This window comes from Mobula hypostoma, chromosome 1, assembly GCF_963921235.1.
Source record: "Mobula hypostoma chromosome 1, sMobHyp1.1, whole genome shotgun sequence".
Lineage (NCBI taxonomy): Eukaryota > Metazoa > Chordata > Chondrichthyes > Myliobatiformes > Myliobatidae > Mobula > Mobula hypostoma.
This window is the reverse complement of record NC_086097.1, coordinates 243,778,309-244,278,809: the sequence shown is the minus strand read 5'-3', so window position 1 is coordinate 244,278,809 and position 500,501 is coordinate 243,778,309. Positions and strand designations below refer to the sequence as shown.

General features: G+C 44.3%; 1 protein-coding gene across 9 annotated transcripts; it reads right to left on the bottom strand.

Annotated features, from left to right (window-relative positions):
* Window positions 1-14,320: 14,320 nt before the first annotated feature.
* On the bottom strand, window positions 14,321-428,607 carry arpp21 (cAMP-regulated phosphoprotein, 21). Of its 9 annotated transcripts, XM_063066324.1 has the most exons (22): window positions 428,505-428,607; window positions 398,018-398,094; window positions 217,872-218,035; window positions 202,209-202,418; window positions 196,617-196,649; window positions 174,644-174,736; window positions 170,052-170,184; window positions 167,602-167,680; window positions 147,656-147,715; window positions 139,111-139,251; window positions 130,768-130,876; window positions 129,851-129,970; window positions 115,196-115,233; window positions 106,889-106,948; window positions 106,577-106,797; window positions 101,993-102,220; window positions 96,082-96,236; window positions 88,571-88,675; window positions 84,477-84,722; window positions 76,430-76,556; window positions 42,315-42,466; window positions 14,321-23,092 (listed from the first exon to the last, which is right to left on the bottom strand). In XM_063066324.1, the coding sequence occupies exons 4-22, from the start codon at window positions 202,383-202,385 to the stop codon at window positions 22,835-22,837; spliced, it is 2,535 nt and encodes an 844-aa protein (XP_062922394.1). In that variant the 5' UTR covers window positions 202,386-202,418; window positions 217,872-218,035; window positions 398,018-398,094; window positions 428,505-428,607; the 3' UTR covers window positions 14,321-22,834. The 9 variants fall into 9 exon arrangements, with proteins under 9 accessions (XP_062922394.1, XP_062922403.1, XP_062922412.1 ...); XM_063066333.1 differs by lacking the exon at window positions 398,018-398,094 and having other exon boundaries at window positions 428,505-428,596; XM_063066342.1 differs by lacking the exons at window positions 398,018-398,094; window positions 428,505-428,607 and adding an exon at window positions 295,708-295,918.
* Window positions 428,608-500,501: the final 71,894 nt, after the last annotated feature.

Genomic DNA, 500,501 nt, shown 5'->3' with positions numbered 1-500,501 from the left:
TTATCTGGACTTGTAGGAAATCTAAGTAATTGAGATCTTAAAAAATCTCTAATCTGTAAGTATCGAAAAAAGTGAGTATTGGAAAGGTTAAATTTTGTTGAAAGTTACACAAAAGAAGAGAGATTCCCTCCATGAAACAAATCCTGAAATCGTTTAATACCCAATCTATCCCATTCTTTAAAAGATGAGTCAATTAAAGATGGTTTGAAAAAACAATTAGAAAATATGGGACTTGAGAGGGAGAATCTCAATAAACCAAAATGTTTTCTAAACTGTAACCAAATCCTCAATGTACGTTGCCCTTACTATTTTCTACAGTCCATGAGGCCATCAGACATAGGGGCTGATTTAGGCCATTTGGCCCATTGAATCTTCACCACTAATCCATCATGGCTGATTTATTATCCCTCTCAACCCCATTCCCCTGACTTCTTCTTGTAACATATGACACCCTTACTTATCAAGAACCCGTCAACCTCTGCTTTAATATTACCAATTTCTTTGCTTCCACAGCCAGCTGGGGCAATGAATTCCACAGATTCACCACCCTCTGGCTAAAGAAATTCTTGTTCATCTCTGTTCTAAAGTGACGTCCTTTTATTTTGAGGCTGTGCCCTCTGGTCCTAGAATCCCCCACTATAGGAAACATCCTCTACATGCCCACTCTGACTAGGCAATATTTGATAGTTTTCAATGAGACCTTCCCTCCATTCTTCTAAATTCCAGTGAGCCCAGGCCCAAAGCCATCAAATGCTCTTCATATGTTAACGCTTTCATTCCTGGGATCTTTCTCCTGAGCTTCCTCAGGGCTCTCTCCAATGCCAGTGGATCCTTCTTTCCAATCGTTTCTGAACCACCTGGAGCAAAATGGAGATGCAGGAGACTGCGGACACTGGAGTATGGAACAGGCAACTGACCAGTGGAGGAACTCAGCAGGTCAAATGGCATCTGTGGAGTGAAGAGGATGGCTGGCCTCTCAGAAGGCCCGATTCATCAGCTGACTGTGGAAGGCACCTCATATTTCTGACGGCTACTTTCTTGCTGATATAAGAGGTTTAACATGCTTGCTTCCATAACTAGTTAATTCATGAGGTTCTCAAAAATGTGGTTAGTGCTGAAATCCTTTTTACAGTGAGCTGCTGCCACATAGATACAAGTTTTTGTTCTACCTTCTAACTCATTTCAAGAGGACTAGAATATAAAAGCAAGGATGTAATGCTGAGGGTTTTTAAGACATTAGTCAGGCTGCACTTGAAGTTTTGTGAGCATTTTGGGGCCCTTTATCTAACAAGGAATGTGCTGCTGTTGGAGAGGGTCCAGAGGAGGTTCATGAGAAAGAAAGGCATGAGGAATGTCTGATGGCTCTGGTAGCACCGCCTTTCGAAGATGCCCTGGAGGGTTGAGGAGACTGGTGCCCGTTGTTGGAACATAAATTGGAATGTAAGCTTCGTGCTCAGTGCCCTGATAACTGAAGGCAGTGCCTCACGTTCCTATGCTGTATCAGTTTATCGTACTTTGGTTCCTAGGTAAGGTGTTGTTCATCAACCTTACGCCGGGCCTTGATCTGATCGTGTCGACCGCCAAGGATCAGAATCAGGCGTAATATCACCAGTATATGTTGTGAAACTTGTTAACGTTGTGGCAGCAGTACAGTGAAATATGCGATGCTGTAGGGAAAAAACTGTGAATTACAGTAAAATGTATCAAATAGTTAAATAATTAGTGCAGAAACATAAATTTAAAAAAAAGTGAGGTAGTGTCCATGGGTTCAATGTCCATTTAGGAATCGGATGGCAGAGGGGAAGAAGCTATTCCTGAATCACTGAGTGTGTTCCTTCAGGCTTCTGTACCTCCTACCTGATGGTAACAATGAGAAGAGGACACGTCCTGGGTGCTGGGGGTCCTTAATAATGACGCCACCTTTTTGAGGTACCACTCCTTGAAGATGTCCAGGATACTATGGAGGCTAGTACCCATGATGGAGCTGATTAATTTTACCACTCTCTGCAGCTTACTTTGATCCTGTGCACTACTCCCCCCCACCACCACCATACCAGACAGTGATGCAGTCAGTCAGAATGCTCTCTGTAGAAATTTTCAAGTGTTTCAGGTGACAAACCAAATTTCCTCAAACCCCTAATGAAATATAACCACTGTCTCGCCTTCTTTATAGTTGTATCAATGTGCTGGGATCAGGTTATGTTCTCAGAGATATTAAGAACCAGGGACTGGAAATTGCACACGCTTTTCACTTCTAATCCATTTATGAGGACTAATGTGTGTTCCCTTGTCTTACCCTTTCTGAGTCCACAATCAGTTCTTTAGTCTTATTGACGTTGAGAGCTAGGTAGTTGCTGCAACACCATTCAACTAGCTGATATATCTCACTCCTGTACGCCCTCTTGTCACCATCTGAGATTCTGCCATCATCAGGATGTTTATAGATGGCATTTGAGCTGTGCCTAGCCACACAGTCATGGGTGTGGAGAGCATAAGGCAGTGGGCTAAACCCACATCCCTGAGGTGTGCGCCAGTGTTCATGGTCAGCAAGGTGGAGATGTTATTACCAATCCACACAGACTGTGGTCTTCCCTTTAGGAAGTCAAGAATCCAGTTGCAGAGGGAGGTACGGAGGCCAGGTTCTGTAGCTTTTCGATCAGCACTGTAGAATTCGTTGTGCTATAGTCAATGAACAGCATCCTGACATAGGTGTTTGTATTGTCCCGGTGATCCAAGGCCGTGTGACGAGCCAATGAGATCATGTCTGCCATAGACCTACTGTGATGATAGTCAAATTGGTGAGGGTCCAGGTCCTCGCTGAGACAGGAGTTGATTCTAGCCATGAGCAACCTCTCAAAGCTCTTCATCACTGTAGATGTGCGTGCTACTGGATGATAGTCATTAAGGCAGCTCACATTTGGTCATTAGTATAATTGCAGGTGGGAACTTCCAACTGTAGCAGTGAGAGATTGAAAGTGTCCTTGAATGCCCCTGCCAGATGGTTGGCACATTTTCAGAGCCTTCTAAGGGTTCATCCTCCTGAAAGACAGCCTGACGTTGGCCTCCGAGACAGAGATTACAGGGTCACTGGGTGCTGCAGGGATCCTCATAGCTGTAGTTTTATTCCCCCTTTCAAAACGAGCGTAAAAGCCATTGAGCTCACCTGGGAGTGATGCATCACTGCCATTCATGATGTTGGGTTTCGCTTTGTAGGAAATAATGGCCTGTAAACCCTGCCAGAGTTGACGTCCAACCTCGCCCAGAATTGTTTCTTAGCTCTCGAAGTAGCCGTCCGCAAATCATGCCTCATTTTCTTGTGCAGACCTGGGTTGCAAGACTTAAATGCCACAAATCTAGCCCTCAGCAGACTACAAATCTCCTGGTTCATCCACAGCTCTTGATTTGGGTATGTTCTGTGTGTTCTCTTAGGCACACACTCATCCACACAGGTTATAATGCAGTTGGCGACAGCTGTGGCGTATTCATTCAGACTCAAAGATGAATCCCTGAATACAGTCCAGTCCACCGATTCAAAGCAGTCTTGTAATCGGTCCTGCGCCTCCCTTGTCCTTACCTTCTTGGCCCTCACTACTGATGCTGCAGTCTTCAGTCTCTGGGAGTAGAAATACAGCCGAGTGATCAGACTTTCTGAAGTGTGGGTGTGGGATAGCACGGTAAATGCTCTTGATGGTGGTGTGACAGTGGTCCAGTGTGTTGGCTGCTCTGGTGCTACAAGTGATTTGTTGATAATAATTCTTTAGAGACTTTTTCAAGCTGGCCTGGTTAAAATCCCCTAGAATGATAGACAAAGCAGAGATGGAATGGGACGGACAGTTAACATTTCAGGCAACCGAAAACTCATGGTCACTCCTGGCACCTGCATATATTGCTCTGCAAAATGATTAACCAGTGTAACAGCTTTGTGGATCCAGAACTGGCTTGCCCAGAGAAGGCAAAGAGTGGTTGTAGACGGGTCATATTCCGCATGGAGGTCGGTGACCAGTGGTGTGCCTCAGGGATCTGTTCTGGGACCCCTACTCTTTGTGATTTTTATAAATGACCTGGATGAGGAAGTGGAGGGATGGGTTAGTAAATTTGCTGATGACACAAAGGTTGTGGGGTGTTGTGGATAGTGTGGAGGGCTGTCAGAGGTTACAGCGGGACATTGATAGGATGCAAAACTGGGGTGAGAAGTGGCAGATGGGGTTCAACCCAGATAAGTGTGAAGTGGTTCATTTTGGTAGGTCAAATATGATGCCAGAATATAGTGTTAATGGTAAGACTCTTGGCAGTGTGGAGGATCTTGGGGTCCGAGTCCATAGGACGCTCGAAGCAGCTGCACAGATTGACTCTGTGATTAAGAAGGTATTCGGTGTATTGGCCTTCATTAATCGTGGAATTGAATTTAGGAGCCGAGAGGTAATGTTGCAGCTATATAGGACCCTGGTCACACCCCACTTGGAGTACTGTGCTCAGTTCTGGTCACCTCACTACAGGAAGGATGTGGAAACCATAGAAAGGGTGCAGAGGAGATTTACAAGGACGTTGCCTGGATTGGGGAGCATGCCTTACGAGAATAGGTTGAGTGAACTCGGCCTTTTCTCCTTGGAGCGATGGAGGATGAGAGGTGACCTGATAGAGGTGTATAAGATGATGAGAGGCATTGATCGTGTGGATAGTCAGAGGCTTTTTTCCCAGGGCTGAAATAGTTGCCACAGGAGGACACAGGTTTAAGGTGCTGGGGAGTAGGTACAGAGGAGATGTCAGGGGTAAGTTTTTTACTCAGAGAGTGGTGAGTGCACGGAATGGGCTGCCGGTAATGGTGGTGGAGGCAGGTATGATAGGGACTTTTAAGAGTCTTTTGGATAGGTACATGCAGCTTAGTAAAATAGAGGGCTGTGGGTAACCCTAGTAATTTCTAAGGTAGGGACATGTTTGGCACCTGCTGTAGGTTTTCTATGTTTTCTATGTTTTTCTACCTCAGTTTTTTGTATTCTCTCTCTGTTTAGAAAATAGTCAACCCTTTCAGTTTTTCTCCCAGAGTGCATGACCATACACTTCCTGACACTGTATTCCATCTGCCGTTTCTTTGCCCATGCTCCTAATCTGTCTAAGTTCCTCCGTAGCCGCTCTACTTCCTCAAAACTCCCTGTCTCTCCACCTATCTTCATATCATCTGCATACTTTGCAACAAAGCTATCAATTCCATCATCCAAATCATTGACATATAACTTAAAAAGAATTAGCCCCAACACAGACTCCTGTGGAACACCACTAGTCACCGGCAGCCAGTCAGAAAAGGCTCCCTTTATTCCCACTCTTTGCCTCCTGCCCATCAGCCACTGCTTTATCCATGCTAGGATCTTTCCCGTAATACCATGGGCTCATAGCTTGTTAAGCAGCCTCATGTGTGGCACCTGTCAAAGGCCTTCTGAAAATCCAAAAAAAATGTCAATCAATTCTTCTTTGTCTATCCTACTTGTTATTTATTCAAAGAATTTTAACAGATTTGTCAGGCAAGATTTTCCCTTGAGGAAACTATGCTGACTATGGCCTATTTTATCATGTTCCTCCAACTACCCTGACACCACATCCTTAACAATCGACTCCAACATCTTCCCAACCACTGAGATCAGACTAACTGGGCTACAGTTTCCTTTCTGCTGTCTCTCTCATTTCTTGAAGAGTGGAGTGACATTTGCAATTTTCCAGTCTTCCAGAACCATTCCAGAATCTAGTGGATTCATGAAAGATCATTACTAATGCCTCCACAATCTCTTCAGCCACTTCTTTCTGAACTTTGGGGTGCCCACCATCTGGTCCAGGTGCTTTATCTATCTTCAGACCTTTCAGTTTCCCAAGAATCTTCTCTCTAGTTATGGTAACTTCACACACTTCATGCCCCCTGATACCTGGAGCTTCTATCATACTGCTAGTGTCTTTCACAGTGAAGATTGATGCAAAATACGTGTACAGTCCATCCACCATTTCCCTGGCCCCCATTACTTCCTCTCCAGCACTGTTTTCCAGTGGGCTAATGTCCACTTTCCCCCCTCTCTTTTATAGTTCATGTATCGGAAGAAACTTCCGGTATCCTCCATTAATATTATTGACTAGCTTACTTTCGTGTTCCACCTTTACCTTCTTAATGACTTTTTTTAGTTGATTTCTGTTGGTATTTGAAAGCTTCCCAATCCTCCAGCTTCCCACTAATTTTTGCTCTATTATATGCCATCTCTTTAGCTTTATGCGCTGTAGTACTCCAATGTGTATATCTATTTAGACCATATACCATGAGATATAGGAGCAGAATTAGGCCATTTGGCCCATCAAGTCTGTTCCGCCTTTTCATCATGGCTGATCCATTTCCCTCTGCCCGTATCCCTTCAAGCCCCAGCTAATTAAGAATCTTTCAACCTCTTGCTTAAATATACCCAATTACTTGGCCTCCACAGTTTCTCTGTGACTCTAGTCGTATGTGGTTTCTCCAATGTGTTCTCATCCACTGCAGAGGAAGGAGAAACAGAGTTAATGGTTCAAGTTGAAAACCATTTGAATTGGATAAGAGAGATGAACGAACATTGTGATCACCAAAGATTAAATAGTTTTGGAGTGCAACGGTTGTATACCGTGTAATGAAGGAAAAACTCAACATCGTGCTGATTGATCTTAGAGTAGGTTAGCAGGTCAGCACAACATTGTGGGCTGAAGGGCCTGTACTGTGCTGTAGCGTTCTGTGTTCTATTTTTCTGCTTCTCCCACCACCCCTAGCAGTGTATTCCATGTACCTACCTCACACTGTATTGAAAAACCTGCCTCTGACGTTTACTTAGTTAGCGACACCATATGGAGTCGTCCCTTCTGGTCCTTTGAGCGACACTGCCCTCGCAAACCCCGATAAACCTGTAACCTAATCATGGGACGATTTACAATGACCAGTTAACCTACCCGCTACGTCTTTGGACTGTGGGAGGAAACTGGATCACCCGGAGAAAACCCACACGTTCCAAGGGGTGGACATTCAGAGACTCCTCACAGAACAGCACCTGAATTGAACTCCAAACGCTGAATATCCCAAGCTGTAATAGTGTTGTGTTGTGAGGAGATGCGAGAAAAATTTAGCATATGCAAAGAATTCCACATGACATCAAATACCGGAAATTTATTTGATCACAGCTAAGGAAAACCATTGACACGACTAAACCATTTCTCTTCTCGGAGTCCAGATGGTGAGAACAGATGTTATTGTCTTTTGATTCCAGAACAACAATTTATAATTAAAAAGATGACTTTTTTTCCCCCTATATGAATAGTGCTATATAGAGAAATGTCATCATAGTCAATCTGGTGTACACCACACTTGTAATTCTTAATGCCAGGGTTTCTTTTTTGTTATCTTCTACTGTTTCATGGTAACAATTTGTGTCATAAGATGCTACACATTTGACTACTTAACTACATACATACTTACTGCCCATTACAGAGTAATGGAGGTCCAGCATCTCTGGTGGTGTTCAAGGCTTCTGTCCTCGTGCCAGTAGCTTTCTCTCGGTTTTCACTCCTGTCAGCCTTGCAAGTCCCGGGTGGAGACTCCGGATTACCATCACACACCGATGCAGGATTCTTCGTTGCTTTTTCTGTCACTATTTTGTTTTACCAGTCAGGGTTGTTGGCCCTGAGCTGAACCCCCAGACTTGGAGGACTGGTGGACCACTCTTAGTCTGGCCTCTACCCTTTGACCTGTTTGGCATGGGTGACCCTACCCAGCATAGCTCTCCGGGTCACTGAGGCACACAAGCCTCCAAACCTTATGACAAGGTTGTGGTCCTCTTGCTGGACTTTAACTGCATAGTTGACTTTTATTGCTATGGGTTAGCTCTGTCACACGTACGTTAAAACATACAGTGAAACGTCAACTGTTTATTCATTTCCACAGATGCTGCCCGACCTACTGAGTTCCTCCTGCACTTTGTGTGTGTTGCTCTGGATTTCCAGCATCTGTAGGAGCTCTTGTGTCAGTGAAGTACGTTGTTTTGCTTCAAATCAATTCAGCAAAGATTGTGTCACCAGGCCTTTGTAGCTTATTGTACATCTTTGAAATGTGGGAGGAAAGCCAAACACCCGGAGGAAACCCACATGGTCACGGTGAGAAAGAGCAACCTGGCACAGGCATACAGTGAGTTGTATTGTTTGCATCAACGACTCACACAGTCCGAGGACGTGCTGGGGCAGCCCAGCAACGTGGCCATGCTTCTGGTGCCGATATAGCAAGCCCAAAACTCACTAACCTTAACCGTACATCTATGGAATATGGGGAACTAGAGGAAATCCATGCAGTCACAGGGAGAATAGATAAACTCCTTACAAACAGCGCCAGGAAATGAACCACAATCTTATACAACTGACTGTTGTAAAGCGATGCGCTAACCACTACACAACCATGTCGCCGCTTTTCTGACTAATACCAAGAATCGGAATACTTTGAAGAAACTGAAACATGGAAATGGTATCTTAAAGTTAAGCAGAACTTTAAGATTTAATGTTAATCATTGCCAGTAAAATAAAACCATAAGATTATCCCAGCTCCAAAACTCGGCCAAGGCCAGGTGATGGGTTAAGTAAGCTAGGGCTTTTCTCTTTGCAATGAAGGAGGATGAGACGTGACTGGATAGAGGTGTACAAAAGGGAAAGGTTTATAGATTGAGTGAACAGTGAGGAACACTATTAAAGGTTGCAGTGGGATCTGAACCAGCTGGAAAACTGGGCTGAAAATGGCAGATGGAATTTAATGCAGGCAAGTGTGACGTTTTACACTTTGGAGGATAGACCAGGGCAGGACTTGCATTGTGAGTGGTAGGGCACTGAGGAATATGGTAAAATAAAGGTATCTGGGAAAACTGAGCTAAAATTCCCTGAAAGAAGTGAAGATAGGGTCATAAAGAGGGTATTTGGCACATTGACCTTCATAAATACAAGTACAGGAGTTGGGATGTTCTGTTGAAGTGGTATAAGACATTGGTGAGGCCTAACTTGGAGTATTTTGTGTAGTTCTAGTCACCTACTTACAGGAAATCTATCAATAAGATTGATGGAGTGCAGAGAAAATGTACAAGGATGTTGCCAGGATTTGAGGACCTGAAAGGGAAAGATTGAATAGGTTATGTCTTTATTCCCTGGAACATGGGACAATGAAGGGAGATTTGATAGAGGTATACAAAATTATGAGGGTATAGAGAGGGTAAATGCAAGCAAGCTTTTTCCACTGAGGTTGAGTGAGACAAAAATTTGTGGTTATAGGTTAAGGGTGAAAGGTGAAATGTGTAAGGGGAACTTCTTCACTCAGAGGGTGGTGAGAGTGTGGAACGAGCTGCCAGTGGAAGTGGTGGAGGCAAGGTTGATCGCAGCATTTAAGAGAAGTTTGGATAAGTACATGGATAGGAGGCTACGGTCCAGGTGCAGATCGATGGGCCTAGGTAGAATAACAGTTTGGAATGGGCTAGATGGGCCGAAGGGCGTGTTTTTGTGCTGGGATGAAAGGACATAATTTTAAGATGATTGGAGGGATGTATGGAGGTGGGAGGGGGGATGTCAGAGGTAGGGTTTTTACACAGAGAGCGGTGAGTGCTTGGAACGCCCTGCCGGGGGTGGTGATAAAGGCAAAGGCATTAAGGACATTTAAAAGTCTCTTGGGTCGGGTCGGCACATAGAGGGCTATATGGGAGGGAAACGCTAGAATGAGTAGGTTAATGGGTCAGCACGACATCGTGTGCTGTACTGTTCTGTGTTCAATGTTGTAACCAAAACTAAAGGGATGAATAGTTTAGACATAAGAGATTCTGCAGACACTAGAAATCCAGAGCAATGCACAAAATGGTGGAGGAACTCAGCATGTCAGGCAGCATCTATGGAGGGGAAGGAACAGCTGACACTTTAGGCCACTGATGAAGGGTCTCGGCCTGAAACATTGTCCGTTCATTTTCCTCCATAGATACTGCCTTGACCTGTTGAATAGTTTAGACAGTTTGTAATAGATGCAGTCTTGATTAGTTTCGAGTTTAATTTCATGCTTGTTTTATTTGGAATGGTTTTCCTTCACCTTGTATAATCCTGTGTGGATCAGACATAGGGAGGATAACAGGCAGCTGATGGCCATGTAGGCTCGTGGTTTGACAGCCAAATCGCTTCAGTGAATGTGGCTTAAACCAAACCAATCTCCAGAAAGGACAATTTACTGATGAGGACCAAGTGATGACTGCTGGAAGTTCCCAGTCAGCAAAGTATGATCTGTCCTGGTCTGTGGAATAAATCTTACATTAAACAAAAACCTTTGCATCTTTGAGAGTTTCATTGTAGATTCTAGACTAGTTTGTGGAACGGACCAAAAGGAGCTGATTTCAATAATTAACACCTGGGGGAAATGGAAGTAAAATACAGGTAATCCTTAAAGATTAGCTTTATTTATCACATGTGCCTCGAAATGCATTGTTTGCATCTGACCAACACAATGGAAGGTTTGCTGGAAACAGCCTGCAAGTGTTGCCACTCTTCCAGCACCACCATTTATTTACCTGGAGACACAGTGAAGAACGCTCAGCAACTCAGTGACTTAACACTAGCCTAATCACAGGACAATTCACGATGGCCAATTAAACTACTAACTGTTACGCCTTTGGACTGGAGCACCCAGATAAAACCCATGCATGTGTGGTCATAGAGAAGCAAACTTCACTTAAACGTTGAAATCGAGCTTGCATGCACCACTTGTACTGGCAGCTCGTTCCACACTCTCATAACCCTCTGAGTGAAGAGGTTTCACCTCGTGTTCCCCTTAAACTTTTCACCTTTCACCTTTAACGCATGATCTCTGGTTCTAGTCCCACCCAACCTCAGTGGAAAAAGCCTGCTTACATTCACCCTATTGATACCCCTCATAATTTTGTTTACCTCTATCAAATCTCCTCTCCATCTTCTACATTCTAAGGAATAAAGTCCTAACCTATTCAATCTTTCCTGATAACTCTGGTCCTCCAGACCCGGCAACATCCTTGTAAACTTACTCAGTACTCTTTCAAACTTATTTACATCTTCCCTGTAGGTAGGTGACCAAAGCTGCACACAATACTCCAAATTAGGCTTCACCAATGTTTTGTACAACTTCAACATAACATCCCATCTCCTGTACTCAATGCATTGATTTATGAAGGTCAATATGCCAAAAGCTTTCTTTACAAATCTATCTTCCTGTGACGCCACTTCAATGAATGTTGGATCTATATTCTGTGATCCCTTTGGTCTACCACTATCCCCATGCCCTACTCTTCACTGTGTAAGACCTATCCTGGTTGGTCCTACCGAACTGCAAAACCTCACCCTTGTCTGCATTAAATTCCATCTGCCATTTTTCAGCCCACTTTCCCAGCTGATGCAGATCCCTCTGCAAGCCATGATAGCCTTCCTCACCGTCCACTACACCCCCAATCTTGGTGTCATCTGCAGATTTGCTGATCCAGTTATGGATATGGTTCGTTGATATAGATAACAAACAACAAAGGACCCAGCACCAATCCCTGTGGCACTCCACTAGTCACAGGCCTCCGGGCAGAGAGGCAAACATCTACCACCGCTCTCTGGCTTGTCCCACAAGGCCGAAGTCTAATTCAATTTACTACCCCATCCTGAATGCTGAGGGATGTTGACTAACCTGACCAACCTGCCATGGTACTGTTCTTGAACAGGTAAATGGATGAGGGGGATATGAGTCAAATGTGGGGAAATGAGAATCTTGCATAGCAGGGATCAGTTGGGCCAAATGGCCTGTTTCTGTGCTGTATGACTCCATCAATTAACATTTCAATTTGCAGATCTTCCTTTGAAACTGACACTATGATGCCAACATCAGAAATATTTCCTCTGGTTTATTCATCCCTCCTCACCCTCACTGCAAGTTAAAACCTTAACTCACTGCAAGTTAAAACCTGTGCCTCACCTTCCCAGTTATGATAAAAGGGCTTTGACCTGAAGCGTTAACTCTGTTTCCCTTTCCAAAATGTTCCACAACCTTGATAGATTCATAGAGCAATATAGCACGGGTACAAACCCTTCAGCCCAACTATTGCCCACCTAGGTAATCCCAATTTCCTGTAATTGCTCATGATCTAAGCCCTGCTCTTCTATAGACAGTACCTGTCCAAGTGCTTTTTAAATGATACACCGCTATTGAACCTGCCTCAACTACTTACTCTGGCAGCCCATTCTATATCCTCACCACCCTCTGTGTTAAAACGTTGTCCCTTTCCCTCTCAGCTTAGACCTATGACCCCCAGTTTTGAACTGCACTACCCTGGGGGAAAGACTGTTGCTGCCTAATTTATCTATGCCTCCCATAATTTTATAAACCTCTATATGCTCACACCTCAGTCTCTTACATTCCATGGTGTAATCACCTAGCCTGGCGATAATTCATGCCCTCTCATCCTGGCAAGATCCTTGTAAACACAGGAGATTCTGCAGATGCTGAAAATCCTGAGTAGCACATACAAAATGCTGGAGGAGCTTGGCAAGTCAGGCAGCATCTATGAAGAGGAATAAACAGTCAACATTTCAGGCTGAGCACCTCCCTTCAGACCCGAGTCCTGTTGAAGGGAGTAGGCCCAAGTCCTGTTGAAAAGAGTTGGCCTGAAATGTTGACTGTTTATTCCTTTCCATAGATGCTGCCTGACCTACTAGGACCTTGTAACTCCAGTTTAATCATGCTTTTCCTGTAACACATCTTTCCTGTAAGGTTGATATGGTGGCATAGCGTCACTTGCCATGGATTTTACCCTGATGGAAGACATGAAGGCTTTTGAACTTGAGGTACATAGTTAATAAGGAGATTTTGGAAGTTGCATGACAGCGGAGGAGAAATTGGGTATATTATAACTTATGAATGTAGATAATTTCTTCTGTGCAATTAAAGATAGAGATTACTTTTATTTGTTACATGTACATCAAAACATCGAAATGAACAGTGAAATAGGTCACTTATTTTCTGTCGATGACCAGCAGTCCTGAAGATCTGCTGGGAGCAGCCTGGAAGTGTCACCATGCTTTCAGTGCCAACATAGCATACCCACAACTCACTAACTATAACCGGTGCATCTTTGAAATGTGGGGGGAAACCGGAGTGTGGGGGTGGGGTAAAGAAAGTACAAACTCCTTACAGACGACTATGAGAAATGAATCCCAGTCACTGGCACTATAATAGTGTTACACTAATGGCTACGCTATGTAGAATGCACCATTTGAAAGATCAGAATCAGGTTTATTATCACCGCCATGTGACGTGAAATTTGTTAACTTGATGTTGACAGATGTTGAATAGTAACCTTCAAAATTTGATAAAAGTTGTGGGGCTGGATAAAGGGCAGCACATAATTGGATAGTCCTTTCAAAGGACTGAAAAAAGTTCTTTATGTGCCGTATCACTTCATAATAAAAGCACACTTGAGAGTTCCCTCCCTTTTATCATGTAGAGTTTCTTCAATGCATGATGTGCATTAAGTCTCAAAAGCTTTAAATCATTATAAAGTGAGAGGGCTATGCTCTCTTCTCACTGCTTGTATCAGGAAGGAGGTGCAGGAGCCTCAGGACTCACATCACCAGGTTCGGGAACAGTTATTACCCCTCAAGCACAGGGGATAACTTCACTCAGACCAACACTGAACTGTTTCCTTAACCTATGGACTCCCTTCAAGGACTCTTCATCCCATCTTCTCAATACCTATTGCTTATTTATTTATTACTATTATTGATTTTTTTCTTTCTTTTTGTATTTGCAGTTTGTTGCCTTTTGCATACTGGTTGTAAGACCGGTTGGTGTGGTCTTTCATTGATTCTATTATGGTTATAGGATTTATTGATTATACCTGCAAAAATGTTAATCTCAATATTGTATATGGTGACATATATGTACTTTGATAATAAGTTTACTTTGAACTTTGATAATACACCTGATTCTGATCAATGGCGAAGGTCAGTCAAACAGGACCTCACCCAAAATCAGTAATTACCACACGATAACGCCCACTTTGGTCACTGGATAGTGAATCAGAGTACACAACTGTTATTTTTGTCTGTCCTGTGTGAGGTTTTCAATTGATTCCATTGCTCTTCTTTGTACTTAATGTGAATGCCTGCAAGAAAATGAATCTCAGAGTAGTATATGGTGACATATATGTACTTTGATAATAAATTTACTTTGAACTTTGAGAAAGTAGGTGGAGCAGACAATCAAACTTTCTGTTGAATGATGGAGTCAGAGAGAAAGTTTTAACATCCTCAGTATTTACACAACACTCTTTATTGAAGCTGTATAAATACTTTCATACAATTTTCTTTATTTGCTATTATTATTCAAATAAAAAAGATTATAAAAAAAAACAAAAATTAAAAGTACATCCAACTATCCATCTAAAAATACATTGATTGTGTTGGTTATTCAAACTCTTGTTACCAGATAAATTTACAAATACGTTTATCTTACGCATATAGTGCGACAAATATAGAAAGACATGTTTACAGTTAAATCTGTGTTCAACATCCAAGGGAACATACTGGGGTGGAAGAAAAAGAATTTCAGCACCATAAGTTCATCAGGAAACTGGGATTGGGCCACCTCAATGCTTCTCACCTCAATGCTGAACTGACGCCACAAACCTACAGACTCGCTTTCAACGACTGGGCAACTCATACTCTCACTGCTTTTTTTTTTGTTTTATTATTATTTGCACAATTAGTCTTTTTTTTGCAAGTTGGTTGCTTGTTAGGTTTTGTGTGTAGTTTTCCACTGATTCTATTAAATGTCTGTTGGAAATTGAATCTCAAGGCAGTACTGTGTATGGTGACATACATACCTGATGATAAATTCAAGATTCAAGATCCATTTATCACATGTACTTCAAAACATACAGTGAAATGAATTGTTTTTGTCAAGACCATAATGTATAGGAACAGAATCAGGCCATCAGCCTATCATGGCTGATCCATTTCCCTCTCCTGCCTTCTCCCCGTAACCTTTCACACCCTGACAAATTAAGAACCTATCTACCTACACTTTAAATATACCTGATGACTTGGCCTCCACGGTCATCTGTGGCAACGAATTCCGCAGATTCACCAGTCTCTGGCTAATGAAATTCCTCCTCATCTCAGCGCACCTTTGGGTGTGTTAACAGCCAGCACACTTAAGCATACGCTGGGTGCAGCCTGCAAGCATCACCACACTCCCTGGCACCAACATACAATACCCACATTTACCTTCACTTTGACTTTGATCCCATTTTAGGCAGATATTTCAGGTGATCTAACAGCTTGCTGTGGGACTTACTGTAATCTCTTAATGCTCAGAATATTTCTGCCTAAGCAGAGATGTGACACAGTAGGAATTTTGAAGGTGAGATTGCATGGAAATGGCAGGATTTTAAACTGAACACATATCATGGGTGTCAGGCTAAGGCAGGGGATCACAACCTGGGGTCCTTGGCATAAAAAGGTTTGGGAACTCCTAGGTTAAGTAATTATTTTACTTCATGAACCTTACATATGAGCAATTAATCGTCTTAAATCCTCTGCCTATTTTAGTTCACAAGTTTGCAAAAATTTATGAATTAATTTTACGGAACTATTTAAGAGCCCAAATTCAAATAAAGAATTACTTAAGAGTAAAATGAATCTTTAATCCTAATTTATTATTACTGTTACTTAGAATGGGCGGGAATATTCTGATATTAGTGTAAGCAGAGACCTTATACTAACGTGTTTGAGTTTATTTATCTATTGATTGATTGAGGTACAGAATGGAATAGGCCCTTCTGGCCGTTGAACCACGCCGCCCAGCAATCTCCTCTCCATTTAACTCTAACCTAATGACGGGACAACTTACAAAGATCAATTAATCTACCATTTGGTAGACTTTTGGACTCTGGGAGGTAACCGGAGCACCTGGAGGAAACAGGCCTTACAGACAGTGGTAGGAACTGAACCTGGGTTGTAAAGCGTTGTGCTAACCAATACACTACCATATTGAGAGTGACAATAGCAAATGCCAAGTTAGGGCAGTCACATTGAATAACATTGAATTTTACGACCTTGTATACCAAGAACTGCAGGTTGAAGGTGTGCAAGGTCATAAATTTCAATGTTATTCTAATTAACAGATACTATAAAATATACAGTGCATAAGTTAAGGGATCTGGTCCAAAAAGAAATCAAAGAATGTCACATGCTTTCAGAACAGCATTCTACCTGAAAAGGACTTTTTAGAGGTTTGTTATGTAGCTGAACACTATCCAGTTACCTTCAGAGCATTATTTATATATTTATTGTAATTTATACTACATTTTAGGCATTTCAATGTATTGCTGCCACAAAACAACATATTTCACGATGTATGTCGGTGACAGTAAACCTGATTCTGATTTCAGCTGGCAATAAACTTAGATCATGACATCATTAGTGGAGGAAGATGCTACTCATCCTATTCTCCAGTGTATATGGTGCACTCAGAGGCTATTTTATTAGGAGCACCTGTATATCTGCTCATTAATGCAAATATCTAATCGGCCAGTCATGTGGCAGCAACACAATATGTAAAAGCACGTAGGCATGGTCAAGAGGTTCAGTTGTTGTTCAGACCGAACATCAGAATGGTGAAGTAATGTGATTTTGACCGTGAATGATTGTCGCTTACAGGCAGGCTGGTTTGAGTACCTCAGCAGCTGCTGATCTTCTGGGATTTTCACACGCAACGGTTTCTAGAGTTTATAGAGAATGGTGCGAATAATGATAAATGTGTGGGGCGAAAATGCCTTGTTAATGAGAAAGGTCAGAGGAGGATAAGCAGACTGGTTCAAGCTGACAGGAGGGCAACAAGAACTCAAAAAATGCCACATTACACCAGTTTGCGCAGAAGAGCATCTCTAAACACAGAACACATCGATCCTTGAAGTGGATGGGCTACAGCAGCAGAAGACCATGAACATACATTCATGGCCACGTTATTAGTGAAGATGGATTTTGCTTTCTCGAGGCAGTTCCTCCTGTAGATATATATAAATACTCAGTCCAGGAGTTGTATGAGACATTAGTCAGGCCTAATTTGGAGTACTGTGTACAGCTCTGGTCACCTACCTACAGGAAAGATCTCAATAAGATTGAAAGCATACAGAGAAAATTTACAAGGATGTTGCCAGGACTTGAGGACCTGAGTTATAGGGAATGTTTAAATAGGTTAGGACTTTATTCTCTAGGCTAAGGAATTATTTTACTTCATGAACCTGCATATGAGCAATTGATGACCTCAGCCTATTTTAGTTCACAAGTCTTCAAAAATCTGTAAGTTGATTTTAAGCAACTACATAAGAGCCCAAATTCAAATAAAGAGTTAATTAATATTAAAATAAAGCATTAATCCTAATTTAGACCATAAGACATAGGAGCAGAATTAGGCCATCTAGCCCATCGAGTCTGCTCCGCCATTCAATCATGGCTGATCCTTTTTTTTTTCTCCTCCTCAACCCCAGTTCTCGGCCTATCAATCTCCGCCTTAAATACACTCAACGACCTGGCCTCCACAGCAGCATGTGGCATTAATTTACTATTAATGTTACTTAGAATAGGGTGTAAATATTCAGATTCTAGTGCATGCAGACTAATACTTATACTTCTATGTTTGAGTTTACCTATTTATTTATTGAGATACCATGTGGAGTAGGCCCTTCCAGGACTTTTAGCCACGCCGCCCAGCGCCCCCCGATTTAACCCTAGCCTAACCACGGGACAACTTACAATGACCAATTAAGCTACCAACCAGTAAGTCTTTGGATTTTGCGAGGAAACCGGATCACCCTGAGGACATTATTGCCTAGATTATATGAAAATGAGCAGAGATTTGATTTGATAGAGATATACAAAGTTATGAGGAGTAAATGGAAGCAGCTTTTCCCACTGAGGTTGGGGGAGATTGGAACTAGAGTTCATGGGTTAAGGGTGAAAGGTGAAATGTTTAAGGGGAACCTGAGGTGGGACTTCTTCACTCAGAGGGTGGTGGTGCAAGTGGTGGATGTGGACCGATTTCGACATTTAAGAGAAGTTTGGATAAGTACATGGAGGGGAGGGAGTTTAGGTGCAGGTCAATGGGACTAGGCAGAATAATAGTTCAGCAAGTTTTTCTGCTGTAATACTCTATGACCATGATGAGAGTATTGTTATAAACCCTGTTATAGCTGTGATGCTCTCTAATCCCTTTGCTCATTTCCGATTAGAATCCAAATTTCAACCTAAAGGGAGCATTTACTTCAAATTAAGATGGTAAGGATGATATTTTGATAATGAGCTTTTCAAAAAGCATGTTTTCTTGATGTTATACCTGAGAGAGCAACGGAATTGATCCGATGGGTTATCACAATAATTTGCAATTTGTTTTCTTTTGCACATTGTCTATTTGTCAGCCTTTGTATAGTTTTCATAAATTCTATTGTATTTCCTTATTTTCTTGTAAATGCCTGTGAGATAATGAATCTCAAGTCATGATATGTTGATGTGTATATACATAATTAATAAATTTACTTTGACTTTGCAGGAGATGTATTAATGCACAATAAAGACATTAAAGGCTATGAAATCCTTTCCCAAAAGCTCAGAAGCAGAAATTTAATGAATTAAGCAAATCATCATCTGCCAAATCTATTATATAATGTTTGCAACTGGCTGATTAGAGCGAAGAAACATAAAGTTTCAGCTTACTGTATATTGATTAGGAAGGGGAAAGTTCAGTTGGAAATGTTGTGATCGCTGGAAAGTGTGAACATAGAACAGTACAACACAGGAACAGGCCCTTGGGCCCACAGTGTTATGCTGAACCAAATAAATTAATAATCAAAGGCCGTATAAACTAATCCCTTCTGACTACAGTGTCCACATCTTTCCATTTCCATCACATACATGTGACTATTTAAATGTCCCCCATATTTCAGCCTCTATCACCAGCCCAAGCAGCGCATTCCAGGCACCTGCTAATCTCCGTGTAAAAATACTTGCCTCTCGCATCTCCTTTTCACCTTAAATATATGCCCTCTGGTATTAGACATTTGGATCCCGTAAAAAAAAAAGATACTGTCTGTCTGCTCTCATAATCTTATAAATCTGTATACATCTCTCCTTAGCCTCCACCACTCCAGAGAAAACAACTCAAGTTTGCCCAGCCTCTCATTATAGCACGTGTGGTCGATGTCTGTTGGTTAATAGACTGAAACTGATTGGTATTGACACTGGTCTAATGAGCGGTCCCACTACTCCCACAATGCAAAAGTCACTTATCCATTGATGTTTTAGAGAAACACATCGAGGTTCCATTCATTTTATAAGCCTCAAGAGAAGGCTTGGGAAAGTAAATACAATACTGATGTACGGAGGGCTCTTGGGATCCAAGTCCACAGCTCCCTGAAAATGACTGTATGAGTCAAGGCACTGAGCTCAAGTGTGGAGAAGCTATGTTGCAGCTTTATAACATTCTAGTCAGGCCACATGTGGAGTACTGTGTTCAGTTCTGGTCGCCCCATTATAGGAAGGACGTGGAGGCTTTGGAGAGGGTGCAGAAGAGGTTCAGCACCATGCTCTCTGGATTAGAGGGCATGTGCACTAATTCACCAGTGGGTCATTGCCACTGGTGGCTGTGGAGGCCAAGTCTTTATGTATCTTTAAAGGCAGAGATTGATAGATTCTTGACTAGTCAGGGCATGAAGGCGGGAGATTGGTGCTGAGAGGGAAATGGATCAGCCATGATGAAATGGCAGAGCAGACTCGATGGGCCAAATGGTCTATTTCTGCTCCAGTATCTTATGGTCTGGTGGTCTTATGTACTGTAATGAGAAGTTGGACAAGTTATGATTGTTTTCTCTGGAACTCTGAAGGCTGAAGGTTGAGACATCTAATGCTATCTCTTTACAGCAGCCAGCTGTAAGATAGGGGTTCAATTCCTGCCAGTGAGTTTGTACATTTTCCCCGTGACCCCGTGAGTTTCCTCTAGGTGCTCCGGTTTCCTCCCACATTCCAAATGCCTACACGTTAGGAAAAGAATCTTTATTAGCAGAGGGCATGAGAGAAGGGCTAAGTTTAAAGGAGATGACCCAGAGAAGTTTATTCACACAGAGATGATGGGTGCCTGGATAGGGGCATTTAAGGGGCTTTTAGATAGGCACAATAATATGGAGGGGTATTGAGGGCAGAAGGGATTAATGTAACTAGACATCATTAATTGGCTCAGCAAAGCATCAGGGGCTGACCTGCTTGTTCACGTGCCGTACTGTTCTATGTTCTAGATCCCTTTATACCCTAACTTATTTCACAAATATAATTTTTCAAGAGTTCAAACTGCAGTACTATAATTTTTCTTTTACATGTATTCAAGCATCTTTGTTAAGCGTTACTTGGATTCCTATTCTTGAATCATGGGATCTTTTCCAGCTGCCTTTGTCCCCATCCCAAACACCATAAATTATACAAAACATGGGATAGAAAGAAAAAGCTTTAAGTTGTAACTCCTACAGGGATGTAAATTAGGGCTGGGAAACTGGTGGAATCAGTTCTGAGTCGTTCTCACTATTGTTTTTTTTTGCTCTATTTTTGCACTACTTGTTTATTTTTTTAATATTTTTCTTCTTGTAATTAATAGTTTTTTAATATAATGTATTGCACTGTACCACTGATGCAAAACAACAAAGTTCTCAACATATACCAATGATATTATTTTGATTCTGAAGTACTGAAATGAAACCGCATTTGTTTCCCCACCTCTCCACCCCACAACCCCTAAAAATCAGCTTTTGGAAATCTGGATACTGTTCAATGAACAGTATATTAATAAATATAAGAGGACTAGAATACAAAGGCAAGGGTGTAATGCTGTGGTATTGGTCAGGCCGCTTTTGGAGTATTATGAGCAGTTTTGGGCAATTTATGTGCTGGTAGAGGAGGTTCACGAGAATGATTCCGGGAATGAAAGGGTTAACATAGGAGTTGCATTCGAAGGATTGCAGCCTGTACTCGCTGGAGTTTAGAAGAATGAGGGGGCATCTCATTGAAACCTATCGAATACTGAAAGGCCTAGACAGACGGAGAAGAATGTTCCTATTGTGGAAATATTCCGAGGGCATAGCCTCAGAATACAAGAACGTCCCTTTAGAACAGAGATGTGATGTATCTGTGGAATTCATTGCCACATGCAGCTTCGGAAGTCAAGTCATTGGGTATTGTTAAAGCAGATGTTGAACAACAAATTTCATGACATATGTCGGTGATATTAAACCTGATTCTGATTTTGATAGGTTCTTGATTAGCAGGGGTGTCAAATATCACAGCGAGAAGACAGGAGAATGGGGCTGAGAGGGATAATAAATCAGCCATGATGGAATGGCAGAGCAGACTCGAGGGGCCAAATACTGCATTGTATCGAGTTCTCTTCCAATGTCTTATGGTCTTATGGTTTTAAATTGGAATAACAAACTGAGCAGTTTAGTTTGCTATGGGAGTATCCACACATGAAGACCTTATATCAAAGATTTCTATGGGAATCCAGTTGAAATCTAATTTCTCAACTCTTCAAATGCAAGCAAATTAAACGATCCAAAAATGAAATACTACATGTGGTGGAACTACAATATTAAATGCCATCTGTTTGTATCATAATTCAAATTTGCAATGGTTAATTCAATCTGGTGACTTAGAAACTTTAGAAAGCTTTAGAGGTTTCCCATAGGTCAGATATTACCTTGGATGGATCACAGAAAAGTCTTTTGTTAGTGTAGGAAGTTTCTAACACAAGAATATCTACCCTCAATAATAAAAAAAACTATTTCACATCGCACATTGACATCGTGAAGATCAGCAATACCATTAGTTCCAAAATATTAACCACCTTATAAAAATACTTATCTACGGAATTAACATCCTTGTCAATAGCTTTCTTATATAGATGGAATCTGGGGAGGGTCATTAAATTTAAGGTTTATCTACTGATGTGTCAAAGGTGGAGAAAAGCAAGCTATTTACCTAAACTTGCAAATGATTATTCTGATTAACGGTTGGTTTAGGATGAGGAAACATGTATTTTACTGTACAATAATAAATATGCAAATAAACATAAGAGTCTTACTTCATTAATGGCTGCAACTTCAGTGCAAAAAAATGAATTAGCAGCTGGCTTCCGAACAACATTTGAACTCCTGTCAAAAACACTTAAGAACTGTCACTTAACTAATTGAACTGTCAAGAGAGAAAACCAATCACATGGTAGAAATGTGACCTTTATCCATGAGGTCAAATAGTTTTATTGTGAATAAGCACTACAATACAGTATATATCCATTTAAAAAACTCTATAATATCTATAAATTATCCCTTCCATTCAGCAATTCCTTCTCTTTCAGCTTTGGTACAATGTATATTTTAATATAATTAATTTAATACTTTTCAGCTTCACAAACTCAACACGAAGTACAAAACTAATCAGTATCGGGATATTACAATCTACACAGTGGCACCCACCAGTAGGAGACATCTTATCCCAGATATTCCATGTCATTTCGCTACGCTACAAAGGCATACCTAGCAAGGACATGACTACGCTGCACCAGTAACCAACATTTTTTTTAAATATAACTTTACTTTTTAAACAGTACCAGCAGTGATTTACTGAGAATTTAAATTCTAGTTCCTCGAATGATGTTCCAAATATTCTTTTTTTTTTCAAGTTACCATGTCCATAAATGCTTTTGTCTTTGATATCCTACCACACTGTTTCAGTATTTAACCTGCCATCCGGTGCTGCTGATGTTTGTACAGTTTGCCCTGCAGTTAGCAGGGAGTACTGGTATGTTACTGGCAGGGCAGTGGGGTGTGACCAACCTCAGGTTGTTTTGAGGAGAAGGAGGTATTACATTGCAGTAGACAGACATTCCAGTAGCTGGAAGTGTTCCTTGACCTGACTGATTGGACAGTACGATTGTCTGTGGGTATGATTGTTGAGACATCCCTTGAGAACTCTGAGTCATCGGCACCTAGGAGTAAAATCAGAACAGGTTACACAACTGTCAGGTTAACGCTGATCTCGTTATCAGCATTGATCAGAACAGGCCAATTCAATTTCTGTTGCTGCAGTAATGCTTTGGGTTACTGATGACACCACTGCTGTGGGCCGTATCAAAGGCGGTAATGAATCAGCATATGGGGGAGATTGAAAATTTGGCTGAGCGGTGTCATAACATCAACCTCTCACTCAATGTCAGCAAGACCAAGGAATTGATTATTGACTTCTGGAGAGGAAAACCAGACGTCCATGAGCTGATCTTCATTGGAGGATCAGAGGTGGAGGGGTTAAGCAACTTTAAATTCCTGGGTGTTTCTATTTCAGAGGATCTGTTCTGGATCCAGCATTCAAGTGCAACTGCAAAGAAAGCACAGCAGCACCTCTGCTTCCTTAGGATTTTGCAAAGATTCAGCATGACATCTAAAACTCTGACAAACTTCTATTGATGTGTAATGGAGAATATATTGACTGGCTGCATCACCACCTGGTATGGGAACACCAATACCCTTGGAAGGAAAATCCTACAAAAAGGTAGTGGATTTGGTGCAGTACATCATGGGTAAAACCCTCCCAACTATGAGCACATCTACATGAAACGCTGTCGTAGGAAAGCAGCAGCCATCATCAGAGATCCTCACCACCCAGGCTATGGTCCTTTCTTGCCGCTGTCATCAGGTAAAAGGTACAAGAGCCTCAGGAAAAATTAGTACCCCTCAACCATCAGGCTCTTGAACAAAAGAGGTTAACTACACTTACTTGCCCATTCATTGAGATGCTCCCACAACCAATGATTTCATTTTAAGGGCTCTTCGCCTCGTTATCTCATGTTTTTATTATTTATTGCTATTTATTTATATTTGCATTTGCACAGGTTGGTATCTTCTGCACTCTAGTTGATCCTTCATTGATCCTGTTATAATTACTATTCTATAAATTTGCTGAGTATTCTCACAGGAAAATGAATCTCAGGGTTGTATATGGTGACATATATATACTTTGATAATAAAATTTATTTTGACTTTGAAAATTTACTTCAAAAAAATAGCAATTAAAGATTACTTTTATATGTCACATGTACATTGAAATGTCAAAACATTGAGCGAAATGCATTGTTTGGGTCAACAACTAATACAGTCTTGATACTGGCATCAATATAGGTAGCAGCAGAGATACAGAGGAGCAGATTGGGAGGCAGATTTTGGAAAGGTGCAAAAATAACAGGGTTGTTATCATGGGTGACTTTAACTTCCCTAATATTGATTGGCACCTGATTAGTTCCAAGGGTTTAGATGGGGCAGAGTTTGTTAAGTGTGTCCAGGATGGATTCCTGTCGCAGTATGTGGACAGGCCGACCAGGGGGAATGCCATACTAGATCTAGTACTAGGTAATGAACCGGGTCAGATCACAGATCTCTCAGTGGGTGAGCATCTGGGGGACAGTGACCACCACTCCCTGGCCTTTAGCATTATCATGGAAAAGGACAGAATCAGAGAGGACAGGAAAATTTTTAATTGGGGAAAGACAAATTATGAGGCTGTAAGGCTAGAACTTGCGGGTGTGAATTGGGATGATGTTTTTGCAGGGAAATGTACTATGGACATGTGGTCGATGTTTAGAGATCTCTTGCGGGATGTTAGGGATAAATTTGTCCCGGTGAGGAAGATAAAGAATGGTAGGGTGAAGGAACCATGGGTGACAAGTGAGGTGGAAAATCTAGTCAGGTGGAAGAAAGCAGCATACATGAGGTTTAGGAAGCAAGGATCAGATGGGTCTATTGAGGAATATAGGGAAGCAAGAAAGGAGCTTAAGAAGGGGCTGAGAAGAGCAAGAAGGGGGCATGAGAAGGCCTTGGCGAATAGGGTAGAGGAAAACCCCAAGGCATTCTTCAATTATGTGAAGAAAAAAAGGATGACAGGAGTGAATGTAGGACTGATTAGAGATAAAGGTAGGAAGATGTGCCTGGAGGCTGTGGAAGTGAGCGAGGTCCTCAATGAATACTTCTCTTTGGTATTCACCAATGAGAGGGAACTTGATGATGGTGAGGACAATATGAGTGAGGTTGATGTTCTGGAACATGTTGATATTAGGGGAGAGGAGGTGTTGGAGTTGTTAAAATACATTAGGACAGATAAGTCCCCGGGGCCTGACGGAATATTCCCCAGGCTGCTCCACGAGGCGAGAGAAGAGATTACTGAGCCTCTGGCAAGGATCTTTATGTCCTTGGTTGTCCACGGGAATGGTACCAGAGGATTGGAGGGAGGCGAATGTTGTCCCCTTGTTCAAAAAAGGTAGTAGGGATAGTTCGGGTAATTATAGACCAGTGAGCCTTACATCTATGGTGGGAAAGCTGTTGGAAAAGATTCTTAGAGATAGGATCTATAGGCACTTAGAGAATTATGGTCTGATCAGGGACAGTCAGCATGGCTTTGTGAAGGGCAGATCATGTCTAACAAGCCTGATAGAGTTCTTTGAGGAGGTGACCAGTCATATAGATGAGAGAAGTGCAGTGGATGTGATCTATATGGATTTTAGTAAGGCATTTGACAAGGTTCCACATGGTAGGCTTATTCAGAAAGTTAGAAGGCATGGGATCCAGGGAAGTAACCCCACTTTTTAAAAAAGGAGGGAGAGAGAAACCGGGGAATTATAGGCCGGTTAGCCTAATGTCGGTGGTGGGGAAACTGCTGGAGTCAGTTATCAAGGATGTGATAACAGCACATTTGGAAAGCGGTGAAATGATCGGACAAAGTCAGCATGGATTTGTGAAAGGAAAATCATGTCTGACGAATCTCATAGAATTTTTTGAGGATGTAACTAGTAGAGTGGATAGGGGAGAACCAGTGGATGTGGTATATTTGGATTTTCAAAAGGCTTTTGACAAGGTCCCACATAGGAGATTAGTGTGCAAACTTAAAGCACACGGTATTGGGGGTAAGGTATTGGTGTGGGTGGAGAATTGGTTAGCAGACAGGAAGCAAAGAGTGGGAATAAACGGGACCTTTTCAGAATGGCAGGCGGTGACTAGTGGGGTACCGCAAGGCTCAGTGCTGGGACCCCAGTTGTTTACAATATATATTAATGACTTGGATGAGGGAATTAAATGCAGCATCTCCAAGTTTGCGGATGACACGAAGCTGGGTGGCAGTGTTAGCAGTGAGGAGGATGCTAAGAGGATGCAGGGTGACTTGGATAGGTTGGGTGAGTGGGCAAACTCATGGCAGATGCAATTTAATGTGGATAAATGTGAAGTTATCCACTTTGGTGGCAAAAATAGGAAAACAGATTATTATCTGAATGGTGGCCGATTAGGAAAAGGGGAGGTGCAACGAGACCTGGGTGTCATTATACACCAGTCATTGAAAGTGGGCATGCAGGTACAGCAGGCGGTGAAAAAGGCGAACGGTATGCTGGCATTTATAGCGAGAGGATTTGAGTACAGGAGCAGGGAGGTACTACTGCAGTTGTACAAGGCCTTGGTGAGACCACACCTGGAGTATTGTGTGCAGTTTTGGTCCCCTAATCTGAGGAAAGACATCTTTGCCATAGAGGGAGTACAAAGAAGGTTCACCAGATTGATTCCTGGGATGGCAGGTCTTTCATATGAAGAAAGACTGGATGAACTGGGCTTGTACTCGTTGGAATTTAGAAGATTGAGGGGGGATCTGATTGAAACGTATAAGATCCTAAAGGGATTGGACAGGCTAGATGCGGGAAGATTGTTCCCGATGTTGGGGAGGTCTAGAACGAGGGGTCACAGTTTGAGGATAGAGGAGAAGCCTTTTAGGACCGAGGTTAGGAAAAACTTCTTCACACAGAGAGTGGTGAATCTGTGGAATTCTCTGCCACAGCAAACTGTTGAGGCCAGTTCATTAGCTATGTTTAAAAGGAAGTTAGATATGGCCCTTGTGGCTACAGGGGTCAGGGGGTATGGAGGGAAGGCAGGGTTCTGAGTTGGATGATCAGCCATGATCATAATAAATGGCGGTGCAGGCTCGAAGGGCCGAATGGCCTACTCCTGCACCTATTTTCTATGTTTCTATGTTTCTATGTTTCTAAGTTTGGCCAGGTAGGTTCAGAATTGGCTTGCCTGCAGAAGGCAGAGGGTGGTGGTGGAGGGACTACATTCAGATTGGAGGATTGTGACTAGTGGTGTCCCACAAGGATCTGTTCTGAGACCTCTACTTTTCGTGATTTTTATTAACGACCTGGATGTGGGGGTAGAAGGGTGGGTTGGCAAGTTTGCAGACGTCACAAAGGTTGGTGGTGTTGTAGATAGTGTAGAGGATTGTCAAAGACATTGATAGGGTGCAGGAAGGGGCTGAGAAGTGGCAGATAGAGTTCAACCCGGAAAAGTGTGAGGTGGTATGCTTTGGAAGGACAAACTCCAAGGCAGAGTACAAAGTAAATGGCAGGATACTTGGTAGTGTGGAGGAGCAGAGGGATCTCGGGGTACATGTCCACAGATCCCTGAAAGTTGCCTCAGAGGGGGATAGGGTAGTTAAGAAAGCTTATGGGGTGTTAGCTTTCATAAGTCGAGGGATAGAGTTTAAGAGTCGCGATGTAATGATGCAGCTCTATAAAACTCTGGTTAGGCCACACTTGGAGTACTGTGTCCAGTTCGGGTCACCTCACTATAGGAAAGATGTGGAAGCATTGGAAAGGGTACAAAGGAGATTTACCAGGATGCTGCCCGGTTTAGAAAGTATGGATTATGATCAGAGATTAAGAGAGTTAGAGCTTTACTCTTTGAAGAGAAGGAGGATGAGAGGAGACATGATAGAGGTGTACAAGATAATAAGAGGAATAGATAGATTGGATAGCCAGCACCTCTTCCCCAGGGCACCACTGCTCAATACAAGAGGACATGGCTTTAAGGTAAGGGGTGGGAAGTTCAAGGGGGATATTAGAGGAAGGTTTTTTACTCAGAGAGTGGTTGGTGCGTGGAATGCACTGCCTGAGTCAGTGGTGGAGGCAGATACACTAGTGAAGTTTAAGAGACTACTAGACAGGTATATGGAGGAATTTAAGGTGGGGGGTTATATGGGAGGCAGGGTTTGAGGGTCAGCACAACATTGTGGGCCGAAGGGCCTGTACTGTGCTGTACTATTCTATGTTCTATGTAATATAACATTCCCACAATTTATGAACCTACTAATCCATAATCCATGGCATATTGGCCTTCATAAATCAAAGAGGTGGTGCAAGAACAGGCATTTAAGAGACTCTCAGTAAGTAGCACCTGGATGAAAGATGGAGGGCTATGTAGGAGGGAAGGTTAGATTGATCTTGGAATAAGTTAAAAGATAGGGACAAAATTGTGGGCTGAAGGGCCAGTACTGTGATGTACTTTTCTATGTTCTGTGTATTTTCCAGCTCGAGATGAAGCTGAAATTGAGCAACATTTTAACCAAAGTTATTCATACATTAACATGAGAAAGTCTGCAGATTGTGGAAATCTAAAGCAACATTCACAAAATGCTGGAGGAACTCAGCAGGTCAGGCAGCGTCTATGGAAATGAATAAACAGTTGGCATTTTGGGCTGAGACCCTTCTTCAGGACTGCGAAGGAAGGAGGAAGATGCCAGAATAAAAAGGGGAAGGAGGATAGCTAGAAGGTGAAAGGAAAAGCCAGGTGAGTGAGAAAGATAAAGGGCTGGAGGGGAAGAATCTGATAGGAGAGGAGAGTGGGCCACAGGGGAAAGGGAAGGAGGAGGGGCTTCACCAGGAGGTGATAGGCAGGTAAGAAGAGGTAAGAGGCTTGAGTGGGGAAGAGTAGATGAGGGAAGCGGGAGGGAATTTTCTTTACTGGAAGGAGAAATCGACATGTCATCAGGTTAATGCTGTTCTCATTAACAGTATTGATCAGAACAGGCCAATTCAATTACATGTTGATGGCAATAATGCATTGGATTTAAAAAAAATTTGCAATTAATAATTGGAGGTTAGTTTTAATCATTTATTTCCAGTTCCTAAAGTTCCCATTTTGTTGATTTTCCCGTGGTCTGCAAGAAATCAGTTATTTGGCATCACTGTATGCAAGTTCTGGCTCTTCATCCATTACTTTGAACAGAATGGACAAGGAATAGCTGCCCCTGAAATGTAAAGCCTGATATAAGGCTGGCATGGACTAGATGGGTGAAGGACGTGCTTCTATGCTGTAGTGCTCCATGGCCTAACTGGATAGGTACATGGGTAGGCAGGTTGATTGGCACTATGCAGAATATTAGTTCGCACAGATTAGATGGGCCAAAGAGCCTCTTTTTATGTTCCATGACTCTACGTGGCCTAATTGGATAGGATATGGATGGGAGGGGTATGGTTGCAAATTGAGCTGGAAAAGGCATTTAATAAGGGTAATGACACAATTGTAATGGGGGACTTTAATATGCAAGGGGATTGGGAAAACCAGGCTGATGTCAGATCACAAGAGAAGGAATTTGTTTGAATGCCTATGAGACGGCTTTTAGAGCAGCTTGTGCTTGAGCCTACTCGGGGAAAGGCTATCTTAGATTGGGTGTTGTGTAATAACCCAGATCTTATTAAGGAGCTTAATGTAAATGAACCCTTAGGAGGCAGTGATCACAATATGATTGAATTCATACTTTGAGAAGGAGAATCATAACTCACATGTATCAGTAGCGCAATGGAATAAAGGGAATTAGAGACATGAGAGAGGAGCTTGCCCAGTTAGATTGGAGGAGGATACTGACAGGGATAATGGCAGAGCAGAGATGGCTGAAGATTCTGGGAAGAGTTCACAAGGTGCAGGATAAATATGTTCCACAGGGGAAGAAGTTCTCAAATCACAAATGGTTCTTAAAGTTAAATTGGATAGATATATGGACAGGAAAGGAATGGAGGGTTAAGGGCTGAGTGCAGGTTGGTGGGACTAGGTGAGAGTAAGAGTTCGGCATGGATTAGAAGGGCCGAGATGGCCTGTTTCTGTGCTGTAATTTGTTATATGTTATATGGCAGGGGTAGGCAACCGTGGCTGACAAAGGAAGTTAACGACTGCATCAAAGCCAAGGGAAGGGCATATAAGGTAGCAAAAGTAAGTGGGAAGTTGGATGATTGGGAAGATTTTAAAATCCAACAAAAGGCAACTAAAAAATGTATAAGAAGGGAAAGGATGAAATATGAGGGAAGACTAGCCAATAATATAAAGGAGGATACTAGAAGTTTTTTCAGTTATATGAAGAGTAAAAGGAAGGTGAGAGTTGATATTGGACCACTGGAAAATGATGCTGGTGAGGTAGTAATGGGGGACAAAGAAATAGCAGATGAACTTAATGGGTACTTTGCATCTGTCTTCACTATGGATGACACTGTCAGTGTGCCAGAGGTCTGTGAGTTTCAGGGAGCAGGAGTGAGTGCCATTGCTGTTACAAACGACAAAGTGCTAGGCAAACTCAAAGGTCTTAAGGTCACCTGGATCAGATGGACTACATCCCAGCATCCCGAGAGAGGTTGCTGAAGAGATAACGGATGCATTGGTCATGATCTTTCAAGAATCACTTGATTTTGGCCTGGTCCCGGAGGACTGGAAGATTGCAAATGTCACTCCACTCTTTAAGAAGGGAGGAAAGCAAAAGAAAGGAAGTTATAGGCCAATTAGCCTAACCTCAGCAGTTGGTAAAGTGTTGGAGTCCATTATTAAGGATGAGTTTTCGAGGTACTTGGATACTAATGAGAAAGTAAGTCAAAGTCAGCATGGTTTCTGTAAAAGGAAATCTTGCCTGACAAATCTGTTAGTGTTCTCCGAGAAAGTAACAAGCAGGGTGGACAAGGGAGAGGCAAGGGATGTCATTTGCTTGGATTTTCACAAGGCATTTGATAAGGTGCCACATATGAGGTTGCTTAACAAGATGAAATCCTATGACATTCCAGGAAAATACTAGCATGGATAGCGGAATGGCTGACAGTTAGGAGGGAGCGAGTGGGAATAAAAGGGACCTTTTCTGGTTGGCCACCAGTGACTAGTGGTGTTCCACAGAGGTCGTATTGGGACTGCTACTTTACACATTGTTTGTTGTTGATTTAGATGGTGGAATTAATGGCTTTGTAGCAAATTTTGTGGATGATACGAAGATAGGTGGAGGGGTAGGTAGTGCTGAGGAAGCAATGCGATTGCAGCAGGACTTAGACAAATTGGAAGAATGGGCAAAAAAAGTGGCAGATGGAATACAGTGTTGGGAAATGTATGATAATGCATTTTGGTAAAAGGAACAATAGTGCAGACTATAATCTAAAAGGTTCAAACATCAGAGGTGCAGAGGGACTTGGGAGTCCTTGTGCAAGACTCCCAGAAGGTTAACTTACAGATTGAGCCTGTGGTAAAGAAAGCAAATGCAATGTTGGCATTTATTTCAAGGGGAATGGAACATAAAAACAAGGAGATAATGCTGAGGCTTTGTAAGACACTAGTCAGGCCACACTTGGAGTACTGTCAAGAGTTTTGGGCCCCATATTTCAGAAAGGATGTGCGGTCATTGGAGAGTCCAGAGGGGGTTCACGAGGGTGATTGTAGGAATAAAGTGGTCTGAGGAGTGTGAGACAGTCCTTCCAGGTGAGGTGACACTTCACCTGTGAGTCGGCTGGTGTGATATACTGCGTCCGGTGCTCCCGGTGCGGCCTTATTTATATAGGTGAGACCCGACGCAGACTGGGAGATCGTTTTGCTGAACACCTATGCTCTGTCTGCCAGAGAAAGCAGGATCTCCCAGTGGCCACACATTTTAATTCCACGTCCCATTCCCATTCTGATATGTATCCGAGGCCTCCTCCACTGTCATGATGAAGCCACGCTCAGGTTGGAGGAACAACACCTTATATTCTGTCTGGGTAGCCTCCAACCTGTGGCATGAACATTGACTTCTCTAACTTCCATTAATGCCCCTCCTCCCCTTCTTATCCCATCCTTCCTTTATTTATTTATTTATCTATCCATCCATCCATCCTTTTTTTTCCTCTCTCTGTCCCTCTCACAATAACTCCTTGCCTGCTCTCCATCTTCCTCTGGTGCTCCCCTCCCCCTTTCTTTCTCCCTAGGCCTCCCATCCCATGATCCGCTCCCTTCTCCAGCCTTGTATCCCTTTTGTCAACCTTCCAGCTCTTAGCTTTATCCCTCCCCCTCCTGTCTCCTCCTATCATTTCAAATCTCCTCCTCCCCCTCCCACTTTCAAATCTCTTACTAGCTCTTCTTTCAGTTAGTCCTGATGAAGGGTCTCGGCCCGAAACGTCGAATGTGCTTCTTCCTATGGATGCTGCCTGGCCTGCTGCGTTCCACCAGCATTTTGTGTGTGTTGCTTGAATTTCCAGCATCTGCAGATATTCTCGTGTTTGAGGAGTGTTTGACAGCTTTGGGCCTATACTCACTAGACTTTACGAAAATGCAGGGGGGATCTCATTGAAATCTATCGAATATTGAAAGGACTAGATAGGGTGGATGTGGAGAGGATGTTTCCTGTGGTCGGGGTATCCAGAACTTGAGGGCAGAGCCTCAAAAGTGAGGAGCGACCCTTTTGAACAGAGGTAGGGAGGAATTTTTTTAGCTAGAGAGTAGTAAATCTGCGGAAAGCTCTGCCACAGAATGCAGTGGAGGCTAAGTTCGTGTGTATATTTAAGGTGAAAGTTGATCATTTCCTGATCGGTCAAGGCATTAAAGGATATGGCAATAAGGTAGGTGCAGAGGGTTAAATGGGATCCAGGATCAGCCATGATGGAATGGCGGAGCAGACTCTATGGGCTAAATGGCCTAATTTTGCTCCTAAGTCTTATGGTCCAGGTACAGGTCGATGGCACTGTGTTATTATGTATGGATAATAAAGAACTTAAGTCCCCCGTGGGGAACATGAGCCGTTCACCGGGAACTGGAAGCTACAATGGTTCCCTGCAGTTGCGTATGCACATGGTTGAGAAGCAGTTCAGTAATAAAACGTTCTGACATAAACCCACACCGAGTTTGTCTTTAATAAGAACAAATCTAAGATATATAATGAACTGCATGGGTTTCCTCTGGGTTCTCTGGCTTCCTCGCACAGGCCAGAGATGTATGGATCAGTAGGTTAATTGGTCATTGTAAGCTATCCTGTGACTAGACTAATGTTAAATAGACAGGTTGCTAGGCAGAGCTGCTCATTTTGCCATAAGGGCCTGTTCAGTGCTGTATCTCCAAAGACCTGGAGTAATAAATCTACTAGTGATAATCCAGCATCATATGTTCAAGGTGAAATTTCTCTGAGGCATGCTAATGAATTTAATACAGCAGACGCACAGTCTGGCAGATTAAATTGATAAAATGGTAAACAATCACAAAGGTGAGAATGACTTTCACCTCTACAGACAAAGCAGTCTATGGTCTGGCTTTGTCCACAGAAGGCTAGTGACCTCCATTGGAAAGGAAAAGCTGCAAAATACTGTACATTGGCCCTTAGAGAGATGGGCAGGAGCAGATTCCTTGTATGATACCTTGTGTTGCTTCTGAACTGATTCCATAACCTAACGACTCTAGAAGACTCATTTCTCTGTATTCTCATTTCTTTGTCTACAGCTTGTCTTCATTTGCACATTGATTGCTCTGTGTGTAGTTTTTAATTGATTTTATTGTATTTCAAAGTTCAAAGATCAAAGTATATTTTGTTATCAAAGTTGTCATATATAACCCTGAGATTCATTTTGGTGTTGGGATACTCAGCAAATCTATAGAATAGTAACTATAACAGGATCAATGAAAGATCAACTAGAGTGCAGAAGACAAGAAACTGTGCAAATGCAAATATAAATAAATAGCAATAAATATCAAGAACATGAGATAAAGAGTCCTTAAAGTGAGATCATTGGTTGTGGGAACATATAAATGATGGGGCAGGCGAGTGTAGTTATCCCCTTTTATTGAAGAGTCCGATGGTTGAGGGGTAGTGACTATTCCTGAACCCAGTGGTGCGGGTTCTGAGGCTCTTGAGCTTTCAGAATCAGAATCAGAATCAGGTTTATTATCACCGGCATGTGACGTGCAATTTGTTAACAGCAGCAGCAGTTCAATGCAATACAGAATATAGAGGAGAAAAAAATAATAAGTATGTAAATCAATTACAGGATATGTATACTGAATAGATTAAAAATGTGCAAAAAACAGAAATACTGTATAGTTAAAAAAAAGTGAGGTAGTGTTCATGGGTTCAATGTCCATTTAGGAATCGGATGGCAGAGGGGAAGAAGCTGTTCCTGAATCACTGAGTGTGTGCCTGCAGGCTTCTGTACCTCCTACCTGCTGGTAACAGTGAGAAAAGGGCATCCCCTGGGTGCTGGAGATCCTTAATAATGGACGCTGCCTTTCTGAGACACCGCTCCCTGAAGATGTCCTGGGTACTTTGTAGGCTAGTGCCCAAGATGGAGCTGACTAGATTTACAAGCCTCTGCAGCTTCTTGCGGTCCTGTGCAGTAGCCGCCCCATACCAGACAGTGATGCAGCCTGTCAGAATGCTCTCCATGGTACAACCATAAAAGTTTTTGAGTGTATTTGTTGACATGCCAAATCTCTTCAAACTTCTAATAAAGTATAGCTGCTGTCTTGCCTTCTTTTTAACTACATCAATATGTTGGGACCAGATTAGATCCTCAGAGATCTTGACACCCAGGAACTTGAAACTGCTCACTCTCTCCACTTCTGATCCCACTATGAGGATTGGTATGTGTTCCTTTGTCCACAATCCTGAAGTCCACAATCAGCTCTTTCATCTTACTGATATTGAGTGCCAGGTTGTTGCTGTGGCACCACTCCACTAGTTAGCATATCTCATTCCTGTACGCCCCCTCATCACCACCTGAGATTCTAGCAGCTCACATTATTCTCCTTGGGCACTGGTATAATCGTTGCCTTTTTGAAGCAAGTGGGAACTTCTGCTCGTAGCAGTGAGAGGTTGAAAATGATGGCATCAGCAGCAGCAGTATGTTTATGGTTGATGGCAATTAAAATTTCTCAAGTTCAACATGAATACAGCCAAAGGAAACAGCATTCCTCTGGGGCCAAAGTGCAAAACACAGTGCCAACAGCACACAGCACACAGCATAGAGCATACAGCATATAACACATAACACATATAGTTACAAAACCAGAAAAACATACAGACACAAAAAATAATATAGCTCAGTGAGTGACACGGTCTGTAGATTGATAGTTTCTTTGTTGTACATGCCCACAAGAAAATGAATCTCAAGGTAGTACATGGTGACATATATGTACTTTGATAAATGTACTTTGAACTTGGACCTTTGTTTCTGAAGGATAGGGTCTGAGGCATGGAGCCATTCATCCTGTTCTCCATCAAACTTCAACAAGTTAGCCACTACTTATCAGGGACAATATCATAGCAGCACTCAGAGAAGATATAATGAGGTGTTCATTCACTTAGTCTATCTGAGTAGAATTCTATCACCCCAACCTTTTTGTCATCAGCAAATTTACTAACCTGTCCCTCCACTTCCACATCCAGGTCATTTATAAAAATCACAAACAGTAGGAGTCCCAGAACAGATCCCTGAGGCACAACACTGGTCACTGACCTCCATGCAGAATATGACCCGTCTACAACCACTCTTTGCCTTCTGTGGGCAAGCCAGTTCTGGATCCACAAAGCAGTGTCCTCTTGGATCCCATGCCTCCTTACTTTCTCAATAATCCTTGCATGGGGTACCTTATCAAATGCCTTGCTGAAATACAAATACACTACATCTATTGCTCTACCTTCATCAATGTGTTTAGTCACATCCTTAAAAAATTCAGTCAGGCTCGTAAGGCACGACCTGCCTTTGACAAAGCCATGCTGACTATTCCTAATCATATTATGCCTCTCCAAATGTTCATATATCCTGCCTCTCAGGATCTTCTCCATCAACTTGCCAACCACTGACGTAAGACTCACTGGTCTATAATTTCCTGAGCTATCCCTACTCCCTTTCTTGAATAAGGGAACAACATCCGCAACCCTCCAATTCTCCGGAACCTCTCCCGTCCTCATCGATGATGCAAAGATCATTGCCAGAAGTTCAGCAATTTCCTTCCTCGCTTCCCACAGTAGCCTGGGGTACATCCCATCCGGTCCCAGTGACTTATCCAACTTGATGCTTTCCAAAAGCTCCAGCACATCCTCTTTCTTAATATCTACATGCTCAAGCTTTTCAGTATGTTGCAAGTCATCACTACAATCACCATAGTGAATACTGAAGCAAAGTATTCATTAAGTACCTCTGCTATTTCCTCCGGTTCCATACTCACTTTTCCACTGTCACACTTGGTTGGAGGAGTTTCAGGGCACCTGTCACCTGGGAGAAACACACGGTTAACTGGGGGAAATACACGGTCACCTGGGGGAAGCCTTGACCCGAGATCGCTGAAGCCGGAATGAGCCAAAGCCCTAGCACTCTGCCTCAGATCACTCCGTCGATAACTGCTCTGCTAGGCAGTGTCTCCCTTTTACGCCTGAACCTTCCCTGCTATTTAACTCACGATTGGTGCTCCGGTTGTAGCTGCTGATAGGCCACGTACAATGGACTAACACTCTCGAAGCTCCCTTTTTAAATAACCGCCGCCGACCTGCGAGAAATCCCTCTTGGTAAAGCTCTGTTGACGCCACTGATAGGACACGCACAATTGGTTTATTGTTGTCACATTTACTAAAGGAGAGTGACAAGCTTGTAAACTGTTTACACAGTGCATTAAGGTGAAACAATAACAGAATGCAGAGTAAAGTGTTACAGTTACTGAGAAAGTTGAAGTGCAGGTAGACAAGAAGGTGCGAGATCATAATGAAGTACAGCACTGTGCAATAATCTTAGGCGCATATATATACCTAGGGTGCTGAAGACTTTTGCACACTACTGTACTTGTCAATGTGGAGCAGGGAGTGAGTTTGTAAATCTGACAGGAGCAAAGGATGTTGAGAATGGTGAGGGTGGTGCGCCTCGGGTGGGCTGTGGGACAGCTGGCACAGTAGGAGTGCCAGGGGTGGGGGTGACGTGGGTGTAGACACACCCAGCCCTGAGACACCGGACAAGGTAATTTGATTTCAAACAATTGGTTATTGATCATTACAGAATGTCTATCTGGTGCTTTCCGCCCCCTCCCCTCTCCCTTCCCCTTTTCCCAAACATGATTCCCCTCTCCCTGCCCCCTTCCCACTCTCAGTCCACAAAAGAGACCCATGTCCGAAACACTCACGTATGTCATGAAAATTTGTTTTTTTTGTGGCAGCAATGCAGCACAGTACATAAAATTACTAAAGTACTGTGGAAAAGTCTTAGGCTCCCTAGCTATATGTGCTTAAGACTTTTGCACAGTACTGTAGTTTGTGCGATTAAGAGTCCATCTTATTGTACCACATAACCACATATTAGTCTTATAACAGTGGAGCAGAAGCTGTACTTGAGCCTAGTGGTACATGGTTTCAGGATTTTGGGGGGAGAAGAGAGAACGTCCATTGTGGGTGAGGTCTTTGCTACTGGCTACTTTACTGAGGCGGCGAGAAATGCAGACAGAAGCCATGGGGAGAAGGCTGGTTTCCTTGATGTGCGAAGCTGTGTCCACACTCTCTGTAGTTTTCTGCATTTACAGGCAGAGCAGTTGCTGTACTAAGCTTTGATACATGCAGATGGGATGCTTTCTGTAATGCATTGATAAAAATTGATGAGGATTGACAGGACTTGTAAACTGAGTTCAAGACCGGCGATCCAGAACCCTTCAAGAAGACAAGGTATGACCTAGGTGTGCCTCAGGGATCTGTTCTGGGACCCTTACTCTTCGTGATTTTTATTAATGACCTGGATGAGGAAGTGGAGGGATGGGTTAGTAAGTTTGCTGATGACACAAAGGTTGGGGGTGTTGTAGGTAGTGTGGAGGGCTGTCAGAGTTTACAGCGGGACATTGATAGGATGCAAAACTGGGCTGAGAAGTGGCAGCTAGAGTTCGAACCAGATAAGTGTGAAGTGGTTCATTTTGGTAGGTCAAATATGATGGCATTAATGGTAAGACTCTTGGCAGTGTGGAGGATCAGAGGGATCTTGGGGTCCGAGTCCCTAGGATGCTCAAAGCAGCTGCTCAAGTTGATTCTGTGGTTAAGAAGGCATACGGCGTATTGCCCTTCACCAATCGTGGAATTGAATTTAGGAGCCAAGAGGTAATGTTGCAGCTATATAGGACCCTGGTCAGACCCCACTTGAGAGTACTGTGCTCAGTTCTGGTCGCCACACTACAGGAAGGATGCGGAAACCATAGAAAGGGCGCAGAGGAGAATTATAAGGATGTTGCTTGGATTGGGGAGCATGCCTTATGAAGACAGGATGAGTGAACGGCCTTTTCTCCTTGGAGCGACGGAGGATGAGAGGTGGCCTGATAGAGGTTTAAGATGATGAGAAGCATTGATCGTGTGGATAGTCAGGGCTTTTTCCCAGGGCTGAAATGGCTGCCACAAGAAGGCACAGTTTTAAGGTGCTGGGGAGTAGGTACAGAGGAGATGTCAGGGGTAAGTTTTTTACGCAGAGAGTGGTGTGTGCGTGGAATGGGCTGCCGGCAACGGTGGTGGAGGTGGATACGATAGGGTCTTTTAAGAGACTTTTGGATAGATACATGGAGCTTAGAAAAATAGAGGGCTATGGGTAACCCTAGGTAATTTCTAAGGTAGGGATATGTTCGGCACAACTTTGTGGGCCGAAGGGCCTGTATTGTGCTGTAGGTTTTCTATGTTTCTATGTAAGGCTATTGTTAGATGGAAAAGGCAATTCTGTTTGAAGTTAGAGATCCAATCGGATGCATGACAGCTGTGGCAGGGTTTCCATGCCATCATTTCCTATATCAGAAATCTGAAACCATAATTAGCAGTGACGCTTCATTCCCCACTGAGCTTTGTCTATCCTCGGCCCAACACACTGATGCAATCACAAATAAACCAGGCCAGCAGTTATATTTCTTTGGGAGTGTGAGGCGATTTGGTATGTCACCACAGACCCGAGCAAACTTCTACAGAGCATTCTAACTGGTTGCATCACAGTTTGACATCTCACAAAACTACTGGTGATTATATTTCTTCTGAACTATAATCGCTGCAGTCTGCAATTTCCCCTTCAGAAATGTACCAGGTTCTGAACAGTTGTTACCCTACAACCATCGGGCTCCTGAACTGGTGTGGATAACTTCAATCACCGCGACAGTGAGCTGACTCCACAACCATCGACTCACTTTCAAGGACTCTACAACTCATGTTCTCAGTATAATTTATTTCCTTTTTTAAGATTATTTGCACAATTTGCCCTCTTTTGCACATTGCGTGTCAGCTGGTCAGTGTTCTGTGTCTGCGTTGTTTTCCATAAATTCTCTTGTATTTCTTCACTTTCCTGTAAACCGCTGCAAGTAAATGAATCTCAAGATTGCATGTGATATACAGACTGTGATTAAAAAGTTACTTTGAACTTGAACTTTGAAGTCTCTGATATACAGGATTGCAGGAGGCTGCCGAGGTTGTAGATTCAGCCACTGGGGCACAACCCTCCCCGGCATCAAGGGCATCTTCAAGAGGTGGTGCCTCAAAAAGGCAATATCTATCACGAAAAACCCTCGCCACCCAGGACATGCCCTCTTCTCTAAGTTCAAAGTAAATTTTAATACCAAAGTACATATATATCACCATATACAACCCTGAGATTCATGTCCTTGTGAAGATATTCAGCAAATCTATAAAATATTAACTATAACAGGATCAGTGCAAAAATAAACAAATAGCAATAAATAGTGTGAACATGAGATAATGACATAAAGAGTCCTCAAAAGTGAGATCATTGGAGGTGGGAACATTCCAATGATGGGGCAAGTGAAGTTGAGTGTAGATATTACCATCAGGAAGGAGGTGCAGAAGCCTGAAGACCCACACTCAACATTTTCAAAATAGTTTCTTCCCCCTCTTTCTGAATGGTCCATGAACCCATGAACACCAACTCTTTTGCACTCATTTATTTTTTTGTAAGTGACAGTAATTTTTATGTTTTGCACTGTACTGTTTCCGTAAAAATCAAATTTCATGACATACTATATGTCAGTGATAATAAACATGATTCTGCTTCTAACATGTGTAAGGGGTTTCTTCTTCTATGTTACTGCGTAGGCTAATTAAAATGGCTTCTTTTTTATGTTATAATTAAAATGGCTTCTTTGTTATGTTAACTGCTGAGAAAGTTCTCTTGCTATCAGCTTGTTTGGGTTATATATTATTGATAAGAGAGCAAACGAACCAATTGGGATAGATGTTAATTCTTTCTAGTGTGTCTCTAAGTTATTGTGATGCACGGGAGAAGGCGCGATGGACAGCGAGAGGATGGACAAGGTGCTGTGAGTCGGCTAACAAGGTCGGACCCCGAGCCGGAGTCCGAGGTCCAGGGTCTTCGGCGAGGAGAGGAGACGGAGACAGACTCGTGTGGAGCGTCTGGTCGATCACCGTGGTTCGACCCAGGCAGCAGGTCGAGGTGGTCAGAGGGGATCGAATGGTGAAGACAGAATCGTTACTAGAGCTCCAACTGTTTGTGCACGAAGAGATTGAACTTTGATAAGTGTGGCACCTTTTATTTTCCTTTTATATTTTATCTCTATTAATTAGATAGTTCCAGTAATATCTATAAACTGTAATTCATTTAATCGTATATGGTGTATTGTCTGTTATTTGGCGGGGTGGGGTACATCACACAGCATCCACACAAACTTAATTACCCAGGTTGGCGGAGCCGAGGGCTGTTTCCCTAGATAGCAGCGAGTTGAGCGACCCTGAGGCTTGCCAGGGGGGCCACACATGTCAAATCGTTTAGCCTGCTGAGGAAGTAGAGGTGTTGCACCTAGTCCTGAAATTACGAGTCTCAGACCGGAGGGCAAAGCCTCAGAATAGAAGGATATCCCTTTAGAATAGAGGTGTGGAGCAATTTCTTTATACCCATTGGGTGCTGAATCTGTTGAATTTGTTGCCCCAGATGGCTATGGAGGCCGTCAGTAGGTATATTTAAAACAGAGGTTGATAGGCTCTTGATTGGTGAGAGGGTCAAAGGGTACAGGGAGAAGGAAGGAGAATGGGCTTGAAAGGGAAAGTAAGTCGATCAAAGAGTGCTATGGTAGTGTAGTGGTTAGCACGACACTGTTACAGCTCGGGGCATCAGAGTTCTGAGTTCGATCCCAGTGACCTCTGTAAGGGGTCTCTGTACGTTTTCCCCGTGGAATGTGTGGGATTTTTCTGGGTGCTCAGTTTTCCTCTCACAGTCCAAAGGCGTACCAGCTAGTAGGTTAATTGAAAAATGGCCACGATTAGGTTAGGGCTAAATCAGGGGGGAGGGGGTGGAGGCGTTGTTGGGCTGTAAGTGTCTGTATGGGTAAATTAATTCAAAAAAATAAATGGATGGAATGGTGGAACAGACTCAACGGGCCAAAAGGCCTCATTCTGCTGGTATGTCTTATAGTTTTGTCAAGGGTGCTGATGTTGACAGGGTTGCGAGCTTCAAGTTCTGAGGAGTGTACATCATGAAAAGCCTGTCCTGGCACAACCACGTTGATAATTTGGCCAAGAAAGCAACTGCAGACCATCTGTTCACTGGAAACGTTTCATTATTTAGGTGTCCGACCAGCAGAGAGGAACTGGACCATTGCTTGCTAATGAATAATAGATTGAGAATTAATAATTTAATTAATTTGTGGCGAGAATTAATTAATTAATTAGGAACAAGAACATGACATATTCTCAATGTGAGAAGTATACTATCGCTTTGCGAACATTATTTATTATTCAGATGATATATCAAGCATTTATTTTACAAATCCCATAGCTGGGGGATGACTTTGGTGCCACGGTGGCGTAGCTTGGGGTGTCGGAGTTTGGAGTTCAGTTCTGGCGTCCTCTGTAAGGAGTTTGTTCGTCCTCCCTGTGGGCGCCTGGGTTTCCTCCCACAGTGCAAAGACGCACCGGTCAGTAGCTTAATTGGTCATTGTAAATTGTCCTGTGATTAGGCTACGAGTAAATAGGTGGGTTGCTGGGTGGTTCTGCTGTTTGGGCCGATAAATCCTGTTCTGCACTGTATCTCTAAATAAAAATAAAACTGCATTTCCCTTTGGCATGTTTTTTCTCCTCCAGTGAAAAATGACAAGCCCTTCCGAGTCTGAGTAGGGACAACTTACTTGGTAAGAAGACATGGCTGGGTACTGGACCATCACCCCCGACACCTGACCTCCCTGCTGGCCATTCAGCAGGTTCTGGCTCTGGGCAGGTTGTTGCACTCCCACCAGGCCCTGGAAACTTTGCTGCTGATTCGGCAAGACCGGCTGGAAACCTGGAAGGGGAAAATATTGGTACAGGAATCAGCTCAGTCATTTTGGATAGGCAACAACATCTCCTCCACAGTCGCCATCAGCACAGGTGCGCCAAAAGGCTGTGTGCTTTTCCCTTGCTCTACTGACTTTATGGGGTGGACGGGGTGTCCAGGGAGGGGTAGCACCTTTGGTGAAGGGGCTTGTTGTGTCAATTCCAGAACAGCTCACTCACCTTTGGCCCCCACTGGACACTCAGCTCTCACCTGTGGCTCTGACAGCCACCACACCCCAGTACACCGCTTCGACATGCAGGCTAAACCAGATGAGGTAGCCAGCAGCCCCATACTCTGGTGAGTTAGGGACATGCCTGTCCTAGCATGGGAAGTCTCTGGTGGACTGGGAATTTGAGCTCTACAGTGAGATCCAACGGCTAGGAAGCTGGTACTGCAACACTCCATGAAGTAAGAAGGGCATGACAAAGCACGTGGTTATCCTCTGACCCCAGTTTGTGATGCTTGTTCATACCTGACCCAGACTTCTGAGACCGAGAGACTGGAACTGCCTCAGTGCAACGGCTTTTCCACTTTAAAAACTCTCCCACACAGATCTCCTGTCATCGTCAGACAAGATGGACAACCACCTCTCCATGAGGCTAAGTACATCTCCAATGCCAAATTTCAGTTTGCTGATGACACCGCTGTTGTTGGCCAGATCAAAGGCGGTGACGAATCAGCATATGAGAGGGAGATTGAAAATCTGGCTGAGTGGTGTTACAACAACAACCTCTCACTCAACATCAGCAAAAACAAAGAGCTGATTATTGACTACAGCAGGAGGAAACTGGGATCCGTGAGCCAGTCCTCATCAGGGATCAGAGGTGGAGAAGGTCAGTAACTTTAAACTCCTCGTTGTTACCATATCAGAGGGTCTGTCCTGGGTCTAGTAAGTACTGCAAATATCATTACAAAGGCAGCACCTCTACTTTCTTAGAAGTTTGGGCAGATTCGGCATGTTATTAAAACTTTGACAAACTTCTATAAATGCACAGTGGAGAGTATTATTGCATCACAGCCTGAAATGGAAACAATGCCCAGGAATGAAAAAATGGTGCACACAGCCCAGTCCTTCGCAGACAAAACCCTCATCACAACTGAACACATTTACATGGAGTGCTGCCACAAGAAAGCAGCATCCATCATCAGGGAGCCCCACCTTCCAAGCCATGCTGTATTCCCACTGCTACCATTGGGAAGGTGGCACAGGAGCCGTACGTCCCACACCACCAAGTTCAGGGGCAGTAATTACCCTTCAGGAATCTGGCTCCTCAACCAGTATGGAGAACTTCACTCACCACTACTCTGAACTGACTCCACAACCGACAGACTCACTTTCAACTACTCGTTACAACTCAAGTTCTCAATGTCAGTTATTTATTTACTTTTATTTGCAGTGTCTTCTTTTGTATATTGGTCATTTGTCAGTCTTCTCTGTGTGTAGTTTTTCATAAATTCTATCGTATTTCGTTACTTTCCTGTAAATGCTCGCAAGGAAATGTATCTCAAGATAGTGACATACTGTAAATGCACTTTGATAAGAAATTAACTCTGACTTGCTTTATAGCCAATGATATACTGTACTTCCCAAGGATAATCACTAATGCAAATTAGGCAGTCAATTATCATCCAGTAAATTAAAGTGCCTTGATAACCTCCTTCAGATTGGGGAGCAAACAAACAATGACCAGGACAGTGAAAGTAACCACCCAGGTCTTCTACAAAGTGACCCTTGGGATCAGTAATATTAATTGAGAGAGATGGAGCCTTGATTTAATTGTTGATCTGAAACATTTAAGGAGAACCTAGGTGTGAACTTCTCCACTCAGTGTGGAATGAACTCCCAGCAGAAGTAGTGGATGTGGGTTTGACTACAATGTCTATGAGAAATTGGGATAAGTAATGGATGGAGGGCTATGAACCATGTGCAGCTGATGGGACTAGGCAGAATAACAGTTTGGTACAGACTAGGTGGGCTGAAGGACTTGTTTCTGTGCTGTAATAGTAGTAGTATTGCGATCACTTGAGTTGAGTATGATGTTCTCCTAAGGGGTTGTCTATTGGTGGGTCTTCAGATGGCTGCAGAGGCTGATCCGGGATCCACATATTCTGAGCACTTCCAGACATCACAATCCTGCCCCTTTGCCACTTGCTGATCACCATGACTTAATCCAGGATGTTATAGTGCAGGATGCCTGTGTGTGACTTTGTTTAACGTGAGGAGGCTGATGTATGGGCGGACATCACACAGTCCTTTACAGATCAGGGTCAGGGTTCAGCATCATGGAGTGCAAGATGACCGGGGACCCCTCACAGCTGCGGCCTTCCTCCACCGTCACTGTCATTGTCAACTGTCATAATGGCAGATCAACTCAGTCTTCACAGGGGAAGACTCCAGCAGTATACCAGAAATTCGAGTGTCAGGGGGCAAAAGTCAGTGCAGTCGCTATCACCAAGGAGAAGATGTTTGGGAAACTGACAGGTCTGAAGGTAGCTAAGTCACCTGGAACAGATTGAATACACCCAGAACTCTGAAAGAGCTAGATGAAGAGATTGTGGAGGTATTAGTAGTGATCTTTCAAGTATCACTAAATTCTGGCATGGTTTCAAAGGACTAAAAAATTGCAAATGTCACTCCACTATTTAAGAAGGGCCCTTTCTATTTTTTGAGACAGCAAAAATAGAAAAACAGTTAGCCTATCCTCAGTGGCTGGGGAGGTGTTGGAGTCCTTTATTAAGGGTGAGATTTCAGGGTACTTGGAGGCACATGATGAAATAGGCCAAAGTCAGCATGGTTTTCTAAAGGGGAAATCGTGACTGACAAATCTGTTGGAATTCTTTGAGGAAATAACAGGCAGGATAGACAAAGGGGAGTCAGTGAATGTCGTTTATTTGGATTTTCAAAAAGCTTTTGATAAGGTGCCACACATGAGGCTGCTAAACAAGATAAGGGCCAATGATTTTATGGGAAAGATACTAGCATGGATAGAAGATTGGCTGACAGTGTTTAGTCAGCTGGCGATTAGCTCCTGGTAGGTTCGCCTACAGTAGGAAGATCGAAGAGGAGGTTTCAGATGCAAAGCAATTTAACCAAGACCTCAATGGTAAAGCTGGCAGAAGATGATAAGACATAAGAGTAGAGTTAGGCCACTTGGGCCATTTATTCTGTTCCACTCTCGACCTCAGGAACTCTCAATCCTTGCCACCACGATAAGGTGATGATCATCGAAGTTCGAATGTGCTATAGTGCTCTTTGGCCCTATAAAGCTGACATTTCTAGAAACATAGCACCCTTTAGTACGCCACAAGATGTTCTACTGAGGTCCTTGAATTGGAACATGAACCTAGAATCTTAGGGCTCAACACTGTGATGCTACAACATTTACTAGTGCACAAGAAAGAATTTAGAATTCACTGGGAGAAGGCAACTGGAAACATAATCATAAAAAATGCTGGAAATGCTTCATAGCTTAAGCAGCATCTGTGAAAAAAGAGCAGTTAACATGTTGGTTAATGACTGAGGGGTGAACAACGTAAGAGAGAATATCAGTAATCCTATTGCAAAGGAGGTATAGACTACAACGTGCCCATTTTTGGAAAAGTTTAAACACAAGAGATTCTGCAGATGCTGGAAATCTTCAAGAGTGGACCATGGAAGAAAGGGAAGGAGGAGGGGAACCGGGTTGGGGGGGGGGATAGGGAGGTGAAGAGAAGAAAAAGAGTGAGAAGGGATCCAGAATGGGGAATGAAGGGGGAGGGGAGAGAAATTAATGGAAACAGAGAGACCATAAGAGGGAATGTATTAGACCTGATTTATAGGAACTTTATGGAGCCTAAAAGGCTCCCCCCACCCTCATATACTGAGATCTCATATCCATTTTGCTAATTCCCGCATACAGACCAAGTTCAAGTTTAATTGTCATTCAACCATACATGAATACCCATAAATACAGCCAACCAGAACAGCATTACTCGGGGGCGGGGGGGGGGCAAGGTTCAGAACATTGTACTAACAGTCACACACAGCACAAGGCATATATAGCACAGATAAGATATCAGTAAAATACGGTCACACAAAAAAAATAAAGTCAGCAAAAGCTGTGCTCTCCCATGCCAAAGCGAGAGTACTGTACTCACAGAAGATTCACATACACCACTGTGACACCAGGAACACGTGGCACATACGGCAAGATATATAAACCATAACCACCCTGCCTTCAATGACAGTGACATCTCCCTCCCTGACAGCCATCGCTTTCTATGCACAATTTTATACATTGAATGATGTGACATTGAGGAAAGCCCCATCTCTCCCTGAGGAACAGGCATCCTGTCTGCCCACAGCGGAGGTGAGGAGGACCCTAGCCAGGGTAAACCCGGGCAAAGCTGCAGGGCAGACAACATGCCTGGTCAGGTGCTGAGGGACAGTGTGGTAGAGCTAACAGAGGTCTTAGTGGACATCGTTAACATCTCTTTGAAACAGTTCACTGACCCTGCAGGCTTCAAGGCATCCACTATCAGTGAGGTACCCGGAAGAGCAAAGGTAACTGGCCTAAACGATTACCACCCAGTAGCACTGACCTCAACAACCAAGAAGTGCTTTAGGTGGCTGGTAATCAAACATATAAAATCCCACCTTCTAGCGACACGTCACCCTTTCCAGTTTGTCTACCGTTCATTCCAGTCCACTGATGATGACATGGCCTCGGCCCTCCCGTCAGTCCTGTCCCACCTAGAAAACAATGCCTCATACAGCAAGATATTGTTCATCGACTTCAGCTCAGCAGATAATACCATCATCCCTCAAAGGCTAGTGGGTAAACTGTCCTCACTGGGACCTAACACCTCTCTGTAGCTGGACTTTGGACTTCTTGATGGAAAGTTCCCAGTCAGTCTGAGTCGGCAGCAACATCTCAAGCTCCATCATGGTTGAGACTTGAGTCTCAATGTGGGCAAGACAAAAGAGTTGATTGTGGGCCCCAGGAAGGTGTAGGTCAACCACTTTGCACTGCACATCAATGCCATCTTCAATGGAGAAAGTGAAGAGCACAAAGTTCCTTGGTGTGCACATAGTGGGCGATCTCATCTAGACTCCCACTCTAGTCAAGATGTACATTATCTGAGGAGATTGCGGTGTGCGAGGCTCCTCGTCGCCATTCTAACAACCTTCTACAGGAGCACCATTGAGAATGTCCTATCCATTGTGTAGTACAGAGGCTGCAATGCATCAGACTGCAAGACCCTACAGAGGATAGCAAAAACTGACAAAAGGATCTCTCCCCTCTAATTGTGACACTTACCAGGAGCATTGCAGATGAAGGGCCCAAAGCATTTTTGAGAAAACCTACCACCCATCCTCCAATCTCTGACCCACTACCATCAGGAAGGAGGTACAGGAGCATCAGGACTAGGACTGCCAGACTGGGAAACAGCTTCTTCCCTCGGGCTGTGAGACTAATGTCACAAGGTCAGCAAGCTGTTTACTGTTTACCTGTGCTGCAAATTTACTACATGCATTTTGAATTATATTTTATTCGCTTATTTTGGTTTTTGTGTAATGTGTGATAGATGCTTTGCGGGTGCACTGTAGTCCAGAGGAATGTTGTTTTGATTGTTTGTATATATGTACAGGCAGATGACAACAAACTTGAACTTGAGAAGCAGGAGGGGAGAGAAATTAATGGAAAGAGAGAGAAGGGGAGGGGGGAAATTCAAAAGGTGGCAGTGAATTCAGAAAATGAAGATATGAAATAAAGACAGAAAATGCTGGAAATAATCAGGAAAAAGAAGAGAAGCTAATGTGAGGAGTGAAAGGTGGTGGTCAAATCAGTGGAATGAAGAGACCGGATGGGGACTGGTGGGGCTGGCCTGGCTGCCTGCTCACTGCTCCTGGATCGAAGCTGCCCTCTGGTGTGGACCTTGTGCGTCCAGGCCCCCATGGAGTGCAGGAAAGCTTAAGCATTCGGACAAAGGTCTTTCAGAGCAAATCATCCATGCTGATGTTGGACGCTGCTTTCCTGTGACAGCGTTTCATGTAGATGTGCCCGGTGGTGGAGAGTGCTTTACCCATTTTTGACTGGACCATATCCACTACTTATGCAGGATTTTCCATTCAAGGGCATTGGTGTTTCCTTACCAGACTGTAATGCAGCCAGTCACTACCACAAATCTATAGAAATTTATCAGATTCTTAGATGTCGTGCCAAACCCCTGCAAACTCCCAAGGAAGTACACTGATGTGCTGGATCCAGGACAGATCCTCCAAGGCAATAACAACAAGGAACTTAAAGTTGGCCCTCTCCTCCTCTGATGCTCCGATGAGGATTGGCTCATGGACCTCCAGTTTCCTTCTCCTGTTAATAATCAGCTCCTTGGTCTTGCTGACATTGAGCAAAACGTTGTTAGGTCAAGCAATTAGGTCATCTGGCCCAGTGAGTCTGCTTCACCATTCAATCATGGCTGATACTTTTCTGCCCCCTTCTCAACCCCAGTTCCCGGTCTTCTCCCCGTAACCTTTGATGCCATGTCCAATCCAGAACCTATCGATCTTTGCCTTAAATACACCCAACAACCTGGACTCCACAGCTGCTCGTGGCAACAAATTCATCAAATTCACCACCCGCTGGCTAAAGAAATTTCTCCACATCTATGTTTTGAAAGGGTGCCTCTCTATCCTGAGGCTGTGCCCTCTTGTCCTAGACTCTCCCACCCTGGGAAACGTTCTTTCCACACCTACTTTGAAGAAGGCCTTTCAACATTCAAAAGGTTTCAATGAGATCCCCCCTCAGCACTCTGAATTCCAGCAAGTACAGACCCAGAGCCAGGGATACACACTGTATTGAAAGGACACCGCAGGAAAGCAGAGGGGGCACTTTGCTCTGCTGGTAAAAAATGAAATGAGGTATACAAGATATTAAGAGGAATAGATAGAGTGGATAGCCAGCGCCTCTTCCCCAGGGCACCACTGCTCAATACAAGAGGACATGGCTTTAAGGTAAGGGGTGGGAAGTTCAAGGGGGATATTAGAGGAAGGTTTATTACTCAGAGAGTGGTTGGTGCGTGGAATGCACTGCCTGAGTCAGTGGTGGAGGCAGATACACTAGTGAAGTTTAAGAGACTACTAGACAGGTATATGGAGGAATCCAAGGTGGGGGCTTATATGGGAGGCAGGGTTTGACAGTCGGCACAACATTGTGGGCTGAAGGACCTGTACTGTGCTGTACTATTCCTTGTTCTATGTTCTAGATTGGCATTTAACAAAGGGCACACTAATGACACAAGTTAAAAAGTAAACAGTTGAAACGCTAGTGACGTTCACACAGAGCTCGGTGGTGACAGGGGGTTCAGTAGTCTCACAGCCTGAGGGAAGGAAACCAAAGGTACAGCCATGGGCATTCACATGGGTCCCAGATACGCCCACCTTTTTGTCGACTATGTGGAAGAGTCTATGTTCCAAGCCTACACTGACATCACTCTCCAGCTTTTCCTATGCTACATCAATGTCTGCATTGGTGCTGCTTCCTGCCCCCGTGCTGAGCTCGTCAGCTTCATCAACATTGCGTTCAGCTTCCACCCTGTCCTCAGACTTATCTGGTCCATTTCCAAGACCTCTCTCCCCCTTCCTTGATCGCTCTGTTTCCATCTTTGGAGACATCTACTGCCTGAGTCAGTGGTGGAGGCAGATACACTAGTGAAGTTTAAGAGACTACTAGACAGATATATGGAGGAATTTAAGGTGGGGGGGGGTTATATGGGAGGCAGGCTTTGAGGGTTGGCACAACATTGTGGGCCAAAGGGCCTGGCCTGTACTGTGCTGTACTATTCTATGTTTCTATGAAATCAAATCGTTAGAAAGAGGTGACATAAAGAGAAAACGTTGAATCATTGTGGATAGAGCTTAGGAATTGCAAGGGTAAAAAACCCTGAAGGGATTTGTATACAAACCCCAAACAGTAATACGGATATGGCCTACAAGTTATAAGGAGAATCAGAAAATGCATGCCAAAAGGTCAATGTTACAATAGTCATGGGGGACTTCAATATGCAGGTAGATTGGGAAAATCAGGATGGTGCTGGATTACAGGAGGGGGAGTTTCTAGAGTGCTTACAAGATGGCTTTTTGGAGCAGCTCATGGTTGAGCCCACCAGAATCAACTATTTTCGATTGGGTGTCGTGCAATGAACCAGAATTGATTAGAGAGCTTAAGGTAAAAGAACCCTCAGGGACAAGTGATCATAGTATTATCGAATTCACCCTGAAATTTGAGAAGGAAGATGTATCTGTATTACAGTGGAGTAAAGTGAATTACAGAGGCATGAGAGAGGAAGTGGCCAGAATTGATTGTAAAAGAACACTGGCAGGGATGATGGCAGAGCAGCAATGGCTGAAATTTCTGGAAGCAAGTTGGAAGGCACAGGATATATACATCCCAAAGAGGAGTAAGTATTCTAAAGGAAAGATGACACATCTGTGGCTAACAAGAGAAGTCAAAACCAACATAAAAGCCAAAGAGAGGGCATATAATGGAGCAATGATTCGTGGGATGTTAGTGGATTGGGAAGCTTCTAAAAACCAACAGAAGGCAACTAAAGAAGTTATTAAGAAGGTAAAGATGGAATATGAAAGTAAGCTAGGCAATAACACTAAAGAGGACATCAAAAGTTTCTTCAGATACATAAAGTGTAAAAGAGAGTTTAGAGTGGATATTCAATTGCTTGAAAATGATAATGGAGATGTAGTAATGGGGATGACAAAATAGCGGACAAACTGAGTAAGTATTTTGCGTCAGTCTTCAGAGTGGAAGACACTAGCAGTATGATGGAAGTTCCAGGTGTCAGGGGTCATGATGTGTGTACCATAACTAGAGAGAAGGTTCTTGGGAAACTGAAAGGTCTGAAGGTAGATAAATCACCTGGACCAAATGGTGTACATCTCAGAGTTCTGAAAGAAGTGGCTGAAGAGATCGTGGGGGCATTAGTAATAATCTTTTAAGAATCACTACATTCTGGAATGATTCTCGAAGACTGGAAAATTGCAAATGTCACTCCACTCTTCAAGAAGGGATAGAGGCATTAGAAAGGAAACTATAGACCAATTAGTCTGACCTCAGTGGTTGGGAAAATGTTGACATCAATTATTAAGGATGAGGTGTTAGACCAGAGGACACAGCTTCAGAATAGAGGGGCATCCTTTTAGAAGGGAAGTGAGGAGGAATTTCTTTAGCCGGAGAGTGGTGAATCTGTGGAATTCGTTGCCACAGACAGCTGTGGAGGCCAAGTCTTTCTGTATATTTAAAGCAGCGGTTGATAGATTCTTGATTGGGCAGGGCATGAAGGGATACAGGGAAAAAGCACGAGATTGGGGCTGAGAAGAAAATTGGATCAGTCATAATGAAATAGCAGCACAGAGTTGATGGGGAAAATGGCCTAATTCTGCTCCTATATCTTGTGGTCTCCCTTATGGTTTGATATTCTGAGGCTATATCCTCTGATCTTAGACTGTCCCACCATAGGAAACATCTCCTCCACATCCACTCTATCAAACCATTCGATAGGTTTCAGTGAGGTCACCCCTTATTCTTCTGAATTCCAGCGAATACAGGCCCAAGCCTTCAAACGCTCTTCATATGATAAGCCATTCAATCCTGGAATCATTTTCGTGAACATCCTTTGAATCGTCTCCAGTTTCAGCACATCCTTTCTAATATAAGGAGCCAGAACCTGCTCACAGTACTCCAAATGAAGCCTCTCCAGTGCTTTATAAAGTTTCAACATTACATCCTTTTAGTCCTCTTGGAATGAATGCTAGTATTGAATTTGCCTTTCTCACAGACTCAACCTGCAAATTGACCTTTAAGGATCCTGCACAAGGACTCCCAAGTCCCTTTGCACCTCAGTTTTCTGTACTTTCTCTCCATTTAGAAAATAGTCAATCCTTTCATTTCTTCTACCAAAGTGCACGACCATACACATCCTGACACTGTATTCCATCTGCCATTCCTTTGCCTATTCTCCTTATCTGTCTAAGTCCTTCTGTAACCTCTCTACTTCCTCAAAACTACCTGCCCCTTCACCTATCTTCATATCATCTGCAAATTTTGCAACAAGGCAATCAATTCCATTATCCAAATCAATGACATATAACTTAAAAAGAATTAACCCAATACAGACCCCTGGGGAAAATCACTAGTCACTGGCAGCCAACCAGAGAAAGCTCCATTTATTCCCACTCTTTGCCTTCTGCCAATCAGCCACTGCTTTATCCATGCTAGGATATTTCCTGTAATACCATGGGCTCGTAGCTTCCTGAGCAGCCTTATGTGTGGCACCTTGTCAAAGCCCTACTGAAAATCCAAGTACACAACATCAACTGAATCGCCTTTATCTATCCTGCTTGTTAACTTCTTCAAAGAATTCCAACAGGTTTGTCAGGAAAGAAATTCCCTTTAGAAAACCATGCTGACTACAGCCTATTTTATCAGGTGCCTCCAAGTGCTCTGAGACCTCATTCTTAAGAATCGACTTCAACATCTTCCCAACAATTGAGGTCAGGCTAAGTGGCCTATAATTTCCTTTCTGCTGCCTCTCTCCCTTCTTGAAGAGTGGAGTGACATTTGGAATTTTCCAGTCTTCTGACCTCTGAGGTGTACACCATCTAGTCCAGGTGACTTATCTACCCTCAGACCTTTCACTTTCCCCAAGAACCTTCTCTTTAGTTATGGTAACTTCAACAGAGGGGTGTTCTTTTAGAACGGAGATGAGGAGGAAGTCATTTAGCCAGAGAGTGGTGAATCTGTGGAATTTGTTGCCACAGGCAGCTGTGGAGGCCAAATCTTTATGTATATTTAAGGTAGAAGTTGATAGATTCTTGATTAGTCAAGGCACGAAGGGATACAGGGAAAAGGCAGGAGATTGGGGCTGAGAGCAATATTGGATCAGCCATGATGATATAGTGGAGCAGACTCAATGGGCCAAATGGCCTAATTCTGCTTCTATATCTTATGATATAATGGTCGATTAATGTGCATGGCAACCTTGAGGGATTTATGGACATGGACTCAAAGGTTACACAAACAACAGGCAAGAACATACAGATAAACTGGGTTCGGTTGGTTGAGAACCTCTACTACAGTCAATGAATAAAATAAAACAAATGCAGATTTGGCTATGTCACCAACTACCCATTGTGTCAAGCTTCATTTGAATTACCACAACTTCAACATGTGATACAGCACCATCGCGGCGTTGTGGTTAGCACAACGCTGTTACAGCTCTGGGTGTTGGAGTTCAGAGTTTAATTTTGGCGCCATCTGAAAGGAATTTCTATGTTCTCTCTGTGTTCCCATGGGTTTCCTCTGGGTGCTCCTGTTTGCTCCCATAGTCCAAAGTTGTAGCGGTTAGTACATTAATTGGTCATTGTAAATTGTCCTGTGATTAGGCTAGGGTTAAGACCATAAGACCATAAGATATAGGTGCAGAATTAGGCCATTTGGCTCATCGAGTCTGCTCTGCCATTTCATCATGGCTGATCCAGTTCCCTCTCAGCCTCAGTCTCCTGCCTTCTTCCTGTATCCCCTCATGCTCTGACTAATCAAGAACCTACCAACCTCTATCTTAAAGATACCCAATGACTTGGCCTCCACAGGCAGGTGTGGCAACAAGTTCCACAGATTCGTCACAGATTAAATAGGTGTGTTGCTGGGTGGAAGGGCCTATTCCACGCCATATCTCTAAATAAACAAATTAATAAATACAGTGAACAACTGTGAGGCTGTAATTGTGACAGAAAGATTACTGTGTAGTGGCAAACATAACGAGCATCGCTCCATTCAACATCTGCTTCACCCGACTCCCCTACAGGAAAAATATAATTAGTGTCAAGCTTACACTTCCCCATTTCTTGCCAGATAAATGAACAAAAATAGCATTGCGTGGATTTTTACATGATCAAAGAATGATTACTATGTTGAAATATAAGCACACTGTGCTCCCCATTGCATCTTTTACCAGTGCATTCTCCATTCTCGTGGTTCCAACCTGTAGTTATATTGGTTGAGTCATTGTGCTGTATGTGCTATTTGTAAGTACCACATTTTTCGGCAGCTTAGGGATGGTGAGTGTTGGTGTCAGAGCCCTACTGAAGGTCTAGAGGGAGGAGAGAGAATTAAAGGAGAAGATTCGGGTAAGGCTGGTCTTTTTTGACTATGCAGGCATGGTAAGTGTCAGCATCAGAGACCTAGTCACAACTGCAAATAAAAGGAAGGTAGGATCTAGTGGAGCGGCCATTGTCAGAGTGTGCCAGTGATAGAATGGGAAGGCTTTGGCTTGACAGGCTTCAGCATGAAAAGGTGGAGGCACAGATAAGAAGAGGTAAGCCTTTTTTAAGTACAGCGTAGTCAGGCTGGAATGCTCCTCCCGTTAGATGTGCGAATTCAGGATACCTGACCGTTTCCCCGAAGGCTACATTTGTGGGAAGTGCACCGAACTTCAGCGCTTGACTGACAAGGTCAAGGATTTGGAGCTGGAGTTGGATATATTCAGGATAATTTGGAAGGCTGAAGATATTATGGATGAGACTTTTGAAGAGGTGGTCACACCCAGAGTACAGGCTTCAGACAGTAGATAGGTGACCATCAGGAGTTGCAAGGGGATTAGGAAATGCAGCTCTCCCCTATGGTCATTCCCCTCAGCAACAAGTGTATCTCTTTGGATACAGCTGGGGGGTGGGGGGAGGAATGACCCATTGGGACGCGGCAGCAGCAGCCAGACTGGTGGCTCTGAGGCTCAACAGGGAAGGGTTAAGACAGGCAGTGCATTAGTTATAATAGACTTGATAGTTAATGGGACAGAAAGGAGATTCTGTGGCCGCAAATGAGACATCGGGTTGGTGTCTTGCCTCCCCGGTGTTAGGGTCCATGATGTTTTAGTGTGGCTACAGGATATTCTCAAGGGGGAGGGGGAACAGTCAGAGGTCATGGTGCATATTGGCATCAATGACATGGGCAGAAAGGGGAAGAAGTGCTACGCAGTGAGTATATAGAGTTAGGAAAGGCTAAAGAGAAGGACTTCCAAGGTAGTAATCTCCAGATTACTCCCAGTGCCACAGGCTAGTGCAGGTAGGAATGGGATGATAGCACGGACGAATGAGTGGTTAAAGAGATGGTGCAGGGGACAGGGTTCCTTGGATCATTGGAACCTTCTCCGGGGATTGGGTGACTTGTACAAGAGGGACAGGTTGCACCTGAACTGGAGGGGAACCAATTATCTGGCCGCGAGGTTTGCTAATGCTACTTGGGAGAGTTTAAACTAGTTTTGCAGGGAGCTGGGAACCGGAATACCAGGTTAGTAAGGATAGGATTGGACCGGAATGCAAAATTGAAGTAACAGGTATGATGGGTCAGATAGTTTGAATGCTAGGAGTATTATGGGTAAATGTGATGGACTTGGAGCATGGATCAATATATAGAACTATGATGTTGTGGCCATTACTAAGACTTGGTTGAGAGAGGGGGAGAGAGGGGGAGTTTTTCAAAGTTTTAGAAAAGATAGAGGAGGAGGTAAAAGAGGGAGTGGAGTTGCACTGCTATTCAGGGACAATATCACAGCTGTATTAAGAGGAGATATAATGCAGGGTTCAGACACTGAGTCCATTAGGGTAGAACACAGGAAAAGGAAGGGTGCAATCACACTGATAGGATTGTTATGCAGAACCTCAATAACCACTGGGACATTGAGGAACAGATAGGTAATCAGATGAAGGAAATATGTAAAAATAATAGGGCTGTTGTCATGGGGGATTTCAACTTCCCGAATATAAACTGGGACCTTCTTAGTGCAAGGGATTTAGATGGGGTAGAATTGGTTGAATGTATCCAGGAGGGTTTCTTAAATCAATATGTAGACAGGCCATTGATGGGAAGGGCTGTACTGGACCTGGTGTTGGGTAATGAGCCCTGGCCAGGTGACAGTGGGCGAGCGATTAGGGAACAATGAGAACAACTCCTTCACTTTCAGGATAGTGGTAGATAGGGATAGGTGTGGTCCTTGTGGGAGAGATTTAAATTGGAGTAGGGCAAATTACGAGGACATTAGACAGGAACGAAGAAGAGTTAATTGGGAACTCCTTTTTTCTGGCAAATCCACACCAAGATGTGGAGAGTGTTTAAGATCAATTGCACAGAGTACAATGTTCCTGTTAGAAGTGTTTAAAGATCAATTGCACAGAGTACAATGTTCCTGTTAGAAGGACGGGGATGGAAAGATAAGAGAACCTTGGTTGTCCAGGGAGATGATAAATTTAGTCAAGAGGAAAAAGGAGATGTAAGACTTCAGAGGTTAGGATCAAACGAAACACATGAGGAGTATAAAGGAGCCAGAAAAGATCTAAAGAAGTTATTTAGGAAACCCACGAGGGACTATGAAAAGTGTTTGGCAAGTAAGATTAAGGTGAATCGCAAAACATTCTATACATGCATCATGAGCAAGAGGATAATGATGGAGAGGTTGGAAACACTCAAGGATAAACGGGGGGAACATTTGCTTGAATGCAGAGATCGGAAGTGAGATACTTAATGAGTACTTTGCTTCTGTATTTACCAAGGAAAAGGATATGGAGGACCAGGAGTTCAGTGCTGAGTGTATAGGGCTGAGTAAATATGTTAGGGCTTTTAGAGGTCAAGGAAGAGAAAGTGTTGGGCCTCCTAAAAGGTGGATAAGTCTCCAGGGCCTGATGGGAATTATCCCGAGTTATTGAAGGAAGCAAGAGATGAGGTTGCTGGGCCCTTGATGAATCTCTTTAACCACAGGCAAGGTCTTGGAAGACTGGCGAGTGGCTAATGTTGTACCTCTATTTAAGAAGGGAACAAGGGAAAGACCTGGGAACTATAGAATGGCGAGTCTCACGTCAGCCGTAGGGAAATTGTGGGAGAAAATTCTTAGGGGTTGGATACATGAGCATGTGGAAATCCATTGCCTAACTAGAGAGAGCCAACATGGCTGTGTGTGGGTCAGGTCATGTATTACAAACTTAATTGAGTTTTTTGACAAGGTGATGAGAGAGATTGATGAAGGTAAGGCGGTGGATGTTGTCTACAAGGATTTTAGTAAGGTGCTTGACAAAGTCCCTCAAAGGAGGTTAATCTAGGAGATTAAGATGCATGGGGTCCGTGATGAATTGGTTGTTTGGATTCAGAACTGGCTTGCCCATGAAAGACGGAGGATAGAGGTTGAAGGGACTTATTCAAACTGGACTGGAGGTCTGTAATCCGTGGTGCTCTGCAAGCATCTGTGCTGTTTGTGATGTATATAAATGACCTGGATGAAAATGTAGATGGGTGGGTTAGTAATGTGCAGATGATAGCAAGATTGGTAGAAGACTGGCAAAGAATACAGCGCGATATATATATCAGTCGCAGGTATGGGCAGAGAAATTGCAGATGGAGTTTAACCAAGATAAATGTGAGATGATGCACTTCGGTGGGGCAAAAGCAAGGAGACTTTGGTACATTGAGCTTAGAAAATAAGAAGGCTATGGGTAACCTTAAGTAATTTCTAAGGTAAGGACATGTTCGGCACAGCTTTGTGGGCCGAAGGGCCTGTATTGTGCTGAAGGTTTTCTATCTATCTAGACAGTACACTATTAAGGGCAAGGTCCTTAACAGTATTGCCGAGCAGAGAGATCTTGGGATCCAAGTTCATAACTCCTTGAAAGAGGCTATACAGGTCAATAAGGTAATTAAGAAGGCTTATGGAATGCTTGCTTTTAATAGTCGAGGCATTGAGTTCAAAGGTCAAGAGGTTATGTTGCAACTTTATAAATCTCTGGTTAGGCCACATCTAGAATATTGCATACCGTTGAAGTCACCACACAATAGGAAGGATGTTGAGGCTTTGGGGAGGTTGCAGAAGAGGTTTACCAGGATGCTGCCTGGTTTAGAGGGGATGTGCTATCAGGAGAGGCTGGGTAAACGGGTTGTTTTCTCTGGAGTGACAGAGGCTGAGGAGAGACCTGATGGAGGTTTACAAGAGTATGAGAGGCACAGCTAGAGTTAACAGTGTATATCTGCTTCCCAGGGTAGCGATGTCCAATACCAGAGGGCATGCATTGAAGATGAGAGGGGATAGATTCAAAGGGGACGTGAGGGGTAAGTTTTTTACTCAGAGAGTCATGGATGCCTGGAATGTGATGCCTGGTATGGTGGCAGTGGCAAATCCGTGAGAAGCTTTTAAGAGATGTTGAGGTAGGCACATGAATGTGAGAAAGATGGAGGGATATGGACCATTGTGTAGGTAGGATGGATTCATATTTGGCTGTTTTTGATTTGCTTTTTAGCTAGTTCGGCACAATATTGTGTGCCAAAGGTCCTGTTCCTGTGCTGTACTGATCTATGTTCTATATGAGCTGTGAGGTGTTTTTGACTGTATGTGCTATGTTTTGCACCTTGGACCCGGAGGAACAGTTTCCTTCAGCTGTACAAATGTGTATGGTTGAATGAGCATCCTCACTGGCTGCACCACCATCTGGTACGGAGGGGCAATGCACAGGATCAGAAAAAGCTGCAGAGGGTTGTAACTCAGCTAGTTCCATCATGGGCACGAGCCTCCCCAGCATGAAGGACCTCTTTAAAATGCGATGCCACAATGACGTGCCACCTGTCATTAAGGACCCCCATCAACTGGAACATGCCCTCTTTAAATTGCTACCATCAGCGAGGAGGTACAGGAGCCTGAAAACACACATTCAAGATTTTAAGAACAGCTTCTTCCCCAGCACAATCAGATTTTTGAATGGACAGTGAACCCATGTACACGACCTCATTTTTTTTCTTTTTTCACTCTCTTTTTGCACTATTTATTTGATTACATTTATATATATTTCTTATTGTACTTTATAGTTTTTTAAAATTATGTGCTGGAATGTACCATTGCCGCAAAACAACACATTTTGCAACATATGCCAGTGATATTATACCTAACTCTGACTCTGAATTGGATCTGACAATTAAACTTGAATTTGAACCTGAATTCGTTATAAATTCTACCAGGTAATGTTACAGTTCTATAAAACTCTGGTTAGAGCACACTCGTGTAAAGTACAAAGTACTAAGTAGTAAAAACGCAGTTGGTAAAATCCCATCTTCCCCTGAACATACTGGTGCAATTCCACACTGCCATCATAAAGAGCATCCTCACATCAGATATTACAGTCCGGCTTGGTGCAGCATCCGCTCACAACGTTCAAAAGCTACAGCAAACTGTCAGGTAAGCAGAAAGGGTCTTGACTGCAGTCTACCATCTCTGCTGGACTTGTATGTGTCTGGGACACAGAAGCAAGCAGGGAAAATCATTGTAGACACTACCAACTCTGTAAACTGTCTTTTCCAAAAGCTCCCTTCTGGAAAGCACTATAGGACTATTAAAACAAAAACTTCATACCAGCTTGGAAGTTTCTTCCCCCAGGCAGTTAATCTGATCAACCATTCTAGTTAGCCCATCACTGCACAGTAAACACTTTAAACCACTTTTTAAAAATGATTATATAGTAAATATATGCCATTATAAAGGCATCCGTTAGTCTTGCGAGACCATGGATCTGCGCCTGGAAAGTCTTCACTCTCCAGGGCGCAGGCCTGGGCAAGGTTGTATGGAAGACCAGCAGTTGCCCATGCTGCAAGTCTCCCCTCTCCACGACACCAATGTTGTCCAAGGGAAGGGCATTAGGACCCATACAGCTTGGCACCAGTGTCGTCGCAGAGCAATGTGTGATTAAGTGCCTTGCTCAAGGACACAACACATTCCCTCGGCTGGGGCTCGAACTCACGACCTTCAGGTAGCTAGTCCAATGCCTTAACCACTTGGCCACGTGCCCACAATGTATGCCATTATTTCTGTATTTATGCATATTTTATTCCATATCTGTAGTTTAACCTCTTTATTTTTTTTTTACCTAATTCTTTATTCTCTATAGTTGTTGAATGTTTTTTGTTGTAGGCCACACCAACATACACCTCTAAGAGACCACAAACTTGTCGCAGGGTTTGGTGGTTTGCATGCCTCAGTGACTGGAGCCAGGACCTTGTGTTTTGACTTTTGGTCAGGTCATCTATGCCAAACAGGTCAAAGGGTAGAGGCCAGACTAAGAGTGGTCCACCGGTCCTCCAGGTTTGGTGGTTCAACTTAGGGCTAACAACCCTGACTGGTCAAAATAGAATCAGCAATGAAGAATCCTATATCTGTGTACAACGGTATTCCTGAGTCTCCACCTGGGATCTATATGACTGCAGAAATGTGAACCACACACCTGGGACACAACAGAGAAAATGGCTAAAGGCAGATAGAGTTGGAGGACCTTCACTGATGCCCTAAATGCCAGCGGTGTAAAAGGCACTTGATAATGATGACACCAATACACAACAGCAAATTCCTAATTCGTGTAAATATATATGACGAATATAGTTCATCCTTGTGTTCAGTTCTGGTCGCCTCATCATAGGAAGGATGTGGAAGCTTTGGAGAGTCTGCAGAGGAGATTTTCCAGGATGCTGCCTGGATTAGAGAGAACTGAACATGATTCACTGCACTGTAATCACGTTAAGCTGGAGTCAGACAAAATGGTAAAAGGTCATTTGACCCACTGACCTTGACCATTGTTTCAAAGTTAATTTGAATTATTACAACCTATTACTTCCACATCTGATAGAAATGACAGACAAGGTGTGCCTGGTCCAATTTGATAGACACAATGTCATCCAGAAATTATTGTCACCACAACGTCGTATTAGTATGATCACTTGAATCAAGTTTGATGTTCTCCTGAGGGCTTGTCTATTGTTGGATACGTACTTATGGTCTATCAACCTCTCAGGTGGCTGTAGAGGACGATCCAGGATCCACATATTCTGGTGCAGGGTGGGTAAGAGTAAGTGGTGGCTGTGGTTAGTGTTTGGGTCTTTTGGTTGTCAGTCTCTCCTTTCACAGCTGCCACTTGTTCTCGTGTAGCACAGCTCCCTCTTGAATAGATTTCTCCAGCTGTACCTATTGAGTGCAATGTCTTCTCAGTTTTTAGAGGTAATGTTGAATTTCTTCAGGCGGATCGTGATTCTATCTTTGAAGTGTTTCCTTCGCCCACTGGTGGCTGGCTGACCTTTCTTCATCTGGGAATAAAGGGTCTGTCTGGGGAAACATGAGTTAGGCATTCCAATGACATGACCTATCCATGTTGCTGTTGCTTTATTGTGGTGGAGATGCTATACATGTTGGCCACCCCCAGTATACTGGTGTTGGTGTGCCTGTCCTTCCAGTTGATCCTCAAAATCCTTTGTAAGGCTCTTTGGTGGCATTGTTCCCAGGGTTTTCAGGTGTCAACCGTAGGTGGTCCATGATTCAGCTCCGTACAGTAATGAAGGAAGGACAGCTGCTCTAGGGTCCAAAAATTTTGTTTGGACTCGGTCTTCAAAGACTCTTTTCCTTCATCTGAGCACTACTCAGGCAGTGGCTGATCTCTGAGCCAAAGAGACCTTTGTTATCAAGGGAAATATCATCAAATTTTATGGTGGGCTCAATAAATGGCTAGTTGGGTGGTGGCTGATACAGGACCTGTATCTTTTCTTATATTCAAGACAAGACCCAGGGCTCTAAATGCCTTGGCAAAGGCATTCAGGATAAATTGGAAGGCTTCTTCAGAGTGTGCTGAGATGGTGTTGTCATCTACATATCGAAGCTCCATGATAGTGGTGGTGCTGACCTTGTTTTTGGTCTTGAACTGGTTGTAGTTGAACAGACTGCTCTCCAAAGCTTCATTTATTTTGTCTGTTAGGAGATTAGCGCAGAGGAGATCTTGAGAGCCATAGTTCCCAAGGAGACACAGTCATAGTCATAGTCATACTTTATTGATCCTGGGGGAAATTGGTTGATTGGATAGCATAGAGGGAGGGAGAGTTTGAAAGAAGTGAGCCAGGGCAGTCGGCAATTTGTATGCACCACAGTTCCTGAGGAGACACTGAATTGCGCATAATCAGCCACTTGGCATGATCCAATAAAAAGATGCTAGGTTTAAGTGGGAGCCATTGTGGGAGCGGGCATTGTGTGAGTGGGCCAGTGTTAGAGTGGGGAGTTGAGGCTGTGGCTCCTTGAGGCTTTGGTGAGGAGAGATGTAGGCTTTCTTATTGCACATTCAGAACAGTGAGGATATCAGGCAGGATAGAGGAATGTTCCTCTTGTGAAATATAAGGAGGCAGAAAGACCCCTGGTGTCCCTGACAACTACACCTGCAACAAATGCATCCAGCTGCAGCTTCTAACAGACCATATTAAGGAGTTGGAACTGGATGAACTCCAGATCATTCAGGAGGCTGAGGGGTTGATAGATCGTATGTACTGCGAGATACATACACTGAAGATGCAGGACACAGGTAACTAGGTCATCATCAGGAGGGGGAAAGAGGATTGGCAGCCAGTACACGAGTACTCCAGTAGTCATTTCCCTCAACAAGTATACCACTTTAGATATGGTTTTGGGGTATGACCTCGCAGACGAAAGCCACAGCGGTTAGGTCGCTGGCACTGAGTCTGGCTCTGTGGCTCTGAAAGGAAGGGGAAGAAGAGACACACTGTGGTGATAGGGGATTCTTTAGTTATGGGAACATACAGGAAGTTCTGTGGGTGAGAAGGAGATTCCCAGATGGTACGTTGCCTCCTGGGTGCCAGGGTCTGGGATACCTTGGATTCTTAAGTGGGAGGGTGAACAGCCAGAAGTCATGGTCTATATAGGTACCAATGACTTGGGTAGGATAAGTGACAAGGTTCTGCATAGAGAGTTCAGGGAGTTAGGTGCTAAGTTAAAGGGCAGGACCTCCGGGGTTGTGATCTCAGGATTGCTACCTGTGCCACATGCTGATGAGGACAGAACCAGGAAGATTATACAGTTTAATACTTGGCTAAGGAGTTGGTGTAGGAGGGAGGGCATAATAGATTTGGATCATTGAGCTTCCTTCCTGGGAAGGTGGGACTTGTATAAAAGGGGTGGCTTGCACCTGAGCTGGAGGGGGACTAATATCCTAACGGGAAGGTTTGTTAATGCTGCACAGTATAGTTTAAACTGGAGTTCCAGGGGGATGGGAACCAGAGTGCCAGAGCAGTTAGTGGTGAGGCTGTGGAGGCAGATGTTGTTAGGACCTCAGACAAAGTTAGGAATCAAAAGTTGAGCATGGTGCGACTACTATCCTGAGCTGCCTATATTTCAATGCAATAGTTATAGATGGACAGGCAGATGGAGAGAAAAGATGAGAAGTCAGAGTAAGAAGTTGGGAGGAGAGGAGGAAGAAATACAAGGTAGTAGGTGATAGGTGAAACCGGAAGGTGGGAGGGGTGAAGTAAAGAGCTGGGAAGTCGATTGGTGAAAAAAATAAAGGGCTGGAGAAGGGGGAAACTGATAGAAGAGGACAGAAGGCCATGGAAGAAAGCGAAGGAAGAGGAGCAGCAAAGGGGGACGATGGGCTGGTAAGGAGATAAGGTGCGAGAGGGAAATGGGAATGGGGAATGGTGAGGAAGAGAGCTGTTACCAGAAGTTTGAGAAATCGATGTTCATGCCATCAGGTTGGAGGCTTTCTCAAACTTCTGGTAATGGCCCTCTGCCCCAACCACCCCATCAAGAAGACAATCAATGCTTGCAACATGATGTGGACCAGCTGGAAAAATGGGCTGAAAAAATGGCAGATGGAATTTAATGCATGCAAATGTGAGGTGTTGCACTTTGGGAGGACCAACCACTGAGGACTGCGGTAGAACAGAGGAATCTGGGAATAGAGAACAATAATTCATTGAAAGTAGCATCATTGGCAGATAAGATCATAAAGAAAGCTTTTGGTAAGTTGGCCTTCATAAATCAATGTACTGAGTACAGGAGATGGGATGTTATGTTGAAATTGCGAAAGACATTGGTAAAGCCTAATTTGGAGTATTATGTGCAATTTTGGTCAGCTACCTATGGAAAGATGTAAATAAAGTTGAAAGAGCGCAAAAAAATTAATAAGGATGTTGCCAAGACTTTAGGACCTGAGTTATAGGGAAAGGCTGAATAGGTGAGACCTTCATTTCCTGGAGTGTAGGAGAATGAGGGGAGATTTGACAGAGGTATACAAAATTATGAGGGGTGTACTTAGGGTAAATGCAAGCAGGCTTTTTCCACTGAGGTTGGGTGAGACTAGAACTCGAGGTTATGGCTTAAGGGTGAAAGGTGAAAAGTTGAAGGGGGACATGAGGGGAAACTACTTTACTCAGAGTGCGGTGAGAATGTGGAATGAGCTGACAGCATGTGGTGGATACGATTTCGATTTCAACTTTTAAGAGAAATTTGGATAGGTATAATGATGAGAGGGTTATAGGTTCAGGTCCAAGTCCATAGGACTATGTAGTTTAAAAGGATCAGCATGAAGTAGATGGGGTGAAAAACCTATTTCTGTACTGTGGTGTTCTATAACTATGAGATTTACTAGGATGCTTCCTGGATTAGAGAGCATGTCTTATGCGGATAGGTTAAGTGAGGTAGTGCTTTTCTCTTCAGGGAAAAGGAGGATGAGAGGTGACTTGTTAGAGGTGACACCTTTTCTGACGCAGTAGTGACAACCTGCACACACCACCCTCACTCACCCTATCCATTAGCGATAGACATCAAACATAATTCTCTGGAACCGGCAATAACCAATTAACTTGTACAGACTCACATATATATCTTTCAAAATAAGCAGCACATTATGGAATCCAATCTCCCCTCCACGGTCTCTGTCTATACTTCTTGCTCCCTTGGTAGAGCAGCCAACATAATGGAAGACCCTGTCCACCCTGTACTTTCTCTCATCTCCCCCTACCATCAGGCAACAGATACAAAAACCTGAAGGCACGTGCCCCCAGGCTCAAGGGCAGCTTCTATCCTGCTGTTATAAGACGATTGAATAGTTCCCGAGTACAATAAATTGGACTCTGACCTCACAATCTACCTCATTATGATTTTTCATCTTATTGTTTACCTGCACTGCACTTTCTCTGTCGTTGTTACACCTTATTGTTTCTCCTTGTACTACCTCAATGTTCTGTTGCAATGATCTGGTCTGTACGAACAGTATGCAAGACAGGTTTTCACTGTATATCAGTACATATGAACACAATCGTTCTTTAAGTTTGCTGTAGCTGGGGATGGTAGTCAGGATAAGCTCCCTCTACTGATTATATGCATCTCAAACAGCCTCTGACAACCATATCCAGTTCCTGGCCTTCACATCTGGTTTAGCTACTAAGCCTGGCGGAACCATTTCTACTGACAGGAGAAGGGTCAAAGGAGGGGTTCATTGGCTGTGGTTGGCAGCTCAGCTAGGAGAAGGAAAACTTTGATCCCCAGCCTCCGCTTCCTTGCAGCTAGACCCACTCATGTGGAAGGCTTTGGGAGTAAACCCTGAGGGAAAAATTTCGAGCTGCAGACCCTAAGGTAGTCCTACACTGAGCTCAGTGCTGACTGGCAAATCCTGCAACACCACTGTATCGGTCCCTGCCATCCCTTTCGATTCATCAGCTGTGCGGAGAGGGGGAGCCTGCTGCACGGGCAACAGCTTGTTCACCATATCGTACTGCCCTGGCTTGCATATCACGTGGACAGCTGGGACGCAACATCCATGGTTGTCCCCAACCGACAGAGAGCCGCAATGACAGCAATAAACCAGTTGTTGAAATTAACAATTATAAATACAAACAATATTAATAGAGTCATGGAGCACAACAGCACCAAAACAGGTTTTTCGGCCCATCTAGTCTGTCCCAGCCTGGTTTTCCCCTAGTCCCATCTACCTTCACCCAGGCCATGGTCCGCAAGAGCTCTCTCCTCCACGTACCTATTCAAACATCTCTTAAACGTTAAAACTGAACCTGCATCCACCACTTCAGCTGGCAGCTTGTTCCACACTCTCAGTGAGATAGTTCACTCAGTAATTTAAATACATTTGATTAAAATGCTTCAATGGTACAGCAACTGAACATTATGGTTATTTAATTAGTATTTATCTAACTCAGGTCTGAACAAGCATACTTGTTAGCTGAAGCATCCTCGTAAGATTTAATTTAGCCCATTTCCAAAACAAATGTAAGTACTTGAAAAACAGCGTAGGAAAAAAAAGCAACACATTTTGATTTTACTCTCTGATACAGAGGCAATAGTTTTGTCAGATGGAATGTGGCTCCTGGCAAAGAGACCGGTTCACTGTGAGACCTGGTATTCACTCTCTTACAGTGTAGCGGCCCCCTCCCCAGTTACCTGGTAACAAGGTCACGCTGAGCAGCTCCCCGTCTTCCTGTGCCTCCTTCCTATTTCAGAGGCAGTATAAATGTTCAAAAATTAAAAACGTAGCGCTGAAACACGTTACGGTCGAAAAAGCTGCAGAGAGTGGTAAATGAAGCCAGCTCCAGCTCCAGCTCCATCATGGGCACAACTCTCCCCACCATTGAGGATATCTTCAAATGGCAATGCCAACATCCATCATTCAGGGCCCTCTTCTCATTGCTACCATCAGAGAGGAGGTACAGGAGTCTGAAGACCTACGTCAGGATGCTGTTCATCAACTACAGCTCAGCATTTAATACCATCATTCCTACAATCCTGATCGAGAAGCTGCAGAACCTGGGCCTCTGTACCTCCCTCTGCAATTGGATCCTCGACTTCCTAACCAGAAGACGACATTTGTGCGGATTGGTGACAACATATCCTCTTCGCTGACAATCAACACTGGCGCACCTCAGGGGTGTGTGCTTAGCCCACTGCTCTACTCCCTATATACAGATGACTGTGTGGCGAGGCATAGCTCAAATACCATCTATAAATTTGCTGACGATTCAACCATTGTTGGTAGAATCTCCGGTGGTGACGAGAGGCGTACAGGACTAGGAGAATGATATAATTGTTGCTCCAGATCCAATGCAGCACAATAAAACAAAGAACAAAAAAAAACAACAAATATAAATATGAATACATAAGATAGCTCATATGCACAGATTGAATGTATCTTCTTACTTCAGTGGTTGGTAAGTTGCTGGAGAAAATCCTGAGAGGCAGGATTTATGAACATTTGGAGAGGCATAATATGATTAGGAATAGTCAGCATGTCTTTGTCAAAGGCAGGTCGTGCCTTACGAGCCTGATTGAATTTTTTAAGGATGTGACTAAACACATTGAAGAAGGTAGAGCAGTAGATGTAGTGTATATGGATTTCAACAAGGCATTTGATAAGGTACCCCATGCAAGGCTTACTGAGAAAGTAAGGAGGCATGGGATCCAAGGGGACATTGCTTTGTGGATCCAGAACTGGCTTGCCCACAGAAGGCAAAGAGTGGTTGTAGATGGGTCATATTCTGCATGGAGGTCAGTCACCAGTGGTGTGCCTCAGGGATCTGTTCAGGGACCCCTACTCTTTGTGATTTTTATAAATGACCTGGATGAGGAAGTGCAGGGATGGGTTAGTAAGTTTGCTGATGACACAAAGGTTGAGGGTGTTGTGGATAGTGTGGAGGGCTGTCAGAGGTTACAGTGGGACATTGACATTGATGCAAAACTGGGCTGAGAAGTGGCAGATGGGGTTCAACCCAGATAAATGTGAAGTGGTTCATTTTGGTAGGTCAAATATGATGGCGGAATATAGCATTAATGGTAGGTCTCTTGGAAGTGTGCAGGGTCAGAGGGATCTTGGGGTCCGAGTCCATAGGACGGTCAAAGCAGCTGTGTAGCTTGACTCTGTGGTTAAGAAGGCATACGGTGCATTGGCCTTCATCAATCATGGGATTGAGTTTAGGAGCCGAGAGGTAATGTTGCAGCTATATAGGACCCTGGTCAGAGCCCACTTGGAGTACTGTGCTCAATTCTGGTCGCCTCACTACAGGAAGGATGTGGAAGCCATAGAAAAGGTGCAGAGGAGATTTAGAAGGATGTTATCTGGATTGGGGAGCATGCGTTATGAGAATAGGTTGAGTGAACTTGGCCTTTTGTCCTTAGTGCGATGGAGGATGAGAGGTGACCTGTTAGAGGTGACGAGATGACGAGATGCATTGATCATGTGGATAGTCAGAGGCTTTTTCCCAGGGCTGAAATGGCTAGCACGGAAGGGCACAGTTTTGAGGTGCTTGGAAGTAGGTACAGAGGAGATGTTATGGGTAAGTTTTTTACGCAGAGATTGGTGAGTGCGTGGAATGGGCTGCCAGCGACAGTGGTGGAGAAGGATATGATAAGAACTTTTAAGAGACTCTTGGATAGATACATGGAGCTTAGAAAAATAGAGAGCTCTAGGTAATTTCTAAGGTAAGGATACGTTCGGCACAGCTTTGTGGGCTGAAGGGCCTGTATTGTGCTGTAGGGTTTCTATGTTTCTAAAACAATTAAAGTCCGGAAAAATCTGAAAACTATAAATATCTGGAAAAGTTAGAAAACTAAAAACAATTTTGAAAACTAAAAACAATTTTGAAAACTAAAAACTAAAAAATCTGCAAACTGATAACTCTGAAATCTGAAAACAATAAAAATCTGGAACAATCTGTAAGTACACAAGAGATATGGCAGCATCTGTGGAGAGGGAAAATGAGCTGACTTTTTATTAGGTGAATACATTAGAATGAGAGGGGTGCATTTCTTTTCTTATTATTCCTGAACAAGAAATTAGTGTAAAATAACCAAAACAGAAATGCTAAGTTTAAAGTTCAGAAAATGATTCATGCTTTTGATTTAGAACATAGAACATTACAGAACAATACAGGTCCTTATTTTACTTATTTGTATTTAGAGATGCAGCGTGGAAGAGGCATTCCTGACCCACTGAGCCGCATCACCCAGCCCACCAATGATTTTTTAACACTAGCTTAATCACAGGACAACTTACAATGATGAATTAACCTAGTAACCGGAATGTCTTTGGACTGTGGGTGGAAACTGGAGCACCTGGAGGAAACCCATGCACACACGGGAAGGAACGTGTAGACTTGTTTATAGAGGACGCTGGAATCGAACTCCGAACTCTGATGCCCCAAGCTGTAATAGCATTGCGTTAACCGCTACACTACCGTGGGACTGAGGCTTTATACGGTTAGTAAGTTTGCTAATGACAAAGATTGATTGTGTTATGGATAGTATGGAGGGTTGTCAGAGGTTACAACAGGACATCAATAGGGTGCAGAACTGTGCTGAGAAGTGGCAGATGGTGTTCAACCCAGATAAGAGAGATCTTGGGGTTCGTGTCCGTAGGACACTCAAAGCTGCTGCGCAGTGTTGTTAAGAAGGTGTGTGGTGTGTTGGCATTCATCAATCATGGGATTGAGTCCAAGAGCCATGAGGTAATGTTCCAGCTATATAAGACCTTAGTTAGACCCCACTTGGAGAACTGTGTTCAGCTCTGGTCACCTCACTACAGGAAGGATGTGGATACTATAGAAAGAGTGCAGAGGAGATTTACAAGGATGTTGCAAGGATTGGAGAGCATGCCTTATGTGAACTTGACCTTTTCTCATTGGAGCAATGGAAGATGTGAGGTGACCTGATAGAGGTGTATAAAATGATGACAGGCGTTGATCGTGTGGATAGTCAGAGGCTTTCTCCCAGGGCTGAAATGGCTAACACAAGGGGGCACAGTTTTAAGGTGTTTGGAAGCAGGTACAGAGGAGATGTCAGGAATAAGTTTTCCCACACAGAGTGTGGTGGGTGTGTGGAATGCACTGCCAGCGACGGTGGTGGAGGTGGATACAATAGGGTCCCTGAAGAGACTCTTAGATAGGCATGGAGCTTTAGAAAATAGAGGGCTATGTGGTAGGGTAATTCTAGGCAGTTTCTAGAGTAGCTTACATAGTTGGCACAACATTGTGGGCCGAAAGGCCTGTAATGTACTGTAGATTTCTATGTTCTATGTTCAACCAGACCAGCTAACCTGAGCTTTGCTAATATTCTGAAAGTAATGCAGGAACATTTAGAACCAAAACCATTGTTGAATGCAAAATGCTTTAGGTTTCATAGTGGAATCAAAAGGAAGGGGAGTCCATTTCACCTTATTTTGCTGAATTGAAGAGATTATCCGTTCAGTGATGGGCTTAATGTTGTACTGAGAGATCATTTAGTTTGTGGAATCTTACAAGAAAGCTGTATGATGCCAAATCAGTGTTTTGAGGATGGCACTGGAAAACCCAAACATATCAAGGATAAAAGAGTGTTATATGAAAATGTCACATCCAAGTTTTGTAAAGCCCATCTGGTTCTTTATATCATCCATGATAAAGCAGCCAGTGAGCTGGATCACATGGAGGCTGAAGGAATTCTTTCCAAGGCTGATTGGAACCCATGGGCAATGTCAGTGGTGCTAGTAGCCAAGAAGAGTGGGACTATGAAAATCTGTGGTGATTTTACGGTCACCATCAACCCAGTACTTAAAGTAGATCGATATCCTCTTCCCAGGATAAAGGTTATCTTTGGAAACCTTTCTGGAGGATAATACTTAGCTGAGGTCTACCTACAGATGGAGATGGAAGAAGAGTCCAAAGTATTTCTCATCATAAACAATCACAAAGGACTTTATCTTAATAACCGGTTTATTTTTGGAATAGCACCTGCAGTTACACTCTGGCAGAAAGCTACGGACCAGGTGCTGTAAGGCTGCCCTGGATGACATCATTGTTACCACTGAGGATGATAAGGAACATCTCCAAAATCTCAGCACTGTGTTAAAAAGATTAGAAGATTATGGGCTCAGAGCAGAACGCAACCAGTGTGAATTAGTTAAAACAAACATCACTTTCTGTGGCCACACTGTTGACGTACAAGGATTACACAAGTGTGCTGAGAAAATTCAAGCAGTGGTGGATGCCCAGGCCCAAAGAATGTGTCACCGTTGCAGTCCATTTTAGGACTTGTCACTTACTACAATAGGTTCTGCCAAACCTGGCTACATGCTCCATTCCTTGAACTCATTACTACAGCCGGAAGGAATGACAATGGACAAAGAAGAGTAAGGTGGCTTTCAAAAATGTAAAGGAAATGGTGACATCAGACACTGTACTCGCACATTGTGATCCACATCATCCAAAGAAGCTTGTGTGTGACCGTTCGTCTTATTCTATAGGTGCAGTCTTACGTGCTATGAGTGATAGTCCATAGTCTTTGTATTACATTCCCTTATCGCTGCAGAGAAAAGTTATGCACAGATTGACAGAGAGGCCTTGAGCTTGGTTTGGGGTGTGAAATGTTTCAATCAGTACTTACACAGGAGGGAGTTTACCCTCATTACTGATCATCAGCCATTAGCATCCATTGTCGAATTCAAGAGGACGACTAATCACAGAGATGCTGATGGATTGTCCTGTTTACCTTTGGGAAAGGAAATACCTGAAAAATTTGTAAAAGAGACACTGCTTTTGACGTATTCTCCCTAACACAAATCGAAAGTCTCTCTACTATGGCAGGGATGATCCCAAGGGAAAGCAAAAAAGACCCCATATTGTCTGAGGAAGGATGTAAGAAATGAATTCAATTCAATTCAATTCAATTCAATCCATACACCCCATGTTCAGCAGAAAATCTAGTTTCCCCACTTTTACCAGCTCCAGGATGAACTTGCTCTTGACAGAATTTGCCTTATGTGGGGACTGAGAATTGTTCTACTATCCAAGCTAAGAGCTAAAGTGTTGGAGGAGCTACATGCTGGCCATCTAGGGTGTGGTCAAAACAAAAGCCTGGGATAGGTCAGCAGATTGAGGATGAAGTCCATCGAGTCTGCTCCAGCATTTCATGATGGCTGATCAAACTTTCCTTACAGCCCCAATCTCCTGCCTTCTCCCCATATCCCTTCATGCCCTGTTCAATCAAGAATCTATCAACCTCTGCCTTAAATATACATAAAGGCTTGGCCTCCATAGCTGCCTGTGGCAAAGAATTCCACAGATTCATAACTCTCTAGCTAAAGAAATTTCTCCTCATATCCCTTCTAAGAGGATGCCTCAATGTTCTGAGGCTGTGTCCACTGGTGTTATACTCTCTCTCTCCCAGCATAGGAAACACCCTCTCCATATCCACTCTATCAAGACCTTTGCATTGCCCTGGCAGAGGATTCATGTGGATTTTGTAGGCCCATTCATGGGGACTCATTCTTTGGTGGCAGTGGATGCAGCTAGAAAGTAGCCAGAAGTGTTCCCAGTCGCTTCACTAGAGCCTCACACACACTGTTGATGTGTTGAGAAGCCTCTTCTCAACGACTGGGGTTCCAGAACACTTAGTTAGTGACAATGGACCACAGTTTGTTGTGGAACAGTTTCAGTCATTCCTGAAATTGACTGGAATAAGACTTACTCCATCTGCCCCATACTACCTGGCTACAAATGGCTTGACAATGAGCAATGTCAGCAGAATACACTACACTGACTCTGAATCAGAACCTTGCTGATTTCTTCCTTGCACATCCCAATGCAGAACACTCCACAACCAGCTATACTGTTCCTGGGTCATCTCTTGCGTTCACTCTTGGACCTCCTCAAACCCAATCTCAGAAGGAGTACGCAGGACAAACAGCTGGGATAAACTGAAGGCTCCTCAAACAAGAAGGTTCAAAGTTTCACTCCTGGGCAAGCAGTCTTGGAGAGGGACTACAGAGGTCATCAAAAGTGGGCACTTGGGAAGGTTAAGGACAGAACTGGGCCACGCTCCTACACAGCGGAGATTGCGTCTGATATCATCTGGAGATGACACATCAATCAGTTGAGAAGAAAGGTGGGCAGAGCTGTCAGAACCACTTCTTGCAGTCTCAGATTCAACTCCTACCATCATGGACGAGGCCCCAGAATCTGAGATTGTTTAACAAGTCCTCGAACCTAAGATTGTTTCACAGCCATGAGTCTCACCTGTCTATATAGTATATGAGATGCATTCTATATTGCTTTGGAGATAATAGCTAAGCAGGGAGGAGTGTTGTGTATTTAATATTTCAGTAATATTTGAGTGTTACTGTAAATATATTGTTTAATTAAGCACTCCTGTTCATTTAAATAATTCATTACGGGTTATATGTAAAAGTACGTAGCTGGCACCACGTCATCACGGCACCAAGTTATACGAGGGGTGATTGATCAGTTCGTAGCCTAAGGTAGACGGAGTCAATTTTAGAAAACCTAGCACATTTATTTTTCAACATTGTCCCCTCCTACATGTACAAACTTAATCCAGTGGACGTGGAGCATACAAATCCCTCCTTTGTAAAAGTGGTCCACAGCAGGGGTGATTGATCATTTCGTGGCCTAAGGTAGAAGGAGGTGAGTTATTAACTTCAAACTTTCTGCATTATCACTCAAAGAGATGAACTGCACATGCATGTAACAAAAACATCTTGGACCTCCAGGAGGTCCATAGCAGGGGTTATTGATAAGTTCATGGCCTAAGGTAGAAGGAGATGAGTTACACCACTCTCGTTACATGCACATGCAGTTCAACTCTTTGAGAGAAAATGCAGAAAGTTTTAAGTTAATAACTCATCTCCTTCTACCTTCGGCCATGAACTTATTGATCACCCCTGCTGTGGACCACTTTCTGGAGGTCCAAGACGCCGACTTCTACAAAGAAGGGATCCGTATGCACCACGACTGCTGGACTAAGTGTGTAAATGTAGGAAAAATAAATGTGCTAGGTTTTCTAAAATTGACTCCTTCTACCTTAGTCCACTACCTTTGGAGTTGCAAAACATAATAAAGATACTGACCAACAGGAATTCTGCAGATGCTGGAAATTCAAGCAACACACATCAAAGTTGCTGGTGAACGCAGCAGGCCAGGCAGCATCTGTAGGAAGAGGTACAGTCGACGTTTCAGGCCGAGACCCTTCGTCAGGATTAACTGAAGGAAGAGTGAGTAGGGGATTTGAAAGCTTTCAAATCCCTTACTCACTCTTCCTTCAGTTAGTCCTGACGAAGGGTCTCGGCCTGAAACGTCGACTGCACCTCTTCCTACAGATGCTGCCTGGCCTGCTGCGTTCACCAGCAACTTTGATGTGTGTTGCTTAAAGATACTGACCTATTGGTAACTTGGACAGAGCAATGGCAGGTGGAATTCATAGGACATTCGGCACAGCACAGTACAATTCCTTCAGCCCACGATGTGCTGATTTTTTTAACTTGCTCTGAAATTAATCTAAACCTTCCCTTCTACACAGACCAAAACTGTAACTTTTTCTTAAATCCTTATGCCTATCTAAGAATCTTTTAAATGTACCTAACGTATCTCACCACTGTCCCTGGCAGTGTATTTGATGCACCCACCACTCTGTGTAAGAAAATTACCTTTGACATCCCCCCTATACTTTCCTCCAATCACCTTAAAATTATGCCCCCCCCCCCCCATATTAGCTTGATTGGGCATGAGGTATCGCTTTTCTTCCTTTGTCCCTCATTCTGAGCAGTTTCAAGTTCTTGGGTGTCAACATCTCTGAAAATCTATCCTGGGCCTAACATATTGATGCAATTGCAAAGAAGGCAAGACAGCGGTTATATTACATTAGGTGTTTGAGGAGACATCACCAATGACTATGGCAAGTTTCTACAGATGTACTGTGGAGAGCATTCTGACTGAAAACTGAAAAGTATTTAGCGCTGGCTTCCAGCCTCTTGCTCGCTGCTGTCGGAGAAGGTGGATGTGTATGGCGGTCTCTTGCTCCCTTTCACTTGCTGCTTCTGGGGCAGGGTGGGGGTCCTTGTGTTCAAGAGATCTCTCTCTCCCTTGATGCTGTTGGCAGATGGGGTCAGAGAGGTGGACTGTAGATTTGGACTCAGTGTTCCAGTTCTAGTTCTAGCTTTGGTCAACTCTTTATTGTTACTACTTTCAGGTGAGTTTTGAATTGGGGCTGCCTGCAGATAATGAACACTGAACTTAAATGAACTGAAATATGCCTTTTGTGTTTGTGTTCTATATTCTCGTCTCTTGTCGCTGTTTTTTTTGTGTGTGGGGTTTGGGGGCGGCGGGTTTGATGTTTCATATTTTTCTTTGAACGTATTGCTTCCATGGTTCTTTTTTGTTTCGTGTCCGTCTGTGGGGAAGACAGATTTCGGGGATGTATACTGCACAGAATCTTTGATAATAAATGTACTTTCAATCTGTGCATCTTTGGTTGCATCACCATCTGGTATAGAGGGGACATTGCACAGGATCGGAAAAAGCTGCAGACAGTTGCAAACTCAGCCAGCTTCATCATGGGCACCGGCCTCCCCAGCATCGAGGACACCTTCAAAAGGCAGCATCCATCATTCAGGTCCCCCATCACCCAGGACATGCCCTCTTCTTATTGCCACCATCAAGGAGGTACAAGAGCCTGAAGACACACACTCAACGTGTTAGGAACAGCTTCTTCCCCTCCAACATCAGATTTCTGAATGAACAATGAACCCATCTCATTATATTTTTTCTCTTTATTGCTCTCTTTTTGCACTGTATATTAATTTAAGATTTTGTATATATTTCTTATTGTAATTTATAGTTTTTATTATTATGTATTTCAATGTACTGCTGACACAAAACAATGTATTTCATAGCATGCACTGGGGATAATAAACAGCAGAATCAGAATCAGGTTTAACATCACCGGCATATGTCATGAAATTTGTTGTTTTGTGGCAGCAGTACAATGCAATACATAATAATAAAACTGTAAATGACATATATACGTACAGAAATTAAATAAAAATAAGTAGTGTGAATAGAAAAACAAATAGTGAGGTAGTGTTCACGTCCATTCAGAAATCTGACGGCAGGAGGAAAAAAGCAGTTCTTGAATGCTGAGGTTACAAACTGATTCTGACTCTAAATGAACCCCACTCAAGATAAGGCAGAAACACAAGGAGGAAAATGACAAGGCTCACTCGGAGGAATGAGAAACAACACTGCTGGAATGGGGTACCTGATGGTTGTGTGGTCTGTGGCATCTGCTGGCTTCGCGCTGCGTTGTATTGAACCGTAGCGACAGGCCTGAACTGTTGGGTTGCTGAGGTAGTGTACTGGCCAGAAGGGCAATAATACACCGGCATCTGAAAAAGATTCACACAAAACCTTTCACTTCCAGTCTTTAGGCAGTTGATTCAAAAGTTTAGCTTTATTTGTCACATGTACATCAAAACATGGGGTGTATGGGGAAAAATTGAATTGAATTGACTTCATTTCTTACGTCCTTCACAAACATGAGGAGTAAAAATCTTTACGTTACATCTCTGTCTAAATGTGGAATGTGCAATCATAGTAATTTATAATAACTAGAACAGTCAGTGTAACATAGAAATACACTCAAATCAGCGTGAGTTAATCAGTCTGATGGCCTGGTGGAAGAAGCTGTCCCGGAGCCTGTTGATCCTGGCTTTTATGCTGCGGTATGTTTTTCCTGGATAGTAGCAGCTGGAATAGATTGTGGTTGGGGTGACTCCATTCCCTTTGGACCCTTTTTTCACACCTGCCTTTGTAAATAACCTGAATCATGGGAAGTTCACAACTACAGATGCACCACTCTCTGCAGAATCCTGCGATTAAGGTACAGTTTCCATACCAGGCAGTGATACAGCCAGTCAGGATGCACTCAATTGTGCCCCTGTAGAAAGTTCTTAGGAATTGGGGGCCCATGCCAAACTTCCTCAAACGTCTGAGGAGAAAGAGGCACTGTTATGCCTTTTTCACTACACAGCTGGTGTGTACAGACCATGTGAGGTGTTCGGTGATGTGGATGCTGAGGAACTTAAAGCTGTTTACCCTCTCAACCGCAGATCCATTAATGTTAGCAGGGGTTAACCCATCTCCATTCCTCCTGTAATCCACAACCAGTTCCTATTTTTTTGCGACATTGAGGGAGAGGTTGTTTTCTTGACACCACTGTGTCAGAGAGATGACTTCTTCCCTGTAGGCCACCTCATTATTGTTTGAGATTACGCCAATCAATGTAGTGTCATTGGCAAATTTAATTATCAGATTAGAGCTGTGGGTGGCCACACAGTCATGGGTATACAGGGAATAAAAGAGGGGACACAGCCCTGAAGGGCACCTGTGTTGAGAGTCAGAGGGGTGGAGGTGAGGGAGCCCATTCTTACCACCTGCTGGCGTACAGGGAGTGGAAGCATCCCTGGTGAAGGGACTTGTCGTGCCCATTCTGGGGCAGTTCACTCAGTTTTGGCCCCCACCAGACACTCAGCTCTCACTTGTGGCACCAAGTAGCTATTTGTATGCAATAGCGTCCATACCCTGGTACACCACGTTGACAGGTGGGCTAAACCAGGTGAGGGCAGCCAGCAGGTCTCATACTCCGGAAAGATAGGGAAATGCCAGTCCTAGCATGGGAAGTCAGCGCCAACGGACTGGGCAGATGAGATCTACAGTGAGATTCAACGGTAAGGAAGATGGTTCTGTAATGCTCCAGGGAGAGCGAACGGCACTACGAGACATGGAAGACTTGTGGTTACCCACTACAACCAAGGAAGATCCCAGTTTGTGATGCCTGTTTGTTCCACTGGACCCGGACTCCTGGATTCAAGCAGGTGGAACTGCCCTAGTGCAACAACTTTTCCACTTTAAATACTCTCCTGCACATGTTTCCAGTCATCACTGGACATGGTGGACAACCACCATCCAAAGTTAAAGAGCTTCCCCTTCATGCCCTGTCCACAAAGAAAATCAGGTGGTTATTGGATGAGGATGGGGATGGAGGTGAGTTAAGTCTATAGAGATCTGGTTTGTTTGGAAGATTGGTGAGTGTTCAAGCCAATTAGTGATTGAGATTGATTGGCAAGAACAAATTAAAAATAAGGTAGGACAAGCAGAGTGCCCTTTGTTGGAGTGGCAATTGTTGTTGTGGGCAGTGTTAATGTGGGGATTTTGAGGTTTTAAATCTTTGAGGCTTCAGGGAAACACAAAGGAGGTTCTGTGGATGAGAACAAGATTCCCAGGTGGTATGTTTCCTCCCGGGTACCAGGGTCAGGGGCATTGCAGATTGAGTCTCAGCATGTTTAAGTGCGAGGGTGAGCAAACAGAAGCTGTGGTCCATGTAGGCACCAATGATATAAGTAGGAAGAGTGACAAGGTTCTGCGAAGTAAGTTCAGGGAGTTATGTGCTAAGTTAAAGGGCAGTACCTCCAGGGTTGTGTTCTTAGGATTGCCACTGTGCCAGCTGCTAGTGTGGTCAGAACTAGGAAGTAAATACAACTTTACACGTGACTAAAAAGTTGTTGTAGGAGGGAGTTTTGGATCATTGGGCTCTGTTCCAGGGAAGGTGGGACCTGTATAGAAGAGATGGCTTGCATCTGAATTGGAGGGGGACCGTTTGGTACGGTGGCTACTGCACAGGATCGAAATAAGCTGCAGAGAGTTGTAAGCTTAGTCAGCTCCATCATGAGCCCTAGCCTCCACAGTATCCAGGTCACCTTCAAGCAGCAATGCCTCAAAAATGCAACATCCAACGTTAAGGATCCTTATCATTTAGGTCATGCTGTGTTCCCATTGCTACCATCAGGAAGGAGGTACAGAAGCCTGAAGGCAAACACTCAATGATTCAGGAGCAGCTTCCTTCCCTCTGCCATCCAATTTCTGAATGGACATTGAACCCATGAATGCTACCTCACTTTTGCACGACTTATTTAATTTAACTATCTAATATAATGCAATTCAACTTTTTTTTCTCTATTATTATGTATTGCATTGTACTGCTGCTACAAAAACAGCAGATGAGCTCAGGGCATGGATCAACACAGTATTATGGTATTGTAGCTATTAGTGGAACTTGGTTGAAGGAGGGGAAGGACTGACAGCTCAATATTCCGGGGTTCTGTTGTTTTAGATGTGATAAAGCGGGAGAATTATAGGGGGAGGGGTGGTTTACTAGTCAGGGAAAATGTCACGGCAGTGCTCAGTCAGAACAGACTGAGAACTTGTCAAGTGAGACTTTATGGGTGGAGGCATAAGAAATGACCATGCTAATGGGGCTATATTATGGACCATCCAACCATCCAAAGGATTTAGAGGAACAGATTTGTAGATAGATCACAGACTGTTACAAGAAATAGAAGTCTGTTATGGTAGATGATTTTAACTTTCTACATATTGACTGGGAATCCCATACTGTAAAAGGACTAGATGGGATAGAATTTGTCAAATGTGTTCAGGAAAACTTCCTTCATCAGTATACAGAAGCCCCAATGAAAGAGTGTGCGATACTTGATCTGCTATTTAGGAATGAGACAGGGCACGTGAAAGAAGCTTGCGCAGGGGAACACCTTGCATCTAGTGGTCACAATGCCATTAGTTTCAAAGTATGGAAAAGATAAGGTCCATGGGTTGAGATTCTAAATTGGAGATGAAATCAATTTCAATTGTGATGAAATCAGAAAGGATCTGGCAAGTGTGGATTGGGACAGACTATTTTCTGGCAAAGGTGTGCTTAATAAGTAGGAGGTCTTCAAAAGTGAAATATTGAGAGAACAAAGCTTGTATGTGCCTGTCAGAATAAAAGGTAAAGATAACAAATGTAGGGATTTTTGGTTTTCAAGAGATATTGAGGTCCTGGTTAAGAAAAAAAATGGTGTACAGCAGGTATAGGCAGGTGGGAACAAATGAAGTACTTATGGAGTATAAGAAATACAAGAGAGCACGTAAAGAAATCAGGTGGGATAAAAATAGGCATGAGATTGGCCTAGCAGACAAGGTGAAGGTGAATCTTAAGAGAGTCTACAGGTATGTTAAGAGCAGAAGAATTGCAAGGGACAAAATTGATCCTCTGGAAGATCAGAAAGGTAATCTATGTGTGGTACCAAAAAGGTGGGGGAGATCTTAAATGGATTTTTTGCATCTGTATTTACTCAGGAGGTGGATGCAGAGTCCTTAAAAGTGAGGCAAAGCATCAGCAAGGTCATGGCTCCTATAGAGATTACAGAGGAGGAGGTATTTGCTGTCTTGAGGCAAATTAGGGTGGATAAATTCACTGAGTGAGACAAGGTGTTTCTTCAGATCCTATGGAGGCAAGTGCAGAAATTGCAGGGGCCCTAGCAGATATATGTAAAACATCCTCAGCAGCAGGTGAGATACGGGAGAATTGGAGGATAGCTAATGCTGTTCCACTGTTAGGTCATGTCTAACCAATCTTATTGAGTTTTTCAATGAAGTTACCAGGCAAGTCGATGTTTTGTACGTGACTTTAGCAAGGCTTTTGACAAACAACTGCATGGCAGATTGGTCAAGAAGATTCAGTTGCTTAGTATTCAGGATGAGGTAGTAAACTGGATTAGACATTGGCTTTGTGGGAAAAGCCAGAGAGTTGTAGTAGATGGTTGCTTCTCTGACTGGAGGTCTGGGAATAGTGGAATGCAGCAGATACTGGGTCTGTTGCTTGTCATCTGTATCAATGATCTGGATGTTAACTGGATCAGCAAATTTGTGGATGACACCAAGATTGGGGGTGTAGTGAACAGTGAGGAAGGCTATCATGGCTTGCAGAGAGATCTGCATCAACTGGAAAAACGGGCTGAAAAATGGGATGGAATTTAATGCAGACAAGTAAACACAAAATACTCTCCAGATGCTGGGGTCAAAGCAACACTCATAACATGCTGGAGGAACTCAGCAGGTCGGGCAGCATCTGTGGAAACGATCAGTCAATGTTTCGGGCCGGAACTCTTCATCAGGACACTCCTGATGAAGGGTTCCGGCCTGAAAAGTTGACTGATCATTTCCACAGATGCTGCCCGACCTGCTGAGTTTCTCCAGCGTGTTGTCAGTAATGCAGACAAGTGCAAGGTGTTGACCTTTGGTAGGATCTACCAGGGTAGGTCTTACACAGTGAACAGTAGAGCACTGAGGAGTGTGGTAGAGCGAAAGGATCTGGGAATTCAGGACCATAATTCTTTCAATGTGGAGGCACAGGTAGATAGGGTCATAAAGAAAACTTTTGGTTCATTGGCCTTCATAACTCAAAGTGTTGCGTACAGGAGATATTATGTTATGTTGATGTTGTAATAGATGTTGGTGAGGCCTAATTTGGATTATTGTGTGCAGTTTTTGATCACCTACCTGTAGGAAAGATGTAAATAAGGTTTAAAGAGTACAGAGAAAACTTACAAGGATTTTGCTGGGACTGGAGGACCTGAGTTATAAGGAAAGATTAAATAGGTTAGGACTTAACTGCTTGGGAAGTCTAAGATTGGAAGGAGATTTGATAGAGGTACACAAAATTATGAAGGTATAGATAGGGTAAATGCAGGCAGGTTTTTTCCATTGAGTTGGATGGGATTAGAACTAGAGGTCATGCATTAAGGGTGAAAAGTGAAAAGTTTAAGGGGAACATGAGGGGAAACCTCTTCACACACATAGTTGTGAGAATGTAAAACAAGTTGCCAGTACAAGGAGTACATGTGAGCTCGATTTCAACATTTAAGAGAATTTTGGATAGGTATGTGGATGGTATGGGTATAGAGGGCTATGGTCTGGGTACAGGTCATTGGGACTAGGCAGTTTAAATGGTTCAGCATTGACTAGATGGGCCAAAGGACCTGTTTCTGTGCTGTACTTTTCTGTGATTCTATGGCACAAAAACATTTCAATTAATCTCATATTCTACTTTGCTATGACCTTGCTCCTCATTGTCTGCCTGTGTTGCACTTTAATCTCACAATCTACCTTATGTGGGTAGCAGGGTGGAGATATGTTTCTACCAGAGGAGGTGTAAGGTGCTCCTTCACTCCGCTAGCCTGTAGGTCACCCTAGGGCAAAGTGTAGCACCTGCTTAGCCTACCCCACGCTGATCAGGGTCACGTGAAACCATGGGAGCAGGTGGTGGTTGGTCGTACAAGCAGCTGGTTCATATCACAAGTCCCGGTTATGCGACCACTGATGCCAGGCAGACAATCTCTGAAGAATACTGATAATGACTGGGCTCACCTGTCTTGTAAAGACACTGCACAGAAGAAGGCAATGGCAAACCACTTCTGTAGAAAAATTTGCCAAGGTCAATCATGATCATGGATAGACCATGATTGTCCACGTCATACGACATGGCACATAATGATGATGATGACCTTGCACCTCCTTGTCTACCTTCACTTTCCCTGCAACTGTAACACTTTATTCTGCATTCTGTTATTGTTTTACCTTCTATGACCTCTCCACAAAGAAAATCAGGCAATTATTGGTTGAGGATAAGGACTGTGGCTAGTTACATTTTATAGACATCAGGGTTTGCTCGGAATATCGGTGGGTGTTCCAGCAAGTTGAGGATTGCTGAGTATCCCTACACATCCCACAATCGCTTTGACTCACTACCATCAGGAACGAGGCACAGGGGCATCAGGATTAGGACTGCCAGACTGGGTAACAGTTTCTTTCCCCAGACCGTGAGGCTAATGAATACCTGATAACACTGAGGTCTCGTCACTACCACAGCGAGCTGTTTACTGTTTACTTTTCTGTTTACCGTTTATCTATGCTACACACTGCACATATTTTGAATTATATTTTATTGAACTCTTTATGGTAGTAGGAACAAAAGTGTAGACTATTTTCTAAATGGGCAGAAAATTTAAAAACCTGAGGTGCAAAGGGACTTGGGAGTCCTTGTGTAGGATTCGCTAAAGGTTAGCTTGCAGGTTGAGTTGGTGTTAAGGAAGGCAAGTGCAATATTAGTATTAATTTTGAGAGAACTAGAATATAACCACAAGGATGTAATGCTGAAGCTTAATGAGGCATTGGTCAGACTGCACTTGGAGTATTGTGAGTGGTATATTTAAAATAGAGGTTGATAAATTCTTGATTTGTCAGGGTGTCAAAGGTAATGGGAAGAAGGCAGGAGAATGGGGTTGAGAGGGATAATTAGGCACCACAGTAGCATCGCGGTTAGCACGGTGCTATTACAGCATGGGGTTTGGAGTTCAGAGTTCACTTCCTGCGTCATCTCTAAGCAGGCTCTACATAACCTCCCCATGGAATACATGGCTTTTCTCCAGGTCCTCCGGTTTCCTCCCACAGTCCAAAGATGTACTGGCTAGTATAATTGGTCCTTGTAATATTCCTGTGAATAGGTTAGGGTTAAATTGGGATTGTTGGGGGTTGTGTGGTGGTGTGGCTCCAAAGGCTGCTAGGGCCTACTCCACACTGTGTTTCTAAATAAATAAATAATTCTGCCATGATGGAATGGCAGAAAGGCTCGATGGGCCAAATGGCCCAATTCTGCTCCTTATTCTAAAACAGTCCAAAGTCAGGGGTTTCCTTCATCAGTCCAGGAACTGAGTACATTATGTTGCAGTTGTGAAGATGTTGGTGAGGACTCACTTGGAGTATTGTGTATGGTTTTCATCACCCTGTTACAGGACAGACATCATTAGACTGGAAAGAGTGCAGGGAAGATTTATGAGGATGCTGCCAGGAGCTGAGTACCTGAGCTTAAGGATTAGCGTTATTTGTCACATGTACATTGAAGCATTGAAACCTACAGTGAAATGCATTGTTTTGCGTCAATGACCAACACAGTCCAAGGATATGCCGGGGGCTGCCCGCAATTGTCTCCATGCCTCTAGTGACAGCAAAGCATGTCCACAACTTAATAACCCTAACCCGTATGTCCTCTGAATGTGTGAGGAAACCCTAGCACCCGGAGGAAACCTACACGATCATGGGGAGAACATACAAACAGCAGAGGGAATTGAACCCCATTTGGTGATCACCGGCACTGTAAGTGCAGGTAACTGCTACGCTGTAGTGTATCAGATATGATACATGCAATCATGCATTTTTATTTGAGATTTTGTCCATAACTCCCAATGTTTAACTAGACTACCCACACAAAATGCTGGCAGAACTCAGCAGGTCAGGTAGTATCTGTGGAGGGGAATAAACAGTCGGTGTTTGGAGCTGAGACTCTTCATTGGGATGGAACATGGACAGCTCCACATAACCAAAAAGAAGGGCATAGCCGGTTAGGTATCTCCTACCTGGGCAGACGGTTGCTGTATAAATCCCTGTGGCGGCTGAAGTACTTGCTGGGACATGGGCTGTCCGGATCCAGTAAAACTACCTGGGGTAAGCTGACTTGGTGACGTCATCACGTAGTTGGCTTGCTGGGGTGCCTGAGGCAAAATGGGTGGCGGGTAGACAGAACCAGATGGCGGCTCAGCGGTATCTCCCGACGACTGCCTGCTTAAACTCATCTGGTTAAACTGGGAGGCCAAATCTTCTCGCTGTGATGAAGTCATCAAATAATAATGAGTACAGTCTGCTGAAGGATTCCTCCAAGAAGTATTAACATTAGAGAAGAACACTGCTGAGAACATATCTACCGAACTTTATAAACACAAGAGATTCTGCAGGTGCTGGAAATCCAAAACAACACATACATGCACAAAATGCTGGAGGAACTCAGAAGGTCAGGCAGCATTTATGGAGAGGAATAAACAGTTATTGTTCGAAGGGTCTCGGTTCAAATTGTCGACTACTATTCTTCTCCGTAGATGCCGCCTGACCCGCTGAGTTCCTCCAGCATTTTGTGTGTGTTAATCTGTCCATAGGAATTTATGCTGTGCTTGGTTACATTCCATGGTCACAAACTGTGAACAAAAAAGAAAGCTTTGAATTTAGAAGTCATCTGTCTAGCAAACTGGGTTGTAACCCAATATTAGTGGATAAACAAAAACACACATTCTATCATGAATTACTGGATTAATCTAGAACATAGATCATGGGGCGTCCAGTAATGTAATGGTTAGCACAACGCTTTAAAGTACAGGTGAGCCGGGTTCAATTCCCACCACTACGTGTAAGGAGCTTGTACATTCTTCCCGTGACTGTGTGGCTTTCTTCCGGGTGCTCCGGATTCCTCCCACAGGCCAAACGATGAACTGGTAGGTAGGTTAATTGGTCATTGCAAATTGTCCCGTGATTAGGCTCAGATTAAATCAGGGTTTGCTGGGTAGCATGGATCGAAGGGCCGATTCCGTGCTATACCTCAATAAATAAATAAATACAGCACAGTACAGGCCCTTAAACACACAATGTTTTACCAAAAGGTAAGATTAATCTCACCCTTCCCTCCTACATAGCCCTCCGTTGTTCTATCATCCATGTGCTGATTTAGGAGTCTCTAAATGCCTCTAATATATCTGCCTCTATCACCACCCCTGGCTGGGCGTTCTACACACCTACTACTCTCTGTGTAAAAAACTTACCTCTGACATCCCCTTATACTTTCCTCCAACCACCTGGAAATTATGCCCCCTTGTATTAGCCATTTCCGCCCTAGGAAAACATCTGGCTGTCCACTCAGTCTATACCTCATATCATCTTATTCGCATTTGTCTCCTCCTCCTCTGCTCCAGGGAGAAAGAACCTAGCTTGCTCAACCTTAAGACATGATCTCCAGTCCAGGCAGAATCTCCTCTGCACTCTCTTCAAAGCTTCCATTTCCTTCCTATAATGAGGTGACCTGAACGGAACACAATACTGCAAGTCAAAGAGTAGAGAAAATTTACAAGGATGTTGTCACGACCTGAGTTCAGTGGAAATATTGGATAGCTTAGGACTTTATATCCAGGAGCATAAGAGAATGAGGGGAGATTTGATAGAAGTATACGAAATGATGAGAGGTATAGGCAGGGTAAATACAAGCAGGCTCTCTCCCCTGAGGGTGGGTGAGATTAGTCCCAAGGGTCATAGGCTTAGAGTGAAAGGTGAAATATTTACGATGAACCCGAGGGGGATCTTCTTCTCTCAGAGAGTGGTGAGAGTGTGGACGAGTTGCTAGGAGAAGTGGTGGATGTGCGTTTTAATACAACGATAAGAGACGTTTGGATAAATAAATCAATGGGAGGGGTGTGGAGGGCTATGGGAGGGGTGTGGGTCAATGGGACTAGGCAGAATAACAGTTCTGCATGGATTGGATGGACCAAAGGGCCTTTTTCTATGCTGTGCTGCTCTCTGACCCTAAAGATAAGAAGAAGCTATACTGCATTTGTTCCTCTCTAACATAGGAACACTGAAGCCAATCATAACTCACAAGCACAGGCTCAGCTCCTATCAGCCAGCTCAAAGAGAACCAAAAACTTTTTTAAAACGTGCATATGGTATAAGTATCTTATAGAACATAGAACACTACAGCACAGGAACAGGCCATTCAGCTCACAGTGTTGTGCCAAACCAATTAAATTAGTAATCAAATGGCAAACCAGACTAATTCCCTCTGCCTACACCATGTTCCTCACATATATGTGCCTATTCAAATGTGTCTTACAAATCCCTAATCTATCTGCATCTGCCACCACCCCAGGCACCCAGCATGCTCTGTGTAAATAAAATTGCCCCTCACATCTCCTTTGCAATAACCTCCTCTCACCTTAAATGCATGCATTCTAATATTAGACATTTCAAACCTAGGAAAAAGGTACTGTCTGTCTACTTTTATCAGTACCTCTCATAATCTTACAAACCTCTGTTAGATCCTCTCTCAGACTCCGCCGCTCCACAGAAACAACCCAAGTTTGTCCAACCTCTCGTTACAGCACATGTCCTCTAATTCAGGCAGCATTGTGGTAAACCTCCCCTGCACCATCTCCAAAGCAAGCCAGGTCTTGATTGTAACATTAAACAGACAAGAGGAAGTCAGACAGTCTGTTCCTTCCTCCACTTATTCTTTAAAATTTTGATGGTTTCTCTTTTCTTGAGCATTCAAAAATTAAATAAAGTAATTTTCTTGGATAGTTATAAGTTAATTAACCCTTAAAACAGTTTTCATGTGTGTTTTGAGGGTCTGGTAACATACAACTATTTAATAATAAGACTTTCAAAATATTGATTGTTTGTTCATCTCCATGGATGCTGCCTGACCTCCTAAGTTTCCCCAGTGTCTTGTGTTTGTTCCTCGGGTTTTCCAGCACCTGCAGAATCTCTTGTGCTAAGACTTTCAAATTTATTGTTATTTCTTTCATTCACAATATATTATTTATCAATATGAAAATTCATCAGTGTAAATCAGCTTGCTTCTGTCTACAACACACAAAATGCTGGAGGAACTCAGCAGGCCGGGCAGCACCTATGGAAAAGAGAACAGTTGATGTTTTGAGCCAAGACACTTCAGTAGGTCCTGCCGGAGGGTCTCAGCCTGAAACATCAACTGTTTACTCTTTTCCATAGATGCTGCCTGGCCTGCTGAGATCCTCCAGCATTTTGTGTGTGTTACTTAGATTTGCAACATCGGCAGATTTTCTCGTTTGTTTCTGTCTATAATTATTACTTATCTGATTTAGTCTCCACACTTTCTCACAAATATTTTGGCAAGTGATATAGACATAATGTTAAACACGAACTATCAACTATGGTTAATATAGTCAAGAGTAGTCTGCATTTGAAGGATTGTGGGCAGATTTGGGCTCCTTATCTAAGAAAAGATATGCTGGTATGGGAGAGGGATCCAGAAGTGGTTCACAAGAATGACTCCAGGAAAGAAAGGGTTAATGTTTGAGGAGCATTTGATGGCTCTGGGCCTGTACTTACTGGAGTTAAGAAGAATGAGGTGGGGTAGGGGTGGGAGATGATGATGATGATGATGGGGGTGGGAGTCTCACTGAAATCTACCGAACATTGAAAGGCTTAGATAGAGAGGATGTGGAGAGGATGTTTCCCATAATGGAGAGCACAGCCTCAGAGTCGAGGGACATTCATTTAGAACGGAGATGAGGAGGAATTTCTTCAGCCAGAGGGTAGTGAATCCGTGAAGTTCATTGCCACGGGCAACTGGGGAGACCAAGTCATTGGGTATATTTAAAGCAGAGATTGATTGGTTCTTGATTCGTCAGGATTTCAAAGGTTAGGGGAGAAGTCAGGAGAATAGGGTTGAGAGGGATAATAATCAGCCATGTTGGAATGGCAGAGCAGACTCGATGGGCCAAATGGCCTAATTCCGCTCCTGTGTCTTTTGGTCTTATGTCTTAATAGTCACCCTGAAAGTGAAGCACATAAATAAACTTATTACATTTATACACACATTGCAAACATTAGAGTTAATGCTTAGAAACCAGAAATAAATGTTTTGATGTACCACAGGAAACTGCTGCGTGGGTGAAACAGGCAGTAGGTGTTGGGAAGGATAAGAAGCGGCTGGATACTGTCCCGTCTGAGAAGAAGACTGCATTGCTTGCACAGGCTGAGAAAAGAATTAATTACCAATATCAGATATTGAAGCTACACTGCAGAGATTTAGAAAGAACTGAAATTTGACATGCAAGGAACGAAAGGGATAATAAATCAGCCATGATGGAATGCTGGAGCAGAATTGATGGGCCAAAAGCACCTGCTTCTATGTCTTATGGTCCAAATCAAACACCCACTGGCAATTTTCTGTGTTTGCTATATATTTCAATGGAGACACAAATCATCAATAGTTTGGTGTCAGAGGTACGGTAGATAGGGTCATAAACAGAGCTTTTGGCACATTGGCCTTCATAAATCAAACTATAGAGTTAGAATGTTATCTTGAAGTTGCATAAGGAGTTGGTGAGGCAATTTGGAGTACTGTGTTCAGTTCTGGTCACCTATCTAGAGGAAAGATATCAATAAGATTGAAAGACTGAAATTATAGCAAAGGTTGAACAGGTGAGGACTTTATTTCCTGGAGCACAGGAGAATGAGGTGAGATTTGATAGAGATATAGAAAATTATGAGGGGTATAGATAGGTTAAATGCTTACAGGTTTTTTCCACTGAGTTTGGGTGAACTGAGGCTAGAGCTAGAGGTCATGGGTTGAGGGTGACAGGTGAAATGTTTAAGGGGAACATGAGGCAGAATTTCTTCTCTCAGAGTAGGGCGAGAGTGTGAAATGAGTTGCCAGTGCAAGTGGTGAATGTGGGTTTTGTCTAAGGTGTAAATTGATGGGACTAGGCAGATGAATGGCTCGGCCTGAACTAAATGGGCTGAAGGGCCTGCTTCTGTGCTGCCGTGCCCTAAGACTCTATGACTTTGTAATGACAAGAATTTACTGCAGTTTGATTTAAAATAATAATATTCTTACAAATCCACTCTTTTATGACATAAAAAGAAATAACAGGTAAAACGTTGGGTAGGCCACACTTGGAATATCTTTTTATTCATTTCCATAGATGCTGCCTGGCCTGCTGAGTCCCTCCAGCATTTTGTGTGTGTTGCTTGGATTTCCAGCTTCTGCAGATCTCTCTGGTTTGAATATTGTATAGTCTAGTTACCTCATCATATGAAATATGTGGAGCCTTTACAGAGGGTGCACAAGAGGTCCACTAGGAGGTTACCTGCATTAGGTGGTAGGAGCTATGTATAAGAAGAAATTGCACAAACTATGGTTGTTTTCTCTGAGCGACAGAGACTGAGGGGAGACCTGATAGATGTTTCTAAAATGATAAGAGGCCTAGATAGCGTAGGCAGTCAGAATCTTTTCTCCAGGGTAGAAACGTCTAATACCAGATGATATGCCTTTAAAGTTACAGAAGGGAAGGTTAAAGTGATGCGAAGTGCTATTTCTTTTCTATTCAAAGAGTGGGAGGTGCCTAGAATAAGCTAGACCACCAGACCATAAGATATAGGAGCAGAAATAGGCCACTTGGCCCATCAAGTCTGCCCCACCATTTCATCATGGATGATCCATTTCCCTCTCAGCCCCAATCTCCCGCCTTCTCCCCGTATCCCTTCATGCCCTGACTAATCAAGAATCTATCAACCTTTGCCCTAAATATACCTGATGACTTGGCCTCCTGTGCCAATGATTTCCACACATTCACCACTCACTAGCTAAAGATATTCCTCCACACCTGTGCTCTAAATGGATGTCCCCCTATTCTGAGGCTATGTCCTCTAGTGCTAGACTTCCCCACCATAGGAAACATCCTCTCCATATCCACTCTATCAAGGTTTTTCAACATTCGACAGGTTTCAATGAGATCACCCCTCATTCCTCTGAATTCCAATGAGTACAGGCTCAGAGGCATCAGGGAGTACTCATATAAGAAGCCTTACAAACCCGGAATCATTTTCATGAACCTCCTTTGAACTCTTTTCAAGTAAGCACATCCTTTCTTAGATAAGGCGCCCAAAACTGCTCACAATACTCCAAATGAAGCTTCACCAGGCCCTTAGAAAGAGTTTTTTTTTAGGCATCCATTAGTCTCGTGAGACCATGGATTTGTGCCTTGGAAGGTTTCCAGGGCGCAGGCCTAGGCAAGGTTTTATGGAAGACTGGCAGTTGCCCATGCTGCAAGTCTCCCCTCTCCACGCCACCGATGCTGTCCAAGGGAAGAGCACTAGGGCCAAGGGAAAGGCACTAGGGCCAATACTAGGCACCGGTGTGTGGTTAAGTGCCTTGCTCAAGGACACAATATGCTGCCTCAGCTGAGGCTCAAACTAGCGACCTTCAGATCACTAGACCAACGCCTTAACCACTTGGCCACGTGCCAACACTACATAAAGAGTTACCATGGATCATAGTGGAAGCAGGCAGTTTAGTGTTTTAAAAGGCTTTTAGGTATACATGAATATGAAGGGACTGTATGGATATTGATGATACACAGAAGAAGGAATTTTAGTGAAGACTGACATCAAGACTGGCACAACATCATGGGTCAGATGTCCTGTTAGGTGCACACTGTTCTATTTTCAATGTTCATTCAAACTGCTGAGGTTACACCAGCTCTGAGGGCATAGTACACAGACCAGCCCACGATGTTGTGTCATCTTTTTAACCTATTCCAAGATCAAGCTAACCCACCCCCCCAACATAACTTCCCATTTTTCTAATATCCATGTGCCTATCTAAGAGTTTCTTAAATTTCCCCAGTGTATCTGCTGTCAAAGGCCAATGTCAAGAAGAGATTTGAGGTACTGAGTACCACTATCAACAAGCAAGAAACAGCCTACCCCAATGCCTTTCAAATCACTGACTTCAATCAGGCTTGTTTGGAGAAATCTCTGCCCAATTATCATCAACATATCACCTGCAGCGTGAGGGATCCCAACAACCTCGATTACTGTTGTACTACAATTTGGAATGCCTATCGATCCCTGCTGCGACTGTATTTCAGGAAATCTGATTGCTTGGTTGTCTTCCTTCTACCTGCATCTGGTCAGAAGCTGAAGAGCAAGGCTCCGGAGATTAGGACAACAAAGAGGTGGTTGCAGGAGGCAGAGGAGCGGCTATGGGATTGCTTCGAGTTGGTAGACTGGGCCGTGTTCAAGGACTAATCAGAGGATCTGAATGACTACACTACAGTTGTCTCAGATGTTATAAAAACGGTTGCAGACAAGTGTGTTCCCACAACATCATTCCAAGCCTTCCCCAACCAGAAGCCCTCGATGAACCTTGAGATCTGCAATCTGCTAAGGGGTAAAACAGTGGCATTCAGGTTTGGCAACGAAGCAAAATGCAAGAGGTCCAGGTACAATCTCTGGAAAGCCATCTCACGGGTGAAGTGGTAATTCTGGACCACACCTGAATCACTGAAGGATGCTCAACAGCTGTGGCAGGGCTTGAATGCTATCACCTCCTGCCGAGTGAAACCAAGCAACATAGGTGACAACAATGTTTCACTCCCAGGTGAGCTCAATGCCTTTTATGTTCACCTTGACCATCAAAGCACGGAGGTACCTTCACAAACTCCCACAGCTTCTAAAGACTCTGAGGCCAACATGAGGGCCGCCTTCAGCAGGGTGCATCTATGGAAAGCACCTCGCCCAGACGGCTTACCTGGCTGAGTACTAAAGACCTGTGCTGATCAGCTGGCTGGAGTGGTCACTGATATTTTTAACCTCTTGCTTTGGCAGTCTGTGGTACTCACCTGCTTTAAGCAGGCTTCAATTATGCAGGTGCCTAAGAAGTCATAGTCATAGTCATACTTTATTGATCCTGAGGGAAATTGGTTTTCGTTACAGTTGCAACATAAATAATTAAATAGTAATAAAACCATAAATAATTAAATAGTAATATGTAAATTATGCCAGGAAATGTCCAGGACCAGCCTATTGGCTCAGGGTGTCTGACCCTCCAAGGGAGGAGTTGTAAAGTTTGATGGCCACAGGCAGGAATGACTTCCTATGACGCTCTGTGTTGCATCTCGGTGGAATGAGTCTCTGGCTGAATGTACTCCTGTGCCCACCCAGTACATTACGTAGTGGATGGGAGACATTGACCAAGATAGCATGCAACTTAGACAGCATCCTCTTTTCAGACACCACTGTGAGAGAGTCCAGTTCCATCCCCACAACTTCACTGGCCTTATGAATGAGTTTGTTGATTCTGTTGGTGTCTGCTACCCTCAGCCTGCTGCCCCAGCACACAACAGCAAACATGATCGCACTGGCCACCACAGACTCGTAGAACATCCTCAGCATCGTCCAGCAGATGTTAAAGGACCTCAGACTCCTCAGGAAATAGAGACGGCTCTGACCCTTCTTGTAAACAGCCTCAGTGTTCTTTGACCAGTCCAGTTTATTGTCAGTTTGTATCCCCAGGTATTTGTAATCCTCCACCATGTCCACACTGACCCCCTGGATGGAAACAGGGGTCACCGGTGCCTTAGCTCTCCTCAGGTCTCCCACCAGCTCTTTAGCTCTTAAGGACATGGTAACCTGCCTCAATGACTATTGTCCACTGTGATGAAGTGCTTTGAGAGGCTGGTGATGAAACATTTCAACCCCTGCCTGAGAAGCAACTTGGATCCACTCCTACTATCACAATAGGTCCATAGCAGATGCCATTTCATTGGCTCTTCACTCAACCCTGGAACATCTGGACAGCAAAGATACATACGTCAGGATGCTCTTCATCAACTACAGCTTGGTATTCAGTACTATTATCCTCTAAAATTAATCAATAAGCTTCAAGATCTTGGCTTCAATACCTCCTTGTGCAATAGGATCCTCAATTTCCTCACTTGCAGACCCCAGTCAGCTTGGATTGGCAACAATATCTCCTCCAAATCTCCATCAGCACAGGTGCACCACACAGCTATAAGCTCAGCCCCCCCGATCTGCTCACTTTATATTTATCAATGTGAGGCAAAGCTCAGCTCCAATGCCAAATTTAAGTTTGCTGGCCATACAACTGTCATGGGCTGAATCAAAGGTGGTGATGAATCACTATATGAGACAGAGATTGAAAATCTAGCCGATTGGTGCCACAACAACCTCTTATTCAATGTCAGCAAGACCAAGGAGATGACTAGTGACTTCAGGAGGAGGAAATCAGGGATCCATGAGCCAGTCCTCATCGGAGGACCAGAAATGGAGAGGGTCAGCAACTTTAAATTCCTTGTGTTATCATTTCAGAGGAATGAGCTGCTACTGGATGTATTGGAAACAGGTTCGATTACAGCATTTAACCCTTACATACCGTTCAGGTCAAATTTGACCTGTATTGACATTCGACAGCAGTAAAAACACCCTAAATGGCATTTTTTTTAAACCGAAATTTGATAACTTTTCCTAAAGTGACCCAAAATGCACAAAAAATTAAAATATTTAAAAAATTTATACCTTTGTACAGGTGCTACAAATTTTTGAACATTGAGGCTGTTCGGGTGAAATTTGACCTGTATCTATTGAAATGGATTTTACATCTCTGAAACATCAATTAAGGATTAATCACCCATTTATTAATGTCAGATAGGCTATTTATACATTCTAAATAGATCTGTGGTTCAAAACTTGTTATGAGGGGATTCTTGGGCCGGGTCAAAATTGACCCGGACCAGACTGTGGAGGTATGGAATATGAACTGTATGTAAGGGTTAAGAGTAGTTTGGATAAGTGTGAGAGGGTGTGAAGGGTAGCATAAGAGTTCAGCATGGAGTTAATGGGCCAAATTGTCTATTTCTTTGCTGTAGTGTCCTATGAGCCTACCACAGGGGTTCCTAATCTGAGGTCCACAAACCCCTTGCTTAATGGTAGTGGGCCATGTCATAAACAAAGTTGGGAACCCCTGCTCTATAGAATCCCATGAGGTACTCAAGAAATTGTAAGTGCTGTCCATCACAATATTACCCTGCGTGTGAAGATCCTGACAAAAGACTCTCGTAGATTTCTACAGATGTTCTGTGGAGAGCATTCTAACTGGTTGCACCACCGTCTGGTATAGAGGGGCCACTGCACAGGATCGTAAAAAAAGGGCAGGAGGTTACAAACTCAGCCAGCTCCATCTTGGGCACTAGCCTCCCCAGCATCCAGAACATACTCAAATAACGATGCCTCAAAAAGACGGCATCCACTGTTAAGTTCAAAGTTCAAAGTACTTTTATTATCAAAGTATCCATACATTAAGCAACCTTGAGCTCCCCTTTCCTTTCAGGCAGCCACAAAACAAAGAAATCCAAAAGAACACATCAAAAAAGAAGACTGCCAAACACCTTCCGTGCAGAGAGGGGAAAAAAAACAAATTGTGCAAAGAATCAGTCAGTGAGTGGGTGCTGTCCCGAATCCGGGGTTGGCAGCTATGCACCTCCATCTTCTTCGATCCTGCGACAGCACCAAGTACAGCCTCTCCTCCAGTTTGTTCTCACTGGCCGCCTTGGCACTGCCTGCCGCTGCCCTGCTGAACTCGAGCCCGAGGCCGCTGCGGCCACTTCTTCGAGATCAGCCCTTGCTTAGGCGGAGGCCTTGGGCAGGTCCAGGCACACGATGCAGCGCGCAAGTTCATCATGTCTCTTCTAACTAGGTGCATAGCATACCATTCGTAGATACGTGGTGAGGCTTTAATCTCTTCCACGGAAGATGGCCGTTGGTTCACAAGGAGCTCATCTGCCCTTTGTCAGGTGCAAAGAATAAAAATAGGCAAATAGCATTTAGAATGAAAGTGAGTCCTCAGACATGAAGCTGAACCAGGCCACAGCCTTAGCCGCAGTGCAGTGCAGAGCACAGTAAACATCGCAATGGGCCTTGAATCTGCCTCCCTCCACTCCAACTTTGTTCCGCTCCACTCGCCCCGACTCTGCCTCGAATATGCCTCGACCTTGCCTTGACTTCACCTCGCACTCGCACACTTCGACCCTCGATTCAGCCTTGCCTTCACTTGCCTCTTCAATGTTTGCAGTGATTGTTTACCATAATTATTTTACAGAAAATCCGTTATTAATAAGGTATTTAGTTGTATTCCTGGTTTTGTTAATGGCTGGTAAGTAGTTGCTTGTTTTCAGAAGGACAAGGAGGTGGTGCAGGAGCCTGAAGACACAACTCAATATTTTAGGAACAGCTTCTTCCCCTCGGCCATCAGATTTCTGAATGGACAATGAACCCATGTGCACTATTTCACTGTTGTTTTCTTTATTTGCTCTCTTTTTGCACTACTTATTTTATATATATTCCTCTCAAAACTAATCAATAATGATCAAAAGTTCAAAACCTTATACATATAGTATATATATTTTTATGGGAATATATCATTTTTGAATTATGTATTGCAATGTACTTCTGCCACAATGCAACATAGTTTATGACATATACCAGTAATATTAAACCTGGTTCTGATTGTGAAAATATTAAACAGGGAATAAGATTCATTTTGTTAATGGAACGGGTACAAAAAATGGTGTGGCTCACCTGTGGAACGAGATGACTGGGTATCTGCTGCTGTGGCTGGGTCTGTGGAGTGGGTTGTTGCTGAGTCTGCCCAGGAAGTTGGCCTCGAACTGACTGTGGGAGAGTGGGAGGGTTGTAAATAGCTGGCGTCCCGTCAGGATTCACAAAGGGTTGGCCTGTAACACACACAATGAATACACCAAATAGAACTGCAGTAATTTAAATACTGAAACACATAAATCTGCTCGAGCTTACGTGTCTTCTTCTGCCAGTCTCTTAAATTTAAACAATCTCTCTCAAAAGATCAGATTTTTTTGAACTGTGGAATTCAATACCTGAAACTATAATGGGTGCAGACTCAGTTGACACTTTTAAATGCCAACTCAAAAAAAACTATTCATTTATTCTTGTTTTTATTTTGTCTTTTATTTTTCAGGTTTGGCTATCCCATTGTAAAGCACTTTGACCTACATTGTATGGTAAGTAAGTTATTATTATAATTGCGAGGCAAACATAGGCGAGGCAGAGTGGAGATGGAGCCCAGGCCTAAGAGCGAGGAAAGACGTGAGGTTTGGACGATTGAAGCATCAGATTGGGGGGATGGGGTAACAGGTCCAGAGATAGGCGTCGTGCTGATGTTCCGCCTGCTGCTCGATGATGTTTACTCATTTTTGCACTGAACTGAGAAAGTTGCCTGCAACTAACTCACTTTTGTGAACTTCATTTCTAAATGCTATTTGCTTACTTTTATTGTTTGCACAGCTTGTCTTTTTCTCTCTGTACATCGGGTGTTTGACAGCCTTTTTAATGGGTTCTGTTGGATTTCTTTGTCTCGTTAGGAGACAAATCTCAAGACTCTGTAAAGTATACATACTTTGATAATAAATGTTTTGAACTTTGAACTTTATTATAATCATTATAAAAGTTCAGATTTGTTACACAAGTCCATCACCCTTGAACTCTTGGCACAGAACTGCATCTGAAGTGAAGAAAAGGCATAGGTTCTATTCTAGAGTTTAAGGATCAACACACACCCCAAGGCTATAAGACCATAAGACATAGGAGCAGAAATAGGCCATTCAGCCCATTGCATCTGTCCTCCATTCCATCATGGCTGACTTACTATATCCATCATTAATCTATAACTTATTTTTTTTAAATTCTTTATCAAAGTTCAAAGTAAATTCATTATCAAAGTACATATATGTCACCATATACAACCCTGTGATTCATTTTCTTGTGGGCATACTCAATAAACCTATAGTATAATAACCATAACAGAAACAGCTTGGGCGTTCAACCCGTATGCAGAAGACAACAAGCTGTACAAATACAACAGAATAGAAATAATAACAATAAATAAGTAAGTAATAAATATTGAAAACACGAGATGAAGAGTCCTTGTAAATGAATGAAGTTATCCCCTCTGGATTGAGAACCTGATGGTTGAGGGGTAGTAACTGTTCTTGAACCTGATGGTGTGGGGCCCTGAGGATCTTGTACCTTCTTCCTGATGGCAGCAGTGAGAAGAGAGCATGTTCTGGGTGGTGAGGATCTGTGATGATAGATGCTGCTTTCCTGTGACAGCGCTTCATGTAGATGTGCTGAATGGTCGGGAGGGCTTTACCCGTGATTGTTGAATCTTATTTTTTATTACTAATTGCACCAACACAGCACAGCAATTTCATAATACGTGTATGGCGAATAAAGGTGATCCTTGATTGTTGATTTATTATCCCTTTCAAACCCTTTCTCCTGTCTTCTCCCATGACCTTTGATGCACCTACTAATGACAAACTATTCAACCTCTGCTTTAAATACACCCAATGACTTATAACCATATAACAATTACAGCACAGAAACAGGCCATCTCGGCCCTTCTAGTCCGTGCCGAACTCTTACTCTCACCTAGTCCCACCGACCTGCACTCAGCCCATAACCCTCCATTCCTTTCCTGTCCATATAGCTGTCCAATTTAACTTTAAACGACAACATCAAACCTGCCTCAACCACTTCTGCTGGAAGCTCGTTCCACACAGCTACCACTCTCTGAGTAAAGAAGTTCCCCCTCATGTTACCCCTAAAATTTTGCCCTATAACTCTCAACTAATGTCCTCTTGTTTGAATCTCCCCCACCCTCAATGGAAAAAGCCTATCCACGTCAACTCTATCAATCCCCCTCATAATATTGAATACCTCTATCAAGTCCCCCCCTCAACCTTCTACGTTCCAGAGAATAAAGACCCAACTTGTTCAACTTTTCTCTGTAACTCAGGTGATGAAACCCAGGTAACATTCTAGTAAATCTTCTCCGTGCTATTTCAATTTTGTTGACACTCTCCTATAATTCGGCGACCAAAACTGTACACAATACTCCAAATTTGGCCTCACCAATGCCTAGTCCAATTTCAACATTACATCCCAACTCCTATACTCAATGCTCTGATTTATAAAGGCCAGCATACCAAAAGCTTTCTTCACCACCCTATCCACATGAGATTCCACCTTCAGGGAACTATGCACCATTATTCCTAGATCCCTCTGTTCTACTGCATTCTGCAATGCCCTACCATTTACCATGTATGTCCTATTTTGATTAGTCCTACCAAAATGTACCACCTCACATTTATCAGCATTAAAATACATCTGCCATCTTTCAGCCCACTCTTCTAACTGGCCTAAATCTCTCTGCAAGCTTTGAAAACCTACTTCATTATCCACAACTCCACCTATCTTAGTATCATCTGCATACTTACTCATCCAATTTACCACCCCATCATCCAGATCATTAATGTATATGACAGACAACATTGGACCCAGTACAGATCCCTGAGGCACACCACTAGTCACCGGCCTCCAATCTGACAAACAGTTATCCACCACCACTCTCTGGCGTCTCCCATCCAGCCACTGCTGAATCCATTTTACTACTTCAATATTAATACCTAACTATTGAATCTTCCTAACCAACCTTCTGTGTGGGACCTTGTCAAAGGCCTTACTGAAGTCCATATAGACAACATCCACCGCTTTACCCTCGTCAACTTTCCTAGTAACCTTTTCAAAAAATTCAATAAGATTTGTCAAGCATGACCTTCCACGCACAAATCCATATTGACTGTTCCTAAACAGTCCCTGTCTATCCAGATAATTATATATACCATCTCTAATAATACTTCCCATTAATTTACCCACCACTGACATCAAACTCACAGGCCGATAATTGCTAGGTTTACTCTTAGAACCCTTTTTAAACAATGGAACAACATGAGCAATACGCCAATCCTCTGGCACCATCCCCGTTTCTAATGACATTTGAAATATTTCTGTCAGAGCACCTGCTATTTCCACACTAACTTCCCTCAAGGTCCTAGGAAATATCCTGTCAGGATCTGGAGACTTATCCACTTTTATATTCCTTAAAAGTTCCAGTACTTCCTCTTCTTTAATCATCATAGTTTCCATAACTTCCCTGTTTCCCTTATCTTACACAATTCAATATCCTTCTCCTTAGTGAATACTGAAGAAAAGAAATTGTTCAGAATCTCTTTTGGCTCCTCACATAGCTGTCCACTTTGATTCTCTAAGGCAGGGGTCCCCAACCTTTTTTGCACCGCTGACCGGATTAATATTGACAATTTTCTTGCGGACTGGCCGACCCGGGGGGGGGGGTGCAATAGGGTTAAACTTACCTCAGCATGTCTTTTACAGTTAGGGTTGCCAACTTCCTCGCTCCCAAATAAGGGACAAAAGTAGCAGTCAAATCCCGGGACACTTTACCCCAGAAAAGACTACCATGACCATGAAGCCTTGCGTGGGCAGCTGTGTGCGCATGCATGACGTGCGCATGTGATGTGCACATGCACGTACGTGCTGAATTTTCTTCTTCCATAAATCGGTTTTGCCTTCATCTTCCCAACTATACTGTACATACATTATTTCTACTTTATATAGGCTGTGTATTTATCATATCATTCCTGCTTTTTCTCTATGTTAGTGTTATTTATTTTCGGTTTTATGTGTTATTTGGTATGATTTGTTATGTTATTTCTTTGGGTCTGGGAACACTCAAAAATTTTTCCCATATAAATTAATGGTAATTGTTTTTTCATTTTAGGCATTTTGGCACGAAAGGTTTCATAGGAACGCTCTACCTTAGTGGGGGAAATACGGGATAAACCAATTTAGTCCAATATACGGGATGTCCCGGCAAATACGGGACAGTTGGCAACCCTATGTTCAAGTTCAACAGTGCGTGACAGGGAATGGGAAAAGGTGCAGCTGAATTATATCGTTTCCTCAAGGCCCGGTAGCACATGCTTTGCGGCTCGGTACCAGTCCACGGCCTGGTGGTTGGGGACCGCTGCTCTAAGGGACCAATTTTATCCCTCACTATCCTCTTGCTATTAATATAACGGTAGAAACCCTTGGGATTTATTTTCACCTTACTTGCCAAAGCAACCTCGTATCTTCTTTTAGCTTTTCTAATTTCTTTTTAAGATTCTTTTTACATTCTTTATATTCCTCAAGCACCTCATTTACTCCATGCTGCTTATATTTATTGTAGATATCTCTCTTTTTCCGAACCAAGTTTCCAATATCCCTTGAAAACCATGGCTCTCTCAAACTTTTAACCTTTCCTTTCAACCTAACAGGAACATAAAGATTCTGTACTCTCAAAATTTTACCTTTAAATGACCTCCATTTCTCTATTACATTCTTCCTTAAAACAAATTGTCCCAATCCACTCTTCCTAAATCCTTTTGCATCTCCTCAAAGTTAGCCTTTCTCCAATCAAAAATCTCAACCCTGGGTCCAGCCCTATCCTTCTCTATAATTATATTGAAACTAATAGCATTGTGATCACTGGACCCGAAGTGTTCCCCAACACAAACCTCCATCACCTGACCTATCTCATTCCCTAACAGGAGATCCAACACTGCCCCTTCTCTCGTTGGTACCTCTATGTATTGCTGCAAAAACCTATCCTGCACACATTTTACAAACTCCAAACCATCCAGCCCTTTCACAGTATGGGCTTCCCAGTCTGTGTTTGCAAAATTAAAATCTCCCACAATCACAACTTTGTGCTTACTACAAGTATCTGCTATCTCCTTACAAATTTGCTCCTTCAATTCTTGCTCCCCATTTGGTGGTCTATAATACACCCCCAAAAGAGTTACTACACCTTTCCCGTTCCTCAATTCCACCCAAATAGCCTCCCTAGACGAGCCCTCTAATCTATCCTGCCAGAGCACCGCTGTAATATTTTCTCTGACAAGCAATGCAACACCTCCCCCTCTTGTCCCTCCGATTCTGTAACACCTGAAGCAATTAAATCCAGGAATATTTAGTTGCCAATCACACCTCTCCTGTAACCATGTTTCACTAATAGCTACCACATTATACTTCCAGGTATCAATCCATGCTTTGCCTCAACAGCCATCTGTGGCAATGAATTCCACAGATTCACCACCATCTCGTTAAAGAAATTCCTCCTCATCTCCATTCTACAGAGATATATCTGCATTAATGGAAAGCTTGTCAGATAAAAGGTTGAAGGCTAGTCCTTGCAGTCTTGTGGAAGAAGAGATAAAGTTTAGATTTATTTGTCACTTGTACATCGGAACATACAGTGAAATGCGACCAACACAATCTGAGGAAGTGGTGGCAGCATCCAGCAAGAGTTGCCATGCTTCCAACATGAACGTACCGTGCCCACAACTTACTAACCCTAACCCTCAACCTTCTTTGGAGGAGCCGGATTACGGGGAGAATGTACAAATTCCTTACGGACAGCAGCAGGGATTGAACCTTGATCTGTCGTCACTGGCGATATAAAGCGTGGTGCTATCCGCTACACTGCGGTATCCCAGCCTTCACGTTGCATTGATATTTATTCGCGTTGAGGTGTGGTAACAATCACACTAACCTGTGTGTGGGTTTAACAGCAGGCTGCCAGGTGGTATACCGGTGGCTTCCAGAGGAAGGAGGATGTAGCTTGTGTTGGGAGATGCCACCTGTCCACCCATTCCACCATCTGGGTAGGAGATGGACCCGGTGGAGCTGACTGACACCGGGATAACGTTTGCACTGTGCAATGGCTGATGGCTCCTCGATAGAGAACCTGACGAGCCAGCACTACTGGAAGACTCCGAACCTAGGGAATGCAAAATACTGTTTAAACTTTGCAAGAACACGCTACGTGTAATGACTCACTTTCTAACAGAGCAAAGGATTTTCTTGAAACAGTGACAGAGCCTTGCCCTCTTTTGTTAATGTGACAGCAGAGATTAAAACTGTCAGGCCTTCTCCCATCAAAATGTTTTGCAATGAAAACAATTCTTAACCATGCACTATGTTAACCTAGAACATAGATTGTTACAGCACATTCCAGACCCTTGGGCCCACAATGTCAGGCTGACATTTTAACCTACTCTAAGATGAATCTAACACTTCCTTTCCACATAGCCTTCCATTTTTCTCTCATATATGTGCTCATCTAAATGCCTCTAATGTAAACATGAAGAAATCTGCAGATGATGGAATTTCAAACAACACACATAAAAGTTGCTGGTGAACGCAGCAGGCCAGGCAGCATCTCTAGGAAGAGGTACAGTCGACGTTTCAGGCCGAGACCCTTCGTCAGGTCTCGGCCCAAAACGTCGACTGTATCTCTTCCTAGAGATGCTGCCTGGCCTGCTGCGTTCACCAGCAACTTTTATGTGTGTCTCTAATGTATCTGCCTCTACCACCATCCCTAGCAGCATGTTATATGAACCTACCTCTGTTGTGTCCCCTGTACTTTCCTCAAAATACCTTAAAATTTTGCTCCCTCAAATAAGCCATTTCTACCCTGGGGGTAAAAAGTGATGGTTGTCCACTCTGTTTATGCCTCTTATCAACATATACTTCTCTATCAAGTCACTTCTCATCTTCCTTTGCTCCAAAAGGGAAACTCCAGCTCATTCAACCAATCCTATCTTCTACACCCTCTCTAAGGCTTTCACAATCTTCCAATAACGAGGTGACCAGAACAGAACACAATATTCCAAGTGTGGTCTCACCAGAGTTTTACAGAGCTGCAACATTACTTCACAGCTCTTGAACCCAATCCCCTAATTAATGAAGGCAAAATCACCCTATGCCTTCTTAACCACCTTATTAACTTGTGTGGCAAAAGAATTTGTGTTTTTCTACCCAATTCATTATATGAAGGATGTGGAAGCTTTAGAGAGGGTGGAGAGGAAATTTACCAGGATATTTCTAGGATAACAGAGCATGTTCTATGAGATTAAAGTTTCAGATCTACAAACACAGAGCTCTATAAAAACTCCACAACCAAGAGTACACCTCTTGATAGAGGTGTACATGATGATAAGAGGCATAGATCAAGTTGTTCAAGAGATGTTGTTCAAAGGCAGAAATGGCTAACATCAGAGGTAAAAGAGAGGCGAGAGTGGATATTGGACCACTGGAAAATGATGCAGGAGAGATAGTAATGGGGGACAAAGGAATGGCAGATGATCTCATCAGTATTTTGCGTCAGGGATCATTGTGGAAGACACCACCTGCATGCCAGATATTCAAGCATGTCAGGTGTCAGAAATAAGTGTAGTTAGTTCTAAGGAGAAGGTACTTGTAGAGAAGAAAGATCTGAAGGTAGATAAGTCACCTGTACCAGATGGACTACAACCAGCGTTCCAAAAGAGATAGCTGAAGAGATTGTGGTGGCACTAGAAGTAATCTTTCAAGAGTCACTAGATTCTTGAATGGTTCTGGATGAGTAGACTATTGTAAGAATCACTCCACTATTTAAGAAGGGAGGGAAGCATAAGACAGGAAATTATAGGCCAGTTAGCCAGACTTCAGTGGTTGGAATGATGTTGGAGTCTATTATTGAGGATGAGGTTTCTGGGTATCTGGAGGCAGATGATACAATAGGCAAAGAGTGGAAATAAAGGGGGATTTTTTGGTTGGCTGCTGGTGATCAGTGGGGTTCCATAGGTGTTGATGTAGGGACTGCTTCTTTTCAAAATACATGTCAATGATTTGGATAATGGAATAGATGGCTTTGTGGCCAAATCTGTGGATGATACGAAGATAAGTGGAGGGGGAGGTAGTGTTGAGGAAGCAGAAGGGCTGCAGAAGAACTTAGAAAGATTAGGAGAATGGGAAAAGAAGAATGAATAGAAGATAATGTAGGAAAGAGCATAGTCATGCACTTAGGTAGAAGAAATAAAGGCACAGACTACTTTCTAAACAGAGAAAATTTTCAAAAATCTGAGGTGCAAGGGGACTTGGAAATCCATGTGCAGGATTCGCTCAATTAATTCGCAGGTTGAGTCAGCGGTGAGGAACACAAAAGTAATTTTAGCGTGCATTTGAAGAAGACTAGAATATCAAAGCAAGAATGTAATGTTGAGGTTTTCTAAGACATTGGTGAGGCCTGACTTGGAATATTGTGAGCAATTTTGGGTATTTTATCTAAGAAAGGATATGCTGGCATAGGAGATAATCCAGAGGAGATTCAGAAGACTGATCCTGAGAATGAAAGGGAATGAATATGAGGAGCGTTTGATGGTTCTGAAGTTCAGAAGAATGAGGGAGGGATCTCACTTAAATCATTCAATCATTAATATTCCTAGATAGTGTGGACATGGAGAGAATGTTTCCAATAGTGGAGGAGTCTAGGACCAGTGGTCAGCGTCAGAATAGAAGGACGTCCATTTAGAACAGAGATGAGGAGGAATTTCTTTAGCCAGATGGTGGTGAATCTGTGGAATTCATTGCCACAGACACAGTAGGGGCCAAGTCATGGGTGTACTTGAAGTGGAGGTTGACAGTTTCATGATTAGTAAGGGCATCAAAGATTATGGGCAGAAGGCAGGAGAATGAGATTGAGAGGGGCAATAAGTCAGCCATGATAGAATGCTGGAGCAGACTTAATGGGCTGAATGGCCTAATTCTGCTCTGCTGCTTTATGCTCTTATGGTCTAGTTCTTCCTGCCACACACCTCGTATCTATGCTCACTAAAAAGGCAGAGAGGATCAAATCTGTTAGTTGACAAAGAAAAATATACCTTTGTTACAATTGCTAAACAGCATGATTCAGAAACATGATTGATTTCCTATTCCCATTCCAACATGTCAGTCCACGGCTTCCTCTACTGCCTCCTCTACTCCTCTACTTCCAACTCATATTCAGTCCGGACAGCCTCCAACCTGATTACATGACCAACAACTTCTCTAACACGGCAATTTCACCCCCCTCCACCTCTCCCTTTTTCTATTCCTTATTCCGTCTTCCCTCCCACCCCTTCTCCTTTCCTCACCAGTCTATCATCTCTCCTTGATGCCCCACCTTCTTCTCTTTCTCCCATGGTCCACTTTCCTCTCCTGTCAGATTCCTTCTTCTTCAGCCCTTTATTTTTTCCACCTATTCCCTTCCCACCTTCCAACTTCATACCCACCCTCCCAGCCACCCACCTTCCCCCTCAACTGGTCTCACCTATCACCTGCCAGTTTGTACTCCTCCTCCTCCCCCAGCCACCCAACTTCCTCCTCACCTGGTCTCACCTATCACCTGCCAGTTTGTGCTCCTTCCCCTCCCCCAGCCACCTACCTTCCCCCTCGCCTGGTCTCACCTATCACCTGCAAGTTTGTGCTCCTTCCCTGCCCCCAGCCACCCACCTTCCCCCTCAACTGGTCTCACCTATCACCTGCCAGTTTGTACTCCTCCTCCTCCCCCAGCCACCCAACTTCCTCCTCACCTGGTCTCACCTATCACCTGCCAGTTTGTGCTCCTTCCCCTCCCCCAGCCACCTACCTTCCCCCTCGCCTGGTCTCACCTATCACCTGCAAGTTTGTGCTCCTTCCCTGCCCCCAGCCACCCAACTTCCCCCTCACCTGGTCTCACCTATCACCTGCCATTTTGTGCTCCTCTCCCTCCCCACTTTCTTATTCTGGATTCTGCCCCCTTCCTATCCAGCCCTGATGAAGGGTCTCAGCCCGGAATATTGATTGTTTATTCCAATTCTGACCTGCCGAATTCCTCCAGCATTTTGTGCGTGCATTGACCTGAAACAATTTAAAATTGATAACGCAATAACAATTTGAATGCGGTTTGCTGTCACCTTTGAGACATTCAGGTGGCATGGTAGTGTAGTGGTTAGCACAACGCTTTAGAGTATCAGCAGCCCGGGTTCAATTCCCACCCCTGCCTATAAGGAGTTTGTATGTTCTCCGTGTGACCGCATGGGTTTCTTCCGGGTGCTCTAGACATACCAGTTGGTAGGTTAGTTGATTATTATAAACTGCCCCATGGTTAGGCTAGGATTAAAATCAGTGGGCAGCATGCTTTGAAGGACTGGGAGGACCTATTCCATGCTGTATCTCAATGAATAAATAATTCAATAAATAAAATCAATCACTTCAGGCTGTTTGGGCTATTTCCTGTTTGCCATCGTGAAATGCAGTGGAACAAGGCTAACTCCAGAACCTGGTGAATACCAGCTACCTGTTTTAGAGAGCTTGCCCACACTCCTGTTACTGCTTGTGCTGTCACCACGAGTCAGCACTGTTATGCCGCCAATACTTGCTGTCTTTGTTACGGGAGGCTTCAGGTTTCGATTGGAGCTGTCAGAATCTGTACTACTCCAGGGCCGCTGATCAGTCCACTTTGCGTCAGCCTCAGTGCTGCTCTGCCGACTACTGGACGTTTTCCCTGTTCCGTCTCTATCATCCAGCGAGGAAAATAAACCGTCATCAATATTAATGCTGCTTCCAAATTAATAGAAATTTTTATTTAACTCATCTAATCACAAACCTGAACAGTTGCCTCTTCTTCTGCGTGTCGTTGAATGTGTTGATATCATCCAGAATTCGGCTAGGGAAGACAAAAAAGTTCTGCTTCAAACAAAACTTGCTTGGCTTTATACAAATATATCTTTCAAGCCAGCAAAAGGCTACACATATTTCTGTACCATATCGCCAATAACATCAAATGGGAGCATAAAATTTAATGTGAAGGAGAGAGAAGATGACAACAGACATACATAGATCAAGTAGACAGCTAGAGACTTTTTCCCAGGGTCGAAGTGGCTAATATGAGGAGGCATAATTTTAAGGTTCAACGTTCAAAGTAAATTTATTATCAAAGTACATTTATGTCACCATATACAATCCTGAAATACAGCGGCCTCTCAGGGGTCAACCAAAGATGTATTTTACTTCGTTAAATGTCTTCTTTACAATTGTAAGACAATGCTGGACCCCAAGAACTTCGGGTACTGCAGGTCTACCCAATCAGTGAGCTGCTTGTTGACTGAGGTGCTGGACTGGGTGCAAACTGCATTGCAGCCTGCTACAGGAAAGAATCAAAGGCATTAGAGTTGGTGTACGAAGGGAGCGTGCAGTGTAACCATGGGTGATTGTGTTAGACGTTTCTATTGCGATTGCAGGACCCTGTTGAACATTGATAATGGAAGCCTGTTTCCCCTGTTTGGTGGTGTGACAGACAGCGGGGAAGCTGCGTGGCCTCGGCTGTAGCGAGGACCAGGCCTCAAGCGGGCTTGTCTGCAGCTGCAGTCCAGGAGAGGAGACGCAAGAGGTGGTGTAGCATGGTGTTTGTGCTCAGTTGGGGCTGGCCTCTCCTGTTGATGTTACTCTCCAGTATTCAGTGGAATGACAGGCTGTACTGCGTGCATATGTTTGTCAGTATTGGCTGTATTCATGTATGGTTGAATGATAATTAAATCTGAATTTGAATTTGAATCTCCCATCCAAGAGCATTGGTGTTTCCATACCAGGCTACTGCAACGAGCGGGGCACTGTCTACGCCACCCGGAGCTACCTGCCAGCCTAGTCATCATATGGGAGTCCAAGCATGGGAGGATGAACTCTGGGCGCCCTCCCAAGACTATGGTTAACACGCTCCTAGAAGACAGCAGCATGGCTAATGTAGATGAACTGAACACACTGATGAGGGAGAGGGAGAAGTGGAGAGTCCGTCATCGTGCCTGACGCCGGCCCCCTAGGCCCGACTCAACGTAGTAGTAGTACCAGGCTATGATGCAACCAGTCGATATACTCTCCAACACACATCTATAAAGGAGATGGAGACGAGCATAGGGAAGAAGTCAGAGGTACGTACAGAGAGTGATGTGTGTGTTGAATGCCTCAGCAGGGGTGATGGTAGAGGCAGGTACATTAGGACATTTAGGAGACCCATAGATAGGTGTATGGATGACAGAAAAATGGAGGGCTATGTGGGAACTCCACCATGGACGGTCCCAAGCCCGGCTGTGAAAGGAGAAGGGTTGGGCATGGGGCTAGCAACCCCATCCTGTAAAAACCCAGAGCTACAGAAACACCAACAGAAGTTCCACAGACCTCATCACTGGGAGAGGAAGGGTACACCAATAAGACAGGCTACGCCCGGGGACAACTTGAAAGACTGAACCAAGTAGAGGACTTTGGCGAGCTCATGTCAGTAGCCTATGCCCCAGAGGAGGTGTTGGGTCTTAAATAGGTATGTATGAGGGAAGGCTTAGATTGACCATAGAGTAGGTTAAGGGGTCAGCACAATATTTTGGGCCGAAGAGCCTGTACTGTGCTGAACTATTCCATGTTCCATGTTAAGCAAATAGGTGGGATTGATGATCTGTTAATTTCAATGCGAAGAATATTAAGAGTTAGGCAGATGATCTTTGAGCCTGGATTGGTGTATTAGGGCCATTATGGAGACTTGGCTGAGGGAGTATCAGACCGGTAGCTCAACTTTCCAGAATGTTCCTGAATGACTGCAAAAAAAAGTCACAATATACCACCCTGAGATTTATTTTCTTGTGGACACTCATAGTAGAACAAAGAAACACAATACCATCAATGAAAAACTACACACAAAGACTGACAAACAACCAATGTGCAAAAGAAGACAAACAGTGGAAAAAAAAATTGAGTACATGAGTTGTAGTGTCGTTGGAATTGAGTCTGTAGGTTGTGGAATCAGTTCAATGTTGAGGTGAGTGAAGTTATCCAGACTGGTTCAGGAGCCTGACGGTTGAAGGGTAATAACTGTCCCTGAACCTGGAGGCGAGGGACCTAATGCTCATACAATTGTCTGAACCTGTGGCAGACCCTCTGGAGCTCCACCATGGATGGTCCCAAGTCTGACTGTGAAAGGAGGAGTATTGGGCATGGAGTTAGTAACCCCATTGTGTAAAACCCGGTCCTCCAGAAACCAGCAGAAGCTCCAAAGAGCTCATTCCTGGGAGAGGAAAGAAACACCAAGAAGATAGGTTACACCTTCGGACAGCTTGAAAGATTGGCCAAGGACAGAGGACTCTGGCGAGCTGCTGTCGACAGCCTGTGCCCCAGTAAAGGTGACGGGTTTAAGAAGAAGAAGGGAGACAGATGATCAGATATGTAGATAGATTACGGGAATCTAAAAGCAACAGGATTATTGTACTGGGCTACTTTAACTTCCCCAGTATTGACTTGGTGCATGCTTAGATGCAGCAGATTTTGTTAGGTGCATCCAAGAAGGAAGACTGTTCATATTATATTATATCTTGCATTGGAAACTAATCTACGCTAGTGATCAGGATTTCAGTGGGAGACATTTTGGGAATAATGATTATAACTCCATAATTTTTAAGATATTTATTGAAGAAGAATAAGTTAGGCCTGAGGGGAATGTCAAATGACAACATTATTAGGCAGGGAGAATACATTGGGAGTAGCTGTTATTGTGCAAGCCCAGACCTGACTATGTTAGTGCCAGAATGCTGGCGGCACAAGCGTGGCAACATTATGTGCTGCGTCGTATGAAGTGGGTGATCATGGTCTTTCCATGACCATGACTGTTCTTGGCAAATTTTTCTACAGAAGTGGTTTGCCATTGCCTTCTTCTGGGCAGTGTCTTTACAAGACAGGTGACCCCAGCTATTATCAATACTCTTCGGAGATTGTCTGCCTTGTATCAGTGGTTGCATAACCAGGACTAGTGATATACACTAGCTGCTCATACGACCATTCACCACCTGCTCCTATAGCTTCACTTGACCCTGATCGGGGGTGGGGGGGGGCTAAGCAGGTGCTACACCTTGCCCAAGTGTGACCTGCAGTCTAGCAGAGGGAAGCTGTGCTTTACACCTCCTTTGGTAGAGATGTTTCTCTACCCTGACACCCAATATTTCGATGTACATGTGATAAATATAGCTAATCTGACATGTGAGAGCTGCTTAAGCAACATCGGTTCCAAATTCGGGACAAGCCTGACTCACGGAGGGTGCTGAGGTAGCGTTTTGACCTGAAACATTGATCATCCCTCATGTACTGTCTCAGTACTTTTATATTTGTGTGCTGTAGCACTTACTTTTTATTCTCAGTTATTTTGTAAATCACATCATTCTTTGCATTTCTGGTTAGATGCTAACTGCATTTCATTGGCTTTGTATCTGTACTCGGCACAATGACAGTAAAGTTGAATCTAATCTAATCTTTATACTCGGGAGAACGCTCAGCACAGAGACACACCGGTGATAAAAGATTTGACTTACAGCAGTCTAACTCCACGCAAATTCTCCCAAGATAGTAATAATAGTAATAAAATATTAGCTGATATTTATTAACAAGTGGATCCAACATAGATTTTTATGTTGCCCTCACCTGCCTCACCTCCATTTGCCACGCATGTACCCACGTCCCATCCTCCTGCCATCATAACAGTTCACGTTGTCCTTACCTATCACTCCACCAGCCTCTGTACCCAGCACATCATTCTCCGTATCTTCTGCCATCTGCAGTGGGATCCTCCCACTATACACGTTTCTCTCCGACAACCCTCTGCTTTCCATAGGGATTGCTTTCTACACGACTATCCCAACCACTCGTTCCTCACCACTGATCTTCCTCCTGGCACTTTTCCCTTCTCCCTTCTCCCTTGCCTTGTCTTACTTATCGCCTAGTTTATATTCTTTCCCCTTCCCCACCCTCTTACTGCTCCCTTCCTTTCCAGACCTGATGAAGGGTTGGTCCAAAACATTGACTGTTTATTTCTCTCTATTGATGCTGCCTGACCTGCTGAGTTCCTCCAGCATCTTTGTGTGTGTGTGTGTGTGTGTGTGTGTGTGTGTGTGTGTGTGTGTGTGTGAGAGATGCTCAAGATTTCCATCATCTGCAGAATCCCTTGTGTCTACAGTGGCAGATGTCACTAGCTTGATGGTGAAGTGGACAATGAAGAGGTTATCGCAGACTACAAGAGGAAGTAGATGAAGGGGGAAACAGACCAAGGAACAGCAAATGGAATTTAAGTCGGACAAGAATGAGATATTGCATTTTGCTAAGTTAACTCAGGGCAGCATTTACGCAGTAAGAGGTAGGGCCCTGGAGAATGTTGTTTGTATATATGTATGCATTTATTTATTTGGCTATGAAGCAGGTAATGGGGCCTTCTGGCCATTTGAACCACTCCGCCCCAGCAACCCCCGATTTAACCCTAACCTAATCATGAGACAATTTACAGTGACCAAACAACCTATCCAGTGCATCTTTGGACTGTGTGAGGAAACCGAAGTACCCAGGGAAAGCCCATGCATTCCACGCGGAGGACGTACAGATGACCCCGGATTGAACTCTGAAACACTGAGCTGTAGTGGCATCATGCTGAGCACTACGCTACCACGGCACCCTCGTAGAACTGAGACCTGGGGGAACAGGTACACACTTCTCTGAGAGCGGCAACACAGGCAGACAGGGCACTGTAGATGGAACTTTGAACATTTTCCTTCATTGCTCAGGGCTGCGAGTTTGGACATCAGCACGCTACCACTGCACGGTACAGAAACTGCACCGCGGCAGATTGGAAGGCGTTACAGCGCGTAGTCTAAACTGACTAACGCAACGCCCGCACCAGCCTACCCATCATCAAAGACATATATACAGAACAGTACTGGAAAAAAGGCAAGTAACATCATGAAGGATCCCACCCACCCTGCTCATGGACAGTTTGCCCCACTCCCATCAGGGAGGAGACTACGGAGCATCCACGCCGGGACCACCAGACTCAAAAACAGTGACTTTCCCTAAATAATGAAGCTGATCAACACCTCCACTCTCTAACCCACCCCTCCACATCCCCCAACCACCACTACTTTATCATGTCCTGTCTGTCACCTTATGTACAGATATTCCTGTATCTAGCGTCACTTTATGGACATACAATCAATCTTATCTATAAAGGCTATTCTCTGTATTATATTTTTATTGTGTTTGTTTATTATTCTGTTCTTTATCTCATTGTGTTTTTTTGTGCGGCATCTGATTGGGAGTAACAATTACTTTATTCTCCTTTACACTTGTATACTGGAAATGACATTAAACAAACTTGAGTCTTGAATTATAAAAGATATTAGTGAGATCACACTTAGGATTAATGTGTGCAGTTCTGGTTGCCTGGCTACAGGAAGGATACCTTTAAGCTGGAAATGGTGCAGAAATAGGCTGGGACATCTCTCCCTGGAGTGTGGGAGAAGTTACAGCAATATATAAAATCATGGAGCACATCGATAAGGTGGAATGTTTACAACCTTTTTCCCCAAGGCAGAGGATTTTAAAACTATATTCAAAGTAAGTTTACTACCAAAGTACATATATGTCACCATATACAACCCTGAGATTCATTTTCTTGCGGGCATACCCAATAAATGCATAATAGAGTAATAACCAACACGAAATCAATGAAAGACCATTCACCTGGGAGTTTAACCTGAGTACAGAAGACAACAATCAGTAAAATACAAAAAGAAAGAAATAATAATAAGTAAATAAATAAGCAATAAATGTGGAAAACATGAAATGGAGAGTCCTTGAAGAGGAGTCCATAGGTTGTGGGAACATTTCAGTGATGGGGAAAAGTGAAGTTATCTCCTCTGGTTCAACAGCCTGATGGTTGAGGGGTAATAACCGTTCCTGAACCCGTTGTTGTGAACCCTGAGGCTCCTGCATCTTCTTCCTGATGGTAGCAGCAAGAAGAGAGTACTATATGTCCTGGGTGGTGGGGGTCCCTGATGAAGAATGCTGCTTTCCTGCAGCAGTGTTTCATGTAGATGTGCTCAGTGGTGGGGAGAGCTTTCCCCATGATGAATTGGGCTGTATCCACCACTTTCTGTAGGACTTTCCTTTCAAGGGCATTGGTGTTTGCACCAGGCTGTGATGCAGCCAGCCAATATACTCTCCACTACGCATCTGTAGAAGGTTGTCAAAGTTTTAGATGCCATGTGTAATTTGTGGCTGATGTAGTTCTGAACACATGGCACTGTATGGATGTTTGTTGGTGTTCTGCACTGACATGGTTTGTGAGGTCACGTTATGCAATTCCAGATGACTGCCATTTCAACTCACCATTCTGCTTGCATTCTAATCTGTGTATTCGGGTACTGTTATGGTGAAATGCAACATGAGTTCAAACAAAAGTACCTCATCTTCCACCTGGGTGCGCCACAGCTTTCTGGACTTAACACTGGATTGTCTAACTTTGAAGTAAAATGTTCTTGCTTCTTGATCGCCATTTTTAAGGTGATCGAAGGAAATTATAGGGAGAATGTTAGAGGTAGGATTTTTACTCAGACAGTGGTGATTGCATGGAACGCCCTGTCTGGAGTGATGGTAGAGGCACTTACATTCGTTCGTTATGTTCCGTGTCATATGATTATGGACAATCATGGTCTTTACATCTTGCCCAAGGGTGACCTCCAGGCTACTGGAGGGAAGGAGAACTTATGCTTCCTTACTCCAAGACCAAGACTGCTCTTGGCAAATTTTTCTACAGAAGTGGTTTGCCTTTGCGGCCTCTTGGGCAGTGTCTTTACAAGACGGGTGGCCCCAGCCATTATCAATACTCTTCAGAGACCATCTGCCTGGCATCAGTGTTCGCATAACCAGGACATGATATGCACCAGCTGCTCATATGACCATCCACCACCTGCTCCTATGGCTTCATATGACTCTGATCGGGGGGTGGGGGGTGGCTAAGCAGGTGCTACAACTTGCCCAAGGGAGACCTACAGGCTAGTGGAGGGAAGAAATGCCTTACACCTCCTTTGGTAGAAACATATCTCCAGCCTGCAGATACATTAGGGACATTTAAGAGTTTCTTAGATAGTCACGTGGATGATAGAAAGAAGGAGAACTAAGTCAGAGGGAAGGGTTGGATTGATCATAGTATAGGTACAATATTGTGGGCTGAAGGGCTTGTACTGTGCTATAATGGTATATGTTTTATACTTCCCATTGTGGGGTCACAAAGAGCAGGTGTTCACTTGGGAGCCACAAGAAGAGCTGAAGTTTACCTACTCTGGATTCCACCTGTTTACCTACCCCAAGAATTCCCTTCCACCGATACAAGTTAAAACTCAAGCACCTGGCAGTTATCCCAAACACACTTCTTGGCTGCATTTGATTGGATATTGATGAATAAAGTGGCTGTGACCAATAGCGCTTTGGGTGCATTGGAGTCCAGGTGAAACCATCACTTTTCTCTGAAAAATTGTTAGTAGTTCAAATATTCATCACTGTTGGAAACTTCAATGAGATGAAAAGCTCATTTGCTGTAAACAACAAGGATCAGGAATTTGCTGTAGTGTGTTGGTCAGGGTACGACATGCAATATAAAACAATATTATTTAAAAATGTTAAAGAATAAAGACTTATACAAAAATAAGTTATGAGGTTAAAGTACAGATATAGAAAAAAGTGTGCATAAATACATAAATACCAGCATATATTTTCAATGTAAACAGCATTATAGAAAGTGGTTAAAAGTGTTTACAGTGCAGTGATAGGGACAGTAGATAGAAGGGGCAGGGAGGGGCTAAGCAGAATGGTTGATCAGATTAAATCTCTGGGGAAAGAAACTTTTAAGATAGTGTGAAGCTTTTGTTTTAATAGCCCTACAGTGCTTCCCAGAAGGGAGCTTTTGGGATAGGCAGCTTGGGTGGTGTCCACAATAATTTTTCCTGCCTGTTTCTTTGTCCTGGCCACATACAAGTCCTACAGCGATGGTAGAGATGTGGGTCCTGATAACCAAAATACATGTGATTGTTTATGACTTAAGGAAAAAAAAAATGCTTACCCGTTTTCCACGTATAGACTGTCCTGGGAACAGGTCAACTGTAAAGGAAAATGGTAAAAAATCAATATATTATCTCTTTGCAGCTGAAATTTCACATTGCACTTGTCATCCAAAGTTAGATTTGAAGAACATAGAACATGGACTACAGTACAATTCAGGCCCTTTGACCTACGATGCTGCATCAACATTTTAACCTACCACAAGATCAATCTAACCCTTCCCTTCTACATACACCTCCATTTTCCTATCATCCTTGTGCCTCTCTAAGTCTCTTAAGTGTTATGTATCTGCCTCTACCACCACTCCTGGCAGCGTGTTTCATGCTCCCACCACTCTCTGTAAAAGCCTACCTCTGACATCCCCCCTATACTTTCCTCCAATAACCTAATAATTATTCCCCTCGTATTAGCCATTGCTACCCTGGGAAATAGTCCGGCTGTCCACTCTATCAATGCCTCTTATCATCTTATATATCTCTGTCAAGTCCTCCTCTGCTCCAAAGAGAAAAGCCCTAGCTCATTCAACCAATAAAAATTCTCAAGAAAACTCAAATACTGTACAAGCAAAATAAGGAGACAGATATGGTGGATAATCAGAAACCATTCCCCACTATGGTGGTGCCTAAGATCAGGAGGTGTACAATTAAGGCGAGAAGTACAAAGTTTAGGAGAATCTGAGGAAGAATATTTTCACCCAGAGGGTTGATGTGATCTGGAACACACTGCCTGGGAAGGTGGTGGAGCCAAGTGCTCTCATGAAATTGAAGAATCATTTTTGATTTAAAAAATCAATCAAAGGTTTTTTAATTAAAAAAAAGATAAGCTTTATTTATCATATGTACATGGAAATATACAGTGAAATGCATCATTTGCGTCAACGAACAACACAGTCTGAGATTGTGCTGGAGACAGCCTGTAAGTATCACCACGCTTTTGCATTGATGAAGCTTGTCCTCAACGTACTAACCATAACTCATTCTTCTTCTTTTGCTTGTTACGCTGCTGGTGTTTAGGGCAGTAATGAAGGTCCTCCATCTCTGGCGGCGTACACAGCATCCTTCAACGTGTCAGTAGCTTCCTCTTGGTTTACCGTCAGTCATGCACGTCCTGGGTGGAGACTCAGGAATACCGTCACACTCAGATGTAGAAGGATTCTTCATTGCTGTTTCTGTAACAGTTTTGTTTGACCAGTCAGTGTTGTTAGCCCTGAGCTGAGCCCCCGAACTTTGTTGTGGTTTGGAGGCTTGCATGCTTCAATCACCTGGAGAGCTATGCTGGCTGGAGTCAGGGCTTTGTGCTTTGGCTCTTAGTAAAGTCGCCGTGCCAAACAGGTCAAAGGGGAGAGGCCTGACTAAGAGTGGTCCACCGGTCCACTGGTCCATAACTTGTATCTCTCAGAAACTGCAGCAGCTGGAAGAAATCCATATGGTCATGGGAAGAAAGACAAGCTCCTGACAGACAGCGGCGGGAATTGAAACACAATCGCTGGCTGCTCTGCCTTGACGCGCTGTTCATTTTCTGCAAACATCACTTCCTGTTTGTAAGCTGCTTTTTACATCATTTCCTGCAAGGGTTAATTCAGATTCCGACTTGGAGCAAACATGGTAGAAAGACATCCACCTCTATCCACTCTTTATTTGCCCTTGAAACAGCAATATCTTTTCATACATGTTTTCTCATTAAAAACCCTGAAGAAAGCTTCCAGCATGGGTGATTTTTGAGAAGGTGTTTAGCTCCCTACCTAGCTTTGTACACAATGCACTGTGAGGGCAGTAGATTGGCATTTTAATAGCCTTATGCCAACTGTTATACCACCGTGTCACCCATACTACGCTGCCATTACGGTGAACGTATAAATCACCAAAGCTTAGCAGGTCACAGACCAGTCTGGTAAATGAGATTAGTACAGCTATGTACTGCGTGGTCACCAAAGGACCTCTTTCTGTTACACAATAACAGGAATCTTGGCTAAATGACCAAGTGACCAAATGACCATGTCAACTGTGCAAAAGTCTTAGACACATATACAGTATATATAGCAACGGTGCCTAAGACCTTTGCTCAGTACTGCAGTAATTTTATGTATTGCACTGTACTGTTGCCGCTAGAAATAAAAACAAATTTCATGATATATGTGAGTTATGATAAATTAGATTCCGATATGGGTCTCTATTGTGGACTGAGATTGGGAAAGGGGCAGGGAGAGGGGATCATGGTTGGGAAAAGGGGAAGGTGGGGGGAGCAGGAAGCACCAGAGAGACATTCTGTAATGATCACTAAACCAATTGTTTAGTGGAGGAGGAGAAGATGGTGGCGCGAGGGCAGCGTGCGCGGCCGCTCCGGTAATGAATATCTGTTATCTGTCAAGTAGGGGACCGTGCACAATCCTGATTTGATGGAGATGGACGTGAGAGCACAGAGGAACATCTGAAAAACCTCTGAAATGCCCGCTTCGCTGCTGCTGCTACTGTGTGGTAACTGGAATGTCCGGAGCAGAAGGCCCCGAATCCTCGGCTTTGCTTGTTTCAGCGGCCGGGGCGAGGTCGAAGGCGCTCGGCAGAGGATGGCGCTTGGGAGGCTGTATCGGAGGGGCTGGTCAGAGGCTCAAAGTTTTCGGACGGACGGACTCGGTGTCGGCTGTAGTCGGCTGTTTCCAAGGCATCGACAAGTTGATGGTGCGTGGAGGTTTATGGCTGGGAGTTTCTCCCTTTTGCCGCCTGCTATCGGGGACTCGGGGACTTTGAGACTTTTTTTACAGTACCCATGGTTTGTTTTTCATCAAATTATGGTATTGCTTTGCACTGCTGTAACTATATGTTATAATTATGTGGTTCTGTCAGTGTTAGTCTTTGGTTTCAAACAACAGGAATTCTGCAGATGCTGGAAATTCAAGCAACACACATCAAAGTTGCTGGTGAACACAGCAGGCCAAGCAGCATCTATAGGAAGAGGCGCAGTCGACGTTTCAGGCCGAGACCCTTCGTCAGGACTAACTGAAGGAAGAGTGAGTAAGGGATTTGAAAGCTGGAGGGGGAGGGGGAGATGCAAAATGATAGGAGAAGACAGGAGGGGGAGGGATAGAGCCAAGAGCTGGACAGGTGATAGGCAAAAGGGGATACGAGAGGATCATGGGACAGGAGGTCCGGGAAGAAAGACGGGGGGGGGTGACCCAGAGGATGGGCAAGACGTATATTCAGAGGGACAGAGGGAGAAAAAGGAGAGTGAGAGAAAGAATGTGAGCATAAAAATGAGTAACAGCTGGGGTACGAGGGGGAGGTGGGGCCTAGCGGAAGTTAGAGAAGTCAATGTTCATGCCATCAGGTTGGAGGCTACCCAGACGGAATATAAGGTGTTGTTCCTCCAACCTGAGTGTGGCTTCATCTTTACAGTAGAGGAGGCCGTGGATAGACATGTCAGAATGGGAATGGGATGTGGAATTAAAATGTGTGGCCACTGGGAGATCCTGCTTTCTCTGGCGGACAGAGCGTAGATGTTCAGCAAAGCGGTCTCCCAGTCTGCATCGGGTCTCACCAATATATAAAAGGCCACATCGGGAGCACCGGACGCAGTATATCACCCCAGTCGACTCACAGGTGAAGTGATGCCTCACCTGTCCTGCGTCCGGTGCTCCCGATGTGGCCTTTTATATATTGGTGAGACCCGACGCAGACTGGGAGACCGCTTTGCTGAACATCTACGCTCTGTCCGCCAGAGAAAGCAGGATCTCCCAGTGGCCACACATTTTAATTCCACATCCCATTCCCATTCTGACATGTCTATCCACGGCCTCCTCTACTGTAAAGATGAAGCCACACTCAGGTTGGAGGAACAACACCTTATATTCCGTCTGGGTAGCCTCCAACCTGATGGCATGAACATTGACTTCTCTAACTTCCGCTAGGCCCCACCTCCCCCTCGTACCCCAGCTGTTACTCATTTTTATGCACACATTCTTTCTCTCACTCTCCTTTTTCTCCCTCTGTCCCTCTGAATATACGTCTTGCCCATCCTCTGGGTCACCCCCCCCCCGTCTTTCTTCCCAGACCTCCTGTCCCATGATCCTCTCGTATCCCCTTTTGCCTATCACCTGTCCAGCTCTCGGCTCTATCCCTCCCCCTCCTGTCTTCTCCTATCATTTTGCATCTCCCCCTCCCCCTCCAGCTTTCAAATCCCTTACTCACTCTTCCTTCAGTTAGTCCTGACGAAGGGTCTCGGCCTGAAACGTCGACTGCGCCTCTTCCTATAGATGCTGCCTGGCCTGCTGCGTTCACCAGCAACTTTGATGTGTGTTGCTTAGTCTTTGGTTTGTCCTGTTTTCTGTGATATCACACCGGAGAAACATTGTATCATTTCTTAAAGCATGTATGCATTTCTAAATAACAATAAAAGAGGACTGAGTGTTCTCATAATCTAAAAAAAATGACCTCATGTCTCAGGCCTGGGTGTGTCTGCACCCACACCACCACTCACTGCCCTGGCACTTCTCTGCCACCTATCCCACACCCCTCTTGCAATGCTACACCCTCGCCATTTCCAACAAACTTTGCTCCTGCCAGATTTACAAACTTGTTCTCCTCTCCACGTTGACAAATACAGTACTGTGCAAAAGTCTTAGGCACCCAGGATTTATATATAACTCAGAACATCGATTCCCAGCAACATTCTCATAAATTTTAGCTGTACTCTTTCAATCTCATTGATATCTTTCCTGTAGGTAGCTGCCAGGAACAGCAGACAATACTTCAAATTTGGTCTCACCAAAGTCTTATACAACATAACATCCCAACTCCTGTGCACACAATTCGGACTTACGAAGGCTCATGTGCAAAAGGCTCTCCTTACCACCTATCAACCTGGCACACCAGTCTCAGGGAATCATTAGGCAATAAGACCATAATGCATAGGAGCAGAATTAGGCCATTTGGCCCATTGAACCTGCTCTGCAATTCCATCATGGCCGATGTATTATACCTTTGACATCCTAACTAATCAAGAAACTTCTGACCTCTACTTCAAATATACCCAATGACTTGGCCTTTCTAGCTATCTGTGGCAATGAATTCCACAGATTTAGCACCATCTGGCTAAAGAAGTTCATCCTCATCTCTGTCACAAAAGGACGTCTGTCTATTCTGAGTCTGTGCCCTCTTGTCCTAGACTTTCCCCTCTATATCCATGTACTCTACATCGACTCTATCAAGGTCTTTCAATTTTCAATTGATTTCATTGAGATCTCCCCCAATTATGGATCTCTATACCAGATCTCCCTGATCTTCCAGTCACTGTGTAAGTCCTGGTTTATCCTCCCAAAGTGCGAAACCTCACACTTCTCTGCATTAAATTCCATCTGCCATTCCTCTGAACATTTGATCTGATCTATCTGAAAGCTAAGTGCTCATGGCTTCACAAAGAATACTGGCTTACAAAGAAAACAGCAAAGTCTGGATGTCAAACTGACATAACAACAAACTATGAAACACCCAGATTAATGACCATCTTTTGTATTTATTGTGGCTTCACACACAGCAAGTCGCAACAGTTATCAGTGAGCAGTTTTCATAACCACATCAGCTCTTTTGAAACAATATTCCAAAATAAATTAAAAAAACAATTGATCAGAGGAACAACACAAATATTTTTCTTCAGGAGCACACACATACAACATTGGATGAACTCAGCAGGTCTGCCAGCATCTATGGAGAAGAATAAACAGTCAACTTTTCATGTCGAGACCCAGTTAAAACCATAAGATATAGGAGCAGAATTAGGCCACTTGTCTCATCGAGTCTGCTCTGCCATTTCATCATGGCTGATCCATTTTTCCTCTCAGTCCCAATCTCCTGCCTTCTCTACGTATCCTGAAATGCCCAGACTAATCAAGAAAGTATCAACCTCTGCCTTAAATATACATAAAGACTTGAACTCCACAGCTGCCTGTGACAATGAATTCCACAGATTCACCTCTCTCTGGCTAAATAAATTCCTCCTCATCTCTACTTTTAAGGTATAACCCACACATCCCCTCCCCTCCACTTAAGACCATAAGATATAGGAGCAGAAGTGGGCCATTCGGCCCATCAAGTCTGCTCCGCCATTCAAGCATGGGCTGATCCAATTTTTCCAGTCATCCCCACTCCCCTGCCTTCTCCCCATACCCTTTGATGCCCTGGCTAATCAAGAACTTATCTATCTTTGCCTTAAATACACCCAGTGACTTGGCCTCCACAGCCGCTCGTGGCAACAAATTCCACAGAGTTACTACCCTCTGACTTAAGTAGTTTCTGCGCATCTCAGTTCTAAAAGGACGTCTCATTTTCTTATTCCACTTTCTTACGCTGGTTCAGTCCCCTTCCTTTCCAGTCCTGATGAAGGATCTCAGCCCAAAACATCGACTGTTTATTTCCTTCCCTAGATGCTGCCTGACCTGCTGAGTTCCTCCAGCATTTTGTGTGTGTTCCACTGGATTTCTGGCATCTGCAGAATCCCTTGTGTTGATATTTTTCTTCTGCTGATTTTTCAAAAGCAGCAGGAAAGGCAGGGTGCAAGAAATAAATGTTTCCATAATACAAGTTACTGAATTTTTAAAAAATTACAAACATCAGTAAACAGAGTAAGTTTTGCAAGGCTGCTTGCTGAGTAGAATAGGAATCCGAAAATGAAGGCTGGTGGCTTGTGTTAGGGATCAGTCTGGGCTTATGACACCATGGACAGCATAATTATGGATGAACTAAACTGAGAAATGGTGTTCAGGAAATTAAACCTGTCCACAATTCTGGCTTCTTCTCCCCTCCATTCCAGTCCTGATGAGGTGTCTCAGCCAAAACATCGACTGTTCATTTCACTTCATAGATGCTTCCTGACCTGCTGAGTTCCTCCAGCATTTTATGTGTTTCTCATAATTTAACTTCCAAATGAGAATTCGTGACAATCAATGGATGTGGGACTGCAAAGCACTCCAGCGTGTGGTGAAAACTGCCCAGCGGATTATTGGCACCCAATTGTCCACCACTGAGGACATCTACCATAAACGCTGCCTGGGCAGAGCGAAAAGCATTATCAGGGATGCATCTCACCCTAACCATGGACTTTTTGCTCTCCTACCATCCGGTAGGCACTACAGGAGCCTCCGCTCCCGCACCAGCAGGCACAGGAAGAACTTCTTCCCTGAGGCTGTGACACTGCTGAACCTCTCATCACAGCGCTAAGTAGTATTGCATCCGTATTGTACTGTCTCAGTACTTTTATATTTGTGTGCTGTAGCATTTTTTTATTTGCAGTTATTTTGTAAATAACACTATTCTTTGCATTTCTGTTCAGATGCTAAATGCATTTCATTGGCTTTGTATCTGTACTCGGCACAATGACAATAAAGTTGAATCTAATCTAATCTTATCTAATGTGGGATATTCATAGGACATAGAACACAATGTTGGGCCAACCCTGTAAGCTGCTCTACAATCAATCTAACTCTTCCCTGCGACATCACCCTCAGTTTTCCCACCATTACGTGCCTATCTAAGAGTCTCCAATGGATATGTCTCTACCACCACCACACACGCTCCACCCCCTGTATAAAAAATTTACCTCCGTCTTCCTCCATGCTTTCCTCCAATCACCTTTAAATAATCTCCTCTTGTATTAACTGTTTCTGCCCTGGGAAAAGGTCTTTGACTGTCCACACCGTCACCATGAACTATCCTGAGAGTCTTGGTATGTCATCAGTGATTTGCACATTTCTACAGATGTACAGGGGAGAGCATTCTGACTGGTTGCATCACCGCCTGGTATGGAGGGGCTGCTGTACAGGATCGGAAAACGCTGCAGAAAGTTGGAAATTCAGCCGGCTCCATCATGGGTACTAGCATCCCCAGCATCCAGGAAATCCTCCAATAGTGATGCCTCAGAAAGGTAGCATCCACTATTGAGAACCCACATCAGCCAGGCCATTTTGTGTGTATTGCTCAGATATCCAGCATCTGCAGATTTTCTCCTGTTTGTGACATGCCCAGTTCACATTGTTGTCATCTGGGAGGAGGTACAGGAGCCCGACGACACACTTCCTCACCGCCATCAGATTTCTACCTCACTATTTACACTGCCTCATGTACACCACCTCACTATATTTTTCTTTTATTTGCCCTCTTTTTGCTCTACTTATTGAATTACAATGTACTGCTTCCACAAAACAACATATTTCATTGCATATTCTATGCCAGTGATATTAAACCTAATTCTGTCCCATGGGGACAGACAAGAGAGGAATGTTCCTGCTATTATGCACATTATTAAAGTTGCATCTCTGTCACTTTATGCATAGTTCAGGTCAGGGTGTGTCACTAAACCTTCTGGCTTGTTGTATTTTCATGAGCCATCCTTCAACACTGGAACAATCATCAACGTCATCATGATGAGGTGGGCAATCATGGTTTTTTTATAATCATGATTGTCCTTGGCAAATTTTTCAACAGAAGTGGCTTGCCATTGCCTTTTTCTGGGCAAGATGGGTGATCAATACCCTTCCGCGATTGTCTACCTGGCTTCAGTGGTCGCATAACCAGGACTTGTGATATGCACTACTGCTCATACGACCCTCCTCTGCCTGCTCCCATGGTTTCATGTGACCCTGATCGGGGAGGTGGTCTAAGCAGGCTGGCGGAGGGAAGCACCTCCTTTGGCACAGATGTATTGGCACTGTACAGCAGGGGTATATCTTGGGTGTCTGCAGTTTGCACTCAGAAGCTTTTGGAACAGATATGAGTATTTAATAAAGTGGTTCCGCTAGATGGGATGTGCTACCATTGTAAATAGGTGATTCTTGTAATTTTGCTGACTAAATGTTAAAGCGAAGTAGGTGATCATAGCAATTGAAGTTCTAGTTAATCATTTATGCTCATCTTTGTTTTGAAGAAGTATAAAACGTCCTGTCAGGTGAGTGGGTTTCTCTTGGATTCTCCCAGATTTCTCTCGTTCTAGAAGGTTTGCTACATGAATAAATACTTTTATATTTCCTGATTACAGCTCTGTGTGGCTCAGTTAGTATGCCCGATTCGTGAAGTTTCCAGGCTTATCGTATGAGCAGCGTTGGATGGCTTTGGGCCTGTGCCCACTAGAATTCAGAGGAATGAGGTGGGGGGGGGGATCTCATTGAAACCTATCAAATGTTGAAGGACCTCGGCAGAGTAGATATGGAGAGGACGTTTCCTACGGTGTGAGAGTCTAAGACCAGAGGGGACAGCTTCAGAGTAGATGGATGTCTTTGTAGATCAGCAATAAGGTATTTCTTTACTCAGGGAGTAGTGAATCTGTGGAATTTGTTGCCACAGACAGCTGTGGAGGTCAGTTCACTGGGTATGTTTAAGACAGAAGTTGATAAATTCTTAGTCAGGGCATGAAGGGATAGGGAGAGAAGGCAGGAGACTGGGGCTGAGAGGGAAAATGGATCAGCCATGATGATTTGGTGGAACAGACTTGATAGGCCAAATGGTCTAATTCTGCTCCTATATCTTACGGTCTTGCACTCTGAACTGATCTTTGCCATATTCTTCTGCACTGGGAGATATGCCATACAGAAATTATCCCCACACTATCAAATACTAGAAGAGTTTATGAGGAGGTTTACTTGATTTTAAATTGTATTTATTTATTTGTTTGTTTTGAGATACAATGCAGAACAAGCCCTTCCAGCCAAATGAGCCACCTAGCAATTTAGCTATTTAACAATAGCCTAATCAGAGGCAAATTTACAATAATCAATTAACCTACAAACCGATACATCTTTGGACTGTGGGAAGAAAGCAGAGCACCTGGGGACAACGTACAAACTCCTTACAGACAGTGCTGGAACTGAACTCTGATCTCCGGCTTCATGAGCTGTAATAGTGTAGTGAGTGAAATATTCAAGTGTTCCCAGTGCCTTGGACTATCGCCGCAACAGAAGTAAATTCACGTAGCAGCTAAACATCTAAAGAACAGTTACTTATAAGCATATCTGTGGCAGATGTTTAAATTATAAATTTCCATTTTAGACTCAGAAAGTATAGGTATTGGTGTGGGTGGAGAATTGGTTAGCAGACAGGAAGCAAAGAGTGGGAATAAACGGGACCTTTTCAGAATGGCAGGCGGTGACTAGTGGGGTACCGCAAGGCTCAGTGCTGGGACCCCAGTTGTTTACAATATATATTAATGACTTGGATGAGGGAATTAAATGCAGCATCTCCAAGTTTGCGGATGACACGAAGCTGGGTGGCAGTGTTAGCAGTGAGGAGGATGCTAAGAGGATGCAGGGTGACTTGGATAGGTTGGGTGAGTGGGCAAACTCATGGCAGATGCAATTTAATGTGGATAAATGTGAAGTTATCCACTTTGGTGGCAAAAATAGGAAAACAGATTATTATCTGAATGGTGGCCGATTAGGAAAAGGGGAGGTGCAACGAGACCTGGGTGTCATTATACACCAGTCATTGAAAGTGGGCATGCAGGTACAGCAGGCGGTGAAAAAGGCGAACGGTATGCTGGCATTTATAGCGAGAGGATTCGAGTACAGGAGCAGGGAGGTACTACTGCAGTTGTACAAGGCCTTGGTGAGACCACACCTGGAGTATTGTGTGCAGTTTTGGTCCCCTAATCTGAGGAAAGACATCTTTGCCATAGAGGGAGTACAAAGAAGGTTCACCAGATTGATTCCTGGGATGGCAGGTCTTTCATATGAAGAAAGACTGGATGAACTGGGCTTGTACTCGTTGGAATTTAGAAGATTGAGGGGGGATCTGATTGAAACGTATAAGATCCTAAAGGGATTGGACAGGCTAGATGCGGGAAGATTGTTCCCGATGTTGGGGAGGTCCAGAACGAGGGGTCACAGTTTGAGGATAGAGGGGAAGCCTTTTAGGACCGAGATTAGGGAAAACTTCTTCACACAGAGAGTGGTGAATCTGTGGAATTCTCTGCCACAGCAAACTGTTGAGGCCAGTTCATTAGCTATGTTTAAAAGGAAGTTAGATATGGCCCTTGTGGCTACAGGGGTCAGGGGGTATGGAGGGAAGGCTGGGTTCTGAGTTGGATGATCAGCCATGATCATAATAAATGGCGGTGCAGGCTCGAAGGGCCGAATGGCCTACTCCTGAACCTATTTTCTATGTTTCTATGAAACCTTGGAAATACAAAAATCAAGATGGTAAACTGAAGCATAAAGGAAGTTTGATGGAAGATTTGGGATTGAAATTCTCTGCTTGTGTCTAAAATTCCAAAATGGGGCATTAGCATTTTTTTTTACCATTTGCACGTGTCGTCTATTTAAGTCCAGGCACTTCTAACTTTTATGGGTTTCCTCCAGTCAGACATGCAATTTGCAATTTTTAGTCCTCATGTTCAAAACAAACTTTAGTGTGCATGTTTGGTAATTTATTTATTTATTGAGGTACAGTGCACCGGGCAGCAAACCCCTGGTTTAACCCTAGCCTATTCACGGGACAATTTGCAATGGCCAATTACCTTACCGACCAGTACATCTTTGGATGTGTGAAGAAACCGGAGCACCAGAGAGAACCCATCTGAATTGACACAAACTGCTGGTGAACGCAGCAGGCCAGGCAGCATCTATAGGAAGAGGTAAAGTCGACGTTTCGGGCCAAGACTGTACCTCTTCCTATAGATGCTGCCTGGTCTGCTGCGTTCCACCAGCATTTTGTGTGTGTTGCCTGAATTTCCAGCATCTGCAGATTTCCTCGTCTTTCCATCTGAATGGAATTGACTTTAATACTTACATCCTTCATATACATCAGGAGTAAAATTTATGTTATGTCTCCGTCTAAATAGGCAATGTGCAATTTGTAGTAATTTGTAATAAATAGCATGTACAACAGGACAGTCAGTATAACATCGAAATACAATTGTATCAGCATGAGTTAATCAGTCTGATGGCCTGCTGGAACAAACTGTCCCGGAGCCTGTTGGTCCTGGCTTTTATGCTGCGGTACTGTTTCCCAGATGGTAGCAGCTGGAACAGTTTGTGTTTGGGGTGACTCAGGTCCCCAATGATCCTTCAGGCCCTTTTTATGCACCTGTCTTTGTAAATGTTCTGAAAGTTCATATCTACAGATGCGCTGGGCTGTCTGCACCACTCTCTGCAGAGTCCTGTGATTGAGGGAAGTACAGTTCTCATACCAGGCAGTGATGCAACCAGTCAGGATGCTCTCATTTGTGCCCCTGTAGAAAGTTCTTAGGATTTGGGGGCCCCTACCAAACGTATTCAACCGTCTGAGGTGAAAGAGATGCTGGTTTGCCCTTTTCACCACACAGCCGGTTTGTACAGACCACGTGAAATCCTTGGTGATGTGTATGCCGAGGAACTTAAAGCTGTTCACCCTCTCAATCCCAGATCCATTGATACCTATAGGGGTTAGCCTGTCTCCATTCCTCCTGGAGTCCACAACCAGCTCCTTTGTTTTTGTGTGATTGAGGGAGAGGTTGTTTTCTTGACATCACAGTATCAGGGTAGTGACTTCTTCTCTGTAGGCTGCCTCATTATTATTTGAGATTAGGCCAATCAGTGTAGTGTCATCAGCAAATTTAATTAGCAGATTGGAGCTGTGGGTGGCAACACAGTCAAGGGTATACAGAGAGTAAAGGAGGGGGCTTAGGACACAGCCCTGAGGGGCACCAGTGTTGAGGGTCAGAGGGGCAGAGGTGAGGGAGCCCAGTCTTACTACCCGTCAGCGATTTGACAGGAAGTCCTGGATCCAGCGTGTTACAGCGAGAACATACTAACTCCTTACAGACAGCAATGGGAATTGAATTTGGGTTGCTGGTACTGTAAGTTGTGCTAACCACTACACTACTGTGCCATAACTTAAAATGGAAATATCCAAACCCCTGCACAACTAAACTTCAAAATCCTTAAAATTGCAGCCAAAAGATTGGCTATTTTTTAGTTAAATCACTTTGTCTAAACTCCTCAGTACTGCATTAATTATTTAAAAAAATTATTTTCCATCTAAAATTCACTAATGATTGTTTGAAATGGATTGATTAACAACCAAAAGCTTTCATTTGTGAATTTTTAACCTAACGCTTCACGAGTTGAATACTATTAGATAACTTCCAACATCAACTGTTGTGTAAATTCTTCAGAACAACACACAAAATGCCGGAGGAACTCAGGAGGTCAGCAGCATCTATAAATAGTTGTCGTTTCAGGACAAGATCCTTCTTCAGGATTGGAAACGAGAGGGGAATGAACCAGAATAAGGTGAGGGGAGGGGAAGGAGTACAAGCTGGCAGGTGATAGGAGAGACCAGGTCAGAGGGGAAGTGGGCGGATGGGGGAGGTGGGGATGATGTAAGAAACTGGAAGTTGATAGGTGGAAGAGATAAAGGGCAGAAGAAGAAGGGATCTGATAGGAGAGCACAGAGTGGACCGTGTGAGAAAGGGGCGGAGAAGAGAAGGGATAAGGGGGAGCCAGAATGAGGAATGGAAAAGGAAAGAAGGGGAAGGAGAGAGAAATTACCAGAGGTTAGAGTAATCCCTGTCAGTTCTGACAAGGGTTCTTGGTCTGAAACATCGACCATTTATTATCCTCCATAGATGCTACTTGACTGGCTGTGTTCCTCCAGCATTTTATGTGTGTTGCTTTGGATTTCCAGCGGGGTCTGCAGAATGTCTTGAGTAGATTCTTCAGTTGTTTTCAACATGCATTTATCAATCAGAATTTTGTAATGTGTATCTTTCCTGTTGGTAGGTGACCAAAGCTGCACACAGTACTCCAAATTAGGCCTCACAATTTCAGTATAACATTCCATCTTCTGTACTCAATACATTTCCCATCTCCAATGTCATATGATGTGTGTGATCAAGGTCTTTCCAAGACCATGAATGTTCCTGACAAATCCTATGAAAAAGGTTTGCCATTGCCTTCTTCTGGGCAGTGTCTTTACAGGACAAGTGACCCCATTCATTATCAATACTCTTCAGAGACTGTCTGCCTGGCGCCAGTGGCTGCATACAAGACTTGTGATATGCACCCTCTGCTCATATGACCATCCACCACCTGTTCACATGGCCCTGATCGGAGGGTAGGGGGGATAAGCAGGTGTTACACCTTGCTCAAGAGAGACCTGCAGGCTAGCAGAAAGAACGTCTTACATCTCCTTTGGCAGAGACGCATCTCTACCCTGCCACCTGATATGTAATACTGAACTTTATTGACGCTCTACTTATTTGCGACATTAGCTAGGTCTCCTCTACCTAGTTACGACTTTAGCCTTAGCTACAGCCCCGTTTACACCACAACTGTAAATATAAAATTCTTTGAATTTACAGCTGTTCACGTTCAACAATTAAATGTTTACAATCGACATACCACGAGGTAAAGGCTCCCTAAAATCTCTCTCTCTCACTCATTGCTGGTTTAAATCCAGAGGTCTGAATTAGACGAGGTGTAAGCAGTCCAACGTAAACCTCCGCTGAACTCTTGTTCCGGCCGATGAGGCAGCACATACCTCAGACAGGTGACTTAATCCTGTTCAGACGCATGCACTGGTGCAGGGTAGAGGTGAGTGCAAACGCTAGGGAGGCCAAATTCAATTCAGATCAGCTAATCCGGACTTAATTTGACATCCCTGTGTAAATGGGGGATGAGGCTAGCGGAGAAATTACTTACATCTTGTGCAAAAATTCTCTCTCTTACTCGATGATACTCCTCTTCTCTCTCCTCAATTGATTTACTTCTTCTATCATCTCTAAATGGATGAATCCTATTTTGCTGCAAGATAAACATTTCCTGAAAGGATATGAAATACTATTTATTTACACATAAACCAGTTTAAAACCCCATCCAATCGATTTAGAGCAGATTAATTAAAGTACACAGATCTGCCATCATATGTACAGCAGATTAACTGATTGAGTGGGGATTAAAAAATTTAGAACATAGAGCATTGAACACTACAGTACAGACTCTTCGGCACACGATGTTGTGTTATAACCTACTCTAAGATCCATCTACCCCTTCCCTCCTACAGAGCCCTCCGTTTCTCTATCATCCATGTGCCTTTCTAAGACTCTCTTAAATGTCCCTAATGTATCTGCCTCTACCACCACTGTTCTATGTACCTACCGTTCTGTGTAAAGAGATTATCTCTGACATCCCCTCCCCATACTTTCCTCCAATCACCTTAAAATTATGTCCCCTCATAACAGCCACTTCTGTCCTGGGAAAAAGTCTCTGTCTTCAAAGCAGCAAGCAAAAAAACATAGTCACGTAATCTTATCTATGCCTCATCATCTTGTACGCCTCTATCAAGTCACCTCTCATCCTCCTTCACTCCAAAGAGAAAAGCCCTAGCTCAGCCCAAGACATGCCCTCTAGTCCAGGCATCATCCTGGTAAACCTTGTCTGCACCCTCTCTAAAGTTTTCACATCCTTCCTATAATGAGGCAACCAGAACTGAACACAATCTTCCAAGTGGAATCTAACCAGAGTTTTACAGAGCTGGAACATTACCTCATGGCTCTTGAACTCAATTGTTGCTCAATTTTATCTGGAAAATGATTCACAGTTGACACAGTATTCCATACCTGATTGTCATCTTTATCCATACTGGAATTGTCTCGCTTTAAAATGAACCTTTTCTGGGAGTCATCTGTCTTCTCATCTTTGATGTGCTCAGAGAACCTTTGCTCTGGTCTGTTGGTGTATACAAAAATATAGAACTAATCAAATCAACATTTCTGCAAAAGGAATTAATACTATTCTTTAGAATATTTTCTTGCACATGGCAGCGTAGGGGTTAGCACAATCGCTGTACAGTGCCAGCCACAGATCAGGGTTAAATTCCCACCACTGTCTATAAGAAGTCATGTACATTGCTGGGAACTGTACTATCAAGTTGCTCAGGGACTTGGGCTGTATAAATGTTTTTTTTTTGCGTGCTCAGTATTTTGAAGGTGATATGCATAATTTGCACCCTAGCCCCGGAAGAACACTGGTTTGTTCAGATGTATTCATGTATGGTTAGAAGATAATTAAACTTGAATTTGATTAAGAGCCTCTTAGACAGGTACATGGAGCTTTGAAAAATAGAGGGCTATGCACTAGAGAAATTCTAGGCAGTTTCTAGAGTAGGTTACATGGTCAGAACAACATTGTGCTGTAGATTTCTGTGTTCTATGATTTGATATGATTTTGATCTCTCCCCATTGACCATGTAGGTTTCCTCCTTCATTCCAAAGGCATATGGGTTAGGGTTAGTAAGCTGCAGGCATGGTATGTTGGTGCTGGAAAATTCTAGTCTACCCCGGCACAATCCACATTGATTTATTTGAAGCAGATAACGCATTTCACTGTATGAGACAAAGCTAATCTCAGATCTTAATGTTATACTGCTCACAAAGTACCCAATGGATGTCCTTATTTACTCATGTGTATTTGAACTTTGCCTCCAGGAGGACCACAACCTATTCGCAGGGTTTGGAGGATTGTGTGCTTCAATGAGCTGGAGAGCTATGCTGGCTGGAGCCAGGGCTTTATGCTTTGGCACTTGGTAGGGTCACCCATGCCAAACAGGTCAAAGGGTAGAGGCCAGACTAAGAGTGGTCCATTGGTCCTCCAAGTAAGGGGATTCAGCTCAGAGCTAACAGCCTTGACTGGTCAAAAAGAAATTGTTACAGAAACAGCAGTGAAGAATCCTTCTATTCCTGTGTACAGTGGTATGGACAGACAGAGATGGAAGACCTTTATTGCTGCTCTAAACGCCAGCGGCATAACAGCCGGTAAGTACTTGAACTCTGGATAAAAGTGACTCATGCCAAACCTCTGTATTATGATCAGACTATAGCAGGAAAGAAGCAACTGTTTAGATTGTTTTATCAGGCTCAAGGAACGGAATCAAGCTTGTAAAGGCACAAATAAAAAGAATTTACTTTTATATAGAACAGCACATCACAGGAACAGGCCCACTGGCAAATGGTGGCATACCAAACTAATAAAGCTAATGTCACACTGGAAAGTGTCATAACTCTTTGCTTCACAGCTCAGAAATCAGAAGTTCAAAGTTCAATGTAAATTTATTTGCAATGTACATGTACTGTATGTCACCATATACAACCCTGAGATTCAATTTCTTGTGGGCACTTATAGTAAATGGAAAGAAACACAGTAGAATCAATGAAAAGTTGCACACAACAGAGGCGGACAAATAACCAGTGTGCAAAAGACAACAGACTGTGCAAATACAAAAAGAACAAAATAATAATACATAAACAAGCAATAACTATCAAGAACATGAGTTTTAAAGTCTTTAAAAATGAGTCCATAGATTGTGGAATCAGTTCAATGATGGGGTGAGTGAATTTGGGTGAAGTTATTTCTTCTGGTTCAAGAGACTGATGGCTCAGGGGTAAAAATTATAATAACTGTTCCTGAACTGCTGGTGTGGAACTTGAGGCTCCTGTTGGCAAGCAGTGAGAAGACAGCATGACCTGGATGGTGCAGGTCCTTGCTGATGGATGTTGATTTCCTATGACAGTGTAAACGTGCTCAATGGTGGGAACTCTATGATGAACTGAGCCGTATCTACTGCTTTCTGTAGCTTTTCTTTTCCCGTTCAAGGGCACTGCTATCTCCACACCAGGCTGTGATGCAGCCAGTCAATAAACTCTCCACCACGTTTCTATAGAAATTTGTCAAAGTTTTAGATGTCATGCTGAATCTGTGCAAACTTTTAAGTAGAGCCGCTGCTGTGTCTTCTTTGTCATGGCAGTTCCAGATCCTCTGAAATCACAACTCTCAGTAATTTAAAGTTGCTAACTCCCTGCACTTCTGATCTGCTGATGAGGACCGGTTCATGGACCTCTGGTTTCCTCCTCTTAAAGTCAATAATCAACTCCCATTCTGTTCTGACCTGTCAGTCCATGGCCTCATCTTGTACCATGATGAGACCACCCTCAGGGTGGAGAGGCAAAGCCTTATGTTCTGTCTGGATAGTCTCCAACCTGATAGCATGAATAGTGACTTCTTCCTGTAAAAAATATATTTTCTTCACCCTCCTCTCTTAGTCTATTCCCCATTCTGGCCTCTTTCCTCCTCTCACCTCCCCCTGAGTCCCCTCCTCCTTTCCTATCTCCTATAGTCCACTCTCTTCTCCTATCTGATTCCTTCCTCTCCAGGTTTTTATCTTTCTCACCCACCTGGTTTCATCTATTACCTTCTACCTATCCTCCTTCCACACTCCCCCCTCCACCTTTTTATTCTGGCGTCTTCCCCCTTCTTTTCCAGTTCTGAAGAAGGACCTTGGCCTGAAATGTCGACTATTTATTCATTTCCAATAGAAGCTGCTTGACCTGCTGAGTTCCTCCAGTCCACAACTGGAGTCACTGCCGCAGAGTTCCGGTGTGCTCGCAGGCGGGTAATTGAAAGAAGATGGCAATCACTTGCATGAGAATGTACATATTCTAGCCAGTTAGGATTTCTTTGTAACTCTATTTAACTCTCCTCTCTTTAGTTCAGTTTTATCCAATCTTCATTGAAGTACGGCGACGACAACGCTCCCTGCTACCCTCAGTTCATGTTCCAGGGAAAAGAAGACCGGTGATTTTATGAGACACTGTTAAAGGAGCGGTATTAATTTAGTTCTAGGTTACTGCTTTCGAGCCGCAGTGATTACGTTGGTTTTTAGTTAACTTGAGAGATTTTAGTCAGTAGCCCTTTTGGTCCAGTGTTCATTATTTTCCGATGTTCAGTACAGTTCTTATTAAAACTCAGTGAACTGTTTACTCTGTGTCTCTGCACTTGGGCCCTCACTGAACTCGCGACAAACCGGATCCTGATTCTGATTCAGTACTCGTGACAGAAATCAATTAATTTACCAATTTAATTCACCACTTCACCAAATTGGTTCCAAGGTTGCCTCAATTTAATAGGAAGCGGGGAGGGGCTGTTTTTTTTCTGTGTGACTGGAAACCTATAAGCAGTGGTGCATAGCTGAGATGCTTGAAGTTTGTCACAACATTAGAAATCAGGATGTGAACGTCGGAGGTGTCATTAGTTTGCATTGGACGTGAAAATTAGTTTTGTTGTTGACAGTGAGGTTAGTCTTGGGTTGGAGCAAGTTATTGATGAATTGTTGGATTGCAGTGGCAGAGGTAACTTAATCCAAATAGGTATGAGGCGATGTGTTTAGAGGGGATAAATAGGCAGGAAGACACGTGATGAACGGTAGTTTCTAAGAAGTTTGAGAACCACAAGGAATTTTTTTGTGGATTTCAGGAAGGGGAAGTCAGGAGAACACACAACAGTCCTCATCGAGGGGTCAGCAGTGGAAAGAGTGATGAAGGACATTAGAAATTGAGGGCTCTGCTCCGTAAGACCAGCGACATGGACATGGGATGAAGGACATCCGGAGTCCAGAACTCCACTCCACGATCAAAGGCCAGTGACGTGGAGATGGGGATGAGTAAAAACATCCTTGGTGCTCAGTCTGTCCCAGGTCAACGCATACCTGTGTGAGCAGGAGGCACAAGGAGGAAGAGGGCCAGGCAGTCGACGCCTGCAAAGTTCAAGCCGTGGGGTATCGTCATCAGCTTGTCCGGGGGTCGATACTGAACATCAAAACTCGAAGGTCAATTGGAAGTCTGGAATCTGTAGCCTGATAGCTGAAGCCTTGGTGGTCCCAATACAAGTGCCAGAGTTGGAGGACTGTGTGTGGGTGGAAGGGCGGGCGGAGAGAGAAAAGGAACGTGTTCTGTTGCTTGTTGTGTTCTCTGTTGACCTCAACACCATGGCGGCACCAGCAGACAGAATCAGAATCAGGTTCATTATCACCAGCATGAGTCGTGAAATTTGCTAATTTAGCAGCAGTTGTTCAATGCAATACATAATAATATAGAAGAAAAAAGAATAAATAGGCAAATCAATTACAGTATATGTATATTGAATAGATTAAAAATTTCTGAAAAACAAATGTATATTTAAAAAGTGAGGTAATGTCCAAGGGTTCAATGTCCGTTTAGGAATCGGATGGCAGAGGGGAAGAAGCTGTTCCTGAATCGCTGGGTATGTGCCTTCAGGCTTCTGTACCTCCTACCTGATGGTAACAGTGAGAAAAAGGCATGCCCTGGGTGCTGGGTGCCCTTAATAATGGACGCTGCCTTTCTGAGACACTGCTTCTTGAAGATGTCCTGGGTACTTTGTACCCAGCACATCCTTGGGTGTGTTTGTTAATGCAAAAGACGCATTTCACTGTATGTTTCAATGCACTTCTCTACACTATATTCTATCTGCCACTTCATTGATCATTCTCCCAGTCTATCCAATTCCTCCTGCAGTCTTCCTGATTCCTCAACACTACCTGACCCTCCACCTAAATTTTGTATTGTCCGCAAGCCTAGCCACAAAGCCATCAATTCAGTCATCTAAATCATTGCCATACAACGTGAAAAGAAGTGGTCCCAACACTAACCCCTGAGGGACACCACAGAACAATAGTATTGTTCTGTACTGCAGTTGCAAAACAACAAACTTCACAACACTTGGTGGTGATAATAAACCTGAATTCGATTTACAGAGACCTTATCCTCTCCAAGGGTCCCTGAAATAGGCTAAGCTGGTTTAGAAGGCCAATATGTCCCTTCATTAGCGGGATGTAGAATATAAGAGTGAAGAGCTTGTGAAACATTAATTAGGCCTGAGCCTAATTAACACAATTCGTGTTGCTCTAGTTTAGCATGGATGTTATTACACTGGAGAGGCTACGGAGGAGATTCACCAGGAGATGTAGTACTTCAGTTGCAAGGAGAGACTGGAGGGGCTTTACTTACTAAGCCGTGAGCATACTATTTTGGCACCGGAAGCATGGTGACACCTGCGGGCTTCTCCAATGCAATTCTCAGACTGTGTGTGTCAACGGTTTGATGTGCAGGCACCACGGTAATAGTGGTTAGCACGACCCGACAGAGTTAGGTGTGTTCCAGATTTCGAAGTTCAACTCTGTAACGTGTCTGTATGTTCTCTCCGTGTTATGTTATAATCGCTGCTGCTGATAGTTTTACCATCTAAAACAGGAAATTTAAAATGGTAGATGTAAATCTACGGTAGTGTAGCGGTTATGGTCATGCTTTACTGTGCCAGTGACCTGAGTTCAGTTCCTGTCGCTCTCTGTATGGAGTTTGTACGCTTTTTCCGTGACGGCGTGGGTTTCCTCCCACATTCCAAAGATATACATATTAGTGGGTTACACAAACACGAGGAATTCTGCAGATGCTGGAAATTCAAGCAACACACATCAAAGTTGCTGGTGAACGCAGCAGGTCAGGCAGCATCTCTAGGAAGAGGTACAGTCAACGTTTTGGGCCGAGACCCTTCGTCAGGACTAACTGAAGGAAGAGCTAGTAAGAGATTTGAAAGTGGGAGGGGGAGGGGGAGATCCAAAATGATAGGAGAAGACCGGAGGGGGAGGGATGGAGCCAAGAGCTGGACAGGTGATTGGCAAAAGGGATATGAGAGGATCATGGGACAGGAGGCCCAAGGAGAAGGAAAAGGGGGATGGGGGGAAAAGCCCAGAGGATGGGCAAGGGGTATAGTCAGAGGGACAGAGGGACAAAAAAGGAGAGAGAGGGAAAGAATGTGTGTATATAATAAATACAGATGGGGTACGAGGGGGAGGTGGGGCATTAGTGGAAGTTTGAGAAGTCAGTGTTCATGCCATCAGGTTGGAGGCTACCCAGACGGAATATAAGGTGTTGTTCCTCCAACCTGAGTGTGGCTTCATCTTTACAGTAGAGGAGGTCGTGGATAGACATGTCAGAATGGGAATGGGATGAGGAATTAAAATGTGTGGCCACTGGGAGATCCTGCTTTCTCTGGCGGACAGAACGTAGGTGTTCAGCAAAACGATCTCCCAGTCTGCGTCGGGTCTCACCAATATATAGAAGGCCACATCGGGAGCACCGGACGCAGTATATCACCCCAGCCAACTCACAGGTGAAGTGTCGCCTCACCTGGAAGGACTGTTTGGGGCCCTAAATGGTGGTAAGGGAGGAAGTGTAAGGGCATGTGTAGCACTTGTTCCACTTACAAGAATAAGTGCCAGGAGGGAGATCAGTGGGGAGGGATGGGGGGGACGAATGGACAAGGGAGTCGCGTAGGGAGCGATCCTTGCGGAAAGCAGACGGGGGGGAGGGAAAGATGTGCTTAGTGGTGGGATCCTGTTGGAGGTGGCGGAAGTTACGGAGAATAATATGTTGGACCTGGAGGCTGGTGGGGTGGTAGGTGAGGACCAGGGGAACCCTATTCCTAGTGGGGTGGCGGGAGGATGGAGAGAGAGCAGATGTGCGTGAAATGGGGGAGATGCGTTTGAGAGCAGAGTTGATAGTGGTGGAAGGGAAGCCCCTTTCTTTAAAAAAGGAGGACATCTCGCTCGTCCTGGAATGAAAAGCCTCATCCTGAGAGCAGATGCGGCAGAGACGGAGGAATTGCGAGAAGGGGATAGCATTTTTGCAAGAGACAGGGTGAGAAGAGGAATAGTCCAGATAGCTGTGAGAGTCAGTAGGCTTATAGTAGATATCAGTAGATAAGCTGTCTCCAGAGATAGAGACAGAAAGATCTAGAAAGGGGAGGGAGGTGTCGGAAATGGACCAGGTAAACTTGAGGGCAGGGTGAAAGTTGGAGGCAAAGTTAATAAAGTCAACGAGCTCAGCATGCGTGCAGGAAGCACCGCCAATGCAGTCGCCGATGTAGCAGAGGAAAAGTGGAGGACAGATACCAGAATAGTTTCAGAACATAGATTGTTCCACAAAGCCAACAAAAAAGCAGGCATAGCTCGGACCCATACGGGTGCCCATAGCTACACCTTTAGTTTGGAGGAAGTAGGAGGAGCCAAAGGAGAAATTATTAAGAGTAAGGACTAATTCCGCTAGACAGAGCAGAGTGGTGGTAGAGGGGAACTGATTAGGTCTGGAATCCAAAAAGAAGCGGAGAGCTTTGAGACCTTCCTGATGGGGGATGGAAATATATAGGGACTGGACATCCATGGTGAAAATAAAGCGGTGGGGGCCAGGGAACTTAAAATCATCGAAAAGTTTAAGAGCGTGAGAAGTGTCACGAACATAGGTAGGAAGGGATTGAACAAGGGGGGATAAAACCGTGTCGAGGTATGCAGAAACGAGTTCGGTGGGGCAGGAGCAAGCTGAGACAATAGGTCTGCCAGGACAGGCAAGTTTGTGGACCTTGGGTGAGAGGTAGAAACGGGAAGTGCAAGGTGTGGGAACTATAAGGTTGGTAGCAGTGGATGCGAGATCCCCTGAGCGAATAAAGTTGGTGATGGTGTGGGAGACAATGGCCTGGTGTTCCTTAGTGGGGTCACGATATTAGTGGGTTAATTGGTCACATGGGTGTAACCGGGCTGGAAGGGCCTGCTTCTGAGTTGTATCTTTAAGAAAATCTTTGCTGGCATCCAGTTAAAGAGACATTTATCAGGAGTGCTGTGTACACAGGGCCCTTAGTATTATCAACAAACCCACCCATCCATTCAGCACATTGTTGACTTTCTACCATCAGGCAGGAGACTCTGATGCATAAAGACAGGAACAGTCAGGATGAGAAACAGCTTCCCCCCCTCAGGCCATTAGACTTCTGAACTCCCTGCCACATGCATTTGATGTGTCACCAGTTAATCTGTTCTGTACCCTACAATATTTAGTTTATCCACTTTTAGTTTGTTTATCTATGTGTAATTCATTTGTAGATTTAATTGTTACTTTCCTAAGTTATTGTATGTTATATGTTATGTGTATTACTGTGCTTTACACCCTGGTCTGGAGAAACATTTTCTTATTTGGTAGTACACAAGTATATAGTTAAATGGCAATAAACTTGACTTAACTTGATATAAAGGAGATTCAACATCAGGAATAAGTAATACTTACATTCTAGTATTGCTTGTTTTGTTGATTATAACACATTTTCCAGTCTGATCAACATTGTGATCCATTCCAAAATACGCGGATACTCTGTGCACCAACATCCGATGATATGACGACATTGGAGGGAATTTCTGATAGTGATTACTGTGAGGAGAGGAGAGGAGAGGAGAGGAGAGGAGAGGAGAGACAATAGTAGATGTGAGATTGGTGATAAACAGTTTCCTCAAGGTAACCCAACATAGATCACTACAGCAGAGAAACAGGCTCTTCAGCTCGTCTAATCCATGTCAAACTGTTATTTTGTCTGGTCCCACCAACCAGCACAGGTCTATCTTTCCATACCCCTTCCACCCTTGTACATGTCCGAACTTCTCTTAAGTGCTGCAAATGAACCCTTATCTAACAATTCTGCTGGCAGCTTGTTCTATAAGACCAGAAGATATAGGAGCAGAATTTGGCATTCGGCCCATCAAGTCTGCTCCACCAGTTCATCCATTTTTCGTCTCAGCCCCAGTCTCATGCCTTCTCCCCATATCCCTTCATGCTCTGACAAATCAGAATCTATCAACATCTACCTCAAATACACCCAATGACTTGGCCTCTATAGCTGCCTGTGACAACAAATTCCACAGATTCACCACCCTCTGGCTGAAGAAATTCCTCCTCATCCCTGACCTAAATGGACGTCCCTCTATTCTGAAGCTGTGTCCTCTGGTCTTAGACTCTCTCATCATAGGAAACATCATCCCCACATCCACTCTACTGAGGCCTTTCAACATTCGATAGGTTTCAATGAGGTCATCCCTCATTCTTCTACACGCTCACCACCATCTGAGTGAAGTTGTTGAACCCTCATGTTCCCCTGAAACATTTCACCTTTCACTTGTAACCCATGACCTCTAGTTCTAGTATCACCCAACCTCAGTGAGGAAAAAAACCTGTTTGTATTTACCCAATCTATACCCCTCATAATTTTGCATACCCCTATCAAATCTCCTATGCCCCAAAGAACAATGCCCTAACCTATTCAACCTTTCCCTATAACTCCAATCCTCAAGGCCTAGCGATATCTTTGTGAAGATTCTCTGCACTGTTTGTGTATTATTGCTATCTTTCCTAATAGGTAGGTAACCAGAATGGCACACAAAACTCCAAATTAGGCCTCACCAATGTCTTATACAACTCCAATATAATATCAATAGACAATAGACAATAGGTGCAGGAGTAGGCCATTCAGCCCTTCGAGCCAGCACCACCATTCACTGTGATCATTGCTGATCATCCACAATCAGTACCCATTTCCTGCCTTCTCCCCATATCCCTTCACTCCACTATCTTTAAGAGCTCTATCTAACTCTTTTTTGAAAGAATCCAGAGAATTGGCCTCCACTGCCTTCTGGGGCAGAGCATTCCACAGAACCACAACCCTCTGTGTGAAAAAGTTTTTCCTCAACTCCCTTATAAATTGTCTACCCCTTATTCTTAAACTGTGGCCTCCTATCTCCTGTATTCAATACGAAGGCCAATGTGCTAAAAGCTTTCTTTACCACGCTGTCTATCTGTGACAACACTTTTAAGGAATTATGGATCTGTATTCCCAGGTCCCTCAGTCCCAACAACACTCCTCAGTACCACACTATGTATTCTGGTTTGTCTTCCCAAAGTGCAACACCTCACACTTGTCTGCACTAAATTCCATCTGCCATTTTCAGCCCATTTTTCAGCTGGTCCAGATCCTGTTGAAAGCTTTAATAGCCTTCCTTGTTGCCTACTACACCCCCAGTCTTAGCGTCAGCCACAAATTTGCTGATCCATTTTACCATACTATCATCCAAATCGTTAATATAGATGACAAACAATAACAGACAATACATGGCTAATTTGGAAAATGGGTTGCAGTAATGAGAAATAAAGAAAAATACAGAATTCTGGAAGAACTCAGAGGGTCAAGCAGTGTCAATGAAGACAAGCAATTAACATTGAAATTTTAGATGGAGACTATGCATCAAGACAGAGAGAAAAAAGATCAGAGCGCCAGTATATAGAAGTACAAGGGTAGTGGAGCGGGCAAGAAGCTAGTGGATGATAGATGGAACTAGGTAGGGAGGTGGAATAAGGGACAGATACAACCATGTGAAGGGAGAGGATGGGAGAATTGAACCTGAGGTCGACAGGTACAAGACTGGCCATTAGATCTGGGAAGTGGAAAATTCAATGTTCATATAATTGATTTCTAAGCAAGTCAGTTAGGATATAGGTATTATGTTTTTATCCCAATTTGTGTTTTGTCTTGCCCAGGAATGGATAAGTCTACAGAAGTGGTAGACACAGCCCAGTCCATCACAGGACAAAGCCCTTCCCACCACTGAGCACATTTACGAGGAACGCTGCCCCAAGAAAGCAGCATACACTATTAAAGACTCCCATCACCCAGGTCATACTATCTTCTTGCTACTCCATTTAGGCAGGAGGTACAGAAACCTAAGGTCCCATACCAACAGATTCAGGAACAGTCGTTACCCTACATCTATCAGTCTCCTGAACCAGTGAGGATAGCTTCACTCACCTCAACTCTGAACTGATTCTACAACCTAGGGACTTGTGTTCAAGGACTCTACAACTGACGTTCACAGTAATATTTATCTTTTATTTGTCTCCAATGTCAGCACATCCTTAATGAGTATAATAAGGATAAACCAAGAAATTATATGCCAGAGATCATTACATCAGTGTTGGGGAAATTATTGGAGACAGAACTTACTCATAATTGGAAAAGCATGGACTTGTGCAGGGTTACTGTGGCTTTGTGCAGGGAAGGTCCTGCCTCATAAATTTGATCAATGAGGGGGCCGGGGCAGTGGATGCTGTATACATGGACTTCAGTGAAGCACGTGACAAGGTGTCTCCTGGCAGGCTGATCCAGAATTTTAAGGCATATGATCTACGGTGAACCAGTAAATTAGATATAAAATTGGCTTGATCATGTACGACAGACGCTAGTGGTGGAGAGGTGATTTTCTGACTGGAAATCTTTGACCAGCGGCTCTGCAAGGAACATTGCTGGGACCTCTGCTGTTTCAAAGTTGAAAGTCAATTTATTATCAGAGTACATATATGTCACCATATACTACACAGGGATACATTTTCTTGTGGGCATTCACAGTAAACACAGTAGAATTGATGAAAAGTCACTCACAACAAAAATGTACAAACAACCAAGTGCAAGAGACATTGTACAAATACAAAAAGATCGTTTGAAACAAAATAATAATATAAATAAATAAATAAACAATACATATCAACAACATGCGTTTTGGAGTCTTTGAAAGAGAGTCCATGGATAGAGAAAACAGTTCAGTGTTGAGGTGAGTGAAGTTATCGCATCTGGTTCAAGAAGTTGGTTGTTGAGGGGCAGTAACTGTTCCTGAACCTGCAGTGTGAATCCTGAGGCTCCTGTACTTTCTTCCTGATAGTAGCAGCAAGAAGAGAGTATGCCCTGGAGTGGGAGTGTATCTGGTGACTGATGTTGCTTTCCTGCAACAGCTCTCCTTGTAGATGTGTTTGCAGTGTTACATTATTGACTTGGATGAAAAAGTGGGTGGCTAGTAGGTTTGCACAAACTAAGAAATTGGTGGGGTTCAAACAGACCATAAGATATAGAAGCAGAATTTGGCTATTTTGCCCATAAATAAGAACTGTTACTTAAGTGGACACACGAACTATTAAGGGAAGGTTGCCTCTAATTACTGAATTTGTTTGAGGAGTTGACGAGGATAGTTGATGTAATAACAGTTGATTGAAGTATTATTCTGCCTAGTTCCAGCAACCTACACCTGGACCATAGCCCTCACTACCCTCCCCATCCATGTACTTACCCTAATTTCTCTTAAACGTGGCATCGTACCTGCATCCATCACTTCCGCTGGCTGCTCATTCCACATTTGCACCATCCTTGGAATGAAGAAGTTTCTCCTCAGGATCCCCTTAAATATTTCGCTTTTCACCCTTAACCTATGACTGACCTCTAGTTCAAGTCTCACTCAACCTCAGTGGAAAAAGTCTGCTTCGATTTACACTATCTATACCCCTCAGCTTTAGTCACCACGGTAAAGGAAGGTTGAGATTTCTTTGGAGGGATGCAGTGAGGGTGAAAATTTCTTTGGAGAGATTGTGGAGAGAAGGGCACACAATTTTGCAGTCTTTTTACCAACCAGATTAGGTAATTATTAAAATAACAATAAAGGAGATAGTCACAGGAAGAAATAAAGACCACAAGACCATAAGGCATAGGAGCAGAATCAGGCCTCTGCTGCATCGAGTCTGCTCCATCCTTCCATCCTTCTGGTTTATTATCCACCTCTGCCTTCTCCCTGTAACCTTTGACATCCTGACTATGAACCTATCAACTTCTGTTAGAAATAGAGCCAATGACCTGGCCTCCATAGCTGTCCGTGGCAATGAATTCCACAGATTCATTATCCTGAGGCATAAAGAAATTCCTCCTCATCCCCGTTCTAAGTGGATATCTCTCTATTCTGAAGCTCTGCCCTCTAGACTCTCCCACTAGTGGAAATATCCTCTCCACATCCACTCTGTTCAGGCCTCTCAATATTCAATAGGTTTCAATGAGATTCACTCATTCTTTTAAAGAAAGAGAAGATAGGAGAGACAAAAGTCACATTAAATAATGATCAAGACCAATGAATGACCAGGAGGCCATTCCCTCTGGGAAACTTTGGCACATTCTTCATTGATCCCTGTGTCCCTTCCCATCAGTTCCAATGATTGACTTGTAGTTCTCCCATTTGAGTCTAAAATATTAGGTGTTTTGATGCAGTTTCTTCTGCAATAAAGAAGACAGAAATCTACTGGGTCTACTGATTTCTACCACATTTGGTGTTCTCAGTGAGGTCTCCTCGACAGCAAGCAGGCACTCACAACCATTTTGTGGAACACCTACTCTTTGCCCAAAATGGCAGCCCTGACATCCTAATCCATGCCCTTTCGTTCAATAGGATATCTCAGTGATGAGGAGGGATGGATTTGCTTTCCTCAAAAGATCTGCATAATATTATGAAGGGCATAAAAAGAGTTGAAATGGTGAAATTTACCACATGGTGGAGGTGTCTGCAACCAGAGCACATGGTTTTGAAGTAGGGGATACGATTTCTGGATGAATTCTTTTGTCCGGAGAATGGTTGGGGTTGGGAAGGCAGAAGCTCTCACAACATTTCAACATGGAATATTACAGCACACAACAGCACAGTACAGTACATGCCCTTTGGTCTTTTTAAAATCTTTCTCCCCTTTCCTTAACCTTTTGGTATTAGACTCTCCTACCTTGAGATAGAGGCTGCAACCATGCACTTTAACTGTGCCCCTCATGATTTTATATTGCTCTACAAGGTCACTCCACGGTCTCCTATATTCCAGGGAAAACAACCCCAGCCTATCCTATTTCTCCTTACAGCTCATACCATTCAATCTCAGTGACATAATACATAGAACATTACAGCACAGTATGTGCCTTTCGACCTACAATGTTGTGCCGGCTTTTTAACCTATTGTGTGCAGTTTTAGTCACCTGCCGACAGGAAAGATGTCAATAAGATTGAAAGAGTGCAGAGAAAATTTACAAGGGTGCTGCCGGGGGGAAACTTCTTCACTGAGAGGGTGGTGCGATGGTGGAATGAGCTGCCAGCAGAAGTGATGGATGTGGGTTCAATTCCACCATTTAAGAAAATGTGGATGGGAACATTGAGGGGACGGCTATGGAAAGCTGTAGTCAACGTACAGGCTGATGGGCTAGACAGATCAGTAGTTCAGTAAGAACCAAATGGGCAGAAGGGCCTGGTTCTGTGCTCTAGTGTTCTATGACTCTTTGACTCTACGATCAATGTAACCCTTTCCTCCTACAAATCCCTCCAGTTTTCTATCATACCTGTGGCTAACTGGAAGTTTCTTAAATGCCCCTAATGTATCTGCCTCTACCGCCTTCATTGGCAGGGTGTTCCACACACCCACCACTCTGTGTAAAGAACTTATCTCTGGCACCTCAATCCCACCCCCCCCCCACAATACTTTCCACCAATCACCTTAAAATTATGCCCCTTGAATGAACTATTTCCATCCTGGGAAAAATCTCTGGTTGTCCATTCTATTTACGGCTCTTATCATCTTATCTACCTCTAACAAGTCACCTCTCTTTGTCCTTTGCTATAAGGAGAAAAGCCCTAGCTCACTCACCCTATCCTCAGAAAGCATCATGACAATGAAGTATCTTGAATCACCAACACATAAACAAGTACTGATCAAATGCCAGAAAATAAAACCACAAGATATAGGAGCAGAAAAAGGTCATTTGGCCCATCGAATCTGCTCTACTATTTCATCATGGCTAATCCAATTTTCCCCTCAGTCCCAATCTCTTGCCTTCTCCCCGTATCCCTTTATGCCTTAAGCAATCAAGAATTTTGCAAACCCTGCCTTAAATATACATAAAGGCTTGGCCTCCACAGCTGCCTGTGGTAAAGAATTCCACAGATTCACCACTCTCTGACTAAAGAAATTCCTCCTCATCTCATTCTAAGAGGATACCTCTATTCTGAGACTGTGTCCCCTGGTCTTAGACTCTCCCACCATAAGAAACATCCTCTCCACTTCCATCCTATCAAGTCCTTTCACCATTTGATAGGTTTCAATGAGGTCACCCATCATTCTTCTGAATTCCAGTGACTATAGACCCAGAGCTATCAAACGCTCTTCATATGACAAGCCATTCAATTCTGGAATCATTTTCCTGAACCTCCTCTGAACCCTCTCCAGTTTCAGTATGTCCTTTCTAAGATAAGATAAACTCACAATACTCCAAGTGAGGCCTCACCAGTGCTTTATAAAGTTTCAACTTTACATCCTTGCTTTTATATTCTAGTCCTCTTGAAATGAATGCTAACATTGCATTTGCCTTCCTCAACACAGACTCAACCTGCACATTAACCTTCAGGAAATCCTGCACAAGGATTCCCAAATCCCTTTGCCTCTCAGTTTTTTGTCTTTTCTCTCCATTTAGAAAATAGTCAACCCCTTTATTTTTTGACCGAAGTGCATGACCATACAGTTCACGACACTGTGTTCTATTTGCCATTTCTGTAGCCTCTCTACTTCCTCAGAATTACCAGCCCCCCCACCAATCTGCATATCATCTGCAAAATTTGCAACAAAGCCATCAATTCCATCATCAAAATCATCGATATATAACGTAAAAAGAATTGGTCCCAACACAGACCCCTGTGGAACACCACTATTCACTGGCAGCCAACCAGAAAAGGCTCCCTTTATTCTCACTGTTTGCCTTCTGCCAATCAGCCTCTGCTTTATCCATGCTAGAATCTTTTCTATAATACCACGGGCTTGTAGCTTGTTAAGCAACCTCACATGTGGCACCTTGTCAAGGGCCTTCTGAAAATCCAAGTACACAACATCAACCCATTCCCCTTTGTCTATCCTACTTGTTATTTCTTCGAGTAATTCCAACAGATTTGCCAGGCAAGATTTTCCCTTGAGGAAACCATGCTGACTATGGCCTATTTTTATCATGTGCCTCCAAGTACCCTGAGACCTCATCCTTAATAATAAACTCCAACATCTTCCCAATCACTGAAGTCAGATTAACTGGTCTATAGTTTCCTGTCTTCTGCCTTTCTCCCTTCTTGAAGAGTGGAGTGATACTTGCAATTTTCCAGTCTTCCGGAACCATTCCAGAATCTAATGATTCTTGAAAGATCATTATTAATACCTCCATGAGGTCTTCAGCCATCTTTTTTAAAACTCTGGGGTGTACACCATCTGGTCCAGGTGACTTATCTACCTTTAGACGTTTCAGCTTCCCAAAAAACCTTCTCTGTAGTTATGGTAACTTCACACATTTCTTGCCCCCCTGATACCTGGAACTTCCACCATACTGTTAGTGTCCTCCACAGTGAAGACTGATGCAAAATACTTATTGAGATCATCCATCATTTCATTGTCCCCATTACTACCCATTAATGGTGTTAGTTGGCACAGAGAAGACACGCTGAAGGGCCTATTCCTGAGCTTAATGACTCTACTGCTTTCATCATTATCATTATGTGCCGTGTCATATGATGTGGCTGACCATGGTCTTCCATCTGTCCATGACCATGATTGTCCTAGGCCAATTTTTCTACAGAAGTGGTTTGCTGTTGCCTTCTTCTGGTCAGTGTCTTTACAAGTTATCAGTACTCTTCAGAGATTGTCTGTCTGGTGTCAGTGGTCGCATAACCAGGACTTGTGATATGCACCAGCTGCTCGCACAACCATCCACCACCCGTTCCCATAGCTTCACGTGACCCTGATTTGGGGTGTGGGGAGGCTAAGCAGGTGCTACACCTTGCCAAAGGGTGACCTGCAGGCTAGTGGAGGAAAGGAGAGCCTTACACCTCCTTTGGTAGAGACATATCTCCACCCCTCCACCCATCTGCAACTTTATAACAAGTTTAAAACAATAGATATTAATATAATCTCTTACTTGTTATCACTGATAAAATCTATTAGTTCCTGTTCCATTTTTAAAAGCATCACTCTGTCCCTGTAAAATGATAAAAATTGAGTCAATATAAATATACATACTGTCAATAAACTTTAAATTAGTGCTTTCCCTCAGATGTTCTGGGTATTCCTCATTATCCCCCTTGTTACCTTTCATTCCCAAAGTTACGGAGTAACGGAGCATGCAAGTGTGTGCCAGTAAGGCTTGTGAAGATGATTGCTCCTAATCTGACTCCTCTCAGGTTCCCCAGGTCACGCACGGGGAAATTGTTAGCATACCACTTTCAGTGCCAGCGATTAAAGGCCAATTCACTCTCTATAAGGAGTGTCTATTGTACTGGGCAAAAGTCAGGCACACGCAAAAAAGTTCAGTAAAGTGAAGATGCTTTCAAAAATTATGAACTGCAAATTTCATAGGTATCAAGTAATTTACTAGAAAGAGCAGCAAACAGTAAAAAATTAAATCAAATCAATATTTGGTGTGACTTTAAACTGCTTGGACAACACTCTTGAAGCTCCTGTCTGCCATGAAATTTCTCCTTGGGAGAGACCTCGCTGATGGAGGATGACTGCCTTGTGTCTTGTTGCTGTGCTCACTCTTGCCATGATGCAGGAATTGATGATTTGAAGGTTAAACTGTCACCTCCTTACCTTTTCACTTGGTTGCCCTTCGCCCAGTTTGATTCCTTCTACACCCATTTCTGTTCCAATTAATCAGTTTAGTTCATTCAACTCATTCTGTCATTGATCATTAGCACGTGTTTGTTATCTTTGTTTAATCATGCACTAGGCTATATACCCACAAAGTAATCAAGTTTTTTATTTGTAAAATGGTCTATTACTTAATATGTTACTTTCTTTAATGTAATATAAAAATTTCTCTGTAACATAAAAATCTGTGGAAAGTTAATGACTGGAAATCTAAAATTTGCTCTTTTCAACTGCCACACTATTGCAGAACACAAAAAATAAACATCTCAAACAAAATTAATACAAAAAATCTAGGGTACCGAAGTCTTTTACACAGTATTGTATGTTCTCCCAATGACGACGTGGGTTTCTCTGAGTGCTCCGGTTTCCTCCCACATTCCGAAAATGACAGATTAGGGTTAGCAAATTGTGGGAATGCTATTTTAGCACCGGAAGCATGGCAACACTTGCAGGCTGCCCCCAAGCACGATTCTCAGACTGTGTTGGTTGTTAGTGCAAACAACACATTTCACTGTATGTTTCAATGTGATAAATAAAGTTAATCTCTTAAATTAAGAGTAAGCAATCACCCCTTCACATCAGTGATAGAGGAACTAGTACTAAATTACCCAGTTCTCTTTACTAAATATGCCTCAATGTGAATTATAATACATGCAAAGATTGTTTAAGACTCTACCACTTTGCTTAAGTAAATCCGATGACAATAACATCAAAATTAATGTTCAGATATTATAATCTAGAAGAATGATATCAAATTAAAAGAAAAGTGTGTGCAGAAGTTGAGCTTTCACTAAAGATACACTGTTTTCCTTCAAGGCTGTGTGCATCATCATTATCATTATGTGTTGTGCCATATAACATGGGCCATCGTGTTCTTGCCAATTTTTTCTACAAAAGTGGTTTGCCATTGCTTTCTTCTAGGTAGTGTCTTTACAAGATGGGTGACCCCAGCCATTATCAATACTCTTCAGAGCTTGTTCGCATGGCTGCAGTGATCGTATAACCAGGACTTGGGATATGCACCAGCTGCTCATATGACCGTCCACCACCTGTTCTTGTGGCTTTATGTGACCCTGGTTGGGGGTGTGGGGATGCTAAGCAGGTGCTACACCTTGCCCAAGGGTGACCTGCAGGCCAGCAGGTGGAAGGAACACCTTACATCTCTTTGGTAGAGATGTATCTACACCCCGCCACCTAATAGCTGGGCTAAGGTTTCAATAAAGTACTTGAAAGGACTTGTTAATCTTATATTTTTGCCAATTTCTCTCAGATGCACATACTCAGCTTTCAGCTCTGTCCATGAAAAGATAATCTCTATGTTGGCGCACAAATATTGCTCTATAGCAGGGGTTCCAAACCCTTTTATGCCATGGACCCCTACCATTAACTGAAGGGTCTGTGGAGCCAAGGTTGGGAACCACTGCTTCATATGGTCAGAACATTCTTCCTTAAAAACAAGAGATACTTCAGATGTTTGGAAATTCAGAGTAAGCACACACAAAATACTGGAGGAATTCAGCAGGTCTGGCAGCATCACCAATCCTTTCTCAACAACCTCATCACACGTCTTCCTTAATAAAGTAAAACATTCCAAGGACCTTCATGTCAGTGATTGGACATAATCTGACCAATCCATGTCAAGCACTATATAGAAAGATGACCAAAAGCTGAGCAAATAATGTAACAACTACAGGCTGGTATGGGAACGTTGAGTAACCTGTATATCTTAGACCTCTGACAGGAGATAGTGAAAATGGAAATGAAAACAAACACAAGCTTTCGTGAACATGAAGGCTTTGACATCCCAAAGGACTGGAGATGAAAGGACAAGAAGGGATTCAAAAAAAGGATGAGACTTTTTAAAATTGGTACCTCCTGTATCTAATAAAGTGGCCACTGATCTGTGGTTTTCTGCTGCTGTAGCCCATCCATTTCAAGGTTCGATGTGTTGTGTATTCAGAGATGCTCTTCTGCACACTATTGTTATAATGTGTGGTTTTTTGAGTTACTGTTGCCTTCCTGTCAGCTTAAAGCAGTCTGGCTATTCTCCTCTGACCTCTCTTGTTAACAAGGGTTTTTGTTCTTCACACCACTTTCTGTAAACTCTAGCCTCCCGTAAACTCTAGACTGTTGTACATGACAACATCCAGAGATCAGCAGTTTCTGAGATTCTCAACCATCCCATCTGGAACCAACAATCATTCCATGGTCAAAGTCACTCGGGTCACATTTACTCCCCATTCTGATGCCTGGTCTGAACAACTGAACCTCTTGACCATGTCGGCATGCTTTTATGCATTGAGTTGCTGCCACATGATTGGCTGATCAGATATTTGCATTAATGAGCAGGTGTACAGGTGTACCTAACAAAGTGGCCACTGAGTGTACTTTTATCAGAATGCAAGTCAGTCAGTGAGCAATAAAGTTTATTGGAGAACATGATTTGACCTGTGTTTTGATATGGGCATCGTTGCTTAGAGTGAACTCCGGGTTATGAAGTGTGGGGGACAGGTTAAAGATCATTGAAATTTATTTATTTATTGAGATGCTCTAGAGGACCACAGACATATTGTCGAGTTTGGAGGCCCTATGTGCCTCAATGACCCAGAGAGCTATGCTGGTTGGAGTCAAAGCTTTATGCCAAACAAGTCAAAAGGTAGAGGCCAGATTAAGAGTGGTCCACCAATCCTCCAGGTTTGGGGGTTCAGCTCAGGGCTAACAACCCTAACTGGTCAAACAAAACTGCTACAGAAGCAACAATGAAGAATCCTTCTACATCTGAGTGTGATGGTATTCCTGAGTCTCCACCCGGGACTTGCATGACTGACAGTAATGAAAACCAAGAGGAAACTACTGGCACGATGAAGGAAACCCTGAACTCAGCTAGAGATGGAGGACCTTCATTGCTGCCCTAAACAGAAGCAGCAAAATGGGCAGTTAAAAATATTATTAAGATAGAGCGTGGAATAGGACATTCTGGCTCTTCGAGCTGCTCTGCCCAGCAACCCCCAATTTAACCCCAGCCTAATCCCAGGACAATTTACAATGACCAATTAACCTACTCACCGGTACGTCTTTGGACTCTGGGAGGAAATCAGAGTGCCTGACAAAAACCCATGCATTTCACAGGGAGGTCGTACATGCTCCTTACAGCTGACTCCAGAATTGAACTCTGAACTCCCTGAGTTGTAATAGTGTCACGCTAATGGCTATGCTACCGTGTTAGTTTAAAAGGCAACAAAAATCCAGATGACTGGGTACTCCAGGCAGCAGATGAACCGAGTCAGAACAAAACTCAAAATCAATAATCTTATTTTTAAATGATTTGACTGACTTTAGACAGCTGCCAGAGAAAGGAGTAACTAAAATCACTGGCTAATGAACTCCTTGGTTAATAGTTTTTGTCTTCCCGTTGATATACTGGGGTGGCATAGTGGTTAGCACAACACTTCATAGTATCGATAACACGGGTTAAATTCCCACCACTGTATTAAAGAGCTTGTACGTGTATGTTCTCCCTGTGACGGCGTGGGTTTCATCTGGGTGCTCCGGTTTCCTCCCACAGACCAAAGTAATGGGTTAATTGGTCATTTTAAATTGTCCTGTGATTAGGATTAAATCGGGGGCGCAGCTCAAAGGGTCGGAAGGACCTATTCCAGGCTGTATCTCAATAAATACAAATATAAATAAGTATAGGAGAAGGAGGCTTCTGTCCAAATTGGAAACTAGGTGGAGATCAGGAGAGTGGTGGTCAGGTTGAACTGAATGGCTTGTGTTTTTTTCACGTGGGAAATGATGTGATTTGAGATGAAGTTGAGGGGCAGTATGCAGATGAAAAGTAGGAGAGGGGCAAAGAACTGGAGGCAAAATGATTTGGTAAGAACACCAATCTAGACGAAAAAAAAACCTGAAAATGTGTGTAAGTATTCAGCAGGCCAGGCAACATCTGTAGAGAGAGAAACAACAATTAATATTACAGGCCAATGAACAGGCCAAGATTAAAAGTGTACATCTGAAAAATTAACACTTTCTCCCTCCATAGAGACTACCTGATCTATTGAGATCTCCAGCATTTTCTGTTCTTATTCTATTCTGTGATAGCAATTGTTTTAAGGTTGTCATAGTAGGGAGTGGGAAGGGGTTGTGAGGATAAGCTCCCACTACCTATTAAAGACTCCCATAGGCGTGCGCCTCAAAAGGTTTCTGACATCCAAGTCCAACTCCTGGCCTTCACATGTGGCTAAGCCTGGCGGAACCATTTCTACTGACAGGCGAAGGGACAAAGGTGGGTTACTGACACCTTAAAACCAGTTGCTTCAGGCAGATGGGGCTCATGAACCATGGTTGGCAGCTCAACTAGGTGAAGGAACACTCCAATCTCAAATCTCCAGTGCCCTGTGGCTCGACCCACTCATGGAAAGGCTTCCGGGGTAAATCATGAGGAAAAATCCAGAGCTGGGTCCCTAAGGCAGTCCTACATTGAGTTCAATGCTGACTGGAAACTCCCGTGATGTTGCTGGTGCCAAATTGTACCAGTGTCTGCTGTTCCTTTGGGTTCATCGGATGTATGGAGAGGGAGAGCTTGCTACTTTGGCAACAGCTTGCTCTCCATATTGTACTGCCCCGGCTGCATATCTACAAAGCTAGGACACATCCATGGTCCACCCTGATCGATTGAAGCCTCAGTAACTGTTTTATCCCGGTGTCTGAGGTAAATCCTGACTGGAGTGAATGAAATATGGAATTGGGAAGTGGGGGGGGGGTCGGGAGATGGGCTCAGGATGATAATCTGCTTGAGAACTTTGGTGAGGAAAGGAAAGTTGGCTATTTGATGTATTTTACAAAGGCAGGCAAGGCTGTTTCCCTTGAGGAGAGAAACGATGATGGCAGATTTGAAGGAGAAGGAAGCAGCTAAAAAAAAGAAAATTAGTAACATTATAAATTAGCAGCACCTGCCATTAAAGCAGGGTCCTCAACCTTTTTTATGCCATGGGCCCGTCACATTAATTTATGGGTCCATGGACCCTGGGTTAAAATGCCGGTGAGATCTCTCTTGGAGTATTGTGAATAGTTTTGGGCCCCTTATTTAGAAAACGATGTGCTGACATTGGAGAGGGTCCAGAGGAGGTTTACGAGAATGATTCTGGAAATGAAAGGCTTATTGTATGAGGAGCAATTGATAGTTCTGGGTCTGGGAGTTCTCTTTGAAACCTATTGACTGTTGAAAGGCTCAATAGAGTTGATCTGGCAAGGATGTTTCCTATGGTGGGGGAGTCTAAGACCAGAGGGCACAGCCTCAGAACAGAGGGACATTCATTTAGAATGGAGATAAGGAGGAATTTCTTTACCAGACAGTGGGAACTCTGTGGAATTCGTTGTCACAAGTGGCTGTTGAGGCCTGGTCACTGGGTGTATGCAAGACAAAGGTTGATAGGTTCTTGGCTATTCAGAGCGTGTAAGGTTACAGGGGGAAGGCAGGAGGCTGAGGTTCAGAGGGAAATGGATCAGCCATGATGAAATCTTGGAGAAAGCTTGAGGGGCTGAATGGCTAATTCTGCTCCTATCCCTTATGCTCTTAAGGTCTAATATGCCATGCTTGTCTTCATAGGTTAGGCCACAAAATATAAGAGATCAGATGCTTGGTTGCAACTTTATAAAACATTGGTTAGACAACACTTAGAACATAGAACATAGAACAAAACAGCCCACAATATTGTGCTGAACCATGTAAATTAGTATTCAAATTGCTAACTAAACTAATATCTTCTGTGTACACAATGTCCATATCCTTTCATTTTCCTCACATTCATGTGCTAATCTAAACGGAAAAAAGGACATGCCATGATGGAACGGCGGAGCAGACTCGATGGATAATGGCCTAATTTTGCTCTTATGTCTTATGGTCTAAACGTCTTTTAAAAGTCTCAATTGTATTTGACTACACCACCACCACACCAGGCAGCACACTCCAGGTATCTGTCGCTCTCTGTGTAAAAAACTTGCCCTTCACACCTCTGAAATTACCCCTCTCACCTCTCTCTCTCTGGTATTAGACATTTCAACCCTGGGAAAGAGGTGCTCCCTGTCCACTCTATCTATGCCTCTCATAATCTTATAAACCTCTTTCCGATCTCCCCCCAGCTTCCGCTGCTCCAGAGAAAACAACCCAAGATGTTTTAGGGGGTTCAAGTTGTCACCCAATAAAGAAGATAAGAATCCAAATCACTTTATTGCCAATATGTGAAACGTACCAGAACTGATAATGGTTTGGTGCCAAGCATAAAACACAGGACAATACCATAACAGACAACAGAATGGTAACCAACAATTTACAAGGCAATAGTGGAAACAGCCATGAGCATTCAACAGCTAACAGACCGGTCACATGTGCAAACGTCCATAATCATACTTAAATAAATGTGAACATGTGAACAGACTCAATAATTATCATCAGAACAAGGACAGCAGGAAAGACCATTGAACAGATGTAGTGCAGGGATGGTTGGGGTATTACACCTGAGTGAGTGAAGGTGCTGGATAGAATGCAGAGGAGATTAACCAGAGTGTGGCCTCACAGATACTCACCTGGCTTAGGATCTTATCGTAATCTTATTACATCTCATTGTAACTGTCATATTAGTTGTGCTTTTAGTGCAGTTTATTTTAGTTTACTACTTTAAGGGAGAAATCCAATGATGACTGCAGTACCAGGCCTCCTCTATATCATATGATTTATTAACCATATGGATTGCTGTTAAAGTGTGGGCACGTGGCCAAGTGGTTAAGGCATTGGACTAGCGACCTGAAGGTTGTGAGTTTGAGCCCCAGCCGAGGCAACATGTGTTGTGTCCTTGAGCAAGGTACTTAATCACACATTGCTCTGCGACGACACTGGTGCCAAGCTGTATGGGTCCTAATGCCCTTCCCTTGGACAACATTGGTGTCGTGGAGAGGGGAGACTTGCAGCATGGGCAACTGCTGGTCTTCCATACAACCTTGCCCAGGCCTGCGCCCTGGAGAGTGAAGACTTTCCAGGCACAGATCCATGGTCTCGCAAGACTAACGGGTGCTGTTTAACATTTCTATTGCATTTTTACTTAACGTAAGTTCAACATGACATTAAAAACTTTGACAAACTTCTATTGATGTGTGGTGGAGAGTGTATTGACTGGCTGCATCACAGCCTGGTATGGAAACACTAATGCCCTTAGATGGAAAATCCTACAAAAGTTGTGGATATGGGTAAATCCTTCCTCTCTACAGAACACATCTATATGGGGTGTTTTTGCAGGAAAGCAGCTTCCATCATCAGGGACCGTACCGCCCAGAACGTGCTCTCTTCTTGCTGCTGCCATCAGGAAGAAGGTACAGGAGCCTCGTGACTCACACCACCAGGTTCAGGAACAGGTACTACACCTCAACCATCAGGCTCTTGAACCAAGGGGGATAATTTCACTCAAGTTCACTCGCCCAATCACTGAGATGTTCCAGCAACCAATGGGCTCACTTTCAAGGACCCTTCATCTCATGTTCTCGATATTTATTGCTCATTTATTTATTATTGTGATTTCTTTCTTGTTTTATTTGCACAGTTTGTTGTCTTTTGCACACTGATTGAACACCCAAGTTAGTACAGTCTTTCATTGATTCTATTATGGTTATTATTCTATTATGGATTTATTGAGTATGCCCACAATAAAATGAATATCAGGGTTGTATATGGCGACATACATGTATTTGAATAATAAATTTACTTTTGAACTTTTTGAATCTTGAATTAAGTACTAGCCAACAAAAAGACAAGTGGAAGGGACTGAAGAAAGAGGTGTGAACCTAATGTATCAAAGGCACATTGATAGAGAAAAGCTAGGTAGATGTCCAATGAATAGAAGCCACCGACATAATTGCAGAGGGAAGGTACAGACATGGGCAATATCAGATATGAGATTTGTCATTGGCGCCTAACACATTTAGTGAAAAGAATTATGACATGGCACACTCTGAGGGACAATTGTGGCAGTGTGATGATTAACAGCAGGGCTCTTAACACCTCAGCAAGAGTTATTAGATGCCAAATAGAATGCTGTAAAGGTGTCACATGGATAATTACAAATTCATTGTTTTAACAGTCAAAACTGAATGATACCTCCCTAGGAATAGACATTTATAATTATTACCATCTAATGATTCCCCTTCATTCCCATGTCTGTTCCTCAGGAGTGTGGTTCTCATGACTACCATAAGGGAAAAACAACCCACTGCCTTGCAATGCCAAAAAGTAATGCCAGGCCTAACGAATGGGATAACATACACAGCCATCCCCACCTTCAATGTCCTCTTCAAAAGACAATGCCTCAAGAAGATGGCATCTATCATTAAAGACGCTCACCGTGTGAGATTTTAAATGAATATTTTGTATCTGTATTTACTCAGGAGACGGGCACAGAGTCTGTAGAAGTGAGGCAAAGCAGTATTGACTTCGAGGACTCAATACCAATTATAGAGGAGGAGGTGTTTACTGTCCTGAGGCAAGTTAAGGTAAATCCCCAGGGTCTGACAAGGGTATTCCCTCAGACCCTGTGAAAGGCAAGTGCAGAAATTTCAGGGGACTTAAACCATCCCTAGCGACAGGTGAGGTACCGGCGGATTGGAGGATAGTTAATGTTGTTCCACTGATTAAGAAAGGCTCTAAAAGTAAACCAGGAAATTATAGGCCAGTGGGCCTGACATCAGTAGTGGGAAAGTTATTGGAAGGTATTCTAAGGGACTGGATATATGAATATTTAGATAGACATGGACTGGCTAGGGATAGTCAGCATGCTGTCATGCATGCTATGTCACGTCATTTTCCAGTAGTACAATATCAACTCTCACCTCCCTTTTACTCTTTATGTAACTGAAAAAACTTTTGGTATCCTGATTTATATTATTGGCTAGTTTGCCCTCATTTTTCATCTTTTCCTTTCTTATTGCTTTTTTAATTGCCTTTTGTAAGATTTTAAAAGCTTCCCAATCATCCATCTTCCCACTCTACTCCCTTTTACTACCCTTTCCTTGTTTTTTATGCAGAACTTAGTTTCCCTTGTCAGCCATGGTTGCCTACCCCTGCCATATGTGAACTTCTTCCTCTGTGGGACATATCTATCCTGCACCCTGTGAACTATTCCCAGAAACTTCAACCACCTCTGCTCTGCCGTCATCCCTGCCAGTATCCCCTTCCAATCCACCTGGGAAAACTCCTCTCTCATGCCTCTGCAATTCCCTTTATTCCATTGCGATACAGATACATGCGAGTTGTGCTTCTCTCTCTCAAATTGCAGTATGAACTCAACCATATTATGATCACTGCCTCCTAAGGGTTCCTTTACATTAGGGTCCCTAATAAGATCTGGATTATTACACAGCACCCAATCCAAGATAGCCTTTCCCTGAGTAGGCTCAGTAAATGACCCCAACATTCTCACAGGTGAAGTGTTACCTCACCTAGAAGGACTGCTTGGGGTCCTGAATGGTAGGTGTAGGGGCAGGTGTGGCACTTGCTCTGCTTGCAAGGGTAAGTACCAGGAGGGAGATCAGTGGGGAGGAACGAAGGGAGAAGGAAGTCGCATAGGGTGTGATCCTTGCAGAAAGTGATGGGGTGGGGGGGAGGAAAGATGTACTTGGTGGTGGGATCCCATTGAAGATGGCAGAAGTTGTGGAGAATTATGTGCTGGATGCAAAGGTTAGTGGGGTGATAGGTGTGGACAAGAGTGACAAGGGGTGGCGGGAGGATGGGGTGAACGCAAACGTGTAAATTGGAAGAGATGCGAGTGAGGACAGTGTTGATGGTGGAGGAAGGAAAACCCCTTTCTTTGAAGAAGGAGGACATCTCATTAGCTCTGGAATGAAAAACCTCATCCTGAGAGCAGATACGGCAGAGATGGAGGAACTGAGAGAAGGGCTTGACATTTTTACAAGTGACAGGGTGGGAAGAGGTATAGTCCAGGTAGCTGCGAGAATTAGTGGGTTTATGAAAGATATCAATAGAAACCATAGAAAAACTACAGCACAGAAACAGGCCTTTTGGCCCTTCTTGGCTGTGCTGAACCATTTTCTGCCTAGTCCCACTGACCTGCACATGGACCATATCCCTCCATACACCTCCCATCCATGTATCTGTCCAATTTATTCTTAAATGTTAAAAAAAAACCCACATTTACCACCTGGTCTGGCAGCTCATTCCACACTCCCACCACTCTCTGTGTGGAGAAGCCCCCCCAATGTTCCCTTTAAACTTTTCCCCCCTCACCCTTAACCCATGTCCTCTGGTTTTTTTCTCCCCTTGCCTCAGTGGAAAAAATCTGCTTGCATTCACTCTATCTATACCCATCATAATTTTACATAACTCTATCAAATCTCCCCTCATTCTTCTACGCTTCAGGGAATAAAGTCCTAACCTATTCAACCTTTCTCTGTAACTGAGTTTCTCAAGTCCCGGCAACATCCTTGTAAACCTTCTCTGCACTCTTTCAACCTTATTTATATTCTTCCTATAATTTGGTGACCAAAACTGAAAACAATACTCCAGATTCGGCCTCACCAATGCCTTATACAACCTCATCATAACATTTCAGCTCTTATACTCAATACTTTGATTAATAAAGGCCAATGTACCAAAAGCTCTTTTTACGACCCTATCTACCTGTGACGCCACTTTTAGGGAATTTTGTATCTGTATTCCCAGATCCCTCTGTTCTACTGCACTCCTCAGTGCCTTACCCTGTATGTTTTACCTTGGTTTGTCCTTCCAACGTGCAATACCTCACACTTGTCTGTATTAAACTCCATCTGCCATTTTTCAGCCCATTTTTCCAGCTGGTCCAAGTCCCTCTGCAGGCTCTGAAAACCTTCCTCACTGTCTACTACACCTCCAATCTTTGTATCATCAGCAAATTTGCTGATCCAGTTTACCACATTAGATAAACTGACTCCAGAGATAGAGAAAAAAACATCGAGAAAGGGGAGGGAAGTGTTGGAAATGGACTAGGTAAATTTGACAGTAGGGGGGAACTTGGAGGCAATGTTGATGAAGTTGATGAGCTCAGCATGGATGCAGGAAGCAGCAGTAATGCAGTTGTTGACGTAGCATAGGAAATGTTGGGGAGTGAAACCGGTGTAGGCTTGGAACATAGACTGTTCCACGTGGCTGACAAAAAGGCAGGCATAGCTGGGACCCATGTGAGTGCCCATGGCTCTGGGAATACAGGTCTATAATTCCTTGATGCATCATATGTAGATAGGGTCATAAAGAAAGCTGGTGGCACATTGGCCTTCATAAATCAAAGTACTGAGTGCAGGCGATGGGATGTTATGTTGAAGTTGTATAAGATGTTGGAGAGGCCTAATTTGGAGTATTGTGTGCAGTTTTGGTCACCTACCTACAGGAAAGATGTAGATAAGTTTGAAAGAGTACAGAGAAAATTTACAAGGATATTGCTAGTCAGAAGGACCTGAGTTATATGAAAAAATTGAATAGGTTATGTCTTTACTCCTTGGTACATAAAAGATGGAGCGGTGATTTGATTTGATAGAGGTATACAAAATTATGAGGAGTATAGATGGGGTGAAGGCAAGTAGGATTGTTCCACTGAGGTTGGGTGGGACTACAACTAGAGCTCATGGGTTAAGGATGAAACTTAAAAAGTTTATGGGGAACATGAATAAAAACTTCTTCACTCAGAGGGTTGTGAGAGTGTGGAATAAGCTGCCAGTGCAAATGGTGCACATGCGTTCGATTTCAACGTTTATGAGAAGTTTGGATACGTACATGGGTGGTAGGGGTACGGAGGGCTATGATTCCAGTGCAGGAATGTTAAATTAAACTGCCAACAGTGCCAGTTGGTAGTTCAAATGGCTAGGCATGGACTAAATGGGCCAAAGGGCCTGTTTCTGTGCTGTACCTTTCTATGACTCAATCCAGGACATGTCCTCTTCTCATTACTACCATCAGGGAGGAGGTACAGGAGCCTAAAGACACATATCCATGGTTTCAGGAACAGCTTCTTCCCCTCCACCATCAGATTTCTGAATGGTTCACGAACACATGAACACTCTCTCGTTATTCCCTTTATTTTGCACTATTTATTTATTTTGTAATTTTTAGTAATTTTATGACTTTGCATTTTACTGCTTCTGCAAAATAACAGATTTCATGTCATATATGGAGGTAATTATAAATTCATTCTGATTTCGATTCTGAGAGCTAATCCTAATGGAATCAAAGTTACATGATAGAAGTACATAAAACATATATTTGCTACATGAACATACAGTATATGTTCGTATATATAAAATATACGTTCATGTTCATATATATAACCTCCAAGAGGACCACAACCTTTTTGTGACTTGCATGCCTTAATGACCCAGACAGCTATGCTGCCTGGAGTCAGTTGAAGGGTTTGGAAAGAGACATTGACTGTACTTTTTTCTACAGATGCTGCCTGGCCTGCTGAGTTCCTCCAGCATTTTGTGTGTGTTGCTTGGAGTCAGTACTTTATGTTTTGTCTCTTGGTAGGGTTACCATGCCAAACAGGTCAAAGGGTAGAGGCCAAACTAAGAGTGGTCCTCTGATCCTCCAGGTTCAGGGGTTCAGTTCAGGACTAACAACCCTGACTGGTCAAACAAAACTGTTATGGAAACACCAAAGAAGAATCCTTCTACATCTGTGTGTGATGATATTCCTGATGCTCCACCCAGGACAGCAAACTGAGAGGAATCTACTGACACGATGAAGGAAGCTGTGAACGCCACCGGAGATGGAGGACCCAAAATTTCTGCTCTAAACACCAGAGGCGTATCTGGCAAAAAAAGAAGAATGTTCATCTATATATACACTAAACAAACATGTATGTTCTGATTATAGAACATAAAACATTACAGCACAGTTCCGGTCCTTGGACCCAGAATGTTGTGCCAGCATTTTAATCTACTCTAAGATCAATCTAACGCTTCCCTCCATTTTATGGCCTGGGGGAAGAAGTTACTTCCCATCCTAACAGTCCTTGTCCTAATACTACGGTACCTCAGTATCAGAATCAGGTTTAATATCACCGAAATATGACATAAAATCTGTTATTTTATGGCAGCAGTACATTGCAATACATAGCAATAAAATTTAAATTACAATAAGAAATATATATGAGATGTTAAATTGAATAAGTAATACAAAAAGGAGAGCAAGAAAGTGAAGTCGTGTACATGGGTTCATTGTCCGTTCAGGAATCTGATGGCGGTAGGGAAAAAGTTGTTCCTAAAGCATTGAGTGTGCGTCCTCAGGCTCTGTAGCTCCTCCCTGATGGTAGCAATGAGACGGGGGCATGTGCTGGGTGATGGGGGTCCTGACTGATGGATGGCACCTTTTTGAGGCATCTCCTTTCACAGATGTCCTTGACGCTGGGAGGCTAGTGCCCATGATGGAACTGGCTGAGTTTACAACCTTCTAAATACAAGAGATTCTGCAGATGTTGGAAATCCAGAACAACACACACAAAATGCTGGAGGAATTCAGCAGGTCAGGCAGCATCTACGGAAATGAATAAACAGTCGATGTTTTAGGCCGAGACCCCTCATCAGGGCTGGAAAGGAAGGGGTAAGACATTAGATTAAAAGGTTACAACTCTGCAGTTTTTTCCAATCCTGTATAGTGGCCCCTCCACACCAGACAGTGATGTAATTAGGTTACATCTGTATGAACTTTGCTAGAGCCTTTGGTGACATATTGTACCAAATCTCTTCAAACTCCTAATGAAATATAGTTGCTGTTGTGCCTCCTTTGTAACTGCATCGATATGTTGGGGCCAGGCCCTCCTGCCTGATGGTAGGGGACAAAATGTATAATATATAATAATGTGTAATGTGTACAATGAGCTAATACTTCAGTATATCAACCACGGAATTTGCTGATTGGTGTCCAAAAGAGGTAAAAATTATTTGTAAAAAACATGGTTAAAATCTTGCTGGGTCTGTAAGTCATAAGTTTTAAAAGAAATAACAGTGAAACGTGAAATTACCAGGTTATGCTGAATCGTGCAAGAACTCTGACTGTGACTACATAGATAAAATGTTCAGGATGCTAACAGACCAGGGTAAAGTCATCATGCTTTTATTGAATGGTACTGAGTTTTATTTAATTATTTACTTAGAGATACAGAGTAGAATACGCCCTTCCAGTCCAATGAGCTGTGCTGTCCAGTAGCCCACCTATTTTAATCCTAGACTAATCACAGGATAATGCACAATGACCAATTAACCTACTAACCAGTCTGTTTTTGGACTGTGGGAGGAAACCAGAGCCTCCAGAGGAAACCCGTGCAGTCACAGGGAGCATGTACAAACCCTTGACAGACAGCTGTGGAATTGAACTCCTAACTCTGACGCCCTGAGCTGTAATAGCGTTGTCTAACTGCGATGCTACCGTGTTGCAAATGTGAGAGGTGGGATAGACATGTCAAAGGGAAATGAATCAGTTATCATGGTAACATCAACATGATTTAATAAAAGATGCATTAAAATGCCGGTGGGATACCAATAGTGTTCATATTACCAATTATAGCCCCAGTGAACAAGTTTATCAGATGGTAAAGACATGGGGTGATGGAATAAATGGGCATCATGGTGGCGTAGCGGTTAGCGTGACATTGCTGCAACTCAGCGTGTTCCAGAGTTTGGAGTTTTTCAGGTGCTGTTCTGTTAGGAGTCTCTGCATGTCCTCCCTATGGAATGTGTGGGTTTTCTCCGGGTCCTCTGCTTTCCTCCCACAGTCCAAAGATTAATTGGTCATTGTAAATTGTCCCATGGTTAGGTGAGGGTTAATCAGGTTCGTTGTGGGTTGCTGGGGTGGTGTAGCTTGAAGGGCCGGAGAGCCTATGCTGTAATAGATCACTCATAAAAATAAATAACAAGGTGATATGTGGCTTAGTAAACATGAGCAACCACAGAAATATATTGTAAATAGGATCAAGTGCAGCCATGCACATGCTTTAGAAGTCCATGTGTGATCATGTTGTTGGATTGGACTGTATAATTGTTATTTCTCTTGTGGTTTCACTCTCTTGCACTGGTTTGTATTTTTATATAATTACCTTAAATAGAATACTGTGCAAGTCTTAGAGATATACACACACACACACACACATACAGCTAGGGTGCCTAAGACTTTTGCGCAGTACTGTATTTGCCAACATGAAGTGGAGAGTGAGTTTGTAAATCTGGTGGGATGCAAACGATGTCGGGAATGGGGTGGATGGGGTGCTGTGGGGGGGCATGTGGGACAGGTGGCAGTGAGGGAGTATCGGGGCAGGGGGTGGTACGGGTGCAGACACACCGAGGCAAGGTCGTTTGATTCCAAACAATTGGTTTATTGATCATATTGATCATTACAGAATGTCTCTCTAGTGCTCCCCACTCCCTTCCCCTATTCCCAACCATGATTCCCCTCTCCCTGTTCCCTTCACACTCTCAGTCCATGAAAGAGACCCATATCAGAATCAGGTTTATCATCATGAAATTTGTTGTTTTTTTGTGGCAGCAGTAGAGTGCAATACATATATACCTACGCTACATATATATGTTCCAAAGACTTTTGGACGGTACTGTATATGTAACTATTCATTGTGTTCTCTAGCGGTTACAGTTGTCTTTGTAGTTTTGCATTAATTGAATAGGGGCTATTTTATTGATCAACTGTTACCTATGGAAATTCAATGGGATTAGCAATCTGGTATAAAAGGAGCAGATTATGTTGGCTCTCTCCCTTTTGTTCTTTCCGCTTTGCCACTAGGCTCTTTGTTTTTCACTCTTTCTCTCTTTCCTTTTCCATTCTTGTAACGCTTAATAAACAATTGGAAACAATAGGTTTTAGGCCCCATTCATTCCGAAGGTCGTTCAATCATGAAAACATCAGGATCCAACATTGTCTATACAATGCTGGGATTGCAATGTACTTCTAAAAGACTTTACAACATTAACTGCACCACTGAGGTCAGGTCAATGGATATTGTTTTTGAAGGAGACACCTAAAGGAAAACTCCAACTCCAATGATATGGAATAATATATCCTGATTTAAACACTGTGATTTGTTTTCCAACAAGTCATAAGAAGATTGAAGAAGGGGAAAATGGCTGATATTCACACCTAGTCAACCACATCTACTGATGTTTCTGGATCCATCATGAATCACCATTTTGAACGACAGACAACTAGATAGCAACTTCATGTTACACGTTGGATTCTGCTCAGGGAAAAGTAATGTTAAATTTTGCTGCCTGGCAGGTTTGGTAGGTGTGGAAATTGCAACAAGACAAGGGTTAAGATAATGGCCAGACAAGGATTGTTTATAGATAGTGTGCAGCCAATCCAGGCAAGAGAGGCATTTGAAAGGAAATCTTTGTAGAGTGGAGCTTTCCTTTGCACAGCAGGGGACTGGAGCTATTTGGCATACCAAGACAAAATAAGAAGGTATACAAAGGATTTTATGGTAATACTTAATATTGGTCTTTATTACTTATTAAGTAATTACTTACTTTACTAATTCTGAAATATTATCAGCCTTTATTGTGTGGATTCTATTGGCTATAGGGTAATACAGTAAGTTTGTTATAGCTGGAGGTGGTAGTGGGGATAAGTTCCCATTCCATTTGGGATGAAGTTGAGGGGTAGCATGCAGCTGAAAAGTAGGAGAGGGGCAAAGGACTGGAGGCAAAATGGTTTGGTGAGAAAACCATTCTAGTTTGAAAAAAAAAACTGAAAATGTCGGGAAGTATTCAGGGGGCTAGGCAATATAGGCAGAGAAACAATTCATGTTATAAGCCAATGAACTGTCATCAAAACCAAAGTTAAACATTTACATCTGAAAAAAATTAACACTTTCTCGCTACACAGAGACTGAGATCTCCAGCATTTTCTGTTCTTATTCTTGGGTGATAGCAACTAGCTGGGGTGGTGGTGGGGATAAACTCACACTACCTATTAAATGCTCCCAAAGTCATGCGTTTCAAATAGCCTCTGACAACCAAGTCCAGCTCCTGGCCTTCATGTGTGGCATAGCTACTAAGCCTAGCAGAACTATTTCTACTGACAGGAGACTTCGGGCAGATGGGGCTCACCTAGGAGACGGAAAACTTTGATCTCAAGCCTCTACTGCCTTGTGGCTATACCCACCCATGGGGAAAGCTCTGGGAGCAAATGCTGAGGAAAAATCTGGAGCTGGAGTCCCTAAGGCCATCCTACGTTGAGTTCAACGTTGAATAGAATCTCCTGCAATGTCACTGGTGCCATACTGTATTGGTCCCTGCTGCCCTTTGGATTCCTCAGCTACATAGAGAGGGGAAGCCTGCTGCCTGGGAAATAGCTTGCTCTCCGTATTGTACTGTCCTGGCTTGTGTATCATGTAGACATCCATCGTCGACCCTAACCAATGGAGGATCTAAGGTATTACTATAGCGTGATTGGTATGATTGATTAAGCAAATGAATATCCACAATGTTACCAACTGGTCTTACCTTCCAGTATGGCGGCACATGTAGATGCAGCAGCCTCTCGGAGGCCAACCATAGGCGCTTTTCTCCTTGTTAAATGTGTTTTTTTAATCGTAAAACTACACTGGACTACAATAACTACGGGTACAGCATGTCAACCACATAAGTGGGTTGCTTGTTGTTCAGAGTAGCTGGCCGGGCTGTTGTAGGAGCTGGCCAACTAATCATGAAGGGGAGGCTGGCCAGGGAGCTGCAGGAGGAGAGTCAGGCTATCAGACTGCAGGAGGTGAGCCATACCGTCGGGCCCTGGGAGGAGATTCTGGCCAGTAGGCCACGGGAGGAGCTGGACTGTATTCGGAGGAGCTGATCTGGGTGCAGGCTGTGTTGCTGCCTGCTACTCAAAGGCACCAGAGTTGGTGCATGAAGGCGACATGCAGAGAAACCGTGAGTGACTGTCTTGGACATTTCTTTTGCGAATGCAAGACCCTTTTAGACGTTGATTGCTGCAGGCCTGTTTCCCATGTTTGGTGGTGAGGCAGCAGCGTTGTCTCAGTTGTAGCGAGGACTAGGCCTCAAGCTGAGGGCTTGCCTGCTGCTGCTGCAGACCAGGTGAGAGATGCGGAAGTGCTACCATATGGTATCTGCGCTTGGCTAGATTCTGGCTTCTACCATTGGTGCTGCCTTCCATATTTGAGTGGTGGAATGACAGGCTGAATGGGTGTGTCTGTACACTGCCGAGAGACTATACCGTTGATTGCCAGACATTGTCGCTCAGGGTCTTGGACTATTTATATATATATGTGTTTTTTTTGCAAGTGAATATGCTTCTTTGCTCACTATTTTGAATTATGTTACTTGCTATTTTGAAGTTTGCTTGCTATTTTTAGTGCTTTGCACCTTTGGCCCCAGAGGAACGCTGTCTCGTTCAGCTGTATCCTTGTAAGGTTTGAACGATAGTTAAATTTGATTTGATTTCAGTGTGCAGTTAATAAGCAGTGACAGTAGATATCCCAAAAGGTTAGAGCAGAGGATTTTGGGGAAGAGATCTCAGGAATCACAGATACAAGGGCAGGTGAACAATGGGATAAAGAACGGAGGATAGGAGAATGGCGGTGATCCCATTAGGGTGGGAGAAGGTCTCTGTGATTGCTGGTGGTCAGTTGGTGATGTGAACGATGGGTTTGAGGATGATCACAAGGTGGCAAATATTTATGGTTTCACTTTATTAGGTTTGAAATTCAGAACCTACTTTGTTATTTTTGGCTGAGATACAACATTATAAATACTGTTTTTATTAATTTTCTCGATCAAGGTTCTCAGTACCTGGGGATTTTGTCAATGCGGGCTAAAAACATAAATCTTGTAAGTCTGTTTTCAGTGATTGACCTGTACGCTGAGAGTAGACTTATTCCCATACTGTGATGGGTTAAACCAAAGCACTGAAGCCTTGAGGAAGGTTGTATTTCAGTTTCAGAATTTTAAACCTTCTAATTCAGAGTCAAAACCATGTGTTTTGAGAGGTAGTATTACTCTCTGTATTCCAGTTCATGTTATATTTAAATATAGGTTCCACCTTTTATACTTTTAATTTAAAACAAAGTTTGATAATGGAGATAAAAGCAGTTAATATTTGGAACTATTATATAGTGCAGAATATTTTTTAGTGAATCTAATCACTCAAACAAGGAAGCTACTTACCTTGGATTGTTCTTTAATGTATTAATAAGAAATTCATGCAAATCTATCCCCGTGGAGTCTGTATACTCTTGACTGCAATCTGCAACATAAGAACAGATGTTCAACAAGACATGATTTTTACCTGTACCGCAGGCCTTTGATTTATAAAATAATTAGTGGTTGGATATGAACCAATGAGTGGGCTATCTTCATCATTCATCTCAAAAGGGCAAAGCAGAAGACGGAATTAGATACAGCAACTGATCTAGTGAGAGAAGGAAAACATGATCATCAAGAACAAAGCAGACAGGGAAGGAGCAACACTTCATATTCTGTCTGGATAGCCTCCAAACTGATGGCATGAACATCGATTCCTCTAACTTCCAGTAATTTCTCCTCCCTCCCCTTCCACTTGATGAGGTCACCAGCTATATCCAGTGCTTAGGAAGACCCGTGTAGTTTGGGTACGCTTCATTGAGCACCTCGTTCCATCCACCACAAAAGTGTGATTTCCCATTTCAAATTGGCTTCCCATTCTCATGGCATCAACATAACTTACTCTAATTTCCAGTAATTTCTCCTCCTCCCCTCTCTCTCTCTTTACATTCCCTGTTCTGTTTTATCTCTCACCCCTTCCCTTCTCCTCACTTGCCCATTGGTGCCCCTCCTCCTTCCCTTTCTCCCTTGGTCCACCCCCCATCTCCTACCACCTTCCTTCTTCTTCAGCCCTTTAACTCTTCCACCTATCAGCTCCCAGCTTCTTACTTCATTCCCCCCTTCCCCCACCCACCTACCTTCCCTCTCACTTGGCCTCACCTATCACCTGTCAAATTGTACTCCTGCCCCTCCCTCCGCCTTCTTGCCCAGGCTTCTACCACCCGCCTTTCCAATCCAAATGAAGGGTCTCCACCTGAAAAGTCAACTGTTTGTTCCTCATCCCTGGGAAAGGAAGGATCGTCACCTAGAAGATGTATAGATGGACTACATCTGGAGTTGCAAGACTGGCCAGAATAGAGGACTCTGGTGAGCTGCAGAGGAGATTTGCAAGGATGTTGCCTGGATTGGAGAGCAAGCCTTATGAAAATAGGTTGAGTGAACTCGGCCTTTTCTCCTTGGAGCGACAGAGGATGAGAGGTGATCTGATAGAAGTGTATAAGATGATGAGAGGCATTGATCATGTGGATAGTCAGAGGCTTTTTCCCAGGGCTGAAATGGCTGCCACAAGAGGGCACAGGTTTAAGGTGCTTGGGAGTAGGTACAGAGGAGATGTCAGGGGTAAGTGTTTTTACACAGAAAGTGGTGAGTGCGTGGAATGGGCTGCCAGCAACGGTGATGGTGGTGGATACGATAGGGTCTTTTAAGAGACTATTGGATAGGTACATGGAGCTTAGAAAAATAGAGGGCTATGGGTAACCCTAGTAATTTCTAAGGTAGGGACATGTTCGGCACAACTTTATGGGCCGAAGGGCCTGTATTGTGCTGTAGATTTTCTATGTTTCTATGTTTCTAAGAGCCGAGAGGTAATGTTGTAGCTATATGGGACCCTGGTCAGACCCCACTTGGAGTATTCTGCTCAATTCTGGTCACCTCACTACAGGAAGGACATGGAAACTATAGAAAGGGTGCAGAGGAGATTTACAAGGATGTTGCCTGGATTGGGGAGCATGCCTTATGAGAACAGGTTGAGTGAACTCGGCCTTTTCTCCTTGGAGTGACAAAGGTTGAGAGGTGACCTGATAGAGGCGTATAAGATAATGAGAGGCATTGATTGTGTGGATAGTCAGAGGCTTTTCCCCAGGGCTGAAATGGCTAGCACGAGAGGGCATAGTTTTAAGGTGCTTGGAAGTAGGTACAGAGGACATGTCAGGGGTAAGTTGTTACACAGAGAGTGGTGAGTACATGGAATGGGCTGCCAGTGGCGATGGTGAAGGCGGATACGATAGGGTCTTTTAAGAGACTCCTGGATGGATACATGGAGCATAGAAAACTAGAGGGCTATGGGTAAGCCTAGGCAGTTCTCAGATAAGGACATGTTTGGCACAGCTTTGTGGGCCGAAGGGCCTGTATTGTGCTGTAGGTTTTCTATGTTTCTACATCCGTGGACTGTGTTGGTCATTGACGCAAACGATGCAATTCACTGATGTTTCAGTGTGCCAATGACAAATAAAGCTAATCTTTAGTCTATTTTTTAATCACCGAATATTCAGAGTGACACATGGGCCGGGAAATGGCTACAATTGCATTCCAGAAAATAATACAATTTTCAGACATGCACCACTGAAAAATAAGTGAAAATTCTTGTGAATTTGACATGATATAAATAAAATGCATAGAAATGTTTCTTCCGCTTTTAAAGGTCACTTAACCAATGCCATAACGACATCCTTTTTAAGTTTTTGCGCTTGTAGTCTGCCAAGTTGGTAGAATTTCAAGGTCTTGAATCCAAAATGGCATTAATTTTATAAACATACCTTTAGACAGCATTTTGATTTTAGGTTTTTCACTGGTTTTATCTTTGTTTTTATCCTTTTCAAATTCTTCTTTGTTATTTTTGTCCTCATCTTGAAAGCTTGATGTGCGGCTGAGCTGTAGATGAACGGAATCCTGCAGGGCAAGCAGATTCAGGATTGTTTCATTACTGGTGAATGCTACTTTCACTAATGATACTCTCTAGACTGAAATTACTTTCCAAAGAAGAATAGGCATACCTTCATTTTAATTGCACATTATTACATACCTTTTCACGTATGAATAAAACTAAAAAACCTTTAGAACCTATAAAATACATAATAAATAATCTTTATAATGCAAAGAAATAAAGCCCATCTTTTAAAGCTCAGGTCTTTCCTTTGACAATGGAAATGAGAAATCAGTACAGACTGTATGCTCTCTCAATGCTTATATTAAACTAGTTTGACTTGGTTTATTGTTGTTACATACTAAGATACAATGAAAAGCTTGTCTTGCATACTGTTCATGCAGATCAGATCATTCCACAGTGCTTTGAGGTAGTACAAGTTAGAACAACAACAGAACGCAGAATAAATTGTAACAGCGACAGAGAAGGTGCAGCGTAGGTAGATAATGAGGTGCGAGGTAGACTGTGAGGTGAAGAGTCTAATTTATCGTACTAGCGAACTGTTGGATCAAGGGGACATCCGACTCAACTTGAATGAACACGTTACTCCGGTAGCCTCACTATAGGAAGGTTATACTGTATCCACCTACTCCTCAAGGACTAGCTTACTTCTATGCCTAGTCTCTGCAGTGAGGTCTTGCTGCCAATACCCACTGCTTGAGTGGAGGGTGCCCCCTCCCTACCAAGGAGGAGATACTTCCAGCTAACAAACTAGTTTAAACAGCTAACAAACCAGTTTATTTTTAACGATACATGTTTAAATTTCGACAAATAATTCTTTACACACAGAGGATTTCTGATTTATAAAAGATTTTGGAATTACTAAAGTTTTACAAACTACAAAGGATTTCCAAACACAATTCTTACAGACTCAAAGAACATACAAATGAATTGCATACGAATGGGTTGTCCGTCGCAGAAACTGACGGTTGAGGAATTCTTCTTTCTGTCACTCCATTTTTCTGTCATTCTCCTTATTATCCCAGATAATTCGCAATACATTCTAATTTTTGTAGTGTTTTTGCTACTAGATGACATCATCTGCACATTATAAACCCTAAACATACTGGAAGTCCAATGAACTCCTGGAGGGAGGAGAAGATGGCAGCGCGATGCAGCTCGCAGCGGCCACTCCGGTGGTGATGTCTGTTATTTGTCAAGTAGGGTGCTGTGCGCAATCCTGATTTGATGGAGACAGATGTGAGAACACGGAGGAACATCTGGTGCAACTTCTGAAATGCCTGCTTCGCTGCTACTGTGTGATCCAGAAACTCCGGAGGGGAAGGCCCCGAGTCCTCGGCTTTGCTTGTTGCTTGGCGGCCGACGCGGGGTCGAAGCGCTTGGCAGAGGATGGTGTTCAGTGCTCAGTGTCGGAGGGCTGGTCGGAGGCTCAAAGTTTTCAGACGGACTCAGAGTCCGCTGCGGTCGGGTGCTTCCAATGGTGCTGCATTGGCAAGTTTGCGGCGCTTGGAGGTTCATGGCAGGGAGAGTTTCTCCCTTCTGCCGCCTGCGTGAGATGATGAGGCTATCCGAACTTTGAGACTTTTTTTTACTGTGCCCATGGTCTGCTCTTTATCAAATTACGGTATTGCTTTGCACTGTTGTAACTATATGTTATAATTATGTGGTTTTGTCAGTTTTAGTCTTGGTTTGTCCTGTGTTTCTTGTGATATCACTCTGGAGGAACATGGTATCATTTTTTAATGCATGCATTTCTAAATGACAATAAATGAGGACTGAGTGTCCTCATAATCTAATAATCTAATAACACATAGAAAATCCTGGAGGAAATCAGCAGGTCAGACAGCATCTATGGAAATGAATAAAGTTCAAGGTTCAAAGTTCAAAGTACATTTATTATCCAAGTATGTATACTGTATATAACCCTAATATTCGTCTTCCCACAGGCAACCATGAAACAAAGAAACATCCTGGAACCCATTTAAAGAAAACCCCCACAACACAAGAGCCATCAAACACCCAACACACGAAAAAAAGGACAGATCAGGCAAACAGCAAAAAGCAAGCAAATAACACATGGAACGTTAAACATCAAACTGCAGTGTCTCTGAAAGGGTCCGGGTGCCACAGCCACCGAGTCAGTGGGTTCAGCAGGGCACAGCACGCAGAGCCAGTTCCGCGCTGAAGAGCTTCGATTAAATTGCGCAAGTAGTAAAAAAAAAAGAGTTAACAAAAACATGGGACATGAACTAGAGTCCTCAAACGTGAGTTCACATCTGTGGAGCACGTTGAGCACACAGGACATTAAACATCAAACCACAGAATCACCGGAAAATGAGTCCGCAGCCACAAGCCACGAAGTGATCGAACCTTGCCGTATGGGACCCATGACTCCTGCACCTTCCGCCCCCAGCAGTGAGAGGGAGATCGGTCAAACACACGCAGATGGCGCTGAACACCCGTTCACTTTCCGCTCTCGTCTTCGTTGGTTTTAACCTTGCTCATGCTTTAATCAGCAATGGAGGCAACCATGCGGTTGCGTTCGACCCATTAGGGATCGATGGCCGCTCTTGGACAATCCGTTCTCAACCTTGACAAATCCCCCAGGTGGCTGGTGGAGGGGGAAGAGGTAAAAAACTGGGAGGTGATGGGTGAAAAAGGGCGGGAGGAGAAGGAAGCTGATACGAGAAGGGAGTGGACCATGGGAGAAAGTGCCAGATTATTTAATCAACTCAAATACATCCTTAAAATGAAAATTACAGCTGTAATCGATCACGGTTTGTGAAAAGAAATGTTATTAAAAGAAGAAGAGCATCTAGTAGGTTCGTGAACTGTCTGCAGGATGTTGCTGTTGGTCACCGGGGCCATTTGCTGTGATATTTTGGGCTGAGACCCTTCATCAGGACTGGAACGAAAGGGGGAAGGAGCCAGAATAAAATGGTGGAGGAAGAGGAAGCTGGCAGGTGAAGGCAGGTGGCTGGGGGAGGGGCAAGAGGTAAAAAACTGGGAGGTGATAGGTGGAAAAGGGCCGAAGAAGAAGGAATCTGATAGGAGAGGAGAGTGGACCACTGGAGAAAGTGAAGCGGGTGGGACCCAGAGGGAAGTGATAGGCAGGTGAGGAGAAGAGAAGAGGGAAGAAGAATAGGGCTGATGAGAAGAGAAGAGTAGACATAAATAGTAAGGGGCTGGAGAAGAATGAATCTAATAGGAGAGGACAGGAGAGAGAAAGGGAGGGAGGAAGGGAACCAGAGGGAGGTGATGGGCAGGTGAGGAGAAGAGAAGAGGTAAGAGGGAATCCAGAGTGGGGGATGGACAAAGAGGGAAAGGGGAAGATGGAAAACGGAATGGAGTGGTGTTTCACTAGAGCTCTGTGTCCAGGGGTGTTTCACAGGGACCAGTGTCAGGATCCCTTTTCCTCTATTCCTGACTCTGGCCTCTTACCTCTTCTCACCTGCGTATCATCTCGCCCAGGTGCCCCTCCTCCTTCCCTTTCTGTCCACTCTCCTCTCCTATCAGATTCTTTCTTCTCCAGCCCTTTTCTCACTCATTAGCCTATCATCTTCTAGCCTAGTCCTCCTTCCCCAACCCCTACCTTTATATTCTGGCATCCTTCCCTTCCTTTCCAGTCCTGAAGAAGAGTCTCAGCCTGAAACATCGGGACTGTTTATTCATTTCCACTGATGGTGCCTGACCTGCTGAGTTCCTCCAGCATTTTGTGTGCTGCTCTGGATTTCCAGCATCTGCAGACCCTCGTGTTAATAGTAAAGTGTGCCACTTGCATTAACAACCAACACACCCAAGGAAGCCACAAGGAGAGAGAAGATGAAATATGAAGGTAAGCTCACCAATGATATAAAAGGGGATACCAAAAGTTCTTTCAGATACAGTATATAAAGAGTAAAAGAGAGACAAGAGTGGACATTGGACCACTGGAAAATGATGCTGGAGTGGTAGTAAAGGGGGACAAAGAATTGGCAGATGACTTATGTGTCAGTCTTCACTGTGGAAGACATTAACTGATTTACCACAGTTTGGCAAAATAAATTCCTCTTCTTCTCTGTTCTAAAGGGATGTCCTTCTATTCTATACTGAGGCTGTGCTCTCTGGTCCAAGGCTCTCCCACTATATATATATTAAAAAAATCCTCTCAAAGTCCACTTAATCCAGACCTTTCAATCTTCAATAGGTTTCAATGAGATCCTCTGGACCCTCTCCAATGCCAGCACATCCTTAAATCGATAAAGGGCCCAGAACTGCTCACAATACTTCAAATATGGTCTAACCAATGTCTTATAAAGCCTCAGTTCAGTTATTAAACTATCAATGCTTACTTTTCTCCAGGAGCTGCAGAGCAGACAAATGAAAAGTTTGCATCTGGAAATAAGGCTTGGACCTTCAGGAGAGAGGGATTAGGGTCAACCAAAAATTGAAAAACAAATTTGTGATGCAGCAACAATGCCATACCTGATTCTCTGTTGTGGCTTCTGCTGATGGTAGAGGCAGGCTAGATTCTTCACAAACTGCTAGACTTCTCACAAGTTTACCTTTGGCCCCTGACTGTGAAACACAGACAAAGTGAACACATCATAGCTCAGACATTTTGAAAACATCAGCACACTGCTGTGAGATTACAAGCTTCATAATGGAAACTGAGATTTGGTGTGAAATGAATTGCAAATTAAAGAAATTCCTTTTTTAACATTAAGATATTTTGAATAAAATCTATCACAGTCTGAGAATGCCATGTAGCATTTTGCTAAAGTAAGGTTACAAATTTTATTTCTCATTTTGTGCAAGGTATTCATATAGAACATACAATTTTTCAAGAAAGATAAGACAAAGAGGACATTGTTAAAACACAAGACAGCTGAAAATGAACTGAAATTAAACATTGTTCATATTCTGGGAACTTCCCAGAGCACATAGAAGATTGACAGTTCATCACACATATCTGTAATTTCGCCATTGATACCTAAACGACAGCAACATGCAGAAGGGGGACATAATCAAGCCTCAAACTTAAGGGGCCATTGAACAGGATTGTAAAATTTGCAGAGGGTTGCAAACTCAACCAGCTCCATCATAGGTATCAGCCTTCCACCATTGAGGACAACTTCAGGGAGTGATGCCACAAGAAGATGGCATCTGTCATTAAGGACCTTCACCATCCAGGACATGCCCTCTTCTCATTGTTACCGTCAGAGAGGAAATACAGGAGCCTGAAGACACACACTCAATGTTTCAGGAACAGCTTCTTCAGCTCTGACATCAGATTTCTGAATGGGCAATGAACTCATAAAAATTATCTCACAGTTTTTGCTCTCATTTTTCACTACTTACTTATTTTTATATATAATTTTATTGTAATTTATTGCATATTTTATGTGTTGCACTGTACTGCTGCTGGAAAACAACAAATTCCATGACATGTATCAGTGATAGTAAACCCGATTCTGATTCTAATTTTGATTCTGAGTGACGATGACTTCTTTTTGTGTCAACTGCTTTCTGAACATTTGGATATACTGTACTGTGTAAAAGTCTTAGACACGTATATATTGTCAGGGGGCCTAAGACTTTTGCACAGTACACTATTTGTCAACGTGAAGCAGAGAGCAGTTTGTAAATCTGGCAGGAGCAAAGCATGTTGGGAATGGTGAGGGTGGAGGGGCGTGGGACAGGTGGCAGAGAAGGAATGCCAGGGCCGGGGTGGTATGGGTGCAGATGCACCCAGCCCTGAAACACCAGGCAAGATCATTTGATTCCAGACAATTGGTTTATTGATCATTACAGAATGTCTCTCTGGTGCTTCCCACTCCCTCCCCTCTCCCTTCCCCTTTTCCCAACCATGATTCCCATCTCTCTGCCCCCTTCCCACTCTCAGTCCAAAATAGAGACCCATATCAGATTCACTCATATGTGTCATGAAATTTGGTATTTTTTGTGGCAGCATGACAGAGCAATACATAAAATTACTATGGTACTGTGCACACGTCTTAGGCTCTATAGCTATATGTATACGTTCCTAACACTCTTGCACAGAACTGTAAATTTCAAATTACTACAACCTTTATACAATGTTTAGTAATTAAGGCAATTTAATTTTCCACTGGATTTCATTTTAGAATAAATTCAAAATTAAAACACATAAGGTCCAGCTGATTAAAGCAATAATAGATTTCTTGTTTGTTTTTAATCACAGTTTGCATCTTCATGTATCAGAAAACACAAGTAGTGATTATACACTCAGTGGTCACTTTTTTACGTACTCCTGTGCATCTGCTTATTTATGCAAATATCTAATCAGCCAATCGGGTAGCAGCAGCTCAATGCATAAAAGAATGTGGAAGTGGTCAAGAGGGTCAGTTGTTATTCAGACCAAACATCAGAATAGATAAGAAATATGATCTAAGTGACTTTGACTGTGAAATGATTGTTGGTGCCAGATGGGTAGTTTGAGTATGTCAGAAACTGCTGATCTCCTGGGATTTTCACGCACAACAATCTCTAGAGTTAACAAAGAATGATGCAAAAAACAGCCAGCGGCAGTTCTGTGGACAAAAACACTTGTTAGGCCTTTGCACAGTAGCCAAAATGTGGGATACAAATGGCAACGGGAGACAGAAAAGGCATGGAAAAAGAGATAGTCATGGATGATTTCAATATGATGGTAGAGTGGGAAAATCAGATTTAAGCTGGATCCCAAGAGAAGGAAATTGTAGAATTCCAGTGAGATGCGTTTCCAGAGCAATTTGTGGTTGAGCCCACTGTAATGAAACAAATTTGATTAGGGAGCTTAGGGTAAAGGACCCCTTAGGAGAAAATGATCACAACATGATAGAATTCACCCTGCAATTTCAGAGGGAGAAGCTAAAGTCAGATGTATCAGTATTACAGTAGAGTAAAGGGAATTACAGAGAAATGAGAGAGGAGCTGGCCAAAGTTAACTAGAAGGGGTTACTAGCAGGGTTGACAGCAGAACAGCAATGGAAGTAGTTCCTGGAAGCAATTCGAAAGGTGCAGGATAGATACATCTCAAAAAGGAAGAGCTATTCTAAAGGGAGGATAATTAGCTGACAAGGGAAGTCAAAGATAGAATAAAAACAAAAGAGAGGGCAGAAAATATAGCCAAAAATTACTGGGAGGTTAGAGAATTAGGAAGCTTCTAAAAACCAACAGAAGGCAACTACAGAAGCCATAAGGAGAGAAAAGATGAAATATGAAGATACACTAGCCAATAATCCTAAAAGAGGATAACAAAAGTCCTCTCATATGCAGAAAAAGAGGCGAGAGTGGATATCAGACCTCTGGAGAGGTCTTCATTGAGGAGAGGGTGTTTGGGAAGCTGAAGTGAGTGTAGTAGTATTGTTCTTTGTATGAATTGTGGAAGCTCTGGGAAACCTCCAGTTTCTATGATAACTACAAAAGCTGCAGCTCGATGACCTTTGGCTCATACAGGAGAATGAGAAGGTGATAGATAGGAGATATAGGGAGGTAGTCCCCCCCTAAATTGCAGGAGGCAGGTACCTGGGTGACTGTCAGGACTGAAAGGGAATAGGCAGTCAGTGCAGAGTACTCCTGTGGCTGTTCCCCTCAATAATAAGTATACCGCTAGCTACTGTTGGGGGGCGTGGGACCAACAGATCGCAGGATGCCACGGTGCCCGGGTCTCTGGCACTGAGTCTGGAGGGAGAACAGGAGTGCAGTAGTGATAGGGGATTCCATAATTAGAACAGCAGAAAGCAGATTCTGTGGAAGTGAAAGAGATACCAGGATGGTATGTTGCCTCCCAGGTGCCATGATCAGGGATGTCTCAGATCAGGTCCACAGCATTCTGAAGGGGGAGGGAGAACAGCCAGAGGTCATGGTACATATTGGTACCAATTACATCGATTTTAAAAGAGAGGAGGTCCTGAAGAGGGAATATAGGCAGTTAAGTAGAAAGCTGAAAAGTATGATCTTCAGGGTAGTAACTGCTGGGTTGCTACCTTTGTCATGCGCCAACGAGGGTAAAAGTAGGATGATTTGGCAAATCGATGTGTGGCTGAGGAACTGGTGTAGGGGGCAGAGGGATTTCAGATTTCTGGGTCATTGGGATCTCTTTGGGGAACGTATGATCTGTACAAAAAGTTCGGGTTACACTTGAAACTGAGGGGAATAACTATCCTTGCTGGCAGCTTTGCTAGAGCAGTTGGAGAGGGCTTGAACTAATTTGGCAGGGGGATGGGAACCGGAGTGACAGGACTGAAGATGGGGTGGTTGGTATACAAGTAGATGCAGTGTGTAGTGAGACTGTGAGGAAGGACAGGCAGATGATAGGGCAAAATTGCAGTCAGTGGGATGAGTTAAACCTCAACAAGGGGCCAAAATCAAAAAAAGGCGATGAATGCAGGACTGAAGGTGTTATATTTGAACGCATGCAGCATATGGAATAAAGTAGATGATTCTGAAGTGCAGTTAGAGATTGGTAGTTATGGTGGGCATCTCTGAGTTCTGACTGAAAGAAGATAATAGTTGGGAGTTTAATATCCAAGGATACATATTGTATTGAATGGACAGGCAGGTAGGCAAAGGGGGTAGGGTGTCTCTGTTAGTAAAAAAGTGAAATCAAATCCTTAGAAAGAGCTGATATAGGATCGAGAGATGTAAAATCTTCGTGGGTAGAGTTAAGAGACTGAAAGGGTAAAAAGACCCTGATGGAAGTTATATTTTAGCCTCTGAACAGTAGTCAGGATGTGGACTATAAATTACAATGGGAGACAGAAAGGGCAATGTTGTGATCATCATGGGGGATTTCAATATACATTTAGATTGGGAAAATCAGGTTGTAACTGGATGACTTTTTAGAGCAGCTTGTATTTGAGTCCACTAGGGGAAAGGCAATTCTGGAGGTAGTAATGGGGGAACAAAGAAATGGCAGGTGAACTGAATTAGTGTTTTGCACCAGTCTTCATTGTGGAAGACATTAGCAGAATGCCAATATGCAACACTGCCAGGGGGGCAGAAGTGAGTGTCGTTGCTATTACTAAGGAGAAGGAACTTGGAAGGCTAAAAAGTGTAAAGGTAGACAAGTCACTTGGACCAGATGGGCTACACCCTAGGGTTCTGAACGAAATAGCTAAAGAGATTGTGGAGGCGTTAGTAATGATCTTTCACGAAGCACTAGATTCCAGAATGGTTCCTGAGGACTGGAAAATTGCAAGTGTCACTCCACTTTTTAAGAAAGGAGGAAGACAGAAGAAAGGAAATTATAGGCTAATTAGTCTGATCTCAGAGGTTGGAAAAGGACTGATTAAGGATGAGGTTTCAGAGTACTTGGAAGCACATGATTGGAGGCATATCAAAATCAGCATGGTTTTCGAAAGGAGAAGTCCTGCCTGACAAATCTGTTGGAATTCTTTGAGGTAATAACGAGCAGAATAGACGAAGTGGATTTTGTTTATTTGGATTTTCAGAAGGCCTTTGACAAGGTTCCACACATGAGCCTGCTGAACAAGATAAGAACCCATGGTATTACAGGAAAGATAGAAGATTGGCTGACTGGCAAGAGGCAAAGAATGGGAAAAAAGCGGGCCTTTTCTGGTTGGTTTCCAGTGACTAGTGATGCTCCACAGGGGTCAGTGTTGGGACTGTATCTTTTCAGGATATATGTCAATGATTTGGATGAAGGAATTAATAGCTTTGTGGCCGAGTTTGCAGATGATTTGAAGATAGGTGGAGGGGTGGGTAGTGTTGAGGAAGTAGGGGGTCTGCAGAGCACCTAGACAAATTAGGTGAATGGGCAAAGAAGTGGCAGATGGAATATAATGTTAGTAAGTGTATGGTCATGCACTTTAGCGGAGGGAATAGAGGAGTGGACTATTTCCCAAATAGGGATAAAATTCAAAAATCAGAGGTACAAAGGGACTCGGGAGTCCTTGTGCAGGATTCCCTACAGGTTAACTTGCAGGTTGACTCAGAGGTAAGGAAGGCAAATGCAATGTTAGCATTCATATCGAGAGGACTAGAATATAAAAGATATAATGCTGAGGCTTTATAAGGCATTGGTCAGACTGCACTCAGAGTATTGTGAGCAGTTTTGGGCCCCCCAGCCAAGAAAAGATGTGCTGGCAGTTGAAAGGGTACAGATGTGTGGCTAAGTAACTGGTGCAGGGGGCAGGGCTTCAAATTCTTGAACCATTGGGATCTATTTTGGGGAAGGTATGACTTATACAAAAAAGATGGATTACACCTGAATTCAAAAGGTACTAATATCCTAGCGGGATTGTTTAATATAGCTGTTAGGGAGGGTTTAAACTATGTTGGCAAGGGGAAGGAAACCAAGGTGTTAGGGTTGAGGAAGAGGAAAATAGAAATAAGTCAAAAATACTGTGCAGCAAAGATGGTAAGAAGGACAGGCCAGTGAATGTACAGGATAATTTGCTGCAAAATAGAAATATAGCAGAATCAGCAACAGGTGCTGATCTAAATGTACTGTACTTAAATGCACGCAGCATTAGAAATAAAGTGGATGACCTTGCTGCACAGCTGCAGGTTAAAAGGTATGACATTGTGGCCATCACTGAGTCATGGCTAAATGATGGATGTGATTGGGAGCTGAATATCCCAGGATACACAGTGTACAGGAAGAATAGGAAGGTAGGTAAAGGGGGTGGCGTGGCCCTGATGGTAAGTAACAATATCAAATCAATAGAAAGAAGGGACATAGGATCAGAAGAGGTAGAATCCTTATGGGTAGAATTAAGAAATGGCAAGGGTAAAAAGACACTAATAGCAGTTATATACAGGCCTCCAAACAGCAGCTGGGATGTGGACTACAAGTTGCAGCTGGAAATAGAAAAAGCGTGTCAGAAGGAAAACGTCAAGATAATTATGGGGGATTTTAATATGAAAGTGGATTGGGAAAGTCAGGAAGGTACTGGATCTCAGGGCTTGTATACTCTGGAATTTAGAAGGCTGAGAGGGGATCTTATTGAAATATATAAGATTATTAAGGGATTGGACACGCTGCAGGCAGGAAGCATGTTCCTGCTGATGGGTGAGTCCAGAACCAGAGGCCACAGTTTAAGAACTAGGGGTAGGCCATTTAGAACGGAGTTGAGGAAAAACATTTTCACCCAGAGAGTGGTGGATATATGGAATGCTCTGTCCCAGAAGGCTGTGGAGGCCAAATCTCTGGATGCTTTCAAGAAAGCGATGGATAGAGCTCTTAAAGATAGCAGAATCAAAGGTTATGGGGATAAGGCAGGAACTGGATACTGATAGTGGATGATCAGCCATGATCACAGTGAATGGCGGTGCTGGCTCGAAGGGCCGAATGGCCTACTCCTGCACCTATTGTCTATTGTCTATTGAGAAGGAGTTTGTAGAATGCCTACAGGATGGCTTTTTGGAGCAACTTGTCCAGAAGCCCAGCAGAGGACCGGCTGTTTTGGATTGGGTGCTGCGTAACGAACCTGAGGCGATTAGGGAGCTGGAGATAAAGGAACCCCTTGGAAGTAGTGATCATAATATGATTGAGTTCAGTTTCAAATTTGAAAAGGAGAAGCTGGTATCAGGTGTATAGATATTTCAGTGGAACAGGGGAAATTACAGTGGTATGAGAGAGGAACTGGCCCAAGTCGATTGGAAAAGTAAGCTAAATGGAGGGACGGCAGAGCAGAATTGGATGAAATTCCTACAAGAAATGAGGAAAATGCAGGAAAAATATATTCCAAGAAAAAAGAAAATCATGAATGGAAAAATGGCACAAATGTGGCTAACGAGAGAGGTTAAGGCAAAAATAAAAGCAAAAGAAACGGCGTACAAGGAAGCAAAAATTAGTGGGAAAAATGAGGACTAGAAGACTTTTAAAAACTTACAGAAGGAAACTAAGAAAGTCATTAGGAAAGAAAAGATGAATTATGAAAGGAAGTTGGCGATTAACATAAAAAAGGATACTAAGAGTTTTTTTAAATATATGAAGAGTAAAAGAGTGACAAGGGTAGATACGGGACCGATTGAAAATGATGCTGGAGTAATTATAATGGATAACAAAGAGATGGCGGAGGAACTGAATGAGTATTTTGCATCAGTCTTCACAGTGGAAGACATGAGCAATATACCTGATAGCCAGAGGTATCAGGGAATAGAATTAGGTACAGTCAAGATTACTGGAGAGAAAGTGCTTGGGAAGCTAAGTGGACTAAAAATAGATAAGTCTCCTGGTCCGGATGAGGTGCACCCAAGGGTTCTGAAGGAGGTGGCTTTGGAGATTGTGGAAGCATTGGAAATGATCTTCCAGGAATCAACAGTCTCTGGCATGGTTCCAGAGGATTGGAAGGTCACAAATGTAGTTCCGCTATTTAAGAAAGGAAGGAGGCAGCAAAAAGAAAATTACAGACCTATTAGTCTGACATCGGTAGTTGGAAAGATATTGGAGTCAATCCTCAAGGATGAGGTTATGAAATACCTCAAGGTGCATGACAAGATAGGCCAAAGCCAGCATGATTTCATGAAGGGAAGATCCTGCCTCACCAACCTATTGGAATTTTTTGAGGTAATTTCGAATAAGATTGATAAGGGAGAGACTGTGGATGTTGTGTATTTGGATTTTCAAAAGGCCTTCGATAAGGTGCCGCATGTGAGCCTGCTGAATAAGATGAGAGCCATGGAATTATAGGAAAGATATTGAAATGGGTGGAGCATTGGCTGATAGGCAGAAAGCAAAGGGTGGGAATAAAGGGATCCTATTCTGATTGGTTGCTGGTTACTAGTGGTGTTCTGCAGGGGTCGGTGTTGGGGCCGCTTCTTTTTACAATGTATATCGATGATTTGGATTATGGATTAAATGGTTTTGTGGCTAAGTTTGCGGATGACACCAAGATAGGTGGAGGAGCATGAAATGTTGAAGAAACGGAAAGGTTGTAGAGAGACTTAGTCAGTTTAGGAGAGTGGGCAAAGAAATGGCAGATGAGATACAACGTTGATAAATGTACGGTTGTACGTTTCGGAAGAAGAAATAATCAGGAAGATTATTATTTAGATGGGGAGGAAATTCAAAAATCGGAAGTGCAAAGGGACTTGGGGGTCCTCGTGCAGGATAACCTAAAGGTTAACCACCAAGTTGGATCGGCGGTAAGGAAAGTGAATGCTATGTTGGCATTCATTTCAAGAGGAATAGTGTATAAGAGTAAGGAGGTGTTGATGAGGCTCTATGGGGCATTAGTGAGACCTCATTTGGAATACTGTGTGCAGTTTTGGGCCCCCTATCTTAGAAAGGATGTACTGATGTTGGAGAGAGTTCAGAGAAGATTTACGAGGATGATTCCTGGAATGCTGGGGCTAACATATGAGGAGCGTTTGTCGGCTCTTGGATTGTATTCATTAGAGTATCGAAGAATGAGAGGGGATCTCATAGAAACATTTTGAATGTTGAAAGGGTTGGACAGAGTAGATGTGGAAAGGTTGTTTCCCTTGGTGGGTGAGTCCAGGACAAGAGGCCATAGTCTTAGAATTAGAGGGTACCCAGTTAAAACAGAGATGAGGAGAAATTTTTTTAGCCAGAGGGTCGTGGATTTGTGGAATTCGTTGCCACATACAGCTGTGGAGGCCCGATCATTGAGGCTGTTTAAGATTGACAGGTACCTAATTAGTCAGGGTATCAAGGGATATGGGGAAAAAGCCGGAACTTGGAACGAGATGGGTGAATAGTTTAGCTCATGGGGGAGCTGCGGAGCAGACTCGATGGGCCGAATGGCCTACTTCTGCTCCTTTGTCTTTGTCTAATGAAGACATATTTACATGGAGCACTGTCACAGGAAAGCAGCATCCATCATCAGGGACCCCTGCCACCCAGATCATGCTCTCTTCTCACTGCTGCCAACAGGAAGAAGGTTTAGCAGCCTCAGGACCCACATCACCAGGTTCAGGAAAAATGATCACCCCTCAGCTCTCAGGTTCTTGAACCAGTGGAGATAACTTCACCCAACTTCATTTGCCCCATCACTGAAATGTTCCCACAACCCTTGGACTCACTTTCAAGGACTCTTCATCTCATGTAATTGCTTATATTTTATTTTTTTTTCTTTTGTATTTGCAAAGATTTTTGTCTTTTGCACAGAGGTTGTCTGTCTGCCCTGCTGGCTGTGGTCTTTCATTGAACCTATTATGGTTCTTAGATTTTGTTGAGTATGCCCAGAAGAAAACAAATCTCAGAGTTGTGTATGGTGACATATAGGTAGTTAAATAATAAATTTACTTTGAACTTTGAACGTGGAAATTGTTGCATGCTCTCTTGTTTAGATTAAAAGGACAAAATGCCACAGTTGCAAAGAATAATCTTCAGGGTTCTCTGCAAGAATATAAATTGTATTGGAGGAAATAAGTAAACATTGTAATTATAATAGAGTATCTTACCAGCAGAAAATTTAAGACTATAAGATATAGAAATCGAATTAGGTCATTTGACCCATCGAGTCGGCTCCATTAGCTTCCCTACCACAAGTATGAGACTCACCAGTGTATCATTTCCAGGATTATCCCCATTTTTTTTCTTGAATAACAGAACATTAGCTCTTTGTTAGTGCTCCGGGACTTTGCCTGTGAGGGAGGACATGAAGATCATGGACAAGACCTCAGCAATCTCATCACTTCCCTCTCTCAATAACCCAGTCTATATCCCATCAGGCCCGAGGGAATTATCTAATTAGTGTTCTTCAAGAAAGCCACTACCACCTATTTCTTTATCTCAGAATATTAATACACTGATCTCAGTACCCTCCACGTCCTTTTACTTGGTGAATACTGACACAAAGTACTTGTTTAGGACATCATCTACATCCTCCACTTCCAAGCACATATCCCTCCTTATCCTTTTGTGGTCCTACCCGCTTCCGAGTTATCCTCTTGCTCTTGGTGTTCAGTATGTTTAGCATACCTTGGGATTCTCTTTAATCCTACCTGCTAGGGACTTTTTATGGCCCCACCTGACTCTCCTAACTCCCCCGTCAAGTTCTTTTCTGGCTTCTTTATAATCCTCAATTTGATATTAGCTTCTTAAACTTACCTATGCTTCCTTTGAATTCTTGACTAAATTCACCACTTCTCTCAACATCCAAGGTTCTCTTTCTTTGCCATCCTGTCCTTCCTTCTGTCCTGTACTCTGTGCATCTGGTCTTTAAACACCCTCCACATGTCAGATGTAGATCTGTCTAAAATCAGCCAATTAATTCTCACTAGTTCCAGCCCATTACTCTCTCTGTTCTGATGAAGAGGTTTGATGAAGGGTCTTGGCCTAAAACATTGACTTTTTAATTCTTCTCCATAGATGCTGCCTGACCTGCTGATTTCCTCCAGCGTTTTGTGTGTGTTTCATTGTGCCCTTCCCCTGTTTAATACTTTTCAACAAAGTACATGCATATCCTTAACAACATAACTGTCTTAAGTTTTCAGCAGCTGAGGTCACTGTTCCCTATCTGCTCATCCACTGAAAGATCAGGCAACTGGCCAGGCTAATAACCCAACACCAGCCCCAAGTCAGCCCCTCCTCTTGTCGAACCATCCACATTCTGTTTTAAACATCTCTCTTGGATGCAACTAATAAATTCTACTCTCTTGCACAAAGGTAGTTCCAGTCTATACTGGGGAAGTTGAAGTCATACACGGCAACAACCCCAACGTTTTTATACCTGTCACTAAAGAGAATAGATTAGCTTTACAGTATCGTGCAAAAGTCTTATGCACAAATATATAGTGAGAGTGCCTAAGACTTTTGCACAGTACTGCAGTAATTTTATGTATTCCACTGTACTGCTGCCAGAAAAAAAGAAACAAATTTCTTGACGTATGTGAGTGATGATAAACCTGATTCTGAAATAGGTCTCTATTGTGGACTGAGAGTGGGAAGGGGGCAGAGAGATGGGAATCATGGTTGGGAAAAAGGAAAGGGATAGGGGAGGGGGTGGGAAGCAACAGAGAGAAATTTTGTAATGATCACTGAACCAATTATTTGGAATCAAATGCCCTTGCCTGGTGTCTCAGGTCTGAGTGTGTCTGCACCCGTACCACCCCGCACCTGGCAGTTCTTCTCTGCCACCTGCCACACACCCCTCCTGGCACTCCACCCTTGCCATTCCCAACATCCTTTGCTCCCGCCAGATTTACAAACTTGCTCTTTTCTCCACATTGGCAAATACAATACTGTGCAAAAGTCTTAGGCATTCTGGCTAAGTATATACGCCAAAGACTTTTGCACAACACTGTATTTGTCACGTGCACATTGAAACATTCAAACTTACAGCATGGATTCAGAAATGGCAGGTCCTGTTTGACAAACTTACTAGAGTTCTTTAGGACATAATGGGTGCAGTGGGTAGAGGGAAACGGGTGGATGGTATATACTTGGATTTCCAGAAGGCGTTCGATAAGGTGCCGCACAAGAGACTTATAAATAAGATACGGATGTATGGAGTTGGAGGAAGTGTATTGGCATGGATAGTGGATTGGTTAACTGATAGAAGGCAGAGAGTTGGTATAAATGGGTGTTTCTCTAGTTGGCAGTCAGTGGTGAGTGGGGTGCCGCAGGGGTCGGTGCTGGGCCCGCAGCTGTTTACCATTTACATTGATGATTTGGAAGAGGAGACTGAGTGTAGCGTAGCAAAATTTGTTGATGACACTAAACTGAGTGGAAAAGCAAATTGTACAGAGGATGTGGAGAGTCTGCAGAGGGATATAGATAGGTTAAGTGAGTGGGCCAAGGTCTGGCAGATGGAATACAATGTTGGTAAATGAGAGATAAATGATTGGAAGGAATAATAGAAGAGCAGATTATTATTTAAATGGTGAAAGATTGCAGCATGCTGTTATGCAGAGGGACTTGGGAGTGCTTGTTCATGCATCGCAAAAAGTTGGCTTGCAGGTACAACAGGTTACTAAGAAGGAAAATGGAATGTTGGCCTTCATTGCTAGAGGGATTGAATTCAAGAGTAGGGAGGCCATGCTGCAACTATACAGGGTACTGATGAGGCCGCACCTGGAGTACTGTGTGCATTTCTGGTCCCCATACTTGAGGAAGGATACACTGGCTTTGGAGGCAGTACAAAGGAGGTTTACCAGGTTGATTCCAGGGATGAAGGGGTTAACCTATGAGGAGAGATTGAGTCACCTGGGACTATACTCTCTGGAATTCAGAAGAATAAAAGGGGATCTTATAGAAACATACAAAATTTTGAAAGGGATAGATAAGATAGAAGTCGGAAAGTTGTTTCCATTGGTAGGTGAGACTAGAACTAGGGAACATTGCCTCAAGATTCAGGGGAGAAGATTTAGGATGGAGATGAAGAGAAACTGTTTTTCTCAGAGAGTGGTGAATCTGTGGAATACTCTGCCTAGGGAAGCAGTTGAAGCTTCTTCACTAAATATATTCAAGAAACAGTTAGATAGGTTTTTACATAGTAAGGGAATTAAGGGTTATGGGGGAAAGGCTGGTAGATGGAGCTGAGTTTACAGACAGATCTGCCATGATCTTATTGGATGATAGGGCAGGCTCAATGGGCCGGATGGCCGGCTCCTGCTCCTATTTCTTATGTTCTTATGTTATGAAATACTTTGTGTCATATCAAATCAGAGAGGCTGTACTGGGGGTAGCCTGCAAATGTCACCACGCTTCCAGTGCCAACATAGCATGCCCACAATTTATTAACCTTAATTGTATGTCTTTGGAATTTGGTAGGAAATCAGTATCTGAAATATCGTACGGGCAGCAGCAGGAATTGAACCCCAATTGACGACTGCTGATACTTTAAAGTAATTGTACTCACCGCTACGTTTACGTGCCACCTGTCAGATTTCAGAATGGATAATTAACCCATGGACACTACCTCAATATTTTTATACTCCCTTTCTGCACTACTTATTTAATTAATATATATTTCTTATTGCAATTTATAGTTAGTTTATTATTATGTATTGCAATATACTGCTGTAAAACAAGAAATTTCACCACGTATGCCAATGATATTAAACCTGATTCACTTTTGAAAATCTGCTTGCATATCTGTTCTCAATGTCTTGGTGGGTCTGTAGTTCAATCCCGTCAGTGTGATTTTATCTTTCTTACGCTTTTTTGAGCTCTTCACATACAGGCTCAGTGGATGAACCTTCAGTCTGTTGCTTCTGAATGTGGCTGCGACATTGTCCCTTACTAGTCGTGAAACATGAGGAGTAGGGGGTGTACTGGAAGGGGCAGCACCTCTGGTGAAAGGGCTTGTCATGTCCATTCCAGGGTAGCTCACTCCCCTTTGGCTCCAAGAAGCTCTTTGCATTCGACAGCGGCCACACGCCGGTACACCGCTTCAACAGCTGGGCTAAACCAGCTGTGGGTAGCCAGTGTGCCTCATACTCCAATGAGATAAGGATATGTCTGTCGTGACATGTGAACTCATTTCTGGTGGATTGGGCGAATGAGATCAACAGTGAGATCTGCTATGCTCCATGGAGAGCAAAGGGCACGACAAGACACAGAAGACGTCATGGCCATTTACTGCAACCAAGGAAGAGCCCAGTTGTGATGACTACTCATACCACTGGACTCAGACTTCCAAGGTCGAGAGAAAAGAACTGCCCCAGTGCAATGGCTTTTCCACTTTAAAATCTCTCCTGCACAGGTTTCTACTGTCATTGTCCAACACGATGGTCAACCAATCAATCAGTCAATCAGTAGAATGCACTCCACCCCCATCGCGATCTTTTCTGAAACATCAGAGTGCGGAACATCGAACATCCATGTGTCTCTGTAATGGCCACAGTTCCGTGTGCTGATTCATGGTCTGGTAAGCAAGTGTCCTAACGCTGCAGGCTGCTGACATGACCCTGGGGAACTCTCATTCAGTTGCCTTGGGGTGGGGGGGGGTGATGGAGATGTAGAATGCAGAGCTGGTGATTATTTGACTCATTGATCAATGTCACACTTCGAGACTTATGAACAGTTTTGGGCCTCAGAATGTGCTGACATTGGAGAGGGTCCAGAGGTGGTTTTCAAAAATAATTCTGGAAATGAAAGGCTTATCATTTCATGGCTCTGGGCCATAACTCGCTGGAATTCAGAAGAAAGTGGGGGGGAATCTCATTGAATGCTGAAAGGTCTGGGTAGAGTGGTGGTGGAGAGGATGTTTCCTGTAGTGGGGGAGTGTCAGACCAGAGAGCACAACCTCATAATAGAGGGATATCCACTGAGAACAGAGATGAGGAGGAATTTCTATAGCCAGAGGGAGGTGAATTGTAGTGGCCAGGTCATTGGGTGAATTTAAGGCGGAGGTTGATAGATTCCTGATAAATCAGGGAATTAAATGTTACGGGGAGAAGGAAGGAGATTGGGGTTGAGAGGGAAATGGATAGGATATGATGAAATGGCTCCTACATCTTATGGTCTTATGCACATTGGGTATTGGTCAGGCATTGTGCTGCCGATGAGGATCTGGCCTCTCAAGTCAAAGTCAAAGTAGATTTATTGTTTTTACTACTTTGAGATTAAATTTCCTGCAGGCATTTACAAGGAAATAAAGGAATATAATAGAATTTATGAAAAAACTATATATGAATAACAAAAGACGACAAACTGCAAATAAAAAATACTGAGAACGGGTTGTAGAGTACTTGAAAATGAATCCATAGCTTTTGGAATAGTTCAGTGTTGAGGTGAGTGAAGTTATCCATCCTGTTTCAGGAGCCTGATGGTTGAGGGGTAATATCTGTTCCTAAACCAGGTGGTGTGGGACCTAAGGCTCCTCTGCCTCCTTCCTGATGGTAGAAAGCACGGCCTGGATGGCGGGTTCTTTGATAATGGATGTTGCTTTCTTGAGGCAACTCTCCTTGTAAATATTCTCAGTGGTGGGGAGGGATCTGCTTGTGATGAACTGGGCTGTATCCATAAATTCTGCAGGGCGAAGGTAATGAGATATGGCATTAGTGGACAGGATTGGACAACGTAATGGTCAACTGTGTAAGTAATTAAGACAGGGTTTTGACATGGTTAGATAACTGGGATTCGGTGTGGTCTCTGAGATTAGGATCAGAACTAGGAATATTTGCAATAAGATGGTTGTCTACTTAGTACTGATTCATGAACCTCAACAGTGGAATTAGGGGAGGAAGAGAGAGGGCAGAATGGGGTTGCAGAAGGACTGGAAGATTGCAAATGTCACTCCGCTATTTAGGAAGGGGCAAGGAAGCAAAAAGGAAATTATAGACCTGTTGGCTTGACATTGGTGGTTGGGAAGTTGTTGGGAGTCGATTGTCAAGGATGAGGTTACCGAGTACCTGGAGGCATATGACAAGATAGGCAGAACTCAGCATAGTTTCCTTAAAGGAAAATCCTGCCTGACAAACCTATTGCAATTTTTTGAGGAAATTACAAGTAGGCTAGACAAGGGAGATGCAGTGGATATTGTACATTTGGATTTTCAGAAGGCCTTTGACAAGGTGCCGCACATGAGTCTGCTAAACAAATTAAGAGCCCATGGAATTACGGGAAAGTTACATACGTGGATAGGGCGTTGGCTGATTGGCAGAGAGCAGAGAGTGGAAATAAAGGGATCCTATTCTGGTTGGCTGCCGGTTACCAGTGGTGTTCCACAGGGGTCCGTGTTGGGGTCGTTTCTTTTTACGTTGTACATCAACGATTTGGATTATGGAGTAGATGGCTTTGTGGCTAAGATTGCTGATGATACAAAGATAGATGGAGGGGCTGGTAGTGCTGAGGAAACAGAGAGTCTGCAGAGAGACTTGGATAGATTGGAAGAATGGGCAAAGAAGTGGCAAATGAAATACAATACTGGAAAGTGCATGGTTATGCACTTTGGCAGAAGAAATAAACGGGCAGACTATTATTTAAATGGGGAGAGAATTCAAAGTTCTGAGATGCAACGGGACTTGGGAGTCCTTGTGCAGGATACCCTTAAGGTTAACCTCCAGGTTGAGTCAGTAGTGAAGAAGGCGAATGCAACGTTGGCATTCATTTCTAGCGGAATAGAGTATAGGAGCAGGGATGTGATGTTGAGGCTCTATAAGGCGCTGGCAAGACCTCACTTGGAGTACCATGGGATGTTTTGGTCTCCTTATTTAAGAAAGGATGTGCTGACGTTGGAGAGGGTACAGAGAAGATTCACTAGAATGATTCCGGGAATGAGAGGGTTAACATATGAGGAATATTTGTCCGCTTTTGGACTGTATTCCTTGGAGTTTAGAAGAATGAGGGGGGACCTCATAGAAACATTTCGAATGTTGAAAGGCATGGACAGAGTGGATGTGGCAAAGTTGTTTCCCATGATGGGGGAGTCTAGTACGAGAGGGCATAACTTAAGGATTGAAGGGCGCCCATTCAGAACAGAGATGTGAAGAATTTTTTTTAACCAGAGGGTGGTGAATCTATGGAATTTGTTGCCACAGGTGGCAGTGGAGGCCAAGTCATTGGGTGTATTTAAGGCAGAGATTGATAGGTATCTGAGTAGCCAGGGCATCAAAGGTTATGGTGAGAAGGTGGGGGAGTGGGACTAAATGGGAGAATGGATCAGCTCATGATAAAATGGCAGAGCAGACTCGAGGGGCCGAATGGCCGACTTCTGCTCCTTTGTCTTATGGTCTTATGGACTTATGGATGTAGGGTAAATATGGGACTTATCTGACAAGGGGGCCTCGTAATCCAGCATTGCATTGTGGAGACCTAGAATCCCTGGGTGGGTCCAATGATTGCTTTCAGAACAATGTGGTCTATATTCCCCTCCAGTGCTGGAAAAAGATTGCAGCACAAGAGTGACATCGTCCAACGTTTCCCCGATGCAGTACATCCTATCAGGATGCAGGGCGGATAACAGCTGGAAGAGCCTAGCTGAATTTCTGAAGGAACATTCAACAGCCCAGATATAATGGCCACTGCTTATTACTCGAAAAACAAAATAAAATCTAATATGGCAAATAGCTGAAAAAATGTAATTAACATTCTCAGCCACAGGACTCTCCGAGAGGAATGGGAGAGAGGCTGCAGTTATTGTGCTGAAGAACATTAATGAGTACTTGGTATAAGTTAGAAAACACACAATTTTTGGTGTGATATTGAATGGCAGTGGGTTGCATATATTACTGGGAATTTTAAAATGGAGCAGACAACAGCAGCAATCTATAGAATATAACTTCCTTCGTCCATCAGTTCAGTATGTGCCATGTCGTGTGAATCTGGTTATTAATCTGTAGACAGATTATTAATCAATTGCCCCTGTGTAGCAATGGAATGCTTGAGAACGATTGTAATATCCATTAAAGTTTGCACAATAGATGTTGCTTTGTGCTCACCTGAAAACTAGGAGCTGTCACACATAACTGGGTCAATTTTTATTGATATGTGGATGAAGGAAAGGGAGGCAGGATAGAGATATGTCTCTACCAAAGGAGGTGTAAGTGCTCCTTCCCTCCGGTAGCCTGGAGGTCACCCTTGGGCAAGGTATAGTTCTGCCCCCTGATCAGGGTCACGTGATGCCCTGGGAGCAGGTGGTAGATGGTCGTATGAGCAGATGGTGCATAACACAAGTCCTGGTTATGTGACCACTGATGCCAGGCAGAAAATCTCTGAAAAGTATTGACAATGGCTGGGGTCACTTGTCTTGTAAAGACACTGCACAGGAGAAGGCAATGATAAACCTCTTCCGTTGGAAAATCTGCCAAGAACAATCATGGTCATGGAAAGACCATGATCACCCTTACAAATGTCTACAAATTTATTACTTTATAGAAGGGTTCAGTATTTCATGATACTGTGGGCAATTCTTGTATGTACGTGGTTCTACACAAGATAACTGAATATGATCTGGGCAGTTTAAGTAATACAGTCTGCAGTTCTTTCCAACTCCACCATGGATAGCCCAAGCCCTGCTGTGAAAGGAGGAGTGTTGGCCATAGGGCTAGCAAACCCATCCTGTAAAAATCCAGAGCTACAGAAACAGCAGCAGTAGCTCTAATACCCTCATCCCTGGGAGAGAAAGGATTTTCAAAGATGGGCTACAATTTGAAAGGCCAGCTCAGGACAGAGGACTCTGGTGAGCTGCTGTTGGCAGCCAATGCCCAACTGGGCTGATGGGCTTAAGTTAGTACAAAGGGTTTTAAGACTAAACCTAGCAATTATTGGCCTGTGAGTTTGACGTCAGTGGTGGGTAAATTGATGGAAAGTATTCTTAGAGATGGTATATATAATTATGTGGATAGACAGGGTCTGATTAGGAACAGTCAACATGGGTTTGTGCATGGAAGGTCATGTTTGACAAATCTTATTGAATTTTTTGATGAGGTTACTAGGAAAATTGACGAGGGTAAAGCAGTGGATGTTGTCTATATGGACTTCAGTAAGGCCTTTGACAAGGTTCCACACGGAAGGTTAGTTAGGAAGGTTCAATCGTTAGGTATTAATATCGAAGTAGTAAAATGGATTCAGCAGTGGCTGGAGGGGAGATGCCAGAGAGTAGTGGTGGATAACTGTGTATCAGATTGGAGGACGGTGTCTAGTGGTGTGCCTCGGGGATCTGTACTGGGCCCAGTGTTATTTGTCATATATATTAATGATCTGGATGATGGAGTGGTAAATTGGATTAGTAAGTATGCAGATAATACTAAAATAGGTGGAGTTGTGGATAATGAAGTAGGTTTTCAAAGCTTGCAGAGAGATTTAGACCACTTAGAAGAGTGGGCTGAAAGATGACAGATGCAGTTTAATGCTGATAAATAAGAGGTGCTACACTTTGGTAGGACTAATCAAAATAGGACATACATGGTAAATGGTAGGGGATTGAAGAATGCGGTAGAACAGAGGGATCTAGGAAAAATGGTGCATAGTTCCCTGAAGGTGGTATCTCATGTGGATAGGGTGGTGAAGAAAGCTTTTGGTATGCTGGCCTTTATAAATCAGAGCATTGAGTATAGGAGTTGGGATGTAATGTTGAAATTGTATAAGGCATTGGTAAGGCCAAATTTGGAGTATTGTGTACAGTTATGGTCACCGAATTATAGGAAAGATGTCAATAAAATTGAGAGAGTACAGAGGAGATTTACTAGAATGTTACTTGGGTTTCATCTCCTAAGCTACAGAGAAAGGTTGAACCAGTTAGGTCTTTATTCTTCGGACCGTAGAAGGTTGAGGGGGGACTTGACAGAGGTGTTTAAAATTATGAGGGGGATATATAGAGTTGACGTGGATAGGCTTTTTCCATTGAGAGTGGGGGAGATTCAAACAAGAGGACATGAGTTGAGAATTAAAGGGCAAAAGTTTAGGGGTAACATGAGGGGGAACTTCTTGACTCAGAGAGTGGTAGCTGTGTGGAACGAGCTTCCAGCAGAAGTGGTTGAGGCAGGTTCGATGTTGTCATTTAAAGTTAAATTGGATAGATATATGGACAGGAAAGGAATGGAGGGTTATGGGCTGAGCGCAGGTCGGTGGGACTAGGTGAGAGTAGAAGTTCGGCACGGACTAGTAGGGCAGAGATGGCCTGTTTCCGTGCTGTAATTGTTTTATGGTTATATAAGTTGTTCCTTCGATCATCAACAAACTTGGAGAATATAAATACAAGGGAAATAAATCTCGATTGATACATCATGGGTGCCATGGTAACATAGTGGTTAGCACGACACTATTACAGCTCGGGACGTCAGAGTTCGGAGTTCACTCCCAGAGTCCTCTGCAAGGAGACTCTGTACATCCTCCCGATGGAATATGTGAGTTTTTTCCAGGTGCTCCCACTGTCCAGAGACGTACCGAGAGGGTTAATTGTTCATTGTAAATTGTCCTATGAATAGGTTAGGTTTACAGTGGGGTTGTCAAGGTTTGTTGGGTGGTGTGGCTCAAAGGGCCAGAAGGACCTATTGCAAGCTGTACAGTATATCTCAATAAGCTGTCAGAGCATTCCGTCACTTCCTAAGTGACTCTGACCTGGACTTTATCTTCATGTGGCAATCCACTCTAGGTATGACATTTAAATAAGGGCCACCTTCCACTCATTAGCAGGATCCTCGGTCCCCTAATTACTGAGATGAACATCGGAAAGTCTCATCCCTGTGTTGAACTGTGAGGATGTGACCTGCAACTAATGGGCTCCTGGACCGGCTATATTGATGACTGACTTCATGGCTGTGAACTCACTTCCATGAACTTTAGCTCTGAATGTTATTTGCTTACTTTTATTGTTTGCATGATTTGTTTTTTTTTTAGCATGTTGTCTGTCTGATGGTCTTTTTTAATGGAATCTATTGTTTTGCGGCTGTCCGTAAGAAGGCAAATCTCGTAGTATACATAGGGTGATAATAAATATACCTTGAACTTTGGAAAGACTGTGCTCTAAAGAATGTTAGATGTTCATGGGACTTACCCCTTTATCAGCCAATTCAATAAAAATCTCTTAAATTTACATATAAAGCTCAGTAAATAGTACAGTTAAACCTTGATCAGCAGTTCTGCACAAAATTTGCTCAAAAAATGATATAACACCATAAAATATAGGAGCAGAATTAGGCTATCTGGCCCAATGAGCCTCCTCTCCCATTTCATTATGACAGATGCATTTTCCCTCTCAGCCCTAATCTTCCACCTTCTCCCTGTGTATGAATGCAGTGTAATTGGAGCCGATGATTAATCTTCAAATTGTTGGAAGAGCTTGCATCCGGGTGTCGGTCTGCATTTTTTTCACTATAAATATTGTGTACTTAGAATAATTTCTTTCTGGAAATTACACTGGGACGCATACAAGCATTGTTCACTCTAAGCTGTGCGGGTGCATGGCCACACCATAACTGAAATGCTTCCATGCACACAGCCTTTGTTGGCGCGCAGCTGGAATTTTCTTTTATATAATGTTTTATTAAAGAGCTGCGCAGTTTTCAGGGCATGTAAAAATTTCCTGCTCGGAGCAATGGTTTGTCTTGGAACACTGGCTAAAGACCATAAGACCCAATAATTTCAAATATTATTCTTTTATACATATTACTTGTCTCACAGTCATGATAAATATATAAAACTACACATACAAAGCTGGCAGGATAATATTTAATTTAAGCTTAGAATTTATAAGATCTCATTTTAGTCTTTGAAATTCTTTCCCTGACTTTTACTGAAAATGCTTTATTGCAATCTTCAAAAGGATATCTACTGGTCACCTCAGTTGAAACCTGAATGTGTAGGTTTTCATTAATGCACAGACACAGAAAGTAGAATGTATTTATAAACCAAGGTGAATGAGAACACACACACAGCAACATGAAGAACACAAGGCTGCTATGCATGCCAATGCTTCTATTATCAGCTGAACAGTGCTGACTAAATTATAGACGCCAACACACCTTCAATGCAGCACTAAGACACATTCACGTGGATACTAACTCATTCCATCATCTCAAGTCAATTATCCATTTACACGGAGAATCAGCCTACCTTTCCTCTTTTCTTTTGCTGCCCCATTCGTTTCTATGCAGTAAATTACAAAACAACTGTCACTCATTGGACAAAGGCAAGAGGAAAATTAAAAATATTACTCTTTTAAGAAAAAGACACCATGTTATGATTGATTAGGAATGTGAATTAGTTATGAATGTTCATTTCAGATTTCACAAAACTCTATACAACTGTGAACCTTATTTTCTCATTTTAAGATAGCTTCAGAACGCAGAATACTACAGCTCAAACAGGCCCTTCAGCCCATGATGTTGTGTTGACCTACTATAAATACAGAAAATTACAGCACCAGAACAGGTCCTTTGGTCCACGATGTTGTGTGGACCTACTTGAAGTTCACTCTAACCCATTCCTCTCACGTAGTCCTCCAATTTTTTTTTATCATCCATGTACCCATCTAAGAATGAAATGCCCCTAATGTATCTGCCTCTGCCTCCATTCCTGTCGGGGTGTTCCACACACTCACCACTCTCTACATCTGACATCCCCCCTATACTCTCCTCCAATCACCTTAAATTTATGCCCCCTTGTATCAGCCATTTCTGCCCTGGGAAGATGTGTCTTGTTATCTCTATCCTGTCACCTATCATTCTTGGTCACTCCAAAGAAAAAAGCGCCTAGCTTGCTCTACCATCCTCATAATCCAAGTGACAACCTGGTAAACTTCCTCTGCACCGTCTAAAGCTTCTACATCCTTCCTACAATGAGGCAACCTGAACTGAACAGAATACTCCATGTGTGATCTAACCAGAGCTAGACAGAGCTGCAATATTACCTCATGGCTCTTGCACTCATACCTCTGTGAATGAAGGCCCATACACCATAATCATCCTTAACAAAGTTATCAACTTGTGCAGCAACTTTGAGGGATCAATGGATGTGAACTCCAAGATCCCTCTGTTCCTCTGAACTGTTATGTTTAACGGCAAACTGCCATTAACCCTCTATTCTGCTTTAAATTTGACCTTCCTGAGTGAATCACTTCACACTTTTTCAGGTTGAACTCCTCAGCCAAGCTTTGCATCTTAACAATATTCCATTGCAACCGACAATAATCTTCTACACTATCCACAACACCACTAGCCTTCATGTCTTTGTGTCATCTCAAAACTTACTAACCTACTCTTCCACTTCCCCATTAATAAAAATTACAAAGAGCAGAGGTCCCTGTGGAACATGATCAGTCAGAAAGACCATCAGACCATAAGATACAGGAACAGAATTAGGCCATTTGACACATTGAGTCTGCTCTGCCATTTCACCATGGCTGATCCATTTTCCCTCTCTGCCTTCCCCCTGTATCCCTTCATGCCCTGACCAATCAAGAATCTATCAAACTCTGCCTTAAATATACATAAAGTCTTGGCCTCCACAGCTGCCTGTGGCAACAAGTTCCACAGATTCACCACTTTCCGGCTAAAGAAATTCCTCCTCATCTCTGTTCTAAAAGGACGCTTCTCTATTCTGAGGCTGTGTCCTCTGGTCTTAGACTCTCCCACCATAGGAAACATCATCTCCACATCCACTCTATCTAAGCCTTTCAAAATTCACAAAGTGCTGGAGGAACTCGCAGAGTTTCTGCTGAGTTCCTCCAGCATTGTGTGTGTGTTGCTCGGATTTTGAGCATCTGCAGATTTTCTCTTATTTCCTTTCAATATTTGGTAGGCTACGAAAGTTTACTATTTAGATCCAGTGACAATGAGATTCCGCAGATGCTGGAAATCCAAATCAACACACACAAAATGCTGGAAGAACTCAGCAGGTAAGGCAGCATCTGTGGAAAAGAGTACACAGTCGATGTCTTGGGCTGAGATCTTTTATCAGGACTGGAAAGGAAGGGGGAAGATACCAGAATAAAAAGGAGAGGGAGGGGACGGATGATTAGCTAGAAGGAGATAGGTGAAGCCAGGCGGGTGGGAAGGGAAAGTGGCTAGAAAAGAAGGAATCTGATTGGAGAGGAGAGTGGATAATGAGAGAAAGGGAAGCAGGAGGGGGCCAGGGGAGTTGATAGGCAGGTGAGGAGAAGAGGTAAGAGGACAGAGTGGGGAATAGAAGAATAGCCTTTATAACAAGAGGAATTGAGTATAGGAGCAAAGAGGTCCTTCTGCAGTTGTACAGGGCCTTGGTGAGACCACACCTGGAATATTGTGTACAGTTTTGGTCTCCAAATTTGAGGAAGGACATTCTAGCTATTGAGGGAGTGCAGCGTAGGTTCATGAGGTTAATTCCTGGGATGGCGGGACTGTCATATGTTGAAAGATTGGAGCGACTGGGGTTGTATACACTGGAACTTAGAAGGATGAGAGGGGATCTGATTGAAACATATAAGATTATTAAGGGATTGGACACGCTGGGGACAGGAAACATGTTCCCGATGTTGGGGGAAGTCCAGAACCAGAAGCCACAGTTTAAGAATAAGGGGTAGACAATTTAGAATGGAGTTGAGGAAGAACTTTTTCACACTGAGGGTTGTAGTTCTGTAGAATGCTCTGCCTCAGAAGGTAGTGGAGGCCAATTCTCTGGATTCTTTTTCAAAAAAGAGTTAGATAGAGCTCTTAAAGATAGTGGAGTGAGGGGATATGGGGAGAAGGCAGGAAAAGGGTACTGATAGTGGATGATCAGCCATGATCACAGTGAATGGTGGTGCTGGCTTGAAGGGCTGAATGGCCTATTCCTGCACTTATTGTCTATTGTCTAAAAGTGAAGAGGAGGAGAGGAAAATAGCCAGAAGGAGAAATCAATGTTCATGCCATCAGGTTGGAGGCTATGTAGACAGAATATAAGGTAATTCTCCTCCAACCTGACAGTGGCCTCTTCATGGCAAAAGACAGGCCGTGGACCAACATGTCAGAATGGGAATGGGGATAAGAATTAAAGTGGTCAGCAACTGGGAATTCCACTCTTGGTGGATGGAGTGGAGGTGCTCGACAAAGCTTTTCCCCAGTTTATATTGGGTCTCACCAACGTAGAGCAATCTGCATTAGGAGCACTGGATATAATAGATGACCCCAGCAGATTCGCAGGTGAAGTATTGCCTCACATCGAAGGACAGTTTGGAGCCTGAATAGAGGTGAGGGAGAACGTGAATGGGCAGGGATAGCATTTCTGTCACTTGCAGGGATATGTGCCAGGAGGGAAATTAGTGGAGAGAGATGAATGGACATGGGAGTGATCTCTGCACAAAATAGAGAGTGGGCAGGTGAGATAAAGGTGCACTTGGTGGCAAAATCCCCTTGAAGATGGTGGATAAGGCAGAGAATGATGTGTTGGATGTGAATGCTTATAGTGTGGTAGATGAGAACAAGAGGAACTGTTAAGGCAGCGGGAAAATGCACCAATGGTGAAGTAAGGGAATCCCTGTTATTTGAAGAAAAAGGACATTTCTGATGTCCTGAAAGGAAAGTCTGATCCTGGAAGATGAAGGAAGTGAGAAAAGGGAATAGCACTTTTACAGTAGATAGGTTCTGAAGAGGTACAGTCAAGATAGCTGTGGGAATCAGCAGATTTATAAAATATGTCAGTAGACAACTTGTCTCTAGAGATGAAGACAGAGAGATTGAGAAAGGGGGAGAAGTGCCAGAAATAGACCATATGAATTTAAGGGCAGAGTGGAAGTTGGGGGCAAAGTTGATGAAATTGACGAGGTCAGCATGGGTGCATGAAGCAGCACCAATGTTGCTGTCAATGTAACAGAGGAAGTGATAGAGAACATTACTCTTCAAGAGTGTCAAGGAAGTGAAGTTTCTGCAGTGAAAATCACGACTGAGAAGGTGCTCAGGAAGCTAATGGTCTGAGGGTGGATAAATCTCCTGGACCTGATGGAATGCACCCTCAGGTTCTGAAGGAAGTAGCTGGAGAGATTGCAGAGGCATTAACGATGATCTTTCAAGTATCAATAGATTCTGGCACTGCACTGGATAACTGGAAAATTGCAAATATTACTCCGCTATTTAAAAAGGGTGGGAGGCAGCAGAAAGGAAACTATAGACCCGTTAGCCTGACATCAGTGGTTGGGAAGTTGTTGAAATTGATTGTTAGGTATGAGAGTATGGAGGACCTGGAGGCACATGACAAAAAAAGCCAAAGCCAGCATGGTTTCCTGAAAGGAAGATCCTGCCTGACAAACCTACTGCAATGTTTTGAGGAAATTACAAGCAGGGTAGACAAAGGAGATGCAGTAGACGTGATGTACTTGGATTTTCAGAAGGCCTTTGACGAGGTGCCGTGCATGAGGCTGCTTAACAAGGTAAGAGCCCATGGAATTACAGGGGAGTTCCTAGCATGGGTGGAGCTTTGGCTGGTCGGCAGAAGACAGAAAGTGGGAATAAAGGGATCCTATTCTGGCTGGCTGCTGATTACTAGTGGAGTTTCGCAGGGGTCAGTGTTGGGACTGCTGCTTTTTATGATGTATGTCAATGATTTGGAGTACAGTATTAATGGATTTGTGGCTAAATTTGCCGATGATACAAAGATAGATGGAGGAGCAGGTGGTGTTGAGGAAAGAGAGAGCCTACAGAGAATCTTAAGATAGTTTAGGGGACTGGACAAAGAAGTGACAAATGAAATACAATGTTGGAAATTGTATGGTCATGCACTTTGGTGGAAGAAATAACTGGGCAGCCTATTATTTAGATGGGCAGAGAATTTAAAATGCAGAGATGCCAAGGGACTTGGGAGTCCTTGTGCAAGATACCCTAAAGGTTAACCTCCAGGTTGAGTCAGTTGTGAAGAAGCCGAATGCAATTTTGGTATTCATTTCTGGAGGTATAGAATATAGGAGCAGGGATGTGATGTTGAGGCTCTATAAGGCACTCATAAGACTACACTTGGAGTATTGTGTGCAGTTTTGGGCTCCTTATCTTAGAAAGGATATACTGACATTGGAGAGGGTTCAGATAAGATTCACGAGAATGATTTCAGGAATGAAAGGGTTACTGTATGAAGAACGTCTGGTAGCTCTTGGGCTGTATTCCCTGGAGTTTGGGAGAATGAGGGGGGATCTCATAGAAACATTCCGAATCTTAAAAGGCCTGAACAGATGAGGTATGGCAAAGTTATTTCCTATGGTAGGGGAGTCTAGGACAAGAGGGCACGAATTCAGGATTAAAGTCCTTTTAGAACTGAGATACGGAGAAATTACTTTAGTCAGAGGGTGGTAAATCTGTGGAATTTGTTGCCACGAGTGGCCGTTGAGAGCAAGTCATTGGGTGTACTTAAGGCAGAGATAGATACGTTCTTGATTAGCCTGGACATCAAAGGATATGGGGTGAAATCAGGAGAGTGGGGATGACTGGAAGAATTGGATCAGCTTATGATTGAATGGCGGAGCAGGCTTGATGGGCCGAATGGCCTATTTATGCTCCTATATCTTATGGTCTTATTACCATGGACTGTTCTACATGTTTATTGTGTCAGTAATGATATGCAACTTTTATGAGTGGGTCACATTGATAATTTAGAAGGAAAGAGCTGAAATATACATATAAATTAAATTAACTTATTGTGTATTAAAACTACTTTAAATAATGAAATTAGCAGAGTTTCAGGAACATATCCTCTGTACCACCTCACCTGGTGATCTGTCTTTGTCTCATTTGATTTATCTTCTTTCCCCTTCTCTTTTTCCTCCACTTCCAAGCTCTCAGTGTTAATGATGCATGTTACCCGGCAGGATGGAGTAATCTCGGTGTTTTGCTCATTTCCAGCATCTTCTGAATCCTCTTGTCTCAGTGTGCCTTTCTCAGACATTTTCACAGTACCGAATTACCAAGATGCAGTGACCTATGGATTTAAAACATCACACCAATTTTATATCCAGAACATGTCTTCTCATTTCCTTTTACTGATTATTGTGAAGAGATAAAGGATAAATCGGGTGTGTCATCTCTTGTGGCCAGTATTCTTAGTCATCAAATTGGTAGCTTTATATAAAAATCCACACTCCAATGCCCATATTGTCGCCATGCTTTGAAATTACATCAAGAAATCTACTTGTACATTGTGTTGTATATTATTACTTTTATATTTATCAACACATTTTTTGTTTTTTACTGTGTTCTTTATGCTCTACGTGGGCACGTGGCCAAGTGGTTAAGGCATTGGACTAGTGACCTGAAGGTCGTGAGTTCGAGCCCCAGCCGAGGGAACGTGTTGTTTCCTTGAGCAAGGCACTTAATCACACATTGCTCTGTGATGACACTGATGCCAAGCTGTATGGGTCCTAATGCCCTTCCCTTGGACAACATCGGTGTCGTGGAGAGGGGAGACTTGCAGCATGGGCAACTGCTGGTCTTCCATACAACCTTGCCCAGGCCTGCGCCCTGGAGAGTGAAGACTTTCCAGGCGCAGATCCATGGTCTCGCAAGACTAACGGATACCTTTACTTCATGCTCTATCGAATCTGGAGTAACACTCATTTTGTTCTTTACACTGTGTACTGAAGAATATATGGCGGGTTGGAGATATGTACCTACCAAAGGATGTGTAAGGTGCTCCCTCCCTCTGCTAGCCTGCAGGTTACCCTTGGGTAAGGTGTAGCACCTGCTTAGCCCCACTCCCAATCAGGGTCACATGAAGCTATGGGAGCACCTGGTGCATGTCACAGGTCCTGGTTATTCGACCACTGACACCAGGCAGACAATCTTTGAAGAGTATTGATAATGGCTGGCGCCACCCGTCTTGTAAAGATACTGCCCAGAGGCAAACCACTTCTGAGGAAAAATCATATCTCACACAAAATCTAATGTGCATTTCCAAGAATGCAAGAGATTCTGCAGAGGCTGGAAATCCAGAGCGACACACACAAAATGCTGGAGGAGCTCAGCAGGTCAGGCAGCTTCTCTGGGGAGGAATGAACAGTCGACGTTTGGGCCGAGACCCTTCATCAGGACTGTTCATTCTGGCATCTTCCCCGCTTCTTATTCTGGGCACAGCAAATTGCTTCAACTATCACAAACACATTCTAAACAACAAAAATCAAATTAAGTTGCAAATCAATGAGTTACTAAGCTGCTGGCTATGCATAATTGCTAAAAATAAGGAACGCTGTCACTGAATACAAGACATTTAAAGTTGAGCTACTTGATTAATTTCACAGGTAAATCTCCAACATCGAGTGGCACGATAGTGTACCGGTTAGCACAATGCTTTACAGTACAGGTGACCTGGGTTTATTTCCCACCACTGCCTGTAAGGAGTTTGTATGCTCCCCCTGTGACCATATGGGTTTCCTCCGGGTGCTCTGGTTTCCTCCCACAGTCCAAAGACCTACTGTTTGGTAGGTTAATTGATCATTGTAACTTGTACTGTGATTAGGCTAGGGTTAAATTGTGGGATTGCTGGGCAGCACAGCTTGAAGGGCCAATTCTGAGCTGTATCTCAATAAATAAATAAATACGAAATTTCCACTTTGCAAACCATTTGAAATGTCATTGGCAGGCAGCACAGCAAGGCATGAAGCAGAAATTGAATTAAATTACACATTCAAGTTTCAGGATCGGATGAAAAGAAAACAAATCCCTACTAAATGACCAAATCCTGATGAAGGGTCTCAGCTTCATATGATGACTCTTCATTCCTTTCCAAAGATACTGCCTGACCATCTGGGTTCCTCCAGCATCTTGTGTGTGTTTTCCTACTAATTTGACTGACTGCACAGAAAAATACTAGATTAGATTTGTTTGTCAATGAGCTGAATATGTGCAGGTAGGGCAACCCATATGTGTCGCCATGTTTCAGCACCAACGTATCGTACCCACAACTTACTAACCCTAACCCTTATGACTATGGAATGTTGGAGGAAACCGGGGCACCCGGAGGAAACCAACGGGGCCGCGGGGAGAATTACAATCTCCTTACAGACAGCGGCAGGAAATGAAACCTGATCTTACAGCTGGTAGGGAAATGTAATTGGGAGAAATGTACATAATTCATGACCTCTGATATTGAGTTGGGGTTTCGCATTATGAGGCTGGTCTGACATGATGATGTTTTTAATGTAAAAGTTTCTTAGCGCACTTTTGCTGTGTACGCTTTGGAGTTCAATAAAATGTGTTATGGGTTTCATTAAACATAAAATGCCTCACTTCACTTTATTTGCGGAAACCTACACTGTTAAGATTTACTCAAACCACTACGCTCCTGTGTTGTCCTCATTCCAATGGCATCAAATTGCTTCAGAATCAATTTATGTGAAAAGACTGACTATAAAGTCTATAAATCCTACAGCATTTTGAGGAATTTTCAGTTGTAGGAACTCAACAGATCAGGCAGCATCAATGGAGAGGAATGGACAGTCGACCCTTCTTCAGGAAACTGAGTAAACAGTATTTGACGCTTTGACATTGTGTGACAATTCTTTCTTGAGTCTCGAAGGAGGTGGGGTCCAGGCTGGAGAGCGGGGAATGAGCCAACGTGTGGCCATTGCTGGAGCGGACTTGGAGGCATTTCAATGAGGCCGAACTGAAGCGAAGCAGAGAGGCCCGAGAGTCAGGAAAGACCCTAAGTTTGATCGATTTAAGCACCCAGCCATATTGGAAAGGTGGATTGTGGGCCGAATCGATGTGGCAGGGCTGGGCTTGAGATCCTATCAAAGCAGTAGGGCCCAGGTCCCTGTTTGAGAGCAATGAACAACATGAAGTCGAAATCAGACATCCCACCTCTCCCAGAAGTTCCGGGAGTCTCCCACATATTAATAGTGGCTCCCTGGTGCCCACAAATGATATACAATATCATGGAAATAAATTTTTTTGAGAGAGAGCGTGTGAGAACGACCACGAGAGAGCGTGAGAGCGCGCGCACGCGAGAGAGCGAGAGCGAGAAAGCAAGCGCGAGTGAGAGAGCGAGAGAGTTCCAAAAAAGGTCAGAGTGGCAGCGTGTTCCAAAAAAAGAAAATATAAAACGTACGTTACCCCAGACTACACTAAAGTGTACCCCTGCCTAGTAGGGGTCAAAATAATGACAGTGTTGCTCGCTGCACTGTTTGCAACAGTGACTTTTCTATTGCCCATGGTGGGTTAAGACTGTAAAAGACGTGTTGAGGTGAGTTTAACAGGTGTCATTCGTTCATTAGCATAGTTAACGTTATTTAAACTAGCTGGCTAGATGCTAAGGAGCTACTCTATTGCAGACATCCCACCTCTCCCGGAATTCACCCGCAAATTGATGGTGCTACCTCCCTGAAATGAGTTTTTGCAGGGTGGGATGTCTGCGAAATGATTGAAGTGCCGGGACAGATTGGAAAGGACTGGGTGTCAGGGCTACAGACAAGGGCCGGGCCAGTTCAGCTCACTGCTCCGCCAGGTTTACTCATCTCTGTGCTGAACTGAGGCTGTGGCCTGCCTTCTTCCCGTATCCCTTCATGCCCTGACTCTACCAACCTCTGCCTTAAATACACCCAATGACTTGGCCTCCACAGTTGCCTGTGACAATGAATTCCACAGACTCACCACTCTCTGGCTGAAGAAATTCCTCCTCATCTCCATTCTAACTGGACATCCCTCTATTCTGAGGCAAACATTGTAACTTTTTTTAATGTTTTTGCACTGCGTGCTGCCACAAAATAACAAATCTCACCAACCTGAATCTAAGCAATACAGGCAAAATGCTGCAGGAACTCAGCAGCCCTGGAGGAAGCTGGGTGGGTGGGAGAAGAGGGATGAAGTAAGAAGCTGGGAAGTGATAGGTGGAAGAGGTGAGGGGCTGAAGAAGAAGGGATCTGATAGGACCATGGGAGAGAGGGAAGGAGGAGGGGCACCAGAAGGGGGTGATGGGCAGGGAAGGAGAAGGGAAGAGGGGAGAGAGGGGAACTGGAATGGGGAATGGAAAAAGAAAATACATTATTGGAGAATTATGATTCTGATAGTCCTTATTTGTGAATAGCTTTTCTTAAATTCTAAATTCTACTTCGAAGTCTTTGGAACATATAGATAGCTAGGGTGGCTATGGAGTGGAGGGCGAGTTTGTAACTCTAGTGGGAGCACATGATGTTGGGAATGGCGAGGGTGGAGCGCCACAGGAGGGGCGTGGGACGGGTGGCAGGGCAGAAGTGGTCAGGGTGCAGACACACCCAGCCCGACACGAAGCAGGGTCATTTGATTCCAAACAATTGGTTTATTGATCATTACAGAATGTCTCTCTGGTGCTTCCTGCTCCCTCCCCTCTTTCTTCCCCTTTTCCCAACCATGATTCCCCTCTCCCTGCCCCCTTCCCACTCTCAGTCCACAATAGAGACCCATATCAGAATCAGGTTTATCATCACTCAAGTATGTCATGAAATTTATTTTATTTGTGGCAGCAGTACAGGGCAATACATAAAATTACTATGGCACTGTGCAAATGTCTTTGGCTCTATATATATACATACACACACATATACACACACACACACACACACACACACACCCCACATACGGTATATATATGTGTATATGTGCCTGTGATAGAGAGTTCAGTAAATATAGTCCGTATACACAAGCATTTACACATGCACACACACACGCGCACACACACACACACACACACTCAGACGCAGACACAGACGGACATGCGCACACAGACACAGACCCGCACAGACAGGCACACACAATCATTGTGTTGTCATTGTGGTGAGTGTGCACACTTTAATGACTTGTCCCTGGTATATTCTTATAATGGGTTTGCTTTAGGGTGTCTTTCCCACCATACAGGGCAGAATATTCCATTTCTTTAGTAATCAGGATGTGTAAATGTGTACATGTTGTTTGTATACTGTATTTAAGGTCAATACTTCTGTTTATTTTCCAATATGATTGTAACTACATTGTGGGGTCCATCATATTCTGATTCATGTATAGTCTTAAGTTAACTTTGTGAGTAATTAAAGATGGTAGGTCCAGGTGCCTCTCCAAAAGGACCACACCTTGTCGTACGGTTTGGAGCTCTGCGTGCCTCAATGACCGAGAGAGCTACATTGGCTGGAGTCAGGGCCTTGTGCTTTGGCTCTTGGTAGGGTCACCCATGCCGAGCAGGTCAAAGTCCACCAGGTTTTGGAGGTTCAGCTCAGGGCTAACAACCCTGACTGGTAAAACAAAACTGTTACAGAAACAACAATGAAGAATCCTTCTACATCTGAGTGTGATGGTATTCCTGAGTCTCCACATGGGACTTGCGTGATCGACAGTAGGGAAACCAAAACCAAGAGAAAACGACTGACATGTTGTAGGACACCCTGAAAACCTTCAGAGATGGAGGACGCTCACTGCTGCTGTAAACACCAGTGACGTAATGGGCAGTAAGTAGAAACATAGAAACATAGAAACATAGAAAATAGGTGCAGGAGTAGGCCATTCGGCCCTTCGAGCCTGCACCGCCATTTATTATGATCATGGCTGATCATCCAACTCAGAACCCAGCCTTCCCTCCATACCCCCTGACCCCTGTAGCCACAAGGGCCATATCTAACTTCCTTTTAAACATAGCTAATGAACTGGCCTCAACAGTTTGCTGTGGCAGAGAATTCCACAGATTCACCACTCTCTGTGTGAAGAAGTTCTTCCTAACCTCGGTCCTAAAAGGCTTCCCCTCTATCTTCAAACTGTGACCCCTCGTTCTAGACCTCCCCAACATCGGGAACAATCTTCCCGCATCTAGCCTGTCCAATCCCTTTAGGATCTTATACGTTTCAATCAGATCCCCCCTCAATCTTCTAAATTCCAACGAGTACAAGCCCAGTTCATCCAGTCTTTCTTCATATGAAAGACCTGCCATCCCAGGAATCAATCTGGTGAACCTTCTTTGTACTCCCTCTATGGCAAAGATGTCTTTCCTCAGATTAGGGGACCAAAAACGGGGTGGATTGCTCTTGGTAGGACAGAGAGATCGAGCTGCCAAGAGTTCCCACTGGACATAGTACTCTATGTACTATAAGTGTGTTTTCTGGTAGATATCTTTTTGTAGATATTGGCAATTTTCTTTTTGCTAGTTCTGCTAAGTTTTGACAGTTTCATTTTTGACGCACTGAAATAAATCCCACTGCATGAAAATGCTAAGTGACTCCAGCTATCTTTTCTTTGGGCATAACCCACGTATGCAACAGTGCCTAAAGACTTCTGCACAGTACTGTATTTCTTTATTTTCCCTTAAACGTCCGTAGGAAAATGAATCTCAGGTTAGTATTACTATGTTAACATAAACATACTTGGATAATAAATTTATTTTGACTTTGAATTTGAAGAGAGTCATAGAGTGATAGAATGGAAACATGCCTTTCGGCCCATCTGGTCAATGCTGTCCGAGTCACCTGCCTGAGCTAGGTCCACTTAAAAATTTAAAATTAGCTTCCTTTGTCACGTGTACAGCAAGACATTGAAACATACAGTGAAATGCATTGTTTTGTGTCATCGATTGACACAATCCAAGGATTTCCTGGGGTAGCTTGCAAGTGTCGCCATGCTTCCGGCACCAACCGAGAATGCCCACTATTTACCTGCACCTTTTTGGAATGTGGGAGGAAACCGGAGCACCTGGAGGCAACCTGTATGTTAATGGGAAGAATGTACAAACTCCTTACAGACAGTGGCTGTATAGTGTTACACTCGCTGCCACACCACTGTGCCGCATTTTGTCTCTGCTTAACACTTATCCCTCTAAACCAGGGGCTCCCAACCATTTTTATACCAAGGACCCCTACCATTAACTGAGGGGACCGTGGATCCCAGGTTGGGAACCCCTGGTCTAAACCTTCGCTATCCATGTATCTGTCCAAATGTCCTTAAAGCATTGTAAAGTTGCCTTCCTCAAGCATTTTCTCTGGCAGGTCATTCCATATACCCACCACCCTCTTTGTGAAAAAAAATTACCCTTCATCTACTCTTTATAGGTTAACCTTCCCAGCCTAAAACTATACCCTCCAGTGCTAGACTCTTCTAACCTTGGTAAACAGGTGACAGGGTGGAGATATGTATCTACCAAAGGAGGCGTAAGGCACTCCTTCCCTCTGCTAGCCTGCAGGTTACCTTTGGGCAAGGTGTGACACCTGCCTAGCCCCCAGATCAGGGTCACATGAAGCCATGGGAGCAGGTGGTGGATGGTCGTATGAGCAGCTAGTGCATATCACAAGTCCTGGTTATGCGACCACTGATGCCAGGCAGACAATCTCTGAAGAGTATTGATAATGGCTGAGGTCACCCGTCTTGTAAAGACATTGCCCAGAAGAAGGTAATAGCAAACCATTTCTGTAGAAAAATTTGCCTAAAACAATCATGGTCATGGAAGAACTGTGATTGCCCACGTCATACAACACGGCACACAATGAATGAACCTTATTAAAAGACCTTAACTATATCCCTTGTGATTTTATAATACTCTTTAAGGTCACCCCTCAGCTTCCCTCACTCCAAGGAAAGGCATCCCAGCTTTGCAGTGTGTCATTATAAATGAGGTATTACAGACTTGTAAACATCTTTTTGAATCTTTACTGCCCTTTTCCTAACTTCTCTCTCTGGGTCACCCGAATTGCGCCATTCCACACGATAGTAGTGGTGGTGTGATCACTCGAGTTGAGTATGATTTTCTCCCAAAGGGTTATTCCCTTAATGGAGAGGGCCTGTGTGATTTTGTGTAATGTGGGAAAGCTGAGGCAGGGGCAGCCACCGCACAGTCCTTGAGGGATTGAGATCAGGGTCCAGTGGCGTGGAATGTAAGATGACCAGGGACCCTTCACTGCTGCAGTCTTCCTCCACCTTCACTGCCATAGTGATGTGTCAACTCCTCCTGCCGGCTCCACTGACGAGGGGTTGGTTGGATTGCTCTGTGTGTGGAATCTCCTCTTGAACTTGCCACCATGGGTGACCCTGTCAGGAGCCAAGCTCCAGACGGCGTCGCTGTCCGGATCTCAGCAACTCGTAATTCCCTCCACCAACGTGACTATCCTCGGAGAAGACCAGGTACAATAGTTAGTGTCGTCTCATCAATGCCTTACACATTTGTGACATGGCATTTCAACTCCTGTACTCGGTGCTCTGAATAATGAAGGCAAACGTGCAAAATGCCTCTGTGGCAAGGCAAGGGTTAATTTATTGTCCATGCAAAAGGTTGGAGAAATTTTGGGGTCCAGGCCACAGAGTGTATTGAAGTGACTGAACCCGATGTTTGGACGACGATTTAAGCACCAGGCCAAATTGGAAAGGTCAGGTATAGGCCGAATCGAGGAGGTGGGATCCAGGCCCCACAGCGTATTAAAGCAACTGAACCCGATATTTGGACAACAATTTCGGCACGGGACCAGATTGAAAAGGTCAGGCTGTCGGGGCCTGAGGCAAGGGTCAGGCCAGTTCAGCTCAGAGTCCATGGGCAAGCTATTTCTGAACTTCAGTTCAGAATGCAATTTGGTTGCATTTATTGTTTTGCATGATTTGTTTTTCTTTGTGCATTGGGTGTTTGATGGTCTTTTTAATGTTTTTTTTGGCGGGGGGGTGTTCTGTTCTGTGGATGCCTGTTAGGCGAGGAATCTCAAGGTTGCATGAATGTATACATGCTTTGATAATAAATGTACTTTGAACTTTTGAGAAATACAGCTCTGAATGACTCTCTTGTCCACTCATCCCTCCCCTCTTGTTTCCCTCCTGGCACTTGGGAAGTTTATAGACGTGCACTTTGGAAGAAGGAACAAAGGTGTAGACCATTTTCTAAATGGGGAGAAAGTTCATAATCAGATTTGCTGAGGGACATAGGAGTCCCTGTGCAGGATTCCCAAATGCTAATGTGCAGATTGAGCTGGTGGTAAAGAAGGCAAATGCAATGTGAGCATTCATTTCAAGAGGACTAGAATAAAAAACTCAAGGTTGCAAAGCTGAGGCTTTATAAGGCATTAGTCAGGCCACACTTGTGAGTAGTTTTGGGCTCATTATCCAAGAAAAGATGTGCTGGCATTGGAGAGGGTCCAGAGGAGATTCAGGAGAATGATTCCAGGAATGAAAGTGTTAATGTTTGAGGAGCATTTGATGGCTCTGGGCCTGTACTCATGAGAGTCCAGAAGAATGGGTGGGAGGAGATCTCTTTGAAACCCATTGAATATTGAAAGGCCAAGATAGTGTGAATGTGGAGAGGATGTTCCATTGTGGGAAGCACTGGGATCTACTAATCTTGGAACGTGGGAGGAAACCGGGCCTAACACTGGGCATAGGACAGGAGGGCGTAGCCTCAGAATAGAGGGACTCCATTTACATAGAAACATAGAAAACCTACAGCACAATACAGGCCCTTCGGCCCATGAAGTTGTGCCAAACATGTCCCTACCTTAGAAATTACTAGGGTTACCCATAGCCCTCTATTTTTCTAAGCTCCATGTACTTATCCAAAAGTCTCTTAAAAGACCCTATCGTATCCGCCTCCACCGTTGCTGGCAGCCCATTCCACGCGCTCACCACTCTCTGCGTAAAAAACTTACCCCTGACATCTCCTCTGTACCTACTCCCAAGCACCTTAAACCTGTGTCCTCTTGTGGCAACCATTTCAGCCCTGGGAAAAAGCCTCTGACTATGCCTCTCATCATCTTATACACCTCTATCAGGTCACCTCTCATCCTCCGTTGTTCCAAGGAGAAAAGGCCGAGTTCACTCAACCTGTGTTCATAAGACATGCTCCCCAATCCAGGCAACATTGTTGTAAATCCCCTCTGCACTCTTTCTATGGTTTCCACATCCTTCCTGTAGTGAGGTGATCAGAACTGAGCACAATACTCCAAGTGGGGTCTGACCAGGGTCCTATATAGCTGCAACATTACCTCTCGGCTCCTAAATTCTTTTCCACGATTGATGAAGGCCAATACACCGTATGCCTTCTTAACCACAGAGTCAAACTATGCAGCTGCTTTGAGTGTCCTATGAACTCGAACCCCAAGATCCCTCTGATCCTCCACACTGCCAAGAGTCTTACCATTAATACTGTCTTCTGCAATCATATTTGACCTACCAAAATGAACAACTTCACACTTATCTGGGTTGAACTCCATCTGCCACTTCTCAGCCCAGTTTTGCATCCTATTAATGTCCTGCTGAAAGCTCTGACAGCCCTTCACACTACCCACAACACCCCCCAACCATTCTGTTGACAGCCAATTTACTAACCCATCCCTCCACTTCCTCATCCAGGTCATTTATAGAAATCACAAAGAGTAAGGGTCCCAGAACAGATCCCTGAGGCACACCTAGGTCACCGACCTCAATGCAGGATATGACCCGTCTACAGCCACTCTTTGCCTTCTGTGGGATCCACAACGCAAACCTTCCCGCCAGGATATTGGCCCCCCCTGGGATTCAAGTACAACCTGTCCTTTTTGTACAGGTCACACCTGCCCCAAAAGAGATCCCAATGATCCAGAAATCTGAATGCCTGCCCCCACTCCATTTATCCTCCACCTCATTCTATTCCTGAACTCACTGTCGTGTGGCACAGGCAGTAATACTGAGATTACTACCTTTGCGGTCCTGCTTCTCAACTTCCTTCCTAACTCCCTGTAGTCTGTTTTCAGGACCTCCTTCCTTTTCCTACCTATGTCATTGGTACCAATATGTACCATGACCTCTGGCTATTCTCCTTCCCACTTCAGGATATCTTGGACGCGATCTGAAACATCCCGGACCCTGGCACCTGGGAGGCAAACTACCATCCGAGTTTCTTTCCTGTGTTCACAGAATCACCTGTCTGACCCTCTAACTATAGAGTCCTCTATCACTGCTGCCTTCCTCTTCCTTTCCCTACCCTTCTGAGCCACAGAGCCGGAATCTGTGCCAGAGGTGCGGCCAGTGTTGCTTCCCCCAGGTAGGCCGTCCCCCCCCCAACAGTACTCAAACAGGAGTACTTATTGTCAAGGGGTACAGACACAGGGGTACTCTCTTCCTTTTCCCCTTCCCTTGCCTGACTGTTACTCACTTGTCTGTCTCCCATGGCTCCGGTGTGACCACCTGCCTATAGCTCCTCTCTATCACCTCCTCGATCTCCCTAACCAGACGAAGGTCATTGAGCTGTATCTCCAGTTCCCTAACATGGTCCCTAAGGAGCTGCAGGTCGACACACAGGGTGCAGATATGGCCGTCTGGGAGGCTGAGAGACTCCAGGACTTCCTACATCTGACACCGAGCACAGAACACCGGCCTCACATACATACTTCCTTTCAGCAATTAACACAGGTAAACCTACCTCGCCTCGTTACCGCCAAAGCCCTGTCACTCTGCTACACTTTCACTCCGCTGCCCACTGGTTATGGCGGTCTTCTTTTTAAACTTTTCCTGCTCTACTGGCTGACGTCACGTGCCTGCGCAGACTCGCCTCTCTTTACCCCGAGTAGTAAAATGCCTTCGCTCCAAAACCCTTAGCCATTCCACTCGCAGGCTTCTTGCTTCGAATCAGAGATTTCTTTAGCCAGAGTGTAGTGAATCTGTGGAATTCATTGCCACAGATGACTGTGGAGGCTAAGTCATTGAGTTTAGTTAAAGCAGAGGTTAATAAATTCTTGATTAATCAGGACTTCAAAGGTTATGGGAGAAGACAGGAGAATACGATTGAGAGGGATAATAAATCAGTCATGATGAAATGGTGGAGCAGACTTGATTGATCGAATGGCTTAACACTGCTCCTACGTCTTATGATCTTAAATCAGTCATGATGGAATGGTGGAACAGATTCAATGGGCCAGATGGCCTAATTCAGCTCCTTTCTTTTATGGTCCTATGGTCTTAAAAGGTAGGAGCTCTCATTGGTCACCCATTTTAAATGGACTTCCAATTCCCATTCCAAAATGCCAGTGAATGGCCTCCTCTACTACCATGATGAGGCCACTTTCAGGTTTCAGGAGCAACACCTCATAGATTATCTGGGGAGCCTCCAACTTGAAGGCACAAACATCAATTTCTCTCATTTCTGGTAATTTTTTTAGAGAGATTTGGCATAGTAATAGGCTCTTCCAGAACCAAGACCTGCACTGCCCAATTATACCCTCTATGCTAGTGATAGCTACTAGTAGTGTTACTCTCTGCATCGCCAGCGATACCTCTTCATGCTTTCATTAATGCAAGAAGAGTGCCTTTGGAATGATCACCACAAAACTGTCAGATTCAGCTCTGAATTTATTTATCACAGGTACATCGAAACATGCAGAGAAATGTGGTGTTTGAATTAACAGCCAACACAGCCAATCATGTGCTGGGGCAGCACATTCCAGCACCAACGTAGCATGCCCAATGTACTTAGTAGTACAACACAGAACACAGCGTATCAAGTGACAATAGCAAAACAAGCCCAATTTCTTCCTCCCTCCCACCCACCTACACATATACACACACTGTCCTCTAATCCCCAACACAGGCCATCTTCAGCCTTATCCTCAGCCTCATTGATATACAGACACTGGGCCTTCAATTTCCCCAGAGGAGTCGCAGATTCGGGGCTCTGGCCATCGGGCTCGACTTCCAGACTTTTGATCGACCTTTGGGTTTTGATCGTCAGTAACGGTCCAGGACTCACCAATGACAACAAATAAAGATTCTGAAGGAGGACCTGAAATCCTGTCTTGACCTCCAGACTCGCCACGAACAGGAAACACAAAACGTTCTCGCTGCTTTGCCAGCTCAACGTCAAAAACGGAGTGGGCAATATCACTGTCACCCTCAGAATGAGATTCCAATGGAAGCAAAGATCTGAAAAAGCAGCCTGGAGTCATGGTGGCACATATCCCCACCAGAAGATATCTTTTAAGATGAGTGGGGGAAAGTATAAGGAAGATTTTGTAGGTAGCTTTTTTTTTAAGACGGATGATAGATAAATAATAACAAGAGATTCTGCAGATGCCGTAAATCCAGAGCAACACACACAAAATGCTGGAGGAAGTCGGCAGGTCAGGCCATGGAGAGGAATGAAGGGTCGGCGTTTTGGGCTGAGACCCTTCATCAGGACTGGAAAGAAGGAGGGACAATAGGAAGGTGGGGGAGGGAGGGGAAGGAATCTCTCTCTCTCTCTCTCTCTCTCTCTCTCTGACTATCCATCCCATAGGATTATGATGATAGGGGAAGGAATACAAACTAGAAGCTGATAGGAAACCAAATGAGGGTGGAGGTAGGTGGGTAGTGGGGGAGTTGAAGTGAGAAACTGGGAGGTGATAGGTGAAAGAGGTAAAGGGCTGAAGAAGGAATCTGATAGGAGTGGATAGTGGAGCATGGGAGGAAGGGAAGGAGGAGAGGCATCAAGAGGAGGTGATAGGCAGATGAGGAGAAGAGAAGAGGTAAAAGAGGAGCCAGAGTAGACAATAGACAATAGACAATAGGTGCAGGAGTAGGTCATTCAGCCCTTCGAGCCAGCACCGCCATTCACTGAGATCATGGCTGATCATCCACAATCAGTATCCAGTTCCTGCCTTATCCCCATATCCCTTCACTCCGCTACCTTTAAGAGCTCTATCTAACTCTTTCTTGAAAGAATCCAGAGAATTGGCCTCCACTGCCTTCTGAGGCAGAGCATTCCACAGATCCACAACCCTCTGTGTGAAAAAGTTTTTCCTCAACTCCGTTCTAAATTATCTACCCCTTATTCTTAAACTGTGGCCTCTGGTTCTGGACTCCCCCAACATCGGGAACATGTTTCCTGCCTCTAGCATGTCCAATCCCTTAATAATCTTATATGTTTCAATCAGATCCCCTCTCATCCTTCTAAATTCCAGTGTATACAACCCCAGTCGTTTCAATCTTTTGACATATGACAGTCCTGCCATCCCGAGAATTAACTTCGTGAACCTACGCTGCACTCCCTCAATAGCTAGAATGTCCTTCCTCAAATTTGGAGACGAGTAGGGGATGAAAGAAGTGGGAAGGAGAAGGGGGACAAGTTACCGGAAAGTAGAGAATCTAATGTCCACAGAAGATTTATGAAAATTCCATCAAAATTAATGGGCAGTTTTCTATGCCACTTAAAGGTCTTAAAAAGCCTATTGAATAACTAACAATATTCAGAGCAAAGGGAATCCTCCCACCCCTTCAACCATCCTCCTTTACACCCACCCCAGATGCTCAGTGAGGTAATTTCCTTGAACAGTCACCAACAGTCATAGAGATGTCTTGTATTTTTAGCAACAGGTGCGCATGCCAACAGCATAATGAACCACATTAATTCGAAGATACATTAGAATTGCACATTAAAAAGCACTTAAGGTAATGTGAAATCCATTCTGGATTGTTACCCTGCGACTAAAATTAATTTTGATTCTCAAAGCACAAATGCATTTTAAATCGCATTTTGATATTTCATAGTTTTTAGCGTCATGAGGAACTGTATCCATGAACTCGACGAGTTAATGTTTCTTTTCTATAGCAGCTTATAATAATATAAGAAGAACAGAGATGGGTAAATCATAAAAAACTGCAGGAGGACCTCAGCCAGTCAGGCAGCATCTATGGGTGAGAGTAAACAGTCGACGTTTCAGGCCAAGACCCTTCATGAGGATTGGAAACAAAGGGGCCAAAGCCAGATTAAGAAGGTGCGGGGAGGGGAAGGTGATAAGTGAGACTCTTCATCTGGACATGATGAAGTGTCCTGATAAAGGACCTTGGCCCAAAACATTGACTGCTTATTCCTGGCTTATCCAGGAGCAGCATTACCTTCGTTCGAGTCTCCTGGTACATCGCCTGTGGCTAACTATGGTCTCCGACACACAAAATATCGGAGGAACTCAGCAGGTCAGGCAGCATCTATGGAAATGAGGAAACAATCGATGTTTCGATGAAGGGTCTCAGACTGAAATGTTGACTGTTTATAGGCGCTGCCAGCCCTGCTGATTTCCACTGGATTTTGTGTGTGTTGCTCTGGCTTTCCAGCATCTGCAGGATCTCTTGTGTTTAAGATTTGGGTAAGTGATGCTTCTACTTAATATAGACACAACTACTCATAAATCCCACATTCCCCAGCATCATACAAGTTTTTTTTAACATAAATTTAACTTTACATCATGAACATTTCTATCATCGTGAAATAAACGACCAAATTATTCTCGTGCTCCAAAAATTGCAACTTTTCTCAGACTGGTGAACCTGTGCAACTCAAGGATTGTGTAAGGTATGCATCCAAAAATCATGTTTTGCACAATTTAGTAATAGATATCTGAATGTACATCTGAATATCTCTGCTTCCCTTCACCAAATCAGGAAACAAGTTCACATTAGCAATCACCATTTCCATCAGAATTTTCACTCAGAATTTGGAAAACAAAATTACCTTCCGTGCACTCTTACTGTAGGTTGACTTTCGTTTATTGATGCTTCCTATCTGATGCTGCTTGGAAATGATTAATAATAAAACGAGTCCCATGCCCTCGTCAACAGCCCAACATGCCAGCCTCCATGCTGGTTCTAAAGAGGATTTGTGAGACTGTCATCGATCTGAAAGAAATAGAACACAAAAAAAACATCGAATGTTTAAAGTAAGTCTTGACGAGAGGCAGATTGTCTACATTGATGACCTGCTTGAAGCAAATCTGCTTCACAGTTTGAATTAGCTCCACCTGTCTCAAACTGCTGGCTGCTTCTCCAATGAAGGCAAGGAAGGGTTGTTCAATCACAACAGCTCCTACGCAATGAGCTAAAATTAACAACTATTTTACACTCTATTATTACGCATATCTAGTTGTGAGCCGCTTTCATTCAGGCACCTGTAAACTTCATACTTAAATCCAATTCAAATAATATGGGATAGAATTGCTTCTAGCTCATTTTGCGGAAAAATTAACTATTTCAAAATTCCAAGTAAGTTTATTATCTAAGTGCTTCTTACCACTATATACCACCCTGAGGTTCGTTTTAATTATTTTTCTATTGAGATACAGCACGAAATAGGTCCATCTTGCCTTTCTACTGTGAATGCCCACAAGAAAATGGTGCAGTAGCATAGTGGGCGGTATGTTAGCGTAGAGCCACACCACCCAAAAATCCCCCGATTTAATCCTAGTCTAATTACAGGACAATTTACAATGACAATTAACCTACCAACCGGGCTGTGGGAGGGAACCCCTGAACTCACAGGGAAACACCTTACAGGCAGCAGCAGGAAGTGAACCCAGGTCACCTGTACTGTAAAATTTTGTGCTAGCCACTACGCATCATGCTATTTCCTTGCAGGCATTCACAGTAGAACAAAGAAATACCATCGAATCAATGAGAAACTACACACAAAGACTGACAAAAAAATCAACGAGCAAGAGAAGAGAAACTGTGCAAAGACAAAAAAAAGATAATAAGAATAAGTAAGTAAATAACTATTACTGAGAACGTGAGGTGAAGATTCCTTGAAAGTGAACCTGTAGGTTGTAGAATCAGTTCAGTATTGAGGTGAGTGAAGTTATCCATGGTGGTTCAGGACAACTGAAGGATAATAACTGTTCTTGAACCTGGTTGTATGGGACCTAAATCTCCTGTATCTCCTTTCTGACGGCAGCAGTGAGAAGAGAGCATGGCCTAGATGATTTTTTATATAACTTTGGTGGATTCATAAGCTACCCTGTTTTAGTAGTGAAGGCAACCGGAATTGACACAGAATGAATCATTACAGAATGAGCATCAGGGACTGTAGACCTGGACGTGTGAAGTAGAAATAGAGAGAACTGGAAATAATCGGAGCTTCAAACTGCATCGGTGAAGAGAACAATGTAGAAAATGTTTCAGGTCAATGTCTCTTCAACTAATGAAGGGTCAGTGATGTGAAGCAGGAACTGTATTCTTCTCTCTGTTGTCATACCCAGATCTGCTCAGCATTGCCTAGAAATTGCCACTAAAAATATAGAATGCTACAGCACAGTCCAGGCCCTTTGGCCCGTGATGTTATGCCAGCCTTTTAACCTCCTCTAAGACCAATTTAACCCTTCCTTCCCACATAGACCTCCATTTTGCCATCATCCATGTCTAAGAGTTTCTTAAATGCCCCTAATGTATCTGCCTCCATCACCACCTCTGGCAGGGTATTCCATACACCCCACCACTCTCCGTGTCACTCTCCGACATTCCCCCACACTTCCCTTCAATTATCTCAAAATTATGCACATTCATCCCTGAGAAAAGTCTTTGGCTGTCCATTTGCTCCATGCCTCTTATCATCCTCTATCAAGTCACCTCTCATCCTCCTTCACTCCAAAGAGAAAAGCCTTCGCTCTATCAACCTAACCTCTCTAATCCAGGCAGCATCCTGGTAAATCTCCTCTGCGCCCTCTCTAAATCTTCCACATCCTTCCTGTAATGAGGCGACCAGGAAAGAACACAATATTCCAAGCGTGGTCTAACCAGGGTTTTACAGAGCTGCAACATTACCTCACAGATCTTGGAGTCCATTCCAGCAGCCGAGGCTAACACAAATCACCCCAACATTTTTGAATTATTTATATATTCTGTATGTATGACGAATCACGGTGTGTATGCTTTGGACACGTTAGCGTATTCCGGCAGCTAGAATTTTGGATATATCCTAATATTTTTATTAGCACCACGGCTTTGAAAATTGATGGCCAGAATTTCTGAATTGAAATCTACCATCTCCTTAAATTTGACAGGACACTTTTAGCTGAGGTTTACCTGTACACACCTGATGTAAACTCAAAGTTCAACACTCATTATCGAAGTCAGTATATGACACCACAGACTATGTGGAGATTCATTTTCTTGCAGCCATTTACAGGAAAGTGAAGAAATACAAGAGAATTTATGAAAAACTACGCATAAACAAAGTTCGCCAAACAACCAACGTGCAAAGGAAGCAAAACTATGCAAACAAAAAAAAACTGAGAACTTGAGTTATAAAGAGTCCTTGAAGGTGAGTTGAAGAACTAGTTTAGGATTGAGGTGAGTGAAGTTATCCACGCCAGTTCAGGAGCCTGATGGTTGAAGGGTAATAACTGTTCCTGAACCTGGGGGTGTGAGACCCAAGGCTCCTGTACCTTTTGCCCATTGGTAGTAGTTAGAAGATAGCATAGTGAGGATGCTGGGGGGTCTTTGATAATGGATGCTGCTTCTTTGTGGCAGTGCTCCTTGTGGATGTGCTCAATGATGGGCGGGTTTTGCCTCTGATGAACTGGACTGTGTCGACCACTTTCTGAATTCTCTCCCAGATCAGATCCACATCAAGCAGTGCATTCACCAACGCACTATTGCAGATGCTGGGTAAGATTTGATCAATTCAGTTCTGAGCAGGGATCTCTCTCAGTTGTAGACTATGTTAATTACCCATTTCCTTTAGGCCTCTGGTAACTACATCTTCATGAAGTGCATCGAACTGCATCTCCTTAGAGACCGTGTTAAGGAAATGGAGCTGCAGCCAGATGACCCTTGGCTCGTTTGGGAGATTGAGGGGGTGATAGATAGGAGCTACTGAGAGATGTAAAAGGCATGTTAAAAGGGCAATAATCATAGGGGACTTCAATATGCAGGTAGGTTGGGAAAACAGGATGGTGCTGGATCCTAAGAGAGCGAATTTATAGAATGCCTACAAGATGACTTTTTAGAGCAGCTTGTAGTTGAGCCCGCTAGGGGAATGGCATTTCTGCATTGGATGTTATGTAATGACCCAGATTTGAGTAGGAAGCTTTAAAGGAACTCTTAGGAGGCAGTGATCGTAACATGAAAGAATTCACTCTGCAGCTTGAGAAGGAGATGCTAAAATTGGATGTATCCATATTACACTGGAGTAAAAGAAATTCTAAACAAGAGAAAATCTGCGGATGCAAGCAACACACACAAAATACTGGAGGAACTCTGCATGCTAGACAGCATCTATGGAAAAAAATACAGTTGACGTTTCAGGCTGAAACCCTTTGGCAGGACCGAAGGAAGGAATAAAGGAAATTACGGATGCATAAGAGAAGAGCTAGCCAAAGTTGATTGGAAGGGGACACTAGCAGGGATGATGACCATAAGACCATAAGACAAAGGAGCAGAAGTCGGCCATTCGGCCCATCGAGTCTGCTCCGCCATTTTATCATGAGCTGATCCATTCTCCCATTTAGTCCCACTCCCCCGCCTTCTCACCACGACCTTTGATGCCCTGGCTACTCAGATACCTATCAATCTCTGCCTTAAATACATCCAATGACTTGGCCTCCACTGCTGCCCGTGTCAACAAATTCCATAGATTCACCACCCTCTGACTAAAAAAATTTCTTTGCATTTCTGTTCTGAATGGGCGTCCTTCAATCCTTAAGTCATGCCCTCTCGTACTAGATGCCTGTCAACGTTCGAAATGTTTCTATAAGGTCTCCCCTCATTCTTCTAAACTCCAAGGAATACAGTCCAAGAGCGGACAAACGTTCCTCATATGTTAACCCTCTCATTCCTCTCAGAACAGCAATGGCTGGTGTTTCTGGGGGAAATTCGGAAAGTGTAGGAAAGATACACCCTAAAGATGAAGGTGTATTCTGAAGGGAGAATGAGGCGACCGAAGCTGGCAAGGGAAGTCAAAGATAGCATAAAAGCAAAAGAGAAAGCATATAATATGGGCAAAAATAAGTGGGAAGGCAGAGGAATGGGAAGCTTTTAAAAACCAATAGAAAGCCATTAAAATAGAAAAGATGAAATATGAAGGATACAAGAAGTTTTATCAGGTATATAAAGAGTAAAAGAGAAATGAGATTGGATATTGTACTGCTGGACAATGACACTATAGAGGTAGAAATGAAGGACAAAGAAATGGTGGAGGAACTTAGTAGCAGAATGTCAGATCCATGTCCTAGAATGTAGTGTTTGGACAATTTAAAAGTTGGCCCAGATACACTGGAAGTCCTAATGTTGGATACGGATGCGGAGGTCGGGCCGATCTTGCTTGCTGTCTCGCAAATGTTCATTCCAATTTCCGCAGCACCCAAGCTGTGAACTGATCCAGCTGCTATGTGTTTTCGCCCTGCTGGTTTGATGAACCGAGGAACGAGGCTTGGGTTTATTCTGGTTTGATGAACCGAGGAATGAGGCTTGGGTCTACTCTGACCGCTCTGGGAGCAGATCTGGGACTCAGTCTGATTCGGAATGCTGTGGCTTGCTCCTGTTGTTTGCATGATGTGTGTTTCTTCTTCTCTCTCTTTCTCTGCGCAGTGGGGTTTTTGGTCTTTTTTAAATTGGGTTATTCGAATTTCTTCCTTTTTGGCTGCCTAGCAGACAATTTTCAAGCTGTATAATTTATACATTCTTTAATAATCAATGTGCTCTGAATCTTTGAGAAATTCGAGAGTGTCGGGGGTAGAAGTGAGTGTCATTGCCACTACTAGGGAGAAGGTGCTTGGGAAGCTGAAAGGTCTGAAGGTAGATAAATTAACTGGACCAGATGGACTATACCCTATGGTTCTGGAAGAGGTAGCTGAGGAGATTGAGGAGGCATTATTAATGGTCTTTCAGTAATTACGAGTTTCTGGAATGGTTCCTGAGGACTGGAAAATTGCAAATGCCACTCCACTCTATAAGAAGGAAAGGAGGCAGAAGAAAGGAATTTATTTATTTATTGAGATACAGCACTGAGTAGGTCCTTGTGGCCATTTGAGCCATGCGGTCACCAACCGCTGAATCAACTGCAGCCTAATCATGGGTTAATGGGGCCTTTTCAGGTTGTCTGCCATGACTAGTGGTGTGTTGCAGGGGTCAGAGTTGGTACTGTTTCTTTTCACATCATATATCAATGATTCGGATGAAGGATGGCTTTGTGGCTAAGTTTGTGGGTGATGCAAAGCTAGGTGGAGGGGCAGTTAACGTTGAGGAAGCAGGGTGTCTGCAGAAGTTCTTAACCAGATTGAGGGAATGGGCAAAGAAGTGGGGGATGGAATATAATGTAGGGAAGTGCATGCTCATTCACTTAGACAGAAGGAATAAAGATGTGGATTATTTTGTAAATGGGGAGAACTTTCAAGAATCAGAGGTGCAAAAGGACTTGGGAGAACTTGTGCAGAATTCCCTTAAGGTTAACTTGCAGGTTGATTCAGTGGTAAGAAAGGCAAATGCAGTATGAGCATTTTTTCAAGAGGATTAGAATACAAAAGCAAGGATGTAATGCTGAGGTTTTATAAGGCATTTGAGAGGCCTCTCTTGGAGCATTGTGAGAAGTTTTGGGCCCCTTATCTAAGAAAGGCTGTGCCAGCATTGGAGAAAGTTAAGAGGAGGTTGACAAGAATGATCCCGGGAATCAAAGGTTTAACATATGAGGAGCGTTTGATGGCTCTAGACCTGTACTCACTGGTGCTTAGAAGAATGATGGGGGATCTCATTATCAAATAACGAATTGTCTAGGTGGATTGGAAATGGAGAGGATGTTTAGGACCAGAGGGCACGGCCTCAAAATTGAGGGACGTCTAAATAGAACAGAGATGAGGAATATTTCTTTATCCAGAGGGGGTGAATATGTGGAATTCTTTGCCAAAGATAGCTGTGTAGGCCAAGCCATTGGGTATATTTAAGCAACACACATCAAAGTTGCTGGTGAACGCAGCAGGCCAGGCAGCATCTATAGGAAGAGGCGCAGTCGACGTTTCAGGCCGAGACCCTTCGTCAGGTCCTGACGAAGGGTCTCGGCCTGAAACGTCGACTGCGCCTCTTCCTATAGATGCTGCCTGGCCTGCTGCGTTCACCAGCAACTTTGATGTGTATTGCTTGAATTTCCAGCATCTGCAGAATTCCTGTTGTTTGGGTATATTTAATGCGGAAGTTGATATGTTCTTGATGAATTATGCTGTCAAAGGTTACAATAAAATGCAGGAGAATGGGGTTAAGAGGGATAACAGATCAGCCATGATGAAATGACGAACCAATCTCAATGGGCTGAATGGCCAAATTTTGTTCTTAGGTCTTATGGTCCTTAATACTACCCAATGAATTCTCCAAATGTTGCACATCACAGGTTTCTCCACCAGCCCTGGTTCCTGATTACCCTCTTCCCCAGCATCCCTTATCCTGGAAACGTTTTCCTGCAAGCAGAACAAGTTACACCAGCTCTTACGCCTTCTGTTCACCACCACTGAGGCTCCAAAAAGTCCCTCCTGGAGGTGCAACACTTCACCTGCAAATCTATCGGGATCATCTACTGTATCTGCCATGGTTTCCTCTACATCAGTGACACCTGCTGCAGTTTGGCGACCACTTTGTCGAACACCTTCACTCTGTCTGTCGCAAGAGCCTGCGTTTCCCAGTGGGGATACCCATTTCAATTTAACCTCCCATTCCCATTCTGACATATTGGGTCCATGCCCTCCTCTACTGCCACAATGAGGTCACTCTCAGGTTTGAGGAGCAACACCTCATATCACACCTGGCTAGCCTCCAACCTGATGGTATGAACAATGATGTATCTAATTTCCAGTAATTTCAACCCCCGCCCCCACGTGCTTCTCTCTTTTTCCACTCTCCATTCTGGTTCCCCTCTTCTCATCTGCCCATCACCTCCCTCTGGTGTCCCTCCACCTTTCCTTTCTCCCATGGGCCACTGTCCTCTCTTAATAGACTCCTTCTTCTACAGCCCCTTTCCATTCACCCTATCCCCAAACAGCTTCTTGCCTCATCCCCATCGACCAACCTTACACCTCTCCTGGTCTCACCTAACATCTGTGAGCTTGTACTCCTCTCTCTCCTCATCTTCTTATTCCCGATTCTGCCCCCTTCTTTTTCAGTCCTGATGAAGGGTCTTGGCCTGAAACATCAACTGTTTATTCCTCTTCATAGAAGCTTCCTGATTTGCTGAGTTTCTCCAGCATTTTGTGTGTGTTGCTCTACATTTTCCCCATAACTCATTCATAGAAACATAGAAAATAGGTGCAGGAGTAGGCCATTCAGCCCTTCGAGCCTGCACCGTCATTCAGTATGATCATGGCTGATCATCCAACTCAGAACCCTGTACCTACCTTCCCTCCATATCCCCCTGATCCCTTTAGCCACAAGGGACATATCTAACTCCCTCTTATATATAGCCAATGAACTGGCCTCAACTGTTTGCCGTGGCAGAGAATTCCACAGATTCACCACTCTGTGTGTGAAGAAGTTTTTCCTCATCTCGGTCCTAAAAGGCTTCCCCTTTATCCTCAAACTGTGACCCCTCGTTCTGGACTTCCCCAACATCGGGAACAATCTTTCTGCATCTAGCCTGTCCAATCCCTTTAGGATTTTATATGTTTCAATAAGCTCCCCCCTCAATCTTCTAAATTCCAGAGAGTATAAGCCTAGTCGATCCAGTCTTTCATCATATGAAAGTCCTGCCATCGCAGGAATCAATCTGGTGAACCTTCTTTGTACTCCCTCTATGGCAAGAATGTCTTTCCTCAGATTAGGGGACCAAAACTGCACACAATACTCCAGGTACACCCTCCCTTAGTCTCGGGTCTCTTAACCAGGCCCCCCGCATCAGCCCCCGCTCTCCTGGTCCAAACCTTAGTTCAAAAGGCAAAGTGTTAATTTGTCTGCTCTGCAGCACCTGAAAAGAAATAAGCATTAGCTGTTTGATAGTGTTCAAGGCTTCCTGAACAATAGCTAATCTTTGACCAAGTCCCATATACACCATAGACTCTACGACAAAAGAACAGAATCAGGCCATTTGGCCAATCGAGTCCGCTCTGTCATTCCATCATGGCTGATTTATCCTCCCCCTCAACCACATTCACCTGCCTTCTCTCTGTAAGCTTTCATGCCCTTATTAATCAAAAACCTATCAACCTTCACTTTAAATATACCCAATGACTTGGTCTCCACCGCCGTCCATGGCAATGAATTCCGCAGATTCATCATCCTCTGGCTAAAGAAATTCCGAGCACAAGAAAGTCTACAGATGTTGGAAATCCAAAGCAACACACATAAAATGCTGGAGGAACTCAGCAGATCAGGCAGCACCTGGCTTGGCCCAGAACGTTGACTGTGTACTCTTTTCCATAGATGCTGCCTGACCTGCTGAGTTCCTCCAGCATTTTGTGTGTGTAGCTAAAGAAATTCCTCTCCATCTCTGTTCTAAAGGGACAATCTTCTATTCTGAGGTTGTGCCGTCTGGTCTTACACTACAGGGAACATCCTCTCCCCATCCACTCTATCCAGGCCCTTCAATATTCAATGTTTCAATGAGAGTCCCCCCTCATTCTTCTAAACTCAGACAAGTATGGCAGGCTATTGTGGAAAGTTGCTTAAGATCACATGGGATTCAGGGAGAGATAACTAATTGGATTTATAATTGGCTCGCAGGTAGGGAGCAACAAGAGATGGTCAAAGGTTATTCCCTAGACTAGTAGTCGCAGGGGTCAGTTCAATAGCCTTCATAATTCATTACTGTGTATAAATAACTTCTTGTGTATAAACAACTTTTTATATGTCAAAACATGGTAACATACAGTGAAATGCGTCGTTTGTGACAGCAACCATCACAGTCTAAGCCCGCAGGTGTCGCCATGCTTCCAGTGCCAACATAGGATGCCTACAAATTACTGACCCTGATTGTTTCGTCCTTGGAATGTGGGAGGAAAACAGACCACGTGAAGGAAAAACATGTTTTGGGGGAGAACATACAGATTCCTTACAGATACCAGTACGAATTGAACCCAGGTTGTTAGTGCTGTAGGATTCACCTGCTGCTCATTCCAGTCTCATCACCTGAGCCTACTCAAACACAAATTTTGTATTTTGAGAGACCCCACAGTAACAGGACAGACACAATGAATGCGGAGTCCCGATCTCTAGTGTGGAACAGTGTAAAGGTACAAGCAACTGAGATATGCAGTGTGCCGATGGCAGCCTCATTCGCTGGGACAAAGAATGGAGCTAAGCATTGGTCTCCATCCACCAACATGGACGGGTGACAAAGAACTTTTGCAGTCTGGGTCTCCGCTCCATACTCAAAGCCCAGAAACATGGATAATGATGAAAGACATCCACGGATGTTGGGCTGTCCCAGAATCAGACGTCCATGTGATTAGGAAGCACAGGGACCGGTCCGTTCATATGACTGCAGTTCAAGCCTGAAGTTGGGGTCCTATCATCATCTAGTCTAGGGGAAGTTGCATGCCATCTTGGACAATGTCTCCCATCCATTACATAATGTACTGGTTGGGCACAGGAGTACATTCAGCCAGAGATTCATTCCACCGAGATGCAACACAGAGTGTCATAGGAAGTCATTCCTGCCTGTGGCCATCAAACTTTACAACTCCTCCCTTGGAGGGTCAAACACTCTGAGCCAATAGGCTGGTCCTGGACTTATTTCCATCTGGCATAATTTACGTATTATTATTATTTAATTATTTATGGTTTTATATTGCTATATTTATTCTCTATTCTTGGTTGGTGCAACTGTAACGAAACCCAATTTCCCTCGGGATTAATAAAGTATGTCTATCTATCTATCTATCTATTTATACTGAAGATCGGAGCCCTGAGGTTAATTGGAAGTATGGAAGTTGAAGCCAAAGGCCGAGGCCTGGGGACAGGGATGGGGACTGGAGGCCCAGAGGATTGCCCTGGAGTTGGAGAATTGACCATGTGTAAAAGTGGATGGAACGAAGGAACAGGGCTTGTTCTGCCATTGTTGTTTCGTTGCTTGTTGTGTTCTGTGTTGTTCTGCTGAGCATTGTGGGCGTGGTGCGGCAGCATCCAGGACACCTTCAAGGAGCAATGCCTCATAAAGAGGGCATATGTCATTAAAGACACCCATCACCCAGAACATGCCCTCTTCTCATTGCTACCATCAGAAAGGAGGTACAGAAATCTGAAAGCACACACTCAACAATTCAGGAACAGCTTCTTCCCCCGTGCCATCAGATTTCTGAATGGACATTGAACCCATGAAACCACCTCGTTACATTTTTTCTCTCTTTTTGCACCACTTATTTAATTTAACTTTTAAAATACATTTACTTACTGTCATTCATAGATTTTTAAAATTATTATGTGTTGCAATGTACTGCTGCCATATAACAAGAAATTTCATGGCACAGGCCGGTGATACTGTGGCATCACTTGAGGACTGCCCCAAGCAGATCTCCAGGTTGTGTTGGCAAACAACGCATTTCACTGTACTGTTCCACGATAAATAAATCTGAATCGGAACAAGAGCGAGGAGGTTGTGGTGCAACCTTATAAAACATAGATCACAGCTGGAGTTTGGTGTGCAGTTCTGACTGCCGTGATAGGAAGAAAATCATTACACCGGAGGGGAGATTCATCATGAAGAACAGATGAAGTATTTCAGAATTAGAATCAGAATCAGGTTTAATATCACCGGCATATGTTGTGAAATGTGATGCCTTTGCAACAGCAGTACAATGTTTTACATAATAATAGAAAAAATGAAATTAAACGATTTAGCTTTATAATTCTTAATTTGACTAAAGGGTTGGTAAAGTGAAACAAAAAGAAAGGGGCCCATTTTAATAAAAGAGTCTAACGTGCACAAGTTGGAGCTCACGGCTTCCCTTCCGCAGGTCTTCCATTGATTTTCCCCGGGCTTCGTCAACTCCTGGCCCCACTCCAAGTCCACTCCTTTCTGGTGTCTACGACCTCTCTGGCATCTTTTCTCTTCATCTCTCGCCGAACGAAAGACCCAGATCACCTCATTCTCAGGCACGCAACAAGAAAATAACACTCCTTTCATTGGACAGCGCATATTCCAAAGCCCCCACTATCTCTAGCCATTACCCAAACACTGCAGCTACAGAAATTAGCAGTGAAACCTTTCTCAGGGTGTTACATATACATAGTAAATTAAATAATTATGATGGTAGCAATTAGAACAAGGCACAGCCTGCGTGAGGGGGGTCCTTAATGTTGGATGCCGCCTTTTTGAGGCATCGCTCCTTGAAGATGTCCTGGAAACTACAAAGGTTGGTGCCCATGATGGAGCTGACTAAGTTTACAACTCTCTGCAACTTACTTCGACGCTCTTCAGTCATTTCCCCCCTCCCCAGATACCAGATGGTGATGCAACCGGTTAGAATGCTCCGCACGGTACTTCTGTGGAAATTTGCGAGTGCCTTTGGTGACATACTAAATCTCCTCAAATTCATAATGAAATACAGCCACTGTCATGCCTTCTTTGTAGCCATGAAGAGAGACTGGATAGCTGGGTTTGTTTTCCTTGGTGAAAAGGAAACTGAGGGGTGAGCTGAACTGAGATATAAAATATTACGAGGGATATAGGTAGTATGAATTTCTTCCACATAGCAGTGTTGTCTAAACCTAGAGGGATTAATTTTCAGTAAGAGGTGAGGCTCAGAAAGAGATCTGCTTACTGTTGTGAAATATTGAGGAGGCTTGAGCAGTAGAGAGGATTCATCCGTGAACAACAACTTCAATAATAGCAAGCAATGATGGGCCACCGAACAAGGGAGAACAGAAACTAATACCCCAGGCTGTCATGGTCCAGTCTGTGAAGTCCGTATTCTGGTTCACAGTCCGGTCCATCGACCCTTGCTCCAGGTTTTCCTGTCTATCCTGTTTCTGTTCTTGTTGAGCTAATTGAGTCAGCTGATGCTCGTTGGGGCTGGCTGCATAAATACCTCCGGAGACCAGGGTGTGGCTGCTGGATTGTTCTTGTCCTTACTCCTTGTTTCCCTTCCCCTGCCTTCTGTTTCCTCGCCTGAAACCCTGCCGGTAACTCTTGCCTCGCCTGACGTTCTCGTTTTGCCTTGCAATGCCTGAAGCCCTGCCTTGTCTTGCCGGTAACTCTCACCTCGCCTGAAGTTCTGTCTTGCCTTGCATTGCCTGAAGCCTTGCCTTGTCTTGCTGTCTTGTCCTGGAGCCACCCCGTACCTAGCTCCCTTCCTGTCCCTTGCCTCAGTTGGGTAAGCCAGGCCGTCTTGCTGTTACCTGTGGTTGGTTCTGTCCCTTCCTGTCCCCTGCCTTCATCGGGTAAGCCAGGCCATATTGCCGTTACCTACGGTTGGTTCTGTCCCTTCCTGTCCCTTGCCTCCGTCGGGTGGAGATCCGTGCCCTGCCCAGGCGTACCACTCCTTGCCCAGGAGGAGCCTCCAGCCTCCAGTCTCAAGTCTCCAGCCTCCTGCCAAGCCTCACCTCAAGTCTCAAGTCTCCAGCCTCCTGCCAAGCCTCGCCTCAAGTCTCTAGCCTCTAGCCTCAAGCCTGGACCCCAGCCTCCTGCCTCCTGCCAAGCCTCATCTCTAGCCTCTAGCCTAAAGCCTGAAGCCTGAAGCCTCCAGCCTCCTGTCTCCTGCCAAGCCTCGTCTCTAGTCTCTAGCCTCTAGCCTCAAGCCTGAAGACTCCAGCCTCCTGCCTCCTGCCAAGCTTCACCTCTAGCCTCAAGCCTGAAGACTCCAGCCTCCTGCCTCCTGCCAAGCCTTGCCTCTAGCCTCAAGCCTGAAGACTCCAGCCTCCTCCTGCCTGCCTGCCAAGCCTCATCCTTGCTTAGTTCTGGGGTCTGAGCCAGAGGCAAGACCCAGGTACTGGGTCCTTGTCCAGTCTCTGGCTCAGAGTCCAAGCCCGGGCTCCTAGCTCTCTTGTCCAGTCCTGTTCCGGGTTCCTGGTTTTCGTGTCCATGTCCTTGCCCTCACCCTGTATCCTAGTCCTGTCCCTAGTACTTCAGTGTCTGTGTCTTGCACATGGGTCCGTTCCCAGCCACTGCCTTATGACACAGGCATCAAAGGTAAGCTTTAGCCAGGGAGAGTGAAAGCTCAGAGCAACTGGTTGAGGCCGGCTGGTTCAATGAGTGACCAAGGGCTGTGGATGAGATCTGGGTTTAAATAGGCTGCAAGTGATGGGCCTGGAATGAGTGGCAGGTGAATCCTATTAGCTGGGTGAAGGTGGAGAGGTGCCTGCATGTGCAGGCTGGAAGGTGTCAGCAGGAACTGGTCTGACATCTACTTCAATTGGTATTGGGAAAGAAATGCATACAAAGATGAGTTGTTGATAGTCAGCAAAGACTTGGTGAGCAAAAGAACCTGGTTCTGTGCGTATGAATCTCTCTGTAACCAAAATAATAGAATATAGAACACAGTACAGTACAGCAGAGTACAGACCCTTCAGCCCGCAATATTGTGCCAACCCAAGATCAAACTGAACCTTCCCCACCATATACTTTGGTCAGCTATCTTTCTATCATCCATGTGCCTTTAAATACCCCTTGTATATCTCAAAGTTCAAAGTACATTTTTTATCAAAGTATGTATACATTATACAACCTTGAGACTCGTCTCCTTACGGGCAGCTGCACAACAAAGAAACCCCAAAAGAACCCATTAATTAAAAGATCATCAAACTCCCAATGTTGGGGGGGAAGGGGGAAAGAGGGCGGGGGGAGAGAGAGAGAAAGAAAGAAAGAAATGGTCCAAACAACAACAGTAAGCAAACAGTTTCAGAACTGGAGTTTTATAAAAGACACAAAACCAGACATCACTGCAGCCAGCACTGCTTTTCAGTGCCAAGCTGAGTAAGTGTCATGGATCAGCAAGCAGAACTGGCACTCGCTTCGTCTCCTGTCCCGACACCTTAGCTGCTTCAATCTGGCTTGGTGCTCAAATCGTCCAGACATTGGGCCGTTCCTGGTCCACTCTGGGATCTGGATCCTACTGCCACGAGCCGGCCCATACCCGATCTTTCCAACTTAGCCCCGTGCCTAAGTTGATCAGACATCGGGACTTTCCTCGCTCTTGGGGATGCCATGACTTTGCCTTGACTCTGCTTTGACCCCGCCTTCGCCTGCCATGACCGGGCTTTCCCTGCGCCTCAGCCACCGCTTGTCTCCGCTTGCCATGACTGTGCCATGTACCTCAACTACCCTTCGCTTGCCTCTCCGTCATTAGCATTGATTGTTATGAATGTAAGGTATATCATTACTTCCTTTGCTCTGATTTTTGCCGCTCACAAGTCGTCACTGGACATCACTAGCACCATCTTAAACTGACCTCTAGAACTACCCCTTTCAGGGCATTCCAGTCACCTACCACCCTCTGTGTGGAAAACCTACTACTGACAATCCTCCTATACTCTCTTTCAATATGCCCACTTGTATTAGCCATTTCTACCATTGGAAAACATCTCTGTCTCTGCATGTGATCTATGCCTCTTATCATCTTGTACACCTCTTATCAAATCACCTCTTAACCTCCTTCGCTCAAACAGAAAAGCCCTGGCTGGTTCAACCTATCCTCATAAGACATGCCCTCCAATTTAGGCAGCATCCCGGTAAATCTCTTCTGCGCCCTCTCTAAAGCTTCCACATCCGTTCTATAATGTGATGACCAGAACTGAACACAGTATTCCAGGTGTGATCTAGCCAGGGTTTTATAGAGTTGCAATATTACCTTGCAGCTCTATATTCCACTAAATCCAAATACGTTGGACCCTTTCATAAATCACCTGGCAATGATGAACCAGTCGCGAATGCAGTATGACTGGGAGAAATATCTCAACCAACACGTCCGGAAGTAACACTTGCTCTGGAACACCAAACAACTGAGGAAATAGTGACAAAGTCATTGCTAATTTTAATGCGTTTAGATATAATCAAGTTTCAGTTCCGCCAAAATGCATAAAGAGAGCCATCTGTCCAGAATACAGGAACAGCAGTGAGACACTTTGCGCCATTGTCACGGAAATAAGTCAAGTAATTCAGAATCAGAATTATTACCACTGAACGTTACGAAATTTCTTGTTCTGTGACAGTGGCACAGGGCAATACATAAAAGGAATTTAAAAAGTTCAAAGTAAATTTGTTATCAAAGTATGTATACAGTACGTCACAATATATCACCTTGAGATTTATTTCCTTTCAGGCATTCACAGTGGAACCGAGAAATAAAACAGAATCAATGAAAATCTACACACAAAGTGCAAAAAGAGAGACAAAATACTGAGGAACCGTTCATGGGTTCATTGTCCATTCAGAATTCTGATAGTGGTGGAGAAGAAGCTGCTCCTAAAATGTTGAGTGCCATGTCCACAGCTCTCTGAGGGTAGTAATGAGAAGAGGGCGTGTCCTGGCTGATCGTGGTTCTTAAAGATAAATGCTGCCATCTTGGTTTCTTTGGATTTTGAAGACCGATCATGGGCCCAGCATATTGATGAATTTACAAAGAAGGCACAACAGCGGCTACATTTCATGACGAAGGGTCTCGGCCTGAAACGTCGACTGCACCTCTTCCTAGAGATGCTGCCTGGCCTGCTGCGTTCACCAGCAACTTTTATGTGTGTTGCTTGAATTTCCAGCATCTGCAGAATTCCTGTTGTTTGGCTACACTTCATTAGGAGTTTGAGGAGATTTGGTATGTCACCAAAGACTCTTGCGAATTTCTACAGGTGTACTGTGGAGAGCATTCTAACTGGCTGTAATAGATGTCTGGTATAGATGGGGCCAATGCTCAGGATCAGAAAAAGCTGCAGAATGTGGTGAACTCACCCAACTCCATCATTGGCACTAGCCTCCCCAGCAAGCCAGAAACTTTCCAAAAACGATGCCTCAAAAAGGTGGCATCCATCATTTAGGTCTTCCGTCAGCCAGGCCATGCTCTCTTCTCAATGCTACCATCACGGAGGAGCTACAGGAGCCTAAAGGCACATGCTCAATGCTTTAGGAACAGCTTCTTCCCCTTTGCCATCAGATTTCTGAACGAACATTGAAACCATGTACACTACCTCAATTTTTTTTTGCTCTTTTTTGCAATTCCTATTTAATTTACTTTTTTAAAAGTATATTTCTTGTTGTAATTTATAGTTTTATTATTATGTATTGCATTGTACTGCTGCTACAAAACAACAAATTTCATGACATATGCCGGTGATGTTAAACCTGTAGGTGCATGGGTTTCCCCTTGGGTGCTCTGGTTTCCTCCCACATCCCAAAGAAGTGTGGGTTGATGGGTGTAATTGGGCGGTGTGGGCTGGAATGTCCTGTTACCGTCCTGTATATAGAACCATAGAACACCACAGCACAGAAAACAGGCCATTTGGCCCTTCTAGTCTATGCCGAAACTTTATTCCGCTAGTCCCATTGCACCCAGTCCATAACCCTCCAGACCTCTCCCATCCATGTATCTATCCAATTTGTTCTTAAAACCTAAGAGTGAGCCCTCATTTACCACGTCAGATGGCAGCTCGTTCCACACTCCCACCACTCTCTGAGTGAAGTTCCCCCTAATGTTCCCCCTAAACCTTTCCCCTTTCACTCTAAACCCATGTCCTCTCATATTTCTCTCTCCTAATCTAAGTGGAAAGAACCTACTCACATTTACTCTGTCTATACCCCTCATAATTTTGTAAACCTCGATCAAATCTCCCCTCATTCTTCTACGCTCCAAGAAATAAAGTCCTAATCTGTTGAATCTTTCCCTGTACCTCAACTCCTGAAGACCCGGCAACATCCTAGTAAATCTTCTCTGCACTCTTTCAATCTTACTGATATCCTTCCTATAGTTAGGTGACCAGAACTGCACACAATACTCCAAATCTGACCTCGCCAATGTCTTGTACAACCTCACCATAACATCCCAACTCCTATACTCAGTACTTTGATTTATGAATGCCAGGATGCCAAAAGCCTTCTTTACAACCCTGTCTATCTGTGACGGCACTTTCAGGAAATTATGAATCTGAACTCCCAGATCCCTTTGTTCCTCTGCACTCCTCAGTGCCCTACCATTTACTGTGTATGTGCTCACACTTGTCTGCATTAAATTCCATCTGCCATTTTCTGGCCCATTTTTCCAGTTGGTCCACATCCTTCTGCAAGCTTTGAAAGCCTTCCTTGCTGTCCACAACACTTCCAATCTTAGTGTCATCAGCAAACTTGCTGATCCAATTTACTACAGTATTATCTAGATCATTGATACAGACAACAAACAACAATGGTCCCAGCACAGATCCCTGAGGCACACCACTAGTCACAGGCCTCCAGTCTGAGAAGCAATCATCCACTACCACTCTCTGTCTTCTCCCACACAGCCAATTTCGAATCCAGTTTACAACCTCTCCATGGATACCTAGTGTCTGAACCTTCTAAACTAACCTCCCATGTGGGACCTTGTCAAAGACCTTACTAAAGTCCATGTAGACAACATCCACAGCCTTTCCTTCGTCTACTTTCTTGGTAACCTCCTCGAAAAACTCTACAAGATTCATTAAACATGATCTACCACGTACAAAGCCATGCTGAAGATCCTTAATCAGCCCTTGGCTGTCCAAATACTTGTATATCCGATCTCTCAGAACACCTTCCAATACTTTACCTACTACTGATGTCAGGCTCACCGGCCTGTAATTACCTGGTTTACTTTTGGAGCCTTTTTTAAACAACAGAACAACATGAGCTACCCTCCAATACTCCGGCACTGCACCCGTGGCTAAGGACATTTTAAATATTTCTGCCAGGACCCCTGAAATTTCTACACTAGTCTCTCTCAAGGTCCGAGGAAATATCATGTCAGGCCCGGGGGATTTATCTACCTTTATTCGCTGTAAGGCAGCAAGCACCTCCTCCTCTTTAATCTCTATATGTTCCATGACACTACTGCTTGTTTCCCTTCCTTCCATATACACTCTGCCAGTTTCCTGAGTAAATACTGATGCAAAAAAGCTGTTTATTATCTCCCCCATCTTGTGAGGCTCCACACATAGACAACCACTCTGATCTTCTAGGGGACCAATTTTGTCCCTTACTATCCTTTTACTCTTAATACACTTGTAGAAACCCTTCGGGTTTACCTTCACATTATCTGCCAGAGCAACCTCATGTCTTCTTTTTGCCTTCCTGATTTCCTTCTTTAGTATTTTCTTACATTTTCTACACTCTTCAAGTATATGGGGTGTCAGGGAGGGGTAGCACCTCTGGTGGGGGAACATGTCGCGTCCTTTTCAGGGCGGTTAGTCCACCTTTGGTCCCCACCTGGCACTCAGCTCTCACCTGTGGCTCCTCGTAGCTGTTTGCATGCGACAGCGGCCACACCCCGGGCAACGGCTTCGACAAGCCGGCTAAACCAGGTGAGGGTAGCCGACGGGTCTCAAACCCTCGGTGAGATAGGGAGCTGTCTATCCCAGCATGTGAAGACAGACTCCGGCGGATTGAGCGGACGAGACCAGCGGAAGGTCCAACGGTCAAGAAGGCGGTCTCTGCAAGCGTCGTGGAACGTGTAGAGCAGGACAAGACACAGAAGACGTCCTGGTCATCCACTGCGCCAAGTCCCATCTCCAGCCGTCTAGACTCTATCTTGCCACTGGATCCAGATGGGAATTGGGAAGAGAGAGTGAGGCTGACGCTATGCAACTCTCCCTCACTTAAATCCAAATCACGCGCTAGTCTCGACACCATCATTATGGTGTCGAGGTCCTCTTCGACGTCAACGATGGACGAACAACAACAACATACTCTTCAAGTACCCCATTTGTTCCTTGTTGCCTATACCTGCTATACACCTCTCTCTTTTTCTTAACCAGATCGCCAATATCCCTTGAAAACCAAGGTTCCCTATGCCTGTTAATTTTGCATTTAATCCTGGCAGGAACGTGCAAACTCTGCACTCAATTTCGCCTTTGAAGGCCTTCCATTTACTGAACACATCCTCACCAGAAAACAACTTATCCCAATCCACTCTTCCTAGATCCTTCCTTATTTCCACAAAATTGGCCCTTCTCCAATTTTGAACCTCAACTCGAGGACCAGACCTATCCTTATCCAGAATTAACTTGAAACTAATGACATTATGGTCACTGGACCCAAAATGTTCGCCTACACATACTTCTGTCACCTGACCTGTCTGGTTCCCTAATAGGAGATCAAGTATTGCATCCTCTCTCGTAGGTACCTCTATACTGTATATTGATTTAGAGAACGTTTCTGAACACATTTGACACATAGTCATAGTCATACTTTATTGATCCCGGGGGAAATTGGTTAATCTAAATAAGATGAAATAAACTAATGCAATCGTACATTCTGACGCAAACATACCATGGGCACAATATTCAGCAGAACGACACAGAAAACAACAAAACAGAACACTACAAACAACAGGGAAGACAGCAAAACAAACCCTATTCCCCTAATGTGTTCCTCTGTTTTTTTTCACTTCCTTATCTACTGTACATGTGCTGTCACCTTCAGAGATCCTTCATCTTATACAGTAAGGTATCTGCAAACCATCTTGGAAAGCTACCATTCCCAGGTATGTCCTACCCTATAAGTAGATTGTCACATACGGGTATTGTATAATGAACTTGATTTGATTAGGGAGCTCAAAGTAAATGAGCCCTTCGGAGACGGTGATCATAAAGGTTAGAAAACACCCTACAATTTGAGAGGGAGAAGCTAAAGTCAGAGTCACCTCATTTGTTTGCCTTTACTTTTGCCATGTCTTTGTGTATTATTTTGTTGTATTTAACATGTGCAATAAAATGAGTCAAGGAAATTATGGGGGCATGATAGAGGACCTGGCCAAAGTTGATTGGAAGGGGACACTAGCAGGGATGATAGCAGAACAATGATGGCTGGAATTTCTGGGTCATTTCAGAAGGCACCAGAAAGAAGAGGTATTCTAAAGGCAGGATGGTGCAACCATACCTGACAAAGGAAGTCAAAGACAACATAAAAAGCCAAGGAGAGGGCATACAGTAGACCAAAAATTACCTGGAAGTTAGAGAATTGGGAAGAACTTAAAAAAACAACAGAAGGCAACTAATAAAGCCATAAGGGGGGGAAAAGATGAAATATGAAGTTAAGCTAGCCAATAATATCAAAAAAAATACCAAAAGTGTTTTTCAGATATAGAGTAAAAGAGAGGTGAGAATGGATATTAGAGTATTGGAAAATGATGCTGGAGAGGTAGTAATCGGATACAAGGAAATAGTGGAAGAACTGAATAAGTATTTTGCATCAGCCTTCACTGTGGAAGGCACGAGCGGTATGATGGAGGTTTGAGAGTGTCAGGGGGCAGAAATGAGTGTAGTTGCTATTACTAGGGAGAAGGTACTTGGGAAGCTGAAATATCTGAAGGTGGAAGAGTCACTTAGACCAGATGGACTACACCCCAGGGTTTGTAAAGAGGTAGCTGAAAAGATTGAGAAACCATTAGAAATGATCTTTCAAGAATCACTAGATTCGGGCATGGTTCTAGAGGACTGAAAAATTGCAAATATCACTCCACTCTTTAAGAAGAGGGTGGCACAAGAAAGAAAATTATAGGCCAGTTAGCCTGACCTCAGTGGTTGGAAAGATGTTGGAGTTCTTTGTTAAGGAGGAGGTCTCAGGGAATCGACCAAAGTCAGCATGGTTTCCTTAAGGGAAAATCTTTCATGACAAGCCTGTTGGAATTGTTAACAAACAGGATAAACAAAGGGGAATCAGTGGATGTTGTATACTTGGATTTACAGAGGGTCTTTGACGAGCTGTTGCACATGAGGATGCTTAACAAGGTAAGAACCCATGAGATTATAGGAAAGATCCTAGCATGGATGAGGATTGGTGGATTGGCTGATTGGCAGGAGCAAAGAGAGGGAATAAAGGGAGCCTTTCCTGGTTGGCTACCAGTGACTAGTGGTGTTCCGCTGGGGTCGGTATTGGGACCACTTCTTTTTACATTTTATATAAATGATCTGGATGACAGAATTTATGGCTTTGTGGCCAAGTTCATGAACGATATGAAGGTAGTTTTTTTTAGATTAGGAGGACACTCAGTCCTCGTTTATTGTCATTTAGAAATGCATGCATGCATTAAGAAATTATACAACGTTCCCCCAGAATGATATCACAAATAAAACAAGACAAACCAAAGACTAACACTGACAAGACCACATAATTATAACATATAGCTACAGCAGTGCAAAGCAATACCATAATTTGATAAAGAGCGGACCATGGGAACGGTAAAAAAAAAGTCTCAAAGTTCTGATCAACTCCCGATAGTCCCTGATAGCAAGCGGCAGAAGGGAGAAACTCTCCCTGTTATAAACCTCCAGGCACTGACAACTGTCGATGCATTGGAAGCATCCGACCACAGCTGACTCTGAGTCCGTCCGAAAACTTCAAGCCTCTGACCAGCCCTTCGACACCGAGCACCGAGCACCATCTCTGCCGAACGCTTCGACCCCAGCCCCGGCCGCCGAGCAACAAGCAAAGCCGAGGATTCGGGGCTTTCCTCTCCGGAGATTCTGGATCACACAGTAACAGCGGCAGCGAAAAAGGCATTTCAGAAGTTTCTCCAGATGTTCCTCCATTCTCTCATGTCTGTCTCCACCAAATCAGGATCGTGCACGGCACCCTACTTGACAGATTACAGATATCATTCACCGCAGTTGCCGTGCAAACTGCGTCGCACCGCCATCTTCTCCTCCCCAGGTGGAGGGGCAGATAATATTGAGGAAGCAGAGACGCTGCAGAAGGACTTAGACACTAGACCAGATAATTTTGAAAACACTGGTTTCGTGTAAAAACGATAGGCGTCCACACTAGACGTTTTTGAAAATACCTCCGTCCACATTAAAATGGATATCTGGGCGAATCTCCTCCTATTGGATGCATCAGTAAGGGAGATGAGGTTGAGTATAGGGCTACGGTAGGAAACTTTGTCACATGGTGTGAGCAGAATTATCTGCAGCTTAATGTGAAAAAGACTAAGGAGCTGGTGGTAGACCTGAGGAGAGCTAAGGCACCGGTGACCCCTGTTTCCATCCAGGGGGTCAGTGTGGACATGGTGGAGGATTACAAATACTTGGGGATACGAATTGACAATAAACTGGACTGGTCAAAGAACACTGAGGCTGTCTACAAGAAGGGTCACAGCCGTCTCTATTTCCTGAGGAGATTGAGGTTCTTTAACATCTGCCGGACGATGCTGAGGATGGTCTACGAGTCTGTGGTGGCCAGTGCTATCATGTTTGCTGTTGTGTGCTGGGGCAGCAGACTGAGGGTAGCAGACACCAACAGAATCAACAAACTCATTCGTAAGGCCAGTGATGTTGTAGGGATGGAACTGGACTCTCTCACGGTGGTGTCTGAAAAGAGGACGCTGTCCAAGTTGCATGCCATCTTGGACAATGTCTCCCATCCACTACATAATGTACTGGGTGGGCACAGGAGTACATTCAGCCAGAGACTCATTCCACTGAGATGCAGCACAGAGCGTCATAGGAAGTCATTCCTGCCTGTGGCCATCAAACTTTACAACTCCTCCCTTGGAGGGTCAGACACCCCGAGCCGATAGGCTGGTCCTGGACTTATTTCATAATTTACTGGCATACTATTTAACTATTTATGGTTCTATTACTATTTATTATTTATGGAGCAACTGTAACGAAAACCAATTTCCCCCGGGATCAATAAAGTATGACTATGACTATGACTATGATTACTGGGCATGCGCAGGACACACAGAAAACAAGCGAATAGGAAATGGTATACTTGGTGCGCATTTGTCCGGTTACAGACTAGAAAAACTTAAAAGGAAATTGCCAAACGAAAGACTTGGTGTGTGTTTGTCCAGAAACATTTCCTACAGCCGTAGTCTCTTCACCAATGAAAGGGACGACAGCTACAAATAAATGCAATAAGGCTTGTTACTGGGCAAAAGTAAAATTTGCTGTTACCTCATTTGTTTGCCTTTGCTTTTGCCATGTCTTTGTGTATTATTTTGCTGTATTTAACATGTGCAATAAAATGAGTTACTGGGCAAAAGTGACAAAGCATCTATTGAATGTTTGCACAAGCAATAAATTAATAAAGCAGCCTGTTAAATGTATAAAACATGTCCGCATCAGTGTTATCTTGTATTTCCATATAATGTTACATTAGGCTGTTACACATCTATTGTCAGATATTGTTGTGGTGTTGGAGGTTGCGTTCAAGAAAACAATGAAATGCAGCGCGGCCGTCACCATTTGTTCCGGCACGTCATGACAGTGTTTTTAAAATTAGCCGGTTACCCCGTACACACTATAACGGCCAACTGGCGTTTTCAGATTTACACACTCTGGAGAGTGTTTTAGAAAAGCTCCATTTTCGGGGGAGGAAAATGCCATTTCAGTGTGGACGGAGGGTCAAAACGAAGAGAAAAAGCTTCAGTTACGGATTTATCCGGTCTAGTGTGGACGTAGCCTTAGACAGTTTGGGAAAATGGGCAAAGAAGTGGTAGATGGAACAGAGTGTTGGGACATGCATGGTTATATACTTTGGTAGAAGGAACAAAATTATAGACTATTTTCTAAATGGGGAAAAAATTTAAAAATCTAAGGTGCAAAGGGACTTGGGAGTCTTTGTGCAGGTTCCTTAAATGTTAATTTGCAGGTTGAGTTGGTCGTAAGGAAGGCAAATGCAATGTTAGCATTTATTTCAAGAGGACTAGAAATGTAAAAGTATGGGTGTAGTGCTGAGACTTTATAATACCCAGGTGAGGCCTCACTTGGAGTATTGTAAGCGGTTTTGGGCTGCTTATCTATGAAAGGATGCGCTGACATTGGATTCAGAGGAGGTTCAGGAGAATGATTCAGGGAATGAAAGGGTTATCATATGAGGTATGATAGATAGCACTGAGCATGTACTTGCTGGAATTTAGAAGAATGAGGGGGTATCTTAATTGAAACCCATCGAATGTTGAAAGGCCTTGATAGAGTGGATGTGGAGGAGATGTTCCGTATAGTGGGGGAGTCTAGGACCAATGTGTGGGCACATGAGTTTGAGCCCCAGCCGAGGCAACGTGTTGTGTCCTTGAGCAAGGCACTTAATCGCACATTGCTCTGCGACGACACTGGTGCCAAGCTGTATGGGTCCTAATGCCCTTCCCTTGGACAACATTGGTGTTGTGGAGTGGGGAGATTTGCAGTATGGGCAACTGCTGGTCTTCCATACAACCTTGCCCAGGCCTGCGCCCTGGAGAGTGAAGACTTTCCAGGCGCAGATCCATGGTCTCACAAGACTAACGGATGCCTTTACTTACTTTACTAGGACCAGAGGGCACAACCTCAGAATAGAGGGACATCCATTTGGAATGGAGATGTGGAGGGATTTCCTTAACCAGAGGGTAGTGAACCTGTGGAGTTTGTTTCTCCAGGAGGCTGTGGAGGCCAGGCCATTGGGTGCACTTAAGGCAGAGATTTGATAGGTTCTTGATTAGTCAGGGAGTGAAAGGTTACGGGGAGAAAACAGGCGAATGGGGTTGAGAGAGAAAACGGATCAGCCACAATGAAATGGCAGAGCAGACCCAATGGGCTGAATGGCCTAATTCTGTGCCTATGCCTGATAGTCTTATGGTCAGATATCGAGGTGAAAAGCTTGACTCGTATACTGTTCATACAGACCAACTCATTACTACTGTGCATTAAAAGATAGTGTAAGGTAAACCGATAACAGAATACAGATACAGAGAAAGTGTACTGCAGGTAAACAATAAGGTGCAAGGCCATAACAGGATAACTCTGCCATGGATGGTCCCAAACCTGACCGTAAAGGGAGGAGGGTTGGACATGGGGCTAGCAACTCCACCCTGTAAAAACCCTGAGCTGCACAAATGCCAACAGAAGCTCCATGAAACTCATCCGTGGGAGAAGAAGGATCTTCACTTGGCCACTCCTGGGGACAACTTGAAAGACTGGCCCAGGACAGAGAATTCTATGAGCTGCTGCCGACAGCCATGGGTTCAACAACAACTCTGAGGTATATGGTGAGGTTGAGTCCATTTTATCATACTCGTGGACTGTTCATTAATATTATAAGATTGGGATGGAAGCTGTCCTTGAACTTGATGGTACATGCTTTCAGGCTTTTGTACCTTCTGCCTGATGGGAGAGGGGAGAAGAGAGAACATCCGGGGTCGGTCAGGTAGTTGATTATATTGGTTGCTTTACTATGAAGTGTAGACAGAGTCTATGGAGGCTGGTTTCGTGATGTGCTGAGATGTGTCCTCAACTCACTGCAGTTTCTAGAGGTCACGGGCAGAGCAGTTATCATACCAACCCTGATGGATCTGAATAGGAAGCTTTTTTACAGTGCTTTAAAAAAAATTTGTGAGGGTTAGCTTTCTTCAGTCCCTTGAGGAAGTAGAGGTGTTGAAGAGCTTTCCTGGTCATGGTGTCAATGTGTTTGGAACAGGAGAGGTTATTGGTGATGCTTACACCTCACAAGTTGAAAGTTTCAAACTTCTCGAAAGTGCATCGACTCACATTAACAAGAATTAAACTTGCATCCTCTGCAGACTTAGAGGCGAGTTGTCCCAGGTTTGAATCCAGCTGGCTCCTTACATGCTGGGTTGAGTGTCCAGCTAGCAGCTCAGACTCGTAAAAAAACAGACAGCAATGCCAAAGAAATGGCAAGTTTGCTGCCCAATGTGTCACAGGGTGTGGGGAGGAAAAGAACAACAAACTTCATTTGCCTTTGGCCTGCCTCTCTTGTCAACTGATCAATACCATCCTGCAGTCTATTCCTATCCACCGGACTATAACAGACCCTCAATATTCTCGCATCAGTCCCTTAGAGGAACGAGGGGTGAAGTCATTGAGATCTATTTAATATTGAAAGCCCTAGATAAAGCCCATTTAGATAAACTGGATGTGAAGAGGATATTTCCTCTAGTCTAGGACCAGAGGGCACAGCCTCAGAATAGAGGCTTGTCCATTTGAACAGAAATGAGGAGGAATTTCTTTAGCCAGAGAATCTGTTGAACTTATTGCCACTGATGGCTCTGGAGGCCAAGTTATTGGGTATATTTAAGGCAGAGATTGATAGGTTCTTGATTAATCATGTTGTCTAAGGTTAAGGCGAGAAGGCAGGAGATGGGATTCAGAGGGATAATAAACTAGCCACGATGGGACGGCAGAGCAGACTCGATGGGCTGAATGGCCTAATACTGCTCCTATGTCTTATCGTCTGGTGATGCTTTAAGTGCAACCCTCAGGTTCAGCCGGCGGTGTTATTCTAGAGGAAGACAGTCTCCAGCCCTGCCAAACTTGTGAAATCTCATTTGTGTGGTGCTGCGTGATGTGTAGCCCTGTTACAAATCGGTATCGCGAAATATCAGACAATACACCATATGCAATTAAACGGTTGAGCTTTATAATTCTTAATTTGACTATAACAGTGATCCCCAACTATGTGCTACTGGGCCGCGAGGAAACGATATGATTTGGTGATATGAAACGATATGAGTCAGCTGCACCTTTCCTCATTCCCTGTCATGCACTGTTGAACTTGAACAACTCCCCCCCTCCCCCCAATTGGCCGGTCCGCAAGAATATTGTCAATATTAAACCTGTCTGCGGTGCAAAGAAGGCTGGGGACCCCTGGACTATAGGTTAGTAAAGAAAACAAAAAAAAGGCCCATTTTAATGAACCAGTCTAATGTGCACGTTGGAACTCATGGTTTTCCTATCCGTTCATTCCGTTCATTCTCCATGGATTTCTCCATGTCGACTCCCAGCCCCATTCCAAGTCCACTCCATCCTGCAGTCTACGACTTCTCTGTTCCAGCATCTTCCCTCTCCATCTTCCACCGAACAAAAGACCGCAAATACCTTGCTCTCGGGCACGCAAGAAAGAAAACACTCTCCTCATTGAACCGCACACATTCCAAAGCCCCCGTTATCTCTGGTCATAACCCAAACACTGCTGCTACAGAGAAACCATTACACTAGCAGTGAAACCTTTCCCAGGGCATTACATAAGTTACAGGCTCCCTATTTAAGAAGGAAGATTTAAGATTCATGATTCCAGCATGAAGATTCTAGTTTACTTGTCACGTGCACATCGAAACATGCAGTGAAATGTTCCATTTGCTTTAACAACCAGCACAGTAAAGGATGCGCTGGGGGCAAACTGCAAGTGTCACCGCACATTCCGGAGCAAACATCCCACAACGTTCAGCAGAACAGAACGCAACAAGCAACGAAATAACATCAGCAAAAACAAGCACCCTCCTAAGTACACATACAGTCCTCTAAGTCCAAGACAGTCCTTATTGTTCGGCCTCCAGTCTCCAGCGGACTCGGATTCAGACATGGACTCACAGACATTGGACCGAGTATCCCCATGGACTCCAAGAGATTTGTAGAACAGGAGTTCCATTATCACCCGTCACCCTCCTATAATCAAACAGTTTTCGATCTGATTTTCCCAACGTGCATTGGATCCCACATTATTTAAACTTTGATTTAGTCTTCCATTTTGGGATAAAGCCACAGTAGACGAGATCTTCCTTTAATAAAGTCATCGTGATGACCTTTGTTTGACCCGTCACTTTCCAAGTCCGTCAGCAGTTTTCCAATTTAACTGTTCAGCAGGTCAGGCAGCCAAGATGGGCAGAAATGAACAGTCAATATTACGGGTCAAGATCCTTCATCCAAACTGAAAGACATAAAGGAGACAGCTCCCCCTCTGTCACAGAGTGTTATTGTACAGATACAGGCTCTTCAGCCCATCTAGTCCATGCTGAACTGTTACTCTGCCTAATCCCATTGGACCACAGCCCTCCACCTCTCAGTGATGGATGTAGGTTTGATTGCCACACTTAAGAGAAGTTATCCAAACTTCTCTTAAGTGTTGAAATCAAACCAACAACCGCAGTTCTTCTGGCAGCTCGTTCCACACTCTCACCACCCTCTGAGTGAAGAAGTTCTCCCTCAGGTTCCTCTTAAATATTTCACCTCTCTCCTTTAACCTATGACCTTTCATTCTAATTTCACTCATTCTCAGTAAAAAAACCCTATTTGCATTTTTCCTAACTAAACGCCTCATAATTTTACATACTCCTATCAAATCTCCCCTCATTTTCCTACTCTCCGGGGAATAAAGTTCTAATCCATTCAACCTTTCCCTCAGGTCTCAAATACTATTCACTACCATTTTCTATTCACTCTTGCAATCTAAATGATATCTTTTCTGTAGGTAGTCGACCAAAACCGCACCTAATGCTCCAAATTAGGCCTCACCGACATCTTATAGAGCTTCAACATAACGTCCCAGCTCCTGAACTCAGTATTCTGATTTATAAAAGCCAACATGCCAAAAGCTCTCTTTATGACATATCTACCTATGATGCCACTTTCAAGGAATTATGCCTGGCAGCCCATTCCAAATACGAATCATTCTTTACTGAAGAAGCTTTGTGAGGGGCAGCAAGATAGTATAGCAGCAGGGATTTCAGAAGCTTACTGGTCTGAGGGAAGAAGGTGTTTCTCATCCTGACTGTTCTTGTCATTATACATCGGAGTCTCCCGCCTGATGGTTGCAAGTCAAAGAGGATGCTGGATAGATGGGTGGGATCCTGGATAATACCAAGGGCCTTGTATATGCAGTGCTCCTGATAAATGGGGAGGGCCCTATCATCCTCTCAGCCCTTTGTAGGGACTTCTGGTCCGATGCATCTCTTCACTGAGAAGAAGACTAGGTTCTTTCACCCTGCCTAGACCTCCATGAACTTTTATAATCCTAAAGGGTCACTCCAATCTCCTACCTTCCTGGGGATAAAGTCCCAGTCTATGTGCATCTGGTACATATCACAGGTCCTGGTTATGAGTCCACTGACACCAGGCAGGCAACCTCTGACAACGGCTGGGCACACCTGCCTTGTAAAGACACTGCCCAGAAGAAGGCAATTGCAAACCACTTCTGTCAAAAAATTTCCCATGAACAATCATGGTCATGAAAAGACCATGATGACTTATGCGTATGAATCAGCACAAAACGAACACATTGGCCAATGAGAGATCCCACTTTTTCTGGTGGTTGGAGCATAGGTGCTTGGTAAAGTGGTCTCCTTGTTTGTGTTGGGTCTCACTGATACATGAGACCAATTTCAATATGACTTTCCATTCCCATTTCAACATGTCAGTCCATGGCCTCCTCTACTACTGCAATGAACCCACAGGTTGGAGGAGCAACACCATATACCTCCAACTTGATGGCATGAACATCAACTTCATGAACTTCTGGTAATTGTGCACACTACCCCTCACCCCCCCCTCACCATTCCCCATCCTCATTTCCCTCTCTCACCTCTTATCTCCTTACCTGCCCATCACCTCTCTCTGGTACTCTCCTCCTCCATTTCTTCCATGGTTTCCTGTCCTCTGTCAGATTCCCCCAGCTCTTTATCTCTTTCACCCCTCCTCCTCTCCTGGTTTCACCTACTAACTTGTACTACTCCCCCCTCTCTCCACATTCTTACTCTGACTTCTCTTTATTTTCAGTCATGATGATAGGTCTCGGCCCAAAAGGTCGATTGTTTACTCTTTTCCATAAATAACTGTGAGTGGGACTACCACTAGAGGACATGGGTTAAGGGTGGAAAATGAAAAGATTAAGGGGAACATGAGGGGAAACTTCTTCACTCAGAGGGTTATGAGAGTGTGGAGCGAGCTGCCAGGACAAGTGGTACATGCAAGCTCGATTTCAATGTTTAAGAGAAGTTTGGATAGGTACATGGAAGGTAGGGGTATGGAGGGCTATGGTCTAAATACAGGTCAATGGGAGTAGGCAGTTTAACTGGTTTGGCACGGACTAGATTTGCCGTAGGGCCTGTTTCTGTGCTGTACTTTTCTATGACTCTACATTAAACTTGCTTCTGATTATGAAAATCAATGAAAGGGTCTTTTTAAAATTTCTTCTCTAGCTTCTCACAATGCACCAGGTCGGGCCCTGGCGATTTATCCACCTTAATGCGCTTTAAGGTCTCCAATTCCTCCTTCATGATCATTCATCTGCAGTCTGACACATCACCGCACAGTTCCCCTATTTCCTTATTTTTAGCACACTCCTACACTGCTTGTCGTCATAAAGAGATTCACCAGTTCTCAGTTGTTTTATGCACAGTGCAAGTCTCCTTCTCTTTCTAAACCAGAGCTTCAGTCTTTCCTCAGCCAGGGTTCCCAAAACCTGCTAGCCTTACCCTTCACCCTAACAAGAACATGAACGCACTGACCTCTTGACATCGCACTCTTAAAGGCCTCCTACTTGGCAGTCGCTCTTTTCCCTACAGTCATAGAGACATAGAACACTACAGCACAAAAACAGGTCTTTAGCCCATCTGGTCCATGCCAAATTGTAATTAGGTAGGCTTTAGGTGTACTGGCTGTTAACACAAATGATACATCTCACTGTATGTTTCAATGCACATGTGTTAGATAAAAGAATTTGTATCTGAATCTATTATTTTGCCAAGACCACCAATCTGCACTGGACCACAGTCCTCCCATCCACGTCCTTATCAAAACTTCTGAAATTTTACAATCAAACCACTTCTGCTGGCAGCTTGTTTTACTCTCGCACCTCCCTCTGAGTGAAGAAATTCCCCTTCAATCTCCCCATAAATATTTCACCTTTCACTGCTAACCCATGACCTCGGTTTCTAGTCTCACACAAATCTTGCTTAATTTCTCCAAAATTCTGCGCTGTCCACGTTCAGGACTTTAACCTGTGAACCGGTCATTACTATTCTCCATAACAATTCTCTTTAACTCATGGAATTATGTTCACTGGACTCAAAGTTCTCACTGACAAACACTTTTCCTCTTGCCCTACCTCATTCACTAGGAGAAGATCCAGTGTTGCGCACTCAAGTACATCTCTGTGGATACGTATCATCCAAACCTTTTATACTGCAGTTAGCCCAGTCAATATTAGGGAAGCTAAAATATCCCACAACACTCAACATATCTGCTCCTCCAGTTCCTGCTGACTGTTGGGGTATGGGGGCCCATATCACAATGCCGTCAGAGTGACCATCCTGTCTTGTTTCTAGGTTCTACCCATATGGCTTTCAGGGCACCAGGGTAGCGTAGTGGCTAGCAGGATGCTATTACAGCTCGGGGCGTTCTGGGGTTTAGAGTTCAAGTCTGACACCATCTGTAAGGGGTTTGTATTTTCTCCCTGTGAGCCGTGTGGATTTCCTCAGGGTGCTGTGGTTTCCTCCCACTGTCCAAAGACAGTTAGTAGATAAATTATCTTGCGACTGGGGTAGTGTTAAGTATGTGGGTTGCTGGGCGGTACAGCTCGTTGGGCTGGTAGGGACTTTCCCGCACTGTATCTCTATATAAATAAATAGTGAGCATTGTTCTGACTTCTTTAATTAGGAAGGCAACTCCCTCTCCTCTCCTCCCCGTGTCTCGTCACGCCCATAGCACCTGAACATATCCAGGAACGCTGAGCTGCCAGTCCTGCCGTTCCCTCAGCTGGATTCTGATCCAGATCCAGATTTATTTATCACGTGTACAGTACGTTGAAACATACAGTGAAATGCGTCATTGGGCATCAACGACTGACAGAACCTAACGATGTGCAAGTGCTGTCACGCATTCTGGTGCCATCATAGTATGCCCACAATTCTCAGCAGCGTAAGCGATAATAACATCCTCCTCTATGTCGGTGAGACCCGTCGTAAACTGGGGGACTGCTTCATGGAGCACCTCTGCACCTTCTGCCACAAGCAGGACTTCCCAGTGCCCAAATACTTTAATTCCAATTGCCATTCCCATTCTGACCTGTCAATCCATGGCCACCCCCAGGGTGCAGGAGCAACACATCATGTTCTGTCTGGGTAGCCTCCAACCTGATAGCATGAATATCCATTTTCCCTGCCGGGGAACAAACTCCCCCCACCCCCCACCCTTTTCTATTCGCCACTCTGACCTTTCTTCTCACCTGCCTATCAGTTTCCCCCGAGTCCTCTCCTCCTTCCCTTTGTCCTACTGTCCACTCTCCTATCCTATCAGATTCTATCTCCTCTTGCCCTTGGCCTTTCCCACCCACCCGGCTTCACCCGTCACTTTCCAGCTAGCCTCCTTCCCCTCCCCCCACAAATTTTATTCAAGCATCTTCCTCCTTCCTTTTCACTCCTGAAGAAGGGTCTTGGCCCAAGATGTCGACTGTTCATTAATCTCCACAGATGCTGTCTGACCTGCTGAGCTCCTCCAGTACTTTGTGTGTGTAACGTCAAAACAAGGCCTTTTCGCATCCTCCCAGCTATTCACACAGAGACAGGCCTCCAACCGCAGGCATCTAGCCTACCAGTCCTTAGCCCTAGACTCTCAGACTTGTGGACATTAGCTCTCTGACCTCTGGACACACCAACCCAGGGGTTTTGATCTTAGGGCCATGTGTCTGTTATGGCTATAGCATACAAGTCCTAACAGTCTGAGTTGATCTATCTTACCTGTCCAGTCTCTTTCTTTCTTTTTTTTCTTTCTTTTTAAATCTTTTTATTGAATTAGTACACAAAAGGTAAACCATATAAGCACTGATACACAGTTGCAATATAAAAAAAATTAGTACAGACAGTGCAGTTTAAATATAAAATAACCAAGTAATATAATAGTATACTAATTTTCAAACATGTTAATAAGAGAAAAAAAACCCCACCGTGCAACTAAACTAAAAAGCAAAGCAATGGGCTAACTAGGTATCAAGTAGAGTTAAACAACTTAAAACAATCACGTCCTCAAACCCGACCTCCATCAAAAACAATTAAAAAGCAAGAAGAGAATGTAGATATGGTCTGTCCAGTCTCTTGCTTTGAGGTAAATGCCATTTAAACTGATGTTCTTTCCTCTCTCCTGTGCTCCTGTCTACTCTGATAACCATATTTGCTCTGGCCCTCCCCGATTTCTCAGTAGCAACTCTATTGCTCAGGTCCCCGGCTCACGGCTTCTCCAGTTTAAACCCTCCTGTGAATCTCCCAGCCCGGACATTGGTCTCCCACCAGTTCAGGTGCAACCCCTTTCTCTTGTAGAGGTAAATTGGTAAATTGGCTTAATATTGTCGTATGTCCAAAGATACAGTGAAAACCTTTTCTTGCATGCCATGTGACATGGAAGTAGAATTAGGCTATTCGGCCCATTGAGTCTCTCTGCCATTCCACCACGGCTGACTTCTCAACCCCATTCCCCTGCATTCTCCCTGTAAGCTTTGTTGTCTTGACTAATCCAAAGCCTATCAACCCTGGCTTCAACACGTTTCATTCCATGCATACCTATCATTTCACTACAAAGGTAGTCCAAGGGAAATTAATAACAGAGTGACGAATAACGTGTTACATTTACAGAGAAAGTACAGTGCTAGAAGATGGAAGGTCATAACAAAGTAGATTGTGAGGTCAAGAGTCCATCTTATCATACTAGGAAGTGCTCAACAGAATATAGAACAGTACAGCACAGGAACAGGCCCTTCGGCCCACAACTTTGTGTGAACCAAATAAAGTAATAATCAAATAGCCAACTAAACTAATCCCTTATGCTTACACAATGCCCACATCCTTCCATTTTCCCGCATTCATGTGTGCTCCCAGATGAGCTCAATGCCTTTTATGCTTGTGTACGGGGTCTTTCTTTTGTTACATTTAAAATGGCGACTTTGTTACGTTAATCTGGGGAATGCGGCTTTGTTGTGCTTTAACGCTGAAGAGAGTTTGCGCTAGTAGTTTGTTTTACTTTAAAATGAGATAACAAGGTTCTATTAGCCAATGGGTGGTTATGTATCGTTTTGTTTTCAGATACCATGCTGTATGATATGACTGTGGACTGAGTTTTGGCGGGGAGTTGGAGGTGAGACGAGGAGGACTGCGGACGTGCGGAGAGGCTCCGGTCGATCACTAAGGGTGGTCCCGAGCTGTGAGTCGACGGAATTCGGGTGGTCGTCTGACGTCGAATTGAGCTCCAACGGTAGCGCGCGAAGAACTTGGACTTTGGACTTCCATAAGTGTTGGTGCCTTTTTTTTCATTACTTTCCTCTCTGTATCAAATGTATATTAATGTCATAGAATTAGTAATATCTATAAAGTGTATTTGTTAAAATTTACTGGGTGTGCTGGCTGATGATTGATGTTGTGATTGATTCGGGCGGCCACCGACCCTGTGGGGAGTGTTGAAGCAGGTGCTGGGCTGGATTTCCCCGAGACATACACGAGCCAATATAACGGAACGTTACACTTGGTTTGACAGTCAAACTATGGAGATGCCTTCATGATCTCCCACAGTCCCTGATGACCCTGTGATTTCAGTCTCGGAAGCTGACGTGAGAGCATCCTTCAGAAGGTGAGCCCACAGAAAGAATCTAGCCCAGACGGAGTACCTGGCAGAGTACTAAAGATCTGTGCTTAATCATCTGGCTTCAGTGTTCAATGACATCTTTAATGTCTTGCTTCAGCAGTCTGAGGTACTCACTTGCTTCAGGCAGGCTTCAATTATACTAGTGCTCAAGAAGAACGTGGTAACCTGTCTCAGTGATGATCGTCCAGTCGCCCTTACATGCACTGTGATGAAGTGCTTTGAGAAGTTGGTGATGAAACATATCAACTCCTGCCTGAGAAGTGACTTGGATCCTCTCCAATTTGCCTACTGTTACAACAGCTCAACAGCAAATTCCATTTTATTAGCTCTTCATTCAACTCTGGGAAATTAATACACCGAAGATCCATGCATCAGGATGCACTTCATCAACTGCAGATCAGCATTCAATACTATCATCTGCTCAGAATGAATCAATAAGCTTCAAGACCTTGGCTTCAATACCTCCTTGTGCAATTGGATCCTCGATTTCCTCACTTGCAGACCCCAGTTAGATCGGTTTGGCAACAACATCTCATCCACAATCGCCATCAGCACAGGCGCACTGCAAGGCTGTGTGCTTAGCCCCCCTGCTCTTCTCACTTTAGACTGTGAAGCTAAGCACAGCTCCAATGCTATGTTTAATTTTGCCGATGACCCCACTGTCATTGGGCAAATCAAAGGTGGCGATCAATCAGCACACAGGAGGGAGATTGATAATCTGGCTGAGTGGTGTCGCAACAACAACCTCTCACTCAATGACAGCAGGAAACTGGAGGTCCATGAGCAAGTTCTCATCAGGGGATCCAGTGGTGGAAAGGGTCAGCAACTTCAAAATTCTCAGTGTTCTCATTTCGGAGGATCTATCCTGGATCCAAAATGTAAGTGCCATTACAAAGAGAGCACGGCAGAGCCCCTACTTTGGCATGTCATCTATAACTCTGATAAACCTCCACAGATGTGTAGTGGAGAGTATACTGACTGGTTGCATTGCAGCCTGGTATGGAAACACCAATGCCCTTGAACCGAAAAGCATACAAAAAGTTGTGGCTATGACCCGGTCCACCACGGGTAAAGCCCTCCCCACCATTGAGCGCATCTACTCAGAGCGTTGTCGCAGGAAAGCATCCATCATCAAGAACACCCAGGAGCTTGAAGCTGCTCACTCTTTCCACTGCTGATCCATCGATCCATTGACGAGGACTGGTGTGTGTTACCTCGACTTCCTCTCCCTGAAGTTCACAATCAATTCTTTGGTCTTACGGACACTGAGTGAAAGGTGGTTGTTGTGACACCACTCATCCAGCTGATCTACCTTGCTCCCGTACGCCCCCTCACCACCATCTGAAACTCTGCCAACGATAGTTGAGTCATTGGCAAATTTAGACATGATGTTTGAGCTGTGACGAGCCACACAATCACTGTAGTAGCTGAGTGGTCAGTGCAACACTAACACAGCTCTGGAGATCAGAGTTCAACTCCACTGCTGTTCTGCAAGGGGCCTCTGTTAGTCCTCCCTGTGGAATGCATGGTCACTCCAGTTTCCTCTCACAGTCCAAAGACGTACCGGCTAGGTTAATTGCTCGTTGTAAGTTATCCCATGATTAGGTTAGGTTAATCGGGGTTGTGGGGATGGCTGGGGTGGTGTGGTTGGAAGGGTCGGAAGGCCTACTCTGCACCGTATCTCTAAATAAATAAACATCAAACGAGTAGAGCGATGGGCTAAGCCCTCATCCTTGAGGTGCGCCAGTGTTGATTGTCAGCGAGGAAAAGGTGTTACTTCCGATCAGCACAGACTGCGGTCTCTCAGTGAGGAAGTCATGGATCCAATTACAGTGGAAGGTACGGAGACCCAGGTTTTGTTGAATAGAACTGAGGGTATGATTGTGTTGAACGCTGAGCTGTAGTCAGTAAACAGCACCTGACCTACTGCAGGTATTATTATCACCCAGATGATTGAAAGCCGTGTGAGATTGCATCCACTGTAAACCTATTGTGGTGATAGGCAAACTGCAGCAGGTCTATTCCCTTGCTTGGGCATGACCAGCCTCTCAAGGCGTATCTTCAAGGTATACGTGAATGCCACTGGGCAATAGGTATTGAGGCCGCTCACCCTGCTCTTCTTGGGCACTGGTATGATTGTCGCCCTTCTGAAGCATGTGGGAGCCTCCGACTGCAGCTGTGAGAGACTGAAGGTGTCATTAGACGCTCACGCCAGTTGATTGGAATAGTCTTTCAGTATCCTACCAGGTACACCATCAGGGCCTGATGCCTTTTGAGGTTCACTCTTTTGAAAGATGTTCTCATGTCAGCCTCTGAGACCGAGATCACAGGGTCACCAGATGCTGCAAGGATTTGCACAGGTTTACGACCGTAAGACCATAAGATTTAGGAACAGAAGTAGGCCATTCAGCTTATCGAGTCTGCTCTGCCATTCAATCATGGGCTGATCCAATCCTTCCAGTTATTCCCACTCCCCTGCTTTCACCCCATACCCTTTGATGCCCTGGCTAATCAAGAACCTATCTACCTCTGCCTTAAATACACCCAATGACTTGTCCTCCACAGCCACTCATGGCAACAAATTCCATAGATTTAGCACCTTCTGACTAAAGTAATTTCTCTGCATCTCAGTTCTAAAAGGACGTCCTTCAATCCTGAAGTCGTGTCCTCTTGTTCTAGAATTCCCTACCGTGGGAAATAACTTTTCTATATCTAATCTGTTCAGGCCTTTTAACATTCGGAATGTTTCTATGAGATCCCCCCTCATTCTCCTGAACTCCAGGGAATCCGTTCCTCATACGGTAACCCTTTCATTCCTGGAATCATTCTTGTGAATCTTCTCTGAACCCTCTCCAATGGCAGTATATCCTTTCTAAAATAAGGAGCCCAAAACTGCACACAATACTCCAAGTGTGGTCTCACGAGTGCCTTATAGAGCCTCAACATCACATCTCTTATATTCTATACCTCTAGAAATAAATGCCAACAATGCATTCGACTTCTTCACAACCGAGTCAATCTGGAGATTAATTTTAGGATATCTCGCACAAGGACTCCCAAGTCCCTTTGCACCTCTGCATTTTGAATTCTCTCTAAATAATAGTCTGCCCATTTATTTCTTCCACCAAAGTGCACGACCATACACTTTCCATCATTGTATTTCATTTGCCATTTCTTTGCCCATTCCCCTAAACGATCTAAGTCTCTCTGCAGGCTCTCTGTTTCCTCAACATTACCCGCTTCTCCACCTATCTTTGTATCATCGGCAAGTTTAGCCACAAATCCATTAATCCCATAGTCCAAATCATTGACTTACATGGTAAAAAGCAGCGGACCCAACACCAACCACTGTGGAACTCCACTGGTAACCAGTAGTCAGCCAGAAATAGGATCCCTTTATTCCTCTATTTTCTGCTGACCAGCCAATGCTCCACCCACACTAGTAACTTCCTTGTAGTTTTATTCTCCCTTTTGTAGTGTTGTAAAAGGTATTGAGCGAATCTATGAGTTTTCACATCCATTCATGATGTTAGGTCTCTTTTCTTAACAGGTAATGACTTGCAAACCCTGCCAGAGCTGACGTGCGTCCGATTCTCCCTCTAACCTCAAATGGAATTGTTATTTTTTTGCCCTTAGAATAGACTTCTGAAGGTTGTTCCTGAACTTCTTGTATATTTCTGGATCACTGGCCTTGAATGCAACAGATTTAGCCCTCAGCAGACTATGAATCTCATGTTTCATCCACAGCTTTTGGTCTGGATATGTCTGGTACACTGTAGAAGGCACACACTCACCCACATGGGTCTTGATGAAGCCAGTAACAACTGTGGCACATTCATTCAGATGAATCCCTGAATATTGTCCAGTCCACAGACTCAGAGCAGTCCTGTAAGCGTTCCTCCACCTCCCTTAATCCTGAACACTGTTGCTGTGGTCTTTAGTCTCTGGCTATGCACCACGGGTGGAAGTACTGCCAGGCGATCGGAATTCCCAAAATGTGGGCTTGGGATGGCATGGTAAGTATTCTTGATGGTGGTATGACAATGGTCAAGAGTCTTGGCTCCTAGGGTTCCACAGGTGGTATGTTGGCTGTAGTTGTTCAGAGACTTCTCTGAATGCCATGATTGAATGGTGAAGCAGACTCGACGGGCCAAATAGCCTAAATCTGCTCCTATGCTTATGGTCTTATGGTCTTCTCCAAGCTGGCCCACAATGATAGGGAAGACATCATGCCTGCTGATTATGTTGCCAGCTTCTGCACTGGCTGGTTGACGTAGGACTGGGGTGGAATGTACACCACTACTGGCATGATGATGGTAAACTCCCTCAGCAGATAAAATGGATGACACTAGATGTTCCAGGTTGGGGAAGCAGAACTGAGACAGAACTGCCATGATTGTGCACTAATATGAGTTATCATAAAGCATACTCCACCTCCTCTGCTTTTAAAAGACCAAGCTATCCTGCCTTTGCAGAGAATGATGAAGTCAACGGGCTGAAGCGCTGCATCCAAAATTGCGGGTGTGAGCCATGTTTCCATAAAGCAGTGTAAACAGCAGTCTCCGATGTCCCTTGCTCTGAGATCCACAGTTTTATTTTCCAGAGCCTGTACATTTGTCAGCAGGATAGTCTGCATGGGAAGTCTAAGACCTTAGAGTTTCATTTGTACCTGTGGACTGGCGCGCATCGTCGCTTTCGTTTTCTTAAAGGGGAACTATACTCGCAACCTGAGTCTGCTGCCCAAGGTTCGTCGATTTTGAGTATCGATAGATTTTTTAAACATCTGAGCTGTAGTAGTCCTGAATGGGAATTATTTGATAATTCCCATCAGAGGGGCACACAAAGGGTCACCATCTAATGACACCATCTTACTGGAAAAAGGCTACTTTCTCAGCTCCCACGGATATAGAGATATTGGTGAAAATTCCATCTCGTACTTTCTATATAACCCTCCATTTTTCTATCATCCATATGCCTGTCTAAGAGTCTTATAAATGTGCCTAATGTATCTGCCTCTGTCACTACCCCTAGCAGGGCGTTTCACACACCCAACATTCTCTGTGTAATAAACTTATGCCTGACATCCCCCCTCCAATCACCTTAAAATTATGCCCCCTCATATTAACCCAGGGATTCCCAACCTGGGGTCCATGGACCCCTTGGCTAATGGTAAGGCTCTGTGGCATAAAAAAAGGTTGGGAACCCCTGTGTTTCGCCATTTCTACCCTGGGGAAAATGTCTCTGGCTATTTACCCAATCTCTGCCTCTTGCATGTCTTAAATATTATCAAAATTATTGAAAGAATAGCATTTGAAAGGATAATTATTTACAGCATTGATTACACCAAATGAACAGAGTATCTGAACAGAAACGAATGTGGGGGTTTGTGTTCTTTAAGTGAAGCGCCATTTGTCAGCAAATAGAGGTATTGTAGCTGCACGTATTTGGAATGAGCAGGCTATTAATCATGTGTTATAATCAAGGCAATTGGACCTGTAAATCAGGCTGTTAAAGAGGTCTAGTCCTGAGTGGAATCTCATCCTGAGGATCCTTACAATGCTTTCGACTATCATTCAGGTGTTAAGAGTGATTTCCTGGTCTACTTGTGTTCAGTTTTGCTGCGTTTGGAGAGCACAGGGACGTAACCAGCTGCAGCAGCAGAGGGCAAGCTGTTTGCTGTTGGGATCGATCCCTCTCAGACAGTGCAATATTCCCACAGCGCTGTCTCTCCGGACAAAGTTATCAAGCACGCTCCTCAGAAACGTGTAATTGGCTGTGAAGTAGGATTTGCAACAAGCTAGAGCTCTGCAGGGGAGAACATCCAGGTTATTAATGGCAACAGGACAGAAAAAGACCATGAGGAGACTGAGATCCTTTAACAACTGCCGGACGATGCTGAGGATGTTCTATGAGTCTGTGGTGGCCAGTGCTATCATGTATGCTGTTGTGTGCTGGGGCAGCAGGCTGAGGGTAGCAGACACCAACAGAATCAACAAACTCATTCGTAAGGCCAATGATGTTGTGGGGATGGAACTGGACTCTCTGACGGTGGTGACTGAAAAGAGGATGCTGTCCAAGTTGCATGCCATCTTGGACAATGTCTCCCATCCACTACATAATGTACTGGGTGGACACAGGAGTACATTCATCCAGAGACTCATTCCACCGAGATGCAACACAGAGCGTCATAGGAAGTCATTCCTGCCTGTGGCCATCAAACTTTACAACTCCTCCCTTGGAGGGTCAGACACCCTGAGCAAATAGGCTGGTCCTGGACTTATTTCATAATTTACTGGTGTAATTTACATATTACTATTTAACTATTTATTACTATTTTCTATTACTATTCTATTACTATTTATTATTTCTATGACTATTACTATTTACTATTTACTAATAGTAGTATTACTATTACTATTTATTATTTATGGTGCAACTGTAACGAAAACCAATTTCCCCCGGGATCAATAAAGTATGACTATGACTATAAGACCATAAGACATAGGAGAAGAATTAGGCCATTCGGCCCATTGAGTCTGCTCTGCCATTCAACCATGGCTGATTTTTTTTCTCCCCTCCTCAGCCCCCCTCCCCAGTCTTCTCCCCATAACCTTTGGTGCTGTGTCCAATCAAGAACCTAACAATCTCTGCCTTAAATACACCCAATGACTTGGCCTCCACAGCTGCCTATTGTAATAAATTCCATAAATTCACCACCATCTGGCTAAAGGAATTTCACCATATCTCTGTTTTAAATGGACGCCCCACTGTCCTGAGGCTGAGCCCTCGTGTCCTAGACTCCCCCATGGGAAACATTGCCGTCAGGGTCAACCCTTCCGATCAGTATCTTCCGATCCTAAGTCACATCTTTCTGCTGATTTGCTGCCATTCTTTAGCAGCAGAGCCACGCCGCTCCCTTTGCTGACCTTCCTATCCCTCCAATATAACGTGATACAATGTATAACCTTGGACATTCAGCCCCCAACTACAACCAATCTTCAGTCATGATTCAGTGATGCCCACAATATCATATCATTATCATACCTGTGAAAGAGCAACAAGATCATCCACCTTATCTCTTATACTCCACGCATTGAGATATAACACTTTGAAAACTGTATTTGCTACCCTTTATCATTCTGCATCCCTGATGCACTGATACTCTCCCTGCTGGTTGCAATTTTGTCCTATCATCTGCCTGTCCATCCTAACAGTCTGACTGCATGCTATCTTTATTTTTTTACCATCTGTCCTATCCTGAATCCCTTCAATCTGGTTCCCACTTCCCTGCCAAGTTAGTTTAAACCCTCCCCAACAGCTCTAACAAACCTGCCCACAAGAATATTGATCCCCCTCGGGTTCAGGTGCAACCCATCCCTTTTGTACAGGTCACACCTCCCCCAAAAGAGATTCCAATGATCCAAGAACCAGAAGCCCTGCCCCCTGCATCAGCTTCTCAGCTGCACATTTATCTGCCAAATCATTCCGTTTCTACCCTCACTGGCGTGTGACACAGGTAGCTATCCAGAAATTACTACCCTGGAGGTCCTGCTTCTCAGCTTTCTACCTAGCTCTCTAAATTCTCCTTCAGGGCCTCTTTGCTTTTCCTTCCTATGTCGTTGGTACCAATATCTACCAAGACATTTGGCTGCTCTCCCTCCTTTTTCAAAATTCTGTGGACACAATCTGAGACCTAACCCTGGCACCTGGGAGGCAACATACTGTCTGAGTGTCCTGTTCACGTCCACCGAAGCTCCTGTCTGTTCCTCTGACTATTGAGGCCCCTATCACTACCGTTCCCCTCTTCTCCCTCTTTCCCTTTTGCACCACGGACCCACGCTCAGTGCCAGCTCTGTGGAAGCTGGGAAGGCATGCCCCACAACAGTATCCAAAACAGTATACATGTTATTGAGGGGAATAGCCACAGGGGTGCTCTGTGCTAACTGCCTATTCACCATCCTATTCCTTCTCCTGCCAGTCACCCAGTTACCCACCTCCTGCAACTTAGGGGTGTCTGTAACTCTGATCGATGATCCCCTCACTATCCGGTAGAAGCCAAAGTGGGGGGATGAGTTGCAGACAGCAGTGTATTGGTTAGTGCCGTGCTTTCCGGCTCCACTTTCCTCCCACATTCCGAAGACGTATGTGCTGGCTTTGGTGTGGTGGGGGCATGCTGTGTTAGCGTCAGAAGCATGGAAACCCTCAGCACATCCTCAGACCACACTGGTCGTAGATGCAAGCATGGGCACTGTCTCACTTTTTGCTCTACTTATTTGTACGCATATATTTCTTATTGTAACTTGTAGTAAAAAGATGCCACGGTACTGTAGTGGCTGACACAACACTGTTACCGATCAAGGAGTTGGACTTTAATCCTGTCATCCTCCGTAGGGAGTCTCTGTATATCCTCCCCGTGGAACTCGTGGGTTTTCTCTGGGTGCTCCAGCTTCCTCCCACTGTCCAAAGACCATTAGACCATAAGACATACGAGCAGAATTAGGCTATTTGGCCCATTCAGTCCGCTCTACCATATCTTCATGACTGAACCAATTTTACTCTCAGCCCCAATCTCCTGACTTCTCCCATACCTCATCACGCCCCGACCAGTCAAGGTGGACTGCACCTCTTCCTACAGATGCTGCTTGGCCTGCTGCATTCACCAGCAACTTTGATGTATGTTGTGTCAAGAATCTATCAACCTCTGCCTTAAATATTCCCAATGATTCAGCTCCACAGCCACCTTTGGCAACGAATTCCACAGATTCAGCACTCTCTGTCTAAAGAAATTCCTCCTCCTCTTTGTTCTAACTGGATGTCCCTCTGTTCTGAGCCTGTGTTGTCTGGTCTTGGACCCCCTATCGCAGGAAACAACCTCTGCACATCCACTCTATCGAGGCCTTTCAACATTCGATAGGTTTCAATGAATTCCAGTGAGAGCAGGCTTGTCTTCTGCTGAGCAAACACTGGGGCGCAGCACCCTCTCCAGCCTGGACACCACGCATTGATGTATTTATGTCGCCATGTTGTACTATCTGCCTTGTCGTACGATGTAGGCGATCATGATCTCATGACCATTATTGTTCTTGGCAAATTTTTCTACAGAAGAGGTTTGCCATTGCCATCTTCTGGGCAGTGACTTTTCAAGACACGAGACCCCAGCCATTATCAATACACTTCAGAGATTGCCTGCCTGGCGTCAGTGGTTGCATAATCAGGACTTGTGATATGCACCAGCTGCTCATACAACCATCCACCAGCTGCCCCCATGGCTTCACGTGACCCTGGTCTGGGGTGGGGTGGGCACTCAGTAGGTGCTGCATCTTGCCCAAGGGTGACTTGCAGGATAATGGAAGGAAGAAGCACCCACTCCTCCTTTGGCTGGGATGTATCTCCACCCTGCCACCCAAGTGACAAATAAAGCCTATCCTTATCTTTATGTTACCAACTGTCCAATATCATCCTGTCCTCCTCAGTATCAACAACACTATTATTTTTTGTGTTGTCAGGCAAACTTTCTGATCATTCATCCAAAATTCATACCAAATTGCAAACTAACAGTAAGAGTCCCAGCACCATCACTGTGATGCACTACTGAATCCTGGCTTCCAGTTACCAAAACAACACCCCAACATTACCCTCAGCCTCTTAGTGCTCAGCTAACTTTGCCAACCTGAACTGCATCACCTCTAACCTTTTGGACCAGTCTCCCATATGGGATATGATGTTTATTGCTTATTTATTTTTTTTTATTATTTTCTTTGTTTTATATTTGTATTTACACAGTTTGTTGGCTTTTGCACATTGGTTGTTTGTCCGTCTTTGTTGTGTGTGATTTTTCATTGATTCTCTGCCACAGCAAACTGTTGAGGCCAGTTCATTAGCTATGTTTAAAAGGAAGTTAGATATGGCCCTTGTGGCTACAGGGGTCACGGGGTATGGAGGGAAGGCTGGGTTCTGAGTTGGATGATCAGCCATGATCATAATAAATGGCGGTGCAGGCTCGAAGGGCCGAATGGCCTACTCCTGCACCTATTTTCTATGTTTCTATGTTTCTATGTTTCTATTTGCTGTGAATTCCCACAAGAAACTGAATCTCAGGGTAGCATATTGTGACATATATGTACTTTGATTAAAAAAAGTGTACTTTGAACTTTGAACTTTTGAACTTTGAAGTGTTGTAATAAATTGATCTCTATGGACAGGTTGCTGGTTTTCACTGTACCTCGGTACATACAACAAAAATATACAATCATGAAGGACTCTTACATACCAGGACATGACATCTTCTCATTACTACCAACAATGAGGAGCTACAGGAGCCCGAAGATACACAACCTTCCCTGCACCATCAGATTTCTGAATCGTCCGTGAACCCGTGAACACTACCTCACTATTTTCACCTCCTCTTGCAGCAATCATTTTTCTACATATTCTCACTGTAATTTATAGTAATTTTTATGATTGCACTGTACTGTTGCCACAAAGCAAAACATTTCACAGCATATATCACAATAATCATGATTCTTCATTCTGATTCTGATTTTTTGACTTTGCACTGTAAAACAACAAACTTCATGTCATACGTCAGTGAAGATACACCTCATATCGGTCCATGGTCTCCTGTTGTGCCAAGAGGAGGCCACCCTCAGGTTGGAGGAGCAACACCTTATATTCTATCTGAGTAGCCTCCAACCTGACGGCATGAATATCAGTTTCTCCTTTCGGTAAAAAAATTCCCTCCCCCTTTCCTCTTCTTCTATTCCCTCCTCCGGCCTCTTACCTCTACAATCCTGCCCATCACCTCCCCCTGGGTCCCCTCCTCCTTCCCTTTCTCCTATGGTCCTCTCTCTTCTCCTATCAGATTCCTTCCTCTCCAGCCCTCCACCTTTCCTACTCAGCTGGCTTCACATTTTAACCTGTCCTCGTCCTCCTCCCCCCACTTCGTTATTCTGGAGTCTTCCCCCTTCTTTTCCAGTCCTGATGAAGGGTCTCGGCCTGAAATGTCGACTGTTTGTTCATGTCCATGGATGCCGCCTGACTTGCTGAGTTCCTCCAGCATCTTGAGTAGGTTGCTTTGTACTGCAGATTTTCTCTTGTTTAGAATACACCTCATTCTGGTTCAACTGGCACCTTGAAGATGTATTAATATGAAATGGCTGTGGTGTGCACTGCTCACTTAGACAGTTCTGACAACACACACTCAATGTTCCAGGAACAGCTTCTTCCATTCCGCCATCAGGTTTCTGGATGGACTATGAACCCATGGACACTATCTCTCTTTTTGCACTACTTACTTATACGTATATATTTCTTATTGTGACTTATAGTAACAAGGTGCCACGGTACTGTAGTGGCTGACACAACACTACGAGGGGTGATTGATAAGTTTGTGGCCTAAGGTAGAAGTTGTCAATTTCAGAAAACCTAGCACATTTATTTTTCAACATAGTCCCCTCCTACATTTACACACTCAGTCCAGCGGTCGTGGGGCATACAGATCCCTTCTTTGTAGAGGCGGTCCACAGCAGGGGTGATTGATAAGTTCGTGGCCTGAGGTAGAAAGAGATGAGTTATACAGCTCTTGTTACATGCACGTGCAGTTCAACTCTTTGAGTGAAAATGCAGAAAGTTTGAAGTTAAGAACTCATCTTCTACCTTAGGCCACGAACTTATGAATTACCCCTTGTATTACAGATCAAGGAGTTGGCCTTTAATCCTGTCATCCTCCGTAGGGAGTCTCTGTATATCCTCCCCGTGGAACTCGTGGGTTTTCTCTGGGTGATCCAGCTTCCTCCCACTGTCCAAAGACCATTAGACCATAAGACATACGAGCAGAATTAGGTTATTTGGCCCATTGAGTCTTCCCTACCATTTCTTCATGACTGAACCAATTTTACTCCCAGCTCCAATTTCCTGCCTTCTCCCATATCTCATCATGCCCTGACCAGTCGAGAATCTATCAACCTCTGCCTTAAATATCCCCAATGATTTAGGCTCCACAGCCACCTTTGGCAACGAATTCCACAGATTCAGCACTCTCTGTCTAAAGAAACTCCTCCTCCTCTCTGTTCTAACTGGATGTCCCTCTATTCTGAGCCTGTGTCATCTGGTCTTGGACCCCCTATCGCAGGAAACAACCTCTGTACATCCACTCTATCGAGGCCTTTCAACATTCGATAGGTTTCAATGAGATTTCCTTCATTCTTCTGAATTCCAGTGAGAGTCATCAAACACCCCTCATATGATAAGCCTTTTGATCCTGGAGGCATTTTTGTGAAACAATTATTTTTGTTTCCTCCAGGTGCTCTGGTTCCCTCCAACAGTCCAAAGATACACTGGTTGGTAGGTCAGTTGGTCATTGTAAGTTAACCCATGATTCGGCTAGGATTGGATTGAGGGATTGCTGGGTGGCACAATTTGAAAGGTCGGAAAGGCCTATTCCACGCTGTATCTCAATAATTAAAAAATAAAAAGACTGAGAGGTGATCTTATAGAGGTGTTTAAAATTATGACTGGCATAGGTAGGGTGAATGTGCACAGTCTTTTTCCCAGAGTTGGGGAATCAAGAACTAAAGGGTGTAAATTTAAGGTGTGATAGGGATCAGAGAGGCAACATTTTACCCAGGGTTATACCAGAGGAAGTGGCTGACGCAGGTGAATAAGCTCTTCAGTGATGGTAGACTACAGCCAATGACCTTTTCTGCTGTCCTGACTGTTCACTGTTGTTTTGTATATCATGAGCGAATGCTACACTGAACCAGACAGTAATGGCCGATGTGAGGATGCTCTCTGTGACGGCAGTGTGGAATTGCAGCTGAATGTTCAGGGGAAGGTGGATTTTTACTGACGGCTGTAAGAAGTACGTCCTCCGCTGAGCCTTTTTGTTAATGAAGGAGATATGGTTCTCCCATCAGATGTAATCACACCTTTTCAACACTGCATGAGGTATGTGCTCTGTAGTCTAACTAGTGTTGTATTATGTGGGTGTGTTTGTGTCTAAGGTTTTCATTCAGAAATGCAATTTGGAGAAGATACAACACACAACAATGCTTTTCGGTTCCGAGCATGGAACAAACTGTTTTAAACAAACAAGATTTTTCCATTTTTTTGCAAGTCCACAGCTCAATGATTATGTCCAGTGTGATGGGAGTGCACTGTCCAGGTCCACGGGGCTCTTCTTTGTTGCCAAGCTCAGCTTTCTAACAAAGCAGCTGATACTTTCAGAGATCAAAGGGTTGCTTTTGGGTCTGTTACATTTCCAAGCTTCTTGCTGTGAATAGGATCCCATCTTCAGTTTACTTATTTAGTGATACAGCATGGAATATACCCTTCTGGCCATTTGACCCACGCTGCTCCAGCAACCCTGACAACCACAATTAACCCTAACCTAACCACAGGACAATTTGCAAAGACCAATTAACCCACCTGGTATGTCTCTGGACTGTGGGAGGAAACTGGAGCACCTGGGGGAGATGCACACATTCCACGGGGAGGACGTACAGAGACTCCTTACGGAATGGCGGCAGAATTGAACGCCAAACTCCGGAACACGCTGAGCTGTGATAGCGTGGTGCTAACCGCTGGTGCTCACAGTTTTTAATGTAAATGGCAAGCAATAATCAGTCTGAAGTTAAAAGGACAACTTTGCAAGCAGACAGAGCACAGACTTGCTGGCCCACAGTACAGGGCTGGCTGCTCAAAGGTGCAGTGTAAGACAATGGGGTAAGGTTAATTGGCCTGTATCAACTAGACAACACAGGCTAAGTTATTTAGTTCGAGGAAGATTGCAGACAAAATTGATACTATCACTTAGCACATCAAATAGATGATCTATCAATAGTTCTATTTGTATACTCAGAGGGTACGTAGCATCAATGTTGGGTCAATTCACAGCATTGATGTTGCGTGCTTGTGAATTCTGTTGCAAGAAGCATTTAGACCATCTGTGCGAAAAGGTATCTGACAAATATCATGTGTTTGAAGTCACCCAGGTGGCAAATAAAACAGTCTAAATATCAGAGAGCAGCCAGGCTTGTTAGGAATGGTCAAGGGACAGCAAGAAGAATGACAGAAAGCTGGAATAACTAGAATCCATTCTTCTGCCTTTGATTCTGCAATTGACAATTTGTGCATCTGCAACTCATTGGCAAGTCTTTTTAGCTTATAGGAACTGCACTGTGTTTTGGGAATCCTTTGTATTTCAGAAACTGATATAGAATTTTAGATGAAAACCTCTGTGAGTCTTAAATGCATTTTAAGAATTTTGTCTGCATTTAAACTTGTATCAAAAAATAAATGAACTGGATTTAAACTAATTTGTTAACTGGAAGTATTGTCTCCTTGGTAGGGTGTATGGGACCCACCGCTCAAATAGAGGGTATTGGCAGCTAAACTCATTGTGGGGGATAAACAAGTATGTGAAATTACCGGACATACACAACCAAAATCTGTGGATGAACCAGGAGATTCACATTCTGCTGAGGCCTAGACCTGTGGCCTCAGATGCAGAACGAGACAAGTAGTTCAGCTACAGCCCACAAAAGGCTATTTTAAGAGTGAGAAAACAATTCTGATTGAAGTTAGATGGAATTGAATGCACATCAGCACTGGCAGGGTTTGCAGGCCGTTACTCCCTCTGCGACTGGGCACTTGACTTCCTCACTGGGACCCCCAGTCAGAGCTGAAAAACTACCCCCTGCCTACTCACTAACAGTCAACACTGGTGCACCTCAAGGACGCAAGCTTAGCCCAGTACTCTATTGTCTCTACACCCATGATTGTGTGGCTAGGCACAGCCCAAATGCGATCTATTAATTTGCTGCTGACACAACTATTGTTGGCAGAATTTCAGATGGTGATGAGGAGGCGTACAGGAACCAGATAGATCAGCTGGTTGAGTGGTGTTGCAACCTTACACCCAACATCAATATGGCCGAGGAATTGTTTGAGGACTTCAGGAAGGGAAAGTTGACAGAACACACACCAGTCCTCATTGAAGGATCAGCACTGGGAAGGGTGAGTAGTTTCAAGTTCCTGGGTGTTAACATCTCTAAAAATCTTTTCTGGACCCAGCACATCGATGCAATTGCAAAGGAGGTACGGCAATGGCTATATTTCATTAGGGGCTTGAGGAGACATAATATGTCACTAAAGAGTCTCGTGAAGTTTTACATGGTTGCATCACAGTCTGGTATGGAAGGACCACTGCATAGGATTGGAAAAAGTGCAGAAAGTTGCTAACTCAGCGAACATCATTATGGGCACTATGCTCCCCAGCATCGAGAACACTTTCAAAAGGAGATGCCTCAAAGAGGCAGCGTCCATCATTAAGGATCCCCATCATGCCGAATGTGCCTTCTCCTTATTGTTACCATCAGGGAGGAGGTACAGGAGCCTGGAGATACACACTCAATGATTCAGGAATAGCTTCTTCCCCTCTGTCATCCAATTTCTGAATGGACATTGAATCCATGAACACAACCTCACTATTTATTTTTCTTCTATTTTTGCTGTCTCTTTGCACTACTTATTTAATTTTTGATACATTTTTTATTGTAAATTATAGATTTTTTGTTATTATGTATTGCAATGCACTGCTGCACCAAAACAACAAATTTCACAATATATGACAGTGATGTTGAAGCTGATTCTGATCTAGCCTTTGAAGTTTGGGTGGCTGCAGTATAACCACCCCCCTTCAGTGAGGGTACCCATAGTTATCTATCTCAGATAGAGTTTAAGATGTTTGCTTGAGTTTAGTACTTCGCTGCCGGAAAACCCAGCACCATCATCGCAGCCAAGTAGATAGAATGGTGAAGATGGTGTCTGGTGTGCTTGTCTTTATTGTTTTGGGCAGAGTATCTGAGTGCCTATCTAAGATTCTCTTAAATGTCCCTAAATTATCTACCTTTACCACCACCTCTGGCATGCACCCACAATTATCTGTGTAAAAATTCCCCTCTGATGTCCCCCCTATACTTTCCTCCAATCACCTTAAAATTATGCCCCCTTGTATTTTTCGCTATTTCTGCCCTGTGCAAAAAGTCTCTATCCACTCTATCTATGCCTGTTATAGAAACATAGAAAATAGGTGCAGGAGTAGGTCATTCGGCCCTTCGAGCCTGCACCGCCATTTATTATGATCATGGCTGATCATCCAACTCAGAACCCCGCCCCAGCCTTCCCTCCATACCCCCTGACCCCTGTAGCCACAAGGGCCATATCTAACTCCCTCTTAAACATAGCCAATGAACTGGCCTCAACAGTTTGCTGTGGCAGAGAATTCCACAGATTCACCACTCTCTGTGTGAAGAAGTTTTTCCTAATCTCGGTCCTAAAAGGCTTCCCCTCTATCCTCAAACTGTGACCCCTCGTTCTGGACTTCCCCAACATCGGGAACAATCTTCCTGCATCTAGCCTGTCCAATCCCTTTAGGATCTTATACGTTTCAATCAGATCCCCCCTCACCTTGCACACCTCTATCCAATCAATTCCATGCACAATCTTGAATGCTGCCCGGGTGAGTGTGAGTGCATCCAAAGGGAGAGATTCACAGTTTAAAAACTTCTAAACTTGAATACTTCAGGGTGGCATGGTTGGCAGAACGCTTTACGGTACCAGCAACCCAGGTTCAATTCCAGACGCTGTCTGTGAGAGGTTCATATGTTTTCCCTGTGACCGCATCTCTGGTCTCCTCCCACAAACAAAAGTTTTTGGTAGATTAAGTTGTAAATTGTGTAAATTGTCCTGTGATTAGGATAGGATTAAATCAGGGGTTGCTGGGTGGCATGTCTCGAAGGGCCAGAAGGGCTTACTTCGTGTTGTATCTCAATAAAAATAAATTAAGAAACATTTTTATGACACATCTTTCCTTTCCATTTGGCTCTCAGTAGTGGAAAAATAATGGATTTATTCAGAATTTTGCCGAGAAATATAATTAGTAATCAGAATCAAGTTTATTTTTCCTTATATATGTTGTAAAATTTGTTGTTTTGCATAAAATTACGATAAGTTACAACAAGAACTAAATATAAACAATAAATTAGTTGTGCAAAAAGAGAGCAAAGAGTGAGATAGTGTTCCCGGTCCGTGAATATGAAGGTGCTGGCCAGAAAGAGCTACAGTCTACAAATCAGTGAATTTGAATGAATCAAGGACAGTGGAAGTAGACAAACCGATTGTTATTGTTCTTGCCATGTGCTTAAAGGAGATGGAGGCGGCCATTTTGTGAGGCTGTCCTTGCAGCCACCCATTTTATGAACTCTTTGATGAACTGATTCTTGCACTGGGATAACTTATGTGGACACAAGAAGTTTCAGCTGATGAGCTGCTAAACCTGAGACTATTCTCAGACAAGTAGCTGTATATTATGTAAAGTCACAGACTTGAAGGAGGAAGCTCAGTGTCTGGGTCACTTAGTTTGACTGGTTTGAACCAGTCAGAGTTGAAAAGAACAAAGGCATGAGGCAGAGGGCAGAGACTATAGTACAATCCTGGTTGTAGTCCTGGGCCAGCACTAATCAGAAGGTGACCCAGGGAGGTCAGGAGACTTTGAGTCAATAGAGATGCATCATTTGAACTGATGAGGAACATTATAAGAGTTAGGAGCTTCACTTCTCCAACCATCAGAGACCAACGATCGTGGATGTGGAGGACATGTGGAGATTGGAGTGGAACCATGAGGAACACCTGGCTAGCGTAGACTCATATCCTGGGTAATACCTTTTCTCTTCATTGACTGTTCATGAAGGGTCAAGGAATCCTAGTGGGTGTGCACACAAATAGTTAGTTTGTGAACCCACATGCTTTTTAGTTGGGACCAAAAAGATTACCTGTTGGTAAATAGAAATTCCTCCAGCATTTTGTATATTTAAGGCAGAAGCTGATAGTTTCCTGATCAGTCAGGACATCAAAGGATATGGCGAGAAGGTAGGCGTATGGGGTTGAGTGGGATCCAGATCAGTCATGGTGAAATATTGGAGGAAGCTCGATGGGCTGAACGGCCTAATTCTGCTCCTATGTCAATGGTCTTATGGTCTATTCTGCGCTATATCTCAATAAAAAAAGAAAAAAAACTTCAAAGCAATCGAGCGAGTTTTGAATGTTTTGCACTAAAATTACATTTACAGCTGTACCTAGAGGATATTCATCATTTTCAAACTGAGAGAACTAATTGTCAACACACAAGCTAGGAGAATTCATAATTCAATTGTTACTGCATCTACAATTCATCCCACCTACCTTCAAAGGATGACTCATAGACCGAAGGGAAAAAAATAAAGCTTACAACTTACTTTTAAACATCCTGCAATATCATTGCTGTAATAACTTAGCAATTAAGGTAGCAATAACAGATGTCTTGGATAATTTTGGTGCAATATGAAGAGACTGTTTCTACACTACAAATGTCATTTTCTAAATAAAATATGAACCATGGACACATTCAGTCTTTTCAGTGGAAAATTAGAAAACTCATTTCTTTCTTTGAAGCAAAACTAGAGAAGTTCTATAGTGTCCTGAGCAACATTTCACCCTCAACCAGCCTCATCTAAATCAATTATACGTCAGAATCTACCGACAGCTTGTTGTTGGAATCTGATGCTATTAATCCAAAGTTCAAGGTTCAAGGTTCAAGTTTCATTTATTATCAAAGTATACATGCAGCATAGAACCATGAAAACGTATGCAGATATTGGAAATCCAAAGCAACGCACAGCGTCGAGGAAACAACTCCGAGATCAAGATCTGCAGGTATACATCTCTGAAGTATGTCTTCTCCAGACGTTCACGAAACAAAGAAACCTATGGAAGTCGTTCAGAAGAAAACTATCAACAACCTTCCCTCTTTGACTCAGGAGGAGGATAGCACAGGTCCATGAGCCAATCTTAATCATGGGATCAGAGGTGAAGAGGTTCAGCAACTTTAAATTCCTCGGTGTTATCATTTCAGAGGGGTTGTCCTGGGCCCTCTATGTAAGTGCAACTACAAAGAAAACACAGCAGCGCCTCTACTTCCTTACAAGTTTGTGAAGATTCGGCATCACATTTACAACTCTGATGAGCACCTATAGGTGTGTGGTGGAGAGTATATTGACTGGTTGCATCACAGCCTGGTACGAAAACAGCCCAGTACATCACAGATGAAGCCTCCTCTCCCACTGAACACAACAACATGGAGCACTGTTGCAGGAAAGCAGCATCCATCATCAGGGACCCCCACCACCCAGGACACGCTCTCTTTTTGCTGCTGCCATCAGGAAGAAGGAACAGGAGCCTCAGGACTCTCACCACCAGGTTCAGGAACAGTTATTACTTACCAGGCTCTTAAAGCAAAAGGGATAACTTCACTCACCCCATCACTGAACTGTTCCAACAACCAATGGACTCGCTTTCAAGGACACCATCTCATATTCTCGATGTTTATTGCTCTGCAGGTCTGCCAATAAATCAGTGAGTCAGACCTGCAGCATACCACATTAACAAAGTCCAAAAGGGTCCTGCGATCACCAGAAAGGCGTCTGTGATGTCACACTGTGTACTGACTCCTCCAATGTTTCTCTGAGCCCAACTCCTCAGTTTCTCTGCCAGCGAGCTACTCGCTGATGGGGTGGATCTGCAGGGCTTTAAGTTCTTCATGTCCAGCAGGGTCGTGCGATTATAAAATAATACTTCTAAAAATGATGGCAACACTCTTGGTTGACTCTGTAGAAGCCATTGCGGTCGAACGCGCCACCATCGTAATTTGTTATTTTGCCCTTTTAACACCGACATTAGGCAATACAAACATCAAACAAATTAAAAGTCACTTCCGCCGAGATTTGGCGATACCGGCCTTCCCACCATCAAGGACACCGGCACAAAGTGCCGGAAAAAAGGCCGATAACATCATGAAGGATCCCACCCACCCTGCTCATAGATTGTCTGTCCCACTCCCACTCCCTACGTAGCATCCACGCCAGGACCACCAGACTCAAAAACAGTTACTTTCCCCGAGCAGTAAGGCTGATCAACACCTCCACCCACCCCACCACACCTCCCCAACCATCGCTACTTTATCATTTCCTGTCAGAATCACCTAACGCACAGACACTATTGTGCCTAGCCTCACTTAATACAGTCTGTGTTTATAAGCTATCTTATGCATTTTTATTTATTGTGTTGTTTTTATTATTGGTTCCTTATCTTATTGTGGTTTTTTTGTGCTGCATCAGACCCAGAGAAAGAATTATTTCATTCTCCACTACACTTGTGTACTGGAAATGACACGAAACAACCTTGAATCTTGAGTTTGCTGTAACTCTGAATCTGGCTATTCATCTTTAATGGGAACGGCTATATTAAACCTGCGGTTTAATTTTGTACAATTTAAGATTTTTGATGCTCTATAAGAAATTTAAAGAATAGTCTTAGTGACTCGATTTGAATTCCAATCCCCATTCCCATTCTGACCTGTCAGTCCATGGTCTCCCCTTCTGCTATTATGTGGCCTCTCTCGAGCTGGCGGATCAATACCTCATGTTCCATCTAGGTAGCCTCCAATTTGATGGCATGAACATCGATTTCTCTAACTTCAATTGATTTTTCACCCTTCCCCCTTACTCTTCTTCAATTCCCTAGTCTGTCCTTTTACCTCTTCTCCTCACCACTCCCTGGTGCCCCCTTCTCATTCCCTTTCTCCCATGGTCCACGCTCCTCTCCTATCAGATTCCTTCTTCTCCAGCCCTTTTACCTTTTCCACCTATCACCTCCCAGCTTCTTACTTCACCCCTCCCCCACCCACCTGGCTTCACCTATCACCTTCTAGCTTGTTCTCCTTCCCCTTCCCCCATCTTATTATTTTGGCATCTTCCCCTTTCCTTTCCAGTCCAGATGAAGGGTCTAGGCCTGAAGTATCGACTGTTTATTCATCTCCATAGACGCTGCCAGAGCTGTTGACTTCCTCCAGCATTTTGTGTGTGTTACTCTTAATAATTAGCTCTCCTTATCAGGTTTTCCCGAAAAGCAGTCTTGTTTAAGTTATTTACTGGAAACCAATTAGATATGGGTATATCATGGCCTCCTTGAGTTAGAATATAATATTAGAGCATAAGACCAGAAGACATAGGAGGAGAATAAGGCCATTTCACTCACTAAGTCTGCTCTGCCATTCCACCATGGCTGATTTATTATCCCTTTCAACCACATTCTCCTGCCTAAGCTTAAAGAGTGTCCTGTTTAATCCCAAAAATATTTTTATTGCAATTTCTGTCAGGTTTGATTGCCACACGGTTAGGAGATAAAGATGCTAAAGGCACTGATGAAGTATCTTGGCCTGTAATGCCGGCTGTTTATTCCTCTCAGCAGATGCTGGATGACCTGCTGAGTACCTCCAGATTTTGTGTGTGTGTTTTTTTTTGGAGAGTGAGTTTGTGGTCCAGTAAAACACTATCCTGAGCTGAATTTCTTATTGCTTCACTCGCGACCTGCCTAAACCATTTAGGAACTAAGGAAACTGTTTCTCACCACATGGTTCAAAGTTCTGATGTATCATCAGAACATTTTAGATGCCCTAATAGCAACTCTTCTCAAAAAGATAGAGTGACGTGTTGGAGGTACGTCTCTAACTAAAGGAGGGTGTAAGGCACCCCTCCCTCCCTCCGTTAGCCTGCAGGTCACCCTAGGGCAAGGTGTAGCACCAGCTTAGACACACAACCCCCCACCCCGATCAGGGTCATGTGAAGCCATGGGAGCAGGTGGTAGATGGCACATGAGCAGCTGGTAAAGATCACAAGTCCTGGTTATGTGACCACTGACACCAGGCAGACCGTCTCCGAAGAGTATTGATAATGGCTGGGCTCACCCATCTTGCAAAGACACTGCCCAGAAGAAGGCAATGGCAAACCAATTCTGTAGAAAAATTTGCCGAGAACAATCACAGCCAAAATCCATGATCGTCTCAGAGAGTAATGTACGCATCTAATTTTACTAACGTCGCTCATAGACTGTTGGTCATTGCACCTCGATAGCGTAGTACTTCGTGTAACACTTTATATCTCCAATTGTTATCTCAGTGTTCAATTTTAGCTGCTGTCTGTACGTTCTCCACAGGGCCGTCTGGGTTTCCTGTCACATTCCAAACGTGTGCAGGTGAAGGTTAGTATTTGTGTTCTTGTTCCGACGTGTCGATCCTTGGCCTCCTCTTGTGCCAAAGTGAGGCCACCCTCAGGGTGGAGGAGCAACACCTTTTATTCCATCTGTGTACTCTCCAACCTGATTGATTTCTCCTTCCAGTAAACAATTCCGCTCCCTTTCCTCTATTCCCCATTCTGGGCTTTTAATTCTTCTCACCTGCCTATTACTTTCCCATGGGTCCCTGCTTCCTTCCCTTTCTCCAATGGTCCACTCTCCTCTCTTATCCGGTTCTCCAGCCCTTGACTTTTGCCACCCACCTGGCTTCACCTATCACCTTCCAGCTAGCCTCTTTCCCCTCCCTCCACCTTTTTATTCCGGTGCCTTCACCCTTCCCTCTCGGCCCCAAATGTCAACTGTTTATTCTTTCCCACAGATGCTGCCTAACTTGCTGAGTTCCTCCAATGTTTTGCGTGTGTTGCTTAAGGTTAGTAAGTCGTGAGCATGCTCTGCTGGTGCTGGAAGCATGGCGACACTTGTGGGCTGCCTCTTGTATATCCTTGGACTGCGCAGGTCATTGATTTAGATGATGTATTTCACACCACCACCCAGGCCATGCTCTCTTCTCACTGCTGCCAAAAGCTAGAAGGTACAGGAGCCTCAGGACTCGCACCACCAGGTTCAGGAACAGTTACCACCCCTCAACAATCAGGCTCTTGAACAAAAGGGGATAACTTCACACACATGCTCCTGCATTGAGATGTTCCCATAACCGACAATCTCATCGTCTCATGTTCTCGTTATTTATTGCTATTTATTTATATTTACATTTGCACAGTTTGTTGTCTTCTGGTTGATCTTTCATTGATCCTGTTATGGTTACTATTCTATAGGTTTGCTGAGTATGCCTACAGGAAAATAAATCTCAGGGTTGTATATGGTGGCATATATGTACTCTGATAATAAATTTTTTTGAACTTTGATGTGCGTGTTTTAAATAAAGATAATCCTTAAATCGCTGATAGAACAAAAACATACTGTAGATCCCATTAAGGGAACATTAAACTGAATCAACATTGACCCAAAGAGTAGATGACTTGTGGGGTTGATGAAAATGAATGGCTCAGCCAATTACCATTAAAAATTAAGCCTGAAGTTTTAATATCAGTTAATAGAAGCACCATCCTGATGGTGCTCATCGCTAATGAATTTTCTGTACATAATTTTAGTGAATCGAGCTGGCGAGCCTACGTAAGATAACTATCACCTATTTTTGTCTTTTGCAGGGAGCATATCAACACTAGTACACATTGTGAGGTGTTTTGGTCACCCAACTACAGGAAAGATATCAATAAACAACACACATCAAAGATATCAATAATATTGAAAGAGCACAGAGAACATTTAACAGGATTCTGCTGGGGCTTAAGAACCTGAGCCGAGTCTCAGCCTGAAACGTCGACTATTTATTCCCATCCCTCGATGTCGCTTGACCTGCTGAGCTCCCGCAGCACATTGTAGGTATTGCTCTAGATTTCCAACATCTGCAGTACTTCTTGTGTCTATTCTACGATAGGGCTGAATAGATTCGGACTTTATTTCCCAGAGTGTAGGAGAATGAGGGGAGATTTGATAGAGGCACACAAAATTATGAGGGGTATAGATGGGGTAAATGCAAGCAGGCTTTTTCCACTGAGGTTGGGTAGGACTGGAACCAGCGGTCAAGGAGGGAGTAAGGTGAAACGTTCAAGGGGAACATGAGGGGGATCGTCTTCACTCAGAGGGCGCTGGGAGCATGGAACGAGCTGCTAGTGGAGGTGGCTGATTGGGTTTGATTTCAATATTTATTACAAGTTTGGATAGTTACATGGATTGGAGGGCTATGTTCTGAGTTCCGGTCAATGGAATTAGGCAGATTAATAGTTTGTCATGGACTAGATGGGCTGAAGGGACTGTTTTTGTGTTCTAGTGTTCTATGATTCCATTATTCCATTATACAGAGAAATAAAGAACAAATTGCCTTTTTAAAAGGGCTTGAATCTTTCTTTGATCATTACTGATTTTTGTGAGACAATTCTTTCCGGCATGTTTTTTTAATGGACGTAAACGAGTAATATGCCAAAGCATAGCGGGCAAAATTCTTCACAAAATTATTCAATGTTCTTTCAACAACAGTGTTAGAAGTTGCTAACTCAACGGCAGATTCTTGCATACTTGAAATATCTTCACAGTGTCAAAGTTATAAAAAAGATTGACAGCTGTCTCAAATCCCGCTCTGTTCAGATCTCACCGGTCCTTTGCAAGGCTGGGATACAACGATCAACTATAACCTTCATCCGTAACTGTACCACTGCTCCGCAGGTTCCTGTGTTATTTAAATTATTCTAAAATTGGACCATGCCTGATGTGTAAGCTAGCTCACAATGAAGATGTTATGGTTGTCCTGGTAACACTATTCTTAAAGCGTATAATTCAAAAACCAAGCAAAGAACAAATTCTGTCATCACAGGCTCTGTATTTTTTGAATTATACTGTTGTAATATTTGTCCATTTAATTGCTAAAACTACTTATTATGTGATATACTACATCTATTTTTATTATGCATATAATCTTTTTGTGTCCTGCATTTTGAACTAACATCAGCATATCCGAAATAAAATATAGGGTAGTTTTTCTTCATTTTAGTAGAGGTGTTCACAAATATCTCTAACAATTTCCCATAAATATTGATTGATCATTATTTATATTTAACAACATGGATCGTATTTTGTTTCAACTGGTACGGGGTTATGCAATACATAATTGCCGTACTGACTCTCAGATGTTACTGTGCAACTAAGCTGGGCAGCTTCATCCACATTTCACGATGATAGATTTTCCGGAATAACATACAATGAAATGTAGCAAGGGAAAGGAAGATTTCTCTAAGAAAATTGTGCTTTCTGTGCATTGAGAAACAACGTTGAAAGGTAAAGGCACTAAATCTCGAAAAGGGATTGGCAAAATTTGCAGACAACTTATGAAGAATTACAGAAGGCACATTTAATAGTTCACGATTCTGATTCTGAAATACCTCAGTATGCAATCTTATGAAATCAATTAACAAAAATAAAAACGGGAAAGAAGCAGTTCGAAAAATGAAACGTTCGTTCTTACCTCAAACAAAATCTCGGATGTCAAGTTCATGTTACAAACTCACATTCTCATTCAGAGCTGCTACGGATCTGCCTTCCTAGAAGACATGTTTTCTCCCCTTCTCCCCTGCTGCTCTCGAGATGAGCTCACTCCGCCCACACACGGAGCTGTTAAATCTCCTGTAGCTATGCAATAACCATCCTCTTGCTCACAGTTTTGCTCGTGATGCTGGAGCGCCGGCTGATGAGTGCAAGACCATTGGCTGCTGGATCTTTAAAGAGCCATTACACCTGCAGCAGTCTAGCATTTTCATTCACAAGCTTTCAACAAAAGATGTGCTTATCCACCTTAAAGCAGTGAACTTATTATCAGCTAATATGAATTTTTTAACCTATGTAATGGTTAACTGATATACACCTAGTAACAAAAATAAACCTGGAATGATTCTACCCGCTCAGTTTCCTAATGTAAAGCCTTGTTAAAAACCTGCCACCTAAGGCAACCTGAAAACATTATTAGATATCTGTCACATGATTAACATCAAATTTATAGTTGTATATTTTATACTTCATGTTCAAAGTTCAGAAGTTATCACATACAGTACTGTGCAAACGTATTAGGCACATAATATAGCTAAGACTTTTGCACAGCACTGTAGAAATTTTATGTATTGCTACTGCAAAAAAAAACAAATTTCATGACATATGTGAGTGGTGATAAACCTGATTCTGATATGGGTCTCTATTGTGGACTGAGAGCGAGAAGGGGGCAGGGAGAGGGGAATCATGGTTGGGAAAAGGGGAAGGGAGAGGGGAGGGAGCAGGAAGCACCAGAGAGACATTCGGTAATGATAAATAATCCAATTGCTAGGAATCTAGTGACCTTGCCTGGTGTTTCAGGGTTTGGGTGTGTTTGCACCCACACCACTGGAAACTCTTGTCTCATACCTGTACCTCACCTCTCCTGCGGCGTTCCACCCTCGCCATTCCCAACACCCTTTGCTCCCGCCAGATTTACAAACTCGCTCTCCACTCCGCATTGACAAATACAGTTATGTTCAAAAGTCTTAGGCACCCAAGCTACAGGTATATATATATATATATATATATAAATGTGCCAAAGACTATTGCATAACACCATATATCTAATTTAATTAAATATCAAGGTTAATTGTTAGTTGTAGAGCATGTTAGTACAACAAATAGAGAGACAACTCTTGGAAACTGGAGCATATTTTCATTGACATTAGACAGTTACAGTAATGCTTCACAGTGCCACTGAATGGAGTTCAGTTCCCACTGTTGTCTGTAAAGTGTCCGAACGTCCTCCCGATGACCTTGTGGCTTTCCTCTGGGTGCTACAGTTTCCTCCCACATTCCAATGACATACGGGTCAGTGAGCGGTGGGCGTGCCACGTTGGCGTCAGAAGCATAGCAACGTTCGCGGGCTGCCCCCGGCACATCCTCGGACGGTGTTGGTCACGGGAGCAAACGGTGCATTTCACTGTGTGTTTCGTTGCTTCAATGTACATGTGACAAACAAAGACACAGCACGGTAATGGGCCCTTACCGGCCAATGAGCTTGTGTCGCCCAATTACACCCATCTGACCAATTAGTTGTCTAACCCGTAAAATGTCTTTGTGGGAATGCGGGAGGGAACAGGGGAACCCAGAGGAAACCCTAACCGTCACGGGGAGAATGTACAAACTCCTTAAATAGGAAAAGATCCTATGAAAGGTAGTGGATTCGGCCTAGAAAATCACAGGTAAAAGCCTCCCAATCTTGGGCACATCTCAATGAAATGTTGCTGTCGAAAAGCAGCATCCATCTTCAAAGATCTCCACCATCCAGGCCATGGTCTTTTCTCGCTGCTGCCATCAGGTACGGGCGTCTCAGGACTCGTACCACCAGGTTCAGGAACAGTTACTACCCCTCAACCATCAGGCTCTTGAACAAAAGAGGATAACTACACTCATTTCTTTTAACTTGTGGTTTCATGCTTGTTATTTATTGCTATTTATTATCCACATTTGCGCAGTCTGTTTACAGTTTACAGATCCTGTTTACAGTTACCATTCTATAGATTTGCTGAGTTTTTCCACCAAAAAAGTGTGTAACGTTCAGTTACATTGGCTCATAACAAAGAAGCATTCCCCGGTATAACATAACAATGAAGCCATTTTAAATTTAACGCAAAAAAAAAGAAACACCGTGTACAAGTGTCTCAGGGTTGTGTGTGGTGACATGTATGTACTCTGATAATAAATTTTACTTTGAACTTTTTTAGATTATGAGAACACTCAGTCCTCTTTTATTGTCATTTAGAAATGCATACATGCATTAAGAAATGATACAATGTTTCTCTGGCGTGATATCACAGAAAACAAGACAGACCAAAGACTGATACTGACAAAACCACATAATTATAACACATAGTTACAGCAGTGCAAAGCAATACCATAATTTGATGAAGAACAGTCCAAAGGCACAGTAAAAAAAATAGTCTCAAAGTCCCGAGTCGATCAACTCCTAAGTCCCTGATAGCAGGCGGCAAAAGGAAGAAACTCCCTGCCATAAGCCTCCAGGCACCGTCAACTTGCCGATGCCTTGGAAGCAGCCGACAACAGCCGACCCCAAGTCCATCTGTCCGAAAACTCCGAGCTTCCGAGCAGCCTCTCCGATACAGCCTCCTGAGCGCCTTCGACCTCTCCCCGGCCGCTGAAACATGCAAAGCCGAGGATTTTGAGGTCTTCAGCTCCAGAGATTCCGGTTACCACACAGTAGCAGCGGTAGCAAAGCAGACATTTCAGAAGTTTTCCAGATGTTCCGCTATGCTCTCATGTCTGTCTCCATCAAATCAGGATTGTTCACGGTCCCCTATTTGACAGATAACAGATATTCATCACCAGAGAGGCCGCGCGCGCTGTCGTCGCGCCGCCATCTTCTCCCCTTTGAAGTGAAATGTAGAAAACTGGAGGGATATTTAGGAGGTAGATGTTTAGAACGAGTAGATTAACACCATGGGCGGAAGGTCCTGTACTGTATTATAATTTTCTATGTTTTATGTCCTCGAACCCTAATTGGTGATCACTGGTACTGCAAAACAATGGACTAACTACAACGCTACCATGTTGTTCTTATACAGTAATACGTTGTCAGGCACAAACTCCTTCCCAACAGCAGCTTCACTGAACCCAGGTCACAAAAAAGTTGGCTAATGAATGTCTTTTGCACTTACTAATATTCTCGTAGAAAAGCACCAGATAATACTGGGCTCCCACTACCAAAACAGGTAAGCTAACAGCAACAGGACTATAAAAAGGGTAGATGCAAGCACACTCTTTCCACTAAGGTAGTAGCACAGCACTGTAATAATTTTATGTATTGCACTATACTACTGCTGTAAAAAAAACACATTTCATGACATATGTGAGTGATGATAAACCTGATTCTGATATGGGTCTCTATTGTGGACTGAGGGGTCAGGGAGAGGGGAATCACGGTTGGGAAAAGGGGAAGGGAGAGGGCAGGGAGCAGGAAGCACCAGACAACATTCTGTGATGATCAATAAACCAATTGTTTGGAATCAAATGATTTTGCCTGGTGTCTCAAACATGTATATTTGTCCCATGATTGTGTGGGTTTCCTTCCGCAATCCAAAGACGCGCAGTTGGTAAGTTAGTTATTCATTGTAAATAGTCCTGTGATTAGGCTGGTGTTACCTCCTTGAGGACCACAACCTTGTCAAGGTTTGGAGGCTTGCGTGCCTCAGTGGACCAGAGAGCTCTGCTGGCTGGAGTCCGGGTTTTGTGCTTTGGCTCTTGGTAGGGTCACCCATGCCAAACAGGTCAAAGGGTAGAGGCCAGACCAAGAGTGGTCCATTGATCCTCCAGGTTCGGGGGTTCAGCTCAGGGTTAACAACCCTGACGGATAAAACAAAATTATTACAGAAACACCAATGAAGAATCCTTCCACATTTGTGTGTGGCGGTATTCCTGAGTCTCCACCTGGGACTTGCACGACTGACGGTAAACCGAGAGGAAGCTACTGGCACGATGAAGGAGCCGTGAACATCACCAGAGATGGAGGACCCTCATTGCTATTCTACAGTGGTGTGGCGGGCAAAAGAAGAAGACTAGTGTTAAATAGGTGGGTTGCTGGGCAGCGCGATTCGTTGGGCCGGAAGGGTCTGTTCTGAGCTGCATCCCTAAATAAAATAAAATAAAAAAATAAAGTTTAATCTGATGTTTTTTCTGACTTCTGACTATCCACAAGGCCGTCATTTACTTATCAACCACATGTACAAGCTCATAATCAGAAGGCATTTTTATGTTGAAAGCCATCAGAAACAGATACTTCAGCTAACTAGCGAGGCTGCAATGGTGAACCACACAGTGGCGGTGATGTACCTGTTGACGCTCACATCTACCTGCATTTAGCTGGTTCCAACCCTTTGAAACTGACTTCTCACTCTGGTAAAATGGTGGCAGCGACCAACGGCGACATCCTGCAGAGAGCTCACAAAATTACTAGATACTCTTCTTTTAAATGAGGTGTCCCTGAATATTTTTATGCCATGGACCAACACCGTTGAGCAAGGGGTCCGTGGAGACCCTCAGGTGGGGAACCCCTGGTTTAAGTATACTTCTTCTGAACGGTGATCGATTGCAGCCTGCAATCTCCATTTCAAAGACGTATTTTTCAGCCAACTATGCAACCTGGCATTTTTGCTATCTCCCGGGGAATTTGGCAGGCATGAGAGGGCAACCATCGATACCTAATGGCGGAACAGGAGCCTATTATTCCAGGCGGATTAAATCATCGAGCAAGATTGAAATCGACGAACAGGTGTTCAGAGCCTGTCTGCCCGTGTTTGACTAGCCCCCCGCGCCCCCCGCTGCTGCCGGTGCATGGTGCAGAAGTCTTGGGTCTAACGCTGAAAGGTTCAGTTCCTCGGTGGCTCGTGGCTGGGGACCCACTTTGCAGATTCTGCAGTTCATTATACGATCCGCACAACTTGATCAAGCTGCTTCAGTGCAAACTGGCTCTGCGGCTGTGACCTGCAGCCATCGACACGGCGCTGAACTGACTGACTCGGTGCCTGTGGCCTGCGGCCATCGGCTTCTGGACCGGCTTCACTCCCGTCATTGGCTCGTGGATGCGGCCTCGCTTTCGGGGACTGGACTCTGCGGTTTGATGCTCAATGTTCTGTGTCTTAATCGCTTGCTTTCTGTTGGCAACGTGATTTGTTCTTTCCTATGTGTGGTGAGTGCTTGATGGACTTCGTTGAGTGGGGTTCTTCTTTAAGCGGGTTCTATGATGTCTCGTTATTTCGTGACTGCCTGCGGGAAGATGAATCTCAGGGCTGTATACGGTATATATCATCATTGTTACGTGCTGTGTCGTACGATGTGGGCAATCGTGGTCTTTCTACAGAAGTGACTTTCCATTGCCTTCTTCTGGGCAGTTTCTTTACAAGATGGGTGACACCAGTCATTATCAATACTCTTCAGAGATTGTCTGCCTGGCGTCAGTGGTCACATAACCAGGAGGCAGATACATTAGGGGCATTTAAGGAACCCTTGGATGATTTAGCAGTCATGGTAATGTAGCGGCTAGCATAATGATATTACCGCACCAACGACCTGGGTTCAGATCTGTCGCTGTCTGTATGTTCTCCCTGTGACTGCAAGGGTTTCCTCTGGGTGCTCTAGTTTCCTCTCACAGTCCAAAGACATACGGTTACATGGGTGCAATTGGGTGGCAGAGGTTTGTTGGGTTGGAAGGTTATACCACAGGTGGATAAACACAATTTCGGTGCCTCTGATAATTCACTGCATCTGAAAGTGGCAACACAAGGAGATTATGGTTGTTAAGAAGGTGTGGGGCCATGCATGCCTTCATTGGTCAGGTTGCTGAGTAGAGGAGGGAGGAAGTCAGATTGCAGTCATAAACACTTTGGTCAGGTACCTGGGGAACTGTGTGCATTTCTGGTGGACCTGGAGGTTTTGGAGAGGGTGCAGAAGAGGTTCGCCCGGATGCTTCCTGGGTTGGGGAGTGTTAGAAATAAGAAGTTGGACAAAGATGGCTTTCTTTCTCTGGAGATCTGGAGGCTGACGAGAAACCTGATAGATGTTTATAAAATTCTAACAGACATAGTCAGAAACACAAGATATTCTACGATGCTGGAAATCCAGAGCAGCCCACACAAATTGCCGGAGGAACTCAGTAGGTCAGCCATCTATAAAAATGAATAAAGTTGATGTTTCGGGCCAAGGCCATTCTCTAGTCCTGATGATTTAATTAATTATCTCCATAGACCTGCTGAGTTCCTCCAGCATTTTATATGTGTGAGTCTAGACATAGTCAGAGTCTTTTTCCTGGGGGCAAAATGTCAGAATACCAGACAATATAGACTTAAAATAAGAGAAACATTTAGAGGAGATTTATGAGGCAAGTTTTCATACACGGAGAGAGGTCAGTGTATGGAATGGGCTGACAGGACACAGATATGAGCCATGAAGAGGGATATGGGTATGAGAACATGCAGGGAACGGAGGGAGAAGGGATCATGTTGAGGCAAGTATGTTTAGATTAATTTCAAGTTCAAGGTAAAATTTATCGCTGTTTCAATGATATACATGTACACCACCAAATGAAACAACGTTCCTCCAGATAAAGATACACAACACAGTACGTATAACTCACACACAATGTATAAAGTAATGTTTCCACAAACAATTTAACAAATGGCAAAGCGCATTTATGACACAGGTTAAAATGTAAAGAGTACAATGCTACTGGTTGACAGGTTCTTGATTAGTCAGATCATCAAGGGGTACAGGGAGAAGGCAAGGGAGATGGAGTTGAGAGGGGTAAGAAGTATTCCATGATGAAGGGCACAGCAGACTCGATGGGCAGAATGGACTAATTCTGCTCCTGTGTCTGAAGGTCTTACGGTCCAGCGGTCTCTTGTATCTCTAGTTTAATGAGTGTAGTGCAGTGCTCAGCTGGCACTGTGTTGTGAGGGTCATGGACTCAGAGAGACATACAGCATGAAATAAAGGCCCTTCAGCCCATCGGGTCCATGCTGACCAACCCAAATGGAAAACAGCCCAGTGGTTCCGTTCCAAGCTTGACCCACTTGCCATGTTTAGCCCATATTCCTCCAAGTAGTCTCAATCACTTCCCCTGGCAGCTCATTCCATAAATGGACTACTCTCTGGATGGATAAAATGCTGCGTCTCAGGTTCCTATTAAATCTCTCACCTCTCATTTTAAACATATGGCCTCTAGTTCTTGATTCCACAACTCTGGGAAAAAGACTGTGCACATTCACTCTATCTACTTCTCTTGTGATTTTATACACCTCTATAAGATCCTCTCTTATTCTCCTCTGCTCCAACGAAATATGCCCCAATGCGCACAACCTCATTCATTTAAATACAGTGTAGTTTAACCAATAGTATGCAACCGTGCTATTTTAAAACACTCCTTCTTTCCATTTGTACCATAAGGGACTTTTGTAGGCTGTTTGAATTAATTGCAATTTCATTTTTTCTCTCAAACCCTTCATCAGTTCATATAAAAGGTTTTGGCCCAAAACATTAATTGTTTTTTTCCTTTCCATAGACCAGGGGCTCCCAAACTTTTTTATGCCATGGACCCCACCAACAACCGAGGGGTCAATGGGCCCCAGGCTGGGAACTACTGCCACGGATGCTGCCTGGCCTGCTGGGCCCCTCCAGCATGTTGTGTGTATTGCTCTGAATTTCTAGCATCTGCAGAATCTCTTGTGTAGGTGATAGGTGAGACCAGTTGAGAGGGTATGTGGGTGGGAGGGTGAGGGGGGAAGAGATGAGAAGCTCGGAGGAGATGGATGGAAAGAATCTGATAGGAGGGGACAGTAGACCATGGAAGAAAGGGAAGGAGGAGGGTCTCCAGATGATGGGCAGGTGAGGAGAAGAGAAGAGATGAGATGGGAGTCAAAATGAGTGCGAGATGGAAAAAGGGAGAAGGAGGAAGGGGTGTGGGCGGGTGGAGAGAAACTACTGGAATTTGGAGAAATCGATGTTCCTGCCAACAAGCTGAAGGCTACATAGACAGAATATGAGGTGTTGCTCCTCCACCTGACTTTGGCCTCATTTTGAAAGTAGAGGAGATCCTGGACAGATATGACAGAATGGGAAATCAAATTGAAATGAGTGACCAATAGGAGATCCTGCCTTTTGCAGAAGACAGAGCAAAAGTACTCAACAAGAGCGTACATCTAAGCTACAATATCGGTATGTGGTATTGAAAGGACCGCCAGGAATGCAAAGGCAGTGATGTGGCTCTGTTGGCAAGAGGTGGAATTACTTTTTTAGAAAGAGGTAAATCTTTGTGGGTGGAGATAAGAAATTACAAGTGTAAAAAAAATATTTATGAGAATCATATATAGGCCTCCAAATAGATGCCAAGATGTGGGGTTGAACTTGTAAATGGAGCTGGAAAGGGCATGTAATAAGGGTAATGTCACAATTGTAATGGGAGACTTCAGTACGCTGAGGAATTGGGAAAATCAGGTTGGTGGCGGATCGCAGGAGAGGGAATTTATTGAATGCCTACCAGATGGCTTTTTAGAGCAGATTGTGCTCAAGCTTACTCGGGGAAAGGCTATCTTAGATTGGGTGTTGTGTAATAACCCAGATCTTATTAACATAAAGGAACCATTAGGAGGCAGAGATCATAATATGATTAAAGCTATACTGTAATTTGAGAGGGAGAAGCTTAAGTCACATTATCAATATCACAATGGAATAAAGGGAACTACAGAGGCATGAAGGAGGAGCTTGCCCAGTTGGATTAGAGAGGATACTTAACAATGCATCTGACAGATATGTCCCACAGAAGATAAAGTTCTCAAATGGCGAGGGGTAGGCAACCGAGGCTGACAAGAGAAGTTAATGACTACATAAAAACCAAGGGAAAGGCAAATAATGTAGCAAAAGTGAGTGGGAAGTAGGATGATTGGGAAGTTTTTAAAATCCATCAAAAGGCAACTAAAAAAGTAATGAGAAGGGAAAAGATGAAATATGAGGGCAAACTAGCCAATAATATAAAGCAGGATACTAAATGTTTTTAATAAAAGGGAGGTGAGAGTTGAAATTGTTGAGGTAGTAACTGGGGACAAAGAAATGGCAGATGAAATTATTAAGTATTTTGCTTCAATCTTTACTGTGGAAAACACTAGCTGTGTGCCAGGTATCCATGAGTGTCGGGGAGCAGGACTGAGTGCCATTTCTGTTATAAAGGAAAAAGTTTTAGACAAACTGAAAGGTCTTGGGGTGGATAAGTCACCTGGACCAGATGGACTACATCCTGGAGACCCGAAACAGGTTGCTGAAGAGATAACGGATGCATTGGTCATGATCTTTCACGAATCACTGATTCTGGCAGCATCCCGGAGGAATGGAAAATTGCAAATGTCACTCTACTCTTCAAGATGTTTGCAGGTGATACGAAGATAGGTGGAGGGGTAGATAGTGCTGAGGAAGCAATGCGATTGAAGCAGGACTTAGACAAATTGGAAGAACGGGCAAAAAAGTGGGAGATGGGATACAGTATTGGGAAATGTACCATAATGCATTTTGGTAAAGGAACAATCGCATTTAGACTATTATCTAAATGGGGAGAAAATTCAAACATCAAAGGTGCAGAGGGACTTAGGAATCCTCGTGCAAGACTCACAGAAGGTTAATTTACAGGTCGAGTCTGTGGTGAGGAAGGCAAATGCAATGGTGGCATTCATTTCACGGGGAATAGAATATAAAAACAAGGACATAATGTTAAAACTTTATAGGTCACTAGTCAGGCCGCGCTTGGAGTATTGTCAACAGTTTTGGGCGCCTTATCTCAGACAGGATGTATTGTCATTGGAGAGAGTCCCGAGGAGGTTCACAAGGATGATTCTGTGAATAAGGGGGTTAACATATGAAGAGCATTTGGCAGCTTTGGGCCAGTATTCACTGGAATTTGGAAGAATACGTGGGGATCTCATTGAAACCTACCAAGTGTTGAAAGGACTAGATAAGGTAGATGTGTAGACAATGTTCCCTATGGTAGGTGCATCCAGAACTAGAGAGCACAGTCTCAAAATTGAGTGGTGACCTCTCAGAACGGAAGTAAGGAGGAATTTTTTTTGCCAAGAAGTGGTGAATCTGTAGAATTCACTGCCACAAACTGTGGTTGAAGCCAAGTCCATGGGTATACTTAAGGCAGAAGTTAATAGATTCCTGATTGGTCGGGGCATCAAGGGATGTGGTGAGGGGACAGGCGTATGGGGTTGAATGGGATCCAAGATCAGCCATGATGAAATGGAGCATCAGACTTGATGGGCCGAATGGCCTAATTCTGCTCTTATGTCTTGTGGTCTTTATGATCATTACAAAATTTAGTTGGGAGAAGAGCAGAACTGGCAGCTCAACATTGCAGAGTTCAGATGTTATAGCAAGGGGCATAATTTTCAGGTGATTGGGGGGGATGTCAAAGGTAAGTGGGAGTCGGGTTGGAGATATATCTCTACCAAAGGAGGTGTAAGGCACTCCTTCCCTCTGATAGCCTGCAGGTTACCTTTGGACAAGGTGTGACATGCTTAGCCCCCAGATCAGGGTCGCATGAAGCTATGGGAGCAGGAGGTGGATGGTCGTATGAGCAGCTGGTACATATCACAAGTCCGGTTATGCGACCACCGACGCCAGGCAGACGACCTCTGAAGCCAATGGCTGGGGTCACCCGTCTTGTAAAGACACTGCCCAGCAGAAGGCAACACAAACCACTTCTGCAGAAACAAAGACCATGATTGCCCACGTCATACGACGACATGGCACATAATGATAAAGATATTGTCAAAGGTAAGTTCTTTACACAGAGAGTAGTGCACGGAATGGCCTGCCAGGGATGGTGGTACAGGCAGATATTAGAAGCATTTAAGAAACATTTAAATAGACACACGGGTGATAGAAAAGTGGAAAACTATGTAGGAGGGAAGGGATAGGTAGATCTTAGAGAAGGTTAAAGGTCAGCACAACACTGAACTCTATTTCTATCTTTGACATCTCTTTTTTTCCCTTTTCAAGGTTCTTTTGGAGACCCTGACCTGGAGTTACACTCTGACTTTGGTTCTTTGCGGGAATGGGACCTGAACCTCAGGGCCTTAGGACCGGCCGCTTTTTGACATCCCAAAGACACGGCCTGGAAGATTAGTGCCTTCGGGATGCTGGATCTTCTTGGCTCTGGAGACGGGCTGATTCAAGGCCGGTGCCCTTGACCGAGACATCGCGGGAGAACACGAAACATCAGGAGCAGCGAGTTAGCTGCTGTGGGCCGTGTGTCCAGAGACCTGAGCCCTGGGGCCCACCCTCTGGGCACAGAGCTCGGAAAAAGCGATGCAACAGACCCTTGACATCATATATCAGTGAATTGTTTGTTACGTCTCCCCTCTTGCTGTGAAACGAGGACCCTCTTTTCCCCTTATTAATTAGAGTGAGAGCCTGTGGTATTTTGAATTACTGGGTGAACGAGTGGTCTTTGGGGTACTTCAAGCCTGTGTCTTTATTGATGCTTTGCTGCATGCTTGAGTGCTCTTTTGGGGGTGCCGATGTTTTTCTGCTGGTGGGGGAGGGGGGGTCATTGCCTTGCTGCTGTTTGTGCGTGGGAGGGGGAGCTGGGGGGCTTTGGGGTTCAAATGTTTAACTGTCATTCATTAAATGTACCTATTGAACATTGTGGGCCTGTACTATGTTTTAGATGTGACAGAAAGAGTCGTCAAGGAAGTGGGAGAGTTGAGCACTTGGGGAGAATGTCATTGCTGAGCTAGGAGAGAAAATCTTGGTGGGCTATCCAGCGAGGCCACACGGGTATAACTCAGGGATACGAAATATGCAATCACTCTCAGGGCATTATACCAGTGGGAATTGGAGGAAAGAGAGAAGTAGGCAGATCATGTAAAAATAACATCGAGGTGCCAGCAGTGGAAAGAGTGAGCAGCTTCAAATTCTGAGGTGTCAATATCTCTGAAGATTTATTCTGGGCCCAACATATTCTTGCAATTTCAAAGAAGGCATGCCAGCAGCTATACTTCATTAGGAGTTTGCAGAGATTTCGTCTGTCACCAATTCTGTCACAGATTTCGGCAGATGCACTGTTAGAGAGCGTTCTAACTGGTTGCATCACGTCTGGTGTGGAGGGGCCACTGCACAGGATTGGTAAAAGCTGCAGAGGGTTGCAAATTCAGCCAGCTCCATCATGGACACTGCCCTCCCAGCATCAAGGGCATCTTCAAAAGGTAGCGGCTCAAAAAGGTGGCATCCATCATTAAGGAACGCCGCCCCCTCCCCCATCACATGCCCTCCTCTCATTGCTACCATCAAGGAAAAGGTACTGAAAGCAACAAAAACTGGACTGAAAGTGTTGTATTTGAATTGCACGCAGCATAAGAAATAAAATGGACGATCTTGAAATTCAGCTATAGATTGGTAAGTATGACATTGTGGCTATCTCTGAAACTTGGCTAAAGGATGGCTGCCATTGGGAGCTGAACGTCCAAGGATATACAGTGTGTCGGAAAGATAGGTTAGTAGGCAGAGGGGGTGGTGTGGCCCTGTGTATAAGAAAAAATATTAAATCATTAGAAAGAGATGACATATGATTGGAAGGTATAGAGTCTCTATGGGTTGAGTTAAGAAATGGCAAGGGTAAAAGGACCCTAATGGCAGTTGTATACAGGCCTCCAAACAGCAGCCGGGATGTGGATTACAAATTACAGCAGGAGGTAGAAAAGGCGTGTCAGAAGGGCAATGTCATGATAATCATTGGGGATTTTAACATGAAAATGGATTGGGAAAACCAGGCCAGTACTGGACCTCAAGAGGGAGAATTTGTAGAATGTCTAAGGGATGGTTTTTTAGAACAGCTTGTTGTTGAGCCCACTAGGGGATCGGCTGTGCTGGATTGGGTGTTGTGCAATGATCCAGAGGTGATAAGAAAGATTAAAGTTAAGGAACCCTTAGGGAACAGTGATCACAATATGATCATAAGACCATAAGACCATAAGACAAAGGAGCAGAAGTAGGCCATTCGGCCCATCGAGTCTGCTCCACCATTTTATCATGAGCTGATCCATTTTCTCCTATTTAGTCCCACTCCCCTGCCTTCTCACCATAACCTTTGATGCCCTGGCTACTCAGATACCTATCAATCTCTGCCTTAAATACACCCAATAACTTGGCCTCCACTGCTGCCCGTGGCAACAAATTGCATAGATTCACTACCCTCTGACTAAAAAAATTTCTTCACATTTCTGTTCTTAAAGGGTGCCCTTCAATCTTCAAGTCATGCCCTCTCGTACTGGACTCCCCCATCATGGGAAACAACTTTGCCACATCCACTCTGTCCATGCCTTTTAACATTTGAAATGTTTCTATGAGGTCTCCCCTCATTTTTCTAAACTCCAAGGAATACAGTCCAAGAGCGGACAAACGTTCCTCATATGTTAACCCTCTCATTCCCGGAATCATTCTAGTGAATCTTCTCTGTACCCCCTCCAACGTCAGCACATCCTTTCTTAAATAAGGAGACCAAAACTGCCCACAGTACTCCAAGTGAGGTCTCACCAGCGCCTTATAGAGCCTCAACATCACATCCCTGCTCCTATACTCTATTCCTCTAGAAATGAATGCCAACATTGCATTCGCCTTCTTCACCACCGACTCAACCTGGAGGTTAACCTTAAGGGTATCCTGTACGAGGACTCCCAGGTCCCGTTGCATCTCAGAACTTTGAATTCTTTCCCCATTTAAATAGTAGTCTGCCCGTTTATTTTTTCTGCCAAAGTCCATAACCATACACTTTCCAATATTGTACTTCATTTGCCACTTCTTTGCCCATTCTTCCAATCTATCCAAGTCTCTCTGCAGACTCTCCGTTTCCTCAGCACTACGGCCCCTCCACCTATCTTCGTATCATCAGCAAACTTAGCCACAAAGCCATCTATTCCATAATCTAAATCGTTGATGTACAACGTAAAAAGAAGTGGCCCCAACACTGATCCCTGTGGAACACCACTGGTAACCGGCAGCCAACCAGAATAGGATCCCTTTATTCCCACTCTCTGTTTCCTGCCAATCAGCCAACACTCTATCCACGTATGTAACTTTCCCGTAATTCCATGGGCTCTTATCTTGTTAAGTAGCCTCATGTGTGGCACCTTGTCAAAGGCCTTCTGAAAATCCAAATATACAACATCCACTGCATCTCCCTTGTCTAGCCTACTGGTAATTTCCTCAAAAAATTGTAATAGGTTTGTCAGGCAGGATTTTCCTTTAAGGAATCCATGCTGAGTTCTGCCTATCTTGTCATATGCCTCCAGGTACTCTGTAACCTCATCTTTGACAATCGACTCCAACAACTTCCCAACCACGGATGTCAAGCTAACAGGTCTATAATTTCCTTTTTGCTTCCTTGCCCCCTTCTTAAATAGCGGAGCGACATTTGCAATCTTTCAGTCCTCCGGAACCATGCCAGAATCTATCGACTTTTGAAAGATCATCGCTAATGCCTCTGCAATCTCCACAGCTACTTCCTTCAGAACACGAGGGTGCATTCCATCTGGTCCAGGTGATTTATCTACCTTTAGCCTATTCAGCTTCCTGAGTACTTTCTCTGTCGTAATTGTGACTGCGCACACTTCTCTTCCCTGCCACCCTTGAGTGTTCGGTATACTGCTGTCTTCCTCAGTGAAGACTGATGCAAAATACTTGTTCAGTTCCTCTGCCATCTCCTCATCTCCTATTACAATTTCTCCAGCATCATTTTCTATTGGTCCTATATCTACTCTCACCTGTCTTTTACTCTTTATATACTTGAAAAAGCTTTTAGTATCCTCTTTGATATTATTTGCTAGCTTCCTTTCATAGTTAATCTTTTCTCTCTTAATGACCTTCTTGGTTTCCTCTTGTAAGGTTTTAAAAACTTCCCAATCCTCTCTCTTCCCAAGGAATTTTTGCTTCCTTGTATGCCCTCTCTTTTGCTTTAACTTTGGTTTTGACTTCTCTTGTCAACCACGGTTGCATCCTTTTTCCACTCGAAAATTTCTTCTTTTTTGGAATATACCTGATCGAGTTCACTTTGAAATTTGAGAAGGAGAATCTAAATTCCAATGTGTCGGTATTTCAGTGGAATAAAGGAAATTACAATGGCATGAGAGGGGAACTGGCCAAGGTTGACTGGAAAGGAACACTAGCAAGAAGGACAGCAGAGCAGCAATGGCTGGAGTTTCTGCAAAAAATGAGGGAACTGCAAGACAGATATATATCCAAATATAGAAGAAATTTTCAAATGGAAGAAGGACATTACCGTGGCTGACAAGTGAAGTCAGAGCCAAAGAAAAGGCAAAAGAGAGGGCATACAAGGAAACTAAAGTAAGTGGGAAGATAGAGGGCAGATAGATTTATAAACTTGCAGAAGGAAACTAAAAAGGTAATTAGGAAGGAAAAGATGAATTATGAAAGGAAGCTGGCGATTAATAACAAAGAAGATACTAAATGCTTTTTTAAGTATATAAAGGGTAAAAGAGAGTTGAGAGTAGATATAGGACCGATAGAAAATGATGCTGGAGTTAATGTAATGAGAGACGCAGAGATGGCAGAGGAATTGAATACGTATTTTGCATCAGTCTTCACAATGGAAGATGTCTGCAGTATACCGGACATTCAAGAGTGTCAGGGAAGTGAAGTTTGTGCAGTGAAAATTACGACTGAGAAGGTGCTCAGGAAGTTTAATGGTCTGAGGGTGGATAAATCTCCTGGACCTGGAGAGATTGCGGAGGTATTAACAATGACCTTTCAGGAATTGATATATTCTAGCATTGTACTGGATGACTGGGAAATAGTAAATATTACTCCACTATTTAAGAAGGGTGGGAGGCAGCAGAAAGGAAACTATAGACCTGTTAGCCTGATATCAGTGGTTGGGAAGTTGTTGGAATCGATCGTTAGGGATGAGATTACAGATTACCTAGAGGCACATGACAAGATAGGCCAAAGCCAGCATGGTTTCCTGAAAGGAGAGTCCTGTCTGACAAACCTACTGCAATTTTTTGAGGAAGTTACAAGCAGGGTAGACAAAGGAGATGCAGTAGATGTGGTGTACTTGGATTTTCAGAATGCCTTTGACAAGGTGCCGCACATGAGGCTGCTTAGCAAGATAAGAGACCATGGAATTACAGGGAAGTTACTAGCATGGGTGGAGCATTGGCTGGTCGGCAGAAAACGGAGAGTGGGAATAAAGGGATCCTATTCTGGGTGGCTGCCAGTTACTAGTGGAATTCCACAGGTGTTGGTGTTGGGTCCGCTGCTTTTTACGATGTATGTCAATGATTTGGACTATGGGATCAATGGATTTGTGGCTAAATTTGCCGATGATACTAAAATAGGTGGAGGAGCGGGTAGTGTTGAGGAAACAGAGAGCTTGCAGAGAGATTTAAGATAGTTTAGAGGATTGAGCAAAGAAGTGGCAAATGAAATACAATGTTGGAAAGTGTATGGTCATGCACTTTGGTGGAAGAAGTAAACAGGCAGACTATTATTTAGATGGGGAAAGAATTCAAAATGTAGAGATGCAAAGGGACTTGGGAGTCCTTGTGCAGGATGCCCTTAAGGTTAACCTCCAGGTTGAGTCGGTGGTGAAGAAGGCGAATGCAATGTTGGCATTCATTTCTAGAGGTATAGAATATAAGAGCAGGACTGTGATGTTGAAGCTCTACAAGGCACTCGTGAGACCACACTTGAAGTATTGTGTGCAGTTTTGGGCTCCTTATTTTAGAAAGGATATACTGATATTGGAGAGGGTTCAGAGAAGATTCACGCGAATGATTCCAGGAATGAAAGGGTTACTGTATGAGGAATGTCTGGCAGCTCTTGGGCTGTATTCCCTGGAGTTCAGGAGAATGAGGTGGGATCTCATAGAAACATTCAGAATGTTAAAAGGCCTGAACAGATTAGATATGGCAAAGTTATTTCCCATGGTAGGGGAGTTCAGGACAAGAGGGCACAACTTCAGGATTGAAGGATGTCCATTTAGAACAGAGATGGGGAGAAATTACATTAGTCAGAGGGTGGTAAATCTGTGGAATTTGTTGCCATGTGCATCTGTGGAGGCCAAGTCATTGGGTGTATTTAAGGCAGAGATAGATAGGTTCTTGATTAGCCAGGGCATCAAAGGGTATGGGGTGAAATCAGGGGATTGGGATGACTGGAAGAATTGGATCAGCCCATGACTGAATGGCGGAGCAGACTCGATGGGCTGAATGGCGTACTTGTGATCCTATATTTTATGGTCTTATGGTTTTAAGTCTTAGACGCCCGAGCTTTATATGTGTGCCTACAAGTTTCGCACAGTGCTGTATACACTAAGGGAAAATCCACATCTTTCATGAGGTCATCTTTTAAAAGCTTGCCAATAAGAGCTCATGGCCAGAGTGTTCCTATGAATGGATAGCAAGAGATTGTTAGTGAAATTGAATTGAACTAAATTGACTTTATTTCTTACATCCTTCACATACATGAGGAGTAAAAATCATTATGTTACGTCTCTGTCTAAATGTGCAATATGCAATCATAATAATTTATAATAAATAGAACAGCCAGAGTAACATAGAATACACTCAAATCAGCGTGAGTTAATCAGTCTGATGGCCTGGTGGAAGAAGCTGTCCCGGACACTGTTTGTCCTGGCTTTTATGCTGCAGTACCATTTCCCGGATGGTAGCAGCTGGAATAGATTGTGGTTGGGATGACTTGGGTCCCCAGTGACCCTTCGGGCCCTTTTTACACACCTGTCTTTGTAAATGTCCTGAATAGTGGAAAGTTCACATCTACAGATACGCTAGGCTGTCCGCACCACTCTCTGCAGAATCCTGCGATTAAGGGAGGTACAGTTCCCATACCAGGCAGTGATGCAGCCAGTCAGGATGCTCTCAATTGTGCCCCTGTAGAAAGTTCTTAGGATATGGCAGCCCATACCAAACTTCCTCAACCGTCTGTGTTGTGTCTTTTCCACCACACTGCTGGTGTGTACCAACCACATGAGGTCTTTGGTGATGTGGATGAAATATTTAAGAAGCTGCGATTGGCTAAAGTCCTTGAGAAGAGTGCTGGTTAGCAGTTAGCGCAACTCTTTTACAGCTCAAGACACCACAGTTCGGAGCTCAGTCCCGGCATCTTAGGTAAGGAGTCTGTACGTCTTCCGCGTGAAAGTGAGGGTTTCCTTCGGTTGCTTGGGTTTCCTCCCTTATTCCAAAGACATACTGGTTAGTCGGTTAATTGGTCATTGTAAGCTGTCTCTGATTAGGTTAGGGCTCGATCGGCGGTTGTTGACGGTGTGCTCGAAGGACCTGATGGGCCTATTCTGTGCTGCATCGCTAAATAAATATATAAATAAACACATGTAAAGGAAGCAGGTCAGAACGTAAACAAAAGTTTGGAGGGGGCACAGAATACCCTTCCCAAATAGGATTAATGTAACCGGCTGACCGTCGGATCTTATTCAGTATCGTTAGAAGTGTACTTAGACATCCATCGTGGGTAATGCTAGAATAGTTGTCGCGCCTTTAAGGGAGATGGTGATGTCATACCAAATAACCAACTTTCCCCGTGATCAATAAAGTATGACTATGACTATTACGCACGTGCGGGATAGTGGGAAAACCATTTTGTTTCTGCTGAAGACGCTGGTGGGGCGTTGGAATTGAGTTCCTCCCCGAGACTGGACATGGTGAGGAAAGGATTGCCATTACCATATTAGAACCATATTAGTTCTGTATTTTTATACTGCATACGCAATTCTGTCCACACACGAGGGTGTGGATCGAAAGTTAAACTGGGATTGTATCGGCAAGACCTGGTTGTAAAATCGTTTGTTTTGTTTTGCGACCCTCTTCCAGCACTTAAACATCTAAAACACATAAAGGAATTAAAACCCGAGAAAGTATTTGTTGTCCTGAGTGTGTACTTTTCCCCAGGCTACATTAAAGAGAGGCATTTTACAAGTATATTAGGAGCAAAAGGGTAGCTACAGGGATATGGTCGGTCCACTCAAGGACAAATGAGGTAATTTGAGTTAAGACCATAAGACCATAAGACAAAGGAGCAGAAGTCGGCCATTTGGCCCATTGAGTCTGCTCTGCCATTTTATCATGAGCTGATCCATTCTCCCATTTAGTCCCACTCCCCCACCTTCTCACCATAACCTTTGATGCCCTGGCTACTCAGATACCTATCAATCTCTGCCTTAAATACACCCAATGACTTGGCCTCCACTGCTGCTTGTGGCAACAAATTCCATAGATTCACCACACTCTGACTAAAAAAATTTCTTCGCATTTCTGTTCTGAATGGGCGCCCTTCAATCCTTAAGTCATGCCCTCTCGTACTAGACTCCCCCATCATGGGAAACAACTTTGCCACATCCACTCTGTCCATGCCTTTTAACATTCGAAATGTTTCTATGAGGTCCCCCCTCATTCTTCTAAACTCCAAGGAATACAGTCCAAGAGCGGACAAACGTTCCTCATATGTTAACCCTCTCATTTCCGGAATCATTCTAGTGAATCTTCTCTGTACCCTCTCCAACGTCAGCACATCCTTTCTTAAATAAGGAGACCAAAACTGCCCACAGTACTCCAAGTGAGGTCTCACCAGTGCCTTATAGAGCCTCAACATCACATCCCTGCTCCTATACTCTATTCCTCTAGAAATGAATGCCAACATTGCATTCGCCTTCTTCACTACTGACTCAACCTGGAGGTTAACTTTAAGGGTATCCTGTACGAGGACTCCCAAGTCCCGTTGCATCTCAGAACTTTGAATTCTTTCCCCATTTAAATAATAGTCTGCCCGTTTATTTATTCTGCCAAGTGCATAATCATACACTTTCCAACATTGTACTTCATTTGCCACTTCTTTGCCCATTCTTCCAATCTATCCAAGTCTCTCTGCAGACTCTCCATTTCCTCAGCACTACCGGCCCCTCCACCTATCTTCATATCGTCAGCAAACTTAGCCACAAAGCCATCTATTCCATAATCCAAATCGTTGATGTACAATGTAAAAAGAAGCGGCCCCAACACTGATCCCTGCGGAACACCACTGGTGACCGGCAGCCAACCAGAATAGGATCCCTTTATTCCCACTCTCTGTTTCCTGCCAATCAGCCAATGCTTTATCCAGGTATGTAACTTTCCCGTAATTCCATGGGCTCTTATCTTGTTAAGTAGCCTCATGTGTGGCACCTTGTCAAAGGCCTTCTGAAAATCCAAATATATAACATCCACTGCATCTCCCTTGTCTAGCCTACTGGTAATTTCCTCAAAAAATTGTAATAGGTTTGTCAGGCAGGATTTTCCTTTAAGGAATCCATGCTGAGTTCTGCCTATCTTGTCATATGCCTCCAGGTGCTCTGTAACCTCATCCTTGACAATCGACTCCAACAACTTCCCAACCACCGATGTCAAGCTAACAGGTCTGTAATTTCCATTTTGCTTCCTTGCCCCCTTCTTAAATAGCGGAGTGACATTTGCAATCTTTCAGTCCTCCGGCACCATGCCAGAATCTATCGACTTTTGAAAGATCATCGCTAATGCCTCCACAATCTCCACAGCTACTTCCTTCAGAACACGAGGGTGCATTCCATCTGGTCCAGGAGATTTATCTACCTTTAGACTATTCAGCTTCCTGAGTACTTTCTCTGTCGAAATTGTGACTGTGCACACTTCTCTTCCCTGCCACCCTTGAGTGTCCGGTATACTGCTGATATCTTCCTCAGTGAAGACTGATGCAAAATACTCGTTCAGTTCCTTTGCCATCTCCTTATCTCCCATTACAATTTCTCCAGCATCATTTTTTACCGGTTCTATATCTACTCTCACCTGTCTTTTACTCCTTATATACTTGAAAAAGTTTTTAGTATCCTCTTTGATATTATTTGCTAGCTTCCTTTCATAGTTAATCTTTTCCCTCTTAATGACCTTCTTGGTTTCCTTTTGTAAGCTTTTAAAAACTTCCCAATCCTCTGTCTTTCCACTAATTTTTGCTTCCTTGTATGCCCTCTCCTTTGCTTTAACCTCTCTTGTTAGCCACGTTTGCATCCTTCTTCCACTCGAAAATTTCTTCTTTTTTGGAATACACCTGTCTTGCACCTTCCTCATTTCTCGCATAAATTCCAGCCACTGTTGTTTCTGCTGTCTTTCCCGCCAGTGTCCCTTTCCAGTCAACTTTGGCCAGTTCCTCTCTCATGCCACTGTAATTTCCTTTACTCCACTGAAATACCGACACATTGGATTTCGGCTTCTCTTTTTCTAATTTCACAGTGAACTCAGTCATGTTATGATCACTGCCTCCTAAGGGTTCCTTCACCTCAATCTCTCCAATCACCTCCGGTTCATTACACAATACCCAATCCAGTACAGCCGATCCCCTCGTGGGCTCAGCAACAAGCTGTTCTAAAAAGCCATCTCACAGACATTCTACAAATTCTCTCTCTTGAGATCCAGTGCCGACCTGATTTTCCCAATCCACTCGCATGTTAAAATCCCCCACAATTATCATAACACTGCCCTTCTGACAAGCCTTTTCTATTTCCAGTTGTAATTTGTAGTCCACATCCCTGCAGCTGTTTGGAGGCCTATAAATAACTGCCATCAGGGTCCTTTTACCCCTGCTATTTCTTAGCTCAACCCATAAAGATTCTGCACCTTCCGATCCTATATCACCTCTTTCTAATGATTTATTATCATTTCTTACCAATAAAGCCACGCCTCCCCCTCTGCCTACCTTCCTATCCTTCCGATACACCGTGTATCCTTGGACGTTCAGCTCCCAGAGATATGCATCCTTTAGCCAGGTCTCAGTGATGGCCACGATATCATACCTGCCAATCTGTCGCTGTACAACAAGATCATCCACCTTATTCCTTATGCTGCGTGCATTTAAGTACAGCACCTTAAGACCAGTATTTGATATTTTTCGCTCTGATTTCACTGGAACTTTATTGCACTGCAACTCATCCCAATGGCTACAAATTTGCCCCATCACCTGCCTGTCTTTCCTGACATCTTTACTGCTCACTATCTTAGATTTATTTCTGTTTTCCCCTTCCTCTGCTCTGTCATTCCGGTTCCCATCCCCCTGCCAAATTAGTTTAAACCCTCCCTCCTTCGGGTTCGGGTGTAACCTGTCCTTTTCGAACAGGTCATACTTCCCCCAGAAGAGATCCCAATTATCCAAGAATCTGAAGCCCTGCCCCCTACACCAGTCTCTCAGCCACGCATTCATCTGCCTGGTCCTACTATTCTTGCCCTTGCTAGCACGTGGCACAGGTAGCAATCCCAAGATTACTACCCTGGAGGTCCTGCTTCTCAGCTTCCTTCCCAACTCCTGGAAATCTCTCTTCAGGACCTCCTCCTTTGTCCTATCTATGTCATTGGTACCAACATGTACCAAGACAACTGGCTGCTCACCCTCCCCCTTTAGAATATTCAGGACCCGATCCGAGACATCCCGTACCCTGGCACCTGGGAGGCAACACACCATGCCGGTATCACTGTCAGGCTCACAGAATCTCCTGTCTGTTCCCCTGACTATGGAATCCCCCACGACTACCGCATTTCTCTTCTCCCTCCTCCTCTCCTGTACAACAGCGCCAGGCTCAGTGCCAGAGACCCGTTCACCGTGGGCGTCCCCTGTTAGGTCATCCCCCTCAACAGCATCCAGAACAAGATATTTGTTGCTGAGGGGGACAGCCGCAGGTGTGCTCTCCACTATCCGGGCATTTCCCTTCCCTCTCTTGACAGTGACCCAGTGTTCTGACTCCTGTAGCCTAGGGATGACTACCTCCCTGTAGCTCCTGTCTATCACCTCTTCACTTTCCCTGATAAGCAGTAGGTCATCAAGCTGCAGCTCCAGATCCCTAACACGGTCTCTGAGGAGCTGCATCTCGGTGCACATGGTGCAGATGTGGCCATCAGGGAGGCTGGAGGTCGGGATCAGGGAGGCTGGAGGTCGGGATCAGGGAGGCTGGATTAGCTTCATTCATCACATGTCCATTGAGACATCGAGTGAAACGCAGCATTTTGCACCAATGACCAGCCTAGTCTAAGGATGTTCAGGGGCACTGACAAAAGTCACCAAGCTTCCAGCACCAAAACAGGATGGCCACAACTCACTAACCCTGACTCGTACGACTTTGGAATGTGCGAGGAAACCAGATCACCCAGAGGAAACCCCAAGTGGTCACGTTGGGGTGGGGGGGGGTGGAGAAATCATACAAACTCTTTACAGACAGTGGTGGGAATCAAACCTCAATCGGCGATTGCTGGTGCTGTAACACAATTGTGCTAGGCACTCCACTACCTTATGATTTATTGTACATGGATGATATTGAGAACAAGGAAGAGTATGCTGGTGTTAAAAAAGGGAATGTTGATATTTAGAAGGAGGAGGAACAGACCCTTTGGCCTAGGACGCAGGAATGTAACAATTGCAGAGTAGATACATTTCTCTGGAACATGAGTAGCATGTACAGGAGGTGCTGTCCCAATATCAAAGGTCCCCACTGTCTGGGCCGTGCCATCGTCTTGTAGCTACCATCAGGGCAGGAGGAACTGAGGCCTGAAAGCTCACACGACCAGGTTCAGCAACAGATACTGCTCAATGAGGTTACGTGTCTATGACGCTGCTGGTATGAGGTTATGTGTCTGTGATGCTGCTGGTAAGAGGTTATGTATCTGTGACGCTGCTGGTATGAGGTTATGTGTCTGTGACGCTGCTGGTATGAGGTTACGTGTCTGTGATGCTGCTGGTAAGAGGTTATGTATCTGTGACGCGGCTTGTATGAGGTTATGTGTCTATGACGCTGCTGGTATGAGGTTATGTGTCTGTGATGCTGCTGGTAAGAGGTTATGTATCTGTGACGCGGCTTGTATGAGGTTATGTGTCTATGACGCTGCTGGTATGAGGTTACATGTCTGTGATGCTGCTGGTAAGAGGTTATGTGTCTGTTACGCTGCTGGTATGAGATTACGTGTCTGTGATGCTGCTGGTATGAGGTTACATGTCTATGACGCTGCTGGTATGAGGTTATGTGTCTGTGATGCTGCTGGTAAGAGGTTATGTATCTGTGACGCTGCTGGTATGAGGTTATGTGTCTGTGACGCTGCTGGTATGAGGTTACGTGTCTGTGATGCTGCTGGTAAGAGGTTATGTATCTGTGACGCGGCTTGTATGAGGTTATGTGTCTATGACGCTGCTGGTATGAGGTTATGTGTCTGTTACGCTGCTGGTATGAGATTACATGTCTGTGACGCTGCTGGTATGAGGTTATGTGTCTGTGATGCTGCTGGTATGAGGTTACGTGTCTGTGACACTGCTGATATGAGGTTATGTGTCTGTGTCGCTGCTGGTACGAGGTTACATGTCTGTGACGTTGTTTGTATGAGGTTATGTCTGTGATGCTGCTGGTATGAGGTTATGTGTCTGTGACGCTACTGGAATGAGGTTACGTGTCTGTGACGCTGCTGGTATGAGGTTACGTGTCTGTGACGCTGCTGGTATGAGGTTATGTGTCGGTGACGCTGCTGGTATAAGGTTATGTCTCTGTGATGCTGCTGGCATGAGATTATAAACACAAAATAATCTGCAGATGCTGGGGTCAAAGCAACACTTACAACAAGCTGGAGGAACTCAGCAGGTCGGGCAGCATCTGTGGAAAAGATCGGTGGACGTTTAGGGCCGGAACCCTTCGTCAGGACAAAGGTCGACTGATCTTTTCCACGGATGCTGCCCGACCCGCAGAGTTCCTCCAGCTTGTTGTGAGTGTTGGTATGAGATTACGTGTGTGTGGCGCTGCTGATATGAGGTTATGTGTCTGTGACACTGCTGATACGAGGTTACGTGTGTGTGACGCTGCTGGTATGAGATTACGTGTCTGTGACGCTGCTGGTATGAGGTTATGAGTCTGTGACGCTGCTGGTATGAGGTTATGTGTGTGTGGCGCTGCTGATACGAGGTTACGTGCCTGTGACGCTGCTGGTATGAGGTTACGTGTCTGTGACGCTGCTGGTATGAGATTACGTGTCTATGACGCTGCTGGTATGAGGTTATGAGTCTGTGACGCTGCTGGTATGAGGTTACGAGTCTGTAACGCTGCTGGTATGAGGTTACAGTCTGTGTCGCTGCTGGTACGAGGTTACATGTCTGTGACGTTCTTTGTATGAGGTTATGTGTCCGTGACGCTGCTGGTATGAGGTTATGTGTCTGTGACGCTGCTGGTAAGAGGTTAGCTGTCTGTGACACTGCTGGTCTCTGTGATGCTGCTGGCATGAGATTATAAACACAAAATAATCTGCAGAAGCTGGGGTCAAAGCAACACTTACAACAAGCTGGAGGAACTCAGCAGGTCGGGCAGCATCCGTGGAAAAGATCGGTGGACGTTTAGGGCCGGAACCCTTCGTCAGGACAAAGGTCGACTGATCTTTTCCACGGATGCTGCCCGACCCGCAGAGTTCCTCCAGCTTGTTGTGAGTGTTGGTATGAGATTATGTGTGTGTGATGCTGCTGGTATGAGGTTACGTGTCTGTGACGCTGCTGGTATGAGATTACGTGTCTGTGACGCTGCTGGTATGAGGTTACGTGCCTGTGACGCTGCAGAAAATGAGGTTATTTTGTCTGTGACGCTGCTGGTATGAGATTACGTGTCTGTGACGCTGCTGGTATGAGATTATGTGTCTGTTACGCTGCTGGTATGAGATTACGTGTGTGTGACGCTGCTGGTATGAGATTACGTGTCTGTGACGCTGCTGGTATGAGGTTACGTGCCTGTGATGCTGCTGGTATGAGATTACGTGTGTGTGACGCTGCTGGTATGAGGTTACGTGTGTGTGACGCTGCTGGTATGAGGTTACGTGTGGTGACGCTGCTGGTATGAGGTTAATGTGACTGTGACGCTGCTGGTTAAGAGGTTATGTGCCAGTAACGATGCTGGTATGAGGTTATGTGCCTGTGGCGCTGCTGATACGAGGTTACGTGTGTGTGACGTAACTGGTATGAGATTACGTGTGTGTGACGCTGCTGGTATGAGGTTATGTGCCTGTGATGCTGTTTCTATAAGGTTACGTGCCTGTGACGCTGCTGATATTAGGTTATTTGCGTGTGACGCTGCTGGTATGAGGTTATGTGTCTGTGATGTTGCTGGTACGAGGTTACGAGTGTGTGACGCTGCTGGTATGAGATTGTGTGTCTGTGACATTGCTGGTATGAGATTATCTGACTGTAACGATGCTGGTATTAGGTTATGTGTCTGTGATGCTGCTGGTATGAGATTATGTGTCTGTGACGCTGCTGGTATGAGGTTATGTGCCTGTGACGCTGTTTGTATGAGGTCACGTGTGTGTGACACTGCTGATATGAGGTTATGTGTCTGTGACACTGCTGGTATGAGGTTATGTGTCTGTGACACTGCTGGTATGAGGTTATGTGTCTGTGACACTGCTTCTAAGCGGTTATGTGTCTGTGATGCTATCTGTATGAGGTTATGTTTTCTGTGACGATGCAGGCATGAGGTTATGTGTCTGTGATGCTGCTGGTATGAGGTTATGTGTCTGTGATGCTGCTGGTATGAGGTTATGTGTCTGTGACGCTGCTGGTATGAGGTTATGTGTCTGTGACGCTGCTGGTATGAGGTTATGTGTCTGTGATGCTGCTGGTATGAGGTTATGTGTCAGTGACGCTGCTGGTATGAGATTATATGTCTGTGACGCTGCTGGTATGAGGTTATGTGCCTGTGACGCTGTTTGTATAAGGTCACGTGTGTGTGACACTGCTGTTATGAGGTTATGTGTCTGTGTCACTGCTGGTACGAGGTTATATGTCTGTGACGTTGTTTGTATGAGGTTATGTCTGTAATGCTGCTGGTATGAGGTTATGTGTCTGTAATGCTGCTGATATGAGGTTATGTGTCTGTGTCGCTGCTGGTACGAGGTTACATGTCTGTGACGTTGTTTGTATGTGGTTATGTGTCTGTGACGCTGCTGGTATGAGGTTATGTGTCTGTGACGCTGCTGGTATGAGGTTACGTGTCTGTGACGTTGTTTGTATGTGGTTACGTGTCTGTGACGCTGCTGGTATGTGGTTATGTGTCTGTGACGCTGCTGGTACGAGGTTACATGTCTGTGACGTTGTTTGTATGAGGTTATGTCTGTGATGCTGCTGGTATGAGGTTATGTGTCTGTGACGCTGCTGGTATAAGGTTATGTCTCTGTGATGCTGCTGGCATGAGATTATAAACACAAAATAATCTGCAGATGCTGGGGTCAAAGCAACACTTACCACAAGCTGGAGGAACTCAGCAGGTCGGGCAGCATCCGTGGAAAAGATCGGTGGACGTTTAGGGCCGGAACCCTTCGTCAGGACAAAGGTCGACCGAGCTTTTCCACGGATGCTGCCCGACCCGCAGAGTTCCTCCAGCGTGTTGTGAGTGTTGGTATGAGATTACATGTGTGTGTCGCTGCTGGTATAAGGTTACGTGTCTGTGACGCTGCTGGTATGAGGTTAATGTGACTGTGACGCTGCTGGTTAAGAGGTTATGTGCCAGTAACGATGCTGGTATGAGGTTATGTGCCTGTGGCGCTACTGATACGAGGTTACGTGTGTGTGACGTAACTGGTATGAGATTACGTGTGTGTGACACTGCTGGTATGAGATTATGTGTCTGTGTCGCTGCTGATATGAGGTTATGTGTCTGTGACGCTGCTGGTATGAGGTTATGTGTCTGTCACACTGCTGGTATGAGGTTAATGTGTCTGTGACACTGCTGGTATGAGGTTACGTGTCTGTGACGCTGCTGGTATGAGGTTACGTGTCTGTGACACTGCTGGTATGAGGTTACGTGTCTGTGACGCTGCTGATATGAGGTTACGTGTCTGTGACACTGCTGGTATGAGGTTACGTGTCTGTGACGCTGCTGGTATGAGGTTACGTGTCTGTGACACTGCTGATATGAGGTTACGTGTCTGTGACGCTGCTGGTATGAGGTTACGTGTCTGTGACGCTGCTGGTATGAGGTTAATGTGACTGTGACGCTGCTGGTTAAGAGGTTACGTGTCTGTGACGCTGCTGGTATGAGGTTACGTGTCTGTGACACTGCTGATATGAGGTTACGTGTCTGTGACGCTGCTGGTATGAGGTTAATGTGACTGTGACGCTGCTGGTTAAGAGGTTATGTGCCAGTAACGATGCTGGTATGAGGTTACGTGCCTGTGGCGCTGCTGATACGAGGTTACGTGTGTATGACGCTGTTGGTATGAGGTTATGTGTCTGTGTCGCTGCTGGTATGAGGTTACGTGTCTGTGACGCTGCTGGTATGAGGTTATGTCTGTGACGCTGCTGGTATGAGGTTACGTGTCTGTGTCGCTGCTGGTATGAGGTTATGTGTCTGTGTCGCTGCTGGTATGAGGTTACGTGTCTGTGACGCTGCTGGTATGAGGTTACGTGTCTGTGTCGCTGCTGGTATGAGGTTATGTGTCTGTGTCGCTGCTGGTATGAGTTTATGAGTCTGTGACGCTGCTGGTATGAGGTTACGTGTCTGTGACGCTGCTGGTATGAGGTTATGTGTCTGTGACGCTGCTGGTATGAGTTTATGAGTCTGTGTCGCTGCTGGTATGAGGTTACGTGTCTGTGACGCTGCTGGTATGAGGTTACGTGTCTGTGTCGCTGCTGGTATGAGGTTATGTGTCTGTGTCGCTGCTGGTATGAGTTTATGAGTCTGTGACGCTGCTGGTATGAGGTTACGTGTCTGTGACGCTGCTGGTATGAGGTTATGTGTCTGTGACGCTGCTGGTATGAGTTTATGAGTTTGTGACGCTGCTGGTATGAGGTTATGTGTCCGTGACGCTGCTCGTATAAGGTTATGTCTCTGTGATGCTGCTGGCATGAGATTATAAACACAGAATAATCTGCAGATGCTGGGGTCAAAGCAACACTTACAACAAGCTGGAGGAACTCAGCAGGTCGGGCAGCATCCGTGGAAAAGATCGGTCGACGTTTCTCCTGAGGAAGGGTTCCGGCCTGAAACGTCGACCGATCTTTTCCACGGATGCTGTCCGACCTACTGAGTTCCTCCAGCGTGTTGTGAGTGTTGGTATGAGGTTATGTGTCTGTCACACTGATGGTATGAGGTTATGTGTCTGTGACGCTGCTGGTATGAGGTTATGAGTCTGTGACACTGCTGGTATGAGGTTACGAGTCTGTGACGCTGCTGGTATGAGGTTACGAGTCTGTGACGCTGCTGGTATGAGGTTATGTGTCTGTGACGCTGCTGGTATGAGATTACGTGTCTGTGACGCTGCTGGTATGAGGTTACGAGTCTGTGACGCTGCTGGTATGAGGTTACGTGTGTGTGACGCTGCTGGTATGAGGTTAATGTGACTGTGACGCTGCTGGTTAAGAGGTTATGTGCCAGTAACGATGCTGGTATGAGGTTACGTGCCTGTGACGCTGCTGGTACAAGGTTCTTTGTGTGTGACGCTGCTGGTAAGAGGTTATGTTTGTGACACTGCTGAAATGAGGTTATGTGTCTGTGATGCTGCTGGTATGAGGTTACCTGTCTGTGATGCTGCTGGTGTGAGTTTATGTGTCTGTGACACTGCTGGTATGAGGTTATGTGTCTGTGACGCTGCTGGTGTGAGTTTATGTGTCTGTGACACTGCTGGTATGAGGTTATGTGTCTGTGATGCTGCTGGTGTGAGTTTATGTGTCTGTGACGCTGCTGGTAAGAGGTTATGTGTCTGTGACGCTGCTGGTATGAGGTTATGTGCCTGTGATGCTGATGATATGAGGTCACGTGTGTGTGACGCTGCTGGTATGAGGTTACCATAAGACCATAAGATAAAGGAGCAGAAGTAGGCCATTCGGCCCATCGAGTCTGCTCCGCCATTTTATCATGAGCTGATCCATTCTCCTATTTAGTCCTACTCCCTCACCTTCTCACCATAACCTTTAATGCCCTGGCTACTCAGATACCTATCAATCTCTGCCTTAAATACACCCAATGACTTGGCCTCTACTGCTGCCCGTGGCAACAAATTCCATAGATTCACCTTCCTCTGACTAAAAAAATTTCTTCGCATTTCTGTTCTGAAAGGGCACCCTTCAATCCTGAAGTCATGCCCTCTCGTACTAGATTCCCCCATCATGGGAAACAACTTTGCCACATCCCCTCTGTCCATGCCTTTTAACATTCGAAATGTTTCTATGAGGTCTCCCCTCATTCTTCTAAACTCCAAGGAATGCAGTCCAAGAGCGGACAAACATTCCTCTTATGTTAACCCTCTCATTCCCGGAATCATTCTAGTGAATCTTCTCCGTACCCTCTCCAACGTCAGCACATCCTTTCTTAAATAAGGAGACCAAAACTGCCCACAGTACTCCAAGTGAGGTCTCACCAGCACCTTATAGAGCCTCAACATCACATCCCTGCTCCTATACTCTATTCCTCTAGAAATGAATGCCAACATTGCATTCGCCTTCTTCACTACTGACTCAACCTGGATGTTAACTTTAAGGGTATCCTGTACGAGGACTCCCAAGCCCCGTTGCATCTCAGAACTTTGAATTCTGTCTCCATTTAAATAATAGTCTGCCCGTTTATTTTTTCTGCCAAAGTGCATAACCATACACTTTCCAACATTGTACTTCATTTGCCACTTCTTTGCCCGTTCTCCCAATCTAAGTCTCTCTGCAGACTCTCCGTTTCCTCAGCACTACCGGCCCCTCCACCTATCTTCGTATCGTCATCAAACTTAGCCACAAAGCCATCTATTCCATAATCCAAATCGTTGATGTACAATGTAAAAAGCAGCGGCCCCAACACTGATCCCTGTGGAACACCACTGGTAACCGGCAGCCAACCAGAATAGGATCCCTTTATTCCCACTCTCTGTTTCCTGCCAATCAGCCAATGCTCTATCCACGTATGTAACTTTCCTGTAATTCCATGGGCTCTTATCTTGTTAAGTAGCCTCATGTGTGGCACCTTGTCAAAGGCCTTCTGAAAATCCAAATATACAACATCCATTGCATCTCCTTTGTCGAGCCTACTGGTAATTTCCTCAAAAAATTGTAATAGGTTTGTCAGGCAGGATTTTCCTTTAAGGAATCCATGCTGAGTTCTGCCTATCTTGTCATATGCCTCCAGGTAGTCTGTAACCTCATCCTTGACAATCGACTCCAACAACTTCCCAACTACCGACGTCAAGCTAACAGGTCTATAATTTCCTTTTTGCTTCCTTGCTCCCTTCTTGCCAGAATCTATCGACTTTTGAAAGATCATCGCTAATGCCTCCGCAATCTCCACAGCTACTTCTTTCAGAACACGAGGGTGCATTCCATCTGGTCCAGGAGATTTATCGACCTTTAGCCTATTCAGCTTCCTGAGTACTTTCTCTGTCGTAATTGTGACTGCGTACACTTCTCTTCCCTGCCACCCTTGAGTGTCCGGTATACTGCTGTCTTCCTCAGTGAAGACTGATGCAAAATACTTGTTCAGTTCCTCTGCCATCTCCTCATCTCCCATTACAATTTCTCCAGTATCATTTTCTATCGGTCCTATATCTACTCTCACCTGTCTTTTACTCTTTATATACTTGAAAAAGCTTTTAGTATCCTCTTTGATATTATTTGTTAGTTTCCTTTCATTTTTAATCTTTTCTCTCTTAATGACCTTCTTGGTTTCCTTTTGTAAGGTTTTAAAAACTTCCCAATCCTCTCTCTTCCCACTAATTTTTGCTTCCTTGTATGCCCTCTCCTTTGCTTTAACTTTGGCTTTGACTTCTCTTGTCAACCACGGTTGTATCCTTTTTCCACTTGAAAATTTCTTCTTTTTTGGAATATACCTGTCTTGCACATTCCTCATTTCTCGCATAAACTCCAGCCACTGCTGTTCTGCTGTCTTTCCCGCCAGTGTCCCTTTCCAGTCAACTTTGGCCAGTTCCTCTCTCATGCCACTGTAATTTCCCTTACTCCACTGAAACACCCACACATCATATTTCGGCTTCTCTTTTTCTAATTTCACAGTGACCTCAATCATGTTATGATTACTGCCTCCTAAGGGTTCCTTCACCTCAATCTCTCCAATCACCTCCGGTTCATTACACAATACCCAATCCAGTACAGAAGATCCCCTAGTGGGCTCAACAACAAGCTGTTCTAAAAAGCCATCTCGCAGACATTCTACAAATTCTCTCTCTTGAGATCCAGTGCCGACCTGATTTTTCCAATCTACTCGCATGTTAAAATCCCCCAGTTACGTGTCTGTAATGCTGCTAGTATGAGGTTATGTCTGTGACGCTGCTGGTATGAGGTTACGTGCTTGTGATGCTGTTGGTATGAGGTTATTTGTGTGTGACGCTGCTGGTAGGAGGTTATGTGTCTGTGATGCTGAAGGTATGACGTTAAGTGTCTGTGACATTGCCGGTATGACGTTATGTGTCTGTGACACTGCTGGTATGAGGTTATGTGTCTGTGATGCTGCTGGTATGACGTTATGTGTCCGTGATCCTGCTGGTATAAGGTTATTTGTGTGTGACGCTGCTGGTATGAGGTTACATGTCTGTGACGCTGCTGGTATGAGGTTACGTGCCTGTGACGCTGCTGGTATGAGGTTACCTGTCTATGACATTACTGGTATGACGTCATGTGTCTGTGACACTGCTCGTGTGAGGTTGTGTGTCTGTGACACTGTTGATATGAGGTTATGTGTCTGTGACGCTGCTGGTATGAGGTTACGTGCCTGTTATGATGCTGGTATGAGTTTATGTGTCTGTGACGCTGCTGGTATGAGGTTATGTGCCTGTGACGCTGCTGGTATGAGATCACGTGTGTGTGACGCTGCTGGTATGAGGTTACGTGTCTGTGACGCTGCTGGTATGAGGTTCTGTGCTTGTGATGCTGTTTGTATAAGGTTACGTACCTGTGACGCTGCTGGTATGAGGTTACGTGTCTGTGACGCTGCTGGTATGAGGTTCTGTGCTTGTGATGCTGTTTGTATAAGGTTACGTACCTGTGACGCTGCTGGTATGAGGTTACGTGCCTGTGACGCTGCTGGTTTGAGGTTATGTGTGTGACACTGCTGGTATGTGGTTATGAATCTGTGACGCTGCTGGTATGAAGTTATGTGTCCGTGACGCTGCTGGTATGAGGTTATGTGTCCGTGACACTGCTGGTATGAGGTTATGTGCCTGTGACGCTGCTGGTATGAGATTACCTGTCTGTGATGCTGTTTGTATGAGGTTACGTGCCTGTGATGCTGCTGGTATGAGGTTACGTGTCTGTGATGCTGCTGGTATGAGGTTACGTGTCTGTGACGTTGCTGATATGAGGTTATGTGTCTGTGACGCTGCTGGTATGAGGTTATGTGTCTGTGACACTGCTGGTATGAGGTTACGTGCCTGTGACGCTGCTGGTTTGAGGTTATGTGTCTGTGATGCTGATGGTATGACGTTATGTTTCTGTGACATTCCTGGTATAATGTTATGTGTTTGTGACACTGCTGGTATGAGGTTATGTGTCTGTGACACTGCTGATATGAGGTTACGTATCTGTGATGCTGTTTGTATGAGGTTATGTGTCTGTGACGCTGTTTGTATGACGTTGCATGTCTGTGACTCTGCTGGTATGAGTTTATGTGTCCGTGACGCTGCTGGTATGAGGTTATAGAAACATAGAAACATAGAAACATAGAAAATAGGTGCAGGAGTAGGCCATTCGGCCCTTCAAGCCTGCACCGCCATTTATTATGATCATGGCTGATCATCCAACTCAGAACCCAGCCTTCCCTCCATACCCCCTGACCCCTGTAGCCACAAGGGCCATATCTAACTCCCTCTTAAACATAGCCAATGAACTGGCCTCAACAGTTTGCTGTGGCAGAGAATTCCACAGATTCACCACTCTCTGTGTGAAGAAGTTTTTCCTAATCTCGGTCCTAAAAGGCTTCCCCTCTATCCTCAAACTGTGACCCCTCGTTCTGGACCTCCCCAACATCGGGAACAATCTTCCCGCATCTAGCCTGTCCAATCCCTTTAGGATCTTATACGTTTCAATCAGATCCCCCCTCAATCTTCTAAATTCCAACGAGTACAAGCCCAGTTCATCCAGTCTTTCTTCATATGAAAGACCTGCCATCCCAGGAATCAATCTGGTTAACCTTCTTTGTACTCCCTCTATGGCAAAGATGTCTTTCCTCAGATTAGGGGACCAAAACTGCACACAATACTCCAGGTGTGGTCTCACCAAGGCCTTGTACAACTGCATTAGTACCTCCCTGCTCCTGTACTCGAATCCTCTCACTATAAATGCCAGCATACCGTTCGCCTTTTTCACCGCCTGCTGTACCTGCATGCCCACTTTCAATGACTGGTGTATAATGACACCCAGGTGTCGTTGCACCTCCCCTTTTCCTAATCGGCCACCATTCAGATAATAATCTGTTTTCCTATTTTTGCCAGAAAGTGGATAACTTCACATTTATCCACATTAAATTGCATCTGCCATGAGTTTGCCCACTCACCCAACCTATCCAAGTCACCCTGCATCCTCTTAGCATCCTCCTCACTGCTAACACTGCCACCCAGCTTCGTGTCATCCGCAAACTTGGAGATGCTTGTTATGTGTCTGTGACGCTGCTGGTATGAGGTTATTTGTGTGTGAAGCTGCTGGTATGAGGTTACGTGCCTGTAACGATGCTGGTATGAGGTTATGTGCCTGTGACGCTGCTGATATGAGGTTATGTGTGTGTGACGCATCTGATATGAGATTACGTGTCTGTGACACTGCTGTTATGAGGTTATATCTGTGACACTGCTGGTATGAGGTTATGTGTCGGTGACATTGCTGATATGAGATGACGTATCTGTGATGCTGTTTGTATGAGGTTATGTGCCTGTGACGCTGCTGGTACGAGTTTACAAGTGTGTGACACTGCTGATGTGAGTTTATGTGTCTGTGTCACGGCTGGTATGACGTTATGTGTCTGTGACACTGCTGGTATGAGGTTATATGTGTGACACAGCTGCTTTGAGGTTATGTGCCTGTGACGCTGCTGGTATGAGGTTATGTGTCTGTGATGCTGCTGGTATAAGGTTATTTGTGTGTGACGCTGCTGGTATGAGGTTACATGTCTGTGACGCTGCTGGTATGAGGTTACGTGCCTGTGACGCTGCTGGTATGAGTTTATGTGTTTGTGACGCTTCTGGTATGAGGTTACGTGTCTGTGACGCTGCTGGTATGAGGTTACGTGCCTGTGACGCTGCTGGTACAAGGTTCTTTGTGTGTGACGCTGCTGGTAAGAGGTTATGTTTGTGACACTGCTGAAATGAGGTTATGTGTCTGTGATACTGCGGGTATGAGGTTACCTGTCTGTGATGCTGCTGGTGTGAGTTTATGTGTCTGTGACAATGCTGGTACGAGTTTATGTGTCTGTGACGCTGCTGGTAAGAGGTTATGTTTGTGACACTGCTGATATGAGGTTATGTGTCTGTGATGCTTCTGGTGTGAGTTTTTGTGTCTGTGACACTGCTGGTATGAGGTTATGTGCCTGTGATGCTGCTGGTATGAGGTTACCTGTCTATGACATTGCTGGTATGACGTCATGTGTCTGTGACACTGCTCGTATGAGGTTGTGTGTCTGTGACACCGTTGATATGAGGTTATGTGTCTGTGACGCTGCTGGTATGAGATTACGTGTGTGTGACGCTGCTGGTATGAGGTTACGTGTCTGTGATGCTGCTGGTATGAGGTTACGTGCCTGTGACGCTGCTGATATGAGAATATGAGTCTGTGACGTTGCTGATATGAGGTTATGTGTCTGTGACACTGCTGGTATGAGGTTATGTGTCGGTGACATTGCTGATATGAGATGACGTATCTGTGATGCTGTTTGTATGAGGTTATGTGTGTGACAATGCTGATTTAAGTTTATGCATCCGTGACGCTGCTGGTATGAGTTTATGTGTCCCTGACACTGCTGGTATGACGTTATGTGTCTGTGACGCTGCTGGTACGAGGTTATGTGTGTGACAATGCTGATTTAAGTTTATGCATCCGTGACGCTGCTGGTATGAGTTTATGTGTCCCTGACACTGCTGGTATGACGTTATGTGTCTGTGACGCTGCTGGTACGAGGTTATGTGCCTGTGACGCTGCTGGTATGAGATTACCTGTCTGTGATGCTGTTTGTATGAGGTTACGTGCCTGTGACGCTGCTGATATGAGAATATGAGTCTGTGACGTTGCTGATATGAGGTTATGTGTCTGTGATGCTGCTGGTAAGAGGTTACGTGCCTGTGATGCTGCTGATATGAGAATATGAGTCTGTGACGTTGCTGATATGAGATTATGTGTCTGTGACACTGCTGGTATGAGGTTATGCCTGTGACGCTGCTGGTATGAGTTTACGTGCCTGTGACGCTGCTGGTTTGAGGTTATGTGTCTGTGATGCTGATGGTATGACGTTATGTTTCTGTGACATTCCTGGTATAATGTTATGTGTTTGTGACACTGCTGGTATGAGGTTATGTGTCTGTGACACTGCTGATATGAGGTTATATGTCTGTGACACTGCCGATATGAGGTTACGTATCTGTGATGCTGCTGGTATGAGGTTACGTGCCTGTGACGCTGCTGATATGAGAATATGAGTCTGTGACGTTGCTGATATGAGGTTATGTGTCTGTGATGCTGCTGGTATGAGGTTATGTGTCTGTGACACTACTGATATGAGGTTATATCTGTGACACTGCTGGTATGAGTTTACGTGCCTGTGACGCTGCTGGTTTGAGGTTATGTGTCTGTGATGCTGATGGTATGACGTTATGTTTCTGTGACATTCCTGGTATAATGTTATGTGTTTGTGACACTGCTGGTATGAGGTTATGTGTCTGTGACACTGCTGATATGAGGTTATATGTCTGTGACACTGCTGATATGAGGTTACGTATCTGTGATGCTGTTTGTATGAGGTTATGTGTCTGTGACGCTGCTGGTGTGAAGTTATGTGTCCGTGACACGGCTGGTATGAGGTTAAGTGTCTGTGACGCTGTTTGTATGACGTTGCATGTCTGTGACGCTGCTGGTATGAGGTTATGTGTCTGTGATGCTGCTGGTATGAGGTTACATGTCTGTGACATTGCTGGTATGACGTTATGTGTCTGTGATGCTGCTGGTATGAGGTTATGTGTCTGTGAAACTGCTGGTGTGAGATTATGTGTCTGTGACGCTGCTGGTATGAGGTTATGTGTCTGTGATGCTGATGGTATGAGGTTATGTGTCTGTGAAACTGCTGGTGTGAGATTATGTGTCTGTGACGCTGCTGGTATGAGGCTACGTGTCTGTGACGCTGCTGGTATAAGTTTATGTGCCTGTGACACTGCTGTTATGAGGTTATGTGTGTGACACTGCTGGTATGTGGTTATGAATCTGTGACGCAGCTGGTATGACGTTATGTGTCCGTGACGCTGCTGGTATTAGGTCATGTGTCTGTGACGCAGTTTGTATGACGTTGTACACCTGTGACGCTGCTGGTATGAGGTTATGTGTCTGTGATGCTGCTGGTGTGAGTTTATGTGTCTGTGACGCTGCTGGTATGAGGTTACGTGTCTGTGATGCTGCTGGTATGAGGTTATTTGTGTGTGACACTGCTGGTATGAGGTTACGTGCCTGTAACGATGCTGGTATGAGGTTATGTGCCTGTGACGCTGCTGATATGAGGTTATGTGTGTATGACGCATCTGGTATGAGATTACGTGTCTGTGACACTGCTGTTATGAGGTTATATCTGTGACACTGCTGGTATGAGGTTATGTGTCGGTGACATTGCTGATATGAGATGACGTATCTGTGATGCTGTTTGTATGAGGTTATGTGCCTGTGACGCTGCTGGTATGAGGTTATGTGTGTGACAATGCTGATTTAAGTTTATGCATCCGTGACACTGCTGGTATGAGGTTATGTGTCTGTGACGCTGCTGGTATGAGGTTATGTGTGTGACAATGCTGATTTAAGTTTATGCATCCGTGACACTGCTGGTATGAGGTTATGTGTCTGTGATGCTGATGGTATGAGGTTACGGGCCTGTAACGATGCTGGTATGAGGTTATGTGTCTTGAAACTGCTGGTGTGAGATTATGTGTCCGTGACGCTGCTGGTATGAGATTACGTGTCTGTGACACTGCTGGTGTGAGATTATGTGTCCGTGACGCTGCTGGTATGAGATTACGTGTCTGTGACACTGCTGGTATGAGGTTATATCTGTGACACTGCTGGTATGAGATAACGTGTCTGTGACACTGCTGTTATGAGGTTATATCTGTGACGCTGCTGGTATGAGGTTATGTGTGTGACAATGCTGATTTAAGTTTATGCATCCGTGACGCTGCTGGTGTGAGTTTATGTGTCTGTGACATTGCTGGTATGACATTATGTGTCTGTGAAACTGCTGGCATTAGGTTATGTGTCTGTGATGCTGCTGGTATGAGGTTACATTTCTGTGATGCTGCTGGTATGAGGTTATGTGTCTGTGACGCTGCTGGTATGAGGTTATATCTGTGACACTGCTGGTATGACGTTATGTGTCTGTGATGCTGCTGGTATGAGGTTACATTTCTGTGATGCTGCTGGTATGAGGTTACGTGTCTGTGACGCTGCTGGTATGAGTTTATATCTGTGACACTGCTGGTATGACGTTATGTGTCTGTGATGCTGCTGGTATGAGGTTATATCTGTGACACTGCTGGTATGAGGTTATATCTGTGACACTGCTGGTATGACGTTTTGAGTCTTTGATGCTGCTGGTATGAGGTTATGTGTCTGTGATGCTGATGGTATGAGGTTATGTGTCTTGAAACTGCTGGTGTGAGATTATGTGTCCGTGACGCTGCTGGTATGAGGTTACGTGTCTGTGACACTGCTGGTATGAGGTTATATCTGTGATACTGCTGGTATGAGGTTATGTGTCTGTGACGCTGCTGGTATGAGGTTATATCTGTGACACTGCTGGTATGACGTTATGTGTCTGTGATGCTGCTGGTATGACGTTATGTGTCTGTGACGCTGCTGGTATGAGGTTATATCTGTGACACTGCTGGTATGACGTTTTGAGTCTTTGATGCTGCTGGTATGAGGTTATGTGTCTGTGATGCTGATGGTATGAGGTTATGTGTCTTGAAACTGCTGGTGTGAGATTATGTGTCCGTGACGCTGCTGGTATGAGGTTACGTGTCTGTGACACTGCTGGTATGAGGTTATATCTGTGACACTGCTGGTATGAGGTTATGTGTCTGTGACGCTGCTGGTATGAGGTTATGTGCCTGTGACGCTGCTGGTATGAGATTATGTGTCTGTGACGCTGCTGGTATGAGGTTATGTGTCTGTGACACTGCTGGTATGAGGTTATGCCTGTGACGCTGCTGGTATGAGTTTACGTGCCTGTGACGCTGCTGGTTTGAGGTTATTTTTGTGTGACGCTGATGGTATGACGTTATGGTTCTGTGATATTCCTGGTATAATGTTATGTGTTTGTGACACTGCTGGTATGAGGTTATGTCTCTGTGATGCTGCTGGTATGAGGTTACGTGTCTGTGATGCTGCTGGTATCAGTTTCTGTATCCGTGACGCTGCTGGTATGAGTTTCTGTGTCCGTGACGCTGATGGTATGAGGTTACGTGTCTGTGACGCTGATGTTATGAGGTTACGTGTCTGTGACGTTGCTGGTATGAGGTTATGTGCCTGTGACGCTGCTGGTACGAGTTTACGAGTGTGTGACGCTGCTGGTGTGAGTTTTTGTGTCTGTGACACGGCTGGTATGACGTTATGTGTCTGTGACACTGCTGGTATGAGGTTACGTGTCTGTCACACTGCTGGTATGAGGTTATGTGCCTGTGACGCTGCTATTATGAGGTTATGTGTGTGACACTGCTGGTATGTGGTTATGAATCTGTGACGCTGCTGGTATGAATTTACGTGTCTGTGACGCTGCAGGTACGAGTTTAGAAGTGTGTTAGCTGCTGGTGTGAGTTTATGTGTCTGTGACACGGCTGGTATGACGTTATGTGTCTGTGACACTGCTAGTTTGAGGTTATGTGCCTGTGACGCTGCTGGTATGAGGTTCCGTGTCTGTGATGCTGCTGGTATGAGGTTATGTGTCTGTGACGCTGCTGGTATGAGGTTATGTGTCTGTGATGCTGATGGTATGATGTTATGTTTCTGTGACATTCCTGGTATAATGTTATGTGTTTGTGACACTGCTGGTATGAGGTTATGTGTCTGTGACACTGCTGATATGAGGTTATGTGTCTGTGACACTGCTGATATGAGGTTACGTATCTGTGATGCTGTTTGTATGAGGTTATGTGTCTGTGACGCTGCTGGTATGAAGTTATGTGTCCGTGACACGGCTGGTATGAGGTTAAGTGTCTGTGACGCTGTTTGTATGAGGTTATCTGCCTGTCATGCTGTTTGTATGAGGTTACGTGTCTGTAATGATGCTGGTATGAGGTTATGTGTCTTGAAACTGCTGGTGTGAGATTATGTGTCCGTGACGCTGCTGGTATGAGATTACGTGTCTGTGACACTGCTGGTGTGAGATTATGTGTCCGTGACGCTGCTGGTATGAGATTACGTGTCTGTGACACTGCTGGTATGAGGTTATATCTGTGACACTGCTGGTATGAGATAACGTGTCTGTGACACTGCTGTTATGAGGTTATATCTGTGACGCTGCTGGTATGAGGTTATGTGTGTGACAATGCTGATTTAAGTTTATGCATCCGTGACGCTGCTGGTGTGAGTTTATGTGTCTGTGACATTGCTGGTATGACATTATGTGTCTGTGAAACTGCTGGCATTAGGTTATGTGTCTGTGATGCTGCTGGTATGAGGTTACATTTCTGTGATGCTGCTGGTATGAGGTTATGTGTCTGTGACGCTGCTGGTATGAGGTTATATCTGTGACACTGCTGGTATGACGTTATGTGTCTGTGATGCTGCTGGTATGAGGTTACATTTCTGTGATGCTGCTGGTATGAGGTTACGTGTCTGTGACGCTGCTGGTATGAGTTTATATCTGTGACACTGCTGGTATGACGTTATGTGTCTGTGATGCTGCTGGTATGAGGTTATATCTGTGACACTGCTGGTATGAGGTTATATCTGTGACACTGCTGGTATGACGTTTTGAGTCTTTGATGCTGCTGGTATGAGGTTATGTGTCTGTGATGCTGATGGTATGAGGTTATGTGTCTTGAAACTGCTGGTGTGAGATTATGTGTCCGTGACGCTGCTGGTATGAGGTTACGTGTCTGTGACACTGCTGGTATGAGGTTATATCTGTGATACTGCTGGTATGAGGTTATGTGTCTGTGACGCTGCTGGTATGAGGTTATATCTGTGACACTGCTGGTATGACGTTATGTGTCTGTGATGCTGCTGGTATGACGTTATGTGTCTGTGACGCTGCTGGTATGAGGTTATATCTGTGACACTGCTGGTATGACGTTTTGAGTCTTTGATGCTGCTGGTATGAGGTTATGTGTCTGTGATGCTGATGGTATGAGGTTATGTGTCTTGAAACTGCTGGTGTGAGATTATGTGTCCGTGACGCTGCTGGTATGAGGTTACGTGTCTGTGACACTGCTGGTATGAGGTTATATCTGTGACACTGCTGGTATGAGGTTATGTGTCTGTGACGCTGCTGGTATGAGGTTATGTGCCTGTGACGCTGCTGGTATGAGATTATGTGTCTGTGACGCTGCTGGTATGAGGTTATGTGTCTGTGACACTGCTGGTATGAGGTTATGCCTGTGACGCTGCTGGTATGAGTTTACGTGCCTGTGACGCTGCTGGTTTGAGGTTATTTTTGTGTGACGCTGATGGTATGACGTTATGGTTCTGTGATATTCCTGGTATAATGTTATGTGTTTGTGACACTGCTGGTATGAGGTTATGTCTCTGTGATGCTGCTGGTATGAGGTTACGTGTCTGTGATGCTGCTGGTATCAGTTTCTGTATCCGTGACGCTGCTGGTATGAGTTTCTGTGTCCGTGACGCTGATGGTATGAGGTTACGTGTCTGTGACGCTGATGTTATGAGGTTACGTGTCTGTGACGTTGCTGGTATGAGGTTATGTGCCTGTGACGCTGCTGGTACGAGTTTACGAGTGTGTGACGCTGCTGGTGTGAGTTTTTGTGTCTGTGACACGGCTGGTATGACGTTATGTGTCTGTGACACTGCTGGTATGAGGTTACGTGTCTGTCACACTGCTGGTATGAGGTTATGTGCCTGTGACGCTGCTATTATGAGGTTATGTGTGTGACACTGCTGGTATGTGGTTATGAATCTGTGACGCTGCTGGTATGAATTTACGTGTCTGTGACGCTGCAGGTACGAGTTTAGAAGTGTGTTAGCTGCTGGTGTGAGTTTATGTGTCTGTGACACGGCTGGTATGACGTTATGTGTCTGTGACACTGCTAGTTTGAGGTTATGTGCCTGTGACGCTGCTGGTATGAGGTTCCGTGTCTGTGATGCTGCTGGTATGAGGTTATGTGTCTGTGACGCTGCTGGTATGAGGTTATGTGTCTGTGATGCTGATGGTATGATGTTATGTTTCTGTGACATTCCTGGTATAATGTTATGTGTTTGTGACACTGCTGGTATGAGGTTATGTGTCTGTGACACTGCTGATATGAGGTTATGTGTCTGTGACACTGCTGATATGAGGTTACGTATCTGTGATGCTGTTTGTATGAGGTTATGTGTCTGTGACGCTGCTGGTATGAAGTTATGTGTCCGTGACACGGCTGGTATGAGGTTAAGTGTCTGTGACGCTGTTTGTATGAGGTTATCTGCCTGTCATGCTGTTTGTATGAGGTTACGTGTCTGTAATGATGCTGGTATGAGGTTATGTGTCTGTGACGGAGCTGGTATGAGATTACGTGTGTGTGACGCTGCTGCTATGAGGTTACGTGTCTGTGACGCTGCTGATCTGAGATTACGTGACTGTGACGCAGCTGGTATGAGGTTACGTGTCTGTGATGCTGCTGTTATGAGGTTATGTCTGTGACGCAGCTAGTAGGAGATTATGTGTCTGTGACGCTGCTGGTATGAGGTTATATCTGTGACACTGGCTGGTATGAGGTTATCGGTCGGTGACACTGCTGATATGAGATTACGTATCTGTGATGCTGTTTGTATGAGGTTATGTGTGTGACAATGCTGACATGAGTTTTGCGTCCGTGACGCTGCTGGTGTGAGTTTATGCGTCTGTGACATTGCTGGTATGACGTTATGCGTCTGTGAAACTGCTGGCATTAGGTTATGTGTCTGTGATGCTGCTGGTATGAGGTTACGTGTCTGTGATGCTGCTGGTATGAGGTTACATTTCTGTGATGCTGCTGGTATGAGGTTACGTGTCTGTGACGCTGCTGGTATGAGTTTATGTGTCTGTGATGCTGCTGGTATGAGGTTACGTGTCTGTGACGCTGCTGGTATGAGTTTATGTGTCCGTGACACTGCTGGTATGACGTTATGTGTCTGTGACATTGCTGGTATGACGTGATGTGTCTGTGACACTGCTGGTATGAGGTTATGTGTCTGTGATGCTGTTTGTATGACGTTATGTGTCTGTGACGCTGCTGGTAAGAGGTTATATGTCTGTGATGCTGATGGTATGACGTTATGTTTCTGTGACATTCCTGGTATAATGTTATGTGTTTGTGACACTGCTGGTATGAGGTTATGTGTCTGTGATGCTGCTGGTATGAGGTTATGTGCCTGTGACGTTGCTGGTAAGAGGTTATGTGTCTGTGACACTGCTGGTATGAGGTTACGTGTCTGTGACACTGCTGGTGTGAGATTATGTGTCTGTGACGCTGCTGGTATGAGGTTACGTGCCTGTGATGCGGCTGGTATGAGGTCACGTGTCTGTGACGCTGCTGGTATGAGGTTATATCTGTGACACTGCTGGTATGACGTTATGTGTCTGTGACATTGCTGGTATGACGTTATGAGTCTGTGACGCTGCTGGTATGAGATTATGTGTCTGTGACGCTGCTGGTATGAGATTATGTGTCTGTGACGCTGCTGGTATGAGATTATGTGTCTGTGACACTGCTGGTATGAGGTTATGCCTGTGACGCTGCTGGTATGAGTTTTTACGTGCCTGTGACGCTGCTGGTTTGAGGTTATTTTTGTGTGACGCTGATGGTATGACGTTATGTTTCTGTGACATTCCTGGTATAATGTTATGTGTTTGTGACACTGCTGGTATGAGGTTACGTGTCTGTGACGCTGCTGGTATGAGGTTATGTGTCTGTGACACTGCTGGTATGAGGTTATGCCTGTGACGCTGCTGGTACGAGTTTACGTGCCTGTGACGCTGCTGGTTTGAGGTTATTTTTGTGTGACGCTGATGGTATGACGTTATGTTTCTGTGACATTCCTGGTATAATGTTATGTGTTTGTGACACTGCTGGTATGAGGTTACGTGTCTGTGATGCTGCTGGTATCAGTTTCTGTATCCGTGACGCTGCTGGTATGAGTTTATGTGTCCGTGACGCTGCTGGTATGAGGTTACGTGTCTGTGATATTGCTGGTATGACGTTTTGTGTCTGTGATGCTGCTGGTATGAGGTTACGTGTCTGTGACACTGCTGTTATGAGTTTATGTGTCCGTGACGCTGCTGGTATGAGGTTACGTGTCTGTGACGCTGCTGGTATGAGTTTATATCTGTGACACTGCTGGTATGACGTCATGTGTCTGTGACATTGCTGGTATGAGGTTATGTGTCTGTGAAACTGCTGGTGTGAGATTATGTGTCTGTGACGCTGCTGGTATGAGGTCCTGTGTCTGTGACACAGCTGGTAGGAGATTATGTGTCTGTGACACTGCTTTTATGACGTTATGTGTCTGTGACATTGATGGTATGACATTATGTGTCTGTGATCCTGCTGGTATAAGGTTATTTCTGTGTGACGCTGCTGGTATGAGGATATGTCTGTGACGCAGCTGGTATGAGGTTATGTGTCTGTGACGCTGCTGGTATGAGGTTATGTGTCTGTGATGTTGCTGGTATGAGGTTATGTGTCTGTGATGCTGCTGTTATGAGGTTATGTGTCTGTGACGCTGCTGGTAAGAGGTTATGTTTGTGACACTGCTGATGTGAGGTTATGTGTCTGTGACGCTGCTGGTGTGAGTTAATGTGTCTGTGACACTGCTGGTATGACGTTATGTGTCTGTGACATTGCTGGTATGAGGTTATGTGCCTGTGACGCTGCTGGTATAAGGTTCTTTTTGTGTGACGCTGCTGGTGTGAGTTTATGTGTCTGTGACTTTGCTGGTATGACGTTATGTGTAGGTGATGCTGCTGGTATGAGGTTATGTGACTGTGAAACTGCTGGTATGAGGTTACGTGTCTGTGATGCTGCTGGTATGAGGTTATGTCTCTGTGATGCTGCTGGTATGAGGTTACGTGTCTGTGACGCTGCTGGTATGAGGTTCTGTGTCTGTGATGCTGCTGGTATGAGGTTAGGAGTCTGTGACGCTGCTGGTATGAGGTTACGTGTCTGTGACACTGCTGGTATGAGGTTATGTCTGTGACGCTGCTGGTATGAGGTTACGTGTCTGTGACGCTGCTGGTATGAAGTTATGTGTCCGTGACACGGCTGGTATGAGGTTAAGTGTCTGTGACGCTGGTTGTATGACTTTGCATGTCTGTGACGCTGCTGGTATGAGGTTATGTGTGTGACATTGCTGATATGAGTTTATGTGTCTGTGACACTGCTGGTATGAGATTATGTGTCTGTGAAATTGATGGTATGACGTTATGTGCCTGTGACGCTGCTGGTATGAGGTTAGGTGTCCGTGATGCTGCTGGTATGAGGTTATGTATCTGTGATACTGCTGATATGAGGTTACCTGTCTGTGATGCTGCTGGTATGAGATTATCTGTCTGTGACGCTGCTGGTATGAGGTTCTTTGTGTGTGACGCTGCTGGTAAGAGGTTATGTGTCTGTGACGCTGCTGGTATGAGGTTACGTGTCTGTGATGCTGCTGGTATAAGGTTATTTGTGTGTGACGCTGCTGGTAAGAGGTTATGTGTCTGTGATGCTGCTGGTGTGAGGTTATGTATCTGTGATACTGCTGATATGAGGTTACCTGTCTGTGATGCTGCTGGTATGAGGTTCTTTGTGTGTGACGCTGCTGGTAAGAGGTTATGTGTCTGTGACGCTGCTGGTATCAGGTTACGTGTCTGTGATGCTGCTGGTATAAGGTTATTTGTGTGTGACGCTGCTGGTAAGAGGTTATGTGTCTGTAATGCTGCTGGTGTGAGGTTATGTGTCCGTGATGCTGCTGGTATGAGGTTATGTATCTGTGATACTGCTGATATGAGGTTACCTGTCTGTGATGCTGCTGGTATGAGATTATCTGTCTGTGACGCTGCTGGTATGAGGTTCTTTGTGTGTGACGCTGCTGGTAAGAGGTTATGTGTCTGTGACGCTGCTGGTATGAGGTTACGTGTCTGTGATGCTGCTGGTATAAGGTTATTTGTGTGTGACGCTGCTGGTATGAGGTTATGTGTCTGTGACACTGCTGGTATGAGGTTATGTGTCTGTGACCCTGCTGGTGTGATTTTATGAGCCTGTGACACTGCTGTTAAGAGGTTATGTGTCTGTGATGCTGATGGTATGACGTTATGTGTCTGTGATGCTGCTGGTATGAGGTTATGTGACTGTGAAACTGATGGTATGAGGTTACGTGCCTGTGACGCTGCTGGTATAAGGTTATTTGTGTGTGACGCTGCTGGTGTGAGTTTATGTGTCTGTGACTTTGCTGGTATGACGTTATGTGTAGGCGATGCTGCTGGTATGAGGTTATGTGACTGTGAAACTGCTGGTACGAGGCTACGTGTCTGTGATGCTGCTGGTATGAAGTTACGTGTCTGTGATGCTGCTGGTATGAGGTTATGTGACTGTGAAACTGATGGTATGAGGTTATGTGCCTGTGACGCTGCTGGTAAGAGGTTATGTGTCTATGACACTGCTGATATGAGGTTACGTATCTGTGATGCTGTTTGTATGAGGTTATGTGTCTGTGACGCTGCTGGTATGAAGTTATGTGTCCGTGACACGGCTGGTATGAGGTTAAGTGTCTGTGACGCTGTTTGTATGACTTTGCATGTCTGTGACGCTGCTGGTATGAGGTTATGTGTCTGTGAAATTGATGGTATGACGTTCTGTATCTGTGATACTGCTGATATGAGGTTACCTGTCTGTGATGCTGCTGGTATCAGATTATCTGTCTGTGTTGCTGCTGGTATGAGGTTCTATGTGTGTGACGCTGCTGGTAAGAGGTTATGTGTCTGTGACGCTGCTGGTATGAGGTTACGTGTCTGTGACGCTGCTGGTATGAGGTTACGTGTCTGTGACGCTGCTGGTAAGAGGTTATGTGTCTGTGAAACTGCTGGTATGAGGTACATGTCTGTGATGCTGCTGGTATTAGGTTATGTGTCTGTGATGCTGCTGGTATGAGGTTACGTGTCTGTGATGCTGCTGGTATGAGGTTCTGTGTCTGTGACACTGATGGTATGAGGTTACATGTCTGTGACGCTGCTGGTATAAGGTTCTTTGTGTGTGATGCTGCTGGTATGAGGTTATGTCTCTCTGATGCTGCTGGTATGAGGTTACGTGTCTGTGACGCTGCTGGTATGAGGTTATGTGACTGTGAAACTGATGGTATGAGGTTATGTGCCTGTGACGCTGCTGGTATAAGGTTATGTGTCTGTGACGCTGCTGGTAAGAGTTTATATCAGTGACACTGCTGGTATGACGTCATGTGTCTGTGAAATTGATGGTATGACGTTATGTGCCTGTGAAACTGATGGTATGAGGTTACGTGCCTGTGACGCTGCTGGTATAAGGTTTTGTGTCTGTGACACTGCTGGTATGAGGTTATGTGTCTGTGACCCTGCTGGTATGATTTTATGAGTCTGTGACACTGCTGTTAAGAGGTTATGTGTCTGTGATGCTGATGGTATGACGTTATGTGTCTGTGAAACTGATGGTATGAGGTTACGTGCCTGTGACGCTGCTGGTATAAGGTTATTTGTGTGTGACGCTGCTGGTGTGAGTTTATGTGTCTGTGACTTTGCTGGTATGACGTTATGTGTAGGTGATGCTGCTGGTATGAGGTTATGTGACTGTGAAACTGCTGGTACGAGGTTACGTGTCTGTGATACTGCTGGTATGAGGTTATGTCTCTGTGATGCTGCTGGTATGAGGCTACGTGTCTGTGATGCTGTTTGTATGAGGTTATGTGTCTGTGACGCTGCTGGTATGAAGTTATGTGTCCGTGACACGGCTGGTATGAGGTTAAGTGTCTGTGACGCTGTTTGTATGACTTTGCATGTCTGTGACGCTGCTGGTATGAGGTTATGTGTGTGACATTGCTGATATGAGTTTATGTGTCTGTGACACTGCTGGTATGAGATTATGTGTCTGTGAAATTGATGGTATGACGTTATGTGCCTGTGACGCTGCTGGTATGAGGTTAGGTGTCCGTGATGCTGCTGGTATGAGGTTATGTATCTGTGATACTGCTGATATGAGGTTACCTGTCTGTGATGCTGCTGGTATGAGATTATCTGTCTGTGACGCTGCTGGTATGAGGTTCTTTGTGTGTGACGCTGCTGGTAAGAGGTTATGTGTCTGTGACGCTGCTGGTATCAGGTTACGTGTCTGTGATGCTGCTGGTATAAGGTTATTTGTGTGTGACGCTGCTGGTAAGAGGTTATGTGTCTGTGATGCTGCTGGTGTGAGGTTATGTGTCCGTGATGCTGCTGGTATGAGGTTATGTATCTGTGATACTGCTGATATGAGGTTACCTGTCTGTGATGCTGCTGGTATGAGATTATCTGTCTGTGACGCTGCTGGTATGAGGTTCTTTGTGTGTGACGCTGCTGGTAAGAGGTTATGTGTCTGTGACGCTGCTGGTATGAGGTTACGTGTCTGTGATGCTGCTGGTATAAGGTTATTTGTGTGTGACGCTGCTGGTATGAGGTTATGTGTCTGTGACACTGCTGGTATGAGGTTATGTGTCTGTGACCCTGCTGGTGTGATTTTATGAGTCTGTGACACTGCTGTTAAGAGGTTATGTGTCTGTGATGCTGATGGTATGAGGTTATGTGTCTGTGATGCTGCTGGTATGAGGTTATGTGACTGTGAAACTGATGGTATGAGGTTATGTGCCTGTGACGCTGCTGGTATAAGGTTATGTGTCTGTGACGCTGCTGGTAAGAGTTTATATCAGTTGCACTGCTGGTATGACGTCATGTGTCTGTGAAATTGATGGTATGACGTTATGTGCCTGTGACGCTGCTGGTATGAGGTTTTGTGTCTGTGACACTGCAGGTATGAGGTTATGTGTCTGTGACCCTGCTGGTGTGATTTTATGAGCCTGTGACACTGCTGTTAAGAGGTTATGTGTCTGTGATGCTGATGGTATGACATTATGTGTCTGTGATGCTGCTGGTATGAGGTTATGTGACTGTGAAACTGATGGTATGAGGTTACGTGCCTGTGACGCTGCTGGTATAAGGTTATTTGTGTGTGACGCTGCTGGTGTGAGTTTATGTGTCTGTGACTTTGCTGGTATGACGTTATGTGTAGGCGATGCTGCTGGTATGAGGTTATGTGACTGTGAAACTGCTGGTACGAGGCTACGTGTCTGTGATGCTGCTGGTATGAGGTTATGTGTCTGTGATGCTGCTGGTATGAAGTTACGTGTCTGTGATGCTGCTGGTATGAGGTTATGTGACTGTGAAACTGATGGTATGAGGTTATGTGTCTGTGAAATTGATGGTATGACGTTCTGTATCTGTGATACTGCTGATATGAGGTTACCTGTCTGTGATGCTGCTGGTATCAGATTATCTGTCTGTGTTGCTGCTGGTATGAGGTTCTTTGTGTGTGATGCTGCTGGTAAGAGGTTATGTGTCTGTGATGCTGCTGGTATGAGGTTACGTGTCTGTGATGCTGCTGGTATAAGGTTATTTGTGTGTGACGCTGCTGGTAAGAGGTTATGTGTCTGTGATGCTGCTGGTGTGAGGTTATGTGACTGTGAAACTGCTGGTATGAGGTTACATGTCTGTGATGCTGCTGGTATGAGGTTACGTGCCTGTGACGCTGCTGGTATAAGGTTCTTTGTGTGTGACGCTGCTGGTAAGAGGTTATGTGTCTGTGATGCTGCTGGTGTGATTTTATGTGTCTGTGACGCTGCTGGTATGAGGTTCTGTGCCTGTGACGCTGCTGGTAAGAGGCTATGTGTGTGACACTGCTGGTATGAGGTTATGTGTCTGTGATGCTGCTGGTATGAGGTTATGTCTCTGTGATGCTGCTGGTATGAGGTTACCTGTCTGTGATGCTGCTGGTATGAGGTTACGTGCCTGTGACGCTGCTGGTATAAGGTTATTTGCCTGTGACGCTGCTGGTATGAGGTTATGTGTCTGTGATGCTGATGGTATGACGTTATGTTCTATGATGCTGCTGGTATGTGGTTATGTGCCTGTGATGTTGCTGGTATGAGGTTATGTGTCTGTGACACGGCTGATATGAAGTTACGTATCTGTGATGCTGTTTGTATGAGGTTATGTGTCTGTGACGCTGCTGGTATGAGGTTATGTGTCTGTGACATTTCTGGTATGAGATTATGTGTCTGTGAAACTGCTGGCATTAGGTTATGTGCCTGTGACGCTGCTGGTATGAGGTTACGTCCCTGTGACGCTGCTGGTATAAGGTTATTTGTGTGTGACACTGCTGTTATGAGGTTATGTGTCTGTGATGCTGCTGGAATGAGGTTACGTGTCTGTGACGCTGCTGGTATGAGGTTATATGCCTGTGATGCTGTTTGTATGAGGTTATGTCTGTTACGCTGCTGGTATGAGGTTATGTGTCCGTGACGCTGCTGGTATGAGGTTATGTGTGTGTGATGCTGCTGATATGAGGTTATGTTTCTCTGATGCTGCTGGTATGAGGTTATGTTTTTGTGTATCTGTTTGTATGAGGTTATGTGTCTGCTTCAAAGGAGTTTGCCTTTGCACCTGTGCAATGAAATTGTAAAACTGACTTTGACACGGCATTGTCAGTTTCAGCAACTACTGATCATTTTGCTATTGTGCGGGAAGAGCCCTGCAGCTGCAAACCTCAGGGGACATTTCAGAAATGGTCACACACAGAATACAGCATAGAACAGTAGAATACAGAAACAGGCCCTTCTGCCCATAATGCAGTGCCCAACAAAATAAATTAGTGATCAAATAGCCAACTTAACTAATCTGTTCTGCCTGCACAATGTCCATCTCCTTCCATTTTCTTCACAGTCATGTTCCTATCTCAACATCTCTTAAAAGTCCCCAGTGTATCTTCCTCTCCCATCACCTCAGCCAGCATATTCCAGGCATACCTGCTCTGTTAATAAATTGCCCTCGCATCTGTTTTAAAATGATCCCCTCTCACCTTAATGCATGCCCTCTGGCTTTGGTCATTACAACGCTGTGAAAAAGATACTGTCTGTCTACACTATCTACAGTGCCTATAAAAAGTATTCATCACCTTTAGAAGTTTTCATGTTCAATTGTTTTACAACATTGAATCACAGTGTACTTCATGATCAACAGTAAAACAACAGGAATTCTGCAGATGCTGGAAATTCAAGCAACATACATCAAAGTTGCTGGTGAACGCAGCAGGCCAGGCAGCATCTATAGGAAGAGGCGCAGTCGACGTTTCAGGCCGAGACCCTTCGTCAGGACTAACTGAAGGAAGAGTGAGTAAGGGATTTGAAAGCTGGAGGGGGAGGGGGAGATGCAAAATGATAGGAGAAGACAGGAAGGGGAGGGATGGAGCCAAGAGCTGGACAGGTGATAGGCAGAAGGGGATACGAGAGGATCATGGGACAGGAGGTCCGGGAAGAAAGACGGGGGGGGGGGTGACCCAGAGGATGGGCAAGAGGTATATTCAGAGGGACAGAGGGAGAAAAAGGAGAGTGAGAGAAAGAATGTGTGCATTAAAAAGAGTAACAGATGGGGTACGAGGGGGAGGTGGGGCCTAGCGGAAGTTAGAGAAGTCAATGTTCATGCCATCAGGTTGGAGGCTACCCAGACGGAATATAAGGTGTTGTTCCTCCAACCTGAGTGTGGCTTCATCTTTACAGTAGAGGAGGCCGTGGATAGACATGTCAGAATGGGAATGGGATGTGGAATTAAAATGTGTGGCCACTGGGAGATCCTGCTTTCTCTGGCGGACAGAGCGTAGATGTTCAGCAAAGCGGTCTCCCAGTCTGCGTCGGGTCTCACCAATATATAAAAGGCCACATCGGGAGCACCGGACGCAGTATATCACCCCAGTCGACTCACAGGTGAAGTGATGCCTCACCTGGAAGGACTGTTTGGGGCCCTGAATGGTGGTAAGGGAGGAAGTGTAAGGGCATGTGTAGCACTTGTTCCGCTTACACGGATAAGTGCCAGGAGGGAGATCAGTGGGGAGGGATGGGGGGGACGAATGGACAAGGGAGTTGTGTAGGGAGCGATCCCTGCGGAATGCAGAGAGAGGCGGGGAGGGAAAGATATGCTTAGTGGTGGGATCCCGTTGGAGGTGGCGGAAGTTACGGAGAATAATATGTTGGACCCGGAGGCTGGTGGGGTGGTAGGTGAGGACCAGGGGAACCCTATTCCTAGTGGGGTGGTGGGAGGATGGAGTGAGAGCAGATATACGTGAAATGGGGGAGATGCGTTTAAGAGCAGAGTTGATAGTGGAGGAAGGGAAGCCCCTTTCTTTAAAAAATGAAGACATCTCCCTCGTCCTAGAATGAAAAGCCTCATCCTGAGAGCAGATGCGGCGGAGACGGAGGAATTGCGAGAAGGGGATGGCGTTTTTGCAAGAGACAGGGTGAGACGAGGAATAGTCCAGATAGTTGTGAGAGTCAGTAGGCTTATAGTAGACATCAGTGGATAAGCTGTCTCCAGAGACAGAGACAGAAAGATCTAGAAAGGGGAGGGAGGTGTCAGAAATGGACCAGGTAAACTTGAGGGCAGGGTGAAAGTTGGAGGCAAAGTTAATAAAGTCAACGAGTTCTGCATGCGTGCAGGAAGCAGCGCAAATGCAGTTGTCAATGTAGCGAAGGAAAAGTGGGGGACAGATACCAGAATAGGCACGGAACATAGATTGTTCCACAAACCCAACAAAAAGGCAGGCATAGCTAGGACCCATACGGGTGCCCATAGCTACACCTTTAGTTTGGAGGAAATGGGAGGAGCAAAAGGAGAAATTATTAAGAGTAAGGACTAATTCTGCTAGACGGAGCAGAGTGGTGGTAGAGGGGAACTGATTAGGTCTGGAATCCAAAAAGAAGCGGAGAGCTTTGAGACCTTCCTGATGGGGGATGGAAGTATATAGGGACTGGACATCCAAGGTGAAAATAAAGCGGTGGGGGCCAGGGAACTTAAAATCATCAAAAAGTTTAAGAGCGTGAGAAGTGTCACGAACATAGGTCGGAAGGGATTGAACAAGGGGTGATAAAACAGTGTCGAGGTATGCAGAAACGAGTTCGGTGGGGCAGGAGCAAGCTGAGACAATAGGTCGGCCAGGACAGGCAGGTTTGTGGATCTTGGGTAGGAGGTAGAAACGGGAAGTGCGGGGTGTGGGAACTATAAGGTTGGTAGCAGTGGATGGGAGATCCCCTGAGCGGATAAAGTCGTTGATAGTGTGGGAGACAATGGCCTGGTGCTCCTTAGTGGGGTCACGATCGAGGGGTAAATAAGAGGAGGTATCCGCGAGTTGTCGCTGTGCCTCGGCAAGGTAGAGGTCAGTACGCCAGACTACAACAGCACCCCCCTTATCAGCGGGTTTAATAATAATGTTAGGATTAGGGCGGAGGGAGTGGAGAGCAGAGCGTTCCGAAGGAGTGAGGTTGGAATGGGGACAAGGTGCGGTGAAGTCGAGACGGTTGATGTCCCGTCGGCAGTTGGCAATAAAGAGATCCAGAGCAGGCAGAAGACCAGAGCGGTGTGTCCATGAAGAAGAGGAGGGATGAAGACGGGAGAAGGGGTCATCGGTGGGGGTGGAAGAGTCCTTGCCGAAGAAGTAGGCTCGGAGACGGAGACGGCGGAAGAAGAGTTCCGCATCATGGCGAATGCGGAACTCGCTGAGGTGTGGGCGAAGGGGGACAAACGTGAGGCCCTTACTGAGAACAGAGCGTTCTGCCTCCGACAGTTGAAGGTCGGAGGGGATGGTAAAGACCCGGCACGGATGAGAGCTGGGATCAGAGGGGGGAGGGGGGAGGCTGGGGGTGTCAGTGGAGAGGGGAGGGTTGGGGTGAGAGGAAGATGGAGCCTCTGAGGGCCCAGGAGCTGACGGTGGGATCTGAGGGAGACGGGATTGCAGAGTATTGGTGGGGGAAGGGGAGACGGGAGTCACAACAGCAGCACATAAAGACCCGGCCTGGAGTTCAAGGCTGGAGTCGCAGTTGGTGGTTGCGCGATCGCTTTGAATGTCTCCATGGTCGTTGCTGGAGTCCGGGTTTTGAATATGTCCTGAGGTGTTGGAGCCGCCGAGACCAACGGCAGGGGCCACAACCGAAAGTTCATGCCTGCTAGCGTCGGGGCCGGCAGGCTCTGCAGTCCGTAGATGTAAGATCTTGCGATCTTTGCCTAACATGACAAAGTCAAAGAAACGGCGATTGCAGGCGTGGATCCGACGGAGGATGAAATAGCGGGTAGGACCATTACAGACGGCGAAGAAAGTGTCCCGAAGGTGTGGAAGGGTCTGGGATAGGGACACCAAGTACCTCCTCATGGCGGAGAGCGTCGCCTTCAGAGCTTGACGGGAGAAGCGGCGAGAGGCAGAGTCAATGAAATGTGAGTACCTGGGATCCTCAGAAGGTCCAAATTGAGAGGCTTGGAAACGAATCCTAAAGCCAACTGGAGTAAGCTGGCGACGGAGGCACGTTCCAAGAAAGGATACATGGCAGTGATAGCGAGTTTGAGTCAAAGTCTGGTCGAAAAGTTGAAGAGCCGAAGAAATCACAGATGGGGAGCAGTGAGAGATGGTTTCACTGAACTCCCGTCGAAGAGAGGATCTAAACTTCTTCGGTGTAGGCATCACCGGAAGAGGCTTCGCAGTAGTGAATTTAAACGCAAACAACAGGAATTCTGCAGATGCTGGAAATTCAAGCAACATACATCAAAGTTGCTGGTGAACGCAGCAGGCCAGGCAGCATCTATAGGAAGAGGCGCAGTCGACGTTTCAGGCCAAGACCCTTCGTCAGGACTAACTGAAGGAAGAGTGAGTAAGGGATTTGAAAGATGGAGGGGGAGGGGGAGATGCAAAATGATAGGAGAAGACAGGAGGGGGAGGGATGGAGCTGAGAGCTGGACAGGTGATAGGCAAAAGGGGATACGAGAGGATCATGGGACAGGAGGTCCGGGAAGAAAGACGGGGGGGGGTGACCCAGAGGATGGGCAAGAGGTATATTCAGAGGGACAGAGGGAGAAAAAGGAGAGTGAGAGAAAGAATGTGTGCATTAAAAAGAGTAACAGATGGGGTACGAGGGGGAGGTGGGGCCTAGCGGAAGTTAGAGAAGTCAATGTTCATGCCATCAGGTTGGAGGCTACCCAGACGGGATATAAGGTGTTGTTCCTCCAACCTGAGTGTGGCTTCATCTTTACAGTAGAGGAGGCCGTGGATAGACATGTCAGAATGGGAATGGGATGTGGAATTAAAATGTGTGGCCACTGGGAGATCCTGGGAGATCAACAGTAAAAGGCTGTTTTGTGCCAAAGTTAAAGCAGAACTCTACGAAGTGATCCAAATTAATTACAAATATAAAACACAAAATAATTGATTGTAAAAGTATTCACCTCCTTTAATATGACACACCAAATAATCACTGGTGTAGCCAATTGGTTTTCGAAGTCACATAATTAGTTAAATGGAGATTTGTGTGCAGTCAAGGTGTTTCAACTGATTGTGGTAAAAATACACCTGTGTCTGGAATGTCCAACTGCTGGTGAGTCAGTATCCTGGCAAAAACTACACCACAAAGACAAAAGAACACTCCAAACTACTCTGCAAAAAGCACAAGTCAGGAGATGGATACAAGACAATCTCCAAGTCACTGAATATCCCTTGGAGTACAGTTAAGTCAATCATCAAGAAATGGAAAGAAATGGCACAGCTGTAAATCTGCCTTGAGCAGACCGTCCTCAGAAACCGAGTGACCATGCAAGAAGGGGACTAGTGAGGGAGGCCACCAAGAGACCCATGACAACTCTGGAGGAGTTACAAGCTTCAGTGGCTGAGATGGGAGAGATTGTGTATACAACAACTGTTTCCCACATGCTTCACCAGTCACAGCTTTATGGGAGAGTGGCAAAGAGAAAGCCACTGTTGAAAAAAAAACCTCACATGAAATCTCAGCTAGAGTTTGCCAGAAGGCATGTGGAAGACTTTTAGGTCAGCTGAAAGAAGGTTCTATGGTCTGATGAAACCAAAATTGAGCTTTTTGGCCATCAGATCAAACCTTACGTTTGGTGTAAGCCAAACACTGCACGTCACCAAATACACCCCATCCCTATTGTGAAGAATGGTAGTGGCTGCATCGTGCTGTGGGGATGCTTCACTGCAGCAGGCCCTGGAAGGCTTGTGAAGGTAGAGGGTAAAAAGAATGCAGTAAAAGACAGGGAAATCCTGGAGGAAAAACTAATGCAGTCTGCAAGAGAACTGTGGCTTGGTAGAAGATTTGTTTTCCAGCAAGACAATAACCTCAAGCATTAAGCCAAAGCTGCACAGGAATAGCTTAAAAACAGCAAAGTTAATGTCCTGGAGTGGCCAAGTCAGAGTCCAAACTTTAATCCAATTGAGAATTTGTGGCTGGACTTGAAAAGGTCTGATCACTCATAATCCCCACGCAATCTGACAGAGCTCGAGCAGTTTTGTGAAGAAGAATGGAGAAAAATTGCAGTGTTCAGATATTCAAAGCTGATAGAGACTTATCCACACAGACTCAAGGCTGTAACTGCTGCCAAGGGTGCATCTACTAAATCCTGACTTGAAGGGGGTGAATACTTATGCAATCAATTATTTTGTCTTTTATATTTGTAATTAATTTAGCTCACTTAGTAGAGATTTATTTTCACTTTGACAGGGAAGAGTCTTTTTCTGTTGATCAGTGTCAAAAAAGGCCAAATTAAATCCACTGTGATTCAATGTTGTCGAACAATAAAACAAATAAACTTCTGGGGGGGGGTGAATACTTTTTATAGCCACTGTATGCTTCTGATATTCTGAAAAAACACACGCAGATCTCCCCTCAGCCTGTGCTGCTCCAGAGAAAACAACCCAAGCAACAATTTGGATTTCTGGAGAATGGAGTTACTTTAAGGATAATTAAAGATTGTACTGTACTGTTCTGATGTGTAAATGGTATACTGGAAATCTCCAGTCGTGATAATTTTTTCTGTCCCATTGAACCGAGATTTTTGAGGCTGAGAAAGTGGAACTGCCCCAGTGTAATGGCTTTTTCACTATAAAACTCCTACACAGGTTACGTCACCGTCAGAAATGATAGACAACCAACACGTTTTATACAGTACACCTTCCACCAATAGCTTATCACGTCATCAGAATCTGCAAAGTCATTGAGAAATGATCACTTTAGGTTCAGCTCTCAGAATCAAGCACTACGTCACAACACTGATCCATTCTGGGCTTTTAGAATTGGCTACCTGTAAGTATAATGCCATCAAAGAGCCTTAAGAAAGATTTTGAGGATCGGCTAGAAGGGCAGATATGGTATACTGGAGATGCCAAACTCGCATCTCTCCAAACAGATCCTTCACTCCCAGTTGAAGGAAAATCACAGAGCACTACAGCACAGAAGTAGGCCCTTTGGCCCATCTATTCCCTCTGTGCCACAGGGATCAGTGCTGGGTCCATTGTTATTTGTCATCTATATCAATGATCTGGATGATAATGTGGTAAATTGGATCAGCAAATTTGCTGATGATTCAAAGATTGGAGGTGTAGTAGACAGCGAAGAAGGTTTTCAGAGCCTGCAGAGGGACTTGGACCAGCTGGAAAAATGGGCTGAAAAATGGCAGATGGAGTTTAATACAGACAAGTGTGAGGTATTGCACGTTGGAAGGACAAACCAAGGTAGAACATACAGGGTTAATGGTAAGGCACTGAGGAGTGCAGTAGAACAGAGGGATCTGGGAATACAGATACAAAATTCCCTAAAAGTGGCGTCACAGGTAGATAGGGTCGTAAAGAGAGCTTTTGGTACATTGGCCTTTATTAATCAAAGTATTGAGTATAAGAGCTGGAATGTTATGATGAGGTTGTATAAGGCATTGGTGAGGCCGAATCTGGAGTATTGTGTTCAGTTTTGGTCACCAAATTACAGGAAGGATATAAATAAGGTTGAAAGAGTGCAGAGAAGGTTTACAAGGATGTTGCCGGGACTTGAGAAACTCAGTTACAGAGAAAGGTTGAATAGGTTGGGACTTTATTCACTGGAGCATAGAAGAATGAGGGGAGATTTGATAGAGGTATATAAAATTATGATGGGTATAGATAGAGTGAATGCAAGCAGGCTTTTTCCACTGAGGCAAGGGGAGAAAAAAACCAGAGGACATGAGTTAAGGGTGAGGGGGGAAAAGTTTAAAGGGAACATTAGTGGGGGCTTCTTCACACAGAGTGGTGGGAGTATAGAATGAGCTGCCAGACGAGGTGGTAAATGCGGGTTCTTTTCTAACATTTAAGAATAAATTGGACAGATACATGGATGGGAGGTGTATGGAGGGATATGGTCCGTGTGCAGGTCAGTGGGACTAGGCAGAAAATGGTTCGGCACAGCCAAGAAGGGCCAAAAGGCCTGTTTCTGTGCTGTAGTTTTTCTATGGTTTCTATGGTTTCTATTCAGTGCTGAACCATTAATCTGCCTAGTCCCATTGACCTGCACCTGGACTGTAGTGTCCCCTACCTCTCCTATCCATGTACCTGTCCAAATTTCTCTTGAGTGTTGAAATTGAACCTGCATCCACCACATCTGCTGGTAGCTCATTCCACACTCTCACCACCCTCTGTATGAAGAAGCTCAAAGTACATTTATTATCGAAGTGTGTATACATGTTCACATTAACCATTTTACTTTTCACCCTTAACCCATAATCTCTAGTTCTAGTCTCACACAACCTCAGTGGAAAAATCCTGCTTGCAAATACCCTATCTATACCCCTCATAATTTTGTATACCTCTATTAAATCTCCTCTATTCAAACCTTCCCTTTCACTTAGGTCCTCAGTCCCAGCAAAAACCTTGTAAAATTGTAAGTTTTCTCTGAACCAGAGAAATTGTCCTGAAAAGCCCCCACAGCCACGTGAGAACCCATCAATAGACAACCCCTTAGGAGAACATCATACTCTTTTCAATTGAAATGTTCTTTACATCATTTAGTCCCACTGAAGTAATCCAAATTAGAAAAAGAATTGAACAGTTTTAGCTTTAAATGATTAAAGTTCAAAGTACATACATGTCCATAAGACCATAAGATATTGGAGCTGAATTAGACCATTAGGCTAATCAAGTCTGCTCCACAATTTCATTATGGCTGATCCAATTTTCCTCTCAGCCTCAATCTCCTGTCTTCTCCCTGACCAATCAAGGATCTATCATCCTCTGCCTTAAATATACATAAAGACTTGGCTGCCTGTAGCAAAGAATTCCACAGATTTGCCATTCTCTAGCTAAAGAAATTTCTCCTTCTCTCTGTTTTAAAAGGATGCCCCTCAATTTTGAGGCTGTGTCCTCTGGTCTTAGACTCTCCCACCAGAGGAAACATCCTCTCCATATCCACTCTATCAAGGCCTTTCACCATTCGATAGGTTTCAATGAGATCACCCCTCATTCTTCTGATTTACAGTGAATACAGGCCAGGAGCCATCAAACATTCTTCATAGGATAAGCCATTCAATCCTGGAATCATTTCTGTGAATCTCCTTTGAACCCTCTCCAGTTTCAGCACGTCCCTTCTAAGATAAGGGGCCCAAATCTGTTTGCAATACTCCAACCCTTTCATTTCTTCTATCTAAGTGCAGGATCATACACTTCCCAAAACTGAGATTCACTGTTATGTCACCCTGAAATTCATTTTCTTGTGGGCATACTCAATAGATCCATAATAGAATAATAACTATAATAGAATCAATGAAAGACTGCACCGACTTGGGCTTTCAACCAGTATGCAAAAGACACAAACTGTGCAAATGCTGAATGAAAGGAATAATAATAATAATAAATATGGAATAAATATCGAGCGCATGAGATGAAGAATCCTTGAAAGTGAGTGCACAGATTGTGGGAACAATTCAATGATGAATTGAAGATGAGTGAAGTTATCCCCTCTGGTTCAAGAGCCTGATGATTGAGAGGTAACAACTGTTCCTGAACTTGGTGGTGAAAGTCCCAAGGCTCCTGTACCTTCTTCCTGTTGGCAGCAGCAAGAAAAGAGCATGGCCTGGGTGATGGAAGTCCCTGATGATGGATTCCGCTTTCCTGCAACAGCGTTTCATGTAGATGTGGTCAATGGTGGGAAGGGCCTTATCCATGTTGGACTGGAACATATTCATTACTTTTGTAGGATTTTCTATTCAAGGGCATAGGTGTTTCTGTTGTGTCTGTACAACTACGTATCAGTCAAATAAAAGCACGCTTATGGGAGATGGTTTTAACTGATATAGTCACATTGCAATGAGAGAGAGGGAGAGAGAGACATCAATGTGCACGTGTAGACAACAGATCAGATCAATGCGCATGGGTAAGTTATCAGTCCACACATAGTGCTATGGGGAGTCATTGCTCTAAAAGAAATTGATGCATTTATTACACTTCTTCCCCCTCTAGATTAATGCAATATAAACTGTATGTGTACAGAACATTCAATTTCCCTTTCGCAAACCATATTCCAAATAAACGTGCTTTCACAATAACAGTCCACAACTAACTTCACTGTACTAAATATTCAGTCTTTTTGGTGGCGCTCTGTTTCTTTCAGGATAGCGCCTCTGGACCTGTGGAGTGGCGTCAGGTTTGGCAGGGGTCTTGTCAAAGACAATGTTCTTGGTTGCTCATGTCATGTTGGTGTCAGTGGCATGATAATCTCAGAGAGGTAAGTCCGGTGACTGTAATGTGTTTGTCTTTTTAAATGCAATTAACTCAGGTGTGTTCTTCAGTTGAGCATGCAGTATCTGGTCCACATGACGTCTCCATGTCTGATCTCCAACATCCACTGTGTACATCAGTAGTCCAGTACTTGTAGCTATCTTACTGGGTCTTTTTAGGATAATCCTACACTAGAACTCCCTATCCAACCATAAAGCTCCTCGCTGATTCACTTGGCAACTGGCTGAGCTGTTTACTCTGTATTCCCTCTATAGATCTGGTTTCAGGAGGTCTGCATGAGTTCTCAGATTCCTGCCGATGAACATCTTTGCAGGTGCGTGATTTGTTGTCGCATGAACAGAGATCTGATACACAAAGAGGAAGTCGTCCACCTTGTGCTGTAGAGAAATGTCCTCCTTGTCCATAACTTTAATGGATTTCTTGAATGTTTGGATAAACCTTTCAGCTAATCCATTCGTTGCTGGGTGGTGAGGAGCTGACTTGAAAAGTCTGATGCCATTTTTTTTCATGAAGAGTCTGAATTCTTCTGACATGTATTGTGGTCCATTGTCACTCACAATTTGTACAGGTAGCCGTTTCTGGTGAAGATAGTCCTCAGAACTGAGACAATCTTTTCTGAGATGACTGACTTCATTGGTATGACCACTGGCCACTTCAAATGAGCTTCCACAGCAATCAGAAACATGGAGTCATGAATGGCCCAGCAAAGTCAGTAAGTACTCTTTGCCATGGTGATGAAGGCCACTCCCGTGGATGTAATGGTGCCTGTGCGTAGTTGCATTCTGCACTCGTCAGTGATCTTGAAGCAAGTGCAATTGGACATTCAGATCCATCTTTCATAGTGCGTGACAAAATGGTGACAATGCCATAAAGGGGACACATTACACGCCAGTCTGATGGGCTGAGATGGGTCATAATGGGTAAGCAGTTTATCTGATGTTATTAGTCTCTTTCTTTCCTTGAATAGTCTTTCACATCTTTCTAACCATTCCCACTTTGCTCCTGTCTGTAACAGTGCTTTAGTGGGTGCAGCACTGGGGCAATGTTTGGGAGAAACCAGTGGTAGTAGTTTACAAGGCCCAAGTATGACCTGAGTTGTGACACATTTTCTGGTTTGGGCGCCAGTAGTACTGCTTCAGTATTCTCATGTGACTGATGTAAGCCACGCTTGTAAAAGACATGTCCACAATATGGGATTTTATTCTTGAAAAACTCAATTTAAAGTCATTGCTCTAAAAGAAATAGATCCATAAATTACAGTTTCTATACCAGACTGCGACGCACTCTCAGTACACTCTCCACTACTCATCTATAAAAGTTGTCAAAGTTTTAATGTCATGCTGGATCTTTGCAAACTCCTAAGGAAGTAGCGGTGTTGCTGTGCTTTCTTCATAATTATAATATTTGTATATAAATTTATATAGAAGTTCAATAAGCAGTGCAAAAAGAGAGCAAACGTAGTGAGGCAGGGTTCATGGGTGAGTTCATTGTCCATTCAGAAATATAACAGTGGACCGAAGAGTCATATGTGATATAATGTTGTATGTTCTCCGGTGGATCAACAGGACCTGTATGTAATGTAATGTAGTATGTTCTCTGGTGGGCCAAACGGCCTGTATGTGATGTAATGTTGTGTATTCTCCATAACTCATTTGTGATCGATTAGGCCTAATTACCTACAAAGTAACTGCATTTATAGAGACTGCATCGCAGTAGAATTATGGACAGGGCTAGTGTTGAAAAGAGCTTTGCTGGTCATACCTGCTAATTGTTATTGTTCAAGTACATTTTGGATTGTTGTTTCAAATGATAGAAACGGGCTGGCTCTTCACTACGTGCATCTAAGTAAAGCTAAGGTGGATGCGGTGTCCAGAGACGGGTAATACTCTCAAAAAGGCACTTGTTGTGTCCAGTCTGGGGCAGCTCACTCACCTTTGGTCCCCACCAGACACTCAGCTCTCACCTGTGGCTCCAAGTAGCGGTTCGCATGTGACAACATCCGCACCCCGGCGCACTGTTTCGACAAGCGGGCTAACCCAGGTGAGGATAGCTGGCGTGCCTCATACTCGTCAGATAGGGTCAAGCCTGTCCGAGCATGTGAAGTCAGCTCTGGGGGCACCCGGCGGATGAGATCCAATCACCAGGAAGGCAGTTCCGCAACACTCCATGGAGAGCGGAGGGCATGACCAGACACAGAAGAATTTGTGGTCATCCACTGCAACCAAGACAGACCCCAGTTTGTGACCATGACTTCTGTGTCTTGTCATGCACTTCACTCTCCACGGAGCATTGCAGACCTGGACATCCAAGTTCGAGAGTGGATCTGCCCCATTGTGATGGCTTTTCCACTTTTAAAAACTCTCCTGCACGGGCCTCCCACCATCATTGGATAGAAAACATAGAAAACATAGAAAATCGGCGCAGGAGTAGGCCATTCGGCCCTTCGAGCCTGCACCGCCATTCAGTATGATCATGGCTGATCATCCAACTCAGAACCCTGTACCTGCCTTCTCTCCATACCCCTGATCCCTTTAGCCACAAGGGCCATATCTAACTCCCTCTTAAATATAGCCAATGAACTGGCCTCAACTGTTTCCTGTGGCAGAGAATTCCACAGATTCACCACTCTCTGTGTGAAGAAGTTTTTCCTAATCTCGGTCCTAAAAGGCTTCCCCTTTATCCTCAAACTGTGACCCCTCGTTCTGGACTTCCCCAACATCGGGAACAATCTTCCTGCATCTAGCCTGTCCAATCCCTTTAGGATTTTATACGTTTCAATAAGATCCCTCCCTCAATCTTCTAAATTCCAACGAGTAAAGAATGTGACAGACAACCAGCCAGGCTCATAAGAAAGCAGGTCAGGCAGCGTCTGTTTCTGAAGTGTTAATCACTCAAGTCCAACTTTATCAGGAATAAATGTCACTGATAATTGCAAAATGCTAGAGGAACTCGAGCTCAAAGATTCAAGATCGTTTAATGCCATTTCTAATACACAGGTGTACAGAACGAAGTAATTGTTACTCCAGATCTGCTGCAGCACACAAAAACATAATAAGTTAAAGAACACAATAAATATAAACGCATAAGACAGCTTATATGCATAGGTAGATTGTATGTCCACAAAGTGGCTTTAGGCACAGGAGTGTCTGTACATGACATGACAGGAAGGTTCTACAACTGGCAGTCAAAATTGCCCAATGCATCACCAGCACCAGCTTACCCACCATCAAGGATATATATGCAGAAAGGTGCCGGGAAAGAGCCAGTAACGTCATGAAGGATCCCACCCACCCAGTTCGTGGACTGTTTGCCTGCTCCCATTAGGGAAGAGGTTACGGAGTAGCTACACCAGGACCACCAGACTCAAAAGCAGTTACTTTCCCTAAGCTGTCTGGCTGATCAAAGCCTCCACCCACTGACCCCACCCCACCGGAACCCCCACCACCAGTAACCCCCTTTACCATTTCTTGCCAATCACCTTACATACAGACACTTTGGCGCCCAGTGTCACTTTATGGACATACAATCTAGCTATGTAGATAAGCTATCTTATGCATTTGTATTTATTGTGCTTCTTATTGTTGTATTCTTTATCTTGTTGTTTCTTTTGGTGCTGTGTCAGGTCCAGAGTAACAATTATTTTGTTCTCCTTTACAGTTGTGTACTGAAAGCAACAAAAATCAAATCCACTACGTAACAATCAATACAGATTCAAAAACTCGATAACTCAATCTAAAAGCTACCCTGGAGCGGACCGTGGAAACGAGCACATTCCAGTCATTTGCAAAACGAGAATAAAGGTGAGAAAATTAAAGAAACCAAAAAGATCAGAACCGCTGGATTATCAACAACTACAAAACAACCCTCATCTGAAAGCAGAATACACAAACGAGGTGAAAAACCGTTTTCAATTGCTGCAGGACGAAGGAGGCAAATCTTCCTGGGACATACTGAAGGAATCCATGGTTGAAGCTGCAAAAGAAACCATCACACGAAAAGAACGGAAAGGTAAGAAGAAATGGATAACTGAAGATATAATACAATTGATGCAACAAAGGAAGGATATTAGTAAAGTTGAAAGAGTGCAGAGAAGGTTTACAAGGATGTTGCCGGGACTTGAGAAACTCGGTTACAGAGAAAGGTTGAATAGGTTAGGACTTTATTCCCTGGAGCGTAGAAGCATGAGGGGAGATTTGATAGAGGTATATAAAATTATGATGGGTATAGATAGAGTGAATGCAAGCAGGCTTTTTCCACTGAGGCAAGGGGAGAAAAAAACCAGAGGACATGGGTTAAGGGTGAAGGGAGAAAAGTTTAAAGGGAACATTAGTGGGGACTTCTTCACACAGAGTGTTGGGAGTGTGGAATGAGCTGCCAGATGAAGTGGTAAATGCGGGCTCACTTTTAACATTTAAGAAAAACTTGGACAGGTACATGGATGAGAAGTGTATGGAGGGATATGGTCGAGGTGCAGGTCAGTGGGACGAGGCAGAAAAATAGTTCAGCACAGCCCAGAAGGGCCAAAAGGCCTGTTTCTGTGCTGTAATATTCTATGGTTATATGGTTCTAAAAACAGACCATCAAACCAAGAGACAGCGAAGAATACAAACAACTTGATAAGGCAATAAAAAGAAAATGCAGAGAAGCTAAAGACAGATGGCTAAATGAGAAATGCTCAGAGATAGAAATGCCACAAACCCATAACCCCGGAACAAAGTTGATGTACAGTAAGATTAAAGAACTAATGGGGAACTTACCTTGCTCAGCAAGTGGATGCATCAAGGCAAAAGACGGCAGCTTAATTATGAGCAAAGAGGAAATCCTAAACAGATGGACAGAATACATAAAAGAACTTTTTGAAGACCAAACAGGAGAAAAACCGAACATAAAAAAGAATCTTGAAGGACCTAGCTTTCTAAAATCAGAAATTTGAGCAGCCATAACTAAAACAAAACATAACAGAGCAACTGCTCCAGACAACATCGCTGTTGAAATGATACAGGCCTTAGAAGAATTTGTAATAGAGAAAATAACAGAAACAGCAAATGAATTCTGTGATCATGGGGAGATACCTGATGATTTAAGTAAATCAGTGTTCATCACACTTCCAAAGAAAGAGGGAGCAACAGAATGTGAGTTACATCGTACAATAAGCTTGATGAGCCACGTGGCAAAAATTATTCCCAGAGTAATCATGATGAGAGCAAGATGCTGTATAAAACCAAAATCAGTAAAGAACAATGCAGCTTTGTGGAAAACACTGGAACTAGAAATGCAATTTTCATGCTACGGATGATCTGTGAATGAGCCATCCAGGTACAAAAAGACATCTACCTATGTTTCATCGACTATACAAAAGCATTTGATACTGTCAGACAGCAAGATCTTCTGGAAATGCTTCAAGATCTTGACATAGATGGGAAAGACATACGTCTCTTAAGAAACTTATACTGGGACCAGACAGCATCCATCAGAATAGAAGGAGAAGTGAGTGAGTATGTGAATATCATGAGAGGAGTCAGGCAAGGTTGTGTCTTTTCACCAGACTTATTCAACCTGTATAGTGAAAATATCTTGAGAAGTATCAAAGACATCAAAGGATTCACAATTGGAGGACATCATATAAATAACATCAGATATGCTGATGACATCGTACTAATAGCTGACTCAGAAACAAAACTTCAAGAACTACTCACTATCGTGGCAGCAGAAAGTAATCGCAGAGGCCTCTCAATCAACACCAAGAGAGAAAGCATGGTCATCTCCAGAAAGACAAACATCCCACAATGTGTGATCAAGATCGGAAATACAAACATCAAACAAGTCAACAAATTCAGATATCTTGGCAGCCTAATAACAAGTGATGGCAGGTGCGACACAGATATCAAATACAGAATAGCAATGGCGAAAGAAGCTTTCCAAGAAATGAAGACCATATTAACAGCCAGAAAGATGAGCACGTACACTAAAAACAGAATACTGCAGTGCCTCATTTATTCTATCCTGACTTATGGAAGTGAATACTGGACGATTTCCCCAGCAATGGAAAAGAGACTAGAAGCAGCTGAATTATGGTTCTACAGGAGAATGTTAAAAATATCATGGACCACACACACATCAAATGAAGAAGTTCTCAGAAGAGCCCAAGCAGTTCGATCGCTCATACCAACAATAAGAGAAAGACAACTCAGATTCCTAGGACACATCATGCAGAAAGATGAACTAGAAAAACTTATGCTCTGGAAAGACTAAGGGGAGCAAACCTAGAGGAAGACCTCGGCTTATGTACATCAAAAGCCTAGCCAGATGGGTACAGATCGAGGAAATGGAAGTCATCCAAAGAACGAGGGATAGAGCTATATGGAAAACCATGATGTTATGGGCCGAAACTCTTCCGGACTCGTTTGTGAACATGGTTGCTAAACCAGTAGACACCTGGATTAATGAACTGTAAGTGTGAGATCAGATCCAGAGCAGAGTTTTTCAGTGAGAGGGGATGTTTTACTGTTATAAATTTGACTGTCTAGGTAGACTCATTGTTTCTGCCTGCTCCTGTCCAAGTGAAATTGTGTCTGCATACCTCGACTCTGTTTTATCCCCCTCGGTTCAGTCCCTTCCTATGCACATCCGTGACACTCCACATGCTCTTGATCTTTTCAGTGACTTCAAGTTCCCTGGTTCTGGTCATTTCATTTTCACCATGGATGTTCCACGCCTATACACTTCTATCCCCCACCAGGAAGGTCTTAAAGCTCGCTGTTTCTTCCTGGACAACAGACCCAACCGGCCCCCCTCTACCACCACTCTCCTCCGTCTGGCAGAACTGCTCCTCACTTTTAATAACTTCTCCTTCGGCTCCTCCCACTTCCTCCAAACCAAAGGTGTAGCCATGGGCACTCGCATGGGTCCCAGCTATGCCTGCCTTTTTGTCTGCTACATGGAACAGTCCATGTTCCAAGCATACACCAGTACACGCAACTCTTCCTATGCTACATTGATGACTGCATTGGTGCAGCTCCCTGCACGATGCTGAACTTGTCAACTTCATCCAGTTTGCCTCCAACTTTCACCCAGCCTCAAATTTACCCGGTCCATTTCCGACATCTCCCTCCCCTTTCTCAATCTCTCTGAGTCTATCTCTGGAGACAGTCTATCTTCTCATATCTTTTATTAAACCACTGATTTTCACAGCTACCAGGACTACACCTCTTCCTACTTGTAAAAATGCCATCCCCTTCTTTTAGTTCCTCCGTCTCCACTGCATCTGCTCTCAGGATGAGGCTTTTTCTTCCAGAACAACTAAGATGTCCTCCTTCTTCAAAGGAAGGGGGCTTCCTTTCCTCCACTATCAACACTGCCCTCACCCCATCCTCCTGCCACCCTACCAAGGATAGGGTTCCTCTTGTCCTCATCTACCACCTCACTAGCCTCAGGGTCCAGTTTATATTCCCGTCTCCAGCATTTTGTGTGTGTTGCTTTGGATTTCCAGCATCTGCAGATTTTCTTGGGTCTGAAGTTTAAATGAAACTTACAAGGCACATTGCTTTTCACTTAGTGATTGGTCAGTGCCTAAAACATGTTGCTCAGGGAAGTCATGGAAGTAGGTATGACGATAAAAACCTACAGAGAGCAACAAAAAGAATCATTATAAGGGAAAAGATGAAATATGAAAGCAAGCTTGCAAATAACATCAAAGTGGATAGTAAAAGCTTTTTCAAGTATGTAAAAAATAAAAGAGAGATGAGAATGGACATAGGACCACTAGAAAACGAGGCTGGAGAAATCATAACCGGGAACAAGGAGATGACAGATGAACTAAATAAGTATTTTGCATCAGTCTTCACTGTGGAAGACACAAGCAGTATGCCTGATGTTGTAGTGTGTGAAGGAAGAGAGGTGGGTCCTATTACTGTTTCAAGGGAGAAGGTGCTCAAAAAGCTGAAAAACCTAAAGGTAAATAAGTCACCCCGACCAGATGAACTGCACCCTAGGGTTCTGAAAGAGGTAGTGTTAGAGTTTATGGCAGCATTAGCAATGATCTTTCAAAAATTATTGGACTCCGGCATGGTGCCAGAGGACTGGAAAATTACAAATGACCGGCCTGATGAGCCTATAAGACTCGGGACAGACTTTAATTTTTTTAACTCCACTCTTTAAGAAAGGAGGAAGGCAGCAGAAAGGAAATTATAGACCAGTTAGCCTGACCTCAATGGTTCGGAAGATGTCAGTCAATTGTTAAGGATAAGGTGATGGAGTACTTGGTGACACAGGACAAGAAAGGACAAAGTCAGCATGGTTTCCTTAGGGAAAATTCTGCCTGACAAATCTGCTTGGATTCTTTGAAGAGATTACAAGTAGGATAGACAAAGGGGGTGTAGTAGATGTTGTATATTTGGACTTTCAGAAGGCCTTTGACAAGTTGCCACATGTGAGGCTGCTTACTAAGTCAAAAGCCCGTGGTATTACAGGGAAGTTACTAATATGGTTAGAGCATTGGCTGATTGGAAGGAGGCAGCGAGTGGGAATAAAATGATCCTTGTCTGGCTGGCTGACAGTGATCACTGGTGTTCCACAGGGGTTGGTGTTGGGACCACTTCTTTTTATGCTGTATATAAATGATTTAGATGATGAAATAGTTGGCCTTATTGCCAAGTTTGCAGATGATACGAAGATTGGTGGAGGGGCAGGTATTGTTGAGGAAACAGGTAGGATGCAGGAGGACTTAGACAGATTAGGAGAATGGGCAAGAAAATGGCAAATGAAATATAAGGTTGGAAAATGCATAGTCATGCACTTTGGTGGTAGAAATGCATGTGCGGACTATTTTCTAAGCAGGGAGAAAATCCAAAAATCTGAGATGCTAAGGGACTTGGGAGTCCTTGTGCAGAACACCCTAAAGGTTAACATGCAGGTTGAGTCAGTGGTGAGGAAGGCAAATGCAATGTTAGCATTCATTTCAAGGGGTGTAGAATACAAGAGCGGGGATGTGATGCTGAGGTTTTATAAGGCACTGGTGAGGCCTCACTTCGAGTATTGTGAACAGTTTTGGGCCCCTCATCTTATAAAAGATGTAAACAACAGGAATTCTGCAGATGCTGGAAATTCAAGCAACATAAATCAAAGTTGCTGGTGAACGCAGCAGGCCAGGCAGCATCTATAGGAAGAGGCGCAGTCGACGTTTCAGGCCGAGACCCTTCGTCAGGACTAACTGAAGGAAGAGTGAGGGTTTGTTTTATAAAAGATGTGCTGGCATTAGAGAGGGTCCAGAAGAGGTTCACAAGGATGATTCCAGGAATGAAAGGGTTATCATACGAGGAACGTTTGATGGCTCTGGGTCTGCACTTGCTGGAACTTAGAAGGATGAGGGGGGATCTCATCGAAACCTTCCGAATGTTGAAAGGCCTAGACAAAGGTGTGGAAAGGATGTTTCGCATGGTGGGAAAGTCTAGACAAGAGGGCACAACCTCAGGAGAGAGGGGTGTCCATTCAAAACAGAGATGTGGAGAAATTTCTTTAACGAGAGGGTGGTGAATTTGTGGAATTTGTTGCCACATGCAGCTTTGGAGGTCAGGTTGTTGGGTGTATTTAAGGCAAAGATTGATAGGTTCTTGATTGGGCATGGCATCAAAGGTTACGGGGGGAAGGCCGGGAAATGGGGTTGAGGAGGAAAAAAAAAAGATCAGCCATGATTGAATGGCGGAGCAGACTTGATCGGCCAAATGGCTGAATTCTGCTCCTATGTCTTATGGTCTTATGATCACAAGAGGTTTTGCAGATGCTGGAAATCCAGAGTAACACACACAGAAAGCTGGATGAGTTCAGCAGGTCAGGCAGCATCTAAGGAAATGAATAAGCAGTCAACATTTTGGGCTGAAATCCTTCATCAGGACTGGAAAGGAAGGGGGAAGATGCCCGACTAGGAAGTTGTGGGGGAAGAGAAGGAGTACAAGCTGGCAGGTGATAGGTGAGACCAGGTGCAGGGAAAGGTGGGTGGGTGGGGGAATGGGGAATAAAGTGAGAAGCTGGAAGATGATAGTTGGAAGAGGTGAAGGACTGGAGAAAAACAAACCTTCCTCCTTTCCATTCTCCCAATGTCCTCTGCCATTACCATTCATTTTTGTTGGCACCAGAAGCACGATGACTCTTGAGGCTGACTCCAGCACGTACTCGGAATGTGTTGGTTGTTGATGGAAATGACGCATTTCACTGTGTGTTTCAATGTTTCGATGTACAGTTAACAAATAAAGCTAATCTTTTAAAATTCAGTCTACAACTCCTCCTACGTTCTTTTTCTGTCCTGTTGCCATTAATAACCTGGATGTTCTCCCCTGCAGATCTCCAGCTTGCTGCAAATCCTACTTCACAGCCAATCCCGCGTTTCTGAGGAGCGTGCTTGATAGCTTTGTCCGGAGAGACAGCGCTGTGGGAATATTGCACTGTCTGAGAGGGATCGATCCCAACAGCAAACAGCTTGCCCTCTGCTGCTGCAGCTGGTTACGTCCCTGTGCTCTCCAAACGCAGCAAAACTGAACACAAGTAGACCAGGAAATCACTCTAACACCTGAATGATAGTCGAAAGCATTGTAAGGATCCTCAGGATGAGATTCCACTCAGGACTAGCCCTCTTTAACAGCCTGATTTACAGGTCCAATTGCCTTGATTATAACACATGATTAATAGCCTGCTCATTCCAAATACGTGCAGCTACAATACCTCTATTTGCTGACGAATGGCGCTTCACTTAAAGAACACAAACCTCCACATTCGTTTCTGTTCAGATACTCTGTTCATTTGCTGTAATCAATGCTGTAAATAATTATCCTTTCAAATGCTGTGAGAATGTAACAATTCTGATGTAGACTGATTCCAGGATTGAACAGTTTGTCATATGAGGAGTGTTTGATGGTGCTGGGCCTGTACTCACTGGAATTCAGAAGAACGGAGGGGTGACCCCCATTGAAACCTTGGTATGTTGAAAGGCCTCAAATGAGTGGATATGGAGAGGATGTTTCCTGTGGTGAGAAAGTCTAGGACCAGAGGACACAGCCTCATAATAGAGATGCATCCTTTTAGAATGGAGATGAGGAGGAATTTCTCTGGCCAGACAGGGGTGAATATGTGGAATTCGTTGCCACAGATGGCTGTGGAGGCCAATTCATTGGGTATATTTAAGGCAGAGTTTGATAGATTCTTGATTAGTCAGAGCATGATGGGATATGGGAGAAGGCGGGAGATTGGGGGCTGAGAGGGAAAATGGATCAGCCATGATGAAGTGGCAGAGCAGACTCGATGGACCAAATGGCCTAATTGTACTCATATTTTATGGTCTTATGGTCTTAATTCCCCCAATAATTTAAATAATATTTAAAATATACAAGAGGCATAGACTTTTCCCTGGGCAGAAATGGCTAATACAAGAGGGCATAATTTTAAGGGGGTTTGTGGAAAGCATAGGGGGGATGTCAGACAATATAGAGGCAGATATAGATGGCTTCCCAGAAACCATACCTGGATCCCTTGTAACTTTCCTGGTATCTTCTTCCAACCTACCTAAGTCCAGAAGGAAAAGCCCAAGCTCGGTCAACCTATCGTCATAAGCCATGCTCTTCGGTCCGGGCAGCATCTTGGTAAATTTCCTCTGCACCCTCTCTAAAGCTTCCACCCTCCCATCTAAGAGTTTCTTCTGCCACTCTCAGCAGAGCGTTTCACAATGTTCTCACAAGATACGTAAGGATGATTTACAACAGAATTAAATACAACGGCAGAATGTTGCTTTGCAGCAGCAGGATAGTGCAATATATAAAATATACTAGAAATTACATTAGGAAATATTTCAAAGTACGCGTCACCATATACTACCTTGAGATTCATTTTCTTGTGGGCATTCATAGCAAATACAAAGAAACATAATAGAATCAATGAAAACTGCACATGACAGAGACGTCCAAACAAGCAACGTGCAAAAGACAACAAGCTGTCTCTGTCTCTCTACTGCCCGTAACACTGCCGGTGTTTAGGGCGGCAATGAAGGTCCTCCATCTCTGGCGATGTTCAGACCTTCCTTCATCGTGTCAGTAGCTTCCTCTCAGTGTTCACTACTCTCAGTCATGCAATTTCCAGCTGCAGACTCAGGTATACTGTTGCATTCATTCATCTTTCTCTTTTATTTACTTATTAATATACATCATTTGCAATTTCTATTTATTATAACATTTCTAGCTACTTCTTGCTAGCTAGTAATATCTTATTTTTTCCATAGTTATTCCATAGTAGGATGTCACCAGCAAGGCTGGTATGAAGATCCCTCTGTACAGCAACACCATTAATCCTGCCATTAACTATGTTCTGTCCCTTTGCATTTGATCTCCCAGAGATTAACATCCCAAATTTGGCTGGATTAAGCACAATCTGCTGTTTTTCTGCCCATATCTACAACCGATTCATATTCTGCTGTATCCTTTGGCAATCATGATACTCAACACAACCTTTCTTTGTATCATCTACAGACTTGCTAACCCATCCATCTACATTTTCATCCCAACCATTTATATGGTTCAGATCCCTGTGGAACACCACTGTTCATGGGCTTCCAGCCAGGATAAGTCCGATCAGTTTCTATTCTCTGACTTCTCTGGGTGAGCCAATTCTGAATATGAACAGCCAAGCCTGTGCTGTTCTCATACATATTAATATTCTGGATGAGCTTACCGTGAGAGACCTTGTCAAACACCTTACTAAAAGCAGAATCAGGTTTACTATCACTGGCATGAGTCGTGAAATTTGTTAGTTTAGCAGCAGCAGTTCAATACAATACTAATATAGAAGAAAAATAATAAAATAATAATAATAAATAAGTAAATCAATTACAGCAAACAAAAGGAATTCTGTAGGTGCTGGAAATTCAAGCAACACACATCAAAGTTGCTGGTGAATGCAGCAGGCCAGGCAGCATCTCTTGGAAGAGGTATAGTCGACGTTTCAGGACGAAGGGTCTCGGCCTGAAACATCGACTGTACCTTAAATCAATTACAGTATACATATATTGAATAGATCAAAATCATTCAAAACCAGAAATACTGTATATTAAAAAAAGTGAGGTAGTGTCCAAAGATATAATGTCCATTTAGGAATCAGATGGCAGAGGGGAAGAAACTGTTCCTGAATTGCTGACTGTGCACCTTCAGGATTCTGTACCTCCTACCTGATGGTAACAGTGAGAAAAGGGCATGCCCTGGGTGCTAGAGGTCCTTAATAATGGACACTGCCTTTCTGAGACAATGCTCCTTGAAGATGTCCTGGGTACTTTGTAGGCTAGTACCCAAGATGGAGCTGACTAAATTTACAACCCTCTGCAGCTTCTTTTGGTCCTGTGCCGTAGTTCCCCCATACCACACAGTGATGCAGCCTGTCAGAATGCTCTCCACGGTACATCTATAGAAGTTTTTGAGTGTATTTGTTGAGATACCAAATCCTTTCAAACTCCTAATAAAGTATAGTTGCTGTCTTGCCCTCTTTATACAGTATCTGCATCGATATGTTGGGACCAGGTTAGATCCTTAGTGATCTTGACACCCAGGAGCTTGAAACTGCTCATTCCCTCCACTTCTGATCCCTCTATGAGGATTGGTATGTGTTCCTTCGTCTTACCCTTCCTGAAGTCCACAATCAGATCATTCGTATTTCTGACGTTGAGTACCAGGTTGTTGCTGCGACTCCACTCCACTAGTTGGCATATCTTGCTCCTGTATGCCCTTTCATTACCATCTGAGATTCTACCAAGAATGTTGTATGTAGATACTATCCATAGCTCTACCTTTATCAATCACCTCCTCAAAATCTCAATCAAGTTAGTAATAAATAAGTTGCACTACACAAAACCATTCTGACTGTCCCTAATAAAACTATGGATTTAGAAATTCTCATGAATCCAATCCCTAAGGATCCTTTCCAATAGACGTGAAACTCACCGGTCTATTGTTTCCAGGATTCTCCCAATTTCCCTTTTTGAATAACAGAACAACACTGATTATGTGCTAGTCCTTTGGGACCTTGTCTGTGGCGAGAGAGGACCTGAAGATCTTGGTCAAGACCTCAACAATCCTGTCTCTTACTTCGCTCAATAACCTGGGTATATCCCATCAGGCCATGGGGACATCCACTTTGATATTCTTTAAGTGACCTAATATTACCCTCTTTATCCCAAAATGCTCAAGCCCATTAGCAAGCTCCACACTGATTTCATGATGCTCCACATCCTTCACCTTGGTAAGTATCATAAAACCAGAAAGCCATAAGACTTAGGAGCAGAATTAGGCCAATTGGCCCATTGAGTCCGCTCCATCATTTCATTATGGCTGCTCCTCGATGTCAAGTATTCAATTAGAATCTTGCCTGGATCTTCCACCTCCAAACACACATTCCCTACTTTATCCTTGAGTGGTTTTTGTAATTTTTGTACAATTTATTTTTGTATTTGATAGTAATATTATTTTTTATTATTTTTTTGAGATACAGCACAGTAACAGGCCCTTCCAGCTCAACTAGCTCGCTCCACCCAATTACACCCATGTGACCAATTAACTTACTGACCCGTACATGTTTGGATTGGAGCACCTGGAGGAAACCCACGTGGTCATGGGGAGACGGTGGTGGGCAATGACATCAGGTCACTGGGAGGACGTCGCCAAGTTTCTGGTGCCAACAAAGCATGTCCACAACACACTAACCCTAACCCCGTATAGTTGAAATGAAAGAGAAGTTTGGGTTGGCTGTTTGTTTGTAGGGTTGTTCGCTGAAGCCTGGAGGTTAGGTCGCAACCGTTTCATCACCAGCTGAGGGGACATCATTGTGTTGTTTCTGCTGAGTGCTCGTGTTTATATTGGTCTGACTCGTTGTTCTGACAGGTTGGTTGTTGCATTGGCCACTAGTCTCCACTGGGTCCTAAACAAGTTGATATCTAAGTGATCTCCATTGGTCCGTATGCTTTCGGTTATGAGCGTTGGTTCCTCAGGTGTTTGTGACTCACCCCTTGGCCCTGATCCCACTGATGCATAGGTTTGTAAATTGCTTCCAGTTCAATATACTTGTTAACAGAGTCTTCCGTTGGGTACGAAGAATTCTCTTGATTTCTTGTTTTGTGTTTCTGCTAGAATTGTTGTAGTTTCCCAAATGATCTTGTGTCCTTCTTGGCCTTTATGTACTGAGATCACTGTGTAATCTTACAGCTAGCTGATGTTCATGTAGTCTCATGGATGGTCTGTCCTACATAGTGTTTATCGCAATCTCCACATTGGATTTGGTATATTACAGTAGTTTTCTTCATGTCTGCATCACTGTCTGCTATGGGGGGGGGGGGTGAAAGAAGCTGGAGAGGGCCGTAAATTTAGTTTGCTCCATCTTGGGTACTAGCCTACAAAGTACCCAGGATATCTTCAAGGAGCGGTGTCTCAGAAAGGCAGCGTCCATTATTAAGGACCTCCAGCACCCAAGGCATGCCCTTTTCTCACTGTTACCATCAGGAAGGAGGTACAGAAGCCTGAAGGCACACACTCAACGATTCAGGAACAGCTCCTTCCCCTCTGCTGTCCGATTCCTAAATGGACATTGAACCCTTGAACACTACCTCACCTTTTTAATATATATTATTTCTGTTTTGCATGATTTTTAATCTATTCAATATACATATACTGTAATTTATTTATTTATTTATTTTAACCTTTTGTTTGTTTCATATTATGAATTGCATTGAACTGCTGCTGCTAAGTTAACAAATTTCATGTCACATGCCGGTGATGATAAATCTGATTCTGCACATCTTTGGAATGTGGGAGGAAACTGGAGCACCCGGAGGAAACCCGTGTGGTCACAGGGAGAATGCATAAACTCCTTACAACAGTGGTGGGAATTGGGGCCCCAATCGCAGATCACTGGATCACTGGTGCTGTAAAACAATGTGCTAACTGACTCGCTATCTCACTGCGCGTTGTGCGCAATACAAATGGGAGTTTCTGTTACTGGATGAGGGGACAAAGCAGTGTTTTACGTTTTACCACAATGGATTTCACAGTACATAATCAAACCAGAAGCTGAAGTTTCAAAAGCACACTGATGGAGGGAGAGAAAAGAAGAACAAGATTACTCAAAGTTTGAAAATTCAGAGCATAGCATTTTTTTTTGTATTGTGCTAAAATTATATTGTTGAGCTCTATGATGATAAACTGCAATTCCTTTCAATTACTTATATTAATCTTGTGGTTAGTCACAATTAACTTTTTTTTCATCGCGCAAAGCCCTATTTAGAACCCATTTGTAGTGGAGGGATATGGGCCAAACGCAGGAAATCGGGACTAGCTGGGCGGACACCATGGTCAGTATGAACTGTTTGGGCCGAAGGGCCTGTGTCCATGCTGAATTGCTCTACGACTCCAGTGCATTGAGTTTTAGCCGCTGGGTTTCAGAAATCCTTGGAGTGGATACAGCAAATCACTAGATACGAATATCAAATAGCGATATGATGTGTCATATAACCATAAGGCCAAAAGACTTGGGAGCATAATTGGGCCATTCCAACCATCAAATCTGCTCTGCCATTCGATTATGGCTGATTTATTTTCCTACTGAACCCCATTCTCCTGCCTTCTTTCTGTAACCTTAGACACCCTTTCCAATCAAGAACCCATCAACCTCCACTTTAAATACTGTATATCCAATGACTTGGCCTCCACAGCCATCTATCAATCTATTCATTTATTTAGTGATACAGCACGCAGTAGGCCCGTCTGCCCCTTCAAGCCACACTGCCCTGACTAATCCCCGACAACACCTGATTTAACCCTAACCTAATCAGAGGACAATTTATAATGACCAATTAACCTACTCAGTGTGTCTTAAAGCACACGGTATTGGGGGTAAGGTATTGATGTGGATAGAGAATTGGTTAGCAGACAGGAAGCGAAGAGTGGGAATAAACGGGACCTTTTCAGAATGGCAGGCAGTGACTAGTGGGGTACCGCAAGGCTCAGTGCTGGGACCCCAGTTGTTTACAATATATATTAATGACTTGGATGAGGGAAATAAATGCAGCATCTCCAAGTTTGCGGATGACACAAAGCTGGGCGGCAGTGTTAGCTGTGAGGAGGATGCTAAGAGGATGCAGGGTGACTTGGATAGGTTAGGTGAGTGGGCAAATTCATGGCAGATGCAATTCAATGTGGATAAATGTGAAGTTATCCACTTTGGTGGCAAAAATAGGAAAACAGATTATTATCTGAATCGTGGCCGATTAGGAAAAGGGGAGGTGCAACGAGACCTGGGTGTCATTATACCCCAGTCATTGAAAGTGGGCATGCAGGTACAGCAGGTGGTGAAAAAGGCGAATGGTATGCTGGCATTTATAGCAAGAGGATTCGAGTACAGGAGCAGGGAGGTACTACTGCAGTTGTACAAGGCCTTGGTGAGACCACACCTGGAGTATTGTGTGCAGTTTTGGTCCCCTAATCTGAGGAAAGACATCCTTGCCATAGAGGGAGTACAAAGAAGGTTCACCAGATTGATTCCTGGGATGGCAGGACTTGCATATGATGAAAGACTGGATGAACTAGGCTTATACTCATTGGAATTTAGAAGATTGAGGGGGGATCTGATTGAAACGTATAAAATCCTAAAGGGATTGGACAGGCTAGATGCAGGAAGATTGTTCCCGATGTTGGGGAAGTCCAGAACGAGGGGTCACAGTTTGAGGATAAAGGGGAAGCCTTTTAGGACCGAGATTAGGAAAAACTTCTTCACACAGAGAGTGGTGAATCTGTGGAATTCTCTGCCACAGGAAACAGTTGAGGCCAGTTCATTGGCTATATTTAAGTGGGAGTCAGATATGGCCCTTGTGGCTATGGGGGTCAGGGGGTATGGAGGGAAGGCTGGTACAGGGTTCTGAGTTGGATGATCAGCCATGATCATAATAAATGGCGGTGCAGGCTCAAAGGGCCGAATGGCCTACTCCTGCACCTATTTTCTATGTTTCTATGTTTCTATGTCGTTGGACTGTGGGTTGATACCAGAGGACCCAGAGAAAGCCCAAGCGTTCCATGGGGAGGACAGAATGGAAGATTGGTGCTGGAATTGAACTGCAAACTGCAGAACGCCCCAAACTGTAATAGCATCGTGGTAACCACTACGCAACCATGGCACTCAGGTGTGGCAATGAATTCCATAGATTCACCATCTACAAAATATCCCTCCTTATAACTGGTGTAAAGGAACATCCTATTCTGAGGCTGTGCCCTCTGGTCCTAGACTCCACCAGTTTAGGGAACATCCTCTTCACATCCATCTGGTCTCGACCATTCAATAATTGATAAGTTTCAATGTGATTCCCCCCATTCTTCTAAACTCTACTAAGAATAGCCCCAGAGCCATTAAATGCAGCTCATGCATTAACCCTTTCGTTCCCAGAATCATACTGATGAACCTCCTCTGGACTCTCTCCAATGCCAACACATCCTTTCTTAGCTAGGGGGCCCAAAATTGCTCACAATACTTTGAACGTAGTCTGACCAATGCCTCTGCATTATATCCTTGTTTTTATATCCTAGCCCTCTTGAAGTGAATGCTAACATTGCATTTGCCTCCCCTACTACCTATTGCCTCTGCAGTTGGACTCAGAGGGGGCATTGAACTTCCATCTGTAATTAATTAACCAGATCATAATTTAAGGAATTTTCTGCAAGCTGGAACTCGGAGTGGAATATCACATAGCCAGATTGGCTGAACTAGAAACCATGGAAACGGTAGCATGTCCTGTGGAAGTGTGTGTCTAAATATACACACACAAGTATCTCCAGGGGTTTATGTTGCTAAATGAAATCTACACTACATTTCAACAAGCAAATAGATGTATTTAGTGTGCATAATATTCAGAAAACTGTAATTGAATTGTGAAATATTGCAATTAAATATCGTTAAAACACCTGGTTTCAATTTTGAATAGCCTCTCTGTGGCACCAGTTAGCAGTTAATCTTGTCAGGTGATGACTGGCAGATCCACTCCCAACCTGACTTTGGAATAGAGGAAGAGGGCAAAAGTTGCAAATAGCTATATGCAGGTGTTAATGCTTCCAGGAAGGGTTATGCGGAACATAGATTACATATTAAAAGAAATACCTTCCAAATGGTTCATGAAACATTGTGAAAATGCACATACATTTATTTGGTCTGTCGCCAAGAACGAGCAAATTTTTACGGATGTACTGCGGAAAGCATTCAGACTGGTTCCATCACAGACTGATACTGAAGTTCTGATGCACAGGATCGCAAGAGGCTGCAAAGGGTTGTAAACCCAACCAGATCTATCATGGGCACTAGCCTCCCCAGCATCCTGGGCACCTGTGAAAGGTGGAGCCTCCAAAATGTAGCATTCTTAGGAGGCGAGGAGAAGATGGCGACGCAACACAGCTCGCAGCGGCCACTCTGGTGGTGATGTCTGTTATTTGTCAAGTAGGGTACCGTGCACAATCCTGATTTGATGGAGACGGACGTGAGAGTACGGAGGAACACCTGGTGAAACTTCTGAAATGCCCGCTTCGCTGCTGCTGCTACTGTGTGGTCCAGAATCTCCGGAGGAGAAGGCCCTGAGTCCTCGGCTTTGCTTGTTGCTCGGCGGCCAGGGTGGGGTCGGAGCGCTCGGCAGAGGATGGTGCTTGGAGAGGCTGGTTGGAGGCTCGAAGTTTTCAGACGGATTGCTGCGGTCAGGTGTTTCCAATGATGCTGCATCGGCAAGTTGGCGGTGCTTGGAGGCTCATGGCAGGGAGAGTTCCTCCGTTCTGCCGCCTGTGTGACATGATGGGTCTATCGGGACTTTGAGACTTTTTTTAACTGTGTCCATGGTCTGCTCTTTATCAAATTGTGGTATTGCTTTGCACCGTTGTAACTATATGTTATAATTATGTGGTTTCGTCAGTTTTAATCTTGGTTTGTCCTGTGTTTTCTTGTGATATCATTCTAGAGGAACGTTGCATCATTTTCTCATGCATGCATTTCTAAATGACAATAAACGAGGACTGAGTGTCCTCATAATCTAATCTAGTTCATCATGTGGGACCCTTATTATCCAGAACATGCCCTCATCTCACTACTACCATCAACAAAGAGGTACAGGAGCCAGATGACACACATTCAACTTTTTAGGAACAGCTTCTTGCCTTCCACCACCAGGATTCTGAACGGTCCGTGAACCCATGAACACTCCCTCATTATTTTGCTCCCTCTTTGCACTATCATCACCTTCGTTGTTATGTGCCAGGTTGTATGACGTGGCTGATCACGGTCTTTCCATGACCATGGTAGTTCTTGGCAATTTTTTCTACAGGAGTGGTTTGCCATTGCCGGCTTCTGGGCAGTGTCTTTACAAGACGGGTGACCCCAGCCAGTATCTATACTCTTCAGAGATTGTCTGCCTGGCGTCAGTTGTTGTATAACTAGGACTTGTGGCGTGCACCAGCTGCTCGTATGACCGTGGCTTCATGTGACCCTGATCGGAGGAGAGGGAGGGAGGGCTAAGCAGATGTTGCACCTTGCCCAAGGAGATCTGCAGGCTAGTGGAGGGAAGGAGTATCTTACACCTCTTTTGGTAGAGACGTATCTACCAAACCTATTTAGTCATAGTCATACTTTATTGATCCCGGGGGAAATTTTGCACTATATATTTATTTTTTTATACATTTCCTGTCATAAAGTATAGTAAATTTTATGTATTACACTGTACTGCTGCCACAAAAGTACAAACTTCACAACATATGTCACTGATGATAAATCTGATTCTGGTTCTGCATCTGATATATTGGAAAACAAGGATAAACACGAGAAAGTCTGCAGATCCCGAAAATTCAAACACATACTCAGCAGGTCAGGCAGTATCCTTGGAAATTAATTTGCAGAAGAAATAAATGGGCAGACTATTATTTAAATGGGGAGAGAATTCAAAGTTCTGAGATGCAACGGGACTTGGGAGTCCTCGTACAGGATACCCTTAAAGTTAACCTCCAGGCTGAGTCAGTAGTGAAGAAAGCGAATGCAATGTTGGCATTCATTTCTAGAGGTATAGAGTATAGGAGCAGGGATGTGATGTTGAGGCTCTATAAGGCGCTGGTGAGACCTCACTTGGAGTACTGTGGGCAGTTTTGGTCTCCTTATTTAAGAAAGGATGTGCTGACGTTGGAGAGGGTACAGAGAAGATTCACTAGAATGATTCCGGGAATGAGAGGGTTAACATATGAGGAACGTTTGTCCACTCTTGGACTGTATTCCTTGGAGTTTAGAAGGATGAGGGGAGACCTCATAGAAACATTTCGAATGTTGCAAAGCATGGACAGAGCGGATGTGGCAAAGTTGTTTCCCATGATGGGGGAGTCTAGTACGAGAGGGCATAACTTAAGGATTGAAGGGCGCCCTTTCAGAACAGAAATGCGAAGAAATTTTTTTAGCCAGAGGGTGGTGAATCTATGGAATTTGTTGCCACGGGCAGCAGTGGAGGCCAAGTCATTGGGTGTATTTAAGGCAGAGATTGATAGGTATCTGAGTAGCCAAGGCATCAAAGGTTATGGTGAGAAGGCGGGGGAGTGGGACTAAATGGGAGAATGGATCAGCTCATGATAAAATGGCAGAGCAGACTCGATGGGCCGAATGGCCGAATTCTGCTCCTTTGTCTTATGGTTTTATAGAATAAACAGTCGATGTTTCGGACCGAGGCTCTTCTGCAGGACTGGAAAGGAAGAGGGGAGATGCCTGAATAAAAAGGCTGGAGGAGGGGAAAGAGGTTAGCTGGAAGGTGACAGGTGAAGTCAGGTGAGTGGGAAAGGTCAAGGGGAGAAGATAAAGGTGGGGACACAGGGGGATATATTAGGCAGATGAGATGAGAAGCAGTTAATGCTCAGAGTGGGGAATAGAGAAAGTTGGGGGGGGGGGTTGTGGAATGTGTTCACCAGAAGGAGATATCAATATTCATGCTGTCAGGTTGGAGGGTACCCAGACAGAGTAAAAAGTGTTGCTCCTCCACCCCGAAGGTGGCCTCATCTTGGCACAAGAGGAGGCCATGGATTGGCACATCGGAATGGGATGGGAATTAAAATGGCCACTGGAAAGCCATGCATGAATCAAGTACATTGCATCAGTACTGAGCAAGGAAAAGGACATGCAGGATCATGAGATCAGTGTGGTGTGTATTGAGATTAAGAAGGAGGTGTTGTTGGAGGAGAGAGGACCCCACTTTCTATACTCAATGCTTTCATTTATGAAGGCCGGCGTGCTAAAAGACTTCTTCACCATCCTGTTGACCTGTAATCTCCCGAGCCCTATTGTTTACTGTTGATACCGCGTCCAAGAAGGCTGAGGACAACGAGATTCCAGTACTAAACCATTCAGTGCAAAATGGCATACTGGCAATTCAATTACTAAAAACATAATGGGACAACTGTTCTGTAGTCACTGAGGCATGCTAATGCTGTCTGCTTTGGGATTGCTATGATGGCTGATGTTTCAAAGCATGCTGGGACCGCAGCAAGGGACAGAGAGAGGTTATAGATTTCGGTAAAGACCTCTGCCAGCTGGTCAGCACAGCCTCCGAGCTTGCCGCATGGTCCAGCTGTTCTGCGCCGAGTACGTCTCATCTGGTGTGTGCTCAGTGTCAGCACTGTGTCCTCCTCGGGTGTCAAGGCCTTCATCACTGAGTAAAGAAGTTGTTTAGTCCTCAGCTAGTGTGACATCACAGGGCAGGAGATCTCACCCTTATATTATGTGATGGACCTGATGCCTTCCCACACACATTGGTGTTTGGTGGCAATATTGGAGTGTATCTCTATCTGTTGTTTGTATCTGTACTTGGTGGCTTTAATTCCTCTTTTAAGGTTTGATCCGGCTTCGCTGATTGCCGTGGTGTCACTGGATCTGTAAGCAGCATCCCGAGCCCTGAGCAGGTTCCAGACTTTGTTGTTCATCCATGGCTTCTGATTCAGGAATACACGGATGTTTTATTACTGGTGACATTGTCTCCACTGTATTTGGTATAGACCATGACCATGGTGTGTCAATTCCCCTATCTTGCACTCGAAGCAGTCCAAAAGCCATGAGGCAGCTTCCTCAGGCCATACTGTCACTGATTTGGTAATTGGTTTTGCCTTCTGTATCACTGTTCTCTAGGCTGGGGTTAGAAGTGAAGAGAGGTGGTCGGACAGTCCCAGATGAGGGCACGGATAAGACCTGTATGTGCCCGCAATATTGGTGTAAACCTGGTCCAACGTTTTGGGTCCCTTGTGGAGCATGTTATAGTCCAGAAAAATTTAGGGAATACAGTCTTAACATTGGCTTGATTGAAATCACTGGTTACGATGAAGTCGCTATCAGGGTGAGCAGACATTTGCTCATTAATAACATCACATAGTTGTGCTGCTGCTAACTTAGTGTTGGCATGTGGTGGAATGTGGACCACTGTGACGGAAACAACTGTGAATTCTCTCGGCAGATGGAGAGATCATAAGATGATAAAATATAGGAGCAGAATTAGGCCATTTGGCCCGTCAAGTCTGTTCTGCCACTTCATTATGGCTGATCCATTTTCCCTCTCAGCCCCAATCTCCTGCCTTCTCCCCGTATCCCTTCATGCCCTGACTAATCAAGAATCTACCAACCTCAGCCTTAAATACTCCCTAAGACTTGGCCTCCTCAGCTGTCTGTGGTAACGAATTCCACAGATTCACCACTCTCTGGCTAAAGAAATTCCTCTCATCTCCGTTCTAACAGGACACCACTCTATGTCCTCTGGTCTTAGACTTCTCCCAGCATAGGAAACATTCTCTCCATGTCCACTCTATGTCCTCTGGTCTTAGACTTCTCCCAGCATAGGAAACATTCTCTCCATGTCCACTCTATTGAGGCCTTTCAACCTTTGATAGGTTTCAATGAGGTCACCCCTCATTCTTCTAAATTCCAGTGCGTAGAGGCTTAAAGGCATGGACTTTGAGATAGTGCAGGTTGGACAGCAGTGATCCATTGATGACAGAGTTCATGCACCAGGCATTGTTAACTGATTTCTTGCTGGATCTTGCATTCTGTTGGCCCAGTAGGCCTTGCGGCCTCCTAGCTCCATATTCATTGGGTACATTATAATCCAGCTAGCTCTCAGTGAAGATCATTATGCAGCAGTTCAGTAAATTCCTTTGTGTGGTAAATCTCAGTCTCAAATCATCCATTTTATTAGTGTTTGTAAGGAAGACACTCGGATACTGGGGCCTTGAAAGGTGTAGCTTTTGGCCCAGTGCGGATCCTGGCTTGCTTACCACGCTCTATTTTCCTCTCACTCCGCCGTCTGCAGTGTCTCCCTTCTTGTCCGTCTGCAGTATCTCCTGGCTGGTCCCAGAGTTCAAAGGTTCATTTTATTGTCAAAGTGTTCATGTACAGTACAACTCTCATATTTGTCTTCTCCAGATAGCCATTAAATACAGAACGACCACGGGCGTTGATGAAAGAAATGACATCAACTCCCTTCCTGGAACTAAAAAAAAACAAAACTCACAGACCCCAAAATCCTCTCTCCCCCACGGCAAAAAAAAATGACAGTAACAGTCCCTGACCCCCTCACTTGCAGAGAGGTAAAACAGTGACAAAAGCAGCGACGTCTGACAGCAATCTCTGACAGTATGTGTAATCAAAGACCTGGCGTACCCTGGGCGTTCTCTCTTCCGCACCCCACCAGCCCACCCTTCCCATCCAGCAGAAGGTACAAAAAACTGAAAGCATGTATCACCAAGTTCAAGAATAGTTTCTACTCTTTTGTTACAAGACTGTTGAATGGTTGCCCTGTAGAATAACATGGACTTTTGTCCTCAGTCTAACTCCTGCGACCTTGCACTTTATTGTCGACTGCACTGCTTTTTCTCTTTACTGTAATACTTCATTCTGCACTCTGTTATTGTTTTACCTTATTGTAATGAATTAATCAGTACGAATGGTATGCAAGACAGATTTCTCACCGTCCCTTGGTACATGAGACTGTAGTAACTCTGAGGATCTATCCTGGTCCTAACGTATCGATGCAGCTATAAAGAAGGCATGACAGCAGCTATATACCATCAGGAGTTTGAGGAGATGCGCTGACACCAAAGGCAATCACAAATTTCTACAGATGTACAAAGGGGAGCATTCTAACTGGCCGCATCACCCTCTGGTATGGGGAGTGGGTGGGGGACACTGCGCAGGATTGAAATAAGCTGCAGAGAGTTGTAAACGTAGTCACTTCCCATCATGGGACACTAGCCTCCCCAAGCATCCAAGACATCTTTAAAGAGCAATGCATCAAAAAGGCGACATCCATCATTAAAGACTCTTATCACCCAGATCATGCCTTATTCTCATTGCTACCATCAGGAGGGAGGTACAGAAGCCTGAAGGTACACACTCAACGATTCAGGAACAGCTTCTTCCCCTCTGCTATCCGATTTCTGAATCGACATGAATACCACTTCACTACTTTTTAACTTTTAGTTCTGCACTACTTATTTAATTTAATATTTAATATGCATATTCTTACTGTAATTCATATTTTATTTCTGCTGTTATGTATCACATTGTACTGCTGCCGCAAAGAGAACACATTTCAGAGATCGTAAACACGAGGAATTCTGCTGATGCTGAAAATTCAAGCAACACACATCAAAGTTGCTGGTGAACGCAGCAGGCCAGGCAGCATCTCTAGGAAGAGGTACAGTCGACGTTTCGGGCCGAGACCCTTCGTCAGAATTTCAGAGATCACCAGCTCTTGTCCGTGGAACTTGCCAACTTATTTATTGTTCACAAAGTTCATAGTAAATTTATTATCAAAGTACACACGCAGTATGTCACCATATACGGTACTACCCTGAGATTCATTTTCTTGTGGGCATTCACAGCAGAACAAAGAAATACAATAGAATCAATGAAAAACGATATACAAAGACTAACAGACAATGTACAAAAGCAGACAAACTGCATACATAAAAAACAAATAATACTAGTGATAAATGAATAAATAGTAAATAAATAATATCGAGAACAACAGTTACAGAGTCCTTGAAGGTGAGTCCATAGATTGTGGAATCATTTGTGGAGAGTGAAGCTAATGGTCTAATGAAGGAGTATTCCTGAACCCAGTGGTATGGGACCTAAAGCTTCTGTACCTCCTTCCTGATGGCAGCAGCATAAAGACAGCGTGGCCTGAACAGTGGAGTCCTTGATGGTGGATACTGCTTCTGCAAGTTCTATCATAGTTCCAATCCAAGCATTATGATTCTCAACTCGAAGCCCCCTTAATCCCACATCACGATGTGGAAATTTCACAGCCTACCAACCATCCGATAAACCCTTCTTTCTCACCCGGTGTCTACCTTTTCCTCATTCCTCTTATTAATCCTGTCTCAATATCATCATTGTCCTGTTCAACAACGTCCTTGCTCTTGCACCCCCAACCCATGGCCCATGAGCTCACTCCCTGGCCATTTTCCTTTCCTAGTTTAAAACGTATTTCAGCACATGTGGTAAGATCTCTCACCCACCTTAAGTAACATCATTTCTTCATCAATACACAAACTCTCTGTTATTGCCACTCCTGCTCAGAACATGAAACATGGAACATTACAGCACAGTACAGGCTCTTTTTCTCACATCGTTAACCTACTCCAAGACCAATCTAACTCTTCCCTCCTACATGGCCCTTCATATTTCTATCGTCCACATGCCTATCATGAGTCTCTTAAATACCCCTAATGTATCTGCCTCTACCACCAGCCGTTCTATGTACGCTCTGCTCCCTGAGTAACGAACGCAGCTCTGACATCCATGCAGGGTGCAGAGGAGATTTGCCAAGATGCTGCCTGGACGAGAGAGCGTGCCATATGACGATAGGCTGAGTGAACTAGGGCTTTTCTCTTTGGACTGAAGCAGGGTGACAGGTGTATAAGATGATAAGAGCCGTAGGTCAGGTAACTAGCCACAGACTTCTTCCCAGCGTGGAAATGGTTAATATAAGCAGGCAGGATTTTAAGGTGACTGGAGGAACGAATAAGGGGAATGTCGGATATAGTTTTCTTATACAGAAAGCAGTGGGTGCGTGGAATGGAATGAGCTACCAGCATGGTGGTAGAGGCAGATACATTAAGGACATTTAAAAAACTCTTTGTTAGGCACTTGAATAATAGAAAAATGAAGGGCTCCATAGGAGGTAAGGGTCTTGATTGAGTTTAGAGTAGGTTAAAAAGTTGGCATAACACTGTGAACCTGTACTGTGCTGAAATGTTCTCCAGTACAGTGCACACACGCACACAGATACAGATGCACACTCACACACACAGACAGACACACACACACATATACACAAACAGATACAGACACACACTCACACACACACACGCACACACACACATTACTGTAGTAATTTTATGTATTGTACTGTACTACTGTGGCAAAATAAAAAAAATCATGACAGAATCATAAACCTGATTCTGCTATGGGCTTGACTGTGGACTGAGAGTGGGAAGGGGGCAGAGAAAGGGGAATCATGGTCAGATAAAGGGGAAGGGAGAGGGGAGGGAGCAGGAAGCACCAGAGAGACATTCTGTAATGATTACTAAACTTAGTTTGCAATCGAATGACCTTACTTGGTGTTTCAGGGCTGGGTGTGTCTACACCTGTGCTGACCCCTCACCGCCCCAGCACTCCTTGTCTGCCACCTGTCCTAACCACCCCCCGCCCCCCATGGCACTCCACCATTGCCATTCCCAATATCCTTTGCTCCCGCCAGATTTACAAACTTGCTCTGGGCTCCACGTTGACAAATACAGTACCGTGCAAAAGTTTTAGGCATTTGAGCTATATTTTAAATGCACCCAAGACTTTAGCACAGTATTTCCAGTGGATCCTACTCCTGATCCCTGGCTGCTTTTATAACTACATCTCCTTAATCCAAAATTCATCAGTATTTTCAAGAGCCCTCTCTCTTTGTGGGATCATTCCTCTCATAATCACGTTGCTAACTCATCTCTGTGTTGGACCTTTTTTATTCTCTCCAACAATTAATCCAATTTTTATTTTACCCATTCACAGGATTCTTAGTTTCACAAAACAAGCAATTCTGATGGAGGGTCTTGGCCTGAAATATCGACTGTTTAATCTTTTTCATAGATGTTGCCTGGCCGGCTGAGTTTCTCCAGCATTTTATGTTTATGACTTTGATTTGCAGCAGCTGCAGATTTTCTCTTGCTTGTTATAAGGACTCTCGCTGAGATAGCCAGCAGTCGTGAAATCCAGAGCAACACACACAAAATGCTGGAGGAACTGAACTGGTCCTGATATTCCTCTCCATGGATGCTGCCTGATCTCCAGCAGGCCAGGCAGCATCTATGGAAAAGAGCAAACAGTCAACGTTTCAGGCCGAGACCCTTCATGAGGACTAGAAGAAAGAGATAAGCAGTCAGTTTAAGAAGGCACGGGAGGGGAGGAAGAAGTACAAGGTGATAGGTGAATCCAGGAGAGGGGGAGAGGGTGAAGTAAAGAGCTGGGAAGTCAATTGGTGAAAGAGATAAATGGCTGGAAAAGGGGGAATCTAATAAGAGAGGACAGAAAGCCATGGAAGAAAGGGAAGGGGGAGGAGCACCAGAGGGAGGTGATGGGCAGGTAAGGAGTTAAGGTGAGAGAGGGAAAAGGGAATGGAGAATGGTGAAGTGACGGGGAGAGGGCATTTCTTAGTTCAAGAAATCAATGATCAAAAAGCCAGGGCAGATTTCTTATTATTCCAGTTTTGGTCTTTCTAGCTACACCCTACCTCTCCTGCACGGTCACGATTCAAGATTGTTTGTCACCTGACATTTTATAATTCCTTATCATCTTCATTGATCGTTATGACGATCATCTGCTCTATCTTCCCACAATGATCCATCTGCAGCAATGTACATCTGCTGTTTGTTATTGCTTTTGTCGCCCCTCCATTGATCAGGGTTGACTATGGATGTCGCATTCTAGCTATCTATCCAAGTCAGTACGCAAACCAGGGTAGTACGATACGCAGACTGCTACCATGCAGTAGGCTTCTCCTCTGCGCATAGCCAACGAATCCAAAGGAACGGCAGAGACCGATACTGTTTGGCACCAGTGGTGTCGCAGGAGTTGCCAGTCAGCATTGAACTCAGTTTGTAATGTCTTAGAGACACCAGTTCTGGATTTTTCCTCGGGGTTTATGTCTGAAGCCTTTCCCATGAGTGGGTTTAGTCACAGGGCAGCGGAGGTTTGAGATCAGAGTTTTACTTCTTCTCCATGAGCTGCCAACCACATCTGATGAGCCCCATCTGGCCGAAGCATCTGGCTTTCAGGTGCCAGTAGCCCATCTTTGCCCATCTCCTGTCAGTATAAACAGTTCCACCGGGCTTAGTAGCTAAGCCACACGTGAAGGCCAGGAGCTGGACTTGGGTATCAGAGTCTATTTGAGACTCACACTATTTAATAAGTTGTGGGAGCTTGTCCCATAAATTCACCACCCTCTGGCTAAAGAAATTTCTCCACATCTCTGTTTTCTCCACATTTCTGCCCATCTATCCTGAGGTTGTACCCTCTTGTCCTTGGCTTCTCCACCATGGGAAACAACCTTTCCATATATATTCTGTCTAGGCCTTTCATTGTTCAAAAAGTTTCAATGAGATCCCTCCTCATTCTTCTGAATTCCAGCGAGTACAGTTGCAGAGCTATCAAATGTTCCTTGTATGATAACCCTTTCATTCCCGGAATCATCCTCGTGAACTGCCTCTGAACGCTTCCCAATGGCAGCACATTCTTTAGATGAGGAGCCCAAAACTGTTCACAATATTCAAGGTGAGGCCTCACCAGTACCTTATAAAACCTCAGCATCACATCGCTGCTCTTGTACCTCTCATATCCCACCCCTTGGACCCCATGCCTCCTTACTTTCTCAATGGAGAGGCTTCAGAGAAGATTCACGGGAATGATTCCAGGAATGAAAGGGTTACTGTATGAGAAATGTCTGGCGGCTCTTGGGCTGTATTCCCTGGAGTTCAGGAGGATGAGGGGGGATCTCATGGAAACATTCAGAATGTTAAAAGGCCTGAACAGATTAGATATGGCAAAGTTATTTCCCATGGTAGGGGAGTTCAGGACAAGAGGGCACAACTTCAGGATTGAAGAACGTCCATTTAGAACAGAGAAGCGGAGAAATTACTTTAGTCAGAGGGTGGTAAATCTGTGGAATTTGTTGCCATGAGCAGCTGTGGAGGCCAAGTTATTGGGTGCACTTAAGGCAGAGATAGATAGGCTCTTGATTATCCAGGGCATCAAAGGGTATGGGGTGAAATCAGGGGATTGGGATGACTGGAAGAATTGGATCAGCCCATGATTGAATGGCGGAGCAGACTCGATGGGCTGAATGGCCCACTTCTGCTCCTATATCTTATGGTCTTATGGTCTTATATTTTCCAACAGTCAATTTAAAATTATGCCCTGTTGTGTTAACCATTTCCACCTTGAGAAAAAGTCTTTGACTATCCACTTGATCTATACCTCTTATCATCTTGTACTCCCCTGTCAGGTCACCTCTCATCTTCCATCACTCTGAAGAGAAGAGCCCTAGTTTGTTCAGTTTATCCTCATAAGACATAGAAACATAGAAACAAGATGTGCTCTCTAATCCAGGCATCATCCTGGTAAATCTCCTCTGCAGGCTCTCTAAATCTTCTGCATCCTTCCTATAATAAGGCAGAACACACACAAAATGCCTGAGGAACTCAGCAGGTCAGATAGCATGAATGAACAGTCAACATTTCGGGCTGAGACCCTTCATGAGGAACAGCCTGAAACATTGTCTGTATATTCTTTTCCATAAATGCTGTCCAAACTGCTGAGTTCTTCCAGCACTTTGTGTGTTTTTCTGGGTTTCCAGCATCAGCAAAATCTCTGCAGAATCTGCAGAATCTCTTGTATTTATAATGAGGCAACCAGCGCTGAACACGATATTCCAAGTGCAGTTTTGTAACAGTAAGGTTTAGATAATGCAAATCTTCCAGCTAAACACGAGCAATTCCAAAGCAGTTGTTTTTGGTTGCTAATGGAAACACTGCACCGTACCTCCTAATCCGTCTCCACGCTCAGTTATATGTTCAGGGTAGGAATAATCCTCTTGGCATTCCAGCCAAACTGCAGTCAAAACCTATATCCGGTCTATTGCCATCAAAGTGCCACTACACAATTTTAGAACTTAGAGTATAGAGCAGTATGGCACAGGAACAGGTCTTTTGACCCATGATATTGTGCCAAACTCTTTAAGCTAATGACACCTAATTAAATGAACCCTCTGCTTAAACGAGCTCATATCTCTCCATTCCCTGCACATCCATGTGAGTCCAAGAACCTCCTAAGCTCTATCGTATGTGCCTCCATTACCACCCCAGGCAGAACATAACAGGCACCCATAAGTCTATAACACATAGGAGCAGGATTCGGCCATTTGGCCCATCCAATCTGCTCTGCTATTCTATCATGGCTGATTTAGTACTCCTCTCAACCCCATACTCCTGCCTTCTCCCCGTAACCTTTGACGCCCTTACTAATGAAATTATCTGTCACTCACCACTCTCTGTGTAAAAAACTTTTCCCGTACCCCTCCTTTGAACTTTCCCCCTCACGTTAAATACATGCATTCTGGTACTGGGCGTTTCCACCCAGGGAAAAAGATGCTGGCTCTCTATTTATGCCTCTCATAATTTTAAGACATGTATCAAAGCTCCTTTCAGCCTCTGTTGCTCCAGAGAAAACAGTTCAAGTTTGCCCAGCCTTTCCTTTCCTCTAATCCAAGCAGCATCCTGGTGAATCTCTTCTGAATCCCCCCTGAACCCTCTACATCCTTCCTTCAGATGGAATTCTCCAAAGGGGGTTGTCTATTGGTGGGTCCTCAGGTAGCCAAAGAGGCTGATCCAGGATCCACATAATCTGGCATTAAGGCGGATTTTCTTAATGGGGAATGCCTGTGCATGATTATATTTAATGTGGTGGTGGGGGGGGGTACCACAGGGTCCTTGATTGATTAGGGTCAGGGTCAGGGTCAGTGGCATGGAATGCAAGACGACTGGGGAGCCTTCACTCCTGCAGCCTCTGTCTGCCTTCACTGCTGTTGTGATGTGTCATCATCTTCCGCCAGCTCTACCACTGAGCTCTTGGTTTAGAGTTTGCTCTTTGTCTGGAACCTCCCGTTTGACTTTGCCGGCATGGGTGACCTTACCAGGAGCTAAGCGCCAGATGGCATCACTCTTGGGATCTCAAGAACTCAGAAGCCTCTCCATCACAACAAGGTGACGGTCCTTGGAGACGGCTAAATGCAATTGTCTAGATGCAGCCTAGCTAAGTGAAGCTGCAAAGTAACTTCCCAACTCTTGAACCTGATGCCTCAACTGATAAAAGTGAGTGTGCCCTCTACCTTCTTTACCACCTTACTCTCTCTTCCAGCTCAGATTCATCATCACTGAAAGGCTGATCTTAACCATCATTCTCACCTGTTCTTGGTCCTATCATCCATCCTAGTTCATGTTCTCCATATCCACACCCACACGGGCATCTTCCTCCATTCCATCCTTGAGGATTTACATCTTTATGCCCAGGATTCTGCAACTCATTCACAACACACACAAACTGCTGGAGGAACTCAGCAGGGCAGGCAGCATCTATGGAGGGAAATGGGCAGTCAATGTTTCAAGTTGAACCCCTTCCTCAGGATTCAAAAATATGATAGATCCATGGATGCTGCCTGACCTGCTGAATTATAAGGCCATAAAGACCATAAGAAACAGGAGCAGATGAGACAATTTGGTACATCAAGTCTGCAACACCCTTTAATCATGGCTGATTTATTATGCCTTTTGACCCTAAGGTTGTCATTGCCAGGGATGGTAGTGGGGATAAGCTCCCACTACCTATAAAGTGCTCCAAATGGCATGAGACTCTAACAGCCTCTAACAACCAAACCCAACTCTTGGCCTTCATGTGTAGCTTAGCTACTAGGCCCGGTGGAACAGTTTCCACTGACAGGAGAAGGGGCAAAGTCGGACCACTGGCGCCTCAAAACCAGTTGCTTTGGGCATGTGGGGCTCATCAGCCTTGGACGGCAGCCCACCTAGGAGAAGGAAAACTCTGATTTTAAACCTCTGCTGCCTTGCAGCCATACCCACCCATGGGAAAGGCTTCAGGAGTAAACCCCGAGGAAGAAATCTGGAGCCGGGATCCCTAAGGCAGTTTGATGTTGTTTACAACTTCACCCTGGCAACCTCTGCGATGACACTGATGCCAAGCTGTATCAGCACTTGCCCCTCCCTTGGACTACGGGAAGTGACGTGGAGAGGGGGAGCCCACTGCATGCTGGTTCTTCAAATCTTCCCGCCCAGGCTTGCACCCTGGAGAGGACACAGTCCACCAGAGGCACAAACTGATGATCCCCTGGGATCGACGGCTGCCTACTTGACCCCATTCACCTGCCTTCTCCCTGTAACCTTCGATGCCCTAACTAATCAAAAACCTATCAAACTTCACTTTAAAGAGAACATTGAACAGTACAGCAGAATACAGGCTGTTTGGCTCACCATGTTTTGCCACCCTTGTAACCAAATCTGAGATCAGGCTAACCCTTCCCTCTTACATAGTCCTCCATTTTTCTGCCTCTACCTCCAGCCTTGGCAATGCATTCCACACACCTACCACTCGTCATGCAAAAAACCTACTTCTGATAATCACCCTATACTTCCCTGAAATCACGGTAAATAAGCAGAGAAGGTTATTGGGGTCTCCCTACCTTCTGTCCAAGACCTCTTTCAGAGTCGATGCCTCCAGAAGACACGGTACATCATTAAAGACCCCTCACACCCTCTCCATGAACTGTTTGTTCTTCTGCCATCAGGCAAACGTTACAGGAGCATCAAAACTAAAACCACAAGGCTACTAAACAGCTTCCTCCCACAGGTAGTCAGACTGCTAAATAGCTGCTCTACCTGACTCTGCTTTGGACACTTTTAACTTGCACTGGACACTTATAACTTGATTTTAACTGACATGTGGCTGTTGTGTTTTACTATTTATTGTTATGTTTATTATTTAATGTTGCGTTTGTTATGTTATGATTGCACTGCTCCTGAGAAACGCTGTCTCATTCTGCCCTGCAGAGCTGATGTACGGTTAGAATGACAATAAAGTTTTTTGAATCTTGAAATCTTGAAAATTATGCCCCATCATATTAGACATTTCCACCTCTGCCTGTCCACTCAATCTAAGCCTCTTACCCTTCTTTGCTCCAAAGAGAAAAGCCCCAGCTCGCTCAACCAGTTCTGATAAGACATGTTCTCCTATTCAAGCAACATCCTGGCAAACCTCCTCGGCACCTTCTCTAAAGTTTCCACATCCTTCCTAATAATGAAGTGCCCAGAACTGAACTCAACACTCCCAAGTGTGTTTCCCTCCATTTCGCTCAACACTCGTGGGTTTTAAACTGAAGGTTGCTCCAGGTAGTTTGAAAGTAGGGAACTCCAGGACATATTTGGTTGGAACACAGGAAGTCTAGCAGGTGGCGGTAATGCACTGAAAACCGGTTGCCAACCGCCACAAAACAAAAAAGAAGAAGAAGAAGAAGAAGATGAAGGTTGCTCCAGGTTTCCTGCATCTGCCATTCCTCTTGTGCGTCTATTCTGTAATTCTTTAACTGCTTTTCTAGATCTTGTCAGATTTCTCTCCACTTGACATCTTTCTTGGAACGGGCTTCCTCAAATGTGTCTTAATTGCTATTGTGTGAAAGCTTTATGGTATCTATAAAACTGCCAACACATCACTGGCACCATCATAACTGTCTTCAAGAACAAATATACAGAAAGGCGCTGGAAAATGGTCAGTAACATAATGAAGAATCCCACCCTGCTCACGGACTGTTTGTCCCACTCCCATCAAGGGGGAGGCTACGTGGCATCCACACCAGGACCACCAGACTCAAAAACAGTTACTTCCCCCAAGCAGTGAGGCTGATCAACACCTCCACCCTGACCACCACCACTACTTTATCATTTCCTGTCCGAATCACCTCTGCCTGGTATCACCTTATGGACATACAATCAATCTATGAGCTACCTTAGGTATTTATATTTATTGTGTTATTCTTATCATTGTGTTCTTTCTCTTGTTGTGATTTTTTTTTGAGCTGCATCAGATCCGGAGTAACAAATATTTCATTCTCCTTTACACTTCTGTGCTGGAAATGACATTAAACAATCTTGAATCATGAATCCTGAAATAAACACACAGTAATCAATGAAAGTACGAGCTGTTGATATAAGAAGAAACCCAGACCAAAAAAACTGGAAGTTTACGTAATAATCTGAATCATTCATTCTGGATATAGCAAAGAATAAATAAAACAGATCTGTGCATAAGTTGATACAAAAGTTAAAGGAGACCCTAAGACCATAAGATATTGAGAAGGAAAAGGTCACAAGCCCATTGAATCTGCTTTGTCATTCCATCATTGCTGATAAATATCCCTCTCAATCCCCAATCTCCTGTCTTTTCCTCGTAACCTTTGATGCCCTGACTAATCAAGAACCTATCAATCACCATGTTAAGTATGCCCAGTGACTTGGCCTCCACTGCCATCTGTGGCAACTAATTCCACAGATTCACCACCTTCTGGCTAAAGAAATTCTTCTTCATCTTTAGTCAACTGGGATGTCCTTTTCTGAGGCTGTGTCCCCTCGTCCTAGGCTCCCCCACCTCCAACGTCAGGAAACATTCTCCCTACATCCACTCTGTCTAGGCCTTTCAATCATATCCCCCCTTATTCTTCTAAAGTCCAGTGAGTACAGGCCCAGGGCCATCAAATGCTCCTCATACATTAAACCTTTCATTCCCAGAGTCATTCTCGCGAACCTCCTCTGAACCTTCTCCATTGCAGGTGTATCCTCTCTTAGCTAAGAGGCCCAAAACTGCTCACAATACTCAAGAGAAGGCTGACCAGTATATTGTAAGGCCTCAGCTTTGCATAAAGCTTACATAATGATCTGAATCAAAACAGATCTGTGGATATGAAGACAGAAAGATAAAGAGAACCAGAAGATCAAAATTGAGATGGAGCTTGGAGATTTTATTTTACGGACATGTGCACTTTTTGATTTCAACCTCACTTCTGCTCAAAAGATGATCCATTATTTGGCCCAATTTAACATTAACACTCTCACATACACCACATGCCATATCTCTTGTTACTTTTCTTCCTCACACTCGTCTGATGTAATTTAACATTCCCTCTGCTTGAAGTATTACCATATGCCATATTTGTTGTCATAGCAACAAATTGCAGTCATTTCCGTGTAGAGTAGCTGAACCTGGCACTTCTGGATGATGATTTTATATATAATTTTATATGATTATGATAGACAAGTGTACTCTGTGCCAATAAAAAGATAAAGGAGCGCTTATACTCAGTGATATTATTTCTAAACACATGTTAAATGCATGAGCCATGATTTGGCATACGGCCTACTTCTGTTACTAACCAGAAGTCCAAAGGAATAAGGCCATGGGTCTAGAAATTAACTTACATGAAGATTGAGGGGAGATTTGGTAGAGGTATACAAAATTGTGAGGGGTATAGGTAGGGTAAATGTAAGCAGGCTTTTTCCACTGAGGTTGGGTTCAACTAGAGGTCATGGGTTAAGGGTGAAAGGTGAAAAGTTTAAGGGGAAACCTCTTTACTCAGAGGATTTTGAGACCGTGGAACGAGCTGCCAGCACAAGTGGTGCATGCGAGCTCGATTTCAACGTTTAAGAGAAGTTTGGATAGGTACATGGATGGTATGGAGGGCTATGGTCTGGGTGCATGTCAATGGGAGTAGGCACTTTAAATGGTTCAGTATGGACCTGTTTCTGTGTTGTACTTTTCTATGGCTTTATAATTCTGAAGAATTAGTGCTCTGTGATTGGCCGAGGAGGTGAGGAGGTCATTGAGAGGGGATCTGACACAGGATAGAGGAACTCAGCAAGTCAGCCCATCACCTCCCCCTGGTTCCCCTCGTCCTTCCCTTTCTTCCCTGACCCACTCTGATTAGATTCCTTATTTATCAGTCTCTTCCACCTATCCCCTCCTAGCTTCTCACATTATCCCCCCTCAGCTACCCACCCACCTCGCCCCTCACCTGGTCTCACCCGTCACCTGCCAGCTTCCACTCCATCAGGACAGGAGCTCCAGGACTCACACCACCAGGTTCAGGAACAGTTATTGCCCCTCAGCCACCAGGCTCTTAAACCAGAGGTGATAACTTCACTCACCCCATCACTGAACTGTTCCCACAACCTATGGGCTCACCTTCAAGCACTATTCAAAATTCAAAGTAAATTTATTATCAAAGTTCATACGTCACCATATACAACCCTGAGATTCATTTTCTGGTGGGCATACTGATGTCTCTTGATTATTCTTGATTCATCTGATGTTCTCAATGTTTATTGCTAATTTTTTTATAATAATTATTTCTTATTTTCCTTTTTTTGTATTTGCACAGTTCGTTGTTTTTTTGCACACTGGTTGTTTGTCAGTGTTTGCAACTTCTCATTGATTCTATTGTATTTCTTTGTTCTACTGCACGTGTGGACATGTGGCCAAGTGGTTAAGGCATTGGACTAGCTACCTGAAGGTTGAGAGTTCGAGCCCCAGCCGAGGGAACGTGTTGTGTCCTTGAGCAAGGCACTTAATCACACATTGCTCTGCGACGACACTGGTGCCAAGCTGTATGGGTCCTAATGCCCTTCCCTTGGACAACATTGGTGTCGTGGAGAGGGGAGACTTGCAGCATGGGCAACTGCTGGTCTTCCATACAACCTTGCCCAGGCCTGCGCCCTGGAGAGTGAAGACTTTCCATGCGCAGATCCATGGTCTCGCAAGACTAACGGATGCCTTAAATGTCTGCAAGAAAATGAATCTCAGGGTTGCACATGGTGACATATATATAGTTTGATAGTAGATTTACTTTGAACTTTAATCCACGAGTCAACCGGGGGCTGAAAGCCAAAGACGGCCTGTCCTGGTGCTCGAGGAATGTGTATGTGCGTGGGAGGACAGAACTTGGCTTGTTTCGCGGCTGCTGGTTTGTCCCTTGGCACGTTCTGTTTTGCTGTGTTCTGTGTTGTTCTGCTGAGCATCGTGCACGTGCTATGTTGGTGCCCCCAGCACATCCGTGGACGTGTCGGTTGTTGACACAGATGACACATTTCGCTGGGTGTTTCGATGCACATGTCATAAGTGAATCTGAATCTGAAGGTGAACACAGGGCTGTACTAAATTCATTTCTCAGCCACTCAGTACTGAAGAGGAAATTCAAACCCAGACAATGAATTCTGGCAGGGTTTTCTTCAATGCAGAAAAGCCATTTTCCAACATAATGCTCCCTAAAACAATGTTAACACCAGTAGTTCATTTCCAGCATCATTTTTAATCACACTGGCTATGAAAGTAATAAACACAGGCGATTCTGTGGAAGCTGGAAATCCAGAGTAACACACACACCATATAACAATTACAGCCCTTCTAGTCCATGCCGAACTCTTACTCTCACCTAGTCCCACCGACCTGCACTCAGCCCATAACCCTCCATTCCTTTCCTGTCCATATATCTATCCAATTTAACTTTAAATGACAACATCGAACCTGCCTCAACTACTTCTGCTGGAAGCTCGTTCCACACAGCTACCACTCTCTGAGTAAAGAAGTTCTCCCTCATATTACCCCTAAACTCTCAACTCATGTCCTCTTGTTTGAATCTCCCCCACTCTCAATGGAAAAAGCCCATCCACGTCAACTCTATCTATCCCCCCCTTAATTTTAAATACCTCTATCAAGTCCCCCCTCAACCTTCTACGCTCCAAAGACACACACAATACTGCACATAGAAATGAATAAACAGTCAACGTTTCGGGCTGAGACCCTTCATCAGGACTGGAAAGGAAGGGGGAAGAAACCAGAATGGGAAGTTGGGGAGCGAGGAAGGAGGACAAGGTTGAAGGTGATAGATGAAGCCAGGTGGGTGGGGGAGGGGGAACGAAATAAGAAGCTGGGAGATGATGAGGTCATGGGTTAGAAGCCATTACCTTATGAGCTGGAGAAGGATTCTGATGGGAGAGGGCTGTGGATCATTGGAGAATGGGAAGGAGGAGGGGCGCCAGGGGAAAGTGATAGGGAGGTGAGAAGAAGAGAAGGAGTGAAAGGGAGGCAGAGTGAGAAATGGAAGAAAAGGGAAGGGAATTACCGGAAGCTAGAGAAATCATTGTTCATGCCACCTACTTGGAGGCGGCCCAGATGAATGCGTGGTGTTGCTCCTCCAACCTGAGAGGGGCCTCATTGTGGAGGAAGAGGAGGCCATGGAGCGACGTATCAGAATGTGAATGAGGATCGGAAGTTAAATGGTTGGCCTCCTGGAATTCCTGCTTTTTGCAGATGAAGCAAACGTGCTCAACAAAATGGGCCCCTAGTCTGCGTTGGATCTCACCAGTGCAAAGGAGAATGCAGACGACCCCCCACAGATTCTCGGGTGAAGAGCTGCCTCACCTGGAAGGACTCTTTGGGGCTCTGAATGGAGCTGACTTCTCATTTCGTCAGAATTAGGTTTATTATCACTGACCTGTGTCATGAGATTAGTTTTGCAGCAGCAGTACAGTTCAAAGGTTTATTCCGGTTCAAAGTCCAACAAAAATGTATTATCTAACTATGTCACCACATACCACTTTAAGATTCATTTTCTTACAGGCATTCACAGTAGAACAGAGAAATATAATAGAATCAATTTTATTTCTCTGTATAGTGTACCAATAAAATTCACTACAAATTACAATAAGGATATATATATATAATATATATATATATATATATATATATATATATATCAATTGAAGGTAAGAGATATATTATGAAGATCATATTTTGCCAAAAACTGGCTGACAGGAAAGATGGTAGGAAGAAACGAGTCTTCCTCAGTGTGAAAGTGAAGACCAGTGTGATAGTGCTGAAGACTGGTCGCCCAGCCATGAGAATTAAACGTACACTCAGTGCTCATGTTGTTACACACTTATACACTAAATATCTCATCAGCCAAACATGTGCCAACAACTTAATTCATAAAAGAATGCAGATATGGTCAAAGAGGCTCAATTGTTGTTCAGATCAAACATCAAAATTTGGAAGAAATGTGATCTAAGTGATTTTGACCCTAGAATGATTGTTGGTGCCAGATGGGGTGGCTTGAGTATCTCAGAAGCTGCTGATCTCCTGAGATTTCGCACACAACCATCTCTAGAGTTTACAGTGAATGGTTCAAAAAACAAAATAACTTCCAGTGAGCGGCAGTTCTGTGGGCAAAAACACCTTGTTAATGAGAGAGGTCAGAGGAGAATGGACACACTGGTTCAGGCTGACAGGAGAATAACAATAACTCACATAACCATGCATTACAACAGGGGTGAGCAGAGGAGCATCTCTGAATGCACAACATGTTGAACCTTGAAGTGGATGGGCTACAGCAGCAGAAGAGCACGAACATACACTCTGGTGAGAGAGCGGGGATGTCATTAGGGTCATAGAGCACAGAAAAAGCTCATTTGGTCCATCTAGTCCATGCCGAACTATTCTCCAACTAGTTCCATCAACCTGCACCTAGACCATAGCCCTCCATAACCCTCCCATCAACGTAGCTATCCATATTTCTCTTCAATGGTGAAATTAACCCCACATCCACCATTTCTGCTGGCATCTCGTTCCACACACTCACCACTCTCTGAGAGAAGTCCCTTCTCATATTAGACCATAAGACAAAGGAGAAGTTGGCCATTCGGCCTATCAAGTCTGCTCCACCATTTTATCATGAGCTGATCCATTCTCCCAATTTGGTCCCACTCCCCCACCTTCTCACCATAACCTTTGATGCCCTGGCCTTGATATTCCCCTTAAACATTACACCCTTCACCCAAGACCTCTAGTTCTAGTCCAACCCAACCTCAGTGGAAAAAAAGCCTATTTGCATTTACCCTATCTATATCCCTCATAATTACATTTCTTAAAACCAATAGTATCGTTATCTCTCATTTTTGTTTTAAAATAAATTTTATTCATAATAAAAATCATTTCTGAAATTACAGCATGCAATGTCTTTTCATTCTTACATTCAAAGACAGTGTGTTGAGTAGTGTCAAATTATATTTGTTAAAGGCAGTAACACTGCTACTATTCATGTGACTCACTGTGGTGGAACACTACTAGAATGCTTGAGGAGGTTCCTCACACAATCCAGCCTGGAAGAACTCCTTACTGTGGCCCTCACCCATCGAGCCCTGCACAAAGTAAGCTGCAGAGAGTTGTAAACTTAGTCAGCTCCATCATGAGCGCCAGCCTCCATAGCATCCAGAACATCATGAGGCGGGAGGAGAAGATGGCGATGCGATGCAGATCGCAGCGGCCACTCCAGTGGTGATGTCTGTTATCCGTCAAGTAGGGTGCTGTGCACGATCCTGATTCAATGGAGACGGACGTAAGAGCACGGAGGAACATCTGGTGCAACTTCTGAAATGCCTGCTTCGCTGCTGCTGCTACTGTGTGATCCAGAATCTCCAGAGGGGAAGGCCCCAAGTCCTCGGCTTTGCTTGTTGCTCGGCAGCCGGGGCGGGGTCGAAGCGCTCAGCAGAGGATGACGCTCGGTACTCAGTGTCGGAGGGCTGGTCGGAGGCTCGAAGTTTTCGGATGAACTCAGAGTCCGCTGCGGTCGGGTGCTTCCAATGGTGCTGCATCGGCAAGTTGGTGGCGCTTGGAGGTTCATGGCGGGGAGAGTTTCTCCTTTCTACCGTCTGCGTGAGATGGTGAGGCTATTGGAACTTTGAGACTTTTTTTTACCGTGCCCATGGTCTGCTCTTTATCAAATTACGGCATTGCTTTGCACTGTTGTAACTATATGTTATAATTATGTGGTTTTGTCAGTTTTAGTCTTGGTTTGTCTTGTGTTTCTTGTGATATCATTCTGGAGGAACATTGTATCATTTTTTAATGCATGCATTTCTAAATGACAATAAACTAGGACCAAGTGTCCTCATAATCTAATCTAATCTAATCTTCAAGGAGCAATGTCTCAAAAAGGTGGCGTCCATCATTAAGGCCTCCATCACCTAGGTCAAGCCTTGTTCTCGTTGCAACCACCAGGAAGGAGATACAGAAGTGTGAAGTCACACACTCAGTGATTCAGGAACAGCTTTTTCCCCTCTGTCATCTGATTTCTGAATGGACATTGAACCCATGAACACTACCTTGCTACCTTTCTATTTTTGCACTACTTACTTAATTTAACTATTTAATATATATACATTTACTGTAATTCACAGTTTTTTTTCTCTATTATCAATGATCTTTGCATCATCAATGAGGATGGGAGAGGTTCCGGAGGATTGGAGTGTTGCTGATGTTGTTCCCTTATTCAAGAAAGGGAGTAGGGATAGCTCAGGAAATTATAGACCAGTGAGTCTTACGTCAGTGGTTGGCAAGTTGATGGAGAAGATCCTGAGAGGCAGGATTTACGAACATCTTGAGAGGCATAATATGATTAGGAATAGTCAGCATGGGCATGGCTTTGTCAAAGGCAGGTCAAGACTTACGAGCCTGATTAAATTTTTTGAGGATGTGACTAAACACATTGATGAAGGAAGAGCAGTAGATGTAGTGTATATGGATTCAGCGAGGCATTTGACAAGGCACCCCATGCTAGGCTTATTGAGAAAGTAAGGAGGCATGGGATCCAAGGGGACATTGCTTTGTGGATCCAGAACTGGCTTGCCCACAGAAGGCAAAGAGTGTTTGTAGACGGGTCATATTCTGCATGGAGGTCGGTGACCCGTGGTGTGCCTCAGGGATCTGTTCTGGGACCCCTACTCTTTGTGATTTTTATAAATAACCTGGATGAGGAAGTGAAGGGATGGGTTAGTAAATCTGCTGATGACACAAAGGTTGGGGGCGTTGTGGATAACGTGGAGGGCTGTCAGAGGTTACAGTAAGACATCGATAGGATGCAAGACTGGGCTGAGAAGAGGCAGATGCAGTTCAACCCAGATAAGTGTGAAGTGGTTCATTTTGGTAGATCAAATATGATGGCAGAGTATAGCATTAATGGTAAGACTCTTGGCAGTGTGGAGGATCAGAGGGATCTTGGGGTCTGAGTCCATAGGACGTTCAAAGCAGCTGTGCAGGTTGACACTGTGGTTAAGAAGGCATACTGTGTATTAGCCTTTATCAACTGTGGGATAGAGTTTAAGAGCCGAGAGGTAATGTTGCAGCTGTATAGGACCCTGGTCAGGCCCCACTTGGAGTACTGTGCTCAGTTCTGGTCGCCTCACTACAGGAAGGATGTGGAAACTATAGAAAGGGTGCAGAGGAGATCTACAAGGATGTTGCCTGGATTGGGGAGCATACATTGTGAGAATAGGTTGAGTAAACTTTGCCTTTTCTCCTTGGAGTGACGGAGGATGAGAGGTGACCTGATAGAGGTGTATAAGACGATGAGAGGCATTGATCATGTGGATAGTCAGAGGCCTTTTCCCAGGGCTGAAATGGCTAACACAAGAGGGCACAGGTTTAAGGTGCTTGTAAGCAGGTACAGAGGAGATGTCAGGGGTAAGTTTTTTACGCAGGGAGTGGTGAGTGTGTGGAATGGGCTGCTGTGACGGTGGTGGAGGTGGATACAATAGGGTCTTTTCAGAGACTCATGGAGAGGTACATGGAGCTTAGAAAAATAGAGGGCTATGGGTAACCATGGGTAATTTCTAAAGTAAGTACATGTTCGGCATAGCATTGTGGGCTGAAGGGCCTGTATTGGGCTGTAGGTTTTCTATGTTTCTATCATGTGTTGCATTGTACTGCTGCCATAAAGTTAACAAATTTCACAACATATGCTGGTGTTATTAAACCTGATTCTGATTCTGACAGTACATAGAGTCCTGCTGCCGCCTGGAATCTGCCATTCGGTGGCATTCTTCCATGGGCATCTCAATGTGCTGGCAGAGCAACAACTTTCGGCTAGACCAAAAGGCGTCTTTTGCCCAGCTGATGAACTGCCAGTGGCACTTGATGTGTGTCCCCCTGGTAACAGCTGGTAGGTCAGACAGTCCTGCGTATCCAGCAGCTCGGGATGAACTGTGACACGGGTCCCTGCTGCTTTTTCCATGTCACTCAAATTCTTACGTATGTATATCAAAATAAACTTCAGTCAAAATAAAAAAAAATACAGGAACAAACTGAGTGAACAAGGGAAAATCTGCAGATGCTGGAAATCCAAGCAACACACACACAATGCTGGAGGAATTCAGCAGGCCAGGCAGCATCTACGGAAAAGAGTGAACAGTCGACGTTTCAGGATGAGACCTTTCAGCAGGAATGGAGAAAAGAAAGCTGAGGAGTAGATTTAAAAGGTGGAGGGAGGGGAGGGAGAAACTCAAGGTGATAGGTGAAACCTGAAGAGCAAGCAATGAAGTAAAGAGCTGGGAAGTTGATTGGTGAAAGAGATACAGGGCTGGAGGTCAGGGTGTCTGATAGAAGAGGACAGAAGGCTATGGGACTGTGCATTACCTTTTTTATTCTTAATGTGCAGTTTTGGTCACCTACCTACAGGAAAGAATTCATTAAAAATGAAATACTGCAGAGAAAATTTACAAGCATGTTACCAACCAGGAGTTGAGGACTAGGGAAAGGTTAAATAGGTTATAGAGTTATGGAGTCATAGAAAAGTACAGTATAGAAACAGGTTGTTCAGCCCATCTAGTTCAAGCGGAAAACATTTAAACTGCTTACTCCCATCGACCCGCACCAGGTCCATAGCCCTCTGTACCTCTGCTATCCATGTACCTATCCAGACTTCTCTTGAACATGAGCTCGCATGCACCTCATTCCTGTGCTGGCAGCTCATTCCACACTTTCATAACCCTCTGAGTGAAGAAGTTTCCGCTCATGTTCCCCTTAAACTTCTCACCTTTCACCCTTAATCCTTGGCCTCTTGTTGAAGTTCCACCCAACCTCAGTGGAAAAATCCTGCTTGCATTTATCTTATCTATACCCTTCATAATTTTATACACCTCTATCAAATCTCCTCTCAATCTTCTACTTTCTAAAGAATACAGTCCTAACCTATTCAATCTTTCCTTATAATTCAGGTCCTCCAGACCTGGCAAGATCTTTGTAAATTTTCTCTGTACTCTTTCAAACTTATTTACACCTTTCTTGTAGCTAGGTGGCCAAAGTTGCACATAATACTCCAAGTTAGGCCTCACCAACATCTCATACAACTTCAACATAATATCCCAGCTCCTGTACTCAATACATTGATTTATGAAGGCCAATGTGCCAAAAGCTTTCTTTATGACCCTATCTACCTGTGATGCCACTTTCAATGAATTATGGACCTGTATTCCCAAATCCCTTTGTTCTACCCCACTCCTCTGTGCCCCAGGTTAGGACTTAATTTCCTGGAGCATTGGAGAATGGGGCAAGATTTGGCAGAGAACTGCAGAATTATGAGGGGTATAGACAAGGTAAATGCAAGCATGCTTTTTCCACTGAGGTCAGGTGAGACTGGAGGTTATGGGTTAAGGGTGAAAGGTGAAATATTTCAAGGAAACATGAGGGGGAAACTTCTTCACTCAGAGTGTGGTGATAGTGTGCCTGCAGAAGTGTTGGATGTGGGTTTGATGGCAACATTGGAGAGAGGTTTGGATAGGTACATGGATGGCAGGGGTATGGAGGGCTATGGTCCAGGTGTAGATCAATGGGACTAAGCAGAGTAAGTTAGGCATGGACTATATAGATGGGCAGAATGGCCATTTTCTGTGCTGTGGTGCCTTATAACTCAATGACATCCCTGCCACGCCACCATAGAATGTCTCCCATATGCCTTCCTCACCATTCTTTCTAGGGATTTATTAATCCACACCTCAAGGTGCCCGTTAAGTAACAGCAAGCTGGGGTTCAAATGCTTTGTATTTAATATTTCAGTCATATTAGAGAACTCTTGTGAATATATTGTTTGAATAGGCATTTGTTATCTGTTTAAATAATTCATTACGGGTTATATCTAAAACTACGTGAATTGCATATGTCATGACAATACCACGTGATACATGCGAGCCTCACTTAATGTAAAAATGGAACTAATCTTACACGATTATTTCCTGGCTCTGTGTTTTTCTTTTAATTGATTTTTATGTTTTGGAGTTACAAAACATCACAAGGAACGAATGTTACAAATTAACAGAAAACATTTTTTAGTCCAAAATAAACTTGATTCAGAGGGAAAAAAGTATATTAAACCTGCAATACCTTTTCATTCTTACATTCATAAACAATGTTTTATTACACTTCTTAAAAGCAAAAGGGACTTTTGTCACTCGTGCTCAACTCCACTTTTTACTATGCTTGAATAAAGGAAGAGTGCTTTAAAAAGCGCTGTCATAAGAAAGGAGCACCCATCATCAAGGACCCCCACCTGTCACAAAGGGGGGTGCTGGGAGCAAGGGTGGACCCAAATGCAAGACACAGCTTGTGAGGTTAACTTAAATTGAGTTTATTGCTCGATACAAGGAGAGCAAAGCAGAAGCAGGGATAGCGTAATGGGCAAAGACTCAGGCCTTGGACTAGGCTGGGACGAAGGGTCTGGGCTAGGACTCGGAATCATGGACCTCCAGGGTCAGGACTTGATACTTGGAACCTCTGGAGCCAGGAACTCTTCTTATTCATTGGACAGACTTAGACACAGTACATAAAACACTGAGCCGGGAATCCTCCTTAGACATAGGACGGGGTCGAGACTCTTCTTGACGCGGGGTCAGGACCCTTCCAGGGTACAGGGCCGGGACCCCTTTTAGACGCACGACATGGATACGGAGACCACACAACGATGAACAGAACTATAACTGGGCTCAAGTACGCTCCAAGCCGCGGCGAGCTCTTGACTCACCCCCAGCGGGTTAACTTTGACTGACCCGTACTGACAAGGGAGGGCGGCTTGCTGGCACCTGCTTCGGGAGGAGACTAGGCTTGCTCCAGCAAGAAACTTAGTTGGCTCCGGCCAGATGACATTGGCTCGCACTACCTTCGGTGACTTCGTAACGCTCTCGCGCCGAACGGCTGAAAGCCGGAGACTATAAACTGCCAGTTCAACCGAGAGTAAATTGCATCCAATCACCAAGCCTGAGGAACATGGGAAAACAGGGAACCAAAGGGAAACAGGGAGTCAACGGTCCGGATCGTAACACAAACAAAGTAAATTTAAAGGGAACCCAATCCGGACCATGACACCACCATCCAGACCATGCCCTCTTCTTGCTCCCTGCATCAGGAAGGAGATGTAGGAGTCTTAGGTCCCACACCACCAGGTTCAGCAACAGTTAGTACCCTTCAGAAATCAGCTTCCTGAAGCAGAGTGGACAACTTCACTCACCACAGTACAGCACTGATCACTGAACACAACCCATGGGCTCATTTTCAAGGAATCTACAACTCATGTTCCCAGCATTAACCACTTATTTACTTATTATTTTATATTTGCACAGCTTGTTGCCTTTTGCACAATGGTGGCTTGTCACCTGTGTGCAGTTTTTCATTGATTCTGTTGTATTTATTTGTTCTACTGTGAATGCCTGCCTGTGAATGAATCGTGGGGTAGTATTTGGTGACATATGCACACTTTGATAATAAATGTACGTTGAACATTGTGCTTTGAATTTTAAATAGCTGATGATTAGAAAGGAAGTAATATTGTAGCCCAGTATCACTTCTGTGTGTATGTTAGAATCAATATTCCCATGACATTTGTGTAGATATATTATGGGTGCTTACAAAAACATTGCTCATATCATTGCCTTTTATAATGTGAGATATTATCTTCATATTCAACATTCAGATCAAATGATTGTCTGATTAAATTATTCAGATATTCTGTCCGTTTACAGTAGAACCAAATGTTCAGACAGAAAAAAACAGATATTTTTCTTGATGAATGTGTTTATTTTGTAACACACACACATGAAAGGAGACCTTCTGAACACTGAACTCTTAAATTTAAACAAATTCCCTCAAAAGATAATTCGCAGGTCACGTTTGTTTTTAACTACACTCCTGAACTGTAAAACTGAATACCTGTAACTAGTAGGGATACAGACTTGGTTGACACTATTGAACACCAGCTCAAAAACTATTTATTTTAACTTTCTTTTTAACTTACATCTTATTGTCTTTTTTCATCTTTGTACTTTTATCCGATTGTAAAGCACATTGAACTGCATCATATGTATGAAAAGTGCTCTAGAAATAAGTTATTATTTTTATTGAAATGAATTACAGAACATCTCATTTCAAATTCATTCTCTTCCCATTAAACACAAAAGCAAAAGTGCATGAATATAAATGTGTAAAGTAAAAATTTATTTCTGCAAAAGTCATTGCACGATAAATATTGCAACCTAAAATTGACCAACCAAGGTTGATAGGTTCTTGATTAGTAAGGGTGTCAAAGGCTATAGGGAGAGGGCGAGAGAATGAGGTTGATAGGTTTAATTAAATCAGCCATGATGGAATGTAGGAACAGTCTTGATGGGCCAAATGGCCTAATTCTGCTCCTATGTCTAATGGTCTAACCATTACAAGCTGAAGGTAATGGGTAACCCTAGGTAATTTCTGAAGTAAGTACATGTTCGGCACAGCATTGTGGGCCGAAGGGCCTGTATTGTGCTGTAGGTTTTCTATGTTTCTATGAAGTTCATTCATATGCCACCAAAGGAAAGATGAAGGGGTAGAAGTCTATTTTTTACTTCACTGTATTCAGAGATACAGGGCGGTAACAGGCTCTTTGGGCTCAGCATGTCTACGCTGCCCAATTACACCCATGTGACCAATTAACTTACTAACCCGTACATCTTTGGAATATGAGAGGAAACCAGGGCACCCGGAGGAAACCCAAACGGTCACAGGGAAGAACGTACAGGCTCCTTACAGACAGTGGCGGGAATTGAACCTGGGTCACTGGCACAGTAATAGAGGCACGTTACCATGCTGCCCCAATTCTGGTTTGCAGTGCAATAGGTTTTCAGAATCAGAATCAGGTTTAACATCACCAGTATATATGATGGAATTTGTAGTTGTACTGCAGCAGTACAATGCAATACAAAATAATAAAAACTATAAATTATAGTAAGTAGATATATATATATTAAAAATGTTAAATTAAGATAAAAAGTTCTGAGGTAATGTTCATGAGTTCAAAGTCCATTCAGAAATCGGATGTCAGAGCGGAAGAAGAGGTTCCAGAAACATTCAGTCTACGTCTTCCCGCTCCTGTACCTCCTCCTCTGTTGTAGCAATAAGAGGGCATGTCCTGGGTGATGGAGGCCCTTTTTGAGCTATTGCTCTTTGAAGATACCCGATGTTACATATGCACAGAGTGAAAACAAAAATGGAGTAGTATGTTTGGACATTTTTACTGAGTCATGTTACCCACAGTACATGCTGGGCAGCTTACGGTGTGGGAGCAATGAAACAGACCCACAGAGACTAACCTGATTTTCTAAAGGTTAGCTTACAACCTAAGTCAGTGGTAAAGGCGGAAAATGCAATGTTAGTATTCATTTTCAGAGGACTGGAATATCAAAGCAAAGATGTAATGCCAAAGGCTTTGTAAAGTATTGGTCAGACCATACTCGGATGGTTGTGAGCAGTTTTTTTAAGATTATGAAAACACTCAGTCCTCTTTTATTGTCATTTAGAAATGCGTACATGCATTAAGAAATGATACAATGTTTCTCCGGAGTGATATCACAGAAAAAAGGACAAACCAAAGACTAACACTGACAGAACCATATAATTATAACATATAGTTAGAGCAATGCAAAGCAAGACCATAATTTGACAAAGAACAGACCATGGGCACAGTAAACAAAAGTCTCAAAGTCCCTGAGTCGATTGACTCCCGAGTCCCTGATAGCAGGCGGCAAAAGGGAGAAACTCCCTGCCATAAACCTCCAGTCACCGTCAACTTGCCGATACCCTGGAACCAGCCGTCCACAGCCGACACTGAGTCCATCCATCCGAAAGCTTCAAGCTTCTGACCAGCCTCCCAAGTGCCATCCTCTGCCGAGCGCCTTTGACCTCTCCCCAGCCGCTGAAACACGCAAAGCCGAGGATTTCAGGGCCTTCAGCTCCGGAGTTTCCGGTTACCACACAGTAGCAGCGGCAGCGAAGTGGGCATTTCAGAAGTTTTCCAGATGTTCCTCCGTGCTCTCACATCTGTCTCCATCAAATCAGAATTGTGCACGGTCCCCTACTTGACAGATAACAGACATCACCACCGAAGTGACCGCGCGCGCTGCCATCCCGCCGCCATCTTCTCTTCCTCCCACATTCAAAGATTCGAGGGTTCAAGGTACATTTATGATCAAAGTATGTATAGTATACAACCCTGAGGTTTGTCTCCCTCACAGACAGCCACGAAACAAAGAACTGTGGAACCAACCTGTCAAAAGAAAAGCATCAACCACCCCCCCCCACCCAACCACGCGCAAACAAAAATTGTGCAACAAAACAAATCGAACAAAAATGCAGAATATAAGTCACAAAATCAAAAGGCATTTTCCGGCTCAGCTCTGTGTTCATTGTCTGTAGGCCACTCCGATTCAAAAATCGCCCAAAAATAGCATCAAAAACAGGAGCGACCAGAACTTATCCCACTGCTGGAGTTTGTATGTTCTCCCTGTGATTGCATGGGTTTCCTCCGGGTGCTCTGGTTTCCTCCCACATTCCAAAGAGGTACTAGCTGGTAGGTTAATTGGTCATTGTAAATTGTCCTGTAATTAGGCTAGGATTGCTGGGGGTGTGGCTCGAAGGCCAGAAGAGCCTGTTCCTCGCTGTATCTCAATAAATCAATAGGTAGATAAAAGATGTGCGGGCATTAGAGAGAGTCCAGAGGAGGTTTGTGGGAATGACTCCAGGAATGAAAGGGTTAACATGTGAGGGGTATTTGAAGGCTCTGGGCTGTACTCACCGGAGTTTAGAATCATGAGTGGGTGTCACATTGAAACACATCGAATATTGAAAGGCCTAGACTGGGTGAATGCGGAGGGGATGTGTCTTATAGTGGGGGAGTCTAATACCAGAGGGCAGTGAATCTACTGAATTCATTGCCACAGTTTAGGGCTGTGGAGTCCAAGTCGTTATGAGTATGTTCAGTGCAGAGGTTGGTAGTTTCTTGATTAGTTGGGGTGTCAAAGATTACAGAGAAAAGGCAGGAGAGGGATGCTCTGTCAGCCGTGATGAGTATGGTGCAGCAGACTGAATGGTGTAATTCTGCTCCAATGCCTTATGGTCTTACACTTCTGAACCATCTAAACGACTAGTGATTTTACAATCTCCTGAAGGACTTGGCAAACTTGACTCTCAGGAATTCAGTGGACGAGTGTCGGCCATCGCCAGGTGAGAGGGCGCCGATTATAGGGTTTAGTCAGATTAAAGCGTTGTGGCCCGAAATTGGAAAACGAACTGGTGTCCAGCCCCACTACTCTGTGCCAGCCAAAGTCCACACCTGGGCCTGTCCTGTCTGCTGAAGTTGGACCTGTCTCCCCCTCTTCTCATTACCACCATCGGGTGGTCAGCGCAGGAGTCTTGGGTCCCACGCCACCAGCTTCGGGAACAGTTGATGCCCCGCAGTATTGGGCCCCTGCACTAACTCCACTCGCCTCAGCGTCTAACTGATTCCGCACCATGTGCATTCACTTTCAGGGACTCTGCTGCTCAAGTGCTCAGTATTTATTATTTGCACAGTTTGTCCCCTTTTACACATTGGATGTTTGTGTGTAGTTTTTCATTGATTCAATTATATTTCTTTGTTCTACTGTGAATGCCTGCAAGAAAATGAATCTCATTGGATACTTGTCAGTCTTTGGTTTCTTGTGGATTCTATTGTGTGTCTTTGCTTTCCAGTAGGTACCTGCAGGTACTGTATCTCCGGGCTGCTTAACTACTTCGATATTTACTTTGAACTTTCAACTTGTACTCTGTGTAGATATGCTCAATGGTGGAGATGACTTTTACTGTGAATGACTGGGCTGCTTCTGTAACTTTTTAAAGGTTTTTCTATTTTTAGTCATTGGTATTTCCATACCAGGCTGTGACGCAACCAGTCAGGGTACTCTGCAGTGTGCATCTATAGAAGTTTGTCAATGTTTTCGATGACATGCCAAATATGCACAAACTTTGAAGAAAATTAGGGTCGATGTGTCTTCCTTGTTGTGGCACTTATGTGCTGGTCCCAGGACAGATCTTCTGATATCAAGTCAAGTCAAGCATATTGTCTCTAACAATTTTTATTTTCAGATTTGTGGTTTTTATAAATGACCTAGATGAGGAAGTGGAGGGATGGGCCAGTAAATTTGCTGATGACACAAAGGTTGGGGAGTGTTGTGGATAGTGTGAAGGGCTGTCAGAGGTTACAACGGGACATTGATAGGATGCAAAACTGGGCTGAGAAGTGGCAGATGGAGTTCAACCCAGATAAGTATGAGGTGGTTCATTTTGGTAGGTCAAATACGATGGCAGAATATAGTATTAATGGTAAGACTCTTGGCAGCGTGGAGGATCAGAGGGATCTTGGGGTCCGAGTCCATAGGACACTCAAAGCTGCTGCGCAGGTTGACTCTGTGGTTAAGAAGGTATACAGTGTATTGGCCTTCATCAATCGTGGGATTGAGTTTAAGAGCTGAGAGGTAATGTTGCAGCTATATAGGACCCTGGTTAGACCCCACTTGGGGTACTGTGCTCAGTTCTGGTCACCTCACTACAGGAATTACGTGGAAACCATAGAAAGGGTGCAGAGGAGATTTACAAGGATGTTGCCTGGATCGGGGAGCATGTCTTATGAGAATAGGTTGAGTGAACTCAGCCTTTTCTCCTTGAAGCGACGGAGGATGAGAGGTGACCTGATAGAGGTGTACAAGATGATGAGAGGCATTGATCATGTGGATAGTCAGAGTCCTTTCCCTAGGGCTGAAATGGCTAGCACAAGGGCATAGTTTTAAGGTGGTTGAAAGTAGGTACAGAGGAGATGTCAGGGCTAAGTCTTTTACGCAGAGAGTGGTGAGTGCGTGGAATGGGCTGCCAGCAACTGTGGTGGAAGTGGATACAATAGGGTCATTTAAGAAACTCCTGGATAGATACATGGAGCTTAAAATAGAGGGCTATGGGTAAGCCTAGGTAGTTCTAAGGTAGGGATATGTTCAGCACAGCTTTGTGGGCCGAAGGGCTTGTATTATGCTGTAGGTTTTCTATGTTTCTATACAGGCATATAATATATAATCATTCAATGCATATAGAAATGATACATTTCTCTGAACCAGGGTGTACAGTAGTATACATAACATACGATAACTTATGAAGGTAAGGATAAAATCTACAGATGAATCACACATATATAACAAACTAAGGTGCATCAATATTAAATATGGAAATGTACGGAACAGATTAACCAGCGACACTTCAAACATGATGTGGCAGGATGTTCAGAAGCCTAATGGCCTGGGGGGGGCAGGGGAAGCTGCCTCCCATTGTGACCGTTCTTGTTTTCATGCATCAGAATCTCCTGCCTGATGGTAGAACGTCAAAGAGGATGTTGGATGGATGGACAAGATCCTTGATAATACTAGGGGCCTTACACATGCAGATCTCCTGGTAAATGTCCCCTAAGGACGGCAGGCTGACCCCGATGATCATCTCAGCTGTTCTCTCAGTCCTTTGTAGGGACTCCCGATGCTCGGCTGCTCCCATACCAGCTAGAGATGCAACTTGTCAGGACGCTGTCTATAACGCTCCTGCAAAACGCAGTTAAGGTGTGGGGGGAGGCTCGCTTGCATCAATCTTCAAGGAATTGCCTGAGTATTGTGAATGTCTCTATTATTTCAGCTACCCTTGGCAGTGCATATTACTCTACCTTCCTCTGATATATATCTCTCATTAGCTTTCCTTTGCTCGTCCTGAAATCATTTTCTGTTGCTCCTAAGAGAAAAGCCCTAGGTCGTTCAAACTTTCTTCAGAAGAAAAATATTCCTAAAACAACTCCAGTGTTTGAAGCACAAATGCATATTCACAAACCTGCCATGGTGGAAGAGTTTGCTGTGATTATGTGGGTATGCCTTGGAATTTACTCACAAAATTAGGGAGTGGATGGGCAAGACCACGGCAATGTGAAAAAATGTGCTGCGTGTTTGTTTTTAAGTGTGAGGTGCTGGGAAACTTTGATGCTCAATTGGATGTCCGAATCCTAGAACAAAGACCATAAGATATGGGAGTAGAATTAGGCCATTTGGCCCATCGTCTGCTCTGCCATTCAATAATAACTGATCCTGTTTTCCCTTTCTCAGCCCCACTCCCTGACCTTCTCCTCGTAACCTTTGATGCCATGTTCTATGAAACTTGCTTTAAATACACCCAGCCTCCACAGCTGCTTGTGGTAATAAATTCCACAAATTCACCACCCTCTGGCTAAAGAAATTTCTCTGTATCTCTGTATTAAATGGACACCCCTCTATCCTGAGGCTATGCCCTCTTGTCCTAGACTTTCCCACCATGGGAAACATCCTTTCCACACCTACTCTGTTTAGGCCTTCCAATGTTCAAAAGGTTTCAATGAGATCTCCCCACATCCTTCTAAATTCCAGTGAGTACAAACCCAACTTTTCTCATATGATAACCCTTTCATTCCCAGAATCATCCATGTGAACTGCCTTGGAATGCTATCCAATGCCAGCACATCTTTTCTTAGATAAGGACCCCAAAACTGTTCATAATACTCAAGGTGAGGCCTTACCAGTGCCTTATAAAGCCCCAGCATCACATCCTTGCTCTTGTATTCTAGACCTCTTGTAATGAATGCTAACATTGCATCTGCCTTCCTCACCACTGACTCTACCTGCAAGTTAACCTTCAGGGTTTTCTGCACAAGGACTCCCAACTCCCTCTGTATCTCAGGTTTTTGGATTTTCTGCCCATTTAGAAAATAGTCTGCACATTTATTTCTACTACCAAAGTGCATGACCATGCATTTTCCAACATTGTATTTATTTGCTACTCCCTTGCCCATTCTCTTAAACTGCCCAAGTCTTTCTGCATCCTACCTGTTTCCTCAACACTACCTGCCCCTCCACCAATCTTCATATCATCTGCAAACTTGGCAACAAAGCCAACTATTCCACCATCTAAATCATTTATATACAGCATAAAAAGAAGTGGTCCCAACACCGACCCCTATGGGACACCACTAGTTACTGGTAACAAACCAGAAAAGGATCCTTTTAGTCCCACTCACTGCCTCCTAACAATCATCCAATGCTCTAACCATGCCAGTAACTTTCCTGTAATACCATGGGCCCTTAACTTGGGATGCAGCCTCATGTGTGGCACCCTGTCAAAGGCCTTCTGAAAGTTCAAATATACAACATCCACTGCATCCCCTTTATCTATCCTACATGTAATCTCCACAAAGAATTCCAACAGGATTTTCCTTCAAGAAAACTATGCTGATTTTGTCCTATCTTGTCTTGTGTCACAAAATACTCTATAACCTCATCCTTAACAATTGACTCCAACATTTTTCTGACCACTGTGGTCAGGCTAACTGGTCTATAATTTCCTTTCTGCTGCCTTCTTCCTTTCTTGAAGAGTGGAGTGACATTTGCAATTTTCCAGTCCTCTGGCACCATGCCAGAGTCTAATGATTTTTGAAAGATCATTACTAATGCCTCCATAATCTCCACTGCTACCTCTTTCAGAATCTTAGCATGCAGAACATCTGGTTTGGGTGGCTTATGTACCCTTAGGTCTTTCAGCTTTTTGAGCACCTTCTCCCTTGTAATAGTAACTGCACTCACTTCTCTTCCCTCACACCCTTCAACATCTGGCACACTGCTAGTGTCTTCCACTGCGAAGATTGATGCAAAGACTGTTAAAAGGACTAGAGAGGGTGGATGTGGAGAGGATGTTTCCTATGGTGGGGATATCCAGAACTAAACGGCACAACTTCAAAATTGTGGTGTGACCCTTTGAAACAGAGGTAAGGAGGAATTTTTTTAGCCAGAGAGTAGTGAACCTGTGGAATGCTGTGCCACAGACTGCAGTGGAGGCCAAGTCCATGGATATAATTAAGGCAGAAGTTTATCGTTTCCGGATTTGTCAGGGCATCTAACAATATGTCGAGAAAGCCCGTGTGTATGGGTTCAGTGGGATCTAGGATCAGGTATGATGGAATGGTGGAGCAGACTTGATGGGCTGAATGGTCTAATTCTGCTCCTATGACTTATGTCTTACAATACTCATTTAGTCATCTGCCATCTCCTTGGCCCTCATTATTATTTCTCCAGCCTCATTTTCTAGCCGTCCTATGTCCACTCTCATCTCAGGAAATAGCAGAGGTACTTAATGAATACTTTACTTCAGTATTCACTATGGATAAGAATCTTGGTGATTGTAGTGATGACTTGCAGCAGACTGGAAAGCTTGAGCATGTAGATATTAAGAAAGAGGATGTACTCGAGCTTTTGGAAAGCATCAAGTTGGATAAGTCGCCAGGACCAGGTGAGATGTACTCCAACCTACTGTGGGAGGCGAGGGAGGAGATTGCTGAGCCTCTGGTGATGATCTTTGCATCATCAATGGGGACAGGAGAGGTTCTGGAGGATTGGAGGGTTGCGGATGTTGTTTCTTTATTCAAGAAAGGGAGTAGAGATAGCCCAGGAAATTATAGACCAGTGAGTCTTACTTCAGTGTTTGGTAAATTGATGGAGAAGATCCTGAGAGGCAGGATTTATGAACATTTGGAGAGGTATAATAATTTGGAGAGGAATAGTCAGCATGGCTTTGTCAAGGGCAGGTCATGCCTTACGAGCCTGATTGAATTTTTTGAGGATGTGACTAAACACATTGATGAAGAAAGAGTAGATGTAGTGTATATGAATTTCAGCAAGACATTTGATAAGGTACCCCATGCAAGGCTTACTGAGAAAGTAAGGAGGCATGGGATCCAAGAGGACATTGCTTTGTGGATCCAGAACTGGCTTGCCCACAGAAGGCAAAGAGTGGTTGTAGATGGGTCATTTTCTGCATGGAGGTCGGTGACCAGTGATGTGCCTCAGGGTTCTGTTCTGGGACCCTTACTCTTCATGATTTTTATAAATGACCTGAATGAGGAAGTGGAGGGATGGCTTAGTAGGTTTGCTGATAACACAGAGGTTGGAAGTGTTGTGGATAGTGTGCAGGGTTGTCAGAGGTTACAGCAGGACATTGATAGGATGCAAAACTGGGCTGAGAAATGGCAGATGGAGTTCAACCCAGATAAGTGTGAAGTGGTTCATTTTGGTAGGTCAAATATGATGGCAGAATATAGTATTAATGGTAAGACTCTTGGCAGTGTGGAGGATCAGAGGGATCTTGGGGTCCGAGTCCCTAGAACGCTCAAAGCAACTGCACAGGTTGACTCTGTGGTTAAGAAGGCATACGGTGTATTGGCCTTCATCAATGGTGGAATTGAATTTAGGAGCTGAGAGGTAATGTTGCAGCTGTATAGGACCTTGCTCAGACCCCACTTGGAGTACCGTGCTCCGTTCTGGTCACCTCACCACAGGAAGGATGTGGAAGCCATAGAAAGGGTGCAGAGGAGATTTACAAGGATGTTGCCTGGATTGGGGAGCATGTCTTATGAAGACAGGTTGAATGAACTTGGCCTTTTCTCCTTGGAGCGACGGAGGACAAGAGGTGACCTGATAGAGGTGTATAAGATGATGAGAGGCATTGATCGTGTGGATAGTCAGAGGCTTTTTCCCAGGGCTGAAATGGCTAGCACGAGAAGGCATAGTTTTAAGGTGCTTGGAAGCAGATACAGAGGAGTTGTCAGGGGTAAATTTTTTTACACAGAGTGGTGAGTGCGTGGAATGGGCTACCGGTGACTGCGGTGGAGGAGCAAACGATAGGATCTTTTAAGAGACTCCTGGATAGGTACATGGAGCATAGAAAAATAGAGGGCTATGGGTAACCCTAGTAATTTCTAAGGCAGGGACATGTTCGGCACAACCTTGTGGGCTGAAGGGCTTGTATTGTGCTGTAGTTTTTCTATGTTTCTATACTCTGTGCTTTGAGATATAACACTTTGAGTAAGGTATTTGCTACCCTTTTTGATTTTGCATACCAAATGCACTGATACTCACCCAGCTGGCTGGAATTATGTCCTATCATCTGCCTGCCCTTCCTGACAGTCTGACTGCACGCTATCTTTACTTTTTTATCATCTGCCCTATCCTGAATCCCTTCACTCTGGTTCCCACCCCCTTGCCAAATTAGTTTAAACCCTCCCCAACATCTCTAACAGACTGTATCTGCCCAGGAGAATACTGGTTCCCCTTGGGTTCTGGTGCAACCCGTCTTTTTTGAACAGGTCATACCTCCCCCAGAAGAGATCCCAGTGATTTAAGAACCTGAAGCCCTGCCCCCTGCACCTGCTTCCCAGCCATGGATTAATCTACCAAATCATCACAGTCAGTTAACACCGGAATCGGGATCAAGTTTGTTATTGCTGGCATAGGTCATGAAATTTGTTGTTTTGTAGTGGCAGTACATCACAATACATTAAAAACTAAGTTAAAATAAGAAATAAATGCAAAATCAGTGTTGGGGAGGCACTCACTCAATATCTTAGGAGAATCAGTGGATGTTGCATACTCCGATTTTCAAAAGGCCTTTGATAAGGTGCCCCACATGAAGCTGCAAAACAAGATAAGAAAGAGCCCATGGTACTGCAGGAAAGATATTGGCATGGATAGAAGATTGTCTGACTGGTAGGAGGCAAAGAGTGGGAATAAGGGGAGCTTTCTTCTGGTTGGTTGCTGATGACTAGTGGTATTCCACAGGGGTCGGTGTTGGGACCACCTCTTTTCATGTTATATGTCAGTGATTTGGATGATTGAATTGGTGGCTTTGTGGCCAGGTTTGCAGACGATACAAAGATAGGTGGAGGGGAAGGTAGAGTTGAGAAAGGAGGGATCTGCGGAAGGGCTTAGTTTGGAGAATGGCCAATGTAGTCTCAGATGGAATACAGTGTAGGGAAGGGTACGGTCACGCAATTTGCTGGAAGAAATAAAGGCATAGACCATTTTCTAAACGTAGAGAACATCCAAAAATCAGAAGTGCAAAGGAAATTGAGAGTTGTCATGCAGGATTCCCTAAAGGTTACCTTACAGGTTGAGTTGGTGGTGAGGAAGGGAAATGCGATGTCAGCATTCATTTCAAGAGGACTACAACATATTATCAGTGATGTAATGCTGAGACTTTCTAAAGTACAGGTAAGGCTTCACGCAGCATTGTTAGCAGTTTCGGCCTTCTTATCTAAGAAAAGATGTGATGGCATTGGAGAGGGTTGAATGGAGGTTCAGGAGAATAATTCCAGGAATGAAGGGGTTAGCACGAGGCATGTTTGATGGCTCTGGGCCTTTACTCATTGGAATTTAGAAGAATCATTGAGAATCTGATTGAGATCTATTGAATGTTGAAAGGCCTCAGTAGAGTGGATGTGGAGAGGATATTTCCTATAGTGGGAGAGTCTAGGACCAGAGGGCACAGCCTCAGAATAGAAGGGCATCCATTTAGAACGGAGATGAGGAGGAATTTATTTAGCCAGAGGGTGGAAGGTCTGTGGAACTTGTTGCTGGAGGTGGCTGTGGAGCCAAGTCATTGAGTATGTTTAAAGCGGAGGTTGATAGATTCTTAATTAGTCAGGTAGCCAATGGTTAAGGGGAGAAGACAGGAGAATGGGGTTGAAAGGGATAAAAAATCTGCCATAATGGAATGGTGGAGCACACTTGATGAGCTGAATGGTCTAATTCTGCTCCATTGTCTTATGATCTTGTGCTGTATCACAAGAGGAGAGCAAGGTGTTAAGGCCGTGCTTGTGGGCACATGGGCCATTCCAAACTCTGATGACGGAGGGCCGGAAGCTCTTCCTAAAATGCTGAGTTCGTGTCTCCTGGCTCCTGTACCTCCTCCCTAATGGTAGCAATGAGAAGAGGACATGGCCTCGAGGAAGGTATAGCGGGGATGGTCAGAGGTAGGTTTTTGACACAGAGAGGGTGAGTGCATTGAACACCCTGCCAATGAAGGTGGTAGTGGCAGATACATTAGAAACTCTTAGCTAGGATGAATGGAAGGAAGCTGGGGGGTTGCGTGGAAGAGAAGCATTAGGTTGATCGTAGAGTGCATTAAGAGTTCCACTCATCATGGGTCAAAGGGCCTTTACTGTGTTATTGTATTCTGAGTTCTATGTTCAAATAGTGTGTCAAATAGTTGATGTGCTGTGTCTGGTATAGTAGTGTAAGAAGGTAGTGCTTTTCACTCTCGCTTTTAGCTTCCACCGCTGGCCGGCAGCTTTGTGAAAAGGAGAGGTGAGTGCATAAGTCTCTCCCTGCCAGTACACAGCCTCTCTACAGCAAGCCTCATGTAGTGGCTCCTCGCTGGCGGCACACAGAAACTGAACACCCCACCGACTCAGGCTGAACTACAGAGGATGGGGAGAGGTCTGACCCCCGCACACATAGCATGCAGGCCTACACTGGTGTGTGCACACACCCTGGTGCTCGTGAACCACATCCCCAGTTATAGGTAAATAGCCCCACAGCCTTGGGAGAGACGAAGGCTACGGGAGTAAACCCAGGCAGAAAACCCGGAGTGAAGCCCCTGAGGTGGCTGGACGCCATTAACCATCCTTTTGGCAGCTCCTGCAGCCAAGCTGGTGCCAAACATATTGCTTCGTAAGCTTTCCTTTGGACCACACCAGTGAGGCCGAGAAAGGGATCTTGATAACTAGGCATCCCAAGATCTCCATACTTTATGCCCAGGCTTGACGTTTCCATTGTCCTTTGAGACAGAAGGATGCTATCATCATTATCACGTTCAAATAACAATACATAGAGATTAGTGGGTTCCATATTAGGAATTACGTTCTTCTGTAATATTGAATATGTCACATGGCCTTCAGAAAACCAAAGGCAGCATTCCATGCTAAGGAGACCATATCTGAGGCACATATCAGGGAGGAATCATTTAGGTGGCGTGAAACTGGGAGCATGTTAATAAAACTCTAAAATCTACTTCATAGAAGAAAATGATTCGGTCTATTTCAGTCCGGGAGGAAACCAGAGCACCCAGCAGAAACCCAGATGCTCACAGAAATGGCATACAGACTTCTTACAGACAGTGTCAGAATTAAACTCCAAAACTCCAATGCCCTGAGCTGTAATTCATTCCTTCATTATGCGCCATGTTGTACTATGTGACTGATCATGGTCTTTCCATGACCTTGATTGATCTTGGTAAATTTTTCTACAGAATTGGTTTGCTATTGCCTTCTTCTGGGCAGTGTCTTTGCAAGATGGGTGAGCCCAGCCATTATCAACGCTCTTCAGAGATTGTCTGCCTGGCATCAGTGCTCACATAACCAGGACTTGTGATACAGTATGTACCAGTTGCTCATATGACCATCCACCACCTGCTCCCATGTCTTCACGTGACCCTGATCGGAGGGGCTACACCTTGCCCGAGGGTGACCTGCAGACAAGCGGAGAGAAGTAGCTCCTTGCACCTCCTTCGGTAGAGATGTGTCTCCACCCTGCCATCAAAGAGCTGTGATAGTGTATTGTTAATGGCTACGCGATCATGGAGCCCCATTTTTTCTTGCTACTTGTGGCATCATTTTCATGTGCACCAAGATACAGTTAAAAACTTGTTTGTGCGCCATCCAGGTAGATCATGTCATATATTGGCACAATACTTTGGGATAGTGAACAGAAAAGAGAATAGGGAACAAAGTATTTCAGTTACAGAGAGAGTGCAGTGCAGCCAAACAAACAGAATGTTAGAGCTACGATGATGTAGACTGAAAGATCAAGAATTCACTTTAAAAAAAACTCTGTTCAATAGTCTGTTATTTCCAGACACCCCTCCGTTGCAGGCAAGGAACGCATTACAGAAGGAAACGGTTGCTTTCCCCAAGCAGTTAGGCCTTACGGTTCTGCAAGGCTGTTATTGCTGGGAGTGGTAATGGGATGGTACCAGTTACCTCTACCTATTACATGCTCCCAGTGATGTGTACCTCAAATAGCCTCTGACAACCAAGTCCAGTTCCTGGCCTTCACGTGTGGCTTAGCTACTAAGCCCGGCGGAACCATTTCTACTGACAGAAGGGGCAAGGGTGGGTTACTGGTGCTTTAAAACCAGTTGCTTCGGACAGATGGGGTTTGTCAGCCGTGGTTGGCAGCTCATCTAGAAGAAGGACAACTCTGATCTCAAACCTCTGCTGCTTTGTGGCTATATCCACTCTCCATATTATACTGCCCAGGCTTGAGTATTTAGACAGCTGGGACGCAATATTCATGGTCAACTCTGACTGACAGAGACCTCCTCCTCCTCCTCAAGGCTAATCAACATCTCCACCCACTAACCCACTCCTCCACATGCCCCCAATCTGTACTACTTTACCATTTCCTGTCAGAGTCTCCTTATGTACAGACACTGTCATAGCTCGAGTCCCTTTATGGGCATTAAATCAATCTATATCTATAAGCTATCCTATGTATTTATATTTATTAAATTTGTTATTATTATTGTGTTCTTTATCTTATTGTGTTTCTTTTTATGCTGTATCAGGTCTGGAGTAACAGTTCTTCTGTTCTCCTTTACACTTGTGTACTGGAAATGACATTGAACAATTGGCTCCTCCCCCAACTCTACATTCACCGCCCCTAACCTTTCACCCCCCTCATCTCTGTTCCTGAACCCTAACCTGACCCCAAACCCTGTGCAGTTTCCAAAATCCATCTCTGGGAACTCTAAAATACTAAATCTGAGGCACAAACCCAACAGATATTGCAGTTTAGGAGCTGTCTTGAAACAATTCATTCACATAATGAATATACAGTCAGTGGCCACTTTATTAGGTTCGCCCTGTACCTAATAAAGTAGACACTCAACGTATATTCTTATGACATGGAGGAAGCACTTTTATCAATCTAGTTCACAAGTATTGTAATGGAAACAGTTACCTCCTCTATTCTCCAGAACCGGTAACATACAGTGTATCAATGATTTGGATGAAAGTGTAGATGGATGGATTAGCAAGTTTGCGGATGACTTTGAGATTGGTAAATTGTGGAGAGTATAAAGGTCCATCAAAGAATATAGATCAGTTACAGATATGGACAAATAAATGGCAAGTGAAGTTTCATCCGGGCAAGAGTGTTGTTTTGCACTTTGGGAGGTCAAATGAAAGGAGAAAGTATACAGTTAATTGTAGAAACCTTAACAGTACAAGTTCATTTTCATTCAACTGTACACATGTATATAGGCAAACAAAACAACATTCTTCCAGACTAGGGAGCACAACACAGTTCATATAACTCACACACAACACATAAAGTAATATTACCATAAATAAATTAACCAATAATAAGGTGCATTTATAACACAAATTAAAAATTAAATGCTACTGGACTTCCCACACGATGGGACCTGGTGGTGTCAGAGAGTTCAGTCAACTCATGGTCTGGAAGAAGCTGATCCCCATCCTAACAAAGTTCAAAGTTCATAGATAGTGTACACTTGCTCATTAATGCAAATACAGTACTGTGCAAAAGTCTTAGGCACATATATATAGCTGGGTGTGTGACGAGAATACACATAAAAATTAAGATGTTTGCTGGCCAGGGTTAGCATCAGTGACATCAGCAAGTGGTCTGCCACCTGCCCTCAGGGGAAGGAGAGATAAGGAACAATGGAGCAGCGTCTGGAGATGTGTAATGAAGGGACGTGGGAGAGAGAGCTGTTTGGAGCGGCTCCCCCTTTTGAACCCTGAACTGTTTGAAGTGATGGACAGGCGATACCCCAGCAGGGGGATAAAAAGGGACCGGTTTGCTAAGGCAGGACACACACGCCACCCGAGGTAACGAGACCCTGGAAGCGGTACGCTTCTCACGAGTCGGTGGGAAGTATCAGACAACGGCCAGGGTGGAAAGGTACGATCAGCGGGAACCCGGTGTGTGTCCGCCCTTGCCTGGGTGCCGGGTTCACTGCAGAGGATCGACCGCATCTGGAGGAGGGGTCACAGTCGGTGACCTCAGGTGACATCACCAAGGACCCGCCCAAAAATCGCCGGTCTGTGAGTGAAGCCGTGTCTGAATGATCAGTTGTTCCTGTTCTCTCTCTCTCTCTCTCCCCCCACGTTGACCATCGCCATGGCAACGATTACTGTGAACTAAACTACTAAACTGGACTGAACTTTGAGTCACTTTGAAATTTGGTCATTTACCCCTAGACAACGATAGAGCTTGATTGATGCTGTTATCTTAATTCTGTGCACATGTGTGTTTATCATCACTGAACTGTTGCATTTATTATCCTTTCGATTACTGTGTTGCTTGTTTCTTTAATAAAACTTTCTTAGTTCTAGTACTCCAGACTCCAACTGAGTGATCCATTTCTGCTGGTTTGGCAACCCAGTTACGGGGTACGTAACAGGTGTCTAAGAATTTTGCACAGTACTGTACTTGTAAACGTGGAGCAGAAATTGTAAATCTGGCAGGAGCAAAGGAGGTTGGGAATGGTGAGGGTAGAGTGCCGTGGGAGGGATGTGGGACAAGTGACAGAGAAGGAGTGCCAGGGACAGGGGTTGGCGCAGGCGCAGACACACCCAGTTTGAGAGACCAGGCAAAATTATTTGATTCCGAACAATGGTTTATTGATCATCACAGAATCTTCTCTGGTGCTTCCTGCTCCCTCCTCTCTCCCTTCCCCTTTTCCCTACCACGATTTCTCTCTCCCTGCCCTCTTCCCACTCTCAGTCCACAAGAGAGACCCACATCAGAATCAGGTTTATCATCACTCACATAAATAATGAAATCTGTTGTTTATTTTGCGGCAGCAGTACAGTGCAATACATAAAATTACTGCATTACTGTGCAAAAGGCACCTTGTATATATATAGATACCTAAGACTTTCTCACAATATTGTATCTAAACAGCCAATCATGCGGCAGCAACTCAATGCATAAAAATATAAAGACATGGTCTAAAGGTTCGGTTGTTGTTCAGACCATACATCAGAATGGGAAGAAATGTGATCTAAATGAGTTTGACCATGGCATGATTGTTGATGCCGGATGCTGTGGTTTGAGTATCTCAGAAACTGCTGGTCTCCTGGGATTTTCACGCACAACGGTCTCTAGAGTTTACAGAGAATGGTGCAAAAAAAAATCTGGTGAGCAGCAGCTGTCTTGGTAAAAATGCCTTGTTAATGAGAAAGGTCAGAGGAGGATATCCAGACTGCTTCAAGCTGACAGGAAGATGACAGTAAGTCAAACGTCCACACATCACAACACCATTGTGCAGAAGAGCATCTCTGAACGCACAGCATGTCACTGTAGGAAATGGTGGAATTTAAATCGCCCATAAATATCCAGGGTTATTCAATCTAACATGAAATATGCAGGGAAGCTCACCAGTAATATAAAAGAGCGTACCAAAAAATTCCAGATGCATAAAGATTAAAAGAAAGGTAAGAATAGATATTGGACTGCTGGAAAATGATGCTGTAGAAATGGTAATAGGGGACAAAGAAATAGCAGACTAACTTAATTAATATTTTGCAACAGTCTTCACTGGGGAAGATACCAGCCGTATGCCAAAGATTCGAAAGTGTAAGGGGGCAGAGATGAGCGTAGATGCTATTAACAAGGAGAAGGTGCTTGAAATGATAAAAGGTCAAAAGGTAGATAATTTACCTGGACCAAATGGACAACATCCCCAGGTTCTGAAAGAGGTAGGTGGTGAGATTGTTGAGGCATTAGTAATGATCTTTTCAAGGATCATGAGATTCTGGAATAGTTCTGGAGGATGGGAAATTTGCAAATGTTATTGCAATCTATAAGAAGGGACAGAGGTAAAAGACAAGAAATTATAGGCCTGTTGCCCTGACTTCAGTGGTTGGGAAGATGTTGGAGTCCATTGTTAAGGATGAGGCTTTGAGGTACTAGAAAGCAAATGATAAAATAGGCTGAAGTCAGCATGGATTCCGTAAAAGGGAAATCTTGCCCGACCATAAGACCATAAGATATAGGAGCAGAAGTAGGCCATTCGGCCCATTGAGTCTGCTCCTCCACTCAATCATGGGCTGATCCAATTCTTCAATCATCCCCACTCCTTGCTCTTCTCCCCATACCCTTCAATGCCCTGGTTAATCAAGAACTTATCTATCTCTGCCTTAAATACACCCAGTAACTTGACCTCCACAGCCGCTTGTGGCAATAAATTCCACAGATTTACCACCCTCTGACTAAAATAGTTTCTCCGCATCTCTGTTCCAAATGAAAGTCCTTCAATTCTAAAGTCATGCCCTCTTCTCCTAGACTTCCCTATCATGGGAAATAACTTTGCCATATCTAATCTGTTCAGGCCTCTTAACATTCGGAATGTTTCTATGAAATCCCCCCTCATTCTCCTGAACTCCAGGGAATACAGCCCAAGAGCTGCCAGACGTTTCTCATACGGTAACCCTTTCATTCCTGGAATCATTCTCCTGAATCTTCTCTGAACTCTCTCCAATGTCAGTATATCCTTTCTAAAATAAGGAGCCCAAAACTGCACACAATACTCCAAGTGTGGTCTCACGAGAGCCTTGTAGAGCTTCAACATCACATCCCTGCTCTTATATTCTATACCTCCAGAAATGAATGCCAACATTGCATTTGCCTTCTTCACAACCGACTCAACCTGGAGGCTAACATTTAAGGTACCTTGCACAAGGACTCCCAAGTCCCTTTGCATCTCTGCATTTTGAATTCTCTCCCCATCTAAATAATAGTCTGCCTGTTTATTTCTTCTACCAAATCACCTGACCATACACTTTCCAACATTGTATTTCATTTTCCACTTCTTTGTCCATTCCTCTAAACTCCTTAAGTCTCTCTGCAGGCTCTCTGTTTCCTCAACACTACCCGCTCCTCCAACTATCTTTGTATATTTGGCAAAATTACCCACAAATTCATTAATCCCATAGTCCAAGTCATTGACATACATCGTAAAAAGCAGTGGTCCCAACACCAACACCTGTGGAACTCCACTGGTAACCGGCTGTCAGCCAGTATAGGATCCCTTTATTCCCACTCTCTGTTTTCTGCTGATCAGCCAATGCTCCACCCATGCTAGTAACTTCCCTGTCATTCCATGGGCTCCTATCTTGCTAAGCAGCCTCATGTGCGGCACCTTGTCAAAGGCATTCTGAAAATCCAAGTACACCACGTCTACTGCATCTCCTTTGTCTACCCTGCTTGTAATTTCCTCAAAGAATTGCTGTATTCAGGAAACCATGCTGGCTTTGGCCTATCTTGTCACGTGCCTCCAGGTACTCCGTAATCTCATCCCTAACAAAATCGATTCCAACAACTTCCCAACCACTGATGTCAGGCTAACAGGTCCATAGTTTCCTTTCTGCTGCCTCCCACCCTTCTTAAATAGCGGAGTAACATTTGCAATTCTCCAGTCTTCTGGTACAATGCCAGAATCTATCAATTCTTGAAAGATCATTGTTAACATCTCCGCAATCTCTCCAGCTACTTCCTTCAGAACCCGAGGGTGCATTCTATCAGGTCCAGGAGATTATCCGTTCTCAGACCATTAAGCTTCCTGAGCTTCCTGAGTTGAAATTTTCACTGCACGTACTTCACTTCCCTGACAATCTTGAATCTCTGGTATACTGCAGATGTCTTCCACTGTGAAGACTGATGCAAAATACACATTCAGTTCTTCTGCCATCTCTGCATCTCTCATTACAATACCTTCAGTGCAATTTTCTTTTGGTCCTCCATCTACCCTCAACTCTCTTTTACCTTCTATATACTTAATAAAAAGCTTTTAGTATCTTCTTTGATATTATTAATTCCTTTCATAATTCATCCTTTCTTTCCTAAAGACCTTCTTTGGTTCCTTCAGCAAGTTTTTAACAGCTTTCCAATCCTCTATCTTCCTACCAGCTTTGGCTTCCCTGTATGCCCTCTGTTTTGCTTTTACTTGGGCTCTGACTTCACTTGTCAGATACAATAGTGTCCTTCTTCCATTTGAAAATTTCCTCTTATTTGGAATATATCTGTCTTGCACTTCCCTCATTTTTCGCAGAAACTCCAGCCATTGCTGCTCTGCTGTCCTTCCTGCTAGTGTCCCTTTCAACCTTGGCCAGTTTCCCTCTCATGCCATTGTAATTTCCTTTATTCCACTGAAATACAATACATTGGAATTTAGTTTCTCCTTCTCAAATTTCAAAGTGAACTCGATCATATAGTGATCACTGTTCCCTAAGGGTTCCTTAACCTGAAGCTCTCTTATCACCTCTGGATCATTGCACAACACCCAATCACGCACAGCTGATCCCCTAGTGAGCTCAACAACAAGCTGTTCTAAAAAGTCATCCCTTAGACATTCTACAAATTCTCTCTCTTGACGTCCAGTACTGGCCTGGTTTTTCCAATCCACTTTCATGTTAAAATCCCCAATGATTATCATGACATTGCCCTTCTGACACGCCTTTTCTATCTCCTGCTGTAATTTGTAATCCACATCCCGGTTGCTGTTTGGAAGCCTGTATACAACTGCCATTAGGGTCCTTTTACCCCTGTCATTTCTTAACTCAACCCATAGAAACTCTACACCTTCCAATCCTATGTCATCCCTTTCCAATGATTTAATATTATTTCTTATACACAGGGCCACACCAGCCCCTCTGCCGACTAACCTATCTTTCCGATACACCGTGACAAATCTGTTGGAATTCTTTGAGGAAATAACAAGCGGGATAGACAAAGGAGGGTCAGTAGATGTTATTTATTTGGATTTTCAGAAGTCCTTTGACAAGCTGTTGTACGTGAGGCTGCTTAGCAAAACAAGGGTCCATGGTATTACATGGCATTACATGGAGAGAAAATTAGCTGACTGGCAGGAGGCAAAGTACGAGAATATAGGGGACCTGTTCTGGTTGATTTTGGGACCGCTTCTTTTCAAGTAATACGCCAGAGATTTGGATGACAGAATCGATGGCTTTGTCAGCAAGTTTCGAAGATAGTTGGAGGGGCAAGTATTGTTGAGTAAGCAGGGAGTCTAGAGAAAGACTCAGACAGATTATGAGAATGGGTAAAGGAGTGGCAGAACGAATATAATGTAGGGAAACAACAGGAATTCTGCAGATGCTGGAAATTCAAGCAACACACATCAAAGTTGCTGGTGAACGCAGCAGGCCAAGCAGCATCTATAGGAAGAGGCGCAGTCGACGTTTCAGGCCGAGACCCTTCGTCAGGACTAAATGTATGGTCATGCACTTTGGGAGAAGGAATAATAGCAAACACTATTTTCTATATGGGAAGAAAAAGGACTTGAGGCTTCCTTAGAGGTTAACTTGCAGGTTGAATTGGTGGTAAGGAAGAGAAATACAGAGTTTGTTTTAATTTCGAGAGGACTATAGTATAAGATCAAGAATGCAACGTTGAGGCTTAGGTCAAACAGCAATTGGAGTACTGAGAGCGCTTATGGTTCCCTTATCTAAGAAAAGATGTGCTGGCATTGAAGAAGGTCCAAAGGAGGCTCATGAGAACGATTCTACGAATGAAAGGGTTAATACATGAGGAGCATTTGATGGTTTGGGCCTGTACCCGCTGGAGTTTAGAAGAATGAGGGAGGATCTCATTGAAACCAATTGAATATTGAAAGGCCTTGATAGAGTGGATGTGGAGAGGATGTTTCCTATAGTGGGAGAGTGTAGGACCAGAGGACGCAGGCTTTGAACAGAAGGATGTCCCTTTAGAACAAAAATGAGAAGGAATTTCTTAAGCCAGAGGGTAGTGAATCTATGGAATTCATTGCCACAGTTGTCTGTAGCAGCCTAGTCTTTGGGTTTATGTAAAGTGAAGGTTGATAGGTTGTTGATTAGATTGGGCGTCAAAAGCTCCAGGGAGACGGAAGGAGAATTGGGTCAAGAAGGAAAATAAATCAGCCATGATGAAATGGTGGAACAGATTCAGTGGGCCGTGCAGCCTAATTCTGTCTAATTGTGGTCTTATGGTCTCTTAAGCGAAGCAAAAAATGGAGAAGGTAATGAAATTTGCATGATATCTGAAAGCACTCTTTTCTCTACTTCCAAGAATCCATCAAGGAAAACCACCTATAAATTCAAAGAGTAATACATTGGCCCAATGAGTACACACCAGCCCATGACCTGCATATAGACATTTTCCCTTAGGGTCCTGTTAAAGCTTTCCTCTCTGTAGGAACAAACTGAAAGGTCACATGGAGCTGGTGTTCTAAATAACGGGTGATTCATTAAAAACCGGTTCGCACCAGGAAACCAGTTAAAGCTGAGCTCCCTCAGCATGAATTAGGTACAGCCTTTACATTCCCAGTTGACAAGATTACCAGCAAAACTACATCTTGGTGACAGAATGGTGGCTTTAATAAGTAACAGACTAAGTCTTGATGAGAGAATAAAATGATTATCCGCAGGTCCAGAAGTAAGTGCAATTTTCTATTACAGTAATGGGTGCACACTATAACATAATTAGTGAACTTCCTGAAACCTGGGTGTGGTCACTGCTGCATTCTATGTCTCTACTTCTCGGCTTTGTCTGCGGTTCCCTGTCCCCACGTTAGCACAATCCGGCATCCGTTTTGTGGCAGCAGTCCAGCGCAGCGCATCGCATCCCTCTGCAACACGTTCCAGGTTTTGGTTCTCCTTCCCTGGAAAAAGACTGTATACATTCACCCTGTCTATGCCAATCATGATTTTGTGCTCCTCTATAAAGTCACCCACACCCCCCAAGTTTCCTATGCTCTAAGGAATAGAAGTCCAAGCCTGCCCATCCTCAAATGGGATCTCACCATCTTCTTGTACAGTGCAACATGACTTCTTAATTTTTCTACTCGATGCTCCGACCAATGAAATCAAACTTTCTACACATACGTTTTCATTTCTTTTATTTACACAGTGTGGAACAGGCTCTTCTAGTCCAATGAGCTGCTCTGCCCACCAACTCACCCAGCCAGGATAATTTACAATGACCCATTAACCTACTTCCTCCTAGAGGACCACAACCCTGTCATAGGCTTTGGAGGCTTGAATGTCTTAATGACTCAGAGAGCTATGTTGGCTGGAGTCAGGGCCTTGTGCTTTAGCTCTTGGTACAGGTCAAAGTGTGGAGGCCAGACTGAGAGTGGTCCACCAGTCCTCCAGGTTTGGGGGTTCAGCTCAGGGCTAACAACCCTGACTGGTCAAATAAAACTGTGACAGAAACAGCAATAAAGAATTCTTTTAGATCTGAGTGTGATGGTATTCCTGAATTTCTACTGGGGATTTACATGACTGACGGTAGTGAAAATCGAGGGGAAGCTGCTGACATACTGAAGGAAGCCGTGAAGACTGGCAGAGATGGAGGACTTTCATTACTGCTCTAAACACCGGTGACATAATGGACAGTAAGTGAGTAATTAACCTACTCAACCGATACGTCTTTGGACTGTGGCAGGAAACCAGAGCACACAGAGGAAACCCACGCATTCATAGGGAGGTGGGTGGGAAAGGTAAAGGGCCGAAGATGAAAGAATCTGATAGGAGAGCAGAGTGGACCATAGGAGAAAGGGAAAGAGGAAGGGCACAAGGGAGATGAGAAGAAAAGGTCAGAGGCCAGAGCGGGGAATAGGAGAGGTGGAAACGTGGAGGGGGAGAAAACTCCCAAAGGAGAAATCGGTGTTCATGCCAATAATTTGGAGGCTACCAAGATGGAATATGAAGTGTTCCTCCTCCACTCTGAGAGTGGCCTCATCATGACACAAGGGGAGGCGGTGGACTGACATGTTGGAACAGGAAAGGGAATTGGAATTAAAATGGTTAGCCACCGGGAAATCTCACCTTTTGTGGATGGAGCAGAAGTACTCAACGAAACAGCCCTCCAATTTACTCTAGGTCTCCAGGTACCCTACTTGACAAATACAGATAACATTCCGGAGTGGCCGTGCGTGCTGCGTCGCGCCACCATCTTCTCCTCCTTTTTCGCTATTACACCTCAGGGCATTCTGGAGTTGGAGTTCAATTCTGATGCTGTCTGTAAGGAGTTTGTACATTCCCCCAATGACTGTGTAAGTTTACTCTGGTGCTCCAGTTTCCACCTAGAGTCCCAAGACTAATTAGGTTAATTGGTCATTGTAAATTGTCCTGTGACTAGGCTAAGGGAAATCTGCAGATGCTGGAAATCCAAAGCAACACACACAAAATGCTGGAGCAACTCAGCAGGTCAGGCAACATCTATGGAAAAGAGCAAACAGACGAGACCCTTCTTCAGGACTGGAAAGGAAGGGGACAGATGCTGAATGAGAAGATAGAGGGAGGCTGGCTGGAAGGTGATAGGTGAAGCCAGGATGGGAAAAGTCGAAGGCTGGAGAAGAAGGAATCTGATAGGAAAGGAGAGTGGACCATAGGAAAGAGGGAAGGGGGAAGGGACCCAGGGGGAAGTGATAGGCAGGTAAGAAGAAGTAAAAAAGTCAGAATGGGAAACGTGGGGTGGGGGGGGAAATTTTTGTTCAGCAGAAGAAATCGATATTCATGCCATCAGGTTGGAGGCTACCCAGACAGAAACATAGAAACATAGAAAATAGGTGCAGGAGTAGGCCATTCGGCCCTTCGAACCTGCACCAGCATTCAGTATGATCATGGCTGATCATCCAACTCAGAACCCTATACCTGTCTTCCCTCCATACCCCCTGATCCCTTTAGCCGCAAGGGCCATATCTAACTCCCTCTTAAATATAGCCAATGAACTGGCCTTAACTGTTTCCTGTGGCAGAGAATTCCACAGATTCACCACTCTCTGTGTGAAAAAATATTTCCTCATCTCGGTCCTAAAAGGCTTCCCCTTTATCCTCAAACTGTGACCCCTCGTTCTGGACTTCCCCAACATCGGGAACAATCTTCCTGCATCTGGCCTGTCCAATCCCTTTAGAATTTTATACGTTTCAATCAGATCCCCCCTCAATCTTCTAAATTCCAGAAACGATAAGCCTAGTCGATCCAGTCTTTCATCATATGAAAGTCCTGCCATCCCAGGAATCAATCTGGTGAACCTTCTTTGTACTCCTTCTATGGCAAGGATGTCTTTCCTCAGATTAGGGGACCAAAACTGCACACAATACTCCAGGTGTGGTCTCACCAAGGCCTTGTACAACTGCAGTAGTACCCCCCTGCTCCTGTACTCGAATCGTCTTGCTATAAATGCCAGCATACCATTTGCCTTTTTCACCGCCTGCTGTACCTGCATGCCCACTTTCAATGACTGGTGTACAATGACACCCAGGTGTCGTTGCACCTCCCCTTTTCCTAATCGGCCACCATTCAGATAATAATCTGTTTTCCTGTTTTTTCCACCAAAGTGGATAACCTCACATTTATCCACATTAAATTGCATCTGCCATGAATTTGCCCACTCACCTAACCTATCCAAGTCACCCTGCATCCTCTTAGCATCCTCCTCACAGCTAGAACTGCCACCCAGCTTCGTGTCATCCGCAAACTTGGAGATGTTGCATTTAATTCCCTTGTCTAAGTCATTAATATATATTGTAAACAACTGGGGTCCCAGCACTGAGCCTTGCGGTACCCCACTAGTCACTGCCTGCCATTCTGAAAAGGTCCCGTTTATTCCCACTCTTTGCTTCCTGTCTGTCAACCAATTCTCTATCCACATCAATACCTTACCCCCAATACCGTGTGCTTTAAGTTTGCACACTAATCTCCTGTGTGGGACCTTGTCAAAAGCCTTTTGAAAATCCAAATATACCACATCCACTGGTTCTCCCCCATCCACTCTACTAGTTACATCCTCAAAAAATTCTATGAGATTCGTCAGACATGATTTTCCTTTCACAAATCCATGCTGACTTTGTGCGATGATTTCACTGCTTTCCAAATGTGCTGTTATCACATCTTTGATAACTGACTCTAGCATTTTCCCCACCACCGATGTTAGGTTAACCGGTCTATAATTCCCCGGTTTCTCTCTCCCTCCTTTTTTAAAAAGCGGGATTATATTAGCCACCCTCCAATCCTCAGGAACTAATCCAGAATCTAAAGAGTTCTGAAAAATTATCACTAATGCATCCACTATTTCTTGGGTTACTTCCTTAAGCACTCTGGGATGCAGACCATCTGGCCCTGGGGATTTATCTGCCTTTAAACCCTTCAATTTACCTAACACCACTTCCCTACTAACATGTATTTCCCTCAGTTCCTCCATCTCACTAGACCCTCGGTCCCCTACTATTTCTGGAAGATTATTTATGTCCTCCTTAGTGAAGACAGACCTTAGTGAAGTAGTTATTCAATTTGTCTGCCATGTCCTTGTTCCCCATGATTCAATTCACCTGTTTCTGACTGTAAGGGACCTACATTTGTCTTAACCAATCTTTTTCTTTTCACATATCTATAAAAGCTTTTACAGTCAGTTTTTACGTTCCCTGCCAGTTTTCTCTCATAATCTTTTTTCCTTTTCCTAATTAAGCCCTTTGTCCTCCTCTGCTGGACTCTGAATTTCTCCCATTCCTCAGGTGTGCAGCTTTTTCTGGCTAACTTGTATGTTTTTTCTTTGGCATTGATACTATCCCTAATTTCCCTTGTCAGCCACGGGTGCACTACCTTCCTTGGTTTATTCTTTTGCCAAACTGGGATGAACAATAGACTCGCAAACACGAGGAATTCTGCAGATGCTGGAAATTCAAGCTGCGGTAAACCATGTATTTATGTTGTAACTTGGTTGCCTGTCTGGACACACCCCTCTGCTGACTGCCCCTGTGGCCCCTCCCACAGAGTCCTGTATAAAGGTGTTCGACTTCCCCCTCACCCTCAGTCCGGGGGCAGACACTCACTGTGGACGTCGTATTGTACAGCGAAGAAAAGCCTTTCAGTATTTTATCAAACCTCAGTTTTGGAGTAATTGAAGGTGCTTCAATTTTATTCACTGTACATTTTAAAACATGGAACAGGCCCTGAGACCAGAAAAATTAGACCTCCACCACATTCCCCCTCTCTGCCGAGGCCCACACGGCCTTCAACCGCATAAAAGGGGACATTGCCAAAGCAGCAATGCATGCGGTGGACGAGGTCATTCCCTTCCAAGTAGAGAGTGACGCCTCCGACTTTGCGCTGGCTGCTACCCTCAACCAGGCAGGAAGACCAGTGGCGTTCTTCTCCCGTACCCTTCAAGGCCCTGAAATTCGGCACTCTGCGGTAGAGAAAGAGGCCCAGGCCATAGTGGAAGCTATAAGGCACTGGAGGCACTATCTTGCCGGCAAAAGGTTCACCCTGCTAACTGACCAGCGCTCAGTTGCGTTCATGTTTAATAATCAGCAGCGGAGCAAAATCAAAAATGATAAAATTCTGAGGTGGAGAATCGAACTCTCCACCTACAACTATGACATCATGTACAGGCCTGGGAAGCTCAACGAGCCCTCCGATGCCCTATCCCGGGTAACATGTGCCAGCGTGCAGATCGACCGGCTATACGCCCTACATGTAGACCTTTGCCACCCGGGAGTCACCCGGCTTTTCCACTTCATGAAAGCCCGGAACCTGCCTTACTCCCTTGAGGAGATCAGGATGATGACCAGGGACTGCCAAGTCTGCGCAGAGTGCAAACCGCACTTCTACCGACCCGAAAAGGCACCACTCATCAAGGCCACCCGCCCCTTTGGGCGACTGAGTGTTGACGTTAAGGGCCCCCTTCCCTCCACCGACGCAATGTGTACTTTCTTAACGTAATTGACGAGTACTCGCGGTTCCCCTTCGCCATCCCCTGCCCCGACACCACTACCACGTCAGTTATAAAAGCCCTGCGCAAGCTCTTCACTCTGTTCGGATACCCATGCTATATCCACAGTGACAGAGGGTCCTCGTTTATGAGTGACGAGCTGCGCCAATATCTACTGGCTAGGGGAATTGCAACCAGTAGGACCGCGAGCTATAATCCCCGGGGGAATGGACAGGTAGAGAAGGAGAATGGCACAGTGTGGAAAGCCACACTCTTAGCCCTCAGGTCAAAGGGACTGTCGGTCTCCCGCTGGCAGGAGGTCCTTCCCGAGGCACTCCATTCCATCCGCTCCCTGTTACGCACGGCCACCAATGCCACCCCTCATGAGCGGCTCTTTTCTTTTCCCAGAAAATCGACCACTGGAGCCACCCTACCAACTTGGCTGACGTCCCCGGGGCCAGTGCTGCTCCAGAAACATGCGAGGAGCAATAAATACTCCCCGATGGTCGAGAGGGTTCACTTACTTCATGCGAACCCCCAGTATGCCTACGTGGTTTTACCTGATGGGCGGGAGGACACGGTCTCCATCCACGACCTGGTGCCCGCAGGAGCTCCGGGCCCCTACCCTGAACACTCTGTGGTGACTATTGACCCCATACCCACCAATGTATGTACCTACGAGACACCGCGCGCCCCAAACCCTACACAGACACCACACGACACTCCCATACCGGGCGCGACGCACACGCACGAGGGATTACCGACGCCTAGCGTGCTGGCACCTGAAGTCAGGCCGGAGCCAGCACAACCGCCATCGCCGGTGCTACGTAGATCACAGCGACGGACTCGACCGCCTGATAGACTTAACCTGTAAATATACTTCTTGTAAATATTGTCAGTCACTTCACCCCGCGGGACTCTTTTTAAAAAAAGGAGGGGTGAATGTGGTAAACCATGTATATATGTTGTAACTCGGTTACCTGTCTGGACACACACCTCTGCTGACTGCCCCTGTGGCTCCTCCCACAGAGTCCTGTATAAAGGTGTTCGCCTTGCCCCTCCCCCTCAGTCCGGGGGCAGACACTCACTGTGGATGTCGTATTGTACAGCGAATAAAAGCCTTTCGGTATTTTACCAAACCTCAGTCTTTTGGAGTAATTGAAGGTGCTTCACAAACAACACACATCAAAGTTGCTGGTGAACGCAGCAGGCCAGGCAGCATCTCTAGGAAGAGGTACCGTTAACGTGTCGGGCTGAGACCTTTAATCAGGACTAACTGAAGGAAGAGCTAGTAAGAGATTTGAAAGTGGGAGGGGGAGGGGGAGATAAAAAATAGACTATAACAATAGACTATAAGGTATTGCCCCTCCCCTGGGGTGGCCTCATTTTAGCAGGCGGAGGCCATGGATCGACACTTCAGAAAGGGAATGGGATTGAGAATTAATACATTTGGTCACTGGAAAGTCCCGCTTGTGGTTAAATATAGGTGGGTTGCTGGGCCTTGTTGGTCTGGAAGGGGCTGTTTCGTGCTGTATCTGAATAGAAGAAATAAATTAAGTCAGGACTGGAAAGGAAGGGGGCAAGAAGCCAGAATGAGCAGCAGTGGAGGGGGGGAATCAGAACGAGCGGGAAGGTGATAGGTGAAGCCAGGTGAGGGGAAAAGGTAGGTAGGTGGGAGGGAAGCAGTGAAGTGGAATGCTCAGAGGTGATAGGCAGAAGAAGCAAAATGCTGATGAAGAAGGAATCTGATAGGACAGGAGAATGAACCATGGGGGAAAGCAGACAGGATAAATCTATTCTCTGTTGCAGGTGAAGGCAGAACACAAATATGCCATTGCTTAGAGAAATGAACACTTAAATGATAACCTGCAGTGGGCAGCTTCTCAAATCCAAATTAGAAACATACCAATGCAAAACAGATAATGCAGATACATTAGGGACATTCAATAATGGGTGACTTCAATCTGCATGTAGATTGGGTGAACCAAATTGGTAAAGGTGCTGAGGAAGAGGATTTCTTGGAATGTATGCGGGATGGTTTTTTGAACCAACATGTCGAGGAACCAACTAGAGAGCAGGCTATTCTGGACTGGGTTTTGAGCAATGAGGAAGGGTTAATTAGCGATCTTGTCATGAGAGGCCCCTTGGGTAAGAGTGACCATAATATGGTGGAATTCTTCATTAAGATGGAGAGTGACATAGTTAATTCAGAAACAAAGGTTCTGAACTTAAAGAGGGGCAACTTTGAAGGTATGAGACGTGAATTAGCTAAGATAGACTGGCAAATGACACTTAAAGGATTGACGGTGGATATGCAATGGCAAGCATTTAAAGGTTGCATGGATGAACTACAACAATTGTTCATCCCAGTTTGGCAAAAGAATAAATCAAGGAAGGTAGTGCACCCGTGGCTGACAAGAGAAATTAGGGATAGTATCAATTCCAAAGAAGAAGCGTACAAATTAGCCAGAGAAAGTGGCTCACCTGAGGACTGGGAGAAATTCAGAGTTCAGCAGAGGAGGACAAAGGGCTTAATTAGGAAGGGGAGAAAAGATTATGAGAGAAAACTGGCAGGGAACATAAAAACGGACTGTAAAAGCTTTTATAGATATGTAAAAAGGAAAAGACTGGTAAAAACAAATGTAGGTCCCCTACAGACATAAACAGGTGAATTGATTATGGGGAGCAAGGACATGGCAGACCAATTGAATAATTACTTTGGTTCTGTCTTCACTAAGGAGGACATAAATAATCTTCCAGAAATAGTAGGGGACAGAGGGTCCAGTGGGATGGAGGAACTGAGCGAAATACATGTTAGTAGGGAAGTGGTGTTAGGTAAATTGAAGGGATTAAAGGCAGATAAATCCCCAGGGCCAGATGGTCTGCATCCTAGAGTGCTTAAGGAAGTAGCCCAAGAAATAGTGGATGCATTAGTGATAATTTTTCAAAACTCGTTAGATTCTGGACTAGTTCCTGAGGATTGGAGGGTGGCTAATGTAACTCCACTTTTTAAAAAAGGAGGGAGAGAGAAACCGGGGAATTATAGACCGGTTAGCCTAACGTCGGTGGTGGGGAAACTGCTGGAGTCAGTTATCAAGGATGTGATAACAGCACATTTGGAAAGCGGTGAAATGATCGGACAAAGTCAGCATGGATTTGTGAAAGGAAAATCATGTCTGACGAATCTCATAGAATTTTTTGAGGATGTAACTAGTAGAGTGGATAGGGGAGAACCAGTGGATGTGGTATATTTGGATTTTCAAAAGGCTTTTGACAAGGTCCCACACAGAAGATTAGTGTGCAAACTTAAAGCACACGGTATTGGGGGTAAGGTATTGGTGTGGGTGGAGAATTGGTTAGCAGACAGGAAGCAAAGAGTGGGAATAAACGGGACCTTTTCAGAATGACAGGCGGTGACTAGTGGGGTACCGCAAGTCTCAGTGCTGGGACCCCAGTTGTTTACAATATATATTAATGACTTGGATGAGGGAATTAAATGCAGCATCTCCAAGTTTGCGGATGACACGAAGCTGGGTGGCAGTGTTAGCTGTGAGGAGGATGCTAAGAGGATGCAGGGTGACTTGGATAGGTTGGGTGAGTGGGCAAATTCATGGCAGATGCAATTTAATGTGGATAAATGTGAAGTTATCCACTTTGGTGGCAAAAATAGGAAAACAGATTATTATCTGAATGGTGGCCGATTAGGAAAAGGGGAGGTGCAACGAGACCTGGGTGTCATTATACACCAGTCATTGAAAGTGGGCATGCAGGTACAGCAGGCGGTGAAAAAGGCGAATGGTATGCTGGCATTTATAGCAAGAGGATTCGAGTACAGGAGCAGGGAGGTACTACTGCAGTTGTACAAGGCCTTGGTGAGACCACACCTGGAGTATTGTGTGCAGTTTTGGTCCCCTAATCTGAGGAAAGACATCCTTGCCTTAGAGGGAGTACAAAGAAGGTTCACCAGATTGATTCCTGGGATGGCAGGTCTTTCATATGAAGAAAGACTGGATGAACTGGGCTTGTACTCGTTGGAATTTAGAAGATTGAGGGGGGATCTGATTGAAACATATAAGATCCTAAAGGGATTGGACAGGCTAGATGCAGGAAGATTGTTCCCGATGTTGGGGAAGTCCAGAACGAGGGGCCACAGTTTGAGGATAGAGGGGAAGCCTTTTAGGACCGAGATTAGGAAAAACTTCTTCACACAGAGAGTGGTGAATCTGTGGAATTCTCTGCCATAGGAAACAGTTGAGACCAGTTCATTGGCTATATTTAAGAGGGAGTTAGATATGGCCCTTGTGGCTACGGGGGTCAGGGGGTATGGAGGGAAGGCTGGGGCGGGGTTCTGAGTTGGATGATCAGCCATGATCATAATAAATGTCGGTGCAGGGTCAAAGGGCCGAATGGCCTACTCCTGCACCTATTTTCTATGTTTCTATTTAAGAAACTCTTGGGTGATAGAAGAATGGAAGAATATATAGGAGGGAAGAACTAATTTGATCTTAGAGTTAGTTGAAAGATCAGTACAACATTGTGGGCCGAAGGGCCTGGAATTGGATGTACAAGGGTCAGACAGGTGGGGCAGTGAAGAAGGCAGATGGCACACTTGCCTTTAGTGGTCAGGGCACTGAGTACAAGAGTCAAGGAGCCATGTTGCAACTAGATTTCCACACTGAACTGCTCATGGAATAATGGTGAATGTATTCCGGTCCACTTCCATCTCAGTCCACATTGCATTGGTCAGTATGAGCAGAGCACAGAGCAAGATCCGCACATGTACGCCGTTTGCATTAACAACCAACACAACTCAAGGATATGCTGGGATCAGCCTACAAATGTTGCCACGCGTTCTGGAACCAACCTACAGTCTCAGGCACACATGTACAGTATGCATAGACTAGCTGCCCACAATGTTTGCAAAGCACTGTGCTTGTCAATGCGAAGCGAAGTTTGAGTTTGTAAACCTGGCTAAAGCAAAGGTTGTTGGGAGCAGCGAGGGTGGAGCCTCAGGGAGGGGTGTGGGACAGGTGGCAGAGAAGGTGTGCCAGGGGTGGGTTGGTGTAGGTGCAGACACACCCAGCCCTGAGACACCAGGCAGGGTCGTTTGATTCTAAACAATTGGTTTATTGATCATTACAGAATTTCTCTCTGGCGCTTCCCACTGCCTCCCTTCTCCCTTTCCCAACCAGGATTCCCCTCTCCCTGCCCCCTTCCCACTCTCAGTCACAATAGAGACCCATATCAGAATCAGGTTCATCATCACTCACATATGTCGTGAAATTAGTTTTAATTTGTGGCAGCATTACAGTGCAATGCACTAAATTACTACAGCGCCCTGGGCATATGTATGTGCCTAAGACTTTTGCAAGTACTGTAGCGTGCCCATAAGGTTCAGCAGAATAACACAAGCAACCTCAACATCAACACCACAGCAGCAAAACAAGCCTCCTTCCTCCCTCCCACCTACGCATCTACTCCAAACATCCCACCCTGCAAAACTCATTTCAGGGAGGTAGCACCATCAATTTGCGGGAGACTCCCGGAACTTCCAGGAGATGTGCGATGTCTGCAAAAGAGTAGCTCCTTAGCAGCTAGCCAGCTAGTTTAAATAACGTTAGCTATGCGAATGAACGAATGACACCTGTTAAACTCACCTCAACATGTCTTTTACAGTCTTAACCCACTATGGGCAATAGAAAAGTCACTGTTGCAAACAGTGCAGCGAGCAACACTGTCATTATTTTTGATCTCTATTAGGCAGGGGTATACCTTAGGGTAGTCTGGGGTGACGTACATTTTATATTTTCTTTTTTTGGAACACTCTGCCATGGCGCACTCTCTCTCTCGCTCTCTCTCATGCTCTCTCTCTCGCTCTTGCACTCTCTCACTTGCTCACTCTCAAAAAAATTGATTTCCGGCATATTGTATAATAATTTGTGGGCATCAGGGAGCCAATATTAATATGGGGGAGACTCCCGGAACTTCCGGGAGAGGTGGGATGTCTGCTACTCACTCACACACAGACAGACCTCCGACCCCAGGACAGGTTTCTTGGCCTCCAACCTCCAACCTCTGGCCCAGATTTGTAGACTCACAGACATACCAGGCCTCAGCTTCCAGACTGTCTAACTTCGGTCTTTGAACTTTGGATTTTGACTTTCAGGCTTTTGGGAGATAGTAGGCCTCTGTGAGGTTGCAGGCATCTTCTGCCGAGAGTGAACTCTGGTTATGGCTGTGGCGTGGACGGGTGACAATGGACATCAGTGGATGTTTGGATGGCCCTGGTTGCTGGGTCCCAGGGCCTGCTATCCATGTGAACAGGAGGCACGGGGACCGGACAGTGCATGGACAGGATGGTGAAGAAGGCATATTGCACGCTTCGCTTCAATGATCAGGGGAACAAGTACAAGTGTCAGGAAGAAATGCTGTGGCTGTATAAGATTTCAGTTAGGCCACACTTGGAGTACGGTGTGCAATTCTGGTTGTCTCATTACAAGAATGATGCTTTGGAGAGGGTGGAGAAGAAAGATACCAGGATGCTGCCTGGATTAGAGGGCATAAGCTAATAAGGGGAGATTGGAAAAAGTTGGGTTGTTTTCTTTGAAGCATCCGGGGCTGACAGGATACCTGATAGTTCATTAGATCATGAGCGAAATAGGGAGAGTAAGATCGTGGCCTGCAGTTCAGGGTCCTGTCATCAGCTAGTCGGGAGTCAATACTGAGGGGCAGAGTCCGAAGGTCAATTGGAGGTCTGGAAGTCAAAACCCAATGGCTGAACAATCCACCACCAGCTCCCATGGCTTCATGTGACCCTGATTGGGAGGCTAGCAGGTGCTACACCTTGCCCAAGGATGACTTACAGGCTAGTGGAGGGATGGAGCACCTTACACCTCCTTTGGTAGTGATGTATCTCCACCCCGCTACCTTTATGTTTCAATGTACACGTGACAAACAAATAAATTTGAATCTAAATCTTTTTTTTCTCCAGAGTAAAATTCCAAGGACTAGAGGACAAATATTTAAGTTCAGAGGGAGAATGTTTAAAAGGAATGTGTTCAGTTTCAGTCACCCAACAATAGGAAAGATGCCATTAAACTGGAAAAAATACTGCGGAGATTCACATGGATGTCATTGGGATATGAGGAACAGATATATGGAGGGAGGTTGAGCAGGTTGGGACCTTTTTCACAGGAGCAAAGGAGAACGAGGCAAGATCTTACAAGGGTGTATAAAATTATGAAGGGCATAAATTGGTGAATGCACACAGCCTTTTTCTGAGGGTTGGGGAATCAAAAATGAAAGGGCTTAGGTCTTTGGGTGGCTGGAGTCAACTGTCTTGTAAAGACACTGGCCACAAGAAGCCAGTAGCAAACCACTTCTGTAGAAAAATTTGCCAAGAACAATCATGGTCAAAGACCATGATCAGCCATGTCATACAATAATGATCACCGTCATCTAGGAAAAGATATTCTGGAGTCAGAGAAGGTCCAGAGAAGGTTGGCGAGAATGATCCTGGAATTTAAGGTGTTAATAGAGGAGGAGCATTTCATAGCTCTGAGCCTTTATCCACAGGAGTTTAGAAGAACGAGGGGGGGATCTCATTGAAACAAACCAAATGTTGACATGCTTAAATAGGGTAGACATGGAGAGAACGTTTCCTATAGTGGGGGAGTCTAGGACTAGAGGGCACAGCCTCAGAATAGAGGGTGCTGAATCTATAGAATTCATTGCCACAGATAGCTGCGGTATATCAGCATCAAAATCAGTTTGAATATCATTGGCATATACGTGCCTTGTGGGCGGCCTCAGGAGAGACAAAGGCTACGCAAGTAAACCAAGACAGCAAATCCAGAGTGGAGTCCCTAAGGCGGCTAGATTTTATTGAACATCTTTCTGGCAGCTCCTGCAGCCAAGCTGGTGCCAAACGTATTGCTTCATAAGCTTTCCTTTGGACTACACTGGTGAGGCCGAGAGGGGGATCTCAATGACTGGGCATCTCAGGATCTCCATACCTTTGACCCAGGCTCGTGATGATGACCATCATCACCCATTGCCCTTCGAGACAGACGGATGCCAACCAACTATATTGTGAAATATTTTGTTTTGTGGCAGCAGTACATTGCAATGCATAATTTAAAAATATAAATTACAATTAGAAACGTATAAAAATAAACTTAATAAGTGGTGCAAAAAGAGAGCAATAAAAGAAAAAGAAACAAAAAAAATATGATTGCCCACGACGTACAACATATGATGATGGTATTGATAATGATCGTTTTAAGTTGAGAGGGGAAAGGATTATTAGGAACCTGAGGAGCAATTTTTTTTCCAGCTAGAAAGTGGTCAGTATGGGGAATGAGTGGCCGGACAGAGGGAGTGGTCAGTATGGGGAATGAGTGGCCGGACAGAGGGAGCGGTCAGTATGGGGAATGAGTGGCCGGACAGAGGGAGTGGTCAGTATGGGGAACGAGTGGCCGGACAGAGGGAGTGGTCAGTATGGGGAATGAGTGGCCGGACAGAGGGAGTGGTCAGTATGGGGAATGAGTGGCTGGACAGAGGGAGTGGTCAGTATGGGGAACGAGTGGTCAGACAGAGGGAGTGGTCAGTATGGGGAATGAGTGGCCGGACAGAGGGAGTGGTCAGTATGGGGAATGAGTGGCCGGTCAGAGGGAGTGGTCAGTATGGGGAACGAGTGGCCGGACAGAGGGAGTGGTTAGTATAGGGAACGAGTGGCCGGACAGAGGGAGTGGTCAGTATAGGGAATGAGTGGCCGGACAGAGGGAGTGGTCAATACAGGGAATGAGACAACAACTGTTGCCTGGATGCTTCCCCAGTCACAGCTTTATGGGAGAGTGGTAAAGAGAAAGCCACTGTCGAAAAATATCTCACATGAAGTCATGGGTAGAGTTTTCCAGAAGGCATGGGGGAGATTCTAAAGTCAGCTGGAAGTAGGTTCTATAGTCTAGTGAAAACAAAATCGAGCTTTTTGTCCATCAGGCTAAACACTTATGTTTGGCACATCATCAAAAACACACCATCCCTACCGTGAAGCATGGTGGTGGCTGCATCATGCTGTGGGGATGATTCACTGCAGCAGGCCCTGGAAGGCTTATGAAGGTAGAGGGTAAAAAGAATGCAGCAAAGTACAGGGAAATCCTGGAGGAAAACCTGATGCAGTCTGCAAGAGAACTGCCACTTGTGAGAAGATTTGGTTTCCATCAAGACAATGACCTCAAGCATAAAGTCAAAGCTACACAGGAATGGCTTAAAAACAGCAAAGTTAATGTCCTGGAGTGGCCAAGTCACAGTCCAGACCTCAATCTAATTGAGAATTTATGACTGGACATGAGAAGGTCTGTTCACTCATGATCCCCATGCAATCTGACGGAGCTTGAGCAGTTTTGTAAAGAAGAATGGGGAAAAATTGCAGTGTCCAGCTGTGCAAAGCTGATAGAGACCTATGCACACAGACTCAAGGCTGCAATTGATGCCAAAGGTGCATCTACTAAATACTGACTTGAAGGGGGTGAATACTTATGCAATCAATTGTTGATCAGTGTCAAAAAATCCAAATTAAATCCACTGTGATTCAATGTTTTAAAACAATAAAACATGACAATTTCCAAGGGGGTGAATACTTTTTATGGGCACTGTACACAGTACAGTATTGGAACACACAAAATGCTGGAGGAACTCAGAAGATCAGGCAGCAGCTCTGGAGGGAAATGAAGGTGAACAGTTACAGTTTGGGGCAACACAGTAGTGTAGTGGTTTGCACAATGCTTTACAGTACCAGTGACCTAGGTTCAATTCCCACTGCTGTTCTGTAAGGAGTTAGTATATTCTTCCTGGGACCGTGTGGGTTTTCTCTGGGTGCTACAGTTTCCTCCCGCAGTCCAAAGACCGACAGGTCAGTAGGTTAATTGGTCATTGTAAATTGTCCTATGTTTAGGCTAGGATAAGGTAGATGGGTTCCTGAATCATTGAGTGTGTGCCTTCAGGCTCCTCTACCTCCTTCCTAATGGTAGCAATGAGAAAAGGACATGTCTCGGATGGTGGGGGTCCTGACTGATAGATGCCACCTTTTTGAGACATCACTTCTTGAAGACGTCCTGGATACTATGGAGGTTAGTGCCCATGATGGAACTGACTAAGTTTACAACTCTCTGCAGCTCTTCTCAATCCTGTGCATCATCCCCATACCAGATGGTGATGTAGCCAGTTAGAATGCTCTCCACCGTACATCTGTAGAGACTTGCAAAGTGTCTTTGCTGCCATACCAAATCTCCTCAAACTCCTAATAAAGTATAACCACGGTCGTGCTATCTTTGTAGCTGTATCGATATGTTGGGACCAGGCTAGGTCCTCAGAGATATTGACACCCAGGAACTTGACAGTGCTCACTCTTTCCACTTCTGATCCCTTGCTGAGGACTGGTGTGTGTTCCCTCCTCCTACCCTTTCTGAAATCCACAACCAGTACTTTGGTCTTACTGTGTTTGAATACAAATTTTTTGCTGTGACACCAATCAACTAGCAAGCACATCTTACTCCTATGCACTCTGTCATCTCCATCTGAGGTTCTACCAACAATGGTTGTATCATCAGCAAATTTATAGATGGCATTTGAGTGGCACCTAGCCACACAGTCATGGGTATATAGAGAGTAGGGCCATGGGCTAAGCACACACCCCTGAAGTGAGCCAGTGTTGATCGTCATCGAGGTGAAGATGTTATTTCCAATACTTTTTGTTAGGAAGTTGAGGATCCAGTTGCAGAGGGAGGTACAGAGGCCCAGGTTCTGTAGATTTTTGAGCAGCACTGTAGGAATGGTGGTGTTAAACGCTGAGCTGCAGTCAGTAAGTAGCATCCTAACACAGGTATTTGTATTGCCCAGGTGATCTAAATAAAGCTAATCTCTGTCTTTAAAACAATATGCTTTAAAAGAGAGGAGGGTGAAATTTATCTTAGAATACGTCAAAAGGTCGGCAGGACATCATGGGCCGAAGGGCCAGTACTGTCCTGTGAAGTTCCATGTTCGGTGTTTGAACTGTTCGGAAATAATGATTTTGTTCTCAGAGGGAAAATCGGTGCCTGGTGAGCTCTTGACTGGATTTGCAACAATGAAAATCATGGAAAAGACAGCTGTTGCTTAAAACTCTAGCCTGGCATATTCCAATTATCGAAGACAGTTTCTATTAATAACACAACAGCCTCTGGGCATACCAGTTCCCACTTGCTTAGTGGGGCAGAGGAAGGAACTGAATCTCTTTTATTATTAAATAACAGTTTTTAACTCTTAATGTTGGAGTCAATAATCCCTTCACAAATTGGATTAGTACAGGATTACTTCTTAAATGCAAATAAACTACAAGGGTTCAGAAAAATGTACATAATCTTCAAACCAGTTGTGATATTTAGTGCTTAATATTTATTAATACTACCATGAACCATAACTCTCTGGAATAAAATTGCCAAAAACATTTTCTTAATTGAAGCTGAGGCCAAATAGCAAAAAAAACCCCACAAAATTAAGATTTAGGTTCAACATTTCAAAGATTAAAGTAAATTGATCATTAAAGGATCAAGGATCAACTTTATTAGTGATATACATACATACAGTGGCCACTTTATTAGGTGCACCTGTACACCTGCTCATTAATGCAAATATCTGATCAGCCAATCATGTGGTAACAACTCAATGCATAAAAGCATGCCGACACGGTCAAGAAGTTCAGTTGCTGTTCTGACTAAACATCAGAATCTGGAAGTAATGTGATCTAAGTGACTTTGACTGTGGAATGATTGTTGGTGCCAGACAGGCTGGTTTGAGTATCTCGGAAACTGCTGATCTCCTGGGATTTTCACGCACAACTGTCTGTAGAGTTTACAGAGAATGGCTCGAGAAACAGGAAACATCTAGTGAGCAGCAGTTCTGTGGGTGAAGATGACTTGTTAATGAGAGAGGTCAGAGGAGAATTGCCAGACTGGCTCAAGCTGACAGGAAGGCGATAGTAACTCAAATAAGCATGTGGCACAACAGTGCTGTGTGGAAGAGCATTCCTGAATGCACAACATATTGAACCTTAATGTGAATGGGCTGCAGCAGCAGAAGATCACAAACACAGTGACCACATTTTAGGTACCTAATAAAGTGTGTAAAATATGTATATGTTAGCACATATTATCTCGAGATTCATTTTCTTGCAGACGTTCACAGGAAAAGACCAATTAGAACAACTGATCTGAGAAAATGGAGGTAATTTACTCTTATCATATCCTACACCTTTTTATTCCTAAGTAAAGCAACTCATAGCAAAAAGAAATCTAAATCAAACCTGAAAGAATCTACTAGACCAGGGGTTCCCAGCCTGGGGTCTATGGACCCCTCTAATGGCAAGGCTCCATGGCATAAAAGAGGTTGAGAGCCCCTGTACTAGACTGTCTTTTTCACATCAATATTCAAAAAATCTAAGGATTTTCTCCAGCACAGGAATGAATTGCATGCCAACATGCAATGTAATTTCACTTCCTTTATATAACAAGGTCTATTGAACTCCCTGCCACCACCCAGATCTCATCACACAGGAGGCACTGGTGGCATTATGCTTAACTTTTTACCTTGTGTCATAAATGCACCTTATTATTTGTTAATTTATTTGTGATAATATTACTTTATGTGTTGTGTTTGTGCATTATATGTACTGTGTAGTCTGTGGAAGCATTGTTTTGTTTGGCGGTATACATGTGTACGGTTGAATGACAATCAGTTTGAACTTGAACTTTCCCAAACACAATGCTTTATCGCAGATATGGACATTTCTGGGAAATCAACAACAGTGCTTGGAAGCAGAAATGACAGTTAGTCAGACGTGATTATTATTACCCTTAGACTTATTCTCTAGGCTTCAGTTTTACCAACTCACACGGGTCAACAACATAAGACTGTATTTAGCCAGAATCAACAAGTTCAAAACAGACAGCGATCAGGTGAATTTAGCTCTAATTACTTCAGTTTTGGAGCCTATTCAAATAATCAGTTGCAGCTGACATACCGTATGTACAAACCAGTCTGCAGATTATTAGCAGAGATTTAATGTCTGCTAATTTAATAACACATCGACACTAGCTTTCGATCTTCGCTACAGATCTTGGATAATATTACTGAAAAGTTTCCAGAGATCAGACTTTTGCTCCCTTTAGGCACCATGTAATAGTCTCACTATATACGGCTGTTCACCCAAATCACTCACCCCGAGTTAAACACAAACTCAGATTTCAGCTTTAAGATGTTACTCACCTCACCCACGAAAGGAACAGATGAAGTTCTGAAAGTTATGAAAATACAGATCCTTCCTGATGGAACTGTTTGGACTTTGCCAAGCCGACGGCACGAGGGTTTGCGAGATACCAAATGCAGAGCTGTGCAGCACCTGTTCTGAGACATACAGAGACAATCAGCCATTTGACCACAATTAACCAATCACACTGAAGGGCTGAAATAGAATAGTTCTGACTTGCTTACACTTTCTAGCAGAGGGTTTAATGAAGGTTTTGATGTGTCCATCTTGTTTTCCTCAATATCTTGCACATTACAGCCATTTCTGAAGTTTAAAAAGCAGAAGTCACACACATTATTTATTTATTGAGATACAGTGTGGAATAGACTCCTTCAGCCTTTCGAGCCACGCTGCCCAGCAATCCCCCGATTTAATCCGAGCCCAGTCACGGGACAATTTACAATGACCATTAACCTACCAACCGGTACGTCTTTGGACTGTGGGAGGAAACCAGAGCACCCCGTGGAAACTCACATGGTCACGGGGAGATTGTACTAACTCCTTACAGGCAGTGGCGAGAATGAACCCGGGTCACTGGTACCATAAAGCGTTGTGCTGACCACCGTGCTACTGGAGTCACAGACTCAAAGGGCACTACAGCACATATCTTCACTCCCTCGAGACAATGTGTAAAACTCCCTTCAGACACACTCTTTGGCCCATCTAGTCCATGCTAAACTGTTTTTCTGCATAGTCCCATTGACCCACACTGGGACTGTTGTGTATTTAATATTTCAGTAATATTTGAGAAGTCTTATATATGTATAGACAGATAGATATACGAGGGGTGATTGATAAGTTTGTGGCCTAAAGTAGAAGGAAATGAGTTATTAACTTCAAACTTTCTGCATAATCACTCAAAGAGTTGACCTGCATGTGCATGTAACGAGAGCTGTATAACTCATCTCCTTCTACCTTAGGCCACGAACTTATCAATCACGTCTCGTAGATATATTGTAACACACATAAAAAGCTGGAGGATCTCAGTAGGTCAGGCAGCATCTATGAAAATGAATAAGCAGTCGACTTTTCAGGCTGAGAACCTTCTTCAGGACTTCTTCTCGTATTATATATATATATATATATATATATATATATATATATGATATAATCTTTCTTGTTCATTTAAATAATTAATCATGGGTTAAGCGTATAATTACGTGGATTGCATACATCGTCACATTTCCACATGATACGTGCATACCTCACTTGAAGTAAACACGAAGTTAGCCCTGCATTCTTGGACTCCCATGTCTTCCTTTGGATTTGTTTAACCTTTTGAATGTGTTTACCCAAACTACACCATGGGACAGTACGGTAACGTCACGGTTATCAGAGCATTTTTACAGCATTATTCTTTCTGCTGTCAGTAAGGAGTTTGTACCTTCTCCCCGTGACCGCGTGGATTTCCTCCGGGTGCTCCGGTTTCCTCCCACATTCCAAAGACGGATAGTTTATAGATTAACTGGTCACATGGTTGTAATTGGGTGGCGTGGGCTCTGTAGGCCAGAGGGGCCTGTTGCAGTACTGTACATCTTTCAGATCTCAAAACTACTCTCAAATGTGGGAATTGAGCCTGCATCCTCCATCCCCACTCTCACACCAGTGAAGAATTTCCCTGTTAGATTCCCCTTGAATATTTCACCTTTCACTCTTCACCTATGACCTCTGGTTCCAGACTCAGCCTACCTCAGTGGAAAAAAGCCTGCAGTTACTCTATCTAATTTTGCAATATCCTTCACAATTTTGTGTACCTCAATCAAATCTCCCCCCCAATCATCAATGCTCCACAAATACTTAACAAAAACAGTTACAAAATTATTTTAAATAATAATTTATTTCCTTAGTAGTTTGTCACAATGAATTACAGTTAAGCAGCAGTGAGTTCAATGGGAAACTGCTTTTTCTAAAAGTCTGTGTGGTATGAATTTATATTTTCCACGCCTGTCAAGGTTTTTAAACAATGAAATTAAACACCTCAGAGGAACAAATTTTAAACATGGGGCGGCACAGTGGCATAGCAGTTAGTGTAATCGCTTTATAGTGGAACCATTATTGGAGTGTGATTCGTACTGCTGTCTGTACGCAGTCTGCATGCTCTCGCCGTGACCATGTGGGTTTCCTCTGGGTGCTCTGGTTTCCTCCCACATCCCAAAGGTCTACAGGTTAGGGTTAGTGAGTTGGGTCCTTGCTATACGGGGGGCTGGAAGCATGCAGACTGCTGAAATCTGCCCTGCACAATACTCCCTGATCTGTTTTGATGCAGACAATGAATTTCACAGTATCTTTCAATTTTTCAAATTGCAAAGAACATTTATTATCAAAATATGTATACATTATAAAACATTGAGATTCATCTCTTTACAGCCAGCCGCAAAACAATGACCCAATAGGCTGAATAGAAACATAGAAACCTACAGCACATTACAGGCCCTTCAGCCCACAATGTTGTGTTGACCACGTAACCTACTCTAGGAACTGCCTAAAATTTCCCTAGCACATAGCCCTCTATTTTTCTAAGCTCCATGTACCTATTTAAGAGTTTCTTAAAAGACCCTATTGTATCATTAGAAGAGAGATCAAGTCAACCAGCAGGGCTGTAGCTGAGGCAGCAGAGAAAGGATCTGCATGGGTGTGGACCAAGTATGTCCAGAGGGGCAGATAGTCAGACAGTGTACACATATCTTGCAAACCCTTCAGTAGTTGCATAGGCACCTGAAGAGTAGACTATCTGTTGGATGGAAGTGACCAACAACTCTGACAGAGGCAGATGCCAAGTTTTTAAGCTCACCAGTGGGAGGTGGTGCTTTAGCACTGCTGGCCCAACACCTCGAGGGAGCCTTGATCATAAGCGGGCCGAAACTCCTGAAGACAGGTGGCAGATCAACTGATGATCCCACTGGAGATAGCACAGGACAGTTAACGTCTTAGTCCATGTGTATTTTCAATTCATAATGCCTCTACCACTTTTACTGGGAGTTCGTTCCATGCACCCACCACTCTCTGTGTGAAAAACTTACCTCTGACATCCCCGCTGTACGTAATTCCAAGCACCTTACAACTATGCCCCCTCATGTTAGCCATTTCAGCCCTGGGAAAAAGCCTCTGACTAAACATTATCTCACGGCTCTTGAACTCAATCCCATGGTTGATGAATGCAACACACCATATGCCTTCCTAAGAACACCGTCAAACTGCGCAGCAATTTTGAGTGTCCTATGGACATGGACCCCCAGATCTCGCTGATCTTCCACACTGCCGAGAGTCTTACCATTAATATTATATTCTGTCTTCAAATTTGACCTATCAAAATCAGTCACTTCACACTTATCTGGTTTGAACTCCATCTACTACTTCACAGCCCAGATTTGCATCCTATCGATGTCACGCCGTAACCTCTGACAGCCCTCTAGACTATCCACAACACTCCCAACCTTTGTGAAATCAGCATACTTACTAAACCCTTCTACCTCCTCTTCCAGGTCATTTATAAAAATCACAAAGAGCAGGGATCCCAGAACAGATCCCCGCAGAACATCACTGGTCATCATCCTCCATGCAGAATACGAAACATCCACAACCGCCTTCTGTGGGCAAGGCAATTCTGGATCAACAAAGCAAGGTCTCCTTGGATCCTGTGACTCATTACTTTCTGAAGGAGCCTCACATGGGGAACACGTCAAGTCAAGTCAAGTCGCTTTTTATTGTCATTTCAACCATAAAGTGCTGGTACAGTACACAGTAAAAATGAAACAACATTCCTCCAGGACCATGGTGCTACATGAAACGACACAAAACTGCACTAGACTAAGTGAGACAATACAAGGCTACACTAGACTACATAAAACATCACAAAAACTACACTAGACTACAGACCTACACAGGACTACAGAAAGTGCACAAAACAGTGCAGGGCAGTACAATAAATAATTGGTGCAATTCCTGAACCAGGCAGTGATGCAGCTGCTCAGTATGCTCTCAATACATCCTCTGTAGAATATGATGAGGATGGGGGGTGGGAGATGGACTTTTCTCAGCCTTCGCAGAAAGTAGAGATGCTGCTGGGCTTTCTTGGCTTTGGAGCTGGTGTTGAGGGACCAGGTGAGATTCTCCGCCAGGTGAATACCAAGAAATTTGGTGCTCTTAACAATCTCAACGGAGGAGCCATCAATGTTGGGTGGAGAGTGGTCGCTCTGTGCTCTCCTGAAGTCAACAACCATCTCTTTTGTTTTGTTCACATTCAGAGACAGGTTGTTGGCTCTGCACCAGTCCGTTAGCCGCTGCACCTCCTCTCTGTATGCTTTGCAAAATTAGTCAAATTATTATTACTTTTTTTTCTCCGCTCAGGCCGCTATAATCCGAGGTACTTGATAGCCAAGCACACTCATTTCTCAATTGCTAGGAACTTTAGGACTATTCTAGTGGAGTTTGGTATTGCGGCTTTCTGGAGATTTGTATAAATATTGCTGTGTAGGCCTAATTGTTTAATGCTATTGTGTTGTGACTTTGGGATCTTACCTATTGTAGATTTTACTTTTGGGACAGTGCATACCCTGGTTCATGTTCAATTGTCTTTCAATTTCCTCTATTATTTCAGCATATTTCTGATGTTACAAACACGAGAAAATCCGTAGATGCTGGAAATCCAAAGCAACACACACAAAATGCTGGAAGAACTCAGCAGGTCAGGCAGCATCTATGGATGAAGGGTCTCGGTCTGAAAAGTCAATTGTATACTCTTTTCTGCAGAAGCTGCCTGGCCTGCTGAGAGCCTCCAGCATTTTGTATGTGTTGTCATTCCTGGTGTTTTTTCACATTGATTTCTGTATGTTATGTGTGTTTGGAATGGTTATATCCAATGAGTACATTGTTCTTGTTTGTTTATCCTGTAATATTATATCCGGACAGTTATGGATTGTTCTATCTATAATAACAAATTTCTTTTCTCTGTGGTGATAATTACTTCTTTTTTGGGGGGATATGCTTTAATTTAAATTTAGTGCTGTGTACTCCTTATTAGAATTGCATATGCTTTCATGGAGTGCTGAATCCTGTCCTTGATGAAAATATGTCCTTAAAAGTTTTACCTGACTGTTGTGTAAATTTTTGATGTCTGTTATTTCTCTTCCTCCTTCTGTGCTTGGTAGAGTTAATTTTAGATTAGATTAGATTCAATTTTATTGTCATTGTGCCGAGTACAGATACAAAGCCAATGAAATGCATTTAGCATCTGACCAGAAATGCAAAGAATAGTGTTATTTACAAAATAACTGCGAATAAAAAAAGTGCTACAGCACACAAATATAAAAGTACTGAGACAGTACAATACAGTTGCAATACTGCTTAGCGCTGTGATGTGAGGTTCAGCAGTGTCACAGCCTCAGGGAAGAAGCTCTTCCTGTGCCTGCTGGTGCGGGAGCAGAGGCTCCTGTAGCGTCTACTGGATGGGAGGAGAGTAAAAAGTCCATGGATAGGGTGAGATGCATCCCTGATAATGCTTTTTGCCCTGCCCAGGCAGCGTTTATGGTAGATATTCCCAATGGTGGGCAATTGGGTGCCGATAATCCGCTGGGCAGTCTTCACCACACACTGGAGTGCTTTGCAGTCCGATACGGGACAATTGCCATACCACACTGAGATGCAGTTGGTGAGTATGCTCTCAATGGTACAGTGGTAAAAGTCCATCAGTATCTTGGGACAGAGGTGAGCTTTCTTCATGCTCTGCAGGAAATAAAGGCGCTGTTGCGCCTTTTTGATCAGGATGGAGGAGTTCAGGGACCAGGTGAGATCCTTGGAAATGTGGACACCAAGGAATTTGAAGCTTGATACACGCTCCACCACAGTTCCGTTGATGTAGATGGGGACATGAGTGTGACTCATGGCATGCCTGAAGTCCACAATGATCTCCTTTGTCTTCTGGGTGTAATCTCCCACATCATGAAGACCCTGGAGAGACTTGTTCTGGAGCTGCTCCGGCCTATGGTCAGGCCACACTTAGATCCCCTCCAGTTCACCTACCAGCCCCGACTAGGAGTTGAGGATGCCATCGTCTACCTGCTGAACCGTGTCTACGCCCACCTGGACAAGCCAGCGAGCACTGTGAGGGTCATGTTTTTTGACTTCTCCAGTGCGTTCAACACCATCCGCCCTGCTCTGCTGGGGGAGAAGCTGACAGCGATGCAGGTGGATGCTTCCCTGGTGTCATAGATTCTTGATTACCTGACTGGCAGACCACAGTACGTGTGCTTGCAACACTGTGTGTCCGACAGAGTGATCAGCAGCACTGGGGCTCCACAGGGGACTGTCTTGTCTCCCTTTCTCTTCACCATTTACACCTCGGACTTCAACTACTGCACGGAGTCTTGTCATCTTCAGAAGCTTTCGGATGACTCTGCCATAGTTCGATGCATCAGCAAGGGAGATGAGGCTGAGTACAGGGCTACGGTAGGAAACTTTGTCACATGGTGTGAGCAGAATTATCTGCAGCTTAATGTGAAAAAGATTAAGGAGCTGGTGGTAGACCTGAGGAGAGCTAAGGTACCGGTGACCCCTGTTTCCATCCAGGGGGTCAGTATGGACATGGTGGAGGATTACAAATACCTGAGGATACGAATTAACAATAAACTGGACTGGTCAAAGAACACTGAGGCTGTCTACAAGGGACAGAGCCGTCTCTATTTCCTGAGGAGACTGAGGTCCTTTAACATCTACCGGACGATGCTGAGGATGTTCTACGAGTCTGTGGTGGCCAGTGCCATCATGTTTGCTGTTGTGTGCTGGGGCAGCAGGCTGAGGGTAGCAGACACCAACAGAATCAACAAACTCATTCGTAAGGCCAGTGAAGTTGTGGGGATGGAACTGGACTCTCTGATGGTGGTGTCTGAAAAGAGGATGCTGTCCGAGTTGCACGCCATCTTGGTCAATGTCTCCCATCCACTACATAATGTACTGGTTGGGCACAGGAGTACATTCAGCCAGAGACTCATTCCACCGAGATGCAACACAGAGCGTCATAGGAAGTCATTCCTGCCTGTGGCCATCAAATTTTACAACTCCTCCCTTGGAGGGTCAGTCACCCTGAGCCGATAGGCTGGTCCTGGACTTATTTCCGGCATAATTTACATATTACTATTTAACTATTTATTACTATTTTTCTGTTACTATTCTATTACTATTTATTATTTATGGTGCAACTGTAACCAAAACCAATTTCCCCCAGGTTCAATAAAGTATGACTATGAAGGGCCAGGTTGTTGTCGGCACACCACACAGCCAGGTGCTGGACCTCGTCCCTGTAGGCTGTCTCATCATCCCCTCTGATCAGACCAACCACCGTGGTATTGTCTGCGAACTTGATTATGGAGTTAGAACAATGTACAGGAACACAGTCATAGGTGAAAAGGGAGTACAGAAGAGGGCTCAGCACACAGCCTTGAGGCACGCCGGTGTTCAGGGTGAGAGTGGAGGAGGAGAGGTTGTCTAACTTAACTGATTGGGGTCTGTTAGTCCGAAAGTCCAAGGTCCAATTGCAGAGGGATGAGCTGATGCCAAGCTGGCGAAGTTTGGTGATCAGCTTGGAGGGGATCACAGTATTGAATGCCAAACTAAAGTCAATGAACATACGAGTTGGGGCTGTCCAGGTGGGTCAAGGCAGAGTGAAGTGCCATGGAGATGGCGTCCTCTGTTGACCCGTGGGTGTGATAGGCAAATTGATGAGGTGCAGGGTAGTGGGCAGACAGGATTTCAGATGTGATAGAACCAGTCTCTCAAAGCACTTTGCAATGATGCGGGTGAGTGCAATTGGACGGAAGTCAATCAGGCCCGTGGCAGTGGAATGCTTCAGCACTGGCACGATGGTGGTGATCTTGAAGCTTGTGGGGACAACTGCCTGGGCCAGGGACAGATTAAAATGTCTGTGAAGACCCCGTCCAACTGCCCTGCACAGACTCTGAGCACACGGCCAGGTATTCCATCCGGACCAGCTGCCTTCCGTACATTCACCCTGCTCAGGGTGGCGTAAACATCGGAGGTGGAAAGTGAGAGAGGCAGTTCACCAGGTGGGAGATCCGCTTTGAGGGTGACCTCCTTGTTCTCTTGGTCAAAGTGAGTGTAGAAGTAATTGAGCTCATCAGGGAGGGAAGCAGAACTGGAAGGAGGCACAGTACTAGGAGGTTTGAAGTCTGTAATGACCTGTATGCCATGCCACATGTGCAGGGGGTCCGAGGAGTTGAAATGCTCCTCAATTCTCTGTTAATCTAAGTGTGCTCAAATGTACAGAGTGTTTTCTAAAGCTCGTCATTTCAGTTCTTACTTTTCTTTGTAAATTTTCCAGATCAGTTTCAGACCAAGGTTCTTTTATCCCAAAGAATACATTAGTCTAGTGAAGGTGTATATTGCCTTTGTTATATTTTTAGTCTGTTCGGCAGATTTTCTTAAGCCTTGAAATAAATTCTGTCAAAGGTTTTCTTTTTACAACACTATGATCTCTTTTGATTGCTTGTGATAGCCCCGATATACGTTTCACATTCATCCAATCATCCATGTTTTATGTTGTACCCCGCTGCTCTGTTTTATAATCTTCTAGTTCTATTGCACCTTTCTTTATGTTTAATGTTCTGCACTTAATCTACTCCAAAGTTCATGTTTATATTTTTCAAAAATAGCTCTACTCTTTGAATTAATTGCTTTAGCTTCACTGATGAAAGACTGTACAACTTCAAATTGTCCATGTATAGGAGGTGTTAAGGTATAATTCATTTCATTGTTTCTGATTTGATATCCTATTTTCATCCAATTAAGTAAATTAGAGAGCAGGTTTAAAGCTAGACAAAACCATAATGGACTTAGAGAGTTGCCCTGGAAAATGCCTTGGTTTATTTTGGTTGTTCTAGATGAGGTTTTTATAGTATGCTAGTATTTCATCAGATGTTGTAGCAAATTCACAAGTATTGGGTGTAGTTTATATATATTAAGAACTTCTATTAACCACGAGTGTGGGACAGCATCAAATGCTTTTTGGTTGTCAATATAACAACATGAAAGATTTCTCCTTTGTTGCCTGCTTGATCTATTATCAGTTGTTCTTTACATCCTTTCATACCCTTACCCTTCATATCCTTTCTGCTCTTCTGTAAGAATATTGTGGTTAAACAATAACTGTTAATAATACTAAGATATATTCAAAAGATATAGACATGAACTTTGGACTGGATTAAATGTAGAACATTAAACATTAAGAAAGGTGCCATGGAGCTAACAGAATACAAAACAGGATACAATACAACTGATGAATGAATATGAAACATATAAGTGTCTGGGATGTCAACAGGGAAAGAAAATAGATCATAGCGCAATAAAAGGAAAACTCTCGACAGAACTTACTTCAAGGCTTAAGTAAATCTGCCAAACAGAACTCAACAGTAAAAATATAACAAAGGCAGTGAACACTTCCGCTATACCTATATTAATGTACTCTTTTGGCATAATATCTTTGTCCAAAATTGATCTGGAAAATTTACAAAGAAAAATAAGAACTGAAATTAAAAATTTCAAAAAACATGATGTACATTCGAATGCCCTTAGATTAACACTACCTAGTACAGAAGGGGGAAGAGGGATAACAGACATTAAAAATCGCACAACAGCCAGATAAAACTTCGAAGGATATACTTCCATGAATGAAAACAGGATTCAGCACTCCACGTAAGCATATGCAATTCCGAAAAGAAGTACACACCACTAAACGTAAATGAGAGCACAACCCAGAAAAATGAAGACATTGTCACTATTGAAGAAAGAGTTAACCAATGGAAGAGCATGATCCTCCATGAAAGACATCCCCACGATCTGAGCAGACTCGATGTCAACAAGGAAGTCTCGAAAGCCTGGCTCAGAGATGGAGACCTCTTCCCACAAACAGAAGAGTGCCTATAGGACCAGGAGGCTAATACAAAAAATTATAGCCATTGCAAACGCATATAACTTACAGGGCTCAATAAGTGAAAAACACCAGAAGTATGACGAATTAAAAGAGGAAATTGAAAGACTTTAGAACATGAACAGGGTATACATTGTCCCAATAGTAATATCTACAACTAGTGTCATCAGAAATAAACTACACAATAGCATTAAACAGCAGTATTTATGTAAATCTTCAGAAAGCCACAATGCTAAACATCATCAGATTAGTCCAAAAGTTCCTAACAATTGAGAAATGAGTGTGCTTGGCTCAGGTTTTACCAGCTTGAGCTGAGAAAAAAAATAAAGAAAAATAAATAATAATAATATTACTGTTATTATAAAGGAATGCATCGACTTTTGGTCTCAATAAGTGTGACTAAACTAGAAAATTATCCTATGCTGACAGTAACTTATTATCTGCCCATGCACCTTTCTTCCAAAAATGTTAGTTAAGTAATGAATAATTAAAATATACACACAGGCTATAATTAAACTTAAAGAGATGGAAGTGCAAAATATCCATCTTTAATTTTAAAGATCTAAACCTTAATAAATTGGGGAAAACTCTTTCTTTGCCATTATGAATCTGTGTAAATGTCCACAGTTTAATCGGCAATGAGTATTGCCAATAATATTGAAATTTTGTTGGTTAGTTCTGTCTGTCCAATATTGAATGTTACTCCCATTCACAATAAGAATCCGGCTTAGTATCACTGACATATGTACAGTACTGCACAATATATAGAGAGCTAGGGTGCCTGAGACTTTTGCACAGTATTGTAGCAATTGTATATATTGCACTGTACTGTTTCCGCAAAATAACAAATTTCAGGATATATGTGAGTGATGATAAACCTGATTCCGATAAAGGTGCTCTGTGCGGACTGGGAGTGGGAAGGGACAGAGTGAGGGGAACTATGGTTGAGAAAAGGGGAAGGGAGAAGGGAGGGAGTGGGAAGCACCAGAAAAATGTTCTGTAATAGAACATAGAATAGTACAGCACAGTACAGGCCCTTCAGCCCACAATGTTATGCCAACCCTCAAACCCTGCCTCCCATATAACCGCCCACCTTAAACCCCTCCATATACCTGTCTAGTAGTCTCTTAAATTTCATTAGTGTATCTGCCTCCACCACTGACTCAGACAGTGCATTCCACGCACCAACCACTCTCTGACTAAAAAACCTTCCTCTAATATCCCCCTTGAACTTCCCACCCCTTACCTTAAAGCCATGTCCTCTTGTATTGAGCAGTGGTGCCCTGGGGAAGAGGCGCTGGCTATCCACTCTATCTATTCCTCTTATTATCTTGTACACCTCTATCATGTCTCCTCTCATCCTCCTTCTCTCCAAAGAGTAAAGCCCTAGCTCCCCTAATCTCTGATCATAATGCATACTCTCTAAACCAGGCAGCATCCTGGTAAATCTCCTCTGTACCCTTTCCAGTGCTTCCACATCCTTCTTATAGTGAGGCGACCAGAACTGGACACAGTACTCCAAGTGTGGCCTAACCAGAGTTTTATAGAGCTGCATCATTACATCGTGACTCTTAAACTCTATCCCTGGACTTATGAAAGCTAACACCCCATAAGCTTTCTTAACTACCCTATCCACCTGTGAGGCAACTTTCAGGGATCTGTGGACATGTACCCCCAGATCCCTCTGTAATGATTAATAAACCAATTGTTTGGTATAAAATGACCTTCTCTGGTGTCTCAGAGCTGGGTGTGTCTGTAACTGTGCCACCACCTGCCCCTGGCACGCCTTCTCTGCCACCAGTCCCACACCCCTCCCACGGCACTCCACCCTTGCCATTCCCAACATCCCTTGTTCTCACCAGATTTTCAGACTCGCTCTCTGCTCCATGTTGACAAAAGCAGAACTGTGCAAAGGTCTTAGACACTGTACCTGTGCCTAAGATTTTTGCACGGTTCCATGAGATCGGTTGTTTTTCAGCAACCGTGCAATGCAAGACATAAAATTACTGTTAATTTACACAGATAAATAGTGAAAAAGAGCAATTATGAGGTTATGTTCATGGGTTCTTGGACTGCTCAGATACCTGATGTTGAGTGGGAAGAAACTGTTTATGAAACACAGAGATTAGCTTCGCTTTATTTGTCACGTGAACATCAAAACAGCAAAACATACAATGACATGTGTCATTTGCATCAACATGCAACACTGTACTGGCCTTCAGGCTTCTGTACTACCTCCCTGATGGTAGGAACGGGAAGAGGGCATGCCCTGGGTGATGAAGGTCGTTAGTGATGTAGTGGGTATGAACTGATCTTAATTGCACTTTTAATTTTTATACCTTTAATTTTTATTCTTTCTCAAAGAACATTAAGAAAGTACAATACAGGAACAGGCTATTTGGCCCATGATGTCTTATTGTCTAATGGATTTGGATGAGAATATAGTTGGCATGGTTAGTAAAATTGCTGATGACACCAAACTTCGACGTGATAGAGTAAAGAAGACTTTAACAGGATCCATGGCAACTATGAAAGTAGGCTAGACTTATCCTATTCTTGCAGTATTTATGGTCTATGACCTGAGTAGCGCACCAGATGCTGGAAGAACTCTGGAGATCAGGCAGCATCTATTGAGGGAACTAAACAGTTATAATTTCTAGTCAAAACCCTTCAACAGGACTGGAAGGAAACTGGGAGATAACCAATACAAAAAGATGGAGGTGAAAGATGGGAAGTGTGGGAATGATGTAAGAAGAGGAGAGGTGATAAGTGGAAGTGACAAAGGGATGGAATCGGATAGGACAGTGGACCATGGAATAAAGGGAAAGAGGTGGGGAGGTAGCTTGTGATCTCCTCCCCTACGGCCAACTCCTGATGGAGAGACAGTGATGGTAGTCATAGATGAGAGCTGGATCGAAGATGTCCTTTTCAGGAACCCAGCACCATTCCTCGGGTCTGAATCCTTCCCAGTACACGAGGAACAGCTGAGCACCCCGAACAGTTTGAGAATTCAAAATTCTTCTAACGGTGAAGACCTGTTCCACCTTGACAAGCCTGGCTGGCCACAGGACTGATGGCGGTGGGGCCAAAGGACTGGAGTTGACAGCTTTTAATTTGGAGATGTGCAGAGTGGAGTTGACCTTCAGGGTCTTGGGGAGCTGCAAAGTGTAAACACCAGGTTTACTTTCCTGAGAACCTTGAAGGGTCCAATGAACTTGGGAGCCAGATTTCTAGACTCTACGTAGAGAGGCAAATCCTGATTAGACAGCCAGACCAGTTGACTTCGGTTAGCCTTGATTTCGGCCTTCTAGGTAAAGGACAACAAAATCTTCCTTGCCCTAGTCTATTTCTCCTTGCAGCGCTGGATGAGATCTTTGGCTGCAGGAACCCCAACCTCGGCCTCCTGCTCAGGGAAGGGTGGTGGAGAATACCCGAAATCGCATGTGAAAGGGGACACCTAGTGCGCTGAATACTGTAAAGTGCTGTGGGTGACCTCTGCCCTCATCAAATGGTTGCACCACTCATCAGGTCATTATGAGGTCAGGTATCCAAGGGTTTCTTTGAAATCTTGGTTCACCCGCTCCGTCTGGTTATTGGACTGCAGGAAAGACTCACTGTGGCCTCAGTCAGCTTACAGAATGCTCTCCAGAAACGTGAAGAGAACTGAGGACTGTGATCCGACACAATGTCCACCGGAAATCTAGGGATCTTGAAGACCTGGTGCAGGCCAATTTTGGCTGTCTCTGCCGCAGATGGTAGCTTGGTGATGAATTTGCAGGCCTTCAAAAATCCATCGACATTTACCATAATGACAGTGTTCCCCTTGGAAGGAGAAATACCCGGGAAAAGCCCGTGGAGTTATGCGCCCATGGTCTGTCTGGAACAGGCAGAGGGTAAAGGAGTTCTTGAAGTTGGGTACAGTGCTCCTTGTTCCAGGTGAATGCCTGTACACATTTCACCTCTTGCCATTCTAGGCCACCAGTATCTTCTCTTGATGAACTTGGGGATCCTGGCAATCCCTGGTTGAGTGGTGTTTCTCAATGCATGTCTCAGGAAAGTACCTGGGACCAGACGTAACTTAGGATGAACAGCTGACCCAGAGGAACGTTCTTTGGAATCACCCCTTGCTCCTGGTCCTTGCAAACAACAGCCTTGATTCCCCAATGAATTGGCACTATCACCTTGGCTTGGGGCAAAATGGTGGCAGGGTGCTCCTCTCTTTTGGGTTCATCGAACTGACGGGTCATGGCATTTGGTTAATATTTTTTGACCCCGGTCAATAAATCGGGACAAAATTAAAGGGGTTAAAGAGAAGAGACCACATGGCCTGGAATTCAGTCTCTTGGCCTCCTGAACATAAGCCAGGTTTTTGCAGTCTGTCCAAACAATTAAAGTGTTCCTGGCCCCCTCAAGCCAGTAATGCCATTCCTCCAAAGACAACTTGGCCGTGAGCAGCTCTCTATTCCTAATATCATAGTACGCCTCTGCTTGCAGAAGAATGCACATGGGTGCAGTTTACGAAGGTGTCCATGGAGACAACACTGCACCCACTCCAATATCCAAGGCATCCACTACCACGATGAAGGGAACATCCGGGTTAGGTGAAACCAAGATGGGAGCTGTCGTGAACCACTGTTTGAGCTCTGCAAAAGCAGCCTCTGCTTTGGTAGTCTAAACAAAAGGGCCTGTGCATCTGTTAGTCAGAGCTGTCAGTGGAGCTGCAGTTCCTGATGAACTTTCGGTAAAAGCTGGAAAATCTCAGGAACTGTTGGACTTGTTTCACATGGGATCATTGTGGCCAATCTCTGACTGCCTGTGTCTAAGTAGGGTCTATCTTCAGACTGCCATTAGAGATGATAAAACCCAAAAATGAAATGGTGTTCATGTAAAGCTTGGACTCCTCCAGCTTGACTTAAAATCCATGGTCAAGAAGTCTCTTTAAAATGTCCCTGATGTGAGCAATGAGCTCCTCCATGGACTTTGAGAAGTTTAGGATATCATTCACGTAGATGAAGCATACTTATGGACAGTATTCCTGAACACGTTATTTTTTAAAGCCTGGAAAACTGCTGGAGCGTTTGCGAGGCTGAAGGCCATACCTCGGTACTCATGGTGTTCCGTCGGTGTGCTGAGTGCCGTTTTCCTCTCGTCATCCTCTTCTATGTGGATCAGATTGTACGCACTCCACAAGTCTAGCTTCGTGAATACTCTTGCCCCACGGAGAATCTCGAAGGCAGTGTTCATGAGCAAAAGGGGATAACGATTCTTGGCTGTTATCCAATTCACCTCTCTGTATTCAATACATGGCCGCAGGCTCCCTTCCTTTATCTGTGCAGCAAAGAAACCCGTGCCGGCTGGTGAGGTGGAGGGTTGAATGAATCCCATGGCAAGAGACTCTTCTATGTACTCCTTCATAGAGCTCATCTCCAGGCCTGACAGAACATACAATTGACCCCATGGAGGACAAGTATCAGGCGGTAGGTCTATAGCACAGCAGGATCGGTGTGGTGGAGGAGTCAGGGCCTCTCTCTTGCTGAAGACCTTTTCCAAATCCTTATAGACAGAAGAGATTTCAACCAGTCTGGGTGCTGCAATTAACTTCGAACCTTTCTTTGAGGATGAATCCTGAGGCTTCTTAGGTGGTGGGGGTGAGTTGACAGACAGCATAGTCACCTCCATAGGTTTATTAGACTCTTTTGTTGAAACTGTGATCAAATCAGAGTCTAAATCCTTGTCCATATACTCAGATGATGGCTACTATGTGTTAAAAATGGCCCTTGTGCCCCAGGTCTGCGTTTAGTAGTCTTTCCTTTCGTTGGGACCTGGTGGCTGGATACCTTAGGCTTAGCTGTTAGTGTTCCAGACTGCTTGGCACCTCCTTGGTTTGCTCCTGAACTAGAGATCCCCTCTCTCTAATTCCAGCACATCTCCCCCACCCCCATACTATACAGGTTTGGGACTCGCACAGTCCTGTTGGCAGGAACTGGCTTGTCTGTCCTTGAGGGCAGGATTGGGTCTCCAGAAGGCTTCACGTCACCCCGAACTAAAGCCTCCCCCCCCCCCGTTGGTTGTTGGTCTTGGTGGAATCTAGGGGTTGGAACACCTCATCGAAAACATGCCCTCTTGCAATGACTGGACCAGACAATGTTCCTCCCTTTCTTCCAGTTCGTGGGAAGGGTTATGCTGGGACACCCAAGGGTGCCCAATGATTGGGTTATGATGATGATGATATAGAAATTAATGTCCACCACATGATCCTCTATCCTCATCCACAAAACCATTGTCTGCTGCTGGACCTGCCAGGAACCTATAGTGGACGGACGTCCAGGATATTTGTGGGTTCAGCTCCTGCAGCGCTATGTTGAGCCAATAGGCAGTTCCAAAGCCCAGGAAGCCCCCAGCTGCCCCAGAGCCCACAAAAGCATTCACCTCTCTTCAGTTCTTACCTCAGCAGTTCTCTACCCTCAGCGCGACACCAGTATCCGAGGGGTTGAGAGTAGTGGCAGCCACCGTCACAGTCCTCCCGACACAGGATGGTCTTGGCTATTCTCAAAACAGATGCTGCTTTGGACATTCGGCCCGCAGGTGACCTGCTTCCCCACGGTAATAGCAGGTGCCTTGACTCTGATGCCGGGATCTGTCGTTGGTGGAGAGTGCAGTACAGCCGATTTCATGGGCTCGACAGGATTCTGAGTAGGATATTAGATTATGAGGACACGCAGTCCTCTTTTATTGTCATTTAGTAATGTATGCATTAAGAAATGATACAATATTCCTCCGGTGTGATATCACAAAACACAGGACAGACCAAGACTGAAAAACTAACAAAACCACATAATTATAACATATGGTTACAACAGTGCAAGCGATACCATAACTTGATGAAGAACAGGTCGTGAGCACAGTAAAAAAGTTCAAAGTCTCTCGAAAGTCCCACATCTCACGCAGACGGGAGAAGGAAGAAAACTCTCCCTGCCATGTCCGACCACAGTCCGACTCTGAGTCGTCCAATAACTTCGAGCCTCTGTCCAGCCCTCTGACACCAAGTACCGAGCACCATCTCTATCCAAACGATTCAACCTCAGCCTCGGTCACCAGCAGCAGGCAAAGCCGGGGATTTTGGGGCCTTCCCTCCGGAAGATTCTCGATCACCCAGTAACAGCGGCAACGAACCGGCGATTCAGAAATTTCTCCAGATGTTCCTCTGTGCTTTCACGTCTGTCTCCATCAAATCAGAATTGTCCACGGCCCCTATTTAACAGAGGCGATATCATTTTCACCGGAGAGCTGCGCGCGCGCGTCGCGCTGCCATCTTCTCCTCCCGCCAATGGGAGGGGATGTGCTGATCTTTGCCCGCAGTTGGGAATGGATCTAGGATGCTTTCAGGCTGGGCTCGGGCTAGCCTTCTTCGGCCTCTTGAAGTAGTCCCACTTTGGCTCCACCAGACGATTATCGAAGGCGGATGCTCTGGTCGATCAGAACCCCTAAGTCCTCTGCTGGCTCTCCCAAGGTGAGGGCATCCTTTTGGTTCATCTCGGAGTCCGTGGCGATATAGAGTGACCAAGGCCTTTCCATTTCAGCCATTCTCTTGGGCCAAAGTCCGAAACTCGATAGCTAGTTGGCCGCTGACTGTGTGCCCTGAGGCACCTTCATCAGACGGTCGGAGGTTCAGCTTGTTCCGGAAGGATGATGGAACACCTTTGTCACAGCGGCCAAGAATTCCTCTGAATCCAAGCAAATCTCTGACCTTCAGTCCCAATTTGTGATGGCCTATGCCTGGGACACCTTTCTGCGCTCCAAAGGGAACCGGGACAACTGGAGTTCCAACGCTGAAGGCATTGAATGAGGGAGCTGTGGCAAGAACCTGAGCCTCTGTCGAATCTCTCTAGTGTCGGAAGATGTACTGGCTCCATAGAGCAACCGACAGCCTCACCTGAGCGACTCTGGCTTCCACTTGGGAAAGTTGGCATGTAGCGACCTGGAGGTCGTGCACGTCAAGATTCTGTCCACAAATCATCTCGCTTGTGGCCGGCCACGCAGACGAGAAACACCGATACTCTGCTGGGTCCGTATCTGGCACAATCACACTGTAATGAGGGCCCGAGGAGAAGATGGTTAGACCCAAGTGCTGGAGCATCCGAGGCTGGAACCAAGACAAAATGCGAGACTGGAACAAGCACAGAATACTGAACTAGACGCTAGGCGATAATCCTAGTCGAGCTGATGACTGAGCACTGAACCCCTGTTCAGGTGCGCCTTCGATATTGAAATCCTGCCGCCAAAACATGACTGCCAATTAGCTGGATGGTCCTGAATCCTTAAAGGGATTGCACCAGCTATCAATTTTCCAGAGAGTCAGAGCATCTAAACCCCAGAAGCTGGGGAGGTTGGGTGCGTATCATTACACCTACCTTGTAGACCTCCAATTTTCTATCTCATCCATGTGCCTATCTAAGAATCTCTTAAATGCTCCTAATGTACCTGCCTCAACTCCACCCCCAGCAGGGTGTTCCATGCACCCAAGACTCTATGAGTAAACAATTTATCTCTGACATCTCCCCTATACTTCCCTCCAATCGTCTCCAAAGTGTTTCGGCCCGCAACATCGACTATACTCTTTTCTGTAGATGCTGTCTGGCCTGTTGAGTTCCTCCAGCAGTTTGTGTGTGTGGCTCAGATTTCCAGAATCTGCAGATTAGATTAGATTAGATTATGAAGACACGCAGTCCTCTTCTATTGTCATTTAGTAATGCATGCATTAAGAAATGATACAATATTCCTCCGGAGTGATATCACAGAAACACAGGACAGACCAAGACTGAAAAACTAACAAAAACCACATAATTATAACATATAGTTACAACAGTGCAAGCAATACTGTAACTTGATGAAGAACAAGCCATGGGCACGTTAAAAAAAGTTCAAAGTCTCTCGAAAGTCCCACTTCTCACGCAGACGGGAGAAGGAAGAAAACTATCCCTGCCATGCCCGACCACAGTCCGACTCTGAGTCATCCGAAAACTTCAAGCCTCCGACACCAAGCACCGAGCACCATTTCTGCCGAGCACTTCGACTCCGGCCCCAGTCGCCAGCAGCAGGCAGAGCCGAGGATCTGGGGCCTTCCCTCCGGAGATTCTCGACCGCACAGTAGCAGCGGCAGCGAACCGGGCTTTTCAGAAGTTTCTCCAGATGTTCTTCTGTGCTTCTCACAGCTGTCTCCATCAAATCAGAATTGTGCACTGTACCCTATTTAACAAATACGGTATCAACAAATTCTCTCTTGTTAGTGATCTTAAAATTATACCCCCTTGTATTAGCCATTTCCACCCTGGGGTAAGGTCTCTGACTGTCAACTTGTTCTATGCCTCTTATCATTTTATACATCTCTATCAAGTTGCCTCTCATCGTCCTACAGTCCAACGGGAAACTTCCTAGCTGGTTCAACCTATCCTCGTAAGACATGCTCCCTAATCCAGGCAGCATCCTGATAAATCTCCTCTGCACCCTCTCCAAATTTCTACATCCTTCCTCTACCGAGACGACCAGAGCTGAAAACAAGCGTTCCAGGCATGGTGTTGCCAGCCTGTTATGGAGCTGCAATATTCTTTTAAAGCATCCCCTCAGCGTGGAAGGAATTAATGTTCAAAGTTGCAGACCGAATCCTGGCTATAATACAAATGTAGAGAAGTTACAGAGCATGTCACTGTTGCTTTCAGGTGCCTTTCTGATGCAGCATTCAAATTAGTCTTCAGTTTGTTATCACGTGTAGATTGAAATGTACGGCGGGAGGAGAAGATGGCAGCGCGACACAGCTTTCCGGTGAAAATGATATCGTCTCTGTTAAATAGGGGCTGTGGACAATTCTGATTTGATGGAGACAGATGTGAAAGCACAGAGGAACATCTGGAGAAATTTCTGAAACGCCGGTTCGCTGCCGCTGTTACTGTGCGATCGAGAATCTTCCAGAGGGAAGGCCCCAAAATCCCCGGCTTTGCCTGCTGCTGGCAACCGAGGCCGAGGTCAAATTGTTCGGATAGAGATGGTGCTCGGTACTCGGTGTCGGAGGGCTGATCGGAGGCTCGAAGTTTTTGGACGTCTCAGAGTGGGACTGTGGTTGGGCATGGCAGGGAGAGTTTTCTTCCTTCTCCCGTCTGCGTGAGATGTGGGACTTTCGAGAGACTTTGAACTTTTTTACTGTGCCATGGCCTGTTCTTCATCAAGTTATGGTATTGTTGCACTGTTGTAACTATATGTTATAATTATGTGGTTTTTGTTAGTTTGTCAGTCTTGGTCTGTCCTGTGTTTCTGTGATATCACACCGGAGGAATATTGTATCATTTCTTAATGCATGCATTACTCAATGACAATAAAAGAGGACTGTGCGTCCTCATAATCTAATCTAAATGCATCATTTGTGTGCTAACACCCAAGGATGAGCTGGGGGCAGCCCACAAGTGTCACCACACGTTCCAGCGCCAGCCGAGCATGCCCCATGGAACAACAAAAAACAGACTAGGTGACAAAGCAACAACAGCAAAGCAAGCCCGTTCCTCCCTCCTCACCTACACACGCGTACGCAGTCCCCGAACCTCAGGACAGGCTTCCTTCAGCCTCCAGTTTGCAGCTGACTCGTGAATTCACTGACACCGGGTTCCCTATCAGATTCGCAGATCTGAGGCTCCAGCCATCAGGGCTCAATTCCTGGATTTCTGATCGACCTTCGACCTTCAGCCTTTGATCTTTAGTATCAACCCCAGGACCTGCCGAAGGTGACGAAATGAGGATCCTGGATGAGGACCCAAAACTCATTTTAACTGCAGAACATATAGATCATTAGGAACAACTATTTCATATAGATCATTAGGAACAAGTATTACAAATCTATAATGTGTCGAAAGATTTCATATATAAATTGGATGCAGGAAGGAGAGAAAGTTCAGTTACCAATTATTTATTTTTCCTCTCCTATAGCAGACTTACAATCCTCATGCGGCACTACAGTTTCCATGGAAACTCATTGAAATGGTTTAAAATACTCACAGATGGATAATAATAGTAACACCTTAACCTTCTTCCAGGGGAAGAGTACAAAACTAAAAAAAATAGTGAATATTGAAGCTAACCTGGACATCCAAATGCGAATAAAGAAATTGTGGGGGAGAAAAAATACATTTTGAATGGCTTCCAGTTTTGCAATATGGAAATTTTGCAAATTGGGACATTGTGGTAGTGTAGCGGTTAGCCCACAATTATAGCTTGAGGCGTCGGAGTTCAGAGTTTAATTCCAGCGTTCCCACAACCTATGGGCTCTTCCTCTCATGTTCTCGATATTTATTGCTTATATATTTATTTATTATCATTGTTTCTTCTTTTTGTATTTGCACAGTCTGTTGTCTTCTGCACTCTGGTTGAACGCCCTAGTTGGGTAGTCTTTCATTGATTCTGTTATGGTTATTATTCTGTAGATTTATTTGATTCTCAGGTTTGTATATGGCATATGCACTTTGATAATAAATTTATTCTGCACACTGAAAGTTTGAAGTTCTTCTCATATGTGTGTGGGTTTCCTTCCATAGTCAAAAGATGTACCGATTAGTAGATTAATAATATTAATAGGCATCCGTTAGTCTCGTGAGACCATGGATTTGCTCCTTGGAAGGTTTCCAGGGCGCAGGCCTGGGCAAGGTTGTACGGAAGACCAGCAGTTGCCCATGCTGCAAGTCTCCCCTCTCCACGACACCAATGTTGTCCAAGGGAAGGGCATTAGGACCCATACAGCTTGGCACCGGTGTTGTCGCAGAGCAATGTGTGGTTAAGTGCCTTGCTCAAGGACACAACACGTTGCTTCGACTGGGGATTGAACTCACGACCTTCAGGTCATGAGACGAACGCCTTAGTCACCTGGCCACGTGCCAACACAATTAGCAGATTAATTGGTTACTAACTGGGGCAGCACGGTAGCATAGTGGTTAGCACAACGTTTACAGTTCCTGCAACCCAGGTTCAATTGCCACAGCTGCCTGTAGGGAGTTTGTACGCTCTCCCCGTGATCACATGGGTTTCCTCCGGGTGCTCCGGGTTCCTCTCACAGTCCAAAGATCTACCAGCTGGTAGGTTAGTCAGTTAGTCATGGTAAATTTTCCCTGGATTAGGCTAGGATTCAATCAGAGGTTACTGGGTGCCGTGACTCAAAGGGCCGGAAAGGCTTGTTCAGTGCTGCATCTCAACAAACAAATAACCAAATTGTAAACTGTCCTGTGATTAGGCTCGGCGTTAAATCAGCGTGTTGCTGGTCATCGTTGCTCAGTGGGCCAGAAGGGACTGTTCAGTGCTGTGTCTCTAAGTAAAACAATCTCAGAGACAATTAAAAATAAATCTGTCCAAAGATTGAAAGGTTTAGAGAAGCAACCAAAGCTGAATTAAATAAGGAGCTACTGAAGAGAGAAAGAGCCAAAGGCAATAGCGGTTTAGTAGAGCAGACTAGATGGGCCAAATGGCCTAATTCTGATCCTACGTCTTATGGGTTTAGGGGAGGCGGATGCATTCCAACGTGCCTGTTAAGTGTTAGTGGAAAGTGTTCAGGGAATGAACAAGGCACAAGAATCAGAGAAAGGCACAGCAGGAAGAAGAGAGGTATGTTATTTGTAGCCTCCATACCTCGTTGGATACAAAATTGCCTTTTGGCACCACTGTTCAATACAAGAGGACATGGCTTTAAGGTAAGGGGTGGGAAGTTCAAGAGGGATATTAGAGGAAGGTTTATTACTCAGAGAGTGGTTGGTGCGTGGAATGCACTGCCTGAGTCAGTGGTGGAGGCAGATACACTAGTGAAGTTTAAGAGTCTACTAGACAGGTATATGGAGGAATTTAAGGTGGGGGCTTATATGGGAGGCAGGGTTTGAGGGTCGGCACAACATTGTGGGGCGAAGGGCCTGTACTGTGCTGTACTATTCTATGTTCTATGTTCTAGTCGACAGCTCCCTGAAAGTGGCCAGGCAAGTGAGTAGGGAGGTGAAGGCAGCATATGGCACGCTGAATATGCAGAGAATGGAGAGATGTTTGTCACTTACAGGCAGAAGAGAATAAGTTTGTTCTGCACCATCAGAGGCTGAGGTGTGACCTGATGTAAGTTTATACCATCGACAAGCATCAACAGGGAAGTCAGTCAGTAGGTTATTCAAGAAGGGAGCCAGGGATAATCCTGGAGACTGTAGACCAATGAGTAGACCATGGAAGACAGATGGTGGTGATTGAGTAGACTTTTTCTAGTTGAAGGTCTGTCATCATTGGTGTTCAGCGTGGACCTGTACTGGAACTTCTGCTGTTTTGTATTGTGTAAAAATGACCCAATGAAAATGTAGATGGGTCATTCAGTAAGTCTGCAGATGCTATGAAGATTGGGTTGGTGTCGTGTACAGCATAGAAGACTGGGAAAGAATACAGCGGGATGTTGATCAGTTGCAGATATGAGTGGAGAAATGGCAGATGGTGTTTAACCCAGCCAAGTGTGAAGTGTAGGTCAAACATGAAGAGAGAATACACTGTCAGGGGCAAGATCCAAAACAGTGTTGATGAGCAGAGGGATCTTGAGGTTCAAGTTTATAGCTCCCTGACAGAGGCTACAGAGGCTGATAGGATGGTTAATGCAGCATATGGCATGTTTGACTTCATTAGTCAAGGGGTTGAGTTCAAAAGTCAGGAAGTTATGTTGCGGCTTTATAAAACTCTAGTTGGACTGCATCTGGACTATTGCATACAGTTCTGGTCACTCCATTATAGGAAGGACGTTGAGGCTTTGGAGAGGGTGCAGCAGAAGTTTACCAGAGTCCTGCCTGGATCAGATGCCATCTGCTATAATGAGAGGTTGATCAAACCTGGAAGTTCTTTTTCTGGAGAGGCGGAGGCTGAGGGGAGATCTCATAGAGGTTTATACCATTATGAGAGGCACAGATGGAGTAAGCTGAAGGTATCTTTTTCCCAGGGTTGAAATGTCTCATACCAGAGGGCATGCGTTTAAGGCGTCAGTTGAAAGGAGCTGTGCAATATTTTTTGCACAGAGAGTAGTGTGTGCCTGGAATGTAGTGCCTGGGCTGGTGGTAGTGGCAGATACTTCAGGAATTTTTAAGAAATGTTGAGATAAACACATGAATGTGAGGGAAATGGAAGGATAAGGGCATGGTATAGGCAGATGGGATTAGTTCAGTTGGCCATTTGATCATTAATTTAATTTCTTCAGCACATTATTATGCTCTGAAAGGCCAGTTCCTGTCCTGTACTCTTCATTATTCCTTGTGAAGGACGTTGGGGAGAGTCCAGAGGAGGTTCACGAGAATAATCTCGGGAATTAAAGAGTTACCGTATGAGGAGCGTTTCATACCTCTGGGTCTGTACTCACTGGAGTTTACAAGCATGGGGGGGGGGGATTTCATTGACACCTGTTGAATTTTGAAAGGCCTAGATAGAGTGGACATAGAGAAGATGTATCCTATGGTGGGGGAGTCTAGAACCAGGGTCCACAGCCTCAGAATACAAAGACATCCCTTTAGAACAGAGATGAGACTTTCTAGAGGTTATATTTCTTTCCTCCTTAGTTGTTGTTGTTATTCCCTTTCGCGCCTTGTGGCACATTGGGTGGCATTTTTGCCTTTGCCTGTTTTTTCCGAGGCCGAGTTGCTAGCTCGCCGCTCAACGCAGCAGGGATGGAAAGCTGCATTTGACCCGGAACCGTTTGCCTTAAGTCTGGTGCTGATGCCTCTACAACACGGGCCGGCTTTTCCTCCTTAGTATGCAACACAAACTGGTGTCAGCTTGAATGGAGCAATGGACTGAGAACATACCAGAATCCTGCTACACTAACTTGATGTTAGATAACAGTGAAAAACATGTATTTTTCTGCAAAACTTGCCATCTCCATGTTTAAGATACACTTGGTATCTACTTTATTACATACCTCCTGCAAGAGTATTGAGGCCATGATCACCCAGCGTCAGCTGCAGTGGCTGGGGCACATGATAAGGATGCCCCCATGTCGGCTACCCCGCAGAGTGTTATACGGCCAGCTACATCATGGTCGACGATCAGCTGGAGAGTCGAAGAAGCGCTATAAGGATCAGATGAAGAATGCTTTAAGGAAGTGGAGGTGGAAAGATGGTGGCGCGACGCAGCTTGCAGCGGCCACTCCGGTGGTGATGTCTGTTATTTGTCAAGTAGGGGACCGTGCACAATCCTGATTTGATGGAGACAGACGTGAGAGCACGGAGGAACATCTGGAGAAACTTCTGAAATGCCTTCTTAGCTGCTGCTGCTACTGTGTGATCCAGAATCTCCGGAGGGGAAGGCCCCGAGTCCTCGGCTTTGCTTGTTGCTCGGCGGCCGGGGCAGGGTCGAAGCGCTCGACAGAGGATGGTGCTCGGAGAGGCTGTGTTGGAGGGGCTGATCGGAGGCTTGACGTTTTCGGACGGACTCAGAGTCCGCTGTGGTCGGGTGCTTCCAATGGTGCTGCATCAGCAAGTTTGCGGCGCTTGGAGGTTCATGGCAGGGAGAGTTCCTCCCTTCTGCCGCCTGCGTGAGATGATGAGGCTATCGGGACTTTGACACTTTTTTTTACCGTGCCCATGGTCTGCTCTTCATCAAATTATGGTATTGCTTTGCACTGTTGTAACTGTATGTTATAATTATGTGGTTTCGTCAGTTAGTCTTGGTTTGTCCTGTGTTTTCTTGTGAGATCTTTCTGGAGGAACATTGTGTCATTTTTTAATGCATGCATTTCTAAAGGACAATAAACAAAAACTGAACTGAACTGAACTGAATTCCTGTCCCTAATAAAGGCCCTAAGGGAGTAACAACAAACCTACAGCCGTCACATCAAGTCCTTGGAGCGCTTCCACATAAGCTACCTTCACCACATCCTGCGAATTACCTGGCGTAAGTGGGTGCCTCACACTGAAATACTTGTAAAGACCAACTGCAGGAGTATTGAGGCCATGATCACCCAGCGTCAGCTGCAGTGGCTGGGGCACGTGATAAGGATGCCCCCATGTTGGCTACCCCGCAGAGTGTTATACGGCCAGCTACATCATGGTCAACGCTCAGCTGGAGGGCCGAAGAAGCGCTATAAGGATCAGATGAAGAATGCTTTAAGGAAGAGCAAGATCAGACCCGAGGACCTGGAGGATGTTGCTGTTGACCGTACCACTTGGCGAGAGCTGTGTAGGGACGGGGTTCGTGTTCTCGAGATGGAAAGAACAACCAGAAGACAGCAGAAGAGAGCCAGGAGAAATGCAGCCATGGTTGCCACCACTACCACATATACTGTCCCACCTGCAATAGAGCTTGTGGGTCCAGGATAGGACTGTATAGTCATCAAAGATCTCACCGTTAAAGGAGTGGACGTTGTCATCGGATTTCGATGGACAACCGAAGAAGGTCACTAAGATTGTTATAGTCAAGTATAGTAACGGGGACAAGCTCCCACTACCTACTAAATGCTCCCAATGGCGTGCACTTCAAATAGCCTCTGACAACCAAGTCCGGCTTCGGGTCTCCACGTGTGGCTTAGCTAATAAGCCTGGCGGGACTGTTTAAACTGACAGGAGAAGGGACAAAGGTGGGTTACCAGCACCTTAAAACCAGTCACTTCAGGCAGATGGTGCTCGTCAGCCGTGGTTGGCAGCTCATCTAGAAGAAGGTAAACTCTGATCTCAAACCTCCACTGCCTTGCGGCTATTCCCACTTATGGGAAGGCTTTGGGAGTAAACCCTGAGGGAAAAATCCCGATCTGGAGCCCCTAAACAGTCCGAAATTGAGTTCAATGCTGACTGGCAACTCCTGCGACGCTTCCGGTACCAAACCATGCCTGCTGTTCCTTGGGGTTCATCAGCTGAGTGGAGAGGGGGAGCTTGCTACACGGGTAACAGCTCGCTCTCCCTATCCTGCTGCCTAGGCTGCCTACCTAGACAGCTGGGACACAATATCCATGGTAAACTCTGACCAACGGAGGCCTCCGAGGAATGTCTATCTGTGCAATTCTGCAGCTGCAACCCATCCACTTCAAGGTTCGAGTTGTGCATTCAGAGGTGCTCTTCCGCACAGCGCTGTCTTAAAACATGGTTTCAGAGGTTCTAAGTTTCAAAACACGTTTATTATCAAAGGATACAGTACAACTCTGAGATGTGCCTTCCCGCAGGCAGCCACGAGACAAAGAAACAACATAGAACTCGTCTAAAGAATAACCTCACACAACAAAGACCATCAAACACCCAACATGTGGAAAGAAGAAAAAAACAGCTAACAAACAAACAAAAAGTGAGCACATAACACACAGAACACTAAATATCATCAGACTGAAGAGTCCCCTGACAGTGAGTCCATGGTCATGAGCTGCCGATACGTTCGAGCCTTGTGGCGTGTGACCCAAGACCTCTGCATCTTTCTGCCAGCAACAGCAAGATGAGAAAGGTCAAACGCAGGCAGACAGCGCTGAGCACCCGTTCATTTCCCACTTACGTCCACGCCAGTTTTAACCTGGCTCAATGCTTTAGTTGGGGCGGAGTAATGGAGCTGACCACAGGTTCGTGTCTGTTGCAATGTTCCACTGCTGCAAAACAACAAATTTCACAACATATGCCAGTGATATGGTGGTGAGGGAGGAAGTGTAAGGGCATGTGTAGCACTTGTTCCGCTTACAAGGATAAGTGCCAGGAGGGAGATAGGTGGGGAGGGATGGGGGGGGGAACGAATGGACAAGGAAGTCGCATAGGGAGCGATTACAAGGATAAGTGCCAGGAGGGAGATCGGTGGGGATTCCCTCCCCCCCACCCCCCCGTTTTCCGCAGGGCACATCTTTCCCTCCCCCCTCTCTGCTTTCTGCAGGGCTGGGTCCCTACGCGACTCCCTTGCCCATTTGTCCCTCCCATCCCTCCCCACTGATCTGCCTCCTGGCACTTATCCGTGTAAGCGGAACAAGTGCTACACATGCCCTTACACTTCCTCCCTTACCACCATTCAGGGCCCCAGACAGTCCTTCCAGGTGAGGCGACACTTCACCTGTGAGTCGGCTGGGGTGATATACTGCATCTGGTGCTCCCGATGTGGCCTTCTATATATTGGCGAGACCCGACGCAGACTGGGAGATTGTTTTGCTGAACACCTATGCTCTGTCTGCCAGAGAAAGCAGGATCTCCCAGTCGCCACACATTTTAATTCCACGTCCCATTCCCATTCTGATATGCCTATCCACAGCCTCCTCTACTGTAAAGATGAAACCACACTCAGGTTGGAGGAACAACACCTTATATTCCGTCTGGGTAGCCTCCAACCTGATGGCATGAACATTGACTTCTCTAACTTCCGCTAATGTCCCACCTCCCCCTCGTACTCCATCCGATATTTATTTATATACACACATTCTTTTTCTCTCTCTCCTTTTCCTCCCTCTGTCCCTCTCACTATACCCCTTGCCCATCCTCCGGGTTTTTACCCCCTCCCCCTTTTCTTTCTCCCTAGGCCTCCTGTCCCATGATCCTCTCATATCCCTTTTGCCAATCACCTGTCCAGCTCTTGGCTCCATCCCTCCCTCTCCTGTCTTCTCCTATCATTTTGGATCACCCCCCTCCCCCTCCCAATTTCAAATCTCTTACTAGCTCTTCCTTCAGTTAGTCCTGACGAAGGGTCTCGGCCCGAAACGTCGACTGTACCTTTTCCTAGAGATGCTGCCTGGCCTGCTGCGTTCACCAGCAACTTTTATAAGTTGTTTGTTATGTCTCCCTTCTTGCTGTGAAACAGCAACACCTTTCTCCCTTATTAGGGAGAGAGAGCCTGTGGTATGTCGAATGCCGGGTGAACAATGTAGTCTTTGGGGTAACTGCAAGTCTATGTCTTTGCTGTTGCCTTGCTCATGCTTGAGTGCCTGGTGGCGGAGCTGATGCTTTTATTTGCTGGTGGGGGGAGGGGGGATTGTTGCTTGCTGCCGCTTACGCACGGAAGGGAGGGGAGCTGGGGGGGCTTTGGGGTTCTAACATTTAACTGTCATTCGTTCTTTGGGGGCACTCCTCTGTTTTTGGGGATGATTGTGAAGAAAAAGCATTTCAGGATGTATATTGTATACATTTCTCTGACATTAAATGTACCTTTGAAATCTTTGAAACCTCTGAGATTTTTGCAGGCAGCCACAAAACACAGAAACACAATAGAATCTATGAAAAATTCAAACACCATAGATGTGTGAAATAAGACTATAAGATATAGGACCAGAAGTGGGCCAGTCAGCCCATCGAGTCTGCTCCGCCATTCAATCATGGGCTGATCCAATTCTTCCAGTCATCCCCACTCCCCTGCTTTCACCCCATACCCTTTGATGCCCTGGCTAATCAAGAACCTATTTATCTCTGCCTTAAATACACCCAATGACGTGGCCTCCACAGCCACTCATGGCAACAAATTCCACAGATTTACTGCCCTCTGACTTAAGTAATTTCTCCGCATCTCTGTTCCAAAAGGACGTACTTCAATCCTGAAGTCGTGCCCTCTTGTCCTAGACTCCCCTACCATGGGAAATAACTTGGCCATATCTAATCTGTTCAGGTCTTTTAACATTTGGAATGTTTCAATGAGATCCCCCCCCCCCCAATTCTCCTGAAATCCAGGGAATATAGCCAGACGTTCCTCACACAGTAACCCTTTCATTCCTGGAATCATTCTCGTGAATCTTCTCTGAACCCTCTCCAATGTCAGTATATCCTTTCTAAAATAAGGAGCCCAAAGCTGCACACAATACTTCAAGTGTGGTCTCACAATTGCCTTATAGAGTTCAACATCAATTCCCTGCTCTTATATTCTATACTTCTACAAATGAATGCCAACATTGCATTCTCCTTCTTCACAACCAACTCAACCTGAACGCTAACCTTCAGGGTATCTTGCACAAGGACCATCCCTTTGCATTTCTGCATTTTGAATTCTCTCCCCATCTACATAATAGTCTGCCCGTTTATTTCTTCCACCAAAGTGCATGAGCATACATTTCCCAACATAGTATTTCATTTGCCTCCTCCTGGGTATGAGGATAAACTACATCTGGCTGTGGAGCATTTGCTTTGGATAATGAGGTTACCTTTAACCACAGCTACCTCCAGGTCACCCTTAGGCAGGGTGTAGCACCTGTTAGCCTCCCTACTTGGGTTACAGTGAAGCCATGGAATGCAGGTGGTGAATGAAGCAGAAGGCAAGTTGTGAGTTACACAATTGATGGTTCTTGCTTCTCAGACGCTGAGGAGTAGATCCTTTTAATAGGACAATGGTCAGGGTCACCCTTCTTGGAAAGACACTGCATCGGAAGCAAGCAAAGGGAAGCTACTTTTTGTATTTTATCCCTAGTACAAATGTAAAAGACAACAGCGTAAATGGGAGCCCACTTCCAAATAGTGCGGTCACCTCGCTTGGTATGGGATATCATGTAAACAGACAGGTGAGCCCGGATCATCATACCACTACTGTCTGCAAGTACAAGAGACTGCGAATTGCCACTTGGAATGTTTGAACGCTGCACCAAGCTGGTAAGCTAGAAAACGTAAAATTAGAAATGAGAAGGCTAGCAGTCAGCATCCTAGGCCTAAGTGAAATAAGATGGAAGGGAACTGGAGTATTCCAATCAGACAACTACAAGATGATATACTCTGGTGGAGATAAACATGAAAAGGGTGTTGCAATCATCTTAGACAAAGGAACATCCAAGAGCCTGCTAGGATACTGGCATATCTCAGACAGAATGATGCTGATCAAACTAAAAGGACAACAAAGCAACATCTCTATCAACCAAGTATATGCACCCACAATGGGAAGCTCAGAGGAAGAAATTGATGCCTTCTACCACTCCCTAGACAAAGTAATAGAAGAATACAAATCACAAGAAGCCATCATAGTCATGGGCAACTTCAATGCAAATGTTGGTGAGTGAAGAGAAGACCATATTGATGAAGACCAGGGATTGAGAGAAAGAAATGAAAGAGGAGAAAAGCTTGGTGTAAAACAAACAGTCAGATAATCACCAGCACTTGGTTTAAACACCATCCAAGAAGGAAATGGACATGGAGAAGCCCAGACCCCAGATGGGAACAACAAAAATCAAATCGACTACATAACAATCAATAACAGATTCCAAACCTCAATAACTCAATCTAAAAGCTACCCTGGAGCAGACTGTGGAAACGACCACATTCCAGTCATTTGCAAAATGAAAATAAAGATGAGAAAATTAAAGAAACCAAAAAGATCAGAACCACTGGATTATCAATAACTACAAAACAACCCTCACCTGAAAACAGAATACACAAATGAGGTGAAAAACCGTTTTCAATTGCTGCAGGATGAAGGAGACAAATCTTCCTGGGACATACTGAAGGAATCCATGGTTGAAGGTGCAAAAGAAACTATCCCACGAAAAGAATGGAAAAGTAAGAAGAAATGGATAATTGAAGATATAATACAATTGATGCCACAAAAACAGATCATCAAACCAAGAGACAGTGAAGAATACAAACAACTTGCTAAGACAATAAAAAGAAAATGCAGAGAAGCTAAAGACAGGTGGCTAAATAAGAAATGCTCAGAGATAGAAATACTACAAACCCATAACTCCGGAACAAAGTTGTTGCACAGTAAGATTAAAGAACTAACAGGGAAATTACCTTGCTCAGCAAGTGGATGCATCAAGGCAAAAGACGGCAGCTTAATTATGAACAAAGAGGAAATCCTAAACAGATAGACAGAATATATAAAAGAACTTTTTGAAGACCAAAGAGGAGAAAAACCAAACATAATCTTGAAGGACCTAGCTTTCTAAAATCAGAAATTTGAGCAGCCATCAATAAAACAAAACATAACAGAGCAACTGGTCCAGGCAATATTGCTGTTGAAATGATACTGGCCTTAGAAGATTTTGGAATAGAGAAAATAACAGAAACAGCAAATGAATTCTGTGATCATGGGGAGATATCTGATGATTTTACATCAGTGTTCATCACACTTCCAAAGAAAGAGGGAGCAACAGAATGTGAGTTACATCGTACAATAAGCCTGATGAGCCACGTGGCAAAAATTATTCTCAGAGTAATCATGATGAGAGCAAGATGCTGTATAAAACCAGAAATCAGTAAAGAACAATGTGGCTTTGTGGAAAACACTGGAACCCGAAATGCAATTTTCATGCTCCGGATGATCTGTGAATAGTCATACTTTATTGATCCCGGGAGGCTTTATTGAGCCATCCAGCTACAAAAAGACATCTACCTATGTTTCATCGACTATACAAAAGCTTTTGACACTGTCAGACAGCAAGATCTTCTGGAAATGCTTCAAGATCTTGACATAGATGGGAAAAATATACGTTTCTTAAGAAACTTATACTGGGACCAGACAGCATCCATCAGAATAGAAGGAGAAGTGAGTGAGTATGTGAATATCATGAGAGGAGGCAGGCAAAGTTGTGTTTTCGCCAGACTTATTCAACCTGTATAGTGAAAATATCTTGAGAAGTATCAAAGACATCAAAGGATTCACAATTAGAGGACATCATATAAATAACATCAGATATGTTGATGACATCGTACTAATAGCTGACTCAAACAAAACTTCAAGAGCTACTCACTATAGTGTCAGCAGAAAGTAATCGCAGAGGCCTCTCAATCAACACCAAGACAGAAAGCATGGTCATCTCCAGAAAGACAAACATCCCACAATGTGTGATCAAGATCGGAAATACAAACATCAAACAAGTCGACAAATTCAGATATCTTGGCAGTCTAATAACAAAGTGATGGCAGGTGCGACACAGATATCAAATACAGAATAGCAATGGCGAAAGAAGCTTTCCAAATAATGAAGACCATATTGACAGACAGAAAGATGAGCACGTACACTAAAAACAGAATACTGCAGTGCTACATTTATTCTATCCTGACTTAAGGAAGTGAATGCTGGACCATTTCTCCAGCAATGGAAAAGAGACTAGAAGCAGCTGAATTATGGTTCTACAGGAGAATGTTAAAAATATCATGGACCACACACACATCAAATGAAGAAATTCTCAGAAGAGCCCAAGCAGTTCCATCACTCATACCAACAATAAGAGAAAGACAACTCAGATTCCTAGGACACATCATGCGGAAAGATGAACTAGAAAAACTCATACTCTCTGGAAGGATTGAGGGGAGCAAACCTAGAGGAAGACCTCGGCTTATGTACATCAAAAGCCTAGCCAGGTGGCTACACATCGAGGAAATGGAAGTCATCCAAAGAACGAGGGATAGATCTGTATAGAAAACCATGGTCACCAACGTCCGCATCGGATATGGTACCTAGACAGACAGACAGACATTTCACTTGCCACTTCTTTGCCCATTCACCTAAGCTATCTAAGTCTCTGCAGTGTTTCCTCAACATTACCTGCTTCTCCACCTATCTTTGTATCATCGGCAAATTTAGCCACAAATCCATTAATACTGTAGTCCAAATCACTGACATACATCGTAAAAAGCAGCGGTGAAATGTGTGAAAAAAGAACAATTTGTGCAAACAATAAAAGATGAAGACAAATAACACACAGAACATGAACCACAGAGTCCCCGAATGTGTGGCCACAGCCAGGGAGCCAGTTCGGCGCTGAGGCGAGCTAAAGCCGTCCGGGGGCCCAGTGGCTGCAGGCCACAGCTATGGAGTCCATTCAGCGCTGACGTGGGTGAAGACAATGCAGGAGCCCAACAGCTGTAGGGCAACAACTACTCCCACACCTGGAGAGTGAGGGACCGAAGGCCCCTGCACCTCCTGCCCGATGGCAGCAGCGAGAAGAGGGGGAGACGGGTCAAATGCAGGCAGATCGGACGGGCTCAGGTGGGGAAGCACGGCTGAAAAGGAGAAGAGATTTGAGCACCAGTTCGTCCTCCACAATCAGCCTCGACACTTTAATCTAGTTTGGCACCTAAACTGGCTAAACATCGGTTCATTTTTCACTCTCAGACCCAGGCCCCAACACGTCAATCCAGCAATCCAACAATGGTGCCACGGCCGTCCCTGCGTTCTCAAGGTTCCGATTCGCCGAACCCTTCAGGAGATTGCAAAAAGTGACAGATCATTCAGATGGTTCAATAGCACACATACAAAGTGAAATTACAGGCTGCAGATTGCAGTGATTGTGGTCTAGAAGAAATATATTGAGTAGTATATTTAGTTAGTAATTGTGTGACTCGTTCACACAACATCGCTGTATATTGCCAGCGCCATCTTGCAAAATGGTTGAATTGTATAAGATGCTATCGAATACCAGAGCTTCCGTCCTGCATTGTATTAGATTGATTCATGGATAGCAAACACAAGCGATTCTGCAGACGTTGGAAGTCTTGGGCAACACCCACAAAATACTGGGGGATCCCAGTAGCTCAGGCAGCATCCTAGGGTGAGGAGTAAACAGTTGCACTTTGGGCCGAGACCCTTCATCAGGCCTGGAATGGACTGGGGAAGATGCCAGAATAAGAAGGTAGGGGGTGGTGAATGGTCAGACCAGGTGAGGAGGAAGGTGAGTGGGTGGGGGGAAGGGGGGGGGGATGAAGTATGAAGCTGGGATTAATTTTGCAAGTAAGGAACTCAAGCATACACAGTTTACCAAACGGTCAATATTCATAACTGATAGTCAATTCTGAGTGTTAAAGAAGACACTCTTCTAAGAATACAGAAAGTCTGCAGATGCTGGAAATTCAGAGCAACGTGCACAAAATGCTGGAGGAACTCAGCAGGTCAGGCAGCATCTATGGAAATTAATGAACAGTCGTTGTTTCTGGCCGAAACCCTTCTTCAGGACTGGAAAGGAAGGGGCAAGATGCCAGAATGAAAAGGTGGGGGTAGGGAAGGAGAACAAACTAGAAGGTGATAGGTGAAGCCAGGTGGGTTGGAAAGATGAAGGGCTGGAGAAGAAGGAATCTGATGGAAGAGAGTGGACCATTGGAGGAAGGGAAGAAGGAGAGGAGCCAGGAAGAAGTGATAGGCAGGTGAGAAGGGGTAAGAGGCCAGAGTGGGGAATAGAAGAGGGAGGGGGAGGGAATTTTTTTTACTGGAAGGAGAACTTTTCAGTTCCGGAAGGAGCATTTTTCTGTTATGACTGCAGAACAGTGAGGGTGATGGGGACCATGTTGTTCTCCTTGTGCCAAGTAAATAAAATGTGGTTGAGGAAGGAGTACAAGTTTTCAAAATCCAGTTAATAGTGATGATGAGAACAACCCCAGTACAGGCCTGAAATAGGTTTCTTGCTCAGTTGACAACACATTTATTGATGTGCATGTGACAAACAAAGCTGACCTCTATTTTTTAAATTACTTTCTACAAGCTATAAAATGAAATGAATTACTTTTTTCACAACAGTTTCTAAAACTTTGCATACTTCTATAGATGTGTGGTGGAGAGCACATTGTTTGGCAGCATCACGGCTTGGTATGGAAACACCAATGCCCTTGAACGGAAAATCCTGCAAAATGTAGTGGATATGGCCCAGTCCATCACAGGTAAAGCCCACCCACCAGTAAGCACATCTACCTGAAAGGTTGTCGCAGGAAAGCAGGATTAATCATCAGGGCCTCCCACCTCCCCAGACATGCTCGCTTCTCATTACTGCCATCAAGAAGAAAGTACAAGAGTTTCAAGACTCACACCACCAGGTTCAGGAACAGTTATTACCCTTCAACCATCAAGCTCCTGAACCAAAGGGGATAGCTTCACTTGTCCCATCATTGAAATGTTCCCACAACCTATGTACTCACTTTCAAGAACACTGTCTCATGTTCTCAATATTTATTCCTTATTTAATCATTATTATTCTTTCGTTTTGTATTTACAGTTTGTTGTCTTTTACAAACTAGTTGGTTTTGCACATAGTTGGTAACACCCAAGCTAGTTTGGTCTTTTATTGATCTGGATTATTCTATGAATTTTTTGAATATGCCCACAAGAAAATGAATCTCAGTAGTGACATATATATACCTTGATAACAAATTTACTTTGAACTTTGTAGCAAGCTTGAAGTTGAAAATGCCACTCCCCAGATAAATAGTAATGAACCCCAAATATACCAAGAAAGTTCATTAACAATTCTGATACCAGTATTTTGTTCCTGCAATTTTGAAAGATATTTTGTCAACTTCAGAAGAGGGAAAAACAAGTCACTACCAGTACTAGAGCCTTGCGATTTTTCCCAACGTGTTGACTTTAACACATCGTTCTGTGCACTAGTTAAGTGATAATTAAATGCAGCTTGCGATCATTATTTCTACTGCCGTTGATAATCAAATGCCTGAGCGGTAAAACTTCTCTAATGAGTTTTCTTTGTCATTTTTATTCAACATGCAATTCCTGTGGTAAAGTCGCCCTAATTTAGTTGCAGTTTGCAACAGTATAGTCGTTAAGTGCTGCCACAAGAAAGCAGCATCCATCATCTAGGAGCACCATCATCTAGGCCACGCTCTCTTATCACTGCTACCATTAAGTTCAAAGCTCAAAGTAAAAATTGATCATCAGAGTACATACATGTCACCACATACAACCCTGAAGTTCTTTTTCTATGGGCATACTTGGCAAGTCTATAGAACAGTAACTGTAAACGGGATCAATAGACAACAAACTGTGCAAATTCAGATATAAATAAATAGCAATAAATAACAAGTATGAAATAAGAAGACAAAAGAGTCCTTAAATGAGTGCAGTTATCCTTTTTGTTTAAGAGCCTGATGGCTGAGGGGTAATAATTGTCGTTGAACCTGATGTTGCAAGTTCAGAGGCACCTGCACCTTCTATCTGATGCAGAAGCGAGAAAGAGCACGGCCTGGGTGGTGAGGATCTTTGATGATGGATGCTGCTTTTCGACAACACTGATTTGTTTAGATGTGCTCAATAGTTGGGAGGGTTTTGCCTGTGATGTTCTGGGCTGAATCCACTACCTTTTGTAGGATTTTCCACTCAAAGGGATTGGTGTTCCCATACCAGACCAAAATGCAGCCAGTCAGCACATTTCCACCACACATCTATAGAAGTTTGCCAAGGTTTTTGATGCAATGCCAAATCTCTGCAGACTCCTGTGGAAGTAGAGCCACTACTGTGCTTTCTTTACAATTATATTTATATGATGGGTCCAGGACAGGTCCTCTGAGATAGTGATACCCAGGAATTTAAAGTTACTGACCCTCTCCACCTCTGATCCTCTGATGATTACTGGCTCGTGGATCTCTGGTTTCCCTCTCCTGAAGCCTACAGTCAGTTCCTTGGTCTTATTGACATTGTGTGAGAGGTTGTTCTGATTACACCATTCAGCCAAATTTTCAATCTCTCTCCTGCATGCTGATTCATCACCCCCTTTGACACATTAGGAAGAAGATCTATTTATTTCGCAAACACGAGGAATTCAGCAGATGCTGGAAATTCAAGCAACACACATCAAAGTTTCTGGCGAACGCAGCAGGCCAGGCAGCATCTCTAGGAAGAGGTACAGTCGACGTTTCGGGCCGAGACCCTTCGTCAAGACTAACGGAAGGAAGAGCTAGTAAGAGATTTAAAAGTGGGAGGGGTAGGGGGAAATCCAAAATGATAGGAGAAGACAGGAGGGGGAGGGATGGAGCCAAGAGCTGGACAGGTGATTGGCAAAAGGGATATGAGAGGATCATGGGACAGGAGGTCCGGGGAGAAGGAAAAGGGGGAGGGGCAAGGGGTATAGTGAGAGGGACAGAGGTAGAAAAAGGAGAGCAAGAGAAAGAATGTGTGTATATAAATAACGGATGGGGTATGAGGGGGAGGTGGGGCATTAACGGAAGTTAGAGAAGTCAATGTTCATACCATCAGGTTGGAGGCTACCCAGACGGAATATAAGGTGTTGTTCCTCCAACTTGAGTGTGGCTTCATCTTTACAGTAGAGGAGGCCGTGGATAGACATGTCAGAATGGGAATGGGATGTGGAATTAAAATGTGTGGGCACTGGGAGATCCTGCTTTCTCTGGCGGACAGAGTGTAGGTGTTCAGCAAAATGATCTCCCAGTCTGCGTCGGGTCTCGCCAATATATAGACGGCCACATCGGGAACACCAGACGCAGTATATCACCCCAGCCGACTCACAGGTGAAGTGTCGCCTCACCTGGAAGGACTGTCTGGGGCCCTGAATGGTGGTAAGGGAGGAAGTGTAAGGGCATGTGTAGCACTTGTTCTGCTTACAAGGATCTGTGCCAGGAGGGAGATCAGTGGGGAGGGATTGGGGGGACGAATGGACAAGGGAGTTGCGTAGGGATCGATCCCTGCGGAAAGCAGAGGGGGGAGAGGGAAAGATATGCTTAGTGGTGGGATCCCGTTGGAGGTGGCGGAAGTTACGGAGAATAAGATGTTGGACCCGGAGGCTGGTGAGGTGGTAGGTGAGGACCAGGGGAACCCTATTCCTAGTGGGGTGGCGGGAGGATGGAGTGAGAGCAGATGTGCGTGATATAGGGGAGATGCGTTTGAGAGCAGAGTTGATGGTGGAGGAAGAGAAGCCCCTTTCTTTGTTTTCAAAGACATCTCCCTCGTCCTGGAATGAAAAGCCTCATCCTGGGAGCAGATGCGGTGGAGATGGAGGAATTGCGAGAAGGGGATGGCATTTTTGCAAGAGACAGGGTGAGAAGAGGAATAGTCCAGATAGCTGTGAGAGTCAGTAGGCTTATATCAGACATCAGTAGATAAGCTGTCTCCAGAGACAGAGACAGAAAGATCTAGAAAGGGAAGGGAGGTGTCGGAAATGGACCAGGTAAACTTGAGGGCAGGGCGAAAGTTGGAGGTAAAGTTAATAAAGTCAACGAGCTTAGCATGCGTGCAGGAAGCAGCGCCAACGCAGTCGTCGATGTAGCGAAGGAAAAGTGAGGGACAGATACCAGAATAGGTATGGAACATAGATTGTTCCAACAAAAGCCAACAAAAAGGCAGGCATAGCTTGGACCCGCGTGGGTGCCCATAGAACAAAAAGGCAGGCAGGTTTATTTATTTGTTTATTTATTGAGATACAGTGTAGAATAGCCCCTTCTGGCCCTTTGAGCTATGCCACCAAGCAATCTCCCAATTTAATCCAAGCCTAATCATGGGACAATTTAGAATAATCAAAGCCTACCAACCGATACGTCTTTGGACTGTGGGAAGAAACCAGAGTACCCTGGGGAAACCCATGCAGTCAAGGGGAGAACATACAAACTTATTACAAACAGCAGTGGTATTGAACCTGGGGTCGTCTGAACTGTAAAGTGTTGTGCCAACCACTACGCTACCGTGCTATGACAGGAGCCTCAGGACCAACACCACCAGGTTGAGGAACAGTTATAATGCCTCAAACATCAGGCTCTTGAACCAGAGGGGATATTATAGATTTATTCAGTATGTCCACAAAAAAAATCTCAGGGTTGTATATGGTGACGTATGTACTTCGATAATAAATTGACTTTGAAATTCGACTACTGAATTCCTCCAGCAGATTGTTTGTAGTTACACTGTAGAAACCACTGATTTTCATTAAGCAAGAACCAGTCTTGTTTTTTGGACTCCATTTTTCAGACTCTGCAGATCGATGTTTAATGTCCTCTGTGCTATTTGTTCGCTTTTTGTTTGCGCAATTTGTTCTTTTTCGCACGTTTGAGGGTCTCCTTGTTTGGGGTTTCTATAAATGGGTTCCACGGTGTTTCTTTGTTCTGGGATGCCTGCTAGAAGATGAATCTGAAGGTTGTATGCTGTACACATACTTCAATACTAAATGCACTTTGAACTTTGAACTTGGACTTTAAACTTTGAACTTTCTAACTCCTGCCCAACGTATTAGCTGTACTCAGTTTTTAAATTATATCAACAGCTGCATAAATAAACATTTCTGTCGGTGCAGTCAGCAGGGTAACACCTCACAGCGGGAAGACACTTAAGAGATTCCACCTGGAAACCAACAAGACAATACTTACGGAGGCAGAGTAGTAGCAGAACGCTTGACTGTGCCAGTAACCCGGGTTCAGCTCTAGCCATTGTCTCCAAGGAGTTTCTACATGCTCCACATGGCCATGTGGGTTTCCTATGGGCCCTGCCACATTCCAAAGGCATACAAGTTAGTAGGTTCATTAGCTATGTGTGTGTAATTGGGCAGAGCAACCTTGCAGGATGGGAAGGATCTGTTTCTGTGCCGTAGAATCATAGTATCATAGAGCACAACAGTATAGAGACAGGCCCTAAGGCCCATCTAGTCTGTACTGAACTATTATTCTGTCTAGTCCCATCTACCTGCACCTGGACCATAATCCTCCATACCTGTACCTATCCAAAGCTCTCATAAATTTTGAAATTGAACCTGCATCAACCACTTGGTGCTGACAGCTCATTCCACACTCACACGTCCCTCTGAGTGCAGAAATTCCCTCTCATGTTCCCCTTAAACATCTGACCCTTCACCCTTAGTCCATGACCTTTAATTCTAGTCACACCTAACCTCAGTAGAAAAGGCCTGTTTGCATTTACCTTGTCTATACCCCTTATATTTTGTATACCTCTATCAAATCATTCCTCATTCTGCTACGCTCCAGAGAATAAAATCCTAAACCTATTTAACCTTTCCCTGTAACTTTGGTCCTCCGGTCCTGGCAACATCCTTAAAAGTTTTTTTCTGTACCCTCTCAATCTTATTGATATCTTTCCTGTAGGTAGTGACAAAAACTACTCACAATACTCCAAATTAGGCCTCAACAACATCTTATACAACGTCAACATAACATCCCAACTGATCATTAAGTAACACACACAAAATGCCGGAGGAACTCAGCAGGCCAGGCAACGTCTAGAAAAAGAGTACAATCGACGTTTCAGTCCTGTCAAAGGGTTTGAGCCCGAAACGTTGACTGTTTACTCAACATGAATGTTCATACAAAATTTCACCACTGACAGGCGCATGTTCCTGGTAGTGACACATCTTGCCTTAGCTTTTCGTATGGTGGGACTACTTTGGCATCATGTGGTGGTGCGAGGTTTCACTTGACCTTTCTTAATGCAGGTCTTGTTGTATGCCTCAGACCAGGGCTTCCCAACCCTTCTTGTGCCATGGCCCCCTACCATGGACCCCGGGTTGGGAACCCCTGCCTTAAAATGTCTGCCTGTGCGGGAAGTGCTGGAAGAGCTCTGGAGTCATTTCTATACGTGTGCACACCTGTGTGAACGCGGACATCTGAATTTTAGCCTTTATAGCTCCTGAAGCTTCCCATCATTTGCTATCAGAGACACACATCTTCTTGGTGAGGTCCCTGACACTGATTACATAAGAACACAAGAAATAGGAGCAAGAGTCGGCCATCTGGCCCATCGAGCCTGCCCCGCCATTCAATAAGATCACGGCTGATCTGTCCGTAAACTCAGCTCCATCCACCTGCCTTTTCCCCATAACCCTTAATTCTCTTACTATATAAAAATCTATCTAACTCTATCGTAAATATATTTAGTGAGGAAGCCTCAACTGCTTCCCTGGGCAGAGAATTCCATAGATTCACTGCTCTCTGGGAAAAACAGTTTCTCCTCATCTCCATCCTAAATCTTCTCGCCGAATCTTGAGGCAATGTCCACTAGTTCTAGTCTCACATACCAATGGAAACAACTTTCTTACTTCTATCTTATCTATTCCTTTCAAAATTTTGTATGTTTCTATAAGATCCCCTCTCATTCTTCTGAACTCCAGATAGTATAGTCCCAGGCGACTCAATCTCTCCTCATAGGTTAACCCCTTCATCGCCAGGGAGGATTTTTTTTGGACTAGATGTGAAGCATGGATCTCTTGAATCAGATTCCTGACCCAAAACTCCAAGGTAGGGAGTGATTGAATTCCACCCTAGACATAGATATCATAGTTGGTGAGTTATCTGGATTAGATCCTAAAGGCCAATTTTGACTGTATCAGAACTGATCTGACAAGTGTGGATTGGGAGAGGCTAATTTTCTGGCAAAGGTGTGGTTGATAAGTGGGCGGCCTTCAAAAGTGAAATTTTGAGAATACAAAGCTTGCATGTGCTTGTCAGAATAAACGGTAGGAAGCCTTGGTTTTCAAGAAATATGGAGGCCCTGGTTAAGAAAAAAAGTGGTGTATTGTAGGTAGGAACAAATAAAGTGCTTATCGGACCATACGACTATAATTTATAGGAGCAGAATTAGATCATTTGGCCCATCGATTCATCATGGCTGATCCATTTTTACCTCTCAGCCCCAGTCTCCTGCCTTCTCCCCATATCCCTTCATGCCCTGACCATTGAGAATCTATCAACCTCTGCCTTAAATATACATAAAGACTTGGCCTCCACAACTGTCTGTGGCAAAGCATTCCACATGTTCACCACTCTCTGGCTATAGAAATTTCTCCTCATCTCCATTATAAAAGGGTGCCCCTCTATTCTGAGGCTGTGTCCTCTGGTCCTACACTCCCCCACCATAGGAAACATCCTCTCCACATCCACCACTTGATAGGTTTTTAACCAGGTAACCCCTCGCTCTCTACTTCCTCAGCACTACCAGCCCCTCCACCTATCTTCATATCATCCGCAAACTTTGCCACAAAGCCATCAATTCTATCATCCAAGCCACAGAAGTATAGCATAAAAAGAAGCGGTCCCAACTCAGACCCCTGTGGAATACCACTTGTCACTGGCAGCCAACCAGTAAAGGCTCCCTTTTTACCCCACTCTTTGCTTCCTGCCAATCAGCCACTGCTTTATCCATGTTAGCACCTTTCCTGTAATACCATGGGCTTTTAAATCAAGCAGTAGTAAATCAGGGCAACTGGACTTGTTGTGTTGTCTAGAAGCTGTTTTGCCACTCATCCCAGAGGCTTCTTCAGTTCTGATCGTGGTGGTTAGTTTTTGGCTAAAAAACTCTGAGGGTATAGCAATCACATAAGGGTCATTAAGAGTCGTAGAGGTAATGAGAGGGCCATTAGTCTCATCCTTGCATGAATGGAGTTGTGAACTGGGGTAGAGGCGTTAGGACTGCAGTGTAAGGAATTGCATGGAATAGAATAGAATACTTGCATCTTTCATATACATGAGGAGTAAAAATCTTTACGTTACGTCTCCATCTAAATGTGCAATTTACCTGATAGGTGGTATCGTACCCCACCCACTCTGTTCAGGGATGAGTTTTTCAGTTTGACAAATATAGCTTCCTTAACCCCTCTTTCAAACCACCTGTCCTCCCTGTCCAAAATGTACACATTATTAAAAGCTTATCCTGTCAGGGTAAAGTTTTTCACACAGAGAATGGTGGGTGTGTGGAATGCACTGCCAGTGGTGGTGGTGGAAGCCGATACAATAGGGTCTTTTAAGAGCCTCTTAGATAGATCCATGGAACTTAGAAAAATAGAAAAATGCCCTAGGGAAATTCTAGGCAGTCTCTAGAGTGGGTTACATGGTCAGCACAACATTGTGGGCTGAAGGGCCTGTAATGTGCTGTAAATTTCTATGTTCTATGCTTTCCTAGATGCTGCCTGGCCTGTTGAGGTCCTCCAGCATTTTGTGTGTGTTGCTTGGATTTCCAGCATCTGCAGATTTTCTCATTTGTGATCACTAAGTAAATAACGCTTGATCAACCTGAAGATAGTAGAGTAAATAAGGTATGATATTTTTATTTGCATTGGCCAAAAGTACAGATAATAGGACACAGTGATTGGACTACATTGAAACTGCAGCCATGAATGCACCATATGATGTCCGGCAATACTGATGCATCCCAGGGTGCTGAGGGAATTGGTGGAGGTTATAGCAGACGCGTTGGTAATCATTTATCAAAACTCTCGAGACTCTATGCAGGTCCCGGCGGATTGGAAGACAGCAAATGTCACGCCGCTTTTTAAAAAAGAATGTAGGCAAAAGACAGGCAACTATAGGCCAGTTACCTTAACTTCTGTAGTTGGGAAAATGCTTGAATCTGTCATTAAGGAAGAAATAGCAAAACATTTAGAAAGGAGTGGTTCCATTAGACAGATGCAGCATGGATTCAGAAAGGGCAGGTCCTGTTTGACAAACTTACTGGAGTTCTTTGAGGACATAATGAGTGCAGTGGATAGAGGGGAACAGGTGGATGTCATGTACTTGGATTTCCAGAAGGCGTTCGATAAGGTGCCGCACAAGAGACTTATAAATAAGATACGGATGCATGGAGTCGGAGGAAGTGTATTGGTATGGATAGTGAATTGGTTAACCAATAGAAGGCAGAGAGTTGGTATAAATGGGTGTTTCTCTGGGTGGCAGTCTGTGGTGAGTAGGGTGCCGCAGGGGTCGGTGCTGGGCCTGCAGCTGTTTACCATTTACATAAAATAATCTGCAGATGCTGGGGTCAAAGCAAACACTCACAACATGCTGGAGGAACTCAGCAGGTTGGGCAGCATCCGTGGAAAAGATCGGTCGACGTTTCGGGCCGGAACCCTTCGTCAGGACTGTAGAGGGAAGGGGCAGAGGCCCTATAAAGAAGGTGAGGGGAGGGTGGGAAGGAGAAGACTGGTAGGTTCCAGGTGAAAAACCAGTAAGGGGAAAGAAAAAGGGTTGGGGGAAAGGAGGCAGGGAGGTGATAGGCAGGAAAGGTGAAGAAAGAATAGGGGAAAACACAATGGGTAGTAGAAGGCGGCGGAACCATGAGGGAGGGGAGGAGGAGGGAATTACTGGAAGTTGGAGAATTCTATCTTCATACCAAGGGGCTGGAGACTACCTAGATGGTATGTGAGGTGTTGCTCCTCCAACCTGAGTTTAGCCTCGTCATGGCAGTAAAGGAGGCCATGTATGGACATATCTGAATGGGAATGGGAAGCAGAGTTAAAGTGGGTGGCTACTGGGAGATCCTGTCTGTTTTGGCAGACGGAGGGTAGACCAAGAGTGTATCTATGGGAACTCGCATGGGCCCTAGCTATGCCTGCCTCTTCGTTGGTTATGTGGAACAGTCTGTGCTCCAAACCTATTCTGGTACTGCTCCCCAACTTTTCCTTCCGTACATTGACGCCTACATTGGTGCTGCTTCCTGCACCCATGCTGAGCTCGTCAATTTCATCGACTTTACTTCTAACTTCCACCCAACCCTCAAATTCACTTGGTCTATCTTGGACACTTCTCTCCCCTTTCTCGATCTCTCGGTCTCCATCTCTGGAGACAGACTGTCCACTGACATCTTCTACAAGCCCACTGACTCTCATAACTACCTCGACTATACCTCTTCCCACCCTGCCACATGCAAAAATGCCATTCCCTATTCCCAGTTCCTCCGTTTCCACCGCATCTGCTCCAAGGATGAGGTTTTCCGTTCCAGGACATCTCAAATGTCCTCTTTCTTTAAGAATCGTGGTTTCCCTTCTGCTGTCATCAATGATGCCCTCACCCGCATCTCGTCCATTTCCCGCACTTCGGCTCTCACCCCATCCTCCCGCCACCACAACAGGGACAAAGTTCCCCTTGTCCTCACCTACCACCCCACCAGCCTCCGGATCCAGCACATTATCCTCCGCAACTTCCACCACCTTCAACAGGACCCCACCACTAAGCACATCTTTCCCTCTCCGCCTTCTGTAGGGATCGGTCCCTCCGCGACTCCCTGGTCCACACATCCCTTCCCACTGATCTCCCACCCGGCATTTATCCCTGTAAGCGTAAGTGCTACACCTGTCCCTACACCTCCTCTCTTGCCACCATTCAGGGCCCCAAACAGTCCTTCCAGGTGAGGCAACACTTCACTTGTGAGTCTGTTGGGGTCATCTATTGCATCCGGTGCTCCCGGTGCAGCCTCCTCTACATCGGTGAAACCCGACGCAGATTGGGGGACCGCTTTGTCGAGCACCTCCGCTCCGTCCGCCAAAACAGACAGGATCTACCAGTAGCCACCCACTTCAACTCTGCTTTCCACTCCCATTCAGATATGTCCATACATGGCCTCCTCTACTGCCATGATGAGGCTAAACTCAGGTTGGAGGAGCAACACCTCATATACCATCTAGGTAGTCTCCAGCCCCTTGGTATGAACATAGAATTCTCCAACTTCCGGTAATTCCCTCCCCCTCCCTTTCTCTATCCCTATGTCACTCTTCCCCCTCCCCCTGCTACCTACCACCTCCCTCTTGGTTCCGTCTCCTTCTACTACCCATTGTGTTGAGGGGAAGCCTTTTAGGACCGAGGTTAGGAAAAACTTCTTCACACAGAGAGTGATGAATCTGTGGAATTCTCTGCCACAGCAAACTGTTGAGGCCAGTTCATTAGCTATGTTTAAAAGGAAGTTAGATATGGCCCTTGTGGCTACAGGGGTCAGGGGGTATGGAGGGAAGGCTGGGTTCTGAGTTGGATGATCAGCCATGATCATAATAAATGGCGGTGCAGGCTCGAAGGGCCGAATGGCCTACTCCTGCACCTATTTTCTATGTTTCTATGTTTCTATGTTTCTTCACCTTTCCTGCCTATCACCTCCCTGCTTCCCCTCCCCACCCCTTTATCTTTCCCCTTACTGGTTTTTCACCTGGAACCTACCAGCCTTCTCCTTCCCACCCTCCCCCCACCTTCTTTATAGGGCCTCTGCCCCTTCCCCTACAGTCCTGACGAAGGGTTCCGGCCCGAAACGTCGACCGATCTTTTCCACGGATGCTGCCCGACCTGCTGAGTTCCTCCAGCGTGTTGTGAGTGTTTACTATTTACATTGATGATTTGGAAGAGGGAACTGAGTGTAGCGTAGCAAAATTTGTTGATGACTCTAAACTGAGCGGGAAAGCAAATTGTACAGAGGATGTGGAAAGTCTGCAGAGGGATATAGATAGGTTAAATGGTGGGCCAAGGTCTGGCAGATAGAATACAACGTTGGTAAATGCGAGATCATCCACTTTGGAAGGAAGAATAGAAGAGCAGATTATTATTTAAATGGTGAAAGATTGCAGCATGCTGTTGTACAGAGGGACTTGGGAATGCTTGTTCATGAATCGCAAAAAGTTGGCTTGCAGGTACAACAGGTAATTAAGAAGGCAAATGGAATGTTGGCCTTCATTGCTAGAGGGATTGAATTCAAGAGCAGGGAGGTCATGCTGCAACTATACAGGGTACTGGTGAGGCCGCACCTGGAGTACTGTGGGCAGTTCTGGTCTCCATACTTGAGGAAGGATATACTGGCTTTGGAGGCAGTGCAGAGGAGGTTCACCAGGTTGATTCCAGGGATGAGGGGGTTAACCTATGAAGCAAGATTGAGTCACCTGGGACTATACTCTCAGGAATTCAGAAGAATGAGAGGGAATCTTATGGAAACTTACAAAATTTTGAAAGGGATAGACAAGGTAGAAGTAGGAAAGTTGTTTCCATTGGTAGATGAGACTAGACCTAGGGGACATTGCCTCAAAATTCAGTGGAGAAGATTTCAGACGGAGATGAGGAGAAACCGTTTTTCCCAGAGAATGGTGAATCTGTGGAATTCTCTGCCCAGGGAAGCAGTTGAGGCTTCCTCACTAAGTATATTTAAGAAACAGTTTGATAGGTTTTTACATAGTAAGGGAATTAAGGGTTATGGGGAAAAGGCAGGTAGATGGAGCTGAGTTTACGGACAGATCAGCCATGATCTTGTTGAATGGCGGGGCAGGCCTGATGGGCCGGATGGCCTACTCCTGCTCCTATTTCTTATGAGACCAGATGAATGCCTCAGCACTGGAATCTTGACCCAAGATACTCTGTACCACTGTGGTAGCACCAGAGTGAGATCGAGGGAAGTTCCAGGCCACGGTAGTGTAAAGGTTTGTGCATCACTATAAGACAGGGGTTCGATTCTCACTGCTATCTGTAAGGAGTTTGTACATTCTTCCTGGGACTGTGTGTGCCTCTTGAAATTCTCCAGGGAGTCTGTAGAAGGACCTAGACCAATTGGGAGAATGAACAAAGTGGCAGGTGGAATATAGTGTAGGCAAGTGTATGGTCGTGCACTTTTGTGGAAGGAATAAAGATATAGATTATTTTCTAAGTGGGGAGAAAATTTAAAAATCAGAGGTACAAAGGTACTTGGAAGTCCTTGTGAGGGATTCCCTAAAGGTTAACTTGCAGGTTGAGTCGGTGGTCAGGAAGGGAAATGCAATGTTAGCATTCATTTAGAGAGGAATGAAATATAAGAGCAAAGATGTAATTCTGAGGCTTGGTAAGGTATTGGTCTGACTCTACTTGGGGTATTGTGATCAGTTTTGAGACCTTCTCTAAGAGAGGATCCAAAGGAGATTGTTGAGAAAACCTGCAGATGATGGATATCTGAGAGGCACACAGATATCTCTCCATATAGAAAATAGTCAACCATATTATTTCTTCTACTAAAGTGCATGACTATACACTTCCCAGCACTATATTCCAGCTGCCATTTCTTTGCACATTCTCCCAATCAAAGTCCTTTTGTAGCCACTCTACTTTATCAAAGCTACTTGTCCCTCTGCCTATCTGCATGTTGTCTACAAACATTGCAACAAAGGCATCAATTCCATCATCCAAAACATTGACATATAACCTAAAAAGAATTGGTCCTAACACAGACCCCTGTGGAACACCACTGGTCATCGGCAGGCAGTCAGAAAAGCCTCCCTTTATTCCTAATCTTTGCCTCCTGCCAATCAGCCACTGCTTTACCCATGCTAGAATATTTCCTGTGATACCATGGGCTCGTAGTTTGTTAAGCAGCCTCATGTGTGCCACCTTGTCAAAGGCCTTCTGAAAATCCAAGTACACAAGCCAAATACCATCAAAATTGGAATTTCTACGAATTAGATTCTGAACCTAAGGATCAGATCTATGCTTATCCATTATAACCTTGAAATCTGTCCCAATCTGTCCTGGTGCTTTGGTTTCCATCCTCCTGCACCTCTAGTTTAAAACCCACAGGTACACTAGCAAACTTTCCTGCAAGGATATTAGTTCTCCTTTGTCTATCCTGCTTATTATTTTTTCAAAGAATTCTAACAGATTTGTTAGGTAAGATTTTCCCTTGAGGAAACCATGCTGACTACGGCCTATTTTATCATGTGCCCCCAAGTACTCTGAGACTTCATCCTTAATAATTGACTCCAACATCTTTCCAACCACTGAATTCAGACTAAATGGCTTATAGTTTCTTTTCTTCTGCCTCTCTCCCTTCTTGAAGAGTGGAGCAACATTTGCAATTTTTCTAGTCTTCCGGAACCATTCCAGAATCTAGTGATTCTTGAAAGATCATTACTAATGCCTTCACAGTCTCTTCAGCCACCTCTTTCAGAACCCTGGGGTGGAAATTAATAAGTTCTTGATCAATTGGAGTGTCTAAGGTTATGAGGAAAAGGCAGGAGAGAGGGATTATAAATCAGCCATGATGGAATGGCAGAAAAACCGATGGGCTGTTTTTCGATATCTCAAGCCTGTGGCCTGGAAGACAGCACACCTTCAAGATTCTGAGGCTTTGTGGTCCTATAAACAAGTCAATTGTTGGCCAGACTTGCTGACTGGATTGTCACGGGAACAGAACAGCGGGTCAGCTGTCAGAGGTCTCAGAACTTGGCGAGTGTGTGTCTGTCTGTCTGTCTGTCTGTCTGTCTCTCTCTCTGTTTGGTGGGGGGGGGGAGTTTGCTGTCGATTCTCGAGTCAGAGAACTTGGAAAAAAGAGCGATGCGGCAGACTTTAACACTGTAAACAGAGTTGTTTTGTTTTTGTCTCCCCTCTTGCTGAAGGACACCTCTCTGCCCCTTTATTAGACAGAGAGAAAGCTTGTGGTATGCTGAATTTTTGGATGCACAGTTAGTTTTTGTTGTACTGCAGATCATGTTCTCTACTGGGGGCTTTGCTGTTGCTTACTTGGTGAGTGATGGGTGCTGATGCTTTCTGCTGAAATAATTGGGGGAGAGGGAGGGGAGAGGGTCGATGCGTTGATGCTACTTGTGTGTAGGAGGGAGGGGAAGGGGGGCTTGGGGTTCTAACATTTTTACTGTCACTCATTCTTTGAGGTACTCTTCTGTTTTCGTGGATGTTACTGAAGAGAATTTCAGTTTGGACATTGTATACATTCTCTGATATTAAATGGAAGCATTGAACTCTTCAGTGGCAGGGCAGTTAGTGCAGCAGTATTACATCGGAGTTCAAAGTTCAATCTCAGCATCCATTGTAAGGAGTTTCTGTATATTCTCCCCATGGAATGCATGGATTTTCTCTGAGACCTCCAGTTTCCTCACACAGACTAAAAATACACCAGGTAGGTTTAATTGGTCATTGTTAATTGCCCTGTGATAGGGTTAGGGTTAAATTGGGGATGGTGGGGGATGCTGGGTAGTGCCCCTCGAAGGGCTGGAAGGGCCTTTTCCTCGTGGTATCGCTAAATAAATAAACAAAATAAGAAATGCAAGGGAACACTTAGGAAGGAAATCAGGAGAGCTAAAAGAAGACATGAGGTTGCTCTAGCGGACAAGGTGAAGGAGAATCCTCAAGCATCTACAGATACGTTAATAGCAATAGGATAGCAAGGGACCAAATTTGTCCTCTGGAAGATCAGATTGGTAATCTATGTGTGAAGCCAAAAGAGATGAGAGAGATCTTAAACATCCCAAGTAGACTGGGTCGTGAGGAGAGCTTTTGACTCATTGGTGTTCATTAATCAAAGTATTGAGTACAGGAGTTGGGATGTTAAGTTGAAGTCACCAATAAGACATTGGTGAGGCCTAATTTGGAGCATCGTGCACAGTTCTGATCACCTACCTACAGGAAAGATGTCAATAAGTCTGAAAGAGTGCAGAATTTTTACAAGGATGTTGCCAGGACTTGAGGACGTTGGTTGTAAGGAAAGTTTGGAGCAGGTTAAAACTTTATTCCCCAGATTGTAGGAGAATGAGGGGAGATTTGATAGATTTAAGGAGGGTATAGATAGGGTAAATGCAAGTAGGCTTTTTCCACTGAGGTTGGGTGGGACTATAACTAGAGGTTATGGGTTAAGGGTGAAAGGTAAAATATTGAAAGGAAACATGAAGGGGAACTTCTTCCCTAAGAGGGTGTTGAGAGTGTGGAACGAACTGCCCGTGAAAGTGGTGGATGTGAGCTTGATTTCAACAATTAAGAGCAATTTAGAAAAGTACATGGATAGAAGGGGCATGGAGGGTGATGGGGAGTAGCCAGACTAAGAGTTCGGCCTGGTCTGGTTGGTTCAAAAGGCCCGTTTCAGTACTGTCGTATTCTATATGTCATCTGGATTAAAGAACATATCTTATGAGGAAAGGTTAAGCAAACTAGGGCTACTCTCTTTGGAGCAAAGGAGAATAAGAGATGAATTGATAGAGGTGTATAAGATTGTGAGGATATTTAAAGAGTTGATGGTGGATATGCAATGGCAAGCATTTAAAGGTCGCATGGATGAACTACAACAATTGTTCATCCCAGTTTGGCAAAAGAATAAATCAAGGAAGGTAGTGCACCCGTGGCTGACAAGGGAAATTAGGGATAGTATCAATTCCAAAGAAGAAGCATACAAATTAGCCAGAAAAAGTGGCTCACCTGAGGAGTGGGAGAAATTCAGAGTTCAGCAGAGGGCTTAATTAGGAAAGGGAAAAAAGATTATGAGAGAAAACTGGCAGGGAACATAAAAACTGACTGTAAAAGCTTTTATAGATACGTGAAAAGAAAAAGATTGGTTAAGACAAATGTAGGTCCCCTACAGACAGAAACAGGTGAATTGATTATGGGGAGCAAGGACATGGCAGACCAATTGAATAATTACTTTGGTTCTGTCTTCACTAAGGAGGACATAAATAATCTTCCGGAAATAGTAGGGGACAGAGGGTCCAGTGAGATGGAGGAACTGAGGAAAATACATTTTAGTGGGGAAGTGGTGTTAGGTAAATTCAAGGGATTGAAGGCAGATAAATCCCCAGGGCCAGATGGTCTGCATCCCAGAGTGCTTAAGGAAGTAGCCCAAGAAATAGTGGATGCATTAGTGATAATTTTTCAAAACTCTTTAGATTCTGGACTAGTTCCTGAGGATTGGAGGGTGGCTAATGTAACTCCACTTTTTAAAAAAGGAGGGAGAGAGAAACCGGGGAATTATAGACCGCTTAGCCTAACATCGGTGGTGGGGAAACTGCTGGAGTCAGTTATCAAAGATGTGATAACAGCACATTTGGAAAGCGGTGAAATCACTGGACAAAGTCAGCATGGATTTGTGAAAGGAAAATCATGTCTGACGAATCTCACAGAATTTTTTGAGGATGTAACTAGTAGAGTGGATAGGGGAGAACCAGTGGATGTGGTATATTTGGATTTTCAAAAGGCTTTTGACAAGGTCCCACACAGGAAATTAGTGTGCAAACTTAAAGCACACGGTATTGGGGGTAAGGTATTGATGTGGATAGGGAATTGGTTGGCAGACAGGAAGCAAAGAGTGGGAATAAATGGGACCTTTTCAGAATGGCAGGCAGTGGATGACACGAAGCTGGGGGGCAGTGTTAGCTGTGAGGAGGATGCTAAGAGGATGCAGGATGACTTGGATAGGTTAGGTGAGTGGGCAAATTCATGGCAGATGCAATTTAATGTGGATAAATGTGAAGTTATCCACTTTGGTGGCAAAAACAGGAAAACAGATTATTATCTGAATGGTGGCCGATTAGGAAAAGGGGAGGTGCAACGAGACTTGGGTGTCATTATACACCAGTCATTGAAAATGGGCATGCAGGTACAGCAGGCGGTGAAAAAGGTGAATGTTATGCTGGCATTCATAGCAAGAGGATTCGAGTACAGGAGCCGGGAGGTACTACTGCAGTTGTACAAGGCCTTGGTGAGACCACACCTGGAGTATTGTGTGCAGTTTTGGTCCCCTAATCTGAGGAAAGACATCCTTGCCATAGAGGGAGTACAAAGAAGGTTCACCAGATTGATTCCTGGGAAGGCAGGACTTTCATATGATGAAAGACTGGATGAACTGGGCTTATACTCGTTGGAATTTAGAAGATTGAGGGGGAATCTGATTGAAACATAAAACTCTAAAGGGATTGGACAGGCTAGATGCAGGAAGATTGTTCCCGATGTTGGGGAAGTCCAGAACGAGGGGTCACAGTTTGAGGATAAAGGGGAAGCCTTTTAGGACCGAGATTAGGAAAAACTTCTTCACACAGAGAGTGGTGAATCTGTGGAATTCTCTGCCACAGGAAACAGTTGAGGCCAGTTCATTGGCTATATTTAAGAGGGAGTTAGATATGGCCCTTGTGGCTACAGGGGTCAGGGGGTATGGAGGGAAGGCTGGTACAGGGTTCTGAGTTGGATGATCGGCCATGATCATACTGAATGGCGGTGCAGGCTCAAAGGGCCGAATGGCCTACTCCTGCACCTATTTTCTATGTTTCTGTGTTTCTATAGACAGAGTGAACATTCAGCACATTTTTCTCGTGGTGCCATTCCCAACACCAGAGATGAATGGAAGGAAATTTAGGAGTGATGTCAGAGATAAGTTTTTTTTTCACAGAAAGTAGTTGTTGCTCCTTTTCGCACATCGTGGAGCATCGGGTGGCAACCTTGCCATTTCATTAGCATTTTTGCCTGTTTTTTTTTTTACGAGGCCTAATTGCTAGCTCGATGCTCAGCCCAGCTCAGATGGAAAGCGTGCAAGAAACTGGCCGGAATCAAACCCGACACTACTCACCTCGTAGTCCAGTGTGGATGCCATTACACCACCGGCCGACGACAGGGAGTGGTAGGTGCCTGGAATGCATTACTGGGGATAGTGGCCGAGGCTTGATACAACAGGCACATTTTGGACTGGAAGGCTGGATTGAGCAAGGAGTCGGTCTACACAGGTCAGGACTATATGGTGGGACAAAAGAAGCTTGCTGTACTGGACAGTTCTGTGTCCCGTGTTCTAAATGCATCTGTCATTCTTCCGAAGTCCGTATTCCAGAAGATCATAATTAAAACAAGAGGTTCTGCAGTTGCTGGAACTCCAGGGCAACACACACAAAATGCTGGAGGAATTCAGCAGGTCAGGCAGCATCTATAGAGGGGAATAAGCCGTCAACGTTTAGGGGCTGAGACCCTTCCTCAGGACTTACGCAACCTGATGAAGATTTTCGGCCCAAAACATCGACTGTTTATCCATTTCCATAGATGCTGCCTGACCTGCTGAGAACATAATCAACTTTCATTTACTAGAGAGTCATCACTCTTAGATATAATTTTTAGTCATATTAGTGGCAGAATATTTTTGCATTACTCATCTTGTAATATTTTATGCAACACATCTTCTTGCTTAATTCTAAAAATACAAGGGTTATATCTACAAGAAGAAAAGTATAAATAGATATTCTTCAATAAAACCTGTTAATGAAACTAAAAATTGAAAATGTTTATATTTTAGTTAAGTTCAGTATGAAGTTAGATGTAGCTACGTTAAGTCATAAAGAGCATGGAAGCAGGCCTTGGATGCAACCCATTCTTGCCAACCAAGTTGGCCACCTGACATGATCCCATTTATCGAGATTTTACTGGAGATGGACGGAACATTTCCGATCCATGTAGCTGTCCAAATGTCTTTGAGACTTGGAAATTATTCCCACCTCCACCACTTCTTCTAGCAGATTGTTCCACACATCCACCACCCCTGTCTGTTGAAAAACTTGCCCTTCATCCCTCCTCTAACTTTGCCCACCTTACCTTAAATTTCCTGCAAGGAGGATTATGTTGAAGGAAAGGGTTAGATTGATATTAGAGTAGGAATAACATTGGCAAAACACTGTGGGCCATAGAATGTTCTGTTTTCTATATAAAACCTCCGATGGCAGTAATGAGAAGAGGGTGTGTCCTGAGCGGTGGAGGTCCTTAATGACGGATGCCGCCTTTTTGAGGCATCGTCTTTTGAAGAAATGTCAGACCAATGCTACTTGGTTGATAGAAATGTTTTAAACTGATGAGAGGGGGGACTGGTTGCAGAAGAGGTAACATCTGACCTGACCTAGTAATCAGAATCATTGTACACTTAGTCTAATGAAGATTAGATCTCATGATACCTCTGTGATATGAGAAGATCTGATGATTGTAATTCTATTGAATGTAGAGGGCAAGCAAGTGGCAAGTAATATTCATCAACTTGTGTTACCTGAACGTCGTCCAAGTTGAAGAATGTGGTAGAACAAACCGATTCTGTGATGAACTCCAGTCCCGGATCACTTACAGCTTTAAACAGCGGTAAGAAAACTTTAAAATCAATTCTAAAAGATACAGGAAGCTAATACAGAGTAGCTAGGACAGGAGTGATACGTCCCCTTATTGTGGTTTTAGTTAAAAGTCTAGCGGTTTAATTAAAAGTCTATTGAGAATTGGAGTTGGGGTGTTATGTTAAAGTTGTATAAGATATTGGTGAGGCCAGATGTTGGTGTGAAGCTCTGGTCACCTACCTACAGGAAATACTTTATACTTTATTGTCAATAAGATTTAAAGAGTGCAGAAAAAAATTTACAAGGATGTCGCCAGGACTTGAGAATCTGAGTAATAGGGAAAGGTTATGATTTTATTCCCTGGACATAGGAGAATATGTGAGATTTGAAAGAGTTATATAAACTTATGAGGAGTATAGATATGGTAAATACAAGCAGGCTTTTTCCACTGAGGTTGTGTGAGAATAGAACTCGAGGTTTAGGGTGAAAGGTGAAACAGTTAAGGAGAACTTGAGGGAGAACATCTTAATTTAGAGGGTGTTGAGCATGTGGAACGAGCTGCCAGCAGAAGTGGAGGAGGTGGGTTCAATTGAAACGTTTAAGAGAAGTTTGGATAAGTTCATGGACGGGAGGGGTGTGGTGACTATGGTCCACGTGCAGGTTGATAGAACTAGGCAGAATAACAGTTCAACACAGACTGGATGGGCTGGACGGTCTATTTCTGTGCCGTAGTGCTCCATGACTCTAAGATGGAGGAGGTGAAAAGATGTCACTCGGACCGGAGGACATGGGTAGTAATCAGAAACTATATATTATCTGGCTTTATTCCCTGGTGAGTAGGAGGTTGATGGGGACTTTCAGAGCGTATAAAACTATAAGGGGTATAGGTAAGGTGGATGGTTACAGTCTTTTTCCCAGAGTGGGGGAGTCAAACACTCATTCGTTCATTATCTAAATGACTTTGATTGTAAAATGATTGTTGGTGCCAGATGGGGTAGTTTGAGTATCTCAGAAATTGCTGATCTCCTGGGATTATCACACACAGCAGTCTCCAGGGTTTACTGATAATGGTGTGAGAAACAGCAAAACATCCAATGAGTGGCAGTTCTGTGGGCAAAAACACCTTGTCAATGAGAGGGGTCAGAGGAGAATGGCCAGACTGGTTCAAACTGACTAGAAGGTGATAGTAACTCAAACAGCCACACGTTACAGCAGCATTGTGCAGACGAGATTCTCTGAATGCACCACATATCAAACCTTGAAGTGGATGGGCTACAGCAGCAGAAGACCACAAACATACCCTCAGAGGCCACTTTATTTCACAACCTCAGGGAAATATCTTATTTGCCTCTGAAGGGGAAATGGGAAGAAATCACCTAAAGCCAGAGAAATCGATGTTTATGCCATCATGTTGGAGGCTACTCAGATGATGAGGTTTCCTCTCTCATACTTCTTCTTCTCCTAACCTGACCAGCACTTTTCTCTGGTGATCTTCCTCCTTAATTTACAGGTTGAGTCTGTGGTGAAGGCTGCAAATGCAATGTCAGCATTTATCTCAAGGGGAATAGAATATAAAAGCAAGGAGATAATGCTGAGGCTTTATAAGACACTAGTCAGGCCGCACTTGGAGTATTGTCAACGGATTTGGGCCCCATATCTCAGAAAGGATGTGTTGTCATTGGAGAGATTCCAGAGGAGGTTCACAAGGATGATTCCAGGAATTAAGGGGCTAACATATGAGGAACATTTGGCAGCTTTGGGCCTGTACTCATTGGAATTTAGAAGAATGTGTGGGGATCTCATTGAAACCTACTGAATGTTGAAAAGACTAGATAAGGTGGATGTGGAGAGGATGTTTCCAATGGTGGGGGTATCTAGAACTAAAGGGCACAGCCTCAAAATTGAGGGGCAACCCTTTAGAACAGAGTAAGGAGGAATCTTTTTAGTCAGAGAGCAGTGAATCCGTGGAATGCTCTGCCACAGACTGCAGTGGAAGCCAAGACCGTGAGTATATTTAAAGAATAATTGATAGTTTCCTGATTGGTCAGGGCATCAAAGGTTATGCCGAGAAGGCAGTTGTATGGGGTTGAGTGGAATTCAGGATCACCCATGATCATAAGACCATAAGACAAAGGAGCAGAAGTCGGCCATTCGGCCCATCAAGTGTGCTCCGCCATTTTATCATGGGCAGATGGAAATACTCTGGCACTATCAGTGAGAAAGAGTACTCAAATCCTCACTCACGACAGATTTATTATATTATTTGTACTTCGGATGAAAAGCATCACATTTTTAAGCAGAACAATAACGAGCTAGTCCAGCTGTAAATGATGATCTGTTGTGGACCGGTTAGAGTGTATAAAAATAACTGTATTTGACAACCGTGTCAAAATACTGTATGGTTTAACAGCGAGTGGCAGTGGTGAGCAGACAGCTCAAGACTTCCTTTGTCAGGGATTAACGCTCTCTGTAAAATTCTTTGCCATGCATGAAGTTACAATTACATCACTCCATGCATGAGGATTGGAGATATTATTATTATTAATAATAATATACACTCCTTCATCAGTGAAGATAAAACAATTAATTCAAATAGTAGAACTATTTTCTAAAGATATAAACACGAACTTTGGACTAGATTAAGTGCAGAACCTTGAACATCAAGAAGGGTTCAATAGAGCTCGCAGAGTATGAAACAGAGCAGCAGGGTACAATACAACTGATGGATGAATATGAATCATACAAGCATCTGAGATATCAACCCACAAAGAAAATAGATCACGGTATGATAAAAGGAAAACTTTTGACAACTTACCTCAAGGCTTAAGAAAACCTATCAAACAGAGCTCAATAGTAAACAAATAACAAAGGCAATAAACACTTTCGTTATACTTATATTAATGTATTCTTTTGGCATAATATGCTGGTCCAAAATTGATCTGGAAGATTTACAAAGAAAAATGAGAACAGAAATAACAAATTTCAGAAAACATTATGTATATGCGAAAGTGCTTAGATTAACACTACCTAGGACAGAAGGAGGAAGAGGAATAACACACATAAGCAAATTATACAACAGTCTGATAAGACTTCGTAGAATGTATTTTCAACAACATAAACAGCATTCCGCACTCCATGGGAGCATATGCATTTCTGATAAGAAGTACACACCACAAAACTTAAATGAAGGCACAACCCAGAAAAATGAAGAGATTGTCACTGTAGAAGAAAAAGTTAACCAATGGAAGAGCACGACCCTCCCTAAGATCTGAGCAGACTAGATATCGGCAAGGAAGTGTTGAACCTTTGGCTTAAAGTTGATGACTTCTTCCTAGAAACAGAAGGGTTTCTTGTGGAAATACTGGACCAGTTGGTTAACATAAACAAAATCTCAGAAATACTTAAAAAAGGGCCAACAAATTTAAGACAGTAAGTGCAGAAAATGCCGAGAGAAGCCAAAAACAATCCAACACATTACCGGACCCTGCAGCAGTTTATCTCAATCTGATTACTTCAAAGTTCAAAATTCAAAGTAAATTTATTATCAAAGTATGTACATGCCACCATATACAACCTTGAGATTTATTTTCTTGCAGGCAAACTCAATAAATCCATAAGAGAATAATAACCATTACAGAATCAATGAAAGATCACACCCACTTGAGCGTTCAACTAGAGAGCAACAAGCTGTACAAATACAAAAATAAATAAATAATACCGGCAAAATCAAGTGGCAAACATCATTCACCAAAATCTTGCTTTAAAATACAAACTCATAAAATACAACACTCCTTACTGTAAATACAAACCTGATCCAGTTTTAGAGTCAGAGTGCAACAAACTATATTATGACCAATCCATTAATACAGATAGGACAACCTACTGAGGGTATGATGAGTCAGAGTTGATCATGGATATTGTGTCTGAGCTGTCTAGATACGTGAAGCTAGGCAGTATGATATGGGGAGCGAGCTGTTGCCCATGTAGCAGGCTCCCTCTCTCCATGAACCCAGAGGAACGGCAGAGACTGATACAGTTTGGCACCAGCAGTGTCACAGGAGTTGCTAGTCAGTGTTGAACTTAACGTAGGTTTGCGTCAGGACCTCCAGCTCCGGACTTTTCCTTTGGGGTTTACTCCCGGAGCCTTCCCCATGAGTGGGTATAACCGCAAGGCAGCAGAGGTTTGAGATCAGAGTTTCCTCTTCTCCCAGATGAGCTGCCAACCACAGATGACAAGCTCCATCTGTCCAAGGTGACCGGTTATGAGGCACCAGTAACCCACTTTTTCCCCCTCTCCTGTCAGTAGAAACAGTTCCGTTGGGCTTAGTAGCTAAGCCACATGTGAAAGCCAGGAGCTGGACTTGGCTGACAGAGGTACACGCCATTGGGAGCATTTAATAGGTAGAGGGAACTTATCCACACTACCACTCATGGCTATGATAACCTTGAGGAACCTCATGGAAAAGAGTATACTTTGTCCCAATAGTACTATCTACAACTGGTATCATCCCAAAGTCAGTACACAATTGCATTAAACAATTAGGGCTACACTGCAAAATTTATATAAATCTTTAGAAAGCCACTAGAATTGTTCGAAAGTTGCTGGCAATTGAGAAATGAGTGTGTTTGGCTAAGCCCGTAACTCAGGTTTTACCTCCTGAGCTGAGCGAAAATAAAAAAATACAATAACAATAATAACCTATTTCCAGAGCACTTTTCATACAGATGATGTGCTTTAGAATGGGATAAAATGCAAACATGAAAATAAAAGACAAGAAGATGTTAGTTAAAAGCAAGGTTAAATAAATAGGTTTTGAAATGGTGTTTAAAATTGTCAGCTGGGTCTGCACCCATTGTAGTTTTAAGTATTGGATTTCACAGTTTAGGAGGCAGTTCAAAAACACAGATTTGCCAATTTTCTTCTGAGGGAGAAACCAGTGGAGGAAGCTGTTAGAGCCCTAGCAGGATTATAAAACAAAGTCTATTCTGTGAAACACTCCAGTCCCAGAACATTGAGAGCTTTAAAAACAAGTAGGGGAACTTTAGACCATAGATCCATATGACCATAAGAGATAGAAGCAGAATTAGGCCATTCAGCCCATCAATTATGCTCCACCGTTCCATTATGGCTGATTTATTATAACCTCTCAATCACATTCTCCTGCCTTCTCCTCGTAACCTTTGACGCTCTTACTAATCAAGAACCTGTCAACCTCTGCTTTAAGTATACTCAATGACTTGGCCTCAACAGCCACCTGTGACAATGAATTCCTCCTCATCTCTGTTCTAAATGGATGTCTCTCTATTTTGTGGCTGTGCCCTCTGGTCCTAGACTCACTCACTATAAGAAAAGTCCTCCAGACCTTCAACATTCAATAGGTTTCAATCAACTCACCTCTCATTCTTCTAAACTCCAGTGAGTACAGGCCGAGAGCCACAAAACACTCCTCATATGTTAATCCTTTCATTCCCAGAATCATTCTCATGAACCTCCTGTGTACCCTCTCCAAAGCCAGTGCATCATTTCTTAAATAAAGGGCCCAAAACTGCTCTGACCTATATCTTATAAAGCCTCTGCATCCCTGATCTTGTATCTGAGATGCAAAGGGACTTGGGACTCCTTGTGCAGAGCACCCTACAGGTTAACTTGCAGATTGAGTCAGTGGTGAGAGAAGCAAATGCGAGGTTAGCATTCATTTCAAGAGGTCGAGAATACAAGACCAGGGATGTAATGCCAAGGCTTTATAAAGCACTGGGGATTGTGTATTAGACAATTCGGCTCCTATATCCTATGGTCTTATGTTATTCTAGACCTCTTGAAATGAATGCTAAGATTGCAACTGCCTTTCTCACCACTGACTCACCCTGCAAGTTAATGTTCAGGAAATCCTGCACGAGGGCACACATGTTGCTTTGCATCTCCGATTTTTGAATCTTGTCCCCTTCAATCCTTCTGCCAAAGTGCATGACTCCACACTTCGCTACACTATATTAAATCTGCTGCTTCTTTGCCCATTCTCCCAATCTGTATGAGTTTAAGATCAATTCTAAAAGATATAGGAATCCAATACAGGATAGCTAGGATGGGGATGATATGTTCCTTCATCCTGGTATCAGCTAAAAGTCCAGCAGTGGTGTCTAAATTTGTTGAAATTTGTCAATAAATTGTCCTAGGGTCACAGAAAAACACAGCATAGAAACAGGCCCTTCAACCATTTAAACTGCCTAGCTCCATCGCCCTGCACCCGGACCAAAGCCCTTCATACCCCGACCATCCACATACCGATCCAAACTTCTCTTAAACGTTGAAGTCGAGCTCACATGCACCACTTGCACTGGCAGCTCGTTCCACACCGTCACAACCCTCTCAGTGAAGAAGTTGCTCCTCATGTTTCCCCTTAAACTCTTCACCTTTCAACCTTGACCCATGACCTCTAGTTGTAGTCCCACCCAACCTCAGTGGCAAAAGCCCGCTTGCATTTACCACGTCTAAACCCTCCTGTCTCTAAAATCTTCGGTCAGAGGTTTTGCTAAAACAGCTGATTAAAAATTGACAGCGAAACGGTTTTGAGTATAATCAACGAACAATAATAGCTCACTTGAAACACGCACAACACGCTGGAGGAACTCAGCAGGTCGGGCAGCATCCGTGGAAAAGATCAGTCAATGTTTCGGGCCGGAACCCTTCGTCAGGACTGTAGAGGGAAGGGGCAGAGGCCCTATAAAGAAGGTCGGGGGGAGGGTGGGAAGGAGAAGGCTGGTAGGTTCCAGGTGAAAAACCAGTAAGGGGAAAGACAAAGGCGTGGGGGAGGGGAGGCAGGGAGGTGATAGGCGGGAAAGATGAAGAAGGAATAGGGGAAAGCACAATGAAGGAGGCGGAACCATGAGGGAGGTGATAGGCAGCTGGGGGAGGGGGCAGAATGAAATAGGGATAGGGGAAGGGAGGGGGAGGGAATTACCGGAAGTTGGAGAACTCAATATTCATACCAAGGGGCTGGAGACTACCCAGATGGTATATGAGGTGTTGCTCCTCCAACCTCATCATGGCAGTAGCAGAGTGGAAATGGGTGGCTACCGGTAGATCCTGTCTGTTGTGGCAGATGGAGCGGAGGTGCTCTACGAAGCGGTCCCCCAATCTGCGTCGGGTTTCACTGATGTAGAGGAGGCCGCACCGGGAGCACCGGATGCAATAGATGACTCCAACAAGTGAAGTGTTGCCTCACCTGGAAGGACTGTTTGGGGCCCTGAATGGTGGCAAGAGGGGAGGTGTAGGGACAGGGGTAGCACTTACGCTTACAGGGATAAGTGCCAGGTGGGAGATCCGTGGGGAGGGACGTGTGGATCACGGAGTCGCGGAGGGACCGATCCCTGTGGAAGGCGGCGAGGGGTGGAGAGGGAAAGATGTGCTTAGTGGTGGAGTCCTGTAGAAGGTGGCAGAAGTTGCGGAGGATAATGTGCTGGATCGGGAGGCTGGTGAGGTGGTAGGTGAGGACAAGGGGAACTCCGTCACTGTTGTGGTGGCGGGAGGATGGGGTGAGGGCTGAAGTGCGGGAAATGGAGGAGATGCGGGTGAGGGCATCACTGATCACCGTAGAATGGAGACCACAATCCTTAAAGAAAGAGCACATTTGAGATGTCCTGGAATGGAAAGCCTCATCCTGGGAACAGATGCGGCGGAGACAGAGGAACTGGGAATAGGGACCGGCATTTTTGCATGTTGCAGGGTGGGAAGAGGTATAGTTGAAGTAGTTATGAGTGTCAGTGGGCTTATAAATGATGTCAGTGGACAGTCTGTCTCCAGAGATAGAGACCAAGAGATTGAGAAAGGGGAGAGAAATGTCCGAGATAGACCCAGTGAATTTGAGGGCTGGGTGGAAGTTTGAAGTAAAGTCGATGAAATTGACGAGCTCAGCATGGGTGCAGGAAGCAGCACCAATGTAGTCGTCAATGTAACAAAGGAAAAGTTGGGGAGCAGTACCAGTATAGGTTTGCAGCATAGACTGTTCCACATAACCAACGAAGAGGCAGGAATAGCTGGGGCCCATGCGAGTTCCCATAGCTACACCTTTGGTCTGAAGAAAGTGGAAAGAGCCAAAAGAGAAGTTATTAAGTGTGAATACCAGTTCCGCCAACTGGAGGAGAGTGCTGTTGGTGGGGAGCTGGTGAAGTCTATTGTCCAGAAAGTAGCGGAGGGCATTGAGGCCTTCTAGATGGGGAATGGAGGTGTATAAAGACTGGGCATCCATAGTGAAAATGAAGCGGTTAGGACCGGGGAACTGGAAGTTATTGAAGATGTGGAGGGCATGGGATGTATCCCGGATGTAGGTGGAGAGAGACTGAACTATGGGTGACAAAATGGAGTCCAGGTAGGCAGATACAAGTTCGGTGGAACAGGAGCAGGCAGAAACTATGGATCTACCAGGACAGTCAGGCTTGTGGATCTTGGGGAGGAGGTAAAACCGAGCAGTACGGGGTGTGGGGATTATGAGTTTAGTGGCTGAGGATGGAAGGTCTCTGGAGTTGAAAAGGGTGGTGATAGTACAGGAGACAATCGTTTGACGTTTTTTGGTGGGGTCCTGTTCCAGGGGTAAGTAAGAGGAGGTGTCAGAGAGCTGCTGTTTGGCCCCAGTGAGGTAGCTGTCTGTCCGCCCGCCAGACTACTACGGCACCACCTTTGTCAGAGGGTTTGATGGTGAGGTTGGGATTAGTGCGGAGAGAGTGGAGGGCAGTGCATTCAGAGGGAGTGAGGTTGGAACAGCAGAGAGGAGTTGTGAAGTTGAGACGGTTGATGTCTTGGCGACAGTTCGAGATGGAGAGATTGAGTGCAGGTAGAAGACCCGGGCGGGGTGTCCAGGAGGAGGAGAAGGGTCGAACATTGAATTCTCCAACTTCTGGTAATTCCCTCCCCCTCCCTTCCCCCATCCCAGTTTCACACTGCCCCTCCCCCAGCTGCCTAACACTTCCCTCATGGTTCCACCTCCTTCTACTACCCATTATGCTTTCTCCTATTCCTTTTTTTACCTTTCCTGCCTATCCCCTCCTCCACCTCTTGATCTTTCCCCTTACTGGTTTTTCAACTGGCACCTACCAGCCTTCTCCTTCCCACCCTCCCCTCACCTTCTTTATAGGGCCTCTGCCTATTCCCTCTTCAGTCTCGACGAAGGGTTCCGGCCCGAAACGTTGACTGTTCGTTTCCACAGATGCTGCCTGACCTGCTGAGTTCCTCCAGCATGTTGCGAGTGTTGCTTTGACCCCAGCATCTGCAGAGTATTTTGTGTTTACAAATAGCTCACTTGAGATATGCCACAGAGCCACACAGGAACAGGTCCTTCAGCCCACAAAGTTGTGCTGAACTAACTGAGCCAGTGATACCTAATCCCTTCTACCTGCACATGGACCATTTTGTTCCAATCATGTGTGTACCTAAGAACCTCTTAAACACTTACCACATAGAACATAGAACTGTACAGCACAGTACAGGCCCTTCAGCCCACAATGTTGTGCCGACCCTAAAGCCCGACCTCCCATATAACCGGTCCACCTTAAATTCCTCCATATACCTGTCTAGTAGTCTCTTAAATTTCACTAGTGTATCTGCCTCCACCACGGACTCAGGCACTGTATTCCATGCACCAACCACTCTCTGAGTAAAAAACCTTCCTCTAATATCCCCCTTGAACTTTCCACCCCTTACCTTAAAGCCATGTCCTCTTGTATTGAGCAGTGGTGACCTGGGGAAGAGGCACTGGCTATCACTCTATCTATTCCTCTTAATCTCTTCTATACCTCTATCATGTCTCCTCTCATCCTCCTTCTCTCCAAAGTTTAAAGCCCCAGCTCCCTTAATCTCTGATCATAATCCATACTCTCTAAACCAGGCAGCATCCTGGTAAATCTCCTCTGTACCTTTTCCACATCCTTCCTATAGTGAGGCGACCAGATCTGGACACAGTACTCCAAGTGTGGCCTAACCAGAGTTTTATAGAGCTGCATCATTACCTCGGGACTCTTAAACTCTATCCCTCGACTTCTGAAGGCTAACACCCCATAAGCTTTCTTAACTACCCTATCTACCTGTGAGGCAAATTACAGGGATCTGTGGACATGTACCCCCAGATCCCTCTGCTCCTCCACACTACCAAGTAACCTACCATTTACTTTGTACTCTGCCTTGGAGTTTGTCCTTCCAAAGTGTACCACCTCACACTTCTCCAGGTTGAACTCCATTTGCCACTTCTCAGCCCACTTCTGCATCCTATCAATGTCTCTCTGCAATTTTCGACAATCCTCTACACCATCCACAATATCATCAACTTTTGTGTCATCTGCAAACTTGCCAACCCACCCTTCTACCCCCACATCCAGGTCATTAATAAAAATCATGAAAAGTAGAGGTCCCAGAACTGATTCTTGTGGGACACCACTAGTCACAACCCTCCAATCTGAATGTACTCCCTCCACCATGACCGTTTGCTTTCTGCAGGCAAGCCAATTCTGAATTCACCTGGCCAAACTTCCCTGGATCCCATGCCTTCTAACTTTCTGAATAAGCCTACTGTGTGGAACCTTGTCAAATGCCTTACTAAAATCCATGTGGATCACATCCACTGCACTACCCTCATCTATATGCCTGGTCACCTCCTCAAAGAACTCTATCAGGCTTGTTAGACACGATCTGCCCTTCACAAAGCCATGCTGACTGTCCCTGATCAGACCATGATTCTCTAAATGCCTATAGATCCTATCTCTAAGAATCTTTTCCAACAGCTTTCCCACCATAGATGTAAGGCTTACTGGTCTATAATTACCCGGACTATCCCTACTGCCTTTTTCGAACAAGGGGACAACATTCGCCTCCCTCCAATCCTCTGGTACCATTCCAGTAGACAATGAGGACATAAAGATCCTAGCCAGAGGCTCAGCCACCTCTTTCCTCACCTCGTGGAGCAGCCTGAGGAACATTCCATCAGGTCCTGCGGACTTATCCGTACTAATGTATTTTAATAACTCCAACACCTCCTCTCCCTTAATATCAACATGCTCCAGAACATTAACCCCACTCATATTGTCCTCACCGTCATCAAGTTCCCTCTCATTGGTGAATACCGAAGATAAGTATTCATTGAGGGTGTCACCCTCTTCCACAGCCTCCATGCACATCTTTCCACCTTTATCTCTAATCGGTCCTACTTCACTCCTGTCATCCTTTTGTTCTTCACATAATTGAAGAATGTCTTGGGGTTTTCCTTTACTCTACTTGCCAAGGCCTTCTCATGTCCCCTTCTTGCTCTTCTCAGCCCTTTCTTAAGCTCCTTTCTTGCTTCCCTATATTCCTCAATAGACCCATCTGATCCTTGCTTCCTAAACCTCATGTATGCTTCCTTCTTCCACCTGACTAGATTTTCCACCTCACTTGTCACTCATGGTTCCTTCACACTACCATTCTTTATCTTCCTCACTGGGACAAATTTATTCCTAACATCCTGCAAGAGATCCCTAAACATCGACCACATGTCCATAGTACACTTCCCTGCAAAAACATCATCTCAATTCACACCCGCAAGTTCAAGCCTTAAAGCCTCATAATTTGCCTTTCCCCAATTAAAAATTTTCCTGTCCTCTCTGATTCTATCCTTTTCCATGATAACGCTCAAGGCCAGGGAGCAGTGGTCTCTGTCCCCCAGATGCTCACCCACTGACAGATCTGTGACCTGACCCGGTTCGTTACCTAATACTTGATCTAGTATGGCATTCCCCCTTAGTCAGCCTGTCAACATACTGTGACAGGAATCCGTCCTGGACACACTTAACAATCTCCCCCGTCTAAGCCGTTGGAACTAATCAGGTGCCAATCAATATTAGGGAAGTTAAAGTCACCCATGATAACAACCCTGTTATGTTTGCACCTTTTCAAAATCTGCCTCCCAATCTGCTCCTCAGTATCTCTGCTGCTACCAGGGGGCCTATAGAATACCCCCAATAGAGTAACTGCTCCCTTCCTGTTCCTGACTTCTACCCGTACTGACTCAAAAGAGGATCCTGCTACATTACACACCCTTTCTGTAGCTGTAATAGTAGCCCTGACCAGTAATGCCACCCCTCCTCCCCTTTCCCCCCTCTCTATCCCTTTTAAAGCACTGAAATCCAGGAATATTGAGAATCCATTCCTGCCCTGGTGCCAGCCAAGTCTCTGTAATGGCCACTATTGTACCTGTATTGTATCACTCCACTGCCACCCCAGAAGCATTTCCTGACAAATTTGCAAATCTCCTTGAACTTCAGTAAGACTGGAGTTTCGGGCCTGTAGTTCAAGTTCATGTAATTGGTGAATCCAGAGTTTAAGGCCTGGTTTTCGGGGTCCAGCCATTGGCTAGTCTTGGGGTTGATAGCGAAGACTGAAGCCCAAAGGTCAATCAGAAGTCCAGAATCTGAAGCCCTGGGTCTATGAGTTTGAAGTTTTTCGGATGCTCACTGGAAGTCAGTGACCTGTGAGTCTGCAAATCCACTGGAAGCTGGAGGCCTGGAGGCCTAATAGCCTGTCCTGGGGTTGGAGGACTGTGTGCGTGTATGTTGGGTGGGGGAGTTGATTTGGATGAAACAGAGCTTTATTTTTACACAGAGATTGGTTGATATCTGGAATTCACTGACAAAGGTGGTAAAATTACTGTGCTTTAAGACTAGCACTTAAATAGAGGCAAGGCATTGAGGGATACAGATCGAATGGCAGTAGATGGGGTTACTATGGATGACAGAAATGGTTGGCATGGAAATAGAAGCCTGAACAGCCAATAAAACTGAATGACTCTATCTCTGACTCTATAGAGAAAGAATTTATATTAAATAAAGAGGTCGCCTACTATTACAGTGAGCTGAAACAACGTACGCTTTTGTCTAGCTGACAGTCAATCCCAGGTTGACTTTCACTGATTGTTTTGTTTGGATGTGTGGTTTTACTAAATAAAGGTTATTTTGTGTTCCTGCTTTGTTCCATCTCCTGGCTTCAGGTCACACTTTCTTCTACCAAAATATATGGGCACACACATTGGAAGAAGAAATAAAAACGTAGACTATTTTCAAAGTTTAAAAACCTGAGGTGCAAAGGGGACTCGGAAGTCATCTTACAACTTGGGGAAAGTAACTGATTTTGAGTCTGGTGACCTGGTAGCCTCCTCCCTGATGGGAGTGGGACAAACAGTCCATGAGCAGGGTGGGTGGGATCCTTCCTGATGTTACTGGCTCTCTTCCAGCACTTTTCCTAATGTACGTCCTTGATGGCAAGTCAAACTCTAAGCAGTAAGATTCTGGGAAAGTTTCACTCACCAGTAACCTCTGAAGCAACCACAACTGCAAAGAAAATTCAACAATCCACCGAAGTTCTTGGCACTTAAAGTATTTTCAGGCACAGCGTTAAACAGCACAGTGGTGTAGCGGTTAGCCTAATGCCATTACAGTGCAGAGGGTTCAAGTCCCACTGCTGTCTGGAAGGAGTTTGTACGTTCTCCCTGTGACCACTAGATTTCCTCCAGGTACTTCGGTTTCCTCCCACATTCCAAAGATGTATGGGTTATTAGGTTAATTGTTACATGGGGGTTATTAGACAGCGCCCAAATAAATACAGTACTTATATGTAGCAACACACATAAACGCAGCAGGCCAGGCAGCATCTCCAGGAAGAGGTACAGTCGACGTTTTCCTAGAGATGACGTTTGTACCTCTTCCTAGAGATGCTGCCTGGCCTGCTTTATGTGTGTTGCTTGAAATTCCAGCATCTGCAGATTTCCTCGTGTTTGCAGTACTTATATGTATCCATATATACAGCTAAGGTGTCTTAGACTTTTTCACAGTACTGTATTTGTCACTGTAGAGCAGAGAGCAAGTTTGTAAATCTGGCGTGAGCAAAGGATATTGGGAACGGCGAGGGTGGAGCGCCACGGGAGGGGTGTGGGACAGGTGGCAGAGAAGGAGTGCCGGGGACGGGAGGTGGATCCGGTGCAGACGCAGCAAGCCTTGAGACATCAGGCAAGTTCATTTGATTCCAAACAATTGATCATTACAAAATGTCTCTCTGGTGCTTCCTGCTCCCTCCCCTCTCCCTCCCTCTTTTCCCAACCATGATTCCCCTCTCCCTGTCCCCTTCCCACTCTCAGTCCACAATGAGACCCAAATCAGAATCAGGTTTATCATCACTCACAAATGTCATGATTTTTTTTGTGGCATCAGTGCAGTGCAATACATAAAATTACTACAGAACTGTGCAAAAGTCTTAGGCATCCTGACTATATACACTGTATGTGCCTAAGACTTTTGCAAAGCACTGTAAATAAATAAATAGATAGATCAGATAAACATATCATGAGCAAACATTATGTCTTCATTTGATTACAATGGGATGATTGAAACTAGGAACAGTTTTCATATATTGAAATAGGTTATATAATTATATTTTGTCAAGAACATATGTCAAGAAATTCTGATCAAACTGAATCATTATATGAACACACACAAAATCCTGGAGGAACTCAGCGGGCCAGGCAGCATCCATGGAAAAGAGGATAGTCGACATTTCAGGCCGAGTTCCTTCAGCAGGACTGGAGAAAAAAAAGATGAGGAGTCTTCGAGAAATCTTCCAATAACGGTTCCCCCACCCTTCACCATTTCCCATCCCTTTTTCCCCTCTCTCACCTTATCTTCTCGCCTGCTCATCACCTCCCTCTGGTGCTCCTTCCCCTTTTCTACCTTCCAGTGCCTCTTGTCCTTTTCCTTTAGGTTCCCCCTTCTCCAGCCCTGTATCTCTTTTACCAACCAACTTCCCAACTCTTCACTTCAACTCCCCCACTACCAGATTCACCTATCACCTTGTGTTCCTCCCTCCCCTCCTCCCACCTTCTAACTCTGCTTCTCTTCTCCAGTCCTGCCGAAGGGTCTGTAATGTTGAATCTACTCTTTTCCATCGATGTCCTGCTGAGTTCCTCAACCATTTTGTGTGTGTTGCTCGGATTTCCAGCATCTGCAGATTGTTTGTGATTGAATCATTAAGTTCTTGCTTTAGCCCGTCTCAACATTATACCCTACTGACTTTACACCAAGAACAATAAACTTCACCGCAGTGAGAGTAAACCTGATTCTGACCCTGGCGCGCAGTAAAGGTACGTTGTGTCATTTGTGTCATCAGAGAATAGCTGTCAGCTTCAGCTGCATATTGAGGGGTTATTTCTTTTGACATTTCATTTGAAAGCTCTGTTTTGGCAGATCATGTTTTGGAGACAGTTATGAGTCTAATTGAGAAAAAAAAATACCTAAAATAAGACAAGGCAGTGCCTTGTGGGACTCATTTATACACTGAGTGTGGTCGGTACTGACTGTGAAAGGCAGATGTTTTAGTAACCTGGTCATAGAGACATAGAGCCATATAGCACAACACAGGCTCTTCGGCCCCATGAACCCATGCTGACCAATGTCTGTCCAGAGCACAGAACATGAATAATATTGCAGGAATATCACATGATTTGCATATATTAACTTTCAGTTCATCCACAGCACAAGAAGTAGTCTGCAGAAGGATTTAAACGGATTGGGAGAACGGGCAAAGAAGTGGCAGATGGAATATCATTTAGGGAAGTGAATGGTCATGCAAGTTGGTAGAAGGAATAAAGGCTTATGCTATTTTCTAAACAGGAGAAAATTCAAAAGTCAGGGCTGCAAAGGGACTAGGGAGTCCTTGTGTAGGTTTCCCTAAAGGTAAACATGCAGGTTGACACAGTAGTGGGGAAGGCAAATGCAATGTTAGCTTTCATTTTGAGAGGTCTAGAATATAAGGACAAGGATGCAATGCTGAAGTTTATAATCATAGTCATACTTTATTGATCCCGGGGGAAATTAGTTTTCGTTACAGTTGCACCATAAATAATTAAATAGTTATAAGACCATAAATAGTTAAATAGTAATATGTAAATTATGCCAGGAAATAAGTCCAGGACCAGCCTATTGGCTCAGGGTGTCTGACCCTCCAAGGGAGGAGTTGTAAAGTTTGATGGCCACAGGCAGGAATGACTTCCTATGACGCTCTGTGTTGCATCTCGGTGGAATGAGTCTCTGGCTGAATGTACTCCTGTGCCCAACCAGTACATTATGTAGTGGATGGGAGACATTGTCCAAGATGGCATGCAACTTGGACAGCATCCTCTTTTCCGACACCACTGTCAGAGAGTCCAGTTCCATCCCCACAACATCACTGGCCTTACGGATGAGTTTGTTGATTCTGTTGGTGTCTGCTACCCTCAGCCTGCTGCCCCAGCACACAACAGCAAACATGATCGCACTGGCCACCACATTCTCGTAGAACATCCTCAGCATCGTCCGACAGATGTTAAAGAACCTCAGTCTCCTCAGGAAATAGAGACGGCTCTGACCCTTCTTGTAGACAGCCTCAGTGTTCTTTGACCAGTCCAGTTTATTGTCAATTCGTATCCCCAGGTATTTGTAATCCTCCACCATGTCCACACTGACCCCCTGGATGGAAACAGGGGTCGCCAGTACCTTAGCTCTCCTCAGGTCTACCACCAGCTCCTTAGTCTTTTTCACATTAAGCTGCAGATAATTCTGCTCACACCATGTGACAAAGTTTCCTACCGTAGCCCTGTACTCAGCCTCATCTCCCTTGCTGATGCATCCAACTATGGCAGAGTCAGCAGAAAACTTCTGAAGATGACAAGACTCTGTGTAGTAGTTGAAGTCTGAGGTGTAAATGGTGAAGAGAAAGGGAGACAAGACAGTCCCCTGTGGAGCCCCAGTGCTGCTGATCACTCTGTCGGACACACAGTGTTGCAAGCACACGTACTATGGTCT

Coding starts and splice junctions, on each gene's coding strand:
- arpp21 (XM_063066324.1), bottom strand. CDS start 202,385: ATGTCTGAGAAAGGCACACTGAGACAAGAGGATTCAGAAGATGCTGGA. Junction 174,737..196,616: donor AGCAAAAGAAAAGAGGAAAG/GTAGGCTGATTC, acceptor TGTGTTTCACAG/TCAGGGGCCAAAGGTAAACT. Junction 139,252..147,655: donor GATTTTATCAGTGATAACAA/GTAAGAGATTAT, acceptor CTCTCCTCACAG/TAATCACTATCAGAAATTCC.